Source organism: Myotis daubentonii, chromosome 3 (assembly GCF_963259705.1).
Source record: "Myotis daubentonii chromosome 3, mMyoDau2.1, whole genome shotgun sequence".
NCBI lineage: Eukaryota > Metazoa > Chordata > Mammalia > Chiroptera > Vespertilionidae > Myotis > Myotis daubentonii.
The window spans coordinates 76837535-77414250 of record NC_081842.1 but is presented as its reverse complement, the minus strand read 5'-3'; the positions used below and the strand labels follow the sequence as shown (position 1 = coordinate 77414250).

The window sequence follows — 576716 nt, the reverse complement described above, 5'->3', positions numbered from 1 at the left end:
AGTAAAGATTATGCAGCTTAAGCATGATTGTTTGTAGTTAAAGTGATTAATTACCCGCCTGGCACTTAGTTAAAAGGTTTTATTCTCTCCCTAACTTCAGGGGAAAATCCCTACCTGGGGAAACAACCTTTCTCGGAGAGGTGACCTTGGTTAAAACACAGCGCCAAGAAGGTGAGCAAACATATTAAGAACAGTATGCCATATATGCCAGGTCCCTTGAAACAGCAAGGATGGACCAGCTCCCGGCACCCGAGGGCTCCCGGTTTGGAGAGGGTGCAAGTCAAGCTGAGAGACCCCTTCCCTGTGCACAAATTTCATGCACTGGGCCTCTAGTTTTATATAATTCTAGACTCAAACATTGTTATTTATTTGGGATCTCAGAACCAAGAACAAAACAAGCCAGGATATGCTGTAAAATCACACTCTTTCTATCCTATTATAATAGTTACTAGAGACCCGTTGCACAAAAATTCATGCAATCGGGGGGTCCCTCAGCCCAGCCTGAACCCTCTCATAGTCTGGGACCCTTGGGGGATGTCCACCTGCTGGCTTAGGCCCATTCCCTGGGGATTGGGCCTAAGCTGGCAGTCAAAAATCCCTCTGGCAGCCCAGGAGCCCTCAGGGGATGTCCACCTGCTGGCTTAGGAGCCTTCAGTCTGGCTTGTGACTGAGCATAGCTCCCCCTGTGGGAGTACACTGACCACCAGGGGGAAGATACTGTGTTGACTATCTGACCCCTGGTGGTCAGTGCACATCATAGCGATCAGTTGATTTGCCATTAGGTCAATTTGCATATTACCCATTTATTTTATAGCATAGTTTTAAATTTGTTAGCAAATGAAAAAAGGATAATTTAGTAACTGATTTATAGAGAATATTGATCCCTCTCACTTTCATTTCCCTACTGCTGAAATATTATTGTTTGGGGCTCTAAGTCAAAGATACAAGTCAGCACACTTACCTGGTGAAAACCTGTGACTACTGAACATGAAATAAATAATGTTTGTGTGTGTGTGTGTGTGTGTGTGTGTGTGTGTGTGTGTGTGTTTAAACACCCAAACCCTAAAATCAACCATTTAAGAGCTTAACTTGCAAACCTAAAAATATAAAGTGATGATGGCATTATTTTAGACTAGAGGTCTAGTGCACAAAATTCATGCACTTGGGAGTGGGTCCCTCAGCCTGTCCTGCACCCTCTTGCAGTCCGGGAGCCCTCGGGGGATGCAGGCCTAAGCCGGCAGTTGGATATCCTTAGTGCTCCCACTGAGACAGGAGAGGCTTCCTCCACTGCCGCTGCCGCTGTGCTTGCCAGTTGTGAGCTGGGCTTCTGGCTCAGTGGTGCTCCCCCTATGGGAGTGAACTGACCACTAGGGGGAAACTCCTGCATTGAACATCTGCCCTCTGGTGGTCAATGCATGTCATAGCAACTGGTTGTTCTGCCATTCAGTCAATTTGCATATTAACCTTTTATTATATAGGATTGCTTAAAAACTTAAAAGAATTATCTTAAGTGTGAAGCCTTGTGTTTGTTTTGAATAATACAGAGAGCTGATAATTTCTTCTCACTAACCCATTTTATTCCTAAAGAAATGTATTTGTCCAAGAAATGATTCCCAATAAACCACACACACATTAGAGTGCTTTAGAATTGCTTGAGGATATTTTTTAAAGTATAGATTCTTATACTCCACTCTCAAAGATTCTACTACAATAATGTGAGATTTTTATTAAAATGGCCCAGGAATTGCATTTTGAAATCACTGAGTATGTCTGCATGTTTATTCAATCTCTGTCATGGTAAATAGCTCAAAGTTATAGCTCTAAATGAAATAAATGAGTATGAGAAGCCTTAATTTACCAATGGAATAAAAACACACAACTCAGTCAAATCTTAGAAACTCAGTTAAATGTGTATAGGACCTGAGATTTTCCCTATTTATAAGCTAACAAATTAGCCTTCCATAATTTCATGGATGTTGGCAGAAGACATTAATGATCTGGGATAGAGACAAAGCACTTTATTACTGACTATACAGCAAGCAGCATGAGCTTCATGTTCATGCCAGTTCTCCTTGTCCACACCAAATCTCACAGGGATGACAAGGAACACAGAGGTAGATGCTGCACATGTAGGAAACCCCAAACCTTTATAAAGGTCTGCACAAAAATCTGCCCAAACCTTGCCCTGTAAGGAGATACTATTCTGAATGTCAAATAAAACTGCACTTGATTCCTGTTTGGAGGGAGGTGCTATCACTATCTTCCAAGTCTGTTTACTCTGTAAATGTCTTTGAAAAGATTACTCTGGAGCAAAGCCTTCATTGTATTAGCTTCCAAGACTTGCACAAACATGACAGGCCCATGAGGAATTCTCTCAACAATGGATTTTCCATTTTAATTAGATATTTTACAAGAGATAATCACAGGGACATCACTATCCCATTTCACTTCCAATGGGACTTGCTCATTTATGCCTCTTTCTCAAAGATAGATGTGAAGATTCCTCACCATTACCTCACTAGGGTTCCTGAATATTACAGGAGAGTGTCCACATGGTGTAGTGCCACAAGGAAAAAACAAACCACAGTCATGCACCATGAGGTTGGGTAATTGTGGCTTTTGGTTTATTTCCATGCAATCCTGGCTCTTCAATATGCAGCTCAACTTCTCTCCTGTTAGATAACTTTCCAAAGTATGTGTGGAATCTATAGTTAGTGAGGTAAAACCCTCTGGTCTCCCCGCCCCAGTTTTCTCATCCCTATCACAACCCTTTTATCCCTTCACTAAAAATAAAAGAAAATCCAATTACCTCATCCTCACACAATAAAATTTTACTGTAGAAATTCAAGACCCTTAAACACAAGCCAGATACATAGAAAATTCTTCTCAACTTCTCTCAAACTAGGAGACTTAAATCTCCCAACCTCTATACATTTATGTTCTTTTATGACACTAATACTGCAAAGTTGTGAAGAGGAAAAAAAAACCCTCATATTTATATCTTTCCATCAAAACCACCTAAATAGTGATATTCTGGCACAAATATATAACATTTAATAGTTTTTAATTTTTTTGCATAAGACACTGGTTTAATCCAAAGCCAAAAATTAAAAAGATGAGCTCAGAAAATGCTGAAAAGTTAATACCTAGTACTGACTATATTCTTGCTTGACTTATTACATGCTTCATTCATCACAGAATCTTTCCTTTGTGAATGGTTAGAATTTTTATTTATTGGGATCTTTCATTGCATGGACCTTATTAGTGGTGAGCTTAAATTTTATATTTAGAGCACTCATATAAAAGGCACTATGTTAAGCAACATGGTGTTTAAAACTTCCTGACCTCAAAAGGTTATAGCCTATTAGAGAAAAACTGTTTTACATAAAAATTGTAAGGAAAAGTAAAAAGTGATGCCTCATTAGAGAGTGTATTCCTGCTGGTGTTGTAACAAATTACTACAATATAGGGCTGTAAAATAAGACACATTTACTCTCTTTAAGTTATGCAGGTCAAAAATCTAAAATTAGTTGCATTGGGCTAACCTCAAGCTGCTAATAGAATTTCTCTTTCCTCTGGAGTCTCTACGGATAATACATTTCTTGTATCTTTTACTCCTAGGGGTTGCCTACACTCTTTGTCTAGTAGCCTCTTCCTTTAGTATTTGCCTTATTCCAACTCCTGCTGCTATTGTGACATCTTCTCTGACTGGATCTCCTGCTTCCATGTGTTGCCTTATAAGGACACTTGTGATTATATTGGGCTCTGGCAAATAATCTAGGACAATCTCCCCATCTCAGGTTACTTAACTTAATAACATCAGCCAAGTCCCTTTTGCTATATGGGATAGTATATTTACTGGGATTATATTAATATATTTTATATTATTTTATATATTAATATATTATATTAATATATTTATAGGGATTAATATATAGATCTATTTTGTGGATCATTATTCTTCTTAACACCTATAGAGAGGCACATTTTTTTGTAATTATTAAGAATAAAAAGTCTATACTTTTAATTGCATACTTGGTTTGATATCTGGTGAAAAGTTTATTATTTTATATCTGATATGGGGAAATTATTTGTTTATTAATTTCCCCTCTAAAATGCTATTATAACTGAACTAGGCCATTCAGAAAGAGAATAGGGGGATAGTGAATGGGAGAGAGACAGAGACAGAAAAATAGAGAAATCTGTTCTTTCTCAACCCTGTCATGAAGGTGAATTGCTAATCCACATAAAAGGGAACTCCCTCAACATTTTTAAATATTATAGTGAAAAAATCTGTTAATGAAACAGTAGTTGACCTTAAAGTAGTCCAATATAACAGCTTCTGAACCTGCTAACTACTTATTGATTTATTTAGCTTGTTTGCCAATATTCTATGCACAAGTTCAATATCCAAAGCTTAAATGTGATGACTATAGACCATTCCTAAACCTGATAAAAATTTCAAAGGAAGAAAGGAGCTGGTGAGCTTCCTATCACAATATGGTAATATTTTGACAGTACTGTCTGCCCTGAATCAAAAGACAGGAAAGAGCATACCCTTGAAGCTTCACTCTGATATCACTATGTGATTCAAAGCAATCTTAATGAATATTCATGTTTTCTAGTGTCTGAGATGCTGTTATGAACCCATCAGTTATTAAGTAATGACAATACAATGTTGTTTTGATGATTCTTATTTTATTATTCTTACCAACTGTTGTAATGTAGACTTGAGCATCAAAAATCTATCTTCTAACTAAAGCTGATTTATTACTTTAGTGACATTGTAAAATAACATGTAATTCACAAAAATATAAGAAAAATATAAGGAATGTGTCACAACAAAGTACATACCCTTTCCAGCTTTAAAAACGTATTAAATTCTGTTTCCCACAAAAAAGAATGGAATAATACAGATGGGATTTATCCTTCAACCTGAAGCCCCCCCCCCCCCCAAAAAAAAGAGAAAATATATAAAACAACTGTTTTTAAAACATCAGTCAATGAAGGACCGTGATTATTTGAGCTTTATTTTACTGAGACTGGTTTTTAACTGAACACAGATTCAGCTGCCGGCCACAACTAAAGCCAAACTCATGAGACAGGTGCTTGTACAAAGGAAAGCAATTTATTCAAGTGCCAGCCACCAGAGAAGAAAGGGGATTCTCATCCAAAACCCATTTTAATCCTTCAGTGCAGGCAAGGGTTCTTATAGGGATGTAGAGGGAATACAGAACAAACTGATCAGGGCGGAGTGGTTGAGGACATGCAGACAGTGTCCTTGCTGGTCCCTATATGAATCTTTAAGGTCAAATTTCTGCAGTTGGGCGAGCTGTGTCAGCCATCTCATGGTCAAGGCCATTCCTTGTACAAACTAGAACTGAAACTGCTATACCTATAACATGTTCACAAGTAAACTGTCGGTATGTGAGTTCTTTTTATAAGTTTGTTAGTACATTTTACCCTAATTCTATTTTATGATTAGTCAAAGTAGTATAAAGATTTATTTACTATTACATGATTTCAGGTCACAATCCAGAGAGGGGTTATTAAGGCAGAGCCTGAAAAATTACTTGAGGTGATGTGAACGTGCAGGGAGATCAAGGTGGTTCAAATTTGAAAAACAGTACAAACAAGAAGATCTATACAGAGAGAGAATTTCAGAGATCTACAGAAGACCATTCTTAAGTATTCCACCCAGTATTATGAAGAAATTACCTGAGGCTGAGGAAAGAAGCACACAAAGTGATTAAAAGTAACATTTTCTGATGCTCTTAAAGGGATTAGTGCTTACTTCTGCCAGGAATACTGGAAAGTTTTATAATTCAGGGAAAATTGAGTAGGGCACATAGAAGAGTAATCTATCAGTAGAGGGGGATAATTAGTCCTAATCTGAGCACTATTCCAGTCCCATCTAACAAATATTAAAAGCTAGAATGAAAGGATCATTTGCAGAAAGCCAACTTCTCCCAGAACAGAGCTTAAAATATTTATAAGATTATAAAAGAACCACCATTACCCCAAAGTAAAATATTCACCATTATAAAAAGAAAAACTCTTAAAATATTTATAGATATGTAAAATGTCTACCACCCAAAAAGTAAAAGACATGGTATCCAATAAAAAATTAATATACATGTGAAGAAGCAATCAATAGAAATAGACCCATAGGGGACACAGTTGTTAGATTTAGCTAGAAATTAAAAGTTATAACTATTCCATATGTTCAAAAATTTAAGTAGAGGCATGAAAGATATATGTGTGATTTTAAAATCACATTTCTATACGTGAAAACTAAAGTATCTGAGATAAAAAGTAATATTACTAAGTGGGATTAATGGCAAATAGAAATTGCAGATTTAGTGAATTTAAAGACATACTAATAGAAATTTAACTAAAAGAAAAGCAGAGTAACCAAAATAAAAATGTTTAACAAAATATCAGTTAACAGTAGGAACATTGTAAGTGGCATAATTTATATGTAATTGCAGTCCCCAAAGTAGAGAAGGGGAGGAGACTGAAAAAATATTTAAAGAAATAATGACTAAAATTTTTCCCAATTTTATCAAACCTATAAATCCACAGTAAAATAATCTCAATGTGCCCCAAACAATTCAACAAACAAACAACAAAAGATGAAAAACAGACTATACCAAGGCACATCATAATCAAATGGCTTAAACCCAGAGGAAAGAGACACTCTTATAAGCAGTTGGAGAAAAAAGACACATTATAAAAAAAAAAAAGAAGAAGAACAGAAATGAGGATAACGACAAGTGAGAAGATAGTAGAAAAACATATTTAAAGTTATTTAAAAAGCACCTGTCAAAACGGAATTATTCACCCAGCCAAATTTTCTTTTAATAAAAAGGTAGATAAAGACTATTTATGGTGAAAAATATGTAAGAATTAATCACCATCAGACCCATACTACAAAGAAGTTTTAAGTGATGTCCTTCAGCTAGAAAGGAAAGTATAGGAGATGAAAATATGGATCTACACAACGTAACGATGAGAAACAGAGTTGGTACTATCATGAGTGGCTATATGAGGTTTTTTCTTACTTATTTAACTATAATAAAATTCCCTGAAATATTTAAGTAACCTAGAGAAAGAAAATAAAAAAAAAAAACTAGAAAAACATAAAAAAGAGATAATGAAAAATTAAATGGCAGTTAAGCCCTAATTCAGTAATATTGTATTACATGTAAATTGTTTAGAAACATTAATTAAAACAGAGATTAGCAGACTGCATAAAATAAAAGCAAGGTTCAATTATAAGCTATAAGCAAGAGATTAAATTCAAATCTAATGATGCATATAAGTTGAAAATAAAAAGATGGGAAAGGATATACTATACAAATATTAAATAAAGGAAAGCAGGGACAGCTATATTAATATCACTTTAAGTACATTTAAGAGCAATACAATTATAGTTGACTCTTGAACAATATAAAGCTTAGGGGTACCAACCCTGCTCAGTCAGAAATCTGCATGTAACTTTTGACTCTCAAAATACTTAGTTTTCTCTCAGTATCTGTAGTTGGTTGGTACCTAGACTCCTGTAGATACTAAAATCTGTGGATGCACAAGTTCCATCTTTTAAATAGCATATATCAATTCATAAATTTTTCCGTCCACAGACTTTAAACAGTGGATCAAAAGCAGTATAGCTATTTACTGAAATAAATCCATTTATAAGTGGACCTGCACACTTCTAACCCTTGTTGTTGAAGAGTCAACTGTATAAGAGACAAAGAAGGTCATTATAAAATAAGTGTCAAGTGACAGAGAAATACTCAGTGTTTTTACAATGAAGAACAGAGTTTCAAAATATATTAAACAAAAGCTGATAGAACTGACAGGTGAAAGAAATATATACAATTACTAGAGGCCCAGTGCATGGGATTTGTGCACTGGTCGGGGCCATGGCCTGCGGGAATCGGCCCACTGTGGGAGCACTGCTCATCCAGGTCAGCCAGCGGCGCTCCCTCTATGAGAGTGCACTGACCACCAGGGGCCAGCTCCGGCATTGAGCAGCTGCCCCCTGGCTGTCAGTGCATGTCATAGCCACTGGTCAATGGTCTTTCTGGTCATTCCACTGTTCAGTCGCAGAGCTTTTATTATATAAGATAACTAGAGACTTTAATACATTCTTGCCAATTATTAAAATAAGTAAATAAAAAATAAGCAAGGATATAAAATAATTCAATAACACCATCAATAAATAGGATCTAATCTTCAATTATAGAATACTAGAGGCTCAGTGCACAAAAATTTGTGCACTTGGGGGGGAGGGGGGTCCCTCAGCCCGGCCTGTACCCTCTCGCAGTCTGGGACCCCTCAGGAGATAACGACCTGCTGGTTTAGGCCTGCTCCCGGGTGGCAGAGGGCAGGCCCAATCCCTAGGTGCAGCCCCTGGTCGGGCTCAGAGCAAGGCCGATTGGGGGGTTGGGACACCGTCCCCTGTCACACTCAAGGCAGGGTTGATGGGGAGGTTGCAGTGCTACCCCCTGTCACGCACAGAGCAGGGCCAATCAGGGGGTTGGGGCGCTGCCCCCTGTCACACAAAGAGCAGGGCCCATCAGGGGGTTGGGGTGCCACCCTCTATCACCCACAGAGCAGGGCCAATCAGGGGGTTGGGGAGCCGCCACTCTCACACTCAGGGCAGGGCCGATGGGGAGGTTATGGCTCTACCCCGTCACACACAGAGCACGGTCCATGGAGGGGGGGTTGGGGCGCCGCACCCTGTCACACACAGAGCCTCAGGGCGATCAGGGGGTTTGGGCTCTGCCCCCTGTAACAGTGATCCCTGTGCCGGGAGCCTCATGGCTCCGCCGATCCCAGTGCTGGGAGGCATATTACCCTTTTACTATATAGGATAGAGGCCTGGTGCACGGGTGGGTGCCGGCTGGTTTGCCCTAATGTGTGTCCTGGATCAGGTTGGGGGTCCCCACTGGGGTGCCTGGCCAGTCTGAGTGAGGGGCTGAGGGCTGTTTTCAGGCTGGGGGTGACTGAAGCTCCCAACCACTCCTTTTTTTCTTTTTCGTTTTTTATTCTGGGCCAGCTTTAGCTTTGAAGCTTGGCTCCAGCTCTTAGGCCTCCGCTGCTGAAGTAGGTTTCTGGCCTTTGTTTACAATGTTGCGATCCTGCTGGCTGAAGCCCAGGACTAAAGCAGGTTTCTGGGGTTTTGTTTAGCTTCTATATTTGTTACATAGTTGCTTAGAGTTGCAGCTCAGAGGCCGGCAGCGGCAGGCAGGGAACGTTGGAGTCCTCCGTCACTGAAGCAAGCAAACCTCATGTTAGTTTCATGCTGCCTGGCTGCCGGCCGCCATCTTGGCTGGCAGCTAATTTGCATATTGCCCTGATTATCCAATGGGAAGGGTAGCGGTCGTATGCTAATTACCATGTTTTTATTTTATTAGAAAGGATGCCCATCAGCAGTAGCAGTATATACATTGTTTTCAAGCACTTATAGAATACATACCAAAATAAACCTTATTCTGGTCATAAAACAAACCCCAAACAAATTTAAAAGATTTAAAGTGATAGTGCAAGCAATAACAGGAAAATCTCCCAGTACTTGGAAACTAAATACTTTGTAATAATAAATTTTAATAGCGTTCAAAGGAATTCAAGTCATGCCATGTATATTCTCTGACCCCTGGTATTAAAATAGAAGTCAGAAACAGAAAATAAAGTTAAGATTTCTGGAATATCCCCAAACATATGAAAATCAAATAACACAGCTTTAAAAAAAACATAGGTCAACAAAATCAAATAGGGCATCAGAAAATGTTTCTAACTACATAAAAATGAAAACAAAATATATTACTATTTTGAGCTGTCACCAAAGCAGTAGAGGATAATTTATGACACTGAAATGCTTACATTAGGAAAGAAGAAATGTCTCAATCAACTTTTTAGTGTCTTCCTTAAAAAAAAAAAAATAAATAAAACCCTGAAAACTAGTAAGGGAACAAATAAAAATCAAAGCAACTCGGAGAAACAGTAAAAAGTGGAGCAGAAATAAATGACATAGAAAATAGGAAAACAATACAAAAATCAGTAAAACAGCTTTACACATTTTTGAAACATATTTTCAGAGAATATTGATCTCTAAACTGCATGTTTTCCCTATATTTTCCAAATGTCATCCCTTGTCTTACAGGTTCCAGAGTTCCTGACAAGAAGTCTGTTATATTTTTTGTTGTTCCTTTTTATGTAATGTAATGTTTTGCTTTCCTTCCTCCACCCCCGCCCCTCAAGTTGCTTACCAGATAGTTTCGTCATCTTTCTTTATCTGCGTTTTCATTACTATGTGTCAACCTTCTCCCTCCTCCCCATATATTTCCTACTTGGGATTCTCTAGGTTTCTTGGCTTTGTGATTTATTTTCTATTAATTTTGCAAAATTGTTGGCCACTGTCTCATCATATTAGAAAGAGGGAGAGGGAAAGAAAGAAATATCCATGTGAGAGCAAAAAATTTATCTATTGCCTCCTGCATACTCCCTACCAGGATTGAGCCACAACCTGGGCATGTGCCTTGAGTGTCATTGATTGAACCATCACCCTTTTGGTGCATGGGACGAAGCCCAACCAACTGAGCCACACAGATGAGGGCTCATCAAATTTTATTTGCAACTGATCTTTTTATCCTTCTGGAAGGCTGATTATGGAGAAGATAGGACCATTACATATTATCACAGAGCTCTTGGGTACTCTGGTTTGATTTTTTTATTTTTTATTTTATTCTTTTTTATGTTTTGTCTTGGATAACTTTTGGCAGCAGATCTTCAAATTTGCTGTGGTTTCCTCAGATGTACGCAGTCTGCTCATGAGTTCATCTCAGAAATTCTTTATTTCTGGTACATATTTCTATAGCTAGCATTTTTACTTTTTGTGTAGTTTCTACTTTGCTGAGTATTTCCTTTTATAATGCATGTCCCTTACCTTTTCCACTGGATACTTTGTCATATTAATCATAATTATTTTGTAGTATCTCTCTGGTATGTCCAGATATCCAGCATCTGCATAATCTTTGAATCTAGTTTTATTGACTATTTTTACCTTGAAAATGTCTGTTTCCTTAATTTTTTATCTTTAATTTCTTTATTGGTTAAGGAATTACAAATGTGTCCTCATCCCCCCATTAACCCCCAACTTCCCCCCCCACACACACACACACACTCATGCTCTCATACCCGTGTTGTCCGTGTCCATTGGTTTGGCTTAGCAGATACTCTGTGAAGAGCAAGAAGAAATGAGGTAAATGGTAGCTATACCTGGTGCACCCCTGCTTCTGTCAGGCCGTTAATGAGGAATGATGCCGCTGGGCTGCTGTTACCTTATGTTTGGAATGGGGCTTGCTGTGCTAGAAACATTTTCTTAGGGTTCCTGCTTCCCTTTCAGATTTCAGCAATTACCGCATACATGTGGCACAGAGGGGGATCTTTCTCTCTAGTCACCGCTTCCTGTTATTGGTGACAGACTGGTGTTGCTTGTTGCTGGTCCCACACAATAGAGACAGGAGGTGTTCTCTCTTTTGGATAAAACTAAGTCTTAAGCAGGCCCTGTGTTCCCAGTCCTCATGGGTAGTGATTCCTCACCATTCCTGCCCCTTCTGTCCATTGAAGCAATACTCTTTATCTTCTAACTATGACTGGTCTTAGGTAGGAGGTACCTTTCTGCCCCATGATCAGCAGTGGTAGATTTCTTCTTGATGTTGGTACATACCCTTGAGCCTAGAGACAGAGGGTTTTTCCTCTTACCCAACCTCATCAGCAATGAATTGTTGTTTGTGTGGTGGGTTTGGAAGAGGTTTCTACACATATCCCAAAAGCAAACATTTTATTTCTTCCATTCCACCAGGAGCATGGAATTTGTAAGGACCTTGTGAGTGAAATGATTTGCTGCTAGTGCACCATCAACTTAAAGCCTTTTACATTCTATGGAGGGAAGTGCCTAGTGAAGCAGGTGTAGCATTATGCCTGTCTTCTGGTGGTACCCAATCAAATCCTGAACACCTGTACCAACAAGCGTCATCTCTCCCCAGACCCATGTCCTTTTTCCAACCTTTCTTGTGAGCACTTGTGTAGGCTTGTTGAAAATATCCTGAGATTAATTGCACACTTTCTCTGTTTCTAGAACTCCTAGGTATGCCAGATTGAAATGCTAGTCTGCACTTGACCCTTAAGATTTTATAAAAGTATCAGCTGATGTTATCTTACCCACATTTATGGCAATCACCTCTTTCTCCCAAATGCTAAGAAGTGATATTTTCACCTCTTGAAATACAGGGTTTTAATTTTTTTTCTCTGATGGGCTTAATAAAATGTATGATTTTATAGATTATTTGTTTTTCTTTTCTCATTTTTTTAATTGGAGATGACAGTCTCACGATTTTCTACATTCTAAGTAGAAGCATACTCTCCTTTAATATTTTACTTATTATTTGTATGGTTTTTCAACAGTCTAGAGACAAGACCTTTCCATATCATATTGACTGATATTTAGATCCTGATTTTAAACAAAATTAACACACATTAGATATCTAGTGAAAAATTAGAGTGAGATACTGTTTTAGAGTTAACATATTCTGATTGAAGATCACAATTTAGTATGTATATAGTACATACTTATGCTTCAGTGTTTTCTGAGCATTGCTTAAATGGAAATGTTCCCTAAAACTAATTAAAATCAAATTAAATAAAATCAAAAATTGCTTCAGCCCCTTTTGTAATTAACACAACTCCAAATGGCAATAATTTTAAGTAGTAATTCTTGATTGCCAAGCTTCTTACCTTATGTAATGGGCAATGGTAAATATATTGTTCATTTATTTAGAAAAACTAACTCAACTTCGGAATTCTTAGGTGATGTTATAAATAAATATAACTAAATAGCCTCAATTATTATTTAGGTATCAATGTATTTTCACCATCCAGGAGTCAAAAAAATGATTTTTCTAGCAAGGGAAAACCTGTTTTGATATTCTTGTCAACCCCATTTTAGTCTTACTACTACAGCAAAGTTTATTATTAAAATTAAAATGTGTATAGTATTTGTTGCCATTTCTTTAGTTCATTCAGTCTTTTAACTAACATTTATTCAGTACCTCTACTGTGTGAGGGTCTATATTAGGTACAAGGGATAAACAGATGTGGAGGAGTAGATATGGTTGCTGTTTAATTTGTTTATAGTCCAGTGAGAGGGGAAAGGGAAGTGTGTGCCAAAAATAACACACTGTAATAAATGCTACATTTGAAACATATATGGTCATATAACTATTACTTAGGCAGGAAAACAGAAAACATATCTCTTTTTGCTGGATTATTCAGAGTGGAGATATGAACTAGGAACCACAGTCATTATATGTTATTCTGTCAATGTCCATCTATTTAGCTTCTGAAGTCTACACAATATCAGAAAAGAGATTTGAACTTCATGAGATGGAAAGGAAGTTCTATTTGAAATTTAAAATGTAGTTGCCAGTTTTCCCATAAAATACAGGTGACAGCCCTAACCGGTTTGGCTCAGTGGATAGAGCGTCGGCCTGCGGACTCAAGGGTCCCAGGTTCGATTCCGGTCAAGGGCATGTACCTTGGTACGGGCACATCCCCAGTGGGGGGTGTGCAGGAGGCAGCTGATCGATGTCTCTCTCATCGATGTTTCTAACTCTCTTCCTCTCTGTAAAAAATCAATAAAATATATTTTAAAATAAATAAATAAATAAAATACAAGGTGACAAACTTTGCTAATTCATGTGGAATATAATTTTTTCCTGAATAGACAAAATGGTTGATAATATATTGAACACCAACTTCAATCTCAAGAAGCAATCAATATAAAAGGGATGGCAGATATGCAAAATGCAGCAGCTTGATCTCATATCCGTGCATTACTTTTATTTCCAATAACTTAGATAAACAAGTCCACTTGAGGAAAGTGATCTGAACAGGACCACAAGTTTCTATGTTAGCTTCTGATGGGATTAACACCAGCACATAAACAACATTATGGTTTTCTAGTTTACCAGTACCGGCTTATTAAGATGAGTTAATTCACAGCAAATTACAAAGCATAAGCCATGCACCTTCAAATAATTAGCTTCCAAATACAGGGAGGTCCTTTCTGGATAACACTGTTTATAGGCATTGTTTTAGATTCTAATGATAAAGTAGATACATCTCATGGTACTCATCCAATATAATAAATAATTAATATGCAAATTAGGCTGGACAGTGGAATGACAACAAATAATGAGAATAATGAATTTTAGATAGTAATAAGTGCTATAAAGAACAAAACAGGCTATTGCCATAAGGAAAAAATATACATTGGACAGGAGCTGAGAATGTATTTTATTATTTTATTTATTTTTATTAATTTTTATTTTTTTAATCCTCACCTGAGGATATTTTCCCACTGATTTTTAGAGAGAGTACAGAGAGAGGGAAAGACAAAGAGAAATACCAATGTGAGAGAAACACATCAATTGGTTGCCTCCTGCAAGAGCCCTAAGGCCTGTGCCAGGGAGGAGCCTACAACCAAGGTACATGTCTTTGACCGGAATCAAACCTGGGAACCTTCAATCCACAAACCAATGCTCTATCCACTGAGCCTAACCAGCTAGGGCTTGAGAATGTATTTTAGAAAAGTTGGTCAGAAAAAACAACTCTAATTGGTCAGAAAAGACAACATATTTGAATGGTATTTAAGCTGGACCATGAATAATGGTCAAAACTGGCCTCCTGGAGGAGGATCATACCAGGTCCAGGCAAATAAATGTATAAAATCTCTGAACAAAAATTTACTTAGCTTTTTTAATTGGCAATAAGAAGCATAATTCAGTCCAACTGCAGAGAATAAGAAAGTGTTAAGATATTAAGGCGCAGAAACAATTCAGGACCTGATTTTATATGGCCTTCAAGCATTCTCAGGCATTTCACTCCTTCTAATTGCTAAAGCAAACCATTGGATACTTTTGTATGAGAAATGAGGTGCTCTGAATTATAATTCAGATTACTCTTAATAAACTTCTACTTAGGGTCAGGAATTTTGTGGGAAGTTAAGAAGGTAACAAAATATGACTTGGACCCTCTCATCAAGTAGTTAGGTCTATTGTTCTTTTAATCTCAAGTAGACCAGTGAAACTAAGGACCATACATGATACTCCACCACTGTATTTAGCTTGCCAGACAGGGTCTTAGAGTCATGATCTTTACGAGTAATGTGTTTTAGACTGCTTAATAGCATTATTTTCCATCTATTACTACTTCTATTGCCATTCAAAGTATAATTTGAGTGTTATTTTTTATTGTTGATTAAGATAAATTCTAGTTTTTCTATTTTACTTATTCAAGTTTAAAAACAGCTGTTTTCTTTAAGAGAAAACCAGAGGTATTTGCTAATGTCTGGATAGATTTTAGTGCAGGTAAATTCTGATGCATCTACTTAAATGTTGTGAAAATATCCCTCCCTTCCCTGTTTTTAGTTTTAAAAATATTTACAAACAACTATCATTTTGCATAAAAGTCTCAGCAAGAAAAGACAAAGAAAGGAAATACTGTATTAGTATGCTTCCTTTTTCGGTTTTTAGTTTTACACAAAAAATTTGCATCACTATAAGAATTTAGAATCCTCTGCAAAATACTGATATAATTCAAATTATGTTACTGCCTGTGCTTGTGTTTTAATAATCAAGGAAGAGATTGAAAAACATGCAGAAAAACTGCTTAAAGATAATAACTGGATGTTTTCCCTGAAGCCACAGAATAACTAATATAGTGGATGAATAAGTGATATTTATCATTTTCTTCCATTTGTAATTTGCAATAAATTAAACAATGTTTATGAAGTTTCAAAGGCAGCAGGTATAAGGTTTAAGAAAATAATGTTAAATTTAGTTTTTCTTTCTTTCTTATCATCACATATCATTAGAAGTCTGAATAATAATTTAGTATCCAGCAATAACTCTTTCCAAAATATATATTTATTTTCTAGGGATTAAACAAAAACAAGGGACGCGCACAATACATTTCTAAAGCTGTTATGCTAACAGACATGAGGCTGTCAACAATACCAATAGGTTAAGTTTAACATGCTAATTTTGACTATAAATTTGAATATAAATACTTGAGTACCACAGTGGTCATTTGAATGTGCTTTTCAGTATTACAACTATGCAGAACTTAATTGACCAAGTGCCGCAGCTGCTGAGCTCTGAGATCCATTGCTGCGTATGCACTGTGGCCACTCCCCATGAGCATCTCCCAGCCAGGCACTGACCCCTCAGTGATGCAAAGACAGGCCGCTTTTTGGTACACATGATATTCTCTGAAGGCAGACTTTGAATAAAGGATTCCCTAACAATTCTGCCAAATCCTTCCCAACCTACACAGAACTAGAGGCCTTCCACCTACCTTCCTGCTCTCAGGCTCACACATGCATTGCAGTCTGAAGGCCACCCAGCCTCCCCCAGTTCCCTCCTCACTTTCTCTCCCAAGCATTTCTCTTCATAAGATCCTTGCAGGTTTAATCCTATCTTTGTGTCTATAGAGAAAAGCATGTAGACAAACAAGTGGTTCATTTTTTTTTTAGTGTAATTTCATATATATGGTCAGTATGATCCTAAGGGTTATGTGAGAAAGGCAAAGGAAGCATTATCATCATTTGTCAGAGGTAAACAGAGACCATTCAATGTCAGTCTGGATTAGATGTGGTTCAAAGATGGCAGGCCATAGCTAAAACCAGTCTCAGCAAAGAGTGACACTTTCTTCAGCTATTGACTCTCATTTGTCATGAATTAAATACAAAATTTAGCATTTAAATAAAAGTTAATTAAGAAACTTACTGCCCCAATTTCCTTTACATAAAAAGTAATATAAAGGAATATAAAGGAATAGTATATAGGCTTTAAATTTACAAAGTGGAGAAATAATAATACAAAAAAGAAAAGAAAAACCGGTATAACATTTCATTTAGACATTAAATCAGTATTTTTGTCAATTCTAACCTATTTTTCAGTAATTCCAATTAACTTTTGAGTTGAATAACCAATCCTATTAGTCAACACAATAATCTTTTTTTATTATTGATTTTTAGAGAAATAGGAAAGGAGAAGGAGAGAGAGAAAAACATCCATGTGAGAGCAGAACTCATCCATTGGCTACTTTCTGCATGCTCCTCCCATGGACTGAGCCCAAAACCAGAGCATGTTCCATGACCTGGAATCGAACCCAACAACCTCATAATGCATGGTATGACACCCAATCAACTGAGCCACACCAGCCAGGGCAACACAATAATCTTCTTTAGTAGAACTTGATAGACCTGTGACTACTGGTAGCCAGATGGGGGAATACCATAGATGAGGCTTTACTGGTTTGGTGACCTCAGATAGGGTTTAGAAATATTAGCAGAATCCACATAGCAGACAAGGGGAAAATATCATACAAAGAAATATGTATGTGTACACACGCTTTATATTTCAAAAACATACTTAGTTTCTGTACACTACTTGCTTTTTAAATGTAAAATATAATGAGTATTTATCTATAACTTTAAATGTTCTTTGAAAGTATGTTATTCTAACCCTCTGTGAGAGGACAGATGCTCAGAGAGGTTACATAACTGTCAAATCACACTGTTAAGTTAGTAGGTGCACAAATGTTATCTTCTTCATGGTGTTATTTTATTATCGAATTAAGTCATGAACCACATTTAGAATGAAGTTCTTCCACACTTAGAATGAAGGTCTACCAAGTTCTACTAAAGAAGAATATTGTGCCGAAACCGGTTTGGCTCAGTGGATAGAGCGTCGGCCTGCGGACTGAAAGGTCCCAGGTTCGATTCCGGTAAAGGGCATGCACCTGAGTTGCGCACATCCCCTGTGGGGGTGTGCAGGAAGCAGCTGATCCATGTTTCCCTCTCATCGATGTTTCTAACTCTCTCTCTCTCTCTCTCTCTCTCTCTCTCTCTCTCTCTCTCTCCCTTTTCTCTGTAAGAAATAAATAAAATATATTAAAAAAAATAAAGAAGATTATTGTGTTGCCCTGGCCAGTGTGGCTCAGTTGATTGCTGGGTTTGATTCCCGGTCATGGAACATGCTTTGGTTGTGGGCTTAATCCCTGTAGGGAGCATGCAGGAGGTAGTCAATTGATGTTCTGCTCTCACATGGATGTTTTTCTCTCTCTCTCCCTCTAAAAAGGAATAATAAAAAAGGTTATTAAGTTGACTTATACTATTAGTTATCCAACACATAAGTTAAGATACTTGAAATTACTGTAAAATAAGTTAAAATTGACAAGAAAAATGCTGATTTGCATTGTAAAACATATATATAATCAATAGCAGCTTTATTTATTTTTTCCTTTTTTAGCAGCAATTATTATTAGTATTGTAATGGTTGAGTTCAGTCTCTGCTTCTATACTTTTTACTATCTAACATTGCTCTAGTTGTATAGCTTATTAATGTCCAAATAAAAAATGTGTAGGTATTTTGAGCAATAACATATGATATGATTTTTCACAATGACTTATTAAAAAATAGTAATGTGGATATAGTTTTTATCGGCTATATGTATAATACATTATTTTTATTATTGTTAATTGTTAGTATTTGCTTTGGATATTAGTGCATTTATGTTGTTCCTCACAGTGTCCACAACATTCAAACAGAGCAAATAAAAGATAAAGACAGTTAACTGGGCTGTTTAGCCTCTTATTGGACAAGACTTGTTTTATGTAGCTATTTGTTGTAATCATTTTTGAGAAAAAAACATTAAGATTAACCATAGTGTTTCTTTAGTTCCATTATTCCTCATTTAGAAGATGCTATAATAGGTTCACTAATGAGAAATTATTCTCCTTTTCTATTTAATTAACAAATTTTTAGTGTTATTCTATGACATATATTGCTTGAATCATAAGATTGGGATAGTAATGATGATCTCAATGAATCCATGCAGGGCCAATTTCAAAATTTGAAGAAACTGAAAATTCTCTAGTTGTCTCCAATATTTCCTAAGAACTGTATGTTTTTAAAGAGGTATGATGGGGGAATGTACACAACTTTCTAAGTCTGCTTTAGTTATTGTGTTCAGTCTGCACAATAACTAAACAGTTACCTGCAAGGTGACTGTCATCTTTCAATATATATTTATGTTTCCCTGAGACAGATACTGCATGGGTGTATCTTATTGTTACAGTAGCTTGCTTATTTATTAATCTTCATGCCATACTTTTTGAACTTCTCATCAGTGGGCATTAGATGATGGCACTGTGAAGGTTACTAGAATTCGTGAGAGGTCTTTCTCAGTATCTGGCTAACAGCAGCTTGTGAGAAATATACAAGACCTGGGATTGTGGCAAGAAGGAAGGCAGAAGAGGTGCTAGAAAAAATAAAGGATAAGGAGATGGAGGAAGAAGAGGTGAAAAGGGAGAGTAAGTGTCCCACATCTCTCATCCCATTGTTCACAGGGACCTGCTTCAATGATTTATGTCTTCACTATTTAGCAGCAAAAGTACAATTCAGCCCTTGAAACACAGATCAAATTACTGTGCCAATCTGTTCTCTTCCTTGTCAAATGTTTCACTGATTCTGAATCTGCGGATGGTATAAAGCTGTCCTATGCTAAGTTAGTTCAGGCTTGTTCTTCGGATTAATAAGGAGGATATGGTTAAAATATTCCTCTTGAGTCATGTTGGTTGGACTTGCTGTAATGACTACTGCCTCAATATGTGCTCCGTTTTCTCCTATCTTCTTTTCAAGTTAGAATCTGTAGTATAATTAACAATGTCTTTACTTGTGGATGTTAATTACTTCAATGTGACCAGAAGAGCTGAGATAACCATTTACAAATTTAGAGGATGAGATAGCTTAGAATAACTTAATGTGAATATTTTTCTCTGGAAAAAACAACAACAAAACAACACAATGTTATAGCAATCACTTTCTTTTTTTGTAAATTGAGCTTTTTTTATTATGCTCATTAATGAAATGTCTTCATTTTATCTCCATTCTTCTTTTATATAAGCTTTAAGAATAATAAATCACTCCACATATATAGTAATAGCCAGAAGCTAAGAAATGTGTGTCTGGTCACCAAAGATGGTAACTCATTAAATACCTTTAGACTGGTTCTTACTCTCTGAGCTATAACGTTTTGCAGTTAGACTAACTCATCTCTACAGTTCTTTTCAGTTTTTAACTTCTAGCATTACAAAATACTAGAGGCCCAATGCATGAAGATTTGTGCAAGAATAGGCCTTCCTTCCCCTGGCTACTGGCACTGGCTTCTCTCTGGCTCTGGCTGCTGCCAGGCACCCGGGACCCAGGCTGCTTTGCTCCAGCTGCTGCCGCCACCCACCAGGGGCATGCTCCAAGCCACACCACAGCCCCTAGGAGCATGCCCCCACCCCGGGTGTAGGTCCGCTGGGGTGGGGGCATGCTCTGAGCTGTGCCTTGGCTGATCGGAGCACACCTCCACCCCTGGTGTGTGTCCACTGGGGTGGGGGCAGCACGCAGACCCCTCCCGCCCATCTGCGCATGCAGCCTCCTCCTGAACCAGTCGTGATGCCTGGCTAATTTGCATATTACCTGTTTATATATATATAGATTGTCTTGCTCTTATTCTATAAAATCGTGGACTGTTGCTAGGTTATAATATAAAAAACAGACAGAATCATAATATAGTGAAGAGATTATTGAATAAGGAAACAGGTGATTTTAGTTCTGGCTCTTTTACCAGCTGACTGCAGGATGGAAAATTAGTAATTTACATGTTTCATACTAATCTATAAAATGTAGATAATATCATATTCAGAGTATTAGTGCTAGGGTTGAACTAGGATGCTTTAGAAAAAATAAATAAATCACTCCATGAAGCAAAGCCTTCTGGAACTGGAAGATAATGATTACTTATCCAATAAAAGACTTTAATGTGTCTTAAAACCTCACACTTGACTCCTATCTCCTATTATAAATCACATCTACAAGTGCACATTTTTTTACTAGGAGTTACACTTTATGTTTACTTTAGTGTAGGATGGCTTTTTCCTTCTTGTTTTTGATTTCCCATAGAGGAACTCTTTTTTTTTTTTTCCAACTAGCTTTTACATGTTCTGGCCTAATAATTTTAGCTACTGTTCCTAAATATGTCCTCATATTACTGGCCTCCAAATTGCTCTCATGTTATACATTTTCTATCTCTAATACCCATTTTCCCTTGGCATAGTCCACCAATATTCACATTGTAGAATTATATTAAGTTTTGAAATAACCCCTTCTTTTTCCATCACAAGCCCAGTTAATTGTAATATATGTGTGTTAGGACTCCAGTAATTTTTGAGGAGTACAATTTTGTAACATGTCAACCATATGTTTTGTTAGATTTATCATATTTTTAAAAAATCAAATGTGCAATCCTAAAAAAATACATACAGTCACACTCTTTTGAGTGATGAAGTATGTCTTTTAATTGTATTTTAGAATTTTAGTAAAGTTTTAAAAATATTTCAGATAGTCCCCTGATACCATTCACACAATTTCTGCTAATTGTCAAATTTGGCATAATTAGAGTATTAACTAAACTACAGAGTTTATTCAGATTGTAATATATATGTATATAATTTTTATCGACACAGTCTTTTTCTGTTCCAAGACCCAACCCAAGATATCACATTGCATTTAATATGTCTCTCCATTTATTTATTGTTTATCTATATCAGTGTAGAATCATAAATATTTATTTTATTCTGAGTTATTATCCAATCAATATCATTTTTATTTAGTTTCAAACAACCATTAGAAAATATTTCATGTTGGTTCCTATGACCTATGAACATGTCTCAATTCCTTTTTTTTTTTGAATTCTTCCTTATTTTCCCCCAAAATAAGGAATGATCATCTTGTATTTTCTCTACCTGAGCCCTGGGATCAAGGAGCCCTAATTCTTACTATAAGATATTGGTATTTAGAAACCAGGATCTGAGTTCTTACTAAGCAGCGGTTCTCAACCTGTGGGTCAAAGAACCCTTTCACAGGGGTCGCCTAAGATCATCTTGCATATTAGATATTTACATTATGATTCATAACAGTATCAACATTACATTTATGAAGTTGCAACGAAAATACTTTTATGGTTGGGTCACAACATGAGGAACTGTATTTAAAGGGCCAGAAGACTGAGAACCACTGGCCTTAGATGCATTAATTGCCACTGGGATATCAATGCTTCTATGCCCTCTCAGTCAATAGAGTTAGAAAATATATGTATGTTGTGAATATACCATATGCACACACACAGGCACACATATACACACATTTTAATCTTTATTTTGATTCTTTCTCATTTATTGTTCGGTAGAAAGACATAATTTTTTCACATTTTGTATAACGATCTAACAAACTGCTTCTCCTATATTACAAAAAGCCATAGCTAATTTTCATTGAGACAGAGCCTTTGAACCTGACATTCAAATCACCATAATAGAAACAGTAGTTGCTATGGCTAACTTTCAGAAGGTGTCTTAACAAAGGCATGCTAAGGCCTCTTAAAACCTGTAGCATTTTAAAAGGTCCATCTTTCTACACAATGCCTATGAATGCTAATAAAAGAAGAATCCCAGAGATGTGCTAGGGGGGGTTGAGTGGTTTAGTTTGAAAAGCTAAGTTTATTGATTCCAGACTCCAACCTTAAATCTTGATGCAGAGACTCAGAGAAATGACTTCTTCTCTCTAGCTGCCTTTCTCAAGGACAGCTCTATGTCTTCTTGGGACCCAGGCACTGACTACCCTAACAGTCATCTATCTACAAGTATGCTTGCATCTATTTAAATGTGTGTATTTAAAAGCCACGCATTTCTAATAACATCTGTAATTCCAATTCAAATGCATTTTACCTGCCCATTTTCCTTTTTTGTAACTTCTTTCTGCTATAGGAGGGAACCTGGCTCACATTATTTACAATTTATTTTCTTATTTTTTCAACCATGGCATTTACATAAAGCATTTAGAATTGCTGACCCATAGCCTCGTGAAAAGCAAATTTACTGACTAGAATATAATGTATGTGTAGAGTTCTTTTAATCTTTAGCCTTAGAGTGAAATGCTGTTTTCTAAGTTACTTAGGTTAGCTCTGTTGTTCCCGAGCTGCTTTCTTTGGCTGTTATTGATTGGTGACACACTTAGGCTTCATTGTTATAGTTAGTAATCAGTTCCACACTTATTATAGTTGATGTTATAATGCCATAGAACAGTGGTCGGCAAACCGTGGCTCGTGAGCCACATGGCCCCTTGAGTGTGGCTCTTCCACAAAATACCTCGTGCGGGCACGCACGTACAGTGCGATTGAAACTTTGTGTCCCATGCGAAGAAGTCGGTTTTTGGAAAGGAGATAGACAAAACAAGTATACAAGACGAGTGTGGATGGGAGAGTTGGAAGCTAACGTACCTCAATCAGATTGAGGACGTTTTTAGCAAAGGCCAGTTTAGGAGTAACCTAATTAAGTTAATAACAATGTACCTACCTATATAGTTTAAGTTTAAAAAATTTGGCTCTCAAAAGAAATTTCAATCATTGTACTGTTGATATTTGGTTCTGTTGACTAATGAGTTTGCAGACCACTGCCATAGAATAACATTCACTCGTTGTGGTGGACAATCTATGGGCTTTGACATAAGCATAGAGTTCCACAACCATGATCACAATCATGATAAAGAAGATCAGTTGCAAATGTCCAAAATTCTTTTATGAGTGAATTATGAACACCAGCAAGATCAAGCTTCAGACAGTACCTGCTAAATAAGAATTGTACTGATAGCCGATTTCTCCTCCCTCCTGAACATTCAACCCTGAATGGGAAAGAGAGTAGGAAAAGAGGTGAAGGCCCAACCTTAATACCTTACCAGGGAGCACACAAAGCACTATCAGCATTCCCAGGATTTATCATAACTTTGTATTAAGTGAGAAAAGGTGGTTTTTAAATGGGACTGAACATCTAATTGTCAAACGATAAGTATGCTTTTCTTCTATAAGTTACCAGAGAAATGTTTGCAATCTTGCATTATTAAAAATTAATTGAACCACCTAAGTTTCAGGCAGGAGAAGAATAAATTAATGAATTTTAAAAAGACATTGGGAAGAAAAATAAGATATTTCGTGAATATACATTATGATTCCTGTATGTGCAGCATATTGGTGTAATTTTTATAACAAATAGCACATTTCCTCTTTATGTATTTCTTTGTAAAGATGTACTATAATTTATTTCAGTCCTACTCTATAGACATTTAGATTATATCCAATATTTATTTGTTATATATAATTCTAAATGATTAATCTCTTATGTATGTCATTTTGAAGGCGTGTCTGTCTGCAAGAAGTATTCTGAGATATGAAATTGCAGAGGTAGGCATTGCTAAAATGCCTTCTAAAAGGTCGTGGCAATTTGTACTTTCATCATCAATGTGCCTATATCTTACAATGAACTATTGAACCATGTTAATTTTTGTCATTCTGTTAGATTTTTTAAGACACTTTTGTAGGGAATTGAAATCCTTTTGTGTGGTTTGGAACAATTATACAAATTTTCCTATTAAATGTCATTCTATATCTTCTCTTTACATATCTTCCCTATGGTTTTGTTCTAACTAATTTTGAGGATCTCTTTATATATTAGAGAACTAATCCTTTAAGTGTCAAATATTTGAGTGTCAAATATTTCCCACCAAGATGTTTGCAATTTGATTTTATTATGATAGGCTTTATGTTTTTTAGTTTTTGTAAAATTTAATTCATCAGTATATTATAATAATGACTCTGGATTTTGACCATAGTTAGAAAAATTTCTGGTTTCCAATATGTATGTAGGAATATATATACAAGTATATGTATGTATATATATGTACATATACACATACATGTAAATTTTGTATAATTTAATCTAAAACTTTACTTTAGAAAATTTACAATTTAATTTTAGATTCAATTAAAATTTGTGTTGCATGGCATGAAAAAATATATCTGCCTTTAATTTTTCAACTCTCTGGTCTGTTTTCCCAAACTATTTCACACTTTATTTTAAGTAAATTTAATTTTGACTTCATTTATCATATATTACATTCCAAATATACTTAGGCATTTTCTAGGCTTCCTTGTCTGATCTTTATTCTATATCTTTATGCATTACTATTTCACTATGTCAATTGCTGTTTACTTTATAATATATACATACTAGTGGCCCGGTGCACAAAATTCATGCACATTAAAAAGGACTTAATTAGAGGAAATATTTTAATATCGCTATTTGCCCTTTCTCTATAATAGAAGTGTCAGAGATGAAAGAAAATTAGTAAAATGTATATGAAAATCTTCCTCCTGTCAGAGTCTGGGGTGTACTACGGGACCCAGAGTCAAGTCCCCGCCCACCCGCGCATACCTCAAAATCTCACAAGACCCAGACCTGGCCAGCCCCACCCCCATTGGACAAGATCCAGACCCGGCCAGCCCCACCCCCGTCAAGCCCGACTGGGCGGGGAGCACAGCCTCAGGTCTCCCATCAAACCCTGCCAGGCAGGGGGTCTGAGGTTCCCCGGCCCGATGCCGGGATAGGAGGGCATGGTCTGAGGTCCCCTGGCTTGGCACCGGGGTGGCAGGCGCACCTTGAGGTCCCCTGTCAAGCCCCGCCAGGTGGGGGGCACGGCCTCAGGTCCCCTGGCCTAGGGCAAAGGGTGCAGCCTGAGGTCCCCTGTCCTGGCACCTGGGTGGGGGCCACAGCCTGAGGCCCCCCATCAAGCCCTGCTGTGTTGGGACTGCAGCCTGAGGTCCCCCAGGCAAGCACCAGGGCGGGGGTTGCAGCCTGAGGTCCCCCATCAAGCCCCGCTGGGTGGAGGGTGCAGCCTCAGGTCCTCTGCCTTGGCCTGGCTCCATGCAGCCTCAGGTCCCTGCTAATCACTTGTTATGGGAACCCTGCCTCTGCTGTGGGTGGAGCCATCTTGTGACAGTGTGATGGTTAATTTGCATATTACCTCTATTATATAAAATAGACATATAGTTTTAAAAGGAAAATCTGTTAAGATTAGTACAGCTCTTTGGTTTTATCTGTTACTCCTATCCTTTCAGAATTTCACATTCTTTTTGTTTCTTCACATTAGATTTTGAGCTACTGAAATCAGAAACTGAGACTTAAAATTTTATATTTAACACAGTGTACAGTATATTGCCTAATGCATAAAACACCATGAGTAAATCATTGAATGTTTATTGAATTAAACTGGATTACTTATTTTAAAATCATAGTGCCACAAAACTTGTCTTTCATCTAGAGAAGTAGTTAGGGGATGGCAATATGGAATTTTTTGTTTAGAACATTGTGAAGATGTAAAATAACAAAAACTCAGAAGGCTGAGGTGATTTTGCTGATGGAAGAGGCAGTTAAACCATTCCTGGAGAAATACGTTAGTTGAAGTAATGTAATAATTTGAAACACACAGCTCTTTACTAGTATACTAACAATAAGCATTTGCATCTTATTATATTACTTGCCAAGGATAAACACTAAAAGATATCCATTGTTTTTGCTGAATATTCAACCATTTCCCTTTTGCTGAAAAGAGGGCTCTCAGTTATGTTCAAGAATCCCCTTTTCCATCATCAGTTTACGTGGTTCTTTTAGATCGAATTTGAACCCTAGCTCCAAAGTTGGACATAAAATCTACGCTTTATTAATCATGTCTCAACACCTGTCCACAGTGGTGGTTATTAGTATATTTGACTAGAGGAAGAACATTCACAAGTGCCCAATTCAAGTACTTCTATTGAAATTAAAGAAAAGAGAAATAGGACTGTACGGCTGGGGCCCATCACATAGGAATAGGCTGCCTGAAAGTGAAAGCACAGCACAAAGAAGACTATATCAACAGTAGCAGAGGCTGCACCCCTATGTTCATAGCAGCACAATTCACCATAGCTAAGATTTGGAGACAGCCTAAATGCTCATCAGCAGATGAGTGGATTAAAAAACTGTGGTACATCTACACAATGGAATATTATGCTGCAGTAAAAAAAAGAAGGAATTCTTATCATTTGCAACAGCATGGATGCAACTGGAGGGCATTATGCTAAGCGAAATAAGCCAGTGAGAGAAAGGTAAATATCACATGACCTCGCTCATTGGTGGAATATAATGAACAACATAAACTGATGAACAAAAACAGATCCAGAGATAGAGAAGCAACAATCAGACCATCAAATCTTAAAGGCAAGGTAGGGGAGGGTGGGGGCAAGGGGGAGAGATCAACCAAAGGACTTGTTTGCATGCATATAAGCCTAACCAATGGACACAGACACCAGGGAGGTGATGGCATGAGTGGGAGGGTGGGGGGAAATGGGGGAATAAGAACACATATGTAATACCTTAATCAATAAAGAAAAACAAAAGAATAAATCAGCCCAGTGGGACTTATTACGGATTCCGATACCATCATCTGAGCCCCTTGATCCAGCAGTGAGTTAAGTTTTCATTTAGGTATGCCAATAATTCAAAACAATACTCAAGTCTGTGTGACTTGAAATTGTTCTCTCCTGCAACTCAACACCTTGACCCATACACATTATTCCCAGGAACATATTTTAATGGTTGTCAAGTTATTTTGTTCAAGTAGGCTTGTGTTTGTGTGTGTACATTTGTGTATGTTTTCTTTACAAAACAGAGTTTATTTTTTCCTAACTGCTCAATAGAGTACTCTGAACATCCTGGCAACATTACTTGCCTCATAGACTTATGTAAGTTACTGGCTTGCATTTTTTTTTTTAAGAGTATGAATAGCTTTTCTTTTTTTCTTTTTTTCCCCTTTTTTTCTTCTTTTTTTCAGGGATTTGCATAAAGCCTTTCTTAGCCTCTCCAAGGATTTGAAGAAACATATAGCTGACAATTGGCACCTTAAAATGCAGCACTGGGAAACGTATTCTTTTTTGGAGTTAATTCTCCAGTTGGGTACAGAGCGTAAAATACCTAGAGATTTTTTGAAGTCTGCAACAAATATACATAGCAACAGCATTTTGGAAAGTATCTGGAGAATTAGATAATTTTTCAATCTTTTATATAGAAACCATTCCTACTACTGTTAGTCTTTCACTTGATCGTTTATGCATGGGAACATGAGTCAGGAGCAGGGGTCCTCAAACTACGGCCCGTGGGCCACATGCAAATACAAATATTGTATTTGTTCCCGGTTTGTTTGTTTTTTTACTTCAAAATAAGATATGTGCAGTGTGCATAGGAATTTGTTCATAGTTTTTATTTTTTAAACTATAGTCCGGCCCTCTAACGGTCTGCGGGACAGTGAACTGGCCCCCTGTTTAAAAAGCTTGAGGACCCCTGGTCTAGGGTAATAAAAAAGCAGAAATCAAAATAAAACTTTGCCAGAGATGCCAGCAAAATACCAGTGTTTGGAGTCTTAAAACTTGATAGCAGTTTAGAAAAACAGTATATGACATGACGGTGTAAGTTTTGCATGTGCTGCTGGTCAGAGACTTAGAAAACTTGTTTTATTTTGTGTACTAATGAGGAAAAATTATGCCAGATTATGCTACTGCAATGTTCAGGAAACTTTTTTTTTTTTTTTTGGTACACTGCATAAAAGGAATGGAAAAAATTATATGAGGTATTTATTGATTTACAAAAATGCATACAAGATAGACAATTGGGAATGCATGTTAAAACACCATGTTTGTTTTTATTTCTGAATCATAAAATATCGCTTTCCTGTCACTTGTCTTGGTGCTCTTTCTCCCCAGACAGCCTGTCGGGCCCTGTGACAAAAGCACAGACAACATCTGCCATGTCTTCAAGCCAGTAAAAGCAGCCATTTAAAGGAAAAGGAAATGAAAAATAATGAGCGATTATGGTTGTTCTTTCTCCATTATCTTTTGTTTTACACTTTATTTCCCTCTGGTCTCAGGTAGGTCGTCTGCATTATGAAGGAATCCCGATCTATGTCGTCAAAAATGAGGCCGCTCCTGCCAGCTGTCACAGTGAAGAGAGGGGCGATCCGCACGGCATCAACCGCTCTCTGACCGTTACGACATCAGCACAGGGTTTTATCTAGACCTGCTCCCCCGAAGAAGCAGTAATTGTGTGGTTCTGTTTGTGAAAAGTACGAGTGTGTGCACTTTAGGATTTTTGTATATGCTCGTGTCCCCCGAAAGCTTACATAAGGCACATTTATAAGGTAAATGTCTCTCAAAAGCAATATTTTTACAGGATGCTCTATCGACCAATATATTCATTTTTAGTTTTTAATATATTGTATCTCACTTGTGAATATTTAAAGAATAAAATATTAGAAGTTAGAAAATTACAAAGTTGAAAGCGGGAAACCTTTGCAGTTATCAGTGCATCCGTTTTTCTGTTTCAGTTTCTTATGCTATCCAGTATGGGAGTACTATAATAAAGGCGTGTATAGGTAATTTGTAATTACCTGGACAAAGGAATAGGAAACGAAGAATAAGATCTCCCATCCATCTACAGCATTCAAACATCCTGTCTGGTAGAGCCTTCTGCCAGGTACATATTGATCTGGTCCTGAGAAATGTCCCTGGAAAAGCTGTCCCTGCAACGAGAACAAGAAGTTCTCCTTGTTTATGGATGTGCTTGCATAGTTCTTTGCCTTACTTCCTCGGCTTATCCCATTTTTATTCAAATTTAGAAGGAGGCTTATGAAGGCTTTATGAATATTCTAGCCGTGGTAAGACAATCTTGACTAAACTATTATGAGATTCACCTTTTGTGAATAATTTCTTCAATAAGGTGTTTTTATTCTGCCAGGACAATGGCTAATATGACTCCACAGATTGATCTATATGCCAGGGAGAGGGGTGATACAAGGAAAATAATAGATATAAAGTATTTTTTTCTGAGGAAATTCTTTCTCTAGTCTGCTACCAGAAAGCAAAGGAGATAATTAGACCTGAATCATGATTATTTTGGCAGCTTCAAACAAAAGACAACAAACATACAAAAACAAAAACAACTATAATTTGTTCTAGGGGTTCAGCGAATAATTTATAGGTAATAGTAAAAATTTCTTTCTAGCCAAGATAAAATGTGAATATTTGTTATGCTTATCTTATGTAATTATAGGAGAAAATGGGTACAAGATATGCAGAGAGGGATTTTTGGCTTAGAGAGCATTACCCAAAGATTTTTTGCATGGCTACTTAATGTAAACAGTATGTTTCTTGATAGTAGAATTCTTCAAATGCTAGCTGGATCAGCCTTCAAAGAGGAATGCTACATATATTTTTATATGAAAAAGATTATTTTCTTTAATAATAAGAATGCAAATTTCTAATAGTTACTGAGTGTTTATCATGTACAAAAACATTATTTGACCAATTTTCATGAGTTGTTTCATTTGATTCTCACAACTTCTGCTTTTTGAAATGAATGTGCTGAAAGAGATGGGAAGGATTAAAGATTGGGCCAGGGAAGATGTTGGGATCTGCACAGGCATCACAAGGCCTAAGTGGACTCAAGCTGAGATGGTCCCTGGAGCTCTCCTGATTTGAGGCAAAGGGGCAGGTATTCAATTCACAACCCCAGCTGAATCAGCTGCCGTGGGAAGATGGCTGTCTCAGGACTGAGGCATAGAGTATGTGGGGACCACTTCCTTCAGCTCAGACAACTCCCAAAAGAGCTTGACAACGGCCACCTGGGGGGGATATATCCTCCAGTCCTGAAAGGGGCATCTGAGGTGGGCTCACAGCACCCATGACACCAGAGTAATAACTTAATATTCTACCAAAATGTTGCTAGTCATATCCTTTGCACTGGCTATCTCAAAGTGCATTTCTTCAGTGCCCCTTGGTTAAAAGGAGCCTGTTTAAGTGAACACTGTATGTTATTGATGTCTCTTTATGATGGCATTTCAAGCTGTGTATAATAAGAGGCTTAGGCTAAGACTTGGTTAAGTTTTACCATTTAACCAACACCCCTGTCACTCTTTCACTTAACAAAAATCTATCAACTTTGAGTGCCAGGTATTTTTCTAGACATTGGAGATAGAGGGGGGAAAATCATGTCATGAATATTGATAGGCATTTATTTGTTAAGTGAATGAGTGTCAGGTTGGGGAGGTAAATAATTAACACTTTTATTTTTCTCAGACTTGCTGTGAACCAAGCAAAGTTCTAAATCATTTGCATATATTAATGTTGTATACTTTTGTAACATTATTATAAGACAGGTGCCACTAAACTTAGGAAACTGTGGCCAACGGAGGTTATAAAACTTGCTATAATTCCCCAGATACTATGGGCTGTATGCCTCTGGCATTTAAAATCTGTCTGCCCCCAGACTCTGTGCTCTGAACCACATGCAACTATTAAGTGTAACATTATGCTTCACGGTGTTTATCAAGGCTCTCTGAAGTTTCTTAACACTAGATTCCCTAACATAGTGATAAAGAGTACATGATTTATCAGAAATTATGGACTTATTATTAAAAAAGAGTGTGCAAAGTTTTTTTCTCCCCTGACAGAATCTAAATATCTTTATGCATTTTAATCCATTTGTATTAATCATCCATCCCTAAAAACATTGGAGTCTGATGTTTCTGAAGATTTTCTGATTGCCTCATCAGACACATCATCATCTTTTGTGCTGGGATCTGGAACACAGCAGTCACCCAGTCCTTAGGTGACAGGACCTAGAGATAGGATGACAAACTCTTGGTTTGTCAGGAAATGCCTGGGACTTCTTCAGTGTTACCATTGAAGATCCATATCTTGGGGGCTTTCTCAGTGCTAAGCAAACTGGAATGGTTTCTGAGTCTATTTTGTAAACATATTCTTGTTGCTGATATCATTGCCCCTACCTCATGGGGAAATATTTGATTAAGAAACTCCAGTTATTTGACTTCAAATACAAAAATGGAAGGGAGAAGGGATACATGGAGATCTGTCCATTTGGATCTCTTTCAGGAAGGGGACTGGGGAGGAGAGAAAGAATTAGGGATTCCCGGGTGTTACACTAGTTTGTGTGCTCCCTGCAGGACTGTTGGCCATAGCCCAGCTGAGTGGACCTTCTGCAGCAGGAGTTTTCAGGAATGCCTCATAGCACTTTCCTGCTTCCTCATATTTCTCATCCTTCAGTCTTCTAGATTGAAAAACAGTAGGCAAGAAAACAGAAAAATGAAAAGAAATTTACATGATTTTTGTTTCTAGCTTTACCATCTGTGCCTAATTATTAAACAATAGTTAGGATTTTTTTCCTGAGCTAAAGTCTGATCAGAAGCTTTTATAAAAATAGTTCTGATAATGGGGTTTTATAAGTCTTTTCATTTTAACATGCCAATTCAAAATAAAGCGAAAACAAACAAAAAAAACCCTGTGCATTTATTTAAGCTGTATGATATCATAAATGATTTGATGATTTAACACCTTATTATTAGAAAAAATAAAACAACTTATTAGGCAACACTTGTCAACAAAATAAGAATCTTTGTTAAAGAATGTTGAACTGAGTATTTCAAGCCAAAATCAATAAAAACATACAAAAGCACGAATGATGACTAATGAGAAAATCAAGCCCTTCATACTTTGATGAATGCCATCAGAATGTGTCAAACTTGCCATGTAGTACCAGATGAAAAAGAGTATAAAACCTGAAGAAAAACTAATTATGGAAAAACAAGTGACAGCAAAGGCAACTTGAGAATGGCTGATGAGATAATTTTACTGAATAGTCAAAGAATACCTAAGGTCTGAAGTTGTTGATACCTGTTTTATCAGTGACATTGGGGACTCAAATGCCAGAATTAAGAACAGTTATATGTATGTTGGAATGACTTTGTTTAGTTATATTGAAAGAGTGACATTCTGCTGTATTATTAATTTCTCAATAGCTATTATCCAAGGTTATACTTGTTAGCTCTTGACTTGAAAAACCTTAGAGGATAAATGAATTCAGCTATATAAAGTATTTAGCATTGTAGTTCCTTTAGCTTTCATTCTATTTATAGACCAATCACAATTTAATACAAGATTGATGAAAAAAACATTGGGGAGAAGTGTTGCTTTTCTTTTCTTGTAGGTTACTGCTGTTGTTGTTATTATTATTACTTTGGTCCCACATACAGGCTGAAATTGAATCTTGTAATTTCCCTCTGTGATTGCATCTGAAAAGACAGATTTAAGCATGTACACAGTATACCAGGCTGTCAGGGAAGTCTGTGATATTATTTTTAAGCCTGGGATACTAAGCATCTCCCTTGTGTCTGAGTAGCCTATTTTTGTGTGTGTGTGTTTGGTCAGAGGTTGTATTCAGGTTCCTGGTGCCAGTGAGGTTTCAATCCCTATCTTTTCCAAGCAAACGATTGAGTGTGGTCTGGTTTTTATTACTGCCTATAGTAAAATGAGAGAGGAAGGAGACATAGTAAGGGGATAATTGTTAAGCAAAAAGGAACCAGAACATAATAATTTGTGAAATTATCAAGCTATGTCAATTGCAACGCATACCAAAATTAATTTACTGCCAAAATAGGAAGCTTTGGAGCAAAAGCCAAGGGTGTGGCTAATCACTTTATAATGCCTGAGAAAGATTAAAAGGTTTTAGTATTTAGTCACACAGAAGGCTTTGTGAAGAGATTAAATGTGTGACATATAGATCCCCTCAGACATCATATCAAAATAGATATGAGATTATTCAGGAAAGATCTGTAGAAGAGCCATTGTCTAACAGAGTGAATCCATGTGATATACATGGGAGATGTACTAGGTACTTGAGACTTTTATACCAGCAGAAACACTGTCAACTTGTATTGAAAGGCACAGTAAGGAGAGGGAATGAAAGGAGGTTGTTAAACTCTCAAAATTCTATAGGCAGGAGCCAGAATGATAAAAATACTGAGCCTCAGACACATACTACCCTTCATGAAAAGGGAGAATGTTTCCCATAAAAGAGCTGTGAGCCCAGACAGTGTAACTTTCAAACACTAAGTATTTCCAAGATTTGAAACTTAGTTTAATTAGATAATGAGATCTAAAACTTTTGATGTAAGGAAAATACAAAAATTTTAGATGAGTTGATTCTCTAATTGGTTGAGACTTTTGGTGAACTTGGGATGGAATGAACATTATTTGCATATGGGATCGATGTGAATCTTTTGGTGTCAGAAGCTGGACTGTGGTAGACATAATAATAGCCCCCAATAATGTCTACATTTTAATCCTTAGAACCTGTCAATAAATTATATCAAATGGCAATGAGAGATTAAGTTTGCAAATGGAATTAAGATTGCTAATAAATTTACATTAAAATAGTGAATATTATCTGGATTATTCTGGGAGGACAATGTATCACAAAGATCCTTGGATGTAAAAGAGGTAGGGAGGCAGGAGAGTCAGTCAGAGTAATACAATGTAAGAAAGACTAACATTTTTGAAAATGGAAAGAGGCATGAGCCAAGGAATGTGGGTGATCACTAGAAGTTGGGAAGGGCAAAGTAGTGGATTTTTCCTAAATCTTCAGGAGGAATGTACATTTGCCTTGATTTTAGCTGAGTGAAACCTACTTTGGATTTCTGAACTGTAATATAATAATGTTATTACTTTAAGCCATTCATTTTGTGGTAATTTTCTTACAGCCATGATTGAAAACTACTGCATGCTCCTAGGACACTGGTTCTTTGTTTGTTTTTAATAATTTCCATTAGTTAAATACTTGTTTTGCCAGAAACCTGGAGTTTCTCTCTACCATTTCAGGAATTCTTTCCAGAGCTGTGTGTCACTTTTTGTTGGTATAGAATTCCGAGTAGACATTTATTTTCTCTCCAGCACTTTAAAATGCCATTCCATTGTCTTTTAATTTGTGTAGTTTATAGTTACAAATCCACTGTATTTTCTATTGTTATACCAAGCAGTCTGCTGCAATTCTGATTTTCATTTTGGGGTAGCTTCCAATGTAGGTTCTTTATTTTTAGCTTTCAGCAGTTTGTCAATAATGTGCTTACATAGGTGTGTTTGTTTTATATTTACACCTTTGGTATTTGATGAATTTCTGGGATTTGTAGTTTGGAGTTTTGACCCTTATCTCTTCAAATACTTCTTATGCTTTCTTCTATTTCTCTTTTTCTTCTGGGATTTTATTTTTTGACATATTAGATATTACCCTAGAGCTCTTGGATACCTTGTTTCATTTTTTACTTTATTTTTCTTTGTGTTTCTCCTTGCATTATTTCTATTGACTTATTTTCATTTTCAGTGATTCTTTTATTTTGTGGTGTTGAATTTATTGATGAGCCCCTCAAAGGCAGAATTCACTTTTATTGCCAAACTTTTTATTTGATTATTTCTTTCAGTTTCTACCTCTTTGCTCCATGTGTCTATGCATGTTGCCAATCTTTTTCTCCCTAGACTTTAACATATTAATCACCTAACAGTGAAATAATATATGGTTATTTTATATTCTCTATCTGATGGTTCCAACATCAGAGTGATAGCTGAGTCCGGCTCTGTGGGTTACTTCGTCTCTGAACAGTGTGCTGTGATTTTTGTTTCTTGTTTGTTTGTTTGTTTTTGTTTATTTGTGTGTCTTGTAATCATTAGTTGACAGCTGGAGAGTTTGTCAGAGCACAGAGACTGAGGTATATAATATTCATGCCTGGAAATGTGAACTTCTTCTTTTGCTAAGCCTTACAAGTTGAGTTGTTCTAGTGAGAAGATGGGCTACCCTTATTATTATTAGTTATTATTATTGTTATGGTTACTCTTAGTGTGCCCCCAACTTCAAATATTTCTACTTTTGCCTTTTGTTCATTGTTTATTGTGAGGGCTGTTTTGCTCCATTCTCTGCTTAATATCTTATTTTTGCACTTTTGTGTCAGAGAAGGTATTTCTCCACAATTATTCCATTCTCCATGTAGTAGACTGCTATTGTTTGTCATGCAACTCTTGGCAACCTGGTGGCATGAGTGGAGGGCATGAACATTCTCTGGTGTTCTGGTTCACTCTTAGTCTTAGGCAGGTGGTGCTTTCCTGATTCTCCATGGTGTGAGGATCTCCTTTTTGGTGATCCTTCCCCTTTCCCAGTGGATAATCTCATAATTACCAGTTTTTCTCATGGTTACCTCCTGAGGCCTGTGGAGAAAATGTTACAAATGAGCGTGAATTATTTTTGTTTTGTTTTTTATGTCCTAGGTGTTCTATTCTTTCAAACGTGTCTGTACTCATTTTCTAGCAATTTGTTTAAATATTCACTGAATTCTTCTTTGCTTGTTGGCGTGCGGCCTCTGCCCCCAGGTCGGTTCATGCTGTATGATCTCTTTCTTAGAAACATGAGTCTTTCCATCATTTTTGGTTAATTTGTCCTATGCCCTTAGTTCCCTGATGAGTTTAAGAAAAATTTGATTTATCCATTATCCAGCTTTGTATTTTGATGTGATATGGGTGGAAAACAATGCTCTTTCCAGAATTATAGAATTATGCTTCCTCAGTAGAAGCTTAAATTCTTGTTCCCCTTGTCTGGAAAGTACTGAGTTTGGGCATAGAAACATATTGAAGTCAACAGCACATGAAAATATACTAGATATATTAGAGTTTATTTTTTAGTTAAAATTATTAAATTTTCCCTTCTTAAGAGTCATAACTGCATTGGAATGTAGTCATGTCCTGGGACCTTCTGTAAGCAACTTTTAAAAGCAACTTTCAGAAAGTATACTCTGCTTAAAATAGAAGAATGTAGGCTGTTAAACATAAAATGTATAGCTCTGTTGTTTTTTTCTTTCTGCTCTTAAGATAACACTGAATCACAAACCTGAGATGTCTTAGAGATTTATCCTTCTATTCATGTCCACATGGCCATAGTCACATAGACGTAGACAGGATGCCGCCAGGAGCTGAATAAATCAGATTGTTGAATCTTGCATAGTAACTGATCACTCAGTACAGCCCATGGCCCTGAACCTCTTAACGTATGCTTAGTCGTGAATTTTGCTCTACAAAATCTGTTGTAAAACTTGGAATATATTTTCATAATATTTTATTATAAAGACATAGTTTATTTTAATCTCTATAAATGAAGTCACCATCTTCATTCACTCTTTTCCAATCTAATTCCATATATATTCTGTACACATACTGTGTATGTATTAAGTGTTTCAGATTCATTAGACCTTGTGTATAAGTACCATCCCTACACAAACATGAGTTTTGTTCATCATATACTGATATTATTAGTTCATTTGTAAAGTTGATTGTGAAAGTTGAATGTTTATGAATTGATATTCGTTGTGGTAATGTTTTCTTCATTTCATTTTATATTTTTAAATTGCAGTCATTGAACGATGTACACATTGTGAATTTATAATGGATAGAAGCTGAATTAATATGCTTGAACTCACTCATTTTCCAGTTCAATCTAGAATTTTAGTGCATATTTGCAATTCACCCAGCCAGTATTGTTCAAATAGGGATGCAAACCCCAGGGTTTGCATCTGAAGCAGCTCATTTGACAGTGCAAAGCATTGATGACTAAGTTATTTTCCCCTGCCCTATGTCTGATAGCTTTCTGTTATGAATTTCAGGAACATTTTACTAATACGTTTAGCTTGTGGCATTTCTTTATGTCATATCTAAAGTTTGATAAAATCTATTAAAGAAATGTTTCTATTTCTACATGATGGAATTGATAACAAGTAAAAATTGATAATATCTGAGATGCCTCAGATTTTACCTTTCTAAAAGAGAAACTTCTTAATATAGTGCTCTCTGCATTATCTTAGTAGGAGAAGAAATTTCTGCTCTTAGGATAACACTATTTATATTATTATTTCATATCATTAATGTTTTAAGTGGAGAAAAAACACAATAATGGCAAAAGGCTTTTCTCAGGAAAAAATAGAAATGTTTAGCTTCAACTTCCTGAGTTTCTTCAGTTTCACCTGGGTCCCTCTCATTGCTGAAAATGGACTGTGTCTGTCAGTAGGCCTGGACATCCTCGCTTCTCTCTGCCTATTGATTCTCACCTACCACAGGAAAGGTGGGTTGCTTTTTCTTTTACTTATTTGCTTGTTTGTTGTTGTTTGTTTGTTTTAAGTGATAGTGTCTTTCAACTCCTCATGTTTTATAACAAAGATCCTGTTCTTATCAACAAAATATTAATAAAAACTTGAAAATATGACTTAAGAAAGTGCTGGTAATCTACAGAAACAACATTGTAATTAAAAGAATTCTAACTAAGATGCCAAAGCCTTCTTCAATTTAAATAGAAATATATCGGCTAAAATATCCTGCAACTCAGAATATCAATGTATAATCCATGGCATTGATTACAATGCTATTCTGCCAAAATGGCAGAATACTTAAAATGATATTCTGGATATAGACTGCCTGGGACTGAACACTGTTTCTACTACTTATTAGTTAAATAAGCTCAAATAAATTTTAAAATTCTCTGTCTTCTCATCTGTAAACTGTATTAGTTGTACTTTATTCTGAAAGTTATTTTGAGGATGAAATAGGAAAGCATACATAAATTTAGAGCAATAAACAAATAATACAGTGGGGCCTTGACTTACAAGTGTCCCGACTAACGAGTTTTTCGAGATATGAGCCGTCTCTTGGCCGATTTTTTGCTTTGAGTTGCAAGCTAAAATTCGGGTTATGAGCCAGCTTCAGAGACCCCACCGCTAGTTGGCGCAGCGAACGTCACAGTGAACTCCACAACATCAGCCCAGCATCACGTGTCTCACTCGTTCACTTTTTGATTTGACACATGAGTAATTTAAGTTACAAGCTCCATCACGGAACGAATTAAACTCGTAAGTCAAGGCCTCACTGTATTATTATTACTTTTTGTGAATTTGAAATAATTATGTAGCATATTAAACTGCCTCAACTCCTTGGCACCTGAGAGAATAAGAACAATGGGGAACCTAGGTTTTAGACCCTCCCCACACAATCTATAAGTAAACTGAAATCTGTGTGAGGGGATCAAATATTTGGCAACAGAAGAAGAGCTGACTTTGGGTGGTGAGAACACAATGCAATAGACAGATGATGTATTACAGAATTGTAGTCTTGAAACCTATATAATTTTATTAACCAATGTCACCCAATAAATTTAATTAAAAAAAAAAAACCTGCAGCAGTATTTTTGGAAATGGGTTTGGCATTTTCAAAACAATGTCTGGGTTTTCAGCTACAAAAATATATATAGGCATCCTTTAACCCTCCTTGTTATGGTGGCTACCTCAGCTCTGGCATGCATGATTCAATATATTTCTGCTGTTCATTTGGTAGAAAGGTGGAGGTGGCTGGAAAAAAAAATAAGTCAGATGAATCAATCTAATTATCCAATTTCATTCCTCTTACCATTGTAGCTTGGAGAGCTGGAATCATTTAGATTATCATTTATTTATATTCATCTTTGATCAGCTTCTTTTTCCTGCAAAGTATATGAAAGACGTCTATGGTGCTGCGTTGATTTGGGGGGTCAGGGAGAATTTCTCCTGGCATGCATCATTTTGTAACAGTAAAAACACAGCATAATTGCCATCTCATGCTGTTTTCTAATGCTTCTGTTGAAGAGATAGAGGGAAGAGTTTGAGGAGTCAGATGAACCCAGCTCCCATAACTAAGAAATATGAATAAGCCATTATAGGTTGTTAGAACAATCCTGGGTTTCTGAGTAATATGAAAACGCAATTTGCTAAAATAACCCCAAAATGGTCTGCTTGTGTAACAGTTTAGGAACTAAGAGGCAGACCAACAGGCTATTTATTTCCTTGAGGATCAGTAGGAATTTATTTTATTTCCTCTCCTGATGGCTCTTCTAACTCCCTCTTTACCTTCTTGTGGATAGAATTACACATCACCATAGAGATAAAATAAAACAGCCTGGCAAATTCAGATTCAGAAAAGCATATTTAATTTACCTTTCAATTTGGCTGTTGCTTCTCTCTCTACTGTGGCACCTAGCACAAGCTGTTTTAACTGTCAGTCATACAAATTAGAGTCAGGAAGGGCCAATTATGTCATCAAGTCTATCTTTTCACCAGCGTAGGAGAGAGCTGATGTTACTTTTCTCCCAGGCTAGAAGTGAGCATTTTTCTTACTACTTGAGGGCAAAGAAGATAAGAATCAATAATAAAAGTAGATGTGTGTTAGGAGAACTTGTATCTTAAATGGGCTGAAGGGGTTTCACTTAAGCATTTGCTGAGCGCTATTCATTCCATTGGATGATAAATGACCTAACCTCCATTTTCCTTATACTAGCAAAATAGAAATAGGCATTTTATCACTACGCAAAAATCAGACGTAAAATTCTATTATCGGCATATATATTTTCCCAGGGAAATAAATTTGCCACAGAATCCTCCTGATCTGATGACAGATCCTGTCAAATTTCTCTTTTAGAATAAGAGTATTGATTTATGGGTTTCTATATTTGGGGGAGAGAGAGAGAGAGAGGGAGAGAGAGAGAGAGAAGAGAGAGAGAGAGAGAGAGAGAGAGAGAGAGAGAGAGAGAGAGAGAGATTAAAAAGGGTACATTTATAAGTATGTGTATATATGCATATGTGTATGTGTAGGGTGTGAATGGTATTTGTGTGTATTATGAAAAATATCAGATTAAAGTAACACATGTGATGAATTGTTTCTCCCTAAGAAACATTAACACTGAAACGATGCTTAGAATAGTTTACTAAACTTTTTCATTTTATACAGAGGCTATTTTTATCTGCTGGAGTTACAGAGGTAAAAGGAATAAGACTCAGGACTAGACCAGACCTCCCATTTTCTAGTTAAGTGCTTGTTCTTACTCTCTCACTCAGGATTGATTTTTCATTTTTATCAAGAAGAGTAAGATTTCTTAATTATAAAGATTCTAACTTGAAGCCTAGATCTAAAGGAGTGATGCTAGAGCAAAGTTTTTGCATTGTTAGCTCATATATGCTTTAAAAAGTCTGATCTGCAGGGCAATCCTTCATGTGGGACATAAGATAACCTGACTTCTGTTATTTAAATGCTGATTGTTGTGATGTCAGACATCAGGTATTTTAGTAAAGAGAGAAATGGAGAAAGGTGGAAGCAAGGTCATAAATTAAGCTATATGATCTCTTAATACACCATTTTCTCTTTCTGGTATCCTATTGTTTGAAACATTACTATTCAGTTTTATGCCTAAAGTAATTCTAGGTATAAATTATATACAAATAAAAATAGTATATATTGATAATAATATAGCCAAATGTGTTTTGAAATCTGATTTATTCAACCATGTTTGTTAAAATTCATCAGTAGTCAGTACTGCCATCTCTTCTCACATTCTGATTTTTGTAATAACTAAGCAAGTAATAGAAGATTAAAATGAAAAAAGAAATATGTATCTGTAATGACAGAATTTTCTCAGGATTTATCACAGTTATGATTCATCCTAGGCTTCATAATTATCTTTCTTTTATGTGTTATGTTCCAGGAATGATCCTCTAACAAGGTGTTTCTATCTCATTATGACTGGAAATAACTTTTTAAATACAGAGGATAAACCTTGAACACTTACTAATATCACAACTTCTTGTCCTCCTGAAATCACTATACCAACAATAGGAATAATTGCCACAGGAGCACTTTCCACTTATTGAGAATATCATGGTGTCTACCTTTGTTTTACAAATGAAGACAAAAGGGCTTGGAGAGGTTGAGTGCATAACTTAGCTGAAGTTGCATACTTAGTGAGTGATAGAGCTGGCTATAAACCCAAGTAAATTTGACATCAGCATCCACAGCATCAAACCATGTCCTTCAATGTTTGCATGTGTGTGTGTACACATGTGTGCCTGTGTGTATGTGTGAATATTGTGCATGTTAGTTGGAAGAGGATAGATAATGTGTGGGAGAGGACTATGAGGTGATTGATCAGGTTACAACAGCAGCATAACTCTGATCAGAGTTTTACATTTTAAAAATCCTAGTTATCGAATAGTAGGAGCTACAACCTGTGTATCTTTAAATAATCAGACAGAAAGACTAATTTATATTATTTATTTTATATTATTACTGTTGTTTAAGTAATGGTCAATATCCTATTTGCTAAATAGCTTGATTTTTATTGCTTTACCTGTGTGTGGTTGAGAAAAGGAAAATAGATATCTGAAATACCTTATATAAAATTTTAAGAAGGTAACTACAATATGTAAAGTGTCATATCTATAGTCTGTGATTTTTTTTGTCTTCAAGGACTGCATTTTTACCGTCTTTGGCAAAGCTATTTTACAAAATAAGAAAATACTAAAGTAACCTCATTTTGAAGAAATAAAATGAAAGTAGAGCAGATGTCACTTTGTAAATAGAGAACAAAAAGGTTTCTATTTGTCAGCATATGAAAAGTTTAAAATAATTTCATCTCATTATTAAAGTCTAAAGAGTTAGACTTTAAATGATTATAAAATTACTGATGGGTGGGAGTCACACAATTAAATTTATGCAAGCTCTATGTGTGTCATTTATACATCCAGGGGATCATATTTATTTTCTACAATAATGAATTATGCAGTTAGAGCTATTTTCTGTTTTGTACAATTTAAATTTTGTATTAAACTGCATTTAAATAAAAAATTAAACAATTTAGTCTGCATCTATTACAATGGAGGATGGCAGGTGTAATATAGGAGGCTTGATTTACTTCCAGCTTCTTGCTGATAAAAAAAGATTCAGAATTAATCATCAAGCCAGCCTGAAAAGAACTCTTTAAAATTGTATGTTTCCAGACAAATTTATTTTTTTGAAATGCTCCTCACACCCCTCCCTGCCCCAGCTAGTCCATTACCTGCTACTGTCATTGATGAGACTTTGATAATTAGAACTATTTAAGTTTCTTAATCCTTAGCTGTAATTTTTTTTAAATTGTCAAAAAATAATAATAAAACTATAGCATACAGTTGGGTTTGGAGAAAGGTGGTTTGTTTAGCATCCATTCCTTTTTCCTAATTACATTCAATTTTTTTTCTTTCTATTCTGTGCAGCGCAGTGGAGCTCTTCACTGTGTGCACTGTTCTGCCCTTGGCTGGGCTCAAACCAAGGTCAATTAGAATCAGAAACGTGGGCATGCCACATAAAAGAGGTAAACATGCTCAATCCCATTTCATTCCCAAAGAGGATCTCAGACTGCATGCCACTTGCAGAAAGGCCCATGCCACTTTCTACACTTTCCAGTCCAATTTCAAGCCTGGATCCCCATCTTACCACCAATATTGTCTTCTTCCAAAATCCTTTTTAAATGTGTCCCTTGGTTTAGATAAGCTATAGCCAGTTTCTGTGATTCGCAAATAAAGACCACCAATATTGCAAGATCCTAGTATGTCAGTATTGTTTTAACTTAAAAGTACTGCGACATTGGGAGGCAATGAGTTATTCATGGTTTGTCAAAGTATATCATTTAGTTGTCAAAATCTGCTCCTCACAAACATATGAAAATAGCTAACCCTGGGAACACCTACCATATTTAGCTTAGGTTTGGTATATAGTTTTATGCCATATGATTCCTTATGAAGAATGTTTTATTTTATTGGCTGAAGACTTCATCCTACAGGATTGTCCTGAAAACAAAAACAAAAACAAAAACAAACAAAAAAACCACAAAAGTAGAATATAAGGATGAATTTAAAGTTGCTGACAAAATACTATAAGATCTATAAGTTCAATTAATATTATAACGGAATAAGTTCCTGAAGATTAAGAATGTAGGTTTGTGTTGCTAATATAGACTTTTTAGGATAGTTTGTTCTGAATTATTCAAATGATATTTAACATGGCTGATGATGCAAAATCAAATATTCTCAGTTAAGTATTATGGATTTTAGTGACATAATTTTACCTTTTATAGATGTAACATTATATGCGCATTTATAAGTTGAGAGCATTTCTAGGAAAATAAGTATAAAATTTTGTGAACATTTTTCTGTGAGCCTTATATAGCTAATAATAAAAATTCTAATATCCCTATGTGTCTTTCTTCTTTATATTGTGATCTTAATAATTTGGCTATTTTGTTTTTTCTAATCCATGCTCTTCCCTTAACCTCAAACAACAATCATAGCTTTTAAACATAGATTTGTTTTTTCAGATTGCTTCCAGAGAAATAGACCAAATACTAAGCTAATCTATGCAAGCACCTGTATTTGTGACCTTCCTCAGTTATAAGCAGTGGCTAATTGAGATTAACATGAGAGTGGATGGCATTCCTATATCCCAACATTTTGTTCAGGTGAAGGTGCCCATAATTAGCTGTTCAATCACATGTACACAAATTGAGTTCTATTTTTAAACGATATTTTTTAACATTTCTATTGACATTAGAGATAGAGGAAAAGAGAGGGAAAGAGAAAGAAAGAAATATTGATGTGAGAAAGAAACATCGTTCAGTTGCCTCTGGTACATGACCACACCTGGACATGTAATCTGACATTGATTTGAACCAGCAACTTTTCAGTGCATGAGGTGACGCTCAACCAACTGAGCCACACTGACCAGGGCAAAAACAAGATTTTTTTTTAGTATTGTAAGAAGTACAACATCACATGCAAAACAATTAAAAACAAAACAATAGCAAAAGCACTTGCTAAATATCTTTTTGTAATGATGATATTTATTCTTTCATATTTCTGCTAACAAATGGATTCAACTTTGAATGTTCTTCCTGAAAATGGTACCTATTTAATCTATTATGGGATTGTGAAGGTTAACATTAAGGGACAATTGCTACATGAACTCAGAAATTGTTATTATTTTCTTTTTTCTTGTCTGAGGTCTTATCTATGGTCCTGAGCTGTCATTTTATAATTCCAAAAAGTATGAGTGCTATTACCAGAAGAAGTGGTTCACCACCAGGTATAAAGTATAGCTATGTTGTTGTTAGTTGTTTTGTTTTTGTTTATCACTAAGCACTGAAACTGAGATAAGGTCCATATCTGACAATTGTGTGACTGTGAATGAGCTATGTGATAATTAAAGGTTGAAACTTCTCATCTAGTGCAAAAATTTATGAACAGCAATCCAGGACATAGCAGAGTCAAACAGCTCTTCCATCCCTCCAGATCACTTATTTTTCTAATGAAAACAAATGTTACATATATAATTGGGTCAAAATGTGTCCTACAATTGAGATACTTCCACGGCCAAGGACAGATACAGAATATATCATGCATCACATTTGCTAGACTCAGAAACAAGGTGGTGGGAAGAAAGAAAAACATTTATGATGTCTGCATTTTTCCATCCTGCAGTGCAGTAATGTAGGTACATACTCCACCCCTCTCTTATGATCATAAACTCTCTGAAAGCAGACATTTGGTCAAATACATTTGATATATTTTCTACTAAGTGATCACTCTAGAATAACAATGCAGATATTATTAAAGAAAAAGAAAATTCTAATCATACCTTTAATAATGAGAAAAATAAAATTATTAATGATGGTGTAGTTCTTATGAAAACTTTCTGTATGTCACACATTGATCTGGTAGTTTTAAATTTATTAACTCATATAATATTCTCAAAACCCTATAAGTAGGTGCTATTATTATACCTACTGCACAAAGCAACGACTACTTGCCAAAATAACTCACTTAGTGAAAGGAGATAGGGGATTTAAATTCATACATTCTGGCTCCATAGACTAATCTGTTAAACACTGTTAAACATCCTCTTCAATGAAAATTATGATGATGGCTCTATTTGATGATTGTATTGTTGTAACAAATTAGTACAAATTTAGTGGCTTAAAACAACCAAAACTCATTATGTTATAGTTCTGGAAGTTAGAATCCCTAAAATCAAGGTGATCATCAGATCGCATGTTTTTGAAGCCTTAGGGAAGAATCTATTTCCTAGCCTTTTTCAGCTTCTAGTGTTGCTCAAATTCCCTGACTGTGGCCCCCACAATGAGCCATCAAATCATCACAACCTCTGCTCGTTCTTTCTTTCTTCTTTCTTTCTTTCTTTCTTTCTTTCTTTCTTTCTTTCTTTCTTTCTTTCTTTCTTTCTTTCTTTCTTTCTTTCTTTCTTTCTTTCTTTCTTCTTTCTTCCTCCCTCCCCCCTCCCTTCCTCCCTTCCTTCCTTCCTTCCTTCCTTCTTTCCTTCCTTCCTTCCTTCCTTCCTTCCTTCCTTCCTTCCTTCCTTCCTTCCTCCCTCCCTCCCTCCCTCCCTTCCTTCCTTCTTTCCTTCCTCCCTTTCTTCCTTCCTTCCTTCCTTCCTTCCTTCCTTCCTTCCTTCCTTCCTTCCTTCCTTCCTTCTTTTTAAAGATATGACATTGTGTAAAACTTTTAGGTGTACAGCATGTTGGTTTGATACACTTACTAGTATATATTGCACTATGGTTACCACCATCGCATTAGCTGCAATCCCACTTCCGGGTATATAGTGTGGGGCAAAATAAGTGTACAGTTGTGAGTACATGAAACACAGAGTTTATTATTGTATTATTAATTATTAATTGTTGTGTGTTTTTTCCATGTGAACACCCTGTATAGCTGAAGGAATTGAAATAATTATCTCACAGAGGTATCTGCACACCAGTGTTCACTGCAACCATGTGTTGAGCACTATAGCAAGTCCTGGAGTCCTGGAGACAGAAAGAAGAAAGTAGTCCCTGCCCTTTAAGAATTTATGAGTCACTCGGTGAGATCATACATGTATACCTAGCTGATTACAATAAAAGACAGAAGGCAAATATAATATGGGTAGAGATATGTAACTGTGACCTATTTTACCACCAAAGTATTTATTTTCTTGATATCTTGCTCTCATTTACCTATGAAGAAAGATGTCTGATAAAAGATTTTAGCAACGGAGATAAAATTATTTTATCACTATTACTGATATCGAAGTATCCTTAACAGAAGACTTAATGGAAGAGGATGTATAAAGATCTGAAGAAATAATCTTTCAAAATGAGGTTTTAAGTATTATGGTAAATTTACAGTAGTGCTCTCTTATTGCGGGGGGGGGGGTTTCTGATACTCTAAATCATGTGTTAATGTTATATGTTTGCATATGCAATTAGTCCTGTCTATACATGTTAGAACATGGTTCTATAGAGCACCACCTAAATCAATAGTGTTAAAAGCAATGCTGCTCACACCTCACTGGGCATATGAAGCATAGGGAATGCTTTTCAATAAAAACAGAGATAACTGTTCAACATATTTTTTTGTAAGAGGAGTTCAGGAATATGCTTTTTATAAGCACTCTAGTAATTCTGACATATGGTTCAAAGAACTCACTTTGTGCAAAACGAATATCCACAGGAAAAAGAAAAGTAAAGATTCTCAATTTTTCTAGATTATCATCTTATATATATATAGCTTTGTCCAGTCTCTAAAACATACAGCAAAGGGCCAATTCTGCTTAGCCACTCGAATGCCTTTTATGTATAAGCCAATAATGAGGTCCTCACGAACGACCTTTTCTTATTTGACCCTATTCTAAATGCCCTAATTGAGGCATAGTGATCCATCCAAGGATGAATTCCTAATTTCTAAGAATTTGAGCTTGGCAGTCACATTGATATATCCAGTTCCACATAGAAGTCAATACCAAAACAAGCACATTTTTAATCTAAAAGTTCACCTCCGTCTAGTCTTCCAGTGCCGGTCTTCCAGTTAAATATTGACAGGCCTGGCAATATTCATTTTTTTTTAATTGTCAGAGCCACTTGGATTGAATTTTCTAGGCAGATGGCTTGCAAAGTAGTGACATGTCACCATCTTCAGATTTTTCAATGAGAGATATCCCACAGCCTTCAGACTGCAAATCATTTTCCCCAGTTTTAATCATTCTTTGTCAGTTAAAGTTGCCAATTATCCTGTATATATATTTAATACATACTAGTGTTCTGCTGATAGGAAACAATATATCTAACCTCAGAGATGTAAAAACAAATAATTTACAAAAAAACCTAAAACATTTCCTATAATCATTTCCCAAATGCAGACCAAAAGACCAATATTCTGTAGAAGTAACAGGTGATACAAAGAGAGATGGTTGAACAGCCATTATTTTGAAGTTTCCACTTTATTTTTTATTTCATGTGCATTTTAAGGAAATTAAATTTTCTCTTATGTATTATTATTTTTTTACTTACAAAAGAAACATTTATTGTTAGGATAACATTTTATGATAAAAATTGTGCTCCTAATATTTTGCTAATGAGGCCAGTATTTTGTGTTTGATTTTGAGAAGCAGAAAAATACACATAATTTAAGTGGTTTTTGAATAGGCAATCTTCTAAAATACAATTAAAATGACAAGTAGGAAAGACAAATAGGCATACAAAAATGAAATTTAAAGGGAAATGCTACCATTTTATAAAATTTCTTAGTGCAGGAAATAATCAAAGTGAATCATTCGAGAACATTGTAATTAAAAACCTGGTTGCTAATATTGAACAAATTCTAAACCTTGATGTGGTTCACTTTATCTTCTGCAAATTGACCTCTTCATGTGTGTACTGTTCAAGTTATGCAGTTGCAGTGATGATTACATAAAGGGAGCTGCTGTTGTCTGAACTTCTGTAATGATGTGTCACCTGTGGTGATGGTGGAGCTTTCCCTGCCCACACCACTCCCTGCCTTGGAGAATCTGATTTAGAAGGTCGGGGGTTTAACTCCCACATGAGGTCTAGGTGAGTTTTACCACTAAGGCATTTTAGACCATACTGAAAGGATTATTTGGAATATTTTACTGGGAGGAAATAAGCAGCAAATACTTAAAGGCATGACTAATATTTAGCCAAAACTCATTGGCATGCAATTACAATATGGAATACTTCTAATCAGGTTTGCAAATGACCACTTCTGGCTGAAGCTTCCTCCTCTGACCACAGAGGTCCTCCTGTTCCCCATTCCCTGCAAAGGGGCAACTGAAGAGTTAGTGGGTGTCACTGCAGCTGGCCTGCAGGATTTTGTTCTAGGCTTTAGCTACAGGTTTTCTAGATTGGACAGTATCTGTGCTAAGTGTTTTTACAATATTACCCCTGGGTCAGTGTATATCTATAGAGAAGTCTAGTAAATCCATAGAGAAGTTGTCCAAAATCTTTGAAGCAAGATTGGATATGGTTTCTGGAGAGTCTAAATAGACTTGAAAATGAATGAGCAGCACAATGACAGACTACTTGGGTTATTTCAGAGGTTTTTGTTTGCTGGAAGCTAGACTTTTTCTTCAATTTCAGAATATGTTTCAAGGGAAAATCAGTAGTTATTTTCATTCTGAATAAATCTAGTCACAAAGAACACCAATAGGAAGGGATTGAAGAAAAGTAGGTAAGACAATGTGGAACCTTCAAAGAAGTTGACTTCAGTGCTGGCAGGTGACAGCTCAGTGGTAGACCCTCAGCAAAGGAGAAGGAGAGGAGAGGAGAGGAGAGGAGAGGAGAGGAGAGGAGAGGAGAGGAGAGGAGAGGAGAGGAGAGGAGAGGAGAGGAAGAGGAAGAGGAAGAGGAAGAGGAAGAGGAAGAGGAAGAGGAAGAGGAAGAGAGAGAGAGAGAGAGAGAGAGAGAGAGAGATCAGTATACATAGCACTGAACAATGAAATATGTGAAGATTGAAATGCATAGAATATGAGGAATGTGCTGTAAAGACAAAAGGTGATTTTGATAAATTGCAGCAAGAGCAACAGAACCTTCAAAGAATTGTTGAATACATTAAAAACTTTTGAAACTGTGCTACAATTTTATATCATAAATAGCAAGATATGCATCATCACTTACTCTAGAATTTCAAAAGCTTAATGGTTTCAGAATGTGGATATAAGCTTATGCAATACATAGGGAGAAAACTGGGGGTGGTATGAATTAACAGTAGACTGTTATCATGGAAAATTTTCACTAGAAATGCTGAGTGATCCTGAATGGCAGAAAAATGAGAAAAGGTATGCGAATGGGAGCAGTGTAGTTCAAAGAAAGTGTTAGTGTCAAAACCTGTGTTTTTGAGAGGATGATAGGGAAATGGAGGGCAAGGAGACAGGGAACTAACGGGTTGGGAAGCTGGGAGCCCACACAGAGCCTACGTGCAGAATAGTAGATACAGGAGCTGCTGTTTGCAGGAGGGTTTGGGGCTCTCATAGGTTTCCTTCACCAGCATCTGTGGATAGACTGACTTTTTGGAGTGCCAAAAACAAATGAAAATGGGACATTAATGATCTCTTACTGACACCCTGGTGAGGATAAGGCATTTGTTAAAGTTCACCTCATAATTGAATGTGTCAATGATTATTTGAGAAGTTTAACTTAACTGCTTGGTGAATTTGCCCTTAGGCTTATATGTGCAGTGGTTAAATGTTTCCAAAATATCCCCCTTTGCTTTAATTTTTAATTAAATAAAACAAATTAGATAGTAAATGAAGTAGAGATGCCTCTATCCAGGAGACCCTCTAGCTATATAACTACTGGGCTAGTGCCCAGGGTGGGACAGCTTGACTTCAGCAGATCTTACCTATACTCCTGTAAATAAAGATAAATGGTTGGCAAAATATGAAGATGTTAACAGTGAGATGTGTTTTGTGATCTCCCTGAGGCTGAATTGTGTTATTTATGTTTTAGTATCTTTCTTCTATTCTGTGTGACTCGATAGCTAAATGTATTTACTCACATAGATGTTAGTTCCAAGTTATACTGGAACTACTGATGAAATCTATGTTTACTCACAAACCTGTCTGAGCGATTCAAGAAAATAGCTCACATTCTTATGCTCATATTTGACAACAATATCAATAGGATTTCTTGCTTCTCTGTTCACGTCATGTCTATTAACCAAAAACTTTTTTGTTTGTTTCATAAATCATCCAATACTTTAGAATGTGATATATGCTCATTGAAAACTTCATCTTCTTCCATACCTATTCACTTGGCAAAAATTGCTTCAGTTTGTAATTTTCTGTAAATATAGACCTGACTCTGCAAAATTTCTGTCTTTTCCAAAGTAAAATATCTCCAAATGTATCCATTTCTGGCAATACAACTGTACTATCTGTATGCTTAATCATACTCCAATTTGTTTCCTCAAGGATGTCTCTTCTATTATTAATAAACTAGAGGCCTGGTGCATGAAATTCGTGCAAGGGCCTTGGCCCCAGCCACCACAGCAGCTGCCTCTTCCTCGGCCCCTGCAGCCGTGGCTTTGTCCAGAAGGTCGTCCGGTCTAATTAGCATATTATGCTTTTATTGTTAATATAGATATTTTACTATATATTTTGTATTTCTGTTGAGGAACCTTCTAATGTTTCTTATATGTTAAAGTTTTGTTTTCCAATCTAAGTATAGAAAGACAATTCTCCATGATCTCTCAGGTTTCTGCATGTCTTTCAAGCCAAGGCATTGATTGACTTTGTCTGGACGACCTTGTCAAGGCTGTTTGTACAGCAAATCGCTTTGAAAGAAAGATGTCTTCCTCTAGACCAGCGGTTCTCAACCTGGGGGTCGCGACCCCTTTGGCGGTCGAATGACCCTTTCACAGGGGTCGCCCAAGATCATCCTGCATATCAGATATTTACATTACGACTCATAACAGTAGCAACATTACAGTTATGAAGTAGCAACGAAAATAATGTTATGGTTGGGTCACAACATGAGGAACTGTATTTAAAGGGCCAGAAGGTTGAGAGCCACTGCTCTAGACTCTAGTCTAGAGCAAAGAGAAAGTTTCTGTACTGTGCAGTAAAATCATGGCAATGTCTTCTTTCATGACAAAGGTCAAACAAGCTTACTGCTCATTATATATGAGTTCCCTAAGCCTTGGGTTCTTCAACCATAATTAAACCCACTGTATGAGCAGGCATCGCATTTGGCATAAGAAACTCATGACAATGATGATACTTTGATGATATAGCTATTAATGTGAGCAATAGAGGGGGTTTTTTTGTTTTTGTTTTTTGTTTGTTTGTTTGTTTGTTTGTTTGGTCTCTGATCCAGGAGTCTATTTTTGCCAACATCATGAAACTATGACAGGCTAACTACAAACTTGCAAACAGAGTAAATTATTAGGCCCTTCTTGACGTGAACAGGCCTTTAAGGTGCAATTTCTTATCATTTTTTCACCATCCCAATCATCAAAGAAGAACCTATGTGCCCTGGTTTCATTTCCTCATGAACTACTCACTCCTTAACACTAAGAATCTTAGTCTAACTTCTTCTCCTGTATGATTACTAAAATCTCTTCAGTGACACAAAATTATCTTTTATTATTGAATCCAGAATTCTCTGGACAACTACTAGTCATTGTTGATGCTGTTGTTTGATGTTGCTAAAACATTTGTTAGTTTGGCCATCTTTTTCACTTAAAATTCTTCATTGTGATTTCCCCTTAAGCCTTCTGTCAGTTCCTTTGCAGTCACTGTCAATGACTTCTTCACTACCCTCTCATTACAGAGCATACTTCACATTACAGGGCCAGATCATAAAACTCTGTTTTTTGATAATTATTATCTTAAACATCTTCAGCTAAAGCTCTGTCTTCAGGCATGTCTGTCTCTAAGCCTCACTTTCACACCTCTACATCTGCTGATCACTTCTACCCAAACATCCCTGTCTGCAACCTCTCACGCCCAACACCTACAAAGTCAAACAGCTTTTGGCTTGAACCAAACTTACGCATTTCTGGAAAGGATGTTATTATTGACCCAGGCCCCTTTGTTTTAGTATTGAAAAACCTATTTTCTTCTTCTTCACATATAAACCTACTGTCTTGCTGTTTTTTCACTATTATTTTTTCATATGCTTCCTTTTATAACCTTTAATTCATTATACAAATTCATGGTACATTAATCTCATTCTTGGTATATTGCTAGTATTACCTAACTGAGGATCCATTCTCATCTATTTGATGTATTATTAAACCAGTGATCATATATTTTCTCAAAATGCAACTGTACTATTTTTTCGAGTTCCAGCTCTAAAAACATTCTTGCCTTTAGAATAACTTATGTTGAAAAGCTCCACAATTATGTATCAAGTTGTGTCTCCATTTTTCTTTCTAACCACTGCTTTAAATACATGTATTCATTTATTCATTCAATAAAAATTGCTTATCATCTATGCTTCAGATACATTATTAGAACTCAGAAAGCAAAGATGAACAAAATATATTGTCTGCACTCAAATACTAAGAAAAAATAAATCCTAAACAAAAAAGTATTGCAGTGCAGTGTCATAAAAACATAGTGTCCAATGATAAATGCCTCTTTTCATACTCTTGCTCATGCTTTCTTCCTGGTACTGAATTATTCTTTTTTCTCCCCACTTATGTGTTTTACTTTTTTAAAAATTTCAATGCTTAGCTCCAGCTTTATTTTTATATGAGTTTTTTCTATACTACTAAAACTCTGTTCTCTGTAGCAATTCATACCCATATCATGCAACTTAAACTCTCATGAGCTATTTCATTTTATTATTAGTCTTTTCCTGTGGCTTTGGTTATAATATGTTTATGAGATTATAAGTTCTTTTAGCAAAGTGTATTAGTTAAGACTAGTGTTGAACTCTTAGCCATAAAAAATGGTTGATTTTTCTTGTTAAACAGGAAAAACATTAATGAGAATTACCTACAGTATTCAGCTCAAGACTGAGACTGCTGTAATTTTTTCAGCCCTTCAACTACGATCTCAAGATGGCTACTCCAAGTATAGCAACGATGTTTTCCTTTTAGCTAACCAAAAGAAGAAACATTAAGGTAAAAGTGAGGTGCCAAAATTAGAAAAAACAATGTGGGTGAACCAAGAAGTCCAGAAAATCTAAATTAAAAAAAAAAATTCAGAGACATAAATAAACCTCATGGGCCCAAATATATCAAGTAGCTAACCTTAGCTGCAAGAGAATCTAAAAAATATAAATTTTAACCTAGATATATTGCTACTCATTACAAAAATTGCAGTTCTGTTAATAAGGAAAAGAGAAAAATGGACATTTGGTAGGTCACCTGTAGGATGTGCCAGAGTAAAAAACTATTTCTATCATCAGCTACTAATATTTATTCATTGAATGTCAATGTAAGTTACTAGATAAGTGTCTTGTATTTTCTACTCTTTGTGATAGATATATTTGTTTCAATAGATATGTCTGTAGTCTGAAGAAATGACAGAGACTTATGACAAATTAATCTTCAACAATTGAGGAGAAAAAGATATCTCTGCTTATGAACAGGACACTGTTAAACTCTAACTTCTTTTACAAAGAGGGGAAGTGATGTTACAGTCACACACAGAGACCAAAAAACACAAAGAGCTGGCACACACTTATTTTATAACTTCAGTCATGACTAAGAAATGTACAGAACACAGTCCATGTCTTTAAAAAATTTCCTGATGTTTGCAGCACTTCTGGAGACAGGTTAGTCAGGGTGACCCGGATGATCTCAGAGGCACATTGTGGCATTCCTGATCCAAAGCTATTGCTCTATTAAAAGCAAACAAACAAGCAAGAAGAACAAAAACATTATTTTTTTATGTTTCTTCATTTTAAAAATGTGAGCTAATGGTAGTAGTAAACAACAACATTGTGTATATTATATACCAGGCAAAATAACATTGCTCAAGATAAAGACACAATAAAAGGCCCTGATATGTATAAAAAACATGGGAAATTTTAGTAAAGAGATAAAAAAAATAAAAATAAAATGTATACTTGAAATACAAAGTATCAGAAATGAACAATTTATTCAATAGTTTAACAGAAGATCGAGCACAGAAGAACAAAAAATGAGTAAAGTTGATACATGTCAAAATTATCAAATCAAATCAAAGAGAAGAGATAATTAAGCATACAAAGTGAACAGAGCTTCTGAGATATATGGCATGATATTTTCTAACAATAGTGTAGTTGAACTCCTAGAAAAATAGGTAAAAATGGGGAAAATTCAGGATACTGGTGGAGAATTTTTAAAGGTGATGAAAGATAGCAACTCACAGAGCAAAGAAGTTTAGAAACCTGTAATGAAAATACTTTTCTGCAAAGAAAACAACACTGACAAAAATCAGTCAAACTACTAAAACATACATAAAGATAAGGAATAAAATTTTGTAATTGCTTCCCTGGGCAGTGTTGTCCAGCAGTTAGAGCATTGGCCCATGCAGCAAAGGGTCACACATTCAATTCTTGATCAAGGGCACACACCTGGTTTGCAAGTTCAATCCCTACCCTCGAATTGGGACAAATGTGGGAGGCAACCAATCGATGTGTCTCTCTCACCCATTTTTCTCTCTCTCCCCCTCCACTTCTTCTTCCCACTATCTCTGAAAATCAATAGAGAAAATATCCTCTGTGCAGATTAACAACAACAAAAAAATGCTGAAAGCAACAAGAAAAAAATACATTGTTTAGGAGAACAATCAGAATGATGGGTGACTGCTCATGAAAAGCAACAGTGTTTTGATGGCAGTAAAATTACATTTTAAAGTACTATTTTTAAAAAAAGAACTGAAATTGAAAACATTAAAAATGAATGCATAAAAGACATATTCAGACAAAAGGTAAAAATATTATAGCAGACTAATAGACTAAATATTATTTTTATTTTTTTAAATATATTTTATTGATTTTTTTACCGAGAGGAAGGGAGAGGGATAGAGAGTTAGAAACATCGATGAGAGAGAAACATTGATCAGCTGCCTCCTGCACACCCCCCATTGGGGATGTGCCTGCAACCAAGGTACATGCCCTTGACTGGAATCAAACCTGGGACCCCTCAGTCCATAGGCTGATGCTCTATCCACTGAGCCAAACCTGTTAGGGATAAAAAATATTTTTAAAATATCTTCAAGATAGTCTTACATTATTGATGAGGTATTATAACATTTATTTAAAGACTAGAGGCCCAGTGCATGAAATTCGTGCTGGGGGGCAGGTGGTCCCTCAGCCCGACCTGAACTCTTTCCAGTCTGAGACCCCTTGGGGGATGTCAGACTGCCTCTTGCAATCTGTGACCTCTGGCTCCTAACCACTTGTCTGCCTGCCTGATCACTCCTAACCACCTCTGCCTGCCTGCCTGATTGCCCCTAACTTCTCCCCTGCTGGCCCAATCACCTCTAACCACCCCTGCCTCACCCTGTACCTGGGACCCAGGATTCCCTCCTCTGGCTGGTCACAGGCACCTGGGATCCTGGCCAGCTTTACCCAGGCAAGCCGCAGCCACAGGGGACCATGGGAGGTTAACCCAGGCCGCAGCTGCAGGTGCCCAGGACCACGGAGCAAGTGGCTTGTCCCTCTCCTGGGCCTCAGGTGAAGGTGCTGGCACCCGGGACTGCGGCGGTGGCAGCTTGTCCCTCTCCGAGGCCACAGGCACAGACGCAGCCCCTGGTGCCTGGGACTGTGGGGTGGCAGCTTGTCCCTCTTCCAGGCCGCAGCCTGGCTGGTCCCCATTCCTCTCTCCTCAGCTCATTTGTGTCTGGCTGGTCCCCATTCCTCTCTCGCCAGCTCATTTGTGCCTGGCTGGTCCCCATTCCTCTCTCCCCAGTGTTGAGTGTCTGAGCCATTTCGATGTGACAGCGTGAGGGCATGATGTTCATTTGCATATTAGCTCTTTATTATATAGGACAGTGATGGTGAACCTTTTGAGCTCAGTGTGTCAGCATTTTGAAAAACCCTAACTTAACTCTGGTGCCATGTCACATATAAAAATTTTTTGATATTTGCAACCATAGTAAAACAAAGATGTATATATGTTTTTTTAAAATATATTTTATTGATTTTTTTACAGAGAGGAAGGGAGAGGGAGAGAGAGTCAGAAACATTGATGGGAGAGAAAATAGATTTTATTGATTTTTTACAGAGAAGAAGGGAGAGGGGTAGGAGTTAGAAACATCGATGAGAGAGAAACATCGATCAGCTACCTCCTGCACACTCCCCATTGGGGGTGTGCCCACAACCAAGGTACATGCCCTTGCTGGAATCAAACCTGGGACCCTTCAGTTTGCAGGCCAACACTCTATCCACTGAGCCAAACCGGTTAGGGCAAGATGTATATTTTTGATATTTATTTTATATATTTAAATGCCATTTAACAAAGAAAAATCAACCAAAAAAAATGAGTTCGCATGTCATAGGTTCGCCATCACTGATATAGGATAAACTGACTGCTAAGTAAAAGATACATATTGCAATTTCTAGAGAAACCACTGAAATAAAAATTACAGGAGTATAGATAAAAAGTCAATACAGAGGATAAAAATGGAATAGTAAGAAATATTTAATCCAAAAGTGTACAAGAATCTCAAAACATTTTGTTGAATGAAAAAATCAGATATAAATGAGTATATCCTGTATTATTCCATATATGTAAAGATAAGAACAGTCATACTTAATATAAGCTGCTAGGGTACAGATAGCACTTGCCTGGAGCAACATTGGGGTACTTGGGTGTGTAATCAGAAAGGACCCTTCTTAATAAAATGGTGTACATTAATACATAGCTCCTCCAGCCCCCCTGCCCCCCATAATCTGGATAATTGCATGATATCAAACTCTTTGATTTAATCAAATCTACAAAGTCCTTTTCATCCATGTAAATAACATATTCACAGATTCCAGTGATTAGGGTGTGGTCATCTTTGAGGAGAGGGCAGGGTCAGGGGAAGAAGGGAGTGATGTGCGGCATCATTCTGTCTACCACAGAGGCCAAATGATCAGACTTATTAGAAACAGGTTCCCAGGGTTGCTGACAACAACTGGGAAATGAAAACAGCTATTCACAAATCAGAACCATAACAAGACCTTCAAATATTAGAGACAGGAACTGTCAGCAAAGTAATATCTCAGTCTTTGTCTGAGATTCTCCTCCAGGGGCTGACAGAGGTACACCATAGTTGCAAAAACCTATGACATGCAATTTTTTGAAAGGAAACATAGTCACCTAAACTGCTCATACATCAGTGTAGTCACTATATTGCAAAATGCTGTAGAGTCATCTTTAGGAAGTTATTCTTTCCATGCATCTCAGTGAAATTACAGCTGTGCACCTTTTGACAACATGCACTGCATCTATATTGTGCTCAATAAATATTTGACATTGATCTTAACTAAGAGAATGACTGCAATCCTATTGATGATAATGAAATTGATTTGTAGTGATCAACAGAAGACAAGATGCTGGCCTGAGCATGTGCTTTACTATAAGGGGCCATCAGGGTTGAGAAACTTGGTAAATTAGTAACATTTAGTCAAAAACCCAAGTATTTTATAAAAAGTACAGTGTTAAGTCACTGTGTCCCTAAATTTAATTCATGACTTCAAAAAAAGTTTGTTCTTTATTGGAAACCAATCAGTTCTTCCTACTCTTCTTGCTCCAAATACATTTTTGACTGTGGATACTGATTTCCAAGGGGATGAAGCCCAATTATTTCTTTCCCATAAATGTATAAGCTCCCTTTTAAAGTTTATACTCAGCAAATTCCATTGTACTAATACTTGGAGTCTGTTAAAACAGGTAGAGGTTTTTACCATTTCAATTAAGCTAATCTGATGAATTTAGGACTTGCGGCCACATTGGCTCCATATTTTAAGCTTCCTAATCCTACAGGTCTTTTACTGAGTTTATTTATTCAGCTTAGGTTTGTGAGAAGTTGTCTATCAGCTGGCTTTTCTTTAAACCCATATGTCTGTTTCTTGGGGAATTTTATATCAGAAGACCTCATGCACATAATATCTTATTTTCTTTTCAGAAACACAAAGCATGTAGTTCTTTTTTTTTCTTTTTACACAATATATTATTACCCTAGTTTTTGCAGTCATCAATCTTTAAATTAACTATTATCTATTTACCTCCCTGTACTTAGAATTAGTGACATAAACACTCCCAAATTATTAAGGAACAGCTGTTTTAAAGAATGTATTTTTTCTTCTCTGTTTCTGTTCTTGATTAACAGACTGTAATGATTCCAATAACTGCACTTATGTAATTAAACATGTCACTGGTGAATGTACATTGAGGACAATATTGGACTAAAAGGTCACTTCTCTAACAATCAATGAAATAGTAGTTTCTTTTGTTGTTGAATCAGGCTCATTGTGATTGAGAACCAATTATGCTTGCAAGAAATTGTAAAATAGTAAGAAACAGAGTTTCTCTGTTACTCTTGGAGAATACTTAGATCATTTTTCATTAAGTAGTTTGTGGTTTGAAGTAGCATTTTCCTAAGTAATCATGAGAGCTTCTTATACATAGGGAAGAAAATTACTTTCCTAATATACACATGCAATTTCATGAAAATTGGGCAATCTTTTAAAAGAATTTTAGAACTCGAATATAGCAGGTAATATTGAAAGCTCACTTAGACCATTGTCTCTCATCCTCTGGTTTCAACTTTTATCAATTACAGTAAATAAAACCAGGCAGATAGAAGTTCTATCTCATATTCAGAGATATTCAGAGAACATTCCATACTCCACCTGGGTAGTTCAGCCAGATGGTTAACAACCTTCATATTCTTCCCAATGAATTGATTTCCTCCCAACTGATTGCCCCCAAACCATTCCACTGGTTTTGCCTTACTGGAATTAGAGAACAGTATATCAACATAGCACTGTACTGAATCTCTACAGCTCAATTAGTTAAATTAGACCTCTATCTCATTCAACTAAAAAAAAAAAAAAAAAAGCAACCTGTTTCTTTGGCCTCTTTAAAGAAAATATTTTTTGTAGAAATTCTTTTAATCAAAATAATGGCTTTCTTTAAATTTTCCACAACCTTTGTGAGTTTATCTATCTTGTAATTTGCATGTGTTACAATTCAACCCTTTTGAACATGTTCATTATATTTTGGCATTTTCTGCCTCTAAAATACAATGGCCTAAAGTAAAGCCTGAAAATTGCTTTCCTAGCCTTCTGTGCACATAGGGAGCAGGCATGTGACCCAGAATCCACTAAACTCACTGGTATGAAATTTTGACTCACAAGTGAGAAAAGTGAGTGCTCAGACTCCATGCATATTTCAATTAAGAAGGCAGTGAAGATACATGCACGTGGAGGCATCTATGATGACCAGGGACTTCTGAAACAGAACTGGCGCACATACAAAAAAACAAAAAACAACAACAACAAAAAAAAAACACAAGAAAAACATGGTAGTTTCCTCACAGACCACTTCTATAGAATGATTCTGGTTTGTTCTGAGAGGCCTAATAAGTGGTTCATCATTTAGCCCCTGAAAAGTTCTCTGAGATACACTATATTATATTGTATTGTATATGTACAATATACTTTTATAATAATTTTTCCAGGAAAATAAAATAGAGGGATTTCCTGCAATCTATAAGAAACCAGAGCAATAATAGCACATGTAATTTAATTTTAAAATATTTTATATTTCTATAATTCCAAACAAAATTCATATTACCATCACTAGGTATGTGCCCTGACCAGGAATGGAACCCTCCACCTTTTGATGTACAGGGCAATGCTGCAACCAACTGAGCCATCTAGCCAGGGCATCAAAATTCCATTTAAGTAATTGATCTCTCTCTACTCTTCTACAGCAATCATACATTCTAGTCAAATTGCTCTATTCACAAATCTTCCCACAAAGGATCCTGATGTACAGAGGAATTATTTAATTTATTCCTATAGACTACTTTTTCCCTACACCCAACAGAACGCAGTCAGATGTTCTGTAAATATCTCTCACAAGATAAATTAGATAACATCTCACCCCTAGTGAGGTCAGTTGCAGTATTAGCTTGAAAAATATTTTTGCACAACTCCAATTTGGTTAGCCCTCTGCCAGGAAGTTTGGCAAACAATAGCTAGTTTATTACTTGAGTTACATCCTACTCATTATTGCTAATTTACAGTCAGAAAATAATTAAAATAATAATTTAACCTATAATTACTCCAAATTCCTTGCCATTCAATACCGATGTATTATGCTTAGTTAACATTATCCATCTGAACCAACCTCAGTGATTTAACATAGCAAATGTTTATTTCTCAATCACATATTATTCATTGTAGGTGGCCAGAATTTTCCTGCATCTGCTGAACAGATGTCAATAACTTTTATGTTCTGTGATGTTTCTATTTTAACTCTTGGTCCTCATTAATAGAAGAAAAATAGCAACTTTGACCTGCTTTGGGCCAGAAGTGACAAGTTGCTTCTATTCACAGCCCATTGGCCATAGCTAGCCAGATGGCTCTAAGCTAACATCATAAGAGGATCCTCAAGAAATGTACAGAAACATGTGAAATATTTAATAGGCACTATTTATTTATATCACACAACTGAAAATAATCTTCTGAATTTTAAGCCTATTTATTATTTTTCCTTAGATTTATTTATTTTTATTACAGTTGACATTCAATATTACATTTGTTTCAGGGGTACAACATAGTGGTTAGACAATCATGTAACTCACAAAGTGACCCCATCTAACATCATCTATAGTTATTACAATATTATTGACTATGTGTTCCCTATGCTGTATTTTACATTCCCATGACTATTCTGTTTCAACCAATTTATACTTCTTAATCCCTTCATCTATTTCATCCATCCTTCCCCCAACACCTCCCCTCTGGTAACTATCAGTCTGTTTTCTGTATCTATGAGTTTGTTTCTATTTTGTTTGTTCATTTATTTTGTATTTTATATTCTACATATAAGTGAAATCATATGTTATTTGTCTTTCCATGTTTGACTTATTTCATTTAGCATAATACCCTGTAGGTCCATCTATGCTGTCTCAAAGAGCAATATTTCTTTCCTTTTTATGTCCAAGTAATGCTCCATTGTATATGTGTACCACCTGTTCTTTATCCAGTCAACTATTGATGGGCATGGGTTACTTCCATATCTTGGCTATTGTAGATAAGTAAACAATGTTGCAATGAACTGAAGAACAAAATAGGTCTAGAACAGGGGTCCTCAAACTACGGCCTGTGGGCCACATGCAGCCCGCCGAAAACATTTATCCGGCCCGCCGGGTGTTTTTGCCACCGCTGCCTGTTGCTTAGCAGCCGACTCGTCCCGGACCCGCAGTGCCCATGTGTGGAATGTGTGCTGCACTCTCTTACTCCCCTCCTTCTCTCTGTCTCTCGACTCCTCCTCTCAGTCTTTGGGTGTGATCGGACGAGTCACGAGCTTGCCTGGGCAGAGCCTGCTGCTGCCTAAGGACCGAGGTAAGAACAAGTTAAGATTTATTATTTTTGAAGTTAGTAGAGCCTCTTTTTTTGAAGTTAGGAGAGGCTTTTTCCAGAATGAAACATCTGAAATCTCCAACCAGATCTAGACTAACTGGTGCACACTTGCATCACTTGTTACATGTAGCAGTGACAAATATGGAACCGGACATTGACCATCTCATTAGCCAAAAGCAGGCCCATAGTTCCCATTGAAATACTGGTAAGTTTGTTGATTTAACTTTACTTGTTCTTCATTTTAAATGTTGTATTTGTTCCCATTTTGGTTTTTTTACTTCAAAATAAGATATGTCGAGTGTGCATAGGAATTTGTTCATAGTTTTTTTTTAAACTATAGTCCGGCCCTCCAACGGTCTGAGGGACAGTGAACTGGCCCCCTGTTTAAAAAGTTTGCGGACCCCTGATCTAGAACATAGAGGCATTGAACAGATTGACATATCTCTGGAAGGGGAAGAGATCAATCAAATAACTTATCCTATATAACAAAGGGCTAATATGCAAATAGACCGAACAGCGGAACAACCAGGAACAACTGAACAACTGGGCGCTATGACGTGTGCTGACCAACAGGGGCTATGTGTGGAACATGGTGAGTGCTGGCTGCTGCAGGATAGTGGAGCAGGTGAATGGGGGCACCAGACCAACACGGGGTGCAGTACGCTGTCATCAGGGAGATCCTCTGGTGGTTACTGAAAATTCTTTGCTCCCACACGCCACGGTCCCACCCAGTGCTTGCACCTGCTGCCAGAGCCAGCCATGCTCACAACCATAGCTGGCACCAGTCCCGATCACTTGGTGCCATCAGTGGGTACAAGAGGTGGCTTCCAGCCCTGATTGCCTATGAGGGCTTCTCCACCTCCCCCTGCTCCTGAGGGGCGATCAGGGCAGCAACCGCCACTTGCACCCACTGCTGGCACTGGCTCCAATCGCTCAGCACCGTCAGTGTGTGTGAGAAGGATGGTGGCAGCAGGAGCAGGGCTGCCGGTAGACAGCAGACCAGGTGCCTTGGCAGGAGGGGCTGGGTGGGGTCACAGAGGATGGGCGGAGACCCACCTCTGTGCCTAGCACAGTCTCGTGGCCCACAGTTCCTTTCAAGGTGCATGAATTTGTGCACTGGGCCCCTAGTATACATATATGTATAACCAATGGACACAGACAGTATGGTGAAGGCCTGGGTGGGGCAGAAGCAGGGTAGAGAAGGTCAATGCAGATAAAAAAAAAAGGGGGGGGACATCTGTAATACTGTCAACTATAAAGATAATTTTTTAAAAAACCCTCAATGATATATCACTTCATACTAGTCAGAATGGATATCATCAATAAAACCACAAACAACATATGTTGGTAAGGATGTGGAGAAGAAGAAACCCTCTTGCACTGTTGGGAGGAAAGAATGGTGCCACTATGGAAAACAGTATGGGAGTTCCTCAAAAAATTAAAGATGGAACTACCTTATAACCTAGCAATTTCATTTCTGAATATATATCTGAAGAAACCCAAAACATTAATTAGAAAGAATACAAGGTTGGACAAAAGTAGATTTAAAGATGTTCCTATTGAAAGGGATATGCAGATTATTATTATTAAAATAACTTTATTAACTCAAAAGAATGTCATAATGGCACTGTACCATCATGGTGCTTATAATCTGCATGTCTTTTTTCCACATGAATAACTGTAAACCTACCCTGTATATTTACCCTTATGTTCCTTGCAACATTATTTAAGCCTATTTGCAATTTGAGTAACACTATACACTAGACCAGCCCTTGGCCAGCTACGGCCAGCGGGCCGGATCCGGCCCGTTCGGCTGTTCTATCCGGCCTGCAGAGCCGAAAGAGCAGAGGGTTCTCTTGCTCTCCCCTCCGCTCCTTCACCAGCAGCAGTGTTAACATGGCAACGTGGGGAAACACGGCTGCAGCTCCTTCTTCTGAGTGGGCGGATTTATATCCACCCATTCAGTAGAAGGAACAACCTCTCAATCTTCCAGAGGCTCCTTGTATTGCCCGCGGACGCGTCTCCCAACATCACCCTGGGAATGCGTAGACACGTTATCCTGGTGATGTAGGGAGACACGCCCCTGGAGAGCACAGTATCAGAGCCTTTCTGAGGTAAGATTAAGAGCTCTACTCAAACACAATTTTTTCCTGTTCCCACATTCTGTACATCACAATGACTTGTTAATAAAACAACAAAGACTTTCAGCTTTTAGGGCTTATATCCACTGCAGTTTTTTTTTTTTTTTGTTGTTTTTTTTTTTTTTTTTTTTCCCACTGCGGACGCACGCAGCAGGGAAAAAGACACACAGAGGACATGTCACACTAGCCATGCTGCAGCTGTATTTTTTTGCTGATACGGATTCGGTATCAGTAACGCTACCGTGGCCACTAACCACATGTGTTAGCGGCAAAACAAATGCATTTTGCGATGCGTTTGCTTCTCCCCCTTGCGCCTGTAAAAATGCGTGCTACAGGGCATTTGTGTTAACATGCACCACTGCACATTAGCATCAACGCAAACAAGATGGAAACCTGTGTACCCTGCCGTAACCCTAGCTGCGCTGCATTGCAGTACTGCACCACACTGCAATGGCAGCACGGCTAGTGTGAACGAGCCCTAATTCAGTGGGTTGAACAAAAAGGTTGTATAGAAATGTGATGAACTAAAGATTTTATTACAAAATCGCTTAATTTCAGGGTTTCAGAAGTGATTGGACAAATGAAAAACTGAAAATCAAATGTTCATATCTAATACTTGGATGAAACCCTTTCCTGGTAATGACAGCCTGAAGTCTTGTACTTATGGACATCACCAGATGCTGGGTTTTCTCCTTTGTAATGCTCTGCCAGGCTGTCACAGTAGGGGTATATATATATAAATATCCTGTCATTTCCAGCTTTTAATAAGAAAAACTGTTGCAATGGGCATTTAAAAGTGGCACTTGGTTGTTTTTATAGAGTCCAGTGGATGCAATCTGACATTGATAATGGGCTCTTTCACACTATGTGCACTGCGGCTGTTTTTTGCTAGTGGTAACTACTGGTTACCCATGTTTTGCACTGCCCTAGCACCTCCCATACAAGTGTGTCTGGAAGACACAGCAATGTGCAGCTATGTGTGTTACCATAAACAAAGGGCCTGTGTGAAAGATACACAGGTTTCCTATGGAGGAAAGGGGTTGTTCTCTATGGTCAGGGTGTGCCTCTGTCCCATGTTTGAACTTTTTCAGATGATTTTGTTATATATATATTTTTTAGAAGACCAAAAATGTTATAGTAGAGCAAATTTAATCACTTGGTTTTATACTTTACTGTCTTACTTTAGTAAAGAATTTAATAAGAGAACGGTACTGTTGGTTTTAGCCCAATATTAAACATGAGTGGACCAAAGAAAAGGAAAGTGGACAGTGAGTGCCGAGTGTTTAAGAGGGAGTGGACAACAAAATATTTTTTCACCGAAGTCCGATCAATGCCGGTATGTCTGATATGCCAGGAAACACTTGCAGTCTTCAAAGAGTACAATCTCAGCCGTCACTTTGCCACAAAGCGTGGCAACTATGCTAGCAAGCAGTCACCTCAGGAACGGGAGGCTACTGCACAGAGGCTGATGGCTAAATTACAGGCTCAGCAAAATGTCTTTCACAGACAAACTGCAATTCAAAAGACAACTACCAAAGCAAGTTTTATGCTATCATTCAAATTAGCAAAAGCTAGCAAACCTCTCTCTGAAGGCAAGTTTTTGAAAGGATGTATGATAAAGACAGCAGGTCTCTTGTGTCCAGAGAGCAAAGGCAAGTTTGAAAAACTCAGTTTATCACGCAGGACAGTGACTCGTCGAGTGGAACTGATTGATGAAGACTTGGCCAGCAAGTTAAATAGTAAGGCAGAGTTCTTTAAGTTTTATTCACTAGCATTGGATGAAAGTAATGACGTAAAGGACACTGCTCAGCTCTTAATTTTTATCCGAGGGATTAGTGACAATTTTGAAATTAAGGAGGAGTTTTTAGCCATGGAACCACTGAAAGGAAAAACACGGGGAGAGGACTTGTATGACCGGGTGTCTACTGTCATCAAGAAAATGAAGCTACCATGGAGTAAACTTGCTAATGTCATGACAGATGGATCTCCAAATTTAACTGGAAAAAATGTTGGACTGCTAAAAAGAATTCAGGATAAAGTGAAAGAGGAGAACCCTAACCAAGATGTTATTTTTCTTCACTGTATTATTCACCAGGAATCATTGTGCAAGTCTATATTACAACTTAATCATGTTGTTAATCCAGTGGTAAAGCTTGTTAATTTCATTCTAGCAAAGGGACTTCAGCACTGTCAGTTTATTAAGTTTCTGGAGGAAACTGATGCGGATCACTATGACTTACTTTACCACTCTCGTGTCCGCTGGTTGAGTTTGGGCAAAGTTTTCCAACGAGTGTGGGAGCTCAAAGAAGAGATTGGTACATTTTTGAAATTAACGGGGAAGTCTGACGAATTTACTGAGCTGAGTGACAAGAATTGGCTGTGTGACTTTGCATTTGCTGTAGATATATTTTCACATTTGAATGAGCTAAATGTGAAGCTACAGGGAAAAGATCAGTATGTACATGACATGTACACTAATGTGAAAGCCTTTAAATCTAAGCTGATTTTCTTTTCCAGACAAATTTCAGACAGTCTTCACTCATTTTGCCACACTAGCCACACAGGAGACCATCTAAAAAGTGAAGAAATACAGCAAATCACTGGATGACCTGCATGCAGAATTCTGTCGTTGGCTTTCTGATGTTGAAAAAATTGACCAGTCACTTCAACTGGTGGCCTGTCCTTTGTCACAAAACCCTGAAACAGCACCAGAAGAGGTGCAACTGGAACTCATCGATCTTCAGTCTGACTTTGTCCTAAAGGAGGAATTCAGCTCTCTTGAACTAAGACACTTTTATGCTTCACTTAATGAAGCCACTTTTCCAAACATCCGGAGGATGGCACAGAAGATACTGGTGCTGTTTGGGTCAACCTATGTTTGTGAGCAGACATTTAGCGTCATGAACATCAACAAAGCCCCTCACAGATCCAGCTTAACTGACGAACACCTCAGATCTATCCTGAGAATAGCCACAACAAAACTAACTCCAGACTTTGATGCATTAGCTAAAAAAGGAGACCAACAACACTGTTCCCACTGAAGTTGATGTTTTAAAGACCAAAATCCTTTCAACCCAGTCTACATTGCCATCTACATCTACATCCCGGGCATAATTTGGAAGTTGCACTAAAGAAAATGTTTAATTTACTGTTTACACATTTTTTTCTTTTCTATTTTTTTTAGTTTTAAATTATTTTATTATATTTAAGTTTAATTTGAAAGGCTTTTGTACCTTTCCTTTGTTAGGCAACTTTATTTTGCTTTTGCCATCTTCAATATAAGGTATGTTATTGTGCTATGATTCCTCCATTTTTTGAAGTTTCAAATTATAATAATTAGTGTTTACATTCTTCTTGTTAAAATGTTTGAAATGAATAAAACTATTGAAATAAAAAAAAATAAGACCATACCCTTTTATGTAATGATGTTTACTTTGAATTTATATTAGTTCACACAAACACTCCATCCATGCTTTTGTTCCGGCCCTCCGGTCCAGTTTAAGAACCCATTGTGGCCCTTGAGTCAAAAAGTTTGCCCACCCCTGCACTAGACTTATTTTCCATTTATTTTCAGAAAGATCAGTTTTCTTTCCTTTACCATCTCTTTAGTTTCTCCATAAGTTTACCATACTTTTTAAAACTTTATTTCATATTTTATTCTTATTTGCTATGAATTTCTTATCCAAAATTACCTGCCTTTCATTCATGGTTTATTTAGATCTGAAACATACTTAAGTCCCAGGTCAATATTCTTATATTTTCAAGGCAGTCCAGATACTTTGGACCTTTTCCAAGTTTCTATAGCACTTAAGCCAAACAACTTAAAACTAAATTATCTTATCTTTATGTACAGAATATTCTGTTAGTTTTAAGGGATATTAATATGTAGAAAGCAAATCATGTAAGAAGACTTGGTAAGTGATAACAGTAGCAGTTATTGTTGGTAATAAGAAATATTAAAAATGGTCAATAACTTGGCTACATTAGACTCTTACAAAAATCTCAGAAAAGAATGCTTTAATGATTTTTTGGGGGGAGGGGGAAACTTTCAAAATTTTCTCCCAAATTGTAAATGAATAGAGAAATGGATGGGGCAGTCAGACATAAGAAAAGAAAACTATTCATTGTATCAGTTGTAAAGCTGATAATAGAAGGAAACTAGATCTGCTGACACAAGCAGGCTATCTGGTATTCCTACCCTTTCTTAAACCTGCATAGTCACAGGCAGATCTGAGAAAATACAGATACTTCTTCCATTTGTGGGCAGACTAGTTATTGCAAAGGAGAGGAAAGGAGTATAAGTTGAGAGACAGTAAAGAGAGAAAACTAGAAAATAATTGAGCCACACAAGTTCATTTTCTTCTCTCTATATACCAATCAACCAGGCAAATAACTTTCTTCTCATGGTGAGAATTCAGCAAAGGGCTATAACAAAAAGAGAGAGAGAGATGAAAGGCACCTCCAAAACCTTTCACTCCTGGGGAGAAGAATTTCTCCCTCTAGAGAAACACAAGGATGAGGAATGAACATTTTCCCTTTCAGTGGAAGGCATCACAAGAGGGTGGAACTGGAGTTGCTCTATGAAGAAATGTTGGAGGAAAGTGCATTACCTGATCATTGGTGTAGAGGTGGGGAAGTACACTCTATGCTTGAGCAGCAAGACTTTGTGGGAATATTTTCTCCAAGAGGATAGGTTCTTTGTTATAATATAAATATATCCCTTAATACCAAGAATAATAGTTTGCAAGTACTGGGCATTCAGTAAATAGATTTTGAATGAAAAGACGTAGCAGGCAATTTGTGAGGGTTTTAAATTTGGGATGTAAAAATTATAATTTCATTTTATAGAGATGTGTGTAGATTTTCAAGCAAGGTCTGACAGGGACAAAATATCATTGTAGGAAGATTAATCAGGCAATGGATTGCATTACCACAGGCCTTGAGGGAGGGAGTTTAATTAGTAGATAATTGCAAAAGCCTTAGGATGATCAGACGATGGCCTTGATTAAAGTAGAAGAGGGTGGGTCTGAAAGAGAGTAAGGGACAGTTATGTAAAACCCTATGGAGGAAAACTGGCAGGGCTGATAAATGACTAGAAGAGGGAGTGTGTGGAGGGGAATGATGATCAACTGACTCATCATTAATTAAGCACTTATCATGATGTAGGACTCTTGGAGGGGTACATTTAATTACACGATATAATTATCATTCTTTTAGTGGAATTATGGTGCTTGTAAAGGAAAGCTCAGGAAAAACAAATGAAAATGTCAGAAATGGATTCTGGGTGTAACTGGAATATCTGTGCAGAGATAGTAGCTGGAAACGTGGAAACCAGTAAAGACTACATATTTTGTAAATAAGAGATTCATAAAGCACAATAAGCTAATGGAGATAATTTAGTAGAGAGACGGACTGAGATTTTTGTGTTGTTTTGAGTCTTATGTCTGTTCTGAATACATGTATTAACAAGTTATCTTCAGAATTTATTTCAATTTAGTATAATTCTTTATAAATGTAAATATAAAATAGTAATATTAATAAATGCATGATCCTTTAATAACATAACTATTATATTTATATTTTAAAGTCCAGGATAACAACTAAGCAAATATGAAGATGCATATGGAATATGAAAATTGCAAATGTTAAAGAAAAATAATGCAGTAAAGGCTTATGAAGAAATACATGAGTTAAAACAAACTCAAGCTGGGTTGAACACACAGAGATGGGATATACTGACAGCAACAGGGACATAGAGTTTTAACAAAATGAATGCTTGATCAAATTTACTTTCATGCTCAAAAGTCATAAAGACATATAAGAAATAAAAGAAAGTAAAGAAGAATTTTTCTCAGTATTTAATTGTATATATAATGGTACATAAATATTTCCTGATCCAATTTGATAGTATTCATTATGTCTAAAACTGGAAGCTTCATAATGACAAGATCATGTTTTGGGGGAGATTTAGAAACAAAAATATTTTAAATACAACCAGATTACTTTCATTTTCCTTTTTAAATTTAAAAACTAAATAAAGAGGTTATTGTAGTTTAGTCTGTTACCTAGAAATGTGTCAGCTTTGGCCCTTGGGTTCATTCATAGAATCTCATAAAGATGATTTTTCTAAAGGAAACAGTGAGTATCCAGAAGTTTACGTCTTTTACACTATTAAGGCTCATAGGTACAGTGAAACTTCAAGAGATTCTTTTTAGATAATTACTTATTCCATGTAATGGGAGAATGATCTATGCATTCAATTTCCTCTTGTTTTATAATTATCTGTGTGTTGTTTTTTGGTCTGTGTTTTTTTGTTTTGTTTTGTTTTGTTTTGTTTTTGCTTTTTTTTTTCTTTTCATCGACCTCAGAACTTTAATGTACAAGTTGTACATTGAATTTATTTGTCCTTTTTCTTTTTTTCCTTATTGACTAAAGTATTACATAGGTGTCCTTATCTCCCCATGTGCCCCACCACCACTGCCCCCATTCATGCCCTCACTCCCCTGGTGTCAATGTCCATTGGTTAGGCTTATATGCATGCATACAAGTCCTTTGGTTAATCTTTCGCCCTGATCCCCACCCTCCCCTACTTTCCTTCTGAATTTTGACAGTCTAATCAATGCTTCTCTGTCTCTGGATCTGTTTTTATCAGGTAATGTTGTTCATTATATTCCACAAATGAGTGAGATGATGTAACATTTATCTTTCTCTGACTGGTTTATTTTGCTTAGCATAATGCTCTCCAGTTCCATCCATGTTGCTGCAAATGGTAAGAATTCCTTCTCTTTTACCATAGCATAGTATTCTATTGTGTAAATGTACCACAGTTTTTTAGTCCACTCATCTGCTGATGGGCATTTAAGCTGTTACCAAACCTTAGCTATTGTAAATTGTGTTGCTATGAACATAGGGGTGCATATGTCCTTTCTGATTGGTGTTTCTGGTTTCTTGGGATATATTCCTAGAAGTGGGATCACTGGGTCAAATGGGAGTTCCATTTTTAGTTTTTTGAAGAAACTCCATACTGTCTTCCAGAGTGGCTGCACCAGTCCGCATTCCCACCAGCAGTGCACAAGGGTTCCTTTTTCTCCACATCCTTGCCAGCACTTGTCATTTGTTGATTTGTTGATGATAGCCATTCTGACAGGTGTGAGATGGTACCTCATTGTTTTTTTTTATTTGCATCTTTCGGATGATTAATGACTTTGAGCATGTTTTCATATGTCTCTTGGCCTTCTGTATGTCCTCTTTCAAAAAGTGTCTATTGATGTCCTTTGCCTATTATTTGATTGGATTGTTTATTTTCCTTTTGTTAAGTTGTATGAGTTCCCTCTAAATTTTGGAGATTAAACCCTTATCTGAGATAACATTGGCAAATATGTTCTCCCATGCAGTGGGCTTTCTTGTTGTTTTATTGATGATTTCTTTTGCTGTGTAGAAACTTTTTATTTTGATGTAGTCCCATTTGTTTATTTTCTCCTTAGTTTCCATTGCCCTAGGAGCTGTATCGGTAAAGATATTGCTACAATGACATATGTCTGATATTTTGCTCCCTATGGATTCTTCTAAGATTTTTATGGTTTCCCATCTTGCATTTAAGTCCTTTATCCATTTTGAGTTTATTTTTGTATATGGTGTAAATTGATGGTGTAGTTTCATTTTTTGCATGTGTCTGACCAATTTTCCCAGCACTATTTATTGAAGAGACTGTGTTGACTCAATTGTATACTCTAGCCTCCTTTGTCAAATATTAATTGAGCATAATGGCTTGAGTCGACTTCTGGATTCTCTGTTCTGTCCCATTGGTCTATATGCCTGTTCTTGTGCCAGTACCAGGCAGTTTTTAGACCCAAGGCTTTGCAATTACTTGTTGATAAAATACAATAAATAATTGCTAAACATTACTTATTATCTAGATAATCTCTTATCTATACAACTTAACCTTTGTTTTCTTTTGTTAACCCAAAAAATCTTAAAAATTTTAGAAATAGTAATAAATATTCTCTCATTTTTATTACTAAATATTTTCATCCACATTTAAGTACAACAGCTCTAGGAATCAACAGATACTTACCCATGTCATGGGTAGAAATATGTAAAAAATAATAATCCAGAGAACAAAAAAGGGGAGTTTTTTTAATTAAAAAATTGAGACCATATGAGAAAACAGTTGCAATATTAATTAGTACTTCATTTGAAGATACTTTTAAAGTTTGCCTTTTGATTAGGTAGATAAATATGCCTATCAAAATGCGTTTTTTGTTTTTTTGTTTGTTTGTTTTTTAATCTATAACCGAAGTCATTATTTGTTTTAAACAAGATTGCAGTGAAAGTGGTTGTTCTACTCATTAGAGGAAATTTTCTGTTTGGACCATCTCAGTGTTTCTGTGAGCAGTAAGAGGATGCTTTCCTGTGAGGCTGGCTGCAATTTTTTAGATACTGTGATGTCTCACATTAGACATGGCCAAGGCAGGAAAGGAGATACTCAGCATGTTCACAGTCATGCTGCTCTAAATGTATATGCTCTTGGCTTCTTGCACACACCATGTGTATATAGGCCAAGGGCATTTTACTTCAGGCAACAGCCAGCAGATTCCAAATAGTCTGTTTGCAGTGAAGAACTGGGTTCAGGGACAATCAGTACAGGATGCATCCCTTCCCCTTTGTGGTCCAAAGGACACATGTACACACTAACACACTATTTCCCTGTCTTAAGGAAAGGAAATGGGATGATTTTTAAATTTTTTTAAAATTAAACTGAATGCTTTACATGTAAATAAGTGAATGACCAGATATTTTAATTACCCTAGGGCCTCTAGGCAATAGTAGTGTCTTATTTCATTACTGAAAGTTTATTATTTTATGACTATGTATATAAACAAGTATAAAACATTGATTAGAAAACCAACAACATATACTCACTCAGAGTAAAACCTTGAACAGCACTGATTTGATGAGAATCACCACTTTTGCATTAGTACCCCTCGGCTGTTCCTAGAAAACCTGTAGAAGGTGTGTTGTTCTTTGAGGTGTTCTTCACCACTGTTCTGAGTACATGTGGGACTGCAAATCTGTACTATTCAAAATGTGTCCCTTTTCCTTGTATCACCTTTAAAGGCTTTATTTTCCTGTATGTACTGCTATAAAATAATAGATTATTACTTTTACTTCCTGGCACTGCTAAATGTAAAGAAACCCAGCAAGGAGACGTCAAAGTCATCTTTAATTTCTCCCATTCCTGTGGCCCCGGATCCTTTGTCCTGTTTTACAGTCTACCAGTGAGTTGTCTCAGGTATCTATCAATCATGTTTACTGTTGTTTTCCATCCCTATTGTACCTGCACTCATTCAGGCAACATTGCTCTCACATGGATGACTGTGTTTATTTCCTAACCAGTTACTCTGCCGCAATCTCGCCCATGCTTAGATGCCAGAGCTCTCACTCCAAACCACTGGTTTGGTGCTCGGGTACATTATGCTCGGTGTAAAAACCTTTCCTATTACTTAGCAAATTAAAAATACTCACAATTAAGGCAGATAAAAATGTTCCTTTCTCCTCATGAACTGATGAGAGTTTTATAAAAATAAGAGGCAGACATCTTTGAAATGTACTAAATATTATTTTTGTCCCAGGCAAGTTAAGGAACACTAGTTGATAGAAAAAGGTGATATTTGATCTTGGCCTTAAGGAATGAGTAGAAATTCAGCAGGTGAGATTGGAAAATCAGGAAAGCAGAAAAATACTCCAAACATGGAGAAATCATATGAGCAAAGGCACAATTATTTCAACGCATAGTATCTGGTTTGGGAAATCATATTCACACTGGTGCACATAAAGCAATGTTTTCCAAAATACTTTTCAAAAAATATCATCAGCCCTAACTGATTTGGCTCAGTGGATAGAGCATCAGCCTTTGGACTGAAGGGTCCCAGGTTCGATTCCAGGCAAGGGCATGTACCTTGGTTGAGGGCACATTCCCAGTAGGGAGTGTGCAGGAGGCAGCTTAATTGATGTTTCTAACTCTCTATCCCTCATCCTCTCCCTTCCTCTCTGTAAAAAAATCAATACAATGTATATATATTTTTTAATTTTTTAAGAAATATATTCAGTCCTGAAAGAGATCTCATGAGAAAATATGTGAGGCTTGTGAAATCTTTGGCTAACTTAGTCTGTATAATTCAGCATCTTATGTTTGTTTGTTTATTTGTTTCAACTAATAGTGAGTTAACATATTAAAGGCTCTGAGAGGCCATATTAAAGACAGCTTTTAATATTGCTTTGAATTAATGTTATATAAAAACTACTTTGGGAAATTTGATGGAGCACAAATGATTTCTGAGGCTCTTTCACAAAAACAACTACATAAGTGTCATGAAATAACAAAGACAACTGTTACACAGCCTAAACAGTTGATAAGAGCACATACTTTGTGGGGCCTGATATAGAATGTTCTACGTTAAGGATTTAATTTTATACTTATTCTTGTTTTAATTTTTTTACAGAAAATTTGGCAACATGAATTACAAACTATGACATATTTTTCAGCCCAGAAGGAGATGAGATGGGGGAAAGGGACAGTCAGAGGTATGAGGCACTGGCCACTATAAGAAACATTAACAGACATTAGTATATTATTAATGTATTATTAACAGATATCAATAAAATTTACTGCTGGTAAATATTAAATTCAAATTAAAAAATATTTACCAGTATGTATTATAAATAGCAGAGAATAGTTCATTAACTATATTGTTTCAATTTTCCAGTTGGGTATCATTGAAATCAGAGGGTTCAGAATTAAGCAATTGTATATGCCATCCTACATTCACACTGGTTAAGGACCTATTTAGAATTTATACCCTTTCCCCACATATTTACTATCAAATAATTCCCACCTTCCATATACAGATATTACTCAGGATATTCTATGTTCTAATGCAACTTATTTAACATATTTAATGGTTTCTTAGCTGAGTAATCATAATATCTACCCCTGTGGAGTTTGCTGTGGATTAAATAATATATAGAAAGTGCTTGGCATGGCCTTGGGGATATAATCACTCAATACATATACATTATGGTGCTGATCACAGTCATGATGTTGATGTTTTTGTAAATTCTTGTCCAGTGAAGAGGATTTATAAATATTTATATTCCTAATTGTTTGACTTGTGATAAATAAAGTTTTCATATGAAAATTATACTTGGTCCAGTTAAAACTATTTTAATCTGTGCAATTATATTTATCAACTATGTGAGAAAGTTTTTAGACATAATTATCTTACTTATAAGTGTTATTTAGTAACATTAGTTGGTATCGTTTAAATTATCTTGGTTATAGCTCTGAAGTATGTCTTGAGTTAAAGTCTTTGCCTTATGGATAATTTTCCAGGATTTGTGTGATGTATGCCACTCAGAGGTGGGTAGACAAAAACCAAGGCAAAAATGAAGCAGAAGAGGAGAAAAAGACCATGAAAAGAGCTTTTACTTCATAAGCAACATAGGCTACTTTTCTTATCTTTTCTCTAATTCAGTTACTTCAGTTCTTGTTGATTTTTAATGATGTTAGTCAGGGGATGAGAAGAAAAACCCCTTAGATTTGGAATGTATTTCCTGACTTTTAATATCCTTCTTACAATGGTTTTCTAGCACAACACACTCAAATTATTTGGAAACCTGTCAATTATTCATTTATTTTGAAAAAATTGACATTACAAGTCACTCCTAAGGCACAGGGAAGCAAACCTAAAGAAATAATGATGGAGGCAGGGGAACCCATCATTCCTGGCAAAGGAAGAAAATTTTCATGAAAGTTACACAGATTTTAATAAATATTAGCTAAGTAAGCAATATTTTTAGACAATGGGAATTGCTTAATTCTGGGAAGATGAACATGAACTCAGTGTTTAGTTTCTGGTTAATAAGACACCTGCATAATGGGCTCAGGGTCATCGCTGTCCATCACATTACAAGTCTCCTAGGGGCATGGGCATTCTATCCTTTGTTTTCATTCCCCAGTCTTTTTATCATGACAAGAATAGTATACCACACCTAGGATGTTCCTGCAAGTATTCCTCCTGTCTCAGAAGGGGAATTAACACTTTCACTGTATTTTGAAAGTAAAGAGAGTAAAAATCTTGAGATATGGATGGCATACCTTGTTTGTTAAGGGCAGAAGTAGGAAGGAATAGCCCTGGATGGTTTGTCTCAGTGGTTAGAGCATTGAACCATGAACTAGGAGGCAGTGGTTGGATTTCCAGTCAGGGCACATGCTCTGGTTGCAGGCTCGATCTCTAGTAGGGGGCATGCAGGAAGCAGCCAATCAATAAATCTTTCTCATCATTCATGATTCTATCTCTCTCTCCCTTTCCCTTCTGCTCTCTAAAATCAATTAAAATATATTAAAAATAAGTAGGAGGGAATAAAGATATTTTAAAAAGATAAAAATTAATAGGAGAAACTTTAATTAAATATATATATACTAGAGGCCTGGTGAACAAAAATTTGTGCACTCGCGGGGGAGGGGGTCCCTCAGCCCGGCCTGTGCCCTCTCACAGTCTGGGACCCCTCCGGAGATAACGACCTGCTAGCTTAGGCCTGCTTCCGCCTGGCAGAGGGCAGGCCCAATCCCTAGGTGCAGCCCCTGATCGGGCTCAGAGCAGGGCTGATTGGGGACTTGGGGCGCCGCCCCCTGTCATGCACAGAACAGGGCCATTGGGAGGTTGTGATGCCACCCTCAGTCATGCTCAGGTTAGGGCCGATTGAGGGGTTGGGGCACCGTCCCCTGTCACACTCAAGGCCGGGTCCATGGGGAGGTTGCAGCGCCACCCCTGTCACGCACAGAGCAGGGCCAATCAGGGGGTTAGGGCACTACCCCCTGTCACTCACAGAGCAGGGCCCATCAGGGGGGTTGGAGCTCTGTACCCTGTCACGCACAGAGCAGGGCCAATCAGGGGGTTGGGGAGCTCCCCCTGTCATGCAAAGAGCAGGGTCCATCAGGGGGTTGGGGCGCCGCCACTGTCACACTCAAGGCAGGGCCGATGGGGAGGTTATGGCTCTACCCCGTCACACACAGAGCAGGGCCCATGGGGGGGTGGGGGTTGGGGCACCGCACCCTGTCACACACAGAGCAGGGCGCCGCGTGGGGGAGGGGGCTTGGGGCGCCGCACCCTGTCACACACAGAGCCACAGGGCGATCAGGGAGTTGGGGAGCTCCCCCCTATCAGGCACAGAGCAGGGCTGATCAGGGGGTTGGGGCGCCTTCCCCTGTCATGAACAGAGCAGGGTGGATAGGGAGGTTGTGGCCCCGCCCCCTGTTACACACAGAGCCACAGGGCGATCAGGCGGTTTGGGCGCTGCCCCCTGTCATGCTGATCCCGGTGCCAGGAGGCCTAGTGGCTCCGCTGATCCCGGTGCTTGGAGGCATATTACCCTTTTATATATAGGGTTGAGGCCTGGTGCATGGGTGGGTGCCGGCTGGTTTGCCCTGAGGGGTGTCCTGGATCAGGGTGGGGGTCCCCACTGGGGTGCCTGGCCACGTTATGTGAGGGGATGATGGCTGTTTGCAGCTGGTCACACACCCTTCAGGGTGGGGGTCCCCACTGGGGTGCCTGGCCAGCCTGGGTGAGGGGATGATGGCTGTTTGCAGCTGGTCACACACCCTTCAGGGTGGGGGTCCCCACTGGGGTGCCTGGCCAGTCTGGGTGAGGGGCTGAGGGCTGTTTTCAGGCTGGCAGGTGACTGAAGCTCCCAACCGCTCCTTTTTTTCTTTTTTATTCTGGGCCAGCTTTAGCTTTGAGGCTTGGCTCCAGCTCTTAGGCCTCTGCTGCTGAGAGTAGGTTTCTGGCCTTTGCTTACAATGTTGCGATCCTGCTGGCTGAAGCCCAGCGGACTAAAGCAGGTTTCTGGGGTTTTGTTTAGCTTCTATATTTGTTACATAGTTGCTTAGAGTTGCAGCTCAGAGGCCTGCAGCAGCAGGCGGGGAACGTTGGAGTCCTCCATCACTGAAGCTAGCAAGCCTCATGTTAGTTTCAAGCTGCCTGGCTGCCAGCCGCCATCTTGGCTGGCAGTTAATCTGCATATTGCCCTGATTAGCCAATGGGAAGGGTAGCCAATTACCATGTTTCTCTTTTATTAGATAAGATATTAAATGAATAGGAGAACTTCTTGGCATTCTGGACATGGTTCAGTCATCCCTCCCTAGAGCCATAGTTATTCTGTTCCTGCTAGAAATTTGGTTAAGTTGAATCCATAACTGTCTCCTTTAAATCTTAGTTTAACTTTCCACATAAAACACCTTGAGTAATAGAATTGTTAAAATTAAGAAAAGAAACCTCAACTAAAATGGGAGTCAGAAAGGCCTATAGAGGGATCTCTCACTCTCTATCCCTCCTAGGTCAATTACCACAGGTAGGAAACCATCAATTACCAAAAGGAAAATGCCATCAATTCAAAATCAGTTAAATCAGATACAAACCTAACAGAAAGAGATGTACCTTGCACTCCCAAATAGGAAGCATAACTACTTTAATACTCAATAGAAGGAAGGAAGATATTCCTCTTCCCCAACAAAAAGCCCAGCAGATGGAAATGACATGGATCTGCCAGTGAGAAGCCATTGCTACCTGACCTCTTACTTTCCCCCAATAAACTTTCACTTATTTTTGCTGATAACTTCCTTATCACCCCTCCCTTTTTTTAAGCTTTCTGTCCTGTATAGATGAGATGCTGCCATGAATCATTTAATAAAGCCAATTAAACTCTCAAATTCACTTAGTTAAATTTTATTTTATCAACAGAATTCTGGTAAAATGAATAGCAATTTTATGCTAAATGCTGATACTTCCAAAGCTCTATTTTTGTTATCTTATTTTTTTTCCAGTTTATAATTGTGCCTTAATATCTTTATTTACTATAATTTGAATATATTTAGGAAAACAATTTATACTGCTTATTGAGGGAGTCCTTCAGGTGGCATCTGATTCATCTATACTGTTAAATTTTTTATCTCTTTTAATTTATTTTTTATTATATCAGGATTTTTATTGATAATATTAAATATATTGTTTAAATTACAATAATATTTTTATTAGAAAACAGTTAAAATATACTGTATAGTTTTATTAAATGGTACTTATACAGTATTTTCTCTTCTTGAATGTAGAATTATACATATTCAAATAAATACTGAACATAATATTTCTCCAACAAGGATTACTTTAGCTCTGAAATAGTACATGTGATTCTCCAGTTACCATGATAACTAGTCTTTATTTTACAAAAGCACAGATGTACAAAGCAAGAAAAAATAAACAAGAAAATTGCAGTTTTTCCAGAAATGGCACATTTTATTTAATCAAAACATTGAATCTCTTTTCTTTGCAACTGATAACTTTAAAATTTTTATTACAAATAAAGCATAAAAATAGATTTAAACTTTAGATTTTGTAATACATTTTCAATTAAAATCTAATAAGTGTGTATGTGGTACTAAAGGACCTTGGACTATATCAGAAGGTGCCTAGTTATCTGATTAGTCATTCATTCTGTGCATTATCAGGTATCCTTGTAGGCATTGAGGAGATTTATAAAATGTTTCTCAAACCCATTGTGTTTATAGAGAATTGCCATTCTGAAATAAAAGTGAAGGTATAATTTGGCTTTCACTATATTGCCTAAAATTTTTTCTTTTTAATTATCTTTAATAAAGTGCCACCAATATGCTCCACTCATGAAGGAGCATTGTATTTTTCTCTCACCCTTAGGGACTCTCCAGCTCCTTCAAAATGACAATCTTACCTAATAATCAACAAACATACAAATTGACCATACTTTTGCTATGCCTTAAGCTATGCCCAACAGCCAATCAGAGTGACTATATGCAAATTAACCCAACCAAGATGGTGGCCAGCAGCCACCGAGCTGGAGCGAGCAGGAGGCTTGCTTGCTCCAGTGATGGAGGAAGCCAGCCTGCCACCAGCTCTGAACTCCACTCAAAAGCAACAAAGTTTCAATTATAAAAGGTAAATAAACCCCAGATACCTGCTTTCAGAAGGCTGTGGACATGGAGCTGGAGCAAGCAGGAGGCTTGCTTGCCCCTGTGATGGAAGAAGCCAAGCTTTCCGGTGGCTGCTGCCTCCTCTCAAGGCAACAAAGTTTTAATTATAGAAGGTAAATAAACCCCAGATACCTGCTTCCATTTGCCATGGCCACAGAGCTGGAGCGAATAATAAATAAATAAAAAGATAAAGGAAAGGCTGGGAGCTTCAGTCACCAGGGGGCTTGGTCAGTCTGAAAACAGCCATCAGCCCCTCACCCAGGCTGGCCAGGCACCCCTGTGGGGACCACCACCCTGATCCGGGACACCCGTAAGGCCAAACCAACCGGCCCCCACCCGTGTACCAGGCCTCTATCCTATATAGTAAAAGGGTCATATGCCTCCCAGCACTGGGATCAGCGGAGCCGCGAGGCCTCCCAGCACTGGGATCAGCATGACGGGGGCAGCGCCCAAACCCCCTGATCGCCCTGCGGCTCTGTGTGTAACAGGGGGCAGGGCCACAACCTCCCTATCCACCCTGCTCTGTTCATGACAGGGGAAGGTGCCCCAACCCCCTGATCAGCCCTGCTCTGTGCCTGATAGGGGGAAGCTCCCCAACTCCCTGATCACCCTGTGGCTCTGTGTGTGACAGGGTGCGGCGCCCCAACCGCCCCCTTATGGGGCCTGCTCTGTGTGTGATGGGGTAGAGCCATAACCTCCCCATCAGCCCTGCCCTGAGTGTGACAGGGTGCGGCGTCCCAACCCCTTGATCTGCCCTGCTCTGTGTGTGACAGGGGGGCGGTGCCCCAACTCCCCTATCGGCCCTACTCTGTGAGTGACAGGGGGGAGCTCCCCAAACCCCTGATGGGCCTTGCTCTGTCCATGACAGGGGGGAGCTCCCCAACCCCCTGATGGACCCTGCTCTGTGCATGACAGGGTATGGAGCCCCAACCCCCCTGATGGGCCCTGCTCTCTGAGTGACAGGAGGCAGCGCCCCAACCCCCTGATTGGCCCTGCTCCGTGCTTGACAGGGGTGGCGCCACAACCTCCCCATCGACCCTGCCTTGAGTATGACACGGGGCGGTGCCCCAACCCCCCAATCGACCCTACCCTGAGTGTGACTGCGGGTGGCATCACAACCTCCTGATCCACCCTGCTCTGTGCATGACAAGGGGTGGTGCCCCAACTCCCCAATCAGCTCTGCTCTGAGCCTGACCAGGGGCTGCACCTAGGGATTGGGCCTGCCCTCTGCCACCCGGGAGCAGGCCTAAGCCAGAAGGTCATTATCTCCCGAGGGGTCCCAGACTATGAGAGGACACAGGCCGGGCTGAGGGACTCCCCTCCCGCGTGAGTACACAAATTTTTGTTCACCTGGCCTCTAGTCTATATATATAAAAGCCTAAGCAACCTAAAGACTAAATGACCGAACGACCGATCAACTGGTCGCTATGACGTGCACTGACCACAAGGGAGCAGACACTCAATGCAGGAGCTGCCCCTGGTGGTCAGTGTGCTCCCACAGAGGGTGCGCTGCTCAGCTGACTGACCCATCCTGGCAGCCCACCAGCCCGGCAACAGCCACTCATTCCCTCAGTAGTCCTGCAGGTCCAATCTCTGGAGAACGGGCCAGGCACTAACAGACCAGCACCGCTGGCATGATCCTGACAGTGCTGCTGGCCTCCTGGAAGTCAAGGCCAGTTTCCCCCCCTAGAAGATCCACAAGGAAGAAATGATATTAAAGCAGCTGCCAGGTGGCTCCTGATAACCGGTGTGAACATCAGCGGGATGGATCTGGATTCTGGGCCAGCAATGGCATCTCACCACCTGCCTGGAGGGCCGATCATGCCCCACCCTCCCTGCACCCCTTGGGATGGGTGCCAGATGCAGGGCTCATGGCTGGCAAGCACATGCTTCTCCCAATCGGGACTGACTGGGCACAAGACCGCAGCAGAGGGACAGGGATGTGCGGGAGTGGCAGGCAGTGTTGGACTGCCAGTTTCAGCACGATCCACACATATCACCTTGAGGGATCCCACCCATGCACAAATTCATGCACTGGGCCTCTCGTGCTATCTAATAAAGAAGGAATATGCTAACTGACCTTCACACTGTCACAAAGACGGTAGTGCCCACAGCCAATAAGGAGGGAATATGCTATTTGACTGTCCTGCCCTCAAAGATGGTGGCACCCACAGCCAATAAGAAGGGAATATGCTAATTTACTGCCCTGCCCTCAAAGATGGTGGTGCCCACAGCCACAAGATTGCAGTGTTTGGTCCCCTCAGCCTTACCAGGGTGGCAGACATGCATCAAGGCTGGGCCCACCCCCAGACCACTCCACGCACCTGCCTCCAGAGTCCCCAGTCCCCTCAGCCCCCCAGACACCCAGGGCCAACCCAGGGACAGCTAACCAGGGCCGTCTGAGGCTTTCACTGCCGGCAGTGGCAGCAGCAGAGGTGTGATGGGGGCATTCCCTTCCCCTGAACACTGGGTCGCCTTCCACCCTTGAAAGCTCCTAGACTGTGAGAGGGTGCAGAGGGATCCCCCTCCAGTGCATGAATTTTCATGCATCAGGCCTCTAGTCTACACTAATAATAGACAGATATGTAAATTGACCATACCTCCTTGATGCCACACAGCCAATCAGGAGGGAATATGCAAATTAGTGGGACAAAGATGGCAACGGCTATGGAGCCAGCCAGAGCGGGCAGGAGGCTTGGGTCACCCCCAGCAACCCAACCTTCCTGTCTGCCCTGGCCGGCCGCTGAAGAAGGGGCCTGTGGGCGGCAGCCACAATGCTGGCCTGAGCGCACGAGAGGCTTGGGTGGCGTGGGCCGGCCACTGAGGGAGGGGCCTGCAAACTGCCCTCAGCCCCTCACCCAGGCTGGCCACATCCCCATGGGGTTAGGGTCCCTGCTGAGGGGCGTGGCCAGCCTGCAAACAGCCATCAGCCCCTCACCCAGTCTGGCCAAGCACGCCCGGGGGACCCCCACCCCATGGGGGCGTGGCTGGCCTGAAAACTGCCCCAGCCCCTCACCCAGGCCAGCAATGTCCCCAGTGGGGACCCCCCAAATGGGGGCGTGGCCAGCCTGCAAACCACCATAGGCCCCTAGCCCAGGCTGCCCTGCCCCCCAAGGGAACACCCACCCTGATCCGAGACACCCTTCAGGGCAAACCAGCCGGCCCCCAGCCGTGCACCAGGCCTCTATCTATACTAATAAATGGGAATATGCTAATTATACTGGGAGACCTTCCAGACATTCTTCTGGACAAAGTCATGGTGGCAGGGTCAAGGTAGAGGCCATTAGGGGCCAAGAGAGGAGGGCAGTTGTGGGTGATCAGGCTGGTGGGAGGGCCCATTGGGGGTGATCAGGCCGGCTGGGGGGCAATTGGGGGTGAGCAGGCCATCAGTGGGGGTCAGTTGGGGGCAAGCAGGCTGGTGGGAGGCAGGTGGGGGCAAGCCGGCTGGCAGGGGATGCAGTTGGGGAAGAGCAGGCCAGCAGGCAGAGTGGTTAGGGGCAATCAGGCAGGCAGGCAGTGAGCAGTTAAGAGCCAGCAGACCCTGATTGTGAGAGGGATGTCCGACTGCTGGTTTAGGCCCGATCCCTGGGTCCCTGATAGGAGAGGGTGCAGGCTGGGCTGAAAGACACACCCCCATGCACAAATTTCATGCACCTGGCCACTAGTCTATATATAATCATCGTAAGCTAAGGAGAAGGGGTTAAGGGTTTGGGGCTTCAAAGGGTAGGAAGATAATTCATAGGAAGAGAAGAAGAGCAAAGTTTTGATAAACTGATGAACAGATATTTGCTCTGCCATGCAGATACATTTTTCTAATATAAAAAGTTATCTCTGGTAATAGCTCTCTTCATGGTATAAGCCCCCTGTCTAATTTATTTCTGGCAGTTAAGGGAGGGTAAAGTCTTCTGGGTCTTAATTGCCTTCAGCTCACTACATTATGCATGCCAAAATGGCACATTTTAGAGCATCATATTCTGCTTCACCTCAACCCACACTGTTGTTGTTATTATTATTACTATTATTTTTTTCCTTTTTATTGAATTTTCTGCGGTGAGACTAGTTAAAAAGATTATACAGGTTCCAGGTGCACAGGTCCACAACATAATCTGTACACTGCATTGTGTGTTCACCTATTGTTATTATTTTGGAGTAACATTCTGCTTCCCTTCCACCCACACTGTTGTTGTCAGTGTTGTTAATATTTAAATTTCTATAATAAAAGAGGCTCAAAGGTAAATTGAGATTGACTTTCCTAATTTTGTACAACTATAGATCTCACTGATTTCAATTTTATTGTTTCATACTATTTCCAGAGTAATTTTTCTCATATGTATATCTAATCTTACCAGTTACCTGCTGAAAATCTGTAATAGATTCCCATATCATTTAGAAAAAATCTTTATTGACTTTTCCTTACATGTCTTTCTTTCTATATGTGTTGCTACTATAATTTTAGACTTTTATCAAATTAAATTATTCTAGCTCCTTTAATTTGTTTGTGTGTTCTTTCTGCTGCTAAACAAACCTTACTTATTTTATTCAAATGATCAACTTCAACTCCTTTTCTAAAACCTATTCTGTCATATCCTCCAAGAAGTCTTCCACACCATCTCAATCTGATATAAATAAATCCTGCATCAACCTTTATCAATCATTATCTCATGTTATTAGAATTATTCATTTTCTAACATTCTTACCCTTGGAACCACAGCTTTTGAAAACAAGACACTTTTTTTTTTCTATCTCACTAGTGTTTATCATAGTATGTGGCCTACAGCACGTTTTACTTAATGTTTATTGCATGAACTAAAGTACACAAACATTTAGTAGGACAGAATGGATTTTAAAGATCAATATTTAGATCAAGTAATGATATTTCAGAAAAAAAATGAATTTGGTCCTAATCCTAAAACATTATATTCCTTTTCCTTCATTTTTGTCACTTTCCTGATATCCAGGATGTGATTCCACCATGAGAGGGAGAGCCAAAAATCATCAGGTGGATGCTCTTCTTGATAACAGTGGAAAAAAAATGTGTGAGGAGGTTCCAGTCAAGAAAACAGTATTTGGTTTTCATATCATACAAAACACTAACAATTAGGTTTTATCAAATTTTGTTATGTGGTAAGCACATTGTTGTTACTTTATAGTTTTCTAGTTAATGCTAATTTTAAAAATCTCTGGACTTTATATTGTCATCTATGTTATAGATTAGCAAACTGACATTTAAAGAAATTACTGTGTTGCTCAGGATCACACAGCCTGAAAACGACAGGACCCAGGTTTTTCCCAAGTCCAATGTGACTTTGACAGAGTTCAGAAACTCTCTACTCTTCTGCGTCATCACTTTAACTCAGATTAAGCCTTGGGAGGATCAACCAGGTTCCTCTAGGAATGATTTCCTTGGAACCGCACTGTAAAGTGAGTGGGTCTGTCCTTCTGCAAGCTTTCTGAGCTGGTAACTTATCCTGACACTGACTGGGGTGGGTGTAGAGGGAAGGAGGTCATGCTTTACATCACAAATGAAACTAACATTCTTCACAGGATCTTCTCTGATTCCTTCAACTGGAAGTTCTCCAGTTTATATACTCAGGTTCTATTTAAGCATTTTGGTACCTAGTTTCAAAATTTTCACTGATAACCTGTTGCTTCCCACTATTCTTGGGCTACTTCCCAGAGAATCTGGAACATGTCTTGGCGTTTGCATTGAGGTCTTTGGACGTCCAAGGAATGTTGCCTTTCACCCCCAGTTTTTCTACCTGTAGGCATTTTTGTTTTTCCAGGAAATAGAGTGCAGTGTTCACGGATATTGTCACTGTTATGCTGAGACAGCTCATGCTCATACTTAAGTGAGCCACGACTGTAAGTCCATGTGGCACAATTTTTTTTAATAATTTAAGTCTAAGTAAGGCATTAAAGACCTTTAAAGTGTTGAAGCCATTTAATTATTTTGACATATTCTGCTACTTAATATTCCCTTAGATTTCACATGTTAAATTTCAGTCTGCAATGAATTTTCCAGCCAAGTTTAAAACTCTCAAAATAGAATTTTAATGGAAATGCTAAGATATTCTCAAGTGTAACAGCATAAAAGCTGCAGCTTTTAAAAAACCATTTCCATCACGGTTTAGACATATGGCAGCTCTTTTTTGGAAGTTTTCTGATGGTATGTGGAATTTGTAGTTACAAATATTCTGCCATTAAAATAAGCTCACTCAACTTCACCTTTCTGAATTAGCAGAACTTAACTATTCATTGTCAACTGATTCATGAATATAGAACCAAGCTCATTTTGGAACATATGGCCTAAAGATAATAAATTTAAATGCCTGATGTAAAGTAAATTAGAATTGGGATTGTAATGCTGATAGTTTTTCTACAAGACTCTTTTAACATCTGTCCAGAAACTTTAATTTTTTTCAGATGTTTTTACACATATGCTGCTCAAATCTCTATATATGTATTGTAACTTTCCTTCAAGAGAACAATTAGAAAACTTAGTTATTATTTAAGAATAAAGTGGCATTTGTGTGAAAAGTAAAATTGTATAATCATCACTTTTATAAGGGCCTTAAATTTTATCAATGTACCTAAATAACAATATTAGGAGGAAAAACTACATTTTTGGTTGAGCTTTGAGGACCTAAAATGCCTCTAAATGGATTTCTTTATTTAAAAAAAAAATCATTATATCAAATAGACCTTTCCCTTCTAAGCTTTCCCATGCATGACAGGATCTAGGATTTGCAAACTGGATTTCCCATTATCTCCTACCAGTATGGTTAGATTCCATCAATGAGAGATATTCTCTCAAAATATTGGGGGAATGGAAAAATAGGGAATATGAATATTCTTCAGCCAACTGCTGATAACAGGCACATACCTTTGGCAGATGTCAGTCATGATTTTTTGTAGCAACTTCCATGTTCTCCTGAGAGTCACCCACTTCATTGCTGTAGTCCTGAGTCCTCAGTGAACATCAATGGCAGTTTTTTATAATCCATACACTCACTGGTTTGTGAAGTTTACTAGGAGCTTCCAGATCATCACTGTCCTAGCTTTTCCAACAATTATGTAAACTTCTCATTTCCATATTAAATCCCTCCTATCTGAAATGCCTTTAGTAGTTTCTGTATTCAAGATTTAATTGACTGATACATCTACTACATGAACTTCAGATTTGCTTAAAGAAATTTGGCTAAATTTCTATCATTTGGATATCTACACTAATAAAAGAGAACCATGCAAATTGTGTCACTCTGGTACACCCACCAGCCAATCAGAATGAGTATGCAAATTAACCCAACAAAGATGGTGGTTAATTTGTATATGCAGGCATGGAGCAAAGACTGAAGGCTCAGGCCGGAGTGAAGACTGAAGACTGAAGACAGAAGACTAAAGAGGCTTGGCTTCTCTGCTGCGGCTGGACCAAAGGCCTGGGTCACATGTGCCGGAGGAAAACCGGTGCCAGCAGCCGGGGAAGGAAGGCCTATTGTGCAAATCTTCGTGCAATGGCTTCTAGTATTAGTATATGTATACACATGTAAACCAATTTTTTTCAACAGTTTAATGGCTTTCCAGTATTAATCTACACTAATAAAAGAGAAAAATGGTAATTGGCGTACGACGATACCCTTTTCATTGGCTAATCAGAGCTATATGCAAATTAACTGCCAACAAGATGGCGGTTAATTTGCATATGTAGGCACAATGCAGGGAGGCGAAAGGGAAAGCAGGAAGAAGCCCCCTGCCACTGACAGTGATTGGAAACCCAGGGGGGAGCTAAGAGCTGGGGGGCAGGGCAAAGGCGGCCCTGGGGCCGCCTTTGCCCTGCCCCCCAGCCATGATCGGAGAATCAGGAGCCTTTTCCACCCTGGCCAGTGATAGCAGGAAGTAGGGGTGGAGCCAGTGATGGGAGCTGGGCACGGTCAAAGCTGGCAGTCCCAGGAGCTAGAGGTCCCTTGCCTGGGCCTAAAGCGAAGCCCACGATCGCGGGGCCACTGCAGCTGTGGGTCCCCGCTGCCCGGGCCGGACGCCTAGGCCATAGGCGTCCGGCCTGGGCAAGGGGCCAGTCCTGTGATTGGAGGGTGATGGGGGTCAACGCCTGAGGACTCCCAGTATGTGAGAGGGGGCAGGCTGGGCTGAGGGACACTCCCCCCCACCCCACACCCAGTGCACGAATTTCGTGCACGGGGCCCCTAGTGTGTATATATAATTTTAAGACGGAAAATGTGTTAAAATATCATTGACAATAATATCATCAGAAATTACCACTGGTATGGATGGCTCCTTAGCCACCAGCATTTACAGTCAAAGCCCCTATGTTGCAGAACTTTAGAGTGCCTCATTTATATCCAAGACCATATAAATGGCACTCTGAAGTTATGTAGGACAACCTCTCTAGCTATACCTAATGGCCCTGTTACATTGCTGTTTTTGTTAAAAAGTCATGCTTCCAAATGTTACAAATCTTTTTAATGGTATACAATTATACCATCTAGTTTTCTTGATTAAATTTGAGTCATAAGTATATGCCTGAATATATATACTCACATACACATACACAGAGTTTCATAGTTGCTTAAAGCCATGTCCATAAAATATGAATTTTACATCTCTATTTAATCAACAAATGTATATTGAGTGTGTGCTCTATGCCAAGCACTGTGCTAACAGTTGTGTATATAATAAAGAAGAAGTCAAATTTTTTTCTGTCCCAATAGTTCTTACAGTTTAGTGTTGGCACAGACATTAATAATATATAAATGTATAGATGGATAGCTCAGTAGATAGATAGCTATTATCAGAAGAGTGATACTGAAAGTATAAGATATATAAGAGAAAGACTGATCTAGTCTAGGTGATTTAAGGAGTGGGAGACACTGAGTAAATACTTCTCTACAAAATTTCCCTTAGTGAATAATATTTGAGCTGAAATCTGAATGCTAATGTATCCATGATGGTTCAGCCAGAGAAACAGAGCCATTATAATGGTTATGGAATCAGCTAACAGTAAAGGTATTAAAGCTCACACAGTCCTGAAAGGAGGGAAGGGAACCAACAGGTGGAAAGGAAGACTTAGAGGATAAGAAAACAAGTCATTAACTTCTACCTGAAGTTGCTTTCTTGGGTAAACTAGTGGAAGCCTGCAGAAGAATCTGAGGAGCCAAGAAAACCCAATCTCCTACGGTAAAGGAAATTTGAGAGGAAACTATTGTTTCTATGTAACTTCTACCTGTTTAGGTCTGGGTCTACTATTAGTTATCAGATTGTCAGCAAATGGGTAGAAGAGAGGGACACTAGTGAAGGAGACAAAGAACAAGCTGGAACCCACCTATACCTGGGCATCTCTCTGGCACCTATGTAACCACAAAAAGACATTTGGAGTATAGTGACTGTTACTTCAATGTCACCTCTCAATTGTCCCACAAGTTGCTTTTTGGGTCAATGCTAACCAGGAATCTACAGGAAAGGGATTTTAGGCAATGTAGGTTCCCATTGAACAAACAATGCAGGTCCCAATAGGAAAATATAGTATACATGAGTAGGGGTAAACTAGATGGGGATTTCAGGAACAGGAAAAATAGAAACTAGAAACAGAGAGAACAGTATACGATAGTCAACATTTGTATTGTTTAATACAAGGTAAAACCTTGCTTATATGCAACTTTTGAACAAAACTCTTATTTTCTAGTTTGATATTTATGACACGTGAATTAAGAATTAAAAGCTGGATTTAAGCAACTTACATAAAATCTTTTTTGAAAAAGAAATCTATATCACAAGCAAAGATAATAAAAGGAAAATCTATTCTTGTCATTTCTAACTTATGTTTAATGAACAGAGTATTAAATAAAAGAACGACTCAAAAGTAAAAAAAATGGTAAATGAGAGAGCTGGTAATTCAGGCCTGCATTGGGTTTATTGTATGGAAGCTAAAGTAATCCTCAATTGACTCTCCTCAGAATCTCTGACAGGCAGACAGATTTGCCTTCCTCTTGACAATTTCCTTTTTATTTTGTCTGAGACCATGGAATTATTCACAGATTCGCATTCTTTCACAAAATTCTTATGTATGGCAGAGCAAATTCTTATGTTAGGATTTTCAGAAAGTTCCACAGACTTTCTTCTTTTACTTCCCCAATCCTTGCCACTACTCTTGTTTACCATTTGGCTATTATTTCTAGGACTTATAATGACCCAGGCAATTTTTTATTAAAATATTTATTTTGACTGTTTATTATATATGAAGGTGAGGCTGTTAAAACATCACCTTTATACTTCCATTAATACATAGTAAGCATCAAGTAAAAGAAACCAGCCCTTGAAAGAAAAAAAAAAAATCAGGACTTTTATTCCGACTAGAAGATATGGTACCATTTGGTTTTTATTCAATTTTAATGAAAACATCAGTGAGAAACCTCAATACCATATGTTTTGTCTCATTTAGTCAATGAAGTTGAACCAAAAGAAAATTAATAAAACATCATGTAAAAGTAGTTAGTATGTAATTTTAAATTTAAATTAACATAGCAATAGCAATATCTGATCTCTTCTTTATTTTTTCTCTTTTCAGGGAGTATACAAATGAGGTAATTGCAATTTTTAGACCTCATGAATATTTCCCAAATCAGATGTGGGTTATTATGAGAAAGGGTAAGAAAAGACCATTTTCTCATATTTCTAATTTTTTTGATAAAGTGAAATTATTTCTTATTTCTACTTTTGTCCACCAGATGTGCACACAATTGCATGAGTCTGTACCAATTTTTTCAGTAATATGGTGAATATTAAAAGGACCTAATACAGTCAATGAACTATTTTCTATTTAATAATAGTGAGAAAAATATTATTCAATGCAACTCAGATTCTTTGCTCTTAGTTGCTCTTCGTTCTCAGTTTATATTATATGTCTAAGGAAAAATCATATGACAGAGTAAATATCTACAGATACCAAAATACAGGATGGGGCAAAAAAAGGTTTACAGTAGTTTGTATACGAAATAATACCATAAATAATCAATAATAATACAAGAATAAACTGTTTTACAGACTCACAACTGTAAACCTACTTTTTCCCTGCCCTGTATTTTTAAACTAGAAAGAATAACATACATGCACAACCAACCACAACATCCCAACAAAGTATGAGACAAAAACTCCTTCTCTTTCATGTAAACCTATAGAGTGTTTTTCAATATGAGCTGACGGTGAACTCAGTCTGTGCTCAAATATTATTGAGAATATTTTATAAGATAATCCAAGTAAGGTCATTATAAATTCTAGGTATTAGTCACATTTTCAATAAATATACACTATTAAAATAATATTTTGTGTACATCTCTAAAGAAGTCCTTTAATATTATCTTATATTTTATGTAGATAACATACATAATTGTTAGTAGACATAATGCCTCTTGTGAACTTCAGTCAAGTCACATTGGCCTAAGTATTTCAATTCCATTTAAGAAATAAATATTGAGTAACTGCATTGTGCCATGAACTTTTTTAAGTGCTTAGAATAAATCAGTGAATAAAACAAATAATAAAGCTCTGCCTAGTAATTTTCCATTCTAAATATCCTTAAATGTTTCACCTATATTTTTTTTCAACTCAAATGCAAATTATTACAATCAAATTTGTCATCTTTAGTAAAGGTGTTACTATTCTTGCCCTCCCTGTTTTTGAAAACATCTCAAGCATCTGAACTGCATTTCTAATCTTTTCTATCCTCCTTTTCCAATTACTTTCCAATTCTGTCAGTTCATGTTTGTAGTTATTTTCACATCCATCTCAGTAAATGGTGTTTCTGGTTTCCTGTTATCTATTCCTTTATTATTTAAGGTATTAATTTATTGAGTAAACATGTATTAAATATTTTTAGTCTGTACTATATATCATGCCAGAACTCTTATGATAGTTAGGGCATCTTTATCTCTGAAACCTTATCTAATTTATTCTTTTTTGTTGTTCTGACCAAAATTTTTTAATTTTTTATTATTTTCAATTATATTTGCATTCAATATTATTTTGTACTAGCTTCAAGTGTACACCATAGTGGTTAGACAATCATATACTTCGCAATGTTCCCCCTAATATTTCCATTACCCACCTGGCACCATACATATTAATTACAATACTAGAGGCCTGGTGCATGAAATTCATGCGGGGGGGGGGGGCGGTCAGGGGGAGGGCGCTCCGCCCAGCCTGCACCCTCTCCAATCCAGGACCCCTTGGGGGATGTCTGACTGTTGGTTTAGGCCTGATCTCGGGGATGGGGCCTAAACAGGCAGTCAGACATCCCTCTCACAATTCAGGACCACCGGCTCCTAACCGCTCACCTGCCTGCCTGCCTGATCGCCCTAACTGCCTCTGCCTGCCTGCCTGATTGCCCATAACTGTCCCCCCTGCTGGCCTGATCATCCCTAACCACATCTGCCTGCCTGCCTGATTGCCCCTAATTGCCTCCCCTACTGGTCTGATTGCCCCTCACTGCCCCCACCCCTTCCAGCTTGGTCTCTCCTAACTGCCCCCCCCCCCCCGGCCAGCCTGGTCACCCCTCACTGCAACCCCTTCCAACCTGGTCACCCCTAACTGCCTCCCCTGTTGGCCTGGTCTCCCCCAACTTCCCCCCCTCGCTGGCCTGGTCACCCCATGCAGCCTGCTGTTGGGTTGTTTGGTTGCCCCTCACTGACCGCCCTGCCACCTTGGTCGCCCCACACAGCCTGCTGTTCAGTCACTATGTGAGGGAGTCCTGATAAATTTGAATATTCCTCTATTATTAGTATAGACTGGAGGTCCAGTGCACGAATTCGTGCACAAAAGGGGCCCCTCAGCCTGGCCGTCAATCAGGGCCAATTGGGGCCCTCTTGCCCAGTCCAGGGGGGAAGGACTGCTGGAGGTTGGCAGGCCTAGGGAGGTTGTCTGTGAGAGCAATCTGACCACCAGGAGGTAGCTACTTCATTAAGCATCGGCCCCCTGGTGATCAGGTGGTCAGTGCACATAAGAGCTTCTGGCCTGCCGAACCGGTTTGGCTCAGTGGATAGAGCGTCGGCCTGCGGGCTCAAGGGTCCCAGGTTCTATTCCGGTCAAGGGCATGTACCTTGGTTGCAGGCACATCCCCACTGGGGGGCGTGCAAGAGGCAGCAGGTCGATGTTTCTCTCTCATCGATGTTTCTAACTCTCTATCCCTCTCCCTTCTTCTCTGTAGAAAATCAATAAAATATATTTAAAAAAGATAGCTACTGGCCAGTTGTCCAGTCATAACAATTTCTTAGGCTTTTATATAGAGAGAGATTAGAAGCCCAGTGCACAAAATTCATGCACTCAGTGGGTTCCCATAGCCCAGCCTGTGCCCTCTCACAGTCCAGGAGCTCCATGATCAATCACCCCAAAGAGGTAGGCCCCACCCACCCAGCTGGGTCTCCATGATGGATCGTCCCCACAGAGGGAGGCCCAAGCTAATCCACTGGGTAGCCTGGGTCTTCCTCTTTGGGGTGAGCATTGAGCCCCCTGATTGATTGATCACCCCGCTGGCCAGTAGCCAGGGCCTCTCTCTGCAGGGTGATCATGGGGCAATGTCCGGCCCCCAACCAATCACATCGCACCCACCTTGGCTGGCCAGGTGTCAATGTGTGTCATAGTATGGTCTCCCAGAAGGTCATATGGACAGTCGTTCTGCTGTTTGGTTGTTTGATTTGCATATTACACTTTTATTATTATAGACTAGAGTCCCAGTGCATGAAATTCATGCATGGGGGGCATAGGGGGTCCTCAGCTCAACCTGCACCTTCTCCAATCCAGGAACCCTCAGGCGATGTCCTACTGACAGCTTAGGCCTGCTCCCTGTTGTTCTCTGCTGTCTGTGGGCCTGCTTGGCTACTCCTGGGTTGCCGGGGCAATGGCCAAGCAGGCCCTGCTCTCAGTGGCTGCCCCCCAGGACTGGAGGACTCCAACAGGGATGAAAGGACTGGGCACCGCCATCTTGTGGCTATAGACGCCGCTATCTTTGTGTTGGAGTGGTGGTTAATTTGCATATTACTCTTTTATTAGATAGGATTACTGACTATATTCTCTATGCTGTGCTTTACATCCCATGACTATTCTGTAACTACCAGTCTGTACTTCTCAATCCCTTCACTTTTTCACCCAGTCCCCCAAACCCCTCACCTATGGCAACCGTCAGTCTGCTTTCTGTATCAATGTGTCTGTTTCTGTTGTTTATTCATTTATAGTATTATTTAGGTTTTAGATATAAGTTAAAACATACGGTATTTGTCTTTCTCTGACTGACTTATTTCACTTAGCATAATCCAAGTAAGGTAATTGTAAATTTTATGTCCACCCATGGCATTATTTCAAGATAGTGTTTTTCTTTTAAAACTAGTTTCATCAACTATCAGTGATACCCTTGTGCCAGAAGGATAAAGGTAATAGTTGTTTATTGACAGCAACATATCCACATTTTCTTGTTCAATGCCTGTTTTAACTGTATTAACATTTTTACTTAAAGGAACCTTTATTCCAGTGAGATGGTCTCTTATACGAATCCTCAAATGCACCTTTCTAGTTTTCTTCCTTGCATTTTTTTAATGCAAAAGTAAAAATGCTTTCCCAATTTTTCTATATAAATCTGATCAATCAATTAAAACCAAGCTTAAATCTTGCCTCTTCTATGATGTCTTTCCTAACCATTTCAATAATAATCTGAACTGCCCTTCTATCACATTTTAATATCACTAAGCACCTTTATTTTAATATATATATTTTACAGAGAGGAAGAGAGAGGGATAGAAAGTTAGAAACATTGATGAGAGAGAAAAACATTGATCAGCTGCCTCCTGCACACTCCCTACTGGGGATGTGCCCACAACCAAGGTACATGCCCTTGACCAGAATCGGACCTGGGACACTTCAGTCCACAGGCTGACACTCTATCCACTGAGCCAAACCAGTTAGGGCCAAGCACCTTTATTTTATAGTTACTCTTACGCTGTTGAAATTTCTATCAGTAATCATGACTATCAGTGTGATGTACACCTCATAGATGCCAATCTACTATTAATTTATACTTTACCTTATCCTTAATGAGTTTGATTCACAAAGACTTAATGAATTTGATTCACAAAGACTTTAAATCAGATGAGTCAAATGAATAAAAATTACTAGATGAAAATTTAGCATCTAATGTAAACAAATGTTAGAAAAATGAGATCTGGATAAAAATGTGTATGGGACAAGAATGTGTCAATCTATTGACATAAATTTAACTTTAAAATCCAAGTAGCCAAGAGGAAAAATTTCATGATTGGTTATATGATTCATGATATATCAATATAATAGCTGAAGTATTGTTTCAAATCACAATTCCATTGTTGAAACCAGAGAAAGATATGATTCCTATGTATCCTCACAGAGAATGCAGTATGTATGTAGTGAATAATATCCTCAATCATGTAAAATACAGAAATTAGTTACTTAGAATTTATTTTAATAACATTTTTTCAAACTAGGATTATTAGACCTTGTTAAAACATAACTCAGGAAATAATACTACATTGGGATTAAATTGAATCTGTTTCATATATGCAACTCTTATGTTGCCTGTATAGTCCTACTTGATCTTAGACAAAAGGTCAAGTGAGATTGCCTGTAGAGCCCTAATGAAAACTTTGGAATCTATGGGACATGATGGAATATCTCCCATATTCCTCATAATTCTGTAGTTTAAGGAATTTTCAATAGTGATTTGACTGTGTCCAATTTACATTCTGCATGCTGACAGTAGGATTTAAGCATGTTTGAAATGTAACTGTACTTTTAAAAAGGAATTTTTAATTGGAGAGAAAACCTGTATAATGAAATGCTCTTGTGTGATGACTACATGTTAAAATTGCAATGAATAGAAATATAATTTGAATTAAATTTAAAACTTTATTAAAATTTATAATTTTTGAAGTAAAGTTTAAATGATACAATAACAATAATAATTTAAATCTAAAATACAGTAAAAATTCTCATAGTATACTAACAAAACAGAATTGGAAAAAAATGAGATGAGAAATTTAAGTACCATATATATTGGGATTTTGGTAGCATTAATAAATATTGTATCTATAATAACTTTCCGAGATCATGTGGTGGAATAAAAAAATAAAGAAAAAAATAACCTTGAAGGCAATTATTCTTTTATGGTTGAATGGTTGGGTGGGGAGATGTGATTAACACATTGCGTGTCGCATAGAAATCTCTAAAACATACGCCAGGGACTGCACGTTTTGGCGCAAACTGCATGTTATTTAAATCATCATGACTACAGATCATAATGCACTTTAGGTGTTGTTTTTCAATAATTATAACATTTTTATTTACAAAAACAATTAAACAATTAAAGTTCCTAGTACTTTTTTAATGTATGGTACTGCATAAACATTTTCCTCTGTGAAGAGGGACCAAACAAAATTTACATAAGTATCTAGATTCGCTCCTTTTTCCATGGGCGGCACAAACTCTGCAGGCTCTCGTAGGAAATTTTTTTTTTCCACTCGCTGGAATACACGTAGGTTCATGCTGCTTCATATCACCTGACAACCTTTTGGGTGGATCTTTATGGGGTGCTCTCCTTGCACCCCCAGGGGGAGGGCTGGACAGATTTGTCTCTGGTTCCGGAGAGCCTTCATTATTGTCATCCGTTATCCAGTCTCTTGCCACCGATAGCAGAAACTGTTTAACTTCATTTTTGCTTGTGGATTGAGGACGTTGTACACTCTAAATGAATTGAAAAGTCCACAGTTTATAAGGCACAGCACTACTTTTTTGTCCATTTCATCGTTTTCCTTAGAATGGAACAACACGAAAGGAATTGATCCGCACGGTCAACGCCTTTCATGTGGGCATTGTATTCCTTGATGCAGGTAGGTTTTACAATATTCTCTCCCGTTTTTCTATTTTTTTTTCCTGTTGTCGAGACAGAAGTGTCATGGATCGTTGATATCATTCGGACAACCCGCTTGTCTTTCCATGCTAGGAGAAAAATATCACCTTTTCTGGAAAATATTATGTCACCTTTCTTCATTCTTGATGTTTTCATTTCCAAATTTGGTGGTAAACCTCTACTCTCCCTAATAGTCTCACAGACTCTAGTTTTGTTCTGTAGCAGCAATTCAGCAGTAGATGTAGCATTGTAATAATTATCCTGGTAAATATGGTGCCATATGCCAAGACAGGGTCCAAGGACTGAAAGAACAGTTTCTTACAATTTCCTTCCTTCAGCAGTGTATATCTCCATATTGCAGATATAGTCACTCTTGCACACCATCCGAACAAGTAAACCATATTTTGTCATTTTCGCTGGGTTGTACGTGCGAAATTTGAAACATCCTCTCCGTGGAATCATTCCCTCGTCCAAAGACAACTGTTGCTTTGGTTTGTATATTGTTAGAAATTTACGCAGGAAATAATCCAGCACAGGTTGGATCTGGAAAAGTCTCCCGTAGCGACTGTCCATTTTGGCGTTATCATTAAAATGCCAGAATGTCCATATTTGCTCAAATCTATGGCGACTCATTGTCTGTGGAAATATAGGGGTACATATCAAAGGATCTGTTGACCAATAGTCTTTCCAGCTATCTTTTCTTGTTTGACCCATCAGAATAATTAGGCCAAGGAATTTCTTGATGTCCTTCTGTGTAACCGGAGACCACTTTAGTGTTCTAGATGATGTTTTGCATTTCATTGTGGTTTGATCGTGATAGTTGGACAGCTCTTTGCACAACATCTCAAACAATTCATCACCAAAAAAGAGATTGATCACAGAGGGTACAGAGTCACACTGAGACGGAAATGTAGTGACCCCAGCATGACCTTCAAACATTTGTAAGCGTAGTGGTGTGTCAATTTCAGACCAACAATTATCAGTAGCTTCGTCAGTGTCGGAATCACTTGAAAGCACGGCAACCTTGCGCTTCCTTACAGGTCTAATAATTTCACTGTCAGTAGAATCAGTAGCATCGTCTCCGGAATCATCAAAACAGTCATCCGCATCTTCGATCTCACTAGGAATATCTGATAAATTATCGTTAAATACTTCCGGGAGTGTATCAGTTTCTTTGGTTTCCTTCCTTTTTCTGAGAGAGGGCATTTTTAAAAGCGCCAGGAAGTTGAAGACGAAGACTATTCGAATGACCAAAATACAATGTAACTGCAATGCTTTATGCGTTCGTGCAATTATATGGTTTTTCGTAGATTGACCTGCACAGTTTCCACCAATGAAATCGCTTCATTCGATGTGGACTGTGCCGCGCCAGCACGGCCAAGGATATCTCTGAGTGTGTGTGTGTGTGTGGGGGGGGGGGGGGGCGGTGAAAGGATTAAGGAAAGACAGACAAGAGAATAATAGCTGGGTCTCGGTGTGACACTGCTCCCTGAAGAGGAGACAATGCCAGCGCCCACAAGCCATGTCTTTATATTATGGCAGATGCCACGAGGCAAAGTAGGTGCGTGATCACGTTGTTTACAGCATTCTCGTGAGTCTCAACCCTACTCAACTACATGCACCTGAACTCTATCACACAGGCACGTGGGGCCACGTGTTCGGACCATAGGTTCAAGCTTACAACCACAGCCGTTGGCTATGATTGTGCTGGGAGGGCCCTGCCCTCCAGCTAGGACTTGCACGTGGCAGTGAGAGGACCCTGTCCTTTCATTAGTCCGAGGCTTGAACCTGGACAAAACACTATAACCGCGCCCCACAGTGGAGAAGACAGTGTGTTGACATCTAAGGTCCATAACAGATGGCGCGTGAAAAATGAGAACAAGCGTGAATGGTCCTTAACAGATGGCGTGCGAAACACGATCAAACTCCTGAGCGGTACTCAATGTGTTAAAGAAAGTTGTCCTGTACAAAAAGATAGGAAAAAAAAAAAAAAAGAAACAGAAAATAAATTCAAAAGAAAAACAGAAAACCTAAAGTCAGTTAGGCAATATAAGACTTAATAAATAAGTGTATCTATTGTAAAGGAAACATTTGGAATGTGTCTTTAAAATATGTGACAATACAAGAGATTTACCAAAAACAAATTGTCTAAGAAAGTTGAATGTAAATACTGCTCAAATAGACAATAAATAGATGCAAAAAGTAAAGTAATATTGTAAGTCATGAAATTATAAATATGTTTGTCGATACATCTTCTATGGAAAGAGAAACAAAGGAGAAAACAAACAAATGGGACTACATCGAAATAAAAAGCTTCTCCAGAGTAAAAGAAACCATCAACAAAATGAAAAGGGAGCCACTGTACCAGAGAACATATTTGCCAATGATACTTCTGATAAAGGGTTAATATTCAAAATATATAAGGAACTCATTAAGTTGTATTAAGTTGTACAACTTAACCAAAGGAAGACAAACAAACCAATTTTTAAATGACAATGATACAATTTGAAATGACAATGAGGTATCTTTTCACACCTGTCAGAATGGCTACCATCAACAAATCAACAAATAACGAGTGCTGGCAAGAACGTGGAGAAAAGGGAACCCTAGTACACTGCTAGTGGGAATGCAGACTGGTGCAGCCACTAGAGAAAACAGTATGGAGTGTCCCTAAAAAATTAAAAATGCAACGGCCATTTGACCCAGTGATGCCATTTCTAGGAATATATCCTAAGATTCCAAAAACATGAATTGGAAATAATATACTAGTATTAACCCCTATGTTCATAGCAGCATCATTTACAATAGCTAAGATCTGGGAACAGCATAAGCGTCCATCAGTAGATGAGTGGATAAAAAAGCCGTGGTACATTTACATCATGGAATACTATGCAGTAAAAAAGAAGGATATCTTACCCTTTGAGAAAGCATGGAGGGACCTGGAGAGTATTATACTAAGCAAAATTAGCCTCTCAGAGAAAATAAGCTATCACATGATGTCACTTATAAAGTAGGTCCTCGGGTTACATCAGAGATCCATTCCTATGGCTCAACGTAATGCGAGTTTCACCGTAAGTCAGAACCCACCTACATAAGCACCTATCTCACTCACATGGAGCACATACACAGCGGTAATGAAGTAAAACAGTGAAAAAATTTTAAAAGATAACAGTTCCTGACCTTTACTTGTAGAAAATAAATAATAAAAAAACATGAAGCACATATGTACATATGTCAAGATGACAGAACTTGATAAAGATAAATTTTAAAAAAGAAAAAGAAATAACTATATTTAGAATTTATGATAAAAATTAGCATCCAATAATACCAAAGAAGTGACTTTCTAATTACCAAAGGGAATAATATAATAATAATATATAAGTGCAATGACTTTGATACAACAAAGAAGCAATAAAATACATAAAGGAAAGCTGATACAAATATAATGACAGAATAAAACAAAATTTTAATGAAAGATTTCAACCAATACAATTCTTATATCAAAGAGAGAAAATTAGACAATGTCATGATGCACACAAAAGCATATCTTGCAAACCACAATCAAGAATTGGATGATGCCCTAGCCGGTTTGTCTCAGTGGATAGAGTGTCAGCCTGCAGACTGAAGGGTGCCAGGTTTGATTCCAGTCAAGGGCATGTACCTTAGTTGCAGGCATATCCCCAGTAGGGGATGTGCAGGAGGCAGCTGATCAATGTTTCTCTCTCATCGATGTTTCTGACTCTCTATCCCTCTCCCTTCCTCTCTGTAAAAAAACAATATAATATATTTTTTTAAAAAGAATTGGATGATTAAAATGGAATAGGTGTTGCCCAGCTGGGTGTGGCTCAGCAGTTGAGCATTGACCCAGGGACCAAGAGGTCACTAGTTGGATTCCAGTCCGGGCTTATGCCCAGGTTGAGGGCTAGATCCCCAGTGCAGGCATATCCCCAGTGGGGGCTGTGCAGGAGGCAGCCAATATTGATTCTCTCTCATCATTGATGTTTCTATCTCTCTATCCCTCTCTCTTCTTCTCTGAAATCAATAAAAAATATATTTAAAAAATAATAATAAAAAAATAAAATAGACTAGGTATTTGCTCTACATATTAGGCACTTTTAAAACTATTAACGTTAAGTTAATTTTTTGCTACATTAAATCAGAATGTTTCTCTGCCAAAAGAGAAATATGAAAAGGGCTTTGTCAAAATGGCCACATTGAAATCATCTTATGAAATTTTCATGTTCCTAGATATATTTGAGGCAAGGCTGATATTTTGCCTTAGTATTTGGAGGTAATCTGTTTTCTTCACCTGAATTTTTATCAGGTATTATTCTTTATCTTTGAAATCCAGTGTTTTCATCATAATATATCTGGTTGAAGCTTTTAAAATAAGTTTTTGTTAATAAAAATTTTGTTTAGATTTTCCTTAATTTTAATGAAGTATTCTTTCATACCTTCAAATATGTTCCTTGATTTACTTTTTAGTTTACTTCTGCAGTCATGCCTATTTCTGATCTGATGGATCAGCCTCATCTATCCTCCATGCAAATTATCTTATGTTTCATTAACTTATCTCTTTTTGCAGTGCATTCAATTACAACTGTTTTTCCACATGGTTTTCTATATCGTTTATGGTGGGTTTTGCTGGCAGCAGTGTTGATATATTTGTCTTTGAAGTAAATTCTGAAACCCTTCCAATTTAATTCCCCTTTTATCTCTTATTTTATAGATTTCATTAAAAATTTCCTTGAGTGTGCAGTTATACAAATGTGTCTTCTTTTCCTATGGTGTCTCCTTCAAAAGTGTATTTGCATTTTACAAATATTTACATAGTCTCATATATTCTTTTTTTATTAATCCGATTAACATTTGCAATTTTCACAAAAAAACTACTGTTGAGATAGATTTTTCATTGTTCCCTCTCTTTTTACCTGAGTATGATTTCAGTCTTCTTTGCACCATAAAGAGCTGCCTGAATGCCAGTGGTTTCTCAAAACCTATTCAGCAATGCAATTGCTTGAAGCAAGCATTAAAGGACTTGGTTGGAGGGTAGCAGCAGTTACGAAATTTTTCACTCTATGCACTTTTCTTTTCTGTGTTAAAATCTCTATATTATAGTATAACTTTGCTAAATTGAATGTAGGTCCTATATATAAGAAAGTGTCTTTTATGCCCTACCCGGTTTGGCTCGGTGGATAGAGCATTGGCCTGCGGACTGAAGGGTCCCAGGTTCGATTCCGGTCAAGGACATGTACCTTGGTTGCCGGTATATCCCCAGTGAGGGGTGCGCAGGAGGCGGCTGATCGATGTTTCTCTCTCATCGATGTTTCTGACTCTCTATCCCTCTCCCTTCCTCTCTGTAAAAAAAATCAATAAAATATATATCCTATCTAATAAAAGAGAAACATGGTAATTGGCGTATGACGCTACCCTTCCCATTGGCTAATTAGCATTAAATGCAAATTAACTGCCAGCCAAGATGGCGGCTAATTTGCATACATAGGCTCCAAGTGGCAGAGTGAAGCCTGGTGAGGACGCTTGCGTTCTGCCTCAACCCGCTGGTGGAGGGCCTCTGGGCCTGCTTGGTCAGTGCTGCCGGGGGGTTGGCGGAGCAGAGACACAGCCCGCAGGCGGGCGGGCACCAGCAACCCCAAGCCCCAGAGGCGCTGGGGCCGCTGGGGTCAGAGGAGCAGAGGCACAGCCCACAGGGGGGCCGGCACCCAGCAGCCCCAAGCCCCGCCTCAGTGCTGGGGTCAGAGGAGCAGAGACACATCCTGCAGGGGGACCAGCACCCAGCCACCCCAAGCCCCTGCCTCAGCACTGGGGTAGGAGGAACAGAAACACAGCCCTCAGGGGTCCCAGCAGCCAGTGGCCCCAAGCCCTGCCTTGGGCTGGGGTCGGAGGAGCAGAGACACAGCCCACAGGGGGGCAGCACCCAGCCGCCCCAAGCCCCGTCTCAGCGCTGGGGTTGGAGGAACAGAAACACAGCCCTCTGGGGTCCCTGCAGCCAGTAGCCCCAAGCCCTGCCTCAGCGCTGGGGTCAGAGGAGCAGAGACACAGCCCACAGGGGGGCAGGCACCCAGCAGCCTCAAGCCCCACCTCGCCGCTGGGGTCAGAGGAGCACAGACACAGACTGCAGGGGGGCCGGCACCCAGTAGCCCCAAGCCCCGTGGCCGAGGAGGCTCTGGGGCTGCTGGGGCTGCTGGGGCTGCTGGGGCTGCTGGGGCTGCTGGGGACGCTGGGGCCAGAGGAGCAGAGACACAAGCTTGCAGCGGGGCCCAGCACCCAGCAGCCCCAAGCCCCACGTCGGCGCTGGGGTCAGAGGAGCACAGACACAGACTGCAGGGGGGCCGGCACCCAGCAGCCCATAACCCCAAGACCTCAGAGGCGCTGGGGCCCCTGGGGCTGCAGCAGAGACACAAACCGGCAGGAAACCTGTGGAAAGGGAGATAAACTATCATAACTTTATCTCCCTTTCCACAAGATGAGAAAACTGACCCTGGTTATTTAGTGATATGGCCCACACCTTTCTATAAGCACAGGGTATGTTATGATCACTCCCAGGAAGTGATCAGAATACTGGTCAGAATACTGTTTCCAGGGAATAACGCTACTGTGGCAAATTATCTAAGAGAGGAAACAAGCTTTTGTTGGGTTTATTCTGAAGGTCAGAGAACAGACCACCCCAACATATGCCATGTTGTTATATTGACGATCTTGACCTGCAGATGCTTGAGAAACAGCAAATGCAAGGAGAGGGTTTCACTGAAGTCTCCTCTGCCTAAAATCAGACCCCCCAAAAGGTCCCCTTGATGGGAAAAGTGCCATCAGCCGGTGAAGACTGACTCCTGTCACAGGACAGGAGACTAGAAGTTGACATCACATCCAAACTTTGTTACAAACTGTCTCCCCCTCCCCCCTTCATCTTTCCTAGAAATCATGTACTCTCCTCTAAGAGGCCTACATATCCCGTCCCCTTTCCCTAGAAAGAAGGTATTTAAATCTGGATTCTAAGCCACTTTGGGAAGTTATTCATTTTTCCCTGGGATCTCCCACATATACACGAGGTACACATGTTAATGAACTTTGGTTTTTCTCTTGGTAATCTGTCTTTCATTACAAGGGCCTCTGCTAAGGACTCAGAAGGTTAGAGGAAAACTCTTTTTCCTCTTCCATAATTCTATCTCAGGAAATCTAGTCCTGGGCTGAACAGTGAGTTTGGCTCAAGTACCAAGCAGTCCCGGCTGAGGGGAGGGAAGCTTCTAGGGGGAAATCAATGATACTGGCATCAAAGTAGGACAGAGGGCACATGCATGGTTGCTGGTGGGAGTTTAAAGTGATTCAACATTTTTGGAGGATGACTTGGCAAAATTGATAGAAATGTTCAAGGACATCCAAGAGTCTTCTAGGAATCTCATCTGCTGAGATAAAGCACGAGTGCATAAGCCCTGGTCAGAACCCAGGATGCTACTGCAGACTCCCCTTCCATGATGGGAAAACCTGCTAACAACCTGCATTTTTAGGCAAGGTGGCATCTATACTATTAAAAAGGTAATATGCTAATTAGCCTGAACATCTTCCAGACGAGGTTCCAGACGTCCTTCCGGACAAAGCCATGGTGGCAGGGCTGAGGCAGAGGCAGTTAGAGGTGATCAGGCAGGCAGAGGAGAGCAGTTAGGAGGATCAGGACGGCAGGGGAGAGCAGTTAAGGGTATCAGACCATCAGGGGAGAGCAGTTAGAGGGATCAGGCCAGCAGGGGAGAGCAGTTAGGGGGATCAGGCCAGCAGGCAGGTGAGCAGTTAGGTGCCAGCAGCCCTGAGGGGTCCCAAATTGGAGAGGGTGCAGGCCAGGCTGAGGAACTCCCTGCTCCCATGCACGAATTAGGGGCTATTAGGCAGGCACGCAGGTGAGTGGTTAGGAGACAGCGGTCCAGGATTGTGAAAGGGATGTCCAACTGCCGGTTTAGACCCGATCCCGGCAGTCGGACATCCTGGGATCAGACCTAAACCAGTAGTCGACATCCCGCAAAGGGTCCGAGATTGGAGAGGGTGCAGGCTGGGCTGAGGGATACCCTCCTCCCGTGCACGAATTTCGTGCACCGGGCCACTAGTTTTTTTTTTTTTTATAAAGAAAGTGTCTTTCAGATTTATATTTGTTCATTATTTGTTCATTATTTTAGTGTACGTCAGCCTCTTTAGTGGGAGGTTGAGTTTGGAAATGCTTTATAATATCTTGAATTTCCATTTGGTATGCCTTATTAAAATAAAAGTAATGCATGAGAAATACAGAGAGAAATATGCAAGGTTGCAATAAGACACCAACTTTGTTAATGAGAATTAAAGTTGGAAAGCAACCCATTAAAAATAATTAACATTAATCACAAAAATGCCACATTGTAAAGCAATGGCAAAAGGCTGAATTTACAATAGGATGTATCCATAATAAAATAAAACAGTCAAAAAGTATGGGATCAGGATCTGCTAATTACAGTGAGAGTCAGGCAAGAGTAAAGAAGACCATTTTTAGAGACCAAGGCTTATCAGTTCTTATGGAAAATCTTGATGGAGCAATTTTCCAGTTGAGGGTTTCTTGCTTTTACATACTGTGAGATAAGTTTCACAGGTATAAAAAGTGTCATTTATTTTGATCTGAAGTAGCTTACACATACATTTTTTTTTTTAATATGGTTAATGGTTATATGGGAGGGTTTCTTTCATTTGAAGATACTCCTAATATCAGTATTTTCGGGTAGCTAATCACCACTGTCATTTTTGATAATGTGTGATACAATATTGTTTCGTGAATATAAGTTGAATATTGTATAATTGGTAGATCAATGAATAACAATGTAGCTGTCTTTTCCTACTTACAATATAAGACTTTCCAGTTAAACAATAGAAACATGAATACATTTGAATTTATCTGTGAAATATCTTATTAAAAGAAAAACAGGCCTTGAAAATTGGCAGCTGATTAGGCAGACCTGTCCTGCACCTTGACCCCAGGGCCAGTCTGGAAATACAGCTAAATTGGAGAACATTCACCTGGAATTACCAACTGAGGTCCACCTGAGGAGGAAGGACCAGTAGGAAGGGATAGGTCACGGGAGGAGCTGACCCAGCTTCCAGGAGTGGCAAGGTGAGCAGGCTGAGAGAGGAGGAAGCTACTGGCTATAGGAGAATCTGCTCTCTCAAAAGATAGAGGTCCGGAACCCAGGTTGGGCTCCACAACCCAGAGCACCAGTGGCCCAGGTAACATCTAGCTGTGAAAGTCTGTAGGGCTGCTGGCAGCAGGGGAGTCTGGAGCTGGTAGATCCAAGCCAGTCAAAGAGAGATAGCCACAGTTTCATGTTTTTTTATTTGTTTTGTTTTTGTTTGTTTGCTTTTTAAATTAAGCGAACAGGAGTTTTCATTTGCAGCGACTCACCTAAAGCTTTGGTTCAGGGAGGGAGACTTGGATTCAAGGGGCCTAAGGAGAGGCTGGGGTAGCAAATATTGTAGGGAGAGGTGGAAAAGCAGCAGCCAGGAGTATTGGGCCATAGTCCCCCAAACGAAATGGCCATTTTCCCTGAGATGAGCTAGCCACAGGGCAGGAAAGGAAAACAAACAAAACACCCTAGGTGATGCAGCTTGTCCCACCCTCAGAGGCCATGCATGCCACACCCTCATTTTAACCTTTTCAGAGGAAACAAAAACAGAGGCCACACCCCCGGGTTTGAACAGTCTCAGGAGCATCAGTGACTGGACTGGGATAGGTACTGTCTGCCCACTATTCTGGGAGCCAGGCTGATAACTTCCCTGCACAGAAGAGCTGATAAACACTCCAGGCTTCCAGCCGATCCCACTGGTGTCCATACAGGGTTCACTGTCAAGCCAAGGGAAGGGTAATATTTTGGGCCATTTATGGAGGAGTAGCACTGGGACAGGGAAACACACCCATCATATTCCCTATAAGCTAAACAGCACCTCCTTTGCCTAAAGCCCTTTCAGAAAAGATTTACAGCTGACTAGCAGGCAAATGAGTGCAGAAGCAGAACCCAGGAAACCAAGGAAAGTGTGCTGACCCAGCCCTGGGCCCATGCTTCTAACAAACCTGCTTTAGAGGGCAGATTGAACCCTCCTGGTTGCAGCCAAGGCCTGTGGAGACACAACCAGTAGATCAGTGGATCGCTTCAAGCTTCCAGCAGGTTGCTGAAAGCCAAAAGACAGTGCCTGACAGTGGTTAGCACCTAAGTACCTAACAGGAAGCCCAGAATTGGCAGAGAGAACAGAATAGCAGAATCTAAGGTGCTTCCACTAAACTTAGCTGAAACAAATGGCACTTTACTTTTTTCTCTTTTTCTCTCTTTTCTTTTAAAAATTTTTCTCTTTCCTTTCTTCTATTTTTAAATTTGTATTCTTTATCTACCTGCTTGATTTGTTATTATACTAGTCTTTGTGGTTTCATTCATACAACTAATTTTCCTCTTTCCTTTTCCAAGTCAATTTTTTTTCCACTAAATTTTTTTTTCTATCTTTTCATTCTCTCTTTTCTTCTTCTCCTTCATTCTCATTTATTTCACTTTATTGTTTTAGGTCTATCTGCTTTCTACTCAATTTTCCTTTTCAATTTTTTTCTAATTTTCTTTTATTTGCTTTTCTTTTAATCTTCCTTTATTTTAAAAATGTTCTCCTTCCCCTAGTACCCTAATTCTTTATTCTTATTTTCTTTATTTCATTTCTGCATTTACATATTTCTTCCCAACCCTTTTGTTTGTTTGTTTGTTTGTGCTTTGTCTTTGTTTGTTTTGTTTTCTCCTTGTATTTTTTTTTCCTCTCTTTTTTCTCTAATTCTTGATCTCTTTTCTTTTTACTAATTTTCCCTTCTCTGGTGGTTGCTTTTGTTGTTGCTATAGTGGTCTTTTGTATGTTTTTCTTTTGTTTCATGTTTTGTTGTATTGTGTTTTGTCCCATTCAATCCACAACTCAACAATAGTCTGCACGACATAGTCAGGGGTGTACCACATAATTAGCCAGCCTGAGAGGAGACTCCATCCATGAATAGGACAGTAACATTCAAGACCCAACTATAACAGGAGAACCCAAATAACTCAAGTAAGGGGCTTTCCTAAAGCTCTCAGCTCAGGAAACCTAAGAAATTTCACCACTGGGTCTCCCGGAACATCAACTACATAAGGCCACACCACAAAGTCTGGGAGAATTAGCAATTTGATCTAACACATATAAATAAACACAAACATTAAAAATGGGGAGACAAAGAAACAAATCCCAAATCAAAGAAAAGGAGAAATCACCCCCCCCCAAAAAAAAGAACTAAGTGAAATGGAGGCAAGCAATTTGTCAGATAAAGATTTCAGAATAATGATAAGTGTGCTCAAATAATTCAGTGAGAACTACAAGCAACTCAATGAGAATTATAAGGAACTTAATGAGAATAATAATGGACATAATGAGAGCTACACTAACTTGAAAATAGAGGTTGAAACATTAAATAAGAATAAATTGGAAATGAGGAGCCATAAAGCTGAAATAAAGAACACCCTGGAAGGATTCAATAGTAGACTAGAAGAAGCTGAGGACTGAATCAATGAACTAGAAGACAAGGTAGAAAAAACAACCCATTCAGAGCAGCAAATGGAGTAGAAAAAAAAAAGCAAGAGTGTCTAAGGGAGCTATGATATATCATGAAATGTAACAATATTCACATTCTAGGGATATCAGAAGAAGCAGAATCTGAGAAGGGAAGAGAGAACATGTTTGAAGAAATAATGGCAGAAAATTTCCTGACCTGGTGAAGGAAAAAAAATCACTCATGTTCAGGAAACATATATTCCAAATCAAAAGGAACCCCAAAAGACCCATACATAGGCATGTATAATGAAAATGACAAACATTAAAGACAAATAAAGAATCTTAACTGCTACATGAGATAGGATGTTACCTAGAAGAGAGCTCCCATTAGACTATCAGCTGACTTCTCAATAGAAACACTTCAGGCCAGAAGGAAATGATATGAGTATACAAAGTAATGAAAACTAAAGGACTGAACCCAAGACTACTCTATCCAGAAAGGCTATCTTTCAAAATTAAAGGTGAAATGAAGAGTTTCTCAGATAAAAAAAAAAAAAAACACAACAAAACAAAACAACAAAAAACAAAAAACTAAAAGAGTTTATTAACACCAAACCAGCACTGCAAGAAATGCTAATGGGACTGTTGTAAGAAGAAATAGAGAGAAAGAAAAGAACACAGGCATAAAGAATAACAATACATAAATACCTATCAATAATAACCTTAAATGCAAATGGCTTAAATGCTTCTATCAAAAGACATAGGGCAGATAAATGGATTAGAAAACATGACCCATATATATTCTGTCTACAAGAGATCCACCTGAGAACAAAGGATGTACACAGAATGAAAGTGTAGAGATAGAATATCTTATAAGCAAATGGAAATGAAAAAAAAAGTTTCAGTAGCAACTCATATCTGACAAAATAGACTTCAAAGTGAAGGCCATGAAAAGAGATGATGAAGGACATTTCATAATACTAAATGGATCAATACAACAAAAGGATATAACTGGTAAACATATACACACCCAATACAGGAGCATCCAAATATAAAACAGCAAACAAACAAACAAATCTTTTGGATGATTTTAAGATAAAAATGGACAGCTATAAAATCATAGTTGGTGATTTTAACACCCCAATAACATCAATGTATAGATCTTCTAGATAAAACATCAACAAGGAAACTGCAATCCTAAATGACCCACTAGATCAGATGGAATTAATTGACATATTCAGAACATTTCACCCCAAAGCTACAGAATATATATCTTCCCAAGTGCACATGAAAAATTTTCAAAGAGAGACCACATGTTAGGACACAAGCTAAGTTTCTACAAGTACAAGAAGAGTGAAATCATTTCAAGGATCTTCTGGGATCATAATGGCATGAAATTAGAAATAAACTATAATAAAAAAAAAAACTCTGAAAAACATTCAAACACATGGAAGCTAAAAGGGCATCCAAATTGAAATGGAGGAAGCAAAACTATGATTATTCACAGACGACATGATAGTGTACATAGAAAACCCTAAAAACTCCACCAAAAAATTATTGATTTAATAAATGAACTTGGCAATGTAGCAGGATACAAAATTAACACCCAGAAATTGATGGCATTTCAATAATGAACTCTCAGAAAGAGAAATGCAAAAAAAAAAAATCCCATTTTCCATATTAACAAAAAAAATTAAGATACTTGGGAATAAACTTAACCATGTAGGTAAAAGACCTGTACTCAGGAAACTAAAGGACATTGAAAAAAAGAGATAGAGGAAGATATAAACAAGTGGGAGAATATACCATCCTCATGGACTGGTAGAAGCAATGACATTAAAATGCCCAAATTACCCAAAGCAATCTATAGATTCAATACAATCCCATTAAAATGTCGATGGCATATTTAACAAATCTATAACAAACATTACAAAAAATTATATGGAACCAAAAAACACCCAGAATAGCCACAGCAATCTTGGGAAAGAAAAACAAAGAGGAATCACAATAGTTAGGATATCAAGTTATACTACAAAGCCACTGTACTCAAAACAGCCTGTTTACTGGCACAAGAACAGGCACATAGATCAATGGAACAGAACAGAAGACCCAGAAATTGACCCAAGCCATTATGCTCAATTAATACTTGACAAAGAAGGCAAGAGCATACAATAGAGTAAAAACAGTCTCTTCAATAAATGGTTTTGGGAAAATTGGACAGGTCCATGCAAAAAAAAAAAAAAATGAACCTAGACCACAAACTTATATCATACACAATGATAAACTCAAAATGTATAAAAGACTCAAATGTAAGTCATGAAACAATAAAATCTTAGAAGAGGCCATAGGCAACAAAATCTCAGACATCTCTCATAGCAATATGTTTACTGACACATCTCCTAGGGCAAAAGAAACGAAGGAGAAAATAAATAAGTTGGATTACATCAAAATAAAAAGCTTCTGCACAGCAAATAAACCACCAAAAATGGAAAAGAGAGCCCACTTCATAAAAGAACATATTTGTCAATGATACATCTATTATGGGGTAAATTTCCAAAATATATAAGTAACTCATACAACTTAAAAGAAAGACAAACAATCCAATTAAAATATGGGTAAAGGACCTAAATAGACACTTCTCCAAAGTGTAAATACAGAAGGCCAAGAGACATGAAAAAATGCTCAGTCACTAATATTCAAAGAGATGCAAATTAAATGACAATGAAGTATCATTTCACACCTGTCAGAATGGCTATCATCAATAATTCAACAAACAATAAGGGTTGGCGAGGATGTGGAGAAAAGGAACCCTCTTGCACTGCTAGTGGGAATGGAGACTGCTACAACCAACGGTGGAAAACAGTATGGAGTTTCCTCAAAAAATTAAAAATAGAACTTCCATTTGATCCAGTGATCCTACTTCTAGTAATATATCCTGAGTTACCAGAAACACCAATCTGAAAAACTATATGTCCCCCCATAGCAGCACAATTTACAATTGGTAAGATCTGGAAACAGCCCAAGTGCCTGTCAATAGATGAGTGGATAAAAAAGCTGTGGTACATTTACAGCATGGAATGCTATGTAGCTGTAAAAAAGAAGGATCTCTTATTCTTTGAGATAGCATGGAGGGACCTAGAGTGTATTATACTAAGTGAAATAAGCCAGTCAGAGAAAAATAAGTATCACATGATCTCATCCATATGTGGAATCTAATGAACAAAATAAACTGATATACAGAATAGATCCAGAGACATGGACACATGGAACAGGCGGACAGATTTCAGAGGAAAGACAGGAGAGGGGGGGCTGGTTGGGGAGTGATTAATTGGGGAATTTATATGCATACTAGAGTCCTGGTGCATGAAATTAGTGCACAGAGGAGCATTCCTCAGCCCAGCCTGCACCCTCTCCAATCTGGAACCCCTTGGGGGACATCTGAATGCTGGATTAGACCCGATCCCACAGGGATCCCTAAACCTGCAGTCGGACATTCCTCTCGCAATCTGGGACTGTTGGGTCCCACTTGCCTACCTGGCTGCCTGATTGCTCCTAACCACCTCTGCCTGCCAGCCTGATGCCCCTAATGGCTCCCCTGCAGCCCTTATTGCCCCCAAACTGTTTCCCTGTAAGCCTGACTGGCCCTGGGCAGCTGGGTAGCTTCCATCCCCAGCATCCCTGAGCTTGCAGCTGCCATCCCTGGCTTTCCTGAGCCTCGGGCAGACCCTGGGCAGCAGCAGCCACCATCCGTGGCTTGCCTAAACATCAGGCAGCCGCTGCGGCTTTGTCTGGAAAGACATCCGGATGGCCATCTGGAATACATCCAGTCTAATTAGCACACTACCCTTTTATTAGTATAGATATGGACACAGACAAGAGAGTTGTAAAGTCCTGGGTGGGGTGAATGTGGGGGTGAGGAGGTCAAAGAAAAACAAACAAAAAAAGAAATAAAGAGGATATCTGTAATACTTTCAACAATAAAGGAGAAAAAAATAAAAACAAACCTGTGTCTCACCTTATGGGATTGGTAAGTCCTGATGCTCACTGGTCAACCTGTGAGTGGATGTCTATAGACATAGAGATGGGAAACCTGCCAAACAGAATTTTCCCCCTACATAGGGAAATGGACATTTTGAGAGAGCAATGCAGATATAAAGCACAAAACTCAAGGATTTGAAGTTTGGCAAACTCAGTAGTAATAAATGTTTTAAACTTATGCTGAGAGAGAGATAAAAACATTAATGATGAGATAGAATCATTGATTGGCTGCCTCCTGCATGCCCCCCACTGGGGATGGAGCTGAAACCCAGGCATATGTCCTGACCAGAAATGGAACCGTGACTTCCAGGTCCATAAAGGTATTACATATGTGTCCGTATTGCCCCATTGCTCCCCACGCCCCCACTCATGCCCTCAAGATTTTCTTGAATAGCTCTGACTCAGTGACTCTAGCCTATTTCTCAATCCCTATTACCTGATTCTCCATGTCCTCTCTATATTATGCTCCAACAGGAAATACTCTTACAATTCCCACAAAGGTAGTGTGGTTTTCTGTATGTCTTAGTTTTGAACTATCGATCGTTGCCTCCTTACCTATAGTCAACCTTCTAAACCCACCTCAGAAGCCATATCTTCTGAAAAACCTGACATTCCCTCTAGTGAAACAAGCTCTCATCTGTGGTACCTTGTGTCTGTGATTACAATTCTTACTGCAATATAATTGCCTGTCTTATATTGCCTCATTGTTAGAATCTTTGTAATACTTACCTCTGTTATCTTTGATACCTAGCAGAATGCAGAATTAATTATAGCTATTCAATAATCTGATTAAATATGTTGGCACCTGTAAAGATATTTAGCACCTGATGTATATGCAGGCAGAATAGAAATTGTCTGGGACTCTGTCACAGTAACAGTAATGACCAGCGGGCTGCCTGGGGTAGCAAGGCCAGCAGAGGGGTTAGTGAGGGATGACCAAATGACTGAACAGCAGACTGTGTGGGGTGACCAGGCCAGCTGGGGGAGAGGGGCAGTTAGGGATGATCAGGCCAGCAGGCAGGTGAGCAGTTAGGAGCCAGCAGTCCTGGATTGTGAAAGGGATGTCATACTGCCGGTTTCGGGCCTAAACCGGCAGTTGGACATCTCCCAAGGGGTCCTGGATTGGAGAGGGTGCAGGCTGGGCTGAGGGAACCACCCTCTTCGTGCACAAATTTTTGTGCACCAGGCCTCTAGTATGATTTATATGTGGAATCTAGAAAACAAATAAAGAAAGCAAAACAGAAATGATTCATTGATAAAGAGAACAAACTGAGGGTTGTCATAGCGGAGTGAGGTGTGGGATAGGTGAAAAAGCTGATTGTGGGGAAGCACGGGACTTGGTTGGAATGTCTGTAAGGAGGATTCTCTGTAAGGTCAGGGCCTCTGAGGGGACCTTGCCAAAGGCAGAAGACCCTACCCTGACTTTTCCAAACAAGTCTGATCCCCCAGGGGTATTTTGCTAAAATCTCTATGTTTAGTCTTTAAAGACCTGACCTTGTAGAAGCATATACTTTCTCAAGGATACTTGCCCTACTGATTTTATCTAGAGGTTAGTTTGAGTTCAAGCTGTTGTTACAATAAAAATCCAATGAGGCAGGCAAACAGCACTGCTTTTACTACTGAAGTAAAAGAGTCCCTTAGCCCTCTCTTTCACAGAAACCTGTGTAGGAGTAATCTGTTCATCCATTGCTCAGGGTCTGCTGGTCAGTCCCAGCAGCTGATGAAGAATAAGAGGTACAAACTTCCAGTTATAAAATAAATAAGTCCTGAGAATGTAATTTACAGCATGGAGAATATAGTCTGTAATGTAATAACTTTGAATGATGGCAGATGGTTATTAGATTAATCCTGGTGATTATTTTGTAAAGTATATAAATGTTGGATAACTATTTTGCACACCTGAAACTCATAAAATATTGCATGTCAACTATAATTATAAATAAATAAATACAAAAATAAATTTCCTAACATCAGTCAAAGGTGGTTATTTGTTGCTATTTTTGACCATGTTATGCATTACTCTGAATGAAGCTAATACAGAAGGATGTGATTTTATTAAACAAATATTATATAGTAAAAGAAAATAATGAAAAGTGACTATTGAGCATACTATAATCATAGTACTTACCATATTCTAAGCATGGTAGGAGGTAGCTGACATGCGGATTTCATTTCATTTTTATTATAATTTTGCTGGAGAAAAACTATGGGGCTTAATAAATGTAGAAACTGAGGATCAGAGTTATTTGTTCAAAGTCACTTTGGAACTTTGTCTGATCTATCTAATCTGTCACTATTTGCCTTTTGTCCTCCTGATTAAGGCTTTGTTGTGTCCCTGTCATAATTTTGAAAACAAAAATTGTAAAGATTGGAACAAATTTAACTTGGAATATACATATTTTTATTAAATGTATTTGGGTATATTGCTTAATAAAATTATATGTTTCAAGTATACAATTCTATGATAAATTATCTGTATATTGCATTGTGTGTTTACTACCCAAAGTCAAATTTCTTTCTATCACCAGATATTTGATCTCCTTTATCTTTTACTACCTCCACCCCCATTTCCTTCTGGTAAAAAATTCATATATATATATATATATATATATATATATATATAATGAATTTAAAAATTTCAGATAAACCAACTTTAGCTTTTACCTATATGTGTACACTTTGATAAAAACAGGATCATACCGCCCCAGCCAGTAATGCTCCATGGTTGAGCATTGACATGTGCACCAAGAGGTTGCAGGCTCAATTCCCTGCCCAGGTTGTGGGCTCAAACACATGGAGGAAGGCAGCCAATCAGTGTTTTTATCTCTCTTCCTCTCCTTCCTCTCTCTCTAAAATCAATAAAAACATAAAAAAGGATCATATCATAATATATTTTGTGGCTTATATTTGTATACAATAGTATATTTCCATGTCATTAAGAAGTATTCTACTGCTCCATTTTTAATATCAAGTGGATACATCTTTATTTATTCAGTGTATCTCATACTTCTGAACATTTCATTTTTATTCAGGTATGCATTGTACTTTGCCTTAACATTGATTACATTTTTCTTCAATATCTTTAGTGCTGAATATTTAGTAGCTTATAGGAAAATATATGAAGAGCAAAAACATTAAAAAGCTTGGTTTTATTCCAGATATTGTATTAAGTTTATAGCTCTATTCCTCTGTCCTGGCTTTGTTTTGTTTTTATTGCTTCTTTCCTTTGAGATCTTTAAATGTGATTTTTTTTTCCATTTTGAAGAATAAAATATAGTTAAAAAAAATAAGCAAAGAGAAAAACAAAACACAGGAAACACTTTCACCCACCAAGGAAGTTACATATGTTCAGTGGGTAGTTGTGGAATGAATCAGTACGTAAATCAGTGGATCAGTAGGTGGAAGAATGAAGCAGAAAAAATCTGCCCATATGCTTCCATTCAACAGATACTTTCCTGTTCTCTTTCTGTGTTAGGAATTAAAGGCCAGGTGATCAATGGAAGGTGGGTAGGTCCTGGAGGAGGAGAGGGTGGAATATTGCCTTGGGCTAATGTCTCCACATAGGTTGTACCTCTACAATTGGAAGCTGCTTTCTTCTGCAATTTACCAAGTCTTTATAATGTAGAGGCTCTCTGAAGCTGTCTTTATCAGCAACAGCTTTTGAAAAATAATTTTAAGTTTCAGCAGTTAAGTTTTAAAATGCTTGACTTCTTTCTCAGCTTGAACTTCTCGCCCCCTCCCTTGTCATATCTTTTAAAACAAATTTCCTGTCAAGTTGCAGTTTACTTTATATTCACTTTTAATGAGTATATAGGCCTATGACTAACTCAGAGATAATCACAGTGCCAATCCGATTGACAAAACTGAGATTCTGAAGTGGAAAAGGGTGCATTTCTGCTCTTTTTTTCTCAATATTATTAATCTCAAACTTCTGTGCTGTATCAAATATTCCTTGGCTTTTCCCCTTAGTTCAAATTTGTCCAAAGCCCTGAGAAATCACATTTTCATAAGTAACTTAGGCTACATCCACAAGTCCCTAGAGTGAGATGACCTCATTGCCCCATCAAAAATGTTTCTTATGTGATATTAAGAACTTTGAAAGCTGCCGTGTGCTTCTCTACTAAACCCATCCTCAGAATGTAAGGGATTTCGTGATTAGCTTCTTATGCTCTTAATGTGCTAACTGGTTGAGTTTCCATTTCTGAGGCAATATGATGGAAATATGCATGTTTCTCATTTAAGAACTACCACACATAGTCACATAGTAATTTCATATGAAAATTTCGCATCCTGGGAAGTAGAAGAACTGTAAGAGCTACAAACATGGAGAAAATTTGCAAGAAAGGAAGACAAATATTCATGAGATAATTTAGATAACACTTTGTTACCTAATTTGAATTTTAACAGACAGATTCCTACAATAGTCATATGCTGAAAGGAAATATTGAGTGAAAAATCCAAAAAAAGATATTACCAGATAATTACCATATACACTAATAAAGGAGAAAAATGGTAATTGGCGTACGATGAAACCCTTTTCATTGGCTAATCAGGGCTATATGCAAATTAACTGCCAACTATGATTGGCAGTTAACTGCCAACTAAGATTGGCAGTTAACTGCCAACTAAGATTGGCAGTTAACTGCCAACAAGATGGTGGTTAATTTGCATATGTAGGCACAATGCAGGGAGGCGAAAAGGAAAGCAGGAAGAAGCCCCCTGCCACTGACAGTGATCAGAAACCCAGGGGGGAGCTAAGAGCTGGGGGGCAGGGCAAAGGCGGCCCTGGGGCCGCCTTTGCCCTGCCCCCCAGCCATGATCGGAGAATCAGGCGCCTTTGCCGCCCTGGCCAGTGATAGCAGGAAGTAGGGGTGGAGCCAGCGATGGGAGCTGGACATGGTCGAAGCTGGCAGTCCCGGGAGCTAGGGGTCCCTTGCCTGGGCCTAAAGTGGAGCCCACAATCGCGGGGCCGCTGCAGCTGCAGGTCCCCGCTGCCCGAGCCAGAAGCCTCAGCCAGAGGTGTTAGGCCTGAGCAGGGGCGGAGCCTGCAACCGCGGGGAGCTGGGGGTCCCCTGCCCAGGCCTGACACCTCTGCCGGAGGCCTCAGGCCTGGTCAAGGGGCCGATCTGGTGATTAGTGATCGGAGGGTGATGAGGGTCAACTCCTCTGGCCGAGGCATCAGGCCTGGGTGGGGGGCTGAGCCGGGGATTGGGGGGATATGATGGTCCCCTTGCCCAGGCCTGAAGCCTGGGTCAGAGGTGTCAGGCTTGGGCGGGGGGTGGAGCAAGCGATCAGAGGGAGATGGGGGTCCCCTGCCCAGGCATGATTCCTGGGCCAGAGGCCTCAGGCCTGGGCGGGGCCAGAGCCAGTGATCGGGGGGAGATGGGCGTCCCCTGTTCAAGCCTGACACCTCTGGCGGAAGCATCAGGCCTGGGAAAGGGGCCGATCAGGTGATCAGAGGGTGATGGGGGTCTACGCCTCTGGCTGAGGCATCAGGCCTGGGCTGGGGGCAGAACCAGTGATGGGGGAAATGAGGGTCCCCTGCCCAGGCCTGACACCTCTGTCAGGGGCGTCAGGCCTGGGCAAGGGGCTGATCCTGCGATTGGAGGGTGATGGGGGTCAACGCCTGAGGGCTCCCAGTATGTGAGAGGGGGCAGGCTGGGCTGAGGGACACTCCCCCCACACACACACCCAGTGCATGAATTTCGTGCACCAGACCCCTAGTACAATATAAAATGCACATTCCATTGTTTATATACAGTGTGTTTTTTTAAAAAAAAAAAAAAAAACATCAGTATATCATAGCACATTCAGAGGTTAGAGCAAAAACACAATATCAAATGCAAAAAATAAAATATAAATCTCTGTATAATGAACTTTTTCTTTTCCCTTATAAAGCAGAAAGGCAAGAGAAACAGCCTTCAGTGATCAAGGCAAATGTAGTACTAATAAATATTACATGGTTGTACCTTGCAGAGCTGTGCATAACACATGAAAAACCACAGAGAGAGAGTGAGGGCCTGAAAGAGAGAAAGAACAGAGGCAGTACAGAGGAGAGAAAAAAGAGAAATGCACATTAAAAGCATTTTAGAGCTTGTGATTAGCAAAGGCATCAGTAAATATCCTAAAGTCAATGTAAGACAATTTAAAAAGCTTTTAAATGCTCCTGGCAATGGGCAGGCCCATTACCAGCAAAAATCTCCTGAACGCACAGGAAGAATACTCTTGTCTAAACAAACTGAAAAGCAAACGAAAAAGGAATTTCTTGCAGTGACTTCTGCCTAAAGAATCAAGATAAATGTGTAACTCCCTGCCATGTTACCATGAACAATGTGCATATACCTGCAAACGCCCTTCATGTATCACTTTTAATCAGAGTGAATTCCTAGATGCCTAAATCTGTGTCTCCAAAGAAGCAGTAGATTAAAAGAAAAACACAGAACAAAATAAAACAAAACAAAAAACGTTTCTCCTACCAGAAAGGCTTCGGCTGATAAATGATATGAGAACTTTAATTAAATACACCTGTTAAAGCCAAAATTGACTTTTTAACTGTTATTTTAGGATGATAACAGCATATAGCACAAAATAAGAGTATTTAGTCTTAGCTTGTTTGTATCCTTACTTCATACATACTTATATTAACTGTGTGCATTTTTATACATGTATAGATATAATATATTTAGGTGTGTATGTATAATTATATATGCTTTATATTATTGGTAATGCCTTTTTATGTCTGTACTTCCAGAGACTAAATCTAAATTGACTCCAGAAACACAGAGAAGGGAAGAGGCAATTGCCATAGTAGCTAATGATATCATTGTAATTAACCTAGTTTATTAATAACTAGAAAGGAGCAAAGGGAAGGCCAAATATTATAGGCATGGCCAAGAAAGGCCTGGTGACCTAGGGAAGGTACTTACTTGTCAGTCACACCTGGGAACAGGTCATTGGCAAACATAGGCATGGCCATTGCAAGCACAGGAATTTGAGATACATAAGCTCTGAACAAAACATGTATCTCTTTTGCTATCTTTCTGCTCATGTCTGGTTCCTGACTTGCAGGGCTTTCATGTTCTCACACTCGCCCACATGGCCCACAGCCATGTGGACCCCACACACAATGGACTGATGGACTGGAACTAGTATGATGCTGTGCTGAACCTAGCCCTACCATGGAACAGAAACTACGGACACTGGCTCTGCTTTTAACTCTGTTGAGTCACCAGCTACACCTCTTCCAGGACTGATTTCAAGGAAATGAGACTTCACAAACTCAGGGATGTAATTCCATGAAAATAAAGCTTCCTCCCACATCTCATCCTCCAGCAGGGCCCCAAAGACCCACCTCCCACTAGCAATGGAGAAAGGTAACTCACCCAAGTATCCAATAACACTATGAGTTCCCACTGCCCATTGCCATTTAGAAGACAGATATGTAAAAGATTAGCCCAAAGCCACACATTTGTCATCTTGTCAACCCTCCATCACCTCCTTTTCTTCCTTATATCTCTCCACTTCCCTATATCCCACTTCTATCTTTTGGAGGGGCGGGGTGTGGCAAAACCAATCATTTTTTTTAAAAAATTTACTTAAATATATGGAATTACTTCTGTTGATTTAAACAATTGAAAAGCTTTCTATCCTTTTCAAAACTATAGTATAAAATATAAAGACCTTCTGCACACTCCTGCAAGCTGCTAATTGAAAATATGTATATAAAAGTAGTCAGTCTCTGGCCCAGTTGGCGTGCTCAGTGGTTGAGAGTCGACCTATGAACCAGAAGATCCTGGTTTGAGTCACATTCAGGGCATATGCCTGGGTTGTGGGCTAGATCCCCAGTGTGGGATGTACAGGAGGCAACTGATCAATGATTCTCTCTCATCATTGATGTTTCTGTCTCTCTCTTCCTCCCTGAAATTAATAAAAATATATTTAAAAAATAAAAGTAGTGTCTGAATTATTAAGATTTTATTTGAGGAGAACGTGTAAGTACTTGATCACATCATATCCATAAATTGGTGATTCCAGACTAAATTTGCCAACAAATTTAGTAATTTTACTGTAATGAAAAATTACAGAATTTAATTGGACCTATCCAATGTCTTTTTCAATTCTTTCAGAAAAATATACAAATCCAATATTTGAAATAATTTATCATGGTACAATGCAGTTTAGGTACTATAATTAATGTGTTAATTTAAATATTATTTTTATACAGTAATAGAAGAAAACAAATTACAAAAATCAAGCCAAAAATAAGCTCTCCTTTATCAACTCAAAAAAATATGTTTAACTTAAAAAACAACAACAAAAGAATAGATTGCCCAAATCCTATGCATATTTAGATACTTATGGGGGGAGAGAGAAAAAATTAAGAATATAAAAATTAAAAATATATCAAATAGCAAGAAAGAATTTATAGATTATGTAGGGTTAATGTAAGGCAAATTTATTTTTATTTACTTTCTGGAGATTTCATATGTTTTTTATTTTGTTTAACATAAAAATAAATGGATAGTTGTCTGAATATTGTAAGTCATATTCTCTTGTCAGCTGTAAGGACATAGAATAAATGAAAAGAGAATGTTGAACATATGTAAGCCATGCTTTGATTCTTTTTATTTTTGCATTTTGTGAAAGTTGCAGTTTTGTGAGATGTTACTTTTTTCTTGTTCGCTTTTGCTAAAAGGTTATCAAATGTAAATTTGTTTTAAGTGTTGTCACTTTTTCTGCAATCCTTATTATTTTTTAACCTACCTCATATAACACGTTCACACTGACTTCAGCCACATGAATCTGTATTACTTCAGAGTTCCACACTATGCAAGAGTACCCCCTGAATGACCTGCATCTTTGAGTTATGTGAACTCTATGGTGCACCTTCTTCTGGGATTGTGTGTCAGGCTTGTGAATGATATGTTTTCAAAGAAAGATTTTTCAAAAGCAGTGTGCATATTTACTCTCCACGGGTAAGTTCAAACAGAAACAGTAGCTGTGGCATATCCAGTGCCCTGTACTATTGCAGGTCTATCCTAGAATAAAGGTGAAAGCTGGATTGAAAGGATTTGTAACTATTTTAGTTTATTATTTTATTATTACATGCTGACTTGTTTGTAGACAGTACCCTCTCTGCTGTAAGATGAGATACCATCATACAGTATATTTCACCTGAATCTCTATTCTCTGTGTGGTAGCATTTAGTTATAATTATACTAGTGGCTTGGTGCATGAATTCATCCACATTGAAAGGATTAATTAGAAGAAATATTTTAATATTGTTATTTGCCCTTTCTCTATAATAGAAGTGTCAACCAAATTCACGATCAACAATGACATATGAAAACACATGCATGTGATTGGCTCCAATGAGAGCTTTATATGTATCACACATGTATCTTAGCCTTTTATAGATATAGATTAAAATTTCTTCATTAGACCTGCTTTCTGATTTAGCTAAACTTTTTCCAGCCCAGTGAAGTACCCCGACTTCTCTTTCAGGTAATTGTCAGCAACACAGCAGTAAATATCAACACAAAGCAGATTATTATTGTAGATCACACAGGGAGAACAAATGATAAAATATTTAACTACAGCAGTGTTTGACTATATTCTACACAGTGAGAAAACCTGAAGTCATTTTCAAGGTCCACCATTTCTTACTTCTTTTTAGTCAGGTCATGTTTCTAAGCTTTCTAAATCTCCGTTTTCTGACTAATGAAAAAATATAGGATTCTACCTAGTCTCCTATCTACCTACTCCCAGACTTCTGTGAGGATCAAATGAGATGAGGCACGTGAAAACTCTTCACAAACATTTGGTTCCAGTGTGAAATGTTTGCACCTGGATATAAAGCAAGTCATGTTCCTGGGCTGAAGAAATTCCAGGGAGGCCAGTTACTAGGGCAGAGGAAGCCAGGCATTGCTATGTGACATCATTATCTGGACAGACACTTAGCATATTAAATATATATATATATCTGTATAACAAGCATTTTTGTTGGATCACTATGTACTAGTATAGGATACTCTGCTTTGTGCCAGAAAATGAAAAACGAAAAATGGAAAAAATAATATTGTCTCATAATAATCTTTTACCAAAAAACTAAGGTAAAAGACAAGTCTTGAAAAGGATTTTCACAAAGAAGCAGGTTTTGTTTAAATTGTGCATGAATCCTACAGATAAAAATCACTTGACAGGAGAAAGAGAGAGTTTGTCAGTTGTAGTCAGGGAGGTCTTCTTGAAAGTGATGGCCTTTTTTCTAGGCCTTGCTTTGGTAAAGTTTGAGCAACAGCTGGCTGTAAGTACATAGGGTAAACTTTTATCCTCATTTATACCCAACTGTTTCCCTGAATCACTAGACCCAAAAGGTAGCTGTAATGGGCAATCTCATGTGTCAACTTAAGCCACAGGTGCCGAGATATTTGATTAAACATTATATTCAGGGGTGTGATTTTGTGTGTGTTTGTTTGTTTGTTTTGTTTGTTTGTTTCGTGTGTGTGTGTGTGTGTGTGTGTGTGTGTGTGTGTGTGTGTTTAGATGAGAATAACATTTAATTGATGGGCTTGAGTAAAGCAGATTGCCCTCCGGAATGTGGGTGGGTCTCATTCAATTAGTTGAAGGTCTGAAAAGAACAAAATGGCTTACACTCTTCTGAGCAATCTTTCCTGCCTATCTTCTTTCAAATTGAGACAATTGACTTATCCCTGCTCTTGAACTTAAACTGAAATGTTGGCTCTTACTGGGTCATGAGCCTGCAGACTTTGGACTGGAGCTATATCATCAGTTCTCCTGGTTCTCAAGCCTTTACACTTCAATTGGAACTACACCAACTCTTTTGAGTCTTCACCTTACTTCTCACCCTGCAAATCTTGGCACATGTCAGCTTCATAGTCACATAACTAATTCTTCATAATATCACTTTATATATGTATACATCCTATTGATCCTATGTTCTCTGCAGAAACCTGACAAATACAGTAGCAAGCAATTTTTCTTCATACCTGAAGACATTGAATAGGCCAGTAAACCCTTAAAGCCAGGATGGTAATCTGGGTGGTAGCCTGATTAGATTTCTAGTCTTTTTTTATTCTGAACTATGTGAGGAAAGAATAAATACTGTTCATATTTTTGCTATTCCAGTGTGTATGTATGAAAGATTCTTACTTCCACAATGAATCTATATATTAACCTTATTCATGAATGTATTCAACATGGTTTTGAACACCTACTATGTTCTATGCATCATTCTATGCTCTCAGAATACAGAGGTAAGGAAGGCAATGTGGCAGTTGCTAGGGACAATTATTCAAAACTAAATATGAAAGCTAGAGGACTTTTTTAGTATCAAGAACTGTAAGGGGCAGAGACCATGCCATCTTTAAGGGGAGAGTGGCTGTGATCAGAAGCCTACCCTTACCTTCAATCAGGAAGAGTTGGATACCTCCCAAGACCCTACAACCACAACACCCAGGGACCAGCTGCGAACTCACAAACACCAGATCTCAAGCAGCACAAATACACTGACTTGGATGATTTCTGCACCTTCTTATGGAAAGGTCAGATTTCACCCAGAGAAAAGTGAGGTCTGCGATCCAGGCTGGAAGGAGAAACACACACAGCAGAATCTACATGCACAGAGGGAACTAGAGGTTCAGAGGAAGTCTCCACCCCACGAAATCCACGGCCGTTGGGTCAGCATAGTCCATGAATGTAGAAGGGGGTCCACAGGGCTGCTGACATAAGGGAGCTCTATAAATCAACCCATAGCTAGGCTGGGCACAAAAAGGCAGCCTGAAGCTTTACAGTAAACTGGCTGCCCTGTGCCAGGGGAAAAGGACAGAGTCACGTGCAGTGCTCTGGCAAAAAAGTTGTGAGTTCACACACTTACTCTGGCTCTTTTTTCTCATTAAATCCTTGTTTTGATTACTAAGCCCAGTACATAGGATCACCCAATTAAAAACACTCTAAAAAACTTCAGGGGAAAGTTGTTTTTGTGGAACCTGGGGATCAGAGTGGGGAGAAATGATCAGAAAACCAGCTCTGGGGCAGTCCGTACCCCCAAACCAGTATTAAGTGCAACAGGGAAAACAAATTATAAATACTGGGTAGAAAGGACTTATAGCCCTGGATGTCAGGACAGAAACACTGCCACCCAGGGAATGAATCACAAATTGACTCTTGTGTAAACACAACCACAGGCAGGCAGAGAAACAAAGAAATACTGCCTATTGACAAGATGTGGCTTACCACGCAGAAGAGCTTTGGAACGCAGGGAACTTCAATACTGTCCTGACTACCTGACAGGAAACAGGCGTGCCAAACAGAACAGTAGAGGAAGTGAATGACCTTCACTAGTGCACATTTTTATTTTTTATCTTTTACTTAAGAAATTTACTTTTGTTCTTTTTTCTCACTTGATTTTACCTTTTTAATTATTATATTTTTATTTTTAATCAGTATTATTACTACTATTATCTTACCTTTTTAAAATATATTTCTTTATTGATTTCAGAGAGGAAGGGACAAGGAGAGAGAGAGATAGAAACATCAATGATGTGAGGGAATCATTGATTGGATGCCTCCTGAACACAACCTACTGGGGATCAAGCCCGCAACCCACGCATATGCCCTTGGCCGGAATTGAACCTAGGACCCTTCAGTCCACTGGCTGACACTCTATCCACTGAGCCAAGCTGGCTAGGGCATATCTTACCTTTTTTAAGTTACATTTTATTTTTATTTTATTTTATTTTGGGATTAGTGTTCTACATTCTATTTTCATTTTTCCTTTAGCAGCATTTTACTCCAGCTCAACTTTACCTTTATGCCAACACTCTCATCCTCACATTTCCCCTTTTGTTGTCCTGTTTCTCTTACCCTATTCCTGCTTTAGATTTTCTCCATTCCATTTTTTTACCCCATGTTAAAAATTCATCCTATATATATATATAATTTCCAATCCCCTGCTCCAAGTCCACTTCTCTCTTCTCTTTCTTCATTATCCAAATTTTTCTCTCTCTTCCCTTTTTTTGTTTGTTTTTTATTTACGTTTTTTGTTTTATTTTGCCCTTCTTTCTTTCTGTCCTACTATTTTTGTTAGTTTGATTGTTGATTAGATTGGTTTTTTGTTTGTTTGTTTGTGTGATTGTCTCTCTTTTTTTGCTTCGGTTTTTCCTCTCCTTGCTTGTTATTAGTTATTGTTTGTAGTATACATTCATATCTAGGTGTTAGTTGTTTCCATTATTTTGGATTAGTTGTTGTTCTATTCGAGTTTTCTCCCCATATAAGTAGTTTTTCGCCCTTCTTTTTTATTCTCTTCCTTTTCCACTTATTTTTTTTTCTTTTCTCAATATCATTTTTGCACTCCTTTTTTTATCCCCTAATTCTCTTTTCTCTGGTGGTCACCTTTATTTGGGGTTATTAGTATCATGAATACATTTGTGTTCAGTGCCTTGTGTGTTGTGCCTTGTTGTGTTGTATGTTGTGCCTTTAAGTAAACACAGGAGAGAGTTACATATGCAGACACCTGAAGAGGGGAGACAAAGAAACAGCTCTCATACAAAAGAAAAGGAGGCATCACCAGAAAGGGAAGTAAACGAAATAGAGGCAAGCAATATGTCAGAGAAAAATTCAGCGAAATGGTCATAATGTCACTGAAAAGGTTGAAAGACAAATTCAACAACATGTGTAAGAACCAAGAGGAAATGAAGAAGAACCAAGAAAAATAAAAAATGACATTGCAGCGATGAAGAACTCAATAGAAAGCATCAACAGTAGAATAGAAGAAGCAGAGGACCGCATCAGTGAGCTAGAAGACAAGGCAGAAAAAAATACCCAAGCAGAGCAGTATCTAGAAAAAAAACTAAAAAAAAAAACAAAAAAAAACAGGAGGAGAGCCTAAGGGAACTTTGGGACTACACAAAACGAAATAACATCCACATAATAGGGGTGCCAGAAGAAGAGGAAACTGAGCAAGGAATAGAAAACCTGTTTGAAGTAATAATGACAGAAAACTTCTCTGATATAGGAAAGAAAAAACACAAACAAGTCCAAGAAGCTCTGAGTCCCAAACAAATTGAACCCCAAAGGACTGATGCCAAGTCATATTATAATTACATTGGCAAACACCAACGACAAAATAAGAATCTTAAAAGCAGCCAGAGAGAGACAGAAAGTTACCTACAAGGGATCCCTCATCAGACTAGTGACGTATTTTTCAACAGAAACACATTAGGCCAGAAGGGAATGGAATGAAATATACAAAGTCATGCAAAGAAGGGTTCTGAATCCAAGAATACTGTACCCAGGAAGGCTATCAATCAAAATTGAGGTTGAAATCAGGAGATTCACAGATAAAAAAGGACTAAGGAAGTTTATCACCACCAAACCAGCAATGCCAGAAATGCTAAAAGGTCTGCTGTAAAAAGAAGAAATAGGAAGTGAAAAAGGAACACAGGCATAAAGAATAAAAATGGTGACAAACAAGTACCTATCAATAATAACTTTAAATGTAAATGGATTAAATACCCGATCAAAAGACATAGGGTAGCTGAGTGGATAAGAAAACATGACCCATATATCTGCTGTCTACAGGAAACACACCTCAGAAAAGAGGACTCACACAGACTGATGGTGAAGGGATGGAAAAAGGTATTTCAGGCCAATAGAAATGAAAACAAAAAAGCTGGGGTAGCAATACTTATATCTGACAAATTAGATCTCAAAGTGCAGGACATAACAAGAGATAAGGAAGGCCACTTTATAATACTAAAGGGAGAAATCCAACAAGAAGATATAACTCTGATAAACATATATGCACCCAATAAAGGAGAACACAAATACATCAAATAAAAACTTCTGGAGGATATCATGGGAGAGATTGACAGCAATATAGTCATAGTAGGGGACTTTAATACCCACTAACACCACTGGACAAATCCTCTAAACAAAAAATCAGCAAAAAAAATCAATCCTAAATGACTCACTAGATCAGATGGAATTAATTGGCATCTTCAGAGCATTTCACCCCAAAGCCACAGAATATACATTCTTCTCAAGTGCACATGGGTCATTTTCAAAGATAGACCACATATTGGGACACAGGCAAAGTCTCTTCAAATTCAAGAAGATAGAAATCATATCAAGCATCTTCTCAGATCACAATGGCATACAATTATAAATCAACTACAATAAAAACAATTAAAAAATAAACACCTGGAAGCTAAATATCATGCTATTAAACAATGACTGGTTTACCAGAGAGATCAAAGAAGAAAAAAAGAGAATCATGGCAACAAATGACAATGAAAACACAACAATCCAAGAATCTATGGGATACAGTGAAAGCACTCTTGAGAGGGAAGTTCATAGCTCTGCAAGCCTATCTCAAAAAACAAGAAACAATGGTAATAAATTACCTAACCCTACAACTCAAAGAGTTAGAAAGAGAGCAACAAGAAAAGCCCAACGTAAGCAGAAGGAAGGAAATAATAAAGATCAGAGTGGAGATAAATGATATAGAGAACAAAAACACAAAAAACAAAAACAAAACAAAACAAAAAGATCAACAAAACCTAGAGTTGGATCTTTGAAAAGATAAACAAGATTGATTAACCTCTTGCCAGGCTCACCTAGAAGCAAAGAGAGAGGGCCCAAATAAACAAAATCAGAAATGAAAGAGGTGAAGTAACAACCAATCCCACAGAAATACAAAGATTATGAAAAAATACTATGAACAACTCTATTCCAACAAAATGGACAACCTAGATGAAATGGACATGTTCTTAGAAAAATACAAGCTCCCAAAAGTCAACCAAGAAGAATCAAAGAACCTGAGTAGGTCAAAAACTACTGAAGAAATTGAAACAGCAATCAAAAATCTTCCAGCAAACAAAAACCCTGGTCCGGACAGCTTTACAGGGGAATTCTACCAAGCATTTAAAGAAGAATTAAACCTATCCTACTTAGACTATTCCAAAAAATTTAAGAGGAAGGAACACCTCCAAGCTCTTTCTATGAAGCCAGAATTACCCTACTCCCAAAACCAGATAAAGAAGCCACAAATAAAGAGAACTACAGGCTGATATCCTTGATGAACATAGATGCTAAAATCCTCAACAAAATTGTAGTAAATTGGATTCAGCAATACATTAGAAAAATCATGCACCCATCACCAAGTGGGATTTATTCCGGGGATGCAACTGATGGTACAATATCCGCAAGTCAATAAATGTGATATGTCACATAAACAAACTGAGAGACAAAAATCACATAATCTTATCAACTGATGTAGAGAAAGCATTTGACAAAATCCAAAATTCTTTCTTGATAAAAAAAACTCTCAACAAAGTGGTAATAGAGGGATCATATCTCAACATAATAAAAGCCCTATATGACAAACCTACAGCCAACATCAATGGGCAAAAATGAAACCCATTTTTCCTAAGAACAGGAACAAGACAAGGATGTCCATTTTAACCACTCCTGTTCGACATAGTACTAGAAGTACTAGCCATAAAGATCAGACAAGAAGAAGAAATAAAAAGCATCCAAATTGGAAAAAAAGAAGTAAAATTGTCCTTATTTGCAGATGACATGATATTATACATAGAAAACACCAAAGACTCCATCAGAAAACTACTAGACCTAATAAATTAATTTGGCAATGTAGCAGGATACAAAATTAACACCCAGAAATCTATGACCTTTTTATACACGAACAATGAACTCACAGAAAGAGAAATGAAAAAACAATCCCATGTAGCATTGCACCAAAAACATTAAGATATCTAGGAATAAACTTAACTACGGATGTAAAAGACCTGTACTTGGAAAACTACAGGACATTGAAAAAAGAGATAGAAGAAGATATAAACAAGTGAAAGAACATACCATGTTCATGGAATGGGAGAATCAACATCATTAAAATGGCCATACTACCTAAAGCAACCTATAGATTCAATGAAATACCTATTTAAATACCAATGACATATTTCAAAGATCTAGAACAAACTCTCCAAAAATGCATCTGGAATAAAAAAAGACCCTGAATAGCCACAGCTATCCTAAGAAAGAAGAACAAAGTTGGAGGGGTCACAATACCAGACATCAAGCTATATTACCAAGCTATGGTTCTCAAAACTGCCTGGTGCTGGCATAAGAACAGATATATAGACCAATGGAACAGAATAGAGAACCCAGAAATTGGCCCAAGCCATTATACTCAATTAATATTTGACAAAGATGGTAAGAGCATACAATGGAATCAAAACAGTGTTTTAATAAATGGTGCTGGGAAATTTGGTCAGATACACACACAAAAATGAAACTAGATCACCAACTTACACCATACACAAAAACAAACTCAAAATGGCTAAAGGACTTGAATGTAAGATGGGAAACCATAAAAATCCTACAAGCCTCCATAGGCAGCAAAATTGCAGACATATGTCGTAGCAATATCTTTACAGACACAGACTCTAGGGCAAGAGAGACTAAGGAGAAAATAAACAAATGGGACTACATCCTAATAAAAAGCTTCTGCACAGCAAAAGAAACCATCAACAAAACAACAAAAAAAGCCCACTGATGAGAGAACATTTTAGCCAATGTTATCTCTGTTAAGGGTTTAATCTCCAACATTTACAAGGAACTCATACAACTAAACAAAAGGAAGATAAAAAATCCAATCAAAAAATGAGCAAAAGATCTAAATAGACACTTTTCAAAAGAGGACATTCAGAAAGTTTGCTCAAAGTCACTAATCATTCAGGAGATGCAAATCAAAACAATAATGAGGTACCACCTCACACCTGTCAGAATAGCTATCATCAACAAATCAACAAATGACAAGTGCTGGAGAGGATGCAGAGAAAAAGGAACCCTCCTCACTATTGGTGGGAATGCAGACTGGTGCAGCCATTGTGGAAAACAGTATGGCATTCCCTCAAAAATTTAAAAATGGAAATGACATTTGACCCAGTAATACCACTTCTAGGAATATATCCTAAGAAAACAGAAACACTAATCAGAAAGGATATATGCACCCCTATGTTCATAGCAGCACAATTTACAATAGCTAAGATTTGGAAACAGCCTAAATGCCCATCAGCAGATGAGTGGATTAGAAAACTATGGTACATCTACACAATGGAATACCACGCTGCTATAAAAAAGAAGGAATTCTTACCATTTACAGCAGCATGGATGGAACTGGGAAGCATTATGTTAAGTGAAATAAGCCAGGCAGTGAAAGAAAAATACCATATGATCTCATCATTTATGGATAATAAAGAACATTATAACCTGATGAACAAAAAGATAGATACAGAGGCAGAGAAGCATCAAACAGACTGTCAATTTACAGCAGGAAAGCTGGGGAGGACTGGTGGGGGCGGGGGGGTGTAGGTAAGAGATCAACAGAAGGACTTGTGTGCATGCATGTAAGCATAACCAATGGAAGCATGGCACTAGAGGGGTGGAGTAAGGGCATGTGCCAAGGGGTAGGGGAGGCCAGGAGAAGGTCAATAAGGGGAAAAAGGAGGCATATGTACTACTATTTGTAATACTTTAAACAATAAAAAAAAAGGTTAAAAAAAAGAACTGTAAGGATTGAGGCTTTACCCTACTTGTAACATAATAAATTGGCTTGCCATTCTTTCATGAAAGCTGATGGAAGCCATGAAACACCTGGGCCAGAAACAGTGGACAATTTCTCTTAGTCACAACAATGAAAGTAGTCAGACTATAAGCATTTTCTCACCGAGTTCCATTCCCTCCTGGCAATGCAAACAATACCAGGTGACACTAACATATGTATTTGATTGTGTTGCAGAGGAGGAACCTATGCTTAGTGAACCCACATATTTTATAATGGGCATTAACCATGCCTGCCCTTTATTTGGGAGGGAGAAACTATTTATCTTCCAAGGCCATTAGCTATACAAGCATCATTAGTTTGGAACAAAGGGTAATCCTCACTTCACTCTCATGGTATGCAGAAATGTGAGAGACCGAAGGAGAATTATCTGCTAACAATTAGTAGCATATAAGGATCTACATAGAAGGACTTTACACTCTAAAGCTAACGAGAAGAAACAGAATTTCAAGCCTAGGAATTATTTATAAGAGGTTGATTTCTCAAGTTGAGAGAGCCTGTTATGTCAAAGACAAAGGCTTAATTGGAAAGATACCACATCCTGATGTATGGGAAGGAATATTGGGTTTATGTACTTGAAAATCCTGAATCCATAGTTACTGAGTCCTCTGATCTCACATACATGGCCCACACCTCTCTGTTAAAGACTGTTTTGATCCCTTTCTTAGTGATGATGCACACACCTCTAACTTGCAAAATACTAAAATATCCACTTTAGAATATATTCCCACTTCTCTTCCTGGCCACTGGATTAATAACTAGGTTTCAGTCACTCAATCTAGTCATCCAAGTGTTGGACTTTGCTAACTCGCTTTGAACTCACATTTCAGTTTATAATAAACTTCAACATACCTTGTTAATAACCATTTGAGAGGTCAATGCCTCATTTATCTCCTTTCACCAGTGAAAATGTCTTAACAAATTCAAAATTTTCTTTACCATTGGCATGATAGATTATATTAAGCTGATTAATTATAACAAAATGTAATATATATATACATATATATATAATTAAATGAATTTAGTGATTGAATTGAAACCCCTAAAGATAAAAATTCTATATTTTTCTATTTTTCTATAGCAAGAGAACTATTTAATTAGTAATCAATTCATTTCCATGGTTCTTTCACAATTTAAAGAGTTATTAAAGCTACTAGGCCACCTAATTTCTTCTAGTTGTCCATTAAATTTTTAGTAGTTCTTCTAGCTCTCTCCATTTCTGAGTCATTTTTAATTAACCATCTGAATATTTCTACTCACTTTATGAGATTTTTTTCTATTCCTTTTATTTTTATGGCCTCCTCTCTTGAATGATCCTAGTAAGTTTCCACTATTCAATCCTATTTAGGGGAGATGGATTAACAGGTCTCCTATAGCTTCACTCATATCACCCTGCTCTTCTAATGGTAGGTGAATCCTACATATGCACCAACTGGAGCCCACTTTATCAAAGAACCAATCATCACTTAGGTCAATAGCATAAATTTAGAGGACACTTTATTTTCACCATATGTCTAATCCAACATTGCTTGCATTCTGAGTGACCACAAAAGCAATGTGCCATTTAGTATGTAACAGTGAAATTAGACAGTTACTCTTTTCAGAGTATACTTTGTGTGCCCTCACTTTTATGCAGCTCAACTTATTGAGAGTTTATCTATTTATGTTTCTGGAAAGGTTGCAATTAATGAGAATCATGAATAAAAACAAAAATGTCCTTCCATTTGGGAACATCTTATGCAAGGGAAATAACTCACTGGCTGCCAAAATGCAAACTCCATTTTAGCATTAGCTTCCCAGAAATGTATTCATATAAATGACTTAAATGTTTGATTATACATCTGTTTCATTTATATCTTAGTATCTTTCCTTCACTATATATGTATTAGAGCATTCAGATCAAAACACAAATTTGTAGAATTCCTTCCTGGCATCATGTCCCTCCCATTGTAGACAGGGTCACCAGCCAAAACTCAGCGGACCTGGAGGCCACAGCCTCTTTCTCAGTTATTTTCATTTTCACCAAAGATGACAGTCATTCAGAGTAAAAACAGTTATTGCCTGGATTCACATTGGTCTAAATTTCTTTTGTAGTTCATTCAACTATGTCCCCCACTGTGTTTCTACAGCTCCAAGTTCCATTTTATTTTTCTTCTATCACTGATGTCACAGTTTAGCAACTTTAAGTCAAGGGTGGCCTAGGAGCCTGCCTAACTCCTCTTTCCCATTTCCCTCATCTTTCTTTCTCCCAAAGAAAGTACTGTATTAGCTACCACTTTATCATCAAGTTGGACTCATTTGAATTATCACTGTGCCAACTGTGAACAATGATATAACTGAAGGTCTCATTTAAACAAGGCATGTGACCCGCTGGCAGCGAGTTTGACATGCTTGTGTATACTCAAATAAGCTTTTACTAAAAAATACCTTGAACCAAGAGAAAAAAAGCACAGACATACCTTACAGAGATTGAAAACATTCAGAAGCAGTCTCCATATTCCTATTATTTATAAAAAAATATTTTGAATAATTGTAGATTCATATGCAGTTGTATTAAAAGACAGAGAGATTCTGTATATTCTTAAATCTGTTTTCCCCAATGATATAATCTTGAACAATTCTAGTTAGATATCATAACCATATAATTGACATTGATAGAATTAACCAATCTTATTTAGATGTCCCTAATTCTACTTGTACTCATATATGTATATGTGTACTTACTTCTATGAAATTACCTATAAGTTCATGAATCAACCACCACAGTCAAGATACACAATACTTTTAGGAGAACAAGGATTCCTCGTGTTGTCCTATTATAATCAAGAACACCTTCTCTCCTGCCCCTTGACTCTCATACCATGGCAATCACTAATCTCTGCATTTTTATAATGTGGCAATTTCAAATGTTATATAAATGTAATCAGTATATCACATTTTGGGATATGCTTTTTTATTTTTTACTCAGCTTATATACTTTGCCATAACAATTGCTATGTGAATGAACAGCTTGTTCCTTTTATTGCTGAGTAATATTTTATGGTATGGTTTTGCAATGCTAAACTAGCCTTGAACATGTGAAATAAATCCCACTTGGTATGGTGTTTAACTGGTTTCATGTATAGTTGTATTTTATTTGCTAATATTTTGTTAAAGATTTTTGTATCAACGTTTATGACAAATATTGGTTTGAACGTATGGTGCTTTTGTTTGTTTGTTTTTGTTCTTTATTTTGGGTCTGGTTTTGGTATCACAATAATACTGCCCCATAAAAAGAGTTTGGTAGTGGCCCCTCCTATTTTATTTTCTCAAAAAAATGTGTAAAGGCCTGGGGTGAGAGGCAGGGATGAGCTAGAAGGGGTCAATAGGGGAAAAAGAGGACATATGTAATACTTTCAACAATAAAGATTTTAAAATAAATTAATTAATATTTTATATATATATATGGAAGAGAGAGAGAGAGAGACAGAGAGGGAGAGAGAGAGAGAGAGAGAGAAATTGGTATTAAGTCTTTTTTAAATAGTTGATAGAATTCTCCAGTGCAACTACCTGGGCCTGGAGATTTCTTATTTTAGAATTTTAAGTAAGAATTAATCAATTTAGTGTCAATAGGACTAATAGATTATATATTTCATCTTGGTTGAGTTTGGTAGAATAAGGTTTTTGAGGTGTTGGTTCATTACTTATAACTTGTAGAATGTAGAATCATAAAGTGTTTTGCAATGTTTTCTTACACTTTTAATGGATGTAAGATTTATAATCATATACTGGTTCATTCCTGATATTGGTGATGTGTGCCTTCTCTCTTTATATTTTTATCAGTCTTACTAAAGTTTTAGTCATTTTATTGATTTTCAGAAGGATAAAACAATGTTTTGTTTCATTGATTTCCTCTATTCCTGTTATGTTTTGAAATATATTAATTTCTGCTCTTATTTTTATTAATACTTTCTTTGTTTACTTTGCACTATTTTTATTGATAATGAGACACTCCCTACTTAAAAATACACTTTGTAACAATTTTAGATGTTTAGAAAAATTACGAAGATATTACAGATAATTTTCAGATATTTTATATGTCGTTTCTTCTATTATTAGCATCTCACATTAGTTTTCTACATTTCTTACAATTAGTGAACCTGTATTACTACATTGTTATTACCTAAAATTTGTGCTTTATTAGCTTTTCTTCATTTTTACTGAGTGTCATTTTTCTGTCACAAGACCTCTTTGGGGAAATCATATTACATTTATTTGTCATATCTCCTTATGCTTCTCTTGACTGCACAGTTTTTAAAATTTTCTACATTTTTGGTGATTTGACAGTTTTGAAGATACTGGTCAGGTGTCCAGTCAAAATGCCTCTTTTTCCAAGGTTTTCTGATGTTTATATCATTATTAGACCACATGCCGGTATTATTAGGAGAAAGAGCATAGCAGTAGAGTGTCATAGTCATCTCATTATGTCAATGGTACATCCTATCAATATGATTTACATGGTCGATCTACCAGTAAAACAATCTGAACCTGGTGCTTTCCATTTCAATTCCTTTCATAGATATGGGCCTATTTAGATGACCTATTTTTCATTTGTGAAGCTTGATAATTTATATCTCTTAAAAATTGGTTCATTTCACTTAATTTATCAACTTTGTGAGCATAAAATTGTTCATAGCAACCCTTTACTATTCATTTGGTGCTCATGCCTTCAGCAGTGGCTTTTGTTTCATTTCTAATAATGGTGATTTGTTTGTTTCCTTTGTTTTTTAGCTAGCATAGCTAAGATTTATTAATTTTATTGCTCTTCTTTAAGAACTAGCTTTTGTCTTCATTGGATTTATTTTATCTTTTGTTCCTATGTTTCTGTTTTCAATTTTATTTATTTGTGCAATAGCTTTTATTTTAAGTTTAAATTATTTTTGTCTAGTTTTCAAAGGTAGAAACTTAGATTACTGATTTTAAATCTTTCTTTGTTTCTAATAAATGCATTTACTAATGTAATTCTCACTCTAAGTAATACTTTGCATCCCACACATTTTGATATTTTATTTTCATTTAAATATATTTTTAAAATTCTCTTGAGACGTTCTTTTTTATTCCTTTTTTTTTTAGAAATGTGTTTTTTAATCTCCAACTATTTGTGGATTTCTAGCTAACTTTATGATATTGGTTTCTAATTTAAGTCAATTGTGGTGTGAGAAAATACTTTATATAATTTCTGTCTTTACAATGTGTTCAGGTGTGTATTATGGCCCAAGTTTCAGTCTATTTGTAATGCTTCGTGTAAGCTTGAAAAACGTGTATTCTGCTATTGTTGGGAAAAGTGTTCTATGCATTTTGATTAGTTTATATTGATTGAAAATTCTCTTCAGGTGAGCTGTATCCTTATTAATTGTATGCCTCCTTGAGATATTAATTACGGGAAGATGTATTGAATTGTATAAATACAATAATAGTTTTTCCTTACACGTTTTCCTTAGGTCCTTAGCATCCTCAGGTGCTTTCTGAAAGTTACCTCACTGACATAAACTCAGTTGGAAAGAAGCATTTTCTAAATAACAAGATACGCTTTTCACCTTTATGGTTCTGTAGCATTTTCAAGAATGGACAAAAATAGACCAAATATTAAGACAAAAAATGCTCTCATTGATCTTACCACTCAGGAAATTCCAAGAGCTTCGGAGCTGTGAGTCAGGAAATATGGACTATGACCAAATACTAGTATATATGAGAAATATGGCAACCACGCATACACACACAAAAATCTTCTCTAAGGCCAAAACTATGTGGTTTGGTGGTTTTAGCTCTGGCAGTGTCTCATACTAATAGAACTTTTCTACTTGGTCCTGGAAAGACTCAGCCTGAGTACTTTTTGCTGGAGTTGTTTCAAATTACTTTTCACATGCTCCCTGGAGGATCAGAACTGTGTAACCTTCACATCTGCTGAGCATTAATTCCATAATCAGGGATTTCTGTTTTCTTTCTAACTGTGCCCTATGAATCTGAGCCGAACTGTAGAAAGAAATAAAGGAACAAAATACGAAGAAATACACATAGCTAAATATTTAACTTCTTAAGACTATCAGATCAAAAAGCAGTCATGAATCTATATTTCTACATTGACAAATGTTTTCTCTTTCCTGCTAATAACGGTTTGTGTTTATAGTCATAATTGTCATGTCCCTTTTTTATTGTTTTCTCCTCTGTTGGTTCTATGAACAGAGCTATTTTCTTTCTGTTTTGGTACCAAAGGAAAGACATCCATCTGTTTGAAATAGAGTAAGGCTTCAAAGTGTAAAATATTTATCTAATAGCAAGACAGGAGCTGCAGAACAAACAAAACTGATTAAAATAGAAGCATCCTTTACTTGAGTAATTCAGCAGCTTTGCCAGGTGTTTGAGAATGTTAAAGGGACTAAGAAATTTCAATCTCTGTTAAAGAATATATTGTTGTAGACATTCATTTGAGAAACAAAATAAAATAAAATTTATATAAGATTTCAAATTGTAAAAAGTAGTTATTATTCCCTGGACCATTCTTTTGTCCATGTTTTTTTTCTCTATTGGTGAAAACTATAAATAATATAGTGATGCACCAAGCTATAGTAAGTGTACATAGAACTGAAATATTAAGACATAAAGAAATACATTTTAAAAAGAGCTACAAATAAAAGTTCTACCAGTCCAATGAATCTTAGTACCTAGTTTTTATTTTCTCAATTGTATCATACAATAAGCAAGTCTCCCAGACTTCTCCATTTCCCACTAATATTTTGTATTAATTCTGGCCACGAACGTGCAAGTACTAGACATTTCAGATAATTTTTTTCAGATGGTATTTCCAACATACTGTAAGTGACTCCAGAGACTCAGAATTCACAGTTTAAACTCTGAAAAGTATATGAAAGCATCATTTTTAAAGGGTTTGCTGAAGAAATGCTTTAAAAACAACAAAGAACTAGATTTTGATGTAGTCCAATTAATTTTTTTCCCTTTGTTTCTCTTGCTCTAGGTTATGTGTCTGTGAAAATTCTGCTACATGAGATGTCTGATATTTTGCTGCCTACATTTTCTTTCAGGATTTACATGACTTCATGACTTACATTTAAATATTTTATTCATTTTAAGTGTATTCTTGTGTGTGATGTAAGGATAATGGTCTAGTTTCATTTTTATGCATGTACCTGTCCGGTTTTTTCAACACTATTTATTGAAGAGACTATCTTTACTTCATTGTATGCTCTTGCCTTCATTGTTAAATATGAATTGAGCATCGTGGCTTGGGTCAATTTCTGGGTTCTCTGTTCTGTTTCATTGGTCTATATGCCTATTCTTGTGCCAGTTCCGGGCTGTTTTTTCTAGAGTGGCTTTGTTGAGAGAAGCAAAGGAAAAAATAACCAAATGGGACTACATCAAACTAAAACGGTTCTGCACAGCAAGAGAAACCAGCATCAAAATGAAAAGGGAAGCCAATGTATGGGATAACGTATTTGCCAATGTTACATTTGATAAGGGGTTAATTCCAAAAACATATAAAGTACTCATACAACTCAACAAAAGGAAGACAAACAACCCAATTAAAAATGGGCTGAGGACCTGACTAAACACTTCTCCAACAAAGACATACAGATGGCCCACAGATATATGAAAAAAAAATGCTCAAAGTCACTAATAATCATAGAGATGCAAATCAAAACGACATTGACGTATCACCTCACATCTGTCAGATGGCTACCATCAACAAATTAATAAATGACATGTGCTGGCCAGAATGTGGAGAAAAGGGAACCCTAGTACACTGCTGGTGAGAATGCAGACTGGTACAGCCATTATGGAAAACAGTACGTGTTTCCTCAAAAAGTGAAACTGCCATTTGACCCAGTAATGCCAGTTCTAGGAATATATCTTATGGTTGGGGTGCGGGGGTTGGAGGAGTAAGAAATCAACCAAAGAACTTGTATGCATATAAACATGACCAATGGACACAGACAATAATGGGTTGTGAAGGCTGGACCTGGTGTGTGGGGTCAGGCTGAGAGAGGACAATGTGGGGGCTGGGGGATGGGGGCATATGTAATATTTTCAACAATAAAGAATTTTTTAAAAAGTAAACATTTTTGTCTATAATGCACATAATGTTTATTTTATGTTTTATGACCACTGCCATCTAATATTGGTATAAGTTCAATATGACTTGAACATACTAAATGGTATTAGGTCTCTTCAAATCAATAATGGTAAATAAATTCCTAATAAATTATCTCAATTCAAAATAAAGAATATCCAAACACAAGTCAGAAAGAATGTATGTACTCCTATGTTCATAGCAGCACTTTTCACAATAGCTGAGATCTGGAAACAGTCCAAGTGCTCATCAGTAAATGAGTGGATAAAAAAGCGGTGGTACATTTACACCATGGAATACTATGCAGCAGTAAAAATAAAGAAGGATCTCTTACCCACTGAGAAAACATTGAGAGACCTGGTGAGTACTATGCTAAGTGAAATAAGCCAGTCAGAGAAAGATAAGTATCACATGATCTTACTCAAATGTGGAATCTAAAGAACAAAATAAGCTGATGGACAAATAGATCCAGAGACACAGAAATATGGACCAGACTGACAAATCTCAGAGGGAAGGTGGGGGTGAGGGTGGATGGAGAGAGATTAACTGGGAAACTTATATGCATATATATATGCCCATGGACATATACGATAATGTGGTGAAGGATTGGGAGGGGGTCAATTGAATAAAAAGGGGGAACATCTTTCAACAATAAATATAAATTTTTAAAAAAGAGTATATTACTCATAGATTATTCTAGTTTGGTAGTACAAAGTTAGACAATTTTTACTGTAGAGAATGCTGTCTACACTACCTATATTACTCATTACAATTGCCTTAACATTATTTTTCTAAGTCTAATAAGTGTTTTGATACTCCATTTAGACAAAATAAAAACAAAACAAAACAGAAAATTGAAGTGATTTATTCAGGGTCACACAGCCAAGAAATGACAATAGAATCAATGTCTCTTGTAAAGCCCCAGGATTTTCAACCTATACTGTGTCACCTTAGAAATTAATTCCAACAATAAGGGAAACAAACAGGATGTAAAGGTAACTCTAATTTTTAATCAAAGGAAATAAGATTAGGCAATCTAGAGTTTAAGTTTAAAATGTGTCTATATTTCTACATCTTTATATCTTCAAAGTCTTACAGAACCTCAATATCTTAGGTATTTTGTTTGGTGTCACCTTGAATATCTGTGCCCAACCTTCTCTTAGAGGGAGATGAAGAGAAAATTAGGAGAAATAAAAGTTTATTCCTGATTTTGCTTCATTGTGGCCTAATATATTTTTAACCCTACCAGACCGCTGTACCGATTTTTCAGTAATTTCCAAATCTGCTGCTGTACCGCTGTACCTAATTTTCGATACTTTGCCTAGACCTATTTTCTACAATGTCTCCAAGTTCCATCTTATTCTAACCACTTGTTTGCATGTAACTAACATTTTTCTATATCATGTTGGTTTTTTTCTCTTTAATGCTCAGGAGCCCAAGTATAGGGGACAGTTAGGTTCAGGGCCTCAGGTCTGGTAGGGTTAAGGGTTGATAGGGTGGAGTGGAAGGAGTCAATGGAAAAAAAAAAGAATAAACAAATGTCAATTGTCATAAAATTTCCAAATGCCCCTTCAGCATGCTGCCTGAGGCAGTACTGAGGGTTGTAAGACTCTGAATGGGAAGCAGTGTTTCCTGTAGGCAAACACCGTCCACTCCTTTCTAAATCCTCTGCCCTTCCCACAATACACCTCCTTAGACTCCCATTGTTGTTCATTCCAGAACAAGTACTCTAGTACTGACTATGGATTTTACATAGAAACCACATCAATACTTCACTTCATTTTATTGAAGTCTCCAATTAACAGCATTTAATGTTTATTAAGCATGCAACAACCAGTGGCATAGAGCACTATCTCAGTACTGTGCCCTAAAGACTCTTCTCTTAAGTCACTCATGGGGATTTACTGGAGAACAGCAAGAGAGTTATTCTGGGTTCCAACTCACAACCACCAGCTATCTGAGGCTGTTTTCAGATTCACTTTTTTCAAATCCTCTAAGGCAGTGTTTCTCAACCGGTGGGTCATGACCCCTTTGGGGGTCGAACGACCCTTTCACAGGGGTCGCCTAAGACCATCGGAAAACACATATATAATTACATATTGTTTCTGTGATTAATCACTATGCTTTAATTATGTTTATTTTGTAACAATGAAATTGGGGGTCACCACAACATGAACTGTATTAAAGGTTCGCGGCATTAGGAAGGTTGAGAAACACTGCTCTAAGGTATCATCTTACACTTCTCACATAACAGCTGCTGTTTGTCCCCATCTCACTCCCAACTGTTTGAGCCAAATCTCTCTCTCTCTCTCTCTCTCTCTCTCTCTCTCTCTCTCTCTCTCACACACACACACACACACACACACACACACACACACATACACACAACACATGTTTGCTTTATCCCAGCTTTCAAATACTCTCTTACTCATATTAGTTCTTTCAGAATTTACAAACCTACTTGGTCATATATTAATCACTTAGAAGGACTGAACTTTTGAATTTCAAACTGCTTCCAGTTTGTAACATTACCAAACATGGTGCTTTCAACTACAACTCATGACCTTTTATTACACTGTAGGCCCAAGGCCAAGAGGACCTTCTTGGGACCCAGCAGCTATAAACCATCTCTTCCTGACATACTCCAGCTCTCAGAGATTCTCCTAGCAGTTACTGCTTTAACACCTATTCTACTGCTTTGAGAGCTTGTCAAAGGTACTGGAAGATCTTCATGGGCAACTGTTAAAAAGGAGAAAAGGAATTAACTTAGAAGGGTCATAATTCTACTTATTTCACTTCTTGTTCTCTAAGCCTAACGGAGAAGAAAGACGAAGCCATCTTTAACCTTTATAATTCATTTAAACTATCTAGCTGGCTGACAAGGAGAGATATAGTGTTCTGAGAAGTGGAAATGTACCTAGAGTTAGAAGTTTTAGCAACCATGACATAATAGTGTAAGGTTCTTAGAAGAGTGGGAGTGTTCAGAGAAATTGTAGATTACAGTAATTTATTAAAATGTCTGTTAGAAAGTCATCTCCTTTTAATTGCACAAGATCTAGTTAAGAATCTAAAGAAAGGGAAGCACTTGCCCTCTCTCGGCCCTATCCCATCAATATTCTTTAATTTTATAGATTAGAATTACAAGTCTTTATTGGCCAAATGCCATGATGATTTAAGGTACCATAATCATAGGGCTTTGAGCACTCAAAGGAATTAATGATCACAACTGCAGCAGATGAATCAAGCCTTAGAGAGCTATGGGTTTGGGCCTTTTCTTCCTGTAAATACAATTCATTTTCCTTCCTTTACTCTTTCCCTTTTAGATTCTTTTAAATTTCAAATGATGGCATTGAGACAAACCTGAGGGCAGTAGTGATTCCCTAATGTGGGGGCCTTAATTTCAGTTATTGTAGGTTTACAAGTAGTTAAAGGTAAGAGAGCATGTGAGCATGCTCTTCTCACTCCATAAACTTTCCATGGGTTTGTGATCTCAGCATGTGTGTGGCAGGAAGGAATCTCAGGTCAGATCTGTTCTAGGCATTTGGATTAGCTTTCCTTTTCTGCTTAATCTTCTCATTCACAAATTTGCTCAGGATAGGTAATAAGAACTGGATTCAGGTTTATTTTCTTTTGTCTGTATAGAACTCGTGTCTAGTTACGAGGCAAACTGCATTGCATCTAGACCTTCAGAACTATGTTGTTGTGGGAAAAATATCTAAATTCTTTCCACTTCATTTACTAATCTTTTTTTTAATTGTTATTAGAGAATAGTGTCACTTCATAATTTGTTCTTCAAGGATATTGAAGGGAGAAGTCATTAATCAAGAAAAGGATTTGGAAATCCCCATATGCCATGATATCCTTGAATACATGAATTGCATCCTTTTTCATAGGTACCAATTCTAGAAATAGTATTTTACAGAGATATTACTAAAGAAGTTTTTTATTAATTCCAACTCTTTAACAAAAGGCTCCAACCATGAGCTCCTTCAAAGTCTGTTCTAGCTGCAGAGAGCCCTTTCATCCCAGTTTATGCCCTTCCTTGGGCAGTCTACACTCAATCATTGAGCAAGGTGGGGAAGAAATGTCCAGGCATTTCCACCTGACACGGGCCACCTGGGCTGGTGATACTCTAAATTTCCCCTCCAGGTTAGTTGTAGCTCTGTCGGTCCTGCATTTTCTTCTGCCCAATCCTGCATCTTCTCCCTTCCTTTTAAAAGTTTTAAATTTCTAACATACTTCTTGAATCCCAAACTATGTGTCAGCCTGCCAGCCTCTATATTCTGGGGAACTCAACTAGTGAAGTGTGTGCGACTGTGTGTGTGTGTGTGTGTGTGTGTGTGTGTGTTGTGCGTGTGTGTGATTTTTACTTTAAAGCAGAAGAAACTGACTTCTTGCCTTGGTCTCTTGGTTGGGGTCCTAGTTGAGAAGTTGCAGTCCATAGATAATAAACCCAAACAAGCATTTTTGTTTCCTTAATTGTTTTAATTAATTTCTTTGAATTATTTCAATGGAATCTTAGCTACTGAAAATTTTCATCAAAGTCCTGGCTGGGTAGCTCAGTTGGTTACATAATCATCCATATAAGCCAAGGTTGAGGGTTTGATCACTGGGCATGGCACATACAAGGATCAGCCAATGAATTTATAACAAAGTGGAACAAAACTTTTTCTTTCTAAAAATCAATCAATAAAAAATTTCATCATATGCTAATGCTTGATCTATATTTACATTATCCATAGCCATCCCAGCCAATGCTCAGAGGAATAAAAAGTTTAAGCATTATCATATTTTACCCATATTTAAAACAGATTTAGCTCTTCTTGAGGTTATTCTGCTTTGAGAAGGTTTAATAGCCAGAAGCCAGCTGGGGAAGGGAAGGATAGTTAAATGGACGTTGTTATGGTCATCTGATTAATAAGAATATGGAAAGGAAAATAAGTATTGTCGGTGCCTGTCTGCTTATGAAAATATATCTATTCTACTGCATCTGACTTAAGAGTTGGTAAATTTTTTTAAAAAAAAAAGTGTAGTGAGAGAGATGGGACAAGAAAGGGGAGGGAGGAGGAGGAAGAGGAGGAAGGGAAACAGGTGGATGGATGGATGGATGTTGAGGCTTTGAGAGCTGATTACATGTCTACAATGGTCACTTTAATGATAGATCACTATCACCCACAGATTTCTATAACAGCCACAGCAATGCTTATTTATGAACATCTAGAAATAGCTATACAATCTGTGGTTATATTTAATCTACATCAACTGTATTATTACCACAAAACATTAACTAAATTTTTAAAAATTTGCTCCAGTTCTTTGTTTGAAACCTCATTATTTCTCTCCTAGAAGCATATAGTTTGCTTTCTCTTTCCTGTGGTTTTTCAACACACCCACAGAGTTAGGTTTGTAAAATGTGAACTTATTTCTCTAGCCATAGAGCATAAATCAGTATCAATTTAATGATCTCTGAGCACCTGGACTTAGAAGTTTTTATGATGATTAGTTAAATATCTGCAGTAAGCAGCATAGCCCATGTTAGACTATCAATAAGTGGTAGTCGCTGGTATACAGATATATTATTGATACAATTATCCCATTTTATCTATCCTTTTAACTTTCTGATTATTCCTATTCTACCAATTTCTATTTTCTTTTTAATCTTCTAAAATGACATGATTAATTACATGGGATTCCTAATGTTACATCTTTTTCCTGACTTTCCCCTCTACCCAACTCTGCCCTCTTTTTTGTCATTCCTTCTTCTCTTCTTTCCTCACTTCTCCTCTCCCAACTCTTTCTGTTTTATGATGTCAACCACATTTTCTAAGTATTTTTCAATCATAGTGTCTAATTTGTTCTCCAGTTCTACAGTCTCATTCCCATTAACTATCTCTAAAGGCTGAAATTTTGGAATTGATTTTCTGATGATTAGCAAAATAAAATATGGAAATAACAAGTGCCATGTTGCTGAAATGATGAGTTCTTCTCTCTCTCCTTTTTATTTAAAAACTAGAGGACTGGTGCACAAAACCGTGCATGGGTGGGGGTCCCTTTGCTTGGCCAGTGATTGGGGCCAATCGGGCCTGTGTGAGGTTGGCCAGGGGGAGGGGTTGTGCAAGATTGGCTGGGGGGAGAAACCATGGGAAGTTGGTTGGCCACAGGAGGTTGGCTGTGGGAGTGCACTGAATACCAAGGGGCAGCTCGTGCATTGAGAGTCTGCACCCTGGTGGTCAGAGTGCATCATAGTGACCGGTCGACTGGTCGTTTGGTTGTTCGGTCATTCGGTCGTTTAGGCTTTTATAAATATAGATGAGAGGCCCAGTGCATGAATTCATGCACCAGTGCAGTCCCTCGGCCTGGCCTGTGGGACCAGGCTGAAACCAGCTCTCTGACATCTCCCAAGGGGTCCCAGATTGTGAGAGGGGCAGGCCAGGCCAAGGGACCTCACCAGTGCACAATCGGGTCTGGGGAGAGATACGGGAGGTTGGCAAGCCATAGAGGGACTGCAGGAGGGCTCCAGGATGTGTCCGGCTGGTCTCACTCAGTCCTTATTGGCCATACCCCAGCAGCAAGCTAACCTACCAGTCAGAGCATCTACCCCATGGTGGCCAGTGCATGCCATAGCGAGCAGTTGAGTGGCCTTAGCATATCATTAGCATATTATGCTTTGATTGGTTGAACAGCCAACTGGTCAACTGGACACTTAGCATATTAGGCTTTTATTATATACTAGTGGCCCAGTGCACAATATTCGTGCATGGGGGGTGGTTCCCTCAGCCCAGCCTGCACCCTCTCCAATCGGGGACCCCTTCGGGGATGTCCAACTGCTGGTTTAGGCCTGATTCCTGTGGCAGTCAGACATCCCTCTTGCAAACTGGGACCGCTGGCTCCTAACCGCTCATCTGGCTGCCTGCCTGATTGCCCCTAATTGACTCTGCCTGCCTGCCTGATGATGCCTAACTCCTCTGCCTGCCTGCCTGATCACCCCTGACCTCTCTGCCTGTTTGCCCCTAACTGCCTCTGCCTGCTTGATCACCCCTAACTGCCCTCCCCTGCTGACCTGATCTCACACCCAACTGCCCTCCCCTGCCGGCCTGATCTCTACTCCAATGGCCCTCTCCTACTTGCCTGATCTCGCCCCTAACTGCTCTCCCCTGCTGGCCTGATCGCCCCTAACTGCCTCTTCCTACCTGAATACTCCTAACTACCCTACCCTGCTGGCCTGATCTCACCCCAAACTTCCTTCCCCTGCTGTCCTGATTGCCCCTAACTGCCTCTGCCTTGGCCCCCACCACCATGGCTTTGTCCAGAAGGAAGTTGGGTGTCCAGAAAATGGTCAGTCGACCCAGTTTAATTAGCATATTACCCTCTTATTACTATAGATTATATAGGATAGGATTGCTTAAGTGGTGGTGGGGCAGGGGAGCCTTTTTCAGCAGAAGGAGATGCTCTTGGCAGACAAAAATACATAATCTCTATATCTGGACTGCTAGCCAGCCATATGCACTATACTGCCAAACTGGTCATTAAATAATTGAACTGCTTTCTTACACCTTACACCAAACAGCTGTTTACCTTAAAACCCCTCCTCAGCACCCACCTTAGGTTCTGCCTTGGTAGTTCAGCTAGATTAGATTCTGATTGGTCAGTTTCTATGCCAGTCAGCCTCAAAAGCTCTGCCTCCTAGGCAACCATTCGCCCCTTCGCAGTTCACCCAGATTTGGTTCTGACTGGTTGGTTTCTATGCCAGTCAGCATCTCCGGGCCTATCTCTGGGCCTGACCAGAGAGGCAGGGCTGATCCATAGCCACTCCATGCTGCTGGTGAGCAGGCTGAACTGCTGATCTCTTGTAGAGAGAGAGAGAGTTACGGCTACTGACGGGACCCAGAGAGAGAGAGAGAGAGAAGCATGATCTCATCCTCAGCCAGACCCCATCAGCAAGCTAACCTACAGGTTAGAGCATCTGCCCCCTGGTGGTCAGTGCACATCACAGTGAGCAGTTTAGCAACCTTAGCATGTCATTAGCATATTATGTTTGATTGGTTGAACGGCTGACCAATCGACCAGGCACTTAGAACATTACACTTTTATTATATAGGATATATAAAAGCCAAGCAACCAAACGACAGAACAACCAGAACTACCAGAATGATGGGTCACTATGATGCACACTGTGACAGCCAACCAGCCCGATCAGGGCCCCAATTTGTTCCCCCACCTCAATCGGGAGTGGGACCGGCCAGCCAACCACCCATTTCCCCTCCTCCCCACCAGATGGCCCCCATTAGGGCAGGCCAGCCAGACCCCACCTGTGCATGAATTCATGCATCAGGCCTCTAGTATAGGATAATAATTTCACTAGGGAAAAAAATGAAGGCAGAGGAGAAACTATAGTTCTTGAAAGGAAATTAGCAGATACAAATAGAGCATTTCCCTCTAGAAATAACTAATAAAATGATAGATTTTTGTTTGCAGTAGACTTTTCATATGCCTAATGGCTCTATTTATGCAGATGTGAATGCTGAGGACAGAGGTACTCAGAAAGGCTGAGCACCTTGGGTGAGATATTTCCTACACCCAGTGAACAAGGAAAGAACCTAGGTCTTCAGATGGAGTGCAATAGGGTGTTATTCCATTTGACAACAAGGAAGATCTGGGTGAAGAATAAAACATGGCATCACTTAGAGATGCCATTGTTTCTATCATCTGTAAATTAATTTGGTGGTAGAGCTTGAGGTAAAGGGACAGACAACAGTTAAATGGTTTTGTGTGAAACTCTCTGTTGTACCATGATTCATTGTACAGGTTCAATATGACATTTCCATGCATAGCATGCCTTGACCATGGCATCTTCTTGTGGAGTTAAAAGAGCAGCCTTTTTCTTCTTGTCAGTGGAAGTCTTGAAGAGGAATTCTCTTGGATACTCTCTCATGTGAGACAGACAAATTAAATCTGGCTTTGTCTTACCCAAAATCAGATTATAGGTCTCATTTTTTCCTGTTCTTTTTTAAAAATTAGTTTTTTCCTATCAGAGTTAACATACAATTTGTTAGTTTCAGGTATACAACAGAGTGATTAGATATTTGTATACCTTGCCAAGTGATCCCTCTAAGTCTAGTAACCACTTGTCACATTAATGACAGCTAAGATTATTAATTCCATTCATATATTTAGACTGTATTATTTATATCTGTATTCATCAACTATATGACTGGTGTGTTTCTTGGAGGTTTGACATTACTCATCTTAAAAATAACTATATCTTTATGTTTAGATTTTTAATTACCAATTTAGAAGTCAAATTTAATTACAATTTTAAATGTTTTAAATGTTATTATGTTTTTTCATAATTAACTGTTTGCTTAACTTTTTGCTATAATGGGCATAAAGTTGTCTATGTAATTTTCTCTCTACACTGCATCTGTAGTTACACACTTTCGTTTAATCCCATTGTTTATTTATGCTTTCTTTGTTTCCATATGCAGCAAGAATTATCCTATGTAATAAAAGAGAAACATGGTAATTAGCCATACCTCCGCTACCCTTCCCATTGGCTAATAAGGGCGATATGCAAATTAACTGCCAGCCAAGATGGCGGCCGGCAGCCTGGCAGCTTAAAGCGAACATGAGGCTTGCTTGCTTCAGTGACGGAGGACTCCAACGTTCCCCACCTGCTGCTGCCGGCCTCTGAGCTTGCAGTTTGAAACATTGTTACAAATATAGAAGCTAAACAAAATCCCAGAAACCTGCTTTCAGCCAGCCGGGATCTCAGAGATGGAGTTGAAACAGTGTTTCGATTATAGAACCCAAACAAACCAGATACCTGCTTTGAGCAGCCGAGGCCTAAGAGCTGGAGCCAAGCCTCAGAGCTAAAGCTGTCCCAGAATAAAAAAAAAAAAGAAAAAAAGTTGGGAGCTTCAGTCACCCGCCAGCCTGAAAACAGCCCTCAGCCCCTCACCCAGACTGGCCAGGCACCCCAGTGGGGACCCCCACCCTGAAGGGTGTGTGACCAGCTGCAAACAGCCATCATCCCCTCATCCAGGCTGGCCAGGCACCCCAGTGGGGACCCCCACCCTGATCCAGGACACCCTTCAGGGCAAACTAGCCGGCCCCCACCCGTGCACCAGGCCTCTATCCTATATAGTAAAAGGGTAATATGCCTCCCAGCATTGGGATCAGCAGAGCTGTGAGGCCTCCTGGCACCGAGATCAGCGTGACAGGGGGCAGCACCCAAACCCCCTGATCAGCCCTGCTCTGTGCCTGATAGGGGGGAGCTCCCCAACCCCCTGATCTCCCTGTGGCTCTGTGTGTGACAGGGTGTGGTGCCCCAACCCCCTGATTGGCCCTGCTCTGTGTGTGATGGGGTAGAGCCATAACCTCCCCATCGACCCTGCCCTGAGTGTGACAGTGGCAGCGCCCCAACCCCCTGATCAGCCCTGCTCTGTGGGTGATAGAGGGCAGTGCCCCAACCACCCCCCATGGGCCCTGCTCCTTGTGTGATGGGGTAGAGCCATAACATAACCTCCCCATCAGCCCTGCACAGAGTCTGACAGGGTGTAGCACCCCATCCCCCTGATCCACCCTGCTGTGTGTGTGACTGGGGGCGGTGCCCCAACTCCCCTATCGGCCCTGCTCTGTGCGTGACAGGGGAGTGCTCCCAACCCCCTGATTGGCCCTGCTCTGTGTGTGACAGGGTGTGGCACCTCAACCTCCCCATTGACACTGCCTTGAGTGTGACAGGGGGCAGTGCCCCAACCCCCCAATCGGCCCTACTCTGAGCATGACTGAGGGTGGGATCGCAACCTCCCGATGCGCCCTGCTCTTTGCATGACAGGGGGCGGAGCCCCAACCCCTTGATTGCCCTGTTCTGTGCATGACAGGGGGCAGTGCCCCAACCCCCTGATTGGTCCTGCTCTGTCTGTGACAGGGTATGGAGCCCCAACCCCCCTGATGGGCCCTGCTCTGTGCGTGACAGGGGGCAGCACCCCAACCCCCTGATTGGCCCTGCTCTGTGCATGACAGGGGGTGGCGCCGCAACCTCCCCATCGACCCTTCCCTGAGCGTGACTGAAGGTGGCATCGCAACCTACAGGTCCGCCTTGCTCTGTGCATGACAGGGGGCGGCGCCCCAAACCCCCAATCGGCCCTACTCTGAGCCCGACCAAGGGCTGCACCTAGGGATTGGGCCTGCCCTCTGCCACCCAGGAGCAGGCCTAAGCCAGCAGGTCATTATCTCCTGAGGGGTCCCAGACTGCGAGAGGGCACAGGCCAGGCTGAGGGAACCCCCTCCCCGCCAAGTGCACAAATTTTTGTGCAGCAGGCCTCTAGTCCTATATAATAAAAAAGAAACATGCAAATTAGCCATCCCTCCACTAAGCTTAAACCATGACCACCAGCCGCACACACCACCCATGCCCACCAGCTAATCAGAGTGATATGCAAATTAACCCAGCAAAGATGGTGGGCCTGTGGGAAGAGCGCACATGCACAAGTGCAGAGCTGCTGGGTTAGGCGTCCTGCACTGCCCCGCCCTGGCCAATCCAGGCTGGTAGGCAGTGCACACAGGGTGGAGCGGCCAGAGTTGGGCGCGGCAGGACGCCTGGCTCCCGCCCAGCCCTGGCCACTTCAGGCCAACGTGCAGCATGTGGAGGCAAGGAGCGGCCAGGGTGGGGTGGAACTTCTTGCTTCTGCTCTGCCCCAGTCACTCCAGGCAGGTGAGCAATGTGCTGGCATCCCGCCCTGCCCAGGTCGCTCCTGGCCTGTGGGCAGCTTGTGCAGAGCCTCTGGGCAGGGGAGGCAGGCCGGCAGATGGAGGCCTATATTCCCCAAATGGCTGTGGTGACAGCCGTGAGTGCACCAAACAGAGCCTGCGGAGGAGTGGCTGTGCAAGTCCCGCCTCCTGTCCCAGAATGTGCCTGGATCGCAGGGTCAGCTACCGTGGCAGGCCAGATTAACCACACCCCGGGGGGTTTGTAGATCTGTGAAACCACAGGCCTCAGGTGCGCCCATCCTCTCCTCCCCGCTTTGTGTGTGAAATCCCCCAGCATGCTGTCATCCTCACATGCCTGCAACAGTCCTGGACCAAGGAGGGCACAAGTTCCCTGGTCCCCTCCACCTCACTTTCATCAACCCCAGCATGCCTAAGTACCCCACAGGATGTGCACACGTCCCCCTCTGACACACTCCCGTCCTTTGGAGCGTGTCTGGGTGCTCTGGGTCTGAGGGTGGGTGCCTGTGAGAAGACAGTGAGAGGGCGGAGTGGTGACGCCATGTTCCCACGGAGGCCAGTGCAGCAATGAGATCACCTCTGTGGGGCTAATTCAGGTGCTGAGGTGGGAGCAGGTGCAGACAGACACACCTGGTGGGTGCAGGCAGCCCGCGCTGAGGTGCCTTCAGTCAGCGTTTAAGATCAAGAACCCAGAGGCGGTGCGGAGTTCCATCCTCTCATTAAAATAGTGGGATAGTCGGGGCGACAGTAGAGGAGGAATGTGCACTTTGGGTGCCAGCACTCATGAGCGAAGGCTGCCCTGACTGAGCCTCACTTACTTGGGGCCTAGCGCACTCCTGTGGGATAGCGGGTGACAGGATGCGCTTTTCCTGTTAATGAGAGAAAACATTGATTCTCCCAATGCCCATGAAGGTGGAAAGTGGAGTGGGGTGACTTGCGGAGAGTGAGTGAAGTTCCCTGTCTGGGGGTTCCAAATATGCTGTTGGTTTCTTTCACCACTGACTAGATATACAGGGTGTCTCCCCAAAATGTATACACACTTTGAATACCTACTAATTCCAATGGTTTTAAGCATGAGAAGAAAGAAACAACAATGGAGCTGTTATCTGTTAAAAGTGTGGGCACAAGCAGGCAGTCGGATATCCCCTGAGGGGTCCCAGATTGGAGAGGGTGCAGGCCAGACTGAGGGGCCCCTTTCTCCCCTCCCCCACCCCATTGCATGAATTTCATGCACTGAGTTACTAGTAGATTATTATATTATTACTAGAGACCCGGTGCACGGATTCATACACCTGTGGAGTCCCTCTCACCAGTGCACAATCAGGGCCTGGGAAGGAGTGCGGAAAGACTCTAGAGCTTGTCTGGCCCATCTTGCCCAGTCCTGATCAGACAGACCCCTGCAGCAAGCTAATAATACCGGTCAGAGCATCTTCCCCTGGGTGGTCAGTGTGCGTCACATCATAGCGACCGATTGAATGGTTGAATGAACAGTTGGAAACTTAGCATATCAGGCTTTTATTATATAATATTTTAATTTATAGATTATGACCTTGACAATACTGTCTTTGGTATATTTGCTTTCTATTTTATTTATTCTAACTAGAAGCCTGGTGCATGACATTCATGCACAGGGCAGATGTGTGTGTGTCCCTCAGCCCAACCTGCACCCTCTCCAATCTGGGACCCCTCAACGGATGTTCAACTGCTCTCTCACAATCCAGGACTGATGGCTTCCAACTGCTTGCCTGCCAGCCTGGTCACCCACTAACAACTACCCTGCCAGCCTGATCAATGCCTAACTGCTCCCCTGCTGGCCCGATTGCCCCTAACTGCCCTCCTTTGCCAGCCTGGTCACCCCCAACTGCCCTCCTCTGCTGGCTTGGTTGGTCCTAACTGCCCTCCCTGAAGACCTTGAAGCTCCCAAATACCCTTCCCTGCAGGCCTAGGACCCCCCCCCCCCCAGCTGTCCTCTCCTGAAGGCCTGGTCGCCCCCAACTGCCCTCCTCTGCTGGCCTGATTGTCCACAACTACCCTCTCCTGCTGGCCATCTTGTGGTGGCCATCTGTGTCCTCACGATGGCGGCCAACTTTGACCACATGGGTACGGCCATCTTGTGTGTTGAAATCATGGTCAATTTGAATATTACCTCTTTATTATATAGGATAATTTTTTCTTGCACTATCATTCAATATTTTTAATTTTCTATTTTGTTCTTTTCTGCTTGTGTGAGCTAACTGCTTAAATCACTCTTTATATTTTTAAAATTTCTAATACATATTTAAATGTGTTGAAATGGTATGGCTTTCTCTCAAAGTTATGTTTTGTATGGTCTATATTATTGTATAGCTAGAGGCCCAGTGCATGAAATTCATACACTGGTAGGGTCCCTAGAGGCTGCCATCTGCTGGCTGAGTACTCCCTCCCTTCCCCTGGCCACTTGCAGCCACTGCTGGCTGGGGTCTCCTGCTGCAACCACTGTCGGCCAGGGCCTCCCTCCTTTCCCCTATCCAGCCCCGCCCCTGGAAGAACTTCCAGAAGAAGTCCTGGTCAAGAGGACAATTTGCATACTATGCTTTTATTTTATAGGATGCTTTCACTTCTTGCAATTCTAACTATTTATTTTACTTCCGTTATAACATCCATTGACAATTAGTTATTTAAAAACATGTTTTGGCATTTTCAGATGAAAAGGATTTGTATATAATTTTTTTGCTGTTTCATTGGGATCACAGAATGTCATCTCTTTGTTACTAGTATTGATTGATTCATTGGCATTTTTTGAGCATCTCATTGTGGCGTAGTACATTGACAATTTTTGTAAATGTTCTGCATGTGCTTAAGAGGATTTATCCTCTCTGTGTTTGATGCAATGTTATATGTGTCCATTAGAGAAAGATGTTCATATTTTCTATATTTTGACTATTCCATTGATCTGCCTGAACCATTACTGAAAAATAAGCTTTCACTAAGGTTGGATTGTTCATTTCTCATTGTAATTCTGTCAAAATTTGCTTTATATATTTTAGAGTATATAGTTCCTGGCATATTGCTTGATAAATAATAGACACACACCCCCAAATGCATTTTTCTTTATCTAGCTGCATTTTTATCCTGAAAATTTATTTTTTCTTTAAATTGTTTCATGAGTTATTATTTTTCTTTTGGTTAGATTTTAACATCATATTTCTCTTTCCATCTCTTTAATTAATATCTTCCTCTCTGTGTATAATACACACACACACACACACACACACACACACACACACACACTCTAGTGGCCGGTGCATGAAATTCATGCACATTAAAAGGGAATTAATTAGATAATGAATATACCTTTCCCCTTCCTAAATAACAACAAAATACTTTTAGAATGTTTGAAGTCTAAATTCCCCTTGTCTCAGATTGTAATTTTTTCATCTTTTAGTTGTATATTATACTGTTCTACTAAAATATTATTATTTTTACTATTTTATACAGCTGATACTTAATATTCTGTTGTTTTTATATATTCCTTTATTCTCTTTGGCTTTATTTACTTCTTATTTATTCTGAGTGATGTTTTTTATTCAAAGGACATAATTTTGGAGTTCTTTCCGTTAAGATTTGAATTGAAATATTCAATGTTTAGCTAGAGATATTTTTATTTTACTCTCTTGACTGATAATTTATCTGCTTATCAAATTCTAGCTACCCTTTGAATTTAATTATACTATTATATTCCCTTTAGTCTTTACTGTTGATATTAAGAATTTTGTACTTTCCTTATAGTTGTTGCTCTTTCAAATACAATATTTTTTTTATTTATTCTCTAATTGCTTTTAAGATCTTTTTATTCTGACATTTTATAATTGTAAGTTAAGTTAAGTTTTGGCATATATCTGTCCAGTTTCCCCAATATCATTTTTTGAAGGGACTGTCTTGACTCCATTGTATGCTCTTGCCTCCTTTGTCAAATATTAATTGAGCATAATGGCTTCGGTAAAATTCTGGGTTCTCTGTTCTGTTCCATTGGTCTATATGTCTGTTCTAGTGCCATTACCAGGCAGTTTTGAGAACAGTGGCTTGATATCTGGTATAGTGATCCCTCCAACTTTGTTTTTCTTTCTCAAGATTGCTGCAGCTATTTGGGGTCTATTTTTTATTCCAGATAAATTTTTGGAGAGTTTGTTCTAGGTCTTTGAAGTATGCCATTGGTATTTTAATGGGGATTTCATTGACTCTATAGATTGCTTTGGGTAGTATGGACATTTTAATGATGTTGATTCTACCAGTACATGAACATGGTATATTCTTCCATTTGTTTATGTCTTCCTTTATCTCATTTTTTAGCATATTATTATTTTCTGAGTATAGGCCCTTTACCTCCTTGGTTAAATTTATTCCCAGATATCTTAATTTTTTTGTTGCAATAGTAAATGGGATTTTTTTTTTTAGTTTCTCTTTCTTTGAATTCATTATTGGTGTATAAAAAAGCTATAGATCTCTGGGTGTTAATTTTGTATCCTGCTACATTGCCGAATTCATTTACTAATTCCAGTAGTTTTTTGATGGAGTCTTTAGGGTTTTCTATGTACAATATCATGTCATCTGCGAATAAGGACAGATTTACTTCTTTTCCAATTTGGATGCATTTTATTTCTTCTTCTGGCCTTATCAGTATGGCCAGCACTTCCAGTACTATGTCAAACAGTAATGGTGAAAGCAGGTATCCCTGTCTTGTTCCTCTTCTTAGGGGAAATGGTTATAGTTTTTGCTCATTGAGTATGATGTTGGCTGTAGGTTTATCATATAAGGATTTTATTTTGTTGATGTATGATTCCTCTATTCCCACCTTGCTGAGAGTTTTTATCAAGAAAGGGTGCTGGATTTTGTCAAATGCCTATTCTCCATCAATTTATATAATTATGTGATTTCTGTCTCTCAATTTGTTTATGTGTTGTATCACATTTACTGATTTGTCAATATTGTACCAGCCTTGTGTCCCTATAATAAATCCTGCTTGGTCATGGTATATGATCTATCTAATGTAATGCTGGATCCAATTTGCTAGAATTGTATTGAGGATTTTAGTGTCTATGTTTATCATGGATATTGGCCTGTAATTCTCTTTCTTTGTAGTGTCTTTATCTGGTTTTGAAAAAAGGGTAATGCTGACTTCATAGAAAGTGTTTGGAAGTGTTCCTTCCTCTTGAATTTTTTGGAATAGTCTGAGAAGGACAGGTTTTAGTTCTTCTTGGAATGTTTGGTAAAACTCCCCTGTGAAGCCATCTGTCCCCAGGCTTTTGGTTGCTGGAAGTTTTGTGATGACTGCTTCAATTTCCTCCTTAGTTATTGTCTTGGTGAGAGTTTTTGATTCTCCTTGATTGAGTTTTGGGAGATTGTATTTCTCTAGCAATATGTTCATTTCCTCTAGGTTATTTAGTTTGTTGGAATAGAGTTGTTCATAGCACATTTTACATTCCATGTATTTCTGTGGGGTCTGTTGTTATTTTGTCTCTTTCACTTCTGATTTTTATTTGGGTCCTTTCTCTTTGCTTCTTGGTGAACCTTGCTAGAGGTTCATCAGTCTTGTTTATTCTTTCAAAGAACAAGCTCTTGGGTTCATTGAGCTTTTGTACTGTTTTCTTTTTCTTTTCTTTTTTTGTCTCAATGTCATTTATTTCTGTTCTGATCTTTATTATCTCCTTCTACTCATGCTGGGCTTTTCTTGTTGCTCTCTTTCTAATTGTTTAAGTTGTAGAATTAGATAATTTGTTACCATCTTTCTTTCTTTCTTTCTCTCTCTCTTTCTTTCTTTCTTTCTTTCTTTCTTTCTTTCTTTCTTTCTCTCTCTCTTTCTTTCTCTCTTTCTTTCTTTCTTTCTTTCTTTTTTCTTTCTTTCTTTCTTTCTTTCTTTCTTTCTTTCTTTCTTTCTTTCTTTCTTTCTTTCTTTCTTTCTTCTTTCTTCCTTCTTTCTTTTTTTGTTCCTTTCTTTCTTTCTTCTTTCTTTTTTTGAGGTAGGCCTGTAATGCTATGAATTTTCCTCTCAGGACTGCTTTCACTGTGTCCCGCAGGTTTTAGATTGTTGTGCTTTTATTATCATTCATTTCCAAGATGTTTTTAATTTCTTCTTTGATCTCTTTGATAACCCAATCATTGTTTAAGAGCATGGCACTTAAGATCCATAGTATACTTTAGGAAATAGAATTTACAAAAAACGTTTATCACTTGTGATCATAAAAACTAGGCGAATATGGGTACTAATAAATTTATGCTGCATATTTGAATATTTATAGATATAATGCATAATTTGTTTGAATTTTAATAGTTTACTTAATCACAAGTATATTATCCTATATAATAAAAGCCCATCAATTGAACGACCAGAGACCAGAATGACCATGGCCCCTCACACTGGCTGGCTCCACCCCCCCAGCGAGTGGTTGGGATGATCAGCCAGGCAGGTGAGTCATTAGGGGAAATTAGGCAGAGGAGTGGTTAAGGGTGATCAGGCAGGCAGGCAAGTGGTTAGGGGGAATTAGGCAGGCATGCACAGTGGTTAGGGGTGATGAGGCAGGCAGAGGTGGTTAGGAGCAATCAGGCAGGCAGGCAGAGGTGGTTAGGGGCGATCAGGCAGGCAGGTGAGCAGTTAGGAGCCAGTGGTCCCGAGTTGTGAGAGGGATGTCTTACTGCCTGTTTAGGTCTGATCTGCAGGGATTCCCCGAAAGGTCCTGGATTGTGAGAGGGTACAGGTATGGCTGAGGGACCACCCCCCCCCATGCAAGAATTTCATTCACCAGGCCTCTATCTATTTATAGTATATTTTATATTATTATTTAGTATTGTATATAGTAGAAAATGTCATATATAATTTATATTCTATATTATCACCTTTTAGCCTAAACACTTAAACTTATGAGCTTTAATTTTTACCTTACTCCATCATTTTTAAATTTTATTTTTCAATTACAGTTTACATATTACTTTGTGTTAGTTTCAGTTGTATAGCATAAGAATGATTAGACAAACATATACTTCATAATGTTCCCCCCAATATGTATTCCCCTCAAGTTATATTTTTGTTATTGTTATCCTTTAATCTCCCAAAACACTTAGTCTTACTTATTAACTTAAATAATTCTTACTTCATCTTTTTAAAATTTTGTTTTTGAGTTATTGAAATACTTATATTTGTTTTTGAATACTTATTGATACTAACTTTTAAATTTCCTTGTACTATTAGATTATAAGCCTGTTGAGGACTAAAAATATGTCTTACTCATCTCTGAATTCTGATGATGTCCATCATTTGGATGGAAATGAAACAGAAAATTAAATTAAATTATTCAAAATAATCAAACCCACTTGGTATGTAGATGACCTTGACAGTTACTGAGATATTGTTTCTCATGAAGTAAATTGGATTTTGATTAACAGGATCATATGACAAGCCATGTATGTATATCATTCACTCACATGGAAAAATACTAGTACTTTTACTTTTACATATGTTGATTGACATTTACTAATGCTTCTAATAGTTCATTGTATCATTAATTTTCCTCTTAAGTTAAAAGGTTATCCTAACATCGGTTTTCTCCCACACAAGTTTCATTTTTACTCTCAAAATTAAATAAATGTTGTTTGAAAAATGTAGCAATGAACTATAATAAATTCAATTCAGTTGCATTGTTTCAGGTCATTATAAATCCCAATAAAATTATTATTTTTCCTAATGAAAACATTATTGAAAACTATGACTCAATCTTATTGTTTTGCCCATACAGGCATGAAAACAATATTAAAAATATAATTATTTTTATGCTTTGCTTATATTTGTTATTTCCAAAATCCAATTACAAAATACTGAACTGGAGTAAAGTAAAAACACATAGTAATTTATCATCAAATAGCTTGTCCAACTCTGTAGTGACAAATAACATTTTCCTAAAGTATACATTTCCTGAAAAAAAGGAAGTCTTCATTAAAAACAATAATTAAGCTATAGAAATTTAATTTAATTTAATAAATATTTATCAAGTGCCAAGTACAATTTAATTACCACGTTAGACACTAGGGATTCAAAAAGTAGTCAGACATTGCTCCTTTTTTTTTTTTAATATATTTTATTGATTTTTTTACAGAGAGGAAGGGAGAGAGATAGAGAGTTAGAAACATCGATGAGAGAGAAACATCGATCAGCTGCCTCCTGCACATCTCCTACTGGGGATATGCCCGCAACCCAGGTACATGCTCTTGACCGGAATCGAACCTGGGACCTTTCAGTCCGCAGGCCGACGCTCTATCCACTGAGCCAAACCGGTTTCGGCAGACATTGCTCCTTTTTTCAAAAGTTTTAATAATGTAATAATTCTAATTATAGAAGTATGTATAGGTTTTCAAAGCAGTACCAAATGTAGACTTCAATTTTGTTTTAGGAGTAAGAATTCTATACAGAAACATGGAAAGGAATTTGACTCTAAGTACTAAATTGTAACAGTATTTCTGGGAGAAGAAGTAAATAAAAATGCACAAAAATACACAACAGTATAACATATCAGTTGAAATAAAGTCATTTGATGTTGCTTGGTGTATGGGTGAGTGGGAAGCTCTAAGAGATGAGTTTGGAAAGAGGGTATGTAGCCATACCTTGTAAATTACAAATTGAGGGCATGAAAAGTATGAGATTCACTTTTAAAATTTGGCACTTTGCAGTAGTTATTGATATCCAGTAATAACATTTCCTTAAGTCAAGATACTGAAAATAAAACTAATAAATTATTCTGGGGAGAAATGTTGGTAATAATTTGGAGCACATCTAACAAAAATTTGCAAATATGTCTGATAGCTATGCAGATATGTGCAGTGGCTGGTAAGATACTTTCTAGGACTGATCTAATAACATTTGATCAAAAGGCATTTCACAGAATGTTTGATATCAACTGATAAGGTAAAGAATGTAGGAGTCTACCTTTCTGTTACCTTCATTAGAGATAAGGAACACTGATGTCAGCTCATTTTGATATATTAAAATAATGTGTCTGCTATTAGAAAATCATCTGTTAAATAATTTATTTTTTATTCATTCAATAATTGATTGAGTGCTTTTATTTCATGAATATGTATACATGTATATTAATATGGGTGGATTTAATCTTCACTAATATCATTTTGACAATTTTTTTTAGTGTTTAAAAGTATGGGTTTTGTTATCAGAATTCCCAGAGTTTAAATTTTGGCTTTGCTATTAGCTAAGTATGTAGACATGAATAAGTAATTTCACATTCCTATGTATTAATTACTTTTTTATATATTTTATTGATTTTTTACAGAGAGGAAGGGTGAGGGATAGAGAGTTAGAAACATTGATGAGAGAGAAACATTGATCAGCTGCCTCCTGCACTCCCCCTACTGGGGATGTGCCCACAACCAAGGTACATGCCCTTGCTGGAATCAAACCTGGGACCCTTCAGTCCACAGGCCGACACTCTATCCACTGAGCAAACCGGTTAGGGCAGTATTAATTTATTTTATTTGTGCAATAGGAGTACATATAAAATCTCAGTACCTTGTCTCCCATTTAACAAATGCTCATGAAATGCCAAGTGTTGTTCTTCTTATCATTATTATTATTAACGTTTTATACAGAAAATCTATTTACACACCCTGGGAAGACCTACTACCAAAAACTATATATTGGCAAAAGTCAATATTTTGTTAAACATCCACACCTTAGGCAAAAAAAATAATGATAACTTTATGCATATCCTGTCTCTTATTTACACTTCTTATATGAACTTCTCTAATTAAACCTCTAAGCACAATATAGGACATGATATTCTGTTAAGATACTATCTATAAATTCTGCTGCAATCAGTCATCTTGATAATTTCATGGAGCTTTGATTTTATCAGATTTTATTAGATTTAATGGCATTACCTCATAATGCCAATAAAGATCTTACCCTCAAAGTACAAGAAATATTGATTCTGTTATTTTCTTGTTTGTTTGTCTTTCCAGTATTAGTTCTATCTTTAATCTTCTGTTGCTTTGCAGGTGTCTTTCTATGTACATCTATTTAGTATGGATGAATTTAATTAAAATTAGATAGCATAATATGTAAACTCAATTAATTTGCACACACGGAAGCTGTGATATGTAACAATGTGCTAAAATTTAATGAATGAATTTGTTATTCTTGATTTTTCTCTGTTTATTCATTCATTCCGAAGTATTTCTTGAGTGTCTATTAGATGCCCAGAACATATTTAGAAGCATCATTGAAACAACATAAATTCTATTAGGTAGAATCATATAATTAATAAAAATAAAATGTATAATATGTTAGAATGATTTAAATACTGTGGAGAACAATAAAACCTGGGAGAAGTGAAAGGGAAGGTCTGCAGGGTGCTGTTGGTAGGAATGGAAGATGGTGAGCAGTAGCATTGAATAGAGAGGTTAAGGAAGACCTCCTGAGAAAATAACATTTACCGAAAGACCTCAGAAAGTTAGGGGAGTGAGCCTTATGAATAGCTGAGAAAATAAAAGACATAATTCCTTAGTGACAGGCATGCTATGGATGTTTGAAAGCAAAGAGGTCAGTGTAGCTGCAGCAAAGTGGGGAAGGGCTCAAGAAATAGGAAGCAAGATCAAAAGGCCATGGGGAAGAGATGATGGAGGGCCATCTGCCCAGGCCTCTATAATGACTTTGGCATTGAAACTTCCAGAAAAGATTGTGATATACAATATGAGCGGCAAGGCCAGATGATATTTGGACCTATTGATAGAGGCAATATAAATATAGTAATTAAGCAGTAGAAAATGCCATTTCTTATGGTGTAGACAAATATTAAATATAAATAAAAAGTTGTATTTTCTATCTTACCATGTAATTGCTCTATCCAATGGCGTGGGTAGTGTTATATGTAATTCTGTAGTAGCTTCCTATCAGTGGAAGGCACTATTAAAAAAAAAAAAAAGTGCTTTGCTGTGAGCTATACCAAACTCTTTGAATGCCAAAAATTAAGCAGGAACAAGAAAAATAATAGCATATTCTTTAGTTATCATTAAAAAAGTAAGAATTATTTCTGCAGACTACACCAACTCATTCCTTTACCCTTTCTCAAACACTTCTTTAAGAAATAGTTGTTTTGACTCGTTCTATATGACCAAGGATAAGAAAGAAACTCTTGCCTACATACTATAAGATAAAGCGATAAAATAACACAGCAAAGGCTGAATCATCAGAGAAATTGCTAAAAGAAACTGGAGGATGACATTAGAAAAACATAGCTACTTTTCTCAAATAAATCACATGCTTTCTCTAGAGATTCTAAAGGCTCATGAAATAAATAGTAAGATAAGAAGGACCTGAAAGACAAACTAGCATATTTGAGAATGTGTGTGGGGGGGGGGGGGGGGAGAGGGGGAAATAGAAGAGAAAAATAATGTAGTAATGAAAGCACATTAAAGCAACAAAACTTTAAAAACGAGATTTAAAACACAGCAAATGGCATGGGGATGGGCTTGAATAAATAATGGAGAACAAAATGGGAAATAACAGTGATTATAAAATGATTATAAAAGGATTATCTGTATGGAAGATAGTCAGAAGTGATCTAAGTTACCCATAGTGATCCTGATTAAGAAAACAAAGAGAATAGGAAAAGATACAAACTAAACTAAGAATAAATATTTTCTGAAATAAAAATAGTGAATTTTGTACATAAAAGGCATTGCCAGGAAAAAATAATGCAGAGTGATTAACCTAAACACATATATGGAGAAATTTACATGTTTAAGATGAATAAAAATGATATGACTTACAGGAGGAAAAGCAAGTTGTGTAGAAGAAAATCTCAAGATGACCTCAGCTTTCTCCACATAAGTTCAGAACAGGCTGGAGTGCTACCTACCAAGGTCTGAGGAAAGGTGTGCTTCAAGAATCATATTCCAAGTAAAGTTATCCCTGAAGTATAAATCAAAACCTTTCTCATTTATACATAAATCCAAGGAACAGAGTACTCATGTTTTCTTCCCAAAAAACTGCTAGAAAATATAACAGAGCAAATGACAAATCAAAATAAGCAGTTCAGTAGTAGAGATGTGATAAAATGACTGATGATAATTACTAAGTGTATTTTAATACAACATGAAAACTGATAAATTATTCTGGTCGCAGTAGATACTGAAATGAGTATAATATTTTAGATGCCGGGAAACAATTTGGCATCCTGAAAATTAGTTAGTCTGACTTTCCCCACATCCTATCTAATAAAAGAGAAACATGGTAATTAGCGTAAGACCGCTACCCTTCCCATTGGCTAATCAGGGCAATATGCAAATTAACTGCCAGCCAAGATGGTGGCCAGCAGCCAGGCAGCTTAAAGTGAACATGAGGCTTGCTTGCTTCAGTGACGGAGGACTCCAACGTTCCCTGCCTGCCGCTGCAGGCCTCTGAGCTGCAACTCTAAGCAACTATGTTACAAATATAGAAGCTAAACAAAACCTCAGAAACCTGCTTTAGTCTGTGGAGATTCAGCCAGCAGGATCGCAACTTTGTTTCAAATACAGAAGGTAAACAAAGGCCAGAAACCTGCTTTCAGCAGCAGAGGCCTAAGAGCTGGAGCCAAGCCTCAAAGCTAAAGCTGGCCCAGAATAAAAAAAAAACAAAAAAACAAAAAAGGAGCGGTTGGGAGCTTCAGTCACCCCCAGCCTGAAAACAGCCCTCAGCCCCTCACCCAGACTAGCCAGGTACCCCAGTGGGGACCCCCACCCTGAAGGGTGTGTGACCAGCTGCAAACAGCCATCATCCCCTCCTCCAGGCTGGCCAGGCACCCCAGTGGGGACCCCCACCCTGATCCAGGACACCCTTCAAGGCAAACTAGCCGGCCCCCACCCGTGCACCAGGCCTCTACCCTATATAGTAAAAGGGTAATATGCCTCCCAGCACCGGGATCAGCGAAGCCGAGAGGCCTCCTGGCACCAGGATCAGTGTGACAGGGGGCAGCGGCCAAACCACCTGATTGCCCTGTGGCTCTGTGTGTGACAGGGGGCAGGGCCACAACCTCCCTATCCGCCCTGCTCTGTTTATGACAGGGGAAGGCCCCCCAAGCCCCTGATCAGCCCTGCTCTGTGCCTGATACGGGGAGCTCCCCAACCCCATGATCGCCCTGCGGCTCTGTGTGTGACAGGGTGCAGCACCCCAAACCCCTGATTGGCCCTGCTCTGTGCCTGATAGGGGGAGTTCCCCAACCCCATGATCGCCCTGCGGCTTTGTGTGTGACAGGGTGCAGAGCCCCAACCCCCTGATCGGCCCTACTCTCTGTGTGACGGGGTAGAGCCATAACCTCCCCATTGGCCCTGCCCTGAGTGTGACAGTGGCGGCGCCCCAACCCCCTGATCGGGCCTGCTCTGTGGGTGATAGAGGGCAGCGCCCCCACCCCCTGATCCGCCCTGCTCTGTGTGTGACAGGGGGTGGTGCCCCAACTCCCCTATCGGCCCTACTCTGTGAGTGACAGGGGTGAGCTCCTCAACCCCCTGATGGGCCCTGCTCTGTGCATGACAGGGGGGAGCTCCCCAACCTCCTGATGGACCCTGCTCTGTGTGTGACAGGGGGTGGCACCGCAACCTCCCCATCGACCCTGCCTTGAGTGTGACAGGGGGTGGTGCCCCAATCCCCCAATCGACCCTACCCTGAGTGTGACTGAGGGTGGCATTGCAACCTCCCAATCCACCCTGCTCTGTGCATGACAGGGGGCGGCGACCCAACTCCCCAATCAGACCTGTTCTGAGCCCGACCAGGGGCTGCACCTAGGGATTGGGCCTGCCCTCTGCCACCAGGGATCAGGCCTAAGCCAGCAGGTCGTTATCTCCCGAGGGGTCCCAGACTGCGAGAGGGCACAGGCTGGGCTGAGGGACCCCCCTCTCCCCCGCCCCCCCCCGAGTGCACAAATTTTTGTGCACCGAGCCTCTAGTATATAATAACAAGCATCTGCAGCACCGGCATCTCTAATGTTAGAAATGGGTAGAACCACTCAGCGTCCAACCTTAGAGGAAATACTATCAGTGAGAGGTTTTTAAGTAATTAAACAAAGAGGCCTATAGACTGAGATGCCTGGGTAGCCTATGTGAGCAAACCAAAACCTAAGCCAGAGTCAATTCCTATAAATGCACTTATATTCCAGAAAAATTAAATTTAAGAACAACCAATACAAACATCCAACTAGGCTTTCCCAAAGAAAGCAGCCACTTACAGCTACAGCCAATCAAATAATGCCCTTGCTTTGCTTCTGGGTCTGCTCCATGAAAGCCTCTCCCCCAGCTCCTGTCAGTGACGTGCTTCCCACCAATTCCAGTTTGGTGCTGCCCAATTTGAATCAATGTTAGTTTAAACTCACTCTTGTAAATTTTAATGTGCCTTACTTAATCTTTTAAAAGAGGTAATGAGGCTTTGTCCCAGAGAGATGCATAAAACTCATTATGTACAGTACTTTTTGGGGCTGTAGGCTTACAAGAAAATAACTTTTCTCAAGTTCATTCTTTGGCTTTGGTAAGTAGTTTAACTGACTGGTATGATCACCATCATCTTAATGATTGATGGTTTCTGAATTTACAATACAGTTGTCTGACATGTCTAAAAAATTCAAAATCTTAATTCTCATATGAATGACCACCAATAGCTGACAGGGATTTAGAATGGAAAATTAATGCAAGTTCACTGACATGTGAGACATTCTGGAAGCAGGTAACTAAAAATAAGAACAGAGTAACCAGAAATGAAGTCATACTATATTTGCATGAGAAGAGGCCGAGACTATTCCATTGGCTATGTGCATATTAATTTGATCCCTCATGATGTATGATAGGACAACACAATGACTCTTATCCTGAGGTGTGCTATTATATCTAGAGGTACTGGCCCTATTTATTGCTGGAAGGTAATAAATTTTGAACCACACCCTGACTAAAATGGCAAAAGGTATGTTTTTATGGAAGTGAGTCCCAGTTTGCAGGTTGTTTTCCTGGACAGTGGAGCCATTAAATGACCTATCATTAGATGTTTTACTTGGCATGCAGATTATCATGAAGAACATTTAAAATCTAGTTCAGTCCAAGAGGGCACATATTTTGAATATAAATGTGGCCCACTACTTTGCCCCAATAAGAAAAGTATTTAAAGACTCCTTAAGTCTGGGCTCCAAAGTCTCACTAACTCTTAAATCAGAATAATATGTTTCAAGTATCAGAATGACCTCGTAACAAATTCCTAAACCATCAAAAAAACATCAGCAATGTTCCTCATCATCCTTTATATTAAGTATTGAGATTAAGGAAGCAGGCCCTAGGAAACCTTACTTTAATATTAGACATTCCATTGCTTTAGGACCATCAGGATTATTACAGCCAAAATTGATGATTGGAGTAATACAAATCTCTTATTTATATTTCAGTGAAAAGAGCAAAGGGGTCTTTAACATTTAACAGTTATAATAATAACAAGGATGGAGAAGCAAAAACTTCTTTCAAAACTAAAAAATAACTTCAGGTCCTGTTCTTTACACCTTTTATTAAAGTCATGCAAGTCCATTTACATAGCTCTGTGAGAATGTACAGAGAGAAGCCAAAATGGAAAGCATAATAAAGCAAAAGATAGAAATCACAAACTAGAAAAAAATAAAATCAACCTACAATATGATCTGAAGTTTTCTAGTAAAATTGGTTTGGGACAGCTACATAAACCAATTTGGTTCATTGACTTTTTGATGGTGTACATTTTGTCCTTTCAGATTTTATATTGAACATAATATATCACTATATATGGAATGGATATAGTTTTTATTAGAGAGAGAGGGGAAAGAAGGCTGGATTTCATTATATCTTATCAAGCTGAAAAACTGTCAGCTTCAGAAAGAGATTGGGTCTTCATGCCAGCAAAAAGAAATATTCTATTGAAATGTTGACTTGCAGAGTTTTAGCAGGACACATATTTAATAAGCACCCCTGTATGAAATGTCTTGTAAAATCTTAACTTTTGTGAGCTATAGACCAATTGATCCTTCATTTGGGCTTTTACTGAAGACACAATTACATGTTGTACATCAAGTGTTGGCATGTTTGCTCTTTAGGAAATTTATGTCAGTATTTGAAGGTGTTTTGTTTTGTTTTTATAATAGTCTTTGTGAAAATCCAAACTCAGTCTTAAGTATATTTGTCAAACAATATTTACTGTAAACTTCACATCTTACATGATTAACCACTTGAAATAATAAAAACATAAACATTTCATAACATAAACACCCATCACAATAAGTCTACTCTTGATCAAATCCTTTGTAGTTAACTTTCAACAAGATTCAGAGTTACTATTGAAAGATGTAGGAAATTATATGAAAATGAAAAAGATTCATCCATTAAGCAAATCACAAATTCTGTCATCATTTCTCCTAACAGAAGCAAAACACAAATGCTCTTCCCAAGAAGTAATAATAGCTAGATAGTTTAGACAACTAAATCATCAGATAGAGGGATGTGTTTTAAATATTCCTATCAGTAACAGAATTGAAAGATATGGAAATGCTTGGCATGCAATGTTTATATGCTTTAAACAAGAACAATTGTGTTACTTTGCAATTAACTTAAATTTTATTACATTACCAACGTATAAATAAATGTCTGTTTTTTTAACTACTGTTATTTATTTTCTCTCAAAACTTTATTACAATTTCACTTTATAAGGATAGAGTTGCCCTTACTGTCCAACTCTAATATGATCATAACATTAAGTTTACATATGTGTAAATGTAATAAGACAATTGTCTTTAATTTTGATACTTATGATACCTCTCTCTGGAGAGAACATTTGGTTTTCCTCGACCTATAAACAGCCCAGCCTAAATATTTAATCAACCACAAGACACATTACTGGTTGAAAACAAAACCATGAGAAGAAAACTAAGGAAATAGAAATAGATCAGAACAGTATTAAAAGTTACCAAAGGAAGACATAAAGGAAAGGTCTCATCCTTCCTATTAATATATTCTCTATTTTTAAAAGTACAGTAACTAAACAACAGCTTACTGGTAATGCTAGACTACATAGCTGAAAAAAAGAAAAGTTATCGTAGTCCCCAAACCATCCCAGTTATAGGTGCCTGCGTATACAATAGAGAAAAGAACACCACATACTGCTACATCAAAGAGCAAATCAAATACAAAAAAGAAGTATGAAGAGTCTTATATACAAATGAGCAAAATGTCACACAATATATTTACTAAAGAGAGACTACCAATAGTTAATATAGTAGTTTTCTGGAGCTGCCATAACAAAGTACCACAAAATGGGTGGCTTGGAAAAACAGAAAATTCCTGTCTGACAGTTCTGGAGGCCACCAGTGCTGAGAACTGCGGGGGACAAACCTGTTCCATGCCTCTCGCCCGGCTTTCAGTGGTTTGATGGCGGTCTTCACTATTCCTTGGCTTCTGCTTCTGCTTATACTCTGATGTTTGACATCATCTTCACATGGAATTTTCTCTGTGGGCTCAGTTGTATCCAAATCCCCTGTTTTTATAAGTTCACCAGGTATATTAAATTAGGGCCAACCCTATGACAGTATGACCTTGTCCTAAATTAAGTACATCAGCAATGACCCTATTTCCATGTAGGGTCACATTATGAGGTATTGGGGTTAGGATTTCACCACAGGAATTGTGGGAAAACACACTTCAACCCATAAAAGGTGGAAAGCACATACTATATACTCCAATTTGCATGTAATGAAAGAACTTCAAATAAAAATTAAGTGTGATACCATTAAAAATAAATACTTGTTACTCAGTGATGATGATAAATCACTTTCTTAAACTCCTGGTGGCTTTTTAATGTCTGTTTTCCTGAGGAGAACAATCTACCATATATATCAATATCTTCAAGTTCTGTATTTGGCCAAATCAATTAACATGTGAATATTCACACACACAAAAAGTATTTGAAAAGTAGCTATGTGGTTTATAGGAAGATGTCCATCAAAACACTTCATTTATAAAATACTCGAGGCCCGGTGCACGGATTTGTGCACCAGTGGGTTCCCTCAGCCTGGCCTGCAGGATCGGGCCAAAACTGGCTCTCAGATATCCCCCAAGGGGTCCCAGATTGCAGAGGGTGCAGGCCAGGCCAAGGGATCCCACAGGTGCACGATCAGTGCCAGGGAGGTACACAAGAGGTTGGCCAGCCAGTGAGGGACCGCAGGAGGGCTCCAGGCATGGCTGGCCTGTCTTGCTCAGTCCCAATCAGCCAGACCCCAGCAGCAAGCTAACCTATCATCCGAGTGTCTTCCACCTGGTGGTCAGCGCACACCAAATTGAGCAGTTGAGCTGCCTTAGCATATCATTAGCATATTATGCTTTGATTGGTTGAATGGACAACTGGATGACTAGACACTTAGCATATAAGGCTTTTATTATATAGGATTTGAAAAATAAAAATGATTTCCATATAGGGACTAGTAAAACAAATGGTTGATATGCATAAACCTACAATAATATCCAGACATTAAATAATTGTACATAACATTTCATAGCTTATAGCACCCAATGTGTCAGATATTAATATAAGCATTTTATGTATATTAACACAGAGAATCTTCACAAGACCTTTATGAGGCACATGTTACTATAATCTCTGATTTATACTTGGCAGACTTTATATGTAAAAATTTAAATAACTTGTCTAAGGTCAACTAGTTTTGTAAGCAGCAAAGCAGAGTTATATCCCACTCTGGTCCCAAATTTCATTTGCTTAACCACTTTGTTATATTGCCTTTAGAAACTAATTCTGAAATATGAATGATATGGGGATGTTTGAATGAAAAAAAGTATATGATTTTAGATGTAATTTGTAATTACTTGCATTGAAAAATACTCAGGGAGATAATATGCCGAGATATTAACAATCTTGCCTTGGAGTTCTGTGATCATAAGTGATTTTTATTCTTACTTAATCATTCTATATTCTTTACTAAAATATTAAAAATTTTAAGATCAGGCAATAAAAATAATAGGTATTCATATTGCATTTTTTTTTTTATTTTAGAGAGAGAGGAAGGGAGAGATAGAGAGAAACATTTGTCCTTTCACTTATTCATGCATTCATTGTTGATTCTTTGTATGTGCCCTGACCTGGATCAATCCCCCAACCTTGGGATATGGAGAAAATGCTCCAACCAACTTAGCTATCTGGCCTCATTTAACATTTTTGACATACATTTACTGCAGCAAATGTAGCAGTAAGTAAGATATTTGCTAATTTTAATTTTTGTTTCTCTCTGGGTAACTCTTATTTAATTCAAAATTCAGGAGGCTAGATACACCGACAAAATATAAATAGATTATATATTTTATGTAATTACCCCAGGGTCACTATTTATTAGAGCTTAGTTTGTATATTCACCTTGGGGAACTATGGAATACTCTAGGCACTTCAGGTGGCCTGATTTGCATATGAGGCCCTGTGCCCTTCATGGAGGGGAATATACCAAAGGAATTTTAGCTTGTTGCCAGGTTTTCTGGATTCCTGATTTAGATTGCTACTATACAGAATTATATTCATGAAAACATTTGGAAAAGGGTAGATTAGAAAATTGTAGGACCTTTGAAAATATAATAACGTATCTAAGACAAACAAGCAGTAGTGAAAGCACACCTTTTATTTTTAAGAATAAAAAATAACCCAAAGAAGAGTAGGATAATACAAAACAGAGCAGAATGATGAAATATGACCCCTCCCCAATTTCACATTGTGTTCCCAGCAAAAGTATATGTTATTCTTATTTCCTAAATATTGAAGGTGGTGGAAGGAGGAAGCAACTGAAATATTAATTAGTTGGATTAGTAAGTAAAGGCAGTTAAATGAATTGTTAAACAAAATAATCTTTGTTTTGTTTTGGGCCTTATCACAACTACAAAGACAAAATATGACACAATCTGGTCACAATTTGTATTGTTACATATCCACTTGTATCCCTCAAACCCAAACATTTAAATATATATATATATTTCTTGCTAGGAATGTGATAGGCTGCATAACAGAGACATACATCTCTAAAAAATTAAGGAACACAACATAAAACTCTGTTCAACCTTGGGAAAAAAATTCCAAGCAAAGTCTAATCAGCAATACTTTTGAGAACAAGAAAGAAATTCAGATTTTAGAGTTGAAACACAAAGTCAGAGTTAGAGTACTCACAAGGATAATATTTTGAGTGCCAAGATTTTGCCCAGATAAAAATTTCTGGATCTTTATGGCAAAAGTCCAAATTTTTCTTACAAACTAGAACAAGGCTACATGCATGAGTTTTGTTTATGGGAGAGAACATATGAAGGTGTTTAGAGAAGAAAAAACGTAAGGAAACAGCTTTGTTATAGCTTCTGAAGTTTAGACTTTTAAGTTATTCTTTCTTCAATATGCTCAGGGTTAACTTTATCTGAAATTGTCAGTTTGGTCAATTTGTTTTGATTCCATTAGGTTTTTTCAATGATGGGTCTTTTAACCTTTCAACATATCCAGTTTCACCATAGCTCTTTACAACTTAAAATCTGAAAAGCATGTAATGTCAACCATTCACACTGTTATGTGGATTTAAATCAGTGTTATTGCTTTTTATTTTCTTCTATGGGGTACTTATAATTTATATTATAATGAAGAGAAACAAATTTTAGGCACAGATGAGAAGAGAAAGTAGGACTATAAGTTTTGACTTGGATCTCTTCATGGTGCTAAAAGCACCTCACACAATACTAGTAGCTGTGCCTTCTACCTATACATAAAACTAGCCTTGAGTTGGAAAATTCAAGCTTGATCAACATTTATCAGTATGCTCACATTATTACAATAATGGGTTCATCTCATTTTAATAGGGAAAAGATAACTAATATTCTAATCTAAGACATCTGATTCTAATTTAGTACACCAAAGATATAAGTAAGTTCCTAAGGGATCCTGGATGAAGGACTTTGTAGTTCTCTAGCTAAGGCTGCATTGGTCAATGCAAACCAAAAATGATCAGGGTTTTGGTAAGCTCCACGGGGTTCTTATCTAAGGCGCACACACCAGGGGAGGTCCCTAGAAGGCAAAGGACACTCTCCTTTATAAGGACTGTAGGGGAAGTCATAACAATTCACATTCGCTTGTGACTGTACAGGCTGCCATCTGGCAATGCACTTGAATGATGTGCTAGCATCAGTTATCCCAGCTGGCCACTTAGCCAAACAAAAGGGATGCAGAGGCAGCAATACCATGGAATAGCTTAGCTAAACACTTGACACTTAGTCTCAATTTTTCTCCTTCTCAGTACAATGGAGAAGCTACATCTCTATACTTTATTTAAAATTAACAATAAACTTATAATAAAAGTGAGGCACTCCTATGAGTGTGGTGGATTAGAGGAGCAATGACTTAGGTACTATGTATAAAGATCTTTTAGTTCAAATTCCAGTCTTCTCTTTGATAGACTTTGTGGTCAAAGGCAAATTCATTCCCATCCTCATGTTTCAGAGAAACATGATAACTCTTTGGTTAGTAGCATTAGGAGGAAAATATGAATAAGCTGTGGATCTTGGTGCCATATAAATTATGTACTCTGTAGCTTAACAAGAAAAGATAAATGTAACATCTACCAGACAGACTTTTCACTGTTCTTGTCTGATAAGGAACAAACTGACCTGGGATTTTTTTTTTTCACTATCAACAGGACTTTACAATGGAATATGCCAGGAGAGTTGTTTTGTTGTTGTTTGTTTGTTTGTTTTAAAAATGTATTTGTGTGAAAAAGAGAACCCCATAGTTACTTTAAACCTTATGTCATTTATTTTCATAAACTTGTTCCACACAGATATTACCTAGCAATACTATTTTAACAGAGTTACAGAGAATGCAGTAGATATAAAAACTTGAGCTGTTCTTAATAAAAAGCCAAGAGCAGAAATAAAACCATGGAATCTGTGGATTTGATATTGAAAATTGAAATTTCATCAGTGTGATCAGAGAAAGAGTCTCAGCACAATTTCAGAGGTATTTTGGACTACCCAATTCAAGGAGCTTAGCAAACAGAGACAGCAAGACAACTTCAGACATAATGTTTTCAATTTTTTTGAAAGCTTAAAGTCAACTATAAAGTTATTATTATGCATTAAAGAAGTTTCAGTGTCATTGTTATATTCTAAGTCATAATCTGTACTCAAAATTGTTTGACTTAGCAGGAACCAACACCCAATATTCTTATTTTAGGTAATGCCTATTTACTTAACTAATTTTATACCAGAAGTAGTAATCAGAAACAGGGAAATTCAGAGAGGATATTCAGAGTGGTTTGTTGTTATAGAATTAATTTTAGTAGATTACATGTCTACTGTCCAATCAATGAACTGGGCCATGATATGAATTTATTATTGAAAACAAAGATTGCATGTGTTCTTTTTCCATGCTTCCATTTTCATATTTTATTACTTTTTATTGAATTTATTGGGGTGATATTGGTTAACAAAATTATAACAAAAATTGAGTAATTGAATAAATATTTCCAGAACTATATGTTCTGGTGACTGTAAAAATCAACTTCTATTAACAAGCCAGAATCTTCAAAGATTTGAAAATTGGGTCCAATTCTTGACATACAAAATGCAAGCTAAGGGCCTGCTGCATTTTTAAAAACTGTAAGATCTAAGATTATACTCTTTTTAACACTAAGAATTTAGTCTACCATAGTTCTGTGGATGATTGCAGAAGACATGCAAATCCTGGGTCAGAGCAAAGGACTTTGTCTTGCAAGAGTATGAGGTTAACATTCAGATCAGTTCCGTATTCCCTGAGCTGCACACAGCCACACAGAGTGTCCCAGGTGGATGTCATTCACACAGTGGGCTTAAGTCACAGTTGAGGAACCCTGAGTTCATTTCACTCCAATCTTTTATGTAGGGCTGCAAGCAATCCTGTCTATCTTCTTTGCTCTCTCAAGAAAGACACTATATCTTCCAAGGCCATTTGCGACATAAACATCCTAGAAAAAATAGCCCCAAACAAAAGCTATCTACTCATAGAATTTCAGAAAGGCAGGCGACCCATGGAAAATTGTCTTCCAAAGTGCTATGCCTGGGAAATTTTTAGTGCGGCAGGTGTGCAGTTGGTTAGTTTGTTTATCAAGGCGTGGGCATAGTTCAAAATGTTGAAAGCTTATTCTTCAATTTTCCTAAATGCTTTATTTTTCATCAGCTTGCTATTTTGGCATTTCATATAATTACCTTGAACACTTGGCCATTACTTTACTGACAAGTATTTTGATATTATACTTTTGATGATCTGGGTGACATTTTGGGTTATCTGTGCACTCAGTAACATCTCTGTTAAGATTGCTATTTCTGGATAGTTTTACCTGAATATCTTAATAGTTCTAGTTTTCATGTCGGGAGTTGCTAATGCCTTTATAAAGTTAAGATATGGATTTAAATAATGTAAATTAGGATGAAATCTGTTTTCTAGTTTTCTAGAGAAAGGTCTTTGTCATCTTTCTTTTCCTCTTTTTAGTGAAAGAACATTAATGTGGCAGGGGTAGTAAAAGCCAGTATTAGAGAAGTCCATTCTATGCCTTCCACATGTACAATGTATAGGAAAGGACCTGAACCCAAAAAAGATGTCCTCTCTAAGTATGCATCCAGCAAACAGCACAGCAGGCTCACAGTGACACTGAGTATTTCTGCTTCAATGGCACGATGAAGGACTTGTTACAAAAATGTTCTTTCTCCAACATCTTCACAAGCACCACATGACACAAACCACCTCAGTGTTTATACATAACATGAGCACAATTATTAATTTACATATTTATTTAATGATTGAATTTATTCATATGGTGCCAGTTATTCATTTCTCATTCTGGGTAGAGAAAGGATGACTTGCGTATCGGGACTTCAGCACCAGACTGCATTTAATTTAGGGATGATGACAAAGCCGGTGGTCACATCTGAACATCCGTGCCAGTCCTCTGCTATTTCCACTCACCTCTCTCACTCTAGTGAGGTCAAAGCTTAATTCAGATGATCAAACTACTGTTACAAATGGCTAGAGAATCTTGATTTTGATTAGGGATTATCAATTAAGATACAGGACTCAAACAGTTATAATAAATCATTGAAATGGAGGCTTAAATTGTTAGTCTTTCTTATGTGTCTTTTTTCTGAATGAAAGTTCTTTAATTGACAGCAAAGAGAATGGGAGAGGTTACTTAAAAGCAAAAATTAGTTTGTTGACCATATTAATATCTTCAATGTTACTGAACAATGTTAAGTTTCCAAAATTTAAAACGAGTACCCCTGTGCATAGATCCTTGCAAATTTGTTCTTGGGAAAGTGATGCAAAGAAAATTTGGCCCATTTGTTACATATAGCTTTGAAACAATTCAAATGGTTTGAATTGACCTCTTAAGAGGTAATTTGAAATATTAAAATACAGAACCCAACCAATGGTATTCTGAACATTATATGGCCCATCCCCCCCCTTAAGGATAACTACATGTAGGTGTTACAGTCAGACTTCCCCTTGCACTCAGAAAGTTTATTTTCTTATGACATTAAGCAGGCAACTACCCTTCATTTATTTTCTTACCTGCTTTATAATGATTTCCACAATCAACATTGATTCTTAATAGTAGGGAGGTTAATCTTTCTAGGTATTAATTATGTAAAAGCACTCTGGGGTTTGAGAAAGTGTTTGTTATACTTAAATTAATGATTAAATAATAATTATAAAATGCAGCATTAAGATGAATATTGCAATCAAGGTATTTGCAGAAAATTTTAGTGCTAAGTATTCTGACAGGAGACTCTCTGAAGTTGGCTCTAAGCCAATAGAAACTCATAGGAAAAAGAGAGGAGACAAGTATATAAAGAATTCTAGAAAAATCAATTGTATTTGTTTTCAGGTCTTGGCATACTATTATATCTAGAATCAGTCACATGCTTGAAGGTCCAGAGTATAATGCACAAAAGTAAGTTTGTAAGATGCCACTTAACTGTCTTTTACCATTATGCATTTGTCACTTAAGTGTCAGTCTTTTGAGTGTTAAACGTGTGCTTACATGAATATCTTGGAGGTCTAGTCTACTTGTAACTATATTACTCCAACAGAGTGGCATTTTTTAGGACATTAACTATCTGGCAGTCAGAATAAATAAATATCCTAAAGGTAAAGGTACAATATGATGTGATTAAATGGAGATTAAGCTAAAATACTAAATAACCATGCAGGGAGTGTAATTTTTCCACTATACTTTGAAAAACCAGAAGACTAGGCTTCCCTGGAAACTTACCCTGATACTCTCAGTAACTCCTTTTTTAATCTCTATATTCACATTCAATTTATCTCTCATGATTTATATTTAATATGTATTACTTATCTTTAAACAAACTAACAAACAAGCAAACACAAATACTTTCTTTGACTATCCTCACCTGACACTTCCAGTATCTCTCTTTTCTAGCTCACAAACTCCTTAAAATAAATTTTATGCTTTCTGTGTACCTTTATTGGCTTTTGTTCTCTATTCAAACTATTGGACTATGGTTAAAATTCTCATCAATTCACATACTCTACTAGATCTTAAATAACTTTTTTGTTTATGCTTCTTAATCATATATTTTCTTTAAAAAGTTATGAAATTTGTATTTAAGGTTTCCAGTTACCAGTTAATAGTACATTATTTGTAACTAAAGGCCTGGTGCACAAAATTCGTGGGGGGGGGGGGTGTCCCTCAGCCCAGCCTGCACCCTTTCCAATCTGTGACCCCTCTCACAATCCAGGACTGCTGGCTCCCGACCACTCACCTGCCTGCCTGACTGATTGCCCCTAATTGCTTCTGCCTGCCAACCTGATCACCCCCTAACCACTCCCCTGCCAGCCTGATCGATGCCTAACTGCTCCCCTGCCAGCCTGATTGTCCCTAACTGCCCTCCCCTGCCAGCCTGGTCACACCTAACTGTTCTCTCTTGCAGGCCTGTGTCCCCCACAACTGCCCTCCCCTGCAGACCTGATCTCCCACAACTGCCCTCCTCTGCTGGCCATCTTATGGTGGCTGTCTTGTGTCCACATGGGGCAGCCATCTTTGACCACATGGGGGTGGCCATCCTGTGTGTTGGCGTGATGGTCAACTTGCATATTACCTCTTTATTATATAGGATAGTCAAAAACTGAAAACAACCCAAATGTCAACAAATGAATGGAAAAATTATGGGATATCCATACATTAAACACTACTATTCAGCAATAAAAATGAATCAATTATTGATTCATGCAACAACATGGATGAATCTAAAACTCATTAGGCTGAAGTCAGAGATTCAACTCATGAGGGAGATTCACTATACTGTCACTGACTTGAAGTTGGAGGGTCTACTTGGAAAGGACCTGAGAGTGGCCTCTAGGAACCTAAGAGCAACCCTTGACTGACAGGAATAAAAATGCAAGGAACAGGAAAATATTTTCAAAGAGCTTTCTTCCTTTCTAGGGAGGATCCAATGGATATTGTTACATGTAGCTGCTTGGTTTACAGGGGTCATCTTAGTTGACCTCTCTGCTGCACAGTTTGCTGCCTCTTTTTGTGTACTGTCTTTGATATCCAGAATATATTTTATACTTATTATATATCTCAATTATATATCACTAACATTTCAAGTGCTCAATAGTCATATGTAGCTAGCTATTGTATTGGACAGTGCAGCCCTATACCCATGCATAGTTAATTCTAATAATTTTTGGGATCACATCTAATACACTGCTTCTCTCAAAAATGCCTCTGTGGTAGTCAAGTTACTGTATCTTTGATAGATGATATAATAATATCATTTTCCTCCCATCAACAACACTTAATTTGTTTTAAAATGATACATTTATGTAGTGTTATAATTTGTGTGACATCCATCAAATCAGGAAATTTATATGCTTCCCTGCCCCCATCATTGCTCTCCCAGTTCTGACCTTGTTATCTGAGCCCTTATAGACAGCCATACATATTATATTCATGGATGCATAATGATTTAATAAATAATTGAATGTGTAAGAAGGAAAGGGAAATGCTGAAATAGAAATGAGTGACAATGAAAACAAACTTGTAAAACAAATGATATGGGTTTGTACTGAGATGGATTAATATTTACAGTCCAAGTCTCTTCCAATAGCTGGGTAATTTGGACATGCTCTTTAGCATTGTAATTATTTTTTATTGTTGGATCACATCACATATATAAAAACCCTTACAATTGTTTAAAACAATATGATAAAAATTGATAAAGATGCTTAGGTATGCCAATATTTTTCTGGGACTACTAATGGTTGAATATTTATGGGGAAGGTAGCATGGAACTCTGTTAAAACTCATTATGCATCAATATACATTTGCAAGAACCCATTATACTTTGAGTCTTTCTTCATCCTTATCTAAGGGTATTTGTCTAATAAAGTACCCAGAATAATATTTTTGAAAATCCAGGTGGTAAATTCACAGGAAAGAGAAGGAAATCCTACCTTCTGCAACAACATGAGGGACCTGGAAGACATTATGCTAAGTGGGATAAGTCAGTTTCAGAAGGACAAATATTATCTGATTCCTTTCATATGAGGTATCTATAATAGTCACACTCACAGAGAAATACCAAGAAATATGGAAAAGAGAAACATGGGGAAATGTTCTAATTGGGTATAAAGGTATAGTTAGACAAGATGATAATGTTCTAGAGATCTGCTGTACAAGATAGTGCTATAGTTAACAATATGGTGCTATGCACTTAAAAAAGTTTTAAGAGGATAGATCTCATGCTAAATGCTTTTACTACAAAGAAAATAAAACAAAGAGGCACAAGAAAATTTTCAGAGATGATTGATTTAATACCTTGTGTTGTGGTGATGGTATCACAGGTGTATGCACATATATCCTGACTCATCAAATGTAAATGTTAGATAAATGCAACTTTTATATATGAAGTATACCTCAATAAATTAGAGTTTATAACAGTGGTAATAAAATGTGGTTATTTACTGAATCTACATAGTCTAAGAGTAGGAAAAACTAAATGTCCTAAAGAGAAAATGTGTAAAATTATATTTGTCACACCATTGGTTTTATTCTAAAGCTAACTTACCTAGTGGCCTTAAGAGGACCTATAACAGCATTAGACATAGCATTTGACACAGGGATACCCAAGACCACTCTCAGGATCAATGACTAATTAGCAAGACTCTAGGGATCAAAAGCTGTTATCTTATGGTTGTAGTTTATTACAGTGAAAGAATACAGGTTAATATCAGCAAAGGGAAAAGCATGTGGGGCAAAGTTTGGCAGAAACCAGGTACAAATTTTCAGGTGTTCCTTCCCTGTGTGGTTGAAAAATGTGCTTAATTCTCTCATAAGAATGTGTAGCAATATGCACTTAGCATTGCCAATGAAGATCAATTGAAGCTTTGGGTCCAGATTTTTATTGGGAGGTCAGTTCAGACTCCAGACCTTCACAGGAGAAACCGGTATTCATCATAAATTACATTGTTAGCATAAACTACCTGGTCATACATGTATAGGATGGCCCAAAGCCTCAGGCTTACAAAGAAACTCTTTTATTGTATTTATTTTTTATTTTTACTTTTTAAATATACATTTTATTGTTGATAGTATCACAGATATCTCCTCTTCCTCCCCCACCCCCACCCCCCCACCCCTGCCCTTTAACTTCCTCCAGGCAGAACTTTCCAAATACTCAGAGCTCAGCAACTAGGAGCAGGCCAAGGGCCAGTCCTGAAAACAGACCTTCTTGGAAATGTACAGGGTTTGATCAATGCCAGCCTGCTGAATGAACCCTTACCTTCACAATATCTAAATACAATATTTAGATTTAAAAAATAATAATTTTTACCTCTAATATCTTTCACAAGAGTCTGGAACCTATTCTCAAGTCCTGTCTCAGGTTTTATATTTACAAAATTATCCCAAGAAAGAGAAATAGAACTTCATGATTGGCTTTAGTTTTGAGTTAGTATCATCTTACCTGAGGGGAACACAAAGCATGATTGGGGTTGTGTTAGGAAGAGGTGAGGTGAAAAATGATCATTGAATTAGGCAGTCAAATATGTTTCCTATAACACACTTTTTAATATTATCAATCCTGATAGAACGAGCATGAAAACACAAGCAATGAGACTATGCTTGGATGGTTTACACACATACACATACCTATTCATACACAGAAACATATGTATAAACATACATATATATCAGTGATGGCGAACCTACGGCATGTGTGTCAGGGGTGACACGTGAACTCATTTTTTGGTTGATTTTTCTTTGTTAAATGGCATTTAAATATATAAAATAAATATCAAAAATATAAGTCTTTGTTTTACTATGGTTGCAAATATCAAAAAATTTCTATATGTGACTCAGCACTAGAGTTAAGTTAGAGTTTTTCAAAATGCTGACATGCCGAGCTCAAAAGGTTCGCCATCACTGATATATCCTATCTAATAAAAGAGAAACATGGTAATTGGCGTACGACCGCTACCCTTCCCATTGGCTAATCAGGGCAATATGCAAATTAACTGCCAGCCAAGATGGCTGCCAGCAGCCAGGCAGCTTAAACTGAACATGAGGCTTGCTTGCTTCAGTGACGGAGGACTCCAACGTTCCCCACCTGCCTTGCCGGCCTCTGAGCTTGCAGTTTAAAAAACATTGTAACAAATATAGAAGCTAAACAAAACCCCAGAAACCAGCTTTCAGAGAGCTGGGATCTCAGAGCTAGAGTTGATACAGAGTTTCGATTGTAGAACCGAAACAAGCCAGATACCTGTTTTCAGCAGCAGAGGCCTCAGAGCTGGAGCCAAGCCTCAGAGCTAAAGCTGGCCCACAATAAAAAAAGAAAAAGAAAAAAAGGAGCAGTTGGGAGCTTCAGTCACCCCCAGCCTGAAAACAGCCCTCAGTCCCACACCCAGACTGGCCAGGCACCCCAGTGGGGACCCCCACTCTGAAGGGTGTGTGACCAGCTGCAAACAGCCATAATCTCCTCATCCAGGCTGGCCAGGCACCCCAGTGGGGACCCACAACCTGATCCAGAACACCCTTCAGGACAAACCAACTGGCCCCCACCCATGCACCAGGCCTCTATTCTATATAGTAAAAGGGTAATATGCCTCCCAGCACCTGGATCAGCGTAGCTGAGAGGCCTCCTGTCACCGGGATCAGTGTGACAGGGGGCAGCGCCCAAACCCCCTGATTGCCCTGCGGCTCTGTGTGTGACAGGAGGCGGGGCCACAACCTCCCCATCCGCCCTGCTCTGTTCGTGACAGGGGAAGGCCATGCTCTGTGCCTGATACAGGGGGAGCTTCCCAACCCCCTGATCACCCTGCGGCTCTGTGTGTGACAGGGTGTGGCGCCCCAAACCCCCACCCCACAGACACTGCTCTGTGTGTGACCGGGTAGAGCAGCTGTGGGCAAACTACGGCCTGCGGGCCGGATCCGGCCCGTTTGAAATGAATAAAACTAAAGAAAAAAAAAAGACCGTACCCTTTTATGTAATGATGTTTACTTTGAATTTATATTAGTTCACACAAACACTCCATCCATGCTTTGGTTCAGGCCCTCTGGTCCAGTTTAAGAACCCATTGTGGCCCTCGAGTCAAAAAGTTTGCCCACCCCTGGAGTAGAGCCATAACCTCCCCATCGGCCCTGCCCTGAGTGTGAGAGTGGCAGCGCCCCATCCCCCTGATCGGCCCTGCTCTGTGGGTGATAGAGGGTGGCGCCCCAACCCCCCCCCCCTCCACAGGTCCTGCTCTGTGTGTGATGGGGGTAGAGCCATAACCTCCCCATCGGCCCTGCCCTTAGTGTGACAGTGCCGGCGCCCCAACCCTCTGATCGGCCCTGCTCTGTGTGTGACGGGGCGGTGCGCCAACTCCCCTATCGGCCCTACTCTGTGAGTGACAGGGGGGAGATCCTCAACCCCCTGATGGGCCCTGCTCTGTGCGTGACAGGGCTGAGCTCCCCAACCCCCTCATGGGCCGTGCTCTGTGGGTGACAGGGGGTGGCACCTCAACCTCCCCATCGACCCTGCCTTGAGTGTGACAGGGGGCGGTGCCCCAACCCCCCAATCGGCCCTACCCTGAGCGTGACTGAGGGTGGCATCGCAACCTCCCAATCCGCCCTGCTCTGTGCATGACAGGAGGCAGCACCCCAACTCCCCAAGTGCCCCTTCTCTGAGCCTGACCAGGGGCTGCACCTAGGGATTGCGCCTGCCCTCTGCCACCCGGGAGCAGGCCTAAGCCAGCAGGTCGTTATCTCCTGAGGGGTCCCAGACTGTGAGACGGCACAGGCCGGGCTGAGGAACCCCTCCGACCCCTCCGAGTGCACAAATTTTTGTGCACCGGGACTCTTGTATATATATATTTACATATGCGTGTATCAATATACACATGTGTGTATCTATATTTATGTATCTTCTAATAAATGCTCTATGTTAGAAAAAGAAATTAGAAATCAATTGAAATTCTGTAATAGGTGACTTTTATTTAAATATTCTTACTGTCAAACTTTGAGATTCTTTGCAATACCATCTTTTTTTTCTGAATAAACTAAATTCTCATTTTACTATTCTTGCCTCTAAACATTTTTTCAATCCCCCAGAAAATGATTGTTAAAAACTCATGAAATATTAATGTCCCTCTGGATCCAGCTTCATTCATTCCTCATAGCTTATGTTCCCTTTCCAAGCTTTTAGAGGAAATTGATGGTACATGAAAATTCTCTCTTATCTTGAATACCTTTTATTTATCTTTTAATGCTTTCTACTATCTTTAGTCCTGGTGTCTAATGTTCTCATCATCTAATCTAAGGACATTAATTCATCTTATCCTATTTAATAAAAGGCTAACATGCAAATTGTCCCCAGGGGTGGGAGTTCAACTGACTGGGAGTTAGATGTGTGCTGACCACCAGAGGGTGGTGCAGAACATGGTGGGCGTCCGTGACACAGTGCTGGCAGTGGGCAGCAGTGGAGGCTCTGTTGGTTCTGATGGGCCCTGATGAGAATGGGACCATGGTGGGATGATGGAGCAGATGAGTGGGCAGCACCAGGCTAAGGCAAGTGCAAGCAGAGGCCCTGATTGCCCTGCTGGTCACCCCACAGATCAGCCCTGATTGCTGGCCAGGCCTAGGGACCCTAGCTATCCACGAATTTTGTGCACCAGGCATCTAGTATATTTATAATCTAATGTAGATTTTTGAAAATAATCAATTATTTTATCCAAAGTAATAATTAGCTATTTTATTTTGAACTCTAGACAGACAGAACCTTTTGAGGAGGCAGATCCTCAGATCATATAGCTATATACTAACTCTAAACAAAAGTCTTCGTATATTCCTTGCCAAGCTGACTATCTCTTTTATTATTTCCTTTTCATTTCTCTCTCCAACACCCTTGCCCTTTAGAAATAACTCAACCATAACTTTAAAAATATTAGGAAATCAGAAAATCAAAAAATAGAATTTTGCTGAGGGATTAATATATTTACTTATCAAATCAAAATTTGACTAGAGGCATTATAGCATTTTCATAATTGCCCTCAATATGCTTGTCCAGCCTATGTGACTGAACTTTTCTCTATTTCTTTCACTTGCACATTTTATATGGGCCTATATTTCAAATTCTCCAATAGTTTATGGAGTTTTTTCAGTGCTTTATTTCTTTTCAGTTTTCATTTTCTCTGACCAAACAATTCCTATATATACTACCTCATCTTCTTGAGTGCCTCCTATTCTTTATTTTGTTAGCTCAAACATAACATTTGATGGGGATCTTTCTAATTTTCTTGGATATAATCAATTACTCCCTCTTCAAAGGAATCACAACCGCAAGTATGAATCTCTGTTAGCTTGTATCACGTTATATACATATTTGTACTCCTTCAATACCTAGTGCAATATCTGCCTCATAGTAGGTCATCAGTAAATCTGTGGACTAGAATTTTAAAGACGTTCACAGAGGTATTGCAAAGGGCTGTTATAAATTAGACAAAAGTGTGATTTATTGGAGTGGGGAAGAGAGCATTTTGTGACTTAAAGAAGTATTTACAAGAAGTAATATGCAATAACAGTCCTTACAACATACATAGAATTCCACCAACTGGCTAATTATAGGGAGAGCATTACAAACAGAAGGAAGAATAATAATTTATTTAGTATTATTTCCCTGCCAGCAACAGAAACATATGAGAGACACTTTCAATAAAAAAAAAATCTGTTAAGATGTAAAGGTATGTAAGTATCCAAGAACAGGTTTTTCAATGAATATGAGAGCCCATCTTCTCCTTGCTTGTCCTCAGAATTAACTCTATCTGGCTGAGGCCTGCTTTCACTCCCAGTTATCCCAACCATTTTGAAATGTGTATCTTTTACTCTCTAATACTGATCTTGTATAGGACACCTTTTATAAAATCATTGTGTTCCTTAAATTCCTCCAAAGCTCTCTTAACCTATTCTGTATACTGAGAATCTGTCAACTGAGCTTCACTAGCTAGGTTCTAACCCTGGTGTACACTTCTTGCTGGTCAAGGAAGTCAGAATCCTCTATTTTTCAGCCTCTGGTTATTGATTTTCATTATATGTCTCTGTACTATAAATTAATTGTGACATATTTTGGCTAGTAATTCCTGTTATTCTTAGAGATATCTTAGAATTCCATAGCCTAATATGGTAAACACTAATTAGAGGTGGGGTTTTTTTTATTTAAAAATTAATTAAAACTAAAAACAAATGAACATTTTAACCCTTAATTACATTGGCCATATTTCAAATGCCCAATAGCTAGAAATTCTATTTGTATTATTTTCCTTGAGAATAGTTAATGGCCTCACCTACCCCTTCAGTCTCCCAAAGAGTCCTGTATGAAATGACTCCAAGTACCTTATTTTTAAGTGAGTTACCTATATCATTTACAGAGATGTTACTATGCCCTAAGTAAATTGCTTTTGTAAAAATAATTTAAAATTATTATTACATAACTGTAATGTAATAATATAGAATGATATGGGCAAATGCTTTTGTTCCACTCTTGAAGTTTTCTTCTATATGAGTATAACTTTATTAGTATAAAAATCCTGGCCTTACTCACCTCCATTAATTATTTATATTCAGGAAAGAGAAGTTACCCGACTTATAGGTTTGCTTGGGATGAGGAACATACTTCATCATGGCTCTTTCTCTGGGAAATCATCTGCCTTCATGAAGCATATGCTTTCAATTGTTCTCAGTCAAGCGATATGCTCCTTGGTGGGGTTCCCACAATAGTCTATTGACACTGTAACTGAGTAAGTGTGTCAGCATCAGTAAGCCCACTAGGTCATTTTTTTAATACCTATCTCATTAGTGATGAAGGTGATTGCTTCTGTCTGTCCTATTCCTTATTTTTTTTAATTTCTTGAAAGCTCAAGTATTCAAGATGTTTCCTATCAATGGGACATCATCAAACACTGACAGATGAAATGGGATAGGAATTTGTCCCTGAAAAAACTTTAAAAGCAAGGTATTATTATGTTAATAATATTACTTCTGCATGTCGTTTTCATCTATTTGAAGAATATTTTCTTTTTGTTCAAACTACAAAATGAAGTATATTTACTTTTGGAGAGAACCTCCTTGTACAGAAGTTTAAATACTTCTTGATAAACTAACATTCAACTGTTTAAGAAATATAACATCATTTTTAACTTTTGGCATTTATTCAGGCTTATAAAAATATGTAAACCTTTCACACTCGAAGAAAAGATTCCCATAGCAACATAGTTTATTAGATGCATTCTATAATGTGTTTAAAATATGTATTAGTGGATAACTTTTGCCAAATAAAATAATTCAGTGGCATAATATATAGAGGTCATTCTAATTTTTCACAAGATTTTTCATTAATGAATAAAATATATTAAAATTAATTTGCTGCACTATATGTTATTAATTGAGTAATCATTTGATTTGGAAAGTGAGAATAAAAGGTGAAGGATTAGGAGACACTACACTGGAAAAAATCAGGTTTTCTTTTTACAATGATTTAACAATAATTTCTTATATTACTTTCCATTATAAGGTACTTTGCTTGTACAAACTCATCATCAATGTTGGTAGTATAACAAATAAACTTTCCTGGAAGGATTTGTAGGCACACCAATATTCCAGATCTCATAACACATATTAAGTCTCCCTAGAAATAACGAGAAAGGAATAGGGTTTTAAAGGTGGTGTGTTCTCTGCAGAGAACAGTGTGTTTATAGGGATACACCTATGATGTTCTTGCTTATATTAAAAACTAGAGGCCTGGTGTACAAATGGCCTGGCCTGTGGGATCGGGCTGAAACTGGCTCTCTGACATCCTCTGAGGGGGTCCCAGATTGTGAGAGGGTGAAGGCCAGGCCAAGGGACCCCACTAATGCATGATTGGGGCGAGGGAGAGATGTGGGAGGTTGGCCAGCTGGGAAGGGACTGTGAGACAGCTCTAGGGCGTGTCTGGCCCGTCTAGCACAACCTCAATCTGCTGAACCCCAGCAGCAAGCTAACCTACTGATTAGAGGATCTGCCCCTGGTGGTCAGTGCACGTCATAGCAAGAAGTTGAGCAGCCTTATCATAACATCAGCATATTATGCTTTGATCGGTTGAACAGCCAACTGGTCAAGTGGACACTTAGCATATTAGGCTTTTATTATATAGGACTAAAGGCCCGGTACACAAAAATTTGTGCACTCAGGGTGATCCCTCAGCCCAGGCTGTGACCTCTCACAGTCTGGGACCCCTCAGGGGATGACCACCTGCTGGATTAGGCCTGCTCCCCAGGGGATTGGGCCTAAGCTGGAAGTCAGACATCGCTCTGGCAGCCCAGAAGCCCTCAGGGGATGTCCACTTGCCAGCAGAGAGCAGGCCTAAGCTGCAGTCGGACACCCTTAGCACTGCTGAGGACGCAGGAGAGGCTCCCACCACCACTGCTGTACTGGCAGCCATCAGCCTGGCTTGTGGCTGAGCAGAGCTCCCCCTGTGGGAGCCCACTGATCACCAGGGGGCAGCTCCTGCATTGAGCGTCTGCCCCCTGGTGGTCAGTGTGTGTAATAGTGACCAGTCATTCCCAGTTGTTCTGCTGTTAGGGTCAATTTGCATATTACCCTTTTATTATATAGGGTAGAGGCCTGGTGCACAGGTAGGGGCCAGCTGGTTTGCCCTGAAGGGTGTCCCAGATCAGGGTGGAGGTCCCTGCTGGGGTGCCTGGCCAGCCTGGGTGAGGGGCTGATGGCTGTTTGCATGCTGCCCACAGCCTCTTCAGGGTAAGGGACCCCGCTGGGGTGCCTGGCCAGCCTGGGTGAGGGCTGGTGGCTGTTTGCAGGTTGGCCACAGCCCCTCCAGGGTAGGGGTCCCCCCTGGGGTGTTTGGCCAGCCTTGGTGAGAGGCTGATGTCTGTTTGCAGGCTAGCCAAGCCCCCCATTGGAGACCCTCACCCCATGAGACTCTGGGATGCCTGGGTGAGGGTCTGATGGCTGTTTGCAGGCTGGCCATGGCCAGTCACCCAAGCTCCCAGTGGAGACTGGCTGGAAGCAGGTATCTAGGATTTATTTATCTTCTATAATTGAAACTTTGTTGCCTTGCGTGGAGGCCACAGCCGACCAGGGCAGGTGGGAAGCTTGGCTTCCTTCATCGCCGGGGCAACCAAGCCTCCTGCTTGCTCCAGCTTCGTGGCTGCTGGCCGCCACCTTGGTTGGTATAATTTGCATAAAGTCGCTCTGATTGGCTGGTGGGCATGGCTTGAGGCATATCAGAGGTGTGGTCAATTTGCATGTTTCTCTTTTATTAGATTAGACAAGACAACCTAACAAATGTATTTACTTTGTGTCTTAATGTTTTCAGTGTGAATGTGAAAATTTCAAGGTATATATAAATGTTCTATAATTAAGAAAGTTATTTCTGAATCTATTTCTTCCTCACACACACTTCATCTCTTTGATGGGGTCACCGGAACCATGCCCTTAAAATCAGGACCGAGAGGACTTTTTAGGACTTCTTTGAGTATTCTTTGGAAGCACTAGAGTATACTAGTGAGGTGAGTATGCTTTGGAAGCAGTAGAATGTTCGCTAGGCAGTTAAAGACTCAGAGTCCTATTTCTTCTGAAACAATTAGAATCTGTTTGCTTCCTCTGATTGATATTTCTTCCAGGGGTTACTTGTTACTGATGATAGAGACAGGTGTTTATAGCCTTGTAGTCCTGATCTCATTCTGTTTGGCTAGACAAGTAGATCTGAAATGCTACTTGTGGAAATGAATTTGCTGAAACTTTTTATTAAAGGGAGAAACCTTTGGTAATGTGCATACTCTCATTTAACATGACACTTTTTAGCTCTTTTATTTTATACTGCATTTAAAACTGAAATTGGTGACCTATCAATAAGAAATAAATTAACCAAATATTTGTCAAAACACTTTTCTAATTTATAGGCTATAAACCAAATATGCAGCTGAAACTTTTACGTTTTTAGTGCCTGAAGATAATTTATTCACAAAAGGAAATAAGAAGTGCATTGGAATAAAATGTATCCTATTAAATATTCAGTAACAATTGGCACAGGCACAATTAGGAAAGGAAACATACAGTGAAATAACTGTTATGTGATTCTAAAAAAAATAAAAGAAAAAGTATTTCAATAGATAGGTTAGTGGTTAAACTGTACAGGTTACCATTATAGCCGGAGTAATATGATACTCTTTAGAGGTTCATAAAACAGCCCTTGGGATGCTTAAATCAAAGAGAAGATGACCAAGCCAACCTAATTGGTCTATATTTAGCATTCTCATTACAACCACAAAATTCCTTACAATATATCAAGTTTTTATTTTAAAATATGGAGTTATCTGACTTTGGAAAAGCAAATAAGATGCATAAAAGCTGGAAAGGTATTCAAGATTTAAATTTAATTATTTTACTTTCCAGAGTAGCCAAGAAAGAACATACTTTACAAGGTACACATCAAATAATTAGTGGAACAGAATACTTCCCATGGAAAATGATGTTCATTGAATTATATAAAAGCAGTGTCTTTGTACTTACTTAGCCTGTCTCCCCCTCCCCCAAGAATGTAGTGGTTTATACTTCTATAAATTGCACAAGAACTAGGATAAATATTAAAGGGTATATGGAATGGCTGGAGTTAAATAATTTTTATTTAAATTGCATACTCAGATGATAATGGAAAGAGTGATTGTTATTTACTATTATGCATAAATTTTAAATTACACCATATACAAATGGAGGAGAAATTTTCCCTCTGGGGCTTCTCAGCATATAGACACCTTTTCTTTTGGGAAATTTCTATTTTAGGTATCTTGGTGGGAGCCAAAAACTGCCTGGATGACTGACACTGAAAGTTCCAGATACTATTTTATCCTCCTGCAAGTAGGCTTTGGCTAGCTAATCCTCTAATTTAGAAGCCAGTACTGCAGAGAGTCAGGGAAAGTGGCAGCACCATGTTTGCAGGGGCAGCTATGACACTAGTGTAAGTCCTGAAAGGAAGACTTGATACCAAGGAAACCGAGGATTGAAGCAGACTTAAGAATTGTGCCAAGGAAGTAATTTGGGATGTGCTTATGAAAAATAGGCTTGCTTGTAAGGGAGTAAATCAGAAACTTACTGTGATTCTGAAGGAATAACATTGACCCCCCAGTTGGGTATCTGTAACAACAATTGTTTGAATAACTGAGCCTTAAACTAGTACTCTGGCCTACAGACTTCAAAGAGCATGAAGCAAAATATATACATTCCCCAAACCTCCACTTTAGATGTAGTCATGGAAGACAACAGGCAAACCAGATGACTCTCCCAGAGGTTGCAAGCAAGGATCTGGAGAATACTATTAAAGGACAAGGAAATTCCTGTTGGAGAACAGACTGAGGGATTCCTCAAGGAATTTTTCTCCTTCTAGAGTTTTCTTACAGAATTCCATTATTAACCATGAATCAGCTGTTTGTTTGTTATTCATCTATTTTTATAATGGAAGACAGTACTGTGCTTTTTTGGTCCGTCTTATACCACTGTGTATGAAGAGAGGGGTACCAAATACTTGATATTTGTTTCTGTTTTTGTAGATTACAGAATGGAAGGAATCTCTTCGAACCTGATGGAGAAAACTCACACAGGCTGGGCTGAGGGGACAGTGATAGAGGAAGCCAAGCTTCCCGCCTGGCCAAGCCCCTCCAGCAAAGGAAGCTCCCAGCCTCTCCTTTTTTTCTTTTTCTTTTTTTTTTTATTCTCGGATTTATTTACCTTCTATAATTGAAACTTTGTAGCCTTGAGTGGAGCTCAGAGCCGGCCAGGGTGGGCAGGAAGCTCGGCTTCCTCCATCTCCAGGGGCAACCCAAGCCTCCTGCTCGCTCCAGCTACATGGCCATGGCCAGCTGAAAGCAGGTATCTGGGGTTTATTTATCTTCTATAATTGAAACTTTGTTGCCTTGAGTGGAGCTCAGAGCCGGCTGCAGCAGGTGGGAAGCTTGGCTTCCTCTATCACTGGAGCAACCAAGCCTCCTGCTTACTCCAGCTCCATGGCTGCCAGCCACCATCTTGGTTGGGTTAATTTGCATATAGCCACTCCTATTGGCTGGTGGGCGTGGTTTAAAGAGTAGCGAAAGTATGGTCAATTTGGATGTTTGTCTTTTATTAGTGTAGATTTTAAAAAGAACTATATTTCCAGCCCCCTCGCCTCCCATCCTCATTTCTGAAAAATTAAAGTATGTGGAATTGTAGTTGTTATAAATGACAGGGGAGTAGATGTGTTGAGTAACATTTTGGGGCCAATATGGTTAAAAAGCTTATGTGCTTTCTCTGTCTTCTCTCCTCTTAATATTCAAGCTTTATGTCAATATTGAGGGCAAACTGGAATTGCTATAATGAAGGTATAAAAGCCTATGTCAGCCTGCATCCTTGAGTGATTGTCAGGAGTATAGACCATTCTCATGCCTACCATCAGTCAGAAACACCAATATTGCTATTTATCTGAATACAGAAATAAACGGCTACTGTGGTAATTCACTAATACTGCACTAATATTGACCTAATTAAAACGCCCATAACACCTTAAAATAGAGATATAAAATGATTAATTACTTGTATTATCAGCTTATACTTATATTAAAATAGACATTGGCTAATAATATTGATAGCACATAATATACTGTTTTTTTCATGATGTAGAGAACTGTGGCGTGCACAGGTCCTCGGATGCTGGTTATTAGACAGAGAAGACATGAGAAGTCCTAGGCATATGAGAGAGTCTTTACTGCAGCCCAAGCAGCTATTGCTACTAAGGAGCCATTAGACAAAGCAGTTCTTCAAAGTGTCTTCAGTAGTAGCTGCACAAACATAGCAGCCACTGCTAACGAAGTAGCCTAACCAAGCAGCCATTGTACACACAGCAGCCCTCTACCGACTGGTCAGTAATACACTTTATACCAACTCAGACAAAAGAGATTTCTTGCCAAATAGTGACATCAGTATTTGGGTTATAGAAAGGTACACCTGCACAGTGCATACAGTACAATTGCTGTGTCCTTGCTCAGATTGGCCTTGACATCCGGCGTACTCTGGACAGGGACCCTACACTCAACTTGGCCTTGAACAGCCGACATACTCTGATTAGGGTTCCAACAAGTACATTGTTACTATTATACCCCCTGATCCCAATTTTAAGTATCAGAATTCACAGAGTCACTGTAAGCATCATAGAAAAAAATAGATTTCACATGGTTATTAAAACTTATTTGATTGTGGGAGAAGATGGGGCAATGAATGTCTAGAAGTGGAGATCATTGAAAGAGAAAAGTAGTCACTGACAGAGCCATTGAAAACACTGGTGGGGGTGCATAAAATAGAGCTTGAAGTGAAATCCAAGAAAATACTCAGATCTAGGCATGGAAATGGTATGCCACAAAGGGGGACTTATTGAGAGGTAAGAAACTACTACATATGTGGAATCTATTTCCTAGAAATTGTTGCCTCTGGTTCAACCACTATTTCTGTGGAAATCGCTACTTTTGCTGGCCCTCAGCCAAGCACTAGTGGTGAGTTTGAGTCTGCTGTTGGTCAGAAAGACCAGCAGCCAGAAATTCAAGTGAGTCATGAGGCAGGAAGGGAGAGCACTTCATTGTCCATTGCCGCTTATGATCTTCACTGAGAAACCTTGTGAGTAAAATGGGCTTGGTATCCCCTATTCTTTCCAAAATATGTGAGTTCCCCTTATTAGCTAATCTAATCTGGAAGCCTTTAAAATAGAGAGTTCTGATAAAATAAAATTCTCAGCCTTTGGCATTCACAATATTTTCTTATTCCTTACTAGGGTCCCAGTGCACAAAGATTCATGCATGGAGGGGGAGGTGGCGGGGGGGGGGGGGAGGGGAGTCCCTCAGGGAAGCACCCTCTCCAATCTGGGAGCCCTCAGGGAGCCCTCTTCAATCCTGGAGTTTCTGTCTGTCTTTGCAATCATATGAACAAATTGTCTGAGACGCCCAACCCAGTTTGGTTTGTTGCTCACAGAATAATAGAGGCATTTTTTTTCTTTGCTTCATTGGTGGAGATTTCCTGGCAGTTTTAGGATATCTTCCCTTTAATTTTTTTCTAGACACTCTGATTTTACTTATGTCTCTCATCTTTGCTTATCTTTGCTTTCCCTCCATCCCCCACTGCAACAGTAACTTGCTCCAGGTTCACTTTGCTCTAGTGCAGTGGTTCTCAACCTTCCTAATGCCGCGACCCTTTAATACAGTTCCTCATGTTGTGGTGACGCCCAACCATAAAATTATTTTTATTGCTACTTCATAACTGTAATTTTGCTACTGTTATGAATCATAATGTAAATATCTGATATGCAGGATGTATTTTCATTGTTACAAATTGAACATAATTAAAGCATAGTGATTAATCACAAAAACAATATGTAATTATATATGTGTTTTCCAATGGTCTTAGGTGACCCCTGTGAAAGGGTCATTCGACCCACAACGGGGTCACGGCCTACAGGTTGAGAATTGCTGCTCTAGTGTCTAGGAGATCTGTCTGCCACCAGAACTACTATTCCCAGAATTCCTGGTGCTCCACGCACTGGGAGCAACTGAGGAAGCCACGGCCCCCCCAAGCCTCTGGCTCTCCTGCTTCTGCCCTTCAACTGTCACCTGTGTATGCAAATTAACCCAACATCTTTGTTGGGTTAATTTGCATATTCACTTTGATTGGCTGGTGAACATAGCGAAGGGATGGTCAATTTACATGTTTCTCTTTTATTATATAGGATTCTCCTTTTAATATCTGTTTGCTGGGGGCTAATTCCAGCAGGTCATAAATGCAAGAAGTTCATCAAAACCTTGAGGCTTCAGCAGGGATGAAGATACATATTATTGGCTGCTGCCAGACAGCTGAGGGCATTTCCCTAAACCTGAAAATCTACATGTTGTTACCTGCTGCTGGCCAAACAGCTGAAGAGCCAAAGGGAGTTCCCCCAACCTGATACTTTACTGCTTACCAAATTTTACCTTTGATATGTGTGTTTGCTTTGCTTTAGGGCAAAAATGTGTGAATAAAAAGCCCTGGGTCTAGAGATTCAGAGAGAACTTAGTTACTAAAGCTAAGCCTTCCCTGGCTCCCCCATGTATTCCAAATTTATATTTCATGTCTAGTCTCTTTATTAATTTACTCATAGTCCTTTTCCAGATTTCTGAACCTTTCTAGATGCAGGATAACACCCTGGCATCTGTTGGATCTATTCCTCTTCATTCTTGATATTGATAATTTTATTTTCTCTCTCTGTTTACATTTGATCATTTTCCAAGGGTGACAATTTGTTATCAATTTGTTCCTTTGTCAAGGACAATTTTTAACTTGTTGATTATTTATCTTGTTAATCGGTAGTCATTTTATAAAATATAATCATTTGTTCCTCTGATTATTTTCTATCAACTTATTTTAATTTAGTTGAGTCTTTCATTCTAATGTCTTAATTTGGGGGTTTAGGTTCTTATTTTTTAAGTTTTATATGAGCTTTGAACCTAGGAATTACCCTCTTAGTGCATGTCTCACAAAATCGATATGTTGTCTCTTTAATATAATTCAGTTTAAAATACTTTGCCATTTTGTGATATCTTTTGTGACCCATGGTTTACCTTAAAGTGGTATGTTGCCCAATTTCCAAATATTTGGTTATTTGGTAAATATTAATTTGCACTTCATTTATAACATTTTAAAGTTTGCATATGATTAAATGTTTTCAAGTATTTTACATATTTTATAACCCCATATGTGACCTATATTATGAATATTATATGTGAACTTAAAAGTAATATGTTTTCTGCAGTTGTTGAAATTTTGATTTATAAATGACAGGTCAAATTGGTTCATACTGTTTAAATCTCTATTTTTTTAAATAAACTTTTACTGATTTCAGAGAGGGAGGGAGAAGGAGAGAGAGGTAGAAACATCAATGATGAGAGAGAATCATTAATTAGCTGCCTCCTGCAAGCCCCACACTGGAGATGGAGCCCACAATCAGGGCATATGCCACAACCAGGAATTAAACCATGATCTCCTGCGTCATAGGTCAACAATCAACCGCTGAGCCATGCTAGATTATTCCTTCTTTTTGAATGAATTAACAAACCATTTTTCAAATTATTATACAAAAGCAAAGAATTTAGGATAGTGGAGTCAATTTTGAAAAAGAAGAAGAAAGCTGAAGGACTTACGTAGATGACTTTAAGAACTAAAACTACATGAATCCTGACAGTTTGATAGTTGCATAATGACAGATACAATTAAGTGGAACAGAATAGTGTGTCCATAAATGGATCTACACTTATATGGTTAATTGATTTTTCACAGATGTGCCAAAGCAGTTAAATAGAGAAGACAGAATATTTTCAACAAATGTTGCTGGAATAAGTAAGTATCTATACAGAAAAGAAAACAACACCTTTTTTTTTTTTTTTTTTACTTTCACAGAAATTAATTTAAAATTGACAATGGTTTTCAATATACAGACTATATTCAATTTCTAGAGGAAAATAGAATTTTTGTGACAGCAAATAATATTCAATAAATGATATCAAAAGTACACAAATTATACCTGAAATTAATTGATAAGATGGATGTCATCAAGATCAAGCCCTTTTTCTTTTTGTAAGATACTTGATACAAGCAAACTATAGGTCACAAACTAGCAGAAATAGTTTATAAAACAAATGTTTATTAAATATCTTGTATCCAGAATCTATAAGGACTTAGATAATAAAAAAGACATATAACCCAATATAAATACTGCCAAAATCTATAAACAGACACCTTACAAAAGTAAATGGATGTTGTATAAGTCAAGAAGAAATTATCGGGAGGGGGCGGGGAAAGGAGACATATGTAATACTCTTTGAAATACTTTAAGCAATAAAACAAAATTTTAAAAAAGAAGAAATTATCATCATCATTAATTATCATAGAAATACAAATTGAAACTATAGTGAGACATATGTACATGGGCGCACACACACACACACACACAAACACGAACACTGAATGTAAAAAAGACTGACACACTCACACAATGTAATTTTGGCAAAGATGGGGAGACTCTGTTGGGGATTCAAAATGGTACAAATAGAAAAACAATAAGGCATACATTCACCATACAACACAACCATTACATTTTTAGTTATTTATCTAAGAAAAAATAAATATATGTCCACTAAAAAATATGTATATACTAATATTCATATAAGAATAGTCATTACAGTCCCAATGAAAGCAATCCCAAATATCCATCAAAGAGTGGGTAGAGCCCTAGTTGGTTTGGCTCAGTGGATAGAGTGCCAGCCTGCAGACTGTAGGGTCCCAAGTTCGATTCCAGTCAAGGGCACATGCCCAGATTGTGGGTTTGATTCCCAGTAGGGATGTTCAGAAGGCAGCTGATCAATGATGCTCTCTCATCATTGATGTTTCTATCTCTCTCTCCCTTTCCCTTCCTCTCTAAAATCAATAAAAAAAAAATATTTCAAAAAAAGAGTGGGTAGATAGCCACATTGTTGTATATCAGAATTCTAATGAGCAACAAAAGGAAATAAAATATTAATACATCAACAACATGGATGAATTTTAAAAATATTATGCAAAATGAAAGAAGGCAAACAAAATAGACTGTGTACAGTAAATGAAATTCCAAGGAAGTCAAAACTATAGTGACAGAGAGTAGATCAGTGATTGCTTAGGGCTAGGTCTTTAGAAAGGAACTTCATTAAAAAGAGATAATAGAAAAACTTTTATGGCGTAGGAAATATTTTGGTTGTATTTGTGATTGTTCAATTTTATACAATTACCAAATTCAACACTTTACATGTAAAAGTGATAAATTTCATTGTATGTAAATAACACTTTAACAAAAAGTAGGAGGACAAAAGCCCAGAAGATCAATATGACTGTCATTATTACCATCTTTAATCACTTTTATGATACTGCAGATCAAAAGGTTAAGCAAAAGAAATAAAAGAATATGGATTGGAAGAAAAACATAAAACTCATTGTTTGCATATTTAATAGAAGAATATATATGAAGTAGATAACAATGTCTAAACTATTAGATAAATAAATAAATTCATCAAGGTCATTGTATCCAGGGTCAATATATAAAATGCAATTGCAAATTTTATGATCTTCCAAAATGGAGTAGCCTTATTTGCCTTACCTCTTTTCTCTCAGAGCTAAAAACAAACAAAAAACCTGAACATAATACAACATACAAACTTAGTAAGGATCTCAAAAGGTGAAAAAACACCCAAAAAAGGCCAACAGTCTAAGCATCGTGAGACCCTAGGGAAGACATGGAGGTGAGTTCCCTGTTTTCTTTTTGCCTCCCATTGCCCTAGACAAGACATTGATTCACCAACAGACACAAGGAGGAAAAATGCTCCAAGGAAAGCTTTTCTAGCCAAAACACTAAGAAAGGGATAACCTAACAATAGGAAAACTTTTTCCCAATTCTCACCCTCCTCCAACCTAACACTAAAGGAAAAAAAAAACAAAACAAGCCATACCCCTGTGGTTCCAGTGGAGCAGAGTTGAACTTCCACCCCAACCACCTGTCAGTGCAAGCACATACCTGTGCTCCCATTCAACCACTGAAGGCGCTGGCACAATGGAACAAGGAGCTAGTTTTCTGTTCCTAAACTGACATCACTCCAATTCACCCACCTGACTGAGTCTTCTGGATGAACAAAGAGCTAACCCTCCAACTTCTGGCCAGTGGAAATCATCTACTGAGTTAGTGTTGGGAACACATAGAGGGTAGGTGATCTTCCATCCACTGACCAGTTCTCCTGCTGAGATAATATTAGCTGGTTACCCATTCCTCAACCAGCAGATGCACAGGTATTCTTAATTCTCCTTCCAAAGTAGATGCAGCACAATTGAGCAGGGAGTTGATCTTCTATTTCCTGTTGGGCAAACACAGGAATGTTCAGATTTGCCTGCAGGTGTAGTGTTAGTGAGAGGGTCCAGTGGTGAGCTGAATCATCACCCAACAGCAATGAGACAAAGGAAGGTGAAACTAGTGAGCACACTGCTTCCACCCTTCTATCTCTTTACCCAGAGAGAATTGTGGGAAACTGAGCTGCAGCAACACAGTTTGGGACTCAGCATTCTGCTTCCCCACTTCCTAAAACAGAGAATTAAATAAAATTAAGAGTCTATAATATAATATCAAAAATTTTAGGTTATCTCCTGCCCCGTGGGGCTCAGCAGGTTGGGCATCATCCTGTGCACCAAAAGGTTGCTGGTTTGATTCCCAGGGTTATGGAATTGGGGTCCAAACCCAGAAGGGCCAGGGGTTCCCAAAGGTGTGGACAGAGTCGGCGAAGAATGAAAAACACGAGACAGTGTTCAGTTGATCAACATAGCCAGGTTCTCCAGCCAGGTTCTCTCTTTATTGTCCTGTTACATCTGTATTTATACCATTTGATCCTATAAGCATGCCTCTATAATCACATCATGGTATGTTTTGGGTCCTCCCTTAACCTTCTACAGATCCTTGTTTCATGTCCATAGTTTATCTGACCTTTGCTAAAAATCTCATCTCCATCTAGTTCTGTTGAGTTTAATCCTATCCATTCTATTCCAAAGCTTAGGGCTAGTTATCTCCATTCCAAGGTCACTACTCTATTGTTCTGTTAAACTACAAGGAAGTAACTGAAGGAGATTATCCTAAGTAAAGATTATGTAGCTTAAGAGTGATTATTCGTAGTTAAGGTGATTAACTACCCGCCTGGCACTTAGTTAAGGGGTTTTACTGATTTATTCCCTTCCTTAGTCCTGTTAATCCCTAACTGAAGGGGAAAATCCCCACCTGGGGAAAAAAGCTTTCTCTGGGAGGTGGCCCTCATAGCGCTAAGAAGGGGAGCAAACATATTAAGAACAGTATGCCAGGTCCCTTGAAACATATGCTGTGCAGATGTTTCTTCCCTGTAGCGACTGTGTCAAGCAACAAGGATGGACCAACCTCCGGCATGGATCAATCCCCAGTAAGGGGCATGCAGATGTTAACTTTCACATTGATGCTTGTTTCTCTCTCTCTCTCTCTCTCTCTCTCTCTCTCTCTCTCTTTCTCTCTCTCTCTCCTCTCTCTCAAAGGAAAAATAACTCCTTATATCAGGAACCAGCAATATCATAGGAGACAATCAATTAATGATAACACCAAGTTAAATCAAATATTGGAATTATCTAGAAAGAAAACATCTATCATGGAAGGCTTTAAGAGGCAATTACAAATTCCCTTGAAACAACTTTATTTAAAAAAAAAATGGAAAATCACAACAGACTACCAGTTGTAAAAAAGAAGTAAATGGAAATTTATAAAGCTGAAAAATAAAATAACTGAAATTGAGGTAAAGGACTTAAAAGGAAATGAGCTTTTTATACTTCATAAATGAACTTTTTAAAACATCAATAACTGTAGACAAATATGTTATATATGTATATTGTAGTACCTAGAAAACTAAGAGGAAACCATATGAACCAATATATTTATGAATACTATTAAAAATTCAAGATAGAGCCGAAACCAGTTTGGCTCAGTGGATAGAGCGTCAGCTTGCAGACTGAAAGGTCCCAGGTTCGATTCCGGTCAAGGGCACGTACCTGGGTTGTGGGCACATCCCCAGTAGGAGATGTGCAGGAGGCAGCTGATCGATGTTTCTCTCTCATCGATGTTTCTAACTCTCTATCTCTCTCCCTTCCTCTCTGTAAAAAATCAATAAATATATATATATATATATTAAAAAAAATTCAAGATAGAATCTTAAAGATATTCACATAACCCATAGGAAATTAAGAAGAGCTATATAGAAAGATGAGGCACAGGAAACAATAAATGTCAGACTAAAGCACTAACATCACTTCAAATTATTTGAAACTAAAGGATGAAAAAATATATATCATATAAACACTAATCAAAGGAAAATAATAGAAAGTATAAACTCCAAAGGAAAATAATTAATAGAGACAAAGAAAACCATTACACATACAGAATAATCAATCTACCAGGAAGACATAACAATCCTAATTGCATAAGCACAAGACAACAAAACTTTAAAATGCATGATTAAAAACTGATAGAGCTGAAAGGAAAATATAAAAATGCAAAATTATATTTGGACATGCCAATACCAGCCTATCCACACCTGATAGAATTTACAAAGAAGATTTGCAAGAATATAGAACTCAAAAACACCATTAACCAATAAAATCTAATCAACACATATAGAATACTTCATCCAATAACACAGAATACATTTACTTTTCATGCAATTGTGAGTTATACACCATAATATATTACCTTCTGGGTCATAAATCAAACCTCAATATTTTTTTTTTCCAAAATGTTGCAATACACAATATGTAATCTTACTATAATGGACTCAAATTAAAAATCAATAAAAGAAGTCAATAGAAAAATCTTGAAACATTTGGTAATTATATAACACTTTGAAATAAAGAATGGATCAATGAAGTAATCTGAAAGGAAATTTGAAAAAATACATAAAACTGAATGAAAATACAGCCTGTCAAATGAATAAAATGCAGCTAAAGCAGTGCAAGGGATATTTATAGTGCTAAATATATGTATTGGAAAAAAGCTAATAATAATTTAAATCCTTAAGAAATTAGAAGAAAAATGCAAAATTCAGAGTGGGAAATTGAAGGAAAACATGAAAGATAAGAACAAAAATCACTGAAACTGGAAATAGAAAAATAATTTTTAAAAATCAATAAAATAAAAAGCTGGTTCTACAAAATAGTAATAAAATTGATAAAACTCTAGCAATTCTGACAAATATAAGTTACAAAGTTCCAGCATCAGGAATGAAATGGAATAGCACTACAGATTTTGCAGTTATTAAAATAAAATAAAGGAATGCTATTAATAACTTTATGCTCATAAATTTGACAACCTATACTTGGCCCAGTTCTTTAAAATACTGAAACTATCCAAACTCAACCAAGATGAAATAGATACTCTGAATAGTCCTAATAAACACTAAGAAATAGGGTATTGAAATAGAATGACTCATCGAAAGAAATCTCCAGACACAAATTTTCAGTGGAGAGTTTTACGAAACCTTAAAAGATGAACTAGCATCAGTTTAAAAAATGCTCACCCTGAAAAGAGGAGGAAGGATTTCCATCTCATTTTATGGAGAAGTATTTCCCTAAATACCAAATTAAAAACAGAAAGTACAAAAAAAAACAACCAAACAAACAAACAAAAAAACACTAGGATGGGGGGAACTAAGGAAAAAAAATAACAAAAAAATAAAACAGACTTAAAAAGTCTTAATACAATAAATATTAACAAATAAAATGCAGTTGTTTATAAAAATAATTATATGAAACAGCCAAGTGGGTTGCCCTAACCAGTTTTGCTCAGTGGATAGAATGTTGGCCTGCGGACTGAAGGGTCCCAGGTTCAATTCTGGTCAAGGGCATGTACCTTGGCTATGGCACATCCCCTGTAGGGGGTGTGCAGGAGGCAGCTGATCAATGTTTCTCTCTCATCAATGTTTCTAACTCTCTATCTCTCTCCCTTCCTCTCTGTAAAAATCAATAAAATATATTTTTAAAAAATAAAACAGCCAAGTGGGATTTAATCCAAAATGACCAAATTGAGTTTAATACAGGCATGTAAACTTGGTCAGAATTCAAAATTAATGAATGTAAAATACCATATCATGATAACATGAATTTCATAAAAAAATACTTTTGCAATGTGAAAGACTGTTTATAGGATGAAAAGAAAACCTGTAGACTGGATGATAAGATTTGTAAACTACATCTATATTAACAAAAGCATAATATGCTAATTAGACCAGAAGTCCTTCTGGACATCCTTCTGGGCAACCTTCCAGAAAAAGTCGGGGCTGCGGGGGAAGCCCGTGTCCCTGGTGCCAGAGGTAAGCTGGTGCCAGCAGCCAGGGAAAGGAAAGCCTACTCTTGCACAAATTCCATGCATCAGGCCTCTATTATCTGATAAAAGACTAGCAGAACTCACAAGAAAAAAAGGAAACAATCCAATTAAAAAATGAACAAAACACATTCTAAAAAAAACTGAGAATATGCATGCAACAACCTGGATGGAGCTTAGGGAAGTTGTGCTAAATAACATATCAGATAACATAAGAATGTATCCTGCATGATTCCATTTATATGACATTTTCAAAATGACAAAATTACTTTAATGTTGGACAGATTATTTGTTGCCGGCAGCAAAAAATGAGAGTAAGAAAGGAAGTAGGTGTGATCCTAAGAGGACAACATCAAAAGCTAAAAAGCACATATTGTATATTTCATATATTTAAAGTTCTCCCCCCAAAAAAGAAGTGAAGCTCACTTATTTTATTAGAATTTAGAACAGGGTGTACTTAGTGATATCAGAGGAGTAGGAGAGGTTTTCAGGTATTCAGGTAATGATCTGATTCTGAATGTGTTTATATTTACATATGTGATCTTATCAATTTGTACACATATGAGGACATTTTAAAATTTCTGTTATACTTTAACAAATATAGGTTCAGTATAAAAGTACCACAATTATGGTATTCAAAAATTGAAATAATTATAAAATAGATACCACTGCATAAAGAAATAATTGAGATTATTAATATTACATAACTCATCAAGCTATATAAATGCCTCCCTTCCCCACACACAAATATAAACACACTTCATTTTGTAGTTCCAGTTGCACTACATGTTGGTTAAACTTTATCCTAGAAAATCTACATAACCTTGGATGACTTAAAATCTTTAAATTTTGTTTCTCATTAAAAAAACACACAAAAAACACAACAGAATTAGTTTGAAATCTTTAAAGTTGTCATCACTCAAAATCTATAGAGCAGTCTATGAGTCTTGTCCATCTTGATACATGCAATAATCCTTGATTCTCTTCATTGATTATTAGTGTTACTTTGAAGAAATAGAGTAACCCTTCTATTCAACAAAGTAATGTTTTTTCCTCTAGCACCAAAAATGATGTTAAAATAATTATTCCACAAATATTCTCATGTATATAAACAAGACATTTCTTATATATGAGGAATAGATGTACATATTTAGAGGATATGTTAATTTCTTATTAGTATGCCCACATCAACTGTATTTCTCTCCATTTTATTGATTTTTACTACTATATTTTTTCCTATTGCATTATATTATCATAATATATTTTCTACTTTCTATTTCATTTTTAGGAGGTATATTATTTTCTCTTTTTTAACCCTTAAGTTAGAGGCATACGGGATGGGTATTTAGTTTTTCTTCTTTTCTAATATAAGACTAAGGTTTTAAATGTCCTTAAAACATTGAAGTAGCTATATCCTAAAAGTTTTACTATATAGAATTATTGTTTTCATTTGTTTTTAAATATGTTAGCATTTATAAATGAATTTTTAAATGTAAAATCTTATGTATGTATGAAATTTTTCTACTTTTCAGAATTTAACTATTTACTTAACATTATTAATGAATTTTATACTTTTGTATGTTTTTATGTTACTAATTAGCATTCTTGCATTTCAATTTCAAGAAATCCCTTTTGCATTTTTGTAAAGTAATTCTAGTGGTTAAGTACTCTCTCAGCTTTTGTTTGTTTGAGGCTCTTTATCTCTCTTTAATTTTTGAAGGACAGCTTTGCTAAAGAAAGTATTCTTGGTTTGGTGTGTTTTTTTTTGTTTTTGTTTTTGCTTTGTTTTGTTTTGTTTTTAGAACTCTGAATATATCATCTCATTCCTTCCTGTCCTATAAGAATTGTTCTGAGAAATACACTGATATTTTGGGATTTACCTTGTATGTGACAAGTTGTTGTTGTTTTTTTTCCTGCTGCTATTAAAATTCTCTCTTTGTCTTTTACTTTTGACAGTTTGACTGTAATATGTCTCAGTGTAATTTTTTTTTTGAGATTTATTCTGTTTGGAGACCTTTGTCTTTATGGACTTAGATATTTATATTCCTCCCAAGATTTGCAAAGCTTTCAGCTATCATTCTTTAAATAAACATTATATCCCTTTCTTTCTCTCTTCTCCTTTTGGGACTCTCATAATGCATAGATGTTGGCTGGCAGATGGTGTCCATAATTCCCATAGGTTTTTTATACTATTTTTCCATTCTTTTTTCTTCTTTGTCTTAATAATTTCAAAGAATCGGTTTTTGAGTTCACAGATTCCTTCTTCTACTTGATTGAATCTGCTGTTGAGTTCTATATTGCATTTTTCTTTTGTTTTAAATATATTTTATTGATTTTTTACAGAGAGGAAGGGAGAGAGATAGAGAGTTAGAAACATCTATGAGAAACATCGATCAGCCGCCTCCTGCACATCTCCTACTGGGGATGTGCCCGCAACCCAGGCACATGCCCTTGACCGGAATTGAACCTGGGACCCTTCAGTCCGTAGGCTGATGCTCTATCCACTGAGCCAAATTGGTTTCGGCATGCATTTTTCATTTTAATCATTGTATTCTCTAGCTCCAAAATTTGTTTGGTTTCTTTTTATGATTTCTATCTTTTTTTAACTAATTCTATTAATATATTCTTCTTTTGCCAAGTTATCTGAGTTTTCTTGTAGTTTGCTTAGTTTCCTTAAAACAGTTATTTTGAATTATTTATCAGGTATTTTATAGATCTTTATTTCTTTGGAGTTGATTATTGAAAAATTATTGTGTTCTTTTAGTGGTGTCACATTCCCTTGTTTTTTCATGTTTCTTGAAGTCTTGCAGCTCTGTCTCCTCATTTGAAGTAGAAGTCACCTTCTCAAGTTTTATTGACTGAATTCAAGAAAGAAAGATCTTCACCAGTAAACCTGGTTAGGAATTCTGGGTATCTTTCAGACTTTTTTTATGTTTCATTACTCTTCTTCCCTTTTAGGAAGTGAACAGTACTTTAGAATTGTGTCTTTTCTACATCTCACAAAACCAGGCTGGGTGCTGAGAGCCTCCCATTTATTGTCCATAGGTCAGTGTGCTGAAGTATTCAAATTCATGTGCCTTTTCCAAATCCAGCAGAGTTAAGTTAACTGTCTATTTGTAGACATGTTCTGCCATGGTCTGCAGAAGGTTTTGCACATTGTCTGTGAAGGCACGCATGGGGCACCAGTCAACTGTGTGGGTTGGAATCCCAAGCTTCCACAAAGGTATTCTCATCCTTAGGTGGTTGTCAAAATCAATGCTTCTTTGGGTGAGCTTGTCCCAAGTAATCTTGGGGAACTGACAACCCAAAGTTTATTTTATTCTTAAACGGTAGTACTGCCAAAGAGAAATGGCTCTCTCTTCCCTTATTACAGCAATAAACCACAGGGTATGTTTTTGTTGTCTTTGCTTGTGATATGTGACAAATCATTTTGTCCAAGTGGTAAGGTGTTCTCTTTGAACAGTCTGGGTCATAAATCTACCTATGAGACAGGGGAGTCAGCAGTAATATAAACAACAATTTGGAAAGGGGCAGACAAATAATATACTTTTACTTTTTAAGGTTCAGTAGACTGGGAGTGTAATTTGGACTCAACTACAATAAAGTTTTGAAAAAGTTCTCTGAATCATTTACACACTGTAAATATCCACACTGGAAAATTTTGATAACTTTAATGTGATAGATTTTAGAACATGTCACTTAACAAGGCAACATCTTGTGCTTAATCAGCTCTTCTGCCTTTTCTTCAAGATATTGATTCAAAAAGTCCACCTTGCTGACCACAATGATTTCTACCAAAAGTTCCTCAATTTTCCAACTCTCCTCTGTAGCAGTAATTAATACTTAGTTTTCTCCCTTAGAAATTGAAATGGGAAATTTTGGACTGGGACACACGGTGTTCCCGTGGACAGGGTGGTTCTTGATGAGGAAAATAAGGTATTTTTTGGGGGGAGACCAGCATCCTGACTCTGTATCTAGTTAATGTCTCTAATGCACATTACTGAACCATCCAGAACCCCCAGAGGGAGTTATCAGCGCTGGTGCCAGTCCAGGCCTTTAGGTGTGGTCTCACGGCCAAAACATACGGGACTTTTTGCAAAGCTCGCGAAACGTCCGTAAGTCTGATCCATATTTGGGGAACAAAGACACTAAAGGGTATGAAGAGAAAGCTTCCTCCATATTGGCTTGCCCAGGATTTGGAAACAGGCTCCCCTGAGTCATGGCACTAATACATCTGAAAATAACTGTTTTTTTTTCGCGTATCTCCGAGTACTCCTGTGTGTGTATTTTCCAGTCGCCTGGTAAATTCTGTAACATTCTTAAAATACTTTAGCTCTTACCTCTATCTCACCTGTTATAGTATGTTGTCTACTGCTTTAGTTTAATCTCATTCAAAAATTCTTGAAATAAAATTAGTAGTATACTTACCACTAAATTTTACAAAAATACAACTTATGTTTACTGAATTATTAAGTAATTTCTTTCCTCACCTATTGAATTCCAAGTCAATATTTTTTTTCTTTCCAGAAATTATATTTTAAATGAATATTTATATGTTGAAATTATTTTATCTGACAATTTGAAAACACCTCCTGTGGTTCCTGTTGAGCTATGCTTTTTCCTGCCTAATTTCTGAAGTTATAGTTGAGTTTTTTCTCATTCACTGATAAAAATTATATTTTTGTACTTGGCATTATGTAATTGAAGACACTACTCTTTGGAAGCTTACTTGATGTTTTTCATTTTTTATTTTAAGCTTTTTATTTACCTAATATGCATTTTCCAGTTAATGAATTATTTTTAGGTTGAGTTTAATCTGTGAACCTCTTAGTAGTTTTTTAGATTTGTTTTATTAATAGAATTTCTTTTCTTTACTTCCTACTTATACTTTTTATATTGTCTTGTTATATTTTTTTGTCTTGCTCTGTTGAACCTTTTAATCATGTAAAATAATTGTTGCAGTATCTCTTGTATCTTTTGTTCTATTGTTTTAATTCCTTGGGGTTTGTTATCCTCTAGTTTATTATTTCTGCTACATAGTTCTGCTTTATATGTTCTTATAATTAGCTTATTTGAAATGGAAATATTTATTCAAATAAAATTATTTTCCCATAGGAATCTTGTGCTTCCTGATTTATAGAACTAAGTGCATAATAGGCTGGGACTAAATACTTTCACATTAATTCAACGGCTTTTGTTTCTAATGACATATGTATAATATTAAAACAGGGTCTAAAATCTGTGTGTGTGTGTGTGTATGTGTGTGTGTGTAAGTTTCTTATTAGTGAAACTTTTTCCATACACAGAGCATAAGACAAAACCAATAAACAAAGAACAGTATTTCTTTAAAAGCCTAGTTTTTCCCCCTCTATTTCTCCTAATTGTGCTTCCCTTACAAAGGATTGACATTATATGTTTTGAGTTTTCTTTTGTAATGAGACAAAGGCCTAACATCCTACTTATTGTATGCATTAAATGCAAGATCTTTAGTCTAGGGACTATTTTGAGACAAATGGGGTATCTTTGTCCACATATCATCCAAGTCACAATAACTGTATTACCCAAACATTTACTGTGTTCCACTTTACTGAGATGTTTGGATTGAAATTGAATTCTTGTGATCCTACTTAGAATTTTAGCAGTCAGATCATTTATGCATAATTTCTATGTGCTTTTAGTATACGGATGCCTTGTTAACTCAGCTTGTATTGTTCTGAAATTGAAAGTCTCAATATGCCCTTGAAATTTAAATTTTAAGCACATTTCAGAATCGCTCTTCATTTGTATCTACTGTATTTTTCTAAGACATGTGTTCCATTTGTTTAGAATGCAAGCCCTTGCTCGTGTTCTTCTAATGCCAGGTGTTTCTCGTTCTTTACTGATTTCTTCTTTCCTGGCCTAAAGTTAATGTAGTTTTTCTATACCTAAAAGAAAATAAATCTTTTAACTGATCCATTTGTCTCCTTTATTTGTCTTTTTTCAATTTATGCATAAGTCTTTGCTCTTCAAATATGTCATTCCTTACTATAATCTCCAGGGATATATGCAGTGCTTTGTTTGTTGAGACTAGTGCTAATTACACAAATTTACTACACACACTTTTTTTTTTAATATACCTTCATTCTATTTTCTTGTTTTCTGTTAGTTTTTCCCATGTGTTATCTCTTTCAATTACAATTTCCTTGTAGAGAAGACCTGTACTTCTCTTTATTTATCCTAGAATAAGCAGGAAAGTGCAGGATAATTAGAAGATGCTTGAAAATACTTCAGTACTTGTAAATTAATCTGTTTAATGACTTACTATTTGATTGTTTAGAAGAGGTACATTTTTAAATGATACATTGCTAGCTTAAATGACTTTAGAGCCTAACACAAATGAACTTACTATAGTTTAAAGCTTGGTTTGAAGACTGGGCATTGCCTTTAAAAGTAATATAGCCACATTGTCTATTAGCATCATTAGAGGATGGTCTCAAATCACCATTACTTTGATTAGTGACGATAAGATTCATTTAAATCAATATACAGGGTGTCCCTAAAAAAAGTATGCACACTTTGAATGATTATAAAGAGAGTGTTTATTAAAATATATTTCATTTTCAAAATGTAATAGAAATCAGCTGTTAATGTGTGTATACATCTTTTGAGGACACCCTGTATTTGTATTTTATGTTAGGATATAAATATATAGGTATATAAACTACATTTCATATGTGAATATATATATGTATATATATATTTCAAACTTTACAACACACTACAGCATTAAATTATCTTTCTATACAATATATTTCTCTCCTAAGAATGAACTAATTAAAATTCCTCCAACCCACACTTCTGGCATAACTCACCCAGTTTATAATGAAGACTAGATTAAATGAAAAATTGAACTATGTTGCAATGCAGGGGAAGAGCCATTTACTAAATATGAGCAGTTAATTTTATCCCCAGTGTATATGTTTATAAGCATATATTTTATCTATTCAAAATGATGGTTTCTTTTGGAACTATTTAGTAAATGAAACCCACATCTTTCTATACTGGCAAATAAACTTTATTATGGATTACCACATTAGAATGTCTAAGATGTTCTTGAAGGAGGTAACTTTTATTTTATTTTTTTTTATTATTATTATTATTTCAAGTTCCCTGTGTGCCTTTATTTATCATTCTCTGATTACTACCAGCAATATAATAATTCCATTTCAAGGTAACTAAACAGATTTTTGCCACTTGAAACAACAGAATTCAGAGAAAAAGTAATTAGGAATTATAAAGGTAAAAAGTGTTCTACCTCACTAATTGGTTTCCCTATGTGTGTATTTGTAAAATACATAGATGAATTTATTTCTACTTGTCTTCCCAATAGAAAGTAAGAGTGATAAAAAATACAATAATAAGGAAAATAATTTTTTTCAGTTTTATTCATGAGTCCCAGTCACATTGTTTCTAGAATGTCAAGCAAACTTGAAAGACATAAATACCATATGAACAATGCACATTCCCATAATTTAACACCTGTCTCCCTTGAATTGTCTGTGGCATTTTCATATTTATGTGCTATTGCATTTTGAGCTACTATAGTGGAATGTCTGGAACAGAACTATGGACATTTTGAACTTGGCTGTAGCATGCCTGCTTTGAGGCTTCATATGCATTTTTTACAATTAGACTCATCTCACTGGGCATGCTGTCTGAATTATGAATGTTACTGTCTTGTTGTTTAATGTTACTTTAATACTAAAGGAAAGGAGCTAGGTTAATGTAGACATAATAAAGAAGATTTAGCTTTTAGTATATCATTTTTGGGGAAATAATCAATAAGATAATTGACATAACTTTTTTGGTGTGATATGTTTTAGAAGTTTCTGGTAAAGGTAGAGAAAGGTGAAGGCAAAAAAAAAATATACTGTGCTGCTGATTAACAGCACAGAGGGTTTCAGATCTCAAATGAGTTGAGAGTATAAACTATGGGGAGAGTTGTAAAATGTTCCTCCTCTCCTATACTTTTCTTAGGGATTGCACAGTTCAGGATACAAAAGGATATAATCGTATTTAAGTGCCAGGTTTCAGAGACAGACTGGATAAGGATGGATCAATGTTTCAGGATTATAAGAAATCATTTTGAGCCTTTATATACCCTGGGATCTTGGGAAAGTTACTGGAAGTTGTTAAGCCTCAGTTTCACCAGTGAAAAGAAGATAATAAGGGAAACAATTTTCAGATTACTATGAAGTTAAATTTGCATACTGTTTGGTGAACTGAGTTTCAACATAAATGTCAGCATCAAATTAGTTCTATGTTATTGTAGTGCTTAAAAAACCCCTCACACTAAACACACTACACACTTATCCTCATAATGACATCATCCCCATTTCACAGAAAACAGAGGCACAAAGAAATGGAAAGAATTGGCCAACATCACACTGGTAATGGAGCGGCCAGGCTTTGGCCCAGGCAGTCTGATTTTACATTCTTATTCATTTTGTTATACGTCCTCTAGCTACAGGGCAGTAAGGTGCTAGGAAAATTCCAAGACAAGAGGGATAGGGAAACTGAGACAGGAAACTTCAAACAAGGCCAAACAGTGTGGGCAATTTGCAGCCAGCTTGTAGCTAACAAGCCATTATCTTCCCCAGCCAGGGACAGGAGAGCAAATGGTTAAAAACCTTCCTAAGGAGTATTCATAAAAGAAGGGGGAAGAAGAGAGAGGAAAGGGGGCAGTTTTACTCCCTGAGCAGAAAAGCCAGCAGTCTCATGGCTTGGCAAGATAAAGTTGCCAGGTGCTTCTCATGAATTCTGTCTGGGAAGGCCATAACAAAGTAAAAAGGGACCTTGAGAATTAATCTGTACCAAAATATTCAGCAGAGGAATTCTGAAACCTAAAGACAGGAGGCGATATAACTCTCTGAACCACACCCAACTCACTCTTCAGATTACCTGAGAGCCTGTCTGTGCTTCATAAGCCAGATGTACAGATATGCTTGCTTTGCTTCTTTAATAAAGTTGCAAGCTTTAATTGCTTTAATAAAATTGGCTCAATCACAATGCAATCAAGGTCTCGCCTATAAATTCTTTATATGAGAAGACAAGAATCAAGGTTGGGGACAGCCCTTTCCCTCTGACTCAGGGGGCTGTCTGATGACACCTCTATGGTGTCTATGAGAGGTGCCTCTAACACTCTCAAGTGAATACAGTCTTGAGATTATAATCATTTCATTATCTCCCAAAATACTTCCCTCAGTATTTCCCTGAGGCCCTTGAGAAATGACCTCCTGATGCTCTAGTATATCAATTCCTATTGCCTCTTCCTTTAAAAAAGTATCTTTATTTTTGAAAGTATTAAATATGTGCCCCTTTTCCCACTTTGATCCACTCCACCCTAGAACTGCCCCTCCAAGGCCTTCAGCACACTATTGTGTGTGTCCATTGGCTGTGCATATATGCATATAAATTTCCCAATTAATTTCTCCCCACCCACCCTCCACCCCCACCTTCCCTCTGAGATTCTTAAAGATGGCCAAGATACATAGGAAAAAATTCTCAAAAGCCACCAATCATCAGAGAGATGCAAATTAAAACAACAATGAGGTATCACCTCACACCTGTCAGAATGGCTATCATCAACAAATCAACAAATGACAAGTGCTGTCAAGGATGTGGAGAAAAGGGAACCCTAGTACACTGCTGGTGGGAATGTAGAATGGTGCAGCCACTAGGGAAAACAATATGGAGTTTCCTAAAAAAGTTAAAATGGAACTGCCCCATTTGACTAGTGATCCCCCTTCTTGGAATATATCCTAAGAAACCTGAAACACCAATCAGAAAGAATGTATGCATCCCTATGTTAATAGCAGCAAACTTTACAATAGTTAAAATGTGGAAACAGCCCAAGTGCCCATCAGTAGATGAATGGATATAAAAGCTGTGGTATATTTATACCATGGAATACTATGCAGCAGTAAAAAAGAAGGATCTCTTACCCTTTGAGACAGAATGGAGAGATCTGGAGAATATTATGCTAAGCTAAATCAGTCAGTCAGAGAGAGATAAGTATCATAGGATCTCACTCATACATGGAATCTAATGAATAAAATAAACTGATGAACAAAATAGATCCAGAAACTCCTATTCTAATTTTGCAGAGACTTTTCCTGAAAGTTAAAGATAAAATTTGCTTACATTTTGATTGTTGAAGGTGAATTTTGAATGTTAAGGATTTGAGAATGAAATGAGTACTGCGAGAGGAGTGAGACACTTAGCAATGCTATCATTTCAATAGGGGAATCTTTTAAACATGAATTCCTGGGTGAGCACGGAAACTCCTGGAATGCAATCCCAGTCCTGCCAGCTTGTCCAGCTGGTAGGTTGCTATCTTACACCAGCCATGCAAGGGGAAGCAGGTTTCTATATCCATTGCTTGCCTTGTGCCCTTCTCCCTTTTCCTTAATAAATAGCTATGCTCCTGTTTCTGCAACATGCTGTAACTGTGTAACTTCTGAATGGGTATGGTTATGGCAAAGGGGTGGACCAATGGAAACACTATCACCTGCAGTGGGTACAAGGCCTCTCTCTAACTTTTTAATTTATTAATTGATTTTTTAATTTTATTTTTTTTGTTAATCCTCACCGCAGTATGTTTTCCCATTGATTTGTTAGAGAGAGTGGAAGAGAGTGGGAGAGACAGAGAGAGAGAGAACCATTAATGTGAGAGAGACACATACATTGGTTACCGCCTGCAACCTCCCCAACCAGGGCCGGGGATCAGGCCTGAAACAGACACACATGCCCTTGACCAGAATCAAACCCAGGACGCTTCTTCAGTCTGAGGGCGATGCTCTAAACCACTGAGCCAAACTGGCTAGCTCTATTGATTGATTTTAGAGAAAAGGGAAGGGAGAGGGATAGAGAAATAGTAATGTCGATGAGAGAGAAACGTGATCGGCTGCCTCCTGAATGTCCCCGATTGGGGACTGAGCCTGCAGCCCTGAGCGTGTGCCCTAACCAGGAGTAGCACAGGTGACCTCTCGGCGCATCCATGGATGCACAACCAGTGAGCACACTTATTACTTTTAATAAGTAGTTACACTTTACACTGAAATTCCCGGATTTCAACTTCATTGTGGTTTGTCATTATGGTTTTCCCGTCTACCTGAAGTTTTTAGGCAACTCGATTTCTTCTACTCTCATATTCTTACTTGATTCTGGAAATAATCCTGCTAAAATTAAGAACATTCATCATTACTTTTGAAATACACTTTTTATTTTACTCTGGGTCTTCCTGATACTTTTTTATGTGCTTCTTGTTCTTTTCAATAACAAATATGTTTCATGCCTAAGGATCAAGTCTTCCAAATTCTTGGTTAGGTTTCCCAACTGATTTCTTTGATTATATCAATTTTAAACAATTTATTCCATCACTGAACTCTTTTTTTCTTACTATACTCATGCCATCATTCAAAATTTAATCACTACCCAATGACTTGTTCTCTTCAAATCTCTCATATGCCTTACATTACAATAGATACAGCATGGATTTTCAATAAGTGTATTGTTGTTGAAACACTGTCTATAACTTAGAAAATAAACTTGCTTCTCATTAAGTTCAGAGAGATCGAAAATAAGATTTACTGAAATGGTAAAAGAGAAAGGAAAGGAACAAAAGATCAGTTGCACCAAATGTGTTAATGAAAGTTGTTTTAAGATTGCAAAAGATAGTTCAAAGAGTCAAAACCTACCACTAGCAATCTTTTCAAATAGTTGTAAAATGCAACACCATTTTTCTTCTCTTTTTTGGCAAAGTTTGGCGTGACTCTTGGACACATTCCTCTCCATATTTACAGCTACTAGATTCAAAACTCAGCACTTGTTTTGTTTTAATTTTACAACAGAGAGAGAATAATTTTAAGTATGATTTATTTGTGATGTCCTAAACATCATATTTATATATTTTCTTTTACTCATGTCTAACATATTAAACATTTAACTAGTTCCATGAGATGCAGTTATATTAATGCAGAAAATAATCTATCATTTAGCAAGATAGAGAAGTAAAAATATTCATCTCCATGAATATATCCTTATTTCTGTAGATTCTGGTTTTTTTAAGACTAACTTGATGATCTTAGGTTTGAAATGTTAGTGTAACAGTGTTTTATCTCAGTGCCTGACATCTACAAATGTCAGAATCAATCCCTCAACCATCACTGCTCCTCTGCCACATGAGATTTCCCTTGCACCTTTATACACCTGCTTTAAACATCTTAGTGTTGCTCTCTAAAAATACCACAGTAGAAGCCAAGCTGCAACCACTGAATCTTGCTTTTTCTTGTTCTATGGAAAATATAAAATTTATTTTTTTTTGAGTTTTTTAAAAAAATGCATCTTTATTGTAAAGTATTGCAAATGACCCCTTTCCCCCGCATTGGTCTCCCTCCACCCCTTGCCCGGGCCTTCACTGCTCTATTGTCTATGTCTACGGGTTATGAATATATGCATAAAATTATTTGGTTAATTTCTTCCCACCCCCCCTTCCCTCTCTGATTGTATCCCTCTGTTTAGTCCCACCCACAAATCACACATATTCTACTTAAAATTTGTGCTGAGATTTTATTTTCTGAGATCTTGACTCAGTGCCAGGTTTAACTCCCTTGCCAATCATTTGCTATCCATGGACACTAGACTTGATTTAGTCTAAGGCAAGGCAAGTCTGGATCCTAATGGGTTTGCTTGCCACATGCATGACCTAAGATTGAACAGATCTGGACTTTCTAACCTCTTTGTTAACATAATAAATTGTAGAAAAATCAAATTATTCTAAAGGCAAGTCTTATATAATATGCACATGCTATTATCATGCCCAGTGTTTCTTAGAAAATTATGGCTGTTTCTTCGAACATGTTCACATGATGGTGAAGGCAGGGAATTACAAGTAGCTTCCAATATCTAGCAAGGGAAATGTTGATTTCTGATGCTTTCTGGAATCATCAATTACATTCTATCCAATATAACTTTTGTCTTCTATATTACCACTGTATTATCAACAAAATTAATCTCAGTATGTAGACCAATTACTGGTAATTTTCATAGGACCTTCAATGAAATATAAAACAATGAAATTTCAGATTTAGAGAATTCAATATTAGGTATTAATCTACTCTTGGGTGATCTCAAAGATCCATGATACAAAGCAATTTAGAATTTGGCTTAAGCATGGTTTAAATTGCAAGACCTGAAAATACTAGTGAATAATTCTAGTTGAATATTATTAACATCCTCATTACAAAATTACATTTGTGCTCCCCTTGTTGTATGTGTTTTGAGAAAAATCATTAATAATTGATGTGTATACAGAAATGTCAGTCATGTTATAATATCCATTTAGACAAATTTCATACTCTGCAGAATTTTGGAAAGTCACATTTTGAAATTCTTATGAGTTTAGGTATATTGCTAATTTATGCATGTTATGAATGGCCCAAATTTTCTTAATCAATTTGAGGAAACTAACTCCATTTGTGAAAACTTCTTATGTTAGATTCACTAAAAGTATGTGCCTAAATATGAATTTATCTGGAATTTCAGTTAATTATAACATTCTTGAGATGAAAGCAATTCTGAATTTATGGGTGTTTTGGTTTTACAATAAATAATTATTTGCAATCACTATTTAATTGGAGACAATTTGAGTTACTTAAAATAATTATATAAAGAATTTAATTGACTTGCTTTGTCTTAAAAAGAATATAATGTAATATAAATATTTTTTAAAAACAATAGAATCAGGTAATGATTACAAGGACATAAAGTATAGAATAATCACCAGGAAAGCTGGGTGTACATTTTAATAAAAATTAAGGCAAAATTGATTTCTTGGCAGCAAAGGGAGCTCTTATTATTACTTGCAAGTACCCAGTAGAGTGGCATTCCACTAAATTAATTATGCTTTGTGAACAACCCAACCTGCTTGCTTATTAAATCCTATTCCCTAATGCAATCTAAAAGGCATAAGCAACAAAATTATAAATGTTATGTACAATTACATGTTTCATATTTCTATAATGTTGATGATATAAGCATGTTTTTGCAATTTGGTTTTACATTGAAATCAGCAAATATGTTACCTTAAGTGATATTTCCACCTGAAATGGTGTATTCGAAAATAAAATTAGAGTGTTTTAATTTGACAGAGAGGTGTCTAATATTTAGTATAAAGTGCTACCAAATGGTATTTTATTGGTAGAAAAAAATATAGTTGTTCTCTTTTTGCCAAACATACTTGGTCAATATTTTTTATGTTAATAGTCTTGATATCAATGTGAGTCTTGTGATCAGCATCTGTTTAGACATTGGATATGATCATCTAGGTGAAGGACAGTCTATAGGGAAGGTAAATTTTCACAGAAGCAAATGACAAGTCAACTAGTTGCTACTAGTCTCTAATACCATTCAGTATTTTTGGTCACAAAAAGTTTAGTTCTTACTATTAATGTTAGTTGTATAGTGTGTTACTTTTATTACTATTAATTTTAAACTAGTATTTATAAATTGATATGTTTATAAATACTTGGCTAAATCTGAAAACCTATAGAATCCAAGAATCTAAGCCTTTACTTGTGCTTAGAGATATGACAAATAATAGAACAGAAAACAAAGTAGTTTCAGGCTTGATTAAGCTTAAAATATAGTTATTGTACCAAGACAAGAATAGATAAAAACAAAAATTTTTAAAAATCAAGAAACTATAGCCTGGCCAGCATGGCTTAGTGGTTGAGCATCAACCTATGAACCAGGAGGTCACAGCTTGATTCCCAGTCAGGGCATATGCCCGGGTTGCGGGATCCATCTCCAGTGTGGAACATGCAGGAGCCAACTGATCAATGATTCTCTCTCATCACTGATGTTTCTATCTCTCCCTCTTCCTTCCTCTCTGAAATCAATAAAAATATATTTTTTAAAAAAAGAAACTATAATTTCAAGCTAAATGTGTCACATCATTTCAATTAAATTTTAATGAATTCTCATTAACTTTCAGCATGGTTGGTAGACAGTGGTATTCAGTCATGAGTACTCTTCTCTTGTAAAGATTTAAGAAAGTGAAACAGAAAGATGAGTACAATTGTATAGGGAAGATGTCGATAACCATATACAGTGTTATGAGAACAAATAGGTAGGGATCTTAATTCATATGTGGTTTTGACTCTACAAAGTTTGAAGTCTGTGGCAGCCTTGACCATTGCGAGATCATCCTTACAGATAGTGATAGAGCAAGTTTGTCCCATTTGGAAAAAATACATTCTATCTCTTCTGTTTTTCCTCTTATAAATAACCTTGTTATGTCTTGTAGGACAAGTGAACCTAAAGAGATTTAATACAAATGAATGTTTCACTGAGTTCCAGTTCAACTGCTTCTGAAAGGAGGTACAGAAGAGTTATTCAGATTCATACCTACCATTGACCAACTTTGTGATACTGACACTATGAGTACAACATGAATGTTTTCAAAATGGTGGATTGCACCTTGGCCTACTACATGTGTCTTATAACACATTGTAAAAAAATAAGACTTCAGTAAGTTTGCTTCTCCCCCTTTTGTCCCCCTCTCGCCCTCCTCTTCTTTTCTCCCCTCCCCTCCTATTATTCTTGTATACATTGTGCATTTGCTTCGTATCTACTATGTATAAGGAATTTTACTCATTATTAGAGATTCACATAATGACTGAAGCATAGTATTTGCCCTTGAAAAAAGTCTTATGCAATCTACACTAATAAAAGAGAAAAATGGTAATTGGCGTACTACGATACCCTTTTCATTGGCTAATCAGGGCTATATGCAAATTAACTGCCAACTATGATTGGCAGTTAACTGCCAACAAGATGGCAGTTAATTTGCATATGTAGGCACAATGCAGGGAGGCGAAAGGGAAAGCAGGAAGAAGCCCCCTGCCACTGACAGTGATCAGAAACCCAGGGGGGAGCTAAGAGCTGGGGGGCAGGGCAAAGGCGGCCCTAGGGCCGCCTTTGCCCTGCCCCCCAGCCATGATCGGAGAATCAGGTGCCTTTGCCGCCCTGGCCAGTGATAGCAGGAAGTAGGGGTGGAGCCAGTGATGGGAGCTGGGCACGGTCGAAGCTGGCAGTCCCAGGAGCTAGGGGTCTCTTGCCTGGTCCTAAAGCGGAGCCCACAATCGCGGGGCCGCTGCAGCTGCGGGTCCCCGCTGCCCAAGCTGGACACCTAGGCCAGAGGCGTTAGGCCTGGGCAGGGGCGGAGCCTGCAACCGCGGGGAGCTGGGGGACACCTCTGCCGGGGGCCTCAGGCCTGGTCAAGGGGCCGATCTGGTGATTGCTGATCGGAGGGTGATGAGGGTCAACTCCTCTGGCCGAGGCATCAGGCCTGGGTGGGGGGCTGAGCCGGGGATTGGGGGGATATGATGGTCCCCTTGACCAGGCCTGAAGCCTGGGTCAGAGGCGTCAGGCTTGGGCGGGGGGTGGAGCAAGCGATCAGAGGGAGATGAGGGTCCCCTGCCCAGGCATGATTCCTGGGCCAGAGGCCTCAGGCCTGGGCGGGGGCCAGAGCCAGTGATCGGGGGGAGATGGGGGTCCCCTGTCCAAGCCTGACACCTCTGGCTGAGGCGTCAGGCATGGACAAGGGGCTGATCCTGCGATTGGAGGGTGATGGGGGCCAATGCCTGAAGGCTCCCAGTATGTGAGAGGAGGCAGGCTGGGCTGAGGGACACTCCCCCCCACACACACACCCAGTGCACGAATTTCGTGCACTGGGCCCCTAGTATAAATTATAATACAACGTTTGTTTTGTGTTGGTATGTTTTTCATTTTTAGGTTTCTTTCATAGCAGTTCTGAAAAACAGAAGGTGAATTTGAAGGTTGTCTTTTTACTTAAAGTGAAAGGAAATATTCTGTATCTAAAGTAAACAAATTGTTAAAAATAATGGTTTTATCTGACTGTCTCAAGAACACATAGTAAACAAGTGTGGAATAATCTGTGCAACTCCCAATCCAGTGCATTCTTTTCATTTTTGCTCAAAAGAATGGAATGTAGTCCCAAATGACTTATATTCTCTTAAATACCCAGGTGATGGAATCCTTAGCATCAAGTTGAAACCACCATTTTAGACTTCTCCCAGCATACCCCATATTTAACCACTTATGTTGATGTTTTTGATCAGTTTTCTCTCTCTGTGCCTGCCACAATTTACCTCCCTTGTTCACAAGTCTATCTAGCCACCTTTAATCTATTCTAATATTAATCACACTCTATTGGTAATATATTTTCCCTTTTAGGGAGGCAATGATTAATAATTCAACAAAAACATCGGCTTTGGATAATGATGATTCTTCAGTGTCCATGTACGTTTCCCACTCAGACAGTTTCTCCAGAGGTCTCTGCATGAATGGACATCATTTCAATCAAACTGACCTCTCCTTGTGCTATATTATTTTTATTAATGGTGTTGTTTTTCTTATAGAACACAGCTCTTAAGACATTTATTTGGACAGTTGTGTTAAAATGGTAAAAAATACACATAAAATACCTCTTATAGTTACATTTTCCTTATCAGAATGGAGCTTTCCTTAGACACTAAGCCTCTCCCAAAAATCAATCAGTAGTACCCTATGAGGAAGATGTCTTAGTTCAAGTCCATCTTTTCCAGCCCCTCACACCAACCTACATGCTGCAGAACTCTAACACAGTGAAGCTCTCACCTGCATTCTAGAAGCACATGGCTTCTAAATCTAAGAGCTGTGAATTAGAATCCTGGCTTTATCATATACTAGCTCCAAGAAGTCCATTTGGCCCTAGCTGGTTTTTCCCAGTGGTGCAGGGGCGGGCAAACTTTTTGACTCGAGGGCCACAATGGGTTCTTAAACTGGACCAGAGGGCCGGAACAAAAGCATGGATGGAGTGTTTGTGTGAACTAATATAAATTCAAAGTAAACATCATTACATAAAAGAGTACGGTCTTTTTTTTCAATAGTTTTATTTATTTCAAAAGGGGCTGGATCCGGCCCGCGGGCCGTAGTTTGCGCACGGCTGGTAGAGTGTCGGCCCCAAGGACCAAATGGTCGCAGTTCGATTCCTGGTCAAAGGCATGTGCCAAGGTGGCAGGCTGATCCCCGGTAACCGATCAATGTATAAATATGACTCTCTCTCACTGATGTTTCTCTCTCTCTCTCTCTCTCTCTCTCTCTCTCTCTCTCTCTCTCTCTCTCTTCCTTCCCTTATACCCTCCCTCCCTTTTACCCTCAAAAAAAAAAAAATGGAAGAAAATAATGCTATTCTTACAATAGCTGACCGAGACTGTATAATTAATCCAAATAACTCATGCAAAGCCCTTGACATAAAGTCAACACAGGTTAGTTGCTTCTGCTATGTTATGTTGCCTAAGTTAGAATTTGAGTTCATGGTAAAAGTGGCTGTTTTTATCCCTGTATCTACAGCCCTCGGCATAGAGCAGGCAATGTAAATTGTGAAAGTATTAGTGGATTCTAGCTGTTTCCATGGTTACTGTTGAGACTTCCTGCTGTATATAAACATGCATTCTCATTTTGTGAGTTATTAGAAAATGACATTGATGACATTGTTAATATAGTTATAAAAGGTGTATTTTGTGAAAGGGACTTTTGTCTCTGGAGAAGACAGACAATTTTGAGAAATAAATCTGACCAAATTTTTTGATGCATAATTGAAGATCTGCAAATCATGTAACCTTGCAACGATATATTTGAGGTACAAAGGCACAAGTTTCTAGTTGCAGGTATTTTCTGGAGTGAGTGAGTGTCATAACAGAAAAAGAAAGTGAGCAAAACACAATATTAAATATCTCTATGATTTCATGGAGAGACAAAGAAAAACAAATGTAAACACCACCTGCAGTCTTTGTGTGTCAAGATAATTTTATTTATACTACATCCCTGTGATCAAGGTGTTGGGGGCATCAAATACACAATTCAATTGAGATAACAATAATAAACCACAGTAATTAAAATATCATAAAATTCACATTGAAGAGAATAAACACAAAAATAGGGAAACCTGGTGAGGAAAAAAAATCAAATCTAATAATCTACTAATCAACATTTTCTAGATGAGAGTCTCATGACATGAGATCCATTTGCCAGGAGTATTGCCTGGAACTGCAGTTACCTTAGCCCTCTCCTCAGGATTAGGAAGCATAGATCATAACAAGCCTGCGTGGGAAGATTCATATTGAGCTTAAGCTATTCAGACAGCACTGATTTATCACTGTAACTCCTTACAGCTTAGCCCTGTTGCTGGCTGCTGTCATTATCATGCTGTTGTATTTCAAAAGAGCTTTAGTTAGCAATGCTGCTATTTCTATAAAGGCAAAACAAAGTGTCTCCAGTAACTGAGATATTAATGAGACAAGCAGCAAATTACTGCAATGTTGTTAAGCAACATCAGTTGTTCAAAGATGTTACCTTCACTGCTTTTTCAGGAACTGAACTAGAGAATGAATGTGTGCAGTTATAAAATCTTCTGATATATCTTGGGTGGCAAGGATGAAGACTAGACCCTGAAAGGAAAGGATTGAAATAAAACAAGTGGGGTTACCTCAAATGTAAACCAAATTGAGGTTTTGAACCTGTGAGCACCTTTGAGAGCAGTGAGGTCAGACTTTAGAGGGTACGTGATTTGTGTGGGGAAAATTACATCTTTTTTTTCAGCAATCTCTAAGTAAAGTTTATAATTTCTTCTGATTATTAATAAGGCAACAAATCACAATAGTTACCAATGCCTGTGACTGTTACCATAGAAATCATAGATATTTCCATATCCCATTATAATTTGTTACACACACCTAAATAAATTGTTTGCATTTATTGCTACTTAGAAAGGTATAATAATTATTACCAGCACTGTATTCTTATATAATAAAGAGGTAATATGCAAATTAACACTCATGCCCTCACAAGATGGCTGCCTACAACCAGGCCAGCAGGGGGATTAGTGAGGGATGACCAGGCCGGCAGTTGGGGCCACCAGGCCAGCAGGAGGGCAGTTGGGGGCCACCAGGCTGGCGGGGGGGTTAGTTAGGGGCGACCAGGCAGGCAGGCAGGTGGGTGAGCGATTAGGAGCCAGCAGTCAAAAATTGTGAGAGAGATGTCCAACTGCCAACAGTTTGACATCCCCAAGGGGTCCCGGATTGGAGAGGGTACAGGCTGGGCTGAGGGCACCCCCACCCCCATGCACAAATTTCATTAACTGGGCCTCTAGTGTATTAATTACCACATACTACTGAAGCATAAATTTACTTTTATAATATATTGATAATTTCATTTAAGCCTTTTTCCCCCTTTGTGATAATATACAATTTACTCTAGGCATTTAAGGATATTATTTTGAGAAAGTTCCTAGCTTTCAATGGACTGCCAAAAAGTCAGTAGAAACACAATAGATTAAGAACGCCTGATTCATTGGTAACATACTAGTATATTTATTCTTTAGAGTCTAAGAAAGTCATGGCCCAAATAAAGTTCAGCACTTACGAAACATCAGTACATTTCAGAAACTAACAAAAAGAAAATTCTGAGCTGATGAATAATCCCCTCTTTTATAACTTGAGAAAACTAAGGGTAGAAGACAGGGTGCCTAATAGCAACCTTTTGCATACAAGTAGTTCTGTATTACAGCAACATATGCTGGAACAGAGCCTGCTTTTCTGGCTTCTCAAATTCGACGTAGAGCAACCTGGTGAAGTGGGAAGATCACTGGCATAATTGTATTCTGACTTCCATCACAAAGTTGCTATTTGACTTTGCTGCTACCAAAACTTTCAGAACTTATTCCTTCAGTTATGTAATGAGGAGATCAGACATTTTAGCTTTATCATATCTAAAATTCTACTCCAGTTGTCAATACTGCCCTGATTAAAATGATTTTTCTGACACTCATGTTAGTAGATGCATTACTAAAGGGCCTTTTTATTGTATGAATTCTTCCATAATTCAAAATATTAAGACTACCCATCTTTTCACTATTAGTTAGAAATAATTAGATATTAATCATAGTCACATGTTTCAAAAACTAGCTAGATATGTCTTAAGAAATTCCAGGTATTCATTATGCTCATGCAGGTTTGCCCCTAAGACCTGTACTTAGTATAAGAATTTTAATCATTTCTCCAGTACAAATCAGCAGGGCAGTTACTTTGATCACTTCAAAATTTCACATGCTGCTTGAAAGAAATGTTTTAAAATATTTTTAAACTTATTTACAAGATGTTTTATCTCTTAAAGAGATTTCAGAGAGTAACTGAAAAACATTCCTAGTTAGCCTGTCTTCCCCCCTCTCCCCTCCACCCCATTTCTTTTTGGTTGGGCAATGATATACACATTTTAATCTTGAAAACTTGATAAATTAAGAGTGAAGTTTGGAACTGTGATATTTTACTTTTTTAATAAGACATTTTAGCTCTTGAAAAGTTTTTCATATGCATGTGAAGTTTTCTTATGAAACTTCCTATTATCCTACTTTTTTTTAACCCATTCATTTAGCAATTAATAAAGAAAGATTTGAGGTTTTAGATTTTTTCTAAACTTATTAATATAATGGATAGTCTACCTACAAACCCAAGCTTATCATGTTTTTTTTTTCCATAAAATATAAAGAACAAAACAAGATAAGTTTATGAGGATTTTTTTTAAAGGACTCTATTTTCTTCAGCTAAACCTCCTCCAGTTACTCTTATCAAACGTCTTAAGTTGTGTGTGAAGGATGTGTTGGGTGGAGGGAGTATTTTCATTCCTGTGGCCTACATGTCTTGGATAATGATATTAAAATTAAAAAGCTGCCCACAAGCCCAGCAATTAAATAATAAACAAATAAACAAGGGCAAGTATTTCTTGCCAATGACAGGCAGTTGTTTATAAATATGTCTTAATTCGCAAATTGCTTTCACTTAATTAGTTTAATGTTTGCAAAGCACTTTGAAGATGAAAGGAATGAAAGGAATTATATAAATGTTAGAAATTTTTAATAGACTCAATTCTTTCAGAGGGTGAGAGCTCACTAGCTGCCCATCTTCTTAGATGAGGACAGGAGAAATTGCGCTCTAGAATTTCTTCTGGGCAGTGGAAAGAACTCTTTTTTAAAAAATTAAATCTTTATTGTTCAGATTATTACATTTGTTCCTCTTTTTCCCCCCATAGCTCCTCTTCTCCCACCCCACCCTCCGCCCTCACTCCCCACCCACTGTCCTCATCCATAGGTGCAAGATTTTTGTCCAGTCTCTTCCCACATCTCCCACACCCCTCCCCCCTCCCAAGAATAGTCAGTCCATTCCCTTTCTATGTCCCTGATTCTATTATAATCACCAGTTCATTCTGTTCATCAGATTATTTATTCACTTGATTCTTAGATTCACTTGGGTATCCTTTAAGAAGAGGAAGAAGAAGAAAAAGGTAAAGATACAAATTATGAATAACAAATATGCATCTATCAACAAGTGAATCTAAGAATCAAGTGGAAAGGACTCTTTGATATTCTGACATCTGAGCTTGTTGAGAGTTATAGAACCAAATTTTCCTTTCTTTGCATTTTACTAATTACCAGGGAGCCTCTTTGAAAGGAGGAAAGGGTATGTGTAAATTGTAAAGAAGATCATTAGAGGAGAGGGTACTTCTTACCAATCTTTTAAAGTAAGACCAGGGGGCCTGGGGAGTACCCTCTCTCCTCTCTCTCTCCACTAGGACTGCTTGGGGACCAGAAACAAGTGATTATGTGAGGCAGAGCCAAGGCAATTCCCTTTGGGTGTCTAACCATGAGTCTTTGTATCTGAGGCAGCTAATTAAATGGCAAACGAGTTAATTTGGATTTTGAACATTGTCACCTGATCTGCTCTTCCTTTTAGTCATTCTTTCAAAAACAAAAATGACCATCACTATAATATAGAATTCCATCTACTTCTGCAAGTGAGCAGATTCATGTCAGAATCATGACTTGATTTTCTACATAATCAAAACCCAGAGAAGTTATCTTAGAAGACTCAAGATGTCATTATGATTCTAAAAGTAAATTTAATACCTGTGTTCTAAAACAGCCTGTGTTCTAATTCTACTACAGGAGATAGAATATTAAAAATGAATATCCTTTCAATTAAAAAATCTTAACTGCCGAAACCGGTTTGGCTCAGTGGATGGAGCGTCGGCCTGCGGACTGAAAGGTCCCAGGTTCGATTCCGGTCAAGGGCATGTACCTTGGTTGCGGGCACATCCCCAGTAGGGAGTGTGCAGGAGGCAGCTGGTCGATGTTTCTCTCTCATCGATGTTTCTGACTCTCTATCTCTCTCCTTTCCTCTCTGTGAAAACTCAATAAAATATATTAAAAAAAAAAATCTTAACTGGAGAATAGCATGTTTGAAAGTATGTTTTTGATTTGTAATCCCCCCACCCGCAAGTAAAATGTTTTTTGAAGTAAACAAGTACTAGTTTTCTTTGTTAAAGCACTTATAAAAGAAAATTTAGGGCTAGTCAGTTGTGTTCAGTGGTAGAGTGCCATCCACCCTGAAAACAAAAGTGTTGTGGGTTCCATTCCGGTCAAGGGCACATGCCTCTGATGCAGGCTGGATCCAGATCCCTGGTGTGTGGGAAGCGGCCAAACTGTCTCTCTGGAATCAATGTTTCTCTCTCTCTCTCTCTCTCTCTCTCTCTCTCTCTCTCTCTCTCCCCGCCTCCCATTCTCTCTAAAATATCTAATGGAAAAAAGATCCTCAGGTGATGATTAATAAACAAACAAACAAACAAACAAAAAACAAACTATAAATATGTATATTTCTTGATCAATATTCATAAAAATGAAACAGGGTTGCAAATCCTTTAATAAGTTTCTATTAAATATTTGGAGCTTTTTTAGAAGCTGTTAGAAATTATATATATACTAGAGGCCCGGTGCACAAAAATTTGTGCACTCTGGGTTGGGGGGGAGGAGGCGTCCCTCAGCCCCACCTGTGCCCTCTCGCAGTCTGGGACCCCTCGGGAGATAACGACCTGCTGGCTTAGGCCTGCTCCCAGGTAGCAGAAGGCAGGCCCAATCCCTAGGTGCAGCCCCTGGTTGGGCTCAAAGCAGGGCTGATTGGGGAGTTGGGGCGCCAACCGCTGTCTGCGCAGAGCAGGGCAGATTGGTAGGTGGCAATGCCACCCTCAGTCACGCTCAGGATAGGGTCGATTGGGAGGTTGGGGCACCGCCCCCTGTCACACTCAAGGCAGGGTCGATGGGGAGGTTGCGGCGCCACCCCCTGTCACGCACAGAGCAGGGCCAATCAGGGGGGTGGGGCGCTGCCCCCTGTCACTCACAGAGCAGGGCCCATCAGGGGGGTTGGGGCTCCATACCCTGTCACTCACAGAGCAGGGTCGATCAGGGGGTTGGGGAGCTCCCCCCTGTCACGCATAGAGCAGGGCCCATCAGGGGGTTGGGGAGCTCCCCCCTGTCATGCACAGAGCAGGGCTGATCAGGGGGTAGAGGAGCTCCCCCCTGTCACTCACAGAGTAGGGCCGATAGAGGAGTTGGGGCACCGCCCCCTGTCACACACAGAGCAGGGCGGATCAGGGGGTTGTGGCGCCGCACCCTGTCACACTCAGGGCTGTGCCGATGGGGAGGTTATGGCTCTACCCTGTCACACACAGAGCAGGGCCCGTGGGGGGTGGTTGGGGTGTCGCCCTCTATTACCCAAAGAGCAGGGCCGATCAGGGGGTTGGGGCGCCGCCACTCTCACACTCAGGGCAGGGCCTTTGGGGAGGTTATGGCTCTACCCCGTCACACACAGAGCAGGGCCCGTGGGAGGGGTGGGGTTGGGGTGCTGCACCCTGTCACACACAGAGCCGCAGGGCAATCAGGGTTTTGGGGAGCTTCCCCCTATCAGGCACAGAGCAGGGCTGATCAGGGGGTTGGGGCACCTTCCCCTGTCACGAACAGACCAGGGCGGATAGGGAGGTTGTGGCTCCGCCCCCTGTCACACACAGAGCCATAGGGCAATCAGGGGGTTTGGGCGCTGCCCCCTGTCACGCTGATCCGGGTGCCGGGAGGCCTCGCGGCTCCTCTTATCCTGGTGCTGGGAGGCATATTACCCTTTTACTATATAGGATAGAGGCCTGGTCCACGGGTGGGTGCTAGCTGGTTTGCCCTGAAGGGTGTCCTGGATCAGGGTGGGGGTCCCCACTGGGGTACCTGGCCAGCCTGGATGAGGGGATGATGGCTGTTTGCAGCTGCTCACACCCCCTTCAGGGTGGGAGTCCCCACTGGGGTGCCTGGCCATTCTGGGTGATAGGCTGAGGGTTGTTTTCAGGCTGGTGGGTGACTGAAGCTCCCAACCGCTCCTTTTTTTTTTTTTTTATTCTGGGCCAGCTTTAGCTCTTTGGCTTTGCTCCAGCTCTTAGGCCCCTGCTGCTGAAAGCAGGTATCTGGTTTGTTTGGGTTCTATAATCGAAACACTGTTTCAACTCCAGCTCTGAGATCCCGGCTGGCTGAAAGCAGGTTTCTAGGGTTTTCTTTAGCTTCTATATTTGTAACAATGTTTCAAACTGCAAGCTCAGAGGCCGGCAGTGGCAGGTGGGGAAAGTTGGAGTCCTCCGTCACTGAAGCAAGCAAGCCTCCTCTTCGCTTTAAGCTGCCTGGCTGCAGGCCGCCATCTTGGCTGGCAGTTAATTTGCATATCGCCCTGATTAGCCAATGGGAAGGGTAGCAGATGTATGGCTAATTACCATGTTTCTCTTTTATTAGATAGGATATATATATATATATATATATATATATATATATATATATATATATATTTAGTAAATTAGGATGGCATCATTGTCAAAAAGGAATGATTATTACTCAAATAAAACATGCTCCCAAAGTGAAACAGCACTAAAATTTACTTTTCAATGTTTGGATGGGGGAGGGACTTACAAAATTCTATTTTGTAAAATAACAAGTTAAAGGAAACTCCTAAAAGCCTCAGTTTATGTTTCAAAATAGAGAACTATTTTACTCCACTGTAGCCAAACCCCTTAAAGCTAAAATTGTTGTTTTGGAAATAAAATAACACTGAAAATTTAAAGGAATTTCACCAGAGCAACTCATTATTTAATTTTATTCCATCAATAAAAATAAAACAATATCTTCAGAATAAAGCTGGGCAAGTACACGGTTAAAAACACTAGGGAAGTGAGTTTAGACAATAGGTTTCGCTTTTTTTTTTTTTTTTAATAAGGGTTGTAAAGAGGCAAAAATGTTGGTTGTTGAGAATGTGGGATCTGGAATGAGAAAGGCGAATATGAATTGGGTGCCATGACTGAGGAGTTAAAGACTGTTGTGCAAATAAGCTAACCCCTGTGAACGTCAGTGTCTTCATCTATAAAGCAAGAATAATTATAATACTTCTCAATTAGGTTGATGTTGAGTTTTCAAGAAATAATATGTTAAGGGCTTAGTTCAATGCCTACCAGAGTGACCAATTAACAAATGTTGATGACTACTATTTGTAGGAAAGTCAGTAAAGTGTGCTGAACAAGAACATGGAGGGTGCATTCAGACTTCACAAGTTTCACCCTCAGTTCTAACATTTACTAGCCATGTGATCTTCAGCAAATTATTAAAACTCCATGTTTTTCTACTTTTCTAACTGTAAAATGAATAGCAGTACTTTCTTTTTTATTGTTATAAGGATTAAATATGTTAATATATGTAACTAATTTTTAAAAGTTGCATTTGTGGGCCTGGCTGGTGTTGTTCAGTGGTTGAGCAGGAATTGAGCACCGACCTATGAACCAAAAGATCACAGTTCAATTCTTGGTCAGGGCACATGCCTGGGTTGAAGGCTAGATCCCCAGTAGGGAGTGTACAGGAGTCAGCTAATGAAGGTTTCTCTTTCATCATTGATCTTTCTATTTCTCCCTCCCTCTCCTTCCTCTCTGAAATCAATAAAAATGTATTTTTTAAAAAGTGGCATTTGTTGAGTACTCTGTATTAGTAAAACTTTAAATAGTATGAACCTAAATGCTATGGGCAATTATATGAAGTTTCCTAGTGGTCTACATTTCACTTTGGATTCATTCACTGAATTTAGAAAAACTGGAAAATGCCAAATGTGAGGAGACATTAATGAGTTTGATTACATATGTGTTGTGTTCAGTTCCCTTTGTTGAGTCATTGAAGTGATGAGAAATCTAAGTAAGCATTTGGATATAGAGATTGGAGCTTGGACAAGTGTAGACCACTTGTCCAAATTTGATGGTGGTAGTGGCGATGAGAAGTTAGTCACTGGGAAACAGAGGAAAATTAAAACCACAGTCATGGATGACACAGTCTACACTAGAAAACCAATAGAGGGAGAAAACAAATGAGGCTTTTAGTCAAAATTCAAAATGCAGTTTCTTTATGAAATTCTTTTGAATACTCTGGGCAGGCACCCATATCATGTATCATTGTATCTATTTCTATAGATTCTAGTGGCTTTAAAAAGCACTGGCTTATGAGAAATGGAATGAGTTACAAATCTGGATGCAGTCATTGAGAATAGAGCTTCTTCTTTTCTCTCCCATTAGCCTGGCATCGGGTAAAGGGTTATGAACACTTTGGTTATGAGCCACTGCAGGTAGTTCTTGAAACCTTAGGCACAGTGTGTAATACAGCGTTTCTCAACCTGTGGGTCGGGACCCCTTTGGGGGTCGAACGACCCTTTCACAGGGGTCGCCTAAGACCATTAGAAAACACATATATAATTACATATTGTTTTGTGATTAACCACTATGCTTTAATTATATTCAATTTCTAACAATGAAAATACATCCTGCATATCAGATATTTACATTATGATTCATAGCAGTAGCAACATTATAGTTATGAAGTAGCAACGAAAATAATTTTATGGTTGGGGGTCACCACAACATGAGGAACTGTATTAAAGGGCTGTGGCATTAGGAAGGTTGAGAACCAATGGTGTAATATATTTGGGACTTAGAAAAGTTAAGGACTGGTGGATTCATGTAGAGGAAAACAGGCATAGAATTAAATTAGAAAGGCAAAGGTTGAGAATTGGGGATGGAAATTTCCACAAATCAGAAATTACTTTTTGGAGGTTCATAAAGGCATGCCTTTTGTGAATCTTCTGTAACTCCTTTGTGAATTCTCTTCATACTCTGGATATTTGACATTTGTACAGATTTTGTCCTGCACTGTTCTCTTTCTGCTTCCATTAGTTTATTTCAAAACAATGTTTTCTTCTGTTTTCCTTTCAATCAAAATTTCATTGTTCTATCCTCCTGTTTCTAATGCAATGAAATTGCTTTGAGAATTTATTTTCCCATAATAAATATTAATGTTACTATAAATTAGAAAATAAAACTATATGTCCTAGCTCTGCTTCTCCCTTCAGTATGAAATGGAGAAATGAAGTTAGGAGGATAAGTACTTTAATCTTGTATCCCTTAGATTCACAGAAAAGACACATGGTTGAAATTTAGATATTAGGTAGATGGATGGTAGAATTCAGACAATTACCTCACATGTTATTCAGTGTAAAGCTAAACAGTGGACTGTGAAGGTGAATGGTAAGAAGAAGTAATGGTAATAAAGATTACAGGGGTAGAGAAGAACAAAGACACTTTATTTTCCCTTTTCTCTCTCTTTTCTACTCACCACTGTAGCAGTCCATAAGGCATGACTCTAACTCAATGTGGATTCACACACCTTGCTGTACACACATACTTATAAGCATAACATAAAAGTTTATGTTAACAATGCTGATGATTGTCAGCATTAATTTTAATCCTAATAAGTTTCTTTTTTGTCAGTGAAATGGGTTAACTTATAGGGTAAGGTGCCATAACTCAAGAAAAATATTTTCTAATTCTCATTTATTCTTTGAATAACACTTACAATCTTAATTCCCCATTTTTTTTCTCATATCCCCCCTGTATGATGCCAGCTAAATTTGCAATGATAGCAGATAATCTTTGACATTTATTTGCTGGCTACCTGTGGGTGAACCAAAAACTGGCTTATCAAAGTCTGAATAGTCGATGAAAGTCTGCTGAACAAGGACCTCGTGTATTTTTGCTAGTCGGTTAGAAATGGCTAAAGCCATTTTGGTTTTAGCCTTCAGTCACTCCAGAATTGTTAAGTTGGAATTGTGAATACTAAACTACCTAATGCTCCTTCCTGAGAGTCTATCAGAGAGAAAATACTGGGCTTTCAATGACTCTGGCAACATTCTAATTAAAGGTGAATTATTTTAGAGACACTGGTAATATATAGAGGCTACTAATATTTGAAAATTTACTATGCTTGGTATATAAACTTGAAATAAGTATATTTGAGTTGAATGCAATAAATGTCCTCTTATTTAAGTGGCAATTGTGACTCTTATTCTTGAATAAGGGACAGATAGAGGAGGAAGTAGACCCATGAGATTTTAAGATAACAGAAAAGAATATCTAGAAATATATGGGTACTGAATTAATATGTTGTCAGAAGATAGTATAAATAAGGCATCATACCTGATGCATAGACTATATATGATAACTAGAGGCCCAGTGGACAAATTCATGCACATTGAAAGGAAATTAATTAGAAGAAATATTTTAATATCGCTATTCGCCCTTTCTCTATAATAGAAGTGTCAACCAAATTCACGATCGACAATGACAGATGGAAACACACCTGTGCGATGGGTGCCAATGAGAGCTTAATAGACCTGTTTTCTGATTTAGCTAAACTTTTCCAGCCCAGTGAAGCACCCCAACTTCTCTTTCAGGTAATTGTCACCAACACAGCAGTAAATATCAACATGAAGCAGATTATTATTGTAGATCACACAGGAGAACAAAGGGTAAAATATTTAACTGCAACAGTGTTTGACTATATCCTGTGCAGTGAGAAGATCTGAAGTCATTTTCAAGGTCCAGCATTTCTTATTTATTTTCAGTTGGACCAAGTTTCTAAACATTCTAAATCTCCATTTTCTGGCTAATAAGAAAATAGGATTCCACCAAGTCACCTATCTATCTCTTCCTGGACTTCGGTGAGGATCAAATGAGATGAGGCACAGAAAAACACTTCACAGACATTTGGTTAAAGTGTGAAATGTTTGCACCTGGCTATAAAGCAAGATGTGTTCCTGGGCTGAAGAAACTCCAAGAAGGTTGGTCGCTAGGGAGAGGAAGCCAGGTGCTCACAGCAACCATTTCTGGCCTGGGCTGGGCTGTGGGCTGAATTGTGCACCATGGGGGTCTTGCCAGCATTGGCTGTGGTTTGGTGGGGTGTTTGCTCCGGAGTGGTGGCCGGGCCTGTGTCCCACTTGGGGGAAGCCGAGTGTTGTTTTGTGGGCACCAGTTCTGGTGCTCTTTCTCTGTAAATGGCCAGTGCGCATCAGGGCAGCTCCTGCATTGAGAGTCTGCCCCCTGTTAGTCAGTGCATGTCATAGTGGCTAATCAGATGGTTGGACATTTAACATATTAGCCTTTTATAAATATAGATTGTTGTTATGAACAAATTAACACATACATATTGATCCTGAGGCAAAGACACTAATCACTTCAACACATGATTCTTATTTTCTTACACCTCTTTACACCTTTAGTTAATTCTTTCCTTTCACCTCTAAACCCTTTTTTTCCCCAAAAAAACTCTCAGGTAATAATTGCATATTTATCTCTCAGTAGTTCTTCTCACATGTTGACTGGTGCTTAACCTTCTTAGTGGAAACAGAGGTCTTCAGGACAATCCTTCCTTTTTCCTTCACAGTTCTGCAACTTCAGGTTATCAACTTGTATCCTCTATTCATCAGTATTTTTTGTTTGGTTTGGTTTTACAATTTCCCTTTCCATTACTAAGTAGAGACAGAACTGAGAACCATGGCCCTCATATCCAATTAACATTATAAGCAGGATAATGAGGAGGGAGAGGCAAGACAAGGAGGAATGAGAAACAGGATTGAGTTTTCACATTTGCTATATGACATAATTTTTTGCATACTGTTATTTTTGTAAGATAGTTATACTAGAGAGTTATGATTAGGTAGTGGATAGGCCATATTTCTGAATAAAATTATTTAAATATATTCTAATAATTTCATATTTCCTCAGATGAAGCCTTTTCCTTACTCAACCCCTCCTTTCCTTTGTCTTCTTTCTCTTTAATGCAGTTGCCATTAATCACTTTTATAGATTCCCTTGTGGTTCCTCTGCAATTACCAGGTTGTATCATATATCACATCCTCTTTCTCTCTTGTTAAATTTGCCATTTGACCTTCAGTCCTAAGAATTCTACTTGCTCATTTTCTACTTCTCATGTCCTTACTTCTATATCCCTTCCATTCCACATGCAGATCAAAGTCATGTCTTTACATAAAATCTCATTTTTTGCCCAATCTGCATCTCAGATAGCATGGCCATATAATCCTATTCAATAAGTATTTCTAACTTATCCTTATTTTGCACAAAGTTGTTTACCTGGAACCAGTCATGGATACATAGGTTACAATTACAAGGTGATGTCAGTATAGCTGGATGCATATCCCCAGGGCTCCCATATGACAAATATTTGTGTTTAAGTCTATCTTGTTTTAAAAGTTGTGAAGTCCTTACAATAAGGCACTGTGTCACATTGGTATTTTTCTTTCCAGTATTTAATTTTCTTTCAAACATTATTTAAATACTGAATGAGGCATGCTGAATTAAATAATGAATGGGAGATTTCCAGTGGTGTGAGGGGAGGGATAGGAATGGAATACAGAATTCTTCTACATAACAAATAAAGACTCAATAAGTGCTCAGGCAGAGCCAGAGCAAAAAACAAACAAACTAAAACACTATTTATCATGAATCTTAACTTATTTAATTGTTCCAGTGTGTCTAGACCAGTGATGGCGAGCCTATGACACGTGTGTCAGAGGGGACATGCAAACTCATTTTGGGTGACACACATCGACAGAGACAAAAAATTGCATAATTCAAATATTTGTCTCTCACAATGGCCAGAGTTGGGCATCACTCGAATAATATTATTACTCATGTTACTCATGATCAATAATGCAATTCTAAAACCAGATGTAAACATGTACGTCGGTGTTGCGTAGTAAAGATACATAGGGAAAATATCCAAGATACATTGTTCCAATATTGACATTAATATAAAAAGGTTAAAAATTGCACTATAAAGAGATTAATCTTTACTCATGACATTTTATTTTTACTCGAGTGACAAAATGCCCAGTTCTGGAAATGGCCTCGTTATTGTCAACATGTGCCTCGGGTAAGCTTCCGGTGCGTTCGGGTGCATTCGGCAAACGGACACACTTGATCGCCATGTTCGTTAGGAGACAGGAGTGGGAGGGTTAGAAGAAAAAGTTATACAGCGCAACAGTGCTCGACGAGACATTCTGCATGTCGGATAATTGATTACAGCACCATATATTTGTTGGTTATACATACTATCTTTGAATTGTTTTGCACCAGGAGTCAGTGCAACAACACTGCAAAAAGTTAATAGGTAAGAAACCTATCAACCTTTTATAAAAAGCGCTGTGATTTATATTTATTTATTTTTGCAGCCTTATGATGGAAAATAAAAAAAATAAAAAAGCAAGATTGAATGATAAAGGAAGTGGAAGAAGCAGTAGCCGACCCATTCAAGACATATGGACCAAGATGTACGGGATTGTTGACAGAGACAACAGATCATTGTGCATACTGTGTAATGAAATGGTAGTAAGCAGAACGTGGAATGTAAAGAGACATTTTGAAACTAATCATTGTCAGCTCTTGAAAAAAAGTATCAATGAAAGGAAGGAATACATTTCTAGGCAGCTACACCTCTATAAAAGTCAATCAAATTCCAACATTAAATTTGTAAGATGCTCTACAAATTTAACATCAGCAAGTTACTGTATTGCTCACTCCATACCTCAGCATGGAAAAGCCCTCAGTGACGGAGAATTTATTAAGGAAACATTTCTAAGATGTGCACCAGCCCTGAAATATGAAGATGATATTATTAAAAGAATTTCTGAGTTACCACTCAGTAGAAATACTATCTTAACAAAAACGTGCAACATCAATTAAGAAAAGACTTAAATAGTTGTAAATATCTTTTGATTTCTCTTGATGAAACTACTGATGTCACATCAAATGCTCAGTTGGCCATTATTGCTAGATATTCTGATGGTCTCACAATGAGAGAAGAGTTGATAAAGTTTGAATCAGTGCCAATAAGTACATCAGGAAATGAAATATGTAAGGTTGTTATAAAAACATTCAGTTACCTAAACATTGATATCTCTAAAATTGTGTCAGCCACGACAGATGGGGCACCAAATATGGTGGGAAAAAATGTGGGATTCCTGCAATTGTTTATGGAAGCTATTAGTCATCCACTTGTACCTTTTCATTGCATTATCCATCAGGAGGTATTGTGTGCCAAATCGGGATTCTCAGTATTGAATGATTTAATGTCAGTTGTAACAAAAATTGTGAATTTTATAGCTTCTTGACCCCTTCATAAGTGAGAATTTTCTGCACTTTTACAGGAAGTTGATTCAACCTACAGTGGACTACTGATGTTCGATAATGTGAGATGGCTGAGTCAAAGTAAAGTACTTGAGCAATTTGTGGAGTGCTTTGAAGAAATTATGGTATTTATGGAGAATAAGGATCTGGCAAACTTTCCTCAGATCAATGATCATAAGTGGGTCAGCCATTTGATGTTTTTTACAGATCTCTCTGTTCATATGAATGAACTGAACTTAAAATTACAAGGTTTTGGCAAAAGTATTGACATTATGTTTGGATACATCAAATCTTTTGAAAGTAAACTTAAAATTTTCAAGCGAGATATTGAAACTAAAACTTATAAGTATTTTCCTCAGATAAAAAAGTATTTTGAGAAGGCCACTACAAAGAGTGTAATGGAGTCCATACTTATGTACCAGAATATAGTAAACTCGTTATTTGAACAGTTCAGTGAAAGATTCGACCAATTTAGAAGCCTAGAACAGACCATTAAAATAATTAAGTATCCGGATGTAGTTGTTTACAGTATTTGGAATTAAAGGATTTCCAATGGATGCAAATTGACAATTTAGAGATGCAAGTTGCAGATTCAAGGTAGCATTTGGACTCATGTGTTTGTTGACTTAAGGTCAAAACTTGAAAATCTGGAACGAAATCATTTGAATAATGAAGAAGAGTGCAACTACGAACAAGAAATTTTGAGTGCTTCGAACAGAGTACCTGACACTTTTAGCGACATAAAAAAACTAGCGATGGCTTTGCTAACAATTTTTTCATCAACATATTTTTGTGAGACTTTGTTCTCAGCATTAAATAATATTAAAACAAACAAAAGAAACTGGCTAACAGATGAAGTTAGTGGCACTTGCTTGGCCTTGAAATGCACCAAGTATGAATCTGCAATCGAAGAATTAGCAGACAAACTTCAGTACCAAAAAAGTCACTAATTTCTAGTTTTCATACAATTTGATTATCATTGTTTTTATTATTTTTTTCCTAAATGTACATTGTTTTTCTGTATTTGTTCATTTTATACATATTTTTGGTTGATTTTTCTTTGTTAAATGGCATTTAAATATATAAAATAAGTATCAAAAATATAGATTTTTTTTTTACTATGGTTGCAAATATATAAAAAAAGTTACGAATATTTCTATATGTGACACGGCACCAGAGTTAAGTTAGGGTTTTTGAAAAATTTGACATGCTGAGCTCAAAAGGTTTGCCATCACTGGTCTAGACCAATACCTACACTTAAAAAAAAAATACCAAATTCAGATAATCCACACACTTTAATACAAAAGCTGTATTTGTCAATTATAACCACATGGTCTAAATAAAATAAAAAAAAATCTCTCATGACTCCATCTACACTAAAAATTAGTCTATCTTGCACTTATGAATAAAGAAACCCTGTTTTGAAACCATTATCCTATATAATAAAAACCTAGGTGGCATCACATGTGATATCATCACAAGATGGCTGCCACAAGATGGCAGGCAGGGGATGGCAGTTGTGGGTGATCAGGCTGGCAGGAGAGGGCAGTCTGCAGGGGAAGGAAGTTGGTGGTGACCAGGCTGGCAGGGGAGGGCAGTTGGGGGCAACCAGGTCTATGGGGGAGGGCAGTTGGGCATGACCAGGCCAGCAGGGGAGCAGTTAGGGGGCGATCAGATTGGCAAGCAGAAGCAGTTAGGGGCAATCAGTCAGGCAGGCATGTGAGCAGTTAGGAGCCAGCAGTCCCTGATTGTGAGAGGGATGTCCGACTGCTGGTTTAGGCCCGATCCCACAGGTCCCAGATTAGAGAGGGTGCAGGCCGGGTTGAGGGACTTTCCCCCACCCCCCATGCATGGATTTCATGCACCAGGCCTCTAGTTTATCTACACTAATAAAAGAGAAAAATGGTAATTGGCGTACGACAATACCCTTTTCATTGGCTAATCAGGGCTATATGCAAATTAACTGCCAACTATGATTGGCAGTTAACTGCCAACAAGATGGTGGTTAATTTGCATATGTAGGCACAATGCAGGGAGGCGAAAGGGAAAGCAGGAAGAAGCCCCCTGCCACTGACAGTGATCAGAAACCCAGGGGTGTGCTAAGAGCTGGGGGGCAGGGCAAAGGTGGCCCTGGGACCGCCTTTGCCCTGCCCCCCAGCCATGATTGGAGAATCAGGCGCCTTTGCCGCCCTGGCCAGTGATAGCAGGAAGTAGGGATGGAGCCAGCGATGGGAGCTGGACACGGTCGAAGCTGGCAGTCCCGGGAGCTAGGGGTCCCTTGCCTGGGCCTAAAGCGGAACCCACGATCGCGGGGCCGCTGCAGCTGTGGGTCCCCGCTGCCCGAGCCGGATGCCTCAGCCAGAGGCGTTAGGCCTGGGCAGGGGTGGAGCCTGCAACCAAGGGGAGCTGGGGGTCCCCTGCCCAGGCCTGATGCCTCTGCCAGAGGCCTCAGGCCTGGTCAAGGGGCCGATCCGGTGATTGGTGATCAGAGGGTGATGAGGGTCAACTCCTCTGGCCGAGGCATCAGGCCTGGGCGGGGGGCGGAGCCGGGGATTGGGGGGATATGATGGTCACCTTGCCCAGGCCTGAAGCCTGGGTCAGAGGCATCAGGCTTGGGTGGGGGATAGAGCAAGTGATCAGAGGGAGATGGGGGTCCCCTGCCCAGGCATGATTCCTGGGCCAGAGGCGTCAGGCCTGGGCGGGGGCCAGAGCCAGTGATCGGGGGGAGATGGGGGGGTCCCCTGTCCAAGCCTGACACCTCTGGCGGAGGCGTCAGGCCTGGGCAAGGGGCCGATCAGGTGATCAGAGGGTGATGGGGGTCTACGCCTCTGGCTGAGGCATCAGGCCTGGACAAGGTGCAGAGCCAGCAATCGGAGGGGTGTGGGGGTCCCCTGCCCAGGCCTGATGCCTGGGCCAGAGGCATCAGGCCTGGGCTAGGGGCAGAACCAGTGATGGGGGGAAATGAGGGTCCCCTGCCCAGGCCTGACGCCTCTGTCAGAGGCGTCAGGCCTGGGCAAGGGGCCAATCCTGCGACTGGAGGGTGATGGGGGTCAACGCCTGAGGTCTCCCAGTATGTGAGAGGGGGGAGGCTGGGGTGAGGGACACTGCCCCCCCACACACCCAGTGCACGAATTCCGTGCACCAGGCCCCTAGTTTTATATTACTAACAGCAGGCTCTTTGTGCATGCACACAAGGATGACAATAGCAAAGGGAGCAATCACGGAAAAAAACAGCCTATACATGATATTACTCTTTATCATTCATTGAGGGTAATTGCAACAAATTGCTATTGCCCTCAAAATCAAGTCTTTGTCCCAGTGTTCCAGAAGGAAGAGTAGATTTATCAAATAGTTTCTGCTTTACAATGAAAGACAATCATTAGCAATTTGGTTAGACCACTTAAACTTATTTAATAGTCAGAAATGGTAAAGTCCTTTGGAGATTTTCTAGTTAATAGAATTAACCTATAGTATAATTAGACATGTCTGAAGTAAAGTCCTTTTTCAATGATAATACCTGCAATAGATGTAGTCTCCAGGGATGAAGAGATTAGTATTCACATTAGTGGTAAATTTGTCAGCAGAACCACATTTATTCTTTTGGTCTTTCATCCCTGAAGGATTCTACAGCTGAGTAGATTTGGAGGTTTTTCCTTTCTCATCAAGAATTTTGCCCTTTTTTGTTTTAATTTCAAGGAATATTGGCTTTCATTATAATTTTCCAATTGGAACTTTAATGACAAAATGTTCTGTCTTGTCTTTTTCCTGCTGCTGTTAGGAAGTGCAGGGATGGTACAAATAAACACAGTACAATCTCTCCAACTAGCTTGAAAATTGGCAAGAACATTTCAAAAAAATCAATTGGATCACTGTAGCCAAATTCATACAGGAGTTTCTGAAGAGGATGTTAATATCCACATTTTATCTCACTTAGGCAATCTTCCCAAAATGCAGATGACTCCAGATATGCAGTTATGTTTCAACTGAAGTGTGCTTATTTACCTGTTTCTAATATTTACACAAATACAAATATATTTGTGCCCATATTTCCCATGTCTTTTTTCCTAGGTTTCTATTAATTTATAGTTTTCCCAAGAAGATGTTCCTTATGTCTATATTTCTTCAGAATTCCTTTCTGTACTATTTTGCTCTCTGTGCAGGATGAGCACCATATTGGTGGGTGATACCTAATCTCCTTTATTTGCCCTTGCAGGCAGCATAAACCATACATTTTCTTCTTTACAAATCTTTCCAACATAATATTCCTGCACCTTTTTGGCCTCAGAGAGACCTATATAGCTTATGCTCATGGTTTAATTCAGTACGTTATCACAAACTATAATTAGAGCTTAAAATTTGAGGTTAACATTGTGTTATAAAATAGCTATGTTTTATTATTAGCTAATCTCTGAACTCCTTTGCATCCTCCTGGTCACCCAGGACATAACTTCTAGGCATTGTAAGGAAACAAACAAACAAAAACTATGTATTGCCTAAAACCCCCTGGAATGGAGAATGGTAGTGTTATTCACTGTTTCTCTTAAGGATCTTTGTGACCCTTCAGATATAGTATCACCTTCTGTATTTCTGAGTTTCTTTGTTTATATAATTCCACTTGTTCTGGTTTGTGCCATATTTATGTTATTTTTATTATTATTTTTTTTAAAAAATATATTTTATTGATTTTTTACAGAGAGGAAGGGAGAGGGATGGAGAGTCAGAAACATCGATGAGAGAGAAACATCGATCAGCTGCCTCCTGCACACCTCCCACTGGGGATGTGCCCGCAACCCAGGCACATGCCCTTGACCGGAATCGAACCCGGGACCCCTCAGTCCGCAAGCCGACGCTCTATCCACTGAGCCAAACCGGTTTCGGCTTTATGTTATTTTTAGATATATTTCATAATCTACAGAAAATTTATAATTTCACACAGGAACTTTCTTTTATATATTTCCTACCTTCATAATGATTAATTTAATATTTGAGCTTCACAATTTTGTTGTGAAAAGCAAGTAAAATAAATTATGCACAGATGACTTATTTTCTTGATAAACCATAATTGGTCATACATTGCAATATACCGAATATCTACTGAATACGTATTAATTATATAAAGGGAATTTGCCTATTTTAAAATTTAAAAGTAGATACATAAAAAGAAAGATAATTAACATGTATTCAGTTTTAATCCTTACTGAAGGATTAAAGCTTAACAAGTACCTCCATTTACTGATGAAGGAAATGGAGTTTTAAGAGATTGGGTAAATGCTAAAATCCACAGTATGAATATCTGTACTTTATTCACTTCCAGGTCAACTAAAGTTAATATTCATGTTCTTTCTTGTATCATGTGTTACTTATGTGTTAGGATTATTGTGTAAGTTAACTAATGTATGTATGGCATGTGAAAACATTTACTTTTTAATATCAAGCATTATATAATATAAATTACTTTCTCTATAAACCAAAGGAAGTAAAAGTAACATCTTATTCTTCTATTTTAACTAGACTGTATGAGTTTACAGAGAAGGGTGTAAGATGAACGTCCAGCCAGAATTCTCTCAAGATTTAGCTCCAGGCCCTAGCTGGTTTGGCTCAGTGGATAGATTGTCCATCTGTGGACTGAAGGGTCCTAGGTTCGAGGGTTTGATTCCAGTCAAGGGCATGTACCTAGGTTGCAGTCTCCTTCCTGGCCCAGCCCTGGTTGGGCCCATGCAGGAGGCAACCAATGGATGTGTTTCCTTCACATTGATATTCTTCTCTGTCTTTTCCTCTCTCTTCTACTCCCTCTAAAAATCAATGGAAAAATCCTCAGGTGAGGATTAAAAAAAAAAAGAATTAGCTTCTGGCCTAATTATTTGCAAGGTATTGTAAAGGTTCCTCGGCTTCATCTATAAAAACAGGTTTTCAGCATATAAACCAATGAGCAAAATTTCATAATAATGAAATTGTATCTTTGTTACTGTGTCTAGCATATTATTGGGTGCATAGAAGATACTCTATTGGAGAATATTCAATTGAACAAATGGGGGAAATATGGGAGAAAATAAAAATTGCTGTGTATTGTGAGAAGCTCTTTGTTTAGTTTTTCGTTTGTTTCCCTTGCCAAGGAAATATATAAGAAAAATATTGTCATGCCTGGCCAGTGTGGCTTGGTGATTGAGTGTCAATCTATGAACCAGGAAGTCATGGTTCGATTCCAGGTCAGGGCACATGCCTGGGTTGCAGGCTCAATTCCCAGTGTGGGGCGTGCAGGAGGCAGCTAATCAATTATTCTCTCTCATCATTGATTCTCTGTCATCATTGATGTTTCTTTCTCTCTTTCTCCCTCTCTTTTCCTCTCTGAAATCAATAAAAATATATGAAGAAAATAAAAAAATGTTGTCACAAGAAATGTCTGAGATTTTACTGCCTGTCTCCTTCTAGGATTTTTAGGGGTTTGAGTCTAAAATTTAAGTCTCTAATATATTTTGAGTTTATCTTTTGTATGGTATAAGAAGGTGGTCCAGTTTTACTTTTTTGCATATATCTGTCCAATTTACCCAACACTATTGAATAGACTATCTTTACCCCATTGTATGGCCTCACCTCCTTTGTTAAATATTAATTGACCTTAAAAGAATATGTTTATTTCTGGGCACTTGATTCTCTTCCATTGATCTCTATGTTTGGTTTTTTGTTTGTTTGTTGTTTTGTTTTGTTTTGTTTTGTTTTGTTTTTTGTGGGGGTTTTTTTTCCCCGCACTATGTTGATTTGATTACTATGGGTTTGCAGTATAGTTTGATATCAGGTATTGTAATTCCTCCGACTTTGTTCTTCTTTCTCATGATTGCTGTGATTACTTGAGGTCTTTTATAGTTCCATAAAAATTTTTGAAATATTTCTTCTAGTTCTGTACAATACACCATTGGTATCTTGATAGGAATCACATTGAATGTATAGATTTCTTTGTGTGTAAAGCCATTTAATGATGTTCATTCTTCCTATTCATGAACATGGTTTGCGGCCTGCCGAGATCTCCCTTTGGATATGCTATCCGTGAAGCTTATTGGATCCTACTCTGGTGCTGTCTGAAGCTGGCCACTCAGTGTGTTGGTTTTGAGCCTCTTGTGAGAGACTCTAGCGCAGGCCAATATCAGACACTGTCTGTATCTGGCCCTTGGCAACCTGTTTGGAGTTACAAGCAATCACAGTGTTTGGCTGCCTCTCCTAGGCTTGGGTGTGTTCAGGAAGGTCCAAGCTGTGCACCAAAGCTGGCTTTTTCCAGCATCAGGTCCTGGGGCAGGTCATCAAATGTTCTAGGAGCCTCAAGATCCACCTCTGCCTGCCTACACCTGCTGGTTGTCTGTTAGACTCAGTTCCTTGAAAGAACCTCTGGTGGAGTTGGGAGGATGAGGCTAATTGATCTGTGAAAGGGAGGTGCCGATCAGGCTTCAGAAAAGGTGGTGGGTCCCAGCACCAGAGCCACATGACTCAGTCTGTCCTGACCTTCACAGGGCAGAGCCACTTGAAGTGCGGTGCCTGGGGCCTCTGGAGCCCAGAGGTAAAGTCTGCCAGAAGCTGGGAGGGTATATATCCTATAAAATGGAATAGCCTCTACACCAAACCCAGGCAATTCAGTCACTGACATCCCTTGAGTCTGCCCACATCTGGCACAGGCACCTGACTCCTCAGCAGGGCCTAAGCTTCACATGATGGATCCTTGGGGAATCCAGAGGGTGGAGCAATTGCTTTCCCCCTGGCTCAAGCCACAGAGAGGGGAGTGATCCACCCAAAAAGACTAGTGTCTGCATTATGTAAGAATGACTGAGCACAGGGATCCTGGTGGATGTTCCCCCAACTGCCTTCCTAGAGGCACAAACCCCAGACTCTCCTCAGGCAACTCTAGTCTGCTGGGCCATCCTTTTTCTGGAGCCCAGAGTGAGTGGCTATGAACAAAATTTTGTGTGTTAGCTCTTTAAGAGAGTGCCTGTGTTTCTCCTTGGTAGATAAAAACACCATTGTGTTTCACAGTCATGTGTTATGTGGGCACTGTTTCCTAGCTCTGTTGCTTTGGACTGGAGAGCCTGGTTGGGATTTAGGCCCCACACTTCTTAGGGGGAACCCCCAGTGCAGACATATCCTCCAGAACCAACCCTGTGATTAGAGGTTTGGAGCTTTCAGCCCCATCTTGGAGCTCTGCACTAGAGGAACTGTGGAGAAGAACTGAAGGTTGAACGAATGAATCACCAATGGCCAATGGTTTGATTATAATTTTCCAACTGGTGAAGCCTCCATAGGAACCCTGAACAGCAAGATTTGACAAGCTTCCAGGTCAGTGAAGACTTGGAGGTGCTGAGAGGGTATGATGCCTGGGAAGGCCTGAAACTCTGCATTCATTCCCGACCACCTTACTCTATGCATCTCTTTAATCTGGCTGTTTCTGAATTGTATCATTTTATAATAAACTAGAGACCCGATGCACAAAATTCATGCAAGAGTAGGCCTTCCTTCCCCTGGCTGCTGGCACTGGCTTCCCTTTGGCACCCAGGACCTGCGCTTCCCTCACAGCCCCGACTTTGTCCGGAAGGTCGTTCAGAAGGACATCCAGTCTAATTAGCATATCATGCTTTTATTATCATAGATCAGTAATCAAGTCAGTAAACTGTTTTTCCTGAGTTCTGTGAGCTGCTCTAACAAATCATAAAACCAGAGAGGAAGGTCCTGAGAACCTCTGCTGTACGTGCCATTGGTCAGGAGAAACACAGGTGACAACCTGGACTTGGGATTGGCATCTGAAATGGGACAGTTTTATGAAATCTAGCCCTAAGCCTGGGGATCTATGCTAACCTCAGTGTTGGAATTGAGCTGAATTGTAGGACAGCTGGTGATGCCCACATAGACGAGAGAACTACTTAGTGTGGGAAACACCCTCACATCTGGTTCCAGAAAATGAAGAAATCAGTAAGTAACAGAAACATTCTGCCTGCAGGTTTTTTGTTTTGTTTGGTTTTCTGTTATTTTCTCCCTACTTGCTGATTTCTAAGCTATGCATGTTAAGTACAAAAAACAAAACAAAACACAAGCAAGCAAATGATGAGGAGGAGAATGATCATGACATTAATAAATAAAATAAAACTAAGAGACAAATCTGATGAAAGTCTAAAAATCCAGTTTTCTTCTTACAAAAATCTGAAATCTATCCTTGAAATTTGTTAATCCCTATTTATGATATATCATTTGTTTATATTTTATCAGTCTGTCAGAAGAACCTGATATTCTCTCTACGATTTGCTTTATGCTATCTCAGCATGCAATATAAAATTAATCAATATTCCAGGCAAGGACATGACTAAATGATTGAAATTAAAAGGAAAAAAGAAATAAATTTACATATGATGCAGTTACTGGTGTTATTAGACACAGAAATTAATTGTGATAACCAATGTTTTTTAATATAATTTTATTGATTTCAGAGAGGAAGAAAGAGGGATAGAGAGAGAAGCAGCAATGATGAGAGAGAATCACTGATCTGCTGTCTACAGCATGCCCCACACTGGGAATTGAGCCCACAACCCCAGCATGTGCACTGACCTGGAATCAAACCATGACTTTGTGGTTCATAGGTCTACACTCAACCACTGAGCCAGGCTCCAATGTTTTAATTTGTTATTGAGTTGTTACATAAAAAGTTTACAAATCTTAATATAATGATCAATGTAATTTTAAAAGTATATATTGAACATCAATAATTATCACCCATATTAAGATATTGAAAATCACCTGCTCATCAAAATGATCCATTATACCCTAATCAACTTAGTCTTCACCAAAGTTAGTCATAATAATAATGGCTGTCACCACATTTAAGTTAGTTTTTTGGGGGGAGGAGGGAGTAAACAAGCAAAACTATATTTGAAACATGTCTTAAATATTTTTAAAGGCCTTTAAAAATCATTTGTTGTAACCAAGATTTGAAAGCAGCCCAAGTGTCCATAAGTAGATGAGTGGATAAAAAAGCTGTGGTAAATTTCCACAATGGAATACTACTCGGTAATAAAAAAGAAGGAAATTTTACCCTTTGTGACAGTGTGGATAGACCTTAAGAGTGTTATGCCAAGTGAAATAAGCCACTCAGAGAGAGACAAGTGCCATGTTATTTTACTTATTATGTGGAATCTAATGAACAAAATGAACTAATGAGCAAAATAGTGACAGACTCACAGATAGAGAGAAGGTTGACAGCTACTGGGGGGTGGGGCTCAGTGGAGAGGGTGGAGGTATTGAACAAAAAAGAATAAAAAAAAAAGAGTAAAAGAACTCATGGACACGGACAACAGTGTGGTGATTGCTAAGGGGGTGTGCGGAGAGAGGTGGAGGAGGGTATATATAGGAGGAATAAATGGTGATGGATGGAAACATGACTTGGTGGTGAACACACAATACAGTGTACAGATGATGTGTTGTAGAATTGTGTACCTGAAACCTGTATAATTTTGTTAACCACTATCACCCCAATAAATTCAATTAAAAGGGAAAATTAAAATAAATAAACATTTGTAGCTTTCATTTTAATCTTTGTTTAATTCTTTATTGTTTAAAGTATTAAATAAGTCTCCTTTTTCCCCCATTGACCTCTCCCCAGCCGCCCCCACCTCATTTTAATTTTATTCATTAAGTTCCAGGATCATATTTGGTATGTCTTAGTGACTTTATTTGACATGTCTTTTAAAATTATTTTATTCTAAAACAGTTTTTAAGACTTTGTCTTTTATGACATTACTATTTTTAAGAGTACAATTAGTAGAATTTAACTTAATTTGGGTTCTTCTGATGTTCTCACTACTGTATTCAGATTATACATTTTTGACAAAAACATAATGAGAATGATACTTGGTTCTTTTCCGTGTATCTTATCAGAAGGCACAAGTTTTTGGTTTGTCCCATTATTTATGATGTTAAATTGGTCACTTAGTTAAGGTCCTTTCTGCCAGGTATCTTCACAAAGATGGTACTGTTTTCTTTTTCCCACTCTTTCATCTTTGAAACTGTGTAAATATTGTGTTACTGTCATCTTTTCTCATTCGCTTCAGTACCCATTAGTGATAAATGACTGACTCTGTTACCACAATAATGATTAGAAAATAGTTTACAGCAGTAAACTTATCTAAATGAAATTATTTCCCTTACGCTCACTTTTTATATAAAAGATGAAATATTTAAAAAATTTAAATTCTCATTGAGACATTCCATTATTATTATTACAAATAGTATTTTGGATCAAAGTGGTCTGGAAAGTGTTAGGTAAAAACAATCATCACAGTAAATTGCATGGTTTGGGCATAGAGATTAACAGAGATAGCATCAAAATATATTCATGAAAGGAAAATATTTATAAATGTTGAGAGATAGCTGTATAAATTACCAGTTGTTTGAACTCCGATGGATCTGTCGCACCACAAGTTAGAAATAACGAGGGTATCCACTATAAGATTTTTGTGTTTATTTATCATATATAGTTTTGGAAATTGTTCAAATAAGGTTGATATTTTGGATTTAGGGAAATGAATAAGATTTTTCCAAGAGAGAGCATTTTACAAGGAAACAGAAGTAAATTCAGAATAAATGCACAGGAAATACCAAATTTTAAAAGAGCATAAAATAGAATGAATTCATAAATAGTTTTCAAAGAGGTATATTAATAATGAGAGTGGAGGCTGTAACAGTGAAAATGAATGGCACTGTTTGTGTTTTCAGCAAGTTGTAGGAATGGAGACAGGAGGTGCCTAGTCTAATCTGGAGTGGGGAGGATGATCAGAGATTTCTAGGGAAAGGTGCCATCTATGCTGAGAGTGAAATGAGGAAAGGAATCTGAGGCATGGTATTCCAATTAGAGGGACCTGCACATTTAAGGTGAGCCATGTCATATTCATGTAAAGCCATTGGAACTAATCATAGTCCCCTTGCACTGAGTCCACTTAGCACTGAGAGTAAACCAGGTATGAGGAGGCATAAAGAAATAGGCGGAGACAACAATAAGGAAGACATCTACTGGGGTGAAACTGAGGCTTTCATTCCTGGAAAGACAGAAACAACCTCAACTCTACCTCAAGAAACCTTCAGACTTTCCCTTACTCCTGCCTTGAATATAGTGAAGAATTTTGAACTGTAAGTTAGAAATAGCTTGAATTATTGATGGCATCTTTGGGCAGCTGAACTAGCACAGGTAACTGCCTATATCCAGACTCCATATTTATGGGAAAAGTGCTTTATAATTTAAACTATTTATTTATTACTTAATAGTTGAATACACAAAACTTATTTACTTAGAGCTGAAGCCATTCTAACCAATAGAGGGAGGGAGGAGAAAAAAACTGATGATAACATTTTTCTCATAGGAGAAAGTTCAAGACTAAAATTTTGTGCTGAGTATCAGTGATTTTAACGTATATAACTCACTGCTCAGGATCGTAAGGATGTAATTTATGGAACCTCTCAGGGATAGAGTACAAAGTGATCTGAAGTTTGAGGAATCCCCACACTCATCCGCATTTGAAATAGAGCAGCCTGACCTCTTTTAAGTGTTGACATTTCCAATAAGAACAATGTTCTGCTTCTATATTATTTGAAAATGACTAATGTGAATAATACTCTTCAGAATTATATGAGTAGTTATTTAAAATATTAACCATATTGTTTCTTTAAAAATGAAAGTGTATTTTACATTTCTCTATCAGAAACCTCAACCTATTCTTAGATTAGTTAAATGACAGCAGTACTTTGACCTAATTGTAAATAATATTATTTATGACATTTATGAAACTCAGCAGAAGTAAACTGGGGAAGTTTGGGAAATTTTTAGAAAAGCATTATTGAAATTTTAAAAACAGATTGATACCTTAAAAATATAAAATTCTGTTTTGTTCTTCATGGCTTAGTTAGTTTTACAGATTACTTTCTTGGTAGAAAAAGACTTGTAGATTCAAATTAGCACCTGATCCTATATAATAAAAGCCTAGATGGTTTCACCAATGTTGTCACAAGATGGCTGCCACAAGATGGCCAGCAGGGGAGGGAAGTTGGGGGTAAACAGGCTGGGAGAGGAGGGCAGTTGGCGCAAACAGGCTGGGAGAGGAGGGCAGTTGGGGTGATCAGGCTGGCAGGGGAGGGCAGTTAGGGGTGACCGGGCTAGCAGAGGAGGGCAGTTGTGGGCAACCAGGTCTTCAGGGGAGGGCAGTTGGGTGCTACCAGGCCGGCAGGGGAGGGCAGTTAGGGGCGACCACGCCTGCAGGGTAGGGCAGTTGAGGGTGACCAGGCTGGCAGGGGAGGGCAGTTAGGGGTGAGATCAGGCCAGAAGGGGAGGGAAGTTGGGGGCAATTGGGCTGGCAGACAAAAGCAGTTAGGGACAATCAGGCAGGCAGGCAGGTGAGCAGTTAGAAGCCAGCAGTCCCAGATTGTGAGAGAGATGTCCCAGACTGGAGAGGGTGCAGGCCGGGCTGAGGGACACCACCCTCCCTGTACATGAATTTCATGCACTGAGCCTCTTGTAGTTAAATAAAATAGTGGTGACTACTGAGAAGATTTAAAATAAATGGTACATCTTTTAAAATCTTTTGCTTGCATTAAATAATATACAGCAATATTTTAAAAAATATATGAATTTCAAATTCAATGTTACATAGTACAATTATTGTTGTTTTTTTCTGGACAAAGCTGTCTCTTAATCCTTTATTTGAAAAATAATATAAGCTTAAAAGATGGTCCAAATTTTGTCTTTCTATATTTCATTTTAAGAATTTGGATAAAAGTGAATATAAAATACAATGTAGAAATTGTTTTAGTTTTAGGTTCACACTAAATTGATCATAAATTAAATAGTTTCCATATATACCCCTGTCTTACATATGTACCACAACATATCTCACAATAGTGGTAAACTTGTTACAATCGATGAACCAACATTGTTTATTCATTATAACCCTGTCTATAGTTTCATTAGAGTTCACTTTTGGTGATGTACATTTTTGGGATTTGACAATGGGGATGTGGGAAGCACATAAACAAGATTTTTTTTTTTTTTTATTGCTTAAAGTATTACAAAGGGTATTACATATGTATCCATTTTATCCCCCCGCCCTAGACAGTCCCCTAGCCTCCCCTATCACCCAGTGTCTTATGTCCATTGGTTATGCTTATATGCATGCATACAAGTCCTTTAGTTGATCTCTTACCCCCCTACCTCCTGCCCCCCAACCCTCCCTGGCCTTCCCGCTGCAGTTTGACAATCTGTTTGAGGCAGCTCTGCCTCTGTATCTATTATTGTTCAAAAGTTTATAATGGTCTCTATTGTCCATGAATGAGTGAGATCATGTGGTATTTTTCCTTTATTGACTGGCTTATTTCACTTAGCATAATGCTCTCCAGTTCCATCCATGACGTTGCAAATGGTAAGAGTTCCTTCCTTTTTACAGCAGCATAGTATTCCATCGTGTAGATGTACCACAGTTTTCTAATCCATTCATCTACTGATGGGCACTTAGGCTGTTTCCAGATCTTAGCTATGGTGAATTGTGCTGCTATGAACATAGGGGTGCATATATCCTTTCTGATTGGTGCATAAACAAGATTTTTGTCTATAAGATTTTTCCTTTGTGGGCACTTCATAAAAATAGAATTATATAAGGTGTGGCCCTTTATATCTATCCTTTTCTACTTAGCATAATGTTGTCAATATATCAATGTTTTAGCATGTATTTATAGCTTTATATTTATGTCTGGATGAGTAATATTCCACAATATGCATATATCACATATTGTTTGTCCATTCATCGATTAATGGGCATTTGGGATTTTTTTTTTTTTTTTTTTTTGCTGTTTAGCTATTATGAATATTGATGCTGAGAGTATTTATGTACAAATTTTTGTGTAAATGTGTTTTCAGTTCTTTTCTCTATACACCTGGGAGGGTAATTGCTGGGTAATATAGTTATATGGTGGTTACTATTTCAGGAATTGTCAAACTGCTTTTCAACCTGTTAGGGTTTTAACTTCTTTACATCCTCACTAACACTTAGTGTTGTCTATTTTTTTAAAAATCATTATATGCTTCTCACAATAAGTGTGAAGTGATATCTCATTATGATTTTAATTTTATTTCCCTAATGAAAATGATGTTAAGTATCTTTTTATGTGGTTATTGGACACTTGAACATCCCTGCCTTGTACCTGATTGTGGTGAGAAACTCAAAGCTTTCCCAAGAAACTCAATGGTGAGAAACTCAGTGGTGGGAAAGCTTTGAGTTTCTCACCATTAAGAACTATGTTACCTGTAACCTTTCATGGTGGATATTCTTTATCAATTTGAAAATGTTCTCCTCTATTCCTGGTTTAATAAGAGTCTTTAGCATGAATGGGTGCTACATTTTGTCAAATGCTGTTTCTGCATCTATTGATATGGTTATGTAATTTTTTTAGGTTGTTGATGTAATGGATTACGTTAATTGATTTTGTAATGTTGAATCAACTTTACAAATGGGATAAATCCCATTTGGTCATGGTTTCTAATTATTTTTATATAATTTTTATTCAATTTGCTATTATTTTGCTTAGGACTTTTGCAACTATGTTTATGACAGACTGTGGTCTGTGGGTTTCTTTTCTTGTCAAGTTTCTTCTCATAATGTTTGGTTTGGTACTAGGTTAATACTAACCTCATCGAATTAGTTAAGAAGTATGCTCCCTGCCTCTATTCTCTAAAAGAGAATTGGCATAACTTATTCCTTAAATCTTTGGGAGAATTCACCAGTGAACCCACCTGGCCCTGATGCTTTCTGTTTTGGAAGGTTATTAATTACTAGAGGCCCAGTGCATGAAAATTCATGCACTGGAGGGGGGTCCCTCAGCCCAGCCTCCCCCCTCTCACAGTCCAGGAGACCTCAGGGGCAGGAGGCGACCTGGTGATCAGGGGAAGGCGACGCCCCCATCACACCTCTGCTGCTTCCACTGCCAGCAGCTCAAGCCTCAGCTGGTCCTGGTTACCCAAGCCTCGGGCAGCCCTGGGCGGATGGGCAGCTGCCATCCGAGGCCTGCCTGAACCTCAGGCCAGCCCTAGGCAGGTGCACGGCTGCCGCCCAGGCAGGGCTGAGGGGACTGGGTGCCGCTATCTTGTGGCTGTGGGCACCACCATCCTTGAGGGTGGGGCAGTCAATTAGCATACCTCCTTCTTATTGGCTGTGGACGTCACCATCTTTGTGATGGTGTGAGGGTCAATTAGCATATTTCTTCTTTATTAGATAAGACTGTTTTAATTTCTTTAATGAATATAAGCCTATTCAGATTGTCTATTTTTTCTTGTGTGATTTTTGGATATTCTGTCTTTCAAGGAATTGTTCCATTTTATCTATGTTATCAGGTGTGTAGGCATAGAGATGTTCATACCATTCATTTATTAATACTTTGATTTCTGTAGAATTTAATTTCTGTGGATGCCCCCTTTTATTTTACTTTTGATAATAGTAATTTCTGTCTTCTGAATTAGTCTAAGTATATGGTGATTAATTTTATTGATCATTTTAAAGAGCCAGCTTTTGGCTTAATTGATTTTGTGTTAATTTATTATTTTCAGTTTCATTTATTTCTGTTCTAATTCTTATTCTTTTGTTTTGCTTACTTTGGATTTAATTTGTGTGTGTTTTTTCTAGTTTCTTAAGGTGAAAATTTAGATAATTGATTTCAGTTAAATCTTTTTTTAACATATGCATTCAATACTATAAATTTTCCTCTAAATATTCTTTTTGCTGTATCCCACCAATTTTTATGTTATGTTTTCATATTTATTTAGTTCAAAAGAGTTTTAATTTCTCTTGAGATTTTTTTTGTGTGTGTATGTGTGTGTGTGTAAACTGCATGTGACTTAGAAGTGCATTCTTTAATCTCAATGTATTTAGGGAGTTTCCAGGTATCTTTCTGTTATTGATTTCTAGTTTCATTCCATAGTGGTCTAAGAGCAGACAATGTATGATTGCTGCTCCTTTAAAATTGATAGGGTGTGTTTTATTGCCAGAATGAGGTCTATCTTATTGAACATCCCATGTGAGCTTGGGATAAACATGTATTCTTCTGTTGTTAGATATTGTAGTCTATAGTTATCCACTACATCCAGTTGATTGATAGTATTGTTGAGTTCAACTATGCCTTTACTGATCCTATGTCTGCTGGATATGTCCATTTCTGAGAAAGGAGTGTTGAAGTCTCCAACTATGATAATGGATTTATCTATTTCTCCTTGCAGTTCTATCAGTTTTTACCTCACATAATTTGACACTCTGTTATTAGGAACATACATGTAAAGAATTGTTTTGTGTTCTTAGAGAATTTACCACTTTATTAAGTAAATCCCATCCTATCTAATAAAAGAGAAAAATGGTAATTGGCGTACGATGATACCCTTTTCATTGGCTAATCAGGGCTATATGCAAATTAACTGCCAACTAAGATTGGCAGTTAACTGCCAACAAGATGGTGGTTAATTTGCATATGTAGGCACAATGCAGGGAGGCAAAAGGGAAAGCAGGAAGAAGCCCCCTGCCACTGACAGTGATCGGAAACCCAGGGGGGAGCTAAGAGCTGGGGGGCAGGGCAAAGGCGCCCCTGCGGCCGCCTTTGCCCTGCCCCCCAGCCATGATCGGAGAATCAGGCGCCTTTGCCACCCTGGCCAGTGATAGCAGGAAGTAGGGGTGGAGCCAGCGATGGGAGCTGGGCACGGTCGAAGCTGGCTGTCCCGGGGGCTAGGGGTCCCTTGCCTGGGCCTAAAGCGGAGCCCACGATCGCGGGGCCGCTGCAGCTGCGGGTCCCCGCTGCCCGGGCTGGACACCTAGGCCAGAGGCGTTAGGCCTGCGTAGGGGCGGAGCCTGCAACCACGGGGAGCTGGGGGTCCCCTGCCCAGGCCTGACACCTCTGCCGGAGGCCTCAGGCCTGGTCAAGGGGCCGATCCGGTGATTGGTGATCAGAGGGTGATGAGGGTCAACTCCTCTGGCCGAGGCATCAGGCCTGGGCGGGGGGCTGAGCCGGGAATTGGGGGGATATGATGGTCCCCTTGCCCAGGCCTGAAGCCTGGGTCAGAGGTGTCAGGCTTGGGCGGGGGGTGGAGCAAGCGATCAGAGGGAGATGGGGGTCCCCTGCCCAGGCATGATTCCTGGGCCAGAGGCCTCAGGCCTGGGCGGGGGCCAGAGCCAGTGATCAGGGGGAGATGGGGGTCCCCTGTTCAAGCCTGACACCTCTGGCGGAGGCATCAGGCCTGGGCAAGGGGCCGATCAGGTGATCAGAGGGTGATGGGGGTCTACACCTCTGTCAGAGGCGTCAGGCCTGGGCAAGGGGCCGATCCTGCGAATGGAGGGTGATGGCCTGAGGGCTCCCGGTATGTGAGAGGGGGCAGGCTGGGCTGAGGGACACTCCCCCCCCCACACACACACACACCCAGTGCACGAATTTCGTGCACCGGGCCCCTAGTTTATATATAATATATGATATATGATATATGATATAACATGTTACATGTAACATGTTACATGTAACATATACCATATGATATATGGTGTATCATGTACCATGTACCATGTAACATATAATGTATAATATTAAGGTGAAAATTTAGATAATTTTAATATTATAATTATAATAATATATACATATATACTAAAGGCCTGGTGCACAAAAATTTGTGCACGGAGGATGTCCCTCAGCCTGGCCTGCACCCTCTCCAATCCGGGAAACCTCGGGGGATGTCTAACTGCCGGATTAGGCCTGATCCTAACAGCTCACCTGCCTGCCTGCCTGATCACCCTTAATCATTCTGCATGCCTTCCTGACACCCCTAACTGCTCCCCTGTCTGCCTTATAGCCCCTAACTGCCTCTGCCTGCCGGCCTGATCCCCCTAACTGCTCTCCCCTGCCAGCCTGATTGCCCCTAACTGTCTCTGCCTCAGCCCCGCCACCGTGGCTTTGTCCAGAAGGTCATCTGGGGAAGATGTTCTGTCTAATTAGCATATTACCCTTTTATTAGTAGAGATTATTTCAAAGGGAAAATATTAATGCCAATGGATATAAGAAAAAGAGGTACAATGTTCAATTTAACAATTGTGTATTAGAGGCCGAGTTCTCTACTATTTGGTTCTCTTCATATATAACTCTCCCTGTGTAATTTTACCCATTTTCACATTTTCCTACATATATACATAGTGCCTTTTACTAAATTAGATATGTAAACTTGAGGTCAATTTCTTGTTTTTCACCTTAGTTTATTAGTTACATAAAGTTATATTAATTTTAGAGAATTTTTAAATTGAATTATAATAAAGTCCTTAGCATAATGTTGGGCACATGTTGGATATTCTCCTATGGGTGAGTTTGTACCCCTCTATATTTTCAACATTTCTATATCTGTTCTTAACTACACTATCTGGGGATGGATGCAGTATATCTGTTCTTAATTACGCTGTCTGGGAATGGACACAGTGGTGTACCAGTAGCTTGAATAAACTTAATAATGAGAAGTGAACTGATATAATATAGGTCCTTTGGTTAAAGGCTTGGGCTTCACACTACAGTTACGAGTGTAAACTAAAAACGCATGGCTGGCTTGTACCCATTCATGTATTTCTTCTTTTGTCAGAATACATGTCTTTCCTCACATATCTAAGTGCGCATTTCTTTTAAGACCAGCATATATATATAATTACTATGTCTATTACAAAAAATGTTTCAGGTGACAAAATATGAAGTTTCTACTCTTCAACTTGAGGTTTCTATCATTTTGTCCTTATTCATGCGCAGCTATGCTCTAGGCTGTTGGGTCCACCACGTCCTCTTCCTCAGAGGACGATCTAAAGATTTGTTTGCATTGTCAATACAAGCGACACAATGTCCTGCGATGAGAAATGATTCTATTTCCCCAGTCCAGAATATGGAATGGGACAGGAAAATGTGGGGATTTTTCCTGATGTATAGAGTGTCAGAGAAAACAAAGCTTCAATAACTTTTTGCTCACAATAATATACAGTGATATCATAACATGGCTGGTCCCTGGACTCATGATTTTCCCCAGGTAGGATAGATTTATGGCTGAGGTCTGAACTATAAATTAAAGTCTGCCATGGTTAATCTGATAAATGTTCCATGGAGTTGGCATAATCTCTTGTATGTCTACATGTGCTTTAAAAAGAAGCAATATTCTCTACCGTGCAGCATACATTGGTACTGTGGAAGTCATGATTAGATTCAAAAGTCTAACTGAGAATATTTCTAAAATGCAATCATGTGTAAAAATTGTTTTTAAAGCTTCTGTTTAGAAAGTACAGTTTAGATAAATTATTCTTTTCTTAGAGTGTGTACATAGTATAGAAAACAAATGCAAATTAGGCAGCAAAAATTTGGGCATGGCTGGACTCAAAAATGAAGGAAACTAATAAGTTCGCCTGCCAGCAGTGTTGCAGTTCTGACTACCAGATGATCATTTGGCACCTCAGAACATGGGAATGATTGACTCTACATGACCAACATTTCACAGATTCCAAGCTGGTGAAGGTAGAGGTGGATAATTACTTCAGCCACCCTAGGGGGAAAGAGGGAGCAGGTGTTAGGCTGCCAGCACAGCTCTAGTTTGAACTCATTTTAAATATAAACGTAGCTAGTGGAAGGAGCCAAGAAATTTGGGTCAGTTGAGATTTTTGCCATCTCAATTTGGGGGATCATAATTGAGTTTTTGCTTCTTTGACCTGATTCTTCCTAATGCATTTCCCATACTGGTGACTTTAAAATTTAACTTTTCCCTTAAGCTCTTTGTGTTTTCGTAGTGTCGCTGAGTATAGAATTCTAATGCTATTTCAGTAACTGACAAATTTGTCTTTTGAGAGATTTATTGTTTCAGCTTGCCTGACAGAAGAGCTGATCACAGAAATGATAGAGTTCTTTATTCTCAGTTATAGCTATGGACGAACTGGAGGAGGGAAAGCAGAGTGAATCAGTGACTACAAAGGAAACTGTTTTATAAAAAAAAAGACCAAATTAAAGTAATAGAAAAAAATCTAAGAAGGAAAATGTGAACTTTTTTTCTCTTTAAAAAGAAAACTAGTAGGAAAATTAATAGTAAAATATTAATTGTGACCAATCCTGATTTATTACTCAGAATGAACTGCTGCGTCTCATTAGAGTTCTTCTCTTTCTCACTGATATTTTGCATATTGTTTCATTTTTCAAGTACATTTCTTGCTGAGGCTTGTCTTTTTAAAGGTCAAATTTAGGTCAGGAGGTATTTGTTTATTTGTTAAATTTTCTAGTTAGCTATTCTTGATAGGAAAACAAATGCTGCCGTCTTAAAAGTATTACATTTTTGTTTCTGTTATTGTAATCAGAAACTTTTTCTAATGACACAGCAACATTAATATAAGCACATTTCCTTTTGTAATATATTGTACCTATTTATCCTCAGAGGCTGTGGAGGAATCTAGATGTGTTTGCCCTATAATAACTGGATGTGCCTTACAAAGTTCTTTTGTGTTTCAACAGATACTTATTTTCTCATTTCAGTTCAGGAAGTAGGTTTTCAATTATTGCAACTGATTTAAAACTGTTTCTTTCTGCACCTGCTAATTTGCCCCTTCAATGTGTCTTGCTTGTTCAGGAAAAAGAGATATTTGTCTTTGTAGAATTATGTGCAAACTTCTTTTTGAAGCTCTCATCTAAGAGACAATCACAAAAACTTTTGTCCATTATTTTATTGCTAAAAGGAAATGTTTGGTTTTATTATGGATTTTAGTCATATTTATAGATAGTCAAAGACTGTTGAATATCAAACCTTAAAAAAGTTTTTTTTAAACTTTATATTTTTTAAACATTATATTTTAACTGCATTCCTTTTTTATTTAAATTTGATATCATTTCCTGCTTAAACTTTTCCTTATTCTCTGATTTAAAATTAATCTTTCTCTTCTAACTCTGAGAGGTCTAAAATGCTATATTGGTCACATGAGATAATATTAATTTATGTATAAACATTATTCTTCTTGAGTTGTATAAAGTTTCCCTTAGCATTATTTTATGCATGTACCAAATCAATCTCTGTCTCTCTCTCTCTCTCTCTCTCTCTCTCTCTCTCTCTCTCTCTATATATATATATATATATATATATATATATATATATATATATACATATATATATATATATATATATAAAGCAGTGAACGTGATGACCGAAATGACTGTTTGACCAGTCACCATGTGGTGCTAGCATAGATGCATAGACACAGGTAAAGTCTATGAGTGAACTAAGAATGAACAAGACAAATGCTTGACTTCACAGAGCTCACACTGTAAGGTTAGGTCAAGGATGAGAATTCAAAATTGCCACCAGCACAGACCTGAGGTGCCGCATCTCAGAACAGCCAGAGATACAACCAGTAGTGGACTGGGGGCGTGACTGAAGGGCTGGCACTGATGTGAAGGCTTTGCCATTCTGGATTTCCCAGAGGAGCCAATGGCTGCCTAGGAGGCGGAGCTTTTGATGCTGACTGGCATAGAAATGAAACAATCAGAACCTAAACTGGGTGAACTATGAAGGGAGAACCTAAGGTGGGGGCTGAGGATGGGTTTTAAGAGCAACAACTGTTTGGTGTAAGGTGTAAGAAAGCGGTTCAACTTTTTAATGACTGGTTTGGCAGTATAGTGCATATGGCTGGCTATCAGTCCAGATACAGGGATTATGTATTTTTGTCTTCCAAGAGCATCTCCTCCTGCTGAAAAAGGCCTTCCCCACCCCATATAAGCAATCCTATCCTATATAATCTATCTATACTAATTAAAGGGTGATATGCTAATTAGACCAGATCGACCAGCCATCATCTGGATATCCAACTTACTTTCAAACAAACCCATGGTGGTGGGGCCAAGGCAGAAGCAGTTAGGGGCAAGATCAGGCGGGCAGGAAGTTAGGGGCAATCAGGTCAGCAGCGGAGGGCAGTTGGGGGCAACCAGGCTGGTAGGGGAGGGCAGCTGGGGGCAGTCAGGCCAGCAGCAGGGGGCAATTGTGGGTGATCGGGCTGGCAGGGGAGGGCAGTTGTGGACAATCAGGAGTAGTTAGGTGTCAATCAGGCTGCCAGGGGAGTGGTTAGGGGTGATCAGGCTGGCAGGCAGAAGCGATTAGGAGCAATCAGGCAAGCAGGCAGGCAAGTGGTTAGGAGCCAGCGGTCCTGGATTGCGAGAGGCAATCGGACATCCCCTAAGGGGTCCCAGATAGGAGAGGGTGCAGGCTGGGTTGAGGGACAGCCCCCATGCATCAATTTAGTGCACTGGGCCTCTAGTACATTGCATAAAACTGAAATGGCCTAATTCATTTTTATACATAATTTAAAAATTTCAAATTCTAATTTATAATTCAATTTTTGTGACCATTTATGGCATACAGTTGTCAACACAAGAGGTGACAACTAGAAGAAAATAATAAAATTTAAAGAGTTTCTAGGAAGTTCCAATATATGAACTTTCCGATATTTTATATTGTTCATACAGTGCCTTGCATTTTCTGGGGCTGTATTTCAGAATTTAATAGGTAATGATTTCAGAAATTTTGTCATTTCATAGTAACTTAACCATAGATGTTTGGGTAAGATACACTTTAATGTTAGTCTTGCCTTCATCACTTATAAACTTGAGAAATTTAATTAATTCTCTGAGAATACATTTTTTCTTCCAAATAATGATTTTAATATTGACAGCCATACCTTTTTTATTTCACTTTGCTTTATTGTACTTTGCAGATATTATATTTTTTAAAAAATTGAAGGTTTGTGGCAACTGCAAATTTATCAGCACTACTTTTTTATAGTGTTTGCTCACTCCATGCGTCTGTGTCACATTTTGGTAAGTCTTTTAATCTTTTAAATTTTTCATTATTAATATATTTGTTTTGGTGATCTGTGATCAGTAATCTTTGATGTTACTATTATAATTGTTTTGAGGTACTGTGACTCATGCCCTTATGACAGTGAACTTAATTGATAAATGTTACATGGTCTGATGAGTTCACTAACTGACTATTTCTCCATCTCTCATCTTCATCTTGGGCTTCTATTTCCTGAGACACAGCAATATTGAAGTTTGGTCTATTAATAACCCTACTAGGAACACTAAATGTTGAAATAAAAGGAAGACTTAAATATCTATCATTTTAAATCAAAAGCTAAAAATGATTAATTTTACTGAGGAAGGCATGTCAAAAACCAAGATAGACCAAAAGTTAGGCCTCTTCTACCAAAGAACCAAGGTGTGAACACAAAGAAAAGGCCCTTGAAGGAAATTAAAAATACTACTCTGTAACCGCATGAATGATAAGAAAGCAAAACAGCCTAATTGCTGATATGGAGAAAGTTTTAATAGTCTGGAGAGGAGATCAAACTTGCTGCAACATTTCCTTAAACCAAATTCTAATCCACAGCAAGCCCTAATTTTATGAAAGCTAAGAGAAGTGAGGAAGCTGCAGAAGAAAAAATTGAAACTAGCAGAGGTCAGTTCATGAAGCTTAAGGAAAGAAGCCATCTTCATAACATAAAAGTACAAGGTGAAGCAGCAACTGATGTAGAAGCTGTGACACATTATTCAGAGCTACATAAGGTAATTAATGAAGGTGTCTACACTGAACAACAGATCGTCAATGTAGATGAAACAGCCTTATATCGGAAGGAGATGCCGTCTAAGAGTTTCACAGCTAGAAACTTGATATCTGTTTACATCATGGTTCACTAAATATTTTAAGTCCACTGTTGAAACCTACTATTTAGAAAAAAAGATTAATTTCAAAATATTGCTGCTCATTGATAATGCACCTGGTCACCCAAGAACTCTGATGGAGATGTACAAGGAGATTAATATTATTTTCATGCCTGTTAACACAAAATCCATTGTGTAGCCGATGGATTAAGGAGTAATTTTTATTTTAAAGTCTTATTATTTAAAAAAAAATACATTTTGTAAGGCTATAGCTGCCACATGTAGTGAGTACTCTGATGGATCTGGGCAAAGTACATTGAAAACCTTCTGGAAAGGATTCACCATTCTATGAAATGTCGGACATTGAAACTTGGACTCAGAACTGTTGGACATTGAAATTGGGACTTAAACATTTTTTATTCTTATATTTCTGGTCTGAAGATACAGGATTATTTTAAGGAAAAAAGAAGGGGGAGATGTCGGAGACCACCTATCGTCTTCACTAGCAGAGAAGAGTAGAGACCTCCAAAAGCTGGTGACCTTTGAAGCCCTAGCAAAGGTTGGAGCTGTGAACCACCCAGTTAATCTGGATAATGGTAGTTGAAGTATCCTCCCCACCTTAATTTATTTAATTCCTTAGATACTCATGTAAATCCTTGTTGATTATTGTTGATTAGATATTCTGCCTATTACTGGAAATTGTCTGCTGATGAGCTAGTCTGTGTGTTACTGGAACTTGCCTGCCTAAGGGCTATGCTATGGGTGTATCCAGATCAATAAAAGGTTAGTGCGGCCTGAAAAAAATTAAATATAAATAAATAAATAAATAAATAAATAAATAAATAAATAAATAATTTGTGATTTCTGGGAAGAAATTTTAAAAAATCAAAATTAATAGGAATTAGGAAGAAGTTTATTCCAAACCTCATAGATGACTTGAGGGTTCAGGAATTCAGTGAGAGAACTAAATACAGCTGTGGTAGAAATAGCAAGAGAAATAGAATCAGAACTGGAGCCTAAATATCTAACTGAATTGCTGCAATATCATGATAAAACTTTAATGGCTGAGGAATTGCTTCTTTTGAATGAGCAAAGAAAGGGTTTTTTGAGACGAACTCTATTCCTGTTGAAGAAGCTGTGAAGATAGTTGAAATAACAACAATGATTTAGAATCTATATATATAAAAGCCCAGCAACTGGAATGATGGAATGACAGAACGACCAGAATGACCAGTGGCTATGATGTGCACTGCAGCAGCCAAACAGCCTGATCCAGGATCCGATTGGCCCCCCCTTCCCCTGGGGGCCTGCCCTGTCCCCAATAAGCCCCAACACCCTGATCAGGGGTGGGGTTTGCCAGCCAACCACCTGTGGCCCCTAACCCCAGCTGGCCCAACCTGATGGGCCCCCATTGGGACTGGCCCACCAGACCCCACCTGTGCATGAATTTGTGCACCAGGCCTCTAGTATTATATAAACTTAATTGTTGAAGCAGCAGTAGAGTTCGAGAGGATTGACTTCAGGGACTTTCTGATTTAAGATTTTGTGTTTTTTCTCCCCTGCAGTATTTTAATCTAATGCTTTAAACTGGTTCGAGTCACTGGTCTTCCTCCACAGTTGTGATTTCTACTCCCCTCCTGATTATTCTATTTTTTTCAGTTTGAGTTAAACCACTTTTCTTGTCTAGTCCAGTATTATCTATGCTCAACACAGAATGACCACACTCAAAATTATTTAAATGTGGACAGCCCAGTAGTGATGAGCAATTAGAACATATCTTTTTCTTCTCAAATTCAATATCTACATTCCTAGACTCAGCACTCAGCTAGTCACTTTCAAATGACCTAACCACAATTCATTCACAGAATTTTGATAAAAATGACTGGTCTAGAAATTGTCACTTAAGGAATGATGGTAAGAACTAGAAATTGTCTTTTAATTCAAAATAAACATTTAAAATGGGATAAACATTCTCTTTTCAAGTATCAGCTGCTCTAAGGAAACAGCAAATTTTATCTTACTCTAATATAAAAATTGGGATTAAGTCACCCAGGGAAAATAAAAGGATTACAGTTTTTGGTGTGTGTGTGTGTATTTTAAGTACAATGTGAATAAAATATTAAAAATATAGTAAGGGACTCCTTGTTACTGAAAATACGAAGCAGGAGATGAACAACACTTCTTTCTTCCCAGTCTCCACTACATGGGGGTAAGTTTTAGAGAATGTATTGAGAGAATTAATGCTAAGAGCAGGTTATTAGAATAACTTACAATTAAGATGCACTCAATGCCAACATTCTTCAATCCTAGTTGACTTTTTTTTTTTATAGGACACAAAGAAAGATACTTTTTTGAAGAAAAAAAGCATATGGGCCCCAATTATAACATGGAGAGATTTAATAAACAATAGTTACATATGAACCTAATGGTGGACTATAAGAAGGTATGTATGAAACTCCTAAACCAAAGATAGGCAATGACACTGACAAACCTCAGAGGGAAGGAGGGGTGGAGTGGGAAGAGATCTACAATATAATTTATATGCACATATGCATAACTCATGGACACAGACAATAGTGCATTGAATGCCTGGATGGGGGCACAACAAGGGGGAGGGAATCAATGGGGGAAAGAAGAGGACATCTGAAATGCTTTCAACAATAAAGATTAAAAAAGTAGATAAGGCAATGATTGCAACCATTTCTTTTTTAGGTTGTGTTAATAAAAATTCCAGAAGATCTTTCTGAGAAATTAAAAGAGAGTTGAATTAGTTATGGTTTGCAAATCAGGGGAAAAAAAGCTCTTGGCATGAACCAAAAGCATGCACACAGGTGGGGAAATAGAGTGGGCTTTTAAAGGAAAACTTTGCAAGGAGCTGATTAGTAAAGAGATAGGTTGCTAGAGGAGACCAGATCACAAACATACTCTATTTACTTTCTTTTTTCTTTCTTTCTTTTTTTTTTATTGCTTAAAGTATTACAAAGGGTATTACATATGTGTCCATTTTTTTCCCTCCGCCCTAGACAGTCCCCTAGCCTCCCCTATCCCCCAGTGTCTTATGTCCATTGGTTATGCTTATATGCATGCATACAAGTCCTTTGGTTGATCTCTTACCCCCTACCTCCTGCCCCCCAACCCTCCCCGGCCTTCCCGCTGCAGTTTGACAATCTGTTTCAGGCAGCTCTGCCTCTGTATCTATTATTGTTCAAAAGTTTATAATGGTCTCTATTATCCATGAATGAGGGAGATCCTGTGGTATTTTTCCTTCATTGACTGGCTTATTTCACTTTCTGATTGAAGGGGGCAACTGGACCTTCAACATTCAGCTGACTTAGTGGTCAGCAAGTGGGTTGTGAGATAAGAATGACTTATATATAATTAATCCTAGTTTTTATCCAGGCTTGCAACACAAAGACCTTGTGATCAAAAAGTTATTGTGATAAATAACACAAAGAGTGTTATTTATCAATAGCACAAGGAGTTTGGCTTATCAAACAGCACGCACAGCACCGGAGGCTGTCTGCCCAGAAGGTAGTTTAAGAACCCAAAAGAGCAGTCATGCCTTGTAAGCAGCTTTAGAGTCCAAACTACAAATATCCAAATACTGGGCCATACATTATGATACTGAAGATCTTATAAGTCTTTAGTTGGAATAATGAAGACTAACACTTAGAAGCAAATTTTATATTTATTATGATTATATCTGTGTATTTTCTAACGGGTGAGTTTTGATACTTAGCTTTGATCGCCTACTGTGATTAATGAAAGAAAGCAAGATATGGCACTTGACAAGCTCCAGCCTTACAAATAATTCCAGAAAATACACCTTGTAGGAACACATACATACTTTGTAAGCCATTTGCTATTAATAATATTACTAACTTAGAAGAGTCACAATCCACATCTAAACAACTTATACATAAGCCACTGGTGGATATTTTTGTGAAATATGTTTTAAAGTTTAAATATTTCTATAATCCTTACATATAAAATTGTTGGGAGCTATCAGAGAAACTGGCCTAGTCAAAGCCATCTTAAGAACAATAAGTTTCTGGAAGTAACTCCTAGTTACCAGAAACCACGTAAGTCCTGCGGTTTGGTCAGCAATTAAGAATAACCGTCACACACCACTTGTCACACACCACAAGCAAACAGCTTCCACTTGCTGATAGGCTATTACCATAAGCTTTGCTACCCACCCCTGCTACCCACCCCCGCCCCTGGAACATTATATATTCTGCCGCTGTAAAAATAAAAATTTGAGGCTTGATCAGACTCCTGTCTTGCCTCCATTTCTTCGCGTCTCCTATCCTCTCATTCCCTTACAGGCACCTTGACGGCACCCACGTTGCATGCCCCGCGGGTCAGGGCATAAAATCATAGGTATTGTTTTATAAGGTAGAAACCTGATATCTCTTAGAAACTGAACTAGCACAGCATTGTAACTTAAAACATTATACTCTGGAAGATGCCGAAATTTGGAAATAGCCTTTGAAAGGTTTCTAATGGCAATGCTTCTGAGAAGGCTCTGGGTGATAGGAAAGGTGAAGAGGGGACTGGTTAGGGAGGGGAATGTTGAGTTATTCTGATCAGCTTAGGATCTGGTGATTTCACTTATACAGCACTGTTCAAGAAAATGTTGATTTCCATCAAGATGACAGTGTAGGTCAGTGGTCGGCAAACTCATTAGTCAACAGAGCCAAATATCAATAGTACAACGACTGAAATTTCTTTTGAGAGCCAAATTTTTTAAACTTAAACTATATAGGTAGGTACATTGTTATTAACTTAATTAGGGTACTCCTAAGGCTTAGGAAGAGCCACACTCAGGGGGCCAAAGAGCCGCATGTGGCTCGCGAGCCGCAGTTTGCCGACCACGGGTGTAGGTAAATGTGGTATTTGCCTCTTCCCACAACCACATCAAAATTACAGCTAAACTTAGCATAATCACCTTTCAGAATGGCCTGAAATCTGGCTAAGTGGAAGTCCTACAACTAGGGAATTAAAGAAGAATCCATGGAGACTGGTAGGGGGGGGTGGAGATGTGGGGCAGAATCCCAGAACTGGCTCGTCGCACACACACCTGTGGCAGTTTAAAATCAGGCGGGGTATCTTGGCTGTGGAAGTTTTATCTGAGAAGCCAGGGGTCCCCACCCCACACCAGATTCCCTATCCCAGAGTAGCAGTGCCTGGAAGAGAAGTACCCATAACTTTGGGTTCTAAAAATATTCAGGAATTATGGCTGAGTGACATGGAATCTGCTGGAGTCCCAGTCCCTCACATGAACTTACTCAGATTCCCTGCCTCTGAACTCCAGCACTGGAGCAGCAACTTGAAAGGAACCAGAGACATTCAGGAAGGAACTAACTTGTCTGGAATCAGGGGGAGAGCTGGAGAGGCAGTTTTCTCCCAGACAGATGTGCTGGCAGAGGCCATTGTTTCTTAACTGAGCCCTCCTGAAACAAAGCCAATAGGCACGCACCATATCTGAATCTTCATCAACCTTGCTGATACTTCTTTCCACACCCAGGTAGTACCCTGAGACCTGACCCCCTCCCCGCTACTTGCAGGCTCATCCAAGCCATTTTCAGTGGCTTTTCCATACCACTGGCCTCGATTGACTCGTGAATCAGACTTTCCTAAAATCTCACAAACAGAAGCTGCCCTCAGTGTGCTCTGTACCTCTAAATAAGTGTCCCCAGGACTGGTATTAGTGGTAACCCACCTTGGTTTGGCCTCTCTTGGGAACCTCCAAGCCCAACATAAGTAGCAGCCATCTGCAGAGTGCTCTGTAGCTTGTGCTGGGTGGGTCCAGGCAGGGCATGGCATTACCTGACTTTGCACCTTCTGAGAAACCCCAGAGTCAGTGCACTGGTGGTCAGCTTCAGACCACGCCAGATTGCAACTCTACCACCTCCAGGAACAACACATTTAAGGGGCAGACTTGGTGAGCACCAAAGCCCCACTGAAGCAAATCCTGCTCAATAGGGTTGGCTCCTGTCAAGTAGCTCGTCTACTATTGTCTCTTGTCCTTGCAACCTGGGGGTCAATCCCTCCCTATGATGCCAACATCAATAAAGGTTCAACTACAATAGAACAGTGCACACAGCTCACACATGGGTATACCTGGAGTGCTCAGTTCAAGTGACTGGGGAGGTTGAGCCATTGGTCCCTACAGGGCACTTATTACACAAGGCCACTTTATAAAGTTCAGCAGACATAACAGATCTACCTAATATATAGAAACAAACACAGAGAATCAGCCAAAATGCAGAGACAAAGAAACATCTTATCTAATAAGAGAGAAACATGGTAATTAGTGTATGTCCACTACCCTTCCCATTGGCTAATCAGGGTGATATGCAAATTAACTGCCAGCCAAGATGGAGGCCGGGAGCCAGGCAGCTTGAAACTAACATGAGGCTTGCTTGCTTCAGTGACGGAGGAAACCAACGTTCCCTGCCTGCCTTGCTGGCCTCTGAGCTTACAGTTTGAAACATAGTTACAAATATAGAAGCTAAACAAAACCCCAGAAACCTGCTTTCAGTGAGCCGGGACCTCAGAGCTCGAGTTGATACAGTGTTTCAATTATAGAACACAAACAAACCAGATACCTGCTTTCAGCAGCAGAGGCCTCAGAGCTGGAGCCAGAGCTAAAACTGGCCCAGAATAAAAAAAAAAGAAAGAAAGGAGCAGTTGGGAGCTTCAGTCACCCACCAGCCTGAAAACAGCCCTCAGCCCCTCACCCAGACTGGCCAGGCACCCCAGTGGGGACCCCCATCCTGAAGGGTGTGTGACCAGCTGCTAACAGCCATCATCCCCTCACCCAGGCTGGCCAGGCACCCCAGTGGGGACCCCCACCCTGATCCAGGACACCCTTCAGGGAAAACCAGCCGGCCCCCACCCATGCACCAGGCCTCTATCCTATATAGTAAAAGGGTAATATGCCTCCCAGCACCGGGATCAGCGGAGCCGTGAGGCCTCCTGGCACAGGGATCAGCTTGACAGGGGGCAACGCCCAAACCCCCTGATCGCCCTGCGGCTCTGTGTGTGACAGGGGTCGGGGCCACAACCTCCCTATCCGCCCTGCTCTGTTCGTGACAGGGGAAGGCACCCCACCCCCCTGATCAGCCCTGCTCTGTGCCTGATAGGGGGGAGCTCCCCACCCCCCTGATTGCCCTGTGCCTCTGTGTGTGACAGGGTGCGGCACCCCAACCCCCCTGATGGGCCCTGCTCTTTGTGTGACAGGGGGCAGCTCCCGAACCCCCCTGATGGGCCCTGCTCCGTGAGTGACAGGGGGCAGCGCCCCAACCCCCTGATTGGCCCTGCTCTGTGAGTGACAGGGGGTGGTGCCGCAACCTCCCCATCCACCCTGCCTTGAGTGTGACAGGGGGCGGTGCCCCAACCCCCCAGTCAGCCCTACCCTGAGCATGACTGAGGGTGGCATCGTAACCTCCCGATCTGCCCTGCTCTATGCATGACAGGGGGCGGCGCTCCAACTCCCCAATCAGCCCTGCTCTGAGCCCAACCAGGGGATGCACCTAGGGATTGGGCCTGCCCTCTGCCACCCGGGAGCAGGCCTAAGCCAGCAGGGCGTTATCTCCCGAGGGGTCCCAGACTGCAAGAGGGCACAGGCCAGGCTGAGGGATCCCCCTCCCCGCCGAGTGCCCAAATTTTTGTGCACCGGGCCTCTAGTGTTACAAATAAAATAATAACAATAAAAATAAAAACACAGGAGAAATCTTCAGAAAAAGAACTAAGTGAAACAGAAACAAGAAAACTACCAGATACAGAGTTCAAATCCATAGTCATAAGGATGTTCATGGAACTGAATAAGCATTTCAAATGAGAGAGAAACATTAATCAACTGCCTCCTGCACACCCTCTATTGGGGATGTGCCCGCAACCAAGGTACATGCTCTTGAGCGGAATCAAACCTGGGACCCTTCAGTCCACAGGCTGACGCTCTATCCACTGAGCCAAACTGGTTAGGGCTCATTTTATTTTCTAATATGTTTTTCACCTAATCAATTTTTGGTGCTTACTCCCATTTGGGGGTATGTTCTTTGGAAGGCTATACTAACATATGAAATAGATGACTGCTTCCACTCTGGTGGAAGATGAGACATGTTTGTAGGTTGAAAATAAATAGATGACTGTTTTAAATTCCAGAAGGCAGGCATTGGAAACTTAGAAGATAACAGAGGGCCTTTACAATGATTGTGGATAAAAACATCCTGTTTAATGCATAGTTGTCTGGGACAGCACAAAAACTTTGATATTTCTTAGTTAAATTTCTTCACTTGTATAATGTAGATGTTACTTACAAGTTAGTCACCTTGGCACACTGAGGAAGGTGCATATATATCATCTGTACGTCAATATCTTCAATACCACAGTATGTGTTTCTAGAAATAGCAATAGGTAGATTATCAGCACAAAGTTTTTATATGAAATGCAATGCAACCTTCCAAAGCTTTGTTTTATTCTAAATATCAAAGATTAAGAGTATATTATTTGAAAGCTAATTGATAATATTTGTACAAATTATCCAGGAGTGGAGAATAATTTTATAGGAAACACTGTTAACCTCAGATATGCTGTTATCATTGCTAATACTATATACAGTGGGTAATATGCTTCCATTTACTATAGCTGTTTCTTTTCTACATAAAAGAATTATCTTATAAAGCCTTAATTTTATTCAGATAGAAATGCTAAAATCGAGCAAGAAAAAACAGTCAATTATCAGACACATAGATTTTGAGTTTAATCACTTTTTAAATATTTGCCATAATTATTTTTCCATTCCAGATGTCTAGTTCACCCTCTACATACCCTGGAGATGTTTGCAACACTAATAGTAAATTCTAAAATTATTGGATTAACTTAGAGTTTAAAGAGTTTATGAATTTATTTTATTGGATGTATTTTTCTATTGAATTTTAGTTTTTAAATGATCAGTTAAGAATTCAGTGACAATAATATAACATTTTGGATTGACATAATTTTGGGGGAAAATGAAATCACATTATTTGTTTATCATAAATGCATAGACAGCACTCTGAATTTCTAACTTGAAAACTCAATTTCTATTTCTTACTATACTTTCCATGAGGAGTTTAATAACCTGATAATTGCCAATTTTTGTTTTGTATGAAGAAGCTCACACAAAAATACTCTATCACCATATAGTCTATTAATATGGTTGGTGAAAGTGGTTGTACAACTCCATCACATTTTTTTCAAATCTAGAGAAGGAAGTGTTAACAAAAACTCAACATATACCTATATATACATTCATAGATAATATTTATGATGCAATTCATGAATGGATCAATATGTAGATATTTATGTAAGTGTTATGGATTAAATTTTTTCAAACAAAAACATTTTTCCCAAAACGATATAGAGTGAAGTAATAGTATATGTATAAGATACAATCTGCATTTCTCTGTTTGTTACATAAACTATGATCCAATATAATAAAAGGATAATATACAAATCAACTAAACAATTGGTCGCTATAATGCGCACTGACCACCAGGGGGCTAATGCTCATTGCAGGAGCTGCCTCTGGTGTTCAGTGTAGTAGCCAGAAGCTGGGCTTATGGCTGGTGACAACAGCAGCTGTAGCAGGAGCCTCTCTCGCCTCCCCAGCAGTGCTAGGGATGTCCAACTGACAACTTAGGCCTGCTCCCCATGGGAGGACTCCTGGACTGCGAGAGGGCACAGGCTGGGCTGAGCCCACCCCACTCCCCCGAGTGCACGAATTTCGTGCACCAGGCCCTGAGTATTATGATAAAAATTGAATAAATAGGTTTACACACTCTAATTTGATTTCACTAGAGATTTCTATGGTATTAGTTTCCTCCAATTTGTGTATATTTCTGGTTCCACTGTATTTTCCCCAAATATTCACTTAAAAGAAAATACATATCAAAAAATATTTGACATTTCTAAAAGGAATAATCAAAATGTTTAAATGCTTCTCCAACACTTGATCTGTTTGTATACTTAGAGCTTCTGATGCTTACTAGAAGCATGGGTGGCTTTTGTCTTGGTGAAACTACTATATCAAGCTCTGTCACTCAACTTAAAGAATTATTCAAGATGTAGAAAAGCAAAGATCAATGAGAACGCACTCCCATTGGAGAAAGCTCTCAAATTAGAAACTCAAATGATACTATAGGAGAAGAACATAGAAAAGGTCCTCATCAAATAAATAAAGGGGGACAAACAAAATCAAGCAAGAAAATCAAAGTAGTCTGGAGAAGAGTGAACAAAGGGTAGAATAATATAACAGAAAAGAATGTAAAAGAAGTAATTAGCAACCAGATTATGTAGGGCCCTTTAGCTCATAATGTGGATTTTGGTTTTTCCTTAGTGATAAGAAGTCATTGAGGAACTTAGAACAGAAGAGTAATATCAGATTTATGTCTGAAGAAGACTATTATGTTTTCTCTATCAAAGATAACCTACAAGAAAGCAGTTAGAAGGTGAAGCATGCTATGGTGGTTTTGTTCAGGCTAGTGATGACAGTGATCTAATTAGAAGTATTGAGATTCTGAATATATTAAAGGTAAAGTTAGTGGGATTTTTGACTGATAAGAGTGAGGTTAAGATGTAGAGAGGACTTGAACTTGGTAGTAATCTTTTGGCCTGAACAAGAATGACTATTCACTGAAATGGGGTAGATATGTAAAAGCTCAGTTTTGGATATATTAAGTCTGGTATATCTGTTGGACATCCAAAGGGGGAATTATTGAATAAGTTTTTGGAGACTTGGTCCTGGAATTAAAGAGGAGATAATCAGTGTACAGGTGCTTTGTAAAGACCGGAGACTAGATGAATTAACACAGAGAGAAGAGGTCCAAGGGCTGAGACCGGAGATTACCCAGCTATTTGAAATCTGGAGAAATTAACAAAAGAGGTTAAGAAAAAATGGAAAGAAATGTAGGCGGAAATTTAGTGATTTTTTGAAAGACAAAAGAGAAAAGTGTTTTATAGAGAATGATTACCAAAGCCAAATGTTACTACTAGTTCAAATGAGATAAGGACTGAGATTTACTTTAGGATGTGAATCATGAATGTTATTGGTGAACATATAATATCCTACAAATCTTATCTTAGAAAGGGGAAATTCACATTATTAAAATATCAATATGTCTTGACTTAGGTTTTCATTTAGTGGTTAATTAGCTAGCATATAGAAAGATATGAGCTTACCCAATAGAAAAAAGAAAAGGCAAAATAAAAAGTTTTGGCCTTTTGTGTAATACTCATCCATGATTAAAATACAACATAAAACAATATAAAATAGTAGAATAAGAAGATAAAATATATACCTTAACAATTTTCCTTCTCTGGATATATACATATTTTAAAAATTGTTTATACCTGTTATAGAAACAATCTCAGAATTCATCTAATTGGCAAAACTAACACCTGGAAATATTGGTTTCTATTTTGTGTGTGTGTTTTCTCCAATTATGGTACTGTGCTGTGAAGAATGTTTTACTTATTACATTAGTTATTTGAAAGGCTTCCTGGAATCCTATTTGCTACTGAAAGACTGTAAGGCCATCATGAATGCTGTTTGCTGATAGTAAGCACAGCAATGTGCACCACTGAAGAGGATAATCTCATATTTAATTAGAGTAGGAGGTTCTTGGGAACTGTCAACCAGCTTCCTTTGTGATGTTAAAAAGAAACTGAATTAAAATAATCATGGACAGTGCTGGAAACATTTAAGAAGCATTAAGTAATCTAAAATTGGGAGATAGTACATCTTCAGGACTGACACATACACACACAGATATACACACACACAACAACTTAAATTCTAGTCTCATTTTGGCTTCTTAAAAACAGAAAAAGCTTAACATTTTATTGCCCTGATTGTTTTCACTAGAGTGAAAGAAATAATTACCCTCACATGCCTTTCAGGCCTTCCAAAGTCAAAAGGCCACGGACACACATAGCTCATGTTTTTGTTCCTTTGTTTGTTTGTTTTTTGTTTTTCCCTAAATTACGTGACTAATTGCTTAACACTATGCTTCACTTGGGCAAGAGAAAATAGGCTGGAGAGAAAAGAGAATTGCAAAACTTCCCCTAGAATTTATATGTCAACATGAAGAGGTTTTATTGTCTCACAAGCTTCTTTTAAATATTTGTATTTTGGTCCTGGTTTGTATACAGTCACTATCATAACTCATAAGTGATGACTAAGTTCATATATGCCATTTAACTGAATATTTTAAAAGAAACAATGATAAAACTAAGGAAAAAATAAAATGCAATAGATAGAAATTATTTAATCAGATAGAAATTATTTCCTAAGATAATGAAACAGGAATTTTAGGGGAACATGGACAGGTTTAGGGAATTTTAGAATTGGGGTCTACGGAAAAACAACAACAACAACAACAAAAAACAGAGGGCTTAAGATGGGGAGAAGGTACATTTTCATAACACAAGGAAGCCAGGTGCAGGTACATTTCCATAAGACAAGGGAGCAGCAACAGGTATATTTCCATAGGACAAAGGAACTGGAAGTAGCCAAAAAAAAGAGCCTGTATTTACAAAATAAAGAAGAAGGAAGAAAGCCCAGAAGGAATAGCAGGACAATGAGGGAGGAGGGACTCAGGAGTCACTATAGTAACCAATTCAAAAGGGAATATTGACCAATCAGAGGGGATATCAGGGCACAGGAACTACAGCCTTTATAAATCATAGAAACAGGAAGTCGTGGGACCCTTTCCCCCTCCCCACAAGGGAGTTCATTTGGTCGTCGGGCTCTTTCCCCCACCCCATGTGGGAGTCTGTGCTAGTTCTTCAATAAGCCTTCACCTTTGCTATACTACCCTCTGTCCGTGGATTCATTCTTCAACTCTGGCAGAGAAAGAATCCGGGTTCCAGTACAAAAATTCCGTATCAATAACATGCTGCCATTTCAAGATTTACTAGGACCTAGAAATATTTAGGCAGGCCTCTTTTGAGTTGCTTCAGTTTGGGAGATTTTTAGTTACATACATTCTATTTCAGATCTTTTAAAATACTCTATTACCACATAGTCTACTAATGTGGTTGGTGAAAGTGGCAAGGTTGTGCAACTCCATTGCATTTTTTTCAACTCTAGAAAAGGAAGTGTTAACAAAAACTCAACATATACCTATATACACATCCATAGACAATATTTATGATGCTATTCATGAATGGATCAATATGTAGATATTTATGTAAGTGTTATGGATTAAATTTTGTCAAACTAAAATATTTCCCCCCAAAATATATTATTGCCTGGCTTCTACAGGGTCTGAAAGTTTTATCATTGCAAGAAGCCAATTCCAGCATGTCAGCAGGGCTGAATCATCTGAAGTGGCAAGGGCATGTCCCCAAACCTGAAAAGGGATGATTGCTTGCTGCTAGACAGCTAAGGGCATCTTAATATGCATGCTATTGCCCCCTGTTGGCCAAACACCTGAACAGCCATAGGCAATTCCCCACTCTAACAATGGATTCTGTACTAAACCCTACCCTTTGATGTGTATATCTTCACCTTGCCTTAGGACAAATTGTGTTAATAAATAGCAAGGGTCCTGAAACAAAGAGAACTTAGTTCCTCTAGCTAAAGCTCCTCTGGCCCCAAATGCCTTTCAAAATTATGTTTCATCTCTGGACTCTTGATTAATTTACGCACAGCACCTTTTCCAGATTGTTGAGCCCTTCTTGATGCCGGATCAAGAAGCACTGGCAATCATTAATGGGGTATTTAGTTTGTCACATTGGTCATTAACACTCAAGATCAAATTAAGTTTTTAGTCTGGCTACCCAGTCACTTAATTAGACTGTGGTATAATGAAATAGGAATCAGGTGGGGTTTATTTCAGAGACACAGATCAGCATTTTGTTGGTCATTTTGATATGGAATTTTTGGACTAGAAACTGAATTCTTTGTCAGCCAGAGTTGAAGAATGAATCTATGGACAGAGGGTAGTATAGCAAAGGTGGAGATTTATTGAAGAACAAGCACAGACACCCATGTGAGGAGAGGGAAAGGGTCCCATGACTCCTGTTTCCAGGGTTTATAAAGGCTGTAGTTCCTGTGTCCTGACATCTCCTCTGATTGGTCAATATTCCCTTTTGAATTGGTTGCTATCGTGACTCCTGAGGCCCTCCTCCCTCATTGTCCTGCTATTCCTTCTGGACTTTTCTTTATTTTGTAAATATATCTTTCTTGGCTACTTCCAGGTCCCTTGTCTTATGGAAATATACCTGTTGCTGCTTCCTTGTCTTATGTAAATGCAACTGTTGCTGCTCCCTGTCTTATGGAAATGTAACTGCACCTGGCTTTCTTGTGTTATGGAAATGTACCTTCTCCCAATCTGTAGCCAGTGTTATGTTTTTTTTCATGAACCCAAATTCTAAAAATTCTCTAAACCTGCCTATATTCCCCTAAAATTCTTGTTTCAGTTCTACTAAATCAAGGCTTTCTGTTGAAACTTGAAAAACCTCTCTAATGGATAACCTAGTAGATATATAAATGTCTCTCATTCACAAATATGTTCACTATAATGCATTAATATTTATTTTATTAAAAAGGAAAAAAGACAACAATGACAGCAACAACCACAACAGGCATATACACTAATATTCCTGTTGTAAGTGAAAAATCAGACAGAGGCCTAAAACCAGGACTACAGGCTTTATTAGAGAAGCACCTGCCAGGCTGTCTCACAAGGGGAGAACAGCAACACGTGCAGGGGTGGGCACACCTTTTGAGGGGCAGAATGGGAAGGGGTGGGGGGCTTAGTGTACTTGGGGGGCTTAGTGTACTCAGCGCACACTGATTGGTGGCTTACTGCATTGTCCATATAGGACAAGGGCTTAGGGTATTTGACAGGTGTGGATTGGTGGTCCAATGTATAGTCCATATAAGGTACCTGGTTAGTCACTCAGGTATTTCTGGGCTGCAGGTATGTCATCCCTGTCCACCAGTTGGGGGAAGGGAGGATCTATCAGTAAGACTACAGAAACTCACATAATTTTTTGTTTGTTTTGGTAAACACTCTCGAGATATAATTCATATATTCTACCATTTAAATTATACATTTTAATAATTTTGATAATATTCACAAAGTTGTATAAATAGTATAGAGTCAATTTTAGAACCTCAAATGAAATCACATACTTATTGGTGGTGACTCCCCATTAACCCCAAATTTCTCCAGCCCCTGGCAACCACCAATCTACTTTCTGTCTCTGTAGATTTGCCTGTTCTGGACATTTCATATAAAAAGAATCATACAAATGTGGTTCTTTGTGTTTGAATTCTTTCATGTAGCAGAATGTTTTCAAGTTTTATTCATGCTGTAGCATATGTTAATACTTCTTTTTATTGCTGAATAATATTTCATTGTATGGTACCACATTTAACTTATCCATTCATGAATTAATAGATGTTTGGGTTGTTTCCACTATTTGTTTATTTCGAATAATGCTGTGAACATTGCACAGGGGTTCCAATTTCTCTTCTCACCAACATTTTTTATTTATGTTTTATTTTGTTTTGTTTTGATAGAAACCATCCGGATGAGTGTGTGATAATATCTCATTGTGGTTTTGATTTGCATTTCACTCATGATTACTGATGTTGAGCATCTGTTCATGTCTATTGGTCCTTCACTCTTTTGACTTTGTAATATGAAGGGAACTTGATTACTTGGATATTCTACAGGCCATCGCATTAGCCTGTTATATTGAGGCCATTATGTTGATTATGCCTTAGGAAGAGAATTGTAAGTTGTCGGGTTCCTCAGCAATGTCACTTGTACACCAGATGATAGAATATAAACTTCAAAAATTCAGGGCCTACAAATTTTTTTTTAATAACCTTTAGCATGCTGTGACAGCTGCTTCAAAGTAAAAATAAATAAATTAATAAATAGACAATAAAATGTTATTATGTCTTGTACCTCTGAAACACTAAGAAAGAGACAATCACTTTCAGGCCTTGTCACATTTTGGAGATGGTATATACTAGAATTAGAATTAGTGCAAAAATTATTTATTTGGTGTTTTGTAAGGATCACAGCTTTGAATAAGGACTAGACTGGAGTATAAGAGGGGGCGTTGTAAGAGATTGGACTGAAATACTAAGTGGGCTCTGCTTTTTGGGACATATGCCCTAAAAAATCCCATGGTGTTATAGGTATTTGTGGTGCATAAGAAAATTTTGTGACTATATGGAACTCTACTAGAGGAGTTGTGACATGAACCCCTAAAGGCCCTAGAATAATGCCATACCATATTCATCAGGTAAAGGTTTACAGTCTAAAAAGCAGCTTCTCCTGTGGCCCTAGTTCCTAAGTAGATGCTCAGCACCTGACATTGAAGTATGGTAGCAATCATCTCAAGTAGAAACTGTAGTTTAACTCTAACACCGTTGTTTGGCTTAACAATAGAAAAGTTATTTTGATTTTCTGAATTGTATAAATCATCCCATTCGATTGAATGACTATCCCATTGATTGTTATCTTACTGGTTTTAGAAAGCACATTCTTCTGTACCTGGAAAACAGGACAGCACAATTATCCTAAATTGTCTTAGTGGCCACAGATAATGTGTCCCAGTTGACTCAGTGGTCCCAAGACCAGGACAGTGCAATTACTCTAAATTGCCTCGATGGCTCTAGATAATGAATTCCTGACAACTCAGTGGTCTCAAGACCTGAGGGCTCTAGATAATGTGTTCCTGTCAACTCAGTGATCCGGAGACCCAAAACATGCTTAATTCTGCTTCTGTAATCTGCTTTTTTTTTGCGAACCAGGTTCCTCATTCCAAACCCTGGGACGTAATCAATACCTTTGTGATTTTTGCCTATATAAATCTGGTGTTTTGGCCATCTTATCACTATGAGATTTGGGAAAGCAAAATGGCCCCTCATAGTCCCGGATTGCAATAAATGTGACTCTTTAATTCGACTACTTGAGGCGTCCTTCTGTGATTCACGGGGTACATTACAACAACATGGGAAATCCAATGATTATACAGTCAGAAATAGCCTATTAAATCATAGAACCAAGTAAGCATGTCAGTTAACCATGGAATGGTAGAAGTGGTTTATTCAAGATTGGATCTGAACTGGCCCAGAGGACATAGGTAAGTCGTCAAAGATCTCCATGTTTCCCCAGGCCACATTACCACTGTTTGACTGAACCTCTCCCTCAATACATACCTATAGCCCTATGAAATGTTATCTGCAACCAAATGATAAAGTTGGAATAAAAATATGGGCCTGGTTTATGGTTGGGATGGCTTGATATATTGGTGAGGGCTGCAAATGGGCTGGTGCTATATTGCAGCCTCACTTGAGAACAGTCATGACAATTACTGTTCAGAGGAATCTTCCTAGTCAGCAAGGCTTTGAGCAATTTATGGGGTGATAAGCTGTGTGAAAAGAAAAATGTCCCAAAATAAAATATATATATTTGAACTTCTGAGAAGTTGAGAGGTTTGATGCTAGAAGGAATTTGAAACAAGCAAAAAAATAAAATAAAAAGAAGAAGAAGAAGAAGTTTGAGAATGAGTAGTGGTAGTGGACAAAAGTATGCAGATCATTACTTCTCACATCAATGAATACTTACAGGTTTCTCTATGAAAAGTCACTTGTATCTAAGTTTTAGAATCTCTGGGTATAAATTGAAGTTGGACTTATGGAAACCTAGAGACCAGGTTATCCCCTTTCTGAGTTTTATACCAACCAAATAATGGCATTAACTCCCTTCTTTCATGTGTCAAAAATAAAATACATGTTTTTCACTTGTTGGTTTTTTAACCAGTCTGCAAATGATTGACTCAGCTCTTTTACATTTTCTTTGTACACTTGCCTTCCCTTTTTAAGATCTACTTAGGAGTACATTCACAGCTTGTTGGTGTTGCTTTGTGGACTATGGTGTTATATTGGTCAGGTCACCCTAAACTTGCCAATAGCTGAATGAGAGATGTGTGAGAGATGCTTATGCCAATCAATGATAACTTTTTTTTTTTTTGGTATAATCCTTAAACAGTACTGTGAACTCAATGATCACTACTGAGATAGCTCATTGTGCTGAACTGCCTGCATACATAGTAGGCTAGTGATGATGCTAAAATTCCAGAGAAGCAGTTAAAGGAAATAATGTTCATCTGGGCATGTCCAAGGAATTTGAAGATGGATTTCCATTACCAGGGATCGTATGTATCATTACCAGTATCTCTTTTCCTTACTGAGGGTCTGAAGGCTACTTTGGGATGGTGGGGTTAAGAATGAGATAGACTTGAGTGTTACACAGCTTTTTATTAATCTGACAACTTTTACATATAATCGTAAGTTCTATCAGTGAAAGCACAGACATAATAAACTTCTCACAGAACATCTTGCATTTTTCCTTGTGAATAGCACTTAGGAATTGCATCTTCTTCATCTTCACAAATCTATTCTCCTACGTTGTAGCACTCTTCTCTGAGACCTGTTTTTAACCTTCAGTTTTCAACATGTGCATTGAAGCTCAGGTTAAAATATCTCTTTGGTTCCTAAATCAATCTACACTGTTAATGCTGTATAAGTTACTCTTTTTATTCAGGTTCCCAAGCTAGTAGGTCACACCACCCTTTACTCTAAGCCAACCCAACCTTTCATTTTTTCAGCCAGGCTTAGTGCCCTAGAGCCTTTTCTTGTTAGGAGAGCAGTTCTAACAGAGAGGAAGCCTTTGTCAGATACATTTATTTACTTCTGCTGCCTAGAATATGCTGGCACAAAATAGTGGGCAGTATATATTTGTATGTAACAAAATGAATAAATGGAGAAATGAATTATGCAGTTTGAAGGTTAATATTATTCTTCTGGAAAATGCTCTTAATTTTAGTGACATAATCTTTAGTCTTCAAGTGGTTCTTTTACCATTATGCCATGGCAGCATGAATGTGAACAGTTCAATAGAATTAAAGTTAAAATAAGAAGTCATTTTAAAAACCTGGCAAAATACAAAGAAGATGAGAAAATTATAAATGAATTCTATTATTTCCATCTGACACTCAAATTTTACCTCCATTCACTTTACCCCTTTTCCTCTTTCACACAAAGAAGAAGAACATTAGTGGGCAAGTAAAATCTAAGTATAATAATGGGACTCCGCTACCATTGTTTGGATCTATCAGAGTGATGAGTGGGCATTCTTAAAACAGTTGTGTTTGTGTTTATTTTTCAAAAGACTGGAACATTCGGTTCAAAAGAGATGTTGCCACTCTGGCTGGTGTTGCTCAGTGGTAGAGCATAGCCCATGCACTGAAAGGTCTCATGTTTGATTCCTAGTCAACAGCACATACCTAGGTTGCAGGCTCATTCCAAGTCATGGTTGTAGTGCATGCAGGAGATGACCAATCTGTCTCCTGTGATTTCTCTCTCTCTCTCTCTCTCTCTCTCTCTCTCTCTCTCTCGTCCCTCCCTTTCTCTCTCTCTAAAAATCAATGGAAAAATATCCTCAGGTAAGGATTAAAACAAAACAAACCAACAAAAGAGATGTTGTCTCTTCTGATTCATCTTTGCCTTAAAAGTCCCACATGGCAATACTGGGACCACTCTGCTCTAATCCTTAAAGGCCGCTGTGGACTAGAAGAGGAAGGTTAGAAGGACATCATTTGGCCTAATTTTAGTTTGCAATTTCTTTGTGCCATTAATGACACATGCCAAATGACTTCCCCATGTGGTTTAGCATAGCATACCATGGGTTGCAGCTTGAATAGGCTCTCTCATTGTAATACCTAGCATTGATGAGCATTTATAAAGTATGATAGATATGTGCTTTACATATACTGACTTCATTTTAATATCACAAAGTGCCTAAGGATCACGTCTTATTATTATTATCATCCTCATTTCATTCTGAGTATTTTGAAACAAAAAATTAAGTAATTTTCCTCAATTTCTTACAGCCCTTAAAAAAAGTATCTGGAATTATAGGTAAAGTAATCTGGTTTTACATTTCACACTCTCAATTTTTTTACTATAACTCTTCTTCATAAACAGAGCATACATTCAATAGACCTTGACTTAAGGGTAAACTTCTCTCAGAAACCTTAAAGGTACTTTGTTTATGAAAATACTGGATAAGATTAAGCAAGTCATTCATTTTACAAATACCTAGTTAATGCCTACTTTGTGGCAGGTTTTATGTTTCATTATTTGCCTACATCTCTGGCCAATAATCTATGCAAATGAATATGGCCTTAAAATAATAATCATAAAGGTTAATATAATTAAAGTAAGGATACCTTTGTCTTTTCTAACATCTAAGTAAAACAACTGAAAATAATAATTAAAAATTAATATTAGTACAATAAAGTTTTGGAGATAGTGACATGCTGAAGAAGTAAATTAGGAGAAAAGGGACTTTGTGTCAAATTGTTTTTCCAAGCTAGAGACTGGACTGTGAGAACTTGAAATTTATGAAAACAGAACAAAATAACATTTCATGTATCTAAGCTTTTAGTGGTACTCATCTCTGATTGTGTCAAGGGTAAGAACTATCTGTTTAGGCAGTTTGTTAGTAAAATGTGAAGGAAATGAAGCATCTAATAGAAATTTGTAATTATAAGGCACTATACAATGAGATATTTTAAAAACTATTGTGGGAATGGAAAGATAAATTCATTTAGCATTACCTTTACCTTCATAGATCTAATTAGGTTGGTCAGATGAAAAGAAATTTAAATGCGACTTAGCTGTAAAAAAAAAAAAAAATTCAGTAATTCTTAAAGACCTGTAACTATTTTTCTACTAATACATTAAGAATAACTTCATCATTCTTTCTTAACTCCCTGATGAAACTTGACCTTCACCCTTTCCACATAAGAGTTCTAAACTGAAGTGTTTTCATATTTCTACGTATATGGACATCATTATTTCTCTCTCAACCAATGCGTCTGAACTGAAACATGAAGACTGAGAATAACTACATTGAACAAAATGTTTAATTCTACACATTTCCATCTTAGAACATCGTTGATAGTTAAACCTGTGTTCTAAGTTCTCTAGTGAACTCTTAGCCAGTTTTAAGAACCATTCAAGAATTACCCTTTCCTGAAACCCCTTCCAGAATCCTTAGCCTAGTAATTCTCAAAATGAGGTCTCTAGACCAGCATTTTTGCAATATCTGGGAACTTGTTAAAAATGAAATGTTAGTCTTATCTCAGTCTACTGAATCAGAAACTTAGCATTATTGCTCAGAGTTTGAAAAGGGCTCTAAATAATTCTGATGCAGTTTGGGAATCACTGGCCTAGATTATGTTTCCCTCCTTTATGGTCTAATATTTTCATGTGTATTCTTCACTTATCATATTTGAAACATTTCATTTATAAGAGTTTTTTACTTTTTTTGTATTCATTAATCAATCTTCTTTTACCTTTTTTACGGAAGTGATTATTTAATCCCTGATTTTTTGTATTCCCTAGTTGATGGGGAACATAAAAATACATGTTTGGGAGGGGGCTAGCAATATGACTCTGTAACTAGTTAATCAGTATCCCTAATGCACATTCTTGTTAACCTATATTCAAGTCACTGCCCCTTCCTTAATTATTTGGTCTTGAAAGACCTATTTACCTAAATACTCACATTTTACAGAGGGCATAAACCATGAACAATACACAACCCCCAGAGGGGGTTATCAGCACTGGCACCAGGCCAGGCCTTTCGGTGTGGTCTCAAGGCCCCCATCCCAACACATGGGGATTTTTGCAAAGCCCACGAAAGGTCCGGATGTCTGATCCATATTTGGGGGACAAAGAAACCAAAGGGTATAAAGAGAAAGCTTCCTCTATATTGGTTTGCTCAGGATTTGGAAACAGGCTCCCCTGAGTCATGGTACTAGTACATCTGGAAATAAATGGGTTTTTCCTGTATCTCCAAAGACTCCTGTGTATTTTTCGGTTGCCTGGTAAATCCTGTAACATAGTGACTAGTAGAATTTGCCAAATTCTACGGTAGTTATTTGTCTAATATAAATTTGTCAAGTGTTGTTCTTGCCACTATTTTCCAAAGAAATGAATCTAGTATTTTCTTCTCCTAGAAAACATTTTATTCTTGAAAGGACTTAAAAAATCTATTAACTTAAAAAAATGTCTGCTCTAGATTTAGTAGGAAATTAATGCACAAAATTAATGTAACTTAGATACAAAAAAAGTGCATGCTGACTTCAAGTTCTAAACAAAATGGAGTAGGCAGACCAATCCTTTATTCCTGCCAATAAAAACCCTGGATATCATATACAAAACTTAAGAAGACTTTCATAGAGGGAGAGAAGAAGGCATATTGTTCAGGAACCTCAGGACCTGAGGAATGTCATGACAGTAAGTTTCCTGTTTTTTATTTATTTTTTTCTTCTTCAAATAATTTCACAGATTGTTGAAGAAGTAGGCAAACTAGAAACAGAAATGAATGTAGATTTAAAAAATCCATAAGAATCACCCATTCTCAACAGCCAGAAGACAAAGAGAAAGGAGCATACAACTCAAATAAATTCATACAACTCTAATAAATCACCATGGAAAAGCCTTTAACCTCATACTCACATTCTATCAGCAAAGGGAAAAGGAGGACCTAAAATTCCACACTTGCCAGACTATCATGAATCACCCTCCTCTTCACCATAGTCGCATCCGAGAAGTTCATGTAGGGAATTGGAACTTTTATGCCTATCCTACCAGTTCTATATTTGAAAATCAATCAAGCCCTGGCTCTGTGACTCAGTTGGTTGGAGCATTGTCCCATACACACACACAAAAGTAGCAGTTGGGACACATATCTGAGTTGTGGGTTTAATCCCTGGTCAGGGCCTGTCGGGGGAACAACTGATATTTCTCTCTTCTTTCTCTCTTCTCTCTTCTCTCTTTTCTCTCTCTCTCTTTTCTCTTCTCTTTTCTCCCTTCTCTCTCTCTCTCTCTCTCTCTCTCTCTCTCTCTCTCTCTCTCTCTCTCTCTCCCTCCCCAAAAAATCAATGAAAACATATCCTTGGGTGAAGATTATAAAAAAATCAATGTAATCCCTCATATTCACATGCTAAAAATTGATTAATAATATCAACTGATAGAAAAAATCACTTAATAAAATTTATTATTCATGAAAAATCTCAGACACTCTAGGAATAGAGAACTTTCTCAACTTGATGATGAATTTCACAAAACAAAAAACTTAATACTGATGGGCACTTAGGCTGTTCACAAATCTTAGCTATGGTAAATTGTGCTGCTATGAACATAGGGGTGCAATATCTTTTCTAATTGATATTTCTCGTTTCTTGTGATATATACCTAGAAGTGGGATCACTGGGTCAAATGGGAGTTCCATTTTTAGTTTTTTTCCTCAAAAAAAAAAACAACACAAAAAAAACCCCTAAAAATGGAACTCCCATTTGACCCAATGAATAAAGCAAGAAAAGAAAGTAAAATGCATACATACATCCCAGCTGGCATGGCTCAGTGGTTAAGCATCAACCTATGAACCAGAAAGTCACAGTTCAATTCCTGGTCAGGACACATGTCCGGGTTGCTGGCTTGATCCCCAGTGTGGGGCATGCAGGAGGCAGCCAGTGATTCTCTCTCATCATTGATGTTTCTCTCTATTCCTCTCCCTTCTCTGAAATCAATAAAAAATATATATTTAAAAATGCATACATGTCCAAAGAAAGCAATATTACTGTTTGTATTTGCAGATGAAATTGTGGATATATGTAGAAAATCCAAGGAGTCTACAAAAAAATTAAAAACTAATAAGTGAATTCATCAAGATCACAGATATAAGATCAGTATTTACAAAATTAATGGTATATATACTAACAATAAATATATGGGAACCAAAATTAAAATACTGTACTATTTATAATTGCTCATAAACAGTTATCAAAGTCTAATAAAGCATAAAGAATTTAATAAACATAAAAAGCAATATAACAGAATTTGTATCCTGAGAACTAAAAAGTGCTTATGAAAGAAATCAAAAGAAAATAAATGAAGAGGCATATTATGTTTATATACTGGAACACTTAGCATAATATAAATATAATATATTTCCTATCAGAATCATAGCAAAATTTTTATGAATATAGACAGAATTATTCTAAAATTTATATGTAAAAGCAAAGTTAGGCTGACTAAAATAATTTTTAAAAAGAATAATGAAATCAGATAAATGATAATACGATGTACAGATGATGTATTATAGAATTGTATATCTGAAACCTGTATAATTTTATTAACCGATTTCATGCTAATAAATTAAATAAAAATACATAAAATAAGAGGTTATGTTCTACCCAATATTAAGGTGATACCTAATAAAGTGATTGAGACTGTGATATTGGCAGAGAGACTGGCACATGAAGAATGCAGTTGTAGAACCATAAAAATATAGAAAATGCAAAAACATGACAATATAAAAAATGTGATAATTTAGACTTACAAAATTCTGTTGAGCATGAAAATACAAACTACAGACTGTGAGAAAACCATATATCTGACAAAGTTGTTATATCTAGAGCATGTAAATTACTCTTAAAACTCAACAGTAAATAAAAAAAAAATCCACAAAACACAAGCAATCCAATGAGCGAATGAAATGTAAATAAATGTTTCCAAAGAGGTTATAAAGATTGCATTTTGGCACATGAAAAGACGTTCATCACTGTTCATTAGATAATTATAAATTGAGACCAGGGTGAGATATCATGTCTACACACATAAATAAAAAATAGTAACAATACTAAGTGCTGGCATGAATTCAGAGAAACTGTCACTCATAAATGGCTACTGGGGATATTAACTTGTATGTGCAATCTTAAAAACGGTGTGTAATTTTCTTAAATAACTAAATACATTCCTTTATTTATGTAAATTTTTAATTGAATTTGTTGGGGGTGATATTGGTTAATAAAATGATATAGGTTTCATTTGTACAATTCTTAATACATATTCTGTATATTGTATTGTGTGTTAACCATCCTAAATCAAATCTCCTTCCATCACCTCTAAGTACATTTTAACAATCCAGCAATAACATTTCTGAAGTTATCCCAGATAAATGGAAATTTATTTACACACGCACATGCACACACACACACACACACACATGCAAAGCCTGTGCATGAATGTTCACAATAGCCTTGTTTTTAATGGCCAATAACTGTAAATAACTAAATTGTACAAGAACAATTATAAAATGTGTATATAATCTATCACAATAACACTACTCAATTTTAAAAATGAAATATTGATGAAAACAAATTGGTTGGATTTCAGGGACATAACGTTAAATAAAAAAAAAAAGCAAATTCAAAAGTTTATATCCTGTAAGATTGCATTTATATAATGTTTTAATGATAAAATTATAGAGATGGAGAAAAAATTAGTGATTGCCAGAGTTTAAAGATTGTGAGAAGTTTGTGGTTGGTGTGACCATCAATGTGTATTAACAGGAAATCTTTCTGGTGATGAAAAAATTCTTTATCTCAACTACTAGAGGTCCTTTGCATGAAGAGATTTGTGTAATAGGCCTTCCTTTTCCTGGCTGCTGGCACTGGTTTTCCTCTGGCACTTGGGACACAGACCTTTGGTCTGGTCGCAGCAGAGAAGCCAAGCCTCTTCAGTCTTCAGTCTTCACTCAGCTGGAGCCTTCAGTCTTCGCTCTGCGCCTGCATATGCAAATTAACTGCCATCTTTGTTGGGTTAATTTGCATAATCATCCTGATTGGCTGGTAGGCATAGCGGAGTGACATCAATTTGCATGTTTCTCTTTTATTAGTGTAGATAGTGGTGATTACATGAATCTATACCTGTAATAAAATGGTGTTGAACCAAAGTCAATTCTTTTGGTCTGCTATCAATTACTTAAGATATAACCATTTTAGGAAACTGTGAAGGGTACACAGGACCTCTCTAGTATTTTTGCAACTTCCTGTGAATATACAATTACTTCAAAATTAAAAATAATAATAATAAATAAAACATGTTGGAAAGGCAAGCAAAGAACTGAACTGCTGTACTGGGGAACAGTACACTGTGAGAGCCTTCTAAGATATTAAGGTAAATGGCCTTGAGAAAAAAATTATATAACATTGACCAATGTTTGGCTCTGTTGTTAATCAAGATTCATCTGATCAGAACAAGTAAATGGATTGAGAATTAGATAAATACAGGTCAGGTAAGATGCAAATCTTTAGAAACAGTTTAGAATAAGAGGATAGGTTTAATGAAAGAGCTTAAGAATCATGGGCAAAGATGATGGTGTTTGAGCCAAAAAGGACTTCAGGAAAATGCTATCAAGTCCTGGGATACCCCTTGAGAAGGAAAGTTGAGAAGGTTTTCCAACTTGTTTCAGGCTTATTCAGCTACTACAACTCTGGTTTTAAGATACTCTGATTATAAATAAACTGGAGGCCTGGTGCATGAAATTCATGCACTCAGAGGGGTCCCTCAGTACAGCCTGGACTCTCTCATAGTCCGGGAGCCCTCAGGGGATGTCTGACTGCAGCGGAGGTGTGAAAAGCTTTCGCCACTGCAGCTGCGCTCGCCAGCCGTGAGCCCAGCTTCTGGCAGAGTGGCGCCCCCTGTGGGAGTGCACTCACCACCATGGAGTAGCTCCTGCATTGAGCATCTGCCCCCTGGTGGTCAGTGCACATCATAGTGACCAGTAATTCTGCCGTTCAGTTGATTTGCATATTAGTCATTTATTATATAGGATAGATCTTAGGGAGTCAAAAAATAATCTCCAGATCTCAGATCCTTTCACTAAATGCATTTTTTTTAATGACTGTATTGTTAGAACTCACTGGAGATTTTCTGAGGATGTTGACATCTTCTGTGAGACTATCAGATGGGATTTTAGTGGGATCTTGAACCTCACCATACAGTTTAGTTTCTGAGGATCCCATCTCCTTTGAACAAAAAGACTACATGAATTAAAGAAGCTTTTAATGAAAATCAAGCAAAGTATTAATTCCAAGTATTTTATTTCCTTTAACCTTGTTTGTTATTCTGGCTGTCAGGAGCAGATGGTTGAATGACTGGTGCTTTCTCACAGTGTTAATAGACATTATCACTATGTCATTTGAAGTGTTGCTTCCATCCTGTTTATTTCTCTTTCCTTCTACTTTCATGAACATTTTTCTCTCATGTGTGTCGCAAATCCCTGAAATTCTTTTATGCCTTTTTTCTCCTACTATTGAAATCCATCTTGATATGGAAAGTAATAATAATCCTGTGATGTATGAGTTGACTAATGAAGTGTTAAACTCAAAAACTACTTTCCTTAAAATTCTAGAGGCATGAAATGTGTATTTTTCTCATTAGCACTCATACCAGTAAGATTACTGCTTTTAAAAATTAAGATAGTTAGAGCAACCTTCCATTTTGTGATACTTAAAGAAACAGTCATTGATATGAGTATTCTGTGACTTGTATTGAACATAAAACAAAAATGATTTATTTAATTAAATGGTACTAAATCAATGCTAATTCATAAATAAAATTGCCAATTTATGGATGCTTCTGAGTCTTCTACTATCCTATTAAATCCACTCTTAAAAGTTCAGTATTTTTATATATTTTCCCTTCATTTTCTCTGTTAGAAAGTCTGACAAATAATGAATAAGTCTCACTGCTAGCAAAATTTACTGGTTCTCTTTTGGTCGAATAGTCTACAAAATGGTAGCTGTAATGTGCAATGCCATTTTCAAGGGATAATGCACTCAGTATGTGAAGAAATGCTCAATGCACTGGACTGGAATGTGTGCTGTAGAGAGCATAAAGGAGCGTGGACAGTGGAGAACATGCCCAATAGTCAAATAGAATGAGGACACATTGTGAAAATAAGAACTGGTTTTTCTCCTGAGCAAATCTAAAATTCATAAATGCTCTCATTTAACTTTCTTCCTGATGTCTAGCAGAGGTGTGATATGTTGAATTAGTTTTAAATATTAATTCTTGTGCATATTCATGATACTCACTAGTATTATTCACAGTTGGTTATGCTATTTTTAACCTTTTATAGAGGATCCTAACATAATTTCCGTGTATCCTTTCAAATAGATGAGTCTTTTTTTAAAAATTATTATATGTAAATCTTCATACTAAATATGCAAACACTGTGACTTTTTTTAAATAAGCATAACATAAATTAAAATTTTAAAGTATTGTTATAAAATTTTCAATCCATAAATCAAAGTAAATGCTACAACTTGGCAAAGCATAGTTTATGTCTTCTGTGTGATTAACATCCATAGCAATTTAAAAGCTGGGACTGCTGTGTATGTGGTACAATGAGGTACACAATGGGTTTTTAAAAATCCATACAAAATGTTAAAAATGCCAAACTTGAATTACAGTGTGAATAAAATTTCATTTACACAGGTAGCATGACTACTTAATAAAGTAAATATAAATATAAATAACATTGCTTAAAAGTGGTTTAGAGCATACTTGTAGCCATGTTTTATAGCATCAATTGATTTTTTTGTCTTTAAAAGAGCTTCTAACAGAAAATAAACTTTGTAATGAACTGAATTTTTAGTAGGAACATTAGAGATGAATAATGACTGAAAATTACATGTAAATTCATACTGTCTTCAAAATCAAACACATTAAGACAAATTAGGGATTGCTTACTCCCTTAAATGCTATAAAATATTTAGCTTGAAAAATTAAATTATATCTAGAACCATAAGTCATATTATATCTATCACACTTATTTTGAAATACTTTGATAAACCAATTCAGTTTAGACAACTCATATAGCTTTCTCTATTTTCCCATGTAATGAATACATATACAGGGGTTGGCAAAATTAAGTTTATAGTTTTAAGTACATGAAACACAGACTTATCCGTGTATTATTCTATTAAGTATTGTATAATTTTTATCAAAAGATAGATCAGGATATTTTTCTCTTTTGTTTTTAATCTCTCACATATACTAACACTTCTTTCAACAAAAATTATACTGAATTATTTTACATTCTTCTAATTCTTTCTTTGCCAATGAGCAAAAACCTTCAGTGTAGAATTACTGATAATTTTATTATGTGCTTCTTGTCATCAATATGTGATATTAAGTCAACACACATTAATGTATGAAGAAAAGATATCTTAATGTGTCCAAGGGAATATGTGAACTAAATTGGGAGAAATAAAGTGAAGGAAAAAAAAATTATGAATCACAATGTGTGCCAACATAAACAGAAAGCCTGTTGCAGTGAAAAAGATGGACAAAAGGTGTAAGAAATTATTTTAAAAAGAGAATTATTATAAATTGGATTTTGTTAGGATTGAAGTACTATAGAGAATTAGTTTTTCTATATCATATCAGCAACAACAAGAAATAAGTTAGTGCCATTGTTTCCAACAAATTTATTTTTTGATTGAGTTATCACTCAATTTTTAAACCTTCAGAAATTGCTTGGTATTGAACTTAAATATTATTAATATTGTTTTAAAGATCATCTTTTCATAAATTTTATTGGTTTGGTCTTTAACTTTTCATTAGTTTGTACATTATCTTATATAAAACAGTCAGTGTAACCCAAATCAGTTTCTAATAGAACCAAGACAATTGGATTTAATTTAATCAAAAATTGTTCATTTCTGACTACCATTTTGAACTGTCTTCACAAGTTTTTTTCAACCAGAATATAACACCATAAAATGTTACATTAATGTGATAAAAATGATGATATTGTTAATATATCAAATATGAATATAAATATCTAAGAGTCAACATTTGGTTATGCTTATCAGAATTACTCATCTGAATATGTTTTACTATAGGGAAATTAATTAATTAATATTAATGTAGCACAACTAGAGAAATCTCTAAAATAATATTTTACACCTGTTATGTGTGTTTTTATCATCAAACTGTTGCTTAGAAATTAAAGATATTAGTCTTCAATTGTTGCTTTAGCAAATTATCACAAACTCAGTAGATTAAAACCAATTTTATTATCTCACTGATTTGTAGGTCAGATATTTGATGCAGGTCTCATCGAGCTAAAATTAATATGGTGGCAGGGTTACCCTCTTTTTGGAGTTTCGATAGGAGAGTCTATTTCCTTGTCTTTCCAACATTTAGAGGTTGCCCATATTTCCTGGCTCTTGTCCACCTCCCTCTATCATTAAACACAGCAACATCACCATCTCTACTGCAGTTATCACATCTCTCTCCCTGGCTTACACTGGGATAGATTTTTAGAGACTCATATAATTACATGGGGCCCTTGATAGTCCAGGATAACATAACTATTTCAAAGTTCTTCACACATAAGCAAATCCCCTTTGTCATGTAAGATAACATGTTCACAGGTTCTGGGAGATTAGGACATGGGCATCTTTGGGTAGTCATTATTCCTTATAATATATCAATTCTAGTATGATTGTGCAGCAATATCTGAAGGTTATTTGATACAAAATTTTACTTCTAAGACAAACAAGGGTTATTAAAAATGACATTTCTTCCATTTTATAACAAATAAATATTCTATATTACACACATATTATTTTGGCTGTGAAAAAGCCCTGGACTATTAAGTCATTATGTGGTGCCATGTTATAGTGTTGTCACATTAAAATATGCAAATTGTTAATTAAAGTTATATTGCTGACAGTGAAAAGATCAGTGGTTGTCAGGTGTTAGTGGGTAGGAAGGAATGAAGAGGTGGAACATAGAGAATTTTTAGTGGACTGAAACTATTCTGATCCATACTATAATGGTGGGTACATGTCATTATACATTTGTCAGAACCCATAGAATGCACAACACCAAAAGTGAACCCTAATGTAAACTATGAAGGCTCAATTATAACAAATGTATTTGGTGTGGGATGTTGTTAGCAGGAAGGCTATATATGTCTGGGTACAGGGCACATATGGGAACTCTCATACTTACAACTCAATTTTTTTGTAAATATAAAACTGCTCTAAAAAATAAAATTTGTTTAAAACAAAAAGAAACCATTGCTCACCTCCATTTTAATCATTGGTTAAAGAAAAGCTAATTCACTTTTTGCCTTCCTAATAATCTCTCCTATCCTTTTTATTGTTTTTAACTTACATTCATCCTACACTCTATATACTATCATTCACCAACACACCCCTTTTATAAAACTCCAATGTGCCATAGCATGTTATATTTTACCCTCTCCTTCAGATCTTTATGATGTAAAATCACTATCTCTTCTTATAAAATCACTTTTTTCCAGATCCTCTTCTTTTTTTGTCTACTATATATTAGCATAAGTTTAAACAGTTCTTTTAGGGCGATGGAGATGGGAATAGAAATGATTGAGTTGGTCAAGTAGATTAGTAATTGCACTGTTTTCTTTGGACTGGTTGGGGAGACTGATGGAGAGGGTATATATCTGTGACTACTTTTATATTAACATGTTTATATATTTTTGTCTTATTATACACCAAACTGTGTCCAATTGTTAGTCAAGGAAATGGTAATTGCCCTTTCCTGAAGTGAGAAAAAAAAAAAAGATTATTAGCCAATTCTTTCTTCTCTGGTTCCCTTATTGAAATTTAGCCCATATCCTTGTATTTAAATATGGATTTTGGAGAATATATAACTGAATTAATTGAAATGTTTATCAGTCTTTTCTCCAACATGCTATTCTTTTTTCTCTTTTTCTTTCTTTGCACAGTACTTCTATGATGCTGCATCTCTTATTATAAGCTGAGTATTCATAATCCAGTTCAGTTCTTTTTTGATAACTACCCTTTTTTTACTGGAATAGCAGCCTCTTTTTAGCAATTTTCTATACTCTATCATGAAAGAAGATTCTTTAGAATCATTTATTTTTAAGGAAAAGCCCTTACTGCTCAGAGTCTCATGAAGCAAAAGGGTCCTTCTAATGCAAAAAAATAAACACCATAGTATTTTTAAAGTAAAACACCATTAAATATTGCACAGGCAGCTGTACTTAAAGAGAAGTTCACATTTCTTCCTCTTAGATATGCTATTCAATGTGTAAAAGAGGGGTCTGTGAGATTGTAGCAAGTATTTTGGAAGATTAATGCAGAAAAAAAGAAGACTGCGGATCATTTTTTTTAAATAAACCTTTATTGTTCAGATTATTACAGTTGTTCCCCTTTTTCTCCCCCATAGCTCCCCTCCACCCAGTTCCCACCCCACCCTCTGCCCTTACCCCCCCCACTGTCTTCCTGTATAGGTGTACGATTTTTGTCACCTGGTCAAAGATCATACACATGGAAACTGTAGCTATTTTCATCTGCAACATGTTCCTGTGCTCGGAAAGGTCTCTCACGACTTGTTCACGCTCTACTCAGAAAGGGTGCGGAGCCACGTTACGGCTTTTTAAAATAATGTATCCTCTTATGTTTAAAATGAGGGTTTCGCTACCAAAACTGAGGAGAAAACAACACTACAGCTGCTCTCGCCCCTCTCGCCCTTCAGGTGATAGTTGTGCGTGGGGCTGTCTATGAAGCCCTCTGGGCCAGGGGCCACGCAGCCTCACACAGCCTCACAGGAGCCGTCCCGCCTTGCAGGGGGTGTCGCAGCCAAGACTGCGTATCTTTAAAGTGGAAGAAGAGCAAGACAAATGTTTGCAACAAGAAAGAGAAGTAGAATATAGGAAAACACATTAAAACACAGATATGATAAAATATTTTTACCAAAAAAATATAGATAGATGGTAGATAGATGGTAGATAGATAGATAGATAGATAGATAACCTCATCTTAAAGTTTCTTGGGATACTTTTATTAGCCTAATAACTGATTTAATTATGCATCCATTTAGGAGAAATTCAGTGAGTAGCTCTTGAGCACCTAACATGAACCAGACATTTTGTCCCAATTTATAGGTAAAATTAAAATGAATTGGATACAGAACTTGCTTTAAAATATATATATATATATATATATATATATATATATATATATATATATATTTATTAGAAGGGGAAGAGGACACCTATAGTTTTGATGCTATGAATGTTATAACAGCCTAGAGAAGGAAGAAATTCTACCTGGGAAGATCTAGAAAAGCAGCTTATATCTTTGAATCAATAGGAGTGAAACACCTTGAAGATGAGATGGAACAATTTAGGAGGCAGAAACACCAGGGAAAAGGCAGTAATAATAAACACAGAAGAGAGTTTACCTGCAAATATGAATTAGGGTCTACAAGGATGCCACAGGCTACAGTAATAGAAAACTATATTCAAGCTGACTAACCCATAAGGGAATATACTCTTTCACAAAGTGTCCCTTAGATCCCTTGACTTCCCAGTGCTAGTTACTCTTGCTGAAGTGAACCTACACTGATTTGCTTAGTGACTAAAATGAACCATGCTCTGGAGACAGAAAAAAGTCAAACACTCAAAGTGGAGTTTTGTGAGAAAGGAGTTTTGCATATGTTAATACGAAAATAGAGTCCTCAACCCATCATAGTTATTTTTTTAATTCTTTACTATTGAAAGTATTACATATGTCTGGCTAATTTAAAACACCAAAAATAGAAATTTGTATGCATTCTAAAATGAATATTTCCTATAAAGAAATAACACAAATGCTTTGAAAATATTACCACCACCATAGCTGCAGGGTATATAATAAATTCGAGTTGGTAAGGGCTAGAGAGCTTGGTACAGATAAAGTGAAATATTGAAGCAGTAATGAAAGAAACAAATTTAGCTAAGTCATTATAAAAATGGAGAAGATAAACCCAGCCAGTGTGGATCAGTGGTTGAGAATTGACCCATGAACCTGGAGGTCAGGGTTTGACTCCTGGTCAGGGCACATGCTGCAGTTGTGGGCTTGATCTCCAGTGGGGTCATGCAGGAGGCAGCTAATCAATGAGTCTCTCTCATCGTTGATTTGTCTATCCCTCTCCCTTCCTCTCTCTGGTCAATTAACACACACACACACACACACACACACACACACACACACACACACACACTAAAACAAAAAGAAAATGGAGATAAAGCAGATGCAAGACATTTTATTGAAAAACAGTATGAGGTTTTTAAAACTTATTTAAGGCCAAGGAAAATAAAAGATGCTCTGTTTGACAGGATGGGGATGAAGTTGTCTAAGATAAGTACCATTGAAAGAGAGGGCACGTGGGCAGCAAGGAAGATGAGTTTAGCTTCCTCTCACTGAATGGAAAGAATCAAAGCACATTTCTTTGGCACTCATTTAGAGACACTACACAGACTATCATAAAATAGAGAATGGAAAGTCATAAAGGGGACAGATCACCAGAGCATGGTGCTTTTGAAAGAAAACCTGAAATATGAAGAGTCAAAATAAGAGTCTTTTGATTGGAAAATAGCTCATAGCAGATGTATTAAATTGTTCTTTAGTACTCTTCTTAATAAACATATACACATATATGTATTTTAAATAAAGATACATATATAGGATAGTATGTATTACATTTAGTAAGAAAATTATAAGTTTATGCTCTTGTTTCTAAATGAAAATGAAAATTATAGTGTTTTTCTTATTTAACTTACTTTTATATTTGTATCTCTTTGCTTTCATTAAATATATCGATTCTAATTACAATAACAAAATTGCGTAATTTTCTTATGCTCAACATGAATATAATTATTCCAATTAGTAATACCACTTTACAACAAAAAATACAGATACTAATAATATATTTTGGTCAGTCCTTATCATTAGCATTTATTCAAAAACGTTTGCACACCTAACACACATGGAAAATTTCTTCTCTTTGTGATTTGGTCACCAATTTTATATAATTAGGACCTTCTACTTTTGTTTGAATTTTGCTAATTTGAATAACTTTTATTTCCTTCTTTATTACTTTTAGTTATATAAAACATATTTTAAATATAGAGGCTCATGATTTCACTAATTTGATTCATTACTACCTACATTTTTCTTTTTTATAGTAATTTTTTCAATGATCCTGTTTGAATTTTCAAAATATTTATAATGTATGCCAATAGAGACAATTTTTACTTTTTCTATTCCAATGATTTTGTATCTAAGTGCATTGGCTACTACCTCCAATTCAAATTTATTAGCAAAGAGATAAAAAGACATCCTTGATGAGTTTATGAGAAGATTCTGATATTTCCCCATTGTGGAATTACGATTTAAACAATTTAATTTCATGAGGTCATAATTTTAATAAATTTACCTCTTACTGTTGTCAGTTCAAAGTAGTTAAATTGACCAGGTAGTCAAGTTTTGGGAGCCATCCTATCTAACAAAAGACAAAAAGGGTAATTGACCGTACCTTCGCTATGCTTCCCATTGGCTAATCAGGGTGATATGCAAATTAACTGCCAAGAAAGATGGCAGTTAACCACCAACAAAGATGGCGGTTAATTTGCATACATAGGCACAATGATGGGAGGCGAAAGGGGAAGGACGGAAGAACGGTGATCGGAAACCCAAACGGCAGGCAAGAGCCAGGTGGCAGGGCAAAGGCGGCCCTGGGAGCTGCCTTTGCCCTGCCCCCCAGCCCTGGATTGGAGAACCCGGCCACCTCCCCCCCCCCCAGCTGGTGCAATTGGAGATCATGGGGCTGCAGGCATGGCGGCTGCACCCCGGGGGGCGGGTGCCGCCATGCCTGTGGCCCCATCATTGCCATCGTAATCAGAGATCACGGGGCTGCAGGCATGGCAGCACCCGGGCACCCCTGCACCTGACATGCAAAGGTTGGGGATGAAATGACTTTCCCAACCACATCAGCAAATATCCTGGGGAAGGCATCACGGAAGAGTTCACAACTCTCTTACTTGGCAAGGAAGAAAACAGTTGGCAACGGAAACAATCCCTTACATCAAAGTTAAGGTCCCTCTGAGTAAAAAGGAATATTTCCGGAGAACCAAGATGGAGGCATAGGTTAACGCCGGAGTTTGCTGCTTTGAACAACTTCTTCAAAAGTGAAACCAAAAAACGGAAGGGACATCACCCAGAACCACAGGAACGCTGGCTGAGTGGAAGTCCTACAACTAGGAGGAAAGAGAAACGCATACGGACACTCAGAGGAGGCGCAGTGCTGAAGTCAAATTCTGAGGTGCGGAGTGCGCGGAGCGGGCTGGCGGCGGAGGGCGCGGTTGTTGTTTTCAATCGGGAGGGAGTCGCAGACTCTGAGCACCAGATCCGGGCGAGTCTTTAGGGACCCAGACTCAAACGGGAGAAGCGGGACTGTCTGGCTTCGGTCAGAGCGAGTGCAGCTTTCTCTCCGAACTTTGCAGCGGGTGCTGGGACTCAGAGAGGCAGAGCTCCTTGGGACAGGACTGAGAGCCGCCATAACTGCTCTCTCCGGCCCACCCTGTTGATCCTGTGCGACCCGCCCCGCCCAAGCCCTGCACAGAGGCATTTGCCGGATAGCCTCAGGCAAAGGCTAGATTAGCACCTCCCTAGAGGACAGAAGTTCTCTCACTGCTGACACAGCTGATTCTCATAGCCACTTGGCCTGGAGGTCAAACCCTCCCTGGAATTAGCTACAACAATCAAGATTTATCTATAAGACTGCGAACAAAGACCACTAGGGGGTGCACCAAGGAAGCATAACAAAATGCGGAGACAAAGAAACAGGACAAAATTGTCAATGGAAGAAATAGAGTTCAGAACCACACTTTTAAGGTCTCTCAAGAACTGTTTAGAAGCTGCCGATAAACTTAATGAGCTCTACACGAAAACTAATAAGACCCTCGATCTTATATTGGGGAATCAACTAGAAATTAAGCGCACACAGACTGAAATAACGAATATTATACAGACGCCCGACAGCAGACCAGAGGAGCGCAAGAATCAAGTCAATGATTTGAAATGCGAGGAAGCAAAAAACATCCAACCGGAAAAGCAAAATGAAAAAAGAATCCAAAAATGCGAGGATAGTGTAAGGAGCCTCTGGGACAGCTTCAAGCGTACCAACATCAGAATTATAGAGGTGCCAGAAGATGAGAGAGAGCAAGATATTGAAAACCTATTTGAAGAAATAATGACAGAAAACTTCCCCCACCTGGTGAAAGAAATGGACTTACAGGTCCAAGAAGCTCGGAGAACCCCAAACAAAAGGAATCCAAAGAGGACCACACCAAGACACATCATAATTAAAATGCCAAGAGCAAAAGATAAAGAGAGAATCTTAACAACAGCAAGAGAAAGAAACGCAGTTACCTACAAGGGAATACCCATACGACTGTCAGCTGATTTCTCAACAGAAACTTTGCAGGCCAGAAGGGAGTGGCAAGAAATATTCAAAGTGATGAATACCAAGAACCTACAACCAAGATTACTTTATCCAGCAAAGCTATCATTCAGAATTGAAGGTCAGATAAAGAGCTTCACAGATAAGGAAAAGCTAAAGGAGTTCATCACCACCAAACCAGGATTATATGAAATGCTGAAAGGTATCCTTTAAGAAGAGGAAGAGGAAGAAAAAGCTAAAGATACAAATTATGAACAACAAATATGCATCTATCAACAAGTGAATCTAAGAATCAAGTGAATAAATAATCTGATGAACAGAATGAACTGTTGATTATAATAGAATCAGGGACATAGAAAGGGAATGGACTGACTATTCTTGGGGGGGAAAGGGGTGTGGGAGATGTGGGAAGAGACTGGACAAAAATCGTGCACCTATGGATGAGGACAGTGGGTGGGGAGTGAGGGCGGAGGGTGGGCCGGGAACTGGGAGGAGGGGAGTTATGGGGGGGAAAAAAAAAGGAACAAATGTAATAATCTGAACAATAAAGATTTAATTTAAAAAAAAAAAAAAAAAAAAAGGAATATTTCCAACGTAAAGGAGGGAGCAGGCAAAAACAATAGGTTCTCATGACTTCCACTGAAGTTTGAGCATATGACAGAGTCAAAACGAACATACAAATTAAAACAGACAGTGGACATTCAAATGACCCGAATCAACTGTCACTGTTTGTCCCAATAGCAGCAATGCTTATGTGATAATACTAGGGGACCAGTGCACGAAATTTGTGCACTGGGTGTGTGTGTGGGGGGGGGGGAGTATCCCTCAGCCCAGCCTGCCCCTCTCACATACTGGGAGCCCTCAGGTGTTGACCCCCATCACCCTCCAATCGCAGGATCGGCCCCTTGCCCAGGCCTGACGCCTCTGGCCTAGGTGTCCGGCCCGGGCAACGGGGACCTGCAGTGGAAGCGGGGGGCGCCGCGATCATGTGGGCTCTGCCCCTGCCCCTGCAGGATGCCTCTGGCTGAGGTGTCCGGCCCGGGCAGCGGGGACCCACAGCTGCAGCAGCCCCGCGATCGTGGGCTTTGCTTTAGGCCCAGGCAAGGGACCCCTAGCTCCCGGGACTGCCAGCTTTGACTGTGCCCAGCTCCCATCGCTGGCTCCACCCCTACTTCCTGCTATCACTGGCCAGGGCAGAAAAGGCACCTGATTCTCCGATCATGGCTGGGGGGCAGGGCAAAGGCGGCCCCAGGGCCGCCTTTGCCCTGCCCCCCAGCTCTTAGCTCCCCCCTGGGTTTCCGATCACTGTCAGTGGCAGGGGGCTTCTTCCTGCTTTCCCTTTTGCCTCCCTGCATTGTGCCTACATATGCAAATTAACCGCCATCTTGTTGGCAGTTAACTGTCAATCTTAGTTGGCAGTTAATTTGCATATAGCCCTGATTAGCCAATGAAAAGGGTATCGTCGTACGCCAATTACCATTTTTCTCTTTCATTAGTGTAGATAGTTTACAAACATACAAAACAAGTCACATGATAAGAGAGGTTCGGCTTCTAAAGTAAATTGAATATGTTCTTTAAAAATTCTCATGTCCTCCCCTCTAACTATAATTCTTAATTTTCCAATCAGAAAATTACCCCAGGTGATCCAGTAACATGTAGAACTCCAGTAACCTAACTTATTTTAAAAAACAAACATCCCAACCATTTTTAAAATATTTAAATTGATATTTTAGGGTTAAAATTATAGATGATATTTAGATCCAAATATATTTTCTGAATAGAATATATTTCAGTTTTTGATTTAAAAAAAAAAAACAACATAAAAATATATAAGTGACACATTTTCCCAAGGAACTCTGAATTAGTATCTTTCCCTCTAACTTGCTTCAAATTAAGAGAATCTATGGAGTTCCCTATACTGCACAAATTTTAATGAAAGAAAATAAGACTTTCTAAGAGCATCAAATACGTTTTCTTATTTACATACATATATACTCTTCTTCCTCTCTCTCTCTCTCTTTCTCTCTCTCTCTCTCTCTCAAATATATTCTTACTTATTCAGAGAGGAAGGGAGAGGGAGAGAGATAGAAACATCAATAATGAGAGAGAATCATTGATCGGCTGCCTCCTATATGCCCCGTACTGGGGATCAAGCCCACAACCCGGGCATGTGGCCTGACCTGGAATCAAACTGTGACTTCCTGGTTCATAGGTCGATGCTAAACCACTGAGTCACACTGGTCAGGCTCAATTCTTATTTATAAATTCATTCCAAGGACATATACAGCTTAAAAAGCTTTGGATGTAGTTTTAAAAAAAAAACTAGCTTTTAAGTAACAAGAAAACAGTTATAGAAGAAAGTTTAAATTAAAAGAAAAAATTGTTTTAATTTTTTCAAGAGTGGGAACATCCTCCATGAAAATGTGTACCTTGACTGTGGATGGCTGGGTGGCCTTATCACACCTTAGGAATTCAAATGCTTTTTACAATGACAAGAAAGAGAGTTTCATCTCATTTATCTCTCAGGGTAGATGTCTGTCAATAGAAGGTGGACATCAATAAAAGGAGGGGCTTGCAAAATCAATCCAGAAAGTCAGCCATCTATGAATAACCCAGAACCGAGTATTTATCTCCTCTGCCTCACACCCTCCCTCCCAACAAGTGAGCAAGATAATTTCTCTCAAGTCAAGCTAAGTGCCCCCCAGTCACAGTGGCCCAATGCTGACATACAAAGCATACAAATAATTCTCACTCTGGCATAAAAGTGACAACTTTCTTGGAAGAAAAGCAGATACTGTAAATTTCTCAAAGTCTTCCTGAAACATTTTTTAAAGTAATTTTTACTTCTTTAGAAAAAATGCATACATGGCAAACCATCTGTAATAAAAGGGCCATTCTATAAAATTTTACCTGGTCCTACTCATATCTGCAATCATAATCATATTTATAGACAAATATATCTATAGTAATAAAAGAGTAATATGCTAATTAGACTGGGAGACGTTCCAGATGTCCTTCTGGACAAAGCCATGGTGGTGGGGCCGAGGTAGAGGCGGTTAGAGGCCAAGAGGGGAGGGCAGTTGTGGGTGATCAGGCTGGTGGGGTGCGGGGCAGTTGGGGGTTAGCAGACCAGCAAGGGGGCCATTTGGGGGCAAGCAGGCCAACAGTGGGGGTCAGTCAAGGTGATCAGAACTGTGGGGGAGGGCAGTTTGCGATGATCAGGCTGGCGGGGGGCATTTGGGGGCAAGCAGGCCGGCAGCGGGGGGGGGGGGGCAGTTGGGGGCAAACAGGCCAGCAGGCAGAGTGGTTAGAGGCAATCAGCCAGGCAGGCAGGCAGGCAGGTGAGTAGTTAGGAGCTAGCAGTCCTGGATTGAGAGAGGAAAGTCCGACTGCTGGTTTAGGCCCAATCCTTGTAAACTGGCAGTAGGACATCCTTTGAGGGGTCCCTAATTGGAGAGGGTGCAGGCCAGGCCTAGGAACACACCCTCCCCTGTGCAGAAATTTCATGCACCGGGACACTAGTCCTATATAATAAAGAAGTAATATTCAAATTAACCATCACACCCCTGCACAATATGGCTGCTCCCATGTCGTCACAAGATGGCCACCCCATGTCATCACAAGAAGGCCACCGCAAGATGGCTGGCAGGGGAAGGCAGTTGGGGCCACCAGGCCTTTAAGGGAGGGCAGCTAGGGGCAACCAGGCCAGCTGGGGAGGGCAGTTGGGAGTGATCGGGCTGGCAGTTGGGGGTGATCAGGCTGGCAGGGGAGCTGTTAGGGGATGATCAGGCAGGCAGGCAGAAGTGGTTAGGGGCAATCAGGCAGACAGGCGAGCGGTTGGGAGCCAGCAGTCCTGGATTGTGAGAGGGATGTCCAACTGCCTGTGGGATTGGGCCTAAACTGGCAGTCGGACATCCCCCAAGGGTTCCCAGATTAGAGAGGGTGCAGGCTGGGCTAAGGGACACCCCCCCAGTGCACAAATTTTGTGAATCATGCCTCTAGTAACTAATATAAATGCAATGGAGGGAAAGAGCTTGGCTATCCTCTCTTCTCTCCTCATCCCTTGCCCTCTCCCCACATTTTCTCCTTCTGTTAGTCCTTATATCCACTATTTCTAGATGAGAATTCAGGACAAGGGCCCTTGAGGTAGAATACATTGCTTTCTCTCACTACCTATGTTTCAAATACTGGGTGTATAAAGAGCTCCTGTACCACTGATAAGAATGTAACCTTGGGAAGAAGAAAAGATCCCTAGAGACCAAAGGGGGGTATGGAAGTGATATAAGAACAATAGCCCGTCTACTAAGAAGGTTTTGTTTCCAATGTGTGTGTATTTGCCTCAGGATCTTTACAAAGAGACTGGGTTGTATGCATACAGATTAACATAACCAATGGACGCAGACACTTGGGTGGAGGGGGCTTGCCCAGGGTGGGAATGGCTGTGGGTTGGGGTGGGGAGTAAACTGGGGAAAAAGAATACATATGTAAAACTTTAGACAATAAAATAATAAATAAAAAAAATTACCTAGAGACTAGATAATTGAAAGAAAGGAGGAATTGAGTATTATTACAAGATTCCTGGCTCAAAACATATCTTAATGTTCATAAGTCCTCCTGAAACAAGAGAACTGAATGAAAAAAAAACAACAACATACCAAAACATTTAATAATCAATCATGAATAGAATTTAATAGTTACCAAATTACAAATTTTATGTAGAAACCAAAATTCCCGTGCTACTAAAATGTCATTCTGTACAAGCACGTAACCTCACCCATTTGACAGGAGGGACCTTTATTCCAGGTTCTTTGTTATGGCACAATGTCCAGTTTTCACAAGATATACAGATTATCAGAATAGCATATTGTCATTTGCAAGGTCTGTATTTATGCTTTGCTTGGGGAATTATGTAAACTAGAGGCCCGTTGCATGAAGATTCGTGCAATAGGCCTTCCTTCCCCTGGCTGCCGGCACCCGGTTTTCCTCCAGCACCTGGGACCCAGGCCTTTGATCCAGCCGCAGCGGAGAAGCCAAGCCTCTTCAGTCTTTGCTAGGGCCGGAGCCTTCAGTCTTTGCTCTGCGCCTGCGTATGTAAATTAACACACCATCTTTGTTGGGTTAATTTGCATACTCATCTTGATTGGCTGGTGGGCATAGTGGAGTGACACCAATTTGCATGTTTCTCTTTTATTAGTGTAGACTAGAGGCCCAGTGCACAAAAATTTGCGCCCTCGGGGGGGAGTGGGGGTCCCTCAGCCTGGCCTGCACCCTCTCACATTCTGGGACCCCTCAGGGGATGACCACCTGCTGGCTTAGGCCCGTTCGCCAGGGGATTGGGCCTAAGATGGCAATCAGACATCCTTCTGGCAGCCCAGCAGCCCTTGGGGGATGTCCACTACTGTACTGGCAGCCATCAGCCTGGCTTGTGGCTGAGAGCGCCCTGATCACCAGAGGGCAGCTCCTGCATTGAGCGTCTGCCCCCTGGTGGTCAGTGTGTGTCATAGTGACCAGTCATTCCCAGTCCTTCTGCTGTTAGGGTCAGTTTTCATTATACCCGTTTACTATATAGGATAGAGGCCTGGTGCATGGGTAGGGACAGACTGGTTTGCCCTGAAGGGTGTCCCGGATCAGGGTGGGGGTCCTGCTTGGGTGCCTGGCCAGTCTGGATGAGGGGATGATGGCTGTTTGCAGCTGCTCACATTACCTTCAGGGTGGGAGTCCCCACTGGGGTGCCTGGCCAGTCTGGGTGAGGGGCTGAGGGCGCCTGAAGCTCCCAACCTCTCCTTTTTCTTCTTCTTCTTCTTCTTTTTTTTTATTCTGGGATTTACTTACTTTCTATTGCTGTTACTGGAACTGAAAGTCGGCTTTAGCTCTGAGGCTCGGCTCCAGCTCTGAGACCTTGGCTGCTGAAAGCAGGTATCTGGGTTTGTTTGGCTTCTATAATTGAAACACTGTTGCCACTCCAGCTCTGAGGCCCCACTGGCTGAAAGCAGGTTTCTGGGGTTTAGCTTCTATAATTGCAACATTGTTTCTTATAGAGTGCAGCTCAGAGGCCGGCGGCAGCAGGTGGGGAACCTTGGCTTCCTCCATCACTGGAGCAAGCAAGCCTCCTGTTCGCTTCACTGCCTGGCTGCCGGCCGCCATCTTGGTTGGCAGTTAATTTGCATATCGCCCTGATTAGCCAATAGGAAGCATGTCAGAGGTACTGTTAATTACCATGTTTGTCTATTATTCGATAGGATAAGCTCAAACCTTATGTCCTCTTTGTCCATTCACCCTTTGGTGATAAAACCAACAAGCTCATCTTCATTTATTTTGGAACATCTTTCTTAAGTTAAAAGTCTTTGATCCTAACTCCCTGACAATTCTTCTGACAATTCTTCTTGAAGCAGCATTACTGGATAACAACCCTGTTACACTTAAATGTAGTTGCACACTTGGAATATTTTAAGATGTGATGCTAAAATTATTGCAATGTTTTTCAGAAATGATCATTTTCCAACAAATTTGTCACTTTTTATTAAAACATATTAATGAAATTACTGTAAATATTTTAAAGTACTAAGACATTGGGAGGAAATAAACAGAGAAAGAACATTGCTTTAATTATTGGAAAGGATAAATATAGTGATGTTAACATCTTTTTGAGTATATTAACATGTAAAATAATATCAACAAAGTATAAATATGTATATTTACATGTATAAGTATTATCTATACATGAAAACATATATCAATTATATAATTATAAACTGCATAAAATTATAAATAAAAAGTGTGCATATACTCAAACACATGTTTTATTTATAGTTGCATATAGTTTATAATTATACCATTTATATATGTTATGTATAAATTACACACACACACACACACTCCTATAAAGTAGCAGGGGTGTTACTTCTTAGGCTAATACACATATAGAAATTCCTGTTGTATTTAACTTCACTAACCTATTTTTAATAATTACCAAGCCTCTGCCTTTATATCTCAAACTTATCATTGGGTTTTTCTTTAAAAAAATATAAGGTCTAAGAAAAAGGGATAAAGTGTTTATATATTTTTTTAATTGCATAAGACTATACTTTATTATGATGCTAAAGATTGAGATGAATTAAGACAACACAGGTTTCTTCGCAATGCTTCTGTAACCCACAAGAAAAGTTGTAAAAGCATTGGATAATATACAAATATCTTATTAAATAAAACATAATGTCAATATAAAAGTGCCTATTATTTTCTATATTTTTAAACCAAAATAGAACATTTTAGGTGAAAAATTGAGACACTAAGCATTTGCTATCATGTTTAACCATTAACTTTTCATTGTAATTCATTCTCCTTTTCAAAAGTTCAGCCTGACAATGGGAAACAGAAACAATCTTCTCTTTTGGGCTGCTATAATTGTCAACCTACTACTTTCTCTGCTCCAGTGAACTTAAATTACTAAAAGTAATATAATGAGGTGGATAATTCGATAGTTGTGAACAAATGTATCTCAATGCAAAAGCCTAACATTCTGAGGGGGCTTTTTCCTGCCCCTGGAAGTTTCCTTTTGATTAATACTTGGCCTGCATAACATTGCCCCCATTACAATCTTCTACTTGTTTTGATCTGAAGTTATCTTTCTAATCTGAAAATGATACAAAACTCAATCCCTTACTATTATGCTATTGAAGGGATTCACTGGAACAGTTTGACACACCAGGAATATTTTGATCATAAAATAAGAAAAGATTGATGTTGCTTGTTTTATAGAAACTGTACCTTTGAGTCACAATAAGGGCTACATTCTTAACCAACCATATGAAGCTCAAAAATTATTTCTTGCTATGATAATTTTGTTGATAGTGAATATATAGAGTGTGTTGAAAAGAAATTGCCTTTCAACACCTGGAAACTTTCTGTCTCCTAAAATCTCCGCCTTTTTTTTTTCTTCTCTTCTTCTTCTTTTTCTTTTCCTTTTTTTTTAAAAAAAAACTTTCTCTCTCTCTCTTTTCTACAACTTTCTTTTTCTCTTCCCTTGTCCTCTCTTTATTTGTCCTTTCTCATTTCTTCATCATCACTTGTCTTTCCTTTTCTTCTTTTTTTCTAATCTTATCTTCTATTTTCCTTAGTAGTTTATTTTAAAATAAAATGGGGATTGGCATGATTTAAGGTTCACTACAATAAGAAATAAAAATCAACAGTAACAAAAAAGCATGGTGAGAAAGGAAAGTAAGCAATGTGATGACATGCTTTTTATAAGTAAGGAGAGTGGGGACAGAGGCAAAGGCAAAACTAAATGATGGAAACAGTGCAAGGGGTTTGCCAGAAACTCTAAAAAGAGAATTGGCTTAAATTGATGAAAGTTAAGGGGTTTTGCAGATACTAAAATTTTATATATTGAAAAAGAAATTACATGTGTTTTTGTTGCTGTTGAAGAAAGGACAGCACTTAATTTATCCCAAGGGTGTCCTAGTGTTTCTGTTGATAGTGTATTGATTCTCAATTTAATGCACTCTTACAGCTTGAGTTTTGATACTTCTTGTGTTTGCTATAATATAGAGAAACAAAGAGAAATCATTAAAAATTAGTTAATATAAATGAATGAATGAAAATGAATCTGAAAGTTCTGTTTCACCTCTAAGGATCTTCATAACTGTGTAAGGCTCAAGGTAAAGTAAGTACAGTTTGAACTGTCTCTGGGTAGTTAGGAGGAAATGAGTTTAGAGAACTTGAAATGCAGATATTAGAAATTAGTTATTCATAACATTGACTATTTGCTACAATGAATATCTCAAATGGACTATATCTAAGTTGTAAATGCTTTATGCTTTTCTTTTAATTCTATAATTCCTTATTTATCAAACTGCCTTATACAAGATGAATTATTTAATCTGAATATGACAACCTATGCATTTAAGGCTTGGAGAGTTTATAAAATATGAAATTGATATTTGAAGTGTTTTAGGACTTAAATAATTTAGTGAACTTTATGATTTTATAACTATTAAGGATTTTCACATGAACCAAATAAAAAGAAATAAAAAAAATGAGTAAGGGGCGGTGGAACAGGAATAGTGGATCGTAAAAGTGAAAGTACTATAAGAGAAATTGCAAAAATTTTAAAGGTTACTCTTATCTTTATTGTTTAAACTATTATATATATCTCCATTTCCCCTCATTGACCCCTCCCCCACTACCTGTGTCCATTGGTTATGCTAATATGCATACATACAAGTTTTTGGTTGATCTCATACCCCCCACGCCCCTGCCTTTGGTTCAATAGTCACATTTTAAAACAAAAAATAAGCCCCATAATAAAATATATTTACTTGTGCTATGAAATATTTGTCATAATATTTTTCAGATTTTTTCCCCTAGAAAATAATCAAGCAATTATTAGCCAATTTTTAAAGAGTTTTGAGGCACACAAAAATAGAATTATATGTTTTTTCTTTATTATTTGATTTACTCTTTTTTAAAAAAATTTTAAAAATATTTTTATTGATTTCAGAGAGGAAGGGAGGAGAGAGAGATTAAAAAAAAAATCAATGATGAGAGAGAATCATTGATTGGATGCCTCCTGCACCCCTTCCCCCACTGGGGATTGAGCCTGCAACCCAGGCATGTACCTTGACCAGGAATCAAACCCTGACCTCCTGATTTATATGTTGACACTCAACCACTGAGCCATGCTGGCTAGGCTCTTTAGTCTTTATTATTGCTATGTAGTACTATATTTTTCCTTTAAACATCACATTTTCTTTTCTTTTTTGAAACCTTTGTTCAGTTATAAAAGAACTAAATTCATGTCTGTTAAAGCCTAAAACATTTTAAATACAAGATGGTAGATGATAACATTAAAGGTAATATAATATGTACCCAAAGTAAACCCTAGCCATGTATTAATAATGGAATGTTAATTGTAGTAAGTTCTATTTTCTATATTTATCAGTTACATGATAATGTGTCAAAATGTGTAGAAGTGTTTTGATATAAATAAATATCCCACCCAACATTTTCCTACTCAATCTCACTCCAGAGTATTTATAATATTAAGAGTTTTGTTTTAATTTTTCAAGAGGTTATTTCAAAAGTTTGTATAAAATATTACACTTTATTTATTGATTTATCAGACATAGAATATATCCATTTACTCTCTAATGGGAAAATAATGTTTTCACTTTTACCATCTCTACTCTCTTTAATCCAAAATATGATCATATATATGTTTCTTAATTTTTCTATTATTTTTGTGTTATTGATTGCCATTATTTTTTAAATCAATTTTGTAATATTTTGTGATTTGCTATATTTGAGGCTATAGTGTGTTAGTAGAAACACAAAATATAGGTGGAGCAAAAGTAGCTTTGTTGCTGGTGATGTAGCCTCTCCATTCTTGAGTTTGGTTAAAAAAGAATTCAGAGCCACGAACTTTAGCACAATAGAAAGTTTATTTAGTATGCAAAGTGAAAAAGTACACTCAAAGAGAAGATTCAAGTGGCTGCTCAGAGAGCTTCCTTGACCTTTTATAAAGAAAGTCACAGAGACAGAAGCAGTGAGCCAGCTAGGCTGTGTGGACTCAGGAAACAAGTTACAGAGGCAAAAGAATGGCCCTTAGAAACAGGTTCAGGGGGTTAGCCTGGGATGAGCTACAGCTGCCAGCTGCTCCCTTGGTAACAAGTATCATGGGGACCTGTAGAACTTAGGAGAAAGAAAGCAAGGATAACAAGCATATTCTCGAGCAGTGGTTCTCAACCTTCCTAATGCCGCGACCCTTTAATACAGTTCCTCATGTTGTGGTGACCCCCAACCATAAATTATTTTCGTTGCTACTTCATAACTGTAATTTTGCTACGGTTAAGAATCATAATGTAAATATCTGATATGCAGGATGTATTTTCATTGTTACAAATTGAACATAATTAAAGCATAGTGATTAATCACAAAAACAATATGTAATTATATAGGTGTTTCCCGATGGTCTTAGGTGACTCCTGTGAAAGGGTCGTTCGACCCCCAAAGGGGTCGTGACCCACAGGTTGGAGACCCATAGGTTGAGAACCGCTGTTCTAGAGAGAGTGTGTGCACCAAGTCCTTGGTCTGAAGAGTTTTTATCTTTTTTCTAAAAACAGGTATTTTATGGGTGTTCTCAGGGAAGGATCTCAATACAATATTTATCAGCTTCCCAGGTGTGTCCTTTAATATGCTGATTCATCAAAATGAGCATATTGGGTCATGGTGATGGTTTTTACTAATTCGTCAGTGTTGGGGGGCATTGGTCATTGCATCTAGTTCTGATGCCAGCCATGGTGTCATTTCATCTGGTTTTGCTGCTTTTCTGGGCCTGGAGCACAACTGAGGCCTTGATGTTTTTTAGTTTGACCAGAACTCTGTCTCTGTGGTCAGAGGACCTCAGGCTTTGTTCCTAAGATGATTTGATGCTTAGCAGAACTTCATTGTCCTGAGGGCTTAATGCTTAAGGCAATGGTCCTTAATGTGAAGGAGAATGGGGTAAGTGAATCGGGGTACTGAATGAGGCCAGGTTAAATCAGCTATCTGTCGCAGTTTCCCCTTTCCACTTGCCAAGGAATTTTCTTGGATTCTTACTATCCTGTCTCAGATTTACAGCTGTGAATATGCACAGAACAGAATTTATTCTTGTGTTATTATTTTCTAGAGTCCTGGTGCATGAATTCGTGCGCAGGTGGGGTCCAGAGCAGAGTAGGGGAGACCAGGATGCCCTTGCCAGCCTGGGATCCAGATCCATCTGCTGACATTTGTGCTGGTTGTTGGGAGCCACCTGGTGGCTGCTTGTATATTGTTTCTTCCTTGTGGAGCATCTGGGGAGGGGAAGTGGCCACAGTGCCTGAAGATGACTTCCAGAGGCCAGTGGCGCTGTCAGGATCATGCCAGAGGCGGTGGTCCGTTGGTGCCTGGCCCGTTTTCCAGAGATTGGACCTGCAGGACTACCTAGGAAGTGAGTGACTGCTGCTGGGCTGCTGGGCCACCTCGACAGGTCGGTCAGCTGAGCAGCGCTCCCTCTGTGGGGGTGCACTGACCTTAGACTAACCAAACCTGCCAACATCTTGATTATGGACACCCGAGATACAAAACTGAAAAAATAAATTTCTGTTGTGATATTTTATTATGACAGTCAAAATAATACCTGGTCTAAATTCATGAAAATTGCCACTAAATAGAGCATTTTAATAAGATCAGGGAAAATAATTGCCATGACATTCTAGTATACTATTCATTTTTTTTTCTGGAGTATTTAGTTTTTTATTTTGTATTGCTTGCCAGTGGCACACCCTCAAAAATTTAAATCTCTAAGCACACTAGAGACTCTATTTATTTGTTAATCTCCCAAAACCTTTCTCTTCACAGATCATACCTTCCTGCTCTGTGTAGGTTGCTCTCTAGGTCGTTGCAGAGCTCTCATCTTGGACACAATGTTCTGGCCACCCTGCAGTGTATACATCATTTTCTGAAGCCCATGTCTTTCTCTTGATTTGTAAATTTTTTTCAAGGGAGTACATCTTCAAAGAATTTCCAAATAAAGTGTTCATGGCAAGTGAATTTTTATTATTCATTTATTATTATCAACATTATTGTCATGATACTAGCTCCATTAAATTAGACCCATTTAACTAGATCCATTCAATTCTAATTTAATACTCTTTCTATGGCACACTGTTAATGGGATCTCATGGAATTTTAGAGTCAAAAAGAACCTAGATGACACAGATTATCGAAAGAAGAGTAATCTTGAGTCTGAAAGCAGAGCTCACCAAAAGTCTCACATGTTAGACACACAATATGTGTATGGGCTTTAACCAAAGAATCATCACTTGAGTAGTGAAACATCTGAGAGTTGAGGAGAAATTATTAGAATAAGAGAAATATGAGTAAACAAGCTATTGAGGTATCAATGTGTTTCTTTTTTCCCCTCTTTTAATGTTGCTTTGAATTTTATTTATGGCAACACAAACAAAACACATTTTTTCTAGTCAGAATTTCTATAGCTGCCTTTAAAATGTCAGTTGTTTCTGATGCAAATGGAACTTGTAAAGGTTAAAATTTAACACAACCAAGAATAAAATAGAGAATGTATTCTGAAATATCTTAGTCACGTTTACTTTATTTGCAAACTTAATGATTAAAACAACAAATACTCAAAATAAATCCTTCCTCCCAACGTAAAATTTTTGCAATTAAATCTTAGCCAGTATGGAGTTGATAGGAAATCATGCCACCTGCTTACACATCCAGAATTAATTATTGATTTCTATCCATCTATTATCATGCTTTAAGAATTTCAATATTGTTTATGTTAAACTAGAGTCCCAGTGCACGAAATTCGTGCATGGGAGTCCCCTCAGCCCAACCTTCACCCTCTCCAATCCAGGACCCCTCAGGGGTGTCCGACTGCTGGTTTAGGCCTGATCCCGGGGATGAGCCTAAACTGGCAGTCGGACATCCCTCTCACAATCCTGGACTGCTGGCTCCTAATTGCTCACCTGCCTGCCTTCCTGATCGCCCCAACTGCTCCCCTCTGCCAGCCTGGTTGCCCCCATCTGTGCCCCCGGCTGGCCTGGTCACCTCCAACTACCCTCCCTGTCAGCCTGGTCGCTCCTCACAGCCCTCCCACCAGCTTGGTTGCCCCACGCAGCCTGCTGTTCAGTCATTTGGTCATCTCTTACTAACCCCCCTGCTGGACTGATCGTAGGCAGCCATCTTGTGAGGGTGTGAGGGTTAATTTGCATATTACCTCTTTATTATATAGGATAAGTTGGGACTTATTGTTTTTGTTGGCTAAGAACATTAAAATATCTTATAATTAGAAGTACCTTGAATTATTAAAAATATTACTATTTTGGCAGATTTTCAGATTCTACTGCACAATAGCAGTATAAGTACATCCGATAAAGACCCAGCTTCCCATGGATTCTAGTCAATACTGGTTAGTTCTGCTGACCTTGGGGAACGCTTCAAAGGCTTTCAGGGCTCACTCAGATTTTTCACCTGAATATTTAGGAGTTTTGCATGCTAAGTCCAAGTCACTGCACATTATCTAGTGTTTATAATCATTACAACTTTAAATTTTCATTGGAATAGATCATTTTTAGTCTTTTCTCTAAGTCTACACCATTATATAATGTTTTTAAAGACAGTGTCATGATTTCTTATTGTTTACATCTGAGATAGACAAAAATAGTATAGAACTTATTATGAGAATCTTCAGTCTCTGATAATTCAGAAAACAGTAAATACTAACTTATCAAATCTTATTAAAATAGGCTCTCAGCTCATAATCTTACTCTTAAACTTAGAATATGTAACATTGCTTAATGGTCAGGGTGTTTGTGCTTCTTGACTGCATGAAAGAATGATCCTTTATTAAAATAAAATATCCAGTGGTGCACGGTCTGTTTTATGAATTACACTACACATACTTTGTGTCAATTATAGGCCATAGAATAAGAGGTCGCACTTCCCATTCAGGCTTAGCCATTTATTTGGAGCTCACTGATGTGATCTTAATTCAATTTGAAGTCTCTCCCCACCCACAGTTTGTGGAGAAAGGGATGCAAACGTTTTTCTTCATTGGCAGTGGTTGGAGAATGCATCAATATGACAAATGTTTTTCAGGAGGAAAAAAATAAAAGGTATACCCTGTGAATAACAATCTCTCTCTTTCAAAGAAAATAAAAGAAGGGATAATCATAACAATATTTATAATATTTCTTTTATCTCAAAGAGCCACCAAGCACTTTAGAAATGTTAATGATGATCTGGTTCTGTGGGATTCACATCTCCTGTCAGGAAAATGGATTCATGTTTAACAGTGCATGGGGATGGCAGACCCGCAGAAAGCTCTGCTGGATTTATGATCACATCTGTAAGGCGGAAAGGGGAGTGCTGCTTATTCCAAGCTGCCCATTCTAGAATGTGCATCCATCACAGAATCAAAGGCATGGGCTCTGTGCATATGCAAAATGTGATGGATAGCAGAACATTCACCTGCTCTCAGAAGTATTGATGAGACTTCCCGGGATATGCTGCCCCACACCATCTGCTAATGGAGATGACATTATGACTGTGATAAGAGCATTAACAATCTCTTAAAAGCATTTAATGTGTTCATGTGAAATAACATTATCTGGTTTATTCTTCCTATTTAAAAAATATTGAATATCCAGAATCTTCTATTTATACACCTACAGACTAGTACAAGTAAAACCATTATTTTCAATATTGATATACGTATGTTGGCTCAGTGGTTGAGAATGGACCATTGGACCAGGAGATCATGGTTTGATTCCCAGTCAGGGCACATGCCTGTGTTTCCTGCTCTCTCCCCAGTAGAGGGCATGCAGAAAGCAGCCAATCAATGATATTCTCTCATCATTGATGTTTCTATCTCTCTTTCGCTCTCCCTTCCTCTCTCTGAAAATCAAGAAAAACATTAAACAACAACAAAAACCCCTAGAAGCTTGTTCAGTAAAAATGAAAGAAGAAAGAAAGAAAGAAAGAAAGAAAGAAAGAAAGAAAGAAAGAAAGAAAGAAAGAAAGAAAAAGTCAATGTAGAAATACACGTATTTGTGGTTTCATTCCAGCATTATATGCTAATATAATAAAATGTGTGGCCAAATTTTATTTATTCATTTCATTATTCATAAAGCAAGTTTATTCAATAATTACTAGACCTTAATCTAGGCCAGTGATGGTGAACCTTTTGAGCTTGGTGTGTCAGCATTTTGAAAAACTATAACTTAACTCTGGTGCCGTGTCACATATAGAAATTTTTTGATATTTAAAACCATAGTAAAACAAAGATTTATATTTTTGATATTTATTTTATATTCTTAAATGCCATTTAACAAAAAAAAATCAACTAAAAAAATGAGTTCGCGTGTCACCGTTGACACGCGTGTCATAGGTTTGCCATCATTGATCTAAGCTTATAAATTTAAATATAAATTTTGTGCATTTCTTGTCTTCAGAAAGATCATACTCTCTGGGAGAAAAAAATTAAAAATCAGTAGATAGAACACTATAAGAACACTGAACAGACAGCCTAAAACCCTGAAGAAAGATGCAGCAGGGGTGATTATACAGAGGATACGGAGGAGATAGTATTTGATAGGGCCTTAAAGATTGAGTAGGAGATGCTGGCCAGAGTGAGTATTCCTGTCCAGATTCTCATTGTAAAATTGAAATACATTTCTACTGCCTTAAAAATAAAGCCCCAGCAGTACCAAGTTTTGAGTGAAATACAGTATAAGTTTTGACAAAATTTAAGCAAAGCAACCTATTGATATACATCGCCCCCCTTCCATGATTAATATTGGCTTTTTAAAACAGGTTGCTATACTCCCAGATCTATAACACTTCCCCTTACCACGTACCTTCTAGGTACCACTTATATCACATCCATGATCCATTTTAACTTTTACATATAACCCTCTTTTTTTTTCTGCCTCGTGTGCTAACCTGCTAATGCAAAATCCCACTGATGGGCATCCCCATGCAATTTCTTTCATACCCTCAGATTGAATGAGCTACCATGAGGCATTCTTAATTTTTCCTGTTTCTCTGTTCTCCTTTCCTCTGGGTACTGATATAAACCATTTCTGTTAAGCAAGAGTGTAATTGCCCAAATCCCCAAACTCTCTCTTCCTGAAATAGAAACAATTATCAGATCTTCCAGGTTTCCACAGAAAACTTGCTTCCATGTTATTGCTAATACACATGAATCCTCTTCATTCTGAAGCTGCTTGGTGATTTATGGAGGTCAGAGAGAGAGATTAAGATCATTATGAGTAATTTGTTCCCTAGGGGTTCAAGTCCCTTCCAGAACGCTCCTTCATCCCTCCTGTTAATAGATTATTGTCAGGCCACAAACTGACCACGTATAACCAGGCAGGACTAAAACCTCCGTGTGAAACAGGAACACAATAGAGATAGATATTATGGTTGAATTGCACCCATTTCCCAAAAAATGTTGAAATCTGAACCCCTAGAGCTTCAGACTGTGACTTTACTTGGACATAGAATATTCACAGAGGTAATCGATTTAAAAAGAGGTCATTAGGATGGTTGTGATATACTGTCTTCTGTCTTTATAAAAAGGGGAGATTTGTACACAGAGAAAGACTTCACAGAGGGAGGATGATATGAAGAGATGCAGGGAAAACATCATGTAAAGATAAAGACAGAGACTGGAGCGATTCATCCATAGCTAAAGGTTGCCAGCAAACCACCAGAAGTTAGGAGGGAGGCATGAACAGATTCTCCCTCCCAGTTCTTAGAAAGAATCTACTCTGTGGACATCTTGATTTCGGAACTCAAGCCTCCAGAACTGAGACAATAATTATTTCTGTTTTTTTAAGCCACTCAGTGTGTGGGATTTTGTTGCAGCAGCCTAATTGCTGGCAAACTAGTATAGTAGATGACCCCCAATTCCACTTCCCCTTCTTCCACATGGTTTACTACCTCACATTACAGAAATAAATGTCTGCCTTCCTCCCACTAGATGTAAGATTTAGAGGTGGCATGTACTGTGTCATATATATTTATGTTTCTTTGCAGCTCTAGCCTATTGTTTTGTGTTCTGCAGGAATGAAATTAATTTTTATTAAATATATTTAAAATGAAAAAAGGCACTGAAGCTATTGAATAAAATTATTTTTAGTTTCAAAAGGAAAGAAAAAGAGGATAAATTGACATAAACAACCATGGAAAAACTAAATTATTTACTTTATTTTGTTTAACGTATATTTACATATATACACATTTTCTCAAAACCATTAGTATTTATGATTATGAACTTTCAATGAAAGCAGATATATTTTTTAGAAATACCCTAATGCCTATGTATTTATAATTTTATGAGAGGTTGTTTACCTCATGAATATTAATTATGGTTTTAATCTCACCCTATAATAATGCAACTGAAAATACAATGTTGATTATTACATTGTTTTGTATTAATATCAAATACTTTTCTTTGCAACAATGAATATAGTGTGATTTAGAATACCTTAATACAAGCAGAGCCACAAATTAATTTGAAGGTTAGTAGTTAAATATAACAAAACAATAATGCCATAGACTAATAGGCCTGTCTGTGCTATGAATTGTCTGTATTATTACTACTGAGACTTCTATTAGCTCTCTTCTAAGCATGCTCACTTGACTAGAAAATTGGCTCAATACTAATACATCACCCATTATGTTTAAGGGAAAAAAATGTCATACTGGTACAACGCCATTGTGAATAAAAATATGAGTATATATGATTTTTATAGGAAATCTGAGATGATTTAGAAAAATAATTGTTCTCACATCAGAAGTAAACACATTACTAATATTGTCTACATAAACAACTGCTTTGACCAAATTCACATTAAAAAATCAAAACAGAAGCTATTAGAAATATATAATTATGCATTTTGAAAAAGATTTTAGATAAAGTCAATTTAAAATCTAATCCTAAAGCTCTCAATTAATTTATCAGGCTGATTTGACCAAATTGTAATTTTAACTATCTCTTTGACATTATATAGACACAACCAAATAAATAGAAATCTCTCTCTATATAAAAGCCTAAGCAACCTTTACAACCGAACAATCAGAAAGACAAGAATGACTGGTTGACCAGTGGCTATGACATGCACTGGCAACTAGGGGGCAGATGCTCAATGTACAGCCAACCTCCCACAGCCCCTCCTCCCTGCTCACCCGCCCCCTAATTGGCCCCAATGGGGGGACCAGCCTGCCAACCTCCTGCGGCCCCTTCCCCGCAGCCAGCCAACATCACACATCCCCTTCTCTCCTGCCCAGCCGGCCCCCCAATCGCCCTGATTTGGGGGGGGGGCTGGCCAGCCAACATCCCATGGCCACTCCCCCTGGCCAGCCGGCCCCCAAATTGGCCCCAACTGGGCCAGCCAACAAACCTCCCACAGTCCCACCCCCTGGACTGCCAACCTCCTCTGGTCCCTCCCCCAGGCCGGCCGCCGTCCTGAGGGGCCCTGATTTTAGTTTCTTTCCTTTCAAAACTAATAATTTTATTCAATAGCTTCAGTGCCCTCTCCCCAGCTGGCTGCCCCCCCCCCCCCACCATAAGCCTCGATCATTGACCAGGCTAAGGGACCCCACCCGTACATGATTCATGCACTGGGCCTCTAGTTATAATATATGGTAGTGGAAAGGGGTAGAGGATAAATATTATATGGAGTTAATATTTTACTTTATTATACTGATTTCTTTTCTTAATACTAAGTCAAGTATTCAATTATATTCCTTGAGTTTGAAAGTGAACAAGTTCTAAAGAGGTAGCTCAGTTGATTAAAGGGTCATCCTGATAAACCAAGGTTGGGGGTTTGATTCTCAATCAGAAAACATACAAGAATAAACCAGTGAATGCAAAAATAAGTGGAACAACAAATCACGGACTTTCTCTTTCTCTCTCTCCCTCCCTTCCTCTCTCTCTCAAATCAACACACACACACACACACACACACACACACAAGTTAGCATTAGTTAAAGCAATGGTTTGAATTCATATTGGAATAACTTTAGACCGCAAATCAAATAAATTCTTATATATAAGTACAAGTTATGCAAGTCAATTATTAATAAATATGGTTGTGTAAAATTATAAATGTAAAAAAATTTTAAACGACTTTTTTACATAAAAGAAAATTTGAAGGCAAATAATTTGATTTGTGATTGGAAAGATCACAGGGAGAAATCAAAGCAACTAAGGATAACTTCTATTTACTTACAGAAATTATTTACATAATTTTCTTGAAAAAATAAACATTTTAAATAAAAGCTTACTCTGTTAGTTTTTATAATAGATGACTTAGAAATACAAAATACACAAAGGCTACAAGTTTTACACAAAGGCAATTATTAAAAGCATGGGAAATCAATGTATAAATGAGAGTAGACATAGGTAGTTCAGAATAGAAATGTTTTGGGAGAGTTTTCATCCAATGAGATTTCATAGGATTTTTATATTTGTAGAAGGAACTGAATCCTATCCTATATAGTACGTAAAAATAACCATAATCACTGGTCTCAAGGATCCTACAAACTAATAAAGAGAAACTATATATATATATATATATATATATATATATATATATATATACATATATATATATATATATATATATATAGAGAGAGAGAGAGAGAGAGAGAGAGAGTTTATATATATAAATTAAATTATATATAAATTATATATATAAATTAAAAATGGAAGTGCTATTTGACTCAGTGATCTCACTTCTAGGAATATATCCTAAGAATCCCAAAACATCAATCAGAAAAAAATATATACACCCCTATATTCATAGCAGTGCCATTTATAATAGCTAAGATCTGGAAACAGTCCAAATGCCCATCAGCAGAGGAGTGGATAAAAAAGCAGTGTACATTTACACCATGGGATACTATGCAGCTGTAAAAAAGAAGGATCTCTTACCCTTTGAGACAGCATGGAGGGATCTGGAGAGTATTATACTAGTGAAATAAGCTGGTCAGAGAAAGACAAGTGTCACAGGATCTCACTCATATGTGGAATCTAATGGACAAAATAAAGAGATGACCAAAATAGATCCAGAGACATTGAAGCATGGAAAAGACTGACAAATCTTAGAGGGAAAGCAGGGGTGGGGAGATATTAACTGGGGAACTTACATGCATATATGCATAGCCCATAGACATGGACAATAGTGTGTGAAGGCCTGGGAAGGTGCAGGTAAGGAGTTGAGAGGGTCACTAGGAAAAATAAAATGGGTCATATATAATACTTTCAACAATAAAGATTTTTTAAAAAAGAAGATACCATAAGCATGAAATGTTCCAAGGTAGGGAAGTGGCTTGAATAATATCATCACCATTCTCCCTTTGGGAACTTCTTTAATTCAGATCTAAAATTATTTTTGAGGTGCCTTATATTCTATCTTAATTCTTCTTTCTTTTTGGAATAATACAGAGAACATTGATCATTATACATTACAATATTTTACTCATTCTTTTTTTTAAAATTTTTTTAAAAATATATTTTATTGATTTTTTACAGAGAGGAAGGGAGAGGGATAGAGAGTCAGAAACATCGATGAGAGAGAAACATCGATCAGCCGCCTCCTGCACATCTCCCACTGGGGATGTGCCCGCAACCCAGGTACATGCCCTTGACCGGAATCGAACCTGGGACCCCTCAATCCGCAGGCCGACGCTCTATCCACTGAGCCAAACTGGTTTCAGCAATTTTACTCATTCTTAATTAAATTCACTTAAATTTTAGAATCACTGAAATATGTCTGGCAAAACATGTCAGTATAATCTGAAAAGGTAAAGAAGCTAGTGAAGTCATTGTCTTTCAGGTGGGTCTCATGGAAGAACATGACTACAAGTGAAGCTTGTGTGCACATTTAAATTTCTCTCTTTTACAGGATATTACATAACCTTTATTGAATAATTATTTAGTATCTAGTTTTTTATATATACCATTTCATTTAATGTACCACGAACTTTATTTAATAGGCCATCTTAAAATCTCCATTTATAAATGGGAATTAAGTAATCAGGTTGCACACCTAATAAGAAATAGAGAGGAATTTAACCAGGTACTTTGATACCAGAGCCTATGTTATTAAAACATTATGTTTTTCAGAAACCAGAAGCTCCTTAATTATCCTTCTTCATGGCCTTATTTGCCTTCAATTTCAAAGTAAAACATTCATAATATAAATTACAAATTAATATGGACATACTTTTATGGTATCTTCACAGTCTGAAACTTCAGAATTTAGTAATACTCTGAGTGGGCATGTTGCAATATAAAAAGAACCATATAGCTGGAGAGCATTATGCTAAGTGAAATAAGTCAGTCAGAGAAAGATAAACATCACATGATCTCACTCATTTGTGGAATATAATGAACAACATAAACTGATGAACAAAAACAGATCCAGAGACAGAGAAGCATTGATCAGATGCTCAAACTTCAGAGGAAAGGCAGGGGAGGATGGGTGTTAGGGGGAGAGATCAACCAAAGGGCTTGTATGCATGTATATAAGCCTAACCAACGGACACAGACACCAGGGGAGTGTGGGCATGAACGGGGGGTGGGGCACTGGGGGGATAAGGACACATATGTAATACCTTAATAAAGAAAGGGGGGGAAAAGCAAAAAAAAACAACCATAAAATTCCCTTTCATTTTGGTTTACCAAAAATACTGTTTCCCCACTCATAACCAGTAATTTCTGTTAAGAGTAGATACAAACCTAGCCCTGGCCAGTTTGTTAAGTGGTTAGAGTGTGGATAATCCAAAGGGTTGCTGGTTCGATTCAGTTAAGGGCACACACCTGGGTTGCAGGTTACATCCCCGGCCTCATTCGGATATGTGCAGGAGACAACTGATCCAAGTATCTCTCTCATTGATGGCCTTCTCTCTCTCTCCCCTCTTTCTCTCTCTATCATCTTCTCTCTCTCCCTCTTCCTTCCTCCCTTCCACTCTCATATATATATATATATATATATATATATATATATATATATATATATATATAGATAGATATCCTCAAGTGAGGATTAACAACAACAACAAAATGAGTAGATTCAAGCCTCAACATCTTCCAAAATACACAAAAACCTTCCACAATTTTTTCCTCATTACTTTTTTGCTCTCACCATTCTTTGTAGTTTATGTTACTTTATTATTTATTGGTGTTTATTTCAGTTGTTATATGAACTATATGTTTGATTGCTCTGTCTGAGTTATTTGCTTCTTGGTGCTTAGATACTGAATATATGTACTCTATATTTTACATCCCTTAAATCTACTGTGTGACTTTGAGGAAGTCCTTTCAATTCTGTGACTTAGAATTTTTACAAGTGATTGAGCTGGTATAAATGACCTGTACCATTTCTTCTAGGGTGGATAAAGTTAAATTTTGGTAAAGTTTTTATGCATTCCATTCTTTAGAAGTTAAGATTTAGATTATGTTTTAACACTGACTGAATTACAGTGGCAGCTATAAAAAATCAGAGCTTATTAAGCTGTCTTCGAGCTGTAAATTAGCAAATTATTCCTCAGTATAACGGGAAATAGTAAGATAACTGAAAAATTCAAGAAGTAGCTCAAATTATATTTCACTTTTTAAAAGTTGTTCTTTATAATATTTACTTCGTAAAGCCACAAGGATTTCTTCTTAAAATAAGGCATTGCTTTCCAATAGCAATCTGTGAAAATTCCCCAACATAATGAAACTCTTGTTATCTAACAGCCCCATCTGATTCCATAAGGAAAAATGGAACAAGAAAATATAACTCTAGCCTATCACTAACAATCTCTGCTGTTGGAATAGCCAAAAAATAGAACCCCAAATAATTCATATGTCACCAGAACAACTGTTTTCTCAAGCCAACCTTCCTTAAAAGTTTTATTTAGAGACTACATGTTGAATACTATCTAAATGAAATGAAACGTCTGTTTTTCTTTTAACTGGCATGAGAAAAACAAAAAGAATCTATTCTGGATATATTTTCAGACAGTGAGAGAAAGAAAAGATATTTGAACATGAATTTTCATGTTTTAATTATTTGCTATCCAACAGGTCCTATTTACTTTAGTCTGTTAACCTTAGTCTGTATATGAGATTCTCCATCTGCCTTAGTTATTATGAAAAGTTTCTATGTGTGAACCTATAAAAATGGGTAACACACAAACCCATCTATCTTCATGAACTTAAGCCATAATTGTAACTTCAGATTTTTGCGCTATCAATGCCAATATTAGTGTGTGTAATATCACATCTTGTATTAAATTCAGATAAAAAGTTGTGTTTTTTTCAAAATTATATATTTTATTAGTTGCAATATTTTTCTTTAGTTTATATCTGATTGGGATTATAAACATTTTAATCTTTATGAATCAGACTGAAAAGTCATGAGATTAAAAATGAGGCCCTAGTTACCTGGGGGTTCTCTGAGGCAGGAAAAGGCATATTTTATATCAAGAAGAGTATCAATAATTTAGACTGATTCATAATTTTTTTAAAGAAATGCAACAAAAGGAGCAGAAGCAAAATAGAGAGTAAAAACAAACTGGAAGGGGAAGAGAAATGTAAATAACAATGAAGAGGTGAGGTCAGGTAATTTCTTGCTTGCTACTAACTGTCCTTTATCACTATTTTTCCTACTTAAAACTGTTTCTCCATTACTGCTGATACCAGAACACCTCTTCAGCCACTTTTATTGCTATTATCTACTTAATCCATTATTATAGTTCTCCATTCATTGAAGAGTTTGAACACTTTCACAGTCTTTTCCCCAATTCTGTAAACCTCTTAGGTGACTTTGACATCCAAGTGGGTGAAGTATCACATATGGGCTTATATCCTGTTTCTACCAGTCCGGCATTGCTGTATATATTTATAGCTTCCTTCCTCTCATTTCTTTGACAAGAAAATGACTGTGGGACTCTGTTTAATTATGACTCTATCTTACTATCTAACTTTGTGTTTCTACACCCTGTTAAGTGGCATCCTCCACTGCGCTTATCTCTTTACAGATGGGTTGGAATTTTGTATTTGGATCCTCTAAATATGGGTATGATGACAGCTTTATTCTTTTTAAGCTGGAGTTCTAAAACACTACCAAAAATCGATTTCTTGATCTTCAAAATAATGTATGCTATAAATATATTTCAATTATGTGTCTGTTTTTTTCTGTGCCAATGTAACATTGTTATAATTATTGAGAGGAAAAATACTTTGTCCCAAATTCTATTCTAATTTTTTTAATTTCATGTTTATTTTTACACATTTATTCATGCTGATTAATTTTAGAATTTTTGCCATGTTGGAAAATAATCATAATGGGATTTCAAGTAAAATTGAATTTCATATAGAGATAATTTGGGGAGAAAATGCCATTATTTTCATATTGAGGCTTCCAAATGAATGCTAAATGTGTTCCTCTATTTCTTCAATATTTTATTATGACATACATTTTATAATTTTATATAGGTTCTGTACTTTCTTCTTCAACTAATTTCCCTACCCTTTTGCTATTTATGTCTGTCTTACTAAATTTTCATAATACATCTAATAGTAACAATCATAAGATCTGCATAAAATAATGATTTCTTTAAAGTAATGCTTTTGTTTCTATTTAATGTCTTATTGACTACTAGAGGCCCTATGCACGAAATTCATACAAGAGTAGGCATTCTTCCCCCGGCTGCCAGCACTGGCTTCCCTCCAGCACCCAGGACCTGGGCTGGCTTCCCTCGGGCCCCGGTTTCATTAGGAAGGACTTCAGAATGACCTCCAGAAGATGTTCAGTCTAATTAGCATATTGCCTTTTTATTATTATAATGTAGAGTGATGTGAATGTGAGTAGTTATAGGAAACAACTTTTTTTCTGATAATAACTGAAATGTTTCTAGATATTCACTATAAAAAATAGCTTGAGGTAGATTTTATTTTATTTTAATTTTTGCTATATTCTTTTTAGTTTTTGGTATTATTAATGCTTGCATTACTAGCTTTGGTAGTTTTCCAGATAAATGGATTCTAAATTTCATTAAACACTCTTTTAGAAACTATTAAGATGTTTCATATTTTTCTTTGACATTTTACTGCTCATGGGTACTATTAATATATTTCTTAATCTGGAACAATTTTTGAGTCTCTTAAATATATTTCCATAGCTTTGAAATATTTTTGTTAGGTTATATTTGCTAATGTTGTATGAGAATTCATATCAATACTAATAAATTATATTTTCTGTAGTAGCTTATTTGATTTTCATTATCTTAGATTTTCACTTTTTCTATAATCAGAAGCTTTGAGATACAAAAATTAGACATTTTAAAAGATTTATAATCACTTAGCCCAAGATTTTTTCTAATGCTAATTCTATAACTATTAATTTGTACATTTATGGTATTAATTTCCAAATCTATCTTTTATTCACTCAACTTGAGCCATAAGAGCCTTTTTGTTATTTTTTATTACATATGTCAATTTGTTCTATTTCATACTGTCTGCAATTGCTCTTACTTCTACCTCTAAATTTTATGTCTACTTGTATTTGAGTAGCTCATCTTATTTAGATCTCTGCTTTAATATCATCATTTTAGAGAGACTTTCTTTAACCACTAAACTACCTGGGGGTGGGCAAACTTTTAGACTCGAGGGCCACAATGGGTTCTTAAACTGGACTAGAGGGCCGGAACAAAAGCATGGATGGAGTGTTTGTGTGAACTAATATAAATTCAAAGTAAACATCATTACATAAAAGGGTACGGTCTTTTTTTTTTTTAGTTTTATTCATTTCAACCGGCCCGATCCGGCCCACGGGCCGTAGTTTTGCCCCCGGCTGACTAGAGTAACAACTTCTTTATTTTATTTTAAATCCCTTTTCTTTCCATGCATGGATACTATAATTTTTGTTATATTTTTAAAATTAATTTTGGAAGTAATTCATTGTATGAATATTAAATTACATTGGAATTATGGATAATCTAATATATGGTATTAAAGGTTGTATAATCTTTCTCAATCATATGTGCATGTTTTTATGGCCTTTTTCTTATTATTAATATTATATGTTACTTCTCTTTTAATTGATAATTAAACTTCAAAGAAGATTGTAAGTTTTTTATTCTTTTGAAATTACATAAATATTTCATTTTGTTATTTTTTCTCTTTTCTTATTTATTTTTCTCTTTTTCTATTTATTTTAATAATAATTTTTGAAGTGCCTACACTGAATTTTTGTTTCTTTAAATTGATTTCTTTTATGAGCATTTACTATATGTAGCTTTCTATAATAACTACTTGAATTACATTTCTTATTACGTGTAATGATGCCATTATTTTATTTTCAGAATACTTAAAAGAGCATTGAATCTCCTATTTAACATAAAAGTTATTTAGAGAAGTGTATTATTTTTGTATTTCCATGTATTTTTCATTTGTACTTATGTCAGAAAATATGACTGATATATTATCTATATAGTATTTCTTTAAGTTATGAAAGTATAATTTTCAAAAACTGTAAAAAATCAAATAAATATAAAACCTTTTCAGAGATCTTAATTAACTCATTAAATAGTAAGAAAATCAAAAATATATTAAACTGATTTAAAGGATGTTTTAAAGCTAAATATTTATAGGCAATTTAATAAAATGATCTTAAGAAAAGCAAACTGGCTTAGATACAAAATTGGTTATTGACTAATGGACCCAAAGACCACAATCATTGTGGCTATTTGCATCTCTAACAGAGAAACTTACAAATTAAATTGTGCCCCTGCATAATTTATATAAGTTTTTTTGTAAAAGCATTAAGGTCAAAAAGTAATTTATTTCATTAATTTCTAAGCTTTGCATAATTAACCTTCTTCTGGAGTTGGGGAGCTAATAAACAGTTCTCATAGCCTCACTAAGAGACTAAGATGTAATCATTAGATTATAGAATGAGTCTCCTCCCTCACACTTTATCAGCACATCAGAAGGGATCAGGTACAGGAGTGGATTAGAGCTGAAAGTGCTGCATAACTTAGACTCTTTCTAAAGGGGAGATCTAGTGAAGTCCCAAGGTAATGGGAAAGAAGAACAAGGACACAGAATAATTTCTAGCCTCCAGCATCTATAGTTACATAAAATATTTAGCACAGCCCATTTCCTAACCATATTAACAAAATACCTCACGTTAAGTCCCTGTACCTAACACCTATCCACCTTTTAACAAAAAAATGACAAGGTAAGAAAAAACAAAGTCTGAAAAGACAACTAAGCATCAGTATAAGACTCAGCTATGATACAGATGTTCGACATATCAGACAAAGAATTTAAAATAATTATGAATAATATGTTAATGGCTATGATGGTAATGTAGACAACACACAGGAACAGATGACAGCGAAAGTTGAAATATGGAGACTCTAAGAAAGATTCAAAAGGAAACACTAGGAATCAGAAACAATGTAACAGAAATGAAGAATGTCTTTGTTGGACACAGCTGTAGTCTGGACACAGTCAAGGGTTGGATCAGTTAGCCCAAAGTTAGATCAATAGACTCCTCCAAACGGAAATTCAAAATAAAATGGACTGAGTATACAAAAACCGTGGTATACTTAATTTGAATACTTAAAGGAGAAGAGACAATGGCCCAGAAGAAGTTTGTGAAGCAATAATGCTAGATAATGTCAAAAAAAATTAATGAAAACAAAGATCCAGGAACACAGAAACCAAGCAGGATAAATACCATGAAGGTGTTTCTAGGCCCATCATTGTCAAACCTCTTCAGAGAAACCAAAGACAATAAAAAATCTTGGAAAAGTAAGAGGCAAAAGGAACTAATGACAGAGGAATAAGGAGAAAAATGACAGTGACCTGTTTGTCAGAAAGAATGCATAAAGAAGGTGGATTAAAACATTTAAAGTGCTGAAAGAGAAACCACGCCAATTTAAAATTCTATATACATAAAAATATAATTAAAAAGCAAAGAGATAAAGACTTTTCCAAACAACTGAAAGTGACTTTTCTTGTCATCAAAGGCTTGACCTGTAAGAAATGTTAAAAGTCTCTTCAGGCAAAAAAAAAAAAAAAAAAAAAAAAGACAGAAAATGTGGATCTACTTTAGAAAATAATAATAATAAGGAATAAAAATAAAGTAAAATAAATTATTATATAGGTTTAAAAGTTCTAAATAATTCTAAAATGTATTTCTTTAAAATAGTAATAATGAATTTGGTGATTATAGCAAGTGGATAGTTGAAATGAATGACAATCATGTCACAAGAGATGAGAAAAAGGAATTGGGAGTACACATATAGAAGTACAGTGTTCTTTAGTAGCATAAATAAATTACTTGGAAACACATATCATAAAATTTTCCAATATAAACTATCAGAATAGCCAAAAAAATTAAACTTAACAACCCACTGTCTGATAACAATGTGGAACAACAGAATCATGGGCTTATTCCTGTTGGGAATCCAACATGATATAGCCACTTTGAAAACCATTTTGGTGGTGTATTACAAAGTTAAAATATAGTCTCACTCTACCATCCATTCATTGTGCTTCTAGGTTTTACCAAACTGATTTGAAAATTTATGCTGCCCCACCCCCCCAATAAAAACAAAAACCTACACATGAATGTTTATAGCAAATGTATTCACAATTGTCCCAAACTGGAAGAATCAAGGTGTCTTTCAATAGGTGAATGGATAAACAAAATGTTGTATGCTCACATGTAGGGACCGGCTATAGAGTTAAGCCTCGGATTGACCTGTGGCAGAGCCACAAACAAGTCCCAGCTTAGAGGGCACAGACCTCTTAGCATAATTAAGCTTTACCTTATGGCCGCCCCCTGGACCCTTCCTGGGTAGCTAATGGGTGGTGGGAGGTGCAGCAAGAGCAGCCAAAACAAGTGAAACTCACAAGAACATTGTAAATATGGATACCAATAACTTGTTTTACTCTGACTATAAAATTAAGCCTCAGCTTGCCATCTGGATCCTTCTCTGTGGCCTCAGCCAGGCACAGGAGATCCACAGAGCACCAGCTATATGCTCTTTGTCTGTCTTTAATCTTTTGCCGCCTCTCCTCACCAAATCCTTGGCTGTGCTGGCCCGGCACACACACACAGTGGAATACTATTAAGTAATGAAAGAAAATGAGATATCAAGCCACACAAAAATATGGATAACATGAAGATTTTTTAGTTTAATGAGACTACTCTGTATGATACTGCAGTGTTAGATACACAATACTCAACACTTGTCAAAACTCATAGAAAGAGTCTAACTGAAATATATACATTTCAAAAAATGTTAGTTAAAATGAAGACCCTGAGAAAGGAATCTAACTGGTTTACAAATGTGTAAAATAACTGAATGGGTTGGTAAATAAAATAGAGCTTATAAGATTAAAGGCAAATGTAACTGCATATAAATACTTTAGTTGTTAAATTTGTTTCTAATGAAGTAGAGGTTAACAACTTAAAAACCACTCTATATTTATACTAAAATTAAAGAATTAAATAAATCAATAGGAAAAAGAGGGAGCTAGATTTCGCTCTGCTAGAGTAAGGGTTAACAGATAAGCAAGGGAATGATCTATTTATATTAGAGTTGAAATATCCATTTGAAATTATGTTTAAATTAATATAGATACAGAAGGAGATTATTTAAATACTAGAGGCCCGGCACACTAAAAAGCTGGCCCTGCCCCCCGCCACCACCCACCCCCGGTTCCCCATTCGCCATTGGGTGATCGGTGCATGACAGCTGGGGGAAGGGACCGTGAGGTCTGCAGTTCTTGCTCACTCACTGGCCCTGTCCCTGCCACGGGTGGCCATCAGACGATCGGACCCTGCCACCAGGGAAAGGGACCAAGAGGTGGTCAGTGCACCTCATAGTAAATGGTCCAGTGGTTGTTCTGGTCATTCTGACATTAGGGTCAATTTGCATATTACCCTTTTATTATATAGGATAGATGATATAAATCTGTATATAAATGGTTAGCAAACACACATATATTTCCTCATTTTTCTAGCTGAGAAAATGTAGAAACAATGGCAGCCCTATAGCAATGAGCACACTTAGTGTCCAGGTCTTGGTTTAAAATACCATCTACACTAATAAAAGACAAAGATGCTAATTGATGATACCTTTGCTATGCCCTAAGCCATGCTCACCAGTCAATCAGAATGACTATATGCAAATTAACTCAACCAAGATGGTGGCTGGCAGCCACAGAGCTGGAGCAAGCAGGAGACTTGGTTGCCCAGGCGATGGAGGAAGCCAAGCTTCCCACCTGCCCTGAGCCAGCTGAGGCCTCCACTCATGGCAACAAAGTTTCAATTATAGAAGCTAAATAAATCCCAGATACCTGCTTCCAGCCAGCCTCTACTGGGAGCTTGGGTGGCTGGGGGTTGTGGACAGCCTGAAAACAGCCATCAACCCCTCACCCGAGCTGGCCAAACCCTCATGGGGTGAGGGTCACCGCTGAGGGCTTAGCCAGCCTGAAAACAGCCCTCAGCCCCTCACCCAGACTGGCCAGGCACCCCAGCAGGACCCCCCACCCTGGAGGGGCTGTGACCAGCCTGCAAACTGCCATCAGCCCCTCACCCAGGCTGGTCACACCCTCATGGGGTGAGGGTCCCCGCTGGGGGGCTTGGCCAGCCTTCAAACTGCCATAAGCCACTCACCCGGACTGGCCAGGCACCCCAGCAGGACCCCCCACGCTGGAGGGGCTGTTACCAGCCTGCAAACAGCCATCAGCCCCTCACCCAGGCTGGCCAGGCACAACTATATAATAAAAAGGTAATATGCAAATTGACCCTAACAGCAGAATGACTGGGAATGACTGGTCACTATGACACACACTGACCACCAACAGGGCAGATGCTCAATGCTGGGGCTGCTCCCTTGTGGTCAGTGCGCTCCCACAGGGGGAGCTGTGCTCAGCCACAAGCCAGGCTGATGGCTGCTAGTACAGTGATGGTGGTGGGAAACTCTCCCGTCTCCTCAGCAGCTCTAAGGATGTCCGACTGCAGCTTAGTCCCGCTCTCCGCTGGTAAATGGACATCCCCCGAGGGATCCCAGGCTGCCAAAGGGATGTCTGACTGCCAGCTTAGGCCCTTTCCCCTGGGGAGCGGGCCTAAGCCAGCAGGTGGTAACCCCTGAGGGTTCCCAGACTGCGAGAGGGCACAGGCCAGGCTGAGGGACACCCCCCCCCCCAAGAATGCACAAACTTTTGTGCACCGGGCCACTAGTATTCCCATAAAAAGCATAAGTTCTCCTTAGAAAATTGGCTGATTCTAGAACTCAGGCTTGGAATATCTATACTAATAAAAGGGTAATATGCTAATTAGACTGGACGTCCTTCCAGACAAGCCCACGGTGGTAGGGACCAAGGCAGAGGTGGTTAGGGGCGATCAGGCCATCAGGGGAGAACGGTTAGGGATGATCAGGCCAGCAGAGTAGGGCAGTTAGGGGCAATCAGACCATCAGGGGAGCAGTTAGGAGGTCATCAGGCTGGCAGGCAGAGGCAGTTAGGGGAGATCAGGCAGGCAGGCAGGTGAGCGGTTAGGTGCCAGAGGTCTTGGATTGCCAGAGGGATGTCTGACTGTCGGTTTAGGCTGACAGGGGTCAGGCCTAAACCAGCAGTTGGACATCCCCTGAGGGGTCCCAGATTGGAGAGGGGCCAGGCCGGGCTGATGGACACCCCCCTGTGCATGAATTCTGATAATCCTGGAGTATCTTGTGGTGTCAGAATGTGAAGAAATACTAAAAAACAAAGCCACAAATGAATCACAATGATGACTACTTCAAAGCAAAATAGGAGCTGACTCAGAAAATTCCCAAAGTCAAGGATGAAAATATTTGAGTAACAAAATAAAGTTGTATTGTATTATAACCTAAAGTATAAAATAAATATTCATGATTTTATAATACTACAAATATATGACTGAATTATTAAATAAATGCTGTAGACTAGACAAGTCTTCTGTGCAGAAAATTTCCAAGTAATATATGTATATACTACCCTCACAGAGAGCTGCAATGTAATTCCCCACCCCTTAAATTTGGGCTATCCATAGTGACTTAACTCTAAAGTGTACAGAATGGATGGAGGGAACAAAGAGTATCTTTAGAGTGAAGAAACCCAACAAATGCTCTATAAGCCTGTGATCAAGATTAATATAAACAGTGATGTCATACCCTTGATATGAAGTGATAAAAATGTCACTTTACCTCCAGGGTCTTCCTCCCTAAAACTTCTAACTTCAGTCTAATCATGAAAAAAAAAGAAAAAAAAATCAGACAATTCTAAATTGAGAGTTATTCTACAAAAACAATGAACCAATACTCCTTAAATTTGTTAAGGTAATCAAGAACACATAATGATTAAATGTAATATGCTAACTTGAAATGTATCCTAGAAAAGAAAAGGACTTTAGGGAAATTTAAAGAAATCTGAATAAAGTATAATGTTAATTTAATAATAATGTATTAATTTCAGTTCACTCTATTTAATAAAAGTGCCATATTAATGTAAGATATTTAAAATAGGAACCAAACTTGGTATGGGGTATATGATAATGCTTTATACTACTTTACAACTTTTATAAATATAAATTTACTAGAGGCCTGGTGCACAAAAATTTGTGCACTCAGGGGGTCCCTCAGCCCAGCCTATGCCCTCTTGCAGTATGGGTCCCCTCGGAGGATGTCCACCCCAGTGGGAACCCTCACCCCATGGAGGTTTGGCCAGCCTGGGTGAGGGGCTGATGGCTGTTTTCAGGCTGGCCACACCCCCTTTAGGGTGAGGGGTCCCCACTGGGGTGCCTGGCCAGTCTGGTTGAGGGGCTGAGGGCCGTTTTCAGGCTGGCCAAGCACCCTGGCGACATAAACTCCCAGCCTCTCCTTTCTTACTTTTTTTTTTTTTATTCTGGGATTTATTTACCTTCTATAATTGAAACTTTGTTGCCTTTAGCGGAGGCCTGAGGAAAGCTTGGCTTCCTCCATCGCCAGGGGCAACCCATTCCTGCTCTCTCCAGCTCCTTGGCCACGGCTGGTGGAAAGCAGGTATCTGGGGTTTATTTACCTTCTATAATTGAAACTTTGTTGCTTTCAGTGGAGCTCAGAGCCAGGCTGCGGCAGGTGGGGAACCTTGGCTTCCTCCATCACTGGAGCAAGTAAGACTCCTGCTTGCTCCAGTTCCATGGCTGCCGGCTGCCATCTTGGTTGGGTTAATTTGCATATAGTCACTCTGATTGGCCGGTGGGCATGGCTTAAGGCAGCCGTGGGCAAACTACGGCCCGCGGGCTGGATCCGGCCTGTTTGAAATGAATAAAACTAAAAAAAAAAAGACCTTACCCTTTTATGTAATGATGTTTACTTTGAATTTATATTAGTTCACACAAACACTCCATCCATGCTTTTGTTCCGGCCCTCCGGTCCAGTTTAAGAACCCATTGTGGCCCTCGAGTCAAAAAGTTTGCCCACCCCTGGCTTAAGGCATAATGAAAGTATGGTCAATTTGCATGTTTTTCTTTTATTAGTATAGGATTCCAAAATTTAAAAGTTTATTAAATTAAAAAATGTTATGAGGAAATTTGACTTAATCCTAGAAAACAATTATTCCTTACATTGTTCTGGTTTGCTTAAAAAATTTATTTATATCCAAATTTAGGTACAATAACTCACACAAACATAGGAAAATATTTTTGCTTTATGGCCTGTTCTAATTTTGTTTTTATTTCAAATTGAGAATCAAAATGATCCTTTTTCTTTTGTGAAACAATTATTACTGTATTGTTCTTCTTGATCAAATATATGCCAAGTGTTAGTTTTTCTACTATTTATATCTATCTTTTTTTAATTTAATTCATGGAGTTGGAGATTAAGGATGAGATGTGTTGAGATATTATTCAATATTTAATAGTACCTGTATTAGCTACCCAAATTATCACATAATTTATTCCTTTCCTGAAGTACTGCTTTTGAAGATGAGCCCACTCAGGTATTCAGCCCTTAGAAAATGATGAAATGATGAGCTGTGGAGAGCATGGAAGACACACTAGTTCCTGGTCCTGAATAGAGATATAACACTAAACGTAGGTAACGACTTCACTTATTTTAGTGCATGTTTTAAACCATAATAGTTATGGAAAATAATTTTATAAATTACTACGTACATTTTTAGTAAAAATAAAATTGAGATATTGGGAGGAGGAAGTACTATAAAAATTTCCATTTACGAGGTATTTTAGAACAATTTGTAATACATCTAAGGAAACATGTGCAAGCAAACTCAAAGGAGAAATAATAGAAGCAATCACTTAAACAAAGATCTGTTTCATGGTCTTATTTATTTTTTTCATACATTTAATATGAATTTTTTCTTTTATCTCTTTTACCTGCAATCATTTTATCTGAAACTTCCTCCATCCTTTAATAGATGCATTTTGGGAAGATAAAAATAAATGGATGTTGTCACTGTTCCAGATGAGAGTGTGTGTACCTCTGGGCCAGTCCTTACACCAGTGGACACTGGGCTGTCACCTCACAGGTTTTATAGTGAACAAGTAGCACTAGAGTCAGAATTTTTATCCTTATTCATAGTTTCGTGTGATGCATGATAGGAAATTCCCACTAATCGAACTAATCCGCATCATTGCTTCCTTCTAAAAGAAGTCTTATCACTGTGGGAGCCATGTCCTGCGTGGCTTAGGGTTCAGGATCTGGAGAAGGGCCTCATGCAAATGACAGAGTCCAATGCAAGGGGAAGGATTGCACTGGTGCTCAGGCCTTGCCAACCTTTTGTTCAATGTTGGATACACATATAGCCCTTAGTCAGGCAGGCAATTCTGGTAACAGACAAACTATCTTAAAGGTCAGTAAATATTAGTAAAGATTTACTCTGAGACTATTTGGTCAGGAAATTGCTAGAGCTACCATTGTCTCAACTAATCAATCGGTGCATAGCTCTGGACCTTGCCAGGGCTCAAGGTTCACCAGTGTTCCAGGCTCCTTGTTTACACTTCTCTGTTAGTGAAGACAATGGGTAGCTTCCAACAATCCCTTCATTTCTGACTTGTTATCAATGATTTTTCCCCCCCTTAAATGTTCTGCCCACAAGATGTCATTCAGTTTTTTGTTTGTTTGTTTTGTTTGTTTGTTTGTGTTTTTCTCATGCGTTTGAAACTCAAAGGTTTGTAATGCCCTCAATATGCTCCTCTAGACCTGGTAAACAGATTAAGTCCTGTGGAAAGTTTCTTTGCTCCCATCATGACTAGGAATAATTGCACTATGCAAAATACGTGAGTAAAATAAATAAGTACACACAGACATTTAAAATTGGACTTGAAACAATAATCACTGACTATTAATTTCAACATTATATTTCATGTATATTATTTGTATTTATAACTCTTTTATACTTCATATGCTATACTTTATATACTATAGTTCATATAATTATGGCTATTATGTCTTCATTGTCTATCTTTTTAAAAATTCTCATTCGAGGACATACTTCACTGATTTTGGAGAGAGAGGAATGGAGAGGGAGAGAGAGAAACATCAATGTGCGAGTGAAACATCTATCAGTTGCCTCCTATACGCACTCCAACTGGGGATCAAACCCACAGCCTGGGTTTGTGCCCTGACAGGGAATCAAACCCGTGACCTTTCTGTGTATGGGACAATGATGCTCTAAACAACGATGCTCCAAACGGCTATTTTTCATCTTTATTGAGGTATAATTGACAAATAAAATTGTATAAATTTATGGTGATTGGTATATGCATTTATTATGAAGTGATTATTACAACACATCCATTACCTCACATAGTTACCCATTGTTTTATTGTTTTTTGGGGTTTTTCCCGCTATTGGTGTTTCTTTTTATAGTATTTAAGATGAACCCTCTTAGCAAATTCTAAGTATGCAATATGGTATTGTTAACAATATAGTATTGTTAAATAATCACCATGCTATTTATAGTTATAACTTAAAGTTAGTTTATTTATTAATTTATTCTGTGCTTCTGGTACATGTCAACTGAGAATCTGACACAATCCCTTCCCCAAGGAACTCATAAGCTGGTAGGAGATACAGATTTGCTACAAGCTATAATAATGGCAAATACATAGTATTATATCATAAAAGAGCTGTCCAAACTCGAGGAGGCAAGCAAGGAGATAAAAATAAGAGATTGTATTTCAATAATTTAGATAAAAATTTTAGCTATAAATATGTTATTTATGGTTATGTAAGTTTCTCTTTTTAAAGGTTCTTTAGAAAGGGAAGAGATGTATCTCTTTTGTGGAGATATTATTAAATTTAGTCTGATTGATTATTTTACTCTGGTTGCTTATTTTAACTGCTAAACTTGTATCTCATGAACAATGTCAAATGATTTATAAAAAATATTGAAAGTCTAATCTTTTGAGCACATATTTTTACTTTTGAGGCATTTTTCTCATCTTTAAAGTTAAGAACCTAGAATTTATCATTTCAGCTATCTTGTTACTTTGTGCCTGGCACAACTCAAAATTAATAACATTTACAAGAGTCTTAATGTTTTAATACTTAGTGTTCAAATGGGCATAGATGAATATTGAAAAATTATGTCACTACCAATATTACATATACTTACTCTTTTCGTGGCTCACATGTACGTAGACAAACACATTTCATTTCATGTATTTTGCTTTATCTAAAAGGTAAACTTTCGATTAAGTAATTACCACCCTCTTCCCAGTGTCTTGTATGCTGACCAACCAGACTCGCATAGGAAAACTTATGTCTGTGTGTCATCTGCCAAGAAACGGGGTAGCATGTGTGGCTTCTGAGTGCTAGCCTCTGGGTAAATGATTTGTGGTTGGATCTGCTTCTCCTTTATGGACTCTCCCAGTGGTTTGGGTGCTCAGTTCAATTTGAGATTATAAAAGCCTGAAAGTGATCACAAGCTGAATTTCAATAAACTTAATTTATGAGGAGTGTGCAGGCTAATTTGTTGACAGCTTTAAATTGTAAGCACTTCTTTCAATTGTAAATATATCCAAACAGCTTTGTTTTTCTCATAAGAGATGCAGAACCTTGAAACAAAGGTTTGCTATAAAACAAGCTCTCCAACAAACATCTGCTCCCTGTCTCTAATGACCTGAGACAGGTGACAGAGAGCTCTGGCTATTTAAGCTAGATCTTCAGGTTTCGGCAATGGAGAAAAAATAATTCTTTACATTCATCGGAGTGAATGGACTAACATTCTCTTTTAAAAGTTGAAAACATCAGACTTGTTTCAGATTATACTTAACTAGTCTGGAGTATATTCTATGGCCAAATATAAATCTAAAACTATAAATCTGAATAAAATATTTGATGTTCCAATTTTTATGCTGCTTAAATTATTTGTGTATTTAATGTTTTTGGAGAGTCACTAAGTATTTATACTTTATCTAACTTTACATTATAAAAAGTAGACACACACAGGAGTGGGCAAAAGTAGGTTTACAGTTCTAATACAAATAAATAATACAGAAGTAAATAATTACATAAGAATAAACTCTGTTTGGGCTACTCACAGCTGTAAATCTACTTTTGCCTATGCTTACATAGAGAATCTTTCCTACAGAGGACTCCATGATCTATAAATATTCACTTGTCAATATTTGTAGGAATGTAGACAGTTAATGAAAGATACTATGCAAAAAAAGTAAACTAAAAAACAAACAAAAAAAAAACCCAAAAAACAAAAAACATGAAAATGTACACAAAGTCACTACTGACCAGATACATGCATTGAGACATCATTATACGTCCACTCACAGGATTAACAAAAATTGTAATGTGTGAAATAGAAACTGTGAGAAAGGATATAGAACACTGCTGATGAGGATATAAATTCTTTTTTTTTTTTAAATAGATTTTACTGATTTTTTACAGAGAAGAAGGGAGAGGGGTAGAGAGTTAGAAACATTGATGAGAGAGAAACATTTATCAGCTGCCTCCTGCACACCCCATACTGGGGATGTGCCTACAACCAAGGTACATGCCCTTGACCAGAATCGAACCTAGGACCCTTGAGTCCTCAGGCCGATGCTCTAACCACTGAGCAAAACCGGTTAGGGTGAGGATATAAACTCTTAAACTATTTGAGATTTTTTTGTAAAGATGAAGGAACATCTATACCTATAACTTAACAACTCCACCCCTACTCATATACCTTATATCAACTCTGTTAAGTAGGAATACAATGCAAGCCCCATATGTAAATTTAAATTTTCTAGTATCCACATTAAAACATAGGTAATACATCACTGGCCCATGTGGCTCAGTTGGATGGGTGTCCTCTGTCCCACCAAAATGTTACAGATTCCATTCCTGATTGCAGGCACCATCCCTGGTGGGGGGCATGCAGAAGGCAGCTGATCGATCTTTATCTTTCTCTCTCCTTCTCCCTGCCTCTCTCTCTAAAAATCAATAAAAGTATTTAAAAATAGTTTATACAAATTTTTATAATATATTATATTTAATTCAATATATCTAAAATATCATTGTGACATATACTAGTATGTGATACAAAAGTATTTAAGATAATTTTACATTCTTTTTTTGTACTGTCTTCCAAATGAGATGTCCCTTTTATATGTAGAGCACATCCACATTTCAAATGCTTAAGCTACTTATAACCACTGTCTACTGTACTCAACATGCAGTCTTAGGAAACTCTTTCATCTGTGCATCAGAAAGCATGTGCAAGAGTTTTCATAGGGACATTGTTATTAGTAGTTTATATTGGTCAACAATGAATAAGTAAAAGAGATCCCATGACAGTGATCTCAGAGAAGACATTTAAAATAGAAAGCTACTTACATCAGTATTGAAAGAGCTAAAAACTCCCCAAACAAACAAACAAATAAGCCTAACCAGAGATAAACGACAGCAGTGAGCAGCTGCATCTCTCAGGCTGGTAGAATAAAAAAGAAAATGCTGTTCTTTATGATGAGATCCTAACTCCTTAGAGTCACTTAGAAAACTTTTCATGGCCTTGCCCTATATGTTTCTCCATTTTCAACTCTAAAAACTCCCCACTCTCTCCATAAGTGCCAACCATATCAACCACATATAGTTCCCAGGATAGGCTCTTTTATTTCACACCTTTGTGCCATTGCACAGGCAGTGTTAGTAGCCTGAAATACTCCTATTGACACTATAACTTAACCTAGTTATGAATAACTGGAAAGCAGCAAAGGGAACACCAAATATTATAGCCATGTGATTTATACAGCTTGGCCAAGAAGCTGCAGTTTAACACTCCCCAGGTCTATTCCCTGCAGATTCACGGGATCAGAGCCTGAACAGGGGAAGAATAGACGCAGATCCAGTAAGGTCTGGATACAATGGGGAAGGAAATTGGTTGTCAGTCACACCTGGGAACAGGTCATTGGCCAAAGTAGGTGTGGCCACTGCAAGCATGGGAATATTTGAGATACTTAATCTCCTAAAGGAGTTTACTCTCTTGCCTCTTGGTGTGTTGCTCTTGACTCCTGGCCTGCAGGACCCTGATGCTCCTGTATCTGCTGACATGGCCTACAGCCATATGGACCGCACACACAATGGACTAATGGACTGCAACTAGCTTAATGCTACGCTGGACTCAGTTACATCCTGGAATGGAAACTTTGGACGCTGGCTATGCTTTTAGCTCTACTGAATCCTGAGCTGCACATCTTCCAGGATTGAATTAAGGGAGATGGGGCTTTAGAAACCCAATAATGTAATTCCATGCAAATAAAAGTCACTCATCCTCCTGTGCAGGTCTCAGAAAATTATTTTCCTTAGGCTATAGTAAAGAACCCCATTCCCACTAGCAACAGAGAAAGACTCTTCACACATTTCTTCAAAAACACTATCAACATTTCTCCTGATCACCTTCTGCTTCCTCTAACTTCAGGCAGACGTCAACTTCTTCACTAAGATTGTGCCTATCTTCTTCTCACCCTTCACCAGATACGCTGAGTTAACTACATTGTATATGATCATAGCACCTGTAGGCAAACTCTCATTAGACACTCTTATATATTTTTGTGATATTGGTTTTACTTTCTCCACTGTATCATAGTATGTTTGAAAGCAAATATTTCAGTAATTTCTGTAGCACCAGCTGCTGGCATATTATAGGTGTGAAAGCAATACTTAGGAGTGAACTGGACAATTGAAAAGTTAAAAAAACAACAACAACAAAAACACAACAGCCCAGCCTGTGTTGCTAAATGGTTGAGCATCGACCTATGAACCAGAAGGTCATGGTTCAATTCCTGGTCGGGGCCCATGCCTGGGTTGAGGGCTCGATCCCCAGTGTGGAGCCTGCAGGGGGCAGCCGATCAATGATTCTCATCATTGATGTTTCTTTCTGTCTCTTTCTCCCTCTCTCTTCCTCTCTGAAATCAATAAAAATATTAAACAACATATAACACAAACATGTTTATGATTTTCCAAAGACTTAGTTCACACTATGCTTTCTATAACGATATTAGTTTCAATGATTTGGACTATCAAGGATGCCAGCTAGATCATGGTTAGTGGAGACAGAGCAGAGTGTAATGAAACTATAAGTAATCAATGCAATCTGCACATTAATTTAGAAAATATTACTTATTTTATATATTTAAAGCTTAATAATTCATCATAGTTCAATATTACTTATTTTATATATTTATAGCTTAAAAACTCATCACAATACATGTATTATACTAATTACAAATTTTTACACAACAGAGAAATAATAAAGTGAAATTTAAAATGTCCTTGCAGCCCTAGCCAGTTTGGAGCATCCTGGATGGAGCGTCGGCCTGCAGACTGAGGGGTCCCGGGTTCGATTCTGGTCAAGGGCATGTACCTTTGTTGCGGGACATGGGGACATCCCTGAGGGGGGCGGGGTGTGCAGGAGGTAGCTCATCCATGTTTCTAACTCTCTATCCCTCTCCCTTTCTCTCTTTAAAAAAATCACTAAAATATATTTTTAAAAAATAAATAAATAAAATGTCCTTGCAGCTATGGAAACAATCCAAAAAGAAAAAATATATATATTAATTACCATTTAATAAATAGTAAAGGCTGAATTTGTTTTTGAAACTTTTTTTCTGTTTGTTATATGTGATATAAATACAACTTCTGAGAACTATTACTCTTTTTTCATTTTTTTAATTTTTTTTTCATTTTTTTTATTTTTTATTGATTTCAGAGAGGAAGGGATAGGGAGAGATAGAAACATCAATGATGAGAGAAAATCATTGATATGCTGCCTCTTGCTGTCCCCCTACTGGGAATTGAGCCGCCAACCCAGGCATGTGCCCTTGACCAGAATCAAACCTGGGCTGATGCTCTATCCACTGAGAAAAATGGGCTAGGGCGGCTCTATTGCTTTTTTTTAGAGAGAGAAAGGGAGAGAGAGAGAGAGAGAGAGAGAGAGAGAGAGAGAGAGAACCAATGATGAGACTGGCTGTCTCCTGCACAGCCCCCATTAGGGATCAAGCCCACAAACCCAGGCATGTGCCCTGACTGGGAATGGAACCGTTGAACTCTCTGTGCATGGGATGATGCTCAATCAACTGAGCCACACTGGCCAGGGCTAAAAATAGACAGATTTTTAAAATTTGTTTCAACTTTTCTATCTGACTGCTTATTTGCATCAAAAATATTAGGTGGGTGTTAAGACTTAATTGACTTTGTTTTACATAGACTATATTCTTTATCCAAAAAAAAAGTCTCAAACCCATAAAAAGTCAAACAAAAATGGAGGCTTCTAAATAAAGCGTGACCTTAAAGAGATAATATCTCTGGCCAAAGTCAAAGATCTATAATTAATCTCATCTAGATAAAATGATCTGCAGTTCTTTTATGTCATTGTTTCTCAACTTTCCTAATGCCACAACCCTTTCATATAGTTCCTCATGTTGTGGTGACCCCCCGATTTCATTGTTACAAATTGAACATAATTAAAGCATAGTGATTAATCACAAAAACAATATGTAATTATATATGTGTTTTCCGATGGTCTTAGGTGACCCCTGTGAAAAGGTCATTCAACCCCCAAAGGGGCCTCGACCCACAGGTTGAGAACCACTGTTTCATGTCCTTCGTTCTCAGTCTTTTCCTTGTTGACTGTTTTATTGCTAATTGTTGCGTTCTTATCTCCTTCCTTAAGTTATTTAGAGGAAATAATGGGTTTCCCTCTTTGGGACTTGAGAGACTCACTCCGCACTCTTGGGTGCAAGCATCCATGAGAGATGCTTCCTCTAGCACCAAGTATGACCAATGATGGTGCTGGGGAACAGGTCAGCTGGGATACTATAAAAACCTGCTCTCCATGGTTTTTATTGTGTAAAATGTAATTTTCTGCACATCACATTTTGTTAGCTTGATTTCTGTGGCTGGAATTCTTATCTCCCAATTAATTTTGATTATTTAAAAATTCTTGGTTTTTTAAAAATCATTAAAATAAATTTGTTTTGTTTATTTATGTATCAAGTCTGATTAGTTTTCCAGGTGAATAAATTTGAGAAACTTTAACTAAATGGATGTTCTTAAAATATTTGCAAAGTATACTTAAGTTTTATGTTGATACATGCAGAAATGTATAGATATAGATGATTAAGTTTATTTCTGACTTTCCCAAAATTCTAATTTAGCTTATCTCACAATTTCATGAATCATATAAAACATGGAAAGTATATGTAATGTAATATGATTTTTTGCAAGGGATAATTTTTTAAATATATTTTTATTGATTTCAGAGAGGGAGAGAGAGAAATAGAAACATCAGTGATGAGAGAGAATCAGCAATTGGCTACCTCCTGCAATCCCCATATTGGAGATCAAGTTCACAACTCTGGCATTCTGACCGGAAATCCAACCATGACCTCCTAGTTCAGGGGTGGGCAACCTTTTTGTGAGTGCGTGACAAAACCAGCAAAATCTCTGACTCAAAATTCTTCTGCTTGCCAACCCTAATTTTTTGAGAACATGTTACGCCTACTTGATATCTCTTAAGGTGTAAGTATGTGAAGAACCTTGAAGAAATAATAAAATTCATTCAAGCCACAAAAACACAGTATATGATGATGAAAAATACATTTATTTATTATTTTTTAAACTATATTTTATTGATTTTTTACAGAGAGGGAGGGAGAGGGAAAGAGAGTTAGAAACATCGATGAGAGAGAAACATCGACCAGCTGCCTCCTGCACACCCCCCACTGGGGATGTGCCCACAACCAAGGTACATGCCCTTGACCAGAATCGAACCTGGGACCCTTGAGTCTGCAGGCCGACGCTCTATCCACTGAGCCAAACCGGTTTCGGCTACATTTATTTATTTATTTATTTATTTATTTTTATTTATTTATTTTAAAATATATTTTATTGATTTTTCACAGAGAGGAAGGGAGAGAGATAGAGAGAGTTAGAAACATCGATGAGAGAGAAACATCGATCAGCTGCCTCTTGCACATCCCCCACCGGGGATGTGCCCGCAACCCAGATACATGCCCCTGACTGGAATCGAACCCGGGACCTCTCAGTCCGCAGGCTGACGCTCCATCCATTGAGCCAAACCGGTTTTGGCTACATTTATTTTTTAATGTATACATGTACACTGATAGTCCGACAGAAAACTTTATGACTCCATTTGATATTATCAGTGGGACTTTTGCTGCTGCATCACTGATAACAGAGATTTTACATCAGGTTTATATTTCGTGACCTTCAGAGATATGCATGAGCTACTACTTTCATCCGTCAGGCTACTCCTATTACGAGACTTAACAAAATTCATCACTGAGAACAAAGATTCACAAGCATATGTGGATGGAACCAAAACACTGGTCGGATCTAGGAAGGCAGGGAGAGTTAAGGCAGAGGCATAGAAATTGATCTTCCTCTTTCTCATCAATCCATGTCTATGGTCTTTAAGATAACTTGTTATGTAAAATTATTTATTTATCTAAGATGCACCTACACTAAATTTATCTGAAAATAAAAAAGTAGATATTAAGAAAAAAATTGTAAATGGTAGATTATAAGAGATGGTTTCGCGTGCCAGCAAAAGTTACTGGCGTGCCATATTTGGCAAGTGTGCCAGGGGTTGCCCACCCCTGTCCTAGTTCATAGGTTGATAATCACTGAGCCACACCAGCTGGCCAGCAAGGTATAATTTTTGAGAAATAAAACATGAGAAGTTAAATTTATTACATTATTATGTATTTGGGAAAAAATCAAAATAGAAAATAAAAAGACTCAAAGTATCCTATATAATAAAAGCTTAATATGCTAAGTGTCCCACCATTCATTTGACTGTTTGACCAGTCGCTATGACACACACTGACCACCAGGGAGCAGGCACTACAACTGGGGTCAAGCCGATCAGGACTGGGCGAGACAGGCAGGACATGCCCTGGAGCCCTCCCGTGGTCCCCCCCTGGCCCCAATCATGCACTGGGGGCGTCCCTTGGCCTGGCCTGCACCCTCTTGTAATCTGGGACCCCTTGGAGCATGTCAGAGAGCCAGTTTCAGCCTGATCCCCGCAGGCCAGGCCGAGGGACCCCACCAGTGTATGAATCTGTGCACTGGGCCTCTAGTATTTTAATAATGAGGCATATATTTAAAATAATTTATAAATTAACCCAACACTAGATTTCATAAAATGCATTGCTCTATGCTGTCAGTTTGGCCAGAATATTGTTGTTAATTTAAACCATGAAATTATATTGCAAAAATAAGTATTTCTTAAAGCTTATAAAATTGAGATTGCCACTGTTCCTGAGAGAAAATATGTGTGAATAAACTTAGTTAAATTAAACCAGCTATAACTACCAACTATCACTAAGTCAGATGAAATAGGCATAGGCTAATGGCCTCCAACTAAAAACACCTTGGCAAGAATACAATTAAGGATGCAATATATAGATGGAAAAGGAGAACAAAATTCCTTAGGAAGTATTAAAGAAATCATTAAAATGCAAGTTTGTTAAATATTTGCCTTATTAATATAAAACTTTTAAATTTACCTGAAATACATTTTGTACTTTTGATATTTAGCCCATGACTAAAATACATGCATTTTTTTTTATAATTTTTGCTATAATTTGCTTTCCTTTATAGCTGGGAAATACCTAAAATACTTTTGAAGATTTTGTTGTTGTTTGCTATGTCAGATTTCTTATTCAGTTATATTGGTAAAGCTGGGCCAGTAGCAAAAAAAAAAAAAAAACAAACACAAAAAAAACCCACAAAAAACAAAAACAAACTATATTTCCCTGGGAAACAAAGCATGTTCAAAAGGCGGAAAATCTCTTTAAACTTCATGGGAATTCTCTTTATTGCAGCTACAAGGGGTTTTCTTCATTCATCTCCACTTTAGAAAACTAACTGTACCATCTCCATGTACAGTTTTCAATTTATTGTTATTGGAAGTGCCAGGTTTTTTTACTCCCATAAAAAAAAAAGCAAACAAACAAAGAAACCTACATCATGTTGACATGTTTACCAAAGGGATTCCAAACAAAGTCCATAGTCATATGCACTATTTTTATTTTATGAACAAAATTGTTTCCTTTGACTTCCAGATCCCCAAGAAATTAGCTCATTGGAAATGTTACTAAAACCAGAGGGATAAAAAGTAATTCACGTCTCTACTGACTTTTATATCACATTGAAATTTGTGAAAATGTATAGAATGTAAAAGTCTTTGCTTCTTTGTAGTTTTTACATTTGCTCTGACTCCTGCATAATAAGTGGAAATAATAATGGAACATTGGTAGGTAATCAGCCCATATGGTTGCTTATCATATGTTGAGTGTTGTGCATTAACCTATTCTCACAAGAACAGATGTTTAAATTAAAATAACATTTCAAATACAGTCCCTATGAATGCATTTCTAATCATTGCTTTTGTGTTGTTCAACATTTTACAAGATGTATATGTTATTTTGATTTTTATATTCAGAGGAAAGAAGGGAAATAAAGATTATATTATTTTCTGACTGCTTCCTAATAAAAATTTAGGTTTCTTCTATTAAATATTAGCATATCCTATCTAATAATAGAGAAACATGGTAATTAACCGTAACTTCGCTACCCTTCCCATGGGCTAATCAGCAAGATATGCAAATTAACCGCCAACCAAGATGTCGACTAATTTGCATACTCCAGTCAGGGCAGGACAGTGCCAACCGCCAGCTTGCCTAAAGCCAGGGCTGGCAGCTGAGGTCCCCGCCCTCATCCAGTCCTCCCGTGGGGGACCTGGGGCTGGCGGGTGGGACCACGGTGGTCAGGCACCCACCCCACCCTCATCCAGCCCTCCCACGGGGGCTGGCTGGTGGGACCGCAGTGATTGGGCACCCACCCCGCCCTCATCCGGCCCTCCCATGGGGCACCTGAGGCAATCGGGCACCCACCCTGCCCTCATCCGGCCCTCCGTGGGGGACTCAGGGCTGGCGGGTGGGACCCTATCAATAGGGCACCTGCCCCACCCTCACCTCGCCCTCCGAGGGGGACCCGGGGCTGGCTGGTGGGACCCTGGCAATTGGGCACCCGCCCTGCCCTCATCTGGCCCTCCTGCGGGGGACCTGGGATTGGCGGGTGGGACCGCAGAGATCGGGTACCCACCCCGGTATCCCCTGTGTGATGGGACATGGGGCGGCGACAGCGATCGGCCGGCCCACAGGCGCATCCCATGTGCGACCCAACCCGGGGCGGGTAGGTCACTGGCATGCCCATCAGCCTCTGTCAGTTCCTCAAGCCCCAGCAGCAGCAGCAGCAGCAGCAGCAGCAGCGGCAGTGGCAGTAGCAGTGGCGGCAGTGCCCGCAACCTGCCCGCACAGGTGTGAATGGCCCCAAGCGGGCAGTGCGTTCCATCAGCTGCCGGTCGGGTGCACACGCATGCAGGTGAAGTCACCGGGGCCTGCTTTCCCACAGGCCTGAGAGGCTGAGGCCTATGGGAAAGCAGGCACCTGAGCTGGTGATCCCAAAGGCCTGATAGCCTGGCAGTGGAGGCGGTGTTGGGACTGGGGAGTGGTGAGCAGGCAGAACATGGCCCTGGGGTTGAGAATTCTGATGGCCCTGCCCAGAGAGCAGAGGTGCCTGAGGGGCAGGGACAGGGAACACGGGCCTCCAGGGAGCACCGCAGAGTTGGCGATGAGAGGAGAGAGCCTGTGGAGGGGGAGAAGGTGAAGCCAGTGGACATCAGCCCAGAATCCAGCCCTTCCCCTCCAGAGGCAGCAGGACCTAAACCCAGAACCCCAGCCCAAATTGGAAGAGCCTGAGGGAGCTTCAGGAAGCTCTACGCAAAGCTACACATTGAGAACGAGAGACTTCGTGAGGCCCTAACCCAGACCACGCTGCGGCTGGTGCAGCTCAAGATGGAGCTGGAGCGCACCATGCAGAGGCAAGAGCGCTTTGCAGAGAGGCCGGCCCTCCTGGAGCTGGCGAGATTTGAGTGCAGGGCCCTGGAGTGCAAGGCCGCTGAACTGGAAGAGGAGCTGAAGAGCCTGTCCAGTCTCCGAGCTGACAACCAGTGCCTCAAAGATGAGAATGTGTCCCTGATCTGCGTCATCAGCAAACTGTCCAAGTGACCCCGGAGGACTTGCCCCTGCACCGCATTTATACAGCTGCTTCTGCCACATGCACCCCTTCCCTGTGTGAACACGAGTGACAGGGCTGTCGAGGAGTCTCTGAGAAGCCATAACCTTCCTTGAGATCTCCAGGTTAGGAGGGGAGGACAGAGCCCCCAGAAGCCAAGGGGGCCATCTGAGGCCAGGATGGAGACGGGAGGCTGAGCCAGGTAGGGGGACCAGGGCTGCAGGCAGGACCAGAAAGGAACTGAGGACCAGGAAGTGCCAAGACCAGTAGCCAGGACCAGAGTGGTCACCCAGAGGTCCCCTCTCATGTGTGCTGCCACCAGTCACAAATCCAGCCCCTGAGCAGGGATCCTAGAATGTGCCAAGCATCCCGCTGACCTGGGCCAGGTGAGCCTGTATATAGGGTACGTGTGCAATAGGGAGGGATGTCTTCTATTTTTTGCTGCCCCCTCCCCATCGCTGTCCCGGGCAGGGGGAGAAGGTATTTTTCAGACATAGCACAGGCACCTCAAGTAAAAGTTGTGAAGTTGCCAAAAAAAAAGAAAGAAAGAGTAGGCCGGCTGGCCAAATACCCCCTCTCTTCCCACCACCCCCCTGCCAGCCCCGCCCTTGATCAACCTGCCCCACCACAATAGGCCCACAGCCCCTCCCTGTGGCTGTCTGCCCCTGATTGCACCCCCCCACCCCAAGAGGGGGCAGGGCTGGCCAGCCAATCTCCTGCCCCCTCTAACCTTGCCCAGCCCCACCCCAGATTGCCCCCCACCACCACAATCAGGGGCAGGGCTGGCTGGCCAACCACCCATGGCTCCTCCCCCAGGCCACTAGCCCCGATCGCCACCCCCAACCCATTTGGGGGGGTGGCTGCCCAGCCCACCCACCACAGCCCCTCCCCATGGCCAGCTCCACCCCCAATCAGCCCCTCAACTCCAATCAGGCTGGCGAGGGGGGGGCAGTTGGGAGCAATCAGGCCGGTGGCAGGGGGTAGTTGGGGGCAAACAGGCTGGCAGGGGAGGCAGTTGGGGGCGATCAGGCCAGCAGTTGTGGGTGATCAGGCTGGCAAACAGAGTGGTTAGGGGCAATCAGGCAGGCAGGCAGGCAGGTGAGTGGTTAAGAGCCAGCAGTCCTGAATTGTGAGAGGGATGTCTGACTGCTGGTGCAGGATTGGGCCTAAACCGGCAGTCTGACATCCCCCAAGGAGTTCCAGATTGGAGAGGGTGCAGGCCAGGCTGAAGGACCCCCCGCACGCCCCAGTGCACGAATTTTGTGCACCAGGCCTCTAGTTTATATAATAAAATCAAATTCTAACGTTCAAAATCCTGAGTTTAGAAAATTTAAAAACAGAAATCTGGTAATCTAGAAATGAAGAAACTTATGCTCAGAATCTTGGCAAATATAAGATGAGCCAAAATTGATTTACAGTTGTTCAAATGGAAAATAATACAATAATTAAGAAATAATAATACAAGAATATACTCTGCATTTTGCATACTCACAACTGTAAACCTACTTTGTCCCATCCTGTATAATGTAAAAAAATAAAGGCTTCAGATATTTCTGTAGGTTAAAGAGCAAATCATCTTAGCTCATGATTATTTTTATTAATATTTTATTCCTACCTTTAAAAAATCCATTTGATATGAATTTGAAATACCATTTTTCTATATTAAAACATTTACATGACTACAATTGCTTTCTTTAAAACATAAAATCAAGTGAATGGAGTTAAATGCATATCGTACCTAAATGCAAAATGTAACTGTGTGTTTTATGAAAACAACCTGATTCATCAGGTAACTCAAGGCAGATAGATTTACTGGCAATATAAAAAGATGGAGAAAAACAATAGCTGGAGGAATATGAGAATATAAGATAAGCTGTGGGTTTATATATTGCATCAGATAAACCTTCTGGACTGAGTTTCTAAGCAAAATATATCTTTGTTGTCAATTTTGCAGGTACCAAGCTGTAGAATTGGGAGTTATTCCAAAATTTAAAATTAAAGGAACAATTAAACAAGAGAAAAGAAACATGCTGCTCAAAAGAAATAGACTAATTTTAAAAGTGCACTTTACCATTATTATATTTAAATGAGGTTTTTGAACACTTGATCTGACCCTGCATGGTGCATAGCAACTACACTTGCAAAGTATATTTGAATGAAGATTATTATAATTTACTAAGAGTTGCTGCAGGGGATTAGGGAACTTGGAAGGCCAACCCTGTACTTCCATAACAGACACCACTGCCAGATAATTAACCTTGCTGTTTGTTTAGCATCCACCAACTGCTTCATTACTGATTCAGTCAATTATCTCCTGGTAATGACCGCTACAGAAGGTAGAATTGCTTAATTAAAATTATTTAGACCAAGAAGGAACTTTGATTGGGCCATGCATATTAGAAAGGCTTGATTAATCTCCATGAGATACACTCAACACATTTAAAGGTTTGCTTCATTATATAAAAATGCCAAATTCATTCTTGTTACAATAAAAAATTATTTTTTCCCTTAGCCACTTAAGAAATAAGACAGAATAAAAAGTGGCTGAAAAGTAGCCTTTTTAATCTTAGTTTTACTATAGGAAATTTTGAAGGATGAAAGTAGAATTCGATTTATTTCATAAGATGCAATTGATATAAATTAGCATTCTTTATTGTTTGAAGGAATTATATGTACTCAGGCGAACAAACTTGTCACTCTGTGTACACACCAGTTGAAAGATGGAAATATATTTTAACTTCACCTTTTGTTATAAGTATACACAGGTGAATTTCTTGGTTCTTTCATCATATGAACACAGTGATCTGTTTTGAAAAATAGCCGGTTGATACTCTTTGTGCGTGAGTCAGAATGGATTGGGTTTAGAACAAATCTATTTCAGCACCAGTAGCAGTTCTACAGTGTTTAGTCAACTTCCTTTAAGTAAAGAATTTTTTTCTAAGTAAAAGTAGAGTTCATTGCTTTGCCTCATTTTCATCTCTGACTAGATTACAGATCAGTATTTTGTTTCCTTAGCTTTCAAAATAAAATTTCTCAAGCAAATTTATTAAGGTACAATCAAGTAGGATTTGACTGTTTCTTTTTTGCTGTTGTTTTTATTTTTTGGTGGGGAGAGGAGTTTTTATTTGTTGTTAATAACTGCATTAGCTTTCCAATAAATACACTTATTTTTTAATGATCCAAAAAGTTCTCTTAATTGCATATATTATGCCACAAATGTATTAATTTCTGATAGAGTTACTTTGAATCTAAATATAATTTAGGAAATTACTGCTCCAAGGAAATTAAAGGGTGTCTCAGAAGTTTTTAGATGTTACACATATTTTTCCAGTAACACTGCCCTCCTTGTAAGGATCAAGGTTTCAATGGGCATTTCAGTTTGTACTGTAGAAATATTGACAATACAATACAGTTCCACTACTTAAAAGTGAAATAAAAACAGTGAGACTATCCTTCAACATGAAACCTATATTGTGATTATCAGATTCTAGATATATGATTCTTCCTGGGAAAAGGGACAACTGAGATTCAAGAAAACATAGTAGGGGAAAATACCATAGAGCTGTTTTACTTGAAAAAGCAAACGTAGACACACTTTTTTTTGTCTTCCACAACTAAGAAAGTAATAGCACTCTAACATGCTAAAATAAAAACAACAATAAAAAACAAAACAAAACAGCAACCCAAAGACTTAACGAACGTTCTGGAAGAGTGCATTCCCCAACATCTTGCAGAATCATATATTAGCCTTTTTAAAAACTGAATATGATGATCATGTTTCCAACAATGCAACTTAGATAGAAATAAGTAGATGACTAAAATATCTCTATGATCAGTTTTTAATGTATCCACAGAAATAAATAAACCAACAAAATTGCTTCAATATAACTCTTATAACTACTAGAGGCCCGTTGCACAAAATCAGTGCTCTGTTTGGGGGGGGGGGTGGTCCCTCAGCCTGGCCTGTGCCCTCTCACAGTCCAGGGCCCTTCTGGGGATGTCCGACTGCCAGCTTAGGTCGGCTGCCGGCTTAGGCCTGATCTGACCTAAGCCGGCAGTCGGACATCCCTCTCACAATCTGGGATCCCTTGCTACTTACCACGCGCCAGCTTATTCTGGCTTCTGGCTGAGCGGTGCTTCCCCTGTGGGAGTGCAATGACCACCAGGGAGTAGCTCCTGCATTGAGCATTTGCTCCCTGGTGGTCAGTGTGCATCACAGCCACTGGTTGTTCCACCATTTGGTCTATTTGCATATTAGCCTTTTATTATATAGGATAGTAACATTGAATCTCTATTTTGTACCATAGACAAAATTGGTTTTAGGTGAATATATATGGCAAAACTTTAAAATGTTTGGAAGAAAATAAAATAGTTTGTGGTACAGAAAAATTTATTAGGCACAAAATAAGATCGAAAGATACAATTATAGTTGGCTCTTGAAGAATATGAGTTTGAACTGCATGGGTCCAATTATATGTGGAGTTTTTTCAACAAATATGCAGTTGGTCCTCCTTATCTCTGTAGATTCAACCACTACACATCAAAAACAATATTTTTGATCCATGGTTAGAAATCCATGGATGCAGAGGGTCAACTTTATGCATTGCTCTGCATCATTTTATCTAGAGGACTTGAGCATTCACAAATGTTGTTATTCAGCTAGGGACTCTAGAACCAATTTCCCATCGGTGCTACTAAGGGATGACAAGTTTTGGGGAAGTCACTATTTATAGGTGGTGTTCAACTGAGTGGGTGTCGGCACCCCTAACTCCTGCATTCTTCCAAGATTCAGCTATATTGAAGGATAAAAATGTTTTGTACAATAAAAATACATCATAAAATGTGATAAAATGAGATATACATTGGAGAAAGAGTTTAGAGCTTTTACATGACAAAATTATTAGCATCTATAATATATGGTGATCATATGGAAATTCAAATATTAAAAGTCCAATGAAAAAAATAAAAAGAAAATATGGCTAAAGGTCATGAACCAAAGGGAAATCAACATCTGAAAAATGTTTGCTGTTCCAGAGAAATAAAAAGTAAAGCATCAGTGAAATACCATTTTAAAGTCATCTGTTGACAAAACATTTAAGTATGTTAACCAAGCAACTTAATACCAAGTGTGTTAATTGATGGGGAAAGAACTTTCACAGGTTTCCCTGGTAATGTTGTATAATCACTTTGAGAATCTAGAATTCTCTATAGTATTTAAAAATAAATGATCTATCAACATGGATTTATCTTATAAACACGATATCATATTTAAAGGAAGCTATACAGCAATACACTTTTAGTGATCATAGTTAAATAACTTACTAGCCTTGTTCTGGTGGCTCAGTTGGTTGGACCAATGCCCCATGCAATGAAAGGTTATAGATTCCATCCCCATCCAGGGCACGTGTAGCAGGCAACAGATTGGTGTTTTTCTTTCACATGGATGTTTCTCTCTCTCTCTCTCTCTCTCTCTTTCTCTCTTCCTTCCTCTCTCTCTAAAATCAATAAACATATCCTTAGGTGAGGATAAAAGTAAAAAATAAATAAAATTAAATAAAAAATATCTTGTAATGTTATGCAGTTAGAAAACTGGTATATGTATTTCTTTCCACAAATGTTATGTAGATGCAGATGTGATAATTATATAAATATTTATATATCTATTGGTGATGACTGAGGTTATCTTTTTTATTTATGTGAGAAATTTTACAAACATTTATATGCTTCAAGGACATGGTTTGTAATGACTGTGTGATATTCCATTTTATACATGAATTGAAAATTATGTATTCACTTCTATATTGTTAGACCTTTAAGTTATAACTTATGAATAGTTTAAATAATATTGTAATAAAATAACTATATAATCTCTAAAATGACATTAAAATGTTTTTATTCGGATAAAATTAAGAAACAATAATACTCACTATTGGTGAGGCTAAAAGCAAATTGCATTCTTATATGCATTGAGGAACTAGTAACTGTATTGTCTTAGATGTAAAGTTTGTAATATATTTAAAGAATCTAAAAATCTAACACTTTGGCATGGCAAGTTATTTCTAGCAATGCATCTTAGTAAATTATGATATAAGGGTTCAAATTACAATGCACAAGTTTGTTTATTGCAGTACCATTGATAATATGAAACGCTAAGAAATATGTGATGTTTGTTAGAATGCAATTGGGAAAAAATGTTATTTATACCTATAGAGTATAGGTTTATTTAAAATGATGATATTTTATTTTTAAATTGATAAGCAAACAAAGCACACATAAAATATATGTGGAGTATGACTAAAATATATCATGTGAGTATACATGTGTGTTTTATGGTCTTAAATTGGGTAATATCCACATATCTCACCTTGTCTTCAACAAAACACAATTATTTATTTATATTTTGTACTTCCTTATGGCCTGGTTGATGCATAAAACTACATAATTATTTAAATACTAAAGGCCTGGTGCACAAAATTTGTGCATGGGCGGGGGGGGGGGGATCCCTTCAGCCCAGCCTACACCCTCTCCAATCCCGGGCCCCTTGGGTAATGTCTGACTGCCATTTTAGGCCCAATCCAGGGGTTCAGGCCTAAACCGATAGTCAGACATCCCTCTCACAATCCAAGACCACTGGCTCCTAATTGCTCACCTGCCTGCCTGTCTGGTTACCTCTTACTGCCCCCCTACCCCACTCCCGCTGACCTGATCACTCCTTACTGCCTCTGCATGCTGGCCCGATTGCCCCTAACTGCCCCCCCCCACTGTCTGGTCACCCTTTACTGCCCGCCCTGCCAGCCTGGTCACCCCCAAATGCCCCGTTTCCCCTCACTGTGCCTCCCTGCTGGCCTGGTTGCCCCCAATTGCTTCCCCACCCTTCAGTTTGGTTGCCCCTAACTGCCTCCCTCTGCCGGCCTGGTCTCCTCTTACAGCCCCCTGCTGGCCTGGTCACACCCAACTGCCCCCCACCCTCTGCCTGCCTGGTTGCCCCACAGAGCCTGCTGTTCAGTCATTTGGTCATCCCTCACTAACCCCCCTGACAGCCTGATTGCTCCATGCAGCCTGCTTGTTCAGCTGTTTGGTTGTACCTCACAAACCCCCATGCCAGCCTGGTCGCCCCATGCAGACTGCTTGTTTAGTCATTTGGTCATCCCTCACTAACCCCCCTGCTGGCCTGGTTATAGGCAGCCATCTTGTGAGGGAGTGAGGGTCAATTTGCACATTACCTCTTTATTATATAGGATCTCTGATAAGGACAATGAAGAATTATACTATAGTCTAAGAACTAAAATGTCAAGTAAGTCTCAAATTATCGAATGCTTTGAATAACCATGAAAGATCACTAAATAACAGGAAATTTTAAAATACTAAGAAATTTACCTATAGACTAGAGCAGCGATTCTCAACCTGTGGGTTGCGACCCCTTTGGGGGTCAAACGACCCTTTCACAGGGGTCGCCTAAGACCATCGGAAAACACATATATAATTGCATATTGTTTTTGTGATTAATCACTATGCTTTAATTATGTTCAATTTGTACCAATGAAAATACATCCTGCATATCAGATATTTATATTACAATTCATAACAGTAGCAAAATTATAGTAATAAATAGCAACAAAAATAATTTTATGGTTGGGGTCACCACAACATGAGGAACTATATTAAAGAGTCGTGGCATTAGGAAGGTTGAGAACCACTAGACTAGAGGAAAATATTGTTTTATTCCTTTACTGCTAGATCTCCCTTTATCATCCCACCATTCAAAGATTTTTGAAGGTGGCTAAAATTGTGAGAATATTATAAAAATAAAAGCAGCTTTCTGAAATCTATGTATGTCTTCAAGAAAAATATACACGCTTAATACAGGTTTAAGTTATCATCCTACGTGCTTCCCCTGTGATTGCTGGGCTTTGGGAAGATAATAAGGTAATCCAAGGCCATGCTCTGCACATCAGTCTTTTTTTACATTGTTACCAACTCTGGACCTATAAGGAACAAAGTGCAGGCCAAGCAGGATGCACTCCAAAATGTTGAGAGCGTTTAGCCACAGGTATGAGGCTTAACCATAACTTTCCTTTCCTCTATACGACTTTGTATATTCTGTGATTTTTAATTTTTATAGCTTAGAAAAACAACATTGGGTTGATGATCAACTTAAGAATATTAAATCATTTTTATTATGAAAAAAAGAGTTTATCTGTTGTTTTTTTTTTCACTTTCTCCACCTTCCAATTCTATATACTCTTTCTTTCCTGAATCTGTTTGCTTAGTTTCATTTGTGTTATTTGTCCTTCCTAGAATGCCTTCCACTTTCTCAGTCCTCAACAGTGTCTTCCTAACGGCTTTTCAAATCATTTCCTGAACATTTTAGTGCTTAGTGGTGTTTATTATATTTAACTAGAGGCCTGGTGCACGAAAATTGTGCATTAGGGGGTGGGAGTCCCTCACCCCAGCCTGTGCCCTCTCACAGTCCAGGAGCCCTTGGGGGATGTCTGACTGACGGCTTAGGCCTGTTCCCCGTGGGGAGTGGGCCTAAGCCAGCAGTTGAACATCCTTAGTGCTGTTGAGGAGGCTCCCACCACTGTCGCTTCTCTGGCCAGCCACGAGCCCAGCTTCTGGCTCAGTGGCGCTCCCCCTGTGGGAGCACACTGATCTCCAGGGTGGCAGGTCCTGCAGTAAGCGTCTGTCCCCTGGTGGTCAGTGCGCATCATAGTGACCGGTAGTTCTGCCGTTTGGTTGATATGCATATTAGCCTTTTATTATATAGGATTTGTAATGCCAATAACACTATCATCATACATTACTTTGCACATAATTTCTGTAGATATATACATGCACATATAATCCATAGTTCTGTAAAATGTAGTCAAATGAGTAAGAGTGAGTAAGCTGTCAAGTGTAAACATGATGCCTCAGGTCAAAGGGTTCATTGCTATATGAGCCTATATATATGAGCCTAGTGACCGTTATGACCCAACAACAGGAATGACCAGTTGCTATGATGTGCACTGACCACCAGGGGGCAGATGCTAAATGCAGGAGCTGCTCCCTGGTGGTCAGTGTGCTCTCAGTGCCAACCTCCCATGGCCCCTCCCCCTGGCTGGCCAACATCCGTAGGTCCCTCACCCTGGGCCATGATTGTGAGGGGGCAGCCAGCCAACCTCCCGTAGCCCCTCTCCCTGGCCAGCCAGGCCCCCAACCAGCCGGTCAACCTCCCATAGTCCCTCCCCGCTGCTGGCCAGCCCCCCTGATAGGCCCTGATCACTGGCCAGGCCAAGGGACCTCACCCATACAAGAATTCATGCACCGAACCTCTAGTTAAAGAATGAAAGTCCAAAAACTTCATTCAAAAAACATTTTACATATGTGTAGTACATAGAAATATAGGTTGTGGGAGAATTCAATCTAAAAAATAAAAAGTTTATGCCCCACTTAATGTCTACAAAATACTAAATAACTTACCCTCAATTATCTGTATTAACTGACAAGTGAAATCTCTTTAAGATAATTATGAATAGCAGACATGTGTGTTGTAATTTTCTCATGATTTACATGACACATAGGTAATTTCATTTAAAGTAAAGGTGTCACTATAAGCTCTTATCATACAAGGACTGATTTGCAATTGATTGTCTTTTGTTGTTGTTTTTTTTCTCCCGAATATAATAAACTTATAGAAACTGAAGAGTGAGAAAGTACGGTGGACCCAAGTACATGTTAAATATACAATTTCTGTATAAAAAAATAATGAACACAGTGCAAGGCACTTCAAATGTCATTTCCTCTAGAAATAGAATATAATCAAAATGTAATGAGCATTGAAATTAATATATTGAAAATAAATGTCCATAGGAGAAAAAATGTATTTCATTCAGGCTGTAATTATGTTTTCAACATTGTAAATTAATTCCCCAAATGAATACCTTGCAGTATACCTGATTTATTATCTATTCTTGTCTTTTTTTTTCAAAGCTCAGTGTTTCAAAGTTGACAAAGCCATCACATTATTAAAAAGTAAAACAAGAGGTGTTCATTAACGTGCCCTCTGACACTCTATCATGTCAATTCTCTGAGCTGATTTTTAATGTTGAAATACAGCTAAAGTGCATAAAAAATTTTCTGATGGCTACACAGAAACACATGGAGCCACCTGCATTGTTAGATGGATAATTGGTAAGAACATTACTATCAACTCACTGAAAAATGAATAAGGATGACAAATATGGTAAATACTTTAATTTATTAAGTCATTAAATAAATTAAAGTTTCATTTTTCTCATAGAGAACAATTTAGTAGAGCAGTGAAATGGTTAGATCTGAAATCACATTCTGTATCCTGGTTTTGATTTGTATGTTTATCTCAGAGCATGATCATATCCAAACTACTTCCTGCTTTTTGTTCAGTTTCCTTATCCAAAAACCATGAAAAAATAAATCATTGAGTTATTATGAGAAATAAATTAGTATATTTTTAAAGCATTTAGCTCATAGTCTGCCACACAGTAAGCATCATAAACAGTAATTATTTTTAGCATTTAACTTAGTCAATAATAGGTTCTTTATGCTATAACTCTTTTCTTCTGGCGTTTTACCCTATGACTAGATGTCATGTAAACAATCAATCATTTTTTGTGTAGCTGTAAAAAATAGTTAAAATTGCTTTAGATAATGTCAGCAACCCAGTGATTCTAAAACAATGGAGGAGAGGTGCAAGAAATCCAGATTCTGGAAAATATGATAGAATGAATGCTAGACAGGAAAGTGCACTAATACAATAAGTAAGTTAGACATGCATCATTATAAGCAAGAAAAGACAATGGAATGTTAGTAGGGAGCCATCAATTAGCCTCACTTGAGGATTAAAGATTGAGCTCTAATTTTGTGAGGCATATGGGCAGTCTTAGGAAGACTGGCAAACTTAGTTTGGAAATTATATTACGTTTTAATTAGAAGAAGAAAGAACTGTCTATAACTGTCTCCAGTTATTTTCTTTTGGAAGGAGCATTGGAAAAATGCTAAGGTATCTGACTTCCAATCTAATCTCTGTTAAGAACTGTATGCCCTTCAAAAATCACCTCTCTGGACCCCCTCTAATAAAAAAAGATCTGGGTGCATAAAGCAATGGTGTATGTTTTTGCAAATTTGGTGATGATATTATAATCTTAGATGGTAATTCTAACACCGTAAGCTGAATAAAACCTAGATATTTGTGTGAGGTGGGATTTTCATGACACATTAACAAAACAGAGTAATACAAGATTATACTAGTATATAGAATCAAATAAGAGAATCGAGCTTTTGTTATGTATGTGACTTTGTAAAGAGTTTATTTTTACTTTTAAATAAAAGGAAATAACTATTTAAACATTTTATGATTTTAAAATGTTGATCTAATAAATATTAATAAATATAACCCGCATACACAAAATCATATTTTAAATTTGTAAAGAAATTTTGAGTTATATTTGTCCTTTCACTGAAATTCACTTTATTAAATTTCTACTAATTTTTTCCCCATAGCCTTTCCCACAGTGGTAAATTATATTCTCAGTTCATTATTGCCTTGCAATAAAGTCAACATGATATTTTCAAATGCACTATTATTTCCAAAAGAAGGTAAAATCATTGAGTAATTTTCTTAACTACCAACTACAATTGAATTACATGTTGACACTTATTTACCCTAAGGGAAGTTTTCATTTCCTTTACAAATACAGAAAATGAAAGGTTATCATGAAAAAATATAGATAATTTGTTCATAAGATAGTTTGTTATATAAGGGTTAAGATCTTACATTTTAATTCATGAATTCAAAGGACATCTCTATACTGACTTTTTAAGGTCCTAGCACCAATATCTATTTATATAAAAACCTAAGCAACCTTTAAAACCAGAGGATCAGCTGGTAGCTATGACACACCCTGATCACCAGGGGGCAGATGCTCAACGCAGGAGTATGCTCCCACAGCCAACCTCCCACACCTGCCAACCTCCTGCTGTCCCTCCCCCTAGGCGGCTGGCCCCCATCGGCCCCAATTGGGACTATGCGAGACAGCCCCGATTGGCCCCAATCACTGGCCAGGCCGAGGGATCCCACCCATGCACAAATTCGTGCACTGGGCCTCTAGTTTAAATATTACCTGGGAAGTAAAAAGTAACATAATTTTTAATTCATTGTCAATGGTCTTTCAAGTATGGCTTTTTTTTTTTTGTTTTCTTCAGAAAGCATTCAGAATGTAGATCATCATGAAAAAATGTGTTCTAAGACTGAAGTAGGAAGACATTTTAGTACAGGATAATTTCTACCTTATTCTTGGAAAGAGTTTGGGCTTGATAGTGTTGGGCATTGACCTGATGAGGGTTCCATTTCCTCTGCTTAAAACCTATTCAAATCAGACTATTTGCTATCATTCTTGTGTTATTATTTTGTTATTAAATTTTTTTGCAATGGAAGCAATATTAAAAAATAATAGAAGGAGTAGAGGTGAAAGAGGGTATGGGGGCTAAATGGTGACAAAATGACTTTATTTCTATGAACTGTAAATTTAAGAATTCAGCTAGCAAATTGATAAATTATTTGTATTTACCATTATTTTTAAACTAAAAATTATCAAGGACTCTGGAAGGTCTGAGATTTTATTCTGCTCGCAAGATACCATGTTAGCTGAGCACAGACCCATAGATTCTGACAGAAGGCATGCAGCTCCTGGGTCAGGGACAGAGGACAGACTGACTGACTGCACAGCAGGCATTATGAAGTTTGTGTTCACACCTGATCTTGCCCCCATGTCTCACAGACTCATGTGGAACACTCTAGTGGCTGCGACACACATAGCAGATTTGCATCACAGCTGAAGAAAACTGAGTTTAGGAAACCATAATTTTATGAGAGCTGCTAACAAACCTACCATTTGCCCCATATGGAAACAATATCTTTATTCTCCTGGATAACAAACAAATGTGCCATCACCTCTCTCTTTCCTGGAGAGAGACACAGTCCCTAACATCCAAGGTGGTTTGATAATAAAAAATCCATGAACAGATACCTCCAGAACAAAAGCTGTCAATATTTCTGCTCAGCAGAGTTGCACAAACAGGAGAAAAGCTTGACAAGTAGGAGAAAATAATTTCCTTCCAACAATATTGATAGCCCCAAATCATTTCCTCCTGGGCAAAATATTTCTGGAAATTTTTTGCCATCCCTCTTCTGCATCTCTCCACGATTCACATAAATATTCCCCAACTAGAAGCACAGACAAACAGAACAATTTGAACTACTGCCCAGACAGTCCCTCCAAAAGTAAGAACTATACTCAATTATTCAAACTAAATTTACAATACTAAGGCCTGTCAGCCATCCAGGAGACCACACTGGAAGCAGGCACCATTAACCTCTGTCCCCTTGCTGATGTAAGTACTACCTGAAAGGACCCAACAATTTCAAATAACATTTCGTTTCCAGGTCCAGAAATATTAATAAAGATAATATTTCTTATATGATAGCCAGGCATTAGTCTCCCTCCCTTTCAAAATTATGATGACTTGCACTAAAAGAGTAGTCATAGAAAATGTCAAGTGTTGAAGAAGCATTACCTCAGCCCTGGAAATCATTCAGACCAGCCCTAACTCACCAGCCAGGGTTCCCCTGGCTGATAGATTTGCTCTAGAGTTCTTGCTTTCAGGCTAAAGTGGAGTTTGTACATTTCTTAATACATTCTGCTGTAGCTAGATTAATGTCCTCAGCTAAATGGAAAGGTCAATACAGAAACATAAGGAGAAACCACATGTGTTTTAAGATAGACTGATGGTTTGGAGGATTTGCCAAGCTGGAACGCTAGAGTGGCATGGCTGAGTTCAATGACAGCTTAGCTTTAACCTGCTACATAGAGTCCTGTTGATATAATCAAAATTAAATGTTGTGTGAAAAATAAACAACTTTTATCCCAACCCAACAATCAGACTTATCAAAGCAGGTGAAGGACTGGTGTGTTTAGGGAAAATTCACCAGAAGTCAGGATGGTGTAGAAATGAGGGATGGATATTTTTGTGAGATGATTTTCATTGAATGTCTTGTTTCTTCACTTCTTATGAGCAAATCTTTTATTATGAACTATTTGTTAAGAAATACTTAAAAACATGGAGTGGGAAAGAGAGGTTTTTTTTCCAGGGCAAAGGATTAATTTGTTTGTTGTCCAGGAAAATAAAGATATTTCCTACATAATCAAAAGTTGGGCAGGTTTGTTAGCAACCCTTTTTTAATATTAGAAGTTACTAAATTTGAGGGTTCTCGGCTATTAAAATAAAAAAAAAAGACCCCGGCTTGGCTCAGTGGATAGAGCACTGGCTGAGGACCAAAGGTCCTGGTTCAATTCCTGTCAAGGGCACTTACTTGGTTGCAGGTTCTTCCCAGGCCCAGGCCCTTGTAGGGGCTCCTGCAGGAGGCAACCAATCGATGTGTTTCTCTCACATCACTCTTTCTTTGTGTCTTTCCCTCTCTCTTCCACTCTCCCTAAAAATCAGTGGAAAATTATCCTTGGGTGAGGATTAAAAAAAACAAAAAACATAAAATACAAACCTATTATGTGTGCAGTATGTACCTGGGTCACAACACAAGTCCCTGTGGGAACTGGGGACAATGATACCAATGAGATCATGAATGTCATATTGTTTGCCATTCCCTGAGTGATAAAGTCCTCTTTCTTCAACTGAAGAATCTCATGCCTTCTTCTAGAATCCATGTAACTATGGCTGACTAACTTGTTAGCTTTTGTTGTATAGAAAAATCTCATCTGCAACAAATTATTGATACTTATCTATATCAATTTCTTTAAACAATAAGAATATTGTCCTAAAAAAATCATGATTGTATTCATTTCAATAAATTAAGTACACTTGGAAAGTGAAAATTTTCTTATTATTCATCTCATATAGTCCTTTAGTAGAATATAAACTGTTAAATAAGTAAACAATTACTTTTTCTCCTCTGGAGAGTCAACAGAGGGGAATGATTTTTTTTTTTTTACTGCTGTGGATAAGATTGACTTAATTTGTTTTTAATCTTAGTCCCAAATCTATGTAGCCTTTATGATCCTTCGAGATATCAACCTTTTTAACATGCAAAGAGTTGTTCAGCTCGCCCAGATACACACTGTCTTTGTAGACAGTTGTCTCAGCTACGCCCTTTGTTAAGACAAGTTCTATCTAACATTGAGCATTTGTAGAAATATTTGATTTCACTACAACCTATCTTCCTTAATAAAGATATCTTAACACCTATTTTTTTCAAAATCTACTAAATGACTAACAGCAAGTGATTAATTTTTTAAATGTATACACTGTTTATTTTTTCTAACATGGTTGTCCTTCATGAAGAATAACCAAGTATCTGGATTATTATTGTCGTTTGCCTTTTATTTTTGCTTTTACTTCCCTTACTACCAGTGTGATTTGAGCATTCCTTACATCTCCCTCTTCTGAGAATGCTTCCCCCGCCCCCAACTCTAGAAAACCTTATTGACATATAGGCTGTGGTTCTTGGTCTGTGGCCCAAAGAGTTCCCTTCTGATGATGGAGATTGCTATTTAGGAAAGGCATTCAAAATTCTCTCTAGTATTCCTGTAATTTCTGCTTGTATGAAATATTTTAAGAGATAAATAGGGAAAGGTACATCAGAAGATATAAAATGACACTCTCACTTTATCCTGAGCTCTGACAGATAATTGGACAGTTTCACAGGTATGTAATTTTCATTCTATCTCTGTTCAGTTATGCATAAAAAGTGAAGCACACTGCTATATTTCAGCTATAATTTCAAAAGCTATGGTGCTTTAGACCATGACTATGTGATACTTCAAAATTCTTCCACCAACCTTTAGGCCTCAGACCAATCACTTCTTTCAAATTCGTGTTTTCATTCAACACGAATAAGTAGGAAATAGTGTTTATAAGATTACTATTCCACAAATGAAATGATGTTGCTTATGTCAGTCATCACGATTAGTAGAATAAAATGGGAATAAAGAAAAGCAGCACCAAAACCGGTTTGGCTCAGTGGATAGAGCATCGGCCTGCAGACTGAAAGGTCCCAGGTTCGATTCCGGTCAAGGGCATGTACCTGGGTTGCGGGCACATCCCCAGTAGGAGATGTGCTGGAGGCACCTGATCAATGTTTCCAACTCTCTATCTCTCTCCCTTCCTCTCTGTAAAAAATCAATAAAATATATTTTTTTAAAAAAATAAAAAAAATAAAGAAAAGCAGCAACTGTAGAGTAGGGGAATAGCTGCACCTAAATATCCAGACACATTTTTATTAACAGAGGGGATAATTTTTTGTGCAACTGCTACACAGAGAGAGATTTTAGGAGTTGTAAAATTTGATTAAGAAGAAATCACAGTTAGCCTATATGTCAACTGCTTTGTGTGAACCTTGAACTACAAGGGAGAAATAACATGACCCATTCTATTCTTATGGCAGAACTTCAAGAAATAAATCTCAAAACACAAGCACACTTCATGAGCAAGGTCTATCTGCTTGTTCCATGCACATTGGCCATAGTGTCACATTATCTATCATGAGAGAGTCACAATACTTGGTCCAAATCCAAGGAGTGAGGTTATGCATACCTAGTAGAGTGAGAGGAACAACAAAGTCGCATGGCAAAAGGAATGGATAGAAGAAGGGTTAACAATAGTATGATTTCTCAGTCATTGGATATGGCATACCATGATCAAGGAATCTAAAGTGTCCCATTAGGAGAGGTCAGAATGGAGAGGACAATATACTAGTAAGAACGTCCTCTACTATTATAGGTTTACTAGAGAACCAATGCATGAAATTCGTGAGAGAGTAGTCCTTCCTTCCCCCGGCTGCCAGCACACTTTTCTACCCTTTGTGATGCTTACAGTCAGAGGGTCTTCCTGTTGCCACAGCCCTTTACCTCTGTGGCAATAGTATCTTTCTACCTATTGTTATTAATAGCCTTTTTGAATTATGCATCTCCTTACCTCCATTCAGATTTGTTTTTATTTAGCAGTGGCCTGGTGCTGTGACTCAGATGGCATACCCATCACCCCTCAGACCCAAGTAGTAATGCTAACTTCCTATGCCCTTTGTGTCCTTCCCTAGCAGGAGAAAGCCAGATCCTTGATGGTTAGTCACAACTACGTATCCAGTGGTCCAATCATTTGTGAGTAGCAGTATCAGAAGGAGTTATTTTGGTTCTTTCTGGCAGAGACTTCCTTTTTTTTGAGGGGGAGGTCCTCTTGTGAAACCCCTTCTGTCTTTTGTTTGTTTGTTGTTCTTCTTTTCAGATCATTGCATCGATAGATTATGGGAAGTTATATCATTAGTTCTTCAGACCTAAGTACTGAACAGGGTATTTCCTCAACTTCTCAAGCTGGGAAGAAACTATCTGAGCAGGGTTCCCTTCTGGCTCCATTAATGCCTTATCTCTGATTCAATTATTTAATCCCAGGGGTAACTTTCATTACCTTCCTTTCTTTTGTTGAACATGATTCACCATTATGGCACTCATTCAATTTAATATCTTTAAACATGCCAAGTGTTTTTTAAACACAGTTTAGAATTACCGAGGATATTGTGGGAAGCTAGGATACTTCCCAAATTGTCTCATCTGAGACCTCTCCTTCCCATCACTCCTATCCCTCCCTCCTCCTTTACCCCACATTCTTTTTAGCTCCCTTGTGTCCTTTGATCTTTTCCCCTTGAATTCCCCTACCTCATCCACCCTTCTTGCTACCTTTGCCAGACTTTTCCTCCCCACAATAGCCCCTGAACTCCCCTGAAATAACGTTGCATCAGCTGATGTGTATGTATGTATACATGTATGTGTGTAGGTTAAGGATGTGTAATATTTACCAAACTCCAGATGATATTAGCAAATTAGATAATAAGATCATTTTAAGGAGCTCTATTTTTATTTACTTAAAGTTAATAAATTCAACATTCTTAAAATTCTCAGAAATTAAACATATTTAACTTTCAATACCTCCAAATGTTTTAATAACTCAAGTTTACATAATTTAAGTAAATCCTAGGCAGATATTTCTTTAATATTGCTGGTTTAATACAAACAGTTATGTCTACTAAGTTATCAGTATTAAATAAAATACAAGCATATATTTTTATTCTATACCCTAAATTTACTCAGGTTGGAAATAGAAGAAATGGCATGTACCTCCCTTATTATTATGACCAGTTTGTTCTCACCATTTAGTTCTTGGCTTAGTTCATCAGTGAGTGCTTGCCTAGTAACTGAGACAAACCCAGCATATACTCTTTATTTTTGCCACTGCTTTATATCAGAGTAGTTATATGAAATTAAGTTTGTAAATTAGTTGCTATCTACTTTTGCTCTATTCAATCACTAAATGAAAGCTCTGTGAGGGAAGAGACCATGTCAAATTTCTTTATCCATGGCCAATCATAATAGCTGACCATTTATTGCATAAATGTGTGAAAATATTCTACTGTGAAGGATAATATAACTTTTATTTTAAGAGACACTTTTATTTTAATATCATAATTTAGTAAACACTTTAAGTTCTTTGTCAGTAAAGCACATGAAGCTTGGTGATTTGGGATTAAAATTACAGCCAAGAAACAACTTGAAGGCAATTTAACATAAATGCAAGCAATGTATTAGGAGGGGGAAAAAGTTGTTTGATTCCTTCCTGTGAAAACTTTGACCAGCAAAGTGACAATAAATAACACAATAGCAATTCAGAGGAAGTATTCAAGTTAGTTATGCATGTAGATGAAGACATAATCTCTTCCCTGGCTTATTGTTTTGAATGAGTTTTTGAAAGCTTCTAATCTTCTGCCACTACCATGCAGCATTCAGTGAATTAATTATTGAAAAAACTACAATTTCATAAAATAAATCTTGAAGCAATAGGTTGCATTTGGTCTTTTCCACCCATTAATACTAAAGTTTAATGATAACTTCTCTCAATCTGGTGAGCTTCTAATAGAATTGTCAGTTTTGTTCTGGGAATTGTATGCTTTTTGTTTCTGTTATTAACAAAATAATCATTGAACTATTGAGCTGAGATTAGAAAAAAATTATCTGACCTTGAATACAGACTATGTATTTATTGGCAAATTCACATACTCTTTATAATTATTCTTGTTATTATTGACAAGAAAATATTAAAATACAAATACTCTAATAATATGCATCATTATGATTTTATATAGCATTTTATGACTGTTATAATTTGGATATAATTTTTAAATCTCTGATAAAAAGAGTAAAGATATTGCAAGGATCAATTAGATAATGCATCTAAGAGTTTAAACTCCCTAGAAAATCAACAAAAAAAAGTACTTATTTATTTAATACTAGAGGCCCAATGCACAAAATTGGTGCAAAGTAGGCCTTCCTTCCCCTGGCTGCCTGCACCGGCTTCTATCTGGCACCTAGGACCCGGGCATCTCTCGCAGGCCCACTTTATCTGGAAGGACATCTGGAAGGATGTCTGGTCTTACTAGCATATTACGTTTTTATTATTATAGTCTAGTAATCAATCAGATAAATGAGTATGGATGCCAGGTTCATATACTATATAAATATAAAATTATTTTTATTTAAAAAAATTTTTAGAATCTCATTAAGAATTTGAAAATATTGACTCAAAACTCTGTAAATATATTTTATCTATTTCTTATCTCATGATGTTTTTGACATACTTTCTATTTCTCTGTTATTAATTTCCTCCCCTACTAATAAGAAGAGTTCAATAATAAATAGAATCAAATTTTTATGACATTGAAGTTCTGTAAATTCAATATAAATATTTGGAACTTTTCTACAGAATATAAAACACAGATATATTTCTTGATATTTTAATTTTCATAGTAAATAATTATTTCCCTGTTTATATGGAACAAATTGAAGTAATATATTCTTTCTTAAAGAAGCTGTCCATTGAAATATAAGAAAAGTTCAGATAATAGAAATATATATATGTATATATATATATATATGCATATATATATATATATATAACTTAATACTGAGACTTAATAACAATATATTTCATACTATGATGTGTTTTATTTGTTCAACACATTTAATTATCATAAAATGTAATATTTAATTATCTTAAAATACAGAAAATATTTTATAAATGAGAAAACTAAAGTACAGAGAGGTTAAGCAACTTGTGTTAAGTAACGCAGCTCGTTAAGTATGAACATTGAGATTTGAATTCAAGTAGTGTGGCTCAAGAATCTGAGTTTTTACAATTACTTTATAATGCCTTTCACAAATTCATGAAATTAAAATAATTATGAAAATTGGTGTTGAGAATTTGAGAAAAATATTTTTTGTTACAAAATTAAGGATTTGCTTGAATGGAAATATAGAATACTAGAGGCCTGGTTCATGAAATTCGTGCATGGAGGGGTGTCCCTCAGCCCAGCCTGAACGCTCTCCAATACGGGGACCCTTGTGAGATCAGGCCTAAACCGGCAGTCAGACATCCCTCTCACAATCCGGGACTACTGGCTCCCAACCACTCGCCTGCCTGGCTGCCTGATTGCCCCTAACCGCTTTGCCTGCCAGCTTGATCACCCCCTAACTACTCCCCTGCCAGCCTGATCAACGTCTAATCGCTCTCCTGCCGGCCCGAGTGCCCACAACTGCCCTCCCCTGCCAGCCATCTTGTGGTGGCCATCTTGTGACAACATGAGCACGGCCATCTTGTGATGACATGGGTGCTGCCATCTTGTGACCACATAGGTGCTGCCATCTTGTATGAGGGCGTAATGGTCAATTTGCTTATTACCTCTTTATTATATAGGATAACTGGTTAGTAAATTTAGTCATGTGTCATCCTCACCTCTTAAATCTTTGAAATTTTAATAATTAAAGAATTGAGAGATTATCACAACCAGAATGCAAGAATAGTTATAACTAATCTATTGACTTGTCTCTTCTCACGCTGTCATAAATCCTTTAGATGATTTTATGGCTAGTACTTAATTATAGCATCAGTAAATTTCCATTAGGAAATTATTCATCTCATTTAAGTCTTATGAAATGAAGGATTCTAACATTCTTTTTTCTCCAATGGCATTAGAGTATTTTGATTACCACTATTAGGCTAATATTACTCCCTCAAAAATATAATTTAAAAAGTGACCTTCAGAGAACTAATGCTGGTATTCTTACTTCTTTCAATGTATCCCAGATCTTTTTTCTCCCCATTTTATTGAATTTATTTGAGTGACACTTGTTAACAAAATTATACAGGTTTCAGGTACACAATTCTACAACACATCATCTGTACACTGGACTGTGTGTTCCCCACCCCAATTCAGGTCTCTATCATCACCATTTATTCCCCTTAAACCTTCTTCCAGCCCCTGGCAATCACCAACTGTTGTCCCTGTCCATGAGGTTTTTTTTTTTTTTTTTATTTTTTGCTTAATCTCTCCACCTTCCCACCCCCACCCAACCCCACTCTTACAGCTACTCCCTATCTAGGAATCTGTGGCCATTTTGTTTGTTAGTTCATTAGATTTCACATATATATGAGATCTATGGTACTTCTCTTTCTCCAACTGGCTTTCCAGGTCCATCCATGATGTTGCAAAGGGTAAGATTTCCTTCTTTTTGCAGTTGAGTTGTGTACCACAGCTTTTTTATTCACGCTTCTACTGATGGACACTTGGGCTGCTTCAAAAACTTGGCTATTGTAAATCATGTTGCAATTAACATACGGGGTGCATGTATTCTTTTGAATTAGTCTTTCAGGTTTCTTCGGATGAATTCCCAGAAGTGGAATCACTGTTTCATAAGGCAGTTCCATAGTTTATTTTTTGAGGAAACTCCATACTGTTTTCCACAGTGTCTGTACCAATCTGCAAGAAGGTTCAGATTGCAAGTAAGTTCCCTTTTCCCACACTCTCACCAATACTTGTTGCTTGTTGATCTACCAATTTATACCCCCTATGCATACATTTGTTAAGAGTTTCAAAGTCATCAATTTTAGGCTTTTTAGAATGGAGCTTCATCTTTCCATATTTTTTCCCCAATATTTTTTATTTATATCACTCATCTAGAGATCTAGAGATACCATTTTCATCTCTGTCCTTTTGTATCAATTCATAAATATTATTTTAACCATCAAGATCTTCAGAATTAGCTGGTTAAAATCCTAGGCTGTAACCCTCAATTTCAGAGAATTTCTAATAAAAGAAAATAAGGAGAATATTTATAAATTGGTAAGGCAAACTTTTCTCAATTGTAATATATGTCCTGAAACAAGACTTTATATGTCTACCTTGGACAGGTTGCTCAATGGTTGGAGTATCCTCCCATATACCAAAAAGATTATGGGTTTGATTCCTGGTCAACTCACATACCTGGGTTATGGGTTCCATCCCCAATCAGGGTGCATATAGGAGGCAACAGATCTCTCTCTCTCTCTCTCTCTCTCTCTCTCTCTCTCTCTGTCTCCCTCAAATCAATAATACAGGTTCTTGCCCTAGCCAGTTTGGCTTAGTGGATAGAGCATCGGCCTGTGGACTAAAAAGTACCAGGTTCGACTCTGGTCAAGGGCACATGCCTGGGTTTCAGGCTTGATCCCCAGTGTGGGGCATGCAGGAGGCAGCCCATCAATGATTCTCTCTCATCAGTGATGTGTCTATCTCTCTCTCTCTTCCTCTTTGAAATCAATAAAAATCTATTTTAATAACAGTAATTATAATAATAATGATGATGCATGTTCTCAGGTGAGCACTAAAAAAATAAAAAAAAAGTCTTTATTTGTCATTCATAACTTTGACCAAACACAATAGAGAGGGTATTACTGACTAATAACTACTAGGTTAATATCTACTAAATAGTTGGACCTCTGACAAAAATTTCATACTTTAATGAAATATTTAGTAAAAGCAACAGAGACCTAATAATTTTAATACTGTGTTGGGTTGAAACCTCCTTGGCAGCTTACTAGTATAATTTAAAACTGACCATCCCCAATTAGTTAGGGACAGGGAAAGACTGAAGAAAAAGGTAGGACACTCCAGATTGGTAGGTGGCAGGCTTAATAAGCAAGGGAACTTACTACAGGCTGTCTTAGATGACTGCAAACGGAGTATATTTTGCACCCACTTGCCAGAATCCTAAAAAAAAATTATATAGAGACCTTAACTAGATTCAGTTATCACACTGAGATTGAGTCACTTACCCAGCCCAGATAGTCTCATCATCACATTACTATATCAAGTACTTGGGTTGTTTTTAGCAGGGGGATGGCAAATAAAGCACGCATTCCAGACACGGGAAGGAATGGAGAGCCTCCAATTCCCCAGGTGCAGTTATCGGCTCAGACCTGTGGGTCATGGCTTCTTGATGATCTTCCCCAACAAACAGAACAATTTTATATATTATTTATATGGAATCTTATTGTATCATGTAAACATAATAAAATTTACTGCTAATTAGGGGGCCTCTGATCTTTTAATTTTTCTTTATTTTGGAAGTAATTATGCGAAGAAACTGATCAAATTCCTAGTATTCCCTATTCATTTTCTTCTTTGGAAACATTAAGAGCTTATCCTGATAACCACCTTCTTATGGAAAAATAAATTTTCTGATTACAGATAAAATGGATTAATCCAAAATCTTGAAAACAACAAAAAATAGTTCGCCCTGGACTTCATACTTGATGGGGGTCAAAGCCAATCATCAAAGAGCTATGTAGTTCCTGTAAAAAAAAAGAGAGAGAGAGAGAGAGAGATTGTCTTATCTCTAATGCTTTATTCACACCAAAATAACTAATATAAATACTTAGAAATACTAAGTATCTTCTAAGCAATAAGTCTAGTGATTGTAATAGCTATCAAAGTTCCAAGATAACCAAAATTACTGTTTACATTCTGACATGGTGTCTATTTTTACCTAAAAACAATTTCTTCAAAAATTATTTTCCTCCATATAGCAACAATTACTTTTCTTCTGGTAGCTAGTATAAAACTAAAGCCTAAAGTTGAGCTGTCAAAATTTGAACCACACAGCATGGTCCCATCACAAACTCATGGCGGATAGAGGTTTGGTTCATTCCTAAACCAGGTAACCACACTTGTATCTATTTGCTAGTTTTGTCATTCTCAGATGAATCCTCAGACCACCTGTGGAGTTATTTTAAACTAGAGGTCCAGTGCACAAAATTTTTGCACTGTTGTGTGTGGGGGGTGTCCCTCAGCCCAGCCTACACCCTCTCCAATCTGGGATCCCACAGGGATCAGGCTTAAATCAGCAGTTGGACATCCCTCTCACAATCCAGGACTACTGGCTCCCAACCACTTGTCTGCCTGCCTGCCTGATTGCCCCTAACTGCTCCTGCCTGCCAGCCTGATCACCCCCTAACCACTCCCCTGCCAGCCTGATCAACACCTAACTGCTCCCCTGCCAGCCCAGTCACCCCTAATTGCCCTCCCCTGCAGGCCTGATTGCCTCCAACTACCCTCCCCTGCTGGCCTGGTACCCCTAACTGCCCTCACCTCCTGGCCTGATCACCCATAATTGCCCTTCCCTGATGGCCATCTTATGGCTGTGGGTGCTGCCATCTTTGAGGGTGTGGCAGTCAATTAGCATATTCCCTCTTTATTGGCTATGGGTGCCACCATTTTGCGAAGGCATGAGGGTCAATTAGCATATTTCCTCTTTATTAGATAGGATGTTATACTATCTGGATCCAATTATGGGACCTGTGTTATAATAGTCTTACCTTTTTAAATTTATCTTTCTTGTTGAAAGTATTACAGATGATCCCTCCTTTTCCCCCAATTGACCCCCAGAATACACTTATATTTTTAAGAAAAAATAAGATAACTTGAGAATTTAAAAGTCTGTTATTTTTCCATACAAGATTTTCATAACCTTCAATATCTCAAGAATATCTATCACTTTCTATGTTTTGTTTGTTTATTTGTTTTATTTTCCTTGAAGCTAACTGGCCCTTGTCACAGCAAGCAGAAGAAAAAGTATATTGAAAGAGACTCTAGTAATAAAAGGTGTGAATTTGAAACAATCAATGGTGTTTGAATAAGAGAAAACATGGTTCAGAAATCAACCATAACTCGATAATTATACATCTACAGAAGTGATGAGACTTTATCAGTTACACTCAATAAGTTTTAAATAATGTTTTCCTGTATTATTTCTACATGAAAGGATGTAATATGCTCCCATAGAGCTTGCTTGATTTATTGAGAAAAATAATATGTATTTTGAAAAATGAGCTCTGTGAGCAACAATGAAAAAGACTGAGTGAGAACAGAAGGAGTGGTTACAGTCTGCTGCATAAATAATGCATTAGAAATCTGTTCCCATTCAGAAACACAATTTTCGAATGGTATCCAAAATGTTAATTTTTAAACACTTTCTCATTAGGAATATCAACATAATTTCCTCATTTGAAGATAATTAAATTAATTATTTTGAACTTAGAGGAGACCCAATTTTTAACTAATGATATTTTAAAATGAATTTTCGCATTAAAAAATTATTTCTCTATAAATGTATGTTAAAACTAAACTTTCAGCTTATATATACTATTATAGAATTCAGAAATCCAGAGAGTTGGCTTTAAATATAAAACCAAGAAACTGGGTTCACAAAATACCTGATAAATGAACTTAGTGAACCATTCAAATCTGGGTTAATAGGAAGTTAATATGAATTAATAAAATAATTTTGTGATAGTACAGTTGTGAAATTAAAAAGTGTATAATATATTCAATTTTATGTGGTAATTTGGCCAAAGGTAAATTAATTTTCTTCTGTATTTTTGCAAATCTGTCTTTAATAGATAAAAATAATTTACAAATGGCAAAAAAACAATTTGTAAATAGTCAACTTTTAGAGGCTAATATACATTTTTTCTCCTAAGACATGATTCTTATAATTTCTTAGTATATTTATTTTTTTAATATTTCCTTCAATCTGGAAGAGCTGGGCTCAATCCAATCATAATATAGTATACAATAATAATAGCTTATTCAGAAAACTCAAATTACAATGATCGATTAGTGCTATAAGTTTTTAAAATACTAACATCATTATTAGATATTCATTATTATTTCATTTTGCATAGGAAGTTTATCAATTCAATTTTTATTTTATTTTATGAGTTTATTTATTCTATTACCTCAGAGGAAATGATCTTGACTTTTTGAGGCTTAAAAGCCTGTCAAAATTAGATTTACTTATACTTTTCTACTCAAACAATAAAAACTTCCAATTCCAATTTAGAAAAAAATAATCCATACTATTACTTCTACTATTTTAATGATGCCTTTTTGAAAACTTATACCTTAAAAAGTTTAGCACTTGTTTAGGATGCTAAAGAACTATAATGCCCTAATTATGAATGGTTTGCAATACCACAGTGCAAATCTCTATCTTGACAGAAAAGGGATTTTTGTTTGATTTAGTTATAGGTAATAGAGACATGAAAGTATAGGAAGATGTAGTACATATGTGCAAATGCATACATCAGAAATTCAGGTCCTAACTCTATGTCCCCCTGGTTGTGAAAGCAATATATTAATATGGATGCAATATACTTATAGGCATTTTTATGTTTGTATGGCTAAAGGGTGCCCAACCTTCTGCTAAGTGCCTTCATCTGTTATCTCTCTCATTTCTCCCCAACGAACCTTTGAGGTAAGAACCTTCATTATCCACATCTTCCAGAGGAAAAAATAGATTTAGATTATTTTAAGCTATCATTTGCAAAAGCTGGTAAGTTTAAGAGCCGAATTTAAAGTCAGATCTGTTTAAAAGAATACAGCCTGTATTCTTAGCATTCCATCTGTATTTCTACAGACCATAAGAGGAATCCATTAGGTGAACACCACACTCCACGCAACTCCAACAAGTCCTAGACATATCTCCCAGACATGTTGATCAATACAATCTTCTGCAGACAGAAAAATCCAAATAAATATATGAAGCTGTAGATATTTACCAGTAACAAGAAATTATTACAGAACTAGAGGCCCATTGCACAAAAATTTGTGCACTCAGGGGGGTCCCTCAGGCTGGCCTGTGCCCTCTCACAGTCTGGGACCCCTTGGGGGATGCCCACCTGCTGGCTTAGGCCCGCTCCCCAGGGGATTTGGCCTAAGCTGGCAGTCAGACATCCCTCTGGCAGCCCAGAAGCCCTCAGAAGATGTCCACTTGCCAGCGGGGAGCAGGCCTAAGCTGCAGTCAGACATCCTTAGCGCTGCTGAGGAGGCAGGAGAGGCTCCTGCCACCACCACTGTGCTGGCAGTCATTAGCCTGGCTTGTGGCTGAGCAGAGCTCCCCCTGTGGGAGTGCACTGATCTCCAGGGGGCATCTCTTGCATTGAGCGTCTGCCCCCTGGTAGTCAGTGTGTGTCATAGTGACCAGTTATTCCCAGTTGTTCTGCTTTTAGGGTCAATTTGCATATTTCCCTTTTATTATATAGGATAGAGGCCTAGTGCATGGGTGGGGGCCGGCTGGTTTGCCCTTAAGGGTGTCCCAGATCAGGGTGGGGGTCCCACTGGGGTTTCTGGCCAGCCTGGGTGAGGGGCTCATGGCTGTTTGCAGGCTGGACAAGCCCCCCAGTGAGGACCCTCACCACATGGGGGTGTGGCCAGCCTGGTTGAGGGGATGAGGGCTGTTTTCAGGCTCGCCATGCCCCCCGGCGACCCAAGCTCCCAGCCTCTCCTTTTTTTCTTTTTCCTTTTTTTGTGGGGGGGATTTACTTATCTTCTATAATTGAAACTTTGTAGCCTTGAGTGGAGCCAAGGGCTAGCCAGGGCAGGAGGGAAGCTTGGCTTACTCCATCGCTGGGGGCAACCCAAGCATCCTGCTGGCTCCAGCTCCGTGGCTGCCACCATCTTAGTTGGGTTAATTTGCATACTCACTCCTGATTGGCTGGTGGACATGGCTTATGGGTGTGGATTGAGCATAGTGGAGGGATGGTTAATTTGCATGTTTCTCTTTTATTATATAGGATATAATAGCTCTAAGAAAATTCAGAGCTAGTTTAGCTATATCAAAAAAGGAAACAAACAACTAAATTCTATTTCATATATGACCTGTGCCTATACTTCTCTTATCTGCAGCCATGTCAGTCATCTTTGTAAAGGTCCATGGAAGAAATAGCACCTTATGTCTCTTTGTCTTTGTCCCATCACTAATCTTGGTGGAAAGAATGATCAGCCCATAAATTTACCAAGTACAGCAACAGTACAGGAAACAGTTGTTAAGTAGCAATTTATTGAGGAGATGTTTGTGTGGAAGCAAGCACACACAACCTCCTAGATTTTACCAAATCATACTAGAGACTTAAAAAACAACAACCAAGAAATTTATGTATTTACTCAACTATCATGGAGGCTGCCTCCTTCCTTGGTCAAAGTAGCCCAGGACTTGTGCATGGAGACCCCAAATTAGGGGAAATCCAAGATGATGAGGAAGAATTTCCAGATCCACCACCCCCAGTAGAGGAAGTTCTGTTGTGGTCCACAAGATTGGATAAAAATGGACCACTTTTATAATTTATCCTGAAGAAATTATTACATTATACCTTTTTATGAAAACTATATTACTTCAAATTTCTTGACTTTTTGTCATTCTACCTGATTTTAATCTAACCAGAAGTGTGTATAGTCTGTTCTAGTTGCCCCTTCTATGATATAAACAAATAAAATTAAACAAAATATTTAAAAAATTCTGTATTCACCGCATTCTGCATGAACAGTAGGGAATGCTATCTATTTCTTATATTTCTAGACTTGAGTATAAAAAACATGTAATTTAAACTTTGCATTTTTAGGGTATAGAACAATGGCAAACACAAAGTAGGTCTAAAATTATGGCACAGATTAATGAATAAATAAGCCAAGTGAATATATGGATTTTTATAGGCATTTGATAAGTTTTGTATTTTGATCTTAAAGCATCATCCAAGTGTAATTATGAAAAGGCATGAATAGTATATAACACCTTTATCAGATATGGTATGAAGTAGTGGGTAATAATATGCACTCTTAGAACAAGACTGCTTGGGTTTAAATGTTGGCTTTGACACTTCTTGTTTATGTGATCTCAGACAAGTTTATTTATGCTTATCATGCCTCAGTTTTCTTCATCTGCAAATAGGAGTAAAATTAATTGCTGATATCCTAGTTTTTTATGAGGACAAGAATAGCATATGTAAAATGCTTAGATCTTAGGTGAGATATGAATGCTAACATGGTGACTTTATTGGGATTTTTGGCTACATATACCTATCAGGAAGGGTTGAATGTTTAATCCAGGGGTCCTCAAACTACGGCCCACAGGCCACATGCAAATACAAATATTGTATTTGTTCCCGTTTGTTTTTTTACTTCAAAATAAGATATGTGCAGTGTGCATAGGAATTTGTTCATAGTTTTCTTTTAAACTATAGTCCGGCCCTCCAATGGTCTGAGGGACAGTGAACTGGCCCCCTGTTTAAAAAGTTTGAGGACCCCTGGTTTAATCTTTAGGACTGGGTGCAATGTTTTATTTTCAGGAAAAAAGGCATTAAGCCAGTAGAAAGTTTTTCTCTTATTTTATTCCCTTGCACTCATCTACCTCCATCAGCAAGCGACAAGCTCCGCTTGCTGTTCCTTCACCGAGCATGGTTCTGTTGATGATTTCTTGGTTTAAAGCCCAGTTCTAATGTGGTTAGATTATCATTTCAATTTACAAAGAAAGATGCAAAGGGAACATTAATTTGGGGGGCTGGAATTCGTACAAGTCTATCAATTACTATTAAGTAAGCGCTATCAATACCACAGGATACTGAATGAGAAAAATATATCAAGCAACTTAAAATGTATATGGACCTTATGTAGTAGCTGAATGCAATGTACTGTAAAAGTCTACTGTGGAAAAAAGTATTGTCTGAAAAGTGCAGCATTTTATCTCAAGTGGCATCTTTGAGCCTCTCCCAGCATCAGCTGCCTGCTTCTCAACTTACCTCAATGAAACCTTCAGGGCTGGATTTCCTGCCCCCAAGCATCATCCACCTTTGTATGCCATAATGATTACTTTCTGGCATTATTGCCTGGTGATTTTCCCTTTTCATCTCACCTGGTAGCCTGGATCAGTCCTTTGCAACATTTTGTTCTGTAACTATGTTAAACTTACTAAATAGCATATTGCATGTAAAGTAAATAAGTTGTCCATTTCTGTATGATTCAAATAAAATAAAGCAATTTTAGTTTCTCCAGACAAAATCAAGATTTAAACCATATTTAACTCTATGGTAACTTCTACATAAATGATTCTCAAAAAAAATGGAAACTGTTTTATCAGAATCAAATTGCTTATCAAACTGAAATCCAAATTTAGTAAATATTATGTGTTTATATCTTATAGTCAGTAAGTCCTTCTACTCTGCATGCCATTATTCTTGTTTACAGTATCTGGAGAAGTAGAATCCCATAGAGACAATAGTAATGATCATGAACAGGGAATAAGAACCTGGAGAATAACAGCCATTACCTGCAAGTATGTTAAGTCTGTTTCTGATTTGTGTAACTCATAGGTATATTGTCATTTAAGTTCAAAGTATTATGTAACTACATTAAATGTTTTATTCAGTACAGATGAGCAACCAGGGAAGTAGAATCCATTGATGAATTCTCCTCCGATCCTTGTAGGGAATCTTCATGGAAGGTGGTGTAAGGTGGTTGGTTGGACTGATTCGGCCAGTATTTTTGACATCAGTTATTATTCTAGCAGAGTTGACTTCTGTAGGAGGTAAGAAGATAAAGAGATTTGAGCTTGTACAAGGAGATGAGAGAAGACAGATAAGATGGACATGCTGATGGAGGGTTTTCTATCAGTAGGAAATTCACAGAGTATTTAGCTCATATTCATCATTTGGAATTGGATACAGCTATATTTAGCCTTTGAGTCTAGAGAAAATGTCACTTTGCTTCAGTCCTACTTGAAGGATTAGGAGGTTGGCCTGAAGATTTATTTAAGCAAGATTTATAGAACCTGGCTGCCTAAGACATTATAGAAGAATTGATTTCTCTGAATACACTTTTTCAACAAGCCTATCTGCTTTTATCTCTGTGGAGCCAAATTTGACTACAAATTACTGTCAATATCCATTTCATATAATTTATCTTTTATACATTTTAAATTACATATCTAAAATTAATATGTAATTAATAGTTATAAAGTTTTTCTGATAATTTCTGATTTCTTAATATTCAGTCCTTTTCTATTGAGTTATTTTGCTAATTTCTGAATCTTTCTCTACCTTTTTAAAAAAATACAACTTATGCTCTGGCCGGTTTGACTCAGTGGATAGAGCGTAGGCCTGAGGACTGAAGGTTCCCAGGTTCGATTCCAGTCAAGGGCATGTACATTGGTTGTAGGCACATCCCCAGTAGGAGATGTGCAAGAGGCATCTGATTGATGTTTCTCTCTCATCGATGTTTCTGACTCTCTGTCCCTCTCCCGTCCTCTCTGTAAAAAATAAATAAAATATATTAAAAAAATATAACTTAGAAGAGGCTTTTAAAATTAGCTTGTAGTAAGGTTCTTTTAGCTACAATTTTTACTTCAGAACTTGTGGGTATGTGTCCATAGTATAATAAAAATAATATTCTACATGAAACAATAGTTCTAATATTTTCAAGTTTGTTTGGTGCATTCAACAGACTTATGAGGAATTCAGATAGATTTAAATGTGGCTGAAACAGAAAGGCACATTCATTATTGCCATTTCCATGCCTGTATCACTAGAGTGCAAACACATGGCAGATTGCTTATTTCATTTACACGACCTGGGGTGGCTTAATGGAAATAACAGTCAAGATGCATCTTACTTTTAATGGGTACTGAAATGAAGAAAAATCAATAGCAAACTATAAAAGCATTCATCAATCTTATATTCTTCTGATAAAAGCTGAAACATTTAAGAATCAAAAGAAGCAAAGTACAGACCTTCTTTTTCTCAGAATATGCCTCTTTAAATTAGAAGAATTCTCTACTCTTCACTTGGAACATTTTTGTATTTATTTTTCTTTCTCCTTGGTTAGAAATAAGTACATCTTGGTGGTATTTTGTCTTCTTGGATATTAATTTTTTTCTAGTTTAACCCTGATGGATAAATGTAAACTCTTTATGAAAAAAATATATCATAATTTTTAATGCCAACATGTTTTCTAATAAAGTAAGCATTTTTACATTTAATCTGTCATGATTTTATTTATTTAAAATACAATTTTGGCAGTTATTAATAAAACAAGCATTTACATAATATTATCTAATGGTTGTAGAGTACATAATGATTTTAAAAATATTTTAAATGCATTATTTTACACATGTATATGCAGTAGTATATTTCTGTCTGTCATCTAATCACAGGAGAAATCAGATTAATCTTGGTAGGCTCACAATTGTAATAAAGCTTGCTTGGGTATGACACAGTCTATGCCAGCCCTGGTCACTCTTGTCTCATTAAACTTTTCTTTTAACCATTTCTCATATTCTTTTCTTTATTCCTAATTACTAATAGAATATATGACAGTTAGAATTTGTCTCATGAAACTTTGTTTTTGTAGAATTGTTACCAATTAAAATATCCAAAAAATGTGTCCAAAGTTTATTTGGATAGTCTACTTTAAAATTAATCATTTGATTTTTATATTTTCAATCAAGGTATGTCAAAATACTGAATCCAGGAAATAATTTCATAATAATATTTTATATATAATCCTGTTTTATGATATAAACATGGTTTCATTTCACATTTGATACTGATAGCAACACTAAGTTATCATTTCTTTGTTTTGATGACATGAGGTTTGCAGGAGAGTTTATAAGTAGTGTAACAGTTTGGGAATTATTATCATTTTAAAAATAGGTTAAGTAGAAAATTAATATCTCCATTTTACAGAAGTGTCTGGCCTGAAGCTTCATAGCTAACCACAATTACTTTAGTTCACTTTACCAAACTTATTCCCATCTGCTTCTAATTAATTTCATGTTACTCCCCTCAGTCACTAATAATTGAGTATGCTAATCCCAATAACAACATGTGAGAAGAATTCTGAGTAACAGAGAAATAGGAAGGAAAGTAGTCTATGGATCTTTGTCTATAAACATCTAAAATTTTAATATAATATTTTTTAAATTGTTAAATATGTGGCTGCTTTATTTTTTAATTTATTTTTATTGTTTAAAGTATTATGGATGTTACCCGTTTTTCCCCCACTAACCCCCTCTTCCCTGCGCCGCCCCCCTCCCTAGGCTTTCACCCCACTATTGTCTGTGTCGATGGGTTATGCATATCCTATATAATAAAAGCATAGTATGCAAATTGTGCCCTTGACCAGGAGTTCTTCTGGGAGTTCGACCAGGGGGTGGAGCTGGCCAGGGGAAGAGAGGGAGTACCCGGCCAACCACCAGCCTCTAGGGACCCTACCAGTGCAAAAATTGCGTGCACTGGGCCTCTAGTATTCATATAAATTTTTTGGTTGATCTATTACCTCCCCCATCTTCCCTCTGAGAATCCTCAGTATGTTGCATGTCTCCATGTGTCTGATCGATGTTGTTTGTCATATTGATCATGCACTCAAGTTTACCTTTAAAATCTACTAATATAATCTATCACAATAAAGTCCAAATTTACAGGTGGTATGTCTATTTCTATAAACAAAGATAGGTCTACATATTTATTTTATTGTAATATTTTTGTCAGTCAGTTATATAGGTTGCACTAGCTTTGTGGAATGAATTGAGAGTGTTATTTTTTTAATTCCTTTGCTTCTGGAAAGGAATTAAAATGTAGATAGATATGACACACACACAAGTATTTATAAATATATTTTCTCACCAAAATTATTATTAGACCAATCAGATTTTTGAATTTTTCTTTTGTTCATATGAACAAACTCTGTCCACATTATTGGTTGGCAAGAACTGGCTGAAGCAAATAGTGAGATTACTTACTGATTTATTGGCTTAACTTTTTGGGCAAAACGTTTTCCTGAATAAAACAGCTCAGATTGACATCGGTGGTTTAGTTGTCAGCCCCAATGATTGAGCAATGTCCATTCAAGTGTTCTCAATTCTCAGGTCACAGACACATCTTCCAGAGACTGGAAAGACAAAAACAAATTAGTCAATGAGGCCAAATATCTACACTAATAAAAGAGAAAGATGCAAAATAACCTTCACTCTGTCACACCCACAAGCCACACCCACCAGCCAATCAGGAGTGAGTATGCAAATTAACCCAACTAAGATGGCAGTGGCCATGGAGCTGGAGTGAGAAGGAGGGTTGGGTTGCTCCCGGTGATGGAGGAAGACAAGATACCGCCTGTCATGTCCAGACCTGGGCTCCACTCAAGGCTACAAAGTTTCAATTATAGAAGATAAATAAATCCCAGATACCTGCTTCCAGCTTGCCAAAAAAAAAAGAAAAGAAAAAAGAAAAAATGAAGAGGCTGGGAGCTTGGGTCGCTTGTAGGCATGGCCAGCCTGAAAACAGCCCTCAGCCCCTCACTCAGGCTGGCCAGGCACCCCAGTAGGGACCCCTACCCTAAAGGGGGTGTGGCCAGACTGAAAACAGCCCTAAGCCCCTCACCCAGTCTGGCCAGGCATCCCAGTGGGACCCTCACTCTGACCCAGGACAGAGGCCCGGTGAACAAAAATTTGTGTACTTGGGGGCGTCCCTCTGCCCAGCTTGTGCCCTCTTGCAGTCTAGGACCCTCGGGCGTGACCACCTGCTGGCTTAGACCCGCTCCCTGGGGTATTGGGCCTAAGCTGGCAGTCAGACATCTTTCTTGAAGCCCAGGAGTCCTTGGGAGATGTCCACTTGCCAGCGAGGAGCAGGCCTAAGCTTCAGTCGGACATCCTTAGCACTGCTGAGGAGGCAGGAGAGGCTCCCACCACCACCATTGTTCTGGCAGCCATCAGCCTGGCTTGCGGCGGAGCAGAGCTCCCCCTGTGGGAGTGCACTGACCACAAGGGGGGAAGCTCCTGCATTGAGCATCTGCCCCCTGGTGGTCAGTGTGTGTCATACTGACCAGTCATTCCCAGTGGTTCTGCTGTTAGGGCCAATTTGCATATTACTCTTTTATTATATAGGATAGAGGTCTGGTGCATGGGTGGGGGCCAGCTGGTTTGCCCTGAAGGGTGTCCCAGATTAAGGTGGGGGTCCCTCCTGTGGTGCCTTGCCATCCTGGGTGAGGGACTGAAGGCCGTTTTCAGACTGGCCACACCCCCTTCAGGATAGGGTTCACCTCTGGAGTGCCCGGTCAGCCTGGGTGAGGGGCTGAGGGACGTATTCAGACTGGCCACACCCCCTTCAGGAAGGGGCGTCTTGCTGGGGTACCTGGCCAGTCTGGGTGAGGGGCTGATGGCTGTTTGCAGGCTGGCCACGGCCCCCAGACACACAAGCTCCCAGTGGAGGCTGGCAGGAAGCAGGTATCAGGGATTTATTTCTCTTCTAGAAATGAAACTTTGTTGCCTTGAGCAGAGCACACAGCCACTGGTGGGAAGCTTGGCTTCCTCCATTGCCAGGGCAACCAATCCTCCTGCTTCCTCTAGCCTGTGGCTGCCAGCCGCCATCTTAGTTGGGTTATTTGCATATAGTTGCTCTGATTGCCTGGTGGGCGTGGATTGGGGCATAGCAAAGGTATGATTAATTAGCATCTTTGTCTTTCATTAGTGTATATATCTATATCTATCTATCTATCTATCTACATATATATATATATATATATATATATATATATATATATATATATATATATATATATATTAGAGGCCCGGTGCATAAAATTTGTGCACTCATGGCAAGCAGGGGAAGGGGGCATCCCTCAGCACTCTCTCACAGAGTCCAGGTTCCCTCAGGAAATGTCCACCTGAGAAATGGGCCTAAGCTGCAGTCAGACATCCTTAGTGCTGCCGAGAAGGTGGGAGAGGCTCCCACCACCGCTGCTGCACTTGCAGCCATCAGCCTTGCTTGTGTCTGAGTGGAATTCCCCTGTGGAAGCACAATGACCAGCAGTGGACAACTCCTGCAGAGCCTCTGCCCCCTGGTGGTCAGTGCACCTCATAGCAACCAGTTGTTCCCAATGGTCACATCATTAGGGTCAATTTGCATATTACCCTTTTATTATATAGGATATAATAAAATTGGATATATATAATGTTTTTTCCTTTATAAGTATGCCTATGATAAAGTGTAATTAATAAATTAGGCACAGTCAATACAACATTCCAAAACTCAATCAGGAAGAATCTAAAAATCTCAACAGGTCAATAACTATGGAAGAAATTGAAGCAGTCATCAAAAAGCTTCCATCAAACAAAAGCCCAGGACAAGACGGCTTCACAGGGGAGTTTTACCAAACATTCAAGGAAGAACTAAAACCTATCCTCCTCAGACTACTACAAAAAATCCAAGAGGAAGGAACACTTCCAAGCTCATTCTATGAAGCCAGCATCACCCTAACACCAAAACCAGATAAAGGCAACACAATGAAAGAGAATTACAGGCCAATATCCCTCATGAACATAGATGCCAAAATCATCAACAAAATCTTAGCAAATCAGATCCAACAGTACATCAGAAAGATCATACACCATGACCAAGTAGGATTTATCCCAGGGATGCAAGGATGGTACAATATCTGCAAATCAATAAATGTGATACATAACATAAACAAATTGAAAGAAAAAAACCACATGGGCATATCAATTGATGCAGAAAAAGCATTTGACAAAATTCAACACCCATTTTTGATAAAAACTCTCAGTAAGGCAGGAGTAGAAGGATCATACCTCAACATAATAAAAGCCATATATGACAGGCCCACAGCTAACATCATACTCAATGGACAAAAACTAACACCATTTCCCCTAAGAACAGGAACAAGACAGGGATGCCCCCTCTCACCACTCCTGTTCAACATAGTACTGGAAGTACTAGCCGTTGTGATCAGACAAGAAGAAGAAATAAAAGGCATCCAAATTGGAAAAGAGGAAGTAAAACTGTCCTTATCTGCAGACGACATGATATTATACATACAAAACCCTAGAGACTCCATCAAAAAGCTACTAGACTTAATACATGAATTTGGCAAGGTAGCAGGATACAAAATTAACCCCAATAAATCTGAGACATTTCTATACACCAATAGTGAACTTTCAGAAAGAGAGATTATAAAAACAATCCCATTTACCATCACACCAAAAAAAATTAAGCTACCTAGGAATAAACTTAACTAAAGAGGTAAAAGACCTCTACTCAGAAAACTACAGGACGTTGAAAAAAGATATAGAGGAAGACATAAACAGATGGAAGAACATACCGTGTTCATGGATTGGTAGAATCAACATCATTAAAATGTCCATACTACCCAAAGCAATCTATAAATTCAACGCACTTCCCATTAAAATACCAAAGGCATACTTCACAGATCTAGAACGAACTCTCCAAAAATTCATCTGGAATAAAAAAAGACCCCGAATAGCTGCAGCAATCCTGAAAAAGAACAAAGTAGGTGGGATCTCAATACCAGATATCAAGCTGTATTACAAAGCCACTGTTCTCAAAACTGCCTGGTACTGGCACAAGAACAGGTATATAGATCAATGGAATAGAATAGAGAGCCCAGAAATCGGCCTGAACCAATGTGCTCAATTAATATTTGACAAAGGAGGCAAGAACATACAATGGAGCCAAGATAGTCTCTTCAATAAATGGTGTTGGGAAAATTGGACAGATATATGCAAGAAAATGAAACTAGACCACCAACTTACACCATACACAAAAATAAACTCAAAATGGATAAAGAACTTAAATGTATGACAGGAAACCATAAAAATTCTGGAAGAATCCAAAGGCAACAAAATCTCAGACATATGCCGAAGCAATTTCTTCACTGATACAGCTCCTAGGGCACTTGAAACTAAAGAGAAAATGAACAAATGGGACTACATCAAAATAAAAAGCTTCTGCACAGCAAAAGAAACCATCAACAAAACAATGAGAAAACCCACTGTGTGGGAAAATATATTTGCCAATGTCATATCTGATAAGGGCCTAATCTCCAAAATTTACAGGGAACTCATACAACTTAACAAAAGGAAGATAAACAATCCAATCAAAAAATGGGCAAAGGACCTAAATAGACACCTTTCAAAAGAGGACATTCAGAAAGCCAAGAGACATATGAAAACATGCTCAAAGTCACTAATCATCCGAGAGATGCAAATCAAAACAACAATGAGGTACCATCTCACACCTGTCAGACTGGCTATCATCAACAAATCAACAAACGACAAGTGCTGGGGAGGATGTGGAGAAAAAGGAACACTTGTGCACTGCTGGTGGGAATGCAGACTGGTGCAGCCACTATGGAAGATAGTATGGAGTTTCCTCAAAAAACTGAAAATGGAACTCCCATTTGACCCAGTGATCCCTCTTCTAGGAATATATCCCAAGAAACCAGAAACACCAATCAGAAAGGATATATGCACCCCTATGTTCATAGCAGCACAATTCACCATAGCTAAGATCTGGAAACAGCCTAAGTGCCCATCAGGAGATGAATGGATTAGAAAACTGTGGTACATCTACACAATGGAATACTATGCTGCTTTAAAAAGGAAGGAACTCTTACCATTTGCAACGTCATGGATGGAACTGGAGAGCATTATGCTAAGTGAAATAAGCCAGTCAATGAAGGAAAAATACCACATGATCTCACTCATTCATGGATAACAGAGACCATTATAAACTTTTGAACAATAATAGATACAGAGGCAGAGCTGCCTCAAACAGATTGTCAAACTGCAGTGGGAAGGCCGGGGAGGGTTGGGGGGCAGGAGGGAGGGTGTAAGAGATCAACCAAAGGACTTGTATGCATGCATATAAGCATAACCAATGGACATAAGACACTGTGGGACAGGGGATGCTAGGGGACTGTCAAGGGCGGGGGGGTGGGAAAGGACACATATGTAATACCCTTTGTAATACTTTAAGCAATAAAAAAAAGAAATAAACTATCCCAAGAAAGCAAAATAAATAAACAAATAAATAAATAAATTAGGCACAGTCAAAGATTAACAATTAACTTATAAACAAACAGACAACAAGAAAAATAAAAATTTCCTTGCTAAACCATAAAATGTCCACAATATTATTTGATTTATCAGCATTGCCATAGTTTTAAAATACTGGATTCAAATAATACTTTAAAAGATAAATTTTCATTTTTCTCACCTATTTAATTTTGAGTGTTAAATGCCTATTACCCATAATTTTTTGAAACATTACCTCTTAATTATCTTCTAAAAGTGTCATAATTTCTTACCCTTGCATGTACAATTCACTTTTATATCAATGTCACTGTTCTACATGAAAACAACAGCAATTATTATTTATTCATTTACTAAGCATTCACTGAGTGACTTTCAAGTTCTAGAGTGCTTGGTTCCAAAGCAAATGTTGAGCTTTTCAAAAATGCCTAAATTGTTCATACAGTGTTGCTCAGTTGTTGAGCATCCTCCCATCCACCAAGAAGTCAAAGGTTAGATTCCTAATTAGGGCACATACCCAGGTTGTGGACCAACCCTCAATAGGCGGTGAGCAGGAGACAGCTGATGGATGTTTTTCTCTCATTGATGTTTCTATTTCTCTCTCCCTCTCCCCTCTTCTCTCTCTAAAAAAATCAATAAAAACATATTTTTAAAATATGCCTAAATGATTTCCACAGAAGCCCTACTTTAATTTCTGTAACATGTATTTTATATTTATTTTTGATATTTTCAAGGTGACTTCATCAAAGACTGGGAGCTACTCCAAGCTTTGAGGTTACAGACAAATAAGACATGGCTTCTTATTTGGGGAAGAAATTTGAGGAAGCTGTTTGATTCTTTATTTCTCTCATTCCTCTTAAGAAATGCATAATCAACTGCCTCCATGTAATTTTCTTAATGGATCCCTGGTGGAATGTAATCCCTGAGTTCACTTTGCATTTTATTTCAACTCAAATTATATGCATTGATGTTTGAGGCAATCACCTATTATGATGAATAGCTTTGCAAAGAAAAGTCCCTATTGACATAACTGTCTCTGTGTCCTGGCAGATATACCATATGTCACTGATTTGTTGATCTTGTTATAATATAATTCTACCGTGAATAAGCAGGTGCTGATATTTAGGAGACAAATGGCTTTGGTTTTGTATATTTTATGCATTTTTTCTTCCAATATGTAAGGAATGAGTAATTTTTGCCAAATGCAGAACTGTGCACCAAGAAAACACTGATTTTAAACATGTTTTTTTTCCCTTGAAAGAACATTTCCATTAATACATGCATATTTATTTCCATTAAACTTTTACTAAAAAAAACAAACCCCCCCCCAAAAAAAAAATGAGTTATCATGAATTTATCATTATGCTTCAACAACAGTTAAGATATTGCTGTGCTTTTTTCATCTATCCTTCCAGTATATTTTTGTTGTAGGACTATTTTTAAGTGAATTTAACATTTTACTTATTAATATTACATTATTGAACCCCCAAATCCATTTCATTAAACAATTAAAGTGTTATTTTTATATCTAAAAAAATAAAATAATTACATAGTATCTCCTATTACCCAGTCAGTATGCAAATTCCCTGAGTAGCTAATACATGAATGTTTAATAGATCTTTATTTTTTGAAAGAGAACACAGTTTGTTAGTTTCAACTGATTATATGTTTTATATCATGTTTACTTTAGTAGTGTTTAATCTAGAAAGATTTCCTCAAATTTTTATTTTATGTTATTGGCTTATAGTTTGTTAAGTTGTTTTTAAAGACATGGTTATATTTTGGTGGTGGTGTGTGTGTGTGCGCTGTCCCACTGTAATGAACTATTTGTCTACAAGTCCTTGTTCTTTTTTTCCTCGAAATTATTTATTTGTGTGATGGCCTGAATACTAGGATAGACAAAACTTTTATGTAGATGAATAAGAAGTACACATTTTTATAGACAGAAAAAGAAATCATATGATCGCACCAATAATTCTAATTCAAATGTAAGATTATAGATTCCATGTTTTAGTTTGTTTGTGGTTCATTAACTGTTTTTTCTTTCTTCTTTTTTATTTGTGCATAATAAAATTTTACTAATGACTTCTTTGGTGATTGATTAGTTTTACTTCTGTTATCTGAACATTTGGCAACATCGTAAATAGAATCATTTCCTCTTTTAATAATTCCTTGTTAGGATATAGAAACAACTGATTTGTATATGTTGATTTTGTATCTCATAACTTCATTGAATATATGTATTACTTCTAACAGTATTTTTCATTGAGCCATTAGTGCTTTCTTTATAAAAGATGCAATCTCTAGACACAATTTAACTTCTTTTTTATTTGGGTGACTTTGATTTCTTTTTCTTGTCCAATTGCCCTGTGTAAGACTTCCAGGACTAAATTGAATAAAAGTGGTTAGAGTTTAATCCTTCCCTGTTCCAGATATTAGAGGAAAAGCTTTCAACTTTTCACCATTGAATATAATGTTAGCTATTGGCTTGTCATACATGGCTCTTATTGTATTGAGGTACATTTCTTTATCTAATTTATTGAGAATTTTCATTGTAAATAGATGTTAAATTTTGTTAAGTGATTTTTACCCATAATTGAGATGATCAAAGGATTTTTATTTATGCAAGGTATAGAAATAATTACAGCACTATCTGCAATAATCAAAATATTAAAATAACCTAAATGTCCATTGATGGATGATTGGATAAGGAATATGCATGCAATTAAATATCATTTAGCCTTAAAAAGGAAGAAAATCCTGTTATTTGCAACAACATGGTTGGCCTAGAGGACATTATGCTAAGTCAAATAAGCCATACACAGAAAGTTCAATAAAGTTGGAATCCCACTTATAAGTGGAAAGTAAAATAATCAAACTCATAGAAGCAGAGAGTAGAATATTGATTTTCAGGGGCTGGGGGTAGAAGTAAATATGGAGATGATGGTAATAAGATCAAAAGTTTCGATTATGAAAGATAAGTTTTAGAAATCTGCTATACAGCATAACACCTATAGGCAACAACACTGTACTATATACTCAAATATTTCTAAGAAGGTAGATCTTATGTTAAATGTTCCCACCGAAAATAGTAATAATAAAGGAGTCAGGAGGAACCGTTAGGAGATAGTGCCTATATCCATGGCCTTGAGGGTAGCAATGGTAGTGATGGTAGTAAGCATGGTGGTTTCACAGGTATACACATATCTTCAAATGCATCAAATTGTATAGACTAATATGTACAGTGTTTACATGTCAAGTATACCTCAATAAAATGGTCTTAAAAATAAATGACTGAAAAATTTAAAAAGAAATTAAATTAACTCAACATGTGTCTTAAAAACTACCTCCCCAGTTACACTAACCGCATTTCAAATTCTCAATGGCCACAAGTGACTTGTAACTTACAGTATTGGACACTACAGACATAGAGTATTTCTATAATTGCAAAAAATAGCATTGGAGAGCACTGTTCTTAAACTTTAATGGTGAAATTTCAAAAACAAATTTAAAATGTTTTCTAAATTATGCTGGAGCAGCCTTAAATTTACTTTTAAATGAATTTGAGAAAAAATAGATTTCTATACTGTGCTGATCAGTTGTTTATTTGCTTTCAAAGCCTGTAACACCTTTCCCCTTTTCCACTCTTACTCTGAGGTTTGCATTTACCTGAATTCCTTATCCCCTAGCCTAGCATAATGTTAGGTATGGCCAGAACAGGAGTTTCTTTGCTTCATGGAATGTCTCATTAGTGGCTGCATCTTCTCTGGCCCTCTGGCTGAATTCAGGAGCTTTGCCCTCCAGTGAATAATCTAAGCCCTGCTGTGGGATAGAGATCACCTGCTATGATTCTAGCTCCCTCTTAATGGTTCCAGCTTCTCTGCCCTAGTAAGAGCACCTCTATCTGTGTCTCTCAGCTCTGTCTAAATTAGGAGATTGCTGCCCTTACAAATCTCTAGAGCAGTGGTTCTCAACCTTCCTAATGCTGGGACCCTTTAATACAGTTCCTCATGTTGTGGTGACCCCCAACCATAAAATTATTTTCGTTGCTACTTCATAACTGTAATTTTGCTTCTGTTATGAATCATAATGTAAATATCTGATATGCAGGATGTATTTTCATTGTTACAAATTGAACATAATTAAAGCATAGTGATTAATCACAAAAACAATATGTAATTATATATGTGTTTTCCAATGGTCTTAGGTGACCCCTGTCAAAGAGTCATTCGACCCCCAAAGGGGTCGCGACCCACAGGTTCCGCTGCTCTTGAGCATCTTAGCTTCTCTTGTTTGTCTGGTCTGCTCTTTCAAAACTTGTTTAACCAGTTCCCTGTATTAAATCCCGCCCCACTTTTTCTCTTCACTATTTGAAGAACTAGGGTAATTTCTGCTTTAATAACCAAATCCTAATTAATACATAGACTAATCCTTATAAATTATAAAATTTTGTTTTTAAAAAGTCATATACTTTAGAATAACACATTAATACACAATGTTCTTAAGGTAAAAACCACTAAATAGGAGAAAAATGAGCATCTTAAAATAGAGGCAATTTTAGTGTTTTTTCACTCTGTATGTTTGTAGAATAAATGACTTTGAACTACTCTATTCATCAACAACAACAAAATGACTATGGTTTCATGTTGGGGTTCTAAATAGAAGTTATAATAACTAAGATTTCTCAGAAATCATTTCTGAATCCCTTAGGGAGTCTTTCAGTGAAAGTCTATTTCAATATTACCATTTATAAAGATAAAAGAGAGGTTAAGTATATGAAAAATGAAACTTGTTTATATTTTTCCATAAAAAGTGTTCTGAAATTAGCATGTTGCTTTCATGAACTTTCCAATGGCAAAACATTTTAAGGTTTTCATTATTATTTGTTTGAGAAGTCAATCTAAGATGGAAATTGGGGATAATTTTATTCCCTAAACAAAGGAAAAAAATCCACATAGATGTTTAGAATAATGATAAAATTTTATTTCTAGTAGATGGAATAGTTTGGGATAATTTTTCTAATTATATAAAGTTTATTTTGGTTATAAAAACTAAAATGAAAGGAAATCTCACATAAGGCTGAGTAATTGTTTACTTGACAATCTGTTCTCTTTTTTTCTAATATGGTGCTTATTTTTCACTAACTACTTTTCTGACCTTTTTTCTATTTTCAGAGTCCTAATATATATAATATACATAATATATATAATATGTATATTATATATATTAACACTTTTGGTATCTTGGGATATGCTCTATACCCAAATAGTCATCTAGATAAAATGAATATGATCTTTATGGATGTGTTTTCAATTTTTAAATCTGTTACTGTGCATGTTGTCGACTTCTGACGTGACTATATATTTTTGTTGTTGTTTTTAACATTCCCATTCCCACTAGTTACTGCTGTATTTTTTAATTGACACTTGCCAAGTATCAGAAAAAAATACCTTTGAAATGATTCCAAAATCTTCTGAACATTTTTTTTTCTTTATACTTATTCCAAACCTCTAGTTCCAATTCTCTCATATTTTCCCCCTCCTATACTTAACATTTAAAATTGCTATTATGGACCTTTGTGTTATTATCTGAATGGTAAGAGGTGAAAGCTGGCCAGTGAGTGAAATAATCTCTGTTCACATTTTAGATATTTTTTGAACAAATTATTAAAAATGTTACCTCTTCCTTGGAATGAGGTTATAACACTAGATAAACATTGTGTCCTTTTAACATTTGGATAGCTATGATTCTATACAACATTATTAGAAATATAATCATTATAAATAATTAGTTACTAAAAAAGACATTTTTATTGAGAAAATTAAGGCAACTAATATCAAGTTCATTAAAATCAAGATTCAGTAGAGCAAGGTGACTGAGATCATGGACTCCGGTACAAGATTAACTGGCTTCAAATTATCATTCTGCTACAGCCTTACAATTAGAGTTTGAGAAATATTCTTAACCTCAGTTATGTTATCTGTATAATGAGGATAAAATAAGTACTTCATTTTTATGTGTGTGTGTGTGTGTGTGTGTGTGTGTGTAAGAGAGGGAGAGAGGGGGAGAGAGAGAGAGAGAGAGAGAGAGAGGGAGAGAGAGAGAGAGAGAGAAATTAAATACAGGGTGTTCCTCCAAAATGCATATACACTTTAATAGCTGATAGCTCAATTTTAAAAGTGAAATGTATTTTAATATACATTGCCTTTATAATTATTCAAAGTGTTTGTATACAATTTTTTAGGAAACTCTACATAAAGCACAGAGAAAAGTAACTGACACAAGTATGTGTTGAATAAATTAAATAATTATAATCATTACTCTAATTATTCAGTAACTATAAATGTGTGGTATATTATTTATAAAGTATTTTACAAACAACCATGTACAAATTGGAATAAGAAATATTATTATACTTCAATTTCAATTTTCACCTAAAAGAGCATTCAGATTCAATGTTCATCTAAAAGAGAGCATGATACAGTATATTTACATATATATACATATGTAAATATATAAATATGTATAGTGATAATATATTTAGAGTATATCAGTTGTCAGAGTTATCAAAGTTATAAATATTATACTAATTTATCAAGGAAGAGAAGAGATAGTGATGACTTCTTATCACATCATTCAATCAAAGAAAATCTTATAGAACAAAAACCTACACAGAGACTTGAAGAATGAATGGGTTCCCATAATTAATAAGGGTAAGACACTCTGAATAATGGAAGAAAAAGCCTGGGATAAAAGGAAGCACGGAGTATCAGAGGGTACAGCTGATAACAAGAGTGCATGGAGCTGGGAGACGTTCTGTAACACCTGTTATAAAATCTAGCTCACAACAATTTAACACAGTAATGGCAGAAATGCACAAAAGGCAACTTAAACTTTGGGAAATAAGTTCAGTGCTAGGAAACTGCAGAGGCAGGAAATCATGTGATAATGAATTAATTTTTTCTTGCATGCTCAGTGGTTAGAGCATCAGCCAGTATACGAAGGGTCGTGGATTTCATTCTGGTCAGGGGCAGATAATGGGTTCAGGTTCCTTACCTGGCCACTTTTGGGGTGAGTGTAGGCAACCAATAGATGTGTCTCCCTTTCTCTTTTTCTCTCTCCTTCCCTCTTCCTTTCCACTCTATCTAAAAAAAAGCAATAGAAAAATATCCTCAGTTGAGGATTAAATTCTATTCTTTCTTTTTCTTTATATTGAGATGTTTTATGCATTGCTTCTTAACCTAAATATATAGTGATTTAAATTATTCAATAATAGGATATCCCCTAAACAGCCAGGTGACCAGAAGAACATCTCTGTTAGTAGTTGATGGGTGTGAAAACTGTTACCATTATGACTCCAGATGAACCACACCTCCTGGTATTTATGCCACATTTAGTTCCACCCATATTAACTCTGGCTTCCTATGTGACTGGTGTTGGCCTCTGGGACATGACAATAGCAATGATGTAAATGAAGGTGTAACACATGCCTACACATTAGGGCTTGATTTCTTGCTACACTCACTTTTGAAGCTAGCTACCATGGACCAAGAAATGTAAACTACTGTCTAGACCAGGGGTGGGCAAACTTTTTGACTCAAGGGCCACAGTGGGTTCTTAAACTGGACCGGAGGGCGGGAACAAAAGCATGGATGGAGTGTTTGTGTGAACTAATATAAATTCAAAGTAAACATCATTACATAAAAGGGTACGGTCTTTTTTTGTTTTTTAGTTTTATTCATTTCAAACGGGCCAGATCCAGCCCACGGGCTGTAGTTTGCCCACGGCTGGTCTAGACAGCTGATTCTCATTGCCAGTTTGCCTGGAGGTCAAATCACCCCCAGTATTACTGACAACAATCAAGGCTTAACTACAACAAGACTGTGCCCAAAGACCACAAGGGGGTGCACCAAGAAAGCATAAAAAATGCGGAGACAAAGAAACATGACAGAAATGGAGGATATAGAGCTCAAAACTGCACTTTTAAGGTCTTTCAATAATTTTCTAGAAACTGCCGATAAACTTAATGAGATCTACAAGAAATCTAATGAGACCCTTGATGTTGTGATAAAGAACCAGCTAGAAATTAAGCATACACTGACTGAAATAAAGAATATTATACAGACACCCAACAGCAGACCAGAGGAGCGCAAGAATCAAGTCAAAGATTTGAAATACGAAGAAGCAAAAAACACCCAACTGGAAAAGCAAAATGAAAAAAGAATCCCAAAATACGAAGATAGCGTAAGGAGCTTCTGGGACAGCTTCAAGCGTACCAACATCCGAATTATAGGGGTGCCAGAAGATGAGAGAGAGCAAGATATTGAAAACCTATTTGAAGAAATAATGACAGAAATCTTCCCCTACCTGGTGAAAGAAATAGACTTACAGGTCCAGGAAGCACAGAGAACCCCAAACAAAAGGAATCCAAAGAGGACCACACCAAGACACATCATAATTAAAATGCCAAGGGCAAAAGACAAAGAGAGAATCTTAAAAGCAGCACGAGAAAGAAACCCAGTTACCTACAAGGGAATACCCATACGACTGTCAGCGGATTTCTCAACAGAAACTTTGCAAGCCAGAAGAGAGTGGCAAGAAATATTCAAAGTGATGAATACCAAGAACCTACAACCAAGATTACTTTATCCAGCAAAGCTATCATTCAGAATTGAAGGTCAGATAAAGAGCTTCACAGATAAGGAAAAGCTAAAGGAGTTCATCACCACCAAACCAGTATTATATGAAATGCTGAAAGGTATCCTTTAAGAAGAGGAAGAAGAAGAAAAAGGTAAAGATACAAATTATGAACAACAAATATGCATCTATCAACAAGTGAATCTAAGAATCAAGTGAATAAATAATCTGATGAACAGAATGAACTGGTGATTATAATAGAATCAGGGACATAGAAAGGGAATGGACTGACTATTCTTGGGGGGGAAAGGAGTGTGGGAGATGCAGGAAGAGACTGGACAAAAATCGTGCACCTATGGATGAGGACAGTGGGTGGGGCGTAAAGGCGGAGGGTAGGGTGGGAACTGGGAGGAGGAGAGTTATGGGGGGAAAAAAGAGGAAAAAATGTAATAATCTGAACAATAAAGATTTAATTAAAAAAAAAAAAAAGAAATGTAAACTACTGTCTTAGAAAGACCACACAAGACTGAAGGATGTTCCAGCCTTTGAGCTCTCCCTGCCAAGATGCCAAACATGTAAGAAACGCCATTTTGGATATTCCAGCCTTGACTACTGAGTGCAGCTGCATGAACCTTTCAGCTGAGTTCCTGTCAAATCACAGACACATGAAAAATATTCATGATGCTTGTTTTAGTCAGTAAGTTCTGGGGTGGTGTATTACACAGACATAGATAATAGAAGCAATGGCAGAAGATGGCAGAAAAATATAACAATTAGAGAGGTGCAAAATCTACTAAAAGTCTCAGAAGATTTGACCATAAAAACATAAGCCCAAGGACGTACACTCACCCTGTTACCCATTGAAATATTTGTATAAAACTTTTTAAAATTAAGTCAACCAATTAAGATAAACATTAAAATTATTTAATGTCTTTTTAATAAATGAATGAAAATGTCGAGCACAATGCTTTATTTTTCTCTTTATTCTAAGGAATTAAAATATATATCCACAAAAAAAGAGATGGTATTGTAAAAGTTATCTCATGCATTTCTATAAAATGGAAATTTAGCAGGAAATGTGACAGATAAAGGCGAGTTAAGGAAGCAACTTCTTGGAGGGGCACTCTGGCATAGAATAGAGCAGATCTGTCCAGAAAAGCCCTGATGAGCTTCCAGAACCAGAGGCCATAGGCATCATGCATGTCAGATATAAGGAATGAGATTGAAAACAAAATCACAAAAACATGTTTGCTTCATAAATTATTTGATTTTCCGACTTCACTTGCTGTTAATTATAGAAAGACTTGTACTCAAGTCCTCAACATGAAGAGAATTCAGAAGTTTTCTCAGTAAAGACATTTAATTAAATTTCTTGAAAGATGGGAGCAGCTAAAGAAAATATTGGTATCTGTCAATCCAGCATTTAAAGCTCCCACAGCCTGAGGATCATGGCATACACCTTGCAGTTTGTGCCTTGGAGAAGATACACAGACAAGACAGTAGAGGCTAAAGGATTGCTCATACTCTGCTTCCTGAGTCATCTGCCAGGGTTGCATCTATTGAGAAAACAAATTGTCTTTTACTAATTTGCTCAAAAGCAACTTATAATCTAATGGTATAGTTTTCCTGAATAATAATTGATTTACCTACTATCCTTAAGTAAATCCTACCCATTGGATGGACATTACAATCAATTATTTTATTATCTTGTTCCTAATTATGAAATTATATATAGAGGTAATTAGACACTTTGAGGAAAGTACAGAATGTAAAAAAGATAAAAAATAAAAAATTAAACTCATTATTTAATAAAGATATTTAAAAATATTACATTCAAAATATAAGAAACTTCCATGATCAAAGAGTAACAGACCAAGAAGAGCTGTTTGAAATTAAATATACTAAATCTCAAAACACTACGATTTCTAGATAGTTGAACAACAGGTGAAATTATTGACTTTATAGTTTTCTACACTTTGCCATTTTTCTACAACAATCACGTTTTCATTTTATAATCATAATTTTAATGGCCACAATACTTTCTGACATAAGGAACATTGTACAAGTTGAGGTTTCCTGTATATATCCTATATGATAAAAGCCCAGGTGGCGTCACTTGATGTCATCACTAAATGGCCACCACAATGTCATCACAAGATGGTTGCCACAAGATAGCCACCACAAGATGGTCACCACAAGATGGCTGGCAGGGGAGGGCAGTTGGGGGCAAACAGGCCAGCAGGGGTGGGTAGTTCTGGGAGATCAGGCTGGCAGGGGAGGGCAGTTGGGGACAATCAGGCCTGCAGGGGAAGGCAGTTGGGGGTGACTGAGTTGGCAGGGGAACAGTTAGGCATCAATTAGGCCAGTAGGGAGTTGGTTAGGGGGTGATCAGGCAGGCAGACAGGTGAGCAGTTAGGAGCCAGTGGTCCCAAATTGTGAGGGAGATATCTTACTGCCGGTTTAGGTCCAATCCCTGTGGGTCCCAAAGGGTCCCAGATTGGAGAGTGTGCAGACTGGGCTGAGGGACATTCCCCCTCATGCACAAATTTTATGCAATGGGCTTCTAGTACACGTATAAAAGCCAAGTGACCAGAATGACAGAACGATCAGAATGACCACAACAACCGGTCACTATGACATGCACTGTGGTGGCCAACCATTCTGATCAGGGCCCCAATCGTCCCCCCCTCCCAACCTCCCATGGCTTCTCCACCCGGCAGGCCCTGCCTCCAATCAGCCCCCGCACCCTGATTGGGGGCAGCCCCTCTCATCAGTAGCCAGGCCAGCCAACCTCCTGTGTCCCCTTCCTCTCACCAACCTGCTCTGATCAGCCCCCATCAGGGCGGGCCAGCTGGACCCTACCCCACCCAGGCACAAATTCATGCACCAGGCCTCTAGTATGTGTATATTTGTATGCAGGTATATGTTTCTTTGTAAACATCTGAGTGTCATCATTAGGAGTTAGTATTTTAATAAATGAAGATTATATTTGGTGCTTCTTAGACACATAAGTGGAGATGTTAAATAGAGTGTTACCTATATTGCATTACTTTTTACAATGTATTTCTGTGTTAGAGATAAAAACTTCAAATTTATCTATTTACAAATGGCAAGTGAAGTCATGGAATTGTATGATTTGAGGAAAAATATGAAGTGAGCCACTTCGTGAGATTCTAAAATACATTCTACAAAATCTAAACATACACTATAGAATAGTTGCCAAGTATTCAAAGTTTCATATAAAATCAGAGTTTTTATGTAAAAACAAATATGATCTTTAGAATAAGAATAATATTTTTTATACACTAAGTAGAGGTTTCTGAGTGAAAAATATCAAATATTTAGAAATATACACAAGATACGAATTTTTTATATTGACACTAAGATATAATGACTTTATAAAAATTATAATTTATTTTGAGGACTATTACATAATCAATCTTGGCTTTTATCTACAGGCTTAACATCTAAGTGCTCATTAAAACTAAAATAGTGCTTTACTTGTTGCCATTGTAATGTGTATTACTAGCCACTATGTTAAAGAAATTAGAATGCTATTTAAGGTGACTTCAGAACAACATGTTATGTGGTTGAGTATCTGAGCACTAACTTAATTCCAGAACACAGATGTTTGCAGAAATTCAGGGACTCTTTGTCAGAGTTGATATACACTGAAGCTCTTGTTTTCAGGAGTTAAAGGAGAAAATGGATGTGCTACAAAGAAGCATTTTAAGGGATAAAAAAAGACAGAGTTCAGCCTGGCCGGTGGTGCTCAGTGGTTGGGCATGGACCCCTCAACCAAGAGGTCCCTGGTTCAGTTCCCAGTCATTGCACATGCTGGGGTTACTAGCCCAATCCCTAGTGGGGGCTGTGCAGGATGTAGCCAATCATTATTTCTCTCTCATTGATGTTTCTATCTCTCTATCCCTCTCTCTTCCGATCTCTCAAAAATCAAATAAAAACATTAAAAAAAAAACATGACAGAGTTCATGGAAGCACACCATAATCTATATTTTTCTGAAAATATTTTAGCTATTCTCTTAAAGAAGAAATAATCCAACATTATTTTTCAGACTTTTAAAAGAAAACACTCAACAACTAATTACTAAAATTTTAATACATTTTTCTCTTTTTTATTTTTTATGGATTTTACCACAGATATTTATTTTTATTTTTATTTTTATTTTTATTTTTATTTTTTTCATTTTTTTTTATTGCTTAAAGTATTACAAAGGGTATTACATATGTATCCATTTTATCCCCCCGCCCTAGACAGTCCCCTAGCCTCCCCTATCACCCAGTGTCTTATGTCCATTGGTTATGCTTATATGCATGCATACAAGTCCTTTAGTTGATCTCTTACCCCCCTACCTCCTGCCCCCCAACCCTCCCCAGCCTTCCCGCTGCAGTTTGACAATCTGTTTGAGGCAGCTCTGCCTCTGTATCTATTATTGTTCAAAAGTTTATAATGGTCTCTATTATCCATGAATGAGTGAGATCATGTTACCACAGATATTTTTGAAATACAAAAGATACAAGCATTTATAAGACCTGAAGATTAAATCAGTGCTATTCTAAGAACTTGACGTGGGGATGTTACATTTCTCCAGAGAGAAAATGCCTACAGGACCTTGGGAAAGAATTATGCTCCAGTAACCTGTACACTGCTTCTCACTCAGTATCTCCAAAATGTCTATACTTCATTTGTTCTTTTCCTGTGCTACTTATGAACATTGTTCAAGTTTCAATTCTTGCAAATTGCAACATGGTATTTAGGCACTATAATTTATACATACATATTCGATTCTTCTACTTGATTATAAGCAGCTTACGAACAAATTTTGTCTTGGTCCTACAATCTAGCAGATAAAATGATAATAAAATAGTACTGAAGAAATGTTTGCTATATAAATAAATGGATTAGAATGAATTAAAAATGGAGTTGTTGAATCGTGTGATGATAACTGATTTTGCTTAAGTGTGCGAAATAGCAGAGATGTTCCAAGTTATCTCTTCCCTACTTCCTTACCTGCGGTCAGAAGGAGGAACTGGAGGGGAGGACAATGAAATATCAAATAAATTGAAAAGTGACTTTTTTTTTAAGTTGTGTTAACCTTTTATCTAATTTTACAGAGAATCAGACATTTTAGGTAATCTCCCAAATCATAGTCATTTAATAGCTGAAATAAACTTATAACTCTAGGTTTTAGACTCTAAACTCTTTTCTTTATATAAACAATTTCCAAACACATTAAACAAAGTGACTTTTATTACTTTGCCCCAGATTCTTAAGCTTTAAATAACATTTCTAGCAAATAAAGTGATTTTAACAAACAAAAGACTTTCTTGCCTTGTAGTTAAATAATACCAGTAATAACAACAAAATGGTTCAAGATATCTTATCAGCAGAGAAAATTAAATATCAATATCAGTTGATTTATGATTTTAAAAGAAAGCACACCTCCAGTTCACAAAATACTAAAAAAATGCAATTTATTTTAGTTTATAAAATATTGAGCATAGTTCAGACTTTTATGAGTAATTTTGTAAAACTTAGTAGTCCAAAGGTTCTGGGGTGGATCTCTTTTACTATATTCTAATGCTTTGCAAATGTTGTTTTTTATCATTGCAATTCCACCATTGCCTATTTCCTGGTGACCTTATGGTTCTGAAGAAGTGTTTCTATGCCATTTGGTTTATGAATAATCTGGAGTTTTAAAGTAGTGATATTTAGTTAGAATGTAAGTAAGGAATGTTCTGTGAGGATACCTGGGAATATTCAGAGAGATTAATACAATGACAATTATAATTTTCTTATCATAGATCATGAGCATTTGATGAAAAATCATTGTGCTTTTATTCTATTTTTCCTGATAAATACAAATGTTGAAAACCTTAGAGAAGAAGTTACATTTCATTTTAATTAAATAAAACATTATGTGTTGCACTGCCAGACTGGTTGATGGAGTGAGTATAGAGAATGCGGTAGGACATATGGGCACATTTAAGTTCCATTCTGGCCCCTATTTCTCTTTTCACATATACAAAACAATGAATGTCATTTCAGTCAAATCAACCACAGGAAAGCTCTGGACATGATAGAATCTCTCTTATTTAAAATTATAAGTGTCTGTAACTTTTAGGGAATTAAATTATCCTAAGTTCAGATGATACCAATTAATTAGACACTGAATGTGCCAAATATTTGCCAATACACAGACTCCCACTGTTTCTACACATGGATTTCCTGATCCAGAAATATTAAAAGTATCCACTAGTGGGAATTAAAAAACAATATCTTGATTATTAATTGTCTACTGCTCCTTCCTTTGCAGTTTACTATACTGATCTAAGAATCATACAGGGCAAATGTATTGCTAAATAATATTATATTAATACTAGAGGCCTGGTGCATGAAATTCGTGCACTAGGGGAGTGTCCCTCAGCTCAGCCTTCACCCTCTCCAATCTGGGACTAAACCAGCAGTCAGACATCCCTCTCACAATCTGGGACTGCTGGCTCCTAACCACTCACCTGCCTGCCTGCCTAATTGCCCTAACCCCTTCCACCTGCCAGCCTGATCACCCCCTAACTGCTCCCCTGTTGGCCTGATCACTCCCAACCGCCCTCCTCTGCCAGCCTGGTTGCCCCCAACTGCCCTCCCCTGCAGGCCTGGTTGCCCACAACTGCCTTCCCCTGCTGGCCATCTTGTGGCAGCCATCTTGTGACAACATGGGCATGGCCATCTTGTGATGATGTGAGGATGCGAGGGCCACCTAGACTTTTATTACTATAGATCATTAGCTAAATATAAATTAAATAAAATCTAGACATGCTACTGTATTTAATGTAGTAGATACTGTGGTATTCTGCACTAAACTCCCTGTTTTGGGGTGTAGGTACTAATTTCCCCATCAACATAAAGTATTTGCCTACTGATAATTCGTAACTGAATTCTTTTTCAGAAAGGACCCTCAACCAAAGGCACTGCCTGTATGCAATGACTAGTTGACATGGGGTTAGGTCCCGATTATTCTTTAGCTTAATTAAAAACATCTTTGGAGACCATCAGCTTGAGTGCTTCCTATGGAATCAACAGAAGTTTATATTGTGCCTGCAAAGAAGTTCAACTTTTCCTTTACTCCAAGATGCTTTCCTCTCCTACTTTTTCTAAAAATAATTTCCAGTAAACAACTACTCAGAGATCTACATCTTAGGGGCTGCTTCCTGGAACCCAACCTATGAAACTCAGCTGAAACTTAATAGTTAGAGTGATTTTCATTATTAACTTCGATTTTCCTTATGTGACTAAGGATTTCATGCATGGTTTAAAACATTTAACTAAAATTTTCATAATAATCTCCTAAGACTTTATACAGTTATTTATGCATTTATCTATTTATTTAAGAGAGATAAAGGGAAAGGGAGAGAAACACTGATGTGAAAATAAAATGTTCATTGGTTTCCTCCTGCATACCCTCTACTGGGGATCAAGCTCAAAACCTGGACATGTGACCAGAATCAAATTGGCAACCTTTCATTGCACAGGATGACATTTAAACAACTGAGTTACGCCAGCCAGGGCCAAGAGCTTATTCTTGAATAAACAATTCTGCGTATATTTAGCATATTGATAAGAAATCTTTTTCTTGCAAATAATAGAGATCTGACTTGAAATAATAAAGAAATTGGAAATGTATTAGAAAGAACTATCATAGAGTAAAAAGTCAGAATAAAGTTTATGAGGAGTTAAACATTACCATTTTTTCTCCCAATTTTTACCAGTTCCCTCTTTGAGACTGCTTGATCTACCACACATTATTTTTTTTCTTCAAACTCTGTGGAAGACATGGCTGCCAATATTTCCCATACAGAAATTTTATAGTCAATTCACTCAAGGAGAGAGGTGGATTTTCTTTTTAGATTCCCTTCACATATATTGAAAAGGGCTCTCATTTTCACTTACGAGTCAGAGTCTCTCCCCTGGAGAGCATTCAGCTGTTGTCAAGTTTAGGAGACGTATTTTATTTGCATGGCAACACTAATAGTTTAGGTCATGTGAAGATCGTCCTGCATTGTGAACTTCTCTTTGATAACCAGGTAAATCAAATTCAACATACACCTAGTATAAGCAAATCATCAATCACTAAAAATGCAAATAGTGATATGCACCGAAGCAAGAAAACATTCCCATTGTACCAGAATAAAATCATGCTGTCTTGCTAACCTCAAACCTGAAAGTGGCTCATGTATAAGATAATTGAGACAGTATACTGGTAGACATGAATAATGCTCAACATCAATCCCATTTAGTATAGTGAAACAGCATAATGTGTTTTCCCCCAGATCTTGACAAAGTATCTGATAGAGCATTGGCATTTGACTACCTTTTGTATAGCTCCACCAAGTAAACTTGTTCTCTACATATACTTACTATGATAGACTGAAAACTCATATGTTCAATTTCTTGGTAGAAAGATATATTTACAAAGGAATAAATAAGTTTCAATGGGAAAATAAAATATTATGCAATAATTATAAAGAACATAATTATTATCCCACTCTCCTTGTCATTAATATGAATATTTAGATGTACTCTGGTGATAATTTATATATTTCTAAGTAGTATTTAAATACTATGTACAGATTTATTTACCCGTTGGGGTCCAACCCCAGCAGGTCCAGGGGTCCCCAAAGGTGTGGACGGAGTCGGCGAAGAAGGAAGGACACAGAGACAGGATCTCCAGCCAAGTTCTGCTCTGGATCTCCAGAGAGGTTCTGCTTCGGAGCTCCAGCCAGGTTCTGTAGCCATGTTCCCTTACTAGGTTCTCCAGCCAGGTTTTAGCCAGGTTCTCCAGCCAGATTCAGGATCTTTTGCCAGGTTCAGTCACCAGGTTCTAGTCAGGTTCTCTTGCCAATTTCTGTAGTCAGGTTCAGTCCAGGATCTTTTGCCATGTTCTCTCGCTAGGTTCTGTCTCTAGGTTCTGAGGCCAGTTTCTGTCCAGGATCTTTTGCCATGTTCTCTCCAGCAAAGTTCTTCTGTCTCTAGAGAACGTTCTGTGTAGGTTCTGTCTTCTGAATTCTGTCTCTTGCTGTCTTGTTACATCTGTATTTATACCAGTTGATTCAATCCTATCAATCTCTATTACAAAGGTTAGGGCGTTTCTTATCTCCATTCCAGGGAGTAAAGATTATGTAGCTTAAGCATGATTGTTCGTAGTTAAAGTGATTAATTACCCGCCTGGCACTTAGTTGAGAGGTTTTATTCCCTCCCTAACTTCAGGGGAAAATCCCTACCTGGGGAAACAACCTTTCTCAGAGAGGTGACCTTGGTTAAAACACATAGTGCCAAGAAGGTGAGCAAACATATTAAGAACAGTATGCCATATATGCCAGGTCCCTTGAAACAGCAAGGATGGACCGGCTCCCGGCATTTACCCATAATGAAATTTGAAGTTTTCACTCACATGATTTTTTTCACTCTTTTCTATTTCATTTCCTTCAAGTACACACACACACACACACACACACACACACACACACACACACATTGTTAATATAAACAGACAACATGGTCATTACAAGGAATTTTAGTGGAAAACCAACAACAAAATGAGATTTCTAACGCATTCCAAACCTGAAAAATATTCATCTGTATGTCATTCCTATATTTTGAAAGAGACATATTGTGCGAGTTAGAAAGAAAAGTAAATATTCTTATAGAAAAATGATGTCATAATACCATGCTACTTAACACTTTTTAATTTTTTTAAAAAAGAAAACGGAAACATGATTTAAAAATTGCTGAACTGTAGATGACTGTAAGTTAATCTGAAAGGATAGATATTACTTCCAAAAACATATCTTTAAGTTAAAGAAAATTAACAGTAGTAATTAAAAATATGGATTCATTATTTTTATAACTGATACATTCTAAAATTAGAAGTGACTGAAATTTTTAAATGAAAAGTTGTTTACTTAGAACTTTCTCATTTACTCCAACCTTCTTCAAACCACGTCTCAGTTTTATATTTAAATACTTATAACTTTTATGTTGTATTCTATAACCATAAGTACAAAAGTTTAGTGTTGACTTTATATTAAAGAGGGTACCACTCATAGGTCATTTTCAAAGTTCTTTGTCTGCTCATATGATTTTCATTTAAATTTAGCTCTACATTTTCTTGATTTTAGTGCTTGGTCTTCTTATTTTAGAACAAACGGATGCCATTTTTTTGTGTGTGTTCCTTTATGTCTCACAACATTTGTTGCCATATGTTTGAATATAATTTTGGCTGGGTGAGTACTGTCAAAGTACATTTTCTTCAATTTCAGAATTTAGAAAAAACTGATCATAGTCTTTTCACATTGAATGTTACTGCAGTGAAGTCTAAACACAATTCACTATTTTCTCATCTTATAGTCACTCTGCTTAGTTGTCTAGACAGTTCTCTGTATTTGAGATTTAATAAATTATCTTGATGTTAATGATTCTGTATCAACTTCTCATTGAATGCAGGGTAAACTTTCTTGTATTAAGTATTTAAATAATCCATTCACTCATCTAACAAATATTTATTATACTAGTGGTCATCAATTCAGTAAATATACTTGTTACATGATGGGAATGTACAAGTCACATACTACAGTGGACAGGAGAGACAAGATTTCTGCATTCCTTTTGCTTGCAATGTTTTGAAAAAGATATAAAATTTTCATTAGTAGTAAGTACTATGAAGGAAAATCAAGTAAAATGTATTATCCTATATAATAAAAGCCTAATATGCTAAGTGTCTGACTGTTCGACCATTCAACCAGTTGCTGTTATGAGCACTGGCACCAAGGGGCAGACATTCCAACCAATAGGTTAGCATGCTGGTGGGGTCTGGCCGATTGGGACTGGGCAAGAAAGGCCAGACACACCCTAAAGCCCTCCTATGGTCCCTCCCCAGCCCCGGTTGTGCAACGGTGGAGTACCTCAGCCTGGCCTGTGCCCTCTCACAATATGGGACTCCTCGAGGGATGTCAGAGAGGCCTTTTTGGCCCAACCTCCACAGGCCAAGCCAAAGGGACCCCACTGGTCCACAAATAGGTGCATCAGGCCTCTAGTCTTACATAAGGAGGAATAAAGTCCTTTCTAAGAAGTTGGAATTTGTACAGGAATAAAATTAAGTGAAGAAATAAGCCATAAAAAGAAGAATATGTGCCCTGGCTGGGGTGACTCAGTTGGTTGAAGCATAGCCCCCTACATTGAAAGGTTGAGGGTTCAATTTCCTGTCAGGGTGGTCCAGAGCATGTGGAAGTCAACTAGTCTATGCTGCATTCTCACATCAATGTTTCTCTCTCTCTCTCCCTCCCTTCCTCTCTCTCTAAAAATCAATAAAATAATGTCTTCCTGTGAGGATTTTACAAAAAGAAGAAGATGGTTTTGTGCTAGGAGAAGATAGTTCCAAGAAAATGAAACAGCAAATACAGTGCCTTATGACAGAAATTTGTTTGGTGTGTTTATCAATCATTATATACCAGCGGCTTACATGAATAGGAGTTTATTTCTTACGCATAATGCTATACATGCATCATAGGTTAGGCATACCTCTGCTCAATGCTCTTTTGATTCTAGAACTTAAGCTAAGTTAGCAGCCCCTTTATGGAGCATCACGGGTTAACATGATAGGAAAAAAAAAGATAGGCTTGAGCATGGAGCACTCATTGGCTCTTAAATTTTAGAATGATAAACATTGGTTCTGTTAACATTTCTGATAGAACTTAAAGTGTGCTGCAAATTTTTTTATTAAGAGGAGCACAAAGTAACTTAATTTATGCTGATGACAGCAAGGAGGCCACAATGTACTAGCCAGAGAGTAATATTTACTGGTATAGACTTGTAATTGATGGTAAGAGGTTTGGATGTTAGAGTATAATAGGGCATATGGAGGGTTTTAAGTAGAAGGTGAAAAAGGCTACTCCTTAGTTGTTGTATTGAAATGTACTCTAGGAAAGACCTGTATGAAAGAAGGAAAACCAGGGAGGAAACTGTTGTGATGGTCTCAGAGGGAGATGATGGGGATTGGTCTAGGGTGATAGCCATGCAGGTGGAGTCATTGGTCCAGAATATATTTTAGGGGTTTAGTAGCTTGGCTTGCTGGGGGATATAGTTGGGTGATCAGATAGAAGATGGATAAATCTGAGAATTTCATCTAAGCTACTGGGTGGTATTATTTACTCTGATAATAATATCCAGGGGAAACTGGAAGTAAGGGGTTTGGGAGGAGGTGACTGAGATACCAGTAATTTCTCTAGCAATCATATTTTAAGTGATAGTAGGTAGAGAGTATGTCATGACAGAGGGCAGAGTTTTGAGTCCTCCAATATTTAAAAGTCAAGAAGAGAAGGTGCCAGCAAAGGAGAATAAAACAGCTCCACAGGGATAGGAATTAAGTAAGAGGAATGTTGTTTCCTGGAATTAAGGTGAAAAAATAGGTACATAGAAAGAAATTATTTTATCATGTCACCTTGTATCAGTTAGGGTTTCTTTGAGATTACCATAAACACTTAAGTCAGCTTAAGCAATAAATTTAATACTAAAATAGGTACATACAAATGATAGGACAGAAATGCCCAAAATAATCATAGCACTGAAAGTTCACTGGAGAAAGTCAGGGCCGTGAAAGGAGAACTGACTGCTAAAAGCAACTGAAGAAATAGGGAGCATATACTCTCACCCTCTCAGCCCATGCACAGGTTGTTTGCAGTTTGCGGATAGGTCTGACATAGGCAGATGGCTCTTTTTTTTTTTTTTTTTTTGATTTCTTTTTTTTTTAAATTAAATCTTTATTGTTCAGATTATTACATTTGTTCCTTTCCCCCCCCCCCATAACTCCCCTCCTCCCAGTTCCCGCCCCACCCTCCGCCCTCACTCCCCACCCACTGTCCTCATCCATAGGTGCATGATTTTTGTCCAGTCTCTTCCCACATCTCCCACACCCCTTTCCCCCCCAAGAATAGTCAGTCCATTCCCTTTCTATGTCCCTGATTCTATTATAATCAACAGTTCATTCTGTTCATCAGATTATTTATTCACTTGATTCTTAGATCCACTTGTTGATAGATGCATATTTGTTGTTCATAATTTGTATCTTTACCTTTTTCTTCCTCTTCCTCTTCTTAAAGGATACCTTTCAGCATTTCATATAATCCTGGTTTGGTGGTGATGAACTCCTTTAGCTTTTCCTTATCTGTGAAGCTCTTTATCTGACCTTCAATTCTGAATGATAGCTTTGCTGGATAAAGTAATCTTGGTTGTAGGTTCTTGGTATTCATCACTTTGAATATTTCTTGCCACTCCCTTCTGGCCTGCAAAGTTTCTGTTGAGAAATCAGCTGACAGTCGTATGGGTATTCCCTTGTAGGTAACTGAGTTTCTTTCTCTTGCTGTTTTTAAGATTCTCTCTTTATTTTTTGCTCTTGGCATTTTAATTATGATGTGTCTTGGTGTGGTCCTCTTTGGATTCCTTTTGTTTGGGGTTCTCCGCGCTTCTTGGACCTGTAAGTCCATTTCTTTCACCAGGTGGGGGAAGTTTTCTGTCATTATTTCTTCAAATAGGTTTTCAATATCTTGCTCTCTCTCATCTTCTGGCACCCCTATAATTCTGATGTTGGTACGCTTGAAGCTGTCCCAGAGGCTCCTTACACTATCCTCGCATTTTTGGATTCTTTTTTCATTTTGCTTTTCCGGTTGGATGTTTTTTGCTTCCTCGCATTTCAAATCATTGACTTGATTCTTGCGCTCCTCTGGTCTGCTGTCGGGCGTCTGTATAATATTCGTTATTTCAGTCTGTGTGTGCTTAATTTCTAGTTGGTTCCCCAATATAAGATCGAGGGTCTTATTAGTTTTCGTGTAGATCTCATTAAGTTTATCGGCAGCTTCTAAACAGTTCTTGAGAGACCTTAAAAGTGTGGTTCTGAACTCTATTTCTTCCATTGACAATTTTGTCCTGTTTCTTTGTCTCCGCATTTTGTTATGCTTCCTTGGTGCACCCCCTAGTGGTCTTTGTTCGCAGTCTTATAGATAAATCTTGATTGTTGTAGCTAATTCCAGGGAGGGTTTGACCTCCAGGCCAAGTGGCTATGAGAATCAGCTGTGTCAGCAGTGAGAGAACTTCTGTCCTCTAGGGAGGTGTTAATCTAGCCTTTGCCTGAGGCTATCCGGCAAATGCCTGTGTGCAGGGCTTGGGCGGGTCGGGTCGCACAGGATCAACAGGGTGGGCCGGAGAGAGCAGTTATGGCGGCTCTCATTCCTGTCCCAAGGGGCTCTGCCTCTCTGAGTCCCAGCACCCGCTGCAAAGCTGGGAGAGAAAGCTACACTCGCTCTGACCGAAGCCAGACAGTCCCACTTCTCCCGTTTGAGTCTGGGTCCCTAAAGACTCGCCCGGATCTGGTGCTCAGAGTCTGCGACTCCCTCCTGATTGAAAACAACAGCCGCGCCCTCCGCCGCCAGCCCGCTCCGCGCACTCCGCACCTCAGAATTTGACTTCAGCACTGCGCCTCCTCTGAGTGTCCGTATGCGTTTCTCTTTCCTCCTAGTTGTAGGACTTCCACTCAGCCAGCATTCCTGTGGTTCTGGGTGATGTCCCTTCCATTTTTTGGTTTCACTTTTGAAGTAGTTGTTCAAAGCAGCAAACTCCGGCGTTAACCTATGCCGCCATCTTGGTTCTCCTCTGATCAGGCAGATGGCTCTTGACCTCAAGCACATGTACCTCTCTTCGCCTGAGGCTTTCCTTAGCCATGAGAACTTGTTCCATATGCCCTATGGCAGGGCATCATGCAAGAGTGTTAACAAATTAGGAGACAGGTCAATTACTGAGGGAAGGAAAGGTGGAAAATACCTCAACTATGCTGGGTTGAACTGAATGTATTCTACAGTCTCTCAGAGGATTCCCTGAATGATTCAGCCCCAGTGACCTGTGGTTGGAACCCACCCACTAACACACTCTTTTTGTCTTCCCTACCTCCCTTCCTTCCTTCCTTTCTTCCTTCTTTTCTCCCTCCCTTCCTCCTTCCCTCCCTCCCTCCCTCCCTCCCTCTCTCCTCCCTGTCTCCCTCCCTCCCTCTCTCCCTCCTCCCTCCCTCCTCCCTCTCTCCTTCCCTCCCTCCCTCCCTTCCTTCATCCCTCCCTCCTTTCCTTCCTTCCCCCCTCCTTCCTTTCTTCCCTCCCTCCCTCCCTTCCTTTCTTCCTTCCTTCCTCTCTCTCTTCTCCCTCCCTCCTCCCTCTCTCCCTTCCTTCCTTCCTTCCTTCCTTCCTTCCTGCCTTCCTGCCTTCCTGCCTTCCTTCCATTTTACTTCCCCACTCCCAAATGAAGGTGAGAATGATTCAATAGAAGGAAATCTGTTAATAAAATTAATCCTATTAATACAAGAAATCATATGACAATTCGGTTTATATATTTTGAACAAAATAAAATTAAATGATAAAATAATAAATGATAAAATTCTTGATAACTCTGTAAGACATAGGACTAGCTCCCTCTTTATTCATCAGCAAACTTCAGAACCATATGGATGTTGTCCCTTTTTCATGATTATTATTACTCTAGTCCAGTGGTTCTCAACCTTCTGGCCCTTTAATACAGTTCCTCATGTTGTGACCCAACCATAAAATTATTTTCGTTGCTACTTCATAACTGTAATGTTGCTACTGTTATGAATTGTAATGTAAATATCTGATATGCAGGATGGTCTTAGGTGACCCCTGTGAAAGGGTCGTTAGACCACCAAAGGTGTCGCGACCCACAGGTTGAGAACCGCTGCTAGTCCATATGGAATAGTTATTTATTTATGAAATTTAAAGTACTCTCTATCTTTAACAGCATGATTATCCTTATTTCAAAATTTATAACCAATATAGGGACATGCAGATTCCTGCTTTGGATTTAAATACCACACCTTAAAAATTATATCAATTTGTTTGGAATGCAATATTGCTCTAATATATATATATTATTTTCACAAAAATACTTAATAATAAATTTTACCAAAGCATAACAGCATTTGCTCTTCTATTTCCTTACTCAAAATATCTAAAACAAGTTTAAACTTTAATCCTTTAAATTACTTAAATCATTACATGAATACATAGTAAATTTTTTGAATTTGCTATTTAATTTTTTAAATCACTCAATTTTTGTAACTACAAATTTTGAAAAAATAGTTGAATATGACTAATAATGTTTTTACTAGTATGTCCATTTGATAAAGTTGACAGAGACTGGACAAAAATTGTGCACCTAGGGATGAGGACAGTGGGGGGTAAGGGCAGAGGGTGGGGTGGGAACTGGGTGGAGGGGAGCTATGGGGGGAAAAAAAGAGGAACAAATGTAATAATCTGAACAATAAAGATTTAAAAAAAAAATGCCAAAACAGCCTGGCCTGCATGACTCAGTGGTTAAAAAAAAAAAAATATATATATATATATATATATATATATATATATATATTCTGAGTATTGGCATTTGCTTATATTACTCATTTACCATTGGTATTTAAAGGAATTTATTTTAATTATTTTTAAATTGGCTTCAATGATTATTTCTCTAATGTGTAAGCTTATTGCAGAACAATCTCAAACAAAAAATCTTAGCAGAAAAGATCAAGGAAAACCTTTTGCTATGTAGAAATATGTGTATGTGTGTGTTCCAGAGGGAAAATGGAGCAGGAGGAAGTCTTATTTAAGAGAAGGAAAAATGAGTCAGACAAATTAAGTAAACAGTTATTCCCACGTGCTAAAAAATCAAAGAAAACAGTTTATTAGCAGGATACTTTCTAAATGCTTTAAGTTAACATATTTACAAGTAAATATATAACTATATTATTAAAATTTCTTTAGTATTTTATAAAATGCTACTCTTAAATATTTATGTTCACAATGACTTAACTATGCAGTGTTCATATAAAAGAATGTTTGTTTAAAAGAGTTCATTCATTGGTAAGTTTCACATCAATTATAATTATATTTCACCTGTTTTAATTATGAAACTTAATTAACCACTAAATTAGCTATACACAAACCACGAATCCCCATCCAATGTTTCCATCATCCATCCTTTTATCATTTGCTTGTTGCTCCTTAATTTCTAACCTTATCATAACGCCCTTTTATCACAATCCCCCCAAACTTTCTCTAGACTGTAAAGGCTTCTCTCACTTCCATCTCTCATTGTCCACTCTTTCCTGAACCTATGCTAATTAAAATGCTCCCTTCTCTCACTCTGCTTTACCTCGCCAATGCCTATTCATACTTTGGGTTGCTGTTTATATATTTCTTATGAGAAACTCCCCCTGACCACCACTAAACTTGGAGCTCTCTATTCTGTTCTCTCAAATTAACTTTGGCTTCAAATCAATTGTCAAATTTTAAGTAAAATTAATGTATTTTTATGTTTAATTAATGTTTGCATTTTTTTGAATATTATTGATTATGTCTATCTTAGTGACAGATGAAGCACTAATGCTAGCACATAGTAGAAAATGAATACCTGTTCAAGACAGAAGGAATTAATTGGGATAGAGAAAGTGAGAGAGTAGAGGGAGAACATGGCAGTAAAGACCATGAGTATGAGAATGTAAGCAAACGTTATAGGAAAGGAAAATATAAGATTTATAATTTGAAGATTATAATGTGAAGATACAAATCAGGAACTGTTTTATTATTTGAGATTTTTACAGGTTCTGTGTAAAATCATGATTATTAAGCTGTCTACTATTGAATGCAAATTGTTTCATTATAACTTTTAATCATTAGCAATGGACTAAACCTAGAAATCCTATATAATAAAAGGCTAATATGCAGATCAACCAAATGGCGGAATCACTGGTCACTATGATACGCACTGACCACCAGGGGGCAGACACTCAACACAGGAGCTGCCCCATGGTGGTCAGTGTGCTCACACAGGGGGAACGCCGCTCAGCCAGAAGCTGGGCTCACAGCTGGCAAGCACAATGGCGGGGGCAGGAGCCTCTCCTGCCTCCATGGCAGCACTAAGGATGTCCAACTTCCCTCTTAGGCCCACTCCCCACAAAATTTGTTCAAGGGACTCGGCCCTCATAGCTCTGGCTGCCTTGTGGCCCTGCAGCCCTGCCCCCCACCCACTGATTGTTATGGAAGGTCATTCCACCATCTGGTTTAATTAGCATATTAGCTCTTTATTATATAGGATTACTCAACAAATAAAGATACTCAGTCCAGATAAAGTAAATGACTCTTAATTTCTTAATATATTTATCAATAAATAAACATACATGTATAATGCATTGCTTAGATTATATTTTCATAAAGTGAAATTATAGTAATAGATCTATAAATGCATTAAAGTTTATACTTTCGAAATTCACATTCTCTTAAATGGGCCTGCTAAAAATAATTTGAGTATGTTTTTGGTTCTTGAGATAAATTAATATTTTAATATTCACTGTTATTGATTAAAAATAAATTTAATGGAAGTAAATTCTGAATATTTATTACTGCCGTGATATACTTATTCACCTGTATTAATTTATACTTTTGCTCTTCAGTTTGAATAAATATGTTTTAAATATTAATTTCACTTGTTTCTAATTCATGAATCTTTTATGTGAACATGAAGATGACTTGTTTAATTGTGTATTTTTTTTTTGGGGGGGGGGTTCAGTGGTTCTCAACCTTCCTAATGCCACAACCCTTTAATACAGTTCCTCATGTTGTGGTGACCCCCAATTTCATTGTTACAAATTGAACATAATTAAAGCATAGTGATTAATCACAAAAACAATATGTAATTATATATGTGTTTTCTGATGGTCTTAGGTGACCCCTGTGAAAGGGTCATTCGACCCCCAAAGGGGTCACAACCCACAGGTTGAGAACCGCTGGTTTAGATGATAACCTGAGGGGACTATAGAACTAATGAATATAAACCACCTTCAAAACTTCAAAGAATATCATCTACATAAAACTAAAATACTTGTTACTTTGATGCTTATATACTAAAATATATTATTTACATGTGGGGTCTCAAGACTATATCTATTGTATTAGTTTTCAGAGGTAATTTTTTGTGGTTGTGGTAATATTTTTTGCAGAAATAGTAAGACTTTTTTATGTTTAAAAAAGGTGGAATTGTTTGTTTGTTTTTTCTGCAGTAGTAAAACCTTATTTAACTGCCTATTCTGTTTCACAATAATAATTATTATGACTCTGAAACTCTCCTGGCATTTTGTTAGTAACAGAACGAATAAAACCATGTCAATTTTTTTCTGTTTATTGTAAAATTCTAGTACTTTAAAATTGTTGATGAGGGACCTTAAAGCTCAGAGGCTTTCTAATGGGAAAAATATAAGCTAGCTCTTCAGCAGTGTTTCAGAAATAGCCCTGGACATCAGGGATCAACATTATTAACTACCTCAATGATAGTTATCCAAAGGAAAATATATATGCAACTATAACTAGAACTACATAAAACCATTTGTATAACATATCCCAGAAAATGTAACCATTTTTAAGTGATGCTGTGTTGCATATATGTTCATAGTTTATAAGTAAGATTACCAGAGTTATTTTTAAGTGAATTTGAACTGATAGTTATCTTAGATGGAGCTTTTAAGGATAAGCCAATTACTTCCAAACACACCCTAGTTGGGTCCAGCACATTCTACAAACTCTCTTGGTGATCCTGATAGGTAGAAAACTGAGACTCTGACTTGAAGAGCTATAATTATATTGCCTAGCATTGAGTCTCATGCATAGTTAGCAGATAGTAACTATGCATTACTAATGCCAATGACTATAATTTCCATTCTGTCATATCCTGGTCCACATTGCCTGGTGAGAGAATGTGGTCAAATTGGTCCTGTTCACCAATATATGGTTTCAAAACATGAATTTGGCTCTCAAATTTCACTAGCCCCTCTGAATGTGGCTATTCAGACAATAAATAGCCGAAAGTAAAAAAATATGGTTTACTGACATATGTGAAAGTATTCCATTGTGACCCAGGATAAGACAACTCTGGTAAGTTTTACCAGGGTCATGATGAAGGGTACATGTCCATCACCTCTGGTAACTGAATCTATGAAGTAGATCTTCAACTTCTTCCTTACCAGCTGCTTGGATCAGGATGCTGGAATGAACTGTCCCAAGAGAACAAATCCTGCTTTTAGATGCCAGGACCAGACTATGTAAGAGAAAGAGTGGAGGGTTTGCTCCTTTCTTTAAATAATAATTTATTCTCTCTTAAGCTAGGCTCACAGAGTGTTCTGGATGTGGCTAGTTAATTTTGCAAGTCCTTCATTCCTGGAAAAGAAATGAGAGTGAGCTATGAGCCCTGCAGAGGGAAAAGAGACCAATGCAAAATCTAATCACAGAGAAAGAAGAAATGATCTTACATTTTAGTTCTGTTTAATTGTAGTTTTTGGTTGTTCTGGAGATAATGTCAGAAATAAAAATTGCACATCCAAGGCTCAAATCCTACCTCTTCAACTTAATAAAACTCACTTTTAAAATAATTTTTAAATACTGTTAATCCCATTTTCCATTCATAAATTGACTGCAATATTAATCATATTTAAGGAATTTTGTAAAATAAACTAGAGGCCTGATGCATGAAATTCGTGCATGGGGGTGGGGGGGCCCATACCCGGGCCTGCAATGATGCCACCATCCCTCACCAGGGACTCTGGCCCGAGGCCCCTCCCCTCCCTTCCTTCGGCGTGGATGCTGCCTTGCATCACATTGAGCACAGCTTTCCTTGCCGTGGACTCTGGCCCAAAGCCCCTGCCCTCCCTTTCCTCCGCCTGGCCAGAGTGCAAACACTGGGCTTGCATTGCTATAAGCCCAGTGTTCCTTGCTGCAGACTCCAGCCCAAGGCCCCTCCCCTTCCCTCCCTCCACCAGCTGGGGCGCGGATGCTGGGCATCCCTGGAGGCAGACTCTTGGAGCCCAGAGAGCTTCCCTAGCCACAGATTCCAGCCCGAGGCCTCTCCCTTCCCCTTCCTCCACCCAGCTGGGGCATGGACGCTGGACATCCCTGGAAGCGGACTCTGTGAGCCCAGATTTCCTCCCTGCAGACTCCAGCCCAAGACCCCTGCCCTCCCTTTCCTCCACCTGGCCGGTGAGCAGATGTTGGGCTCATGTCACTGCAAGCCCAGCGTTCCTCAGTGTGGACTCCAGCCTGAGGTCCCTCCTTTCCCCTCCCTCCGCCCGGCTGGCCAGGGTGCAGACTCTGGCCTGAGGCCCTTCCCCTCCCCTCCTTCAGGGTGGATGTTAGGCTCAGGTCACTGTGAGCCCAGGGTCCCTAGCTGCGGACTCAGGCCTGAGGCCCCTCCCCTTCCCTCCCTCCACACAGCCAAGCCTAATGCTTAGCTCACATTGCCCGGCTTCTGGGTCTTCCGGGACTGGGCTGCCTTGCCAGGTCAGGGGGCTGGGGCCTGGGTCTTGCAGGCAGCGTCACTGGTGCACTGCCGCTGTCCCCATCTACAGTATGCAAATTAGCCATCATCTTTGTTGGCAGTTAATTTGCATATCATGGTGATTAGCCAATGGGAGGCGTAGCAAAGGTACAGTCAATTACCATGTTTGTCTATTATTGGATAGGATAGTTTTCAATAAGAGATTCATAAATTGTTTATGTGCATTAACAATACAAGAGTCCCATAGTCAGATATGTTTGTGACAAACTGCCTTTACTTCAGTATTTATCTGATGCTTTAATGTGCATTTTAAGTCTCCAGAGGAGATGTGGCAGGGTTTTCCCCCAAAATATTTATGTATAGGTCTTATTTTCTAAAAAGCTATTAGGGAATTAATAATCTGTTGACAAACTTTTGGGCAAGATTGGCTTAAACATCATAAGTGAAGTGACTAAGGAACATTGTCATAAACATTTTGTACTATGTAATTTCTGAACAATACATATTTTGTATAAATATATCTTCACGTTATGTTATTGTGGTTGAAATGGTAACATTTATGTGGGACATAAAAATTATGAGAAAATGATATTTCAGAAAAAAAGAGTGTTGAGTTCCAGAACTCCACCAGAGAAAAGGAGTGGATTGAGACAAATAGGGATAAAACATCTCTTTATCTGAGCCTTGATAAAAGCTGAGGAGGGAAACAAAGAGGGTAGCTCTTCACCAATCAAAAACATAGAAATAGAGTCTTTAGAAAGGGCTTGGTTAAAGTTAGGCTAAAAATACGCAAAGAGGAAGGAAGGGAGGGAAGTAAGAAGTAAATTCTGGCGGGGGTATGGGGGTGAGGGAGAAGGGAGGTAATTCCTGGAATACAGGCACAGACATGTTCCTTTAGGAATTATTCAATTGAGAATCAACAAAATATTTCAGAACCCTCTCTGAAAAGTCTCAGTAATTTTTTTTAAAATCTTGAATTGAATGAGTCTAGAGACCCTTGCTCTATTTATGCATACTATTATTACTGGGAAATTCTCATTCATACAGTAAAATAATAGGTAGTCTAGAGAGAATACAGTGCTGTGAATGTAAGGTCAAAGACCAAAGAGAATACCATCCGAGTTTTCAAGCAGTAGCAGTTGTGGAAATAAAAATAACAATAATGATAATAATAAATATATGAATGTAAATATGATAAATATATAATAATACCAAGTGCTCCCTTCATCAAAATTCTGAAGATGTTTCTTCCTGGTGTTTTTAAGTCTACTTTTACTGGGGAACAGTTAATACCTTTGCTTCCTTACTTATAATATTCCATAAACTAGTTATAAAGAGCATTATGAGTTATTAGAACTTGTTAATTCCTAGTGTTTTTTTCTTTCAACTTTATACTAGAATAATAGGATTTAATGACAAAAAGTCTAGAATATTAGCACTAAAAAAATAATCACAGGAATGTTAACTCTTATTGTAACCAAAATCTAGGTTAAGGGAACAGCTCATTGAGATTTAGCTTTAAAAACTGCTTCCCATTGTTATATGGCCCCATTTGCACCCTATTCTACTACTATGTGCTGCCAAGTGATTTCACAATCCATTTCCCACTCCACTTAGAGCATAACTTCAAATGTGTTACTACTAGAGTGTTTTGATGAATAAAAATATATTCTAAAGAGAATAAAAAGAAAACCTATAATCCACTTTAAGGAAAATCTGCCAAATACTATTTTAAATGCTAGCATTTCTCATCCAGAAACCAATGTAAACTAAATTATAGATAACTTCATTCATGTTCCATTTAATAAAGTATCTTAATTCCACAAGACAAGATATCCTGGATTGCCGCTTAATTCTGCAGTAAGAGAAAGCACAGTCTTGTGCAGGGGCCCAATAAAACACTGTTGCAGTGCACTGTTTTATATGGGTTCTCTAAAAGTCTATCAGATGAATGTCACTGCTAATTGTGCAGTTTGACCTTAGGGGCCAGACACTAGAGGGCCCTGATGTGATAAGCTATGCACATTCCAAGGTTAACCATAGGAAATGCTAAGTATATTTGATTTTCTAGAGAGGAAGAAGAAAGATCTATTGCTTGTGGATTAATGGCAATGTAAAATATTATAAAGTCAACTGTGTGAATATTGTCAGCTCACTCTACACAGCTAGAGGCCTGGTGCATCCTCAGCCCAGCCTACATCCTCTTGCAATCTGGGACCGCTCGGGTAGGGTCCCTAGGCCTGGCCAGCGATCAGGGCCTATCAGGGCTTCCCTTCCCTCGGCTTCCAAGAGCTGTCTCTGCCCCTGCCACTGCCACTGCTAGCCATCTGTGTGGCCCTGCCCCCCCCACCCCCCGCCCACCACCATCACAGGTCGCCTCCCTCTGCAGGCAACAGGCATGGGTGCAATCACTTGGCTGACCTGGGCTTCCCTCTGTGGGGCAATTGTAGGGCAATGGTGGGGCCCCATGACCAATTGCATTGCATCCGCCTTAGCTGGTTTGGTGCCAGTGCGTGTCATAGCATGGTCATCTGGAAGGTCATTCGGACGGTCGTTCTGCTGTTCAGTTGTTTGGTCAATTTGCATATTATGCTTTTATTATTATAGATATCTTTATACCAAGATGATTGTCAGAAGAAAGGGAAATTGACATTGTCTATAAGATTTTCCAGCCGAAACCGGTTTGGCTCAGTGGATAGAGCGTCGGCTTGTGGACTGAAGGGTCCCAGGTTCGATTCTGGTCAAGGGCATGTACCTGGGTTGTGGGCACATCCCCAGTAGATGTGCAGGAGGCAGCTGATCAATGTTTCTCTCTCATCGATGTTTCTAACTTTCTATCCCTCTCCTTTCCTCTTTGTAAAAAATCAATAAAATATATTAAAAAGAAAAAAAGATTTTCCAGTGCAATAATGTGGATATAGGGACTGGACTTTCCAACAGTGAATATTAAGGTTATAGTCTCACTAGAGGCCCAGTGCACAAATTCATGCACCAGTGAGGTCTCTCGCCTGGCCTGAGGGATCTGGCAGAAACTGGCTCTTTGCTATCCGCCAAGGGGTCCCAGATTGTGAGAGGGTGCAGGCCAGGCCGAGGGACCCCACCAGTACACAGTTGTGGCCGGGGAGGGACACAGGAGGTTGACTAGCCAGGGAGGGACCGTGGGAGGGTCCCAGGGAGTGTCTGGCCCATCTCACTCAGTTCCAATCAGCCGTACCCCAGCAACAAACTAACCTACCTGTTGGATTATCTGCCCCCTGGTGGTCAGTGCACATCATGGTGAGTGGTTGAGCAGCCTTAGCATATCATTAGCATATTACACTTTGATTGTTTGAAAGGCCAACTGGACAAACAGACACTTAGCATGTTAAGCTTTTATTATATAGGACTAGAGGCCCGGTGCACAAAAATTTGTGCACTTGGGGGGGAGGAGAGGGGTCCCTCAGCCCGGCCTGTGCTCTCTCGCAGTCTGAGACCCCTCGGGAGATAACGACCTGCTGGCCTGCTCCCGGGTGGCAGAAGGCAGGCCCAATCCCTAGGTGCAGCCCCTGGTCGGGCTTAGAGCAGGGCTGATTGGGGGGTTAGGGCACCGCCCCCTGTCACACTCAGAGCAGGGTTGATGGGGAGGTTGCAGCGCCACCCCCTGTCACGCACAGAGCAGGACCAATCAGGGGGTTGGGGCGCTGCCCCCTGTCACGCACAGAACAGGGCCCATCAGGGGGTTGGGGAGCTCCCCCCTGTCACGCACAGAGCAGGGCCGATCAGGGAGTTGAGGAGCTCCCCCCTGTCACAGAGTAGGGCCAATAGGGGAGTTGGGGCACCAACCCCTGTCACACACAGAGCAGGGGGGATCAGGGGGTTGGGGCATCACCCTCTATCACCCACAGAGCAGGGCCGATCAGGGAGTTGGGGCGCCGCCACTGTCACACTCAGGGCAGGGCCAATGGGAAGGTTATGGCTCTACCCCATCACAAACAGAGCAGGGACTGTGCGGTGGGGGTTGGGGCACCGCCCTCTATCACCCACAGAGCAGGGCCGATCAGGGGGTTGAGGCGCCGCAGCCTGTCACACACAGAGCCGCAGGGAGATCAGGGGGTTGGGGAGCTCCCCCCTATCAGGCACAGAGCAGGGCTGATCAGGTGGTTGGGGCGCCTTCCTCTGTCACAAACAGAGGAGGGCCAATAGGGAGGTTGTGGCCCTGGCCCCTGTCACATACAGAGCTGCAGGGCGATCAGGGGGTTTGGGCGCTGCCCCCTGTCACACTGATCCCGGTGCCGGGAGGCATATTACCCTTTTACTATATAGGATAGAGGCCTGGTGCACGGGTGGGGCTGGCTGGTTTGCCCTGAAGGGTGTCCTGGATCAGGGTGGGGATCCCCACTGGGGTGCCTGGCCAGTCTGGGTGAGGGGCTGAGGGCTGTTTTCAGGCTGGCGGGTGACTGAAGCTCCCAACCACTCCTTTTTTTCTTTTTTTTTTTATTCTGGGCCAGCTTTAGCTTTGAGGCTTGGCTCCAGCTCTTAGGCCTCCGCTATGAAAGCAGGTTTCTGGCCTTTGTTTACCTTCTGTATTTGAAACAATGTTGTGATCCTGCTGGCTGAAGCCCGGCAGACTAAAGCAGGTTTCTGGGGTTTTGTTTAGCTTCTATTTTTGTAACATTGTTGCTTAGAGTTGCACCTCAGAGGCCTGCAGCAGCAGGCGGGGCACGTTGGAGTCCTCCATCACTGAAGCAAGCAAGCCTCATGTTCGCTTTCAGCTGCCTGGCTGCTGGCTGCCATCTTGGCTGGCAGTTAATTTGCATATTGCCCTGATTAGCCAATGGGAAGGGTAGAGGTCATACGCTAATTACCATGTTTCTCTTTTATTAGATAGGATGATCTCTTCAGCACAAAATGTCACCAGGTAGCAATAGCACCCGGAGTGGGTCTGCCTGGACTGGCCTTTAATGTGTGGGTTTTTTACTTTGTGCAGGAGAAAAATTCACAAAACAAGTGAATTTTGAGAGTGTGTTTATTAAAGCTATGGACAGTGAAACAAAGGAAGGACTCAGGAGAGAAGAAGCAACCGGAGAGAGCTGAGATGGTGCTCTGCTTTGGCTCCCTAGAAATGTTGGAGGAAAGTGAAGTGAAGGTCACAGGGACAAAAGTGAGGCAAGGTGGGGCTGCTTTTAGTTTATAGAAAAGTCAGGCGAAAAGGAGGCCTTGGAGACAGGTTCAGGGGGTAACCCTGGGATGAGCAGCTTTTGCCTGCTGCTCCCCTGGTTGCAAGTCTCTTGGGGACCCTTAGAGTTTAGGAGGAAGGAAAAAGTTCATGTTGGAGAAGGGACATGGGGATGCTCTAGAGCAGTGGTTCTCAACCTTCCTAATGCCTCAACCCTTTAATACAGTTCCTCATGTTGTGGTGACCCCCAATTTCATTGTTGTGGTAGCCCCTTTCACATCCCGCATTATTCAGGGTACCTGTTCAGGGTTCGGGTTCTGGAGAAGGCCGCACACACAATGAAGAGAGACTAGAAAAGAATTAATTTGTGAAATGGGGGCCAGGCGGGTAAGACCAACTGAAGGGGAAGGACTTCTACTGGTGCTCAGGCCTAGCCAACCTTTTATTGGTTTGGGATATACCCATAGCCCTTAGGCAGGCAATTTCCAGTAACAGGCAGACTAGCCCATCAGTAAGGATTTACATAATAGTAAATGGGGAAGTTGCTTCAGCTACCATTGTCTGGACTAACAGTGGGTGCACAGCCCTGACCTTTGCCAGGGCTTCAGGGATCACCAGCCTTCCAGGTTCCTTGTCCACACCTCTCTGCTAGTGAAGACACTACGCAGCTTCCCACACATTGTTACAAATTGAACATAATTAAAGCATAGTGATTAATCACAAAAACAACATGTAATTATATATGTCTTTTCCAATGGTCTTAGGCGACCCCTGTGAAAGGGTCGTTCAAGCCCCAAAAGGGTCGCGACCCACAGGTTGAGAACTGCTGCTCTAGAGTGAGCCCAAGATAGTATCGAATCTTAAGAAAGATTTTCACCAGAATATTCATTAGCTCCCCAAGTGCATTTTTAACATGCTGATGCATCAAAAGGAGCATTTAGGAGAGTTTGGGATTATTAAAGGCTTTGGTGGGCTTTACTGGTTTAGTTTTATCTTGGGCCTACCTGGCTCTAATTGTTTTTTTGTTATTTGTTTCTGTGACTTCATCCATTTGGCTGGTACAAATGACATTAATTGGGTTTCTGTTTTCTATCTCCGGACCAGGGTGATTTAAGTGTTCTCTGGTTAGGGAGGAGAGGTATAAACCATTTTCTCTCAAGTGAGCTTGGGTTAGGGAAGATAAGGTCTTGTGATTCATTAGTCTGCTGTAAGTTGTTCAAATTGTTTGTCCTTGCTTAATGATCTTATCTCAGTTTTCCCATTTCACTTGCCCAGGAATTTTCCTAGCATCTTACTATCCTGCCTCAAAAGCACTGCAGGTTTACCCACTACTTGTTGAGGAAAGCGAGGCTTTGCAAAAGAGGTATTTCAAAGGGTGCTCTATTTCTCAATGTAGTCCTATAGGACAGCTCGTTCCTCTCTCTTCAATCTCACTTCACTTTACTTGCTTCTTTGAGAATGAGCCCTCACTAATGAGACTCCTCTTTAACTGCAATGCATTTAAAGCAGTTCCCACCAGTCATGTGTTAAGAAGGAGTTCAAGGCCATGTCCTGACTCAGAATTAAAGTGTGGGTAGGAGAGAAATCTTCTCTGTTTATTTTCTTCCTCTGATAGAATCTATTTCTGAAGTACCATTAGCTCTTCCATTTTAATAATCTTGGCTCTTTATATCTACCTGAGGCAATATTTTCAAATAAAGATTTACTTGTAATGAGACCAATTGATTATGTCCTTTGATATTTTTTTTTCCCATAGACAGCCCATATATCATATGGGCATGAGGACAGAACTACAGGACACAGGTTTGCTTACCCAATTCCACTGTGGCCCTTTATTAAATTTGTTTCTGTAGTTGTAGGTCTTGTTACGTGGAGTAGCTTCCACAAATAACCAAAAACAATGCTTGTAACAGTTTTTAATTCATTGCATCTCAGCTCTAAATCCACTTATCATTGCAAAGAGTTATCTAATCTCTTTAAATTGTTTTTCTTTGTCCGCCGGCAATGTGCGAAGCTTTGCCTGTGTAGATAATGATGGAGATAAACACAGGTGTTAAGTCCTTCGTTCATTAGTGGTATTGATATTTTCTTCACAGGCTTCTGTAGCACATTAGGCTTCATCAGGGTGCACTCCTGCAGGGTGGACAGTTTCCTAGCGCCTGGTCTGCAGCACCGGCAGCTTCCCCAGCACCTGGCTCCTGCACGGAGTGAGGAGTTCCTCCAGCACTCGGCTCCTTCAGCACCCAGCTTCCAGTGTACAGGGCAGTGTGCTGCATCTTCCCCGGGGGCCCACTCTAGAACTTTCTAGGTGTAGTGCCTTTGATGTGGCATGACTTGCTGTGGCTACCTGGAGAACAAATTTCAAGTAAGTTTCACTGGTGCAACAACATAGATACTTCTCTGACATCAAGTGAGGAATGACCCTTCATTTGCCAACAAGGTCTTCATCACAGTCTTAGGAATCTCTACGTTAGGTGCTCTATCTTAGCTCAAAGGGTACCGCTACTCATTATGCTATGTTTATATTTTTTAGAATTCTCATTATTAATTCCTACGCATAATGGCTAATTTTGCGTGTCAACTTGGCTATTCTATATTGACCAGTTGTTTGGTCTAACACTGCTCTAGATGTAGTTGTAAAAGTTTGTGTCTTCTTTTTTTAATGTTTTTATTGATTTCAGAGAGGAAGGGAGAGGGAAGGAGAAATAGAAGCATCAATGATGAGAGGGAATCACTGATCAGTTGCCTCCTGCACACCCCCTACAGGGGATTGAGCCCACAGCCTGGGCATGTGTCCTTGACCGGAATCAAACCTGGGGCCCTTCAGTCTGTAGGCCAACACTCTATCCACTGAACCAAACTGCCTAGGGCTGTAAAGCATTTTTAAATATAATTAACATTTACACTTAGTTTACTTTAGGTAAAACAGACTGTTCTTCAGAGTGTGGGTGGGCCTTATTAAATCAGTTGAAGGCTTTAAAAGGAGGAGACTTAAGTTTCCTGAAGAATACGGAATTCCAAGTTTTCAGTCTTCGGACTTAAAACTGAAACATCAACTCTTGCCTGAACCTCCAGCTGGCCAGCCAGCCCACAGACTTGATGTTTGGCCACCCTCACATTCTGATGAGCCAGTTCTTTAAAGCAATCTTCCAGTGTCTTTCTCTCTCTATTCTATTTATTTTGTTTCTCCAGAGAACTCTAATACTCACTAACTGAAACTTCCTTAATTAAATCCCTTGTTAGAGGTAATTTCTTTTATTAAACTTTCACTCATATGTAGTATATAAAACTGAAACTTATGAATACAAACAGCAGAGTGGTGGTTGCCAGAGGAAGGGGGGGGTGGAGCAGAAGGGGGGGTCTAATATGAGGTGACAGGAGAAGATTTGACTTTGGGTGGTGGGCACATGGTGCTATATACAGAGTTTGTAACTTAGAAATTCACATATGAAATCTATATGTTCATGTTAACTAATGCCACCCCAAAAACTTGTCTAAGTACTCTGCATATATTAAATAATTATTTTTCAACAACCTTATGCTTAATATTCTGTAGATATTATTAGCCCATAAATGAGCAAAATAGGCCCAAGAAGGTTAAACAACATGCCCAATGACTGCTACTATCAAATTCAAACTCATGGACTTTCTGTCTAACTGCAGAAAGTCCATGTCCATCTGCATGCTTTTCCCAGATTGCTGTTTAGCATCATTCTTCACAGCCATCTATCTATCTCTGCTCTCCCACTTACTCACCATGCTCTAACCGCACTGGTATTTTAAAGTTTCAACAATGTCTCAAACTCCTTTTCTTTCTTAGATCTTCCCACTTACTGTTTCATCTTCCTGGTATGTTCTTCCTCCCACTGTCAACATGATTCTTTTTACTCATCCTTCAGGGCTAAACTTAAAGGTCGCTGCTCTAGAAAATTACAGGATCACTGCCCAATCTAAAAAGGTGCTATATATTATTCTCCCATAGGACCTGTATTTCTTTTACATACTACGTATATAATTAAAGATATGTATCTCTCCACTTGATTAATTTCTCTTTTCTTAAGTAAAATACATAAGGACAAGGATTGAGTCTGTTTTGTTCACCAAAGGGTTTGCAGTGCCAAACGATACATAGTTTATGGATGACTGAACAAGTGAGGTATGGAGGCAGATCTCTTGATAGGAACTGAAGGAATTCCATCTGGAAGCTTCTGTTATTTTTAAGTACAGGATATCTTTCTCACTGAGGAATGGAAAAGAGTTGGATGTGTGAGATACATGAGAAGATTTAATACACTGTTGCATAAGGTGAAGAATGAATATGTGGTGTTAGCAATCTGTCCCAGGATATACTTGAATTTTTTTTTTTTTCCCTTTTAAGTGCCACTCATTTTTGGTGGTATGAGAAAAACAAAACAAAACACAAGAATACAAGATTTAAAGTATTTGAGTTTATCCATAGTTGGGTTTTGGCTCATGGTTAAAGTGAAGAAACATAGGCCAAAAAGCATCCTGAACTAAGGATCATTAGAATTGACATTGTATGTTAGGGGTGGAATACAGGTTTCAAGACAAGATAAGCTAATGCTTTGGTCATGTCATAAAGGAGTTGTAATTGGAATGCTGTACAAATAAGCATGAAAGAGAAATTTTGTGATAAGAAAGGATATTTGAGCTCATGAAATCAGAGGAGCTCTATTAGAAGTAGGTGGCTGAGCTGTAATTTGATGATAACTGGAGATGATGAACTGAGCGGCCAGAGTGTGTGGATGAGTGGTCCATGTTGAGGTTGAAACCTCCCAAGATGAACAGAGAAGTTGAGGTGGTGGTAAAAATTGTGACGTCAAAGAATTTGTTCATAATTTAATGGAACAGTGACTTCAATGTAGCAGGAGGGAGCCATTAAGTCATGAATGTCACCTCTGAATCATGAGGATAAAAAAAGTACTGATCCTATTTCTATAGAGCTATCTGACAAATAGTCTTTGAGATACAAATAATTTTATTTATGACAAAGACATGGAAGAATTATCTGAGAGATGTCAAGGTGCCGGGGTCCAACCCCAGCAGGTCCAGGGGTTCCCAAAGGCGTAGACGGAGTCGGCGAAAAGGAAAGACTCAGAGACAGTGTTCAGTTCATCAGCAGCCTAGCCAGGATCTCCAGCCAAGTTCTGGTCTCGATCTCCAGAGAGGTTCTGCTTAGGATCTCCAGCCAGGTTCTGTCCAGGTACTCCAGTCAGGTTCAGTCACCAGGTTCTAGTCAGGCTCTCCTGCCAATCTCCGCAGTCAGGTTCAGTCCAGGATCCCCTGCCATGCTCTCTCGCCAGGCTCCGCCTCCAGGCTCCGAGGCCAGTCCCTGTCCAGGATCCTCCGGCATGCTCTCGCCGGCGAAGTTCTTTTGTCCCTAGAGAACGTTCTGTGTAGGTTCTGTGCCTAGGCTCTGTCTCTCTTGGTCCTGTCTTCCAAGCCCTGAGTCCTTAGTTCTATGTTCTGAGTTCTGTGTGTTTCTGTCTTGTTACAACTGTATTTATACCAGTTGATTCAATCCTATCAATCTCTATTACAAAGGTTAGGGCGTTTCTTATCTCCATTCCAGGGAGAAAAGTTTATGTAGTTTAAGCATGATTGTTCGTAGTTAAAGGGATTAGTTACCCGCCTGGCACTTACTTGAGGGGTTTTATTCCCTCCCTAACTTCAGGGGAAAATCCCTACCTGGGGATTCAACCTTTCTCGGAGAGGTGACCTTGGTTAAAACACAGCGCCAAGAAGGTGAGCAAACATATTAAGAACTGTATGCCATATATGCCAGGTCCCTTGAAACAGCAAGGATGAACTGGATCCCGGCATCAAGGATATAAGTCGTGGGATTAACTACAGGGTAAGAGTTTTGGAGAGCAGAATGGTAGATTTGGGGAGAAAAGGAAGGAAATAGGGGTTAGGTTAGTATCATGAAAGTATATAACCGTGTAGATAAAAATAGAGCAGAAAATGCTTAACAGTTCATGGAAATGATACCCCCTTACACTTTGCTCATTTATGTAGGAAAACAGAAATGAGACACAGGACGAATTTTATCTTGACATTCTCTTGTAGGACTATAAGCAACTGAGTCTAAGGTAATATAGGTTTAATATAGAATATAAAGAAGTTCTGGTGGTTGTGATTCTGCTGCTTTTCTTCATAAACAGATACCAGGAGCTGCCCTGGGTGTATATATGGGTCTGTGCTTGTGGAAGGGAGCAAAGGACAAACCGTTCTAAATGCATGAGATTGGTACTCAGTGTAGTACATGGCTGCACTTCACCATGATTAGAAGTGAGACATTCCCTTCGCCCTTTATCATTATCTGCCCAGTTATTTGATGGAAATAACACAGGACAAGAATTATTTTATCTTCTTGATAGTGATTTGAAGAAATCCAATATTACCAACAGCACATTAAGTATAATATGGTACTGTTGGATATGTTTTACATTATTAGTGACTATTCTGAAATCTCAGAGGCAGAAATTTAAAAAAATAAACCAATTATGTACATATTATGAATGATCTAATCTCTTTCTCTATATATGTATCTCTACATTTATCTATGTGAGGAGTAAAACAGCCATTATATTAACATTTACATATAAACAGAACTTCAGTATAATTCACTTATGGTAAAACTAATTTAAAAATTTGAAGCCCCAAATCAAATACTTTATCTAAGCAGATTTTCAGAAATCTATATACATAAATAAAAAAATAGAAATTATTATTTGTTTTTAATTTTTTTTTGAATTTTGAGAATAAATAAGACCACTTATTTTTTTCTGGACATAGGGAAGCAGCCACTGAATGTTGAAAGATACATGCTGGAAAATGAATATTTAAATTATATGCAATGTATTTAAATTAACTAGCTCCTGTCTGTAAGGGCTAATATTAGAAGTTTCCCAAAGCTTGTTGAGAAATATCTTTAATTTTCAATCATGCTTCTAATTTCTAGTTACTTTCATACTCTGGTTCAGTCTGTGAAGCAGTGATTCCAAGTTCCAGAACCATGAAAAACAAAGGCATTGCATAATCTTTCAACTTTGTAATATTACAAAAAATGGTGTTTTCTAGATCATTATTTGAAAACTTCATTACTAGCACTATGTGACTCAACTTTATAACTTCACAGCAATTTATAATCATATTTATTATTAGTAATTAATTTTAGATGTGTGCCACATGAATGATGGAGTAAGGACATTTGGTTAACACTTTGGTTATAATATTAGGTCTTTTGCAAATTTATATATAGTAGTCCCTCCTTAAGATTTAAATTGTGCACCATCAGTGTGATGAAATCTTGCACCAGCCCACTTCATCCTACCTGGGATTTGAATCATCCCTTACACAGTATATAAACACTGTATATCACCCTCTAAGTCACCTAGTAGCTGCCTTGTTTTCCAGATCAACCATCGCAGAATTACAATACTGTGATTATATTCAAGTAAATTTTATAGTAGCCTAAGGCTATGTCACAATGCCTACATCACTCGCTTCATTGCATCTCAGAAAGTAGGCATTGTATTGTCTTACATCATCACAACAAGAAGGGTGAGTATAGTACTGTAAGATATTTTGAGAAAGAGACCACATTCATATAACTTTTATTACAATATATTATAATCATTTTTATTTTATTATTCTTTATTATTGTTAATCTCTCACTGTGCCTAATTTATAAAGTGAATTTATCATAGCTATGTATATAGGGAAGAAAACATAGTACATACAGGGTCAGTACCATCCACGTTTCAGGCCGTCACTGGGGTTTGTAGAAGTTATCCCATGATAAAAGAGGGGATGCTGTTATCTTGAAATGCTTCCTAAGAAGGAAATGAGAACAGATACCCCAGAACACTACTGAGTGTATTGAAATGTAAGTGAAAACAGAATGCAAGTTCTTTTATTAGTAAACTGACCAGATCTTACTAGTAATAACACAAGTATTTGGAATGCATATGATTGACAGCAAGATTATCCCTCAGGTACAATCTTATTTCAAAGTGAAAAAGGAAATAAAGCAAAGATATTTATTTCACTTATATCAACATTTCAGAAGAAAAATTCCAATGGCCTGTAAAGAATATCAAACAAAATGTTTCTATCTAATTGCATGGCAATTAAACTAAATGAAGGACTTCTAGCTTCATTTAAGGTAAAACAAAACAACACAAAACAAAACAAAAAACAAAAAACAAAAACCACAAAAAACAAAAAAATACACAAAAGAAACTTTACTCACAACCACATGACAAAAATATGCCAGATAATTTAAAAATGCACAGTTTTCTTGAACTGCCCAGAGAGCTGACCACCCAGAATTCTGATTTGATTTTATCCTATCAAAAAACTAGGATTGCTAAAACAGTATTGAAGAATAAAGTTTGAGACTTACAATACAAAATTTAAAGACCTACTATAAAGCTCCAGTAATAAGTAGTGTGGTTTTAGCAAAAGGACAGATGCATAGATTAGTAGAATAGAACAGAGAAGTCAGAAATTAACAATAAAAAAATGAGTAATCTCATTTCTAAATGGGAAAACTATCAGAATAGAGTCTTTACACAAGTATCTTACCATTCCATATAGATTAAACAGCTCAAATCAAAATAAGTTGGTAACACCAAGTCTTAAGGATGCAGAACAGCTAGAACTTTCATACAATGCAAACTGAAATAGACACTTAGGTAACATTAAACAAACATATCACATGAACTAGCATCTCATTCACAGAAATTTACCCAAAGAAAATGAAAACATATATTTTTCAAATACTCATATGCAAATGTCTATAGAGGTTTTATTCATAATTCTCCTAAACAGAGAAAAACCCAAATGTCCCTCATTAAGGAAAGATAAGCTATTGTACATTCATATAAAGAATTATACTCAGCAATTTAAAAAGTGGTAATCTATTAAACAACATTAATTTAATTTAATCATGCTAAGTGTAAAAAGCCAAATTTAAAAAGTTACATACTGTATGATTCTATTTATATGACATTTTGTGAAGTCAAAATTATAGGTTTCTGCAGTTTCTAAGGCTGGGGATAGGATTAATGATTGAAGATAAGGTGGTACACAGAATTTTGAAGTTGATAGAACAGTGGCATACTTTTATTATGCTAGTAATCACAAACATTATGTTTGTCAGTACACACAGAATTATACACTAAAAATGGGTGAATTTTTCTGTATGTAAAGTATGCCCTAATTTTAAAAAGAAAACATTTAGGAAGAAAATGTTTCTATGTAAGTAGTGGGTACACTACATGAAATATTCTATTTATTTGTAAGGCAATTAAAAGTCTATCTGCCTGCCCTAGTCGGGATGGTTTAGTGATCAGAACATCAACCCAGACATAAAGGGTCATGGGGTCCATTCCCAGTCAGGGCACATACCTAGATTTCAAGTTCAATATCTTGGTCAGAGAAAGTTTCATGAGGCAAACAATTGATGTTTCTCAGATCTATCTATCATCTATCTATCTATATCTATCTATCTATCTATCTATCTATCATCTATCTATCTATCTATCTATCTATCTATCTATCATCTATCTATCTATCTATCTATCTATCTATCATCTATCATCTATCTATAATCTATCCATCCATTCATACATACATACATCCACCCATTCATCCATCCATCTATTAATAATCTATTATCTATCTATCTATCTATCTATCTATCTATCTATCTATCATCTATCTATCTATCATCTATCTATCTATCATCTATCTATCTATCTATCTATCTATCTATCTATCATCTATCATCTATCTATAATCTATCCATCCATTCATACATACATACATCCACCCATTCATCCATCCATCTATTAATAATCTATTATCTATCTATCTATCTATCTATCTATCTATCTATCTATCTATCATCTATCTATCATCTATCTATCTATCTATCTATCTATCTATCTATCTATCTATCTATCTATCATCTATCTACAGCTGTCTATCTATCATCTATCATCATCTATCCATCCATCTATGTACTCTCCCTCTCCCTTTCTCTCTAGAATCAATGAAATAAAGCATATACTTGGGTGAGAATTAAAAAATAAAAACACACACTAGTAAAATATACTTATTTATGCAATGAAAACAAAAACTACAACCAAAATAAAACTGTTTTGGAAAGAAATAAAGATAGTGGTATTTAGTTAGACACACAATATGAGATCACCTAACTTAAGTCTGTTTAAAAAGTTTACTTAGCTCTACTTCTAAATATGAGTTATTCATGGATACAGAATCAGTTCTACTTGCCAAAATAAAGAAGGAGGTAGAAGCAGAAACAGACAGGAAGAAAAAAATAAAGAGGGAAGAAATGGAATGGGCACATTTTTAGTATGTGAATAATAGAAATTGGACAAAAGATCTGGTTAAAATAAACTAAATACTGCCATGTTTCCAAAAGTAGTAAACCCAAAACAATTACAAAAAAAAAAAAAAAAAAGTGTTGTTTTTTGCTGTAGTCTGAATTTCTACAAGGACCATGACAGAATCTATACAAAAAGAGGCATTTGTAACATGTTATTTGAGTCCAAATTTTGGGTCCAATTCTATCCATTTAAATTTATATGTTATTCACTAGCAGAATTTTGGAAGGTAAAATGAGAAAACTTTACTGTCCATAATGTTCGGTAGTTTTATCTTTTTGAAAGAAAAGGACTTCCCAAAGCTGCTTCTGTCTTATAAGTGGATGGGTAAAAACCCTATTGCCTAGTTTAGAGAAGCAGAAAACACATTCTTGAATATTCTACAAATGATTCCACCTTTTCCTATTTTATCTTTTTAGAGTCAGAAACTTATAAGAAACAAACATTTTTATGCTTTATTTTCCCCTATTTTGGAGCAATAAAACCACCCTGGATACATTTATTAACATTTGTACTGTGTTTCCTTGAAAAATAATAATAGAATCTGCTTTAATTCATTTTTAGTGAATACATGGTGAGTGCTGGCTCCTTTCTGTTACTAATGAGCTGCATGGATTCTTGCTATATTACTTCTAAAATACTTAGAGATCACCTTCTCCTATCACTTCATTTGGAGAGATAGAGAGATGATAGTAAGAAATTACTGTGGGGAAGAGACATATGTACTGCTATTTGTAATACTATAAATAGTAAAAAAATAAAAAAAAGAAATTATTTTTGTAATATTATTTGTTTTTACTTTTTTTTAAAAAAAAATATATTGATTTCAGAGAGATAAGGAGTGGGAGAGAGAGATAAAAATATCGATGTTGAGAGAGAATCTTTTATCAGCTCCCTCTTGCATGCCTCACACTGTGGATCAAGCCTGCAATTGGGGCATGTGCCCTGACCAAGAATTGAACCATGACCTCCTGGTTCATAGGTCACTCCTCAACCAATGAGCACACTAGCCAGGCTGCTTTTACTTTTTTTAAGTTTAAAATTTGCTAGATAATTTGAGCTAATGAGTAAAATGTTACCATAGGCTGCCATTTTAATCTACATATTTAGAGGCAATGAATGCCCTATCCTTATGCTATAACTCAAAGGAATAAATTTGTTGAAAATGTGAGGCCAGGTAGAAAGAGAAAGTGGTTATAGCAAAGTGGAGAAGATAGAATGTCAATAATCCTATCTAATAATAGACAAATATGGTAATTAACCGTACATTCACTACACCTCCCATTGGCTAATCAGGGCGATATGCAAATTAACCACCAACAAAGATGGCAGCTAATTTGCATACTGCAGGCAAGGCGGGACAGTGCAACTGCCAGTGCGAGAACCACCATTCAGGCCCCCATGTTCAACCCCAGAAGCCGCCTGCCTGCCACTGAGATCAGATCCGATCCGGGTGGAAGGCCGGCCCCAGAAGTCCCAGAAGCCGCCCAGAAGCCACCCAGAAGCTGGCGATCAGGGGGAGATGGGGGTCCCCTACCCAGTCCTGACACCTCTGACTGAGGTGTCAGGACTGGGCAAGGGGCCGATCCGGCAATCGGAGGGTGATGGGGGTCGACACTTCTGGCCAAGGCATTAGGCCTGGGAGAGGGAGGAGTCAGTGATTGGGGGGGGATGGGAGTCCCCTGCCCAGGCCTGAAGCCTGGGCCAGAAGCCTCAGGCCTGGGCAGGGGGGGCGGTAAGCCGGTGATTGGTGTGAACTACAGAGGAAACACCTTTTCTGACTGCTCATTAGATAAGCTCCCTGTATGCCACTGGTAATATTCTTAGTAACTTGGGTAATAAGAATCCAAAAAGGTGATCTAGGGTTTTTCACCATACTCCTGGCAAAAAAAATGAAGGTCCGCTGCTGGAGGGCTAAGAAATGTCATATCCTGCCCTAGCCGGATTGGCTCAGTGGATAATGCCTTGGCCTGCTTATGGCAGGGTCTGGGTTCAATTCTGACCAAGGGCATGTACTTAGGTTGCAGGCTCCTCCCTGGCCGGGGCCCAGGTCAGGGCTCATGCAGGAGGCAACCAATCAAAGTGTTCCTCTCACTTTGATCTTTCTCTCTGTCTTTCCCTTTCTCTTCCACATTCTCTAAAAATCAATGGAAACATATACTCAAGTGAGGATAAAAAAATAATAAAGAAATTATTGTTATATGAAGGACACATCTTGAAAATGCCTAAAGAAAGTTGTCATTTCTTCATGGTGAAGGGACTGGAGTCTATGTTGATGAAAAAACCTTGCTGGCTGCGGTGACTGGCAGTGTCTGCAGCAGCAGGGTGATGGGGCCAGTGCCTTCCCCTGATCAGCCTGGTCACCTCCCACAAAGGGAGGCCAGACTGCAGCTTAGGCCCGCTCCCCAAGGGGACCAGGGAGTAGGCCTAAGCCGTCACTAGAACATCCCCTGAGGGCTCCCAATATGTGAGAGTGGGAAGGCTGGGCTGAGGGACACCCCCCCAGTGCACGAATTTCATGCACCGGGCCCCTAATTTATTATATTACTTCTCAAATTCCAGTATCCCTAACGAATGAACTGGAGTGGCTCAGTATAATAATACTAGAGGCCTGGTGCACAAAAATTTGTGCACCCGGGGGGTCCCTCAGCCCGGCTTATGACCTCTTGCAGTGTGGGACCCCTCGGAGGATGTCCACCCCAGTGGGGACCCTCACCCCATGGAGGTTTGGCCAGCCTGGGTGAGGAGCTGATGGCTGTTTTCAGGCTCGCCACACCCTCTTTAGGGTGGGGAGTCCCCACTGGGGTGCCTGGCCAGTCTGGGTGAGGGGCTGAGGGCCATTTTCAGGCTGGCCAAGCACCCAGGCAACGTAAGCTCCCAGCCTCTCCTTTTTTTTCTTTTTTCTTTTTCTTTTTAAATTCTGGGATTTATTTACTTTCTATAATGGAAACTTTGTCACTTTCAATGGAGCTCAGAGCCGGGCCATGGCAGGCGGGGAACCTTGGCTTCCTCCATCACTGGAGCAAGCAAGACTCCTGCTTGCTCCAGGTCTGTGGCTGCTGGCCACCATCTTGGTTGGGTTAATTTGCATATAGTCACTCTGATTGGCTGGTGGGCATGGCTTAAGGCATAGCGAAAGTACAGTCAATTTGAATGTTTTTCTTTTATTAGTACAGGATGATATACTAGAGGCCTGGTGCACAAATTTGTGCATAGGTGGGGTCCAGCCAGCTTGCCCCGATTGGGGCCAATTGGGCTGGGTCAGCCAGGGGGAGGGGTCGCAGGCAGTTGGCTAGCCAGCCCCACCCCCTGGTTGAACTCCCGGTTAAACTCTTGGTCGAACTCCTGGTTGAGGGGACAATTTGCATATTAGCCTTTTATTTCATATAGGATAAGATGAAGATAACAGTACAGTGATTCTGTGGCAAGCTGGCTGGTGGTTTCAAGAAGGGGCAAAAACACCTCCTTTTATGTGACCTAGACTCAATGATTCTTTGTCCTTCCTCTTCTATCTTGGAACCAGATGGAAAGAGCCTAGAACTTTCACACCAACTGTTGAGAAACTACAGAGACCTGTCTTTGATTATTTCCTGGAAACTGGATTGACTTTCTGCGGACCACCAGAGGATAAGCTTCCTGAGACAGCACATCATTTAAGGGTGCTAGACCTTCTAGTGGGCTAAAAAATTTCTTCAAAGATTCAAATTCATCTTTGTATACATGGTACTGTCTAAGGAGCTTAATTTTCTTAGAATTAAGTTATGTTCTGGATGTACTTTTAAATTCATAGCTGTACTCCCAGTAGGTTTGCCTAGACACTCTATTTGCTAACCTTTTATCTCTTGGAACTATAAAACATGTTTCTGGACCAATAATTTCTATCATGCAATTTTTTGGTATCCATTTTGGGAAAGTTATTTAATTTCTCCAAGTCTTAAATTTCCTATCTGCACTGTGATCATGATTATATCTACTACATACAAAATTATTATGAAGATATATTAACTTGATGAAATAAATATATAAAGTTCTTAACATAATGGCAAGCAGATATTTGATACCTAATGCATTTTATCTATTGTGATTATGTCTTAATTACTTCTAGCATTAACATTTTCAACAGACTTATTTTTTTGAGTTAGAGTATAAGGATATGGCATTCATTGGCTCCAGATATGTAAGTTATTGGTAACCTTTTAGTCATTAGCTCAAATTATCTAGCAAATTTTAATGCCGACATAGTGCCTAATATGCACCAGGACACGGCTTAATGTGTACTGAGTAAATGAATAAGATTTTGAAATATTTCTCCTAACAACTAAGTCTCACATAATTTCTAAAAATAATTATTTTATGTGGCAAACTGTTTTTGTGATAAATCCTAAGCAAAATGACCTGTTGACAGTCTTTAAGAATAGGAACATTGTTTTAAAATTATTTCCATTATAACATTGTGGTAGGTTTTTTTTTTAGACATCACATTGTACAATTGTTCATCTTGAAAAAAATTCCAAAGGAGTTGAATTCTTTTACCAGAAAACAAAAAATGCTACAGGAAATTATACTATAAATCAGTATGTGTGTGTGCGTTTATGTGTGTATGTATGTATATGTCTATGTGTTATATTTTCATGATATCCATGTGATCTGTCTTAAATATTATTTTTAGCAATTTCTTGTTTGGAAATTACTAAAGATCATCTGTACATGTTATTTAAATGTTAATTTTGGGGGTTTCACATTGAACATTTGCTTGGCCAACTGTTTAGCTTCCTTTTTGTTGCTTTTAAAGCTTGTTTGGCATATGTCCAAGCTCAGTGCTTTAGTTCCATGTGTTTATTCTAATGTTACCATAACACAGAAATATATATTCTTTTAAATAAAGCATATTCTTTATTTCTTACAATCTATTAGGTTTTAGAGAATTTGTTTACAATTGAACTCCCATCTTAATCTTTGTTTTGTTTGTTTGGTCTTAAAATTAACAAAACAAACAAAATTGATGGAACTACAATTTAGAACATTTATCTTTTATTCTCTTAGTTCTTTTTTCTAGCTGATGCCATTAAATAATTATTAAAATTCAAACAAAAAACATAACATTTTTATTTAATGTTATATTTAGAAATATTTAATTTCTGGAATAGATATTATTAATTATAACAAAAAAACTAATCTTTTTTTAGTATTAAGACATTTAAAAAAGGATGTGAGATAAAACTGAAAGAGGTAACCTTTCTAATCATCCACACTGACTTTCCATCCAGGAACTATTAAAATAGAATATGAAATTAAAAACCAATGTTAAGGTATAAGAAAAGTCTAAATTACATTTATACTAGAAGCCCGGTGCATGAAATTTGTGCATGGTGGTGGTGGGGGGGGTCCCTCAGCTTAGCCTGCACCCTCTCCAATCTGGGATCCCACTCACAATCTGAGACTGCTGACTCCAAACTACTTGCCTGCCTGCCATCCTGATCGATGCCTAACTGCTCCCTTGCCAGCCTGATTGCCTCCAACTGCCCTCCCCTGCCAGCCTGGTCACCCCTAACTGCCCTCCCCTGCTGGCCTCATCACCCCTAACTTCCCTCCCTTGCCAGCCTGATTGCCCATAACTCCTCTCCCCTTCTGACCTGGTCCCCACCAACTCCTTTCCCCTGCAGGCCTGGTCACCCCCAACTGCCCTTTCCTGGAGGCATGGTTTTCCCCAACTGCTCTCCCCTGTAGGCCTGGGTCCCCCCCAACTGCCCTCCCCTGTAGGCCTGGTCACCCCTAACTGTCCTCCTCTGCAGGCCTGATTGCTCCCAACTGCCCTTCTCTGCCAGCCTGGTCACCCCCAACTGTCCTGCCCTGCAGGCCTGATTGCCCCCAACTGCCCTCCCCTGAAGGCATGGTCTTCCCCAACTGCCCTCCCCTGCAGGCCTGGTACTCCCCAGCTGCCCTCCCCTGCAGGTCATCTTGTGTCCACATGGGGGCGGCCATCTTTGACCACATGGGGGTGGCCATCTTGTGTGTTGGAGTGATGGTTAATTTGCATATTACCTCTTTATTATATAGGATGACTGTAACAAATTTTTGTTTTTAAGGTTATGTAATAAGGAAACACATATTCCCTGCCTTTAATCCTATCGTGCAAGAAAATAAACAGACAAAAGGTACAAATACTATTGCTGCCATCTCAATTTGCTGCACAACATTCCCTCATCTTGCCTTAAGGTATTTACACAAATTAGGCATGATTGTGGTATGTTAGTCTTATAATTAGTACTTTCTAACTCCATTCACAAGAGCCAACCACCTAGTGCTGTTAGTCACATCTGGCCTACAAAACAAGAAATGTACTTGAGGTAAATGACAGTAGTTTCCAAAAAGGAATTAATCATCAAGTGGAGGGAAAAGACACTTGGCATTTATTGTTCACAACACCAGAGAAATTAATGTGGCTGTAATTTTTAATTCCAAAAGAATTTCTTCAGAGTTTAACCTAGATTAATGCCCAAATGTCATTAAGTGTTTCCATACCTTTCTGTTAAAGACTGTAGCTGTTACTGAACTATAAACTGATGACATTTCTGTGCCAAAAATACACTTCAGGTATTATTTTGAGGTACAAAGAGGCAATTGGTGATTTAAAGCTACCGCTTTGTTATGCTACAGAAAAATAGAACTTCTGTGGGGGATACTAACTGAAAAGTTTAATGATAGGTTGCCTATAGTACCATATGACAATAGTTACCTAAAAAAATGACCATTGTTGTTCACTTTAATCTTTGTGAGGAGAGAGGAGGCCAGTACAGCAGCCTCAGCAGGTAATCCTTGTGTCAATATCAAGAAATAAAACAAAGGGAGGACTCTTCATCAGCTTAACTATTACCCATGAGTAACACTGAGGGCATCAGAAACGATCTGTACTAAAGCAGCTAAGCAATTGTTAGCCCACTGACTTGTAAAATTAAAGTGGTAAAAGGTAGGAGCCTGAATACACACTATAATTGGAAGGCAAAGTCAGTCCCCCTGCAACAATGGTGATATCTTCAGACCAAAATGGAAAAGTTACACTTTAGCAAATTTCAGAGGTTGGGTTATTTTCAATTCTATTATTATCAGGTTCAATCATTTTGTTTTTCTTCAGCACTCTTTATTCTCCTTCACAACCTTCTTATTTTCTAACTAGAGGCCCGATGCACAAAAATTCATGCAGGAGTAGACCTTTCTTTCCCCTGCTTCCAGCACAGGCTTCCCTCTGGCACCTGGGACCTGGGCTTCCCTCCTCCTGCCACCAGCAGGCACCCGGGACCCATGCTGCTTCCCTCCTCCAGCTGCCCGCAGGCACCCGGACCCAGACTGCTTCCCTCCAGCTCTGCCTTCATCATGAAGGATGTCTGGAATGACATCCGGAAGATGTCTTGTCTAATTAGCATATTACCCTTTTAATATTATAGACTAGAGCAGTGATGGCAAACCTGTGACACGTGTGTCAGAGGTGACATGCGGACTCATTTTTTCGGTTGATTTTTCTTTGTTAAATGACATTTAAATATATAAAATAAATATCAAAAATATAAATCTTTGTTTTACTATGGTTGCAAATATCAAAAAATTTCTATATGTGACATGGCACCAGAGTTAAGTTAGGGTTTTTCAAAATCCTGACACGCTGAGCTCAAAAGGTTCACCATCACTGGACTAGAGGCTCGGTGCACAAAAATGTGTGAACTCGTGGGGTGGTCCCTCAGTCTGGCCTGTGCCCTCTCACAGTCTGGGACCCCTCGGGGGATGTCCACCGAGGGATCGGGCCTAAGTTGGCAGTCAGACATCCCTCTGGCAGCCTGGGAACTCTCGGGGGATGTTCACTTGCCAGCGGGGAGCAGGCCTAAGCTGCATTCTGACATCTTTAGTGCTGCTGAGGAGGCGGGAGAGACTCATGCCACCACCACTGTGCTGGCAGCCATCAGCCTGGCTTGTGGCTGAGCAGAGCTCCCACTGTGGGAGCTCACTGACCACCAGAGGGCAGCTCCTGCATTGAGTGTCTGCCCCCTGGTGGTCAGTGTGTGTCATAGTGACCAGTCATTCCTAGTCATTCTGCTGTTAGGGTCAATTTGCATACAGTGGGACCTTGACTTATGAGTTTAATTCATTCTGTGATGGAGCTCGTAACTCAAATTACTCGTATGTCAAATCATTAAAGTGAACGAGTGAGACACGTGATACTGGGCTGATGTGGCGTTCACTGTGACGTTTGGTGTGCCAACTAGCAGTGGGGTATGTGAAGCTGGCTTGTAACCTGAATTTTAGCTTGCAACTCAAAGCAAAAAATTGGCCAAGAGACGGCTGGTATCTCGAAAAACTTGTTAGTTGGGACACTCGTAAGTCAAGGCCCCACTGTATTACCCTTTTATTATATAGGATAGAGGCCTGGTTCATGGGTAGGAGCCAGCTGGTTTGCCCTGAAGGGTGTCTTAGATCATGGTGGGTGATCCCCACTGGGGTGACTGGCCGGCCTGGGTGAGGGGCTGATGGCTGTTTGCAGGCTGGCCAAGCCCCCCAGCAGAGACCTTCACCCCATGGGAGTGTGGCCAGCCTGGGTGAGTGGCTAAGGGCTGTTTTCAGGCTGGCCATACCTTCTTCAGGGTGAGGGTTCCCACTGGGGTGCCTGGCCAGCCTGGGTGAGGGGCTCAGGACCATTTTCAGTCTGCCCACAGCTTCTTCAGGGTGGGGGTTCCCACTCTGGTGCCTGGCCAGCCTGGATGAAGGGCTGATGGCCATTTTCAGGCTAACACCCTCCAGCAACCCAAGCTCCCAGCCTCTTCTTTTCTTCTTTTTTCTTTTTTTCTGTGATTTATTTATCTTCTATAATTGAAACTTTGTAGCCTTGAGCGGAGCCTAGGGCCAGGCAGGGCAGGTGGGAAGCTTGGCTTCCTCCATTACTGGGGGCAACCCAAGCCTTCTGCTCACTCCAGCTCCTTGGCTGCCGCCATGGTAGTTGGGTTAATTTGCATAATCACTCCTGATTGGCTTGTGGGCGTGGCTTCTGGGCATGGCTTGAACATAGTGGATTGATGGTTAATTTGCATGTTTCTCTTTTATTATATAGGATTCTTTTATTATTCCCAGTTCTGTACCTGACCCAAATTTCTACATTTCAAGTAATGTCAGTGGGAGGTTTATAAGATGTGCTACTATATTAAATCTGCCTTATGGGTAAAAATCAAGGACATCTTAGTTAACCTTGACAGTTAAGTGAATAATATATATGTTGAGCATAGGATGGACACAAAGGAAGGAAATGGTGTCATAGAATTCCAAACCACATTACTATAAAACTCTAATCTGCTTTAAAAAATAGCTTTTTAAATCAAGACATTTTTCTTTCTCTAAAAGGGTTTTTATATGAAACCTAGAGGCCCCTTGCACGAACTTGTTCCCAAGGTGGAGTGAGGAGGAGATGGTAGGAGGTTGGCCAGCTGGACTGCCTCGATCGGGCCCAATCAGGGCTGGGCTGGCTGGGGGGGAGGAGCTATGAGTGATTGGCCAGCCGGCTCCACCCCTGATTGGGGTGGGGGGCCATTGGGTGTGGATGTGGCTGGGGGGAGGGGCCATGGGAGGTTGCCCAGACAGCCCCACCTACCGATCTGGCAGTTTGCTGGCCGCAGTGGAAATCATAGCGACAGGTCATTCCAATTACTACTGTGTTCCAGTTCCTGGCTTTTTATATATATAGATGCTTTATAAGCCTATATAAATACATGTAGTAATATAAATGCATTGTTTTGTACTTAATATTATTAATATGCTCCATATTGCCAGCTAAATATGTTTTTCTTCCTTTTAATCATGCTCCATTTTAACCTTTTTCTGAAGTATAATTCCAGCCAGTTTGTAAATAAGAGCAATGAAAGATAGTGCATGTCATTTTTTCTGTTATCTTTGCCAGTATCCAAAAGAAAGAAAGAAAATATGCAAACTCAGAATATAATGAGCATTATAATGAACCCTGGGCTTGAATGCACAAGTGAAACACTTAATGAGCTTTGTGTTTTTGAACAAGATATTTAATCTTTAATTTCATTATAAAATAAGGATACCTAAATCAAACCACTAATGTGCAAATTGCACATGATGATTTTTAAACTATTTCAGACACTTAATAAGAACCATGTAAATACTAATCAAACATAAACCAATGAATAATATTCATATTTTATAAATCAAAACATACCTGTAGCTACCCAACACATTTTTGTACATTTGACTAGGAAACTTTTGGTTATGTTATTAGACAGTGGTATCCAATAATTTCAAGTGCATTTGCTTTTTCAATATTGTGAAATACATACACACACACACACACACACACACACATGCTACAATTTTTGAAGAAAAGTATTATCCTATATGTCTTAAAGTTATTACATAAGAGAATAGTTAAAATGTATAATAAAGGTAACTTCAAGCTGGTTATGGAATCTAGAAGTATTTACATTGTCAAATGAAAAGTATACAGTATTTGGATTTTTAAAAATAATATGAATTATCATCTTTTTTACCTGTTTCTTTTCTTAATACTACAGTTTGCTAGCTTAGAACATGTTGTTTATTTTTATCTAGGGGCACTTGGTTTCATAATAAATAACTAATTTTCAAGAAAAAATACTTTATTCTATAATATACTCAGATTATCTTTTTGAATTTCTGAAATAAACTCAAATAATTTACTGGATAAGATGAGAATTGACTGCAAGTGTTAAATTTTTAAAAATACAGATCTTCCTATATAATGAAAGGCTAATTTGCAAATAGACCAAATGGCAGAACAACCAAATAAACGAACAACCAGTCATAATGACATGAGCTGACCACCAGGGTGTGTGCGTATGGAACTTGGTGGTCATTGGCTGTGGTGGGATGGTAGAGCAGGTAAGCGGGGGTGCCAGACTAAGGCAGGGCACTGGTCCTTGTCATCGAGGCGAGCCTCTGGTGGTTACTGACAATTCTTTGCTCCCGCACCACAGTCCCACCTAGCACTTGCACCTGCTGCCAGCACTGGTCCTGCTCACACTCACTGCTAGTCCTGGCCCCCCTTGCACCCACAGCCAGTGCCAGAACCACTGCTCATACCCGCTGCCTGTGCTCAGTGCCGGTCCCAAAGACTCGGCACCATCAGCAGGCGTGAGCGGTGGCTACAGGCCCTGATCACCTCTGAGGGTTTCTCCATCTCCCCCTGCTCCTGAGGGGAGGTCAGGGAAGGAGCCACTGCTTGCACCCGCTGCTGGCGCAAGCCCCAATCGCTCTGCGCCATTAGTGGGTGGAAGTGGGGCCAGTGCCGTCAGCATGTGGGAGCAGTGGTGGTGGGAGCAGGACTGTCAGCAGACAGGGGATTAGGGGCTGGGTGGGAGGGGCCGGGCAGGGGCTCAGAGGATGGGCCAAGACGCAACCCTGCGCCTACCGCAGTCTCGCAGCCCACAGTTCCTTTCAAGGTGCACAAATTCGGGCACTGGGCCCCTAGTTGGAAATAAAAAGGGAAATTAATAAATTTCATAGAAATACTAAAAATAATCAGCATCTGTTCTTGCACCTAAGAAAGAGTGGCAGTTATATGCTATGTGCTGGAAAAAATCGTATCAATATAGTATAACTGGCATCACGTAAAGAAAGGACTAAGAAGACTTTTACTATGGTGAACAGAATGGCTGCTATTTGGGAAGGAAGTAAAACTCACTAACATTATTAACTAGAGAAAGGTCAAGGGTTACACACATGGAAGACTGGGTCTATCCTTGTTCCCTTAGAGTGCCTGGGGACTTGACTTTCCAGTGGGTGAGCTTGATGCTATCACTTTATATTTTGAACAAAGAGCTTAAGACCAGCGCTACCCAATTCAGTAGCCATAAGTAACTTGTGGCTATTGATCACTTGAAATGGGATTAGTTATAATAAATAGCACACCTGCCCACAGATTGAAAATATTAGAAAAAATATTATTTTTTTTTGTGACTGATTTGTACTGTTCAGTTAGGCTTATGATTGTTGCATCTGTACTGAACATGTACAGACTTTTTTCCTTCTCATTATTTGCTGAATAATACAGTATGACAACTAGTTACATAGCATTTACATTGTATTATCATAGATAATGCAGAGATGATTTACAGAGTATAGGAAGGTGTGGGAAGGTTATATGCAAATGCTTCATATTATCTAAGGGACTTGAGAATCCATGGATTTTAGTATCCATAGGAGTCCTGGAAACAATCCCTTGCTGAGACTAAGTGATGACTGCATCTAAAAATAATTTAAAACATCTCATTAATAATCTTTATATCAATTACATTTTGAAATAATAGCACTTTGGATATATTGGGTTAGAAAAAATACATTATTAAAATAATTTTAACTGTTTATATTTACTTTTTAAAAAATAACTACTAAGCAATTCAAAATTACATGTCTGACTCCCCCTTGGTGCTCACATTATATTTCGATTAGATGGTGGTTTTTTGGAAAATGGGGAAAAAATAATGCCAGGATTCTGATTAGCTTTTGACAGGATAGCAATGTCATAGAAGAAGCATAGAAGAAAGACATTGCATTCAAGATAGTTCCAGATGCCCTAGTGATACAAAAGCCAAATAATTATAGGATGTTGGCAAAGTTATGGGTGTTAAAGATTCTAGACACTAAGCCACAGAATTTCTGGGATACTTGATTTACAGTTATGTATGAATGTAGAATTGCCTTTATAATGATTAGAATAGAGAAAGTAATCATGAGCCATATAAAAATTCAAAGGAAGAGACCATGTGGAAGAACCAAATCAAATGTTTGATGAAATATAAGTTTTCCATTCACAAATAAAAAGGTGCAATAGAACATTGCGTCAACATATTTAGAAAATGCAGTGATAGAAAAGTAGGACAGATTGTGTCAAGACAAAAATTATTTAAACGTAGTGTGCAAAGTATAATGGATGTAGGGATGAATTTACCAAGGAGCAATATAGCTTAAGTTTCAGGGCTCCCCCTTTACAAAAGTCCTCTTCTAGGGCTTGGAACATGTTTTGTAATTCTGTATTTGTACCCTTATTATGTACACTACAGGCCCGGTGCACAAAAATTTGTGCACTAGCGGGGGAGGGGGATCCCTCAGCCTGGCCTGTGCCCTCTCGCAGTCTGGGACCCCTCAGGAGATAACGACCTGCTGGCTTAGGCCTGCTCATGGGTGGCAGAGGGCAGGCCCAATCCCTGGGTGCAGCCCCTGGTCGGGCTCAGAGCAGGGCCGATTGGGGAGTTGGAGCGCCACCCCCTGTCATGCACAGAGCAGGGTGGATTGGGAGGTTGCAAGGCCACCCTCAGTCAAGCTCAGGGTAGGACTGATTGGGGGGTTGGGGCACCGCCCCCCGTCACACTCAAGGCAGGGTCGATGGGGAGGTTGTGGTGCCAACCCCTGTCATGCACAGAGCAAGGCCAATCAGGGTGTTGGGGCACCGCACCCTGTCACACACAGAGCAGGGCCGATCAGGGGGTTGGGGCGCCGCACCCTGTCACACACAGAGCCGCAGGGCGATCAGGGGATTGGGGAGCTCCCCCCTATCAGGCACAGAACAGGGCTGATCAGGGGGTTGGGGCGCCTTCTGCTGTTATGAACAGAGCAGGGTGGATAGGGAGGTTGTGGACCCGGCCCCTTTCACACACAGAGCTGCAGGGCGATCAGGGGGTTTGGGTGCTGCCCCCTGTCACGCTGATCCCGGTGCCGGGACGTCTCTCAGCTCCACTGATCCTGGTGCTGGGAGGCATATTACCCTTTTGCGATATAGGATAGAGGCCTGGTGCATGGGTGGGGACTGTCTGGTTTGTCCTGAAGGGTGTCCTGGATCAGGGTGGGGGTCCCCGCTGGGGTGCCTGGCCAGCCTGGGTGAGGGGATAATGGCTGTTTGTAGCTGGTCACACACCCTTCAGGGTGGGGGTCCCCACTGGGGTGCCTGGCCAGCCTGGGTCAGGGGCTGAGGGCTGTTTTCAGGCTGGCGGGTGACTGAAGCTCCCAACTGCTCCTTTTTTTCTTTTTTTTTTAAATTCTGGGCCAGCTTTAGCTCTGGCTCCAGCTCTGAGGCCTCTGCTGCTGAAAGCAGGTATCTGGTTTGTTTGGGTTCTGTAATCGAAACACTGTATCCACTCCAGCTCTGAGATCCCGGCGGGCTGAAAGCAGGTTTCTGGGGTTTTGTTTAGCTTCTATATTTGTAACAATGTTTCAAACTGCAAGCTTAGAGGCCGGCAAGGCAGGCAGGGAACGTTGGTTTCCTCCATCACTGAAGCAAGCAAGCCTCATGTTAGCTTCAAGCTGCCTGGCTGCCATCCGCCATCTTGGCTGGCAGTTAATTTTCATATCTTGCTGATTAGCCAATGGGAAGGGTAGCGGACATATGCTAATTACCATGTTTCTCATTAGATAGGATATTTATTTATTTTTGTTAAAGAGGATTCCTATTATAAGTTTAAAGATCTTCATAAATCTGTATAGTCATGGTACACTGAGGAGCTGATTATATATTGCAATCGCTGATGCATAATTCCCCACAAATGTTCATTGAACATCTGATTTGTACCTAGCTTTCTTGGGAAAACTTGTTGATCTCATATATTCCTTACCTTTCCCCAATGGAGCAGCTCTCTAGCCAAAGAAAACAGATAATACACATATGATGATTGGTTAATACAGACTCATGAAAAAAAGTATTATGGAGAATTTTCCCACCCAATAAATAAAATTGTCTCTTTTCCTAATTTTTTGGTGTTTATAATATTCAATTTGACTGCCAAGGTACAGCACACAGATAAGTTAGTCATTAATTTCTCAGAGTAGACCAGATCCTAATCTGAAAAAATGAACACCATAAATAATTTTCATAGAGTATATATAAATCTAAATAGACATGTGTACACACACATACATACCTATGTTCATAAAATATGCATTTCATTATGGGGTTATGGATTTTTTTTCTATTTTTTCTTTGTACTTTACCTTGAATAAATATCATAAATTTATTCAATTTATGGAATAAATATTATATTTTAGTAAGTCAAATAAATACTATTAAAACTCTAAATTTTCCTTCTAATATTTACAAATGTTTCTCAAAATCTCCTACTATAGGAGTGTCATGAATATTTTTAGCATTTATATTGCTACTGAGGGAAAATATCATAGATTATGTCATATGTAAAAGCTTGCCAGGATTTAACAGTGATCTTCACATTCACTTGGCCTGCTCAGAGGGGAAGAGTAGAGGCTGAGGAGACAGAAGAGTGTTGTTTCTCATTTTTTGCTTTTCTATTTGACTAAGTAAATGGCTTCCTGTCATACTTGTTTATTGAACTTTTCTGTATAATGTTACTTTCCTTAAGAAGGGGAGTTTTACCTAAAACAGGTAGAGGACTGATAGACTGAAGAAGAAATGAACATGCTTAATCAACAAGTACCACAGAGCAAAGGAGATATACAATCTTTATTATATTAACTAGGGGCCCAGTGCATGAATTCATTCACCTTGAATGGAACTGTGGGCCGCAAGGCTGCAATAGGCACAGGGGTGGATCTCAGCTCATCCTCTGCACCCCCACCCAGCCCCTCCTGCCACAATTCCTGGTCCCCTGTCTGCCAGCAGCCCCGCTCCCACTGCTACCTCTCCCACTTGCTGCGGCACTGGCCCTTCTCGCACCCACTGATGGCGTGGAGGGATCGGGGCCTGCGCCATCAGTGGGTGCTAGTGGGGCTGGCGCTGTCAGCGGGTGTGAGAGGTGGCTGCCAGTCCTGATTGTCCCTCAAGAGCAGGGGGAGGTGGAGAAGCCCTGAGGGGTGATCAGAGCTGGCAGCTGCCACTCACACCTGCTGACAGTGCCAAGCGATCGGGCCAGCGCCAGGCGCTGGCAGCTCCAGCGCCAGCAACAGGTGCACCAGGGCCAGCACCAGCAGCAGATGCAAGCGCTGGGCAGGAATGTGGCGTGTGGGAGCAAAGAATTTTCAGTAACCACCAGAGACTCCACTGATGACAGCGACCGGCGCCCCGCCTTGGTCTGGCATGCCCTCTCACCTGCTCCACCATAACACCGCAGCCGACGCCTGCCATGTTCCATGCTATGCCACCTGCTGCCGACACCCACCATGTTCAGTGCCTCCCCCTGGTGGTCAGCGCACATCATAGCGATCAGTTGCTCAGTTGTTCGGTTGTTCTGCCGTTCGATCTATTTGTATATTAGGGTTATATATATATGATAACAAAAGTAAACAATACTTTGGCAATCATATATACTCACTTTTTAGAATCTTTTTTAAAAAATATGTTTTTATTGATTTAAGAGAGAAGAAGGATGAGAGAGAGAGAGAGAGAGAGAGAGAGAGAGAGAGAGAGAGAGAGAGAGAAACATCAATGATGAGAGAGAATCATTGATTGGTTGCCTCCTACATTTGCGCTACTGGGGATTGAGCACACAATCCAGGCATGTGCCCTGACTTGGAATCAAACTGTGACCTCCTGGTCCATGGGTTGTTGCTCAACCACTGAGCAACACTGGCCGGACCAGTTTTTAGAATCTTAATAAATGAAAAAGAGTAATATGAACATAATGATCAATTTAAATTGTGTTCCCTTGTTTTATCAAATGATTTTGGGGTGCTGACAGTGAGTCCCATTTCTCCACATTTTCAGGTATTTGTCTGATTTATAGCTTCTAATAAAATCAGAGTCAAATAATTTATGAATAAGTACTGTGTGCTGCCAGGGCTATTCTTTCTTGTTGGCGAGTCTCCATGTGGTCTGATTGAGAGTCACCAGGTAGCTTTCCACACTCAAAATGATACTTCTTTGTAGCTGCCAAAGAGTCTGATATTCTATTAGTGGAGATTCTTTCCTATGAAATAAAGTATTTAAAAGCTAATACAGGGAAGAGAGCAAATATAAAACTATTGTCCTCATTTAGTACATTAATAAAACATATCAGGAACATTCCAAGTGGCAGATAGCCAAGAGCAAGAAGTGACTTGGGGAATGAGATTCATAGTGGATACGCTTTGAGAGAGGCCATGTGGAGGGATCCAGCAGTGCTTCTGCGTTACACCGAGGGTAGGATGGAGGGAACATGCAGGGGATAGGATGGAACCACACTGTACAACTGAGCACAACGGAAAGGGAAGGCGGTTTTATAGATGGAAAATAAACTTTATCATAGCTGGCAGTCACTGAGAGTGCTTAGTCTGACAAAAGGTGACTAGGAGTGGGCAGTTAGTAGAAATAGAATGCAGAGGGCAGCATGGTGGAAAATAGTCAACTATCTGGGGATCCCACAAAATGAATCTATAATGAATATGAGTAGGCTATATTGAAACAAATATAGGGAAATATACAAAAACTAGTCTAGGAGTTGGTGCTTATCAGCCCCACTCTTTATCACCTATCATGTCTCCTTCTCCTCCACACTCCCACACAAAGAGCTGCTCGATTTGTGATTCTTTCCTCCTTGATTTCTATGTGATGAAATCATGGTCATGAAAACAGGATATTAAAGCTGCCCATCTCTAGAGGAGAAAATACTTAAGAGCATCAATTCATGCATTTCTCATTTGGGGTTCTGGAGAAGTTGAGACAGAAATTAGAAAGCAAGATGTTTGTCAGGGATCAGCACCTGCAAAGGGTGGGGAGCAGGAAGATTGAGCAGAGGGAGAAATGAAAGTGCATCACAGGACCAGCAAACCCTCAAAGAATTTGGTGAGGGGCTCTGGGGGTTATCTCCATTATGCTGACACAAATGTGACCTTTATGCCAGGGGTCAGTGAACTTTGACCAGCCTGCCATGCCACCTATCAGCCTGTGAGCTAAGCATGTTTTCTGTTTGTTTGTTTGTTTTGTTTTGTTTCTTACATTTTGAAATGGTTGAGAAAAATCAAAAGGAGAATAATATTTTGTTAAATATGTAAGTCTTTAGAGCGGTTTAAAAGTTTAAAAAATTCTAGTTTAAAATATTGCATCATGTTGATCATTAGCTTAAGGGAAAGCCTCCTCATTCTGTTAACCTCCAAATAAAATCTAAACAGTTAATGTAGCAGCGATTTCTAAACTGTATGTAGCAAGCTTTCTGCATTTAAATAGTAAAAGTGAATTTTTCTAACACTTGTGAATTAACGTAGTAATAAAGACTAATTGTTAAAAAATAAATTATAAAAGCAAAATAAAAATTATATGAAATTCCAATTCCAATGTCCACAAATACAGCTTTATTTGAACACTGTCATCCATTATGTATTACCTTTGCCTGCTTTTGAATGACAACAATAAAACTCAGTAGTTTTGAAAGCGGCTCTATAACCTGTGTAGCCAAACACATTTACTTTCTGTCCCTTTACAGAAAACGCTTGCAAACGCCTCCTTTGTGCATCGGTCTTACTCAGTTCCCAGGTGTGGGTTACCCTTGGACGTCAGCTCTCTGCTGCTGAGGCCAAACCTCAGTCAGCCACACACTGGCCTCTGACTTCACTCCAGAGCTGGGCAGTGAGCTTTTCCTTTAAAAGGATAGTGGCACATTCCTAAGTCTACCACAATGCTACTTTCAGCAGATCACATCCTCAAAGAAACTGTTCAAACTAGAAATTATCCAATTTTAAATAAAATCATTTTTTGCAGTTGTTCCAACATATTATATGAGCACAGATGTTAGGAGACTAGGGAAATACATATACACACATTTTATTCATCTTCCACCAAAAAAATTTGGATCTTACTGGCTATGATTAACATCTCAAAGATATAAAAAAATCAGTTTTACAATTATATTCTTCCAAGAGAGCTTTATTAAATGAGTGTAAATGCAGTTTTAATAAGAACAAGTTACAGTTTTCATTATTCATGGGTTTTTAGCAAATGCATATAGGCTTCTTCATCAATTGCTTAATTATTACACATGATCATGCTGAAATGGAAAAGAGCACTCTAGGATTTTTCAAGTGATAAATTATCCTGTTTTCTGTAAGAATTAGCCTTGTGAATTTTTCCTGAGCCCCAAGAAATGCCCAATTGTTTCAGTTCTCCCTCACTGATCATTGTTTCCTTAGTACTTTCATGGGTTCTATTCTGAAGCTTTTTCCTGTAATAGATTCTGCTTTTGCCAGTATTTTCTCTGAGAAAGCAGATTCAGTATTGTCTCTCCCCCGCCTTAATTGGCCTTTATTTTTTGTTCCAATTATAATACTTTTCATCAGGTCTTTCAAAACAAATGAGCACAAAAGATAGTTTTCACTGTGCCTTTAACAGTGAATAATGTATATGGACATCTAATAAGCACTGTCCATTTTAAGAATATCTTTGTTAAAGTCCCCATTAGCCCATTTGCCAAATAAAACACATCAAACTTAAAGGAACAGTTTGGCTTTCAGGTTCTAAAATCTATATTTTTTTATTATAAACCTTATGATAATTATGGGTATATTTTTGTTTGTACATTTTTTATTGATAATGTGTTTTTATCACTGTAGTACAAAGGCAGCAGTCACACTATCTGTATACCTGGAAAATAGCAGGTATTTGATAAATATGTGATGAGTTAAAAATAAACTAAATACATAAAATTGAGAGTCATTTGCTTATTGATGATATTTGAAGCCTTGGAGTATATGAAATGATCTAAGAAAGATGTTAACAATATAAGCCTAGATAAAATAATATCAGCCAAGAAGAACAAAAGATAGAGGAACCACCAGAGCAGAAAGGAGATAAGAAGAGTCTGTATCACGGAAAAGGGAATGTTTAAAGAAGTAAATGCTTATTCTGAATGCTACAGAGATGTAAAGTCATATGGAAATTAATATATTCCTGAAAAATGTAATGATGTGAATGTCACTGGCATTTTCAAAGGCAAGGAAATGGTTGCAGAATTGATTATGCTTTCAAGGTGTGTAGTTATAAAAGAGAGGGATAAGGTAAGATAGCTACTTGAGGGAGATGACCTGTTCAGAGCCACTTCTGCAATTGCCATGTACCTATTCATTTGACCTATTAAAATTTTTATTTCCTACTTTCCAGCTAGCACATTTGAGCAGGTTTGCCAACATCTGACTTCAAGTGCACAAAACCTGGTTATGACTCACAAGGACACCTATTTCCGCCTTTAGGTTGGAAATCTCAGTAAACTCTGTTATTCTTCAACATTCTCTAGAAATAAAAAATATTAGATAAATTAAAACCTTTCACTTATTACTAGTTAGGTCTGAATTTATACTGTCCTGAGAAAGTCTTACTGTAAAATAAATATCCGCAGAGTATTTTAGTGTAGTACATCATTCAAAAACATTTCTTTCCTATGCTCTAAGACAGTGAATTTTCAACCAGTCTATCACAAGAAACATGCACACCTGACTATATAATCAGGGTCACTGGCCTATTTACTCTTAGATTGTTAAATAAAAAAAAATGACAACAGCCAACACAACAATAACTGTCTGGTATGAATGAATAAAATTATTTCTATTGTTTTGTCAGATCGGCAAAAAATATAATATATATCTTGGTGCACTGTGGAATTTTAGTGATTAATTGATGTGTGCCATAATATGAAAATGGTTGAAAATCACTGCTCTAATATATCAAATTAACTGACACTTCATTTTAATTAAATATATAAAAAATATCAGAAATCTAGTTATTATTTAGAAGAAAATTGTATTGCTTTGATGGTAGTAATATCTTCTTAGGAGGGAAGGCTAAAATCGTTGGATTGCTTCCCAGTAATAAAATGTTTCAGATAAGCCTTGGGAGGGGAACTTTATGTGACAAGCCTGCACACACACACGCACACACACAGAGTCTCTACAGAAATACCAAGAGTTAAAATGACTTCTGAATCAGACAGCACTGGATTAGAGAGCCCCAAAGTTCTCTAGTATAGATTTGTGGGTTTTTTTGTTTGTTTGTTTGTTTGTTTGCAAGGACATAGCATGCTTCCTTAGATTCGGAGAGGATAAGAAAAAAATATCTCTGGAGTTTTAAAATATGTTCTCATTGCTATATGTAATAAGTCTCTTCTCATACTCCACTGGATGTTTGTTATCCATAACTTCACTATATAAATTGAAGTCTAAACTGGGCATTTTGACAAGAAAAAGAAGTTATGCTAATTATTATAATAGGAAAACAGGGGTAAACTTGGATTTTCCTGGCCAATCATCTTATATTAATTTAACCTATCAAATCTGTGGTTTAATAGTTTGGAAAACAATTTTTTTGATAATTAAATCTGACAATTTATGTAAATAACTTTAGGCATAGTAAAAATTTTCTATATTTGTATTTCTATTTCAATATATGTATATATCTGTATAAAAACTATATTATTATTTGCTATTATTATTTTACTAGAGGCCCAGTGCATGAAATTCGTGCACAGGGCATGGGGTGGTCCCTCAGTCTGGCCTGCACCTTCTCCAATCCAGGATCCCTCTCGCAATCCGGGAGCACTAGCTCCTAACCACTCACCTGCCTGATCGCCCCTAACTACTCTCCCCTGCTGGTCTGATGACCCCTAATTGCTCTCCTTTGCCTGCCTGGTGGCCCCCTAACTGCTCTCCCCTGATGGCCTGGTCATCCCCTAACTGCTCCCCTGCCTGCCTGACCTCCCCTAACTGCCCTCACCTGCTGGCCTGATCACACCCTAACTGACCTCCCAGGCCAACCTGATCACTCCCTAACTGCTCTCTCCAGCCAGCCTGATTGCCCCTAACCGCCTCTGCCTTGGCCCCCACCACTGTGGCTTCGTCCAGAAGGATCTCCAGTCTAATTAGCATATTACCCTTTTATTGGTATAGATTATTTAAGCTTAAATACTAAGAGGGCACTTATTTATCTTACTCAGCATTGATACTCTGTAATACTATTCCTAAGTTACTGGCATTTCTCAATGACTTTAATTCTAAGTTCTTCCTAACTCTACCTATGAAACACAAACTGATCAATTTTTTTAAAGAAGCATTATCAAAAATTGGTAGCCATAAAAAAGCACATAATGGCAATAACAAGAAGAAAGAAAGAAATGGAATATGAAAAAAAATCTGAAAATGTCTTGGGAGAATGTTTGCACAAATTACTAATTTTATATGAGATATTTGAGAAATAGGTATTCATGCCACACGCGTGAAAGATGCTTGCTAGAGTCTGAATGTTTGTGTTACCTCAAATTCATATGTTGAAAACTTACTAACCAAGGTGATGTTAGGAGGTGGGGCCTTTGGGAGTTGATTAGCTTCCTTATAAAGCAGATACAGAGAGCTCCCTCACCCTGTCAGCCATGTGAGGATATAATGAGAAATCTGTAACCCAGAAGTGGGCCCTCACCTAATCTTGTTAGCACCCTGATCTCCCACTTCCCAGCTCCAGAACTGTGAGAAATAAATATTTGTTACTTATAAGGCACCCAGTCTATGGTATTTTCTTATAGAAGTTCAAATAGGGATTAGGGATGTCTGGCCCACGGGCCATAAAAGGGGTGCAAAATCATTTGGTCTGACCCTGCCAAGGCACTAGGAGAGGATTAATTAAATGTTTGACCAAATATAGCAGGCTAACTTTTAAGTTGATAGTTTTGTATGGCTGCGGATGATGTTATAAATATCCAAATGGCCCTTGGCAGAAGGAAGGTTCCCCAGCCCTGGGAGACAATATTACAAATGCAAAAATAAAGAAGACACTGGTTCTGAAAGGGCGAGACATCAACCTAGAGGCCCTGATGCCCAGCGCTCCCCATGGTCGGTCCCGGCATTCCCCGAGGCGGGCTCCCGCCAGCCCGTCTCCTGGCACTGGCGCTGGGTTGGCCGCCCCCGGTCTGGTTTCCTGCCCGGGAAGGCCGAGGGCCATGGAGAGGGGGCGGGCCCGGGGCTCTGGGGGAGCAGGGGTGGCCCGAGCTCCCTCCAGCAGGGGAACGGCGCCCCGGGCTCCTGGGTGCTGGGGAGCGGCCTGCGGCCTTCGGGGAAGGATGCCTATCGAGGGGCGAGGACTGCGCCCTCCATCTTGCCCTGGGTCCTCCATTTTTGGGCAGAGCCATGTGCTCGGCGGGGCTTCTTCCCGGAGGCCCAGGCCTCTGCTGGCCACGCCCAGGATTTCTCTGGACTAGCCAATGATAATCAAGGGAAGGGCACGCCATCAATATGACCACATCCTGTGTAATGAGACACCCACTCGCGCCTGGCCAATCGGCGGGGCCCACAGTCCCCTCTCCTGCCCTTACTCCACCCTCCTATAAAACCCCCCATCCCATCAGGCTTCGCTCTCTGCCACTGGGCTTACCGTTGCATCGGTGAGTGTGGTCGGGGAGCCGAACTAGTTCAAAATGAAGGACTCTTTGCTTTTGCATCGGACTCGCTGGCTCCCTGGTGGGCTTTTTGGAAACCTTGAAATCTGGGCACAACAGTTCCAGGTAATAATCCAGGGCATAATATTCCCACAGGTTTCTTGGAATGACAACAGGTTACATGACAAAGGGGCTCCATTTTTAAGTAAATTTGGAAAACTTTAAACAAATGTAATGAGGCTAAAGTTTATTTTTCTTTGTTCTACTTTTCTTATATGATTATCTCAGAAATTTTAATGTTTAATGTATGTTATAAATCTCCAGAGAGAAATGGAGCATGTGTGTTTGTTTTTTCTAACATAGTTGACTGTAGAGTCCATTTAAATAATGTGTTCAATGAATGATTTCCTGGGGCTCTGACCATAGGCATACAGCCATTTGTCCAGACTGCGAAACTCCAAGGGGCCTCAGGATATCGGGATCAATCAGACCCTATTGTCTTCCTGGAATTTGTAGATACAGAAAGTCTAGTATCTTCAACTTCTTATTCTAAAGTTTATTAAAAATATTCTGTCTTAGCCTTCCTTACTTTTAAATTATATCTGAAAACATTCAATCACTATCTATATTTTTTCTCAATGCTATCTACACACTAGAAAGAGCACTCAGCATATTGGCTATATTGTGACAGTTTCTGAATAGAGTAGAAATATGTGGTATTTTATTTTGCAGGCTTACAAGTCACCATAGGTCCACCCTCAGAAAGGGAAATGACCAAAAAAAGACTCACAGGACTATTTGTTTATGTCTTAGATTTGTACTGATTGTCATATTCTCCTATGCTCTCTCTCATCCTGAAAGAAGGTAAAGGTTTGACTGGATGAGATTATGTGTTAGGACTCTACAATATCTCTCATCTTGCTTTGCAAAGGTTCCTCAGTATTGAAAGAAAAAGGAACCTGTCTTCACTGGTAATCATTCAGTATATAAAGACTTCCTTCCCCAGTGTGGACTCTATTCAAGTTCCTAAAATTTCCATTTTGAGCAATGAATCAGAATCTATAGAGTTGCTAGAGCATTACTATTAGTTTCTGCCTATGCCAGAATTATTTTCTTTATAAAGAAGTCTAGCATTCCACAAAGAGTTCTGCATGGGCTGCAAAAAGGAATCAAGTTCTGCCAAGGTAAAGTGTCTGTGATCACTGCTTTGCACAGACGATTTCAATTGTCAGTTATTCTGCAAAAATGTTCAAATCTCCCTTTCCCCTCCAGCATTGTTTCAGAATCTCCCGCCTGATTCCTTGATGTACCTGGTCTTCCTATCTCTTAACTTCCTCCCCTCAGAATCAACCTCTCCATTGTAGCAAAGTTATAAGCAAAGACATGAACTTTAACCCTCACACTTCATTAGGATGACTATTTATTATCTGCAAAGGCAACTATGTTGTAAATGTTTCCCTCCACGTCCCGTCCGGCGTGGTTCAGGGTTCAGGATCTGGAAGAGGAGCCACGCACAAATGAAAGAGAAAAGACAAGAGATAATTTGGGAATATTGGGGGGCCAGGCGGGTAAGTCCAACTCAAGAGGAAGGACTTCCACCGGTGCTCAGACCGCACCAACCATTTTATAGTCAGAGGTAAACAAGGTAGTGGTTACCATAGTTACACTGTTCTTGTGAGTTTCACTTGTTTTGACCATAGTTACACTTCCTGCACTTCCCTCAGCCCATTAGCTTCCCAGATAAGATCTAGGGAGTGTGATAAGGTCAAGCCTAATTATGCTAAGAGGACTGTGCCCTCTAAGCTGGGACTTGTTTGTCACTTTGCCAACAGGTCAGTCTGAGGCTTAACCCTATATCGGTTCCCCACACAACTATTTATCAAAGTTCTGCTTACCTCCCCAATTTCACCCAGGCTGTTTGTTTTCTCTACTGTGAGAAAACTCTTACTTCAAATCCAGCTCAGAAACCTGTGTTATTTTGTTCATTATTCACTCAAAATTTTGGGATTCGCATCATTTACATTCCACGTTTATTTATTCAATGACTATCCATCAAATACTCTCTTTTTTTTGTGCCATAAGCTTCTCAAGGCAATAGAGATATATCAGGAAACATAGGAGACAAAATCCTCTGGTTTATAAAGTTTAAATTCTACTGGGAATAAAAGATAATACAATAAGTAAATATATATAAAAAGTATATGATACATTAGAGGCACAAGAGAGTACCAAAGAGTGTATAAGGGTTGGTTTAATTTTTAAAAGGTCGGTTGGGATAGGCGTCCTGAGAAGCTAACATTTCAGAGAATGCTTGCAGAGATGAGAGTGCCGTGAATGTGGCTCTTTAGGGGAAGGCCTTCAAGGTCTTTCGGGTGGGAGAAGGCCTGGAATGTTTGAAGAACAACAGGAAAATCAGTAAAGATTGGTGTTACCAGATCATTATAAACAAGGTAACTGATTGTTAAGAAAAATCCAAGAAGTAAAGAGGAGCCAGATGATATAGCAATATGTGAGACATCAAAGAACTTTGGATTTTACTCTGAATAAGATGGTGAAATACATCCAAGGAAATGATACACTGGAGTATTTAAGCAGCAGTCAGAAGCTTTTCCCTATATATGTACTCTTCCATTTCATACCCCTCCTATGTTGGCTATGCATTAGCTGAAGTTTTCTGTTTTTCTAGATTGGGTTCCTTGAAGCAAGAGATTCAATACTTGACACATAGTAGGGATTCCATAAAGAATTACCCGAATAACTCTGTCAGTCAACATATTTTTAATAAGGGCAATTTAATTCAAGATTTAGTTACCAAAAACACCAAGTAAAACTTTAATTGGACACCTAAAATAATTGGATGAGGAAAAAGGGAAACATTCTATTTAGTTCATTTTATCTGCAGCATATTTCCCCAGATAACATACTCCACTGGGATTAATCATACAACTCCAAACAGTTCGCGCTGAATTAAGTGCCTTTAAAATACTTTGCTATGAAATCCAAAAAGTATTTTGGGTTCTAAATTATTCTAACCTCACAGATATGTCTAAAACATATTATCTTGTATTATGACCTGCACACATAAAATTACTATTTTAGAAACAGGGGAGTATTCAGTTAAGCTAATTTATTTTTCACATATCCTATTATAACTACAGCATATGAGTCTATTGCTTGACAGCACAAAGAAAATTTATTTGTAACTTTGAACATTTTTTATTTTTTATGTTTTAATTTAGAAATAAAAAAAAATTTTCTCCCTCAGGATTGAAAATAATGAAGTGTTTAAAATAACATTTATTAATTAGCTTAGGGGTGACCAGTTCTGAAGACATGTTTTAATCATTTTTAACTCACTGACATAGATGTCTGTGATACCTAACATTTGCACCTGGGTTTCTTTTGATTAAATCATATATTTAGTCATGGAGTTAATAGCAAAAGAATATATATTATGTTCTCATTGATTCTATCAAATTTACAGCCAGCATAGGAGAATGAGAATGCTTAATGGCACGGAATGTACAGGAGTAAACAAAACTGACCGAATTCCCTGGCTTCATAGAATTTATCTCCTAGTGAAGGGATAAGACTAAAATTAAAGAGATATATGTTAATTATATATTAGGTTGTTTTGTTAGTATGTTGTTAATTATGGAATTTGAGTAAATGTGTAATTAGGAGTTGTACCTAGAGTTGTACCTAGGAGTTGTACCATAGGTGTTGTTAGAGAGCAATAACTTAGACTTGTAAAATGGCTCAGCATTTTCTCTTAGTTTTGGTTCCCCTAAAAATAAAGTCCAAAGCAAAGTCTTATTATGTGCACTAATCTTTTAGAGGACATAATTCTTGTAAGCAGCAGTGAGAGAATATCAGAGTGAATTGAGGAAGGAGAGACCAAATATGGGGTGTATTGCTTCACAGGCCACATTGTGATATCAAAGGGAATTTATTTCTCCCTCTCCTGAAATAGTGTCTAAGAGGCTGTTTAGATGACTGCGGTATGGACAGTTCCTAGGAAGGAAGGAAGCGGAAGGATGGCTCCAGTGGCTTCCCTACCCTATTTAACTGGCCTAAGTTTTACCACAAGTTTGTTCATGACTTAGTGTTCAAAGAAATCCCCAGATCTGGAGCCAAGAGGCTCAGAGAATGAGGGTGAGGAAAGGTTTTGTCAAATACGTCTGCATGAGCATTGTGAGAACTATGTAAAACTAGTCCCCGGCATGACTACATCAAGAGACAGATGAATTCGGGAAGGTCTGCACTGGTGCTTCACTGGGGTGTGAGATAAGCCTTTGGCCCTATTTGAACTAGAGCAGAAAAGGGTTTTACTGATTTGATGTATTTGAGTTTCCTGTAAATTTGCCAAACAAAGAAAATGTAAAACCATTGATCCTTCTCAAGCCTCAGATTATTTGCAAATGAAGAAATTTAGTTCTGGAAAAATAAAGTAACTTGCCATCAGCTAATTTAATGAAGGTCAGTATTGAGTTTTCCTGAGGAGTATATTGCTCAGTGTTTACTGACATTTCCTTCAGAAGATCCTATTGCTTGAATAGATTGCTTGTCTCTACTAAAATCCAGAGATCATGGCGGGTGGTGGTGGTGGTGGGGGGGAATAGAGTATTTATACATATTTGATGCCTGAAAAGTATGTGAAGTCTAGGATGCCATTTGATTCATATGATTTATAGTATAGTCACTGGGCATGCCAATGTGAGTTGTAATTATATTTTCTAGATTAGTCACATTGTTTCTCAAAAGTTCATTGTCTTTATTTTGAAAGTATATAATAACCTGGGCAGAAGGCCTGTATGCAGATCCCATTAATTAAACAAACTTTACTTGGAATGAGCTATCAAATATTAAGTTTCAAGGATTACTTAGCCTGAATAATATTTCATGTAATGAATGATGATTTTTTATTTTGTTAAATTGAGACAAAATATTTAAACAAAAAAAATGAGATCAGACATTGCTGTCTTGATCAATTATTTATTAAGATTTGATTTGGCAAAATGGAATAAAGTCCAATAAGATTTCAGAAATATCTGAAAATATCCTCTATATTTCAGACTTTAATCTCTCAATTACAATTTAGTTATAAGGCTTTATGTTTTGGTTATCTTTCCAGAACTCTTGGGCAGAATTAAGTATTTTTAAGTTAACTCGTAAAGTTTCATATATAATTAAAAAAAAACAAACAAACAAAACAATATAATAAATTTGAGCCAAGTGTTAAAATTAAGATATTTTTCAAGTTTAAACTAAATCTTAGATTATTTTGACATTCAGGCCATTTCTAGTGGATTTTTCAAGCCACTATCCTATGTAATAAAAGGGTAAAATGCAAATAGACCAAATGGCAGAATAGCCAGTCGCTATGATGTGCACTGACCACCAGGGGGAAGACACTCCCTGCTGGGAGTGGGTCGAAGCTATAAGTTGGACATGCTTTGAGGGCTCCCAGACTGCAAAAGGGTGCAGGCTGGGCTGAGAGACCCCCCACCCCGAGTGCACGAATGTCGTGCACTGGGCCTCTAGTATACTACATATTATTTAAAAATGCATTAATGAAAATATTTATTCATAAACTATTTGCAGATTGTTTGACATGAAAATAAATATTATACTGGTAATCTTAAAATAGACCCATTATCCCATATTCATTGTATCCCAGATATAATTATTATTCAAAACATGCTTGACACTTATCTACTTCTTTATTACCCAGTTTAGTGCCTGAATTACTTTTTGTCATAAAATGCCCAAGTGCTTTCATCATCCTGACAACAGATGGGAAAAAAAATATAAACTTGAATATTAATACATAAAAAAATTAGAAAATGCAAAAACATGACCAAACATTTAAAAAATAAAACGGAAATTCTCTTCCAAGTTTTTGAAAGCCATAGTTGTACTGAAAGGAACCATGAAACTGAAGGATGGGAGACTGTCTCACACAGAATCACAATTTAATAGCTGTCTGTTCTTGCATGATGCTGCTTTGATTACTTACCCTCTGAGCCACAGTCTCCTCATTTGTGAGTTTAAATGAATCAGTAAATGTGAGCAAGTTTCATAAACTGGAACATACTATGCAAATTTTAGAAGTAAATTTAGTAAAATAGACTCTGCCAGCATACAGAGGTACACTTGTGTTATTCTCAAAAGGAGAGATGTTTTAAAACAAGAATCTAAAAGAAAATGTTCAAAGAGAAAAGCAATAAAGATTATCAAAAAAAGAAAAATAACTATTAAATGAATATAATCGTAAGGCATTTGTTATAAATGACACTAGATTTTCTTGATAATTTTTTTAATCAATATGTTCTGATATATTAGGTAAATGTTTCTTTGATAACAGTTAACTTGTACTTAATAGCAAACAAATAAGTCAATTAGATTATATTCTCTTCCTTCTGCCTTTTTTATTTATTTAAATTCTGTATTGATTAAAGTATTACATAAATCTCCTTTTTCTCCCATTAATCTCTCCCCAGCCACCCTACACCCCCAATACATGCCCTCACACCCCCACCCCACTGTGTCCATTAGTTATGATCATATGCATGCATACAATTCCTTTGGTTGATCTCTTAACCTCTCACCCTCCGCCTTCCCTCTTAGGTTGGACAGTCTGTTCCATGCTTCTATGACTCTGTTACTGTTTTTAATCATCAGTTTATGTTGTTCATTATTTTCCACAAATGACTGAGATCATGTGTTATTTATCTTTCTCTGACTGACTTACTTCACTTAGCATTATGCTCTCCAGTTCCATCCACACTGTTGCAAATGGTAAAAGTTCCTTCTTTTTTATAGCAGCATGGTATTCCATTGTGTAGAGGTACCACAGTTTTCTAATCCATTCATCTGCTGATGGGCACTTAGGCTGTTTCCAAATCTTAGCTACTATAAATTATGCTGCTATGAACATAGGGGTGCATATATCCTTTTTGATTGGTGTTTCTGCTTTCTTGGGATATATTCCTAGAAGTGGGATTCCTGGGTCAAATGAAAGTTCCAATTTTAATCGTTTGAGGAAATGCCATACTCTTTTACACAGTGGCTGCACCAGTCTGCATTCCCACCAGCAGTGCAAGACAGTTGATTTTTCTTCACATCCTCGCCAGCACTTGTCATTTGTTGATAATAGCCATTCTGACAGGTGTGAAACGGTACCTCATTGTTGTTGAGATTTGCATCTCTAGGATGATTAGTGACTTTGAACATGTTTTCATATGCCTCTCAGCCTTCTGTGTATCTTCTTTAGAAAAGTATCTATTGAGGTCCTTTGCCCATTTTTTTTGATTGTTTATTTTCCTTTTGTTAAGTTGTATGAGTTCCTATAAATTTTGGAGTTTAAAACCCTTTTCTGAGATAACATTGGAAAATATATTCTACCATGCAGTGGGCTTTCTTGTTTTGTTGATGATTTCCTTTGCTGTGCAGAAGCTTTTTATTTTGATGTAGAGAAATTTATGGCTTTTTTATACACCAATAATGAATTCAAAGAAAAAGAAATGGGAAAAAAAAATCCATTTACCATTAGAACCAAACAATTAAGATACCTATGAATAAATTTAACCAAGGAGGTAAAAGACCTCTACTCAGAAAACTACAGGACGCTGGAAAGAGAGATAGAGGAAGACATAAACAAATGGAAGAATATACTGTGTTCATGGATTGATAGAATCAACATCATTAAAATGTCCATACTACCCAAAACAATCTATAGATTCAATGCAATCCCTATTAAAATAACAATAGCATACTTCAAAGACCTAGAACAAACTCTCCAAAAATCATCTGGAATAAAAAAAGACCCTGAAAAACTGCAGCAATCTTGAGAAAGAAGAACAAAGTTGGGGGGATCTTATACCAGATATCAAGCTATACTGCAAAGCCACTGTTCTCAAAACTGCCTGGTACTGGCACAAGAACAGACATATAGACCAATGGAACAGAACAGAGAACCCAGAAATTGACCCAAGCCATTATGCTCAATTAATATTTGACAAAGGAGGCAAGAACATACAACGGAGTCAAGACAGTCTCTTCAATAAATGGTGTTGGGAAAATTGGACAGATACATGCAAAAAAATGAAACTAGACCACCAACTTACACCATACACAAAAATAAACTCAAAATGGATAAAGGACTTAAACGTAAGATGGGAAACCATAAAAATCTTAGAAGAAGCCATGGGCAGCAAAATAGCAGACATTTGCCATAGCAATGTCTTTACTGATACAGCTCCTAGCAGCGATTCTCAACCTGTGGGTCGCAAACAATGAAAATACATCCTGCATATCAGATATTTACATTACGATTCATAACAGTAGTAAAATTACAGTTATGAAGTAGCAACGAAAATAATTTTATGATTGGGGGTCATCACAACATGAGAAACTGTATTAAAAGTTCGCAGCATTAGGAAGGTTGAGAACCACTGTTAGGGCAATGGAAACTAAGGAGAAAATAAAGAAATGGGACTACATCCCTTCTGCCTTTCTATAGGTTTTATCCCTTGGCAAGCTACAGATTTTTAGTTGACATCTGTAAATAAACTAGAGATACCAGTATAAAATGATATTAAATCCAAATTTTTGACTAATGCAACAGACTCAAAAGTTTCAAGTCTTGTTGGTAGGATAATGTATGAAGACTTGCTAGTGGCCCTGCTGGTGTGGCTCAGTTAGTTGAGTGTCATCCTGTGTACATAGAGGTCACAGGTTCTACTTCCTTGTCAGGGCACATGCCCAGGTTGTGGGCTTGATCCCAAGTGGGGGTGTGTAGGGGGCAGCTGATATATCTCTCTCATTGATATTTCTCTCTATTTCTATCTCTCCCTTTATCTCTCTCTCTAAAATCAATAAAAAAAACATATATATATTTTTTTAAAAAAGAACTGCCAGTAAAGTAAATGTCACAACTGTATTTTGGCAATTTCAAAAAAGTTGCGGTGGGTTTAAAACCTAACATATCTTTGAAGCATTTTCATTTATTTGCCTACACATTATTAATTAAACAATGAGCATTTATGGAACACCCATTACCTAAGAAATGTTGTAGAAATAAAGGGCCTCTGCCTGATGGACTTTCTAGTCTAGTACCTAGAATAGAAAAAATAGAACTATGACACAATATTGGAAGACAAATGCCATAAGAGACTTGTCATAGGAGTTCATTTACCAGAATAAAAATTCATAAAAGATCTTATAACTCATAAATGCATATTCATTATGTGTAAGCTTTTTTATAATTGTATTAGATATGTATATGAATAATGTCCATAAGAATATTGAATGTCAAGCTTAGCTATTAATGATCCTTCTACATTGCTACCTGAGAAAGTTCCATGAGTATTTGTGTGTGTGTGTGTGTGTGTGTGTGTGTGTGTGTGTGACTATATTTCCACTACCAAATCTACATATCTATCTCAGCCAACTCTTTATCATACTTGCTATTTTGAGTGATGGACTTATCGCTGCATATGTGTTTTTCAACCCCCCTTTCATGTTTTCTCATGGGATTTGCTTTTTAGCTATTTCCTCTGTCTCATACATGAAAAGTCATCTAACTATTCTTTTTTGTTTTGTTTTGTTTTCTTGTAAAGAGCCAGATAGTAAATATTTTAGAACCGTGAGCCACAGGACTTCCATTGCAGCTATTCAGACCTGCCACAGGCTATATGTAAATTAATTAGTTTGGCTGAGTTACAATAAAAGTTTATTGCCAAAAATTGATGGGGGCCTGGATGTAGCCCATGGGTAATAGTTTTTTGATGAACCTTAAATGATAAGATTCTCCTTTTATTGAGTTATTTTTAACTGCACCCAAATATCAATATCACCCATCATAAAGACCAATTTTCACACAAAAAAGACAAACCTGTTAAATAAATAACTTCCCATCAATCTTGAAAAATATAGCTTCATAAACTCCTTAAAGGGAAATCCTAATTTAGAATTTTTTGGCCTTCTCTAAGTTCCACATCCGAAATAATGGCAAAGAGAGGAATTGCCTTTCACATCTTCTTTCATTTCTCCCTCCCTCCCTATTTTTCTGAAGGACAAAGGTTCTCTATCACTCATGCCCAGTGGACTGTGGTTTGCTCACAAAACGATCAAACTGGGAAATGAAACTGGTGCAATTTCTGGAGCAGGTCTGGGACCATATGACTAGAGAAATCCAGAGTGCCAGGTTCACAGAGCATGGTAAAAAGGGATGGTAGAAGGACGACACATCCTCTTTGCCACGTGGTTTTCTTACACTGAAGGGAAAGGTAAGGCCAGGAAAGGGCCACATTGGGGCCTGCAGAAGCACAAAGTCCAGTGCAGGGATTCCTCTTACTGGGGTCCAGATACACTGATGAGTTCAGGAGAAAGATTGTGTCTCAATTATAAACAATCAAATTAATTTCTGTCTCTGTTATGGGTTTAATTGTGCCCCACCAAAATGTCGTATGTCAAAGTCCTAAGCTCCAGTATCACAGAATATTACTTTCTGTTTAAAATAAGGTCACTGCAGATATAATTAGTTAAGATGAGGTCATACTGGAGAAGCATGGACTCCTATAGAATAAAACTGGTGTCCTTACAAGAGGGGAAATTTGGACATAAATATGCACACAGGGATAAAATCATGTGAAAATGAAGGCAGAGTTTGGGGTAATGATCCTAAAGAACAGATTTGCTATCTGATTGTATGTAGAGTATGACAAAAAGAAAAGCATCAAGAGGGAATCCAAGGATTAGGGCCAAGAGAACAGGAAAGTGGACAAGGGAAGACCACAAAAACACACACACACACAAAACACATAGGTCTATGAATACAATTTTAATTTTGGCAAAGTTTAAATAAATCATCTATCAGACAACTAAGTGGAGGTAGTCAGTAAATAGTTAGATGATCAGAGAGAAATTAAAATTTGGATCCCTCGCCCAGACCGGTTTGGCTCAGTGGATAGAGTGTCGGCCTGTGGACTGAAGGGTCACGGGTTCGAGTCCTATCAAGGGCATGTACCTTGGTTGCGGACACATCCCCAGTGGGGGGTGTGCAGGAGGCAGCTGATCAATGTTTCTCTCTCATCGATGTTTCAAACTCTATCCTTCTCCTTTCCCCTCTGTAAAATATCAATAAAATATATTTTAAAAAATAAAATAAAATTTGGAGCCCTCAGCATGTAAGATGTTCCGGCAAAACACATGTGGTGTGCATTGTGGTTGCATTTTGGCAGGGTATATGTCTGCTTGATTATCCCTCCCTTAAAAGCTTGTAGTACAATAATGAGCATAGCACAAAAGGACCTCAAACATTTTGTGAAGAAATAAAAGGAGCAAAGAAAGGAAGGACTGAAGGAAGGAAGAAATGAAGGAAGGAAGGCAGGAAGGAAGAAAGGATTGAAGGAAAAGGAAAGAAGGAAGGAAGGGGATAAATATGAACAATCTAGTAATTATATGTGATTTAGCAACATTTATGCAGCATTACCCATTGCTTTTTAGCATTTAATACATCATCCTATACCCTTGAAAGCAATGAAAATTTTAAAGAGTGTTAATACTTCATTAATTGAACTACTGCACAAACAACTATCTCAGAGACAAAGATAGAGTTGGATTAAATAATTCATCATAAGTGGCCAGTTTAAAGGCCTAAATATATCTACATTAACAAAATTGATAAAATTTTACATCACTTTGAATTACATAAATATTACACGTTATTATGGCTATACACATTGATTAATTAATTAATTAATTTTGTTCATTTGAGAACTGTTTTGTGAAGTGAACTCCCTAAGGTGGGGATATACAGGCATGTTAAAGTGGCAAACAAGCCACTTGGAAATGAAAGAGTACTAAGAGGTGTATTCAGAGAAGTGACAGGTTTGGTGGAGAGAAGGTTGAATAAAGAGGGTTTTACAACTATTCAAGCGACTATATTTGACAAATCTCTAGAATATATTTGCGTTGGAAAGAACTTAATGATAACCTAATCCAACCTTTTTACTTTATAAAGAAATTGAGACCAGAAATGTTAAGATGCATGCTCAAAGTGATATGGATAATTTGATTGATCACTGAAACCTATCTGATAGAACCACACACTCTCTGCTATACCAGTCAGTAGTTCTCATATGCACTGTGTATCAGAATCATGTACAGGGCATGTTATAACACAGAATTTTCAGCTCCACCCCAAGCATTTCTAATTCATTAAGTCTTGATTTGGGCCCTGAGAATTTCCATTTCAAATAAGTTTCCAGATTATGCTAATACTGAGGGTCTGGAGACTACACATTGAGAACCATGGTTTTAGACTCATATTATAGACATACTAAGTTAGCAGTATAAAAAATACATACATTTCGATTCCTTACCAAATTGAATTTAGTCATTTAGATCAGCCATATCTTCATGGAAATGCTAAGCACTTCTCTGCATGTGCCATATCAATGTGATATATCTTCCTTTATGATTGCATTTTTTTCTGGAATTTGCAGCATTTATTATTATTTTTCTATCTATTCACTATCCTTTCATTATCTCAACTGCCTGTCTCGAGTTTCCTTTTGGAAGATTTTTTGAGTCATAACTGGGATCAGAGAGTTAGAGACAAAATAAAATGAATACATGATTTGTGCGATATATGGTGTTGGGCCCCAGATGAGTTTATTATCTCCAGAGTCAATCATGATTTTAAAATCTCGAAAATACATCAGGATGAGAATATCCAACTACTGTTTTCTATAGTAGAGTGCATAACACTCTTACCCCTCAAGATTGGGGAATGTTCAGTCCTCTATAGATTTTTATCATTATGTAGAGCCACGGGAGCCAAACATCAATAGACAGGAGAGAAAAAAAATTCCTAAAAATTGCGCCAGTATCAAGAGAAAAAGCAATTTCAAACCAATCTGACAAAATTGTTTTCTCATGCTCTCAGGCAGTTTCCAATTTTCTTAGGCACCTTGGAGAACTGTTTTAGCTTTTTTTCACATTGGCATCTAGAATGTCAGAGCAACACGATAATCTGAGCATATTGAATTTAGAAATTATTTGTCTAAAGTACATACAATAAATTATTAAGTCTTGTTATTTATACTTTTAAACCATTCTTAGAATCTGTATCTTTCCCTTCCTACACAACCCGGCTGCATTTATCATTTTTTTCCTTGGATATTTTCCATGTCTCCTTTATGGCTTCCATTAGTATTTCAGAAGTCCAATGTAAATAATGTTCTCTATTTTTTGAAAAAAAATAAATATGCTGGTAATCTAGGTATTTAATTCAAATTCTTTACCAGTTCCATAAAACATATCAAATAAAGTCCAAAGTCATCAGTTAACGGGCTTTAAATATACCTCTCCAGTGTCAGTCTTGCCTCTTCCTCATTATTCCACCAATCAGAACTAGTTCTGCATTCCTGAATATACCAAACACTGCTGAATACTTCAGCCCTTTGTACAGTTGTTTCCACTCCCTGGAGAACCCTTCCTCCTTCTTCATGGTAAACCTTTTACACCCTTCACTTGATAGGGGCACCTAGTAAAAGGCCTCTTGTGTCACATTCTATAGATCAAAATAATCACAATGTCGGCTCCAGAGATCTAGCAAAATAGATCTCAAAACTCTGGACTTAAGGATTGCTGTGATCATCAAGAGCATTCTGAATCTGTATACTAAGTAGAAGGTTTTAATATCCTTAGTGGTCATGAAATTACTATAATTATGTAGACACAAATACATAAATAATAGGGTGGGGTTGACAGAGAAACCATTGATGTTCAAAAGGTAATTTCAAAGAAATGTTATATATTTTCCATATTTAATCTATTTTAATAACAATTAAAATTAGGATTGCAAATTATCTCCTTATAAACTCTTTTATTTGTGCATGTTCAACAACTATTTGTGATGAGAAAACCAAAAAAAAAAAAAACCCCAAAACAACCAAACCATGAAAGCATCTTTTGTATAAAACTTGCTTTAATTCAGCTTCTTAAAGAATGTGTATTGGGATTTTATAGAGAGAATTATTCCTGATGAACTACATTACAATACTGGGTCCTGAGTGTAGAATATATTTTAGCTTAGGTAATATTCATTTCATAGAAAGATGTATTGTTACTTATATTGGTTCATACTATTTTTGTAATATTCAGAATTTCAATAACACCTATACCACATCCCAACCTGCCTTTGAAATCTAGGCTGAAACTTTCCACATTTACTTGTGGTATTTGAAATTAGCTTTTTCAATTTTTAAATTTGGTGTGTGAATTATTTATTTTCCAAAATTCATAGAGCTTCCTTTCTTCTGATATTTACATCAATAGTACAAGAGCTTTAATGTGTTTGATCCACAGTAAATCAAGTAAACTAAGTGTTAGTATTTCTGTGTGCTGTATACTCAATTAGATAGATTTTGATTATACTTCCAAAATCAAAGTCATAAACAGGCCCTAATGGAAAAATTCAGGTGATTAAGCCTTGTCAAATATTTAGCCAATAGGATGTTGATTAACTGAATGCTTTTAAAAAGTTTCTCTAAACCGAAGATTAAAATTTGATTTTGCTGTGATAAGTAGAAATCCTATAAAATTCAACATGGAGACTGCATCATCAATTTGAGCAATATTTAGTAGAAGAGATTTTGCATATCATTTTGAAAATAGATGAGAGCGGAAATATGCAGTCTGTCTTTGCATTTGCTGCTAGTTAGCATTTCCTGAGCCACTATGCACTAAGATTTGTATAAAAATGTCTAGCAAAATGAGCACTTATAACTTTAGTTATATATAAATGGATAATTTAGTGAGATGTAAAGAGTTTAAATTAATATTATTTTTGTCAGTTTTAAAATATAATTGCATTTTATTTTTCCACTGTACTTTTTTTGTTTGCGTTTTTGTACCCTCTGTTAAACTCTCGTTGAATACATGAGTCTGGAACTCAGCAAATGTAATATATGAAACAGAAGATGAAGTTAAAGATATTAGATATAAATTTATGTATAGACCGAATTAAGAATTGATAAGTAGATTTTGACACATCAAATATGAATAGTAGTTAAAGGTACAGGAGTAAATGTGATGTATGTACAGTAAGATCAGAAAGCCAAAAAAGCGTCTCTGGTAAACACCAACACATTAAGAGAGACCATGAACAAAATAAAACCATACAAAGGTGACTAAGATCAAGAACAACCAGAGAAGAAGGACAGTAACCAAGCAGACATGGTGTCAGTGAAGGAAGGTCAAGGGACAGCTTCAAGGAGAAGGAAAGAGTTGAATCACATTAGGTCAAGTTAGACATAAAGTATTCACTTTAACAGCAGAGCATTGGATGATAAGTTGATGATCTCAGTGGAGCCTTTGCCTATAGCATGTTGTTAATAAGGGTGTGAGAGAGTGAATAATGGTATGTGAGAATGTTTCAATTGAGAAAATAGACTCTTCATTCAAAATGTGTGAAATAAAGCTAAAATCTAGTTATAGGTAAAGGGAAGCTGAGGAGGTTTTTCTTTGTTTTTAAAGATGGGAGAAAATAAGCTTGTTTATAATCTGAAGGAAAGTTGAGATAGTAGTATATATACCATCTAATTCTTCTTTAATTTCAAAATTAGAGAATAGACATTTCCCATGGCATTAAGTGTTTTGAAAAAAAGAGATGCTTTTACTAAACAGAGTTTTAAAATGTCATCATATTAATGTATCATAAATTACAATTAACTTAAAATTAGAATACTTGTAAGAGAAGTGAAGTGAAAGAATGAAAATGAAAAAGATTTAAAATATTGGCCATTTTAAGATCAATAAAATTCTGTCTAGAATTAATGTCTTATATCACAGCTTATTAAGTTTAGGAAAGTTCTGAAACTACGGAGTTTTGCTAAATGGTTTCAGAATTTAGAATAATTTTCTCCAGGTTCACATTATTTTTTTTAAGTTTAATGAAATTTATTACAATGCAAATGCTTTTAGAAAAGTCAAATTAACTTTGGATCTTGTTCTGCCAAGAAATTTCAATATAGTAGCTTTAGACTCCTTTTCCTCATCTATAATATAGTTGTCAGAGAAGGCAGAAAATTCATCATTTAGAAAACGAAAGTATACACAGACTCCCAGGCAGATGAGAAGGTGATGCCATATAGTTTATGTTTGAGAAGTCTTTCCTGCTCACATAGGTCATGTCTGAAAATGAGCCACCATTGCCTTATCTTCCCCAAATCCTGTTTAACAAGGTTCAATACAAACCATCTTGTGCCTATTTCATTAGCTGGAGTCAACGTTTATCACTCTATTTTCTGACATGCTGTCTTTAGCACATGACATCACATATTTTGATATTTGGTATTTTTCTCTATTTTTAGATTGTTACACTTGCATGCATCATATCACCAAACTGAAGTTCCCTTGCTAAAGCATGGCAAGGCCTCATCATTATGGCATAAAATTTTATTGTTCATATTAATTTTTCTTTAATTTCTTGGTTTATTTTTCAAGTGTTAATAGAAAAAAGATCTCCCTATAATAATCCATAAAATATTTCATTAATAATCTATAAATTACTCTTTTTAAGTTAAAAAAGAATCAAGTGTTCATTAAGAATTTAATATTTAAACCTTGAATTACAGACAGAGATTGAGAGAGAAAATGAGAAAGAAAGATAGAGAGAGAAGAGGGGCAGAAGGAGGAAGAGGAGAAAGGCTGAGGGAGGGTGGGAGATATTAGGAGAATGGCAGGGGTTTGCTAACAATTTTGGTAAAATCTTCTCTATTACAAGTCTCTCTGATCATCATTACATGACTTGCTTTTGTATGCTACTCCTTGTCATGCCTAAATATGCCAGCATGTTATTAAGAACAATAAACATTAAATCACTTTAACACTTTTTCTTAATGGGTTAGTAACTGATAATATTATTTTGAAATAAGGAATATCTGGTCTCATTTTATCTATCATCAATTATATTAGTCATGGTCACTGTTGGTTCTTTTCGATAGTTTACATTATTTTCTCTAGGTCCCAGCTCTTCTCTATTTAGAAAAATCTAGTGGGATCAAGTTTTATTTTGGACAAAAACTGTTTATGTTTTTTTAAAATAATGGAGCCTCATTTCCAACCTTTTGTTTGCTTACTGTAACATAGTGTTTACATAGAAGTGAGGTAACATAGGGTTTGGTAAATAATATATAAACATATTTGTATTATAAAAATTTGAAATATCTATGTAGCCATCAAAAGCAAGTTTTAGGAAACCATTTATGTCATGGAAATCTATTATCCTCTTTTATGAGGGGCTATAAATAGTATATTAATTACATTCCATGTTTGTAAATGAAATGTAGATTAAAAAATCTAGAAGAAACCAATGTTCACTTTGGAAGTTTTTTTAAGTTTTCTAAAGTTTTCAGTGTATAAGCACAACTTTTATATTTCAAAGACTTTTTAAAAGATATAGACAATTAAATAAAAACAAAATAATTCACAGGTTCTGCATCATTTGACTTTGTAAATAACAGTCCTTACTATCTCTGGATTCAATCACCTGTGTTGATTTTTTTTTTAAATTAAATCTTTATTGTTCAGATTATCACATTTGTTCCTTTTTTTTCCCCCCCATAACTCCCCTCCTCCCAGTTCCCGCCCCACCCTCCGCCCTCACTCCCCACCCACTGTCCTCATCCATAGGTGCACGATTTTTGTCCAGTCTCTTCCCACATCTCCCACACCCCTTTCCCCCCCAGGAATAGTCAGTCCATTCCCTTCCTATGTCCCTGATTCTATTATAATCAACAGTTCATTCTGATCATCAGATTATTTATTCACTTGATTCTTAGATTCACTTGTTGATAGATGCATATTTGTTGTTCATAATTTGTATCTTTACCTTTTTCTTCCTCTTCCTCTTCTTATAGGGTACCTTTCAGCATTTCATATAATCCTGGTTTGGTGGTGATGAACTCCTTTAGCTTTTCCTTATCTGTGAAGCTCTTTATCTGACCTTCCGTTCTGAATGATAGCTTTGCTGGATAAAGTAATCTTGGTTGTAGGTTCTTGGTATTCATCACTTTGAATATTTCTTGCCACTCCCTTCTGGCCTGCAAAGTTTCTGTTGAGAAATCAGCTGACAGTCGTATGGGTATTCCCTTGTAGGTAACTGAGTTTCTTTCTCTTGCTGTTTTTAAGATTCTCTCTTTATCTTTTGCTCTTGGCATTTTAATTATGATGTGTCTTGGTGTGGTCCTCTTTGGATTCCTTTTGTCTGGGGTTCTCCGCGCTTCTTGGACCTGTAAGTCCATTTCTTTCACCAGGTGGGGGAAGTTTTCTGTCATTATTTCTTCAAATAGGTTTTCAATATCTTGCTCTCTCTCATCTTCTGGCACCCCTATAATTCTGATGTTGGTACGCTTGAAGCTGTCCCAGAGGCTCCTTACACTATCCTCGCATTTTTGGATTCTTTTTTCATTTTGCTTTTCCGGTTGGATGTTTTTTGCTTCCTCGCATTTCAAATCATTGACTTGATTCTTGCGCTCCTCTGGTCTGCTGTCGGGCGTCTGTATAGTATTCGTTATTTCAGTCCGTGTGTGCTTAATTTCTAGTTGGTTCCCCAATATAAGATCGAGGGTCTTATTAGTTTTCGTGTAGATCTCATTAAGTTTATCGGCAGCTTCTAAACAGTTCTTGAGAGACCTTAAAAGTGTGGTTCTGAACTCTATTTCTTCCATTGACAATTTTGTCCTGTTTCTTTGTCTCCGCATTTTGTTATGCTTCCTTGGTGCACCCCCTAGTGGTCTTTGTTCGCAGTCTTATAGATAAATCTTGATTGTTGTAGCTACTTCCAGGGAGGGTTTGACCTCCAGGCCAAGTGGCTATGAGAATCAGCTGTGTCAGCAGTGCGAGAACTTCTGTCCTCTAGGGAGGTGCTAATCTAGCCTTTGCCTGAGGCTATCCGGCAAATGCCTCTGTGCAGGGCTTGGGCGGGGGGGGGGTCGCACAGGATCAACAGGGTGGGCCGGAGAGAGCAGTTATGGCTGCTCTCAGTCCTGTCCCCAGGGGCTGTGCCTCTCTGAGTTCCAGCACCTGCTGCAAAGCTCGGAGAGAAAGCTGCACTCGCTCTGACCGAAGCCAGACAGTCCCGCTTCTCCCGTTTGAGTCTGGGTCCCTAAAGACTCGCCTGTATCTGGAGCTCAGAGTCTGCGACTCCCTCCCGATTGAAAACAACAGCCGCGCCCTCCGCCGCCAGCCCGCTCCGCGCACTCTGCACCTCAGAATTTGACTTCAGCACTGCGCCTCCTCTGAGTGTCCGTATGCGTTTCTCTTTCCTCCTAGTTGTAGGACTTCCACTCAGCCAGCTTTCCTGTGGTTCTGGGTGATGTCCCTTCCGTTTTTTGGTTTCACTTTTGAAGTAGTTGTTCAAAGCAGCAAACTCCGGCGTTAACCTATGCCGCCATCTTGGTTCTCCACCTGTGTTGATTTTTAAGTACAGAGCAGAATAGTGAACTCTCAGAGGTGAAGGCTGGAATGCATGTCCAGATGGTGCACCTTCCGGAGACATGGATTTCCTCAAGCATCCTGTGTCTGCTGACAAGATAGTGCCAACCCACTATTTTGGACTAAAATCCATGTATCACTTTCCAATGATGATGTCATAAGTATACTTGCTCTCACTTATCCTGCCTGTGATTATAGTAAGCTTGTGTAAACCATGGAAATGTGATACACATGTGCACACAGCTGCACACACACCGTGATGCACAGTGACTTAACATCAGCAATTGATAAACGTGGCCCTAGTCTCAGGGCACCGTAAGGAGTTGTGAGATGTTACTTGTGATTTGGTGAAGCAAAGGCTGCATTAGGTATCCCATGAAGCATGACTGGTTCATCCATGTGTAGACTGATCTTAATTTGATCCTATATTTTACTTTTCCCCAAATGTCTGAAAATTAGATTGTGAAAAAATTCTCCTGAGAATTAAAATTCAATGTAGAAAATGATACAATAAATAAAACTCCATGCAACCTGGGGCAATTTTGATTATCCATAGCACTCTTGCTAATGACTTCAAGAGTTAAGACCCAAACCATAAAAAGCAGTTTTTAGAAAGGGCCCTTGGCTTTGTTATTCCCTTTCCATGCCAGGCTTACACAGGCTTAATTTACTGATGGTCAGGGATTCATGATATATGGGTCTACTTCATGTATTGGTCTCTATTTGGCTGGGGAATTTTCTAGATTAGAGTCTTCTAAGCCTAAAGTTTTCTTTTTTCTCTTCCTAGACTGGATACCTAAAACATGTATTTACTGAGAGCTATACAAAACAATTAACTTGATAAATATTTTGGAAAATCTGTGTTCAACATGAGTTTATTTCATAATTGTGATAGATATAGTAAAATAATGAGTAGTTTCATAAATTTCTGTCCATTTTATTTTGAATTGAGTAAGATTCTGGTCTATTTGGATGAGGTTCTGAAATGTTATCTTTCTTTTAAAAAAAACTTTTTTGGAAATAAAATGTCTGTATTGAAAAATGTATTATATTTAGCCTGTCAAGCATTTTTTTTTTTTGCAATAACATAGGCATTTATTTACAACAACAATATCCAGTTGGGATATTTGCCCAACCTGATATTATTATAAATTATCTTTCTAAAAGTTTATATTTCTGAAATGTTCAAGATATTAAAAAATCTTGAACAATAGACCAGATGATAGGATTATCATATGAAATAGGTGTATTTTGATTAGAAAGCTTCATCCACATTACAAAATTTGGATAGCATACTAATTCCCCAAGTTGATATACTGAGCACTTAATGGTTCATACACCAAGTAGGCCCTTTATTTATATTATTTTTATTAATACAACTCTACTAAGGGAGGTAATTTTTCTTTATTGTTTAGGGTTTCACCTAGTATTTATTATTTAATAGTTTTACAAGAGTTATTGACCTCATATTTCAACCAAGTATAACTTTACAGATAAGAAAAGAGAGAATCAAAGAATTTAAATAGATTTTCCAAAGTTACACATTTAGTACATGGTAGAGATGTAAGTCACGGCAAATTTTTACTACTTTTATTAGTTTTCGTTCTGCAAAGATTTTTTTTTTATGGATTTTCTTCTTCAATATTATTTACCAACATCCTAGTAGAATGTATGGACTTGCGAAGAAAAGACCATGCTTTGTTAATGTTTATGTTGACACAATACCTATAAAACTATCTTAAACACAGTAAGTCTTTAGTGGAAGCTAATTAAATCTAAATTTACATTATGAATCAGGAACTTAATATGATTGATCATTTTCACACATACTGAGCATTGAATCACTTAACAGATATCAGTAGTTTGTTCTATTGCAAATAGTCATCGTATTGGGCAGTCACCGTCTCTGTGTGTGAGGGTGTGTGTGTGTTTAACTTGGATGAATTTCACACAATCACATGTAAATACTCTGGACTTCTAGCTGTCCTTTGATAACATTAAGCACCAATGGCCACAATTTTCTGTAGGAGGAACATGTGCTTTCTAGTTCAGCACAATCCCAACTACTTGTTGTGTCCCAGAACCAACTTATGTTACCTTCTGGTGCCATATGAACTTGAATTGGTGATATCTTGTAATGCAATTTCATAGGCCCCGGCATTTTCTAAGCTAATACAATTCAGCCAAGATTAAAAAAATGAAGTCTACAATCATACTGTTTCAATGTCACGCTGTGACATTTAATATTTGTATCTAAGGAACACAATTTTATTATATACTTGACATTATTAAAGGACATTAGGAAATTAATATTAATACTGATCTTTGTAACAGGATACTGTGCCCAGATTTCCACAGAGCTAGGAGAAAATATGATGCCAGTAAAAAGTTACTTAAAATATTAAATAAATTATGACTAAGCTTTTACAAGTGATGAAAGAGCTGATAGATCTGCAGTATGGGAGGGTTTCTCCATGAGTAGGACACTCAGGATGGCAGTGGGACATCAAAAGGAGAATGATTGTATGGTCATTAAATAGCAACAGCCACTCTACCCTCTCCTAAACCACAGAGTATGCCAATTAGTTACAATATATTTTGATGATGATGAGCTTTTGCATTTTCAGACTCCTGGTTAACACCATTTCTTAAGTTTGACGATTCCCTTTTGCTTTTGGATAAAGATAAACTTGTTTTCTAAAACAGAAATTTAACATTGGATACACTTGTCTCAACTCACTTGAAAAATGGCTAAAACAGTTTTAGTTTTCCAATAAATTTTACTGTTTAAATATTCTAGACAGAGAAGATTATTTAAATGTTAACCTATATATAAAGTTTGACTGGCATTTTAATAACTGAAATGTTCTGAAATTTCAAATCTTGAAAAAAGATTAGAGGGGATTAGTAAGGATTTTTTATTTCTTTGCACTATCATCACCCAGAGATATTATGCATGTAAAAACCCAAGAAAGCTTAATATGAAAGAGAGGGATGTTTTATGAGGCTCTGTAAAGCAGCTATATAGGTAAGTAGTTATTTAGTTTTGTTACACAAGCATGCATTGCAGATTGCAGTTTCAGGTTGTTTGTTTTGTTTTGTTTTTAATATGTTTTTATTGATTTTGAGAGAGAAAGAATGGGAGAGGAAGAGAGAGAGAAACATCGATTAGAGATTGGCTGTCACCAGCATGCTGCCTACTGAAGATTGAGCCTGCAACCCAGGCATGTGCTTTGATTGGAATGGGAATTGAACCTGTGACCTTTTGGTTCTCAGTCAATGCTCAACCACTGAGCCACACCGGTTGGGCACAGATTCAGGTTTTAAATGATGTTCTCTTCTCCAGTGCAGATCTATCTTCAATAGAATTTGTAGTGATGATGATATGCTGTAGGAATTAATCTGTCTGAAAAATACAAAACTCTCAAGTTTGCTGCTCAGGTAGCAATGAAGTTTAATCAAGTCTTCCACTGCTCTAAAAAAAAGTCACATATTTAAGTATTGTACATCTTTTCATTCCTTTGGGACCAATCTTACTGTGGTTGAAAAAACTATTAATGCACTAGGTCAAGTTATTTTAGCTTCTGGGTTTCATTTGCTTCATGAATAAATAGGAGTAAACACACATTCCTGGTCTAAAGCTGAGGTCTTGGTTCACAGAGCTGGCAAGATCCCTTGGAAGTATAGGCTTATCCAAACTGTGTTTTCAGTAATCCAGGAATGTATCCAGTTTCAAGAATATGTTTTTTTATTCTAAACAAAGCAATTGCTGTACATACAATTAAAATCACAGTATGAGCAGGTCTAGAAATTGTAATTTGCTTTTTCTCAGTAACCATCTTTGCCTTTTTCTATTAGTATCCAGTGTACTGAGCTCCAACAAGGACAATTATGCAGATCCCAGGTCTTCCTCGCAATGTCTATTCATTCCTTTTTGTACCAGTTAAAAGCACATTAAATGCATTGCATAAAAAATGGCATGTGTGGGGGAAAAAAGCAGTTCATAAGAGATAACTAAAAGTAATAAATAAATAAAATTCATTAACTTCTGAAATTCTGATTGAATCATTTAATATTCTAGGAAAGAATAGACAACTATTATTCCCACACCTAACATATTCTGATATTGCATCTTTTGTTGTTGTTAATCCTCACCCTAGATATTTTTTCATTGATTTTTAGAGAGTGGAAGGGAGGGAAGGAAGAAGGGGGAGAAAGAAACAGTAATGGGTTGCCTCCCACATGCACCCACTAGGGCAGGGTACTGAACCTGCAACCCAGGTATGTCCCCTTAACCGGGAACCATCTTGGCTGGCAATTAATTTGCATATGGCCCTGATTAGCCAATGGGAAGGGTAGCGGTCATACACTAATTACCATGTTTCTCTTTTATTAGTTAGGATATGCAAACAAGTAACAGTAGAATGACAATTTGAATTTTGTAATGCTTTCAATTTTTTACCAAAATATACTTATTTTTATCATAAAATTTTAAATATTATTTAAAACATGTTACTATATCATTTACTCCCAGAAACCTAATGATTTCTGCAAAGAAAAAAATTCCTTCAACTTTGGAATTACAAGAGGGGTTTTTTTTTCCATATATGCCAAATTCATTTTTTTTAATCATTTATTTGTGAAAGCATTGTATATTTCCCTTCCCCCACCCCCCGATACCAGTGTCATCTCCCAGCCTGCTGCCGCCCCTCAGCCCTGGCCTTCACCCCCTTCCATGATCTGTTTTCATTGATTATACTTATATGCACACAAGTTCTTTGGTGATCTCTTACTAGTATCTCAGCACCCCCCCCCCCAAGCACACACACGCCCTGCCCTGCCTTCCCTCTGAGGTTAGACGGTCTATTCAATGATTCTGTGTCTCTGGATCAGTTTTTGTTCATCAGTTTATATTGTCCTTTATATTCTACAAATAAGTAAGATCATGTGATACTTATCTTTCTCTGACTGGCTCATTACCCTTAGCATAATGCTCTCCAGGTCCATCCATGCTGTTGCAAATGGTAAAAGATCTTGCTTATTTATAGCAGCATAGTATTCCATTGTGTAGATGTACCACAGTTTTTTAATCCACTCATTGGCTGATGGGTATTTAGGCTGTTTCCAAATCTTAGCTATTGTAAATTGTGCTGCTATGAACATAGGAGAGTGTATATTCTTTCTGTACAATATCAGGCCATCTGCTAATAATGACAGTTTAACTTTTTTTCCAATTTAGATGCCTTTTATTTCTTCTTTTCTGATCGCTATGGCTACCACTTCCAGTACTATGTCGAACAGAAGCGGTGAAAGTGGGCATCCCTGTCTTGTTCTTGTTCTTAGGGGAAATGGTTTTAGTCTTTGCCAAATAATGATGATACTGTTGGCTGTACGTTTGTCATATAAGGCTTTTATTATGTGGCAGTATGAGCCCTCTATTTCCCCTCTGCTGAGAGTTTTTGTCAAGAAAGTGTGTTGGATTTTGTCAAATGTTTTTCTGCACCAATTGATATGCTTACTAGTATGTGATTTTTGTCTCTCAATTTGTTTATGTGATGTGTCACGTTTATTGATTTGCAGATATTGTATCAGCCTTGCATCCCCAGAATAAATCCCACTTGGTCATGAGGTATTGTCATTCTAATGTAATGCTAGATCTGATTTGTTAGACTTTTGTTGAGGATTTTAGCATCTATGTTCATCAGGGATATTGGACTGTAGTTCTCTTTCTTTGCAGTGTCTTTATCTGGTTTTGTGATTAAGGTAATGCTGGCTTCATAGAAAGAGCTTGGAAGTGTGCCTTCCTCTTCAGTTTTTTGGAATAGTCTGAGAAGGATAGGTTTTAGTTATTTGAATGTTTGGTAAAACTCCCCTGTGAAGCCATCTGGTCCAGGGATTTTGTTTGCTGAAAGTTTTTTGATTACTGTTTTAATTTCATCAATATTTATTGGCCTATTCAGGTTTTTGATTCTTCCTGATTGAGTGTTTGGAAGCTTGTATTTTTCTAGGAATATGTCCATTTCTCAAGATTGTCCAGTTTGTTCAAGTAGAGTTGTTTGTAGTATTTTTTTTTTTTACAATCATTTGTTTGTCTGTGGGGTAGGTTGTTACTTCACCTCTTTGATTTCTGATATTTTTCTTTTTTTAGGTCATCTTTCTTTGTCTCTTGATGAGCCTGGTTAAATGTTCATCAATCCCGTTTATTCTTTCAAAGAAGCAGCTCTTGGTTTTATCGATCTTTTGTATTGTTTTTTTGGTCTCTATGTCATTTATTTCTGACCTTATCTTTAGTATTTTCTTCCTTCCACTCACACTAGGCTTTTTTTTGTTGCTCTGTTTCTAATTCTTTAAGTTGTAGAGTTAACTTATTACCATTTTTTTTTTTTTTTGAGGTAGGCCTGTAATGCTATGAACTTTTCTCTCAGGACTGCTTTCACTGTGTCCCATAGATTTTGAATTGTTGTGCTTTCATTGTCATTTGTTTCCAGGATTTTTTTTTAATTTTATTTCTTCTTTGATCTCCTTGGTAACCCAATCATTGTTTAAGAGCATGCTATTTAGCCTCCAAGTGTTTGAATTTTTTGATTGTTCTTATTGTAGTTTATTTCTAATTTTATGCCATTGTGATCTGAGTAGATGCTTGATATGATTTCAATATTCTTGAATTTGAAGAGACTTTTGCTTATGCGTCAATATGTGGTCTATCTTTGAAAATGTTCCATGTGCACTTGAGAAGAATGTATTTTCTGTAGCTTTGGGGTGAAATGTTCTGAGGATGTCAATTAAGTCCATCTGATCTAGTGAGTCATTTATGATTGCTGTTTCTTTGTTGAATATTTTGTCTAGAGGATTTATCCAGTGGTGTCAATGGGGTACTAAAGTCCCTTATAATGATTGCATTGCAGTAGATCTCTCCCTTGATATCTTCCAGAAGTGTTTTTATGTATTTGAGTGCTCCTGCATTGGGCGCATATGTGTTTACTAGAGTTATATCTTCTTGTTGTATCAATCCCTTTAGTATTATGATGTGGCCTTCTTATGTCTTGTTATGGTCTTCATTTTGAGGTCTATTTTCTCAGATACAAGTATTGTTACCACAGCTTTTTATTCATTTCCATTTCTTTGAAAAATATTTTTCCCTACCTTTACTTTCAGTCTGTGTGAGTCCCTTGTTCTCAGGTGGGTTTCTTGTAAACAGCATATGTATGGGTCATGTTTTCTTATCCATTCAGCCACTTGATGTCTTTTGATGGGAGCATTTAATCCTTGTATGTTTAAGGTTATTATGGATAGGTACTTATTTGTAGTCATTTTTATTCTTTATGCTTGTATTCCTTCTTTCCTTCCTATTTCTTCTTTTTACAACAGTCCCTTTGGCATTTCTTGCATTGCTGACTTGGTAGTGATAAACTCCATTAGCCTTTTTTGTCTAGAAAGATTATCATTGCCCCTTCAATTTTCAATGATAGCCTTGGCGGATATAGTATTCTTGGATTCATTCCCTTCCTTTGCACCACTTTGTATACTTCATTTCAGACCCTTCTGCCCTGATATGTTTCTGTTGAGAAATCATTTGATAATCTAATGGGTGATCCCTTGTAGGTAACTTTCTGTTTCTCTCTTGCAGCCTTTAAGATTCTCTCTTTGTCATTAACATTTGCCATTGTAATTAAGACACGTCTTGGTATGGGTCTTTTGGGTTTTATTTTGTTTGGGACTCTGTGCTTGTGTGACTTTTTTCTTCCCCAAATCAGGAAAGTTTTCTGTCATTATTTCTTCAAATAGGTTTTCTAAACCTTGCTCCTCTTCTTGCCCTTCTAGTGTCTCTATTATACAGATGTTGCTTCATGTCATGTTGTCTTAAAGCTACCTTAAGCCCTTCTCCTGCTTTCTAATTTTTTTTCTCACATTGCTGTTCAGATTGGGTGTTTTCGTTTTTTAATCCAGTCCTCTAAATCACTGATTCAGTCCCCTGCTCCTTCTAGTGTACTGTTGAAATCTTCCATTGTGTTCTTTATTTTTGTTGTATTATTCTTCATTTACTCTTGATTATTACAAATGTTGTTGATTTTCTCATCTAGCCAGTTTAGGAACTGTATGACCCTTGCTCTGAATTCTTTCTCTAATATATTGTTTGCCTCAATTTCATTTATTTTCTTTCCTGATGATTCTTCCTTTTCTTTCCTTTGGGGATTGTTTCTTTGTATCCCCATTTTTTGCTGTATCTTTTTGGCCCTGGGTTCCCTGCTTGGGTCCAAAGGGTTGAAGCCTTATCAATCCAATGACCTAGGACTTGCTAACTGGGGGTCTGGGTCTTCATTCAGATTCACACATTTATTGTCTCTGCTCTGAGTTGTACTCTCTTCCTCCAAAGTTCTGGTCCCTCAGTTGTCCTTTTCTCATGCTCATCAGGGGCGTGTGCACAGTTCCTCTGGTTTGCAACTCCCTGTGAGGAGCCAGAGCCCTCTGGTATGCAATTCACTGTGTGGCCCCTGCACCCAAGGCAGGATGGTGCCCTAGGTCCCTCTGGCAGTGCACATGCAGTTTGGTCCAGTGACCTGTGGGTAGGCACACCAGGACATACTAGCTGCTCTATCTTGAGTCAGGGGATAGGGCACATGCCAGGTGACAGCTTGTCTATGCCAGAGGTGGGGTGCACACTGGTCAAAGGCTCTGTCTTTGCCAGGGGTGGGGGCATAGCATACACCGGCCAAAGGCTCTGTGCTAGTGGTGGGGTGTGGGCTGGGTGAGGGCTCTGTTCTGGGTCCAGGGGTGGAGCAGGGCGTGGGGTACCCTTGGTTTACACTCACAGTGTAGGGACCTAAAGTGCGGGATCCCCAGACACTGGGTTTGTGCTCTGGTGAGGAGGCACAGCTTGGGAGGTCTGTCTGGTGTGCACTCACTACAGACTTCTGGGACCCGTATTGTGGTACCAGGCCAATCACTGCCAGGCATGGTGGTGGTTCCACGAGAGTTATGGTTGCCAAGTGGCTCCGTGCATTGGTCTGGGGGTGGCATCTGAGATTGGTCTGAATGTTGGCATGGCAGCACTCCTGGCCTTCATTTCTCCCTGCCCCCTCTACAATATGGGGAGGGTTCCTAGCCAAAGCTGAGCTGACCTGGGGCAGTATCAGGGGATCCCCCTTTAAGAGTGTCTGATCTGTCAGTCCCTGAGATTCTTGATATAACCATCTGTCCCTCATTCACCCACATGTCCACACATGTCCCTCTAATTCTTTTAGTCATCCCACTCTCTCCCTCCCTGCTCTCCTGTTGGGTGCCATGTTCTGAGAGTCTGTTTTCAATTTTTTTAATGGTTGCATTTTAATGTCATAATTAAGCTATGGCTAGAGTTACCTACTTTCTTTTAATTATGGAAAACATCCTTACATGATAGATTCATCTGTCCTAAAGTGAATTTGTCATTAACTCAATTCTTCATGTATTACAAATAAACACTAGTATATATTTATGTTTTAGAAAACAATAAAAAAATGGCTTATCTCAAAATGCTACCAAGCATTTTTACATGATGACTGCTTTGTTATTTTATTGAACAATGTTTCTATTTTTGTTTAGTTTTCCCAATAAACTTTAATAGTGTTATGTGGGTAAGTGAACATATTAACAGGAAAATTACACTTTTCTAGAAACCAACATTTTTATTTTTTTTTTTGGACAAAAAGGAAATTCATTTTATTACAACAGCACTCACATCTGCATCAGAATAACCAAACCACCATCCATCCAGCAAAAAAGAAAGAAAAAAGCTGAGATTTAAGGACACTTGCTTCTTTTGAACTTCAGGAGCAGGAGCAGGTCGGTTCTCATAATACTCTTGCCAATATCATGCAACAGCAGACCGAGACTAGGGAGACTGGGGAGTCGGGGGAGGTGACCCATGGGCCTTCAAGAACTTCTCCAGTTGTTTCATATTCTTATCTCAGGCAAGGTTTCCCCGGTGCCTTGCTGCCAGGCTCAGGAGCACGCTTTTCACCCTATTTTGGACACGGGGCTGTCCGAAATCAGTGATTTCGATTAAGCTCCCGGAGTTTATCTTTTCCACCGTCAGCAGGACCTGGTTCATCCACTCTATTTCCAGAATCATGGTTCCATTTTTGCCGAAGATGGGGTCAGCCAGACATGCCTCCAGGTAAAACACCAATGGGACTCTCAGCTTCAGCGCAGGAAACCACCAGGGCCGGGTGCGAATCCATGGCAGCGGAAGCAGCATCTTCAGCAGCCCGTCCAGGGCCTGCACGGACATCCATGGGTCCTCCTGGACCACAGCACTGGGCTGGTCGACCATGCTGGGACCTGCAGCTCCAGGGCGAGGTCGAGTTGCTCTCACAGAACTCCAGTCTTAACAGCAGCAACATTACAGTTATGAAGTAGCAACGAAAATAATTTTATGGTTGGGTCACAACATGAGGAACTGTATTTAAAGGGCCAGAATGTTGAGAACCACTGCCCTAGGGTGTTAGCAGCTATTGAACGTACACAAATGTCCTTGGGAGTTTGGCCATGTAAAGTAGGTGAAAGGGACTGTTGTGCCCAGATTTCAAGGATCCCAGGACCCCTAGGGAGCCCGTCAGTCCGATGCAAAAGCAAAGAGTCATTCATTTCAAACCTAGGTTTGGCTCCCCTGCCACACTCACCGATGCAACGGTAAGCTCCAGTGGCCGAGAGAGTGAGGCCTGATGGGACAGGGGGTTTTAAAGGAGGGTGGAGTGAGGGCAGGAGAGGGGACTGTGTGCCCCGCTGATTGGCCAGGCACGAGTCGGTACAGGATGTGGTCATAGTGATGGCGTGCACTTCCCTTGATTATTATTGGTTAGTCCAGAGAAATCCTGGGTGTGGCTAGCAGCGGCTTCTTCCTGTGAGGAAGCACATGGCACCTTCCTAAGATGGAGGACCCAAGGCAAGATGGAGGTCGCAGTCCCTGCCCGGCTCCTGCTGCTGCCGCTCGAACTCGCCACAAGGCAGGATGGCCCTCCCGCACAGCACCCGCAGCTGGCCTGTGGGTGGAACGGGACTCCAGCGCGTCTGGGCGGCACAGGCCCAGCAAACGGGGTGCGGCCGGTGGAGCGGCCCAGCTCTGGAGGAGCGGCATCCGCTCGGAGCAGGCCCGGCCCATGGGGCCGGCGCACCACAGCATGGCGGCCTCCCCGAGCCAGGGCACGTGCCCCACTCCACTGCCGCCGCTGCTGCACTGGGCCCGGTTCGGGGGGCAGCGGGCGGGTGGCAGCCCGCGCCGGGCTCCCGCCGTGGGCCGGGGAGCCAATGCCCCCCCCCATGGGGCTCGGTGGCCGGCCCACGCAGGCCCCAGCCCCCCCAACCGGCCCCGAGGGCTGCATGGACCCCCGGCCCCTGTGCGGGCAAGCGGGGAGCCGACCACTGGGGAAGGGAGGAAAGAGCCAGGCGGTGAGGCCTTCCGCTCCCATGACCTCCCCCGCGGTAGGTCGCCGCCCGGCCCCACCCCTCGGCCACCGCTGTCGGCCACCACGCAGCCAGTCCGGACACTCGGACCCGCTCCGGGGAGGCCCGGCCCTACGCGGGTGCAGAGGGATTCCAGAGCCTGGCGGCCAGACTCCTCCCCCAGCACCACCCGGAGAGGCGGGTGGTGCGCCTTTCAGGGACAACTGCCTATTTACTGATGCATTAAAGGCAGAATTAGTGCCATTTTCTTGTTTGTTTACCCAGTGTCTTGCACCTAGCAAGTATTCAATAAATACTGATGAACGGAGTGAACAAATAAATGGAAGAAACCACACTTTTTTGTTTCTCCATAGATGGAATTATACCATAGATTATGTTTCATAGATTTAAAAACAACAGTCTTCAACATTTTGTTTTGTATTCTGTGGGGAAATGATAGAAATGATATATAAAATGTGGTCCTTGGTCTCAAATTCTTACATAGAGCGATATGACATAAATACTTGCAAACTTCAGGTCTGACCATTGTGGCTCAGAGGTTGTATGTTGACCTATGAACCAGGAGGCCACCATTCAATTCCTGGTCCATGACCTGTTCAGGTTTCAGGCTTTATCCTCAGTGGCTTGCATGCTGGAGGAAGCTGATCAATGATTTTTTTTTCTCATCATCGATGTTCTATCTCTCTCTCTGCCCCCCCTTCTTCTCTAAAATCAACAAAAATATATTTAAAACAAAATACTTGCAATCTTTAATAGTCCTTCCATCTCCTTTAAAATGATCTATTTGGAAGTTCTGAAAAGTAATTGTAGAAATATTACTTGGAGTATATAGCTTATTGCCAAATATGAAACTGGCCTTGATATGAAAGCTCATAAGTCTGAGTGATCAGTTCAGGCTGGATTGGCAATGGAAAGCTTTTAAAGAATCAGTAATGTATGTAATACCTTAATCTAGCGGTTCTCAACCTGTGGGTTGCAACCCCTTTGGGGGTCGAACGACCCTTTCACAGGGGTAGCCTAAGACCATCAGAAAACACATATATAATTACATATTGTTTTTGTGATTAATCACTATGCTTTAATTATGGTCAATTTGTAACAATGAAATTGGGGGTCACCACAGCATGAGGAACTGTCTTAAAGGGTCTTGGCATTAGGAAGGTTGAGAACCACTGCCTTAATCAATGAAAAAAAAAAAAAATCAGTCATGGTCCTAGCTGGTTTGGCTCAATGGATAGAGCATTGGCTGCAGAATGAAGGGTCCTAGGTTCGATTCCACCAAGGGCACATGCCTGGATTGTGGGCTTGATCCCCAGTAGGGGGCGTGCAGGAGGCTGCCAATCAATGATTCTCTCTCATCATTGATGTTTCTATCTCTCTCTCCTTCTCCCTTCCTCTCTAAAATCAATAAAATATACTTTAAAAAAAGAATCAGTAATGGATTACTAGTTTTGAAGAATAGATATAGTGAGTCTAGAGCAGCGGTTCTCAACCTGTGGGTCGTGACCCCTTTGGCAGTAGAATGACCCTTTCACAGGGGTCGCCTAAGACCATCCTGCATGTAAGATATTTACATTACGATTCATAACAGTAGCAACATTACAGTTATGAAGTAGCAACGAAAATAATGTTATGGTTGGGTCACAACATGAGGAACTGTATTTAAAGGGCCAGAAAGTTAAGAACCACTGGTCTAGAGGAAGAAAACAGGGAATTCCATCTGTTTGATAGAATGGGAATCAAAAGTATCATGTTAATGGATCAGTTCTGTTTTGGGATCTTCAATAAATCAGTTCAGGGGATGGAGTACCCATAGATAAGGCTAAAGATAAGGATAGAAACAAGTTAGATTGAACCTTAAATAAAGATTATGAAAACAGTCTTTTCTTATATTTGATTTTGATTTGAAAACAATATATGTTGAAATGCTATCATAGTTACCAGACTTTGTGCCCAAATTCATTGTTTTTTATTTTACTTTATTATCTTTCTTTAATCCTCACCTGAGGATATATATTTTTTTAATTTAAATTCTTTATTGTTGAAAGTAGTACATATTGTGTTGCCTTGTTCATTCCTCCTTTCTTGCTATTTTGTTAAATAGTTTATGCTCAATTTTCTTTCAAAAGTAGACCCAGTAGCAGAATATTAGCATTGTATCTTTAGGAAGACTAAGAATGTTATAGAAAAGAATTGGGATCTATAAGAAATATGCTACACACATGTGAAAATTGGCACCGCCAAAATACATATAATTCAGAACAGAAGCTCAGCATATGTGATACAGCAATATCAATATTGCTAAGGTCATAGAAAAAAATTAAAAGGAAAGGAAAATAAGAAAAGTATCCCATTAAAGATTATGTCAATTTTTCAATTTGGAGAACAAAATGAACATTTTGAAATCAAATAAATATGAGCCTTTTAGTTTTACATGCATTGTTTTAACTGTCAGTAATAAACCTGACAGAAAAGAAAAAGGAAAATTGATGATAACATGTCAACAAGGGACTAAATGTCTAGGGTATTTAACTTGTAAATAACTAGCTAATAAAATTCAGTCACCTTGGACAAATTCATTAATATTCTCAGCTATCCCAAAAGAAAATGTCAAGTACAGCAATTGGGTTTTCATGTGTTTTCCCTTAAACAGTAGTAATACAAAAAAAGACCATAGACAATTTTTCTCAATACTCCTTCTTTATGAGCATATGTCTAAGATTTCCTTGTATATCAGGAAAGATGTAACATATTTTTCCAAAATGTATGTTCTTTATTTTTACTAAAATAGGTCTTAGAAAATTCTAGTTGTCATGAATCTTTCAAAAAATTCTAGCACATTGCTGTTAGAAAGAATTTCATCCTTTGTACTTATATTGCCATCATAAAATAATGTATATGATGTCAATCAATGTAGAAACACACAATGAATTAAGTGATTGATTTAAATTTCTGTTTAAAATGTGTTATTGAGAAAATTAAGATGTAGGCTCAAATTTTTGGCATCTGAATTGCCACATCTTTCTCTGATATTCCTAGTTCAATGTTAGTCCACTATGGCATCAAACCTCTGCCTCGCCTGTTATTCTTTCCCTTGTACTAATTTTTGTTTCCCATTAACATGTACTTGTTTACAAGTTATTCCTTTTACTGGAATAGATCTTTCCTTCTATAGTTTCATAGCATTTTGGTTAAACTTCTCTACATTCCCATAATTGTCTTATATTGTGTTCAAAGATTTGTGTACCATATTCTCTATGTTAGGATTGCTTGTGTAAGATTCTATGTCCATACTTATATTGTGAAATCTGCTTAGGGTAAAAAACAAACAAACCAAAAAAATTAGCTTTTCTTTTAAAAAAATCTCCAACTATTTATATGAAAAAAATGACAAAGAAATGAATTTAGTTCTTTAATTTTTCCTTTAAGTCTAATCAATTAATATATTTGCTATTACTAAGGGTAGAATTATTTCACTATATTGCAACAAGCACAATTTGTAACTTCTTTATACATATTGTTGTTTAAATGGCTCTCCCATCAATCAAAAACATAAGCTACATGAGGTCAGAGACCATGTTGTCTTTTCACCCTTGCTTATCTTTTCACCTTAAATCTCATAATTATTTATTAAATTTAGTTAAAAAATAAATACATTTTTCTTAAAAAGCAGAGATAGACTCAAGTTTCTGAGGGAGTGAAAGGATCATAAATAACCAGATGATTACAGCAAGTGTTGTAATAGAGGTTCCAGGGCCAGGCACAGCACATTTTCTGGCACATAGTCCATCATTAATTGTGCATTCGAAGGAAAGAAAGAAGAAAGGAAGGACAGTGGAAGGGAGAAGAGTAAAACAGAGAGGGGAGAACTTTTCTTATCTTGACATTCACAAACCACAGAAATTTAAATTTATCAACTATGTCATTCTTTATACATATCGATTTCATAGAGGAAGGGAGAGGGAGAGAGAGATAGAATCATCACAGATGAGTGAGAATCATTGATGGACTGCCTCCTGCATGCTCCCCCAATTTGGATTGAGCCCGAAACCAAGGCATTGAACTGGAATTGAACCCTGACCCCCTGGTTCATAGGTCACTGAGACACACTGGCCAGGCCCAGCAATGTCATTCTTGCGTGTAATTTTGCCTCAGAAATATGATATATACAATATAAACATTAAAGTTTGTGTAAGATTTGAGGAATTATAGATTTATTAGCATGACTATCCTAAATCTACAATCTCCAAGTCAACTGATCTTTCTCAGTATTATGATAATTAATATTTTCTTTTATCCCACAGACAATAGCACCCTTTATTTGAAATTATTTCAAGGTAATTTTCAACTCTAATAAACTTCAAAACATATCCTTTATTGATTTAGCAAGTTAGTTTAACAAGCATGCATTCTTCATAACGTTGTATCTGGCCTTGCTCAAGGTAATAGAAATTCAAAGAAAGGAAGACAACAGTACCCATTCTCAAGGATCTCACATCGACTTAAGTTGCTGTTAAATGTTTGTTGTTGCACATTTTTTCTCCTTTCTCCTCTTTCTTTTTCTCACTCCCCATCTCTCTCTCCTGCTTCTCACCCATCTCCTTCTGCTTTCTCACGGGCTTGGATAAATCTAATTGCTGATAAAGTAAGAATTAGATTCCTCTATCAAACATGAGTAGTTTCAGCCTCATAGTCTTATCTGCAGGGAAAAATCTGCAATTATAACAGATTGCAAATTATTCTACACAAATATTTAAAGCACTAGATATCTAAAAGTTTTCAAGTGCTACAGGTCCTAAAATATTAATGTATTTAGATTATAAGTGACTCAAGAGAGGCCCTGTTTACCGTCATCTTAAAATGGATCTCAGGGAAAGCTCAAGGGTACCTATACATATATATCCCCATCTTCCTGATGTGCTCAGATTTATATGCAAAGCTCTGATTAGCATTAATGGAAGTTATATATGTACATAAATGATTATTTTTTTCTATTTACTCAGGGCTACCTCCTTCCAATGCTTTCAATGCTTTCTGTCATAACTAATGTTCAATAAAGGCTTTTAAACTGTGTTTCCATAGCCAAAGGAATTTGGAAGATTTACTAGACCCTAAGCATTCAGATATATTCATCACAAGCTACCATCATCCAAGTCAGTATATAACATGTTTTAATTCTCTATTTTTTGTCACAGTTTTGTTATTTCTGGGCTAGTTTTCTTCTTTTTTTTCCTTTCAACTCTTATTTAATTTGTTTACTTATGTGATTTCAAATGTAAATGACAGCTCAGCTTGTTGTTTGCATATCCATGAAAAAAAAAAAACTGTGTAAGTTTTCATTTCTCTAAATACTTGAGGTCCCCTTGCCATGTCCTATTCCTTGTAGTTAATACAAGGAAGAGCCCATTTTGTATGGTCTGAATTTTGTGTTCTTCCCAAATTCACATGTTGAATCCCATCCCCAAAAATGATAGTATCAGGAAGTGAATTTTTAGGAGGTGCTTAAGTTATGATTGTGGAACTTTCATAAATGGGATTAGTGCCATGTAAGGAGGCTCCAGAGAATTCTCTAACCCCTTCCACCATGTGAGAACACAAGGATCCCACAACTTGAAGAAGGTGTCTCACCAGAACAAACCATGTTGGTTGGCAGTTTGAATCTCCAACTTCCAGAATGCTTAGCTGTGAGAAATACATTGTTGTTCATAACACTTGGCTGGCAGCTGGCGGTGTTTTGTCAGAGTCTGAATGGACTGAGAAGTCCTTGGACACCACCTGGAATCTATAAGTTGTGCTCTCTGAAGGGTAGTGGCCTGGGTCTTCTAATGTTGGGAGTCAAAACCAGAGTTTAATGTAGTTGCCACCCAAGCAGCTGTGAGAAATCCTGCCCATATACTTCATTTGAGCACTATAAATGAATAAAAATAGTATATTCTCAAGTTGACATAGAGCATAACTTTTAGTATTTTTGTGCCCATAAAAGAGTCAAATATATATTGGGGGGGATTAAAATACATAGTAAACAGTTGAACCTGAATTTATTTTTATGAGAATCACTTAAATTGCTCTTCCAAGTGGCCTTGGAATTAAAGCAAATTGGTATACTTTTTGTGTTTTGAGTTCCTGTTTTATCTGCTGCTGTGTTTGCTTTGTAAATGCACAGGAACTCTTCATTGATCCCTCTTTTTCCTCTTTGGTCAGTGTTACTTAGAGCAGAGGAGATGCTCAGAAGACTTGACTGAGAAGTAGTAGACCCGTTATAATTGTTGCGGTGCTCTTTCTCATATCTGTTCCTATAGCTTTATCCATACTGCCCAGTATTTAAAGTCTCTGACATGCATCACTAATTAGAAAATACAGAATAGAATGGAGAGACAAAATAAACACTGTAACATTCTCTCTTGGTTTTATAAGTCTTACAATATATGAATTCACTCCACTATAGTTTTTCAAATACATGTCCATTCTAAATTCTTATGTAGGCATTGAATGTGTGATATAATGTGAGACTAAGGAATAATGTAGCTTACAATGTATGTTATCAAAGTTAAAATAAAATATTTTATAAAATCTTTTTAAAACTGAGAGGATGATCATGAGATAGTAAATTGAATGAAAATCTTTCATAACCATTAACCATTATCACAATTTAAATATTGTAAAATGTCATTGGTAATATTTTAATTTAACATGCAATGTAGTTTTCTATTCTCTATAAGCAAATATATATATGAGAACTGTCATAGTTTGTCTTCAGTCCTGTTTTCCAAAACTTAATTTTACATAATAATAATAATAATAATAATAATATACACACAAGATAGTGAACTTCTAATATTTCTGGTATGTTTTAAGTACATTAAAATATATTGAATTGTTTAACATTCCTAAAAGCTTAATAATGTAGGTATTATTTTCATCTCCATCCCTTTTTTCTGTTTTGGAAATGTAAACACAAAGAAATTAAGTGATTTCTCCCCTTCAAATCACACAGCTAATAAGTGAAAGGTTTAGAATGAACATCAGATATACTAGCTCTAAAGTTATTGTTTTTACTAGGTCAGCAACACTGGCTATTCATCTATCACAGATAATTTTTAAGAACAGTATTAAAAAGACTGGTACAGCAATAGTAAGAAGTGCTGAATTTAATATACAAAAGACCAAAAAGAAATTTTATGAAATGTATACCCATCACCAATTATAATTTACTCAAAGAGACTTCACATCATTTCAGAAGAAAATCTATATTTTATTCACATGTACCTGCTTTTGAGCACCAATATAATTTATAGAAGGGCAAATGCTCTTGAAGCATCTGATATAAGGAAGACAGTCTGGTAGTCAGTCTAACTGATATGCTTTGCTTTGTTGAAGCACCATCCCAAATGCTACAAGGCATTTTCTGACAATCATATTTCATAGGAAAAGAAATTAAGGTTCTCAGAAGTGAATCAAGGGTGTTCCAAGATAATGCACCAGTTACCATGGTATTGGGATTCAAAGCTAGGTCATTCTAACTCCACAAGACACTGTAGAACTTCTTCAATGATAAGGGATAGACTGGAAGATCTCTGGCTCTAACCCCACTTCTTATCACACTAGTCAGTTTATGATAAAATAAGAGTTCTATCTTTTATCTAATAAAATCATATTTCTTTTTATGAAACTTCTACTTGATGATAGATTTTAACTGTCACTTTCTTTGTTAGAATGGGAACTGTAAAAGGGTAGTAACTTTTTGTTTTTGTTGTTGAAGGAAAAGGTGCATGAATAGCAACCAAAGAAACTTGTATTAAGGCAAGAAATACATCAGTGATTATTTTAAGATAGAAGCTATCAAAGAAAGCTTAATACTTGGTGTTGACTTCAAGGGCAACTTTAGTGTTCTGGTTGATGTCTTCTTGGAAAAGCTTTTCAAGTTTTCTTTAAAAATAACTTTTTATATTTTACATTAAAATGATTGCATTATAATTAATTAATTACATTTCATGCAATAACATAAGTGAAGACATTATGTATAGAGAAGATAAGTATAAAATTTCCAGAAAGATAATGATATGCTTTAAACTTTTTACTTTGCATCTCATAGAAACAACAACAACAACAACAATAATAATAATAATAAACAGCAATGGTACAATAAACTGCCAGCAATGCACCTGTTATTTAAAAGCTGAAAACTTGGAGATAGATACCAATTTGGAGATTAGGTACAAAGATGAGGAAGCTTCCAAGGAATACATATGGAGAAAAATAAATAGATTCATGATATTTGTATTAAAAGGCTACAAACATGACCAAATTCTTAACTTTCTCTCTGTATACATTTCTGCAAGTGTACCTTTATTATTCTTTATAAGTAAATGGAAGGCTTTTACAAACGGAGGCTTCAAGTGGCCTGTGTGCTTTCATTCACTATTGTATAGTGCTGCCTCTACTATGAGCAAGTTGGGCTAGATTGCTGAAGGTGGAAATGTCACATGATTCAGTCAGCCTTGTGGCCCAGCTGGAGATGTGATTCCAGCCAACATTGCTAAGGCCGCACCAAATTCACAACTTGACCGTAACTGAGCATGTGCAACGGAGAATTGTGCCCAGACCCAAATAGAAAAAATGACCTGCAGGCTAATTAACAAATAAATGTTATTGTTTTAACCTGCTGAGTTTTGAAGAATGGTTTATTATACAGCAATTGATAGTTGATACACTTGTCAAACAGCACCGGGAGTTGTTATCTTCATGTTCTGGCTCTATCATTAACAGATTTGGTGAATATATGTGTGGAAGCATGGGACTTGGTTGCAAGGTTTGTAAGGAGGAATCTCTGAAAGGTCAGAGGCCTCTAGGGGACCCTGCCTTGAGTTTTCCAAACAAGTCTGAGCCCCTGAGTCTTTCACTAGAATCTTTATGTTTAGGCTTCAAAACATCCTTGCTTAAAAAACACTACAGATGCATGTGTTTTCTCAAGGATGCTTACCCTGCTGAGAGTGTCTAATAGTTCATTTTAGTTCAAGCTGTTGTTACAGTAAAAGCCGAAGGAGGCAGGTGAACAGGGCTGTTTGTGCCTAAAGCCAAACAGCCTCTTAGCCCTCTCTTTCACAGAAACATCTGTCAGAGTAATCTATTCATCCATCGCTCAGGGTCTGCTAGTCAGTCCCGGCAAATATTAATGAATGAGTCAGTTTCTATTTCTTCATTTTCACAACGTTCAAAAAAAGGGGGGGGACGAATTTATTCCGATGACTCTAAAATCTCTTTGTTTTTATATCCTAGGGTTTTAAGAAATTGAGAAAGTAGAATTTTATAATATATATAATCTATAAATTTAATTTTAAATAAAATATACTCTTGTGTTTTAAAATTATTGATTAGAAGACTAGTTGTTTCTTTTCTAATGTGTCATGTTTATAAATAATAGTAATGTAAAATGAAAATTTTCACTGAAAGATGTTTTCTAAAAAAATATTAAAGACTCTAAAAATAAATGATCTGTTTGCTCAGCAATGAGAAAAAAGAAAACACTGAAACTACATTAAAATGCTTCGGGATAAAAAATGTGGTATTGAGGAAAAGGTTATAAAAATCCCCCCAAATTATATAAATATATTTAATATTCACAGATAGAAAACAAATATATACAATTACAAAAACTAATACAGGACTTCTAAGAGAATAGTAAAGAGCTTTAGTTAGTTTTTTAGGAAACAATACATTGACATAATGTTCTTCTGTCTGCTGGATATAAGGACCCCATATCTCTTAAAGTAAGTGAATCATAAGGCGTATTTATCTGAGTCAATTTATATTTCCAAAACTAAATCCATAATACTCTCTAAGCCTTGGCACTAAGTAAAAGAAATAGACATAGAACATTGTGACAAACATAATATTGATTTCCTCTCATTGGCTTTTATGGAAGTTAAGTAGCTAACTAGCTAATTTAACTGATAAAATGACCCAAGAACAGATATTACAATCTACCCCTCTATGATAAGGTTTTCACATTTTTACAAGACTTTCTAATATCTTAACTCAAATGAATTAACATTTGTGGAAGAAGTCAGCAAGAATGATATTTCCACGGTATGGTGTGCACACTCATTCCACACCATGATGAGGCTCATAGGGGAGGAACATCTACCTATATGCAGAAAATAACATAAATAGGGACAAATGAAGTTGCTTTTTCACCTTGATTATTATATCAATGGATTAAATTACTTTTAAACTTTTTTTCTTATTATTGGCACTTTTTTTCTTGTCTTGAGAATGACTAGCCGTTAATGAGCCATATACATTGAGTGCCAGATTATTATGGCTGGCCAGGTTATTATGACCACCCCATCAGTACTTCCTTGGGCCACCTTTGCCTTCAATACTGTGGCGATTCTTCTTAGCCACGAGATGTTGAAAGGTGATGTGAGGAATCTGACACCATGCCTGATGAATAGCACTGTCCAGTTCTGTGAGATTTGATGGTTGTGGAACCAGCTGCCTGATGGCTTTTTTAACTTCGTCCCACAAATGCTCAATTGGATTGAGATCTGGTGATTGTGGGACCACTAAGCAAGGTAAAGTCTCCCTCATGTTCTTGAAACCACTCCTGCATAATACGAGCACCATGGAATGGCGCATTGTCTTGTGGGAAGAAGCCATCTCCATTGGGATACACCATCAACATGATAGGATGAACTTGATCAGCAGTGATACTTAGTACGTTGTGCTGTTCATATGTTTATAATGATCTGGCCCTCTAGCAACTTCAGCATGAAATTATAGTTAATTTGCCTACAAACATCAGGTGGTCATAATAATCTGGCCACCCAGTGTAATTCTGTATGTTGTTTCCTGAAGCAAATGAACATCACTAATGTACCTTATTCTTTTCCAAATCATGCCTTTTTCCTTTAACTCTTTTGCACAAGCATTTAGTACATACATTTTTTTTTGTTTAAAAATTGTTGTGTCCTCACAAGTGAGACTATTTGTGAGTTAGAAAAACTCATTTTTCCATCTGTGAGTCTTTCACATCTGTATATCTTTCTCTCAAGAACACTTCATGCTGACACATTTGGTCTACAAATTTGTGAAGCTTATCCCTTACCAAATAATTCTCTATGACACCAGGGGATTGTCCTAAAATTAACTCAATTCTAACACCTTCTACCATAGGTTAGGGACTCATTCCCACAACACTGTCCTCCACTTGAGATGCCAATTACAAGTAGTAGGGCCCCAGATTACCCACTACTTTGGACCAATTTGGCTACAAATTGGAGATTCCTATGACCCCTTGCTTATTTCCATTCATTTGCTAGACTGGCTCACAGAACTCAGGAAAACATTTACTTACAATTACAGTTTGATATAAAAAGATATGATAAAGGATACAGATGAACATCCAGATGGAAGAGATGCATAAGGAGATGTATGTGGGGAGTGAGAGCTTTTATGTTCCGTCCTGAGCTTCTATGTTCTGTCCTGGTTTGCCAGTCCCCTAGTACCTCCATATGTTCACTAACAAGAAGGTCTCTGGGCCCTGTGCTTTGATATTTTATAAAGGCTTCATCAATTAAGCATGATAGATCATCAATCTCATTTCAGCCCTCTCCCTTCTCAAGAGAATTGGGGCAAGGCTAAAAATTTTAAGCTTTTAATCATGGCTTGGCCTTTTTGGTGACTAGCCTCATCCAGGAGCCATCTAGGAGTCCACTTAGAGTCACCCCTTAGAACAAAAGATGCTCCTATCATTTCAGAAAATTACAAGGGTCAGGAGCTCTGTGTCAAACCAGGGACAAAGACCAACTATCAGAATAAAGGATGCTTATAGTACTCTTGCCACTTAGGAAATTGCCCGGTGTCAGGAGCTGTGTGAAGAACCAGGAACAAAGACTAAATATTAGAATTAAGGATACTCACAGTGCTCTTATCACTTAGGAAATTAGCAGCATGACAGGAGCTCTGTGTCAAGATCCAGGGTCAAAAAACAAATATTAGAACAAAAGATGCTCAGAGTTCTTATCACTTAGAAAATTACAAGGGTTTTAGGAGCTGACAGGAATCAAGAGCAGAGACTGATATATATTTTCCATTATCTCACAAGCTGGAAAAATTTTAATGTATTGTTTACTTCTTATAAATCCAACACAACATAGTAAAATTAGTTGGTGGGAATTTCCCTGTCTATTCTTTACCAGGTGATTTTTTAATTGATGTCACTGAACACTCCAATGTTTATTACAACTTGATAATATAGGCACTATAGCTATTATTTTGTTTCTTTATTGGTTTTAGAATCTCAAATATAATTTCAATGACTTTAATGCTTATTATTTAACCAGGATTTATATTTATTTTTCTATTACTTGTGGCAAGTTAAATTTTATCCAGGTAAGTTTGCATACTGTTTAAAATTTTAAATATAATGGAATGAAATTGTTCAAGTATTCACACATAACTTTTTCATCTTTAATATTTCTGTAATTATTACCACAACCAATTATTAATTTCTTTAACTACTTTTAAGTAATCTTATCAGAGGTTTGCTATTTCATTAGACTTTTCAAATACTTAATATTTGGTTTTGCAAATATTTCCTATTTTTGTTTTGAAATCTCTTTTTAAAAAATCTTTCTTGTTACTATCATTTTACCTGCTCAGCCTTTAAGTGAGATTCTTAATTAATTAATTAGAGGCCCGGTGCACGAAATTCATGCGGGGCTGGGGGAGGTCCTTCAGCCCTGCTTGCACCCTCTCACAATCCCGGACACTTGCCTGCCAGCCTTCCTGATTGCCCCTAACCACTCTGCCTGCCTGATTGCCCCAACTGCTCATCTGCATGCCTGATCACCCCTAACTGCCGCTGCCTCAGCCCCACCACCATAGCTTCGTCTGGAAGGAAGACTGGAATGATGTCCAGAAGGTCGGTTGGCTACCTGGTCTAATTAGCATATTACACTTTTATTATTATAGATAGTTGTCTTGCTCCAAGCTGTAAGGATCTGCTTGTCATAGAGATAGAAAAGTTTTAATTTTTACTCTTGATTATGACAATTAACACAGATGGGCACCAAAATGGTGACTTACCAAAGGATGTATAGCAAACAGTGCTGTTAAGTCCTTTCCGCAAAAACGTGCATGTTGTGCATTGTATCTTCCAGCGTACATGAAAGAGTGAAGTTTCTGTCTGTCTTTTCAATCACATGAGCAAATTGTGTGAGACCCCAGCCCAGTCTGGTTTGGTGCTCACAGAATAATAGAAGTCTTTTTTTTTTCTTTGCACATGCTATTAATTTATAGATTGCATTTTCATTATATTTCATTCTGATTAAGTACTGTAGATCTTTGTTATTAATCTGTTTTAACTTTGTGTTGTTTAGAATTATGTTGTTAACTTGGAAACATTAATTAATATAATACATAATTTGGTATTTGATTTTAACTTTATTAAATCTTATTGGATAAATGATACAGCTAACAAGGATTCATTGAAACTTATTAAAAATGGTTTATTGCCAAGTACATAATTCATTTTTATAAATAATTCTAAAAACTTGAGATGAATGGGTGATACCTATGTTTAGTGAAATACTTTATTTTTTAACAATAAAAGCCAGATATGTTATACCTCTGAGTATGATTATGAACCTCTTAATTTTTCTCAAAATTCTGTCAAAATTTTCTATGATAGTATAAGGAAAACATATTTAGTTAATTATAAATCTATCATTCAACATCACATGACACTTTATTTCTTTTTTTTTTTTTTTTTTTCCCCATTCACCTGAGCTGGGCACTCTAGGTGTGCCCTTGTGTGAGCTGTGTGCACAGTCTTTTTTTTTTTTTTTAATTAAATCTTTATTGTTCAGATTATTACATTTGTTCCTTTTTTTTTTCCCCCCCATAACTCCCCTCCTCCCAATTCCCGCCCCACCCTCCGCCCTCACTCCCCACCCACTGTCCTCATCCATAGGTGCACGATTTTTGTCCAGTCTCTTCCCACATCTCCCACACCCCTTTCCCCCCCAGGAATAGTCAGTCCATTCCCTTCCTATGTCCCTGATTCTATTATAATCAACAGTTCATTCTGATCATCAGATTATTTATTCACTTGATTCTTAGATTCACTTGTTGATAGATGCATATTTGTTGTTCATAATTTGTATCTTTACCTTTTTCTTCCTCTTCCTCTTCTTATAGGGTACCTTTCAGCATTTCATATAATCCTGGTTTGGTGGTGATGAACTCCTTTAGCTTTTCCTTATCTGTGAAGCTCTTTATCTGACCTTCCGTTCTGAATGATAGCTTTGCTGGATAAAGTAATCTTGGTTGTAGGTTCTTGGTATTCATCACTTTGAATATTTCTTGCCACTCCCTTCTGGCCTGCAAAGTTTCTGTTGAGAAATCAGCTGACAGTCGTATGGGTATTCCCTTGTAGGTAACTGAGTTTCTTTCTCTTGCTGTTTTTAAGATTCTCTCTTTATCTTTTGCTCTTGGCATTTTAATTATGATGTGTCTTGGTGTGGTCCTCTTTGGATTCCTTTTGTCTGGGGTTCTCCGCGCTTCTTGGACCTGTAAGTCCATTTCTTTCACCAGGTGGGGGAAGTTTTCTGTCATTATTTCTTCAAATAGGTTTTCAATATCTTGCTCTCTCTCATCTTCTGGCACCCCTATAATTCTGATGTTGGTACGCTTGAAGCTGTCCCAGAGGCTCCTTACACTATCCTCGCATTTTTGGATTCTTTTTTCATTTTGCTTTTCCGGTTGGATGTTTTTTGCTTCCTCGCATTTCAAATCATTGACTTGATTCTTGCGCTCCTCTGGTCTGCTGTCGGGCGTCTGTATAGTATTCGTTATTTCAGTCCGTGTGTGCTTAATTTCTAGTTGGTTCCCCAATATAAGATCGAGGGTCTTATTAGTTTTCGTGTAGATCTCATTAAGTTTATCGGCAGCTTCTAAACAGTTCTTGAGAGACCTTAAAAGTGTGGTTCTGAACTCTATTTCTTCCATTGACAATTTTGTCCTGTTTCTTTGTCTCCGCATTTTGTTATGCTTCCTTGGTGCACCCCCTAGTGGTCTTTGTTCGCAGTCTTATAGATAAATCTTGATTGTTGTAGCTACTTCCAGGGAGGGTTTGACCTCCAGGCCAAGTGGCTATGAGAATCAGCTGTGTCAGCAGTGCGAGAACTTCTGTCCTCTAGGGAGGTGCTAATCTAGCCTTTGCCTGAGGCTATCCGGCAAATGCCTCTGTGCAGGGCTTGGGCTGGGCGGGTCGCACAGGATCAACAGGGTGGGCCAGAGAGAGCAGTTATGGCGGCTCTCAGTCCTGTCCCAAGGGGCTCTGCCTCTCTGAGTCCCAGCACCCGCTGCAAAGCTGGGAGAGAAAGCTGCCCTCGCTCTGACCGAAGCCAGACAGTCCCGCTTCTCCCGTTTGCGTCTGGGTCCCTAAAGACTCGCCTGTATCTGGAGCTCAGAGTCTGCGACTCCCTCCCGATTGAAAACAACAGCCGCGCCCTCTGCCGCCAGCCCGCTCCACGCACTCCGCACCTCAGAATTTGACTTCAGCACTGCGCCTCCTCTTAGTGTCCGTATGCGTTTCTCTTTCCTCCTAGTTGTAGGACTTCCACTCAGCCAGCGTTCCTGTGGTTCTGGGTGATGTCCCTTCCGTTTTTTGGTTTCACTTTTGAAGTAGTTGTTCAAAGCAGCAAACTCCGGCGTTAACCTATGCCGCCATCTTGGTTCTCTCTCTATTTCTATTAATGCTTTTTTGCATATATTCTTTTTCAACATGTTATCATCTATTATATAACATGTAATACACAAATATTTTATCCTTTTGTTTAGTTTCTTTGTGTATCTTTATTCCTTATTTTAACTCTAATGTTAGGAAACTTTATTTTTAATATTTCAGCTTGGCTTTTGAATCCAATTAGACAAGTTTTGTCTTTTAATTGAAAAATCAGCATGTTTATATTAATTATTATTGCTTATATATGTAGATTTATCTCCACAAACTAGTTTTGATATTTTAATGTAATCTTGCTTTTGTATGATTTTCTTCTTCCCCATTTTGTAAAATAATAGTTTATTTTAATTGCATTGTTCCTAAAATAGAATCAGAGGTAAACCAATTTAAGTTTTTTCAGCTGTCTCACTATAATTTGTTTTATCTTCTCTTAACTTAAATTTTACCATATGACCATTATCCTTTGTACATTATAAGAAATCTGTTATTATTTAACTGTGATCAATCTTTCCCATTTTATAGATAATGCTGCCTAGTATTTTATAATCTAAAAGGTTTACTTCATAAATTACTACTGTTTATTATTATATTTATTCATTAAATATTGTTTATATGTACCCACAAATTTATGTGTATTTTACCACTATATCTTTTTCCATCTTGGCCTAATTTCTTACTTAAAGTTTATATTTTAAGGACTCTTTTCACTAAAACTAATACTTAAAATAAATCTCTTTCCCCCCCTCTCTGTCTCTCTCTTTCAATTTCTATATATATATATATATATATATATATATATATATATATATATATACACATATATATATCCTATCTAATAAAAGAGAAAAATGGTAATTGGCGTACGACGATAGCCTTTTCATTGGCTAATCAGGGCTATATGCAAATTAACTGCCAACTATGATTGGCAGTTAACTGCCAACTAAGATTGGCAGTTAACTGCCAACTAAGATTGGCAGTTAACTGCCAACAAGATGGCGGTTAATTTGCATATATAGGCACAATGCAGGGAGGCGAAAGGGAAAGCAGGAAGAAGCCCGCTGCCACTGACAGTGATCGGAAACCCAGGGGGGAGCTAAGAGCTGGGGGGCAGGGCAAAGGCGGCCCTGGGGCCGCCTTTGCCCTGCCCCCCAGCCATGATCAGAGAATCAGGCGCCTTTTCCGCCCTGACCAGTGATAGCAGGAAGTAGGGGTGGAGCCAGCGATGGGAGCTGGGCATGGTCGAAGCTGGCAGTCCCGGGAGCTAGGGGTCCCTTGCCTGGGCCTACAGCGGAGCCCACGATCGCGGGGCCGCTGCAGCTGCGGGTCCCTGCTGCCCGGGCCGGACGCCTCAGCCAGAGGCATTAGGCCTGGGCAGGGGTGGAGCCTGCAACCGCGAGGAGCTGAGGGTCCCCTGCCCAGGCCTGACACCTCTGCCGGAGGCCTCAGGCCTGGTCAAGGGGCCGATCCGGTGATTGGTGATCGGAGGGTGATGAGGGTCAACTCCTCTGGCCGAGGCATCAGGCCTGGGCGGGGGGCGGAGCCGGGGATTGGGGGGATATGATGGTCCCCTTGCCCAGGCCTGAAGCCTGGGTCAGAGGCGTCAGGCTTGGGCGGGGGGTGGAGCAAGCGATCAGAGGGAGATGGGGGTCCCCTGCCCAGGCATGATTCCTGGGCCAGAGGCCTCAGGCCTGGGCGGGGGCCAGAGCCAGTGATCGGGGGGAGATGGGGGTCCCCTGTCCAAGCCTGACACCTCTTGTGGAGGCTTCAGGCCTGGGCAAGGGGCCGATCCTGCGATTGGAGGGTGATGGGGGTCAACGCCTGAGGGCTCCCAGTATGTGAGAGGGGGCAGGCTGTGCTGAGGGACACTCCCCCCCACACACACCCAGTGCACGAATTTCGTGCACCGGGCCCCTAGTATATATATATATAATTTTAATAGTGCTTTTTAAGAATCCTTATCTTGATGCATACTAAGCCAACAACAGTTCCATTTTAAAATTTTAAAAGTATTATTTTACAACTTCTTGGTTTTATTGATGCTGTTGACGGACCTATTACTTTTTACTGTTACTCTTTTGTACTTATTTCTTCTAATTGCTTTCAGGATTTTTCTTTGTCTTTTATATTCTGTAGTTTTCATACAATGTCTGGATGAGCTTAAATTTTTTTTTCTGCATGAGATTCATTGTGCTTTCTGAATATGAAGTTGTGTCTGTGAACACTACAACATTTCTCAGCCATGTTCTCCTCAAACAGTTTCCCATTCCTTGGTATGTTCACATGTTTGTATATATGTTTGTCTTTCTAGATCCTAAGGCAGCCACAGAAAGACCAGCCTGGTGATTCAGGTTTTTTTAGGTGTGACAGTGCTCTATGGATGGAACTTTTGGGGAACTTAACAACTAATTTTGCTCTTCCCATTGCTGGTAGTCTTCTGGATTTTATAGGTACATGGTTGCATGGCAGTCAGTTTTCAAGGCTACCACAAAACTGTATGAGAAAAGAATAAAAAGAGTTCACCTTAAAACATCACAAACTTTGCTTTTTTAAAATATAATTTGCAATTTCCTGATAACATATGACATTGAGAATCTTTTCAAATTCCCATTTGCCAACTGTATATCTTCTCTGGAAAGGAGTCTGTTCAAATCTCTGCCCATTTTTTAAATATTATTTAAAAAATATATATATATTATTGATTTTTTACAGAATGGAAGAGAGAGGAATAAAGAGTCACGAACATCAATGAGAGAGAAACATCGATCAGCTGCCTCCTGCACACTCCCTACTGGGTATGTGCCGCAACCAAGGTACATGCCCGTGACTGGAATCAAACCTGGGACCCTTGAGTCCTCAGGCTGAGGCTCTATCCACTGAGCCAAACCGGTTAAGGCTGTGCCCAATTTTTAATAGTGTTGTTTGTTTTCTAATTATTGAGTTTTAAGATGTCTTTGTATATTTTGGATAACAGTCTTTTATGGACTGTATTTTGCAAATATTTTCTCCAATTCTGTAGCTTGTCTTTCCTCTCTCTCAACAATGCTTTTCACAGAGCAGAACTTTTTAGTTTTAATTAAATTACATTTACCAATTTTTCTTTTAAAAACTGTTCTTCTGGTATTGTTTCTAAAACATCATTACCAAACCCAACATCACCTAGATTCTATCTTTTAAGAGTTTTATAGTTTTACATTTTTATTTAGGTTTATGATCCATTTTAAATTATTTTCTTGTGTGACAGATATAAGATCTGTGTGTAGGTTATTACTATTATTATTTTAGCCAGAGATGCTTTGAAACAATTCAAATATCATTATGAACATCATTCATCACTTCTCTGTTTTTAACTTTCACACACACACACACACACACACACACACACACACACACACATACACACCACTCATTGTTAGATTACATAATATTTCATAAGTAACTCTACCAAACCTCCATCTTTGCATGACATTCATATGGGGCCTTATGTAGTTCTTGTAAAGGTACATATTCCCACACACTGGAGGTCCTTTGCCCCACACTATAAATATTTTTCAATGTCTACCTTTTTGATTATTTAAATCTTCTGTTAGGTAGCAGCAAAATTATTTGTCATGAAAACATTTTACCAGATTTTTGTTTGTGCTTCTCCAATTCACTCAAATACTCAAGTGCTTCTCATAAACTCTCTCTCTCTCTCTCTCTCTCTCTCTCTCTCTCTATATATATATATATATATATATATATATATATATATATATCCAATATAATAAAGAGGTAATATGCAAATTAACCATCACTCCAACACTCAAGATGGCTGCCCCATGTGGTCAAAAATGGCGGTCCCTATGTGGACACAAGATGTCCAGCAGGGGAGGGCAGTTGGGGGCAACCAGGCCAGCAGGGGAAGGGAGTTGGGGGCAATCGGGCCAGCAGGGGAGCTGTTAGGCATTGATCAGGCTGGCAGGGGAGTGGTTAGGGGGTTATCAGTCTAGCAGGCAGAAGCAGTTAGTGGCAATCAGGCAGGCAGGCAGATGAGCAGTTGGAAGCCAGAAGTCCTGGATTGTGAAAGGGATGTCCCAGATTGGAGATGGTTCAGGCTGGGCTGAGGGACACATACACCCCCCCCATGCATGAATTTCATGCACCGGGCCTCTAGTATACCTATATCTATATCTATCTATATCTATATCTATATCTATATCTATATCTATATCTATATCTATATCTATATCTATCTATCTATCTATCTATATCTATCTATATCATCATCTATATCTATATCATCTATGCAATCAGTTAGAATGTGACATTTATTTATGTGGTTTGTTCATTAACTTCCCTTGCCCCAACTAGAAGATAAGAAACCTGAGTATAGAAATTTTGTTTGTGATTTAGTATTTCACTTTATTGCTTTTAACATTATACTGTTACAGTGTAAGGTATGTAATATTTTCTTAAAAGCACTAATCCAATGTAAGATAAATAATATTTTGTTAAAATATTATTTTTAGCCCTGACCTGTTTGGCTCGATGGATAGAGCATCAGCCTGTGGACTGGGGGGTCCCGGGTTCGATTCCGGTCAAGGGCATGTACCTTGGTTGCAGGCACATCCCCAGTGGGGGATGTGCAGGAGGCAGCTGATTGATGTTCCTTTCTCATTGATGTTCCTCTCTCATTGATGTTTCTAACTCTCTATCCTTCTCCCTTCCTCTCTGTAAAAAATCAATAAAATTTATTTTAAAAATATTTTTATAAAAAATTAATAGCTGAGAAGGCTCTTGGTTTCCTCCTGTAGTTAGTGTAAATGTCTTTTTGTTATAGTGGTATTCTATGATCTTTCAAACTAAATGTAATTCCTAATGAACACTTTCTTAAGTGCAATTAGTTTTCTTCAAGACACATAACACATCAAAGAAAATATATCTGTAGTTTGTGTTATGGTTTAATGACTATCGAGTCCACTGTGCTCCTTGGTGGAATTTAGTAATCTAAGTTCTATTAGAATAGGACCAAATAGATCCAGTGATCCAGAGTAACCGGGTATAATTGCTTAGCACACTGCCCAGTACATACAGGCCAGTAAATACATATATATGTTAGGGTGGAATGTGTAGAAAAAATAGAAAAGAATGAAGGAAGAATGAAGGATGAAGGAAAGATCAGAAACATACAGTTAATCATCAGAACCAAATTTAATTATCAAATACTAGCTGCATGTCATTAGGCAATTTGCCCAATATATTTGATCTTGTTTTCAAAACATTATTAATGATTAACTTATTTATTTAATGTAGGACAGATGTTAGATGTTAGATTCCTCTTATCTCTTTTTACTTGCAATACTTATTTTGAGAAATCCTCTACACACTCCTATTTTCATCAACAACTTTTATCTTCAATTTTACAGGATACATCATCAAAAATTTATTATACTGTTGATTTCCATATTGAACTACTAACCACATCATATTCTATTTAACTCTTCTGTTTAAAACAAATGATAATATTATTAGTAGATGCATAGTATAGCAGAATGAAATATGGTCCAATTTTTGTTGAGGGCAGGAAAGGAGAAAGAGAAAGAGCCTTGGCAAAGTTCCACCCTCCATGGAAGCACAGTTGTAGGGGGAGGGGGAGGAGCTGCATCCTGGCATTATGGACAGAGGAGATAAAATCCTATCTAATAATAGACAAACATGGTAATTGACTGTACCTTCACTACACTCCCCATTCTGCTAATCAGCGCGATGTGCAAATTAACTGCCAACAAAGATGGTGGCTAATTTGCATACTGCAGGCAGCGGGGGACTGCGCGAGCCACCAGCGCACCACCATCCAGGGAAGGCCGGCCCCAGAAGCCCCAGAAGCCACCTGATATGGTAGTAACCCTGAAAGTCAGTGGCATAAATGCACCAATTAAAAGACAGATTATGAGGGTGAATCAAAAACAAAACCCACTTTAAATATAAAGACACATATAGATTAAAAGGAAATGAATTAAGCTGCAGCCTGTTTTTCTCAGTGGATAGAGCATTAGCCCATGGACTAAAGGGTCCCCGGTTCGATTCCAGTCAAGGGCATGTACCTCAGTTGCTGGCTTGATCCCCAGTCCCTATCAGAGCAGGAGGCAACCAATCAATGTGTCTCTCCCTTTCCCTTTACTCTCTCTAAAATTCAATGGAAAAATATCCTTGGGTGAAGATTAACAAAAACAAAGTAAATGGATTAAGTAACATTAAAAAGATTATAAGAAAAATATATTCCAAATGTTGTTAGTTGTATAATAGTTATGTTTAAATTATTAATAGCTAAGAAATTAGGTGAAGGGTACATATAATATGCTGTAGTATTTTATAGATTTTTTTAGATGTATGAAATTATTTCAAATTAAAATATTAAAAAATTAAAAATTAATAAAATATTAATTGAAATGTATCTGCATTACATGAAAAATCTCCTAATTGCTTCTAGCATAATTTATTAAATTGTGCTAAAATTTACAGGGGCTCAATTAAAAAATATCTTAATTCTAAATGATATAATAGAAAATATATAATAGTGCAGTTATAAGCACTAATCTGAAAATAAAAATTTAAAGAAGTGAATTTAAAGAAGGGATTAGCCAAAGAAAATATATGCACAACCCATGGACACAAACAACAGTATGGTGATGGCCAGAGAGAAGTGGAGGGCAACAGCTGGATAGAGGGGGCAAAAACGGGGAAATAGGGACATCCTATATCTACACTAATAAAAGAGAAACATGCAAATTGGTACCTACTCCTCTATGCCTACCAGCCAATCAGGATGAGTATGCAAATTAACCCAATAAAGATGGCTATGCCCGAAGCAGCCAGGCACTGCTGTGGCTACTGGGGGCCAGATTAGAGACACAAACCCATAGGCCAACCACCCAGCAGCCCCAAGGCCAGCGACTGCACTGCTGGGGCTGCTGGGGGCTGGATCAGAGGCACAAACCCACAAGGGCCAGTGGTTAGAAGCATTCGGACAGGCAGGGGAGAGCAGCTATGGGGATCAGATCAGCGAGGGAGAACAGTTAGGGTGAACAGGGTGTCAGGGGAGAGCAGTTAGGGGGATCAGCCTGGCAGGCAAGTGAGTGGTTAAGAGCCCGAGGTCCTGAGGGGTCCCAGATTGGAGAGGGTGCAGGCCAACCTGAGGGGACCCCTTCCGCATGCACGAATTTCGTGCACCAGGCTTCTAGTCCTATCTAATAAAAGAGAAACATGGTAATTAGTGTACGACCACTACCCTTCCCATTGGCTAATCAGGGAGATATGCAAATTAACTGCCAGCCAAGATGGCAGCCGGCAGCCAGGCAGCTGGAAGTGAACATGAGGCTTGCTTGCTTCAGTGATGGAGGACGCCAATGTTCCCCACCTGCCGCGGCCGGCCTATGAGCTGCAACTCTAAGCGACTATGTTACAAATATAGAAGCTAAACAAAACCCCAGAAACCTCCTTTAGTCCGCCGGGCTTCAGCCAGCAGGATCACAACATTGTTTCAAATACAGAAGGTAAACAAAGGCCAGATACCTGCTTTCAGCAGCGGAGGCCTAAGAGCTGGAGCCAGAGCTAAAGGTGGCCCAGAATAAAAAAAAAAAGGAAAAAAGGAGCGGGTGGGAGCTTCAGGAACCCACCAGCCTGAAAACAGCCCTCAGCCCCTCACCCAGACTGGCCAGGAACCCCAGTGGGGACCCCCACCCTGAAGGGGGTATGACCAGCTGCAAACAGCCATCATCCCCTCATCCAGGCTGGCCAGGAACCAAAGCGGGACCCCCACCCTGATCCAGGACACCCTTCAGGGCAAACCAGCCGGCCCCCACCAGTGCACCAGGCCTCTATCCTATATAGTACAAGGGTAATATGCCTCCCAGCACCGGGATCAACAGAGCTGCGAGGCCTCCCAGCACTGGGATCAGTGTGACGGGGGCAGCGCCCAAACCCCCTGATCGCCTGAGGCTCTGTGTGTGACAGGGTGCGCCCCACACAGGCCCTGCTCTGTGTGCGACGGGGTAGAGCCATAACCTCCCCATCAGCCCTGCCCTGAGTGTGAGAGTGGCGGCACCCCAACCCCCTGATTGGCCCTGCTCTGTTGGTGATGGAGGGCGGCGCCCCAACCCCCCCTCCACAGGCCCTGCTCTGTGTGTGATAGGGTAGAGCCATAACCTGCCCATCGGCCCTGCCCTGAGTGTGACAGTGGCGGCGCCCCAACCCACTGATCGGCCCTACTCTGTGAGTGACAGGGGGGAGCTCCTCAACCCCCTGATGGGCCCTGCTCTGTATGTGACAGGGGGGAGCTCCCCAACCCCATGATGGGCCCTGCTCTGTGCATGACAGGGGGGAGCTCGCCAGCCCCCCTATCGGCCCTGCTCTGTGCATGACAGGGGGCAGCGCCCCAACCCCCTGATGGGCCCTGCTCTGTGGGTGACAGGAGGTGGCGCTGCAACCTCCCCATCGAACCTGCCTTGAGTGTGACAGGGACGGTGCCCCAACCCCCCAATCGGCCCTACCCTCTGCCACCCGGGAGCAGGCCTAAGCCAGCAGGGCGTTATCTCACAAGGGGTCCCAGACTGCAAGAGGGCACAGGCCAGGCTGAGGGACTCCCCTCCCCCACGAGTGCACAAATTTTTTGCACATGGCCTCTAGTAATAATAATAAAAGGCTAATATGCACATTGACTGAATGGCAGAACGACCGGTTGCTAAGATGTGCACTGGTCACCAGGGGGCAGACGCTCAATACAGGAGCTGCCCCCTGGTGGTCAGTGCACTTCCATATGGGGAGTGCCACTCAGCCAGAAGCTGACTCATGGCTGGCCAGTGCAGTGGTGGTGGCAGGAGCCTCTCCCACCACCGTGGCAGCACTAAGAATGTCCAACTAACAGTTTAGACCCGATTCCTTGGGGGCCTAAGCCTTTAGTAGGACATCCCCCGAGGGATCCCTGGCTGCCAGAAGGACGTCTGACTGCAAGCTTAGGCCTGATCCCCTGGGGAGTGGGCCTAAGTCGACAGGTGGACATCCCCCAAGGGTCCTGGACTGTGAATGGGCGCAGGCCGGGCTGAAGTGACCCTCCGCCGAGTGCACAAATTTTTGTGCACTGGGCCTCTAGTAATAAATAAATGCACAGACAATAATGTCAATAAGGAACATGACATATAAGGGTTATCTTTATCTTACTATTTTCATTAGGCTTCTCAATAAAATCCAATTTCAGGGTATTTGCATTGTGTTCTTTTGTTTCCAAATATGCATTTGTCCCTGTCTTTAATTCTGGTAAACCTTTGAACCCTAAACACTTCTCCTTCATCTCTCTCTCTCTCTCTCTCTCTCTCTCTCTGTTCTGTGTGCACGCACACTCAAACTTTTTCTGAGACTTCAAATAATTGTTCTTAAGCTCCATTTACATAACACTAAGTAAACTGACTTAACAAATGAATGTACCTAATATAAAAAAGTAGGAATCAATGTTTCCCTTTGCTTTTCTCTGGCAGTAAAGTTCATTTTAGTTATTATAAGGATTGAGTGGCTGTGACTTACCAGTCTTCACTACTGGATTTAATCCCCTGTGAAATTTTCCTTAATATACCATTCCCAATAATTCTTAGTATAACATTCTTATAGAACATGTTTTATATATACTGGGTATAATTAAATTGCATTATACTTTAATTTTTTCATAGATAAGTAGCTCAGTTTCTGTAAAAACTATTTTTAGTGTTCCTAAGATTTTAAAGATTTTTAATTTTCAGAAAAACTGAGAGGAGATTGACTAGGTTCAACAAAGTAAAGATTTTGCAACCCCTGAGGTTTTGTTTCATAGGAAGGTAGACCAGATTCTTCTGGAAGGGCTGCTGGATTAGGGAGACAAACAAAGGGTTATTGCTATCAGCACCAAATTCGATTCTAATTAAATCAAATTAAATAAATTCTGGACTTTGTGAATCCTGGAATTGGCATGCCTGTAGAATTATGGCTAACAATAATAAGACTCAAAGTCTGGTAACTTGTAATGCCTTAAGACTCACAACTTTGTGAAAATATTCATTCCAGAGAGCTCCATCCATTTCTCTCTCTCTCTCTCTCTCTCTCTCTCTCTCTCTCTCTCTCTCTCATCCCTTTTCCAAAAGCATGAATCCATTTTAGGTAATCCCAACACCCCAATAAAAAAGGTTAAACACAGTAGCTTAGAGAATTGGGACTAGGATAAGATTATCATAATGAATTAGTATGAAGAATAGATAAGAAACAGAACAAGTAGGGAATTAGTTGAAATAAGAGACAGTCCTAGAACAGCTCTGCACCTGCCTGGTTATCTTAAAACTGTAGTGATATTTAGGTGAAGCTATCAGCTTCAGTCTCCACTGCATCCTTTTCTGAATTGCTACATAGAAACCATTTTTTCGACTACAAAGAGTTTCATCCTTTTTTTTTTTCCACTCGAATGAAAATCCACTACCCCAAGACAGCACTGCACCTGGGTCTGAAACTATTCCTGTTCCATATGATTGTGAATCCATGAATCACACATGCCCTCCAATATATGCATATTACTTTACTAGAAACATTTAAGTATAGGTAAATCAGAAGCAGAAATACAGGGAATTCTAATTATATTAGAAATATGGGTCACCATTTGTCACACAGGGTAACATATTTAACTATTGAGTTCAATGTGATAGAGCAACTTTATAATTTAGAATTGCCTTAACTCTTGCAGGAGGGAGCTTTGTAGGTAAGAGCTGCTGTATGGATTACTGCTATAGTTGAGGGAACACTAATAAAAAGGTCACCATCATGCCAAACCTGATGTGAAGAAATGAGTGAATTATCTTAGTTTTCAGGTGAATTAAGCATTTGAGGATACCATGGCATCACATTATTTTAATATTTTTATTATTATCAGTGATTAACACTAAGTCAGGGCTCTTTTCTTCGGAGTAATGTATGAATGAATGTGAGAAAGTTATCACTGAGTCTGAATACTTGCCTAAAATATTTCAATAGTTACAAAGAATTTGCGTCAAGAGGATTACTTTATAAGTGCTTCTTTAATTTTGAATGTATATTCTTCAATCCACTTAAACACAGCTTTAAAAATATTTTATCAATATGGGAAAATATGTAATGACTAGATTTTCTAAATTTTACTATTTAGTAGGGACACAACACTATTAAATATTTCCAGGTTATTCATTCAAGTATAATTTATGATCAAAATGAGCAGATGACTCGTCTAGAGGCAGTGGTTTCTACAGTACAGAAACTCCATGTTTCTGATTTGACATCTGTATTCTTTTATCGATTATTGTAAGAGTTATACAGCTGCCATAGTCCTCAAACCTCAACTCAGGTTTAGGATTATATAGATGAATATAGATAAAAAATGTTATAAAATGTGTGTAGATAGAAGAGAGGAAATCAAACTTTATGTCACTTATTAAAGTATAAAGTAAAAAAAATAACTGTGTTGTAACTTTTAAAATCACAATGAAGGAATAAAAATGAGTGAAGTGATACTGAGAAGCAATGGCCTTGCAAAGCCTTGTACTTATACCCAAAAAGAATAAATAATGCAAAATTTCTAGGGGCAAATAGCAGTTACTGAAAGACCAAATGTATCTGAAACACAACAAATTCTAAACTACTAATCTCCACTTCACCTGTATCAAAACACACAAATTTATGAATTAAATATAAACGTTAAGAGTTTGAATTTTATTTCTTTGGTCAAAATACATGGTTTCATTTAATTTAAATTTGCCCCTAAGAATATTTTATAAAAATTCCTCTGACTGTTAAATAGCTAACACAGAAATAACTTCTTTAGTAAGCAAATATAAATCCCCAAGGGAAAAGAAAGGTATTAAGTATTTTTCAAAATGAATAGCGAAAGGATACAACATTTAATATATCAGTTGACTAATTTTCAGAATTAAAGTCTACTCAAAACAGTGTATTTTCCAGAGGGACAAAGTTAGGAAGTAAAATATTCCATAGTGAGGCCAAATGATCTTGGCTAAGGTAGAATGGTACTAAACATTAGATTTCTTACTGTTCATTGTAGATTCAATGCCAATTAAGATAGAATAAAAAGTGTTATATTAGCTTGTAAAATGTGAGTCTCTTCAAATAAGGAAATGGAATAACATGCACCTTTTCTTTTAAAATATAGTGTATAATTGCAAAGAGATATCATGGTGCATACTAGTACACTGCAAGGAGTCAATTGAAAGTTTAACACAGTAATGCAATCTGAAAGAAGACTGGATTAGCAGCCTTTTAAAATATTGCCTTTGTTCCTGACCAGTGTGACTCCGTTGGTTGAGCATTGTCCTGTGCATAGAAAGATTGCCAGTTTGACTTCCACTCAGTGCATACCAACCGGATTGCAGGCTTCATCCCCAACAGGGGACATGCAAGAGGCAGTTTTGCTCTCACATCAATGCTTCTCTTTCTCCCTCTCCCTACTTTTCTCTTTAAAAAATAATTTATTAAAATGAAATTGGTGTACATGAATTGAAAATAAATATCACAACAGTAATCCTATCTAATAAAAGAGTAATATGCAAATTAACCATCACTCCCCAACAAAGATGGCGGCACCCATAGCGGCGGGGCAGGATGCTTGTGGTGTCACCCTGGCAACATAAGCCTAGCAGGCATTGCCTCAGTGACCCGCAAGCAGGTCCCGTGGCCCTGGAGCAGGCAAGCATGGCCCACAGGCAACCCCCAGTAGGGCCTGCTCACAGGTCACCACGGTGATCCACGATCAGGCAAGCGGGGACCACAGGCAGCCCCCAGCAGGGCCTGCTGGCAGGTCGCTGTGGCAATCCGTGAGCAGGAAAGTGCGGCCCGCAGGCAGCCCCCAACAGGCAGCACCCAGCAGGGTCTGCTCACGGGTCACCACAGTGATCCACGATCAGGCAAGCATGGCCCACAGGCAGCATCCCGCCCTGCCCACAGGTCAAGGAAGAGAACAACATGCAGGCAAAGGCCAGGAGCAGGAGAGATCAACACCGAGGGGTGCCTGCTCAAAGCCTCCACAGTGTGGCTGGGGGCAGGCCCCCAGCAGACACACATACACACACACACACACACATGGGGCGCCTGCTCTGAGACTCCAATGTGGCTGGGGGCAGACCCCCAGCAGACACACACACACACACACACACACACACACACACACACACACACATGGGGCGCCTGCTCTGAGCCTCCTATGTGGCTGGGGGCAGGCCCCCAGTGGGGAGACACACACAAAAACACACACACACACACATACACACACATGGGGCGCCTGCTCCGAGCCTCCAATGTGGCTGGGGGCAGACCCCCAGCAGACACACACACACACACACACACACACACACACATACACACACATGGGGCGCCTGCTCTGAGCCTCCTATGTGGCTGGGGGCAGGCCCCCAGTGGGGAGACACACACAAAAACACACACACACACACATACACACACATGGGGCGCCTGCTCCGAGCCTCCAATGTGGCTGGGGGCAGACCCCCAGCAGACACACACACACACACACACACACACACACACACACACACACATGGGGCGCCTGCTCTGAGCCTCCTATGTGGCTGGGGGCAGGCCCCCAGTGGAGACACACACACTCACACACACACAGACACACACACACACACACACACGGGCAACTGCTCTGAGCCTATGTGGTGCAGCTGGGAGCAGGCCACAGCGGACACACACACACACACACACACACACACACACACACACACACACGGTGCTTGCCCTGAGCCTCCAACACAGCTGGGGGCAGGCCCCCAGCGGACACACACACACACACACACACACACACACACAGCGCCTGCTCTGAGCCTCTGCTGCCAGACTGTGGCTGTCAGTAGAACATCCACTGAGGGCTCCCGGACTGTGAGAGGGGGCAGGCTGGGCTGAGGGACCCCCCACCCCCACACCAGTGCACAAATTTCATGCACCAGGCCTCTAGTTAATTATAATTGCACAATTATTATGTGTTAGTCACTGTGTTAAATTGTTTATATGCATTATATAATTTAATACTCAAGCACACTTTGTGTAGTATTGTACTTTGAGGTCATTGTTACTATTTTTCATATGAGAAATCTGTTAGAACATTTGAGTAAATGACCTTATGTTCACAATATTTGAACCTAAATTGCATGAATCCAAAGGCATTTCATATTTTTAAAATAGCATATACTGTTTTTATAAAAATTCCAGAGTATATAAATGTTTAATGGAGGATCTTCTACCCTAAAATTTTGCTTTTCAGAAACAATTGAAACTAATAGTTTGTTTTAACAATCCAGTAACTTAATATGCTACCTATCTTCCCCTCAACAAAGACAGCACTCTGTTTTATATGTCAATGCACCAGCATTTTCTCTGATAGTCTATTTTAACTATATTACTATATTTGTAGAATGCAGTTTTTTAAGATTAAAAAAATACCTACCATTTTGAAATATAAGGTCCCAGAGATTTTACTAAAGCAGACTTTGTTTTCCAATACTTGTCTTTTTTCTTCTTTGGCTTTCCATTTTCTTAGTTCTATATTTTAAACTTATAGTTATAGTACGTACTGTGATTTTTGTGCTTGTTCAGTTTAATTTTATCATTTGGTAATTTTGTTATCTCTTTATCAGAGAAGTTGTGTAATTGAAAATATCTTCATATATATCTTAACTAAATTAAACTCCCCCCCATTAAATTCTATATATTTAACTTGCCGTATTCTGGAAATGAATATTAGCATGGAAAAGGCAAGTTCAGAATGATATTATACCTTTATACCTGGCAGGTATATGGGTAATTTTATTAGTTTTTATTATATTTGAAATTTGGTCATTTTATCAACATATATTTCAATATAAATCAATCTTTATGAAATATGTTGGTGTTTAACATACATATTCAATAAGTACTTAATTTGATAATTTTATTCAATATAGTTCAGTTTTTTCATTGTTTTCTATTTCAGGATCACCTATTACATGCATGTTGAATTATTTTGGCCATCTTTATTTTACCTCATGAGATGCAGTTAGCATAAAAGTTAAGAATGTATACTCAGATGAAAGCCAGATTAGGTTTTCATAACAGCTCCATAATTTTGTTGCTGTGACCAGAGGATAATTTAGTTTATCTGTGCCTCAGTTGATACACTGAGATTATCAACTGGGAGGGGGAAATGATAGGAAAATTTTCCTCAGAAGTTTCTGTGGTGATTAAATAAGTTAATATAGCCACGAATATGCTCATTAGTATGTACGTTTTTAGCTATTTTATCACTGCTGTCTGGTTAATCATTGATTTTCTCTGTAATGACTTTTATTCTCTCATAATTTTGTATTTTATATATTTCTCCAAATATTTTCTAACGAATTATTGATATATGATGTTTTTATTATTATTTTTAACTTATTGAGATCTACCAGAACAATGTTCATTTTCTTCCTTTTGTTTTATAGCTTTTATTTAACCTTTTGTTACCTCTTCTGGTTAAGCTATTTGTAAAAACAGTTATTTTTTTCACTAATTTATTTTAGATTGTTTAAAAATATTTTTATGTTTTCAGTCTGAAACTCAAAATTCACCTATAATCTTGAGTTATTGTCTTCTTTAAATGCTGCTTTAATATTGTGAATGTCTTCTCATAGCTACAAACTTATTCAAATTTGAATTGGGGCATTTAAATTTGTATTTTTGTTTGTGCAATGCTAGACTTGTGATGAGTATGGATCACTGATCCATTACCTGAAAGTGGTAATGGATCAATTTGTTTCAGATTTGGTCTGCTGTTGAAAGAAAACAGATAACTTTGACAAAAGTTTGGTGTGGCTCACTTTTATGCCTTTCAATTCACAGAATTTTTGTTAGGTAATTAGGGATTTCTTTATCAAATCTCAAGTGACTCATGGTAGCCGCCTAGAAAAAAAGGAGATGTTTACTTTTTATTCTTCTCTATGTCTTATTTTTTATAATCTCTCTTTTAGGAATCTTTAGGCCTTGGGATGAGTATAGTTCCTGGTTTCATTGTGTCTTCAACTTAACTTTCTGATGAGGAACAAGACATTAAAGAAAAATTAAGCCATAACTGCACAAACCTAGTCATCATAGTTTTATAAAAATTTTCTGGATAAATGTTCTGAAATTGACTAAAAAACACAAACAACTTCACGCAGAATAATAATGCTATTCAATCAATATAAATGAATACTTTACTATGTAGCTTCTTTTTGATCATTTTCAAGGATTTTAAGTATAGAGTTGTGTAAACATGCCAAGAATCCATCATATTTTATGGGAATTTCTTAAAATTTGAAAGCAAGATTTTCAAATATGTAAATATGTAAATAATATAGGGAATAAAAAGCTGAAAGCATTGATTAAAGATATAAACCTACAAATATTTACATACCAATTAGATTGAATTCTGTCCTGTTAAAAATCAAATTGAATTAATGTATAGACTTGTGTGTGTGTGAGTGTGTGTGTGTGTGTGTGTGTGTGTGTGTGTGTGTGTGGTAATGTACTTGTATTCACTCCATTCCCCAGTCCCTAGTTGTAAGACATGTGAAAATTTTAATTGGCCAGTGTGGTTCAGTGGTTGAGCATCAACTCTTGAACCAAGAGGTCACTGGTTAGATTCATGGTCAGGGCTCATGCCTTGGTTGTGATTGATCCCCAGTGGGAAGTGTGCAGGAGGAAGCCGATCTGTGATTCTCTCTCATCATTGATGTTTCTATCCCTCTCTTCTTCCCCCTTCCTCTCTCTGAAACCAATAAAAAACATGTTTTTAAAAATATTTATTGGTTGTGGGGAAATGGACTTAAGTATGTGTAATTTTCTATAGTAATTATATTAGTCAGAATTTTCCAGAGAAATAGAATTAACATAATATGTGTGTGTTTACTGCTACTCAGGCCTGTTTTCTGCGTCCTGTGAGTGCTCACCTTGGAGATGTCGATATATATTTTGAGAGATTATTATAAGAAATTGACTTACACTATTATAGATGGCAACATTCCAAAATCCATCCGAAGGATGGATACCTGGGAGACCTGATACTTTAGTTTCAGTTCAAAGGCCTTCAGATTGGACACCCAGGAGAGCTGATGTTCCAGTTTGAATCTGAAAGTCAAGTGCTGTGAAGAACCATTGTTGCAGATGAAGTCTGAAGGCAGTTTGCTAGTGCAATTCTTTCTTGCTTGAGGGAGGCCAGTCTTTTTATCTATCCAAAGACTCAGCTGACTGGATGAGTCCCACGCACAATATAGAAAGCAATCTGCTTTACTTAAAACCCATCTATTAAAATGTTAACCTCATCTAAAAACACTCTCACAAAAATATAAAAAAATAATATTTACCCAAATATCTGAATATCCCATAGCCAAGCCAGACACATAAATTAACTGTTATCCTATATAATAAAAGGCTAATATGCAAATAGGTCATACAGCAGAACAACAGGTTGCTATGACTTGCACTGACCACCAGGGGGAAGATGCTCAATGCAGAAACTGCCCCCTGGTGGTCAGTGCGCACCCACAGGGGGAGTGCTGTGCAGCCAGAAGCTGGGCTCCTGCCTCTGGGCAGTGCTAAGGATGTCTGACTGATGGGGAGTAGGCCTAAACTGTCAGTCGGACATCCCCTGAGGGCTCCCAGACTGTGACAGGGCACAGGCTGGGCTGAGGGATCCCCCTGCCCCCATGTACAAATTTTATACACTGGATTTTTAGTAGTAATTTTATTAGGGACTGAAATAACTTGTCAGTTGATTTAAGCCCTAATCTACACTAATAAAAGAGAAAGATGCAAATTGACCATAGCTTCGTGATGCCCACCAGCCAATCAGGAGTGAGTATGCAAATTAACCTCATCACGTCCGTGGAGACTGACAGTAGGGAGGAGGCAGCTCCCAGCACAGCACGGCCTGCTTGGCCATTGCTACAGCGACCCGGGAGCAGGGAAACATGGCCTGCAGGCAGCTCCCAGCATGGCCTGCTTGGCAGTCACTGCAGTGTGGAGCAGGCAGGCCCTGCAGAGAGCAGAGAACCACGGGGAGTGAGCCTAAGCTGTCAGTAGGACAACCCCTGAGGGTTCCCAGATTGGGGAGAGTGCAGGTCAGGCTGAGGGACACACACAGATCCCCTCCCCCCCATGCATGAATTTTTTGCACTGGGCTTCTAGTAATTAATATTTACAGGTTTTACTCAATTGTAATTCAATAAGAGAACATAAGATCTAATAAATTTCTTTCCCTCCAAAAAAAAATGAGCCTACATCCAGCATTTAAAGAAAAAATGTTTTCAAAAGTGTATAAACATTTCTCGCCCTGACCAGTTTGTCTCAGTGGATAGAGCGTCGGCCTGCAGACTGAAGGGTCCCAGGTTCAATTCTGTTCAAGGGCATGTACCTTGGTTGCGGGCACATCCCCAGTGGGGAGTGTGTAGGAGGCAGCTGATTGATGTTTCTCTCTCATCGATGTTTCTCTCTATCCCTCTCCCTTCCTCTCTGTAAAAAAATCAATAAAATATATTTTAAAAAAGTGTACAAATATTTCTGATTTTATCACATCCTTGCTATTACTTGATGGTATTAAACTTTTAAAATGTTACCAATTTCATAGTGAGTATGATAGTTTCTTTCTGGGGTTCTAAAGAAACTGCTGTATATATGTAAGCATATATCTGTTTCAGTATATAGTCATCTTGATTTCAGTAGTCCTATTGAAAACTAGTCATTGGAACAACCCATATGGGAATAAAATCTATTCTCTAAAATGATAATTTATAAACATTTTCAAATAGAAATTCCTTTATTAAATTAAACATATTATCCAAAATCAATGCCTTCATTATTAAAATCATTGGACTTGAGCTTGCTATTTTCTTCATCTTTATTGTTGTGATTATTACAGATGTCCCTTTTCCCCCTGCCCCCCATAGCTCCTCTCCACCAGGTTCCCACCCCACCCTTGGCCCTTGCCATCCTATTATCTGTGTCCACAGGTACTGCATATATCCAGATAAGATCTTTGTCTAATCTCTTCCCACACCCCTCTACACCCCCTTCCCTCTGAGAATTGTCAGTCTATTCCATTTTCATGCCCTTGATTCTATTCCATTCACCAGTTTATTCTGTTCATTAGATTTTTTAATTCATTTGATATTTAGATTCACTTCTTGATAGATATGTATTTGTTGTTACTTTGTTGTTCATAATTTTTTTTATCTTTACCTCTTTCTTCTTCTTACTCTTCTTAAAGAATACCTTTCAGCATTTCATATAATACTGGTTTGGTGGTTATGAACTCCTTTAGCTTTTTCTTGTCTGTGAAGCTCTTATCTCTCCTTCAATTCTAAATGATAGCTTTGCTGGATAGAGTATTCTTGGTTGTAGCTTCTTGCTATTCATCATTTTGAATATTCTTTGCCACTCCCTTCTGGCCTGCATAATTTCTGTTGAGAAATCAGCTGACAGTCATATGGGTACTCCCTTGTAGGTAACTTTTTTTTTCTTGCTGCTCTATGATTCTCTCTTTGTCTTTTGCCCTTGGCATTTTAATTATGATGTGTCTTGGTGTGGTCCTTTTTGGATTCCTCTTGTTTGGGGTTCTCTGTGCTTCCTGGACTTGTAAGTCTATTTCTTTCACCAGGTAGGGGAAGTTTTCTGTCATTATTTCTTCAAATAGGTTTTCAATGTCTTTCTTTCTCACTTCTTCTGGCATCCCTATAATTCAGATGTTAGTACACTTGAAGTTGTCCCAGAGGCTCATTACACTATCTTCATATTTTTGGATTCTTTTTTCATTTTGCTCTTCTGGTTGGGTGTTTTTTGGTTCTTCATATTTCAAATCATTGACTTAATTCTTGGGATTCTCTAGTCTACTCTTGAACCCCTATATATTATTCTTTATTTAAGTTTGTATATGATTAATTTGTGCTGGTCCTTTTCCATTTTTTTTGCATTCTCACTAAGATCCTTAAAGGTCTCACTAAGTTTCTCAGAGTTTTCTAGAAGATTCTGGAGTAACCTTATAACTGTGTTTTTGAACTCTATATCCAGTAGTTTGCTTTCTTTCATTTCTTTCATTGGTGACATATTTCTCTGTCTCCACATTTTGGCTGCTTCCCTGTGTTTGTTTCTATGTATTGAGTAGCTACTAAGTCTCCTTGAGTTGATAAAGTGGCTTTGTGTAATAGGTGTCCTATAAGGCCCAGTGGCTCAGCCTCCCAATCACCTGAGGTGAACACTCTTGGTGCACCACTTTGTGGGCTGTGTGTGCAGTCTTGTTATAGCTGAGCCTTGATTGTTATTGGTATCACTGGGAGGAATTGACCTCCAAGCCAATTGGCTGTGGGAACCAGCTTCTACTACAGTGGGAGAGCTGCTGTGCAGAAGACATCCTTATGGGGCAGGACTTGCTTTAGTGGGGCTTTGGTGCTCACTGAATCTGCCCCTTGAGTGTGTCACTTATGGATGTGAAGAGTTGCAAGCTGGTATGGTCTCACACTGACCACTGGGTACACTGGATCTTGGATCTCCAAGGTGGTACAAAGTAAGCCACTGCCTATGGCCACCCATTAGGAGCTACACAGAGATATGCAGATTCCTCTTCTTTGTATTGGGTTTGGAAGTGCCCAGACGAGGCCCAGTGTGAAGCAAGGCAGGCTGGTGTTGGTGCCAGCCTTGGGCATCTTATTGATAGCTTTGGGCAGTGGTTCTCAACCTTCCTAATGCCGTGACCCTTTAATACAGTTCCTCATGTTGTGGTGACCCCCAACCATAAAATTATTTTGTTGCTACTTCATAACTGTAATTTTGGTACAGTTATGAATCGTAATGTAAATATTTGATATGCAGGATGTATTTTCATTGTTACAAATTGAACATAATAAAGCATAGTGATTAAACACAAAAACAATATGTAATTATATATGTGTTTTCCGATGGTCTTAGGCGACCCCTGTGAAAGGGTCGTTCCACCCCCAAAGGGGTCACGACCCACAGGTTGAGAACCGCTGGCTTTGGGGTTCCCTGACCCAGCTGCAGCTTGTTTGACAGGTGTTAGGCTGAGAAAGGACAGGCCTTTCATATGCAAAAGCCGCTTCACACAGCTTGGGTGGGGTTGTAAGTTGGGTGGGGCAGGGTCTCAGGGAATCTCCAGGGCAGAGCTAACAGAAATGTCTGTCAGTTAGCCCTACACCTGGGAGGTCTCAGCACAGGAACAATTACCACTGCGAGCACCTCTGTCTGGAAGAAAGCAGCCCCCGAGTTCCTGCCCCGGTGCCAGACAGTCTAGATTCTCCCTATTAGTCTGGGTCCCCCAGAGCCTTGCCCGACATTAGAGCTCAGAGCAAGTGGGAGCTTGTAAATCCAGTTCATGGTGCCAGCCTTTTTAGAGGAGCAGCTGGGTTTCTAGCAGCCTGTGTGCCACTCAGCTCCAATCTGCTCTTGTTGTCACAGTCCGTAGTTCTTACTACCCATGGGACTTCTTTTCCCAACCCTGGAACCCTGGGCTGGGGGTCTGGTGTCGGGCTGGGACTCCTTGCTCCTCCAGGTGGCCTCCAAAGATGCAATCTCCCTCCCGATTAAAAAAGTGACACTCCCAGGTGCCAGACCAGCCTGTTCCACGCCTCCACTCCTGCTACCAGCCTCAATGCTCTTTCTTCTTCACCTCTCTAGTTGTAGGACTTCCACTCAGCCAGCTTTCCTGTGGTTCTGGGTGATAGTTGTTCTGTATTTTAGTTGTAATTTTGATGTGGTTGTGGGAGGAAGCAAGTACAGGCATTTACCTATGCCACCATCTTGTTTCCTCTCCAAGCTGCTATTTTTTAATTTCAAACTTATTTTAAAAATAAAGTGTTTTCTTTTATTATGGAAAATCCTGGTTACTAACTTTTGGATAATCTAGACAATTTACAAATGAACTAATTTTTAAATGTGGTTTCTGACATCATGAAGTACTGACAAGAAACAGAAAAAGCAACATAAACACACTTCTGACACAGCTCTGACTGTCATTTACTTTACCCATATTAATGATTGATTACTATATTATTGATTGTATGACTTGAGTTGAAGTAGGGTTAGCAGTTAAGTTATCTGAAAAAGTGGCATTCTATTTCCAAGCCTTGGTACTAGGAATATGTGGAGAAAGTCACTCAAAATGTCTTTCATTCAGCTTTTCTGAGATTCATTTTTCCCTGTATTCCATTGGGATATTAGAGAATGAGGTAGTAATAAAACACTGTATTGCTTGTCAACTCCTACATACTGCTTACTATCTGCTGAACACTTGTCTGAGTACTTTTTTATATAATAACACTAAATCCTCACAGTAAATTGATGAGCTATTTATGTTCTCATGCTCATTTTAAAGACTAGGTAAATGAGGCTCAGAAGGGTAATTAGTTTCCTAAGGTCATCCTACATAATAAAAGGCTAATAGGCAAATTGACCGAACGGCAGAACAACAGGTCACTATGACACACACTGACCAACAGGGGGCAGACACTCAATGTGGGAGCTGCCCCTTGGTCATCAGTGCACTCCCACAGGGGGCTGGCTGGCGAGCACAGCAGTGGTGGCAGGAGCACTAAGGATGTCTGACTGCTGGCTTAGGCCTGCTTCCCATCAGCCAGATATCCCCCAAGGGCTCCTGTACTATGAATGGGTATAGGCCAGGCTGATGGACACGCTCCCCTCCCCCCAAGTGCAAGAATTTTATGCACTGGGCCTCTAGTTGTGGTAATAAGAGATGAATGTGTGGTTCATACCCAAGGAGTCTGGCTGCTGAGTCTATATTGTTAACTACTTCACTTTACAGCTTCTTCAACATCACCAGGTATCCTTGCAACATTATTGCTAACTGCTTACAGAGATCATCTATTACAAAGCATGCTTTAAATTACAAAGCATAAGATAAAAATATGCAAAAATCTAGATGCCTATATATTGAAACAGATATGTGCTTACACATATAAAGCAAGGAAATGAAAATTACAATCTCAGAGAAAAAAATGTCATATGCACTGTGAAATTGGTAAAATTTATAATGTGTCATCTCATCAAGTGATAGCAAGGATGTGGTAAAATCAGATTTTTTATACACTTTTTCACAAAGTTTTAAAATAGTGCAAATCTTGTAAAAATACAATTTGGCCTTTCTCTAAAATTATATGTGTATTCACCCTCTATGTATAACTTTGACATCTGACCCCACAATCTCACCCATCATTATTTGGCCTAAGGAAACTCTTTATATGCTGGAATTATTTTCCAATTTTCTCTATCAGATTTCCAATTTAATAAAATTCAGGAGGCTGCCAGAGATACTCCTTTCTAAAATCTGGAAGACCAGTTGTGGTTTGCTTCCCAGCATGACAGGAAGACTGCTAATAACTTTGCTATTTCCTGATGCAATGTTTGGGCATTTGGCTTACTCTGTGCCAAAGACACTTCTGGACCCTCATATCATGTTATGTTCTCTAACTCTAATATTCTGCTTAACACCGACAATAATGCGGGCTTTCTCAACTCTACTCATGTTCTTTTAAAAATATCTTTCTTTAACTTACACATAAGACATCTTATCTACAGTAACAAAACCAGCATGCTTGAGGAAACAGATGATTAAAAAAATGCTTGGCAGAGAATATTTAATAATTCCAAGCAACATACTCATTAATGAAATCACTTTATAGAATATTTAAGTAACTTTTGTGTGGGAAGTTTAGAGCATTTTCCAGTAACCCTATGTTCTTTTATACTGTTAGTATGAATTAGATGAGAAAATTAAAATGAAGAATGAAAGGGATGGGTTTTTACACATAACACAAAAGGAATTAAATGTCATACTTATTGGATTTTATTTTTTATCTACAACAGAAAAATGTGGTGACAGTAGAAGAGAATGAAAGAGCACATAATTTGGGATCAGAAGATCAGTTTTCAGTTTCTGCTTTTATGGTTAGGGCATTTCTGAGCCGAAGTCATAAAATGTTATTAAAGAAACCAATCACATGTGGTGCACATATAAGTCAAAGATATTTGAAAGTTAGAAGAACTGTACAGTTATATAAGGAATTATTGACCAAGTGAGAATATGATTTATACTATGAATGAATGTTTTCTTTTTATTCAATATTTTATATCTTGTTTTCCTGGCTATAGACTGTAAGACAAAGCTTTAATACATGTATTTTTTTAGTTCATGAAAAATTTAACGTTTGAATAAGGGGCATAGAACATAATTGATTCAATTATGGCATGTGATGTACAGAATTAACTGCTTTGAAATATTAAAAATACACGAAAGAGTGATGGATGATAGAAGGAAAGATAGATGTGCGATAAAGTAAGCGTGCAAACATCTAGGTAGTGGGTGAAATACACTTATTTCAAATTACATAGGTTTGAACAGTTTAAGTTTATAAATAAGCCTCATGAACATAAAGGAATATGGAGTAATTCTTTGATATAGAATTTTTGACTTAATTTAAGGCTTTACAGTAATAAATTAATCCATATTTCTTCTATTTTAAATATTATTTGCCTATTTAAAAGATACACAGATTTTATTTGCCACTTATTGCCTACTAAATCATTCTTGCAAATCACAAATGGGCATTTTGCCTATAACACATAATTAAACTAGAAGGTTCACTTACATTTTCTCTAAAATCATAAGTATAGTTACATATCCTGAAAGTAAAGAGGAAAGAAAATAAAAAGGAAAATATATAGGAAAATAATCTGAATTAACAGAAGAAAGGAGAAAAGAAATAAGGGGAAAAAGAGGAAGGAAGGGCAGGAGAAACAGAAAAAGGAAAAGGAGGGAGAGAGAGAAGGAAGAAAGAGAGAATAAATAAAATAAAATAAATGTTAGATTCTCCTTAGAATGAATTAAAATGGGAAACTTCAATAAATTTTAGATGGGTGAACAATTTAATGATTTAATGGATAAATATTATTTCATTTAAGGCTCTAATTTTGTATTGAAGATCTTTATCCTTTCTTAGCTTTTTGTTTAACCACACATTTCCCCTTACATTTCTTTAAACATTGATTTGTTTATATCAGGAAAATCCTAAGTATTCTACAGTGGTGGGTTAGGTGATTTTTGTCCATTTCAGACTGTTCTTGAACATTGACTCATGACAATTGATATATATATATATATTTTTTACCTATATCCTAACTACTAAAGTCTCCATAACTATTGTGACTACTAGAGGCCCAGTGCATGAAATTCATGCATGCGGTGGGGGGAGCCCAGCCTGCAATGACACCAGCATCCCTTGCCCTAGCCTCTGGCCCAAAGCCCCCTCCTCCCTCCATGCTGCTGGGGTGGGACTTTGGGTTCACGTTGCTGCCAGCCCAGTGTCCCTTGCCCTGGCCTCTGGCCAGAAGCCCCTCCTCTCCCTCCACACAGCCAAGTCATGGACGCTGGGCTCACATTGCCAGGGCGATGCTACCAGTGTCCCACCCCGGCCACTATGGGCACTGCCATCTTTGTCACAGAGTGATGGTTACTTTGCATATTACTCTTTTATTAGATAGGATTCCCTTGTCAAGCTCAGGGCTTGGCAAGATAATAGTCACAAACCTTAATAAGTTTGACTAGGCCCACTTCCATCATAATAGTTCAGAGTCTCTAAAACACCTAAGGCATGAGCCTCTCAGCCTATCCCTACCTTCAGCACTTGACCCTGTAGCTTTTGTTATAAAATCACCTCACTCATCACCAGAGCAACACTATTGCAACTGCATAGGTTTTTAGTTCTCAATGACCTTCTACATATAAGTGTGGTATCGTTCGTAGTCCACACAGAGACGTGAGTGCCTGACAAATGTACTCCATTCTTCATAAAATACTCTGTGGTGATGTTTCTTCCAGAGTCTGACAGGAGAAGGCTACATGTCCATCTGGTTTTAGTTTTTTCACTGAAACTGAGATTTTCGTCCTCTCACTTTCCATTTTCACTTTTTGGATTTTTTTTTTTTTAATACAAAACTTTCTACTCCCTCACAAGCAAGGAAACCTTTTCTTTTATTTCTAAGCAGAATCTACCGACCTCCATAGAGTAATGGAAAATCAATATTGTTGTTTTTTTTTTGTTTGTTTTTTGTTTTCTAGAATAGGAAGACTACAAATCACAAAAAAATAATTAAAGGAAATATATACAGTTGCAAAAATATTAATACCACTGTTAAATTATTTATACTATATGCCATGATTTATAAAAATAAAACAATTTGTAGACAGCCTTTTAAAAAAACTATTATGTGCCAATCATCTTTCTTCATATTTATGTAAAAAGCATATAGAAAATAAAACATGTCAATATAAATTTTCAATAATATATGTACTAATTTAAAATTCAATAACTCAATATACTATTACTATGGTGCTGACAAAATCTGATGTCAAAGCTATAAATTCCAGTATATGAATCTGGTCATTGCTTTGTCACCAATGGATATGCTATATTGTTCCCTTAAATATAAACTTACTAAAGTTGCTTAATTTCCTGGTCTATTAAAAATTCCCTTCCTAGTTAGTGATATGAAAAATTGGCATGTGTCTAATGCAAAAGGCATGTACCAAAATTTTCTTATCATCTATTTCCTGAAGTCCAAAACTGAAAATGACTCTAATGTGGATGACTATAAAAACAATAAAAAAAAATAAAAGTGGTATATGCCACATTGATAAATCTCCCAGATATAATGTTTAGAGAAAGGAAAAAACAAAACAAAATAACCAAACAAACAAAAAAAAAACTAAACATAAAACATGTTCTGTGAGATTCCATTTGTATAAAGTTCAAAACATATAAAGCTAATTTATGGTCATAGAAAATAAAATGTGTATGTTTTTTTCTGATATGCCAAGGAAGGGCATTAACAAAAACTCTTAGGAGTGTGGCCGATGTTCCATATCTTGATAGGGGTCAGTTACAGGAGTAGATACATATGAAAATCAATCAAAGTAAATTCTTACAGATTAATGAATTTTATAGTTTCCACTCTTTATTATATTAATCTTTACACACTTGCCCACCAAAAGAGAAAAAAAATATATTATCAATAAGCTTTAAACTGGTGTGTTTTTCCTGGAGGAAAGGTAAATTACAAGAGATATCTTGACAAAATATTAATGCTTTTCCCTAAAGAGTTAATCAGCATTTATAACACAATCATATTAGTACCTAAATTTATTGTTACCTTCCTCTTTCCTTTTGGAGGTTTTTATGCCAAGAGGACTGACATGTAAAGCTTAATAACTCCAAGTGTTTAGAAATACTATTAATAGCAGAGCATATGAAAATTTCAGGATCTTTGGGGTTAGGGGACCTGTATTCAATAGCGTTGCTCTTTTCATGTTCCAGCTCTGTGAACCTGAGCATATCTTGTAACATAACTGAGTATCTTTTAATTTTCTTAGCTGTAAACTTGAATAAATATAATATACTAGAGGCCTGATGCACGAAATTCATGCAAGAGTAGGCCTTCTTTCCCCCATCTGCTGACGTCTTCCCTCTGGCACCTGGAACCCAGGCTTCCCTTGCAGCCTCGCCTTCATATGGAAGAACATCTGGTCTAATTAGCATATTATGCTTCTATTGTTATAGATAGTGCATAAGGTTGAGTTATAAAGAATAATGTATTAAATGATACCTAATAGGCCAAATGACAACATATTTTCAGATAGAGAAGAAGTAGTGAAATGGAGGTGGGAATGGAAATAGATGATAAGATAAGATGAAATCTGCTGTTTGCCCATTTGTAATTAATTAGTCACAATGAATTTAGGACACATATCTGTAACTAAAGATACAGTGAAATAATAGAAGAGCCTCTCTCCTTTGGGATTCAAGGAAAGATCATCTGAAGAACAAATACATTTAAGATACTCTTTTAAATATAATAGACTAGAGGTCCAGTGCATGACATTAGTGCATTGGCGGGGTCCCCTCAGCCCAGCCTGCACCTTCTCCAATCCAGAAACCCCTCAGGGGATGTCTGACTACGGATTTAGGCCCTGTCCCTCTGGGCCTAACCGGAAGTTGGATATCCCTCTCACAATCCTGGACTGCTGGCTCCTAATAGCTCACCTTCCTGTCTGCCTGGTCGCCCCTAACTGCCCCCCTTGGTGGCCAGATCACCCCCAACTTCCCCCTCCCTACTAGCCTGATCACGCCTTACTGCCCCCCTCTGCTGGCCTGGTCATCTTCAACTCCCCCCCCCCTGCAGGCCTAGTCACCCCTCATTACCCCCCATTAGTCTAATCACCCCCAACTGCCCCCCTGCAGCCTGGTCGCCCCTATCTTCCCCCCCTCTGCTGTCCTGGTTGCCCCCAACTGCCCCCCCTGTTGGCCTGGTTGCCCCACACAACCTGCTGTTCAGTCATTTGGTTGTCCCTCCCTAACCCCCCTGCCTGCCTGGTCATAGACAGCCATCTTGTGAGGGTGTGAGGGTTAATTTGCATATTACCTTTTTATTATAAAGGATGTTTACACAGGTACATTATGTAAATTTTACATATGTAGGAATTCATGACACCTTGGGGAAACATAGTTATTTCAAATTTATCATACATTTCTTATATACATAATGAATAGCAAAGTGGAATGTATATACATCATAAGCATATTATAAAATAACTAGAGGCCCAGTGCACAAAATTCGTGCACTTGGGACGGGGAGATCCCTCAGCCCAGCCTGCGCCCTCTTGCAGTCTGGGAGCCTTTGGACATCCTTAGTGCTGCCGTGGAGGCGTGAGAGGCTTCCACCAGCACTGCTGCTCTTGCCAGCCCTGAGTCCAGCTTCTGGCTGAGCAGCGCTCCTGCTGTGGGAGCGCACTGACCACCAGGGGGCAGCTCCTGCACTGAGCATCTGCCCCCTGGTGGTCAGTGCACATTATAGTAACCGGTCGTTCCACTGTTTGGTTGATTTGCATATTAGCCTTTTATTATATAGGATAAGAATTCCATTTTATGTCATTGGGAAAATTAGGTTTACATACAGTTTATAAATTACTAACAAATATTATCATTTTCCCTTCACTATTGAATTTATACAGAGGATATTACAAATACAGTAAAACATTATTAGCAGTAACAATGATGCCTGTAGGCAGATGCAAATAATCATTTTTTAAATTCATAAGACTATACACAATTGGCTCTCTTAGAAAGGCAAGAAACTTTTTTCTTCTTTCGAAAATAGATGTGTTCATTTTTATACCCAGATCAATGAACAGTCTCTGGAGAGGATCTAGTGAAATGTATTGACTGATGCTATAGGCCAGTGGTCTGCAAACTGCGACTCACGAACCACATGAGGCTCTTTGGCCCCTTGAGTGTGGCTCTTCCACAAAATACCACGTGTGGGCGTGCACGTAGTGTTATTGCAACTTCGTGGCCCATTTGCGGAAGTAAGTATTTTGTGGAAGAGCCACACTCAAGGGGCCAAAGAGCCGCATGTGGCTTGCGAGCCACAGTTTGCCGACCACTGCCATAGGCTGAATGTCTTTTGTTTTCAACTAAAATTCATATTTTGAAATTTAACCCCTAATGTAATGATACTTGGAGGTAGAGACTTTGGGATGATTTGGTCATGAGAGTCGAGTCTTTATAAATGGTATTAGTACCTTTATGAAAAAGACCACAGAAAAGTCACTATTCCTTTATACCTTGTAACATATACCTGAAGATTCAACAGACGATGGGCATCAAGACTCAACTGGGGAAGCCGCAAGGCCAGTAGTGTCTGAGTGACTGGTGTAGCTATAAGCCTTTGCCCTGTCTGAATTTATTCCAAATATGTGTCTGTTCATTGTTTTGTATTGATGTTCACTTTGATGTCTTCTTGAAAACTTATATGTGAAATAAATGTCTGCAATAAATGAAAAAAAAAATAAGATGGGCATCTATGAATCAGGGAATGTACCCTAGCCAGACACCCAATCTTTGGGGTCTTGGTCTTGGACTGCCTAGCCTCCAGAACTGTGAGTCATATGTTTTTTCTTGTTTAAGCCACTCAGTTTATGATATTTTTTTTATAGCAGCCTGAATAAACTAAGACAACTGCTATCACTGCCAGGACTTTCCTTTAGACCCTATTGTTTAGATTCTCAAATTTCCAGACAGATCTCATTCAACAACAAGATTATGGGGCCAAAGACACCAATATTCACACACAGGGTGGAGCAAAAGTAGCTTTATTGTTGTGAATATGTGAAACAGAGTGATCCTTGTATTATTATTTATTCATCATTGCATTATTTTCTATACTAAAAACTGTAAACCTACTTTTGCTCCTCCCTGTATTGAGCCAGTACTCTGCTTTCCTCTGGAGTCCCATTTTAGCAGCATCAAAACTCAGTAGCTTAGCTTTAGACCTCTGCTCTCTCTGGTCTGCATTTTTCACTCTTGCCTTAGTCTCTACCCTATTATAATGATTCCTTTTCTTCAACCTCAACCCTTCCACCCACACTCCACACAAACATATGCACAAACGTTTTCACAAGAGGTGCTAAAACTCATTTGCTATTTGATCAAAATATCTAAAAATAGAGTTTAATATTAAAAGATAAATGTAGCATTTTTTTCTTTAAAAAATAACAATAACATTTTGTTTATTGAAACATCGTCATTGCTTTCCTCCAAGTTACACATACTCTTAAAATAATGGCTTATTGAAGAAATGCTGTAGACACTCAGCAGTTCAGCATTAGAAGTATGAATAGTGATGTGCAAGTCAACTGTTTTTGTACAATTCCTGATGAGCATTTCTCAGTCTGATCTGAAAGCAATTACAGCAACTCATTTTCCTTCTTGCAAAGACTGAAAAGATATTGCAAAACACCTTAAAAATTAGTGATTTAAAATGTCTTATTTACAGGGAGACAGGTTAATACAAAGAAAAAGAGGCATGAATATTTGAGGATAATGACAATGTCCTTATTATTTCTGCGTGTTGCCTTATTGAAAATTATAACACATCCATAGGTGAATCTAAGTTTTGTGATCCTTGGAGCCCATAAAAATTGTGGGACCCTCTATGAGAAGATAAAATTATAAATACAAAATTAGGCACAGGGCCTTGTAAGGACCAGTACAAGTAAGAGAGCTTGACTATTAATTATTGTTAGATTTGGGGCCAATTTATTCCTGAATGCGGGCAACTCAGTTGTGACTATACACACAATTGTGCTAAGATTTTCTTAGATTTCCTCTGATCAAAAATTTTTTGAGGAAGTCTACAAACTAATAATACACCAGAGTTTGTTAATATCGGCCTTCTAATTACTAATAATTTGAATCTAATATTTCTAAGGTAAAATGGTGTTTACACATATCTATGTTCTTACCCTTAATTTCTTTTTACTTAAAGAAATGCCTTTATTACATATTTCAATAAACACAGTATATTTCCTTTCAGATAACTTTTCATTTATTATTCTTAGTTGTGTATGAACTCTACTCATTATCATTTTTATTGAAAACTGTCTTAGAATTTGCTGCTTTCTTTTACCACACAGCACATTCAATTTATTTGTCCAATTTCAAGACATATGACCTTTTGACCTTATATAAAAACAAGATTCCTAGAGTGATTATTTGGCTTCAGTCCACCGAACAGTCTTGGAGGAAAAAAAAATCTTCCCTTGTAGTTGGTTTTAGGATTTTTTTTGCTTGGTTGTTCATCTTATCTATGCTCAAAATGCCTTCGTTCTTTGCCTGAACATTACCTCAAATAAACCTCAAGCAAAAGCTTTGTCTGAATTGCAACAGTGAACTGAGTTTCTCTTCTTGTCTGTATTTCAACACTTAATTCAAATTTCTAGGAAGACAAGTTTTAGACAGTTTCCTTAGCTGTTTAGCTTTTTATTGACAAGCAGTCCTCTTTTGTTTGTTTTCGCTCAAGTATCCAAAGTTATTCAAAAGATTCAAAAAGTTCTCACAGCTAGAAACATAGGTAGTTAGTCAATTATAAGCTACCAAAAAACTTCGATGAACCCATTATCATAAATACTATTAAATTCCCTCGGAAATAACAATAATAATTGCAACAAAAGTAATCAACAAAGTTTATAAAAATAGCTATGTTGCGACTACGACTTGAAGGTCTTCAGATGATTTATGATATGTTTGATTTACATATATTTATAAATACATGAAAGTAGAGGTATGGAAATCTTAGTAAGAACTGAGACCACATATATGTCAAATCTACTGGCAGAATAACATATTTTTGCAAAGTTGGGTCTATTTACTTTTAATAATGCAAAATTGACATATTTCTAAGATGGATGTGGTATTTTGTATTTTAAAAAATCCTGAATAATATCATTACAGTACAAAAACAACATTTAATAAGATTAAACAGCTTTCTTTGGTAAATGGCAAATTACATTCCGGTCATTTCAATTTAATTTAATGCAATTAGATTAATGTAATTATTTATCTCACTGAATTAGATGATAGAGAGTCTGTATAATGCAAATTATCATCAAGGAGATTACTATATTTTGAGGACATAACATATAAATCAAAACTAAAAGATAATTTTTTAAAAATATATTTTATTGATTTTTTACAGAGAGGAAGGGAGAGGGATAGAGAGCCAGAAACATTGATGAGAGAGAAACATCGATCAGCTACCTCCCGCACACCCCCTACTGGGAATGTGCCCACAACCAAGGCACATGCCCTTGACCGGAATTGAACCCAGGACCCTTCAGTCCACAGGCTGACACTCTATCCACTGATCCAAACTGATTAGGGCTAAAACAGAATTTTGAAGAATATTTTATAGAGGCTTAAAATGTATACTTTTGTAATCATTTGCTAACATTTAAACTAATATATTAGAATGCAGAAAAGGAGAGTGATTGTTCAAAGATACCATGTGACAAGATATCTAAATATCTGTCATTAAACACTAAAGTCATAACTGGTACTAAAACAGATTTTGGATTCAGGAACATAGCTCACTAATTTTATTTTATATAATTTTCTTTTAATTGAGATAAAATTGATGTATAACATTGTGTAAGTTTAAGGTATACAACATGATGATTTGATAGATTTATATATTGTAATATCATTACCACTGTAGTGCTAGCTAACACCTGCATCAGGTCTCATAATTATCATTTCATTTTTGTGATGAGAATATTTGAGATCTAGTCTCAGCAAAATCAAAGTATATGGTACAGTATTGTTAAGAAAATCACAATGGTATATATTTGATCCCCTGTAACTACAAGTTTGTATCCACTGATCTATATCTCCCCAATTCTCCCACCCCCAAGGCCCTCTTAACCACCACTATACTCTGTTTCTATGAGGACAGATTTTTATTATCATTTTTTAAATCTATTTTTACTGATTTCAGAGAGGAAAGACGAGGGAGAGAGAGATAGAAACATCAATGATGAGAGAGAATTATTGATTGGCTGCATCCACACACCCGCTACTGGGGATCAAGCCTGTAACCCAGGCATGTGCCCTTGACCAGAATTGAACCTGGCACCATTCAGTCCACAGGCCACCAATCTATGTACTGAGGCAAATCAGCTGGGGCTGGATTTTTAGGTTCCACATATAAATGATACCAAAAAGTCATCATTATACCAAAATTGCATTTATTATTTTGTGATAATTATACAATATCAAATAAAATAAATGTAAGACAATTTTTATTATTTGAACTCATTTTTACTGTGAACTTTTGATTATTTTTCTTGCTTTTTTTGAAAGGGTAATTTCTCAAAACAAAAATAATGCATGGGATATTGAAGAAAGTACAAATGGGTCATATTGCACAAGATTAGAAGCTAGAGAGCAGTCCAGTTTAATGTCAGACTCCCCAAACCTCATTCATCAAGGATATAAAGATTAGTTTGGGTATGAATAAAAATTAGAGTTAATTTTTTATTTGGGGCTCTGATAGAGTTACAATAGATCACCTAGGGCTAAAGATAAGAAAATTGCTTTGAATAACTAAACATCCATACCAAAATCTGCTCAAATCTGAGTTATACATTCATATGCCCTTCAGGTACCCTGGAAAATATAAGTCAAACCACTCTTCTCATGCTTTGGTCCCTAATTTTATCTTTAAATTCTCTACCAATATTTTCATCATTAGTGAAGAAAAAAGGTATCAAATTTAACCATACATCTTGAAAAAAGTACCGTATTATTTGGAGTCTTTGATTACTCTGAAGACTGATTTTTTTTACTAAGTTTATTAATGTGCGTATAGAACATGACTGTTGATCAATTTAAACTATTAATAATTTATTCTTAACCCTAGTTATGTGTATAAAAAGAGCAAAGAGAAGTCTGATTAAGGAGGGAAATGCCTTTTGCCGCTGACACAAATTCACAGAGTAACATTTCTTCCTATCAGTCCAGGGAAGCTAAGCCAATACTAGTCATATTCTATCACCTAGCGCAGTGATTGCAATAAAGCTAGAAGCCTCACCCATGATCCAATAATGTTTTCTTGGGGGAACTTTATTATCCACTGACCCTGCAAGGAATGGCCTAGAATGCAGAGCAAGAATCCCATCAGGCTGCACTATGGATTCTGACAACAATCTGTTAGCACAGAGAAAAAGCACATGCCTCTGGGCTAAACTGTGTGAGTGTTTGTCTCTTCTCTCCACATTCTCTATGTCACAAATTTAATTTCAAATTCCAGTGTAAGACACTGGCAGGTTTCAAAGTATGTTTATTTTTAATCCAATAGGCAATGTAAATTAAAAATTACATGCTACTTTGCCTTTTTCTAAAGAAAGCTATATATTTTCCTTTCACAAATATTATACAACCATAGATACCAAAGTACATAAAACAAAATATGAACTAATTTTGTCTCTTTAAAATAATTATTTATTAGTGTGGTTTTTTTTTTGAAAAAATAAGTCACACACATCATCACTGTAAACAAGATAGGAACAGAAAAGCCAAGTATTAAGGCTATCTGGGGAATCTGAATATTGGACCTCTAGGCAATAGCATTGGCCAAATTCCTCTTTTCTCCTAGTAAGATAGAAGAAATGGATATTATTAATAATCCTGCCCAATGAAGAGGCCAAGTAAAGAGAAAGTGTTACTATAAAGTGGTGTTCTTCTCTCTTTTTTGGTGTTATTTGTTTGCTTTTTAATTCTTACCAGCATACCAGCACAAAAGCTTTACCTAATCTTTTCTAACAACAAAAAAAAATTACTCTCTCTCTCTCTCTCTCTCTCTCTCTATATATATATATATATATATATATATATATATATATATATATATATATATATATATATATATAGATATATTAGAGGCCCAGTGCACAAAAATTTGTGCACTGGGGGGGAGGGGGTCCCTCAGCCCGGCCTGTGCCCTCTCGCAGTCTGGGACCCCTCGGGAGATAATGACCTGCTGGCTTAGGCCTGCTCCCGGGTGGCAGAGGGCAGGCCCAATCCCTAGGTGCAGCCCCTGGTCGGGCTCAGAGCAGGGCCGATTGGGGAGTTGGGACACCGCCCCCTGTCATGCACAGAGCAGGGCAATCGGGAGGTTGTGATACCACCCTCAGTCACGCTCAGGGTAGGGCTGATTGGGGGGTTGGGGCACCGTCCCCTGTCACACTCAAGGCAGGGTCGATGGGGAGGCTGCGGAGCCACCCCCTGTCACGCACAGAGCAGGGCCAATCAGGGGGTTGGGGCACTGCCCCCTGTCACGCACAGAGCAGGGCCCATCAGGGGGTTGGGGCACCACCCTCTATCACCCACTGAGCAGGGCCGATCAGGGGGTTGGGGCGCCACCACTCTCACACTCAGGGCAGGGCCAATGGGGAGGTTATGGCTCTACCCCGTCACACACAGAGCAGGGCCCGTGGGGGGGGGGGTTGGGGTGTCGCACCCTGTCACGAACAGAGCAGGGTGGATAGGGAGGTTGTGGCCCCGCCCCCTGTCACACACAGAGCCTCAGGATGATCAGGGGGTTTGGGCGCTGCCCCCTGTCACTCTGATCCCAGTGCCGGGAGGCCACGCGGCTCTGCTGATCCCGGTGCTGGGAGGTATATTACCCTTTTACTATATAGTGTAGAGGCCTGGTGCCCTGAAGGGTGTCCTGGATCAGGGTGGGGGTCCCGCTTTGGTTTCTGGCCAGCCTGGATGAGGGGATGATGGCTGTTTGCAGCTGGTCATACCCCCTTCAGGGTGGGGGTCCCCACTGGGATGCCTGGCCAGTCTGGGTGAGGGGCTGAGGGCTGTTTTCAGGCTGGGGGTGACTGAAGCTCCCAACCACTCCTTTTTTTCTTTCTTTTTTTTTTTCTGGGCCAGCTTTAGCTTTGAGGCTTGGCTCCAGCTCTTAGGCCTCCGCTGCTGAAAGTAGGTTTCTGGCCTCTGCTTACAGTGTTTCGATCCTGCTGGCTGAAGCCCGGCAGGTTTCTGGGGTTTTGTTTAGCTTCTATGTTTGTTACATAGTTGCTTAGAGTTGCAGCTCAGAGGCCTGCAGTGGCAGGCGGTCCGTCACTGAAGCAAGCAAGCCTCATGTTAGTTTCAAGTTGCCTGGCTGCCGGCTGCCATCTTGGCTGGCAGTTAATTTGCATATTGCCCCGACTAGCCAATGGGAAGGGTAGCGGTCTTACGCCAATTACCATGCTTCTCTTTTATTGTATAGGATATCTCCCACGTTCAAAGGCTGTTAAATCGCGTTGTTTAACCATATCTTCAGAAAAAAAACCACTTCTGTGGTGGTAAACAATCTGCTTCCCTATTTATAATGGTTTGGCCCTCTAGCAACCTCAGCATGAAATTACAGCTAATTTGCCTACAAATGTCAGGTGGTCATAATAATCTGGCCACTCAGTGTATATATGTATTTATATATATTCACCCTAATTATCTAGTGAAGCAATGTATTAGTTCTCAGAAGAGTGTCTCCATTTTAATGTAATAAAAAGAGGGCAATATTTGACAAAATGACAATATAAAATATTGACTTTCAGATTTTATTAACAGGGATAGCTTTGGATGAAAATTTTTTAGGTTCATGTCAAGTCTCCCATGAAACCTCCTGTGTATGTTACCTCAGCTTAGGAGTGTCTGATAACTCAGTGAAGAGCTGTGACATGAGCTTTCTGAAATATTAGCCTACAGCTCAATCCCAACCATCACACAGTCAGTGCATTGTGATTATTGATTACTGAGAATAACTACAGCATGGCCAAGACTAAGAAAAAATCATTTGAAATAATTATTTTTTAGGACATGGTTTAGATACTCTTTTTTTCTTTATTGATTAAGGTATTGCACATGTGTCCTTACCCCCCACCCCAGTTACCTCCCCCCACCACCACCACCCCTCCACTCATGCCCTCACCCCCCTGGTGCCTGTGTCCATTGGTTAGATACTCTTTTAACCTGCAAGCTACCTTTCCTTCCTAGTTATCCTGATCATTATTTTCATCTGAAACGTTATTTATAATGAGGTCAACCCAGCACTGGTGTAACTGAATGTTCCTGGGACTTGGCCCTTTCCTTTAGCAGGAGCTATTTCATACCAGTTGTGACAATGCAGGATTAACCTGCAATGCCCTTCTTCCTTTACAATCATGGTTGGTATCCTCTCTTCATCGTACTACTGTAACCCACCTTGTCACCCAAAGGAACAGTCAGATAATAACAAATGTAATAACTGAATTCAAGCTGATATCAATATTTCAAAATGGTTAATTATATTATTACTTTTGAATACTGGTTAATACTTCTATCATATCATTGCATGTTTTTTTTCTGAAAGTGTATTTAAGCAAGAGCTTTTTATTTATGTTAATCTTTACCCAAGGATATTTTTTCCAGTGATTTTTAGAGAGAGTGAAAGAGAGGAGGAGAGACAGAAACATCAAAATGAGAGAGATATGGATTGTTTGCCTCCCATGGGAGCCCCAACCAGGGCCAGGGATTGAGCCTTCAACTGTGGTATGTGACTTGACCATAATCAAACCCGTGGGCCAACACTCTGTCCACTGAGTGTTTGTACATGTTACATCAGTCTTTTTGAACTCCAGTGTACATTGAGGCCTAATCATTTAAAGGGGCTTTTAAAATACTGACCATGAGGCTCCTCCAGAGACTCTGATTTGGTATATCTGGAGTAGGGTTTAGGAATCTTTTCATGAAGCACTACCAGGATTGGAGACAGCAGATTAAATCACACCTTTAAACAGGAACAGATTAATTTGTATAAATTCAAGAGTTATATTGGGTGATATAAATGGGATGATTGGACTCATTTACTACAATGGGATTTGATAGGCTTTACTACCAATTTTGGTAAATTTAGGAGATTATGCAAGTTGAATTAATAATAGGTAAGATGATCAGTAAAGGATCAGCTCAGCCCTAACCCGGTTTGGCTCAGTGGAAGAGTGTCAGCCTGTGGACGGAAGGGTCCTAGGTTCGATTCCAGTCAAGGGCATGTACCTTGGTTGTGGGCACATCCCCACGGGGGGAGTGCAAGAGGCAGCCAATCGATGTTTCTCTCTCATGGATGCTTCTAACTCTCTATCCCTGTCCCTTCCTCTCTGTAAAAAAAAAAAATCAATAAAATATATATTTTTTGAAAAGGATCAGCTCATATCTATGATGCTACATGTCTGGTTGATGATTCTACCTCCTATCAAAGTCCAAGGATTCTCTCTCAGGAAGACACTCTGACTACATTATTGCAGAAAATTAGATGCCTCTAAACATCTTAATATGTGCTTTTTAAGAATGTTTTTATTAATTTCAGAGAGGAAGAGAAAAGGGGGAGAAATAGAAACATTAATTGGCTGCCTCCTGCATGCCCCCTATTGGGGATGGGGCCAGAAAACTGGGCAAGGGCCCTGACCAGGAATCAAACCATGACCTCCTGGTTCATGGGCCAATGCTCAACCACTGAGAAACACTGACTGGGCTATGCTTTTGTTTTAAAGTAACATTTTAACATTAAAATATTAGATTCTCAGATGTGGTTTCATGAGAAAAAATAGTGGTAAAAATTTCTATAAATTAAGAAAACCTTTTAAATTGTGTTTTTATTGTATTCCTTAGATATACATTTTAAATATATATTTGTGTGCATATTTGTGTGCTATTCAATTCATTTACAGAAAAGCTACATATGTATTCACTAGAGATTAATAGGTTAAAATATGTCCTACTCTCTACCATAATTCAAGTTCTTATGGAAATTTTGGTTAATTAGACCATAGCAAGTTTGTATAGATGTGCTTATTCTAATCAATGTACATGAAAAAAATAGAAAAGTCACACTCCAAGTAACAGATGGCTCTTGGGTTGTAGGCAAATGCAATAGTTTATGAAATGTTTTATTTAACATTCAGTGTACCTGCTCCTACAAAAACCAACCAATTCTTTGTTTGCTTTAATCTTGCTTCACAGTTGAGTATCTTTGTATTATTCTTTAAGGGTTCAGTTTGTTCTCACTGCTCATCTGTATCATGCTCAACTATTTTTTTGTAACTAGAAAAATCTCAAAACAGGTGTTTAAAAACGTTGCTATTTTCCATTTGGCTCGCAAAAGGAGAACAATACAAACAGCCATTTCCCTCAGCTTTGCCTCTGCACTAGTGAGAAAGTGCCATAACAGAGGCAATCACTCAGAGAGATAGCAACATTTATTCCCTCTATGGGAAAGCTACAGGGCACTGGAAAGATGATTGGTTTGTGAGACTAGCATTAGGAAAAGGGAGTACTCACAATCCAGCTGTGATGAGGATAGGGAATAAAGAACAGGTGGATCTACATATATGAATGTGTATATAATATTAAAATATGTAAGTTTAGATGACCCCCATTTCGGGTGGTAATTATGCTTTTTGTTTTTTCCTTTTTGTATCAGTTAACAAAAAGTACCCAGACTCTTAGGCTGTACTAAGCAAACAAAGTACTAGTATATATGTGTTTAAATATTTCAATTTTTAAAGGATAAACAATTGTATATATGAAAGCATACTAAACTATGCACCCAATCTCTGTATGAGTCTTCAAATACCTGTAGGTATGGTAAGAAATCTTTTTTTAAAATAAATTTTATTGATTTTTTACAGAGAGGAAGGGAGATGGATAGAGAATTAGAAACATCGATGAGAGAGAAACATCGATCAGCCGCCTCTTGCACACCCCCTACTAGGGATGTGCCTGAAACCAAGGTACATGCCCTTGACCAGAATCGAACCTGGGACCCTTCAGTCCACAGATCGACGCTCTATCCACCAAGCCAAACCAGCTAGGGCAGTAATCTTATTTTAAACTCATTTTCCATATTCAGTCCTCATCAATTTTCTAAAACTGTGCTTGTCAAGTATATCAATGTCTTCATGTTTTTAAATCTAATTATTATTCTTTATGATTATGATTAGTCTTCATCTTTACTGACTTCAGTGTAGCACTGAACCCAGTTGATGAATCCTTTCCTTTGATACATTCTTCACATTGCACACAGAATGGTATTATTGGCTTTCCTAACACATCACTGGTTAATCCTTATCAGTTTCTTCTGGGGATTTATTTTCCTCTTTATGACATCTGATGGCATTCCATGTGTTCTTAGAGTTATCTGTAGAGTGATCCTTAGCTTCTTTCTCAATCCCTACATTTAATTAATCAGGAAATCCTGTTGGCTCCACCTTCAAATATCTTCTGAATATGCCCCTCAGTGCTATATCATTATCATTAACCTCTTCTACCTTAATTAATACAATAAACACAAAAAATAGTGAATGTTTTTACTATTTGACTTTGTCTCTTGTATCAGTTATGAATTGATTTGACAGAGAAACAGAGAATTCAGTGCTTATAGAACCTCAGAGGAGAAAGTCTATGTGATAGATTTAATTTTCAATTTTACTGTCATAGTCAGAATTGCTGCTGCCAAAGGTCAGAAGACTGGAGGAAACAAGATAACATTCAAACTTCTTTGCAACCCTAAGATGAGTGAAATAACAGGGGGTCTAAAGCATGTTACCATTTGCATCTGGGAAAATCATGTATCTGCTCACATTGTCAACAGATAAATTAAAAAAAAAATAGCTCTTCTATCTCTTTCACTTTCTGACCATAAATTACAAGGTCACTCTACTTACAGTCAATTTCTAGGTATGGTATCTTATTTTTTCAGTTGATTTTTATTCTACAGTTCCAATATTTGTAGGGGATAATATTATTTTTAAAACACTAAAAATTGCTTTTGCTGTAACATATATAATGTCTGGTATATGGAAAGAGTTAGATGAACATAAAACTTTATCATGTCTAAAGTATAATTCTACCAGAATAGTACAGTCAAAAAAGAAATTACCTTTAAACTCATAATCTAACCATTAATGAAAAATATTTACTGCTTTGACATTATAAGGCAACATGGATTGTTAGAGCTACTTCAATTTAGAAAGAGCCTATTTAGCTTAAATATCCTTAAAATTAAGCAATATTTATTTTTATAGCAACTATGAATACTTGAATTGTATGAAATGTGCTGAGTTCTACATTGTTTTGGGTTTTAGAAAATAAAAAAAATACATGGTAATTGTAACAAAGCAAACTCTCTATTGAGTTTTTAATAAAAAATGGTAATATATGCAATATTTTTATTCATTCAGATTTTTAAATTTTATTTTCTTTTTTTAAAAAAATATTTGTTGTTGAAAGTATTACCTATGTCCCCTTTCCCCCCATTGACCTCTTCTAGCCCACCCCAAGCCTTCACCACCCTTTCATCTGTGTCCATGGGTTATGCATATATGCATACAAGTTCTTTGGTTGATCTTTTCCCACTACTCACCCACCTCTGCCTTCATCTCTGAGATTCCACAGTCTGTTCCATGCTTCTATGTCTCATTCATATTTTAAATCCCTGCAATTAAAAGTATTCATAGCTTAGTATATTTTCATATATACAATTGTCCTTAAAATAAAAATATATGCATGTAATGCTCTCTTGAAAAATACAATTCAAATTATATTAAATAGCTACTATAAAGATTGATTTTAAAAATTTAACAATTCATAGATACAGCTCTCATACACACGTAATGATCTAACCCACTGTGCGGTTCTTACCATTTGCAAAGCTTGGATGGACCTGGAGAGTATTATGCTAAGCAAAATAAGCCATTAAGAGAAAGACAAATATCACATCATCGCACTCATATGTGGAATCTAATTAACAAAATAAACTGATGAACAAAATAGACCCAGAGACATATAAGCATGACACAGACTTCTGAACTTCACAGAGAAGGCAGGGAGGGAGGGTGGATGGGAAGAGATCAACCAAAGAACTTGTATACATATATTCATAACCCATGAACACAGACAATAGGGTGGTGAAGGTCTGGGGTTGCTCGTGGGGGAGGGCTAGACGAGGTCAATGGGAGGAAAAGGGACATATGTAATACTTTCAACAATAAAGATTAAAAAATAATTTAAAAATCCTTCTATAGCAGCGGTCCTCAACCTGTGGGTCGTGACCACTTTGGAGGTCCAACGACCCTTTCACAGGGGTAGCCTAAGACCATCGGAAAACACATATATATTACATATTGTTTTGTGATTAATCACTATGCTTTAATTATGTTCAATTTGTAACAATGAAATTGGGGGTCACCACAACATGAGGAACTGTATTAAAGGGTCGGGGCATTAAGAAGGTTGAGAACCACTGTTCTATACTGTTTTCTATTATAAGTACTTCATATATCATTTAATTATTCCTTAATTACAGAATATTAAGTTTTTTTCAGATATTTTCACTTTTGAAAAAATCTGTGACAAACACACACACACACACACACACACACACACACACACACACACACACACATATATATATGAATAGATAGTCAGGTAGGAGATACAAAGGTCAAATGAGGTAAATGTTGATATAGATAATTTCTTAGCTCTTTATCTATGATAGTGTGTATATATTTTAACTTATGTGAAATTTTTTAGATTTTAATGTTCCTGTTTACACTGCAATTATTTCAATATGATTAATATTTTCCAAATATGCCATACTATAATTGAATTGTTTTGCATGAGACCATCAATAGCACTTTATTCAAACTTTATTTCTAATAAACAAAATACATTAATGAAATTATCTTCATATGAAAAAAATATGCAATGAAAGTTAACCTATTATCCCCCCCCCCCTGTAAATGTTGAGCATTTAATGAAGTGAATTGCCTAGTTTGCATTACAGACATTAGCACATGTAACCAAAATATTAGTGGATATTCAGCTAGTAGAGTCCTTAAATAATATAATTTTCAACAAAGCACAAATCAGCAAAGAAAATTTAGACTCAACTCATTTTAATTTTGAAACCATTTCTTGAAATCATGGTGAAAACAATTTTAATTTATAAAAAAGTATTTTTAAAACATTTTTCAAAATGTCACCATTTCTTATTTTTCTCTACTTGGTGAAATTTACCCCTCAGGTTTTAACAGGAATATAAAATGAACTGCTTCCCAGTTCACAAGTTTGTATTTTTTTTTCTTTCACTCTACATCACTTTTCCTCAAGCATTCCTGAGTAATGTCTACCCTATTCTGAAGCAAACTCCCCTCTTTGTTTCTTTTTCTTATTGTTCCCATTCAGCTGCACAAAACACCTAAGAACTAGTTGAGGAGAAAAGCAGATGCTAAGAACACTCAAAGGTTAATAATGGGTGTCCTAGTCACCAATCATTAGAAGTTACACATGGAGCAATCTATCTCATTCTTCTGCATTTTCCCCTGGTGCTCAACTTATTAAGATGTGTCAGCCTCAGAAATGATTCCATTATTCTCTTCTATTCAAATATTTTGTAAGTGAGCACTTTTTAGGTACATAAGAGTGTTGAATCTTCTTATAAATAAAGAGAAAACATGATATACATGTTTCTATAACCTAATGTTAGTAATACAATCCTATATAATAAAAGTTTAATATGCAAATTGTCCCCTTAACCAGAAGTTCAACCGGGAGTTTGACCAGGGGGTGGAGTGGGCTGGCCAACCACCTGCGGCCCTTCCCCCTGGCCAGCCCAGCCCAATTGGCCCTGATTAGGGCAGGCCAGCCAGACCCCACCCATGCATGAATTTGTGCACCAGGCCTCTAGTATTGTATAATACATTATGGTAGACTATTTATCAAATTTAGAAACAGGGTAATTAGCACAATTAATTAGTACTTCTACTTATGTTTCTATTGTGAAATATGAAATTAAAAAAATAATCTTATTTACTTATGAATACAGATATAAAAATATTTCTTTAGGCAGAAGGCCTTTTTAATTTTTTTTTTTTTACTTGCTTAATCCCTTTACCATTTTCACCTAGCTCCATAACCCCACTCCCCTCTGACAGCTTCAGCCTGGTCTCTACGTATGAATCTGTTTCAATTTTGTTTGTTAGTTTACTTTGTGCATTACATTCTACATATGAGTGAAATCATATGGCACTTGTCAGTCTCTGACTGGCTTATTTCACTTAGCATAATACTCCCCAGGTCCATTTGTGCTCTCACAAAGGGTATGATTTCCTTCTTTTTTACAGTCAAGTCGTATGCCCTTGTGTAAATGTACCACTGCTTTATTATCCACTCATCTACTGATTGGCACTTGAAATGCCCCCAAATGTTGGCTATTGTAGATAACACTGTAATAAACACAGGGGTGCATGTATTCTTTCACCTTAGTGTTTTGGGTTTCTTTGGATGTATTCACAGAAGTGGAGGTGCTGAGTTTAAAGACAGCTCCATTTTTTTAAATTTTTGAAGTAACTCCATACTGCTTTCCATAGTGGCTTCGTCAATCTTGTCCAACAGTGCACAAGGGTTCCCTTTTCCCCACATCCTGGCCAACACTTGTTTGTTGATGTATTGATGATAGCTCTTCGGGCAGGTCTAAGAAGACATCTCATTGTGGTTTTAATTTGCAATTATCTAATGATACCATCCTGTCATATTTCTATTGGGCATCTGTATCATCTCTTTGGAGAATGTCTATTTAGGTCCTTTGCCCATTTTTTATTGTTTTGTTTGTTTGTTTTTGTGTTTGTTGAGTTTATAAGTTTTTTTTTTAACATACTTTAGATATAAACTCCTTATCATATGTATCACTGGCGAATATGTTCTCCTATTTTAGTGGTTGTCTTTCCATTTTATTGATGGCTTCCTTTGCTGTGCAGAAACTTTTTAGTTTGATGTAGTCCCATTTGTTGTTTTGTTTTTATTTCCTGAAGTGATACATTAGAGAGGAAAATATGCCACAATGAATTGAGATTTTACTGCCTGTTTTTTTTTTTCATTTTTTTCTAATTGAATTGATTGGGGTTACATTAGTTAATGGATGGCCCTAGAAAGCATTATACTAAGTGAAATAAGCCAGTAAGAGAAAGACAAGTACCATATGATGTCACTTATATGTGGAATGTAATGAACAAAATAAACTAAGAAACAAAATAGAAACAGACTCAGAGAACAGACTGACAGTTCTCAGAGGGGAAAGGGGTTGTGAGGCTGGGTGAAAAAGGTGAAGGGATTAAGGAAACACACATACATATATGTACACACACACACACACACACACACACACACACACACACACACACCTCATAGACACAGAAAACAGCATAGTGATTACCACAGGGGAAGGAGGATGGGACAGGTACAGCAGGGTATAGGGGGAATAAATGTTGATGGAAGGAGACTTGAATTGGGGTGGTGAACACACAAAACAATATACCCATGATGTATTTTATAAAATTATACAGTTGAAACCCATATAATTTTATTAACTGAAGGCCTCTTAACAGGGTTAAATGTTTTCTCTTATAAATAGAAAGATGATGTTTAATCAACTTGGAATTATCTATTCCAATAAATAGATTAATTGTTGATATAGCTTGAAACTAAGTAATAATAATAATAGACTAATAAATTGAGAGTTTGAAAATAATTACTACAAACATATCTTATACAACCACAATATAGCCTTTTATTATCATTATTTGATATACAAGTTTTACCTGCTAATTATCTTTATATAGTCTACATTTCATGTATATTACTAATTCTCTGTAAAAACATTAAACATTTAAAAATATATGAGTGGTGGGTCAATTATAAACTGAAATTAGGTTTTAAAATTTTCAAATTCTTAGACATCTTGACCTAATAGAACTGATATTATCCTCTAGAGTGTATGCTCAAAATAATTACATTATTGGATAAAAACAGATGTTTTTCATGTCATTAATTCTTTAAAAATTTAATCATTCAATTAATTATTCAATTACTTAACATTGATTTTGGAACTTGTTTATTAATCAGAAAATCTTACAAAAGTATGAATACTGGATGAAATAAAAGATAATTAAATATGCCAGGGTTGATAAAGGTGATTCTTCCTTAGAAATTCAATAGCTTTGTGCTTTTAAGGCATTCACTTGATTCTGAATGGCAATCTACTTTTTATGAATAAATTGTTGAGGGAGAATACAGTTAATAAGCCAAGGTCTTAGAAAATATAATTATATAAATACTTATTGAACATCTGTCTTTAAAGCTCTCTGCTAGGTACATCAATGTCTTTTGAGAGAATGCTTGGTAAAAGGAACCCTGAATGGAGAACCTTTAAAAAGTATTATAATGTTGTCCAGAAAGCTTATATTTCATAACCTATTCACATACCACACATAGACACACATAGGCACACCTAAATTTTTTCATAGAAATGACAGAGAATCAAGCATGTTTAAATAAAGACAATGTTTGAGTGTTTGTGGTTTATTTTCTTAATTTATGCTCTCCTTCCTGCCTGTTTAAGGGAGGAAATAATTTTCCTTGACCCTGTTAGGGTCCCTGGCTGGGCCTGAAAATTAAATGGACAAAGTCAAATTTATAAGAGAATAGCATACAAATTTAATTGATATAAATTGTAAGTAACATGGAAGCCTTCAAAAAAACCAAGGCCCAAAGAAATAGTTAAAGTATTTTTGGTGAAATTATAAGTTGGTGCAGCCACTATGGAAAATAATATGGAGGTTCATCAAAAATTTTTTAAAAAATAGAACTACCATATGATCCAGCAGTTCCACATGTGAGTAGTTATTCAAAGAAATGGGAAACACTAATTTGAAGATATATATATTAGGGGCCCGGTGCACGAAATTCGTGCACTGGGGGGGTGTGTCCCTCAGCCCAGCCTGCCCCCTCTCCCCCTCTCACATACTGGTAGCCCTCAGGGGATGTCCTATTGATGGCTTAGGCCCGCTCCCAGCTCCCCTTGGGGAGCGGGTCTAAGCTGCAGTCTGGCCTCCCTTTGTGGGAGGTGACCGGGCTGATCAGGGGAAGGCACCAGCCCCATCACCCCGCTGCTGCAGCCACTGCCAGTCACCACAGCCAGCAAGGTTTTTTCATCAACATGGACTCCAGTCCCATCACCATGAAAAAATGACAACTTTTTTAAGGCATTTTCAAGATGTGTCTTTCATATAATAATAATTTATTATTTTTTTATCCTCACCTGAGGATATGTTTCCATTGATTTTTAGAGAATGTGAAAGAGAAAGGGAAAGACAGAGAGAAACATCAAAATGAGAGGAACACTTTGATTGGTTGCCACCTGCATGAGCCCTGACCTGGGCCCTGGCCAGGGAGGAGCCTGCAACCTAGGTACAAGCCCTTGGTCAGAATTGAACCCACACCCTGTGGTAGGCAGGCCGAGGCATTATCCACTGAGCCAAAGTTCCTAGGGCAGGATATGACATTTCTTAGCCTTCCAGCAGCGGACCTTCATTTTTTTCACTGGGAGTGTGGTGAAAAACCCTAGGTTACCGTTTTGGATTCTTATTACCCAAGTTACTAAGAATATTACCAGTGGCATACAGGGAGCTTAACCAATGAGCGGTCAGAAAAGGTGCTTCCTCTGTAGTTCACACCAATCTGCAGCTTGGCACCCCACCCACCCCCGCCCCAGGCTTGACGCCTGTGGCCCATGCTTCAGGCCTGGGCAGGGGAACCCCATCTCCCCCGATTACGGGCTCCACCCTTGCCCAGGCCTGACCCCTTGGCCAGAGGTGTTGACCTCCATCACCCTCTGATTGCCAGATTGGCCCCTTGCCCAGGCCTGATGCCTTGGCCAGAGGTGTAAGGCCTGGGCAGGGGACCCCCAGCTCCCCGCGGTTGCAGGCTCCGCCCCTTCCCAGGCTTAATGCCTCTGGCCAAGGCATTAGGCCTGGGCAGGGGACCCCCAGCTCCCCGCGATCTCCTGCCCTGCCCCTGCCTAGACCTAATGCCTCTGACCGAGGCCTCAGGCCTGGGCAGGGGACCCCCAGCTCCCTGCGATTGCAGGCTCCACCCCTGCCCAGGCCTAATGCCTCTGGTCAAGGCCTTAGGCCTGGGCAGGGGACCCCCAGATGCTCACGATTGCTGACTCCACCCCTGCCCAGGCCTAAGCCTCTGGCCAAAGCATTAGGCCTGGGCAGGGGACCCCCAGCTCCCCGCAATCTCCCACCCTGCCCCTGCCTAGACCTAATGCCTCTGACCAAGGCCTTAGGCCTGGGCAGGGGACCCCCAGGTGCATAGGATTTCTGACTCCACCCTGCGATGGCTGGTTCCTCCCCTGCCTAAGCCTAAGGCCTCTGGCCAAGGCATTAGGCCTGGGCAGGGAACCCCCAGCTCCCCGCAGTTGCAGACTCCGCCCCTGCCCAGGCCTAAGGCTTCTGGCCAAGGCATTAGGCCTGGAAAAGGGACCCCCAGTTGCCCAGGATCGCTGACTCCGCCCCTGCTCCCTGCAATGGCTGGTACCGCCCCTGCCCAGCTCCCATTGCGGGCTCCACCCCTGCTTCCCTCGATCACTGGTCGGGGGTAGCAAAGGCGCCCGGTTCTCTGATCACGGCCACCAGGGCTGCCTTTGCCCTGCCCCTGGTTCTTAGCTCTCCCCTGGGTTTTGGATCACTGTCAGTGGCAGGGGGCTTCTTCAGTCCTTTCCCTTTCGCCTCCCAGCATTGTGCCTACATATGCAAATTAATCACCATCTTAGTTGGCAGTTAATTTGCATATCTCCCTGGTTAGCCAATGGGAAGGGTAGCGGTTGTACGCTAATTACCATGTTTCTCTATTATTAGATAGGATATATATATATATATATATATATATATATATATATATATATATCTTTATTCTTTGCAGCATTATTTAAAACTAGAGGCCTGGTACACATAATCCATGCACTTGGAGGAGGGGGAGTCCCACCACCCAGATTGGAAGAGGGCACAGGCCAGGCCTAGGGACTCCACGGGTGGATGATCAGGGCCAGGGAGGGACACGGGGGGTTGGCCAGCCTGGGAAAGACCGTGGGATCACTCCAGGATGTGTCAGGTCTGTCTTGCTCAGTCCCGACCGGCCGGACCCCAGCAGCAAGGTAACGGTAGGAGCATCTGCCCCCTGGTGGTCAGTGCATATCATAGTGACTGGTCAACTGGTTGACTCTCTGCCTACTGGCGGTCAGTGCATGTCATAGCAACTAGTTGACTGGTCTACTGTCTTCCTCCTATTGGTCAGTGCGTGGCATAGTGAGCAGTTGAGCAGCCTTAGCATATCATTAGCATATTATGCTTTGATGGGTTGAACAGATGACCGGACACTTTGCATGTTAGATTTTTATTATATAGGATAGCCAAGATATGAAAGTAATCTAAGTGTTTATCAATAGATCAACTGATAAAGAAGGTGGTACATATGTAAAATAAAATATTGGTCAGCCAGAGAAAAAATAAGAATGAAATTTTGACATTTGAAACAACATGGATGTACCTAGAAGGTGTTCTGCTAAGTGAAATAAGTCAGACAGAGAAAGACAAATACTATATGATTTCACTTATTTGTGAAATCTAAAAAACAAAATACATGAGCAAGCAAAATGGAAAACAAACAGATACAGAGAACAAATTAATGGTTACCAGGTAGGAGAAGAATTGGGGAGATAGGTGAGAAAGGTGAAAGGGATTAAGAAGTACAAATTGCCAGTTACAAAAATAGTCATGATGATATAAAGTACAGCATATGGAATCCTATGTAAGAAAGAGCTAATATGCAAATGGTCATCATATCCTCACGCGGTAACTCTGTAATGGCTCAGACACTCAACAAGGCTGCATTTCCCATGGTCCCGGGCACCCACAGTTCCAGGTGCCAGTGCCTGTGGCTGTGGCCTAGGTCAGCTTCCTGTCCATGGTCCCCTGTGGCTACGTCCAACCCAGGAGAAGCCAGCCCAGGTCCTGGGTGCCTGCGGCTGGCCAGATGGAGAGAAGGCCGGGTCCCAGGTACTTGGGAGCAGCCACAGGAGGGAATCCTGCTGGTCCCAAGGTGCGGGGCAAGGCAGAGGTGGTTAGTGGCCATCAGGCAGGCAGGCAGGCAGGCAAGTGGTTAGGAGCCAGTGGTCCCGGATTGTGAGAGGAAGTTGGACATCCCCCGAGGGGTCCTAGATTGGAGAGGGTGCAGGCTGGGCTAAGGGACAACCGCCCCCCGCCCCCCCCCTCCCATGCACGAATTTCATGCACTGGGCCTCTAGCATAGTCAATAACATTGTAATTGCTATGTGTGGTGTCAGATAGGTACTAGACCTATCAGGGTAATAATTTAATAAGATATGTAAATGTCCAATCACTATACCTGAAACTAATATAATTGGTAATTGTAAAATAAACTAAGTTTAAAAGAACCCGAGTATTTTTTACACTAGGTTTGACGAAGAATGTAGAATCATGGAGCAATATGATAGGGCCAGTAGTATGAAGTAGGTATAGTCAACTGGGGAAAACTTATCAAGATCTGTTTGTTCCTATAATTTTTGGTGTCCTTCTGTCTTCGGAGATAAGGAGAGCACCTGTCACATGAGGGTCTTATGACCTGCTTCAGGAAAGTGTGGCAGAGGGGAAGATTATGGTGACCTTCAAGCTTCTACCATTTTCTAAAACTTGAGCTTAAAATATTCAATATGCCAAAGTGCCAGAATCCCATCACCAGGTAACGATATGATTCCCACAATGTAACCTAATTTACCCTATAACATTTGGTTACTTTCCATGAGAGATTCTACCATAAGCCATTTATCCCGTAATATAATTTAGAAAAGCATTGGAGTTGATGTGTGGTTGATGTGGTCATTGTGGTTAAGTGGTATTAAGAAGCAGTGTAAATAAAATCCAACCACTAAACCGTCATTGTGGAGTATGGGAGGAGAGTTCATCTTTGGATGTTATGCCACCCCACAGCATTGACTTTATTCATTGTAGCTTGTGTTACCCATTAAAACATCATTAAAATAAATTCTGTGAAAAAGCACACTCATCTTTCCCTCTGATTACAAAAACTGAAAACTGTATACCAATGCAGATTTTAAATATTTGTATCATAATTGGACACAAGCTGCTCTGAACATCTGCTTGTTATCAAGAACAAGAATGACAAATCTCTTGCTCTAGATTTGTTTAATGGACAAATTCAGAAATTACCACAATATGCTGAGACTTTGAGCCAGACCCTCCTTTTTTTTTTTTTTTTTTTTTTTTTAAGAAGGAGGTACAGAGACTGGCTTAGTGAAAAAAAGATGCTGCCTCCAGCAGATATAGTTTCATTCCACAAAGTGGGACTATTTTGCTTTTGAATGTTAATCTAGGGTTTAACATATTTAGTCATTAAAATCATGTTGACATCAACACCCAGATGCATAACCACTCACTATTCTTATCCTCTGCATTTATTAAAGTTGCCATTAGTAATAACAAACCCTTGTTTATTGTTAATTTATTTTTCAATATCTAAAGTATTTTCATTATTTTTACAATGTATCACTTTTTAATTAAATGCATCTTAATCAAAATATTTCTTTAAAAGTCCCCATTGAATATTGCAAACAGATTTACACCTCTACCTATAGCTGTTTGAGAACCTGATATTCATACTTTTTAAAATATAAATGTATTAATTTTATTATTCAGCAAATTATTGAACATTTGTGTGCATGTATGACACATGTTAAACATGAAAATGTCTGTACTGAAAGAAAAGATATAGCTCTGCATCTATAGAAAAGAGAGAGAAATTAATCAAGTCATCACTAAGTGAGGTTATAAATACAAATTGCTATGTATTATGATGAAAAGATTTTCAGTCCTATGAGAAACGATAACAAAGATTACATACTGAGACTTGGAGTTCATGAAATGTATTCCTACATATTAAAACTTAAGCTGAGGTCTGAAGGATCTTGGTAAAGGCGATGAACAGGGGGCAGGGCTGAGGCAATGTAAGGCTTTTCCAGATGCAGGAAAGCATGCCCAATGGTTATGTGGTAGCTTTAGCTGGACATAATATGGTAACATAAAGCAGGCCCATTGTGGCTGCAGTACATAGTATCAAGAGTGACAGTCACATTAGGAGTTAGGGCATTGGCATAGATTTTGGAGGGACACAGTTCAGTCTATAGCAGCCTCCAATCCTATCTCAATTCTTAGATCTGAGAAGAAATCATTCTTGAACATAGCCCATAGTGGCAGCAGAAAGACTTTTCTTAGGGTTTCTGAATGAATCTATGAAAACTAGGCCATGGATTTCATTGTATGCTTCCTGCTTTACCCTTTCAAATAATTCAAGTATCAATTGAACGTCTGTGCTTCATAAATGTATAAGAACTCCCACAGTTACAATTATTCAACATAGGAATAAAACCAAATAATGTACTTGAATGCTATTCCTCTCTTTAAGATTTTCTAATTGTCTCATAATTTTGCCAAGCTTAAAAGTTGAAGTTTTGTTTGTTGTATCTCTAAGACTAACACAAAGGTTTAATCTAAGTTCCACTTCATTCATCCTCAATGGGATAACATATACTATTTATCTTAAATGAGAAATCAATCACAATTATGTAATATTAATGATAGGTCATGATACTCAGGCACACTCAACAAAACAAACATGTGCATAAATAGGGTTTCAGTAAATTAAATGAAAAGTGATGTAGATTTCACAGCTCATAAGTGAAAAATAAGTTATTTGAATGATTGCAACTCCCTCTAGCCATAAGAAATATTTTTATGATTTCTTTATGGTAATTCTTTCCATGACAGGGGTTTTCTTACACACACACACACACACAACTTTCTGTATTGGATTTAAGTTTTTCTCTAATGGGAATAACTATTGCGTATATCCAGTTTCAAAAAATCTTTTTAAATTCTGATTGGGGAGGAAGAGAGATAGAAGCATTGACTAATTTAAATACAAATTGTAATATCTTTCTTACCTTAAATATTTAAAAGAATTGGCCATCTTTTCAATGAAAAAATTAAGTCACATTTGAACAAAATCCATATAGCACATCAGTTGTCACCCAACAACTCACTTTGTGAACTTTGAGCAGAATTCAGTCATATGGCCCTATTAGTGGAAAGAGTAACCATATCACTTTGATGAATCTGTGTCTTCAGCATCAATACATCTACTGGGCTTGACTGTGGAATCCTTCAGTTCTACTAATTGGGGGAGGGAGATTAAATATTATAATATTTGTTCCAGGCAAGTTATATTACATGGACTTAATTCTAGGCCTCAATTTTTCTTTCCTTGGAAGATAAATGCTTAAAATACTATTATTTGTTACTATCACATATTTAAATATATATTTAAAAATAATGTTACTACTATAGTGATTTTTATTCCCTCAACTTAAAAGGTAATTTTCAAGAATGATCAGGGTAGGTTTTAAAAAAACCTCAAACCTCAAACATTTTATAATTATCTATAACAATAAAAGTGTAATATGCAAATTGACCAAACTACCAAACATCAGAAGGACTGTCTGAATGACTTTCTGGACGACCACCCTATGACATGCACTGGCACCAAGCCAGCCAAGGCGAGTGTGATCTGATTGGTCGGGGAGCACTGCTATTGCCCCGCACCCTCTCCAGGGTGATCGATAAGGGGCTGGGTGATAGATCACCCTGCAGAAGGAGGCCCAGGCCACCAGCCAGCAGAGTGATAAATGGCGGGGGGTCTCTGCAATTGCCCCAAAGAGGGAGGCCCAGGCCACTCTCTGGGTAGGTGGAGCCTCCCACTGCGAATAGATTGATCTGGGGGCTCCACTATCCATAGCCCCACAGAGGGAGGCCCAGGCCACTGGCCAGCAAAACTGGCTGGTGTGCAGGGCCTGCCAGTGATCACCCCACAGAGGGAAGCCCAGGCCAGCCAAGCGATTGTACCCCATGTCAATCACCCACAGAGGGAGGTGACTGGTGGTGGGGGAGGTGGACAGCACTGCACAGATGGCAAGCAGTGGCAGTGGTGAGAGTGGAATCAGCTTCCAGCAGCCAGGGAAAGGTAAGCCCTGATAGGCCCTGATCTCTGGCCAGGCCAAGGGACCCTACCCGAGGGGTCCTGGATTTTGAGAGGGTGTAGGCTGGGCTGAGGGTCACCCCCGCCCCCCCACTGCCGTGCATGAATTTCATGCACAGAGCCTCTAGTTTTAATTATAGATAGTCACATATTTTGTTTAACTACCAGCATTAGTAAGTTTAAGAAAACAATATTTAAATAATATTCTCAGAGCTTCATGATTTAACTGAATTAAACTAATAAAGTTTTTTTTTAAATCAACCATAGTGAGAAAGTATTATTTATTTTAAAAATATTTAAAACCATGAATGGAAACTTAGTGATCATACTTAAATATTCCTTCATGAAGAGATGCAGAAACTTAAGCCAGGAGAAAACAGGGAATCTAAGGTCAAAAAACTACTTGCCATAAAATTGTAGCTATAGTATAGTTTATCAAATTTAAGACTATTACCAACATTGAAGAACATAGTATTTGAAAGAAACATGTCATGGGATTTGGTTTTAAAACAGAAAATAATTTAGTTTATATATTTTTCATCAAATTACTTTTCTCTATAAGTTGTAAAGACCATTAGATAATTAATTAGAATTTTGCTAAATAATATTAACAGGATATTTTCAGGAAAGCAACTTTATCTTAAAGGCAAATAAATTTAAAAAGGCAATAAACAAAGGATTGGTCATAATATGACTCTAAAGACAACATAGTTAGAAGGAAAAACTACTGAATATAGATATAACAATTAAGGTTTAACACTTTTTTAAATTAATTTTTTTTTTTTTGAGAGAGAGAGAGAGAGAGAGAGAGAGAGAGAGAGAGATCTGGGTTGCCTCCTGCACCCAACCAGGGAAGGAACCCAAAACCTGGGTATTTGTCCTGACTGGGAATGGAACCACTGATTTGTTATTGCAAGGGATGATGCTCAACCAACTGAAAACACTGGCCAGGGCAAGGTTTTATAAAAGAACTAGAGGCCCGGTAAACAAATTCATGCAAGGGTGGGGTCCTTAGGCCTGGTTGGCGATCTGGGCCAATCAGGGCATCTCACCCAGTCCCAATTAGGTCCAATCAGGGCCAAACAGCTGGGGGGGGTCAGGGGGAGGGGCCGCATAAGGTTGGCCAGCCGAGGGAGGTTGGCTGTGGGCATACACTGACCACCAGGGGCAGCTCCTGTATTAAGAGTCTTCCCCCTGATGGTCAGTGCACATCATAGTGACTGGTCGACTGGTCGTTCCAGTTGTTCCAGTCATTTGGTTGTAACGGTATGTAGCTAAGGTCTTTATACATATAGACGAGAGGCCCGGTACACAAAATTCGTGCATGGGTGGGGGTGTCCCTCAGCCCAGCCTGCGCCCTCTGACAATCCAGGACCCCTCCGGTAGGGTCCCTAGGCCTGGCCAGAGATCAGGGCCTATCGGGGCTTTCCTTCACCCTAGCTGCCAGCAACTGGCCCAGCCCCTGCCTCTGCCACTGCTTGCCATCTGTGCAGCACTGCCCCCTCCCCCACCAACAGTTGCCTCCCTCTGCAGGTGACAAGCATGAGGTGCGATTGCTTGGTTGGTCTGGTCCTCCCTCTACGGGGCAATCGCTGGCCAGCCCCACACACCCGCTACAGGGTCGCTGGCCTGTGGTCTGGGCATTCCTCTGTGGGACGATAGATTGTGGGGCCCCCAGATTGATCACCCCACAGAGGGAGGTCTCGCCCACTCAGCTGGGGCTCCATGATCGATCGCGGTGCAGAGGGTGGCCTAGGCCTCTTTTTGCAGGGTGATCATGGGGTAATGGCGGAGCCCCCAACCAGTCGTATCCCACCCACCTTGGCTGGCCTGGCACCAGTGCGTGTCATAAGGTGGTCATCAAGAAGGTGATGACCAGATGATCGCTTGCTGTTCGGTCATTTGATCGACTTGTATATTACGCTTTTATTATTATAGATATTTTTTTAAATTGTGTTTCTAAAAATAAGTATATTTAACATTTACTAAAAATGTGTTTCTGGCACAATTCTAAATGCTTTACCTGCATAATATCATTCCATCCCACATAATGCTCTAAGGTATCATTATGTCTCATTTATTGAAACATAAACTAAAAATTAAAGACTACAAAGGTTATTCCAATTGGTCAAGATTACATACAGTCAGCTGTGGTTTCAGACTTTGAACCCAAGACATCAGATTATCAGGTCAACTGTCATAATTGCTGGTGTTTACTATAAATGAGGATGGTTTTCTGACATATGTCCTGTCCTCTAATAGAGACAATAAGAAAAAGACAGCACTTCGTCCATTAATATTATAATACATTTATTTAAAATTATTAACATTCCCAAGGTAAACATTATTTTAAAATGATAAAAAGTTTGGCTTGGGCATATGTTTGTAAACTCTTTAATTTTAAGTACAAGTAGGTACATACCAAAATAATGTTTAAAAAATCATACAAAGTTTTGTTGTCATATATTATGAATGTCATTTCTTAATAATATTATACATTTTTTCAGGATATAAAAGAAACAATAATGAGAAAACAAAGACAAAACAAAACTGGGAACAACTTGTACTTCTAGAGAACCCTGACTAATATTACTATCAAATATTAAAACACATTATACAAGTTTTATCATATTTAAAAATTAAATGGATATGAAAGTCTTCATAACAGCAAAAAAGAAACCATATCATTTTTTTAAAAAAATCATAAACCATTGGAGAGCTGTGGACATTGAAGCAATCTAAAAGAACTGAATGCCATACAGATGAGCCACTCATAGATGACCAAACAAATGAGGAAGATTTTATACGTGTGTCCAGATAATAATTTTGGGTGCTGGACAGGCAGAGGAGCAAGCCTATCATAGTAGGATACTCTGCCCCGATCAGGAAACGCCAGCCAATCTTTTGACATTTCAGTTGGTTGGTGTATTTACATCTAGAGTAACACCCACAGAAGAGACATTACTCTCTGTCAAGTAATTCACTTACATGAGAATTTTTCTGATAAAGGAGAGAATGTGGCAAGGTTGGACAATGGCAATGAATCATTTGAACTCATCACCTCACCGTCTTCTGAAATCTGCATATTGAACCATCAACATCCAGCAATCTATAAGTCTCACAGTCTAGCTATTGCTTTTAATCTGTACTTTCACAATCCCCAGGCTTGGGGTTGCACAGTCCATTATTTCTCGGTTCCTAAGTATCATGATCTCATATTCTTGAAGTCTAGCAGATTCCAAAGCTAGCATGCTTGTAGTTTTACAGTTTTGAAGTTCAAGTGATTTGTATTCTCACTGTTTCAAGGTTAATTAGTCTCCCAATGTTTAGTTAAATGGCCTTCCTGGTGGAAAGGGCTAGAAAGCATCTTGAAAACCTTTGAAATGTGAAGGGAGTTGTTTAACCAAAATTGCAGTAAAAACCAAATCCAATTCAAATTTGGATATAATCAGAGAGGTTAACTCAGTAGAGGCAGAAAAAATGAAAGGCCGAAGAGTTTCCCCTGCTTTCCTGGTGCCTGTGATCTAAAGCCCTGCATAAATGGACGCCCTGCCTTATACAGGATCAAATCCTGATTGGGTCACCATGATCAGTCTCTCATTCTAGCTTCTTGGGGGAAGGAATGTTGACTCTTGTAACAATGAAAGAAAGAGAAGGGAGAGGGGAGAGAGAGAGAAAATAAACATACATGTGCACATTAATTTACAGACATGTTAGCTTATGTGTGTATGTTTATATTTATTAGTTTCCACAGCTCTTTAAGGCATACATACATATGTATGTGTACTTATGTATGTGTGCATATATAAGCCTCTCCAGCTATTTAAAGTGTAATGAGGTGTGAAATATGATAAAAAATTCTGAAGCATGCAAAGAATCAGGAAGATGTGACCTATTGTCAAAATAAAATTCAAACAGACACGGACACATTTATTACATTAATTTGGCCAAGGCTCTATGAGCTGTCCACAGGCATTCATTCCTCTGATCTGTGACTGCCTTTGTATTCTGAGGCCTGGCAATTGGCATTGGCTCAGAACCAGTGTCCAGTAAACATTCCTATTTGCAGATGGATTCTCATCAACTTAGAAAATACTTGGTCAAAAAATTAAAGACTATATTTATAGCAATTTTAAAAAGAGTCTTTTCTCGAGATACTCAGATTCCTTCTCATTCCCAGTGCCAAGTTCTATGAAATGATTCAGATCAAAGAATTAGATCAACATCCATGATTACCCATTGCAGTGACACAATTCAGGACTCTGTTAAGAAGTAAATTTTACTTTCTTTCTTTATTTTTTTCCCAATTAAGTATCCTTTTAGTATGCTTACTATCTACTTTAGTACTGTTGAGAACATGATCAATTAGGTAAGAAGAAAGATGACTGCATATAAGCACATTATATGCATTCCTCTTTCCCTGATACCCATTATGATGATCAGACTCTAGTACCTCAAAGTTACATGCTCATATTTGTTCTCTGTTTTTCTGGGATTATAGAATTCTCTTCATAATCAAAGATCTTGTTTCAATAGTAATATATATATATATATTGGAGGCCCGGTGCACAAAAATTTGTGCACTTCAGGGGGGCGGTCCCTCAGCCCCACTTACAGTCTGGGACCCCTCAGGGGATGACCACTTGCTGGCTTAGGCCTGCTCCCCAGGGGATTGGGCCTAATATGGCAACCAGACATCCCTCTGGCAGCCCGGCAGCCCTCGGGGGATATCCACTTGCCAGGGTGGAGCAGGCATAAACTGCAGTCGGGCATCCTTAGCACTGCAGAGGAGGCAGGAGAGGCTCCCACCACCACTGCTGTACTGGCAGCCATCAGACTGGCTTGTGGCTGAGTAGAGCTCCTCCCATGTGAGAGCGACCTGACCACCAGAGGGCAGCTCTTTCATTGAGTATCTGCCCCCTGGTGGTCAGTGTGTGTCATAGTGACCAGTCAGTCCCAGTCTTTCTGCTGTTAAGGTCAGTTTGCATATTACCCTTTTACTATATAGGATAGAGGCCTGGTGCACAAGTAGGGGCTGGCTGGTTTGCCCTAAAGGGTGTCCCGGATCAGGGTGGGGGCCTCGCTTGGGTGCCTGGCCAGCCTGGATGAGGGGATGATGGCTGTTTGCGGCTGAGGGCCGTTTTCAGTCTGGCGGGCACTGAAGCTCCCAACCTCTCCTTTTTTTCTTTTTTTTATTTATTCTGGGATTTATTTACCTCCTATGGCTGTCATGGGAGCTGAGAGCAGGCTTTAGCTCTGAGGCCCGGCTCCAGCTTGAGGCCTCAGCTGCTGAAAGCAGGTATCTGGGGTTTGTTTGGCTTCTATAATTGAAACACTGTTGCAGTTCCAGCTCTGAGGCCTCACTAGCTGAAAGGAGGTATATGGGGTTTGTTTAGCTTCTATAATTGCAACATTGTTGCTTAGAGTGCAGCTCAGAGCCCGGCTGCAGCAGGCGGGGAATCTTGGCTTCCTCCATCACTGGAACAAGCAAGCCTCATGTTTGCTTCAGCTGCATGGCTGCTGGCGCCATCTTGGTTGGCAGTTAATTTGCATATCACCCTGATTAGCCAATGGGAAGGGTAGCGAAGTTACGGCTAATTACCATGGTTCTCTTTTATTATATAAGATATATATATATATATTCTAAGAGACCCAAATGACCAGAATCCAGAATGACTGGAATGACTGGTTGTTATTGCATGCAGTGACCACCAGGGCCAGACACTCAATGCAGGAGCTTCCCCCTGGTGGTCAGTGCACTCCCACAGCCAACCTCCCATGGTCCTTCCCCCCTGGCCAGCCAACCTCCCATGGTCCCTCCCCCAGCTGGCAGGGCCCCGGTCTCAGATGGGGAACCAAAGGTAGGTGGTGGCAGAAAGGGCCCCTTTCCAGTACAGGGCATGTAATATATATATATATATATATATATATATATATATATATATATATATATATATATATATATATATATATATAGAGAGAGAGAGAGAGAGAGAGAGAGAGAGAGAGGTTTCAAAAAGGAAGGGTGAGGGAGAGAGAGATAGAACATCAATGATGAAAGATAATCATTGATGGCTTCCTCCTGCACACCCCACAATGGGGATCGAGCCCGCAACCCAGGCATATACTCTAACCACTAATCAAACTATGACATTCAACCACTGAGCCATGCCAGCCAGGTAGTAATATCTATACCTTTGTTACCATCTTGCAGAAGACAGCTACAGTAACAAAGCTTTGCTGCTGGGAGTGTCTTCTGGATCTTCTTGAAGATATATTTATCAATAGGTTAGCACATGACAAATCTCTTCAGCAATGCTCTCTACCTTTGAATGCTTTATTATACAGCTGAAATTCTGGAATGTCCATTTCATTTAATGTAGTACACCACTGGGTCCTGGTTTCTTGCCAAGTAGCTGAGCTATCTGTTAGAATCTCTCCCAGAATCTGTGGTAAATGTACCCACACTAATGGACTTGGCTTAATTTTAAATAATATTTCTTTCTGCTTACTTGAACACCTTTAAAATATATTTTTGTACATAGTTATTGGGTTACTCTCTATAAAAATTTAGCAGCATTTTATAATTACACTAGAGGCCTGGTGCACAAAATCCATGAATGTGTATGGTCCCTAGGCCTGGCCAGCGATCAGGGCCAATCAGGGCCTTCTGGCTGCCAGCTGAGACCTACCTTCCAGCTGCTGGCCGGGGCCTTCCTTCCCTGGCTGCTGGCTGCTGGCTGCTGGCCAGTGCCTTCCTTTGTTCTGTGCTGCCCCCTGGTGATCAGCACATGTCATAGCAAGCAATCAAACTCCCAGTTGGTCGAACTCCCAAGGGGACACTTTTCATATTAGCCATATATATATATATATATACTAGAGGCCCAGTGCACAAAAATTTGCGCACTCGGTGGGGGGGCTCAGTCCAGCCTGTGCCCTCTTGCAGTCTGGGACCCCTTGGGGGATGTCCACCTGCTGGCTTAGGCCCACTCCCCAGGGGAACGGGCCTAAGCTGGCAGTGAGACATCCCTCTGGCAGCCTGGGAGCCCTCAGAGGATGTCCATTTGCCAGCGGGGAGCAGGCCTAAGCTCCTTAGCGCTGCTGAGGAGGCGGGAGAGGCTCCTGCCACCACCGCTGTACTGGCAGCCATCAGCCAGGCTTGTGGCTGAGCAGAGCTCCCCTTGTGGGAGTGCACTGACCACCAGGGGCAGCTCCTGCATTGAGCATCTGACCCCTGGTGGTCAATGTGTCATAGTGACCAGTCATTCCCAGTTTTTCTGCTGTTAGGGTCAATTTGCATATTACCCTTTTATTATATAGGACTATTGGCCCGGTGCACAAAAATTTGTGCACTCGGGGTTGGGAGAGGAGGTCCCTCAGCCTGGCCTGTGCCCTCTCACAGTCTGGGACCCATCAGGAGATAAGGACCTGCTGGTTTAGGCCTGCTCCCGGGTGGCAGAGGGCAGGCCTAATCCTAGGTGTAACCCCTGGTCGGGCTCAGAGCAGGGCCCATTGGGGAGTTGGGGCCCCGCCTCCTGTCATGCACAGAGCAGGGCGGATTGGGAGGTTGCCATGCCACCCTCAGTCATGCTCAGGGTAGGGCCGATTGGGGGGTTGGGGCACCACCCCCTGGCACACTCAAGGCAGGGTCCATAGGGAGGTTGCAGCGCCACTCCTGTCATGCACAGAGCAGGGCCGATCAGAGGGTTGGGGCTCCGCACCCTGTCACACTGATCCCGGTGCTGGGAAGCCTCGCTGCTCCGCTGATCCCAGGGCCAGGACGCCTCTCAGCTCCCCTGATCCCTGGCCCAGAGGCCTCTCAGCTCCGCTGATCACCGGGGCTGGGAGGCCTCTCGGATCCGCTGATCACTGGGGCCAGGAGGCCTCTCGGCTGATCACCGGGCCAGGAGGCCTCTGGACTCCGCTGATCACTGGGGCTGGGAGGCCTCTGGACTCCGCTGATCGCAGGGCCGGGAGGCCTCTCGACTCTGCTGATCCCAGGCCCTGAGGCCTCTCTGCCCTGCTGCTTCAGGGCTGTTTGGCTTCGCTCTGCTTGGAGCCTGAGTATGCAAATTAACCGCCATCTTTTAGCTTCTATAATTGAAACATTGTATCTTTTGGAGTTGTTGCTTCAGGAGCTCAGAGCCCCGCAGCTGCGGGGATCCTTGACTTTCTCCATCGCTGGGGCAAGCAAGCCTCCTATTCTCAGCTGCCTGGCTGCCAGCCGCCATCTTGGCTGACAGTTAATTTGCATATCTCGCTGATTAGCCAATGAAAAAGGTATCGGTTGTACGCCAATTACCATTTTTCTCTTTTATTAGTATAGGATACCAGAGACCTGATGCATGAAATTCGTGCAAGGTGCTTGGCTCTGGCAGCTGCAGCAGCTTGCCTAGGCCTTCGCAGCCCCAGCTTTGTATGAAAGGTCTTCTGGCGGTCTGGTCTAATTAGCATATTATGCTTTTATTATTATAGATATAGATTGTTATTAGGTGAGCTTTTACCTTCTGTATAACATTTTCTACCTGTACTCTCAGAGAACACTTGAATCTGAATCTAGTTATTTGTCTAAAAGAAATAAGAAATGGCAGAGATTAGCTATGAGAAATTTGGGATCAACTTGCTAAAACAAAACATAGAAAAGAAATTTAAAACAAAATAAAAAAAAGTACATTGTATAAGGTCTCACACATGGTAGAATAAATTTAACCAGGTAGTAAATTAGGGAATGTGGCTAGTAAGTAAAACATTGAAAGGACTAGAGGAAGAATGGACCTTGGTTTCAAAGTCCAAGAATGATTTTCAGAACTGGCCTACCCAGGAAGCTACTCTGAATTTGAAGTCAAGAATAAACTATACCCTCATAACTACAATCCAGGATATAGAAATAAAAATTCATCACTACTTACTGTACCTATCATTTGATACGCAGAAAGCTGGGGAATAGATACTGGAATACAGTTGCAGAGAATCTTCATGTTAACAAAATTTTTCTTACAATATGGAAAAACAGAAAAACCCAAGAGAGCAAGTAGATGCCTTCTTCTATTCATTAACCTTCACCTTTTGAATTCCATGCAAATGTATTTAATAGGTAGAAACTAATTTACTCTTTGGAAAAGAATGACTGAGTTACCCAGTCCAGAATATACATGACACTATGCAAGAAAAGTCAAAGCCTCCAATCAGACTGTGTTCCTGTGTTATGGGATGATAATTAGAAAACATACTTTTATTGTGTATATAAGTATGCTTCCAATATTACAGTGTAATATAGTATTAAAATGTAGATTCATATAGAAACAGGGCTGGGCAAAAATAGCTTTATGGTTGTAGCACAAATAAATAAGATAATAATTAATAAATAATAATACAAGAATAAACTGGTGATGCATACTACAACTGCAAATGCACTTTTATAAACCCCTTTATTTCACATAAATAGAAATAATTTGGACATGAATGTAAGGATATTGTGATAATATCCCTTTGAAGTATGTCAACAATTTTATCCCTTTGTCATCGATGAGAAGACAGATGGGTGAATATTGTGATTTCACTTGCCAGTATATTATGTAAGTTGTAATTAAACTTTAATATAATTCTTTGATGGGATCTGCTATTTTATTATAGAAAGGGCAACTGGAAGTGCAGTTATTAAACTGGGCACAAATTTGCTATAATGTATAAATATTTATGATATCTAAAAACACTTCCATGTTTGTTAGCCATGTTTACATGGCATCATGTTGGATTGGTGACTTCTCTATTTTAATGAAAGAAGAGCTGAACTTTTATACTTAGTGATGTAAATTGTTTTGTATATAGTGGAATTTTAGTAGCTATAATTGAAGCTATAATTTACCTCTAAAAAAAAAGTTCCCTATCTACTATCTTACATTTTTTGAGGTTCTGTTCATTAGTATTGCCTCCTAAGCCTCTTATTAGCTAGGTTGATATAGTTAGAAGTATTAGTTTACTGACTTTTTTCCTACAAAACCTATTGCTGTTTAAGAGATTTCAGGATCTAGAGGAACTGAAATTAATTATAGGCAAAATTAGGGGAAATGAAGGCTCAGAATTCTGGGCTTGTGTGGGCAAGAGAAGGGTGTTTTATAAGAGAACTGTCCCCATCATTGTAGAGTGTAATGGATGGAATTGTGTTACTTCAATACTCATGTTGAAATACGAAACGTTCAGTACTTTAAAATGTGACTGTATTTGGAGATAGGGTTTTTAAAGAGATAAATAAGTTAACATGAAGTCTTATGATGGGCCTTAAGCCAATATGACTCATGTTTTCTTCACAAGAACAAATTATGACACAGACATATGGAGGAAGCACTATGTAAAGACATAAAGGAGAGATGCTCAACTAAAAAGTCACAGAGAAAAGCCCCAGAAGCAACCTGCAGTCATCTTGATCTCAGTCTTCTATCTTACAAATTGTGAGAAGACACACTTGTTATTTAAGCTACCCAGTCTGTGGTACTTTAAGGCAATTTCAGTAAGCAAATGCACAGGCCTTTGAGACATGTACTTTGATTGGGGGTAGGAGTGGCTAGAACATTGAGCACATTTTTTCTTAAGCTATTAGCTGGATGAGGCTGAAAAAAATCAAAGATGTCTCCTTACGCAAAATTAACGCTGCATTCTTACTCTAGGTGTATCGCTCAGGTTCTATATTTAATGTATGACAATATAGTGGTATTCCCTAAGAGTTTATGCAACATACTATATCACACCTGAGATAATTTCAACACTATTGTGATTGTTGTTTCTCTTTTCAAGGTTCTGTACTTAATTTTGTGTTTGTAATTTTATCTTAATTTCTTGAATTAGAACTAATACTCATTCACAAAGTGGAATTTCTCACTGCTTATGTGGGTGTTTTATTTCAATTAGAGCTACAAAGATGACTTCTGTTTACCTATTCCTTCCCTAGGATTTTCTAGTGGTTGACCTCTTGATAGCAAGAACCATATTTTAGTCATTGTTTCCTCAGAGACCACCAGAGTACCTGACATATGCCAATATTCTACAGATATTTGTAGAAAAAGGAAAGATAACATAATTAAAACAAAAACAAATAATTTATAAGAAATAAAGATGTTATGGATTTTATATTTATTTATTTGTTTGTTTGTTTATTTATTTTTGTTAATCCTCACCCCAGGTATTTTTCCACTGATTTTTAGAGAGAGTGGAAAGGAGGGAGAGACACACAAAGAGACACATAGATTGGTTGCCTCCCACATGTGCCCTGATCAGGGCCGGGTATAAGGCCTGCAACTAAGGTACGTACCCTTCACCAGAATCAAATTCAGTCCATGGGCTGATACTCTTCCACTGAGCCAATCCAACTAGGGCATTTTGGATTTTAAAATCTAAACAAAGAAAAGAGTTATAACAATGAAATAGCACAAATTAAAGAAAGGTTTAAATGTACTATTTGGACAAGATGATCTCATTATGATTGAAGATGATATAGTCTCACTCATGACACTGAGGTTTTAAATGATTTACTTTTATTAATTAGAAAGCACAATATATTTCCTGACCAGTGTGGCTCAGTGGTTGAGCATCAACCTAGGAACCAAGAGGTCACAGTTTGATTCCCATCCATGGCACATGCCTCAGTTGTGGGGCTCGATCCCCAGGAAGGGGTGTGCAGGAGGCAGCTGATCAATGATATTTCTCTCTCATTGATATTTCTATCTCTCTAACCCTCTCCCTTCCTCTCTCTCTCTCTCAAATCAATAAAAACATATTTATAAAAAAACCAAGAAAACAAAAAGCAATATATTGATTCTGTTTTATTCTTTTACTAGTATCTCATATTTAAATATTAGGCAGATTTCATTGAAGTACATGTTAAAATCAATTTTTATGTTTTTTTCTAATATGATAGAATGCTTCTTCAGGAAAAAAGTTATAGATATATACTAGCTTCACTGATACCTGCTACTGTGTGAGCTCTATTTGATTTTGTCATCACTTGAGAGAGCATCAAAGAGACATAGATCTGAATTCAAGAGAACATTAATGGGAACCCAAACCTGACTTACCATGTGAAAGTCATAAAACTTGTGTGCAAATGATAGCTATATCCCTTATGATTCAACTAATAAGTTAAATGAGAAGACAACCAAATAGATCAGTTTCGGTTGAAGTCATATTTCCTGAAGCATCATAAAGTGTATGCATGGAAATAGCTATCATCTGCCAAGAGTGACAAAAACAAGGCATGTAAAAGCTTTATATTGTTAAAGCTTCCATAGCCTGGTCTCTCTTAATAAGCCAGTAAATAGATGCAAAAATACTCCCCAAAGCTTGATGTCTATGATCCTATGAAGTATGGCATGTTTGGGGAGTTCAAGAGAATGCAACCTTTATTTATGAGCATCTAGAAAAAGAAACAGAATGGAAAATATTCATTCACCAACAATGCTATGGAGTATGCTGACTCTTTTTCTTCATTTTGCTGTTCCTGATGCACAGGGATAATGAGAAAGAGATGTTCATTGACCCTTTCACTTATTTTACCAATCATTTCTGTGATTCAGAAGTCATGGTATAAAATACTGGAGTCATATGTCATTGTATCTTTTTTTTCTTTATTGATTAAGGTATTATATATGTGTCCTTATCCCCCCATTGCTTCCCCACTTCCCCACTCATGCCCTCACCACCCCCTAGGGTCTGCATACATTGGTTATGCTTATATGCATGCATACAAGTCCTTTGGTTGATCTCTCCCCCTTACCCCCACTCTCCCCTGCTTTCCCTCTGAGGTTTGATGGTCTGATCGATGTGTCTCTGTCTCTGGATCTATTGTTCATTATATGCTACAAATGGGAAAGATCGTGTGATATTTATCTTTCTCTGAATGTCTTATTTAGCTTAGCATAAGGCTCTCCAGGTCCATCCATGCTGTAACAAATGGTAGGAGTTCCTTCCTTTTTACAGCAGCGTAGTATTCCATTGTGTAAATGTATCACAGTTTTCTGATCTACTCATCTGCTGATGGGCACTTAGGCTGATTCTAAATCTTAGCTATTGTAAATTGTGCTGCTATGAACATAGGGATGCATATATCCTTTCTGATTGATTGGTGTTTCTAGTTTCTTGGGACATATTCCTAGAAGTGGGATCACTAGGTCCCATTGTATCTTTGATGCCTGTACTTAGCCTTCAAAAGAAGCTGAATTGGATAATCTTTAATGAATTATTAATTTTATTTGTTTTTAAACAAAGGTTTTCCCACCAAAAAAAAATTCATTAAAAAATTTGGAGGTAGCAGGCAATGTGGCTATCCAGTTAATTCCTATCCCAAATCATAGGGATGAATTTGGCCTTTGCACATATGGAAGAGAAGTAGACACTCACATATAAATAAAAAAAATTACTATTGTCTTTTCTTCTAGTTATTTTGCCTTTTCATATTTGGAATATTTTTCTATGATATATGATATATGGAGAACATTTTATTTATTTATTTTTATTTTTTTAAATATCTTTTATTGATTTTTTACAGAGAGGAAGGGAGAGGGATAGAGAGTTAGAAACATCGATGAGAGAGAAACATTGATCAGCTGCCTCCTGCACACCCTCTACTGGGCCCACAACCAAGGTACATGCCCTTGACTGGAATCGAACCTGGGACCCTTCAGTCCACAGGCTGACGCTCTATCCACTGAGCCAAACCGGTCAGGGCTATGGGGAACATTTTAGAGGATAATAAAATTTTCTCCAGATATCAAAGGTTTGTATTAGAGGTAGCATAAAGGGCTTGAGCTTTCAGAACAAAGCTGAACAAAAATGAAGGGGGAAACAGTCAAGGACAGCTGGCCTTTTGAATTCCTGATAAAGGAGTAAATTTAGGACAGAAAGATTACAGACTCTGATGGGGATTATTAGGTAGGAGATGTTTGGAATTAAGGGTTGTTTCATTTTTTAAAATTTAATCTGTATTGTTGAAAGTATTATATATTCCCTCCTTTCCCCCCATTGACTACTTTAACCTGCATCTCATCCCCCACCCCAGGCCTTCACCACCCTATTGTCTGTGTCCATGGGTTATGCATATATGCATACATAGGTAGATTCTCACAAAATGTTTTCCTTTACTAGTTCATTTCCCCTTTCAATCTTTTCACTTTCTACTCTTTTATTCATCTTCCTTCATTCTTTTTTTAAAAAAATCCTCTTTCTATTATCTTTCCCTTTGGGACAGCATGGTTGGACCTGGAAATTATTATGCTAAGCAAAATAAGCCAGTCAGAGAAAGACAAATATCATGTGATCTCACTTATATGTAGAATTTAATTAACAAAATGAACTGATGAAAAAAAAATAGGACCAGAGGCATGGATACATGGAACAGAGAAACAGGTCTCAGAGGGGAGGGGATATGAGGGACTGGAAGAGATTAGCCAAACAACATATATGCCCATGAACACAGATAACAATGTGGTATATGGTGAAGGCTGGAGGCGGGGGCAAAAGAAGAAAATGGGGAACACTATAATAGTGTCAACAATAAAAGAGAGAGCAAAGAAAGGACAGAGAAAACAGAGACACAAAGTAAGACTATAGAAAATGAAAAGAAAAATGAGAACAGAGAGAACAAAAAGAAGGGAAAGGACAGAGTAAAAAGAAAGAACAGAGAGAACAAAGAAAAAAAATTAATTCACTTGCTTTCATTCATCATCTTCATTTTGCATCATTTCTTCCTTGTCCTAATTTTGTATTAATTCTATCCCTACTTTCTACCAAGCCAATTCCATGACCCACTAACTATATTGTTATTATTTATTTTTTTCATTACCCCATCTAGTCCCTAATGTCTATAGTAGCCCTTCATAACATGGCTATTTCAATAACACTAATAACATTGAACTTAACCATAATTCCTATATTAATCTGCTTTCATAAGTGTGTTTTCCAGTTTCACATAAGGAATAAATAGTAAATTAACCTGCTGGTTCCTTTTGTTTATGTGAAATTTCACAATGGGAATTCCATGAAAAATTAATTAATTAATTATTTTAAATACATATATTTTTTATTTCAGAGAAGAAGGGAGAGGTAGAGAAAGATAGAAACATCAATGATAAGAGGGATTCATTTATCAGCTGCCTCCCGCACGCCCCACACTGAAGGTTGAGCCCACAACCTAGGCATGTGTCCTGATCAGGAATCAAACCATGATCTCCTGGTTCATAGGTCAACTCAACCAGTAAGCCACACTGGCTGGGCCCATGAAAATTTAATTTAAATGAAGTTTTTGTGTATTAGGTTTTTTTGTTGTTGTTGTTATTTGTTTTTTATTGTTGCTGAAACAAATTGCCATAAAGTTAACAACTTAAGACCAATCTATCCTCTTACAGTTCTTGAAGTCACAAGTCTGATATTGGTCTTATCTGGTTAAAAGCTAGATATCAGCAGGCTGCTCATTAGGTTGTTGACACAAGTCAGATTTTTGCAGTTGTGGAAGTGAGGTTTCTATTTTATTGCTGGTTCCTAGCTTCTAGAGCAGTGATGGCGAACCTATGACACGTTTGTCAGAGGTGGCACGTGAACTCATATTTTTGGTTGATTTTTCTTTGTTAAATGGCATTTAAATATATAAAATAAATATCAAAAATATAAGTCTTTGTTTTACTATGGTTGCAAATATCAAACAATTTCTTTTTTTTTTTTTGACAGGAATAGAATTTTTTATCTTGCTGTTTACAGGTTCAGTCTGCCCACAATACCCACAAATGAAGAATAAGACAATTTAAATATGTACACTTTAAACTATGCATTCAGTAGAAATGTATCATTAGTTATTTTACAAAAGTGGATTGTTTTATCCACAACTCTCTGCATCTATGCTTTCACACTCAAAAAATGCATCATTGGAACCCTTCTGAGAAAATATGAGAAACCTCTAAGTCATATATTTTGGTTGCAAAGTATTCCATGGTATGGCACACCATTCTATTACTTCCTTATTAGTGTTTTCCAGTTTCTTTACACTAGTAATGATGCTTTAATAAATAGCTCTGTTCCTATGATATTACATATTGATTCTTAGTTTGCATAAGATAGAAGTTCATGGGTCAGAGAACATATGCATCTTTTTTTTTATTATTGCTTAAAGTATTACAAAGAGTATTACATATGAACGCGCCCAATCTCGTCTGATCAAACAATTTCTATATGTGACACGGAACCAGAGTTAAGTTAGGGTTTTTCAAAATGCTGACAGGCCGAGCTCAAAAGGTTCGCCATCACTGAGCTAAAGGTTACTCACATTCCTTTGCACATAGTTCCCTTCCTCATTCTTTTTTGTTGTTGTTAATCCTCACTGGAGGATATTTTTTCCCATTGACCTTTTAGAGGGAATGAAAGGGAGAGGGAGAAACCGAGAGAGAAACATCAATGCAAGAAAGACACAGCACCTGGTTGCCTCCTGCAGGTGCCTGACTGGATCAGGGATGGAGCCTGCAGCTGAAGTGCATGCCCTTGACTTGAATCTAACCTGCAACCCTTCAGTACACAGGCTGATGCTCTAACCGCTTAGCCAACTGGCTAGGGCCCCTTCCTCGGTCTTTGAAAGCCAGCGATGGTGGTTTGAGTGTCTTTCTCACTGAAGATTTCTTTTGCCTCTTCTTCCTACTATTGCTTCTATCAGACCTAATGTTCTACCTTAACTTTTCATCTGTATGATCCATGATAGTTTGGTAACTTTTCTTCAAATACTTCAGGTTTTTCTGCTCTACTTATTTCATTATTATCAATTTTATTCATGATAATATATGTAAGCATGCCCAAAGACTTACATTGTCATGCTCAAGAGAGTCATGCCTATGTCAGTCAGGGTCCCAGAAAGAAGAAAAGGGATTTTAAGAGAAACTGCTGAAAACAACCAAGATAGGATGTATCAAGGTATAGCAATTAATAGGAACAGATTACAACCTCAGGCCTGATGAGGAAGGGACAAATAATGATGTTATTGGGGCCTTGAGCGAGCTGGAGACTATGAGGAGGGGCTGCTTAGCCTGAGCTATAGTTATAGTCAAATACAATTAACGAGAACTTTGGTAACTATGCATTCTGGAAGCGGGGAAATAAATATCTCTAGTTCTCTCTCCTCCAGCACTCTTATCTTGCCAAGTTATTCCTCTAGCCAGATCCAATAAGAAACTAGAAATAAGGAAGCATATCAAGGTCGATACTCTTCTACCCAAAGCATAGTTAGAGTGTACTAAAGTATGGGGCTAGTTATGTATGAGGCTGGTGGACCAATAGTTTAGGACAGGGTTGGAAACTTTCTATAAATGTTCAGATGGTAAATATTTTAGCTTATTTTAGTACAAAATTGGAAACTTTTCTATAAATGGTTAGATAGTAAATATGTAGTCTCTGTTGAAACTGCTCAACTATGCCTTTGTAGGGAGAAAGCAACTCTTGATGATAATTAAATAAATAAGTATGGATGAGTTCCAAAACTAATTTAATTATAAAATATAAGGCTGGACAGTGTGGCCCACGAGCCATAGTTTGCTGGCCCCTGATTTATGGCGTAATCTTTGGAGTCAGGTGAAAAGTGTTAAATCTTTGCTCTACAAATTCATTGCTCAGACTGCTTGTTAACACCAAAGTTTCATTCTCTCCTACTATCAGCTATACATGACACTTTCCAACATCCCACATACTAGGGAATATAGCTCTGTGGCTAAGTCCTGGCCAATGGGGTGAGTAAAATGTATGTGTACAACTTCCGGTTGGTTTTCTTAAAGGGAAATGATGTATCCTCACTTCCCCTTTCCTCTTTTATGCTGTTTAAATTTGGACTCAATGAATGTGGTGATGGTGACCCATCTTTGACCATGTAGATAAAAACAACATCAGAGAGGATAGTAGAACAATAGGATATGAGCAGCTTGTATTGCTAGCACTATTACAGCCAGTCTGCTAGCTTGGGGGTGGTTATTCTAATTTTATGAAAGTTGCATAAAGGTGTATCTTATTTGAGCCATAATTCTTTTCAAGTATTGATTTAGCAGTTAAACCTTTATCATTTGAGTGGTCTCTAAGGCTTGGTTAGCTTTTACTCCCATAAGAGTATTATTGCTATATAGAGTTGCTATGGAGTTTAAGTAACCTTGTCAAGTCAACTGGAACATAACAGGCATCAGTGAAATAAATATATTAAAATTATATTAAAAGCCCATTATTATATTAGGCAATGTGAGAAGTACAAATTAAATATTGGAGACAATATAATTTAATTTGGAATATAACTCCTTTATTATTCATTCTTGTGCCCTTAGAATACTTCATTATACATTATTTAAAAATCATACAGGAGGGTATACAATTAGAGATTAAAATGAAATTTCATATTTTAGCAAATATCCTTGCTTTTTTTCATGATGGTGTTCTGAAAAGCATGTTATAGAGGAGATTTTTACAGAGCAAATCACACTCCAACAGAGGAACAATTGAGTGCTTAATCTCTGCCAAGGACTGAAAATAAAATAAGTCATAAATACAAAATGCATATTTATTTCTTAAAATATTGTCAAAGATAAGTAAAGGAATAAAACATCTTAGGCAAATCAAAGCCTCCTAGTTAATAGAAATCTAATCCAGATTCTCAACCTCACAATAATACAACAGATCCAGAGATTTTGATGGATGAATTTGGATGAGTTTGATGAAAGTTTATAAATTTCTGATCGGGTATCATCTTGCTTTTAGAGTAAAAGAACTTGCCCCACAGACTGGTGATGAAATTTTCCTTGTTTTGGAGATAATTTTGAAGCAAGTCATCCCTTTACATTTTCAAATAACTTCCAAATAGTTTTAATATATACTATTTAAATCAACTATAACTTCTTTAATCACTCATAGCACATAAGATTAAATCAAGTTTCTTTGGTATTTACCTAAGTATACTATGAACAATGCCAGAATCATGACATTACACCCTTCTTTACCACACCCCTTAGGCAATTCTGGTTATGCAAGTATTTGCTGTTATTCACAGATTTTCCTTATTTTTCATGCACCTAGCCTTTGGAAATACATATATCTTTACTAAAACATGTTGGTTTCCCATTATTCTCCTGGTTTATTTCTATTACTCTTCAGGACTTAGTTCAATTGTCTTCTTCTGGTTCTGTTTTTAAGTAATTGGTTAGGGGCCCTTACATGTTTTACTATAGCATAACCCCACACTTTATAATAGCTAATTTTTACTTTTCATACTATTGACATTTATTTGGATGTTCTCAGGTAAATAGTAGCTGCCTAATTTTTTTCACTTTAAATTTAAAACTACCTTTCACTCTATCACATTGTCTTGAGTCCTAGGAAATAAATATAAATAGATATAATGGCTTCTCAATGGAATCTACATAATTTTCATAAAGATGCATCCAATTCTGTGTGATAATAGTTTTAGGCTTAAATTTTTTAATGCTAACTATAATCAACAATAACTACACCTGTCTTAGGTTTAAGTAGAAAGTTAGGTAATTATTCCATAGGTTCATCATGGAAATTTGCCATCCTATATAATAAGAGGGTGATATGCAAATTGACTGAATGGCAGAACAACCGAACAAAAAATCAAAGCATAATATGCCAATGATATACTAAGGCTGCTCAACCACTTGCTATGATGTGCACTGACCACAAGGGGGCAGACAGCCAACCAGTCAACCAGTCGCTATGACATGCACTGACCACCAGGGGGCAGATGCTCCAACCGGTAGGTTAGCTTGCTGCTGGGGTCCAGCTTATTGGGACTGAGCAAGATGGGCCGATCATGCCCTGGAGCCCTCCTAGGGTCCCGCCCCGGCCCAATCGTGCACCAGTGGGGTCCCTCAGTCTGGCCTGCACTCTCTTGCAATCTGGAACCCTTCAGGGGATGTCGGAGAGCCAGATTCAGCCTGATCCCAAAAGCCACTCCCCTTGGGAAGGTGCCAGACTCAAGGCTCATGGCTGGCAAGAGCTGCTGCGGCAGTGCAAGCCTCTCCTGATCGGGACCGATTGGGCATGAACCTGTGGCAGGCGCAGTGGGGCTGGGATGAGTGGGAGCGGCAGGTAGGAACTGCAGGCGGTGTTGGACTGCGGATTTTGGACCGATCCCTGCAGGCCACCCAGAGGGACCCCACCTGTGCACACATTCGTGCACCGAGCCTCTAGTATGTAAATAAAAATGTTTAATAAGTTAGGGCTATAATAATAGGTACTCAATATATGTAATACTTCAAACAAAGCAAGAAAAAGAAAGAAAGGAAGGTGAAAAGTCAGAGTTAACCAACTCTATTTTACAATATACTTGCTCTGAGAAATGTGTAAATTATCATGGTAAATAAAGTTGCACTATAATTTCAGTCAGTTAATTAATACACAATTACTAAGGGTTTTTCGCTGGAGGCAGGGTCAGGTTTGGGATTGCATCATATTTGTCAATGTGGCCAATGCAGTCTAAGTAAAGCAATTAGAATGGAAATGATAGCCCTGATCTGTGTGGATCAGTTGATTGGACGTCATTCCATGCACCAAAAGGTTGCCAGTTGGCGTTCAGGTCAGGGCACATGCCTGGGCTGCTGGCTCTATTGCTGATGGGAGGCACACAGGAGGCGCTGTGTCATTGTTTCACTCTCACATGGATGTTTTTCTCTCTCTCTCCCTCTTCCTTCCACTATCTGTAAAAAACCAATAAAATATCTTCTGTTTTTAAAAACGCAAATATCAGTGTAATCCTTCCTTTATCTCTAACTATTTCATAATTTCTACAATTTTAAACAGTCACTTAGTAGTAGATTCAGATTTTGTAAGAGCCATAAAAAGTATGCTGTTGTATCTTTAATCCCAAAAATGGTGGATTGTGCTTTTACCCTGACCAAGAGAAAATCCAGGAGGCTTTCATTTGCCTAGGATTTATGACATGAATTTATTCTGAATACTGACTTTAGGACACATTCCAGCTGATGACATTTAGTATCAAAGAAAATAGCACAAAGGCAAAGCAACTCATTTGAAATCACTGTGGTGATAAGATAGATGATTTATTAAACTGCATTTAATCTCTATTTAGTGAGCTCCTAATACTACATATTAGCACCTTGCCTTATGTAAAGATGAAAACAGCAAGTAATGTAAGCCCCTGCTTCAATAAACTTACAATTGTTTAAAGCATGATGTTATAGCAGTGAACTGGCATAAGTTCAAGTTCAGGCTGCGTATTCGTTTATGTTCCATGTTCCAGTTGACCCACTAGAATTATTCTACAAAATAAAAAAAAAATTGCTGTTGGTCATAAGGTGGCATCTAAGTTAGAATACATTTGGTTCAGTTTAACAGAGGTCATGGTAAATAGAATGGAAGAGAGAAAATATTCATATCTGAATAAGAAACTGGTTCCTTATTAAGCTTGGCACATGATAATCCAAAAATTAATCACGTTTTTTCTAGACCTGGTTAAAATTAATTCTGCCATTGAGTTAACCTAATATGTTAAAGTGGCTATTAGGAGGGGTGATGGGATGCTGGATGTCTAGCTCTATAGCTGCTTTGACTCAGTGGGTTATTTAGAGCAATGTATTTACTCTCTTTGAATTTCAGCTTCTTTACTTGCAAAATGAAAAGAGATTTGTTATATGAACTCCCACCTCTCTTCTGTTTAAAAAAAATCCATAAA

At 38.3% G+C, this 576716-nt stretch overlaps 1 protein-coding gene across 1 annotated transcript; it reads right to left on the bottom strand.

Moving 5' to 3' along the window:
* Nucleotides 1-483245: 483245 nt before the first annotated feature.
* On the bottom strand, nt 483246-483611 carry LOC132229635 (oocyte-expressed protein-like). The gene has a single exon (XM_059686182.1). The coding sequence runs from the start codon at nt 483609-483611 to the stop codon at nt 483246-483248; it is 366 nt and encodes a 121-aa protein (XP_059542165.1).
* Nucleotides 483612-576716: the final 93105 nt, after the last annotated feature.

Excerpts from the sequence above, each read along its gene's own strand:
- LOC132229635 (XM_059686182.1), bottom strand. The coding sequence starts at position 483,611 with ATGGTCGACCAGCCCAGTGCTGTGGTCCAGGAGGACCCATGGATGTCC.